A 574,986-nucleotide genomic window follows, 5' to 3' on the forward strand; every position below is an offset into this window, starting at 1 on the left:
GTTTTACATGTTTTTTCCCTTGTTAATTTTTGGAGCAGATTGAAATAAAACACAGGGAAATTTCTCCATCTGGAGACCAGGAAATCCTGTGTGATTCTTTTATCTAAGATCTGGTGTATATAAGAGGTATTTGGTGCTGAGGATGGGACAAACTCCTGACCAAGCACAGCAAGGTCAGGAATGTGGTGCTCCTACCTGCTGGAGGAAGAGCAAGACACCTGAAACGTCACCCTTCCTCTAACCTCTGATGAGAGGATTGGTTCTTTTTAACAGTGATCTCTAAGAATAAAGATTGAAATAGCAAAGCTCAGAGGATTAAGGAGTTCGGAATCTCACCTCTGCTCACAGCTGAGACAAATCAGGGTGACCCCAAGATGCAAAGGCACTGACTCCACTTCTACCCAAGCAGCAGGACAGAGCTGCATCGGGCTGGGGCTGTGTGACGAACTGTTAAAGGCCCTCAGTGCCTTGATGCATGATGCTGGGGTGACTTATAGTCCTCACAGACATGAGTGGCTAGTGAAGCAGCGCTGTTTTCCTTTGGCTGTTTTTTTCCTTGTAATTTTATTGCTCCTTCATTGTAAGAAAAAGGAAAATGCCTGAAAAAAATCAGGAAAACACATCCCAGTGGATGTGTACTCCCACACAAAGGTGACCAAGCCTCTTAGAATCATAGAATAGTTTGGGTTGGAAAGGACCTTAAGATCATCCAGTTCCACCCCCCCTGCCACGGGCAGGGACACCTCACACTAAACCATGGCACCCAAGGCTTTGTCCAACCTGGCCTTGAACACTGCCAGGGATGGAGCATTCACAACCTCCCTGGGCAACCCATTCCAGTGCCTCAGCACCCTCACAGGAAAGAATTTCCTCCTTATATCCAATCTAAACTTCCCCTGTTTCAGTTTTAACCCGTTACCCCTTGTCCTGTCACTGCAGTCCCTAATGAAGAGTCCTTCCACAGCATCCCTATAGGCCCCCTTCAGAACCTCTTGCATGTCTCATCTTAGGTCTGGGAAACACAGGGATCATGTGTTACCTTTTCCAGCTCATTGTAGCTGCAAGAGAAAAAGCAAGACCAAAAAGCCGCTATTTTTTTCTAACCCCTACTAACTTTAAGGGATAAAAGAGCCCTGCCGGGGTGCTTCTGCCATGCAAATTGCCATGGCCTAGAGGCTTCTTTAATGAAGCACTTCAGTACCTAACCCTTGGCAGTCTGTGCTGACACTTGTCCAAAGCCATCAGCTAAAGGGGTGAGCACAGCAGAGAGCAGAGAGCCAGCTGCCACCAGTAAACAAGATAAGCACTAAACCACACGAGAAGCCCACCCCACTTTACAAAGGTCAGAGCCCTGCCATTCCCAGACATAAAACTCAAAGGCCTGGATTAGCAAAGGTTTCTCCCCACAGTGGCATGCAAGTGGTGCCATTGGATGCCCAACCCGAGAGCCATACACTTTCTGGTCACTCTTTAACTTACAAGAGGGTGCAATGATGGCTGGGGATTCAGCCACTGTAATCATGGCAGCACTGAGAGTGGAGGGTTACCTGCAGAGATTTCTGGGTTTTTACTGCAAGGAGTATTGCAGAGGGAAAGGTTTTAGTGTTGTATTTAAGGCCACAGTAAACCCAATGTTAATTGACTTCCACAAAGCAGAGGGAAGTTTCTGCAGAGGAAAATGCATCATTTCTGCACTAAAAGCTTGCAATGCCTCACCTGATTGGGGTCCGGCAGGGAGACCAAGCCAGCATCTTGGATTCCCACCTCCCTTTTCTTTAAGCAGGTCCAATTAAGCTAGAAAAGATTCATAAGACGTTGGTAAGTAATTTGGGTTGTTTCAAACCGTGTTATTTCCTGCTTCCAACCCTCATCCAGTTCAGCACAGCTGTACCCAGCAGGTCTGTGCCTCCTGCAAACTGTCCCTGAGCATTAAGGATGCAGAATTTCCCCAAGCTGACCATCAGCCCCAAACACCCTGTTGTGCAGCTCAATATCAACAGATGGATTATCTCAATCTGTATTTGGAGTGTGGTATTGGGCTCTAGTCTTAATTTTACATGGAATCCAAGCCAATTACTTTAAAATATAGTGTCAAAAATACTGGTGAACCAGAACAAGAGGCTAACTACTGGCTTATTAGTAACCCTCTCAGCTCACCTTTATTTCAAATGGCTAACTTGTAATGCTCTATATCCCACCTGATGGCTAAGCTTCCAGGTGTTCTCTTCATCCTCATCATCAGCACATCTCATCCTAGTGCAAAGAGAAGTCCCTGCTGTGTCAAGCACAGCTGAACTCCTTCAGGAGGACACCACATACTGCCACAGGCAGCAAGCACCAGCCAGCCCTGCTCCCATTCTCAAGCTTGCTCAGCACAACGTCAGCTCCATATTCAACACATCAGCTTTGAAGCTGCCTGACTGGCATCCAAGCGCTGGCACGTGGGATGCCATCTTTATCCCATAGCCAAAAGTACTCAGTATTTTCTCTCTCTAAAATTATTTCAATCCAGTAGATACATAGGCTTCTTTATAATTTCCAAAGCAGATTTTATTCTCTTAAATCAAGGCATTTTCTCAAGCCTCATAATTCTTTATGTGATTTCTTTATTTTATTATCATATCTTCAGTAGCCTTTATTTGTTAATGGGGGGAGAAGATGCAATCACATTTGTAGACAGCATCCTGGTGCAGAATTGCCCTTTCTCCCCTCACATGTGGGCCGCATTGGCAAAAATCACAGTGGGTACTGGGTATTTCTCAAACTAACAGGGCAGGGGAAAGGCTGGATCAGGAAGCATGGAACTGCCCTGCATTGCCACCACCTCCAAAGAAACACAGACCTGTCCCACGTCCCAGCAGGACTGGAGAAGTGTGCCAGAGTCCTAACTAACTACACCGAGTCCTCACTTCTAAAGGCTTTCCCAAGCACAAGATCTCCCAGACATCTTCACCAAGACCTGAGCAAACATATGGCCAAGAATAAAAACCCAACAAGTTATTATTCTCTCCAAATGAAACATGCTGCAGCTTAAGAGCTTTTTTATTTCTTTCCCTAAACCTCACTGAGGACACTGAAAACCGATGAAAATAGGTGATTAAACTTGAAAGCTAGGGCTGAAGAAAACAAAATTCAAACAGTTTTGTCTATACCTCAGTCACAAAGAGCAGAGAGCAACATTTTAGCACCCATTTGCATTATAATAGATAAATACTTTCCTCTTGCTGCAGCTTTGTATTTTAGACACACAAGCCTATGGTTTGCCTAAGTAGACTCCTTATTCATCCTGGACTTCAGTGAGTCCTTTAAGTCTGCCATGAAGCACAGGTCTAGTAACAGAGGCAGGAATCCTGAACGAAATTCCCACCCTGCCATGGCAATGAGCCTTCTCCTGCCCTCCACGCTGGGCTGAAGCCAGTAGATGTAGCACAGCTCAAAATAAATAATACAAGCAAAGCCTTAAGATAAATGTATGATGTGGCCTCGGGCTGATGAATCAGGGGCTGTTTTCTCACCCTTTTTCTTTCTGCCTTTGTCTCTGAACAGCATTTCCAGCTGCGTGTCCCCCACCATTAAATTCATCAGTCTCTGAAACCTCTGTGTTCTCCCAGTGTTCCCAAAGCCACAATCCAGCGCTCCTCCTGCAGACAAAAGCTTATTCAGCAGATAAATCAAAACAACCCCACGAGACCTGCTGGAAAAGCCTCAGGAACCTCAATAAGTGGCCTAGGGGTGATGTTTTCCACTCGGTATAAGAGCCTCTACATAGATGGGTGAATTCACATGCTGCTGTTAGAGTACCCCATCCCCTTTGTCCACAGCTTCAGCAGGTCAACAGCACTCAACAAGAGGTCAACACCACCTTTTAAAAGTCCAGTTTGTTCATCTCAAGACAGACTAATGGTATTCTTCAGCCCTGAACACATACACCGCAAAACATGCAATGGGAAAAATCAAAGTCAACTTTACCTGGAAAAGCCTCCTCCTGGAATGCTTCCACATGCAAATGCCTCCCCTTGTTTATAAAATATATGAAAGCATTTTTAATACATCAGCTTCAGCAGAGATTTGTACCAACACACTATCAGTGTGCCATACGTGAAATACATTTGTATTTAACACGTTACATAGTACCACTCGCACAGCGTACTTGCGGTAACCTGGTATAGAAGAGGAAGGGCAAAATAGAATCACACAAAGTGCTCTCTATAGATACAGAAAATGCCTTTTTTCCTCTTCAATTTTTACAATAAAACCTGACAACAGCTCATGCTAGCAGTGCCTGGTTTATCCTCGGCTGTTAGGCCTATCAATGACAAAATGCTGCCTCCCTTTTGCACTGGATACAAGTCTGCAGTCAATGGCTTTTTAAACTGTGGGTGCATTAATTCAAATGAATTACAGCTGAAGTGATGGGCAAAGCCCCTCTCCACCCTAAACAAGCAGCTGAGGCTAATTTATATAGATACACATGTGTGGGTTTACATGCACCAGTTTATATCAGTGTGTTTGGAACTAGATGGTCTTTAAGGTCCCTTCCAATCCAAACCATTCTGTGAGTCTATGATTTGCAGCTGGGAATTTGCAGGTCCAAGCTGGGCACAGTGCACTACAGCTCTATGGTGTTAGATTTAAGGTTAGCCTGCTATGGCTGTGCATTTAATCTATCATTATGATTTTGGCCTGGGAAAGACCACTCTGTCTTTGCATGGAACTAGTGTAACACTGAGACACAGATGGCTAATTATCAGAATGTCTAATGGCATCTTTGTAATAGTCCTAAGGCAAAAAAAAAGTGCCCCACTTTTGACAAGCATTATTTGCTGAAAGAAATTCCATTTAATTAAGATATGAAGTCTGGACTGAAAGACATCCTGGCTTGTCAACAATATTAACTGCAGCATATACTGCTAGAGGTTATGCTTTGCATAAAGCTAAATAGTAAAGGACAGGAGGGTTTGAAGAATTTCTTAGATTTCCCTGTGCCTTGCTAGGCTAATCTGGTCATTTTTCTTTTACTGTTTTACTTTAGAAGCTCAAATCAACGCTGATGGAAACCCCCAACTTGACAGCTTTGGAAGCTAAAATCCTCTCTATACCCTAAAAACTCAATTCACCAGCAGGGGCTGCTCTGCATGCTCTGCCCCAAGTTACACAGAGCCCTGACATCCCTGGTGTGCTGCAGCCAGTGGCTGTGTCAGCAGGTCCATCACCACTCGTGAGTGCTTCTCATAAGAGGATGTGGGTTAGCAAGGCAAATATTGCACCAGAGACTCAGCAGAAACATGGGCTTAGTCCCAGGGATGTGGAGGTTGCTGTGCACCACTCATTGAGCAAGACTCCTTAAGGGGTTACACACAGAGCCAGCAGCTCAAGGTCTACAGTACCCCATATGGCAGTAAAATTATTCAAGGAGAAATTGTGCAGATAGTCAACATATTAAAGCTGCAATGAATTCTGCTGAAAACATCAGCAGTCAACTTGTGTTATGGTCAACTAATGCAGATTCACTTGTCCTAAAGGCCTGGGGGCTGGGGGCCTGAGATACTTGGGGATGCTCTAATAAACACCCTAAAGCTACTGCTCTTCCATTGGTATGTGACAACACTTGGACTTCAGCAGAGAAAAACAGGAGTAAAAACCATCATGCAAGTGGCACAGCACTTCATGCCCTAGCAGTTCACCCACTAGCTCTCCAGCCACACTAGAGCACATTTTAATCCAGGCAGGATGGTTTTGGCAGGCGTGGAAGGAATAAGGGCAGCAGAGAAAGTGCTCTTTTCCATTACCGCATTTCAACTGCAGGCTGAGTCCCAGCTCCTGCTGCTCACTCACAGATCCCTTGGATGCAGTGGGAGCTGCTTTGCAGGACCGTTTGCAGGAAAATGCTCTGGTCCATGTTATTACATGGGTTAAAAAGGACAATTAGCAGATGCACTTACCTGGCACTACATCAAAAGTAAGAGTACAGCACTCTTCAAGGCAAAACTGGTCACGGTCCCTCCAATAAGCCAAGAGCATGCTGACTGCTGCAAGGAAGGCTTTTATAACGAGACTTCTAATGCTGCCTTATGAGTGAGAGCACCAGGAAAAGGTCTTCTGGCACAGAGTCCAACGGCCATAGTGTCAGATAAAATGGACTCCGGGTAAGGCACAGGTTTAGGGAGTTATAATCAGGTCTGTGTCAATCATCCCTTCAAAACATCACCAAAGCAGGGTGAAGGCTGATCCAGTCTTCACAAAGGACACGTAACATAGAGGATATGTTAAATTTGTGTTTATTTAAATCCTTCCAGCAATAAAATCACCCCCCTGACAGTTGTTTCGAAGTGTTTCTTCAAGTCAGCCAGACAAATCCCTGAATGATCATCTGCAGCAAACAAAATGCAGCCACGCTATTAAGCCAGGCTGTAAATATCATTGAAAAGCACACCCTGCCCAATAAATTAGGGGCTGTGGTGTTAATGCAAGCCTGCAAGGAGATGCTCACCAGGGGCAAATAATGTATTTGTGGTGTTGCAGGAGAAAGGCAACTAATGGACGCTGGCTGTGTAGCACACACTGTTCAGGAGCCATTCAGCTGCCAAGAGCCTCACGATTGATGAGCGAGTGATAGCTGGGAAGATTTATAGACGCTTTCACACCTCTTTGGGAAGGCTGCGGTGGTCCAGAGCATGCTGTGAGATTGCTGGAAACTCAGTGCCAGAAAAAAGCCTCACGTCACCCAGCCCCAGGTACAAGCTGCCTGTTGCCAGCCCTTCAATAAAGTGAATGTGGCATCCTCAAGGATTTGCTGTCCTTCCCCCTCAGAGGGAAAACTATTTGTTAGATGAGCTTTATGAATGTCTGGAGCAAGCTGTCTGCTGTGGCCGGAGCTGGGAGCTATAGGAGAGCAGGAGCCTCAAGTGCTAGGATTTTAGAGGCAGCTGAAGTGCCACCAGCCTAGCACATCCCATGCTTAGTGTCTGCAGCAAAATCACAGCCTTCTATTTACCGGCATCGCTTGTGGAGTCGCTTTGGTGGGGTAGAATGAGGGGCAAGGACATGCCCCTGCTGCAAAGCGTGCTTTGGAACTGCCTGTGAGAAGTTAATCCCTGGTACAGGCATGTGAAAAAGCAAAGCAGGAAAGAAGCAGCAGTAACGGAGCTCATTGCAAGGCGGGCATCTGCCCTTCTGCCTGCTCTGTGCGCAAAACACAGATGTCCTTCCACCTTCTGCCTCCCTGGGCAGTATTTCACGGCAGCAAACTGCTTCCTTTTCTCTGCGCAGTGCCCAGAACAGAAAGGATCAGAGCCCTGACAGGCTACTGGCATGAAAAATAATCAGAAGGAGCCATGGTCTTCTGACTGTGGAGCAATCAATAGGAGTGCTGGATCTGCCGATATTCCAGGTACTGGTGAAGACCTGCTGGGCAAAAAAGGAAAGAAAAAAAGCAACATTTCTACCTGCAACCCTGCAGATGGCTGTCAGCGGTATTAGTAGTCTGATCACTGATGGCTTCCATCCAGCATATGGGGATTTATGCCCTTTGATGCTGCAGCACCGGTTTGTAATTAACTGCAAAAGCAGAAGTTTAAATCAACATGCTTTTTTGCTTCTTTTCAGATGGTTTATGGTCACTACACGGGGCACTGCAATTTCATCTTCCTGCAGTAACAGCTACTTCAGCTAAGTAGCATCACTTCAGTGAAGATGCTGTTTAAATCTTCATTAAGCTCATTATCCCCATAATAAATATTCACAAATTAATAATATTTTTAATGTCTTAGTGGGTGAATTCTAAGCCATTTAATTATTTTTCCCATTTTGTTTACTGCATTTTGGTTGTGCCATCACATGATTTAATTACTTAATGACAAGGCAAGGGAGCAGCCTCTACCATAAGTTACTAGCTCATATATGTCACTAGCATTAATTGTTCCTACTAGGACCATGTGAAAAACATCCTGTGATGACAAAACCACCAAGAAATGATTCTTCTTGTACCTTTGCTGCAGAGACAAAGATTAACTGTGTTTGTATGGCGTAGCTCAGGGTTACATGCAGTCATAACCTTTGAAGGACAGTCCAGGATCACTAGTTAAACATAGCTATATATAAATGCAAATAATCCAGCAAATACCATGGCAACTGGAGTTCTGCAGTTTGGTCTGCACAATCCCAGTATGGACCAGTCAGGCATTACCCAAAGGCAGCCCCACGGAGTACCCCAGGTTTGGAAAGCTTGGCTTCTGGTTCCACTTCAATAGGGCAAGTCTCACCGCATTGACTTGATGTATGAGTGCAGGAGGAAGAAGTGGGAAAGAATGAAGGAATTCTAGTAGAGACAAATAGGATTTACAATGCTGTCATCACGAGCAGCTTTGGCGTTTCAATTCATTAAAAGTCATCCAGACAAATTAGATGTTTGTATTCATTTAAAATCATTTCTCCTCTTTGACCTAGCTTAATTTATCATTTTATGCCTTTCTGCAGTGCTTAGGAGAGCTGCAGTTTAAATGAACCCAAAGGAACATATGAGTAAAATATTAAGTAGTTATCATTAACACCACGCTACGTTAAAACCCAGCACTATGTAGCTTCCCTACGGCTCTTTTTGCCAAGCCAAACACAAAGGATTCTCCTACAGATGTGGGATTTGTATTTCTTGCAGTATTAAAGCTGAGGCAGCTCGCAACAGTGTCGTCACAACTAACACAGGTATCTCAGGATTCAAATTGTGGTGACTGCAGAGAAAAGGAAACAGCAAAGGGGAAATCCTCACCTCAACAGAAACTAATCCTTATTCAAATAGTTGGGTTTTTTTCCCCCTAATTAAACCTCCCATGATGTATTTCTGCCATTTCTTATACGTTTGGTCATTCTGTGTTCTTTTATGAGCAGCTGCATTTTGGTGATGAAAAGTGCTGTTTACAATCCTGCACATTTGAACCCTTTGAGAAAGGAAAAGCCAGATGACCAACAAGCATCTACCCAAACATCCCTCTCTTCCAGTTCAGAAATACATTCTGGTTTGCATCAGCCTGGGTCTACCCTGACAAATCCAACAGAGTAACATTTACACACCCATTCAAAGTTACAGGTAACCCAAGAGTAAGCTTCTCTCATAACTGTTATTCATTTCTCCCTAATCAACAATAGATAGTGGCAATGAAGGCTACATAAATTATATTTATCCATCAGGCTTAAGCAAAGACATGAGGAACCCTGCCAAAGCTTTGGTAAGTTCTTTCTTAATGGCATGCATTGATGTGGTTGTCAGGTAGAGAGAGGGATAAGGGAAAGATAGAGGACTTTCCCAGCACCTTGAGCAAATCAGGGACAGAATGGAATAAACTGGTGCAGACAATGCAAATACGAACTATGTGAGGGTGATGTTAGCACTTGATTACAGTGCCTCCTGCATAACACAAATACATAACAAACTCTAAGCTGCAACAAAACCTAACTATCACCAAACAATTTCTTCCATAAATAGCTAACCTGGGCTGCATTAACATCATCTTAAAAGATCCTTGCCGGGCTGGTCCTTGATTAGAGGCCAGCAAAAGCCTTTATTGTGGCCTAATAATAGCAGAGCACACATACACCTGGAAAACAATTGTCCAAAACACACAGAATAAGTGCAAGAAGAAAAATGGCTGCATATATGTGTGTATTTATATAGATAGCCAAGTAGTTCTTTGAAGATGATGTGGATTTTTATTGCCTTTAGCAATCAGGATGTGGGATGCAGCAAAAGATGTTCTTTCCCCTATTTCTCCTACAGCACCCAAGTCTGTGGCGTTGCATTAGTGCTGTTTCAGCCCTTCCTCACTAAAAGCTTTTCATAGAAGACTTACTTAATTTAAATGTACACTTCTGCTGCTCATGACCACGGGTTTCCCAGGTGAGAAGGTTGACTCTTAATGTCATGACTACCATCTGTTGACTGTCTGAGATGAGCAGGGGGATCTTTCCAAGCGGTCTGATTTGATTTCTGCCTGAAATCCGTGTTCCTTTCTTTGGATGGCATCCAGAAAACACCTGTGATTTTTCATTTTGGAATGCCATTTGCAGCTTCCTACATGCTGACTTGGGAGTTAAGAGACCTGTGGGGAAACGAGTGACATCAGCACGAGCCATTTGTCATAATAACTGTGGAAATTAGGGGAGAAAATATACATATCAGCGTTACAATAAAAGGAAGGCTCACTTGTTCTCCCCTTCAAGTGCATGGGACCTTCTGCTCCAAACCAAGACCCCTCTCATCTTGTGCTGGACATGAAGCAGAAAGCAGTGGGCATGGTTTGCAGAGCAATCCTGATGATGGAGCCAGACTCTTTAACCCCATCTCAAGAACCTGGGGGATGGAGGTCAAAGATGTTAGCAAAAAAGGCAGGAGCTGGGAGAGCAGGAGGGAGGTGGCACTTGGTTAGCATTGGAACCAGAGCTGTCTATTAGGTGTGGAGAGGAGAATAACTAACGATTAGTAAATCAACACTGTTTAGGCCATCAACTAAGTGTACGAACCGCTGTGCTCTGCTTGGAGCATCCCTGTGTGCTCTGTGCCGCAGTGTCTCTGCAGGGACGTGGCAGAATATGAGCCTTGTGAGAAAGGACACATCAGAGACGTGGCAGCAGAGCTGGGCTCTCGACTGAAGGGCAAGCTCCCAAGAGCAGCAGGACTCTGCTCGGTGTCAGCTGAAGAGGCAGAGGGACAGGTCTGCACAGCAGAATAAGTCATAGTCCAGCGGGTTCTTCCTGGTAAGGCCATTGCAGCCGAGCTCTAGATGTGTCTGCAAGTTTATCTTCATATTCAGTAGCTGTTCAGATCTCACAGAATCATGGGATCATTTAGGTCAGGAAAGACTTTTAAGATCATGGAGTCCAACTGTTAGCCCAGCACTGCCAAGTCCACCAATAAACCACGTTCCTAAGCACCACATCTATGGGTCTTTTAAATACCGCCAATGACAGTGATTCCATCACTCTTCTGGGCAGCCTGTTCAATGCATGACAGCCCTTTTGGTGAAGAATTTTTTCCTAATATCCAGTCTAAACCTCCCCTGCCAACCTGAGGCTGTTTCCTCTTGTCCCGTTGCTTGTTACCTGGGAGAAGAGACTGTCCCCCAGCTCACTCCGTCCTCCTTTCAGGTAGCTGTAGAGAGCAAGAAGGTCTCCCCCTGAGCCTCTTTTCTCCAGGCTTAACACCCCCATTCGATGAGCAGTTAGTTTTTCCAGGGAATGCTGTGGGAAACGGTGTCAAAGGCTTTACTAAAGACTAAACGCTCACAAAGGGACCTCTGCCATGCTGTCTTGTAATATAATAATATATGTGTGAGATCTGAAGATCCAGACCATCTCTCTATTAAATTAGATAACAAATAATTAGATAATTTTAATTTACCCTATGAATCTTCTAGAGAGTAAACTGCTTACAGGCAGTTAATGCAATAAACTTACTTTATAAGCAGAGAGCAACATCTGTTACAATGAAGAGTCTGCAGCACGCATTAGGATTCTGCGCACGGCCCGCCGTAGTTAGAGTAAATGTATCATTAAGTTGGTATCTTTTCCCATTCAGAGCACACTTCTCAAGATTTATGTACTGCAGACAGTAAGATAGCAGGAGAATCAACTTGTGCTTGATTCTTCTTGCATTCGCCCTCTGTCCCACGGAAAGATAACGTTAATACAAAGGGTAAGGCAGACCGCAGGAGTCAGGTCATTAGTACACATGGCAAAGGAAACGCAGTTTCAGCCACACACACATCCAAAGACAGGGGCTGTGTTAAAAGAATATTGTTAAGGTCACAATATCAAGCCCTAAAAAACCAAGCAGCTCCATCACCGCCTTCCTTGCATGCACATTGCTGTCACAGATGCAATTGTAAGGAGTGTCCCAGGCCGCATCCTGCCCAGTGTGGCAAAAACCTGGATTAAAATGGCTGCTAAAATATCTTCAGCATCTTAGCTGAGTATGTGCAAACTGCCATTTATCCAGGGGCTTGTAAACTCCACAAACTGGGCAAATAGAAGTGATGGAAAAGGCTGTTCTTTATCAAGAAATCTACTTTTGCCATGGACGTGACATGCCTATTCAAGACTATGAAAGGGTACTATGAAAGATCAGCAACTACATACTCACTTGGAAGCATTGTATTTGAGGGAACGCACCAATCCCAACACCACCTTTTTCAAAGTTACAATGACACTACGTTTTCAGAGGCAAGCAGTGCTTTCTTGGTGCCCTCACTATTTGAATGGTACCTGGCTATTGGAGGATGAGTGCTTTATTGCCATTGTTGCAGCTTGTCTGTATTTGTAATTGAACTGGCAGCACAATATAAAACAAACCAAATCAGCCAAGCAATGCTATTGCACATCTTAGCAGTAATAGAAAACCACGTTGTCCCTTCAGGCAGATGAGCACAGCACTAAAGATATCTCCTGATGTCATTTATGTGGAAGCTGCATCTTTGTTGTAAATTAATCTACTGTGTCAGTCACACACACAAACCCTGTCAATGGTCATCACACACTGCAAGAAAATGAGCCTTGCTTGCTGCTGGATTTTGCAGTTGCTGACTTCCTCTGTTTAAGGAGAAGTCAACAAGGCAGTATTAATGGGCAGGAGTTTGGTAATAAGAACAATTTGTCTGTCTCGATGGGAAAGAGAGCCAGCCCCCAGCACAAACACAGGGCTGCATCCGCCCTGTGCTTGCTGTGGGTGAAACTGCAGGGAGAGCCACGGCGGGTTAGCTGGGAAGAAAGACCGTTGTATCTGTGCTTTCATAGCAATCATGGGCTCGTATAATTCCCCCCTTTCTTCTTTTTAGAGTCTGGGGCAAGTCCCAGTGAGGGTCACTGAGTGTATGGATGGTTTGTGTCAACGCTTTCATCTTTGTGTCAACGCCTTCCCTCCAAGAAGATTAAAGGCTTTGGGAAGAATAAACTTGAACAGCATGAAATAAAGCAAAATAAATCAACACCGGAGCCACAGCACAGTGACCTACACAGCAAAGTCCCCTCCTAAGATATTGTACGTGGTGGAAAAAGCCAGCAAAGACAGCTGTTTTACCCTTCCAGACAGAGCTACTGGAGAGCTACCCTCCGTGCTGAGCTCTAGATAAGATGTAATCCAAGTTCTTTGGCTGCTAGAAGGTGTCACTTGCTCTACTTAAGGACACAGAGATACTGCCATGATGGATGGCTAAGAAATTATCATGACAATGCTAGTACAAGGTTACTGTACAAATTGCTATACACCAACACTGGAGCTAGCTGCATCTTAAACATGAAGATGTCCAAGAGAGCAGGAAATGGAGCACTGAAACCTTGGAAGTTGTAGCTCAGAGGTACCAGAAATAACCATGAAGGAACACACTGAAGATTACACAAGTCTTACTAGGAGAGTGTGACAGAGACGATGTATGCCCACAACCCTAAATGCGAGCACATCTGTATGATATTGGACCTCGAACTTGTTCAGCTTGAGATGCTCTCACATTAAAACCTATGGTCCCTGTGATCACAGTGCTCTGACTGTGAAAACTGAATTGAATATGGGGCTTCATGCTCCAGATCTGGACTCATTGTCTGTGGATGGGTCAACTGGTGTAGAAACACAGGTGAAAGAGCTGCCTCAAAATAGCTTTCAGCCTCGTGAGCCATTCAGAAAACTGCATACCATGCCTGCATGTGCAGCGCATCCTGTACAAGCTGTGACATGAGCTGCTCTCTGGGGGCAAGGAGGTATCAGCTTAAGATGCACTGAAAATTTGATAACCAGATTAGGCACAAGAAAGAATTTCCTCAGGGGGGCAAAATCCATGTCTTCTCTACTGAGAAAGATTTCTAGACCCATCTCATTTATCATGCATTCATTTGTTAAGTAAATATTCATAATATATAAATGCCGGTGTCACTTTAATATTCTGATTAGCATGGTACATCTTTTCCTCTGTCTAGATAATGGTGGAAGTCATACTAATTGAAGTCATGGTGTGTGTCAAACGCTATGGAGCTGATTTACTTAAGAGTTGAATGTCTGCTCCAATTAACTTCCAAAGCAAATTGCTCTGAAGTCCCTTTTTCTGGCTTTTATGAAACAGAATCCATAAGAAGGTAGGAGCTGCAAAGCAAACCTGCTGAAGTTCTCTTGTGTTACCTCTGCACATATTCACTGTCCCTCTGCCAGTCATTCCCAAAGCAGACAGAAGCCTGCAAAACTTCAGTTATCCCCTGCTTCTGCAGTAAACTCCTCTCTATTTGTGAATACAAGGGCAGTGCTCTGTCTAGCTCAGATGTGGGGCTTTTCTGTAAGCCACACATCTGTTACAGCAAGCAGCCGTTCAAGAGGGAAAAAACCTGTACGTGGAATAAAGGATGTGAGAGATATCGAGTCCATATGGTTGAGCGAAATAAGATCATGGTGTCTAAATTGCTTTTGTAACTGTTGCTGGATGTGTTTCTAATCCACCTTTACAAGTCACACAAAAAAAGCATCCCTCGGTGGTGGTGGCGAAAAAGACAACGAGAAAAAGCCATTGAAAGCCTGACCTTATTAACATCCACTGTATCTTGTCATTTGGACTGACGTTACTGGAATATGTTGTACCAACCGCTCCTATACTTTTACAGTTCAGAAGTGCCTTGGTAAAGTAGTTTACAGGACAATCAAGCACCAATTTCAACCCAAGTGAATGGAATAAATAATGAAATAAAAGGAAACATCAGCTGGGCACCAACAGTAAAAAACAGAATTATTTTTTTCCAATGAAATTGGATTGAATAAAATATTCAGTGGATGCACGGATGTTACTTAGGAATAAGGGGGGAAAGCATGAAAGGTAAGAAGTTCATTTGATTTTTAAATAGCAAGATTACTAGTTCAGTTGCCAGCACAGCATCTCACCTATTAACTGTAGAAGACCTTATACAGGCTCTGGTTCAAAGCACTTCAACCCAAGGTATAACTCCATGATCAAACCTAAACCCACCCACACTCAACATCGAAGAATCTCCTAAACCCCAAGTGCTTGTTTACACTGCAATGATTTTTAAGGGGAATTTAGAATCAGCTTTTAGCAGATCTTCTGGACTTCCACAGCCCATAGTGTCAAATCCCAGCATAGGGTTTATGCCACATCCACAGCATCTAAATGCAAAGAGCACATGAGGGGATGCCCCAGTGGCTGTATGGCCATGGGTGCCTGCATCCCTTTAGGCTCAGCTGAGGACCACCGCCACCACCAGGCCCACAGTCCAGCCCTGGGTGCTCTCCTGCTGCCACCCAGCTGCTCCTCAGCGTTTAGTACCACTTTAAATTCTCCTGGTGAAGCAGAAGTACCTGAGAAGGAACAAGTAAATATTTAATCTACTGTCTGAGTTTTAACAGGTAGTACTGGGGAGAGCTATTGAATTTTTATCTGGAGAGATGTTTTGTGTGCTCAGAATATCAGAATCTGATGCTCACACAGGGATGCTCAGAACAGCGAACTTCAGGGATGCTCAGAACAGCGAACTCTCCCCAGAAGTACTTGAATTGCTAACATATAGGCTGGTCTTTTAATCACTCTAACCTAAGCTGAGGTACTTTATCAGTATTCACACAGTGGACTGGTCGGGGTAGCTGCAACCATACCATTGACTTTGCAAAGCCAGGAATGAACTTGATTGGCACCAATCAGCCACCAATAGCAAGATCAAATACAGTTCAATCAATAGCAGCTGGCAGCACCGGAATAGCTTTGGAGATGAAGACGTGCACCCAAACACATGCTCTGTTGGAGCGGTGGATGTCAGCATGGTCACAAAGGGGACCACACTCCCACCAGCTCAGCTCCACCAGCGTAACCTTCAAAAGGATGGGAGTGAAGAGACTCAAGCCTGAACTTTCCTATTTTTAATTAAGTTAATTCCTCAGATTACTTTAATTTAGTAATTTCCATTTAATTCCCTATTCAAGGAGGTAAAGGGGGAAGTACTACAGGAGAGGTTAACCCTTCTTCTGCTGGTCTTACCAGTGACCATCCAAAAGTCTGGAAGCAAGTTTGCTCCGCCTTTGTCTACCAGGTGACATGAGGATCCAGAGTGTACCATGAATGCTTTCTTATAGATGGGGGGCTTTACAAGAACTTATTGCCCGGTGTAAGGAGACCAGGGGGATGTATTGTAGTTCCAGGTGAAGCAAAGCCTTTGTGTTAGGCAACTGATGCTGACAACAATTTATCAGACCTATCAATGCATCTTTGACTGAGGACAGATTCAGTCAGAAAAAAAGCAAGCTCAACTGCCAGCTTGTCTCCCCCCATTCTGCCCCTCTCCCTCTTCCTTTATTGACCTCCTAAGGCTGACTCCTTGTGCCAGACACTGGGAATTTCACCAGATTGGATTAGCACCAGCAATGGGCACTTGGAGGCTACAAGATCAGGTGCTGATGAGGCGAGAGCAGCCCTGGCAGAGTACCTCACCCTCCTGCAGTAACTCTTCATTGGAGTTCTTCTTTCTTCCAAAGAAGCCCAACTCACTTGCTCTCTGTCTAGCAAGGCTTGTTTTCATCACAGATTTCTGCACACAGATGAGACGAATCAAGGCTATACACGTGTACCCCAGGAGAACGCCTCTTTGAATCAACCAGCAAACATCAGTAAGACATGCCATGTATGTGAACGTGTTTGTATTGCTGTATTTAGCAGCACACACACACAAAGCCCTTCATCAGCAGTAGAAGCCTACGGCTAGGTTTATCTCAGATGCTCATCCCAGCACAGAAAGCAGCGCCATGAATTCCTCTGTTGCCAAGTGAGCAGGCGCCAGGACATGGTTTCTTATTCATACGCTAATGTCATCAAAGTTAAAGAAGAACCAGCACGCACTTTCCAGTCAATACCTTCGGTCTGTATGTTCTGCTAACTAATTCCCAAGTAAATTGCTGCAAATCAAACCCAAGCTGTACAGTGAGGGAATGGCCCTGCACAGACAGTCAGGGTACAGCCACCAGCAGTTTCTGCCCAGCCATTGCTGCAGACCAGCCACCACCTCCTCATTGGGAGCTACCTGAACAGAGAACAACACAAGGATGTCACCAGCACAAACCTGACGTCCAGGGGCATTAAAGTGATGGGAGCTGTAAAGATTTCAACAGAAAAGCCCTGCTGGACAGTGACACGTCCACGATTTGGTCTGTGGAGCAAAAAGAGCCAAGAGAACTCGTCCGTCCATCCGACTGCTTTTTTATTAAGTAACACAGGTGCTGGGAATGTGCTGCAAACTGAGGTATGTCAAAACATGAGCTTCTGTTCGGGGTGGGTTTTCCACTCTGTTTTGAATTGCCCAGTAAAAACCAAGATGGAAAATAAGGTAATAAACCTGCTTTCTCTTCCAGCCATTAAACACACAACAAACCTCTGCTTTTGTGGTTTTTCTGCTATCTGAGAGAGGGCTGTGACTAGGGACTTTTTGCAATAAAGCATTGATTTTTCTGAAGGATGTTTAAGCAGAGGTTTACTGAAGGGCGTCATCTGTAAAGGGTTGGTGTTTCTAAGTCCACAGTCTGATTTATTGATCACTGTCATCAAATTTGGTAGAGCCCGTAAGATCTCTTGGCTGGACCATTTATACTAAGAAATAGTTTGACTATTTTCTGCTGCACTTTTCCAACTGGAGGACAGCATCTTGTCTATGTAAAGATCTTTTTATCTACTTGGGTTTAACCTGTCACAGTCAGAGAGCACTGTGAGCTCTGCTTTCCCCCAGCTCCAGCGGATCAGGGATGCTCAGACCCAGAGGTTTGCAGAAGATTTGTTTCTGGTGGAGTGTACATGTGGAAGAGGCAGCCTGCAGGCATTAACTGGAAGGAGAAGTCATTACTTTGCCCTGGGATAGTGTGCAAGCATCATGTTCTTAGGGAAGAGATCATTGTGCTGGAAGAAAATCACATTGCTTTCTTCAATGGAAGAAACTTATTTCAAACCACTGGAATATGTGAACCATTCTCTTCTCTTCCACTAGCTCCAGACTGTAAAAATTTACAGCTGAAGCCAGCTCTGTGGCAGGTGGAGATCTAGACCATGACTTGTTATGTAAATAAACCCATAAAGTCTTGAGATCTTACATGGAAATCAGCTCTGCAGCAAGCATTCTGCCTTAGCTCTGTGGCTTGTTTCATTTGTATGTGCATGATTATGCAGCGCTATTAGACAGAGAAGGCACTTTATAAACCTTTAAATGATCAATCAGTTAAATAAATAGAGCATGTCTGTGATGCCACAGTAACTCTTTAGGAAGCTCCCCATCCTTCTGTCATTAACATAATAAGCTTGAACAATGTTTTCACAGCAAGTACCACCAGTGGGTCAATGTCTGCTATTAGCAACCTCTCCTCCATGGCTCATGAACATAATAAGGCACGACAGCCCCAGAAGACAATGTGTGTCAGAAGACTTTATCCAGGATCAGTGCCAGGCTGCTTTAGTGTGGCACATACAGTGACAATAGGGAGTCAAGGGTCATTCAATGCAACAACAACTTTTTGTCTCAGTGGGACTCTTCTTATTTTGAGAAGTTCAGCAAGTGTTGTAAATTACATCAGATGTGAGAGGAAAGGATGCGTACTCCAAAGTGTTTTGTAACCTATGAAAGTTGTACCTGATCCGAAACTGCCTTTTCAACCTGCATTTCCATTCCCTACGGTGTTCCCTTTTGGGCCACGAGGATGATCAGGGGACTGGAGCACCTCCTGTATGAAGACAGGCTGAGAAAGTTGGGGCTGTTCAAGCTGGAGAAGAGAAGGCTGCGTGGAGACCTCAGAGCAGCTTCCAGTACCTGAAGGGAGCCTATAGGGATGCTGGGGAAGGACTCTTCATTAGGGACTGCAGTGACAGGACAAGGGGTAACGGGTTCAAACTGAAACAGGGGAAGTTTAGATTGGATATAAGGAGGAAATTCTTCCCTGTTAGGGTGGTGAGGCACTGGAATGGGTTGCCCAGGGAGGTTGTGAATGCTCCATCCCTGGCAGTGTTCAAGGCCAGGTTGGACGAGGCCTTGGGTGAGATGGTTTAGTGTGAGGTGTCCCTGCCCATGGCAGGGGGTTGGAACTGGATGATCTTAAGGTCCTTTCCAACCCAAACTATTCTATGATTCTATGATTAGTTCACATGGGGTCAAGACAGCACAACATTCAAGCTTTAAAGCATTCTGTTGCAGAAGAAATGCCAGCAAAATGTTTTAGAACAAGCAGTGCTTGGCCACTAAACTTAATTAAAAGCAATGTGATTTAAATCCAACACCCAAGGGTTACCTGGGGCTGCGGAGGTTAATTGCAATTGTTACTGCATTACTTTCCTAGCTCTAATTTTCATTCCTTGTATGCAATAAATCCTGTGAAGTCAGGGTACCAAAAAAAGCTCTACATAGACAGCATGGATCTTCTCTAATTCCAGTATAGGAAAGTGTTCAGCAGACACCTAACCTAGAGCTGGAAAATAACCCATTTTATGGAACCCTAGAATGGTTTGGCTTAGAAAAGACCTTAAAGATTATGCAGTTCCAACCCCCTGCCAGTAGGGAAGTAGGTTGGTGGAACTGATATTGCAGACTTCAGGCCAGACCTCCTGTGGCTTCAGGGCAAGAACGGGAGTAGAACTCACACCTTGCTCCCAAGGAGCATCCCAGAGATGACACCTGCCCAGCAGAGAGGTTCCAAAGCAATAGGGTCACTAGAAAACACTGCAAAATCTTCCCATATGATTAAAATAGACATTTTTACATTGATGGATGAAATTAATGTATTGATAGGGGTTTTTTATTTTCTCATGAAAAATATGAGCACAAATTTGTCCACAGAAAGAATTCCTTACTTTAACAGTGGTTGGTTGCCCTTAACTCCAGCCTAAGAGGCAGACCCTCTGCTGTGCTTTGGAATAGTTTTCTCACTTCTTTTTACCACCAGCCCTTGCAGAGTGAGAGCATCACCTTCTCCAGATGGGAAAGTGGGCTGGGGCTTTCTACAGGCACTGCGACTGCAAGAGGTCAGCTCAGCCTGCGTGATGGGCAGTGATGCCTTGGTAAGAAATAATGTCAGATTTCATGGGAAATGTACTTATATTGATTAAAGAAAGGAAAACATCAAGGCCCTACAAGTGTGTGGATAACATCTGAGGTACTGCATTGCAAATAGATTTTACCTTAGTTTTTAAATGCTTTTCTCCTGCCATTTTGAAGTAACAGCCATGCAAGTCTCGCTTTTGGGATTCTAACATAGAGTAAATTACTGTATTTAGTCTGCAGAATTTAACATGATTATGCAATCAGGAATTTGAGAAACAAACCCCACCTCTGTCTTCTCTTCTTGGAAACGTCTCATTTATTCCCCGTTTCATTTATTTTCAATCCCCCTAGTGTGATCAGCATATTTAGAATTCAATCAGCCTTCTCATTTAAAGCGTTTCATGTGTGTGTCACACCAACAATCAACAAGAGCCCTGAATTTAACATCTGTTCCTAATAGTAAATGGTTTTAATTTGAGAATTGAAAAAGTATATAAAGTAATTACTAGGCATTCAATCACAATGAATAATGTGTTTGCTACCAGCGCTTCTGTCCTGTCAGCAAAAACTCTGGAGAAGTGGCAGAAAAGTGAAATTGCTAGAAACAGGGGGAAAAAAATCAAGATTCCCAAACTAGAAGCAGGATGTTGCTGTGTCTTTCCTCTGGATAAAGCTGGGGAGCAACAGGGGGTCATTGCAGAGGGGTGCTCATCAGCCAGCTTGGGGGTACCAGTGATGTGGTGTTGGCTTCTGCATTGCATTACAGCATCCCTCTGCCTTTATTCTTGCTTGTCATCTGAAAACAAGGTTTGCTTTTGTTGCCACACAAGGTAGCATGCCCGGGCATGAACACAAGCAGCCCATCGCTCCTCTGGCTTTGTACCACACACCCCTTCCCATCACCCCCTCAGCAAATATTACTCACTTAGCTAGTGCTGCCCCTGTGGCAGGGGGCTGGAACTGGATGAGCTTTAAGGTCCCTTCCAACACAAACCAGCCTGGAGTCCTATTTTGCAAGCTAACCCAGTATATTTTCTGCAGGCAGTAAATCTGGTTCACTGAAGAATAAGAGGAAAATCTGGAATAGAACAACAGTAAGAATGTCTGTGTGTTAAGAGCAAGTCCTGCCAAGCGCTTTGCATGCAAACAGATATGGTGCCCTGCAGAAGAGATGTGCCTCTGTGGAAATACCTTCAGTGCTGAATCTCTGCATGCACCAAAGGAAGAAGCCACAGTGTGCACTGGAGCACAAGTGATGATACTCATGTCAACACACTCATGTTACAAGTGGTAGTTTTAATAATTGTCAATCCCCAGAGAAATTACCAAATTCTGCATAAAATTACCAGGTTTTAAGTAACCTTCTTCCTCTCAACATTCCCTTTATTCCAGTAGCAATGTTTTTACTTGCAAATCCCTAATTCTCCCACTGAAATTATTTTAACCATCACTGAACAGCAGTTACATACTGAAACATCCTATGCCTTATACGTGCTCTGTGCTGCAAACATTGCTGAAACCAATTCCACTAAAGGCAATGCAGAAAAATATTCACTGCTTCCAGCTTACTGGATTTATCCCAGAAAAAAACCAGATCCATGTTTTATGGAAACACTTTCTGATGATTCACTGAGGAGAAAGGGGAAATTACAGAGGAAAATGTGGGATGCATTCCAAATTATTGCCATTAGACTGATGTCAGGTTACAGCAGTGAGCCAACAGATTGGTTTGGAGTGTCTGGAAATAACTTCTTCTTTTACCAAAATGTTGTTTTGTTGAGTTTAACACAGGCATTCCTTGGAAATACAGAAATAAGGTAATATAGCACTTTGTTCCTAACAATTAATGCTCATAGAGGTGACACAAGAGTGACTGGATGCTTGGCTGGATGCTCTGGGGTGCAACGCGTTACCTGTATGAGACTCACCACATCGGGAGGTTCCCACTCAACAGGTATCCAGCCTTGCTTTGATATTAATATCAAATTATATATATTGATATTAACAAACTAAACCTCATGCACTGCAGGAGGCAGTCAGGTCTGTACCTGGCACGGTTGTTGCCTCTGAGCATACCTGGGGGTGCAGCTAGCCAACACCACAGAGATACCAGAATGTTCCCAGTATGGTTCGGACCTATAATTTAGCTGTTATATATATTATTAGCACATGTTCAGACACAGGAAAGCAAACGGAAACAAACCAGTAATTATTTTGAAATATGGGGATGTAGAAAATACAAATTCCCTCCTTTTTGCCTCAGAAATGAAACAACAATTTAACTCCTCATATTTGCTGGCAAGGCTCCATTCGGTTCGTAATTTAGATGTATGATGTTGTACTTGGGATCTGCTCAGTCAGATGCACAACACAACTCCTAATTATTCCAAAATGATTTAAATGGCATAATAAATCTAGCGTTTGATGTAACATGGCTGCCTGACCCCAGGAAATATGTGGGCAATTAACATGCTTCCCAAGTGGAGTTCTTTTGTCTCTCCAAATCAGGCACTAATTATCGGCCGCACAGGCATCACAATTGGAGTAATTGTGATGTTTTGCCACATCGTTTCGGACAAGAACAATACCATCCTCTTAATGAAAATAAATGTATAGATTTTATTCCTACGCCAAGATGCAAATGCAGTTGGCCTGATGGTTATGACCATAATAAACAGAAGTGACGTAAAATAGCAGAGGTTAGGAACTTGCAATGTTAATTTGCTAAGCAAGAGAGCTCAGCACCAGCCCTGGGCACAGGCAGCTTGTGCAGACTCTAGAGAGACCACTGCAAGTGTCTGCCTGATGAAAAACCAAAGCCACCCAGCCAGGACTGGGCTATTTGTTTGGTTTTAAGTGAGCAAGGAATTAATGCTGTCCTTAAAAGCATCTGCAAACCCATTATCATTGTAGAACCCTTAACAAGATCATGGCAAGTGGGGGGAAAGGCAGAGCAGTCTCATAATGAAAAGGCCTAGCCACACATATAGATTTGGGGTTTCAGTGTAGCTTAGATAAGTTTTTAAAGCATTTCCTTATAATAACTCATGTGTAATAAAACACCATTCAAAATCACACCTGCTCACTCTAGCACAACCTTCCGACTTCCAACTTCAGGTAGCCAAGCCCTCTTTAAAGGCCAACAACCTAAACTAAAAATAACCAGCAGTAACAACACTGATTCATCATCTCTAGAGGTGTATTTTTCACAGGTGTCTACTTTGACTCCAAGTAATCTCTTCAATTAAGACACTTCTACTCAGTGCAGTTACCCAAGTGCAGGTTTCAGCTGCGTTTAAAGTTGCTCTCAGGGCTCTCGTCATGTTTTGTCTTTGATTGCTCTGCGAACACTAAATAAAAATATAGGTTGCTGAAGCACGAACAAGGCTAAAGAGAGCCAAGAAGAAGGCACGAAACAAAAGCTCTGCCCCCAGTCCTGCTTCATTTCATAAATCCCTGATTAAATGCAGAGGGTGACATAACCTCAGAACCAACTCCTCAGCCTTCTGCAGTACCCGAGATGAAACAAAACGTTCCTTCTCACTTCCCTTTCAGTCCGAATAAAGCTTTTCTCCTACTGTATTTGCTTTAAACTAAATACAGCGTTGTCTACACGCTATGGTATTTTCATTCTTTAATTGTATCTTATAAATATGTATGTATAAAGAAAAGGGAAATACTGGGCTTCCTGCCTGTTTAACTTGAAAATGTTCTCATAGCCTCTGCCTTTGCAAGCACAACACCTGGTTTAGTAAAGCATGGAGTAACGCACAGTGTGAACCAGAGTGCAGAATGAAGTCCCTTAATGCAAGTAGTTGTGCTGTTAAAAAAGGCATAATAGAAAAGACGTGGATTACGTACTACTGTCAAAATAACTGCCATGTATATGTACATGTATGTGTACACACACACCTGTATGTATATGTATGTGTGTAAGTTTACCTGCCTATCTATAAAGAATAATGTATCCTAACTTGATCTTTTCAGTGGAAAACTTTCCAAAACATAATAAGCAAATCAGTTAAATAAAGCCTAGTGACAGTAAGTTCTGTGATAGCACAGAGCTGTGTGTGATGGCACATGGGTAATATTCTCTGGCAAACTGCACTACCAACATGAGCCCAAAAGCTGCCAGCCAAGTCATTTAACATAGGGAGGAATTAAGGGACCTGCAGAAAACACATTAAGCTGTGCAAAGATGCAAAGATTGACTTTGCTTTGCTGGCATTCCATAGGAAATGCATGATTGTAAGGGCCTGCCAAAAATTCTCTTGGATTTGCTATTTGCTTTCAGCAGTCTGAGAGTGAACTAATCCCAGCAGCAATTACCAGCCCTTTTAAAGACCGAAATCACCTGGTGGGTGCAAATAACAAAGGTTGGGTTTGTCACTATTGCCCAGAAGTTGGTTTGGTGAAGATTTTGCTAGTGAATGTCCTCCCCTGGCTGCCAATGGAGGCTGCATTCCCCCAGACCCCATCTCTGCTCCGCCTGGATCACGGTATAAAACCAAAGCACTGACCCCAGCACTGTGTTGCCGAGGATGACAATGACACCAGTCCTACAGCTCGCTGCTCTTCCTCATCTCTTTTGAACGCATTCACATAGGAGCCAGTCGTGCTAATCTTGCTCTTATCAGCAGCTGGCAGGGCTTGGGATGGTAACTGAATTAGCATGAAGTGAGTAATTCCCCAGGTCCTTTGGAAGAGCTCTAAGCAATAGCTGCTGTAGGAAATTATTCATCTCCCATTGCTGTCAGCAGTTCTTTTATTTACCATGATTTTTCTCTCCTTTATCCCCAGCCCTAATTTTGACCTTTAACTCATTGGTTACGTTTCATGCTTGCAGGGCCTTCATCAATTTGTTACTCCAAGGGGCTGTGTGACAGCAAGTACTCCATGGCTTTATGTCAAGGGGGGGTCTTGCATGTCTGCATCCATCAGAAGTGCTGATATATGGAAGCAACTGATCACCCCCGGCAGGACTGCAGGGAAATAAATGCCCCAGAGAGGGACTGGAAATATAGGCACACACAAAACTTCGCAGTTTGTCTTATAAACATGTGTATCACACAGACAAAATGAAAGCCTTTATGATGGCAAACACAAGCCAAAGAGCTCAGCAGCTTGGTCCAGCCCTGTCCCTCAGGGCATCCTCTCTGCAAGGAGCTCCTGGTCAAACAGACACATCTAGCATCAGCATCTGCTGCAAGTAAACCTACGTCTGCATTGCCATTTTGATGCTTTGGGGACCAGAAGTACCAGCACTCACCCCTTCCTGCACTCACTCACCCAGGAGATGGAAATTGAGGGCAGAGACTGCTACAACTTTGGCTCCTCTTTCACAGAGACATATTTCAATCAGAATGGCTGCTTCTTTAATTAGTTCCTCATTAAAAATGATACAGCACCATTTGTGAGCTGTTTTAACTAATGGGATTCTGCCATGGAGAATGGCAGAGAAAGCACTTTGTCAACTGGCTTGCCTGCAAACAGCAATCAACATGATGAGCCCACCCCACATGACCAGGAAAATGCAAACTGAATCATTCCCACAGCTTTCATTTATGCACTTTCCATCCAGGTGCAAGGAAAAACACATTTTATACTAAATCCAAACCACAGAGTGGACATAAATTTATACAGAAGTATTAAATTGTTTCTATTCACAAAATAATTCTGGATGAAATTATAGATTCCTGGCTTGGGTTGGCTGCATATTCTCCATCCTGTGACTTGATTAAAATGCATTATGGAAGAAAGATGGCAGGAAGGCAGCCTGCGTTTTGAAGGCAGGAATAAAGCACCCGCCTTGCCCTGCTGAATGTCCTATTGAACTGTAGGAACTGCTTTAGCAGACGGCTGCATCTTTCCTGCACGCTCAGATAAGCCCAGCTCCAGAATGCCACAGTTTCCATTCCCCATTTCCATTTAAAATTCCTGTTTCTCATGCTATTCTGAAGCCAGTTACTCGCAATCTGGATCTTAATAGAAATATTTAAAGCTTACATAGAAACAGGAATGGCTGGCTCGAGAAACTGATAAAGCATTAGAAAGCTTTTTATCTTTCCAAGTTATCGTTTCACATCTGATTCAGCACAGTCAGTAACAGTGTATGGGCCTTTAGAAGGATTCTCATTAGTGAAAATAAGGACAATAGGAACAACCAACTGCGATGCATGTCACATGAAAATGCAGTTTCCAGCAAACGAGGCCATATCCCATTTTGAGGAGGGTGAGTGGCAAGAAGGGTTGTGCTGAACATGAGGGCTGCAGTGACCCCTAAGCTAGATCATGGGACCTCGAGGTGTGGGACTGGCCAGAGAACAACAGCAGTAACACTGCCACCAAACCTTGTAGATATGTATTTGTGTGTGTATGTATGTACTTTATAGAGATATCTACATATACTTTTAATATATGAAGTTTATACATATATAACTAACTATATACATATAGATTGCAACGGATTATGAGCTCATCAACTCTGTTTCATTCTGATTTGATCTGGCATGAAACTATCCTTGAAATAACAGATGTCATCAGCTTTGCTTCTGGAAGGGAAAGAGCCCGTTTCAAGACCTTCCACCACCTGACTTGGGCAAGGTCTGATCCTGCACCTCCTGCTCACATCACAGGCTCCATCCCTGCATAGGGACGCAGAGGGATCTGTTTGCTGGAGATGTGCAGTAAAGGGGGCACCAGATTACAGTGGTAGGAGGAGGGAGCGCTCTTAAGACGCTTTTGTTGGACCCAAGTGCTGCCAGAGTCAGAAAAGATGCTGAGAAACTGAGGTCTCACCCAGCCCAGGTAAAGGGAACCCTGCTCCTCACCTGCTGCAGCCACACCATTGTTACAGCCCCAGTACCAGCAGACAGACATCACCAGGAACACTTCACCGGCAGCCTCTCGATGCTCCTGGATTTGTTCTCCTCTTCAGCCTCTTTTTTCCCTCTTCCCAGAGCTCTTCCTCAGGCTGTAGCTGCTGTGTTTAGTCTTCCCCACACGATATCCCACTTCGAGGAATAAGTGATCTTCACTCATGTATTGGCAGCAGATACAGACATGATAAGAAATTCAATTAAGCTGGCAGGCCAAGCGAGCAGAGTCGACATGGACCTTCTCAGGCCAAAACAATAACCTGAAGGCAATGCTGCCAGAGAGGTGAGTGCTGCAGCCCACCGCTGGCTGCAATCACTGAAACAGAAACGTGTTTCAGGAGATGAAGATATTGTTATTGGGAAGCAAAAAAACCACCCTAAACCTGTAGGAAACTGTAAGGCTCAGCACCGTCCTTTGCAGCATCTTTTCCCCTCCGAATGTGGTTCTGCCTCTGCAGAAATAAGTGAGAACTGACACCCACTGCAGGCAAAAGAACTGACCTCTTTTCCTTCTCTATTTGCTTTGCACCATGGTCAGGACCTGCAGCATCTCCCAGCAACCAACCCAAAGCCCAGACCCTGCCCAAGACCCAGCAGTGTGTCACTGCAGACCAGATTGCTTGTCCTGAGTGTGGGCAACCTGTGTCAAGAGGAGGGATCATGGAAAACAGGATTTGGCATCCTTTCTTAGGCGTTTCTCTGTCCCGTGGATCACTTTCAACACCTATATCACTACTGCTTCCAGTAGGACTTGCACACCCACTACCACCGGCCGTAGCACTGAGAGATGCTCAGATCGGGTCAGATCCCAGATTTCTCTTCTTCATACAGCACTGAAGAGTGTCCGGACCTACATGTCTCATGGGAGGACACACAGACCTGCGTGTTGCCCTGTATTCTCCCCACTTGATCTCCTGATATTTAGCTTCAAACCAAAGCACATGGCTAGAAACCTTTCCCACGTGTTTGCCCCATCATTTGTAATTGTGGGCATTCCTTGACACCATATGAACATCTCATCTGCCTGGAACCTGGGAACGTGACTTTTCAGAATTATAAGAAATTTCCAAGAGGGTATTCCCTTCTTTTTTTTCATTTCATCCTCCCTTACAATGTTAACAGCAAAATGTCCCTAATGTCACTTTTTATAGAGATAATCGAAGGCATGTTCCATAGCAAATATACCTCTAATAAAATGAAATGTCTGAATTGAATTAAATGAGATTCTGTTGATATCTTTTGCTGGAAAATCAACCTGTTTCTTCTTAAATTATCCTGGCCTTCAGTCTTTTAACACCTAATTGTCTCTTCCTTTGTATCTGCTAATGGGTTTGAAATCAAACGAATGTGAATGGTCATTGGAGCTGTTTAAATTCCTCCTCATTGATTTGGTTCAGTAGTTTCCAGCTTCTTGACTCTGGCTCTGCCAATGCACTCTGGGTGTGAGAGTGCATGCGTGTGTGTTCACGCGTGTGTCAGTGCATGTGTGTGCTCACAGGGGTGTGCCTGCATGTGTGTGTGCTCTGAAGGCACATGCACACACGTGTACGCTGCTGGCTTTGTGCTTTATGTAGCATGTGGAATCCAGCTTTGTAATGGGAAAGCCACAATAACACGCATTCAGTCAGTGCTAAATTGTATGTACAGTCTGGTTTGGGTTGGAAGGGACCTTCAATCTCATCCAGTTCCAACCCCTGCCACAGGCAGGGACACCTTCCACCAGACCAGATTGCTCCAAGACCCGTCCAGGTCTGTTAAACCAACATCTGAATACATCACTTTCTTAAGATTCAATACTTACAGGAATATATATATAGAGAGAGAGAGAGAGAGAGAGAAATACAGAGAAACTGTCAGATTCTCATCTAGTTTTCATAGGTCCATATATGATCATCATCATAGGGTGAGGCTGTGCTAGAGGGCACTGGGAAGCTGTACACTTATCCTTGTTCTGAGGGCACAATTTAGGGTCTGTAGCAGCTATAACAAGTACCTGAAACTCTGCTTTATCTGCTCATATTTTAACCTCTAGCCCCAGAAGGTCTCCTGCTTCCGAGCTGTCACTAGCTCCAACAAGGAATGACATCTTTGACAGCATCACTTCCCCTCCCCTTTGGCCCATTCAGAACTTGCTAAATAAATCATAGACTTTAACATTCCAGTCATACCTGTCTCCTCATCTGGTTTCAGCGATGCCTGCGAGGGGGAATTTATGCTCAGTGTAATCAATCCAGATAGTTTCCTTCCTTGATTAATGTAGTGGCTGATATTTTGATCTGGTGTTAATTCTGCTGCCTTCTTTAATCCTGCCATTCTGTCACAGGGGGGTGACCTCTGGGACAGCTTATAGCCAAGGTTGTGCACTGGTGGCAATGGCTCACTCATGTCCCCTGCCGCTATTGTCAACCCCGGCATCACTCCCACAAACCACAATGGGTCAGGATCCCACCGGTACATGTGTAATTTATCCTCCCTTCCCAAAATTTCAAGCATTGCCTCCAAACAGGAGCTTCCAGTGCATTCTCTCCTCTGTTCATCGCCTGCACAGTGTATGTTAAATTCAGGTTTTAAAATAAGCACCTCTTCAGAGAAAAACAGAGATTGCATTTTACAAGGGAAGACTTTAAGCAACACCAGCACCTCCAAGACCCACAGAAGCCTGAAAAACAGAGGTTTATCTCTGCATAACTGTGTATTGGAAGCATTTCTCTGCTCAAATGAAGAGATACAGCTGAAAGCCGAAAGATAGAACAGGGGTAGTGCTTTAAAACCCAGCGAGATAAAGGCAATGTCACTCACAGATGTGTTTGAGGGATTTGGGAAAATCCTGCAATTTGTCTCTTCTGACAAACAGAGGATGCTTGTGACCTGCTGCAACATGGGCAGTGCTGTGGTTATAACAGTGAGGACCCAGACCTCAGCACTGTGCTTAGAGGGTGGGTTTCCCTTGATGGGGTATTGTACCTTCCGAGTCAAAACACCACCTCTCCACCCCTTGCTATAGAGCACAATCAGCTGCAAAAGCCCCAACTTCTTCCTGTTGGGCTTCTTGCTCCTCATTTGAGAATGCCTCAAAAAAACAGCAGTTAAAGAGAGAAAAGAAAAGCATCCCTGTTCTTTCCAAGCATTACCCTCTACAGACATAAAGATATATGATAGACATTTTCAGGCATGGCTCCAGACCATGTCTCCAATATTGGCTTCATGTTCTGGTGCCTGAAATAAGGATGATACCCATCATATGTTTTCATTGCAGGAGATAATACAGGTATTACATGGTGCAGCACACTTTGAAGTGTAGTGTCTTGATCACACTTTGAAAATACAGATCCTCTGAAGAGTCCTGCATTAGTCCTCGGAGGTCATTTGTCAAAGCCTTTCTCTAATCAGAAGGTACAAGGCAAGTTTAAAGTTACCAAATTGGTGTCTCCATCACTGGCAGGGTTTGCTGAACACAGGAACATTTTCATGCACTCAGTATTTTCTCACTCAAAGCAAGCTGGATGTCTCCTATCAGATTATCAGCAGGTGGTAATATTTTGAAGCTTTAATGCTACCGAAATGAAGACATCACAAAAAGCACACTGTGCAGTTTTTATCTCGAGGAAATCTAATGCAATATGCCACTTCAAACTCGAGTTAAATGTTCCTACACCATGAAGAACAGTCGATATCTTGGCCGCATAGCAGAACCGATCTTCCAGGTAGAGCCTTTCCCAGCTGACATTTCACACTTACCTTTTCTAACACAGTGTTATAACACAAATATTACCACTGCAAAGAGCTTTAAAATGACACCACTTGAAAGTTTAGACCCTTGATGAATACGGAAGTCCCTAAAGACACCAGGCACCACCAGGATGAAGAGCAGAATAGACCTTTACTGTCGTGGCAGTGGGTATTTTAAATCCTTATCATAAAAGCTCCACAATTACATTATGGGGGGAAATATCGGAGCAAGTAAATAGTCCCTGATGTCCCCAGATACAAGGGTGTCACTGAGACATTTCAAGATCACTTTGCAGTTCAGGCTGATGGGCAGATCAGGTAACAAGGAGAGAGTCCTCAATTAGAGAGCTGGGAAACCTGACAGTTTTCCTGTTCCTCTTATAAATGATCCCTTGCAGTGAGAGGGTTAAGGGAGATGCTTGAGACACACGTGCACATTGAGACACACTTGAGACACACATTGCCCATAGCAATGCCCTACTGTTGCTGACACATGATCGATATAAAGTGCCAAACCTTAAAGCAACTGTTCTCTGGGTTCTCAAAGGGAAGTTTTCATTTCAGTTTGCGTTTCACAGCTCAGTTATAAAGAGTGGTCAGATGCACACAGGCAAGAAGGTGGGCAGATCTGCTGAGGAATGCTTAGATGAGTAGTGGGGAAGAACGAGGAGAGCAGTGTCCACAGGATGAATTCGTGTTCTAGTACCAATGAGCCGGATGCTTTGGCACAGACCTTCCTGCCTACTGAGAATGAGAGAGAATAAAGTCAGTGATCACCAGTTAACACTGCTGGATTAGAGGAATAAAATCTGGCCCATCAAAAGATCTGATGGCCAACAATAACCTAATACCTCCTGCTATTGCTGACTAAAAAAACCTATTAAAGGTAATAAGAAATGGAGATTTATGTTGGTGATGTCTTTGTTAAGTGCCCTTCCCTCCTCCGCAGTGGTGCAGTAATGCTGTCCCCTGCAAAAGTCACAGTGAAGCAGCAAACATCACCTGAGCCAGCCTTTTCTGTGTTCTAGCCATTTTTAATGTAAGAAAATCAAATTAAACGCAAATAAACCCAAACCATTAACACAGCAGGAGGAGGATCACTTCTGATTTAGAATGATGACTCAAACCTGGTGCCAAGCTCATAGAAGCAAAAGCATTACCAAGTTTTGCACTTCTCCTCCATAGCCCTCATTCCCTGAGAGGTCTCATGGCTCTGTGCAGAAACTCCCACCCCAGGCCATGGGGTGCCCGGGGTGCCAGGCTGTGCCATAGACCTGCTCAAGAAACTCAGGACCACTCATGCAAAGAAGTTTCTGAAGCCAAATGTATGCAGCAGAAGTTCGTTTCCAAAAGTTATGGTCAGTCAATGAACAGGGGTCTACCAAGATCCCAACATACCCCTTCTGTACCCAAAGAAACACTTTGTAATGAAGCATCCATAAGAAAGCCTGTGCAGGTTTGAGGAGCTGTTTAAAGCTAACTGATGCTTAAACCCAGCAGCTCTTTAGTGGATAATTCACACACAATAAGGAAGACTTGTCAAACAAATCATTCTAAAAAGCTTCCATAGGTTACAAAGCCATTTTAAGGTTCAGGATCCCTTATGAATATTTCACTAAGCTACCTGGTTTCTGACCAGCTGCACTAGCACTTCATCCCACTAGATGGGAGTTGAATTTACACAGCCTGTTCAGATAAGCAGAGTTGTGATCATGTACATGAAAGGAGCAAGGCAAACATTTAAACAAATGAAGAGGGCATGGGTTTATGAAAACATAATGAGTGCAGAATTCACTCTTGCGTGGCTTGAAGCAACGTTTTCAGAGTGTGGCACTTGGAAAAGAGGAGAAGAAGCACTGAGGCAAGGCTGAGAAGATTGCCTTGCCTGGTGCCACAGCCAGGAGGACGTGCTGGGCAGTTGGGTGGGTTCCTACCCCATCCCTTGACATTGTACAGACATCCACAGCCCACATGGCCTTCCCACACCTTGAAGAGCTCGGAGACCAAAGGTTGAAACTTATCCCAGGGGTGCGCTGCACTACAGCTGGAATAGCTCCTCTGCTGTGGTTCCTTTTCTCATCCTCCTGCAATGCCAAGATTAATGACTTTGCAACGTCTGCCCAAGCACGCTCCTCTGGATGTTCCGCTTGAAGAGTCCCCCTTTCCTCAGCCACTTCCCTATGACCCATGAGTCGCTGGGACGGTAAGTCCTGTTTTGATCTGAAATCCTTCACATTAATAATGTCATACATTACAGTTGACAGACTCTAACTGATTCTCTGACTTTTATATAGCAAAAACTTCTGGCAGTGTTATTGGCTTTCCCTTTTTTATTAACTGTGCTGACTGGCAGCGAAATCCCCAGCAGAAATGGATGCTCCCGGGGGAATTTTGCAAAGGTTAGATCCTCTCCTGCTGATGCAACGTTTTTGCCGTTATTCAAGAAGACGGATTAATCACTTAGGCCTCTATCCTAATCAAAGGAGGGGGGAAAAAAAGAGTCAGGTGCTTAAAAAAGTTTAAGCATTTAAATATACTTCACAAATTTAGTCCCTGGCAATCAAGCACTGGAACAGGGAGAGCAGCAAAGGGGGAGAATGAGACAAAGGAATGGAAGTTTATTACAAGCCTGAGGAGAATGAAGTGATACAGCATCAGGGATGGAAAACATAGCTGTTAGATGTAGGAAACTGGGTTTTTTCTTAACAAGAAAGTAGAGACTAGCACAAAGAGTATCAACTCTGCAAGCACAGTAAAAACTAAGAATTCACAACTTCTGAAGACACTGAACTACAAGCCAAAGTCCCTCACAGATGGATTCCATAGGTTATGCTGCAAAATGGCTCCGTAGTTTCTCCCCAAAACACAATAGGTTCCTACAACAACACTGTAGGATGATGGACTGCATTCCTACAGTGCAAACACCCAAGTGAAAACAGGCCATGAAAAAACAACATACAATCTGGCCATGAAAATTCACCATGTATTATAATTCTATGTTCAGTCCATCAGTCCACTTTGCCCTTCTACATCCACAGTGGAAAAATAGAGTAACAGTTACTTTTTGGAGACACTTACTATGGAGAATCCACGTGACTTTAAACAGATTTGAGACGAACAGTTGAATTAAGTCATTGAACTACCTTGATCACAGAGACTCTTGTGATGGGTGAGATATTATTCATTAAAGTCTAATAAAATTAGTTATGTTCAATATGTTTATGGCTGATGGAAGAGTAGAGCAAAAGCCTTGTTAGCCATCTAATGTGTGAACATGAGCAATTCTCTCCTAGAATGACAACAGCCACAGATGGAACCTTTTAAGTACGTACTAAATCCATCACCAGCTCCCATTTGAACCTCTCGTTTTGGATGCATCGATGGCTGTTGACACCCTGTCTTCCAGAACTTGCACACTAAAACGTTTTGTCTTCTGTTTCCTTGCTGTGCACTGGGGAGGCAGATGGCTAGAACTTCTTCCTTAGATGAAAAGTCCTTATTGGCAATTCAAATATGTGCTTTAAATATCAATTCCTCCTCAGGTGCACCTTTAGTATGGTGAGACACCAGTAAGAGAAAGGACCTTTTCTCTGATTTTCCTTCCTCTGTTGTCTCAACAAACAAGTGCCACCACTAACACGTTGACTTAACCCAAGTTTCTTGGGATCTGGATTACATCTTTTCTACATCCCAATACATGATTTCTTTCTCAGAAGTTTACAGTGCCCCTGAGATAGCTCTGAGGAGGTGGAATTGAACATTGAGAAGCCTGTTATGTCCGGAGTACACAGACAGCTACACAACATATAGATCTGAGGGGTATTTTCTGTGTTATAAGCAGTTATTTTGGGAAAGGACAAAGAAGTGTGCTCTGGAAAAGCTAAACAAATTCAAAAGACAGCGCTCAGAACACAGCCATTTCAGCTGGTTTAGGGATGGACTGGAAATGGAACCCCACAGAATGTTTCATTGATTTGAAACCTTAAGTGATATCCCTCAAATGGACAGGGAGTGAATGGGACTGACTGTCTTTGACAAACATATCTCTGCTCCACAGGTTATAGTGCCCGAAGGGTGTTTGTCCTCCCTATCTCCTGCTGTTGAAGGGCAATGCCTCCATCCCTTTCCTCCCTGCCCCACAAGGCCAGTTGGATGAGTCCATCTCCTTTCTCCCTTTCCCTTCGTACCCAGCTATGGATCATGCTCAAGGCCCACCTGCAGACCATCCCCAGCTCCTTTGGCTGATAGAGGACACATCACTGCTCCTGCAACAAGTTTATCTTCTGTCATACTGAACACTCTTCGGCTCATACGTTGCACAAAGGTGTATTTTGATGGGTGAAATGTATTTTCTTTCTGCTGAGCCATGGTGGACCCCAAACCAGCTCCCAGATCGTTTACATTCCTGGGGCAGAGCCCTGCTTATCACAAAGTCGATATGAGGTCCAATGATTATGGTCAAGAGTATGGACTCTTAACTCTTCAGGCAAGCCAGCCATTGAGCTCTGAAAAACCCTGATGCCACTTGACTTCAGGCCTCCATGTGAACTCCAGGTGAACGAACACAGCCTCTCCCACAGGACACGCAGCCTTGAAGGCCATGTACAGTCCCTTAAATACCACTGCTTTATCCATCCCTGTTCCGGGCTTGGTTTTGCTTAGTTTGAATGGAATTTGGCTGGAAAACACACTCCAGCTCACACACAAAACCGCTCAATGCAGCATCCTGCAATAATGTAAATAAAGTAATTCTCTTCAATGAGCTGGCTCAGAGAGGCAGAGCTGAGAAAGGAAAGCTTTTGCACTGTTTCCACCTACATATGCAGACAGATAATTGGGTGGCTTTCTTTGTAAACTATAGAAGAATCACAACAAAAGTGGTGGGATTTCACTCAAATTCCAGGCTTTAATTCCATCACATAACAAAGCTGACATGGTTTGTCTTCCTTCCAGACATTACAGCAGCAGCCAGCAATTTAAACCAGATCACTCAGTACTTGTCAGCTTAGTGCAAATCCTTTCCTAACATGCAGGACAGAACAAGCTTAGAATTAATAAAAAGAAATGGGAGATTGCCCAAAGTTATATAGACTATATTTAGTGTTTAAAAGCCCGATAGAGACTCTATTGAAATGTTCCTATTAACTTCATTAGATGCTGAATCATACTCTTGGACCACTGCAAGGATATGTGTCCAGAAATGAACAAAAGAGCAGCTCACCTTCTGAGTGCTCCTCAGAGTACAGCCTGGACTATTATGGCTGAGTCTGCATTTTAGAGGACTTTCTAAATCTTTAAAATTTGTAGATTATTTCCCACAAAGAGGAATTTATCGCATTCAATTGAAAATGAACATCTTCGAACCTTTTCATCCGAAATAATGAGGAAAGGCATTTATTCCTTACTCTGAAAATCTCCTTATTTCAGCAGGCAGCACTTTTTAAATGCTGCTGTACATTTGTCAAGGCAAAGACATTTCTTTTTCAGATTCCCAAGTATATGCTCTTCTGGAAAAAAGGTTCTCCTATTGTCCTAGGGTATTTTGTACAAGGTGCAGACAAGGGAAAATGCATTTTCACTGTTCCCTGAGGAACTGAAGACATTCTGCTCCGATAGTTAATTCTTTCCCTTCCTGAAGCGCACTTTGAGCCTGTACAGACCTTCGCTGGAATATGTGGTACATTACAACAGCATTTAGAGGCAGGATCTGCCCGTCACTGCGGTGATAACATTTCATGTGCACAACCATACTTAAAGGTATAATTGTAAAACTCAGCCAAGTGTTCAGGCTAACCAACAATTTACTTGTTCCATTTATTTGTCTGTAAAATGTTTGAGAGAAGATGTTGAATTTATGCTTGACGTTTTCCCCTTGTAGATAATAGCTTGCAAAAACATGGCATGAATATTCAATGTTCAAGTCTTAAAATTTGAACTGTCGTTTTGTTACATAAATCATGTGGCATTATTCCTTTCCCTTCATGACATATGTAACTAAGCAACAAATCATGAATTTAAATATTAGATTTACTACATTCTGCCCTTTTCATGGTGATAAAGTGATACAGAGATCTCGGCTCAGCAGGAGGTGGGCCATGCTGTCTTAAAGGTGGAGAATCAGACACAAGTCAACTCGAAATCCGAATGATGCTGCCTAGTCTGGATTAGCATTTGCACAATGAGCATTAATGTCCTGGCAAGGCTCAATTTCCCAGTTATCCCCCAAAATTAACTCAAAATAGCAAGAATGGGATCAAGCCTAGACTTGTTCTTCAATTCAGGTGATGATGCAGAAAGACCTACATGTCCATGGCCACCGCTGTAAATTACCAGAGCACCCAGGGAGTTCCTAAGAACTACTGCAGGTCCTTGCAATCAGAAATGGGATGTGCTAAGACAAAGAGCTGGAAAAGCAGCACAAAGTGAGGAGCTCTCTTCAAAAGGGTTGGGAGAGATATTTGTCATTTAAAACAAAAATTGAAGACTTCTAAGGGAAAAATTGGCAGAATAACCTTCGAGTAAGAGGTATTAAGGTACTAAAGGGAGTAACCTTTAAAGCCTGCTTGCAAAAGGGATCCCTGAAGTCCTGAATCATAATAGCAGAGGGGAGGAAAAGAGCCTTGAAATAAATGAACATTAGACTTGAAATCTCCCAGAGACAATGGAGAGTGCAGAAGTTTCATGCTAAACTATTTATTTCTGAACTCCTAAGTAGTGTGGAGTGCAAGGGGGAAGGAGAGAGGAAGGATAATAGGAGGGGAAATAAATCTCTTCTTTTGAATGCGTTTAGTGGTGTAGAGATAGGGATAGGGATAACACTCAATTTAATCTGAATGGATAACACAGTCCAGGATATTATCTGCGGTTTTCCTAAAATCTCCTCGGAATCATGGTTTCAGCATTTCTTTCTCCAACAGTAGCTCTGCTCCCCGGCTCTGCCACTTCCCACAGCACTCCGCTGTCAGCTTGAGCCCTCTGCAAAATGGGGCTTATGATATAGCCCAGCAAAAAAGAGTTTGATTCAAGGGAGAAATTGAATCAGTGAAGAGGGTGGCAGGAAGCCTGAGCTGGTTAACTGGGGGAAAATTATATGAACCACCTGGGTAAAACAGCATGGGATCTACCAGTAACAAACGTAAGATGCTGTTGTTGTTAACCAGACAAGAAGAGATAGTAGGGGTTGCAGGAAGACCTATCTAAAAAGTTAGCTATTTGTGTTCACCGACTTTGTTCAGTCTTTGTGAAGCTGAGAACCCATTCACTGTTTTGCAAGAACAGGTTGCATTTGTAACCCTGCAAGTTAGCATACCTTGACTTGTGCAGTCCCACTTGCCATCCTGATCAGGGACGTGCCATACCCACAGTCATGGGGATGCAGGAATAGGTGACCCCAGTGAAATTTAAGGGTTGGTTGACCTGAATTCTCTTCACTCATTCAGTCCAGGGAATACCCTGTGGCAGGATTACACCTCCTGAATCTCTCACCTTGCATCATGTTCACATCTTCTTCAGTTGTTACCCAGGTAGTGGATTCAGATTGTTCTCTGTGATCTAATAGCACAGTGCCAAACATGAGATGATCAAAAGAGATGAAGAAGATTAGTTCCATTTTTATGGCAAACTTCCTACCAGTGCTTAATTAACAAAATTATAACAACTAATCACTTGGTGGCTTCTACCTCCACTCATTTTCTCTGTGACACAAGGGCACGCAGCAGGGGTACCACGTCTGCTTGCAATAATCTGTCACTTCACAAAGGGCTGTGGTGCCATTAACTGGGTTAATTGGGTTCATAATTGTTGCCAATCCAGACATCTGTGCTCAGCTGCTGCTGCTTAAGAAGGAAAAAGAAGCTCAGCACAAGTTCCTTGCAATGCTGCTGCTGCTGAGAAGTTTGCCCTCAGGCAGCTTTTACATCCCAAAGGGGTCCTGGAGGGAAAGGGGGTGCACTGGGAGAACCCTTTTGCCTGGTGAGATGTCCCTCGTTTCAAAAGATCTTTCCAGAACACACTTCCCAGAATATGAACCCCTGATTTCCTACAATAGACAATTGCTATTTCCCTCTTTCCAACTGAGGAAGATTTAGTTACCATGGGTAACAGAAGAGTTACAGGTAAATGGTAGTTTAATTCAGCAACTGTATTAGATTAAACAGCATTTGGTGAAAACTCACAACTAAAGAGTCTTTTACGAACAAAATTGAGACGTTTTGGCTTTTTCTTTCCCCATAGCTAACAGTTAATGTGTAACTGTTCTCTGTGATTGACATTACATGTTAGACAAGAGTTTTGTTTTGGGTTTTTATCCGCTCTAGCAAGTGACACTTAAGTTATTTCATGGGATTAGCGATTTAAGTAATGTGAGTAGGTTGGTTGTCATGATTAGCAGCAGCTAAAGCAGAGCAGCATTGCTAACTGCAGGGAATTGAGATGATGTGGCTGGCCCCAGTGGCTTATTCAATGCATAATGAGCTCAGGCAACTTATAAAAGGAATCAAAGTTCCTGAGTAGCAGCATATTCCTGTAAGACTCAGAGGTGACATGAGATTATTAGCAAGTATTTAGTGAACAGACATCTAACTGAACACACAGCATAGGAAAAAGAATTTAGGACAGTGAATTTTTCTGAGAGGAACTTCCAAGTTTGGCTTAACCAAGCCAATCATCACTGCACTGCAATGCTGCTGAGGTGGGAATCCGCCTTTTCTTTCATTGCAGGCCTATATTCCAGACACTAAAGTATCGCCATTTGAATCTGTATATTGCTTCTGGAGATCTTCTTTGGCTTTCTGGTATCTCCTATACTTAAATTCCCCTGGCATCATAATATTCCTTTTTTAATCAGACCCTGCTTTGATTTCAGACACTATCCTCCTGACTTTGCCTTGCAGACCTCTCTTTGAGAGTAGCTGCTGTCTCTCAAAGAGCTCTCAGCACGCTTGCCTCCAGCTTTCCCTTCTCATTTGATGCCGTTGCTACCAGTCAGCAAAGTAAAATAATCATGTTTTCAGCTATTCATAAGCTCTTGATTTGTACAAAACACATAGAGCAGTTTACCTGCCTCATCTCCCTACAAATGCACCACGTCCAGTGACGTTAGACTGTTTGTACAGTGTTTACAGGGCATGTCCTTCAAGAGATACAGATCTTGATCCCCCGGGATTGTGTTTCCAGTGTTTAAATAGGGATATGTGGGCACGGGATGTAAATCTCATCAGACAGTGTAAGAAACTAGCAACAGCTTTAGGTGAGTGAAAGCACTGCCAAGAGCAGCTCTATCAAGGTTATCAGTTGGGGGGTTTTCTTGTAGGCAGGCAAGAGGCTCCCCATTTCCATCAGGTCACAACAGGCCCTTCTCAAAGCCAGCAGTACTTCTGTTATCAAGTCCAGCCCAGAAACATCCCTGCTGCTTTCTGACTGTGCTTTACAATTATAAAACATGGGATATAGAACTACCCATGGCTGTTTGGGAGCACAGGACAAGACCCTACAGAGGATGGCAGCAGCACTTGGGTTATGCCATCCTCTGAGTAGGTGAAGAAGCAAAAGATACTGTAAATGCTGGTGCAAACTGTGGGTTCCAAGAGCCCTGCTCCTTTTTTAGCAGTTACCTCCTATAGCATTGTCCCCAAGGCATTTGGATCCTATTTGCAAGTTCTGTTGTTACCAACATTCTTCAAACCATCACACTGAGAGTCAGCTCCAGTGCAGGGGACAGAGGACATGCAACGCATGCAACGTATGACCAAGGGGTTGGAGGAAGGCTTACGGGCATACAGCCCAACGCATGAACCATCAGGGAATATTAAGCATGAGCCTTGCACTGAGTATTGACAATATCTGGGGATCTGCCTCCTTTCCACACCTCAAATCCCTTTAAGAATCCCATCCCTAATGAAATTCAGGCACTGGAATTGATGAGGGTCTGCAAGCGGAAGGGCAATATTAATTTAGCCCAGACTCCATGGCACTGTGCTTATTGGGCAGCTCTGAGCGGGGGATGTATGTATACCTCAGGGGATCTTTTAATCATCTTTCTCAAATAACAAGGAACGTTTTTCCTTTTCCTTTTGTGGGGAACTATGTACAAGTGATGCAAGGGGAAGGCCTCAGTTCATGTAAAATGTAGGAAGAAATAATGGAACTTTCACAATAGCCTTTCAAAGTACCTTAACACACATTAGGCAGCCTACTTCAGCTGCAGAATTCATTCTACGTTTTCCTACTTTCTGTTTGAACCTTGTGAAATACAGTGTTTTAGGGCACTGTCATTTATAGGATTTATTTTGGTCATTCATTTAGAGGAAAAAAACCCTTGTCCAAAAAAGCCAAAAAGAATAATTTCATCTCAGTCCAGTTGCGGAATACCCAGTGATGTTGGACCATAGCTGAAACATGGGGCAGGACCCATCTTTTAGTTTCATCTTATACCTCTCATCCCCAAAAGCTAAACAACTTATTCTACCCAGCCTCAAGAGCTTATTCACTGGCAGCAGCTGGAAGAACATTTCCTGCTTGCACAGAATATGTTATTCCAGAAGTGGCAAAAGAGACATTTACTATTGAATTACAGACCCACTCACGTGCCAGCAAAGGTGCTGCAAAATGCAGTCTTAGAATCCTGTGCAAAAGGGGAGTCTGAGTGCTTCGGAGTACTGCAAAATGTAATGCATGCTGCCTTGTTGGGGGCTTGAATTCAAGCCAGGTCAGATGTCACTGCAATGAAATAGCAGAGATTTCATCATGAAATACACACCACACCCTCTCCCCTTTCAAAAGCCCTTTCAAATCAGGGCATTTGAAAGAAATCTTACACATGCTGCTTTATAACAATGATAAACTTTCATTATCTTGCTTTAAATACCCAGGTCAGCTGGCAAGAGCATCCGCATGGGCTTGATTGCCAGAGGGTTTGTCTTTCCTGCACGCGTTAGTTGAATACACACATGATTTTAAAAGAAACCCTTTGGTTTAAGCTGAAAAGGGGGAAAAAAATATATTTGGGTTAATAATTTTGGGCTCCTTCTCACAGCAAACTCCCTGCTCAGAAGGAAAGAAGTATAAAGGGTAGCGAATTAGCTGTAAAGGGCAGATTTTGACCTGATAAAATTGGTGGGGCTATTTAGGGAGCAAGATTTCATTAGAGTTGCTATAGCAATTGGAACAGTTTGACAAAACCTAATGAAGGATTATGACAGAAATAGAAAAGGCTATAAGCCATCAAAAGCTACAGGAACAGAAGCTTCATAGGTTTCTGAGTAAAATCCCTCTGGAAGTACACTGATCTCCCTGGAAGATATCACACTCATTTCAAACATTTCCCTGGGGTATTCACTGAGCAATGATTGCAATACAAAACCAAGTGCCCTCTCCACTGCAAGGAGTTATTCACGGTTTTCCTCTCTGAGAAGCACCCTTTAATATTAAGTGCTTTATAATAACAATAGTTGCCACTTGTATGGCACCTTTCATCACCGAGTGGTGCAGAACTTACTCCTGATGGTGCATGTTAACCTCCTCAAAGTGGTATTAGATGGGTCCTGTGGGTGAGTAAACATAGCCTGAGACATTAAAGGACTTTACTCCAGCCTTTCCAGGGGTGAAGCAAGGAAGTGCATGATGGGGGGGATCCCAGAGGCCCAGATAAACCTCACAACACATGAGTGGGGGGTGCCTGCAGAGCTCTCCCCACATCAGGTGCCCCATGGTGCTCCAAGAGCTGTGCTGCGATGCCTCTCCAAGGTGTAAAACCAAAGCTACTGTCTGCAGGGGATGTTAACTCAGACTCTGTGTGTTGCTCAGGAGCTGCATAACAATATGTATATTTATTCCTTTATATAATGCCCAGCACAACCTTTCCCACTGGAGGAGAGGCTTTTCCCTCAGATCTGAGATTGAGAAAAAGATTGCCTTCAGGTCAGCAGAGCACACTTAGAACAGTTCCCAGCACTGAGCTCGTCCAGCCTGCAGCTACTCATCCATTGTAAGAGCAGGCAGGAAGGAGGCTTCTTGCCTTGCCTTCTGTTCTCAGTCCATCCAAATTCCTCTTGCTGTTTCTCAGCCTTTGTGGTTAGGACCCTGATTTCCAAAGACACACAGACCCATAGCCTGTTCTCAGGAGGGTGAACAGCACAGAGTTTAGGTGTCCAGCTGATGCATGGATAGACTCCACAACTTGTTAAAGTTGTAAAGTAGGTATGCTTTATTCAGTGCTGAGGCGCATGGGGGATAGCTCCTGCAAAGGCATGTGCACCTCAGTGCCGTTTCCTCTTTATGTTTATCCTCTGAAGTTATACATATGCATGAGGTTGCACAACACGCCTATACATATTCATGTCCTATCCCTGCTTTGTATTATAATGAGTTAAGAAGTCCTTTGCGCCTGCGCAGTGTCTCCTAGTGGTCGTGGGCGAGGGTCTCAAGATGAAGTAAATGAGTTTTCCTCAAGCCTGAACTTTTCACCTCCGGTCGTTACGCATGCTCCCTGGAGGCTTGGTCATTGTCTAAAGCACAGAGCCAGTTTCAGCCGGCCTAGGCATCCAAAGGATGGGAATCAAGTCACGGTCCCTACCTCTTAACAATAGCCACATCCTTTTACCTTGTTCTATCATACACAGCGGGTACGATAAGCGTGAAGAAGCAGTGATACTGTTAAGCAAGCAGCTTGATTTACCCCCTTGTACATTGTAAGTACGATAAGCATGAGCAAGCAGTAACACTTAAGCAAGCAGCTTGACCTACCCCCCCGTACATCAGTTAACCCTTCGCATCACAGCAGTGACTCTTGGGTTCAGCAAGTGGGACCTGCTCTGCCACTGGGCAGAGCTTTAGCATGGGACACATCTTTACACGACAGATATGCACCTGCTAGCAGAAGCTGAAACAATCTGTTCTTTGCTAGAGACTTCTGAACGGTGTCTTTATAGCATAAAAACCTAAACAGACAATAAAACCTGTCCTTCACCTGGTTTGACTGGTGTTAACGGAGTTAATGGAAGATAATTTGATTCTGGGCTTTTTGAAGCCTCCAGAACAGCCCCCACAGCCTCTGAGCACTGCCGAAGGGCATTAGAAATAATGATTTGATTTAAAAGTAGATTTCTTTTCAATTTTGCAAAATTGGACAGTCAGGAGCTGGGCCAACCAGCCCTGGGGGGGTTTCCAAGACTGAGAAGTGCAGTGGAGGGCATGGAGAGCTTCTCTCTGCTACAGGAAACAACAGGTAAAACATGTTTCCCAAACATTTCTGCTAACAGCTCTATAAATGAATTGCCCGTGTTTGTTCAGATGTATCAGGCAGCTGCTGGTGCGTGTTTGGAACGTGCCTGAGCATCAAAAGATGCATTTTGACATTAACTTTGTTTCTGGCAGGAAAAAACAAAACGTTTAACACATGGGAGGCCTGGATGTGTCAAGTCCGTATGGTACTGAATCAATGCTGAAAAATTGCCTTCAGCCTGCCTTCGCCAGACAGACATGAAAACAAACAGAGTTTGCTCAGAGGGGTCAGAGCAGAGGGCACAGGGAGCACAGAGCACTCAACCACTTACTGCTCACTGTATTAAACCCACAGGTGATGTCCCACTTAAACCAAAGCCATTAGCTGGCTATTATGTCTTTAACTATGTTCCAGAAATAAAGATCTTGTAATGTGATTGGGAATATGCTTAATGCAGAAGTCTTATCTTATTTTTATCCTGCTTTAAATACTTTAGAGCTAGATAAGGTAATGACATTTTAATTTTTAAATGAAGGAGCTTTATCTCTATTCACAACCCATTACACTCGCTTGCTATGAACCTTTGGAACCTACCTGCAGATCCTATCTTTGCATAGGCAAATACGGATGGAAACACATCTGAAACTCACACTGAGCATCAAGCAGCCCCTCCTTTCCCACCTCGGAAAGCTGCCTGAGCTGACCCACAGCCACATAACATCTCACCCCACGCTCAGTGATACAGGTAGCCAGTGAAGAGGATGCGAGCAGGGCTGACCTGTGGTGGTAGTGGCAAGGATGGCCCTGCAGGGACACACATTTTCTTGCCCTGTACCTGGGGGAAATGCTGGTTTAAATGCAGAAGCAGGAGCTTTTAATCTCCTTCCAGAAAGTTTTGTTACTGTTAAATCTAATAACACTGGTCATTTCTCTTTACCGTATCGGATGGCAAATCCCCCTATCAGGTTTGAATCCCCCATCTAAATGCTACACCACGGCATTCCCATTTAGCATTTAGACTAAGGACTCAGTGCTGATAGGGGGATTAGGTGTTTTATATCACCGTGTTCCATATTCTAGTATATTTGAGGTCAGAAAATTATTTCCTTTGTACACTTTTGGATTGCTGCCTTTCAGTTTCAGTGGAAGTTGCTCAGTACTTGCACAAAGAGATCAGGAAAATGGCATTTCCCAGCTGATGTGTGCATATAATGTACAGAAAATGGAGAAGAAAGCCACATGCTTTCCATTATACATTATTCATTCAGCTTTAACTATTGCTCTTGATACCCACAGTGAACACATACAGGTGTTGGAGCTCCTACTGCCTATTTATCCAACTGTCTTACAGTTGGTCCAGCACAGCTCATCAGCAGATGCCACTTCGGAAGCAACCACTGATCATTCAGCAGTTTCACAGCAAGTCTCCCTTATTCAAAAGGAAGGGGATAACCTTAAAAGAGGCCCATAATCTAATTATTTCTACAGGAAGAGACTAAATACATGCAAGGGCATGAGCAGGCACTAAAGATATAAAACCATAGCCATGTGCATATGAAGAGGGTTGTATGCTGATGATCCACAACATTTTGTACAGAGATTACAGTTTGGTTATCAATTATAATATCCTTCTGGTAAGATATTTCTTTTCTGAATGAAAATTCTTGCACAAATATTACCAAGAAAAGAGAAAGGAAGGTCTTTGGTTGGATGGGCTGCAGCACTGCATTTCCATTTTCACTTCTTCAGTGATTTTATATGGGGTAAAAAGTCTTTCCAGGACATGTGCAGTGTTATCCTGATAGCACAAGTGTGGAAAAGAACACCCACCTTTCTGTTTATTGAGTTGAGAGCAAATATGCATGAGGATTTGTTAAAGTCATCAAAAAACAAAAGCTTGAAAAAGATGAATAAAGCAAATTAACCTGAACCCATACAGCTGGCTCTGCTATGGCTATGGGAACACTTTCTCTCTTCCACTAACCCAGACACCAAAGGGAAGTCAAAAGGCCTCTGCTCCACTGATGCTGAGCAGTGATTGATGACAAGTTAGCTGCCTGCAGAAACAGCAGCACATCTCTGCACTGATAAACTGCGCAGCAGATGAGCCAACATCCAAGCAAGAAGACCTTGAGGTGACAACAGCTTTGGGCATGACAGGGGCTGCCCAAGAAGCTATTTTAAAACACTGAGCATTTCCCATTGCCAAGAGCTGATGGCGCTGGGAGTTGGAGCTACACTGCTCAGCTTCTTCATCAGATACATAAGGCTTCTTCATCAACTACATAAGGCTTGATACGGAGCTGTTACCATGAACGGACCAAAATCCCCTTTCATGGGCTCCCTGTATCATACCAAATTGCACTACAGGAAAAGAAGCAGGAAGCCTTGATTTGCTTAAAAGACAATAGTCACAGCATCTCCCAAATACTTGTCTTCGTTTTCCTCCTTGCAGTGACTTGCCAAGCTTGTCTTTACTCGTAATGTTCACTCCTACACTTCCCATGTGTTGCCCCAGAGTAACTGGCTACAATATGCTTGGTACAGTCTGGAGGAGCTGGGGTCACACCATTAGACTGTCATTTTCTTAGAATTCCAAAACAACCCCGAAATAAGAAAAAGGAGCATTTGGGGAAGTCTTCAACATATGGCTACACGAGCAAATTTTAAGCATATGGGCTATGAAATGCATTCAAGATGTGTTAAGGCCCATTCAGTGATCCCCAGTCAGTTATTACATGAGATTTCATCCGAGAAGGAGCGAGGTGCCCTTTTCAGTCTTACAACTAGTCCAGAGGCACTTAATCCACTGAAGAAAGATTAGAATTCACCTCATTTAAAGGGTATTCTTTAATTTATTGTCTGAGAATTTGAACAGTAAGTAACTGGGATTTCTCATCTTTGATTCTAGTACTAAACAATATCTATTCGCTACTAAAGAAATCAGAACCATCAAAATCTGTATTTAATTTAACTTCATAGAGGAGAGTTAGTTCATCCAGCCTCGCTTAAAATGAAAGCTATAGCAGGTATTGCTGATTATATTATCCCACTGGGAGACAGAAATAAACCTGAATGCAGGAACTTAAATCACGACTTGTGATCCACTAAAACAAAACAAAAATGGAAAGACATGTCACCTCTTCTCTCTTTATAGCAATATCCAATGTAAAAATGACAGCAACGGCAATTCATAACTATGAATAAGTAACCGATGATAGTAGATCATTTGTGATGCCAAAACCTGGTTATATAAAGCTCTAACTTTTTTTCCTCTGAGAACTAAAGTGCTTCCTATTGTCTTCAGTATTACAGTGAATTATGAAAGTTATTTGTTTGAACAGTGAAACTAATGGGTGGCTCGTAAGTGCATACCCTTACCTCCTTCCCATAGCACAACCCCAAATAAAGATGTCCATCTTAATTTAAGCAACAGATATTCACCAAGACAGCTGCCAACAGTCGTGCTTGCGATGTGACTTTTAATGTCATTTGCAGGTATTTATAACTAAGAGAAGTTGCTCAGCCTCAGCATCTCAGTGGTTGACTTCAAAAAAGAGAGATTTTTCCCTCTTAGTTTCAACCCCGTTCCTCTACCTTTGGTCTTGCCTTTTTCCTAGGACTTGCCATCTGCGCCTGGTAGCGGGTGAATGCATCTTCTGCTGCAATAGATATTATCCTTGCCCTTCAGCACGGCCCCAAGTGCTCTCTGTGATCACTTCAGAAATGCCAGCCTTGGTGCTTATGTCAGCACTAGTAAATCAAGGGAGAGAAAAGACCTCTGAATTCGTCCACAAACACACCTGAGATTCTCTACTGGAAACCCCAGCAAAGACTCACGGACTGGTTCACTGACTGTGGGGAGTACGCCTCTGCAGTGGGTATTCTGCATAAAACTGTGTTTGCCTTCTGAAAAACACAAAGAATTCCAGAGGCGGATGAGGGGCAGCGAGCAGGTTGGGGATTTAAAGGAAGACAATACTTTAAAACCCAAGCAAACCACAGAATCTTGCAGCAGAGTGTGCAGTTTCTGCCTGGTTCTCTTCCCTGGGGGGAACAGCTGGGGCTTGATATACTTGGGTGAGCATTTGCTTCACAAGGCTCATTAACACGTACAGAGAGTGCATAAAAGTTTGGGTTTCACCTCTGACAACCTGTTCATAGGCACTGCTGGTCCCTGCTGGGCTGGGGGGAGAGCTCACGGTGCTGAGTCCAGCTGAAGGCTCTGCAGCACTCCCTGGAAAGGGGATGAGCAGCACAGACAGAGCGGGTTGCACGTGTGGGCTTTTGGACACCGTTTGCAAGGACAAAGAAAACCCAGAGGCCGTATGGAAAGGAATAGTAATAGAGGAAAGCCAGCAGCACAATAAGATCATTAAGCAACATTCAAAACAAATAAGGAAGGAGAAAACATGGGAAGCAGCAGCACTGGTAAACAGTTGCTATGGCAGACGTAACCTGAAACTGGTCAGAGCTCCATGGCTGCTCCCTTTGGCAGTAATATTATTCAGCCTATTCGCGAGGTCCATAACCTTTGAATTCTCTCTATTTTTAAGCCATCTCTTGGGAATGGTGCTGTCTCGGCATCTCTGCTCAGTCCCTGTCTGTGGGCAATGCTGGACATCCTTGTTTTAACATGAGCAACATCAGCAGCATCCCCATGGGGCAGCCGGCACAGAGCAGCTCTCATGGGTGCTGGGAGCTGGTGCCTGTATCCTCAGTCCACCTAAGATGTCTTGCTTTGTTCTACCAAAGGGAACAGCTCTGGTGGCCCAGCCCTGCTCTCATGCTTGGAGGGGCTGCTCACTAATTTCCACATCCAGAGTGCTACGCTTGCAAAGAGAGACCTATTCTTTACCTTGCCCTTTATTCAATGCACTGCTTTGTGCTCTCAGATTGAAATCTGAGCCTTGGCTGAATTTAAACTTATTTTGTCTGCGTATTTAGTCTGTTGTTTTCTTATCCATTTACCATCTTTTTTCCCACCCAGCCTTGTGCAGGAGAGGGAGGTTTGCATGAAGGTCATTTGTACAGGAGCTGCTGGGCTTGGCCAAATCCAGCCCTGCAGCATGTCCCCCACTAGCAGCTTTCAACGTCCCCATCACAGCACTGCACAAAAACGGGTGCCAGATATTCCCCTGCATCCCAGGCAGTCAATCACCAGCTTATATCAGTGCACAAGGGGAAGATTAGTACACGGAGGAGGAATTTTAAGGGTAAAATAAGAACTATCACAGTCAGCATTGCAGTTCTTTCCCAGCAAAACTCTCCACTGATGAAGGCTGAGGAAGCAAAGTGTCGGACGTGACCCTTAGCAGAGGAGACTCTTTAAAAAGTCAAGATTTAATTGAGACCCTTGGAAGCCCTTCATTTTTGGGAAGTGGGCCACATCTTCCCGACACTGAAAACAAGAGCTGTGTAGCGGAAGCATGAAATCTAACCCTCAAAAGAAGGGCTGTAATACACGGTAATTGCAAACAGCAATTGAATTCCTTGGAAAGCAGAACCAGAAGGATGGTTTTGTCTGGGAGCACCTCCTCCAGACCACCCAATTGATCAAATACTTGAGATTTAAACAACTACAGTTTCTGGGTTTTGTTACAACTCACACCAAGTGGTTCAAACATCTTTATGGCAGGACAAACCACGTCCCATATTCTTTGAATGTGCATCATATTATAAATCACCTGTTAGGGTGATAAATGTGTGCACTTAAAACAAAATACGTGCTCTGCTCCAAGGGGCTATTCAGCAACAAAGTTAAGTTAAAAGAAGTGTATTACTCTTATTGGCATTTCTCATGGTCCAGATGAGTGCAGAGCAGCAGTTTCCCATCCCAATGCCTTGTTTCTGCTTTACCCCACTGACCTGAATAGATGCAGACAGCAAATGGCCAGGCAGGTGCTCCGCACACGGTGATGGGTGGTGGGACAGGGCTCTGTTGCACTTGGCATGCAAGGCTCGCCACCCAAGCAGGCTTCTTCCAGGGGGTTAGAGACACTTGTCCTTCTGTCACACTGACTCCCTTCCTAACACCTTCATCTCATTACCTGGAAGGGTCTGTCTCACAGGAAAGGTAATTATCTGGGTCTGTCAGCTGCTGTTTGATTTCTGGATTTCATTCCAGACAGATTTTAACTTATAACAATGACTTTGCTAATGGACAGTCCTCCGTGCTGCCCATTCATAACACCTTTCCTATTACACTTGCTAGACGAGGTCTGACACCGCACAACAAACATTACTGAATTAAACCTTAGCTGTAAAATAAGCAAGCCTTATTATACCCAATTTTACACTTGGGTGAACTTACATACTGGAGACATTTAAATGACTCCATAGCATTAGAGAACGAGTTGGTGAAAGCAGAGAGCCTGGAAAAGTCCAGTTCTCAGTCACTTACAGCAGGCCCCACTTCAAGAAGGCAAATTTATTAAGCATGTGGCTACTGTTAAGCTTATGAGCAAGGGGGCATAAAGCCATTACAAAGCTCGCTTCTTTCAACATGCCAAAAACCTGCTGCAGCCAGCAATGATGGGATATTAATCCTGCCGTCCACCATCCCCATGGTCAGGAGGCTGCAGTGATTTATCATGTTGCAACAAAAGGATGCGACATTCACGGCTTCTGACACAGAAGTGGAGGAATGTATGCTGGGATGGGAGACATTTGGGGCCTCTTTGACCCCAAAACTTAAAGGAAAGCCACAGTAAAGCAAGCAAAGGGATAAAAAGTGATACAGTTTTCAGAATCAAGAGAGAGTGTTTTCAAAATGCATATGCCCCTTACAGGGATGTCAGCCATGCCAGGATTTGCTTTCCTTTAAATAGCATCAGTCTCCAAAGATTAGGCAACTAATCTGGTACAGGCATCAATGGAGTCAACCGCTCAGAGATGGCAGTCATGTCCATGGTAGCCAGGGACCAGCTCAGTAGCAGAACCACCCAGAGAAGCTGTGGCTGCCCCATCCCTGGCAGTGTTCAAGGCCAGGTTGGACACAGGGGCTTGGAGCAAGCTGCTCTAGTGGAAGGGTTCCCTGCCCGTGGCAGGGGTTGGAGCTGGAGGAGCTTTAAGGTCCCTTCCAACCCAAACCAGGCTGGGATTCTATGAACCAAGCCTGAACCTGCAGCACAGCTAATGAGCAGAGCAGAAAGACTTAATATTCCATATCCACCCCCACCAAGACTGTTCAAATCCCAGCTTTATCATTAACATCCCTTCTGATTACCTGGTTGTCTGTAAAACAGAAGCATTTTCCTGTCTAAGTGCCCAGTTCATCCTCTTAGCTCCATTCAGTCTTGCTGCCATCTCACCTCTCCTCACATCACAGGTCACGGAAGCTGCAATTACTTTACAAACGCTGGGTTGCCATTAGGGGCAGAACAAAGCAGAAGGAGATGGTGGTGAAGAAAAGAGGGGTTTATGCAGTAATAACCACGGCAAATTAATGACTCAAGGGAGAATGGCACTAAATGCATGTGTTGCAATAGAGGGACTTGGGGGTGTAATGGGAGATTTCCAGGGTTTGGGGGGCAGGCTGGTTGGAAAATCAGCTGAGGAAAATAGTCTGCAGTGGGGAACTTTAAACTGAAATTATTCCAAATGAGAGAAACTGAGTCACTGCTGTATTTGGGAACTCCCTGACATGGGAAATGGCTCTTCACCTAACCAGGAATGTGCCATCAGACAACACGTGTGGAGCTGTGCTCTCACACCTCTTTTTAGCAAGGATTAATAACATGAGGAATTGGGAAAACAAGGACTTTTTAAATACTAAAAGAAGAGAGGTCGCTGTATGATGGGAGTAGGAGTATCAGACTGATGCGAAGGGTTAACTGATGTACGGGGGGTAGGTCAAGCTGCTTGCTTAAATGTTACTGCTTGCCCATGCTTATCATACTTGCAATGTACAAGGGGGTAGACCAAGCTGCTTGCTTAACAGTGTTGCTACTCATTCACACTTATCGTACTCTCTGTGTATGCTAGAACAAGGTATAAGGACGTGGCTATTGTTAAGAGGTAGGGACCGTGACTTGATTCCCATCCTTTGGATGCCTAGGCCGGCTGAAACTGGCTCTGTGCTTTAGACAATGACCAAGCCTCCAGGGAGCATGCGTAACGACCGGAAGGGAAAAGTTCAGGCTCCAGGAAAGGTCGTTTACTTCATCTTGAGACCCTCGCCCACGACCACTAGGAGACGCTGCGCAGGCGCAAAGGACTTCTTAACTCATTATAATACAAAGCGGGGATAGGACATGAATATGTATAGGGGTGTTGTGCAACCTCATGCATATGTATAACTTTAGAGGATAAATGCAAAGGGGAAACGATGCTGAGGCGCACATGCCTTTGGAGGAGCTATCCCCCATGCGCCTCAGCGCTGAATAAAGCATACCTACTTTACAACTTTAACAAGTTGTGGAGTCTATCCACATATCAAGGCCACACTAGAAAGGAGTTGGGACTTGATAACAAATCCATCCTTCAAGACACGCTCTTTACACCAGACCCCAAGCCCAACCTCTTGCCTGCAAAGCACTTGAAGACAGAAGCAGAGTTCCTTCCCCATGGTTCTAGCTCACTTTTGCTGCCCTAATTGAGTTTTTGTGCTGCAAATAGATTTCTTCCAGAGGAACAAGGAAAAGGCAGGACAAATCCTGGCTGCCTTCCAGGAAGCTCTAGTCATTTCAATATCATCTGAAGATTTAGACCCTAAAATGAGTTATAAACGGACCAATTTGCACTGCTTATTGGAGACTTGTACAAGGCAGAGTGGGGATTCCATTTTTGCTGCCAAATGGGACAAAAGCCTTGGAGGTTATCATGTGTTTCGTAACTTGGGAAAAACTCATTTAGGGTTTCTTATCAGCAAATTCAAGATGACAGATAGTCCTCTCACACCAGTATAAACCTGAAATACATTGACTAACCCATGGGAAGGGAGGGAGGGAAAGAACTGAGCTCTTGGGGTCTGCAGAGACGGGCGGTGGTGAACCTCATTTCAATTTTTAACCGTATCCAAAGGTAGATGGGTGAGGGATGCTCGTGCGAACACCAGCTTGGAGCTGGAGCTCTCCCTCCTCTTTCCATGACACAAAACACAGTTTAACACCCCCAGAATTTTGTCACCCAACAGGACCGTTTTGGCTGGGTGCTGGCACTGGCAATACATTAAACAGGGATAAACCTTTTGTCTGAAGCCCTCAGCACTCACCATTCCCCCAAACTTCTGGCAGATCTGTGAGGCCAGCACTCCAGACCTAACCATGCACAAGTTATTCAGCCAAGGACGGCTGCCCATCATGTGGGACTGGCTCCTTTCCTCCCCACTTAGGCAGCTGCTGAGGAAGGACAAGCACTAACATGCTCTTTGCTCACCGAAACGCCCCAGGGAAAGCTCTGCTCGCTGAGTCCCGATGACATTGCACCCCATGTAGGAGCTGTGACATTAAAACTTTCCCGATGCATATTACATAGAGACAAAGGAACGAGCTGAATTTCATCATGTGAACTTTACAAGCAGGAAAAGCAAGCACGTGTCAGGACTGCTGCAATTTCATCCGCACTCTGGTCTCCACAGCATATGGTCTGATGGTGCTATTCTATTTGCAGTCCCTGGGAGAGCAGTTTGAAACGGAGAGAAATAGCATGGTACATTTGAGTTTATGGGGTATTAAAAGGGCTACAGCGAATGGTAGCCAAGGCACCGAAGTGAATTATTTATAGTGCAATTGCACTTTCTTCTAGACTACCCTTCAGACAGGTCAGGCCTCGGACATTCACATTAAGGTCTTGTTAAATCCAAAGAAGCCAAGGCTGTATCCAGCAATGCAGATTTACATTGAATTGTGTTCTAGTAGCATTCCCTCAAAGTAGCACTCGGAATGACATTACTCAGTTCTCAGGTAAAGGGCAGACATGGATTTTACATAAACCTCCCCTTATATAATTTTTCCCCCCTTTTTGGGTGGCATCTAGTGTTCCATGAGCTCTATATTTTCAAACTGCTAGGACAAGCCCAGACTCCCTTTCTTTCAGCAGTACTGAAGATGAGAGCCTGCCAAGGCACCTCTTTGAGCTCAGGTACCAGCTAGGTCCATGCAAATCTAAATTGCACAGGAAAATGGCACCAGTTCTGCACTGCAGAGTGCTGCAGTGATTTGCTGCATCACTTTTCTGCCGTTGCGAGGTAAACCTTGTGGTCTGCAGGAAAAGGTGTTAACCTTCCCCAGCTGGCAATGAAGATTTTGGCTAAAGGAGATCTTCCTGAGCCAGTGCATAGCCCAGACACTGCTCAGCACCCTGCAGAGCCCCCTTTTGGGTTTGCTTTAGCCAGTCTGGAACTAATACCAAAACATAAAAGCCTATCAAATTAGGCAGGGCTCTCTAAGACAAAGATACGACAGAAAAGGGATCAGAATAAAGCCTTAAGCATAATCAGGCTGCAATTCTCCAGGAAACACTGATATTAATGATTTACTTAGACTGCACTGTTGGATTCTGAGCAGGGCTGGAAATCACTGCTGCCTTCCTGTCCTTGGGCTCCCACACAGATCCCCCCTCAAGCTGATCAGCTCCCAGCTCAAAGGGTGTGAGAAGGATGCTGGTCATCCTGCATCCTGCGCTGTGAAAGCCTGGTACCCCCTGTTCCTAGTTCCAAGTAGCTGCCATGCTCCTCCTCTGCCTCAGCCATAAGCAAGCAGAGCAGAAACACTGTCTCAGCAGCAACCTAATGGGTACATATTTTTATGAGACTTGATAGCACTTTAATTGATTTTATTGCAATTTATGGCATTTGCATAACGATGTGAGTCAATATGAAGAGAGTGAAGCAGGAGGTTATAAAAAGCATTTCAGAGTCTCTCTCTCAGGGAGCCGAGTCCAATCCCAGTATTTTAACTTTTCAGTTTCCTTGCTCTTGGTAACGTGGTTGTTTTACATAACATTCTGAAGAAGTAGCAGCATTCTGGCAATATGCTGAGTAGAAACAGCATCACAAATCAAATCTACATTGTTAAATCCCCCTACCAAGGACTTTTTCAATCACCCCACAGTCTTACTTAGCCAGTAACCACAGAAGAGGTACCCCTTGTGGCAGCAACAGCAGCAGTGCCACCGTCCTGCTCTAGCCAAGTGTGTGCCTCTACCAGTTCTGCCCTGCAGATTAAGCTGTGCTCTTGCTCCAGGGACACAGGTCAATTCACCATCCAAAGCACAAGACACACAGATGATTAATGGGACAATATTATGACCTGAATGCAACTAAGGAAGATTTTGTTATCTGTGAGCAATTCTGTAGGTTAGACTGCGTGGAAAAGCTTATATATTGAGTCAACACAATGGGGTTTCATTTGAATGGAAGACTTGTAGGTAAGTATAAGATTATCATCATTATTAAGGTTTTTTCTTCCAGCAGTGATGGCACAGCAGTTGTGATATAGAACTGCATTAAAGCAGCACTCAGTAAACAAAGCTTGGCCAGCATCATGCCAAATGGCTGCTACAAATGGGAGCGTTGCCCACAGACACCTCATCTGACAGGACTTTCTACCTTGGCAAAAGCCCCCCGAAGGATCCATTTCCAGTGCACGTTACAATCCACTGCCTTCAATCCCATTCACTATCAACAGGACTAAACCAGGAGATTTTTCTTGTTCTAACAAATGAACTCCAACAAATACGAATTGTTGGTATGAGATTCTAATTATAACAAAAAGAGCTATAATTAATGCTTGTTAACAAACTTGTGGGAGTAATTAGACTACCTTTCAGCAGAAAACATCCCATCAGTATCATAAATATTATTAGTAGTAGTATGAAATATTATCTTTCCTAGATCCTCCTGTCTCTCTATGTAATAAACTCCCACAGTGCTTCCAAGGCCACATTACAGCCCAGGGACTGCTGTTTTAACCCCAGCAACTAAAGAAATTGAAGTAACAAAGCATGAAGAAGACATAGGCATTAATCAAGTCTCAGTTCAAGCAATCGTTTACTCAAATGCATAAATACAGGTTTGGTGCCAATAGCAAACTGGTAGCAGCTAGAATATGGCATACTTCGAAAGCAAAAGAAGCAGAAATCAATCCTTTTACAGTGGAGTCAGTTTTAGTTCCTCTGTAGCTGGAATGACACCCAGGAAAACAATGCATGTGATCAGTAACCCATGGTTTGCTCTAATGGCACAAGCTCATGTTACCACATTGCTGGGTGCCGCAATGGCATCGGCTGGGCAGCAAAAACCCGTTAGGAAGCACAAAGCAAGGCTCAGGATACCCAGGGGTGAGAAGTAGGGGGCGATGGGAGAACATCCCCCTGTTCTGGGAACAGGAGTAGGGACCAGCAGCCCAGCAGCGACCAAAGGCTCTGGCCACACCCTGAGAGCCCCATCCAAAGCCCAAGCGGGGGCTCGACAGGGCTGTGTATCAGGAACACGTCTCACCCCACCATGCAGTCATGTGAGGCACAAAATGCAGCACGTGTTCTGATGCGAAGGGTTAACCGATGTACAGGGGGGTTAGGGTTAAGCTGCTTGCTTAACAATGTTACTGCTTACTTAGGCTTACTCAACAAATGCGTGCTCAACACCGATCGTGCTTGCCGGAACAGAGTGGGAGGACCACGGCTATTGACAAGAGGAAAGAACAGTAACTCCTGTTCTCTGGACCCCTAAACCAGCTGAAATCAGCTTTGCGGTTTGGACAGTGACTAAATCACCAGGGAACATGCACAACGACTGGAGATGAGAAGTTCAGGGAAGACTCGTTTACTTCATCTTGAGACCCTCGCCCACAACCACCAGGAGACACTACGCAAGCAAGGACCTTTTACCTCATTATAATATGAAGCGGGGATAGGTCATGAATATGTATAGGCATGTTGCGTAACCTCATGAATATGTAATAGTTTAGAGGATAAATATGAAGGAGAACAATGCTGAGGTGCGCATGCCTTTGGAGGAGCAATCCCCCATGCGCCTCAGCGCCGAATAAAGCATACCTGCTTGTCCTGGGTTCAGCAGTAGCAGTCATGTTTTCCCTTTGTGGTAGCTGGTGCAGAGCTGTGTTTTGACTTCCAGCCTGGGAACCGTGTTGGTGAAGCCAATGTTTTCGGTTGTTGCTAAGTGATGTTTACCCTGACCAAGGACTTTGTGAGGCTCATGGTCTGCCAGGGAGGAGGGGAAGCCGTGAGGAAGCAGAGATGGGGTGCCTGACCCGGGCTAGCCGGGGAGGTATTCCATACCACAGCATGTCATGACCGGGGTGGGGGGTAACTGGGAGTTACCCGGAAGGACAGGGGCTTCCGGGTGGGACTCGTTTCTTGGCCGGTGGTATCGTATTCTCTTCCCTTGTTATTTTCCCTTATCATTGTTGTAGTTGATAGTAGCAGTGGTGATTTGTGTTGTACATTGGTTGCTGGACTGTTCTTGTCTCAACCCATAGGAGTTGCACTTTTCCGATCCTCCTCCCAGTTCCTCCGGGAGCGGGGAAGGGGAGAGCCCCAGTGGGGGGGATGGCCCTCGATTGTTGTCAGCTCGGCACCACTCACTGGGAGTGAGTGAACAAGTTGCCTGACTGGGTTTAAACCACGACACTGCTTTACAACTTTAACAAGTTGTGGAGTCTACCTGTGTATCAGTTCCAGCCAGCTCACCCATCTCTGTTCTTGCCTCTGCATATGATCAAACATTGGCCTGAAGAAAGTTGCCATCATAATTAATTGTAGAATTTGAGCAAAGCCCAGAACTAATACTGGTCAATTCTTGGATTTTCTTTCAACTGAAAGTCCAAACCCCCTTTTAATTTAATAATCCTCACAGCAGCCGTGTGATCTAATTGTGTTTCATCACGTTACTTTTACAGATGAAAAGTGCAGGGACAATGAAATAAAGCCACAATCCCACATAAGCCTGACTGCGGGTTAGCAGGTAGGTAACTGGGGTAGAAAGCACAAACCCTGGTCAAAAGGGAGTGAAAATCCAATCCGCAGCTCTGAGACGGGAGCATTTCTCCTTCCTGCCCGTTTGGAGGGGCTGAGAGGCTCAAGTCATTACACGCTGCGATTGAGTGTGCATGTACTCTGCAAAATAAAATTACATCTACAGATGGTCTAGACAAAAAAAACACGGCTAATTTTAGCTTAGACAGAACCTCGTGTATGTATCCGGGGAATAAAATTAGGTGCACTTCATGTTCTTTCCAAATTATCAGGAAGAGCTTACTCCATAAATAAGTATCAGCCAAAACCTGATCCCATGCTCCACACAAGGCAGTTCAGTATTTAGGTTTTTTCCATCACAAGTAGCAAGAAAAGCATATTTCTTTTTGTACATCTACACAGACACATTAAGAGCTGGGTATTTTTCCCTCTCTCTTGTAAAATCCCATTATCCCAACAGTAATGTGTCCCTAGTACCCTTTATAGATTATTTTTCCGCTTTTCCAATTCGGTTAAATAATTAGTGGTAATTGCCCTAAGCAAATGGTTACCAAGCGATCCAATACTGTCAGCAAGCAATTGTGCTTTTGAGATACCCTTGTCTTCCCATGGCTTCAATTAGCCGTGGCACAAAGGGGACAGCCAGCATGAACGTCTATTGTACTGCTCTTGAGATGCAAGGAGGCAACTGGCGGGAGGACTAGCATCAAACCTGCCCACTTTGGCATTGGTATAACCGGAGAACATGGGGTCAGGAGGGTTGGGGTGAAGGATTGGGCAGCCCAGCTCTGCTGTGCTCTGTGCTGGGGCTAGGGAAGAGGCAGAGGCACCACCCTTGGATGTCCCCCATCCCTGAACTCACTCTTGGTGAAGTTGGACAAGCAAAGAAGCACATGGCAAGAGCTATCAGGCTGGTAGGTAACAGGATAGGAAAGACCTTGGGAAGCAGGTCTAAACTGGACATCTGCAAGAGAGCATCTCCAGAGGGACAAGGAGGAGGAGAGTGGGAAGAGGCTGTATCTGCAGAGAGATGCTTCACATCCCTAGCATGAGAAACAGCTGAATTTTACCAAACAACCAGAAAAGCTTCCAGCCTACATGCTTGTCTCTCAAACTATCAGATTCCCTGTTAAGAACTGGACAAGCAGTGCTGTGGTTCTCCATGGCATACCCATCTCTTGTTAGTCTGAAATTCATTTAGGTTAACATTTTATAGTGCTTGCTTTCTTATTGTGGGAGTCCAAATGTGCTGCGCTTGCCCCAGACACAATGAGTCACCAAAACACAGTCCATGAAAGGAAGAACAGAGGTTTCTTATGTGCACGGCACTGTCAATTTGCATGTAGTGCATCGAGTCCCAGTCACACAGCCCAGGACCGACTGCGTTGGTTGCTTTAAGGAACCCAAACATGCAGTGTCAAACATCTCAGCTTTTCAAGCCTGCTTCTGGCAGTAACAAAAGAAAAACATCATGAAAGGCTGTCAAATCTTGATGCCACTGCATAAAATGCAAGAAATTCAGGCTAACTCTTCTCTGGGATTAATTATGTTTATTATGGCCAGTGATCTTCAGGTTGAGTCTCAGCAGTCAGCGAGTGTGAATGGTAGGTACAGCCCATTACACTCCAGACAAAAGGCAATTTGCAGCTTTTACACAGTGGTATGCAGGATAATGATACTTTTTACACTGTTCAGTACCTTTCATATGAAGAATTTTAAGTTCTTTGCAAACAGTAACTCTTACAAGTCCTTGTGTGGGACATTTTACCTTCCCTTCAGGGATAAACGGGGAAAAAGCTGTGCTTGCCTTAGGACAAGGCTGCAAAAAGTGATGATGCCTCTGTAGTGATGCCAAATGATGGCTCAGGCTCCCAATACGACATTTAAAACAATATTTACCCTTCATTTATCACTACCATTGTATTACTTAATTCCTCCACACTGTCACTTCTTTCCTGATCCCTTTTTTTCCAGGTGTACAAATTCTCCATTCCATACTACACCTTTTAACAGTTCCCTAAACCATATTAGCACTATTAGTACTGCCACAGCCTGGATTTTCAGCACTGCCTTGTGCTCCTCTAATTTATCTTTTGACCCTTCAGCTCTTCAGAGATTAAAAATCAAACCCTTCTGAATCTAAGGAATAAATTACCATCTTTATAATAAAGATATGACTGATATAATTCCAGTCAATTCAGAATATTCTGAAGTATTGCTCATGGCACCGCTGCTGGATAAAAATAAATGTTCAGACAATTTCATACTTCAGCACAGTGATATCTCCGTGATGCATCATCCTGGATCCACATAATTACGAAGTAAAACTAAAGTGTGTTTTAAAAGACCTTCTCATTTCTCATATATGTAAAAGTCTCATCGCTCATGCGTGCGTGAGCTCTGTAACTGCAGAAGCAGCATTGTAGCATTGCTGTTTTGACAGCATATTCTGAGCAATTTTTCATTCTCGGGGAGTTTATTTCATTCTTTTTCTCTCTTTTTAATTTTTCTTTCAACCAAGACAAACCTAATGACCCGTTTTGCATCGCCTCCAGCAGCATCCCCACCACCCAGTAACAATTTAAGGGAAGAGCTCCCCCAGCATCACTGTGGCAGTCACCCAAGTGGAGGCACCGCGATGGGAACAACCCAGAGCGAGGACAACCAGCCCTGCAGCTCAGAGACTGCGCCAAGCTCTGATCCCACCTCAAGCGCAAAGCGATCGCAGCACGGATCAGGATAAGAAAGAAAGGCAGAAATAAGGAGGTGGCCAGGCCCTTGCACCCCAACGTCGTGGCTCTCCCTCCCAGCACTTTGTCTTCCCTCCTGCATGCAGGCATTCCCATCCATCATATCTGCCCATACCTCCTCTGGCTGAAAGGTGTCTGACACACACCTGCCTGCTCTGCTTCTGTTAACGGACACATTGTGCAGAGCCCCAAAAGCAGGGGTGTGGAGCAGAAGCAGCCTCCTCCCTAGTGAAAGTCAAGGCTCAAATCACTGCTCCTAATGAGGGTGCTGAGGCGCTGGCACAGGGTGCCCAGAGAAGCTGTGGCTGCCCCATCCCTGGCAGTGTTCAAGGCCAGGTTGGACACAGGGGCTTGGAGCAAGCTGCTCTAGTGGAAGGGGTCCCTGCCCGTGGCAGGGGTGGGAGCTGAAGGAGCTTTAAGGTCCCTTATACACATCTGGGATTCCATGCTGGACCAAGGCTATAGCACTCAAGAGCTCACCTCCCCTCGAGCATCCTTCTTACCCAGGACTGAGGGGTTGCAGTATTTGACCTGATCAGAGCCACCCCGATATAAGTTATCTTTCTGCCCAAGCCACCCGGTCTAGATACGCATTACCAACAATGCAGCACGTAAGGCACAGAAAGTGGGCAGGCAATATTTCACGATGATAAGTATTTTACAGCTGTATGTCCAATCTCTCTTCCGGATTTCAGTGAAATCTTATCAAAATAAATAAGTCATTTATATGCAGGATCGTGGAAACACTCTCCACTCTGTCTTCCTGAGAAACTGGCAGGCTCCAATTGCCTCTGTTACCTGGCTAAACAGATTGCTAATATAACCAAGGTGTGTGATAATACTCCTAAAGCATCGTTTACAAAAGGGCAGAATTATTTGACCCAAACAATTCCCAAAGTGCTTAATGCGTTACTGTTGATAGAAACCTCTCCTGCCTCTCACTCCAGCATAAATGACAAAACAACTACAACAAAAGCCCTTCCAAATAAGTTAAGAAACATATGTCTGCAAATCTCCACAAATTACTTTCTCCCTGACATGAGCAATTCTGACCTCATCACAGGTCTGAGAAATTCCTGTTCTCATTTGAGAAACTGCTCGGATCTAGAAACTTCTGTTTTATCTGCAGTTGGATGGGCCAGACCAGCCCGCAGCTCACAAAGGGCTAAAAGGGAGATTTGCAGAAGTATTTAGGTACCTGAAAATGAAGATGGGCTCCACGTGGGATTTGAAATGGATGGATGGGAGCCTCTGAAGAAGTAATTTGGGCTTTGTGAGAGCCGGGAGCACAGCTGACATCTCCATCACATTCCAGCACAGATAGTCCAAACCCATTCACGGCTGTGCTCCTGGGTGCTTGGCACAGTCGGTACATCCATACATTGGAGCTGGTCCTTCAGCTATGTGGCCTGGGGACAAAATGGAAAAACATGAGCATGGAGCCAGTAGAGCCCTTGAGCTTCAGCATCTCTATAGGAGATGCCCTCAGAGGCTACTACCATTGCCAAATGGAAACCCTTTAAGGTGCATACTGCATATGTGGGCCGTCAGCTGCAGTGGGTACTATAATGGGTTCTGTGGGCTGGGAGCATGTTGATCTCTTGACCAGACTGGGACTCACTCATTTCACTTCATCTGCAGACACGCAGATAGCTTTTAACAAGTCTAAGATGGTCTTTAAGGTCCCTTCCAACCAGTCTGTGGTTCCATGAACTCTGAGAAAAGGCTGTCCAGGTCTTTGGCAGGGACTATTTACTTGTATGATAACCATAACAATACTCACTACTGATGCATGGTCCCATTGGGTTGGAGTCTGTGCTGCAACATCCTTAAACCCTCACCTGCCTTCAGCACCTGGGTGGGGGGCTGGCAATCAAAACCAGCTGAAAATAATGAAATACCCATGGAATATAAATGCAGCTTAGGAGAAGGTGAGGCTGGGCAACAAAACCAGGGGTCAGGGGTAGCACATGGGCATGGGTCAGCCTGTGCTACCCCAGCCAGGGGGGCACATTCCCTGTTAGCTCAGGGCACCCACTTTGCACTTATGCTGCAGCACAGGCTTGTCCTAAGAAAAGTGGGTTTTTTTCCCTTAATCTAATTCAGATTTCATGCTTGAGGATGCCAGTTCTCAGCCCAGCCACTGAGAACAGACTAAGCAGCATCTCATCTATTTCCCACCGGGTTCGTTCCCTGCTCTTCCTGCCCACAAACAGCCTTGTGATCTCAGATTTGCTCTTAGGAAACATCCACATCTCCAACCCAACCCCATCTCCCTTTTCTGACTGTTGACAACCAGTCTGTGCCTAAGCCCAGGGCTGGTGCCAAATGGCTCCAAGTTTGCATCCCAATCAGCTGGCCCAGAGATCTTTATTTCTATCTCCCTCGCAATGTGTGCCACAGTCTAGAGACAGCAGGAGCCCTGCATCCCAATCAGGGGCCTGGCACTCCACAGCGATGTGAGGGGAATCCTGAGCATGGAAGCTGTAGAAATGCTAAGTGTGATTAACCTTCCCCTTGGCTGCCCAGCAGCCTCCACCGAGGCTAATCTGTACCTGCTTAATTTTCATTAATCGAATCAATATGTGTGCACTTGCACAAGCACCACTGCAAACTGGCTTTCAAAACAACCAAGAGAAGTCCGTGTGTGAGCCTCTTCCCCACAAATAGACTCCTGGAAAACATTCTCGCTGGCTGTGTTTGCCTGAAGTTATTAAACCACTCGAGGTCTTTGGCTCGTGTGTTCAGACGTGGGTGCTAAAGGCAGACAGCTCTGTTCCAGATTTATGGCTAAATAAATAGCCTCAGCTTTAAAAATCAAGAGATCGCAGGGCACGTGAAAGGGCAGCATTTAAGTGGGAAAACAGTTCCTCTTTGCTTTCATGTTTTGTCATCATTGCGAGCATCCTGCAGGAAGCGTTTTTGTCCTTGGCGTAATGATATTTAATAAACCATAATGGCCCCCATTTGCCGAGTTCCTAACGAGGCTGGTCTGAAAAGCTCCATTCCTTTATTCCTGCATGTTCTTAATGAAATAAACTTTGTTCTCATCCCCTCGTCTTTGCTGGGGTCTTTCATCAGCAATTCTTGAGCTTTTCAACCCATTTCATAAGCTGCAATACAGACATTGCCACATCAAGAAAACACAGCTTTATCACCTCCAGTTAAGCAATGGGGCTAAGTGAGCTCACTGAGGATGAGGAGCACCTTTAGAGCACTCAGGCTGGTGTCTCTGCTCCCTTTGGCTTTAAATGTTCATTTCTTGGGTTGCCCCAGGCAGTTAGAGACTTTACACTGGACAGAAATACTGCTGTTGGTTATCGCAGGCAGCTGCTGGGGCAGGGGGAATGTCTCAGCCCCACAGCAAGGCCAGAACAGCCAGGCTGGGGGAAACCCACGGTGTGTCACAGCTTCTCCAAACCCCCACTCAAGCAGAGCATCCCAGTCCTCCACCAATGCATACATAACTAAAGGTGCAGAGGTCTGTGTGCTCAGCACTGCGCTTGGTCTGAAGTATTGAGCCACATGGGAGCAGAATGATGGGATGAGCAGCGGTGGGGAACTGGGAAGCCTTTATAGAACCATTGCTGGTCTCCAAAGGACAGGGTAACCCTCCGGCAGCACGACAAGGCTTCTGGGTAGGGTTAGAGCTGGCAATAAGCTGCTATAAAATGCAATATTCCAGTTAATGGCAGTCTGGGGGATAGAAGAAACACATCAATATATGCAAAAAGCATTGCTCATCTCATTTGTAAAATGACCTTCAAGAGGAAGCTCATTTCCAGGGGTTCACCCCACACAAACACTCAAGGGGGGTCCTGCTCTGGACAGACACTGCGCCTTGGCTGTTTCCATGGGAAGGCAAAAGGCAGACAAAATGTACTATCAAAGACAACCACAACCCACTGTGATCGAGTGTTTAAATCATATTCTGACCCTAAATAATTCATCAGGCTCAGAGATGCACAACCAGAGACGAGGTGCCATGGGACAGGTACCCAGCTCCAGGGAAGATATTTGCCCTTTCCAGAAAGGAAGAAACCTTTTACAGCCACCAGAGGGTCAGGAGCCTTCTCCCTGCAGCAAACCCTGAGATCTGTCTTGGCTTATATATGAATTTCTCTATGTTAAAGGCTCACAGGGCTACATGGGGATGCTCACACCCAGGAGCACCCTAAATGCACCCCGTGCTTTACTTTCCTCTTCCCAAGAATGGCAGCATCCATGTCTGATCCCATCCTCAAGGCATGCAGCTTCCCTTCCTTAGTATTAGCAAGGGGTTAAGCATTCCACGGCTTTTCTTTGTAAGGTATATAAAAGCCAGCTGAAGTGCCATTCATATTGAGAAGCTGCCTCTCTCCATCAAGGCTTCTTGGACTAAACACAACAATATAACCAACATTGGCCATTAATAATTGAGAAAAACTCCTTCCCTGCGTGCTCTTTTTCATCAGAATGATGTGTTATTAGTTTATAGATATATATTTTTTAGCTGAAGGCTTTTTTGGCAGCAATTTGGCCTTCACAATAATGGACTTTACTGTATGTAAAGCCTTGGAAAAATTATGTTTTTTGAGAGAGAGGCTCAATAGTGAATGAGTCTGGGAGGAAAGGGAATTTGCTTTACAGTGAAATAGAATAATAGTGCCATCTTTTGGGCTACCGGGCTCTGCCAGCCTCCTGGCTGCGTGGCGAGATGTCCAAAGCCCACCTCCCACCTCAGCAGCTGGATTTGGGTCTGGCTGTTGCTGTCTCGAAGTCTTCATTTTCCTTAAAACCATTCCTAAAATAATTCTAAAACCATTCCTAAAATTCTAAACCCATAATCCTAAAACCAGCCCTAAAACATTCCTAAAATAATTCTGGGATTCAGCACATCTGCAAAGGAAAGAACATTTACCCTCGAGGTCAGGGCTCTGCTTTTCACTCTTGCCACCCTGCCTAGCTGCATCCATACTTATACCTTATATATAAACTGAAATATATACATACTTATACCTTATATATATATATAAATATATATACTTATACCTTATATATAAACTGAAATATATACATACTCATACCTTATATATATATATAAATATATATACTTATACCTTATATATAAACTGAAAAACTGTGTCCCTGAAAAACACTGCAATGATGGGATACCCAACGTTTTCCCTGGAATCCCACAGAGATTCCAGCTGTAAAGCAACAGGGGCAAATGCCACCAGCACCTGAGCAGCCTGGAAAGGCTAACCTCTGATTTACAAGTGTTTTCAGCCCAACCCACTTGTAATTAAATACAGCCCAACCTTTTTTCCTCTCCCTCTCTCCCTGTATCCTATATACCTCCATTAATCCATCTGAGTGCTCTGTAATCTTTCTGGTATTAGCAGCAACTGAGCATTCAGCCAGCAGAAGGGCATTTAGCATCCACCCCCGAGTGAGTCCCGGCTCCTTGCTCCTTCCACACCAAGAAACTGCCTTTGAGGGATGTAAAACTGCTGATTTTCAGGCAAATTGCCCGGGGTGAAAATCAGGGGGGAGAATTTGAGCCTCAGCTCGACTTTCACTTGCTGACTGATGAAGGGTAGTAGTAGCTCAATAATAACTGCATTAAAAGGTTATACCGCTGAAGTGCAACACACTCTGTTGGGACATCCTGCATTCACCTCCTAAAGAGTGTGCCTTTTCATCAATAGTTTTGTCTATACTCACCTTTTCCTTTCTGGTCTCACAAAATGAGACTCTTCAAGCACCTTCCCTTCTAGTCCACAAACCTGACTTATTGGAACGACTTGGGAAGTGTTTATTGTACTGAGAAAAGGACATCCTTTGGAGCTCTCTCTCCACACCAATGAACATTACTCCACAGCACTGCATTTCACAGCGTTATTTCTTGTTTCCTAGGGTCATAGGGAAAACTAAAGATCAGGAGTGATTTGACACAGAAAAGAATCGTAGGTGAGCCAGCATCTAGCCATGGCCTGCAATTAAGATCCTGAGTTATTGACTTCACATCGACATCAGGAAGTCTATTAAATGCTGCTGTGGGCAATATGTATTTGACATTGTACAGGTGCACGACACACGGGCAAAGCATCCAAATGAATGACAAAACCCTACAGAGCTGCAGAAATACCCTCCAGCTACAAGAGAGGGACACAGCTACATCTTGATTAGTCAGCAAAGGCTGCTAACGGCGCTGATGGAGAGGCACCACCAAGGAAAATCTCTGTTCAAAGGCAGATGACACCTATTGAAAAGCCCCAAGAACATAAACAGATAAATATGTATTGAATTATAGAGATATACATATAGATAGAGCTTAAAGACAAAAGAATTGAAGGACAAAAGTCAACACGCATTTGATAGAGGCATTTCAACCGCTGAGCTCATGGAAATATGCATTTCCCATGGGGAAAAAAGACACTTTCCTTCACAATTTAGCTATGCAAAGCTCCCTCCTTTTCATGCAGCTTTTGTTATGTTGTTTCTTCAGGCATCAGGGTTAGTTTGGCTTCTTGGTGGGGTGTTTTCTTTCTCCTTTTACACAGATAAGCTCCTCAGGGGAGCCTCCTCTGCCCTTGGAGACATCAGGACTAGCTTAGCAATCATCCTGGGTTGGCTTCAAGCTTTAAAGGTGAGCAGCAGTGTTTGCACAGACATCACAGGGCTATAGAGCAGCTTCAGAAATGCTTTCCCTATAAAGACTCTAATGATATTGTGCTGGGTTTATTACTGCTAACCACACTAAACCCTATCACAACCAACACCAGGCTTCTCCATCTGTAATGACTGTCAGCTGCCAGCCCTACCCAACGCCTGATTTTCTCCCTTAACCTGCAATTCCCAGCTTTAGGAATAGCAATATTAAAATCCCTCCCCAGGCATTCGCTTCCCAAAGGCAACAATTTGAAGCTTCAAACCCGCCCCTAGCTCTTAACAGAAATCAGAAGGACTAAAGAGCAAACGGGGAGAGAGGAAACCCAACTGCATTTTAGGCATTGCGCTGCTTGTCTTCTGGCTAGAACACGCCTGAGGTTGGTGGGTTTTAAACACCTTTGAGAAGAGAGCAGCTCCACTGGATTAAAGGCATGCTCTGGAATCGAATCATCAACAACTCCCCTGTAAGCCCTACACAAACTTTGTGCCACAGCCTCTTTTTGCTCGGCTCCCCCTGCGTTTGCATCTCATGAACACGGATGGAAGAGGTGGGTCTTTTGGGGATGAAAAAACCCCAGACAGAGATCAAATCCTGTTCTGATGTGTGGCAAATATCATCAGCCTAAAAGGAAAAGGAGCTTACTGCAGATCCTGTCCATAAGGCAAGCAAATTCCCTGCAGCTCACAGAAGATATTGCAATGTAAAAGGATTGCATTCTCTATCTAGGGCTTATTTCTCTAGGAATAGAAAAGCAACTCTAACTAGCAACAGAGGTCCTCCCTCACTTTCAGGTCTCCCATTTACAGCTCTCATCCATACGACCACTGCCAGCCAGCAGCAGGGAATGAGCAGTAATGTCAGTTTAGCCCAGCACCAGTTCACTGCAGGTCTCTGCCCCTTCAGTCCAGGCAGCCTTTTTGCAGGCAGTAGCTGATGCTGCCCACAAAGCTCATTGCAGCACTCGGGCTCTATGTGCTGTTCCCTGCTTGTCTTGAAGAAATTCCTGCTTTCAAATAGTATTTTAAGAGCAGGGTAACACATGGAAGTGGATTTAGGGACCTCAATTCTCATCTTCAGATGTGACTTGGATTTCGATGGGATTTCTGCATCCCTGTCACTGTTTATCTGCATCCTTAAGGCAATTCAGCCCTTCTGGTCTGAAAGACTAACACAGGCAGGTACCAAGACCAAGCATACTCTGGAAATCCACTGCATGTCCCCAAAGACCGGACATGCATTTGCCTTGGAATCTGACACTGATTCCATGGAGAGACTCAAGTGTTGCCCTGGGAAACTCCTCCGACACCAGAGCCTCAGTGATCAGCCTCGTGCCTCCCATGAGACTGGCCAGTTTTGATGCCAAAGCCATGTCAGTTTAGTGTTACTGCTCCCAATCCCAAAATCCCCATCAAGCCACAGCACAGCACAAGCAATGGGAAAGGCTTTCTCCTTTTGCTGTGCTGTTTATTGTCTTATCACCCACCCTGAGACAACGAAATCAAACATCTTGGCATATCTGCCTCTTACTCGCTGCTGCTTAACCTGGAATGTATCTGGAGCAAAGCCACCCTCAGAGCATTCAGGATGGGCTGCTTTTCTGCAAGAAGAGGCAATAGATGCCCGAAACCAACAGAAAACACAGGGTGAAGATTAGAATCCTCCTGATTTTGTTGGAACTGGCTTTGCATCCTCTCTCCTGCAGTCTGGATTATGGATGAGCGTGGCGATCAGGTACAGCACTGCAGGTCCCATCGGTCCATCCCCCAGCAGTCGGCAATTCCAAGAGTGTGGAGCTTCATCTTCACCTGTCAAAGAGGCCACGTCCACCTACGGCCTTGCTCTCCCGCAGCACTTAATATTCACACTCACAGCACTGATGCAGTGGTGGAGCCCAGCAATTGAGCCTCCGGTGTTTCTTCGATCCCCTTGCAACAAGCAGAACTGTGTTGGCCTTAATGCTGTTTTCAGCTGCCTGTCACTGAACACTGAATCATTGATCTGAAGAAGTCAAACTGGCCGCACATCATCTGCTCATTGAAAAACTCCAGCATGCTATGGATGCTCTTTGCATGGAATCCTGCTGCCCGGGGGAATGGAGCCAACCCACCCAGCGCCCAGCTCCCTTCCAATGCAGAGCCAACCCCAAACCAAAGCAGCACCACAGGCACACCTGGGTTAACGTGCACCGCAGGTCTTGCCCCCGCAGTCACTTACCTTGTTTGACAAGACCAGATGAAACACTTCATGATGCCTGCAGAGGGCACAGAAGCCTGCCTAGCACAATGCTGCAACAGCAAGAGGAGTTCTCAGCATCTCACCATGTGCGGGCTGGGGAATAACACAGACAAAACAATTGATACAGCACGCGCAGGGCACCGTGGGCATCTAATCTTGGGGTGCTGCTGCTCCCCCAAACCTCCATCACTTGCAGGAGCAGCCCAGAGAGCCAGCGCTGGAGCCCAGCGCGAGACCTTCATTAGGAGCATCAAATCCCAGCCTGGGTTGTGTTGGAAGGGACCTTAAAGCTCAACCGGTTCCAACCCCCTGCCATGGGCATGAGTTTTGCCATGTGGCAGCATCCTGCTGAGCAGCGAGGTGGACTTGTGCTGCTCCAAACCCACTCACCATGCCCAGGACTTTGCTGTTCAACACAAGCCGTGTGTACTAATAACTGAGTTTGAATTTATTATAAACTTGATGGTGCCTAACCAAGAGGCCTGAAAAAGGAAGCCAATTATCTGACACTGTCAGCTCTGATCCTAAACCAGATGTTGGAGTATATAAAATTACGTTGCGAGGGTTGGAATTGCAGATACAATTACAGCCTTCATCGTTATTGCTGCTCATAAGTGCTAAACGCAACTACATCTACATTGGAAATGCAGTGATTACCACTTCCCTTCATGTCTCCCAAGCCCGCATTGACTCGCAGCACTGACACACTGGTAATTACTCTCCTTGTCTGACAACAACAGGGGAATGAATGGAGATGTTTGTGGAGCCCATTTACTGCTCATCCTGTACAAAGAACCTGGTTCTTCCTGTGTTTGCTTCTAGGTTGAAGGGGCTATGGGAGGTCGGTGCCAGGATCCAGCAGCCCAGCAAAGGCAGGAGAAGGTTGAATGAACCCAGATCTTCATTTTCTTCCCATCTTTCTGTTAGGAACACTCTTTATAGTTGGCGTTGTCAAGGTTTCCTTCACAGCCACATGAGCTGCTGACACATCCCCCTGCGAGCATCATCAGTTCACATCAGCTCGTGCCCCCGGCACCTGGAGCTTCAGGAAAGCTGAAAGTGCTGCCGATTCAGGGACAAACCTCACGAGCTGATACCAACAGCCTCAAAGCTCGCAGTGAAAACACCCCGGGCTCCAAGTGCTCCTCCTGAACCAAGGCTGGGCGATGCTTTTCCTTCCAGACCTGGAGGAAGAAAAGCTTTACAACCCCACAAAAGGGCCTGGAGACAGATGGGGGTCATAGAACAGAGTGCAGAGAAGAGCATGGCTCCTATTGGGTGGTATGAAAATCATCCAGACCAGCAAGGAGGAAGTCTGGAACAGGCACCTGGGCAGGCTTGGAAAGCTCTAACTGCAAAGGGACCTGCTGTGACCCCACATCCTCCTGCACCTCATGGCTTCAGGAGCCGCCTTGTCCCCACACATCCATAGCCAAAGGGCACAGGAGAGCTATGGGTAAACCCGAGATGTCCCCACTGTTACCCGCAGGGTGCTGGGCCCCGGCTGAGCATCGCAGGGACCAGCCTGCTCCGGCCCCTGCACGGGCGGGTTGCACGGGCGCTGGTAAAACCATGGGCAATGGTGCCCTCTTGTGGCAGCTCCTTTTAATGCTCCTTGTTCAAGGAGAACGGTCATTTTTAGGTTAAGTATCTAAAAAACACACCCAAAAACTGCCTGAAACCAAAGATCCCCGAGAACAAAGCAGGGGGAAATAAGGGGTGAAGGAGATGAGGCTCATCTCCCATCCGAGCTGGCAGCGCATCCAGCCGCATCCACACGTACAAGGCAGGGAAAGGGGCTGTATAGGGAGAGGAGAAACCACCACTTGCACTGGGGAAGCAAAGAGCAAGCAGCTGCAGGGTTTACAGGCTCAAAAGGCCACAGCGATGGCTCCTTCCTCGCTCCCCTCCTAATGCCGCTACCCAAACCTAGAGTGAACGGTGCCCCAAGCTAACTGCTGCCTTCCCCTCTCCCCAGCATCCCAGCAGAGCGAACACCAAACTCAAAGCCTGGGCAGCTCCTGCTCTGACAATGCTTTTGGAGCCCAGCGGCCACTGCTGCAGCTGCGGCAAGCACCTCTTCCCTACACGGTGGCAGCTCAGACACTGTCAGGGATGTATCACCCATGGGTGTCCATGAGATGCTCTCGCAGCTGCTCCCCCCCATGGTGCAAGCTGAGATGGGGGAGACCCAAGCCTCGTTCACTGTAAGGACAAACACAGGATCATAGAATCAGCTGGGCTGGAAAAGACCTTTTAGGTACCAATAAGGTCCCCCCTGAGCCTTCTCTTCTGCAGACTGAACCCCCCCGGTCCCTCAGCCGTTCCCCATCACACCTGTGCTCCGTTGCCCTTCTCTGTCCCGATCCAGCACCTCATCCAGTGACACTGCTCACTGGCTGCTCCACATTGAGCCTGGGATGAGCGACCTTCCCACCAGGCTCTGCCCAGCTCCCGTTCTCTGATGGCTGCCAGAAAAGCCCCGCTGAAAGCAATTGCTATATGTAGGTTGTTTATTGATTCCAACATATTAATAGATTGGATAATAAACAGTACTTTTAAACATTCTCTTAACCAAAAATATAACAAATATTTACAATCACTCAGTAAAAATACAAAAAGCATACAGAGGCACTGTCTTTCTAAAAGACATAAGTGTAAGAGGTATCAAAAAATAGGAGACAAACATTGCTTGTTACAGAATACTTTACAATCACTGACTTGTGCAGTACAATTGCTATTGGAATATCATTACATCTGTGCAGTTTTGCCAATATGCTCACATATTTAGAATTTAATTAATACCAAGCTCAACTGCATTCCAGGTCTATCAAAAATAAAGAGAAAACAAGAGAAAGCACAACAGAAGCAAAAGCTGGGTGGGGAATTCAAGGTAGATTACCCTCTATACAAGCGTCCTAAAATATAATGTGTAAAGCTTTTCTAAAGAGAGAGTATCCCTTTTTCCTTGTCTTTCTGCAAAGGCAGTGAGAAGTTTACCCTTGAACTCAAAATGAATTCCGATGTTCGATGCCAACTTAAACGACAGGTGCCTATTTCCACTGTTGCCTGCATGAAATGACGTGGGAGATGATGAAAGAGGTTTTGCACCCAAGGGGCTGCATGGACAGATCCACCCCTTGGGGAACTGGAATGCCCTGTGCCTGCGGTGGGTGCTTGCAGCCCTCAGCGCACTGTGTGCCCCATCCCAGGCAATGGGCTCTGACCAGCTCCCAGTGAAGCACCACTCACCTGTGGAACTCCTTATGGGATTCAAGGCAAGAAAGAGCCAGGAAAGTGACAAGCTGCCCATCATCAGCCAACACCCACCTGCTCCTGCACGTCCACGCTGCATCAACGCGTGCTGCAGCATCTGCAGACATCACCTTTCCGGTACCTGCTGTATTTGGAGGTGAAACCAGCACACAGAAGCTCCATCATCTCATTTCCCCCTTTCTGCAAGTGGAGAGGCCAATGAGACCTTACACCAGCGCAAGGAATTTTCGAGGACTTGGAAGTTTCAGATTGAGCAAGCTTAACGAAATACTGCACGGTTAAATCCCAAATACCTGAAAACATCTCCTTCACCTGAAAGTCAACAGCAGAACGTGAGGGCAGTGGAAGAACGGGACACGGGGCGTTTTAACTGTTCATCCAAATCAGAGCCCGGGTTAGAGGAACCCGGCAGAGGTACCAAGTCTGGGATCAGGGATGCAGAAGACAGCAGTGAAGCAGTGCACAACAGGTACTAACCCCATCCCACATCCACCTGAACGACTGAAAAAGGGATAGCATCTCTTCAAATCCACACCAGACACACTACATTTGGCTACCGGCCCCGATCAATGTGATCGGTTTAGTTAAGAACAAAACAAAAGCTCCCAGCGTGGACTGGGGGGGGCAAACCACACGGTGCGGGGAGGGGAAGCAGGAGGAGCTCGTCCGTCCATGGGTTAAATGGGACTTATTTACACCAGCTGTATTGGAGATAGGAAAATAGGATTATAGCAAGGCTTTCACTCACTTGAAACGCTTGCCAGTGTCCTGACGAGCCCCGCAGAGCAGGCGGATGCTCCTGATGTGCAAACACCATGTGTTGGTGGGCACTGGTTCCATGGCTCTTTCTGTAGAGCCCAGCCCTGCTCCTGGAGGAGCTGGACCGTATCCTCAGGGACAGCGCTATGGGCTCGGAGGGAAGGAGGAAGTCGCTTCAGTACCAACCCCTCATCCCCTCTGCTTTTGTTCAACAGGCTGAAATAAACTACAGCTCAACACCCGAGGGCACGGGACCCGTGTGGTTCAATTCACCTGGCACAACACAGACCATTTCCTGACCAAGAACTGTTGTGCACTCCATGTAGGAGTTAACAAGGAACTAGAGCTGACAGTGGGATTGCTCCGACTTGGGTTTACATCCCCGGAAAAGATCCGTTTAACAGTTATATTATCAACGTTCCATGTGCTGTGCCCTGCAATGCTTTCACACCAACGTGAATCTTCGTTCATTAAGGCCTGTGCAGGTTCGTTGTGTTCATTAAGGCCTCGAGAAAGCAACATGTGTTTATTGTGATACCTCACCTGGGCTTTAATACATTGTTTTCAACCATTTGCTCCTCAGTTACTTGTGCCAGCCAATCAGTTAGGAACGAGGCATCCCTTCCTCAGCATCACTGTTGATTTAACACCTCCCAAACTCCAATCAATGTGGGTAAGCTCCAGCCACACAGTAACACTGAACCTGGCATCACTATGAACATGGGCACAGGCCGGGTCATACCCATTCCCCTGGCCCCATCAGTCCCAGGCTGCGATGGGGAGAGCACGTCGAAGGCTTTGGGTTGTTTTTGGTACTTGTGTCATTCTCAGAGAACATCGCATTCCCCTGCACCCCCTTGCACACACACAGGGAAAGAGAAAACAAACCTTAAAGCTCTTCACAACTATGGATATAGAAATCATTTTTGAGGCACTGTAAAAATGACAAACATCATCTTCCTAGCTTAGGCTGTAAACATCACAACAAAGATTTACAATTAAATGTTTAAATACATATTCACACATTCATGTCCAATTGTAACACTAGAATGGGGCATCGTGTGCTAGAAGGAAGGAAGAAAGAAAGAAAGAAAGAACCTGCAGGTATTTCCAGTTTTACCCCTCTGGGCTCTGGCTGGCTAAGCAAAATCAAACAAGCCATTCAGCTGACCGTGGTCAACCACCAGGATCACGTGGGAATACTGGCTGGCTGGAAGTCAAAGCTGCCATTGACATCCACAGCACCAGGATTTTAACCTAGGATTTAAAACAGCGTGCTTTGAGACCATCTGTAGCTCCCAGATGAACACAACAGAAGTTTTTAACCCATCATAAAACACATTATACCCTTATATAAGCATTACATCACCGACCCTCCAATTGCAGTGATTTTACTGTGAAATGAGGGCGGTTTAGAATGTCTTTTAAAGATAACCTTTGCACCTAAATCCTGTGCAGCTCTGGCAGAGGGCCAGGACGTGTGGGATGATCCCCAAACCCACAACACACGGCTCAGGTTTTGGTTTCTAGCAACAGGCTTCGCATGTGGGACTCTGCAGGGCAGAACCCGGGGAAGCTTCAAACTCCCCTGAGGGCTCCCTGCCAGCCTCAGCCTCCACCTTTCAAACTGTTACTTAAGAGGGGAGGAGAGCAACTCCTGCCTTAGTTGGCTGCCAGCTAAAACGCTTCCAAGGAGAAGGGTCTTTGCTGTGTCCGGGTAGGAGGGAGCAGCAGACGGTGCCGCTCTGCAAGGCTTCGTGCTCCACCTAGCTTGACTCTAAACCCACTCTAAAATCCACCTATTTCTACACCTGATAACGTTCTGCTCCCTGTTCCCTGTGTCTGAGGGCCCAACAGTTTGTGCAGCTACTTTACCATGACTTTGACTAAACATTTACATTAGCCAACCAGAGCACTCCCAACACGAATAAAGGAAATTCCCATCAAAAGAAGACTTTAAATTAATAAATTATTTTCAGATACTTCAGCAATGTCCTTCGCTTTTGCTGACATTTTGATAAATTCTTTCTTTTTAAAGTTCATAAAATAACACTCTTAGATTTAATAATGGTCATGTGGAAAATTAACGACGATGGAAAACTATCCATGGATTACATGGTATCATACAGAAGAACGCTTCCAAGTGTCAAATGGTGGTGACAACTGGTCCTCCCAAATGCATGAAGCCTGGTCCATCTCTGGATACTGAGGTCAGCATCCAGGCAGTCAGAACACTCCTTGAAAATGGTTTGCTATTTCACAGGCAGAAATAGCTTTCTTAGGCGGTGGTGGACTGAAGTAAGGTAGAGAGAGATGTGATCCAACCCGTTCCATCTTGTCCATGACAGAGGCAAATGCAATGTCTGAGGTTAGTAGCAGCAAGTTGTTAGCGTTGGCTAACAGAATCATGTGGTCCTTCTCCCCACATCCCTTGTGTTGTGGTTTACAGAAATAGCCCAATGGTTACACTGCTGATACTTGTTCATCTTCTGCAAAACAAGAGGAGAAAAAGGGTCAGTTAGTCCATCAGTCCCTTGCCTCAGACGCCGAGGGTACAGACCAATGCCCCACTATTTGATTACAGCGATTCTGTGAAGACTTCACTACTTCAACGTGATGTTTTCACTGGCTTAATCACTGACCACTATGTATTCAGTATTGCCATTAATACCCCAGACCCCCTGAGGATTTGATAACAATCATACAATAAAGATGTATTGCAGAACAGAAAATCCCAGATCCTCTGAAAAATTATTAACATGCAGCTCCCAAGATGCCAAAAGCTATAGATTTGGGAGAAAAGCCAGTAAATTCACTCCCCATCATGCAGAGAGAGCGTTGTATCCCAAAGAAAATTAACCAAGCACTGTAAAAATAGGTGTATCTAAAAGTGTATGGTTAAATTTAGTTTAGAAAATTTGGGATTAAGATGTTTGAAGCAATTACGTCTTTATTTTTACATCAAAAACACTGAACACCACAACTGAATTCATGTGGGATAACTTCACGTTTCACCAGAAGTTTGAATTGAAGTACTAATATATATGTTAAACACTGTTTACATATTTTGAAGGGCCAAGATAGGATCATTTTGCATCAGAAATTGTTTTAATCTAAATCCAGGCTCATTTGAAACCTGACTGAAATGGATGGAAACCACAGCGTTCTAATAAAAAGTGAGTTCAGTAGCAAAGGGTACAGAGGGATCACATCAGTGCACAGGGATTAAAAGCAAATCAGCACATAAAACAGTTAAATAGAAATTCCCCTGACTCGATGTTCTGACACAATATAAGAGCAGTCTTTTGCAGAAGAATCTCTTGCGTTTTGGTCACCCCATTCTTGCTGTGCTCACAGTGTTGGCTGTTGCTTCAAACAAGATCATGACAAATGTGGCTGGAAGAGACACTGTCAGGCCACGCTGGGCTGAGAAGCCAGGTGTTATCAAACCCACTTTTCAGAAGAACAGAAATTCACTGCTATTTCGATCAATATTTTTCAACTCAACCTCCAGGGATGTCTGGTGAGGAATAAACAGTTTAACAGGAGCACATGGGAATCCAAATGGGAAACGAGAGTCATACAACAACCCACCAAATCCAAAAATACCCATTTTAGATCATCTCCCTAAACCAGGGGACATCAGTTAATCAACCCAGAGAGGCTGGAGCTTTCTCATGTATAATTTATAGCCTGACAGTGTCCCTTAGAGTGAGCATCACCACTGAGAGGGGATAGATTGTAAAGAAAACAAAACAGCATCTACATGCTCTTAAGTGTCTCAGTTGTGCTTTGGGAGAGCTCATATGTATATTTACATATATACATTTATAGGTAATTTAGAGTGTTTGGTGTCAACATGCTTTTCCTAAAGAGAAGGCATTCTTTCTCTTTTCTAGACGTGTATATACATGCAGACGTATATGCATGTGCATACAGCCATACAAATGTATTTGTATAGGAAGAGATTAACCAAGTCTTAATCTCCAAGAATGACCAAGAGAAAGCCCAGACCATCGTTGCACAGATTCCCCCAGCAGTTCAGTTAACATCTACCGAGCCAAGTGTTGCACATACCATCCTCTTCACTATCTGCGTCAGTCATATCTGCTAGTTTGGGGTTGGACGGCTGCCGACTATGCCACTGAGGCATCTTCGATGCAATACAGGCCACCGGTTCACTACCGAGAGGAGCTGATGAAAGTCTAGAGAGGTCACTGTGCAGCATCTTTGACCTCTGCACTGCCACACTATAGTCTGGAGGTTTTAGGTGTGGGTGATGGGGCGATCCTTCCTTTATGTCCGCTAAAGATATCCCCATATATCCCGGAGGGGTGGGCGGTGGCTCCCTATACCTATCGTCCTTCTTAGGTGAGGTGACACAGTACACTGGCACAAGAAATAAGCAATGGAAATGTTAAAGAAGAAAACAAAGGAAACAAAACGTTAAAAAATCATGAAATGTTACAATGGCAAAACAGAAACTGATAACAAAATGCAAATGCAGAAACACTGGTTATAACGACAGCAGATACTTATGCTTTCATTTATGTTTTCTGTTTAAGAAGCCAGAGTGGCAAGAAAACCCATGAACTCAGCAGCCATGGTGCCACTTGAGTGGAAACTGCACTGTAACCTCTACATTCAGCTTGCAATTACAGTGCTCATTAAAGTCCCTACTCCTGTGGCACTGTTTTCCAGTGGGATGCTATGAGCTCCCGGTATGGATGGAGAGCCAGCACTGCGATGCTGCTGGCTGAGCCTGCAGCCACTCTGTGACAGGCCAGGAAACTAAAGAAATCCAGGTCACCAGCCCAAAGTTACTTTGCATAGTGCAAGAGTGACAGCAAGAACTGCTGGTTGACTTCCAACATCATCCACTGCAGCACCCGAAAGGGTGATGAACAGAAAGTCATTATAGTAAAATATCATTGTACCAACTGATGTGCAGAAAGACATTAAACCAAGCAATCTGCAATGCTACAGGAATTAAAAACCTAGTATCATCACAGAATGGTTTGGGTTGGAAGGGACCTTCAGAGGTCATCAAGTCCAACCCCCCCTGTAATGAGCAGGGACACCTTCAACTAGTTCAGGTTGCTCAGAGCCACATCGAGCCCAGCCTTATCACAGAGAACTGCACCCACGAGGCAGACTGGATATTCATTACTTCACATTTTCTAATAGAAAAGAATGGCTTATCATGTCCACACTTTTTTGTTTTGTTCACTTTTAAACCTGCATCTTAAACTGTGTTCTCTGTTTGTGAGAAATAACCAGGAACAACCATGGAAGCAAAAAAAGCCTTTGGAAAGGCTGCATTCCACCTTTTGCAGCCACGAAATGCCTACACTCAATCATATTTATGTGCAATGTCTATGCCACATAATCCATCATTTGCCTTCCTGCCCCGTGCATCAACAGCTCAGGTCACACAGGCTCTCAACCCAAACCTTAACTTTATGAAGTTCCCTTCCCTTCCCTCCCGCCTGCCCCCAGGTCTGGGGCTCTTGTGCATGTTAAATTGGGCTTTTCCATGTACATGTTGCAACAGGAGAGTTTCAAAGCTGGGATCACGTTAAACATCTACTATTTGGGTGAATCTGCATTCTTCTTTGTGGATGCATTTTAAACAGTGCATTGTGATGACAGCTCAATTATTTAACGTGAAAGGATTAAAATTAAGGAGTATTTCTTATTGCATTGTGGACTTGGGAGATTCTGGGTGCTGGTATCAGGAACAAGAGCTGGCTCATACACGATGACCTCAGTTCATGCTTGGGCTTATAGCAGAACAGGATATGAATTCACACAGGTTGGTTTTTAGGGGATACACGTGGGTACAGGCAGAGATTTATCCTGCTCGTTTATAGGAATCATTTTCATTTAACTAGCATCTCACTGGGCCCCTATGAGAAAGCAGGGAAGCGGTGGAGGCTTTCTGCTCCTCAAAGGCTGGGTCCTCTGAGCAAACCCCACCTCCTGTCTGCACTGGTTTTGCAGGAGGGCTGACCAGGGCTGGTACATTCCCCTCTGAAGGGGAATGCTTCAGGCTTCCTAGAGCCAACATCTAGCCTACTGTAAGAAGAAAAGCAGGAATACCATGCAAGCCCTTTTGTAAAGTTCCAATTCATAACATTTCACAAACTCAATCAAAACAAAAACATCCTAAAAGCTTTTACTGCCTGCACCATTAAAGCATCCTTAAGCTGTCACCCACCCAGAGGCTCAGGAGGTCACAAAACCCTTGCACAAGGAAACCCCCTTTGCAAGCAACTGATTACTCCCAATACTCACTTTGTACAGAAACCAAGGTGAAATTCTACACAGTGGTTAAGGGAAACCTAACTAAAAGGCAGTGATACAAATTCTGGTGCCTGCTATAGGTAAAAGAAGTGGAAAAGCTTTTTTCCTTTGGAGGCAGAGCAACGGCACATCACCACATCACCACCCCACACCTCCTCTGCTGGTAAAGCAAGGTTGCTGCAAGACACTGATGTTGCAGAGGGTGGAGACGTGTGTGAAGTTAGGAAGCCATGGAATTTACTGCGTCTGCCAAGCCCACATTCATGCCACTGGTATGTGGGCAGCTGCCTTTCCAGCTCCATTTTCAAGGTTTTCAGGCAGGAAAGCCTGTGCCAGCGCTTTTGGGGGACTTCTCAACACCAGCTCTCATTAAGCAGACGAGCTGAAGATTCTTGTTTTGTTTATTCTGAACTCGTGCAGTCATCACAGACTGGCAACAAGCTGTTTGTAGCGAGCAAGCAAATGGTGAAGTAACGTGAAATGCCTTTGGCATATTGCATGACGCTAACAGGTTTGCATTTGCAAACCAGAGATTATATCCACCTATAGCAGATCTTTGCTTAAGCAGACACATGCATGCTCTACTGAAGCATGGTGCTGTTTCTTACCAGTGTGCTGGACTGCACAAAGGTGGCAAGCTGTATGGTGCAGTGTCTAAACAGCATTAAAAAGGAGGGGAAGAGCTCTGAGCAAAGACAGCATGTACTGAATAGCCACCACCACCTCCTGAAACAGCTCAGAGGCTCCTGAGAGCCTGCAAGGGCAGAGCACATGCACAGGAGCGAGCTGTGAGCAAAGCAAGGCTCCACCATGCTCACACAATGGTTAGGGTTGGAACTCTTATGGTTGCTGCCTTTCTTCTCCAAAGCCAAGGAGAAGGAATGCAACCCAAAACCTCCACCCTACGTGCGATGCTTACTTAGGCAATTACCTTTGATAACATAAACCCCTCTAGCAATCTAGTCAGTAATTAAATTGCATTTCAGCTGCACCTTTGACTTACAGCCTAGAAAGCTTTGCCCTCCTCCTTTTATCTTGTTCCTAACCCAGCTCCTTTAGTTTTGGCTGCTAAACTCACCAGGACAGGAAAAGACATCTCGGTAGAACTATGCATCTTTGAAAAGGCATTTTATATGTTTTTCTCCTTTCATATGTAGCCAAACTGCAGCTGTATAACCAAATAAATGGCAGTTTAGCATAGCAAAGATAGGCAGGGAGTCTGCTTTGCCCTTCAGCTTCCAGAGACAAAAGCCCTACGGATGAAAGGTGCTCCAGCTCCAAAGAGGTGGGAGAGCTCCATACCCCTCAGCAGTCACGCTCTTCCCTCTCAGGTTCATGGAAAGCCTGTATTATATTGACTTCAAGAGGTCGTGCTTGTTGTTCCTTGACAGAGGACCATCTACAGTGACGAGTGTTTCCAAAATCACCCAAAAACCAAAGGGGCCGTACTACAGCGAGGAGCTGCCTGACATTTGCACGCAGACACTGCTCCTGCAGACCCATAAAGTGACTGGGAAGTGGGCTGGTTTAGCACTGCCATTTTCCTAATGCAAAAGGAGGCGGCTTGAAAACACAGTGTCTGCGTAGTGCTCTGATTCAAACCACATGGAAAGCTGAATTTAACATGCCATCCAGCCCCCAGACCTGCTGATGTCATCTCTTAAGTTCATACCAAAACGAAAACCAGATGTAGGAGCTTCCACGAGCTGCTGGCTCACTTACCTATCAGGCCTTTCTCTGTACTCGAAGTCACTGTTTTGTAAGTCGTATCCGCGCCCGGTTTAGAGTCCAAAACCTCCGTCTGCTCGGCTGTAGAGTTCTCCAGCCCCCTCCGCTTGATTGTCCCATAGTTTGTTTCGTAGGTGTCTGAGAGCGAGCTGGAGGAGGCCCAGCTCTGCCGAGACTGATCCAGCTCCATGCTGGCTTTCGACTGCCTGTTGGCTTTGGAAAAGGCTTCCGAATACAAGTAAGCCTCCTCGGAGTAACAGTTTGTGGGATCGACTTCAGCTATGGGTCCGTCCAGCTGCGTGTGACGGTAAGAATTGAGGAGATCCCAGCTCTTCTGGTTCGGGATATTCTGGAAGTTGTCATGAGAACTACTTGAGCACGAAGTCCAGCTTCCCCGGCCGCTATCTGCTGCCTCCACCGTGATGTGCTCGTGGGAGATCTCCTCATTGCTCATGGAGGATGTGAAAGCCATCCCTCTGATGAGAGCAGGCCTGGTGATGGACCAGCTGCAATTGAACGACACAAGCCAGGAAAAACACTGTTCAAATAAACCTGATGTACTCAGAGACCACCACCTGGGTTTAAACACAACTCCAGTTTTAGAACGGGTAAGCAGCAAGGTCAAGGCACACAGGAGCACTGACAAGAGACACGGTTATTCCCGACTCATCACTGCACACGGCAGCAGGGAAGTTATTCCCAAGGGAATAACAAGTCTGCAACAGGCATTTACAGGCATGACCCCAGCTCCATAAAAACCTGGTCCACAGAAACTTTCCTTTATCAACTACAGCAAGGCAGTGCTTGATGGAAAGCAGAGGAGTAATTTACCTCCTGGTTTCAGGCTCCCACCACCTTTTTCTTTGCATTTATAAACTAAATCCAAAATCAATACTTAGCATAAAAGGCCACCCCTTTGCTGGCAGCATCACGATGCTGTCTGGACAGAGTGGGGGTATTTGTATTTCAAAGGAAATATTGGGCATAAATAACATTTGTGGAAACAATCTGGAGTGACAGATTCTGAAAACCAAAGGACGAAACTCCACGTTTAACTGAACGGCTGCTGCAGGCTCTAATCACCGTTGGTTCATAATTAAGGGGGATAAAATCAAGCCAGGTTTGCATGCATTTAGAAGACATGAAGTTACAATTGGTAGACGTTATTCAAGTCTCTTAACTGTTCCTGGTTACATTAACAAATGCATGGGTAGCCCAACATTAAAATGCAACACCATCCCTCAGCAGTTTACTGACACATTGTGAAATAGAGGAATATTATCCTTAGATACATGCAAACAACTTCTTTTCCTCCCTTGCTTTTCTATTTCCTAAGTCCTAGCCTAAAACCAGCTTTCTTCTTCTCCCAGCCAGTTCCAAGGGGCATTTCCTCAGCGCGCTGCTCCTGCTCTGACTGAACTCTCAGCATGCGTTAGGCCTTTTCAACAGAAGAATTATTTTCTATTGAGAAGCACATCTTTAAATTCCCATTTTAGCCCAGTGAAATAAATCAAATCAAGGATTTCTTAAGAGCTGCAGCACCTCAGCAAACACACACTAATAAGATTTTTTACAGGCAAGAGATCACAGAATACTGGTACAGGCTAATCAGTTACACAGCTTTCTAGAGTTCAATCACAAAAACCTTATATAGTGTTAGAGACGAGCTGTAAAACAATAGAAATGGAAGGAGCCTCTCTCATTTACCTGAATCCACAACATCTGAGGGCAGAAGAGGCTATCTCAAGAAGATTCCCACATATTAGATCTTATGGATCAAAGGCTAACATCTAATAACACAAACCCAAAAGCTTCCAGTTTAAAGTGTCATCTCAGGACAATGGCTCATCGCACTAAAGTAATAAGACCTTTTGTATGGAAACTCCAAGAATACCGTGGTGGGAAGCTTCCAACCTGCCTGAGCAACAAATGATCATAAGAGAACTCCTTAAAAATCACATTAAGTATGTTAAGTGATTGGCACTGCTGACTCAGAGAGCACTGATAATATCCTGTTCTGCTGTCTCTCATTACCACACTCACTTCTTAAGTAGCATCCTAGTTTTAAACACATTTGCAGTCTCCCGCATGGTATGTCCATCTGATCCCACCAATGGGAACAAGCTGTTGTCTACCAGAGTAACACCGTAACTCTCTTGGGAAAACAGGCTCTTCCCATACAGAGCAGAGCTTAATAACGACAGCAGAGTGAATAACTGTGCCCTCACCAATGCTTTGTTACCCCTTTTGACACAAGACGACACCAAGCCCAACCATAACCAGTTGCATCTTACCCAGGGCATGGCTGGCTGTAGTCAGCCAGAGGCTGAGGATGCTCTTTCCTCTCCGGCCCTCCTGAATCCACCACAATAAGAGACTGGGACAAACTCCTCTCATCTTGCAGTGCTGCTGACATGGAATCCACTGAGCAGTTGCTCACGATGCTGGACCGGGATGAAATCTCACTGTGGCTGGAGTCTGAGAAGTTATCAGATTTAGTGGAAGGTATGAGGGCATAGCCTGGAGAAGAGGAGAACGTCTTGGTCAAAGAGCAATTCGAGTTCGCTAGGCATGACAATGGAACACTGACACACACATTGCAGCAAGGGTATTTAGCAGAAAACCAAATGAAACCCTGTTTGCATACTGTCAGTTTTTAGGGTACCAAACCTTTTAGCATCTATCAGCATCTAGCATTGATTTAACAATGTGAGTCCAGTGACTCCAATAACCTCCCTGCAAACTCCACTACTCTCCAGAGCAGAAGGTTAAACCTACATAACCAGGATTGACAGCTGCAGCATGAACAGTGAGTGGATAGATCAGGTCTCGCCCATCCTTTCCTGCAGTTCTCTAGTACAAATGCAGTGTATTTCCCACTATCCCTCTGCTCTACTGTTATGTGTGACTCAAAAAAGGTTTTGGCAGTGGATGAGGAGACACTGACTAAGGTAAAAGGCAGCTTTTAGCACTCACGGGTTAGCCATATGGTCCCTTTTGGGTTTATTACCTGTTCCAAAATTAACAGAGAAGGAAGCAAAAGCAGGAAACACAGCTTTGGCAGGAGCTGGATCAGACACCAGCACTGCTCCTGCAGAGGGGAATCAGCTGGAGACCTCACCAGATTGAGAGCAAAATATCTAATGCATTTTGTCTGTTTGGCTTAGCCTTACCCTCAAATAACTTCTTTCAAACACAAATAATGTTATAGCCCATATATCCATCACCTCCTCTTCCTAGTACTTGGAGTGAACATAAGAGACTACTACAATGGGGACTTCCGTGGGCTCTGGCTACATACGCCCTGTAGACACTTCTGCTGGTATAACTAAAGTAATTCCAGATGGGACACCTGCCTCCAGACCACTTCAGAAGAAGCCCTTAGTATGGAAAACTTGCCTGAATCATCTTTTTTATGACCTCAGAGAATCAGGGAAAGAACTGAAATGAACAGAACTCAGCAAAGGCAACAAGCTGTGGTTTGTTCCCCTTCATCTGAGGGCAAAAAGTCTTGGATTCATGAAGTTCCCAGTGGGTTTCTCTATAGCAAATCCACTGCAGGTCAGGAAATAGATCCCTGCCTTCACTAGGAGCAAGCAGTCTATGATTTACCCTATATTATGCGCATAAAAATACAAAATTAGAACCTTTATTTAAAAATACTGGATTATCAACTGCTTCATGTACAGGAACATGAGCATCTGCTAATGAATCTTTACAGGAGACCACATTAACACACTGCTGACACAGCACTCAGCTAAGCATTTTTTCCCCAGATCCCTGCTGATTTCTCGCTTCTTTTCTACCTCCATGTGCCTTTGAGCTGGACTGCCACATATTTACATCAATCAGGTGAAAATGTGAAAAGACCAGGCAGCCTAAGAGCCATGGCAGCGATACACACAACTGAATACAGCAGACTGATGCCATTCAGTACATGAAAAATACAGAGATCTCATAATATGGCAGCTGGAGCCACTGGCATACATGCCACTGAGCGTACAGCTCATCATTCGAGAGATTCCACAGTTCAAGCTTAAATATTGCTGTAAGATTTTAAGAGCAGATATGAGCATATAGTACCAGTATTATCTTAATTTTAAGCTACTCTTCATCAAGAACTTACAAAAGGGCTCTTCATGAAAGAGATTAACACTATCTGAAAGCTGGGTTATTAAAGAACAGCACACGTATATAAAGAGACTAAATGCAGTCCTTGCTGGGCTGAAAAGGTCAGCAGAAGATGTGATCAATGCAAATACACACCAACACTGGAAGTGAGCATTTGATCTACATCATATGAAGGACTATCTAGAGTCTAATTAAGAGAACGATGCAGAACTTACTGTTTCATTGGCATTTGCAAACACTAAGTAACAGAACTGTCACTGTACCTGTTCCTTGATTTTCTAAACTTCACTTTATTGTCTTCACTGCACTGTAAGGGTGATTAACTATAAATAACTGACACAAATATCTGAAAGGGAAGCACATTGAACAGCTTAAACATGTAAATGAAGAACTCTGAAAGAACTGGGATAAAGTGAGGACATTTGACATAACATGGACATCACAGTCTCCCATCTAGAAATACATCAGATAGTCTTCCTTCTCCTTCTAGGCTTCAGGCATAGGCAGTAAGATGTCCACAGATTGCTGTTGCTATAGATACTTGCTATGCTCAGAGCATCACTGTCTTTGTCCTTTTGGTTTTCACTCCTTTCTGAGGCTCCAGTGTGCTCTGCTTCCCTTTTTGCAGTAAATGCTGTTCTTTCCCTGAAGAAGATTCTTTCCCTAAGTCTTCTAAACTGGGGTCCCTTCGTTCTCCTGTGCTCACGCTCAGCTTCTGCCTTTCCATGTTCAACTTCTGCCTTTCCATGCTCAGCTTCTGCCTTTCCATGCTCAGCTTCTGCCTTTCCATGCTCAGCTTCTGCCTTTCCATGCTCAGCTTCTCTTTCTCCCTTTTCACTCATGTCTGAACTGTCTCTTGCTTTCACAATCATCCAAATTCTCTTTTGCAAATAAGCCCCACCTATTCCGTAGCTGCGTTGTCCACTGTTCTTGTTGCTGGCTTCACTGGCGAGTGATGAGGAAGAGCCAGAGAGGTTCATCTGACTGCTGTTATCCGACCTTTGGATGTTACCAACTACAATAAAGTACACACAGGCACACCTTGATAAGGGAGAAGTAACAGCAAAAACAACCTCCTGATTTTAAACCCTTTTTTCTCCAATCCTATTTGCATATCACTTGGGTATAGATCAAAAGAAAAGGAAATATAAGATTAAGTGGAATGTGTTTGTGCCTAAATTGTGTCTTTCAGCTGTCTGTGAAGCACCTAATTTTAGTTCAATGAGGTGTTAGCACTACACATACAACAGGGTACGGATCACCTCAAATTACATCAGTGCTAAAAATACACTGAAAGCAAGTTGAATTAATGAAATAATCCCAAAGAAACAAAACATTATTTTCAAAGACCCAGATGAAAGTTAACAAAAGTAACATATCCATAAGCAATGCTCAAAAATCTCAGTGGAACTGAGATTTGGCAGCCCAAGTAATTAAGCTTTTTATACATACGCTGTGCTTAAGTAAAATAAGTGGCATTCTCCTAAAGGAAACAGTATCTTGTGAAGGCAGAAGTGGACAGAGCAGCATGATCTCCCACTGAAAAGGGTGAGAAGGTGCAGTAAGCCACCATGCCGTGCCATGCCAATCCTGTGGCTTTGGGCTGCCAGTGAGGCAAAGCAGCACAGAAGAGAGGGAGAAATGCCTTACACCGTTCAGCACCGACCACACGGGCTGACTACAAAGTGGTGTTAACAGATTTCAACTGAATTCCCATCCAAGGTTGCTAATGATGAAGTGATGCAGGTCTTTTAAGACGAAGACATCAAAAATAAAGGGGTTCTCAGGGCATCATGATAAACAGGGATGTATACAAAGCCCTGTGCACAAGAACAAGAAGTATGAGTAACAACTCAAGGATTAGAGGGATGCACTACTTTTGCAGAAAACCATCTCTTCTGGAGAGCTATGAAACCATTTTCTCTCCAGTTCCACCTACCCATCTGATATTCCAGGTACCTAAAGCAAAACCATATGGTGTCTCAGCAGCCTCTGTTTCTGTGCAACAGTTGTCTTCAAGAAATGCCCAGGTCTATGAATTCCATTCATGTAAGTGGCCACCTAAATCTGAGCTGATAACGCTGGAACTGAAGAACTACTGGGAGTTCTGTCAGAAGCACTTAAGCCATTTCTAAGACAACTTTTCCTCTTTTTAAATACTGGGTAACTTTAAGGCCAAAACATACAAACACAATGAAAACCTATTTCTATTCATAGAAAGACGTGATTCTAATCTTGACTACAAATAGTCAAGATTATTCTAAATCTTCTAATATGAAGAATATCCTAAACTACTATTTACTTCTCTTACATATCATTAGCAATAAATACTCCTGCCATGGCCCACCCTGGTTTTAGTGCAACACAAGCAAGAGCTCCTGAGATTGATGCTGACACTCACAGAGAACATTCACCCAGCACACGTACCTTTGCGTGGAGAGCCCTGAGGAGAAGCAGGAGGGCTGGAGTGCAAAGAAGATGCCATGGACATTGTGTCATCTGTTTGTTTCTTACTACTTACTTCCTCAGACAAGCTTAATGACTTCTGTGGGGAACCTGTGCCTACGAAAACAACAGAATCATTGGTGCATACTATTCTTCTGTGTGCTGCAACAGATTGCTTCCTGAAGCTGTTTTAACGGATACTGATGCTCAGTGTATCATAGAATCTTTTCATATCACTTACTGACTGCAACTGTTTACATAACCCACAGTTGTAGCTTTCAAATAATACAATAGTTATGCAAACAGGTCAGAAGTATTTTAACACATAATACTGCTTTGCAACTAGCAAATTCAGGGACAGAAAAAAACCTGATGCTCACTAGGAGCATTAACGAATTAAATAGGAGCATCAACTAATAATACATGTTGCTCCACTGGACAAGAAAGTTGTTAAAATGGTGTTCCAGAGGTTAAAACATTAAATCTCTGCAATTTGTTTCAATAATTTCAACTGAATAAATTATACTTCATTTTGTCACGAAAGCAAACAAGCGATGTTGTTCTACTTTGGCTGTGCAAGATCCCTTCAGAATGCAGAAACACACAGTATCAAACTTAACATGGTACATCTGACCTGTTCAAGACACAAGTGTTAAGACAGCCCCCTTCCTTTAGTTACTGAGCCTATCCAGACAGGTGAACTGAAGATACTCACTGAATGTGACGTGTTCCTTTGTCAGTCCCTTCTTCCTACTGGGGTATAAATTCACAGTTGGAACCTGAAGAACTTGACTCATCCTGTTCTGTTGATGCTGATGGGCTTTAGCGGTTTGGCCAATTGACCTCATGGGTACTGGAGACATTTCAGAGGATTTCCCTCCTCTTCTCTCACTTAAATTCTTTGTCACTGTGTTATAGAGAAATTGCATGTAAGTACCTTGCACTTTGAATTGCAGGATTAATACAGTCACTCCGAGTACAACCATCCAGAGAAAGCAACCACGGTATAAAGAAGATAGAACTGAAACCATTTCTATTCCAAACACACTTATTTACCTATTTCACCATCTCAGTCATTCTGAGATCTCAAATCATTCTATGGTCTTGTTACACTTAAGAGGCTGCTGCATGAAATGGCATTAAAAAAACCTAAACTCTTTGAAGTGTCATAGAGACACTTTATCAACCCCCCCAAAGTATGATTTATTTCTACTGTAGGTCCATATTTAAGATGTTTGTACCTAAGATGCAAAAGCCTCACAGCATCTCCTTCAAGCTTACATCATGCCACTGAAGGGAGAAGGAATGGTTGCTTTGCAACTGGCATCAAAGCTTTCACTAGGTGGCACAATTGATTTACAGCACGGCACTGATGCAGTTTCTACTTTAATCACAAACTCTGAAGGTAAGACCAACTGAATTCTCCTTAAATTCCCTTGGAAAAGTCTGGATTGCAGCATTACCGCTGCTCGCTCCTTCTGCAAGCAAGGCTGGGAGAATCTTACTGCTGAGATAAGAGACTGGGGAGTTCTCTTCTGGAGATGTGCAAAAAGCCCCATCAGCACAAACCCAATCTGTTGGGGTTTGGTTTGGTTTTCCCAGGTTTTAAAGACAGGCACTTCAATAACATGCATTTATTTGTATATTTGCTTAACCTCCGTTTTCCTTTTTGGAAGGTGAAGACAAAAAAGGACTTGATTTACTTAACTGCACGAGGTAGAACACTCAGTATTTATTCCCTGGTTTCACTTCCAGATCTCCATGGTTAGCACTGTGCAAACAAGGTTTTCAATGATTTATTTAGCACAGTTGAAAACCAACCTCGTCACACTTATGTTTGTCTCCTGGGCATAGTATGGCCACAGTTCTGTTTGCACATAGGTCATCTACCAGGAGTTCACCCTGACATGCTTTAATTTATTGTGTCAGTGGGGGCGTAAAGCATAAAACCCACAATGGTGTTACCTCTGAGCAGAAACATTCTGGGCTATGGCATGAACGCAGCACAAGCACATCCACTGCCAAGGGATGAGGCTGTGCATCTTCCAGTCCAGAGGAAACCTGTGATTTCTGGTGACTTCAGGCATACAGCCAGTGTGACTACACAGAATTTAACAGTTCAAATATGGCCATTTCCACCATTCCTACATCAGTGCTACTTAAAAGGAAATGTTAAAAACCAATTGCATAGGAAGACACCTGAGGGAATAATAAGGATTTGCATTCCTAACAGTGAATAATGGAAAGGACTTAAAATTTTATCTTCAAAATGCCGTCTCCTATTCATGCTTTTAACTTCTCACGTCAGAGACAAAATGGTGTTGGAGGACCAAAAAAAGCCCTAAAATGCTACACTTGGGCAGCAGACAAGCATGAAACATTATCCTGATTAGCAAGGTTTCTACTCTTCTATTGTGAAACAAAGCGACCTTTCAAGTAAGTGAAAATTTCTATGGATCAAAATGAAATGAGATTACCATTCCTCACTTCTAAATGTGAATGCACTGAACTGCGTAAGCCAGCAGGTCAGTAACAGTTTCTTTACTTAGGCAGTTGCACACAAGTTTGAGTTATGGAAACTCCTGCTGTAGCCCTCAGTTTTTGACTGTCAAGTCATGTCAATCCCATCAGTCAATATTGACCCAACTTCTCCTTCTCAACAATCTTCATTTATTCTAAGTTGTAACCCGTTGCAGTTTCTATATTGATTTTGTCTCTTTTCATTTTCTTGCTGTTCAGACGGTAAACGTTACTTTTATCCTTCCTAATTCTCTACAAGGACAACAGGGCAAGAACAGAGCTAATGTACTATTGAATTTCCTTCCAGCCTGACGCGAAGACACACAGTTTAAGAACTAAAGGTCAAAATACAAAACATCGCTGAAGTTTTCTGACTTCAACCAAGACCTGAAGACAAATGCTGGCTCGTTGAAACTGTCAGCACATGAATTGACAAACAAGCACTTCTGAGAGGGCTTTTTCTTGGGAGGGAGAAGAGAAAGATCTTAAGTGAGTATTTCTAAGGAAGGAACAAGTATTTTCTTATGTATCTCATAGATCACAGACTCACAGAAGGTTTTGGGTTGGAAGGGACCTTAAAGCTCATCCAGCTCGAACCCCTGTCATGGGCAAGGACACCTTCCACTAGAGCAGCTTGCTCCAAGCCCCAGCCTTGAACAGTGCCGGGGATGGGGCAGCCACCGTTCCAGATCACTGTACTTACATGTGCTATACGCAGGCTCACACTGAAGTGACAAGATCTGGATCTTTTCCTCGTCTGTCTCCACGTTCAGGTTGGACAGGTACTGCTTCACCTTCCTGGCCATCTGGGCATCCTCATACAGCTTCTTGGCATTCAGAAGCGAGCTGCGCCGGGCCCGTTTTTTGTGAGCACCTCCCTGTACATCCAACATGTTCGAGTTTGTGCTGCCCTGGCTCAGAGACCTACAAGAGACAGGAGCAAAGCAGTCAACTTTCAGTTCTCAACAGCAGCCAAGAGCTACAGTAGCACACACCAAAGCAGATTAATGCCAATAATCTTCAGTTAGGGCTAGTGCATGCTGATGCAAATGAGTTAAAAAGATGAACAGCATTAAAACAACACTTGTCTTAAAATACTCTACGAAACGGAGAGCAGCAATTTGAGTCTAGAAAGAGAGTGTGGGACTAGGAAGAATGAGGCACAATGCTGCATACAGGACCCATGTAACTCTTGCCTGGCAAGACCCACCTATGTCAACTGCAGATGGGAAGAGTGGACAAACCTGATAACTGTGTTGGTTTAAGGAACTTGGTACCCACTGTATGCATCAGCTTACAAGAGAAACCTCTGGCAATTATCTGAGTACACGAGTGACTCCTGTAATCCTCTTAGGAAACTGAGTTTCTGACAGTGTTTAAATAAGAGGGAAAATGTGTTAATTGTGCCAAGTACATTTTATTAAACACTTAACTTCCTTCTCCAGCTCAGTAAGAACATTTGCAGAAGAGCAGCTCATTAATAAAATGTATCCTAGCAAAGGTCAGGAAGACAGTGATAATACAGGTATGTTCCGACTTGCATCTATTGAAATGATGCTCCCAGTACTCCTACTTGTGAGCTGCCAATTCTATCAGCAACTGAAGCAAAAAGAAATAATCCCCAAACTGTCAGCATCCATCACTCTCCCTGACAGTCACTCCTATTCACACCGAAGCAGTGACCAAACAACTGATCTTGGTATACTTCAAACATACCCATCACCTCCACTTCAACTGTCAAAGTCCTTTGGCCACACCAGTCCAATGAATTTTTTAGTCACTGGAGATCACAATGTGTGTTACTGTAAATTCTAATGGGAAGGGTCAAAGTTGTTCAATGTTGGCTGTTTGCGGGGCTTTTCTAAACCTTTGGAGGAGTAACTTCATTTTAAAAGGGTAAATTCTCTGTTTACCAAGATCCCGGATGTATTCAGAGAATCACGAGTGGCAGAATAAACCATCTCCAGCACAATAACCAAGAGAGTCAGAATGAAACATGTTGTTAGAGGAAGTCTATGGAATCAAGCACAGTGGGCTTAAAAATAAGAGATGGTGGGAAACAGCTGACTGCAGGATTCCCAAAGATGAGAACTAAATCAATCCTGGAATACTTTCAAAGATGATCAATCAATCCAAGAGCAAACATAAACCTAAAACTGGCAGAAATTTATAGCTTAATTACAGAAAAATTCTATTACAGGCAAAGAGCAGCAAAAGGCATGAGGGACTGTTCACACCTATTCAAACCAAGGGGCACTCCTACCTCCTACAGAGCTAATAACTATTATATGATGAAACAATATACTACATCATGTTTATTTTTAATGGTATAAATATTTGATTGCTTACATACACACTGCTTTTCTTTTAAGTCTGGACTTGCCTTTTTAAGGCAATTTAATCCAATTTCTTTTAGAAATGATTTTTCCCTTATTCCCTTGTGTTCCCAGTAATCCCAAGGGCTAGAAACGACTCCAGTTGGGTCTAAGGCATTCCCCCCAGGCGCTGTACACCATGAGTGGGTGCTTACCGACCACCCAAATGATTTCACATCAGGGACCTGCACCCAAACCTGGGTTCCTCTAGCACAAGTTCTGGCACTGTCCCCATCAATGCTGGAGGGGTAAATCTGTTCTCTGCACACAAGCGCCTGAATACTCATAGATAACAAACTGAACTGCCACACCGGGCTTCCCTGAGAGTGGCAAAGTGATGGCAGGGAGGGCAAAGCACCAGGAGCATCCCTGACTCCGTCCTGTAGGCACAATGTCAACATACTAACACACAGCTGGCTTTAAAACAGATGCCCCAGTATAAGCAGAAGTACAATTTCAAAGTGCAAAGGCACATAGGCTCAGGTACACAGGTAACAGTTTTATGGTCAAAAAGACACATAAGAACACCTAAAATATGGCTACATGTCTTCCTAAAATCACTGCCGTGTGTCTGTCAGGAATTTCATCTCTCAGCACTCTCATCTGTAGTCATTTCATTATTCAATCCTTTCACAATCAAGACTCCCAGGGAAGTCAAGGAGGATTTTGGTGTATGAAATGTCAGATACAGTTTATATATACACTAAAAATAAATGCTTTGAAGCTTGAACTCAAACTTCAGGGGGGAAATCACCATATCATTATCACAATTCATAACGTCCTCATAGTTTAAAATCTAAAACGGCTCAAACCATTCAGTTACATGTTAAAAAAGCAAGTTATTTATTTCCCAAAATAGATTGCCTACCAATATAACTGCACAGCAGGGGTTTTTATATGCATAAAGCCAAAACTCAAATAACTTATCCAATACATAAAAGCAACTCAGAATTCTTATAGCTGCAGTATAACGTTGACTGTAACCTCTTATTCCTGGTTTCCAAAATACATGTATTGCAGGGTTAATAAAATGCATGCTGTATTTCAGATGCATGCACTAAGGAGGAGGATGCAGTATGTTAAGAGTTGCATAATCTTTATTTATCTTAGTTGCATTCATCTCTACACTTACCCCAAACTTCTCCACCTCTTCTTCCTGTAAGCAAGAGCCATATACATTGAAGCATGTATTTGAACAGAAAAGCACAGGAAAAAAATAAAACAGTTGAGAGTCAGGAAGAAAGATGCAGACAGGAAAGAACAGAAAAGAAAGAGTTTCTATACGGCAAAATTGTTCTCAAACAAGAACACGATGTTGGAATGGAATGCAAGGGCAGGACTTGCACAAACACTTCAACATGGAAGAACATCTATCAGTTTTCTGTTTCAAGTTTAACCTTTGGATTTAAAAACCCAGCTCCCATTAAGTTTCCTTGTTAAGTATTTCCTCTAAGTCAAATTCAGTTTGGATGGAGCGAGCCAAAATGGTTCAACTTATTCAAAGTGAAGAAAGTGTGCTCCAATTAATTTGCTCTTCGCATCAGGACTGCAGTAAGCAAATGAGAAAACATCAGTATTCAAGTTTATGATGCTGTTTTCCCTTGACTGCTTGCTGGAAAACAAGCTAGTCACCAAATACATGCTGAAAAAGTAGATGCTCTATATTAATCGGTAATGAACTCGCCAGCAAGTCTCATGTTGCCACTAACAAACATCTTTTCTTGTTAATTTTTAATCTTCAAAAGCATTTATTGGTGCTTCAGAACACAAACTGATAGATCAAACACCAGAGGCAATGAAAATGAATATAAATGATGTTGAAAATGTGGATTTATTTTCTTTTAATCTTTGGCACTATCTCTGGTATTAGATGCCTGAGCATTTTATGTCAGTGTGCATCCTTTAAATGATGGTCATTAAAATGTGTTGTGTAATTGTGAAAAACACACTAAAGCTAACTATTTACTATTAAATTCATTTAATGATCAGGCTTCATTAGGTTGTAGAAAGTGTATGGGGCAAGAGGGAAATTTATTTATAGACTGATTTCATCTGTGAATGGGAAAGATTCTGAAAAGCAATCCTAACTGACCAGTAAGTAGCTGTATAACTATGTTGAAGAAGGAATTTGCTAATTCAAATCCAACAGTATGAAGGTGAATCTCCACTGTGAAACAGATCCATCTTCAAACAACATTAACAAGGGATCTGTTATTTTTGTCTCAAAACTCAACTGGGCCCATTTTAAACAAAATGCCTTTATTTCCTGACAGTCAGCCTTGCAAACATGATTCACCATCACCTGTGAATCCTGACCTGTGGAAGCCCACAGGGAGCCAAATCTCAATGCTCTTATATATGCCACATACCCTTGCATATGATATTTCCTTCCGCTGCGCTGATGTAACTGACTTCATAAATCCAAGAGGATTACAACTCGGAGGTGACCTATCGACTGGAATTTAGTTAGGGCTTGTACAAAGTTCATTTTTTGGTATGTGATTCGGCAGAGCCCATCACCTTGTCACCAACTCCTCTCCCCAACTGCACCCTGAAGGATTTTTGTCTGGCCCATTAGTGCAAGACGGAAACTCCTTAGCAGAGATGTGCAGGCATCAGGACCTGCATGGACAGAGGAGAGTCCCCGATGCTTTTCAAGAAATGCAGGACATTATTTAGCTCCACTGAGTATAAACTGGAGCTCACGAGCACCGGATTAGAAGCTGTGGTGCTTTCATTCCCCAGTTTGCCAACACGGAGCCTGGTGATATTATGCATCAGGAGAAAAAACAAACCCCAAGAAAAAATAAACCAAGCAAACCCCCTTCACTGCTTGCAGCCTGAACATATCACACAGTACGTAGGTGGAGCAAGCTGTGCTTAGAACAAATAAAAATACTTTGTTTGGGTTTAATATGTTATCAGTGGGGTTTTGAAGCAGCGTTTCAGACGTATACATGGCTGATTTAGGTGCTTTTTGTATCTATCATATACAGATGTTATATCCCCCTAATATTATACCTCTCCCAAAACTCTACTAACATTAACATTTTATTTAGCAAAAATGTGAATCATTAAACCTAGAACCTACTCTTCTTTCGTTATTAAAGACAGCAAACTGGTTCAGTGGTTATTAAAAGCAGGTCTCGGAAGCATCAACTGTATTGCCATAATTTGATCAAGATTGTGGTTCTGATGTAAATGTCAATGGGAAGTTGCACCATGAAACACAAAGGCACTGATGCACACACAGCCCCAGGTCCCCACCCAGCCCAGACACCTTCAATCCTACTGCAAAGTGCACACCTTTGTCTGAACATCACGGCCGGATCCATGTTTGCCGAGGTCATTCGGACAACTTGGCGAATTTCCTTGGCAATCATTCGGAGCTTCTCAAAGTTCACCAGGCCATCCACTTTGGAATCATTTCCTAAAGAATGGAATCACACACATAAGGAAAGAAAGGAAAAAAAAACAAAGAGTCAGAAATACTTTCTAACAGGCAATGTGTTTCTAGGCACTCACAGTATCCGCTCCCTGTCCCTCCATCACCAAAACTGCCCTAATGGCAAAACACAAATGATCATTAGGCCTACTCTAGTATTGGTTTTGTTAATCTATTTCTAAAGTAACAAGCATTAGCAAGAGGAAAAAGGAGTAAGTGAATTATGCCCAAATTCACTGGCATAGATGTTTAAATAATATATAGAATCCCAGCCTGGTTTGTGTTGGAAGGGACTTTAAAGTTCATTCAGTTCCCAGCCCCTGCCATGGGCAAGGGCACCTTCCACTAGAGCAGCTTGCTCCAAGCCCCTGTGTCCAACCTGGCCTTGAATACTGCCAGGGATGGGGCAGCCACAGCTTCTCTGGGCACCGTGTACCAGCACCTCAGCACCCTCACAGGGAAGAGCTTCTGCCTAATAGAACTGACATCCAACAGCATTCACATTCTGAAGTTAGTCCAAACAGCTCTGAAACACCACAACCAGGAACTGGGTGTATTTGGCAATGCTTAAACTTAACCAGTTGTGAACAGAACCTTGTGTAAAAGGAACAAAATGGAAATGTTTAAACAAAAGCCACCGAAACCACTGAAAGCAGGAGTAGGAGGTGTTAGATCATTGTAGCTGCCTGAAAGCCACAACATGGAACGAAATCCTAGAAACGCCGCAGCAACGAGCTCTTGTAAGAGGAGTATGTACTTGAAGTAGTGTAACTACCAGTTAGCACTCACCTACTGTTCCACCTAAACCTTTGGACACCTGATGAAGATTAAGCATTGCTTTTAAAATATTAAAAATATACTTTTAATTTTTAATTTCTGTCTAGGAACAGCCTCTTCCATTATTCATGCACAGATCTATTTTGTTTTACTCCTACAAAGGACGCATCAAAAGCATCCTACTGGTGGCAGCTTCTTTCAAGCATCTGTTGAATCAGGGCTAAAGCATATTCAGTGCTCAGTTTGTTATTTCTCTTCTGTCTGACATTACCTTCATGCAGAAAGGTGATATCCTTCTTGACAACAGGAAAAAGTGGAATAATTGGAGGCTGCATGCTCTGGCTGCTGAGGATGTTGCGGTATTTTGCCATGTTTCGAGATGGATCAAAGAGATCTTGAAGGTCTCGGAGGTGCTTTTCGTACTTGCTTGGTAACTTCTCCCAGGTGCCTCTGAGACGTGCTACTGGTGCTAGATTTAACCCACTGGAAGGCAGATTTGTTTCATTATTAGCTGTTAGTGGAATCATTACCTTTCAAAAGGAAGCAAAGGGTTTGGGGTTTGTTTTAAGGATTAAAAATAGCTTTTCACAAGGCTAACTGTAAGGCTGGGTGAAAGCCAGGCTGCAAGCTGATCACAATAAACCTCTGCTGCTCGCTCTTGTGAGCAAGAGAAAGAGAACTGTAAAAACCACGACTGCTTCCTATTCACAAGGTACCAGTTTTTAGTTAGCCTGCCAAAACAATCCCTCCATAACACAGGGCTGGTGCCTGTTTAATTTAAGCCCCACTTCTCTCCTGTAAGAACGTGTACCACGATAAGACAAAAGGGTGGAGAATTAATGAGGTGAATACACAGCTACAGTGGCAAGCGAGAACAGTGCACAGCTTATCCCAAGCGAAAGAGGCAGGATTGCAGAGGACCACGTTTGGAGCATTTGCAAATGAGCACCAACAGACTGAGAATCGGAAGCTGCAGCAATGCTAAAACTTGTCATTGTGCTCTCTCATTAAGTAAAAACACATCCAGAATTAGTTGGATGTGATACAGCAAATTAAAATGAAGGAAACCGATCCATCCTCCCTATTAGGATTTGCCACCAAGTTTGCTCATGAAATTCTGCAATGATCACCTTGTCGCTGAGCTAGAAAGCATCATTTCCTAGCATTCACCAGTAAGTCCAGAATCACACAATTGACAAATCTGCTACTCTAAGGTTTTGAAAGCCTCAGAAACTTACTTTGTATTTACTTTATTCTTTTATAGAGATTTCTCCCCATGTTATTGTCAAACCACAAACAAAGCCTCCTCTCACATGAAAAATCAAGCATATGCCACCACGCAGCCCCCCTCTCTTTTACATGCTACATTAGGATGGTTATCTTTGTATTTCATGAAACATATGGCACCGTATTGATATGCAAGGCAAGGCAAGAAAGAGAACCCCCCTGGCATATGCTAACAAAAACATATTCCTCTGGAAACCAGGGCAAGACAAAACCTAACTTACTGACTTCTTTTTATGACCAACGACCACTTCAGTCACGGCGTGATTAGAGTTAACTGAGAAGCAGGAAGAGTCACTTCTCCACCCACAATAAACAACGAGGAAATAGGGAGCAGAATATAGAAATTAGATTCACTATCCATATGTATATTCACCATGTAATGAGAAGTCCCAGCCCCAACGGCTGCCCAGTGCCCTTTAAGGAGATTCATTCATTATTTAATGTATGATTAAACAGAAGGCAACAGCATCCAAGAACCTGGCTCGACATGGAAGAAAACAGTTAAAACTGGTGTTCTCAAAGATGCTGGGATACAGCAAGAATCCAAATCTTTGTCTGATGAACCATAGTACCTTTATTTTTCTGTCTTAAAAGCTGGGTATAACTACAAAGAAAGGAAATGCTGAACTCATGCTGTTAAAGTAGCAGCATCCAGTATAAAACAGAAGAGAAAGTCTGAGTGTGCAAATGGAGAGGGAAATAAAAATAGATTTCCCTATCTAATGATAGGAGCAGATGACGGGAAAGATTGGAAAGGAAAATGTAACTAAAACCAGAGTGATTGAGGAAGTCCTTACAATGAAGGGAAGAAATAAAGTAATCTCATAATCACAGGTACGACACGGTGCACACTGACACGGCAACAGCGACTGAGCAAAGAAGGGAAATGGGGTGCCAGAATGGAAATGACAGCAGTGCTCAGGCAGGTTTCTGAAGTTATCAATCAAACACTGCTCTTGTCCACCTCTTCTCTTCCCCTGCTAGGTAATGGTTAAAATAGAGACAGTCACATCAAGCACCACAATACACTAAACTTCTGAGGAGGAGGAAGGGAAAGATGGCAGCGACAATGCACCTCTTGGTATAGTCTGCCTTCTGAAAAGCTTGGCAATTCCCCTCCAACCACCCTGTGCCATCAGTGATCTGTTCAGCATAAACCTATTTCTTTTCTTTCCAGTTCGATTATCAGAATTGCCTTTGACAGCACAAACCAGATCTGACAAATGCAAGCATTTTACCTTATAACTGCGAACATGGAATTGAAGTTCTTGCATTCTCGGCAATGGAGGGCAATTTTAATGAAATGCTTAATAATCTTCATCCTCTTGAGTTGGTTGGGCTCTGCTAGAATTTCCATGGCAACCCAGAAGGTCTCCTGATTGATGACATCCTCAAACTGTTTCAGGTGAGCATTCCCTGTCTTGGAGTCCAGCTTATAAAGGTCATCGATGTATTCTGTAGGCTCAATATTGCGGAAGAGTTCAAAGTCTCTCATGGAGAGCTGAGTGGCGACCTCAATGGTGCTCAGCTGCAGGAGGGAAATCTGGCTTTCTCTAAGCAGCTCTTGAGCATCCTCATCGGAGCACAAGGTCTCCGTCTCCATATTGTTTTTAAGATAATACCTACAGAATAATGGAGTTACAATAAAACGTTAGAGATGTGCTTCAGAGGGTTTGGGAACACAAAGGCATTGGACTACACCACTCAAAGTGGACACCACTGACACCACTGGAGTGCTTGTGTGAGAGTATTTGTGCGCTACTGCTGACAACACAGTGTAAAAGGGAAAGACAGAGATACGAAGGGACAGCATAACCTTGCACTTTAGTATAAGGTATCATCATTACTGAGGTAAAAAACCATTTCCAAAGTTGGTTTTATCTACCTCTTCACTAGCATCTTCTGTTTCATTCTCCATAATACACTGCATCTTTCACCCTTGGAAAATGCTCAGTTACTTTGCCATTCGTAAACTCAGCAGTGAAGTAACATTTTAAATACACATAAGTCCTGAGACATCTCTTGTTAATGTATTTCTCCATTTCTCACACAAATTTAGTGCGATTTCTTACATAAATAGTGTGGCATATTACTATTTACATGAAGCACACAGTACTGAGGAAATGAAAATGTATCTGGAAAATTCATTTCCATGGTCCCAAGCAGATCACTTTCAGGTACACCAAAGTTTTTTCCTCATAAATCCCCTCTGTTGCCTAGCAAAGACAACTAAAGAATTTTTTACTTAATAAACTTTCTTCTGGTATAGACCAGGTCATCAGATAAAACCAAAGCACTTAACATGCAAGAAACATTCGTAACAGTTTACACAGAAATGGAAGCATTTATCTCAGGTTAGCATCAGTTCACTGCAACATGACATCACTGAGAAAGAAAGTAATTGTATGTTTTAATCCTGAGTACATGTGGAAAGTGTCAGAAAAGATGTTTCTCCTTTTTCAGTGTAAGCCACTACACGTTATCCCAAACTGCTGTATTTAGTTGTCATCGAGCAGCTGCTGTAGATTTGGGGAGGGGGTTTTGGGTTCACCAACACTGGACACTGTTATGATTCTGGACTGTGCACTGGGACATACAGTCTAGGTTATGCTTTGCCCACAAAGGTTGGACCAGCCGATCCCCGAGGTCCCTTCTAATCTGGTGTTCTATGATCCCCCCCCCGAATGGGATGGGATCTTACGGATGTTTCAATGCTAAAAAGCAAACGAATCCAAGCTGAAGTTAAAACAAGGCGCGTTTTTACCGTCCATTGAGTTGAATCCTGTCAGCCAACTTGGAGAACTGATCGGGGAGCCTCCGCTGTTTGATGACCCCCTCGGGGCTGACTGACACTTCGCAGAGGGAGTAGGTCTCGGGGGCGCCTGTCAAGTTGAACTCGTGGACGGCGTGACTCACCACCTCTTTTGCTGTAGTGTCTTTGCTGATGATAATGTAACAGCTCTGCTGATCGGCTTTGAAAACCCTGATTACCTGATCGGGGATATCTGAAATAACAGAGTAACACCTTCAGTGTGTGAAGTTACTTTTCCCTTGCAAAGAAACGAGGTCATTTACTGCTTCTTTTGATAGCCAGAAAACAAAAAACCAGCTAGCAGGGGGGAAAAAAAGCCATGCTGGCCTTGATAAATATGCATTAAAACATTCAGCTTTGAGAAGCAAACAGGACTCCCTGCATTTCCACAACTTTATGATCCCACGACCGCAATTAAGTACAAGGCTCCTAGACACACTGCTACGCTGCACACTGTCCTTCGCAGCGTGTCTCAGAATCCTTGGCAGCATCATTTATTCCTTCTTTGGCTCTTTTGTCTTTGCGAGACACGTGCCAGGGCACTCTTCCCGGGGATGGGAAGCCGTGGAGCATGCATGGATGGGCTGCGGGCAGGAGGCTGGGAAGAGCAAAGGAGATTTGGTTGTTCCCATAACTAGCTGCAAACTTTTACATTCACTATCTCACCCTGAAGGAACTAAGCTGCTGCCAGCAGTTAATTCTTTGGCTAGTGTACTTATTTATAGCACATTTCATGTATTATAAATGCATTAGAGAGCAGCTTTCTCCGAGGCAGCCTACAGCAGGAAATAAATATGTGAAGAAACACACGTTTCATCTACAGCTCCATGACTGGAAATAATTCGCTCCATTACAGCAGATTTGATTTTCATAATAAAAGTGATGGGGAAATCAAGTCAGGAGGCAGAGTGCGCACTGATTTAAAACTCAGGGAAGCAGTTTCCTACCCTCCCTAAACTCTGAAGACTAAAACCTCACCAGTTCTCTGCAGAGCCGAGAAGGTGGGAGGCTCTGGCTGAGCCCTCAGCCTTCTCCAGAGCCTGATGCTATTCAAAAACCAGTTTGGATGTGCCATTAACACCCGGGTCAGCAATTCCAAGTGAGAGAAGTGAGGAGCTGTTATTACAGCAACAGCCTCCAAAACAGTTTCCACCCACTGGAAAAAAGAAAGTCCCAACATCACCTGTAGCTAAACTGGGAGATGGGACGAAACAGGGTGCTTAAAAACCCCAATCTGATTGAAAACAAATTCTACTGACAATTTCATTTTTATGACTATCCCATTCCCAGAGCAGCCTCATTAATAGCTGAGGACTAGTTGAAACTGAAAAGCTCCATGCATACATGAACGGGGGCAATAAAAGACAGAAATATGTACTTATTTGAGAGTGAAAGTAGTGAAAATGATATACAGAATAACTGGAAATGCTGCACTCATAAAAATCATAACAAGTCAACAGAAGAGGCCAACATCTGTACCTTGGTATCTACATACCTAAACATCAGAACACACTCAAGGTAGAAAACCAAAAACTGAAGTGTAATTTTGGGGGGGGAAAGGAAAAAAGACAAAACCCAACCAAAACAGAGTGTAACTTCTGACAGCTGAGGGAAATTTCTATTATGAACACATCTGTCTTTGCTTTTAAGCAGGTGAACTCTCTCTCTATATATATACATATACACATATATACATACACATAATCATTTTCTTCTGCATTATTCAGCTTGCGTTGACAACACAAAACACATTTCAAGTTTGCATGCACATGGTTTTAGTTACACAGCGTCCAATGGAACAGACATGATCTCAAACTACAGCATCATCTAAAATCTCAGTTTCATGAAAGGGACATATGCAACTTCATTCCTCAAAGCAAGGTCACAGAGAAGCAAAGGACACTGCCAAAGGTCATCAGCGTGTTGGTGACAGAAATGGGAATAAAATGCAGGTCTCAGCCTCAGCACAGCACCATGCCTGAAAAGAAAACCTACGGGTTTGTTTGATTTAAGGGAAGATTATGGGGCAAAGGACTATCTTAATGCCCTAACAGTAATAACATTGTCAACACAACGTATGAAAGTGTTAAGTTTAACAGGCAAGCCATGCAGTAGTAAGGTCTACAGGATGCTGTGCATCAGGATACTTACAGTAAAACCCAACAGCTGCGGGCAGGAGAAAAGAAAACACCACGTCAGCACCAAATCAAGATCTAGATGTTTACAGAACTGATCAAGTGTATGCAGTGCACTGTCACAAGTACTTTGGTTTGCTCTGCTATTCAAAAGTGACAGCATATTTGTTATAGTAAACATATAGTAAACGTAAAGTAAAGGATTAGTTATCAACATTTGATACTCTGCAGTAACTTGTATAATATTAAATGAAGATTCTTAGAGAACATGTGTGTGACTCTCACGCAGACAGGAAGAACCCGGATTTTCAGCACAAAAGGGAACCTAACTCCTATGGACATTTATGCAGTTGATCGGATGTATCTGCATACATCCCTTTTAAAGGGGAAACCTGCAAGTTTACCCTACCTCATAGCCACAAGGCACTTTACAGAACATGTATTTACACACAGAACTTACACTTGAAATAGGGAAACACGATTCTGACTTGCCAGGTTTACAGGCATGTAATAAATGCCTCCTGCAGCCACCATATAAACTGTTCCTACAGTAACAGCAATGAGAGCCCAAACCACACATCCCAAAACACCTTGCAGTTTTTCAGGCATACAGTATGTAATGTTTGACATTGTATGTAAGACATTAACATCACTCTTGTTACCACGGCAGTCCTATTCCATCCACAATACTGCTTGAAATATATATTTGAAGATGATGGATGGACAAATCAAATCATCTGGAGTACAAGTATTGAGAAGAGATGACAAAAGAGAAAGGTGCAGACAAGGACACTGCTTCCATCAGAGCTTTGGTAAACTCCAGTAAATCAAAGACTCTCAGAGGTAGCAAAATACACTTCTTTGTGAAAATAAGCTAAGTGTCGCATTACAAAAAAGCTCCAGTCTGGACCTGTTAGAGCCACAAGATAAAGAGATAACTGCACTCAGTGTGTTTGATGCTAAAAGATGTAAAAGATGTCATTTTCCCCCTGAACCGCTGCCTTGTAATGATCCTGTAAATCAAGCTAATGCTGCTGGTTTACCTGAAGGATTAGAGAAATCCAGGATGCTAGTTGTAGGCTGCAAGAGGTCGGGGCTGCTGGAGGAGAGGGTTCCCGGAATGGGCATGATGGCCAGGCTGTGCCTGCACTGCCGCGTTCCAACAATGCTGTCGTCCTGCGACTGGCTCACGCTCCCGTCGCTGCAAAAGAGGCTGGGTTCAATTTTGGGCATTAAGCTCCTTAGATTCATCTGGAGGTGAATCTAAGAAACTAAGAAAAGTAATGGCACTCAGATGTGTTACTTGCACACTGCAGACAGGCTTTCAGAACAAGGAGACAGAAAAAGCATATCTGAAAGTGTTCAAATGGTCACTGGTCTCGTTCTGCATTTATGGGTCAGATTTGCAGTTTAAAAACCATACTTAAAAAAAAAACAATATAAGCAATATGAAGCTAATGACTGGAGATACTCAGCAACCAAAGTATCACAACTTACTAAGGAACGACTGCTTTGGGACCAGAAGAACATGACAAACCTGAACAGTTTTGGAGGCAAGATGCTGAATCGGGTCTTGTCCAAAATTTTCCTGATTCTGTTTCTCCCACCAGACACAGTGTTTGCTTTCATCTTCTTGTTGCCTTTTTCACGGGGAAACATCTGTTCCACATCTCCAGGCATATCTGGGATGGAGTAACGGTTGTTCTTCTTCTCTGCGATTTTGGGAATATGTGGAATTCCGTTCTTCTCTTGTCCTATCCTGCAGAGCAGCTCCTTAAACACTGTAAGAGAAGACACAGTCATTGTGATTGCCCTTTGCACACTTAAAGCTTCACAGCCAGTTCTTCTTTCCTTTCAACCCTTCTGCTTCCCACATCCACGCAGTTAAAGCAAGCCAGAGAGTTATAAACGAGGCAATACATTGCATTTTAGCTTTGATTCTAAGGGTGTGAGTCTTTTCCCATTTAAGCTTTGCTTTTGATTACCTCAGCAGAAAGAGCAGTCCCCTTAATGTTCCATAAAACAATCAAATCAGCACGTATCACAGCAAATTGAACAGACCTGGTCTGCTGTTTCCAGGTAGATTATAAGGAAACATCATGTTCATGGCAATCAGCTCTATGTATTTATTGCCTGTGTTGTCTGCATCTTTTACGTAATGGAGTGCAGATGCAAGGCAGACTGATACTCTCCAAACTGCCTTTATTTGCTTTTAGCAATGCTACTGAACAGAAGCTGCATCAGATCTCCTATTGCAACTATCAAGGTAAGCCAGTCTATTACCAACACTGACATCCCAAAGATCAAGGTCCATGGAGAAGACAGTGGCTATGTCCTTTGTATTTCTTCCCACAAATGAATTAAACACAAATTGATCCAATTGATTTATTAATTCTAATTATTTCTTTAAAGATCTTTTCAAAAATCTTTTTCAATCACTTAAATCAGAAATGCAGGATTTTCTCTTGTAAACATGGGGATCCTGGGAGAATGCAGAACCCTACAGAGGAAATTACTCAGACTGCCCCTATGAGTAAAACAAGCAGGACTTTCTGTATTGAAAATCCCAGTCAAATTCCTTATTTCTATCATGTAATAGAATTTGAAGGCTACCAGCTTCACAGTACAGATTCAAATATAAGAACAGGAATTGCTCCTTGTCATCACCAGGCGCTTAGCACTCAATTAAAAAGACAGGATAATAATTATCACTGTTGACAAAAGCTTCAAGACATGAATCCATTCAAATTTATCAGAGAAACCCCTTTGCAATTATAGCAGGTAGCACAAAGCTATTAGAATCCATTGTCAATGTATGCTGCTTACATTTATAATACAAATGAACCATCTATCCCTGTCTCAGTTAGCGTTCTGCTTTATTTTATGTCATTTCACATCATTCTGGACCATCAGTTACAGTGGGGTTTTAGGCCTTTTGGAATGAAAAAGTAACTGCTCAGACCTTGAAACTTTTTACCTGCACTGTCATAAACAGGAAGTAATAACTGAAAAGAAAACCAATAGTGACTAAAGGCAGGTAACTAAGGGAAGAAAGTAAGAGAAGGAAACCAGGAAGTCTCAGATGCAACTACAGAGGACGGAGCTATCTTGGGTGCAGCCTCCTTCTTTCTGTAGCTATGGTTATTCTGTTGCCTGAAGGGGATTATGGAAACAGAACAGATGAGTTGACTGAGATTTTAAAGAGGTATTTACGTGTTTATATTCACACTGACAATTAAGAGCCAGCATTTCTATGTCCTATCACTTTTTATATCCCCTTTTCAATTTACCCTATCATTCTTGCAGCCATTATAAAAACGTTGACAAAGCCCAGTTTCACATTTTTGCTGGGTCTTGGCAAAAAATCTTTTGGTCCGGATCCCTTGGCTCTGTTTCAGCCCTATCACACGAAGGGACGTTAAAGCTGCTGAAACAGCCATTTGGGACTCCTCAGGGAGTACAGAGCTGCCCATGGCTGGCTTTGTGCCACTCAACGTGCAGCCCCTGGCACATGAGAACTTCTCCGAGGAAACGGAGGCACAATGAGGGGACTTCTCACTCCTGGAGTGAGGCTGAGAAAGAAAGGTGGAATCTTAATGCACTTCTAGAGCCAGAAACACTGGAGTTTTCTTCACATACACAAAAATACATCATATATAAAGTCTACTCACCAAAAATGTTTGTTTTTACAGTGATGGAGAGGTGAGTGTTGTTCCGTAAGATCTCCAGAGCTTTTACAAAGGTAATGTTCTCAAAATTCTGTCCATTTACTTCCATTATCTTTAAGAAGAAATAAAGATAGGGACTATTAAGAGAACAACTTGTAACAGACTTATAAATACAAAGGTGACAATACAGGCACAGTGAGAACTTTCTAGAAGTTAACACAACATCTTTACAGCAGTTGTAGGATGAAAACATTCCTTGGAAAATAACTAGCTTCATCATGTCAGTGAAGTTACATCCTGTGCCCAAGCCAGGACCTCCAGTTCTACCTGACAAATGCTTTAAATACATTTATTTTCTGTCATCATCTTGCAATTGGGACTGCAACTGAATCAAAAGTAGTGGATCATGAACCATGCAGCTGATATTTCATCTAAGGCTGGATGCTGTGGCTGCCCCATACCTGGCAGTGCTCAAGGCCAGGTTGGACACAGGGGCTTGGAGCAAGCTGCTCTGGTGGAAGGGGTCCCTGCCCATGGCAGGGGTAGGAACTGGATGAGCTTTAAGGTCCCTTCCAACCCAAACCATTCCATGATCTTCACCTAAAGTGAACTGCCATTGCTCCATCAGCCTCAGTGAACAGCGATGATCCACACAAGGTGGGAACTGATCCAACAAACCAATCTGATGGCTTCAGATTAACCATATCGCCAATCAGAAAGTTCCCTCAATTAACTACAATTTGGTTGCTTTTCCCATTCTGGTTTTGAAATACTTTGAAAACTACTTAATAGAAACCCATTTAACACATGCAAACCGGAGCTGAACTGTGCCATTCATGACAGGATGCCAGCCAGCTGTTTGCTTTTCACGTTGAACAAGAGTATTTTACATGAACTTCATTCTTTTTACCTGGTCTCCACGTTTAAGCCCAGCTTCTGCCGCTTTACTGCCCATTTCCACAGTCTCTACAAAAATACCAAACCCTTTGTCGCTTCCTCCAAGGAGGCTGAAGAACAGAGGCGAGTCTCTAGAAGGTTTCTGCAGGGTAATTTGTCTCCATTTGGCTTTGGCAGCACAGGCAATATTCAGCAATCTGAGATGGCCTTTCATTTTCTGCAACACAGAAGACAGCAACATAAAACTGAGCTCGATTTCCCTAGAAATGGAAAAACCAGTTGTGAAAAACACCCCAAGTGCCAGAAAAAAGGAGATTTTGATGCCATGCAATCAAACCTTGCTAAATAAACCACATAAATGAGTGCCCTGTATACTATTTTATATGGGATTTATATCTAAATACATATTTAAGAACAACTTTGTCCACGTTAAAAGCAACCTATTGAAGACTCCAATGTGTTAGTCACTGGCAACACGCTGGCAAATGAGGAAGCGACTCTTGGGACGTACGACCCCCTTCTATTTTGCTCCTACCGTATCTTCCAAGTTCTTTTCAAATTCCTCCAGGAATCGAGTCATAGCAGGATCTCCTTCAAAGTCATTAAAATGATTGTTCACCCACAGCAAGACCACTCTGGTCACCTGGAAAAAGAAAATCCCAAATCATATACATATATATATATATATATATATATATATATATATATATATATAAAGGTACCCATGATTCTTCTCCTATAAACTTTAATCTTCTAGATTAACATAGAATAACATATGACAGATTACTGTGTCTGTTCCAAACAGAAGCAGAAGACATTTACAGTTGAAATCATCTTCTCTCTTCCTTTCACTGTAGGAACAAATCATATGCCTAATTGTCTCCACCACCCAGTACTTACTGGTGCACAATTCCACCTTCTAAATTAACTCTTCCTTATGCTGCCTATAAAACTTGTCTTTTCAAAGCATCCTTATGATCTCCTTAAAGAAAGTTCTAGGAAGTAAGCTCTGATAATAGAAACTTTCAGTTATATCTTCCAGTTGCTTTCCTATGTGCAACAGTTACTACCGTTCGCTATCAATATTTTATCCACCCACATGATACAAAGGTTGGTCTATAGCAGTTTCTCTTCTAAAAAACAAACAATTTCCTCTTTTATTTGCTGAGACAGTTTTCCTTTCCTTTTCTTAACAGACAGTAGTGCCAAGATGAACAGCACGCAAAAAGGTAAGAAGAGAAGCAGTACCCACAGTAAAAGACCCCTGACAACTTCCTACTCAAAGGAAGACAGCATTCTGATAGTCTGTTGGGTTTCCTTCAGCTCAAAGCTAGAACACATAAAACCACTGGCGAGGAATTTTACTGCCATCACGTTCAACAAATTGGACAGGGATACAAGTCCCAAACCGTGAACAGTTTTCATGGGTATGTGCATGGATACATAGCAGTAGAACCTGGTTCTATTTATGGAACCAGTTTTTATCAACTGTCTTGAGCAGAGTTTATTTTATGTACAGAGTTTGCAATAAGCTGCTCAAATAAAATGTGCTCAAAACACTGAAAAGCTCTGCAATAGAACATTATGGGAGACAAGCATAACACTGTTGGGAAAAGAAAGCGGGTATGTCCAAGAGTTCCCTGAATATCTGGTGAAAAGGGATTTCAGAGACTGGCATTTAGATCTTTAACTTAAACAGGAACAGTATTTATCACTCTGCAGAAGAGAAGAAGTGTCAAACCTAATTTAGGATATTACATTATACACATACAACACACTGGAGAATCCTGTCTTGATACCAGTGAAAAATACTTTGCTTTAGAACAGTTCATATAAAATAGCTGGAGCATAATCCTAGTATATCATCAATACAAAAGGGAATCTCTTTGGAGACATTTTCACCTGAAATACTCTCAGACTCAAACTGACCTTATCCCTGAGGCTGTCCACTGTGAACCATTCCAGGAGTTTATTCCCAACTTCCAGGGGGCTTGTGAGGAACGTTCTGTACGTTAGAAGGAAGTCTTCAATGTAGGTTGGATCCACAATTGAATGTTCTTCTATTAAGTGCATGATGAGTCGCTCAGGTGTTGCCTTAAGAAATTGAATGCAAAACATCACTGGTATCTCTCATCACTACCTCTCCCTAGAGAGTATCTGAACGTAAAACCATATGAACATTACACTCCCTTTTGGCATTTCAGTTATGGCAAAGTCAAGAGAAAACATACTAACGTGTTTAAATCAAGTCTCTATGCTGCTCTCAGCCCTAATGTTTTGCACAGGTAATACCTGAGACGAACAAAACTGAGTGTGTGCTCTAGATTCAAACCGAAATTGCATTTATTTACTAACAAATAAGGGTTAAATAGATAGATGGAAAGCACAGAAAGAAATTCACCTTGATAACTATGTGTCCTTTCCTGGTTCCACTGCGATCCAGCTCCCTGTGCTCCTTTACCATCACAATTTCTCCTTCTTCCTCCACTTTGTGAGTGTTTTTTTCCACGTGGTTCAGAATCCTCCAGTAGTCTTGCTGGGCTATACACACAAACTGCCCCCAGACAACACGGGGTTGTTAGTAACTACCCAAACCATGAATGTAGCCCCATCTCTGGGCTGCTTCAACACAGTCACAAAGGTATTTAATACCAAACCTGGCCTGTTTTGCCAACTACATCAGAAAGTTAGAATAGGAGACAAATAGAACTGGTCACCTGCTTACAACTCCAAAGGTGGTTCAAGTGGGCTAAACATGTAAAGGAGAAAGCCTCTAAGAAGTGGAAATGGGTATTTTCAATTTCTCTGCTCTTACTGCATGTCAATCCCATGCACAGCATGACTGGGGTGGACTCAGCTTATATTTCAAATTCCTGTTTCTCACATAACAGCAGCATGAAATAAATCTCAGGCACTACAGAGTGTACAACTAACTCAACATCAGCAGAGCCCCTGACCCAGAACAGACCAACCTCCTTTTTAATGCTCCTGGAATGAAGATCATGCCTCAAGATCCAAGTAGTCTGTTTCCTTTTATTAAATACTTAAGAACAGGAGATAGTTGTATAGAACTGCATCTTACCTGACAATCATCTACTTTGGTTCTGACCACTCCATTCATGTACTGTTTGTCCAGAGAAGGAGTAATCCCAAAACTATTTCCCATACAGAGACTCTCACTCTTCCCATCAGGATAGCTGATTTCCACTGTGCCATTTAAAATAACATACCAAGAATCGAGCTGGAGGAAGTAAAAAGAAAGATTTCAAAAGTGAAGCTAATTCAACAACTTTTAGAAGCTGTTCCAGTGCTCTTATCTCAGAAAGGCTTATTCTTGTTGTCAGCTGAGTTTTGCAACATGTCATTCACTAAAAGGGTGCACTGTACGGCAAGCAATGAAGATGACTGAAACAGGAACGCTTTTCAGCGTTCTTCATTCATTTCACAACTAATTCAGCAGGGAGGAATGCTGATGAATAGATTGCTTTTTTAATCAGTGGGCTAATTGCTACAATACATTTATACCATTTAGCGAGAATGAACACTCTCCCCCTGGGTACCCATTTGGTCACTACGAGAGATGAGAGCCTACCTCCTCCTCTTGGAGGGGTGACCTGCTGTGGTCATTCCAGACATCTTGATGCAAGGACAGTCAGAGATTTCAAGACAGTGATTCAGAGCGCTACGCTGGGAGCCTGACCACTGACTAATTTGGGCATCCTCCTACTGAGTATGTATGGAAACTGCTCCTAATACACAGGCAGTAACACAGTAATACACAGGCAGAATCCCCCAGAGGGATGGGCTAAGGTTTAGATATTTTGGATATGGTTAAGAGAAGAATTCTCTAACTTGCAAGTGTGGAAGAGGTGCAACAGATTTCCCAGCCATTCACCCTCACAAACTCTTGCTAACCCACTGCCTGCGTTGGAAGCAGCAACTTACTTCTTGGCCGTCTTCAAGTATGATGGCTCCTGCTTGCTCCACTACTTCGAATATCATCACTGAGCAAAGTTCTCTCCTCACAGACATGGTCATGTTTGCAAAGGCAGGGAGCTGATGCATAAATTCCAGTAATTGCTCTGTTAGACAAAGGAGACATTGGTAGGAAGACTGCAAGGCGCAGGGGTTCCTTAGACACCCTACCCTGCACAGGTGGATTAAACCTCTATTAAACACATTAAAATTGCTCAGTGGTGTCACAGCTCCCATTAGTGCTGCTGGCTAAATGAGCCCAGTATGCATTTTGTCATCAAAGACCAGAACCTCACTCCACAGTCCCTTGATTGACTTCCATGGCAGCAATCTAGCTGAGTGTAAAAAGTACTTCAGCTTCAAACATTAAGAAAAATTGAAAACACCCTTATGGTACAGTAATTACAAGCTTGATAGGAGCTTGAAATGATTTTCCAGTGTTTAGAGAAGTAATCTCAAGTATAGCTTAATACAAATTTTACTATTAAAACTAATGCCAATTTCTAGTCAAACACTGCAGTAAATCATTTTAATCTCAAACATTTTGCCCTTTACAATTAAGTGTATCTGTGCTGCAGTACTAGTATGTTCTCTCTGCCATTTAATAATTAATTCAACCATTTCAGGCAGTTAAAACTATCTTGCTACCAATTCCTCCCTTATATCAACCCCTACAATGACTGTAATACTTCACACTTCAAGCATCTCAAAGACTGTTCTTTAAAATACTTAAGTTTCTCAGAACAAATACTCTTTTAGATTGGAAGAAATCATTCAATTAACTGTATCTCTCGAGCAAAGTGATTTCTGGAAGGCATCACTATTTTGAGGACATACATTTAATGTTAACTCCCTCAACGGTTTCCAGATATGCTCTTAGAGATGTTATATGATACAGTTTTACACAGAGATCTTTTTTCTCCTCACCAATATCATCATCAGTTTTATCTGCAGGCTCTTTCTCAAGGCACTCTCGTACAACATCTCGCCCTAGAAGCGGATCAGAAGTTCTGTCAATGTCTTCGTCCTCCTCTTCTTCTTCATCTTCAGAGTCTACAGGTGCTTCTGGAAGACCTGTTAAATCAACGTCTCCCATCTCACTCTCTGTAGCCTACAAAGCAAACATCCATCAGACAAAGACTTCAGTGTCTGCAGTTTGGTGATTTATGATCTTAGGTAGCTAATACCGCAAAAGAAATTCGGTGACCAAAAATCTAAAGGAGAAATTGTAAGAGTTCCCTTTGTGAACAGCGAGAAAAACTCGCTACACTGAAATCTACAGTCACTGGATGGTACAAACACCACTGGCATAAAGCAACGCCATGCTGCAGGCATTACAGTCACAAGTTCTGAAACCAAATTAACATACTGGGACATTTGTTCTCTGTCTATAACTTATATCCCTCCCCAGCTCCAATGAACTACAGGCAATATAAACCCACCAGTATTAACTGTGGCACCGCAAAAAGCAAAGCAGATTGAGCGGCTGAAATGAAAGGGATTTGATCTCATTTTGGTATTACAGCATGGATTTTAATCCTAGCATAGAGCACGTACGGCAGGAGGAGTATATAAAGGAAGGGAGGAGAGAGACAAGGATGACTTTTCTTTGTTGGCTGATTCTCATTTGATGGCATTTACTCTGGTTTGCAAATTCACATAAATATGACATTTTTTCACAACGTGAGACCCTGTATTACCAATGAAATAATGCAATGATTCAGTACTACCATTGGTTACCCACCAGTGTAGATACACCTCTACTGCCATCAATAGATGGCAACAGAGGCATCACACTGAGCAGACATGCGACGCGCTGGTGGAAGAGAATGCAATACTGGTAACAAAAAGCAGAATGGCACAAGACTCGCTATAATTCCTTATGTAAAGTTTAAATGATGTAATTGCATGAAAATAACTTTGCAAGCAGATGGGAGGCGAAGAAAAAAAAGCAGCAGTTCTGGATTTGCAATCTCCACCGAGGAGTTTCTCCATCACTTTTTTTTAGTTGAAGCCAGCATGCAAATCACTCTTCTGTTTAAATTCAAAGAGTTGAACAACAAGATGTGTCACTGAGAAGTACAAAGCAATTACATCGAGACTGGCAGAAAAGGGAGTTTAGCTTTTTTAATGAACACGTTGACAATATTCCCTTTCACTTTAAGAGGAATCCTGGAGATTTTACCAAAACACAGAACAAACCAAAGCAGCAAATGCTCTGCATGTTCACAAATCCTCCAAACCAAAGGATGGGATCCCATCCACCCTGACACTGAACACTTCAGTGATGGGGCGGCCGCAGCTTCTCTGTGCTACCTGTTCCAGCGGCTCAGCATCTCCTCTTCTGCAGTTTAAAACTGTTGCCCCTTGTGGCACAGCAGGTCCTGGTAAAAAGCTTTTCTCATAAGCCCCTTTTTAAGTACTGACAGGCTGCAATAAGGTCTCCTTGGAGCCTTGTTCCCTTCTCTCCAGGCACTAGGGACTTCCTCTTACTGCCATGACATTGCAAGTAAGATGGAGAGTGCCTACAGCAGCTACAGCATCCAACTCTGGACCTGGGATGCATCTTGTTGGGTTCCATGGACTTGTGTGTGTTCAGGTTCCTCAGGTGGTCTCAAACCTGATGTTTTGTTACCATGGGAAGGACTTGATTTCCCCAGTCCCCACACTGAGGTTCAGGGACTTGAGAGATGTGGGAAGAGTGACTACTGAGGTGAAAAATTCACTGCTGAGTGCCTCAACCTCCTCCACATCACTGGTCCTCCTGCCTTTATGGAGGCAGGAGGGGGTGGCATTCACCTCCGTTTATGGAGGCAAGGGGGTGCATTTTCTGTAATCTTTTTCTGACTAATATACCCTTCTTATCCTTCCCATCCCTTGCCAAATCCAGCTCCAACCACGCCTTGCCTTCCCTGATCCAAACCCCACACCTGCGGGCAGCGTCCCTATCTTCCTCCCAGGATAATGTCCCTGGTCCCACCCTGGGTGCATTTCCTCCTTGTGCTTCAGTTTGACCAGGAGGTCTTCCTCCAGCCATGCTGGTCTCCTGCCTTCCTTTCCTCATACAAAATAACACTCATTTCAAGTGATTCAATCACAGCAGACTGTGCTGCCTCCGTCTTCCCACACGCTCCATGTTGATCAGCTAATGCCAGCCCCAGCACTTTGACAGATGAGCAGCATTTCCTTCTCTGACTAGACAGAAAAATACTGGGATTTAGACATCACCTTGGACCTTTTGAGCTTGCCCTCATTTTAATGGTTAGCCAGCAAACCTAAGAAATAAGGCTTAAATGATTTAACATCAGTATTTCTTTCAGAGGAGAGTAATGGGATATATAGGGTTAAATCTGTTTTACATTACATCACTTTACTGGCTTATGTAGCTCACATTAACAGTTCTGGAATTAAGCCCAAGTGCAAATTGTGCTTGGAGAGTCTCAGCAGCACGTGATCCACACAGCATTTTCTGCAAGGACTTTTCTAGCATTTCTTCAGCTAAATAGCCACAATTTATTTCAACTTCTCCAGGCAGAGCAAGACAGGCTACAGAACTAACTCCCCCTTTGATAAACTCAAACTAAGCTAACAAAACAGGCCACAGGGTCTACTGAAAAGTGATTCTTTAATATTTTCATTGTATATTATATATAGGAAAATGAACCGATCTTCTTTTCTTGATAAATGTGATCATTTGATCAAGCTATGAAATAAGAGATGATCCTCAAACCGTGTTTCAAAGATTACGTGCAGATGGTTGACAAAACGTTGGCAGGTCAGGCAGTGCTGGAAAGGACGGGAAGGATTTCATTCCTAAAGCCATCTGCAGAAGTGGCTGCTCTTCCCAAGCACGATGCCCCAGCTGTTTCCACTATCAAATATCAAAATCAGCCTTAACAGAAACATTTATGAGTCACTAATGTACAGACTGAAAGCAGAAGCTGCAAGCCCCGAATCTTACACAAACATGGATTTTCAGGATCGGGAATATATGGCAAGAATATCTACCAAGAAGACTGTTGGAACAGCCTCAAACGGTGCGTGTCAAGGGGCTCACCTGGGAAGTTAGCACCAGATCATGGTCAAAACACTTATTTGCTATCTTAAAATACATTATTACTCTATGTAATACTGCAGATTTTGCCAGTTAACATGAATCAGCTCTGTTTGCCCAATGTCCCATTGTGGCAATGTCCCATCCACTGGCCTACACTTTGAAGCAAAAGACATCAAGAATAAGCCCTTGCAGTGTTGTAGTGACAGCGATACGTATTCCACTATAATGTGGGTCAGAAACATACCCCGACACCACTTAAAAGATTTCCTGTAATAACTCCATATGATAACGTATTTAATGCTTGTGACTCCTGATGCAACCTATTAAGAACAAGGGATTTTTTTCCCCTTCCCTCATGTCAATTCTGTCAGGAGAAAAAACTCCAAGCCTTTCTTCAGAATTGACAGAAAAACCCTCAAGTAAGGCCCACTCCCATATGCATATTTTATAGATAATCCATTTTAATATCCAAACCTTAACCACAACTGGAATTAGTGCCGGGCAATAATGTTGCTGCCCACAAATAGCATATCCTGCCAAAGTGATAAATGAGAGATCGACAAAGAAGAGAAAGAGAGATGCTTTAAGTACATCACTGACAGAACTAACCAGATAAGAAACAATTGGCTGCTCATTAAGAGAACAGCATTGCAAGCTGTCGATACAGGGAACTAATTCATTCTAGTAGAGTGAGACCCTACCCACCGACATCTGGAGACACGATCTGGATTACCTGCTGCCCTGGCCTGTGCCAGGAAAAGGCAAAGAAAGATGCTTTCATCCTGCAATACCTGCTGAATTATTATATGAGGATACTTAGTACAGGTCAAAGCAGCTGAGGGGTAAAAGCCCTCATTTCAACTTCGGTAAGCATAACCATAGAGCTTCCCCTGCTTCTGTGGTTCTGAAGCTAAGCAGAGCATCAGAAATGGGTTGAATGAAAAAAATCACAGTAATAAACCCCCACTTTGAGTAAGTTAAAGTTGTTTTAAAACCTGTATGGGAGAACTTACTTTATTCTCTCTGTTAAAATACAAGCCTACAGCCCGACAGAGAAACAACTGCTCTGCAGTATTCCAGGGAAGTTGGACCTTGCAATAGATGTATTTGGGCATTTTACCATAAACACACTGAAAGCTTCAACAGGGAGCAGTAATGGTACAGGAGGAGGGAGAAAAATGTCTTTCTAAATGTATGTCCCTGTGTTTCTGCAGCCAGCTGAGGGTCTCGTACAATGTGCTCGCAGGCAGGACTCCTTCTCTGCTGATCTCACCTCAAGCTTTCTGTTCATCGCTTCCTGTTTAACATCCTGGACTGAGAGGCAGCTGGAACAAGTGAAACCTCATTTCAACACTGTCAATGAACCCAGTGTACACAGAGGAACGGAAACCCCTTCCAATGTTCATAAAAAATTGCTTTGCTCTTTGCTTCTACCACTCTAATTGTGTTTTCCTATTCTGGAATTACGTTTGCACTACTTACTGTAAAAATTAATGTTAAAGATACCATTAATTCAAAAGGTCATTTCAAGGCTACATTAATCACAATTACTCAAAAATGCTTTTCTCTCTGCTGACATTAATGATACTCCTGGAGAGTTTGGCATGTTGCAGATATGAAGCTGACTGTAAAAGCAAAAGCAAACCATCATTTTCCAAATGCTTCTATGAAAAGCTCTATTTCAATGCACCAAAAATGCTTTCAGCTACTGAGCCAATACATTTAATCAAAATGTAGGTTTATTGACTATCAGAGACTCTCTGCTTTCATAATACCATGATGAATATTGGGGAAAACACTTCTCTTTCTGATTTCAGAATCTGTCTATATTGATGCGTCACCGCAATATAATGCTGTGTTAAATACTGTGCCATGACTTTATCGCACAGTATCTACCCATGCACTTCTAACTGTGCGACAAACACGAAGAGACTTCTCCAAAACTGTTATAGCTACTGCAGTAAAGCCCATAAAATACCTTTTAACAGGTTACAATTTGCACATTCGGCACACAGGAACCAGATAGGAAAAATTCACTAAGAAAGGGATTAAAAAAACAACAGAGGGTTGGTTTATTATCAATCTGCAGTCATTTTCATATCATTAATCATTCCTTAGGGTACAAAAATACATTTCACCACCGTTCATTTGCTACAGCGCATATAAATATGCTACTCCATTATTTCTTTATTTATATAAATCTCATTTGTTTAGCAGTTATGGTTTTCTGGCATTTTCTGAAGAGCAGCCATAAAGCATTTCAAATTCAAGGAACGAGACATGACAGAGGAGTCACTCATTCCTAGAATCATAGTTTTGTTATCAATAATGTATTTTAAGTGCTTTTCACTTAGAGCAACCTCTCCAAACTCATCAGGTAGACAGGGAGGCAGACAATGGTCAGGAAGACCCATCCATCAGCATCCTGATATATGAGATGCTAAGGTACAATACACAGACTAGATCTGGTGATTCCAGTTAATTAAATCAATTCTGTTGACTCAGAAAATTAATAAATAAATAAATCAAGAGACAGAGCAACATCTTCCAGCACCGTCAGAGAATTCACAGAGCACCGTGAAGACTCTCTCAGGGATTCCAGCTACTCCTGACCTAGCTGGCAGCAAGGAAATCTAAAGAAGCTGTAAGGTAATAGATTAAATAGAATACAAAGTGTCTCTAAGCATTTTTGTCCTAAGAGGATTTTGGCTTTCAATGCCTTAAAGTTACCTAGCAATACTTTGCTGTAGATAGATATAACACTAAACTATTTCATCAAGTATAGCAATAGTACCTGGGTAGCACCAAGGAAAGGCAACGGGCATCTTAAGTCAAGTTACATCCACATCATGCTCAACAGTTGCTTGAGCATCATGTGGAGTACTCTCCTGCAAGAGTAGCAACACTAGAATTTCCACAGTCAATCAGGGCAGAGAGTGTGTTTTTTACCACACTTTGGCTTGCAGAACAGAACATCTGTTATTAACAATAATACAAATCATCAAGGAAGGTATTTGAAACACAAGAATGATTTAATGGAATTTGTTCCGCTGCAGAAAGAAGGAAGATGATCAGTTGATCATGAAATGGGACTTTTAAAAGCCACAGCACACTTGGGGCTTATAAAGATGTGAAAAGCAGTAACGATAGCTTTACAAGGAGTTTAGTTCACTTTTGTGTGGCTGTGGAGTTTGCAAGTCACACAAGCAACACAGGGATGTGCAGAAGCATCAGGGGGTCAAGCCTTGGATAAACGGCCGGTGGTTTTGTTTTGGGACTGTTTAACATCAAGGGAGGAAAAACACAACACAAATGCAGTTTTACCTGATAAATATCAGATAGGCTGCTGCTCCCAGAATCACTGGCAATGCTACATCCCGACTGGCTTGAAGGGACATGCGTCACCTGAGGATGAGGATTGTCGGTAAGATGCATCTTGGTAAGATCGGCTGGAAGCTGTAAGTAACACAGATGTGGGGAAAGAAAGGAAAACAAGAAGTGTTAAGTTTGATCTGAAAACAAAGTTATGTGTAAAACTTTTGTTACAGAATTGAATATCCATCTGTAACTTAGTTTTCTCTCAAAAGGTATGAGAGGTTAGACTAAGCTTGACTAATCATAGAGTGGTCTGAGTTGGAAGAGACCTTAAAGCTCATCCAGTTCCAACTCCCTGCCATGGGCAGGGACACCTTCCACTAGAGCAGCTTGCTCCAAGCCCCTGTGTCCAACCTGGCCTTGAACACTGCCAGGGATGGGGCAGCCACAGCTTCTCTGGGCACCCTGTGCCAGCGCCTCAGCACCCTCCCAGGGAAGAGCTTCTGCCTAAGAGCTCATCTCAGTCTCCCCTCTGGCAGGTTAAAGCCATTCCCTCTTGTCCTAAATGAAAGACTACAGAACTTCTTCACTATCCTACTATTTACTTTATTCTAGTTTTGTGTCTATTTTACTTACAAAACAAAAGTCTAAGATACCCACCCTGTAAATTACTACCTATTTCACATGAAATTGGGAAAAGACAAAGTCTGAAAAGCAAGAGATCGCTAAACTCTCACAAACTCCCATTAAAAATAACACATCCAAGCAGTAGGTATAGAAGAGTGAACTGATCCAAGCACAAAGGAAACGCAGCACTTTGAAGCCTATGTTTAGACACCCAAAAAACAGGCTGAAAAATCTATTTTGGGGATTTGAGAACAGCAGAAAGGTCAAAACACTCAGCTGACAAAATCCAATCCAGTGGCCAAGAGACACATTCACTATCTGTCAGCACACGAAGCACGAAGTGACGTACACCGAGAGGTGACGTAAAACGAGAGATGACCTCTTCAACAGCAATGAGATGTGTAGAAGTGAAGAAGGAAAGCTGAGATTTAATTCTGCTCCAGAGCACAGGCTGGCTTCGTATATACTCATCTGAATATGTCCACGCATCTTTGTGCCACATACGGAAAGAGTACGGACACCTATGGGCACAGGGCAGCAAGTGTTATATTATCTCCCTTAAAGCCTGCAGAGATTTGGATTTACTTTTGCTGGTGACACCTCTGTGCTGATGGAGGTGGTTCCTCCGGCTTGTCCCCGTCACAGTGTCTGGTGGCCCCATGCTGCAGGGTGACACTGCTCCTCTGTTCCCAGGGGTTCACACGTCAGCCAGCTCCTCTGCAAGCACACTGCAATGCTATCGGCCAAGCGGCAAGACAGAGGCACGCACGAGCAAGGTCAGTGCGTCATTTGCCAGGAGGATGGCATCCAGCACAGCCCGGTAGCTGCTAGCAAGTTGCTAGGCAGGGCTGCTGGCAGCCCCTGACACACTGGAGGTCACTGCAGCTGAAAAATCCCAGAGCTTTAGTAAATTATGGAACAAATCAACTCATGTGGATTCATCACCCCCGCCTTAACAAGAGCATGGATTTGCTGCAATCTCCCCAGCCTGTCCCCATCTTCATCATCTCCCTACCCCAAAAACTGGCTCCAAGTTCAGCTTCAACCAGATTTCTTTCCATCCCTGAGCCAGTCCCACGCTGACTGTGATAAGACAGACACAAGGAAATTAAATTTAGGCTATCCAGATCCTCAAACCTTCAGAACAGCTCCAAGAACAAAGTAGGACCAAGAGCAGAACTGATCCTATGGGATTTCCCAGGAGAACAAGGGCAGATGCCTCTCTCTACCAAAAACTGGCACTATCAAAGCCTTTTCTGGCTCAAAGATTCTTCTGTTCCCAAAGAACTGTTCTAATCAATTCATTAATCACTTTCAATCGATCTTCATTCTCCCTGCCAGCACTCCCCTTCATTTCTATCACCTATACAGCACACGGGCATGTAAAATGCTGCGGCTGGAGTCTGCAATATATTCTTGTAAAAGACATTTAATGCAGGTTGGATGCAAGGAAACACCACAATCTCTCTTGAAATTTGAGAGAGAGATAAGGTTTATTTGAGACAAGTGACCTTTAAAGTGCTGCTTGCCACTCTACTCCATCTCCCAAAATAAATCACAGCTTCTGTCTTTCGTATGCCATTTTTATTGCCCAAACTGATTGTTCTTTCTCCCAGAGCTCACTAAGCACCAATACATGGGTAGGGTGTTTCTGTAACAACATCACAGCGGATGCGGGAAGGATGCACTGCATGGGGCAGTGAACTTGCTGAAAGGGGCCTAAAATTGGCTTAATATTGGTGAATAATGTTCACTTTCTACTCAACTATGATTTTGTTTGTGGGAGAAACTTAGAACCTGTTGTTACAATTGCATCCATACCTTGAAAAATTACGTGTTGGGAAACAAGTTCAAAACCACAATGTTCATCTGTGTCCACCTCAGAGGCTTTCAGACACAGGCTTATGTATCTGCCTTATCTTCTAGCTAGTTGTGTGCCCCAGCAGCCACAAATAGGAAAACCCCAAACAGCCATGAAATTCTGATGAACTCAACACAGAAATAAACCATTTACTTGCCATTTTAAACCGTAACTTCTACACATCACTTCTGAACCGCATCTCACTTGATCTCACCTGAAACTATTCCATTTTCAAGCCACCCCACTTGAGATGTCTGATAACTGAAGATGCAAGCAGCACAAGAACTGCCAGGCTACTGGGACACGAGTGTGAACAGAGATTTCCCAGCTAACCCCGATTTTCTAAATGAATACTTAATTTAGCCTGGCAGTAGTATTTCTATCTATACCTATGGCAACACATGCTGTACAAGAAGTGATTTGCCAGCTTCCTCCAAGTCGTATTCCATAATTCTGAAGTTAATTGGAGTACAAATTCCAATATATGGTGTATCTCACACGCTAACAGACCACTTCTACAGGCCCAAGCAGAGTGCGTCTGCAGTGATATTTACTTCCTACGCAAACCCCATTTACTCTCAGCAGTGAAGTCACACAGAGTACTTGGGAATTCAATTAAAAGCTAATTTGGGTATAACAGGTTTTTAAGATTGTAATGCCCTGTACAGCAGAATAAGTTCCGTGAGCTCTGATGAGATGACCAACTCTTGAATCAACTCTTTTGAGAAGCACACTAAAAGTGATTGTTAGCTTGAGGACAGCTTCCCTTTATGTGCTCCCTAGGAAGGTTTTGCTACAAATTAAGGCTATAGAAAAAATCACTGCACAGTTTATAGGGAGAGAAAAGCAACCACAGAAGTCATAAGTGAATTAATGCCATGGAGAGAGAGTCCTGAGAGCTTTGTCTTTCTATTCCTCATTCCTTCCAGGGAAATGAAAGAGAAGAACCTCATCAGCAGAGGGAATACGCTCTTCATGCTTTACTTCCTAGATGACTTACTTTTGGATTTACCAATATCCCTATGGAAAAGCCACATCTGTGCCTTTTTGCCACAAGTTTTGAAGGCAAGTATCAGTGCTTCCTGGTACAGTTTGAATAACCAAAAAAACACATGCTGAAAAGATACAGACAACATGAATCTGCAAAATAGTCTTGACAGATGGACACAAGACCCACAAATTATCTTTTTCCATGTGTAAAAGAAGCTTCACCATTGTGATTTAACCTGCAACAAATGGCATGTTTAATAAACACATTCAGAAACATCCTGCAATTGAGGGCAGCAGCCAAAGGACTCATCATCAAAAGCCAAATTACTACTGGAAGCACAGTCCACATAGCTCTCCTGGTGTATAGTGTCCATTACAAATCCAAATTAATGGATGGAAAATGGGCAATAAGGAAGCAAAAGTTTCACCTCATTCTTTATTTGACAATAAACTTTGCTCCTTGATAGCAAAGTTTTCCATCAGTTTTCCTAAGTCCCTGTAAGGATGTTCACAACCGATCGATGTAGTCTGGACACAGGAAAAGCATCGGCCTCCGAGGGAACAGTTTGTCCTTTTATAGGCTGTGTAAGCAGGTTTTCTGCCCTTGGTTTTACAGATTGTCAGTAACCTTATACCTTATTTGCTTTTCTGAAGCTCCCTGAAATGTTGCCAGCAAGAGCAATATTCAGGAACACCACTGGGTTTCTTTCCATGAAGCACTTGTACGACTGCTGTGTCACCATAAAACCCACCACGCGCTGCTACACCAACCAACCCTCCCACCCCTGAAGCCAGCTCTCAGCTCCGAGCCCAACTATCCCACTTTTAAGGCACGTGTATTTATTATTTTGTTTATTGCTTGAGGCTTTCCATTAAGAGCTTTTCACTGGTTTAAGCTGGAACCCATTAACACACCCTTGGGGAGTGAACTGTGATGACACTTGGGAACCTCCGAGCTTTAGGAAATGCTCCCGCCTCAGCCTCCCTTGCACCCACGTGGTTTAAGGGCAGCAATTTTCCTCTCTCAGACAATACAGAAAGTCTAGACTGTAACAAAGAGCCAGTGAAAAGAAGCATGTTTGCCTTCAGCTTTAAAAATTACATTATATTGCCCAACTAAAAAGACGGCTTGATCATAGAGCTCTCCTCGGCAGTGACTACATCCTTCCATTCCCTTTACATGCCATTTTCTTTTTGATACCCCCAAATCCACGATTCGTTACCCAGACACGGGAAGCTGAATTATTTGGAGGGTTCAGAGATGATGAGCGTTTTTCTGCTTAAGTGACAAGGCTCCAAACCCCTACCACAGCAGAGGAAGCTTTGTCTGAGGAGCTGGAGGGTGGGATGGGTTTCCTACATGGCTCTTTCATGGATACCTTATCTCAAGACACCAGCAAGCAGCCAAATGCATTGCACCACAGCAGTCCTGGCCTTTTGGAGCCCATCCCAGGCAGCATGTCCGAAGTGGATAGGACACCGCTGGCTCTACTTCCACGTACTTTTCCTTCCACTGGCATTACAGCATCCAGCTGTTTGGATGGTCTCACTATGTGCCTGAGCGTCCATCATCAGCTCGTGCATTTTCACAACACAACTGATTTCTTTAATTAGCTCTATCTTTTCTTTCCTCCCCCCACTGGAATCAGAGCAGTGATGCTCACTCCCCCTGACACAGTCAGTCTCTCACCAAGCAGACCTTTCTGCATCCCAGTTTTTGCTCTCATACATCCCACTCATTTCCACCTAAGACAAAACAATGAAAAGAAAAACCCCCACCTCTCAGATGTTTCTCCTTGGCATCAGTAAGGGAATTGTTTTAATCATCTCTCATACCCTGCTAGCAAAATAATGAGAAACCACCAAAACCAACTGGAGTTCTCTGAAGTCATTTTGCTGAATTTTCATTAGCCTTTTTTCCCAAGGATTGATATAAATTCACTCTGGTTTACGTTCCCCTTTCACATTCTGCTCCAGTTTAAAATACACTTAGAGCTGTGTTAATGGGAGAGGAGAAAGTTGCTCCTCTGAGATACAGAAAGTGGCCACTTTGGTATCCACTGAGAGGGTAAGACGAGCCCAGCTGAATTAGCGATGCTGACATCAGTCCTCAGCTAACTTAATGCAAACAAACCCATTTCCTCCTTCAAGACCACAGATGTTCCACCAGTGGCACAAAAGATTTCTTCAGATTTTTAAAGAGCAGCAAAGATGTCTTTTTGTTTCGAAAGCCAACTGATGGATCAGCTGTTTTCCCAACAGGATCAGACAAAATCCTGGAGCCTTCAACAACATCATGCAAACAAAACTGGTGCCTCTCCAATTATACCAACTTCAGATCGCTTTCCTTTCTAAAACATACAAAAGATGGGCTCGCTGGCAATAGTTATGTCAAAACTTGTTTCAATTCATTAGCTACAGTACATACACACTCCAGTCATTATCAGTACTATAGACACAAAGCTCAACGAAATAATGACCAAGTTGATACCATTCACAACAGCCTCGCAGTGCCCTGGAAACCCTTGGAGCCTTCTTAAAATAACCCCAGGCTTACAACAAAAACCTAAACCAACCAACCAAAACGGAACAAAAAAACATCTAAAGAAATAAAAACCCCCAGAGGCTTTTCTATGCCTCTGGCAGCCAAGAGCTTCTTGGTCTTCACGGCTCCTACAGCACGGAGAAAATAAAATCCTCTCAAGTATTACGTTTCCTTAGTTACAATAAGGTGACATGAGGACAAAATCTCCAACTAAATTCTGGTGTCGCCTTAAACCACGCCTGCAATGCAATTTTAATTTGGTTTTCGTAGGTCTAAATTATAGATTACTGCTATGCCTTAACTCACGATAACGCTAAGAGTCTGACACGCGAGCGTCTCGGCTTTGGAGAAGAAGTGCATTGAAAATTCACCCGCAAAAAGACGTACCAGCATTGATGGGAGCTCGTAACACTGGGAATATCCAACATGGAAACCCCACGTTGCCTCTTTTTTGCTTTCCAACCATCAACTAATACAGAGCAACAGTGGAAGGTGTCCCTGCCCATGGCAGGGGGTTGGAATTGGGTGAGCTCTAAGGTCTGTTCCAACACAAACCAGTCTGTGATTCTATGACCTCTGGTCCATTCCTAGCACAACACTTTTAAAGTGTCAAGAATTGTGCTTTGTTATTATGAAAATGTAACAGGAATGTTCAAATAGGCTTATCTGCAATGGCAGAGTTCAGATTTTAATGAAAACTAATACAGTGCAAGACTAAAGAGAGCCTTGTCTAAATAACCACAGCAGAACACAAACCGTGGCAGCAGCAAGTGCTGCTATGACTTGTAGAACTTCAGCTCCTTACAGAAGCCGTTACAACTCCAGCACCACGCAGGCAGCAGCAGTGTGACATGTGGGGAGCTCTCTCTCATCCTGAGACAGGTCTGCAGGGCACACATACGCCAAACCTGCATCGCGTTTCATCTCAGCTGAATAATTTATAACCCCTTATATACACTGATTGGTAAAATGCAGGGGTGATGATGGTTCCTCTTCACACATCCTCAGGCTGCTACAGCCTCACTTCACTGGGATGACCCCCAAGTGGCAATCGGCTCCTGGATGCAGCTCACAGGGCTGTGAGGATGCGTGGACACGAATGCTGTGAGCAACATGCTCCCTCACAGCTCCGAGCTGTAGAATGGGGACCTCAGGTCCATGCAAAAAAGCCAAAGAAACACCAATCTTCCACCTACGTTTTCGTTCTGTATTCAGAAAGAAATGTATTCGTGGAAGTGAGAGGAGCAAAACAGGGTGGTTCGGAACTGGGCTGTAGCTTGAGCAGAACTGTAACTAAGCAGGATTAAAACAAAGCCTGGGAGGAACTCAAGATAGGTGGTTATTTGCATATCAAGAGCCAATTTCTGATAAAAACAATACTTCAGGAAAAGGCTTTTTCTGTTGAAAACCAGTATGATGTGTACTTGCATTTAACTTAACAGATACCGGAGTACAAGAAAATCCAGCTTTTCCAGAGTAAATGGCCACACAGCTCGTATTAAGCCATTTTTATCTTAAACTATCAAGGAAAAAGTGCATTTAAAAAGTTTGATGGAAGTTGGTTTAGAAAAGAGTTTAACTTTTAATTAATTGTAAGGAAAAAAATCATCATTCATCAATCCAAGCACTCACTCTCCAAATGCTCAGGGTTCAGGGTACCGAGTAACAAGAGGCATTGCTCCTAAAAAGCAGTATGAAAGAGAAGCGATGCAATCCTGTGCAGGGCATGGAGGGGCAAAGATCAGAAAATATGGAATAGGAGAGCTCATAAATACTCTTGAGGAGCTGGCTGAAACTCCTAAAGCTCTGTAGAGGGCTAAACCACGCAACTGAAGCTCACAGGAGGGAAGAGAACCACCAGGAACCAGAAGAGAGGAGCTCACAGGGTAATCACCCACTGCCTGTGCTTGCACATGGACTTGAACACTTGGGTTGAGGAGCACTCACAGGTCTTGCTCTGGGTGATGATGAGGTGCTGGGCTGGAAGAAACAGGTACAGACAAGGAAAGGCTGGAGAGAGAGGCAAGGCCAAGAGGACAACAAAGACATTGTCAAAATTGACTGAGAATCAGTTAATTCTATTTGTACTGAAAACGTTTAAAATTCATCCTACCAGGGCTACTTTCCACCTAAGTGCATTAGCAAAGACAAGGATGACACGGAATCAAATCAAGGACACACTATCCAAGCTCTGCTTTTCTTCTGAGGAGCTGAAAATAATCCTTAACTGCATGAAGGTTTCAACTCAAGATCTTGGAGATCAGATCGATGCCCTTTGGAATCAGATGATGTTACACTGATTTTACTTACGGATAACTAAAACCTGCATCACAAGCCTGTGATAGGGGAGCAGGAATAGGAACGGGACTGAAAAATGACTCCAAGTCTTCTGCTCTAACCCAAACAAACTTTCACAGAGCAAATGCATCTTGTTATTATGCTTCGCATTATTAGATTTTCTCTAAAGAACAGAGAGAAGAACGCCACTGAAGCCTAGAGGAAATAAATTACTGTCTACTGTCATAAGACAAGTTTAACATGCACCTGGGATCTTGAATGAAACTGTTTTCCTTCAGGAAAAAAACATTTGAGAAGCTTAGATGTTAATTCAGAAACCCTTATTTTCTATAAAAAGCACATTATCTCAAAAAGCATCCCCTTTTAAATATTCTCTGTAGATCCATTATCCAATCACTCCCTATTTTCCCCATCAGGCCCTCCTGCTACACAAACAGGGTAGCTGTGTATGCAGTCTGGGCTTGGAAAATTGTTAGGCTGTGCATAAAATTTCTATTACAGAAGAACCATATACATCTGAATCGTTAAGTTTCGAGCTCTCCTTCCAATGACTTCATAACGCAGCTACGGTTAAGAATCTAATACCACAAAGTGCATTACAGATAATTTAACAGACACTGAGAAAGTTATGATCAGAATTCCAAAGATGATCAGCACCTTGCTGAGATACATCTGAATTATTCACATGTTCTGCTTTAAAATACTGCACTGGTATCAGAAGAATTGAGTGTAAACTGAATGCCTCTTGTCCTGGTGAATACAACCAGCCTTGGAAGCAGACCTTCACCAGTCTGATGCAAAGATCCTTCACCTTGCTTCATTTTACTCCAGAGTCACAGTGGTTTGACAGCTGGGACTGCTTTGATTGCTGTTTGTCACCATCCTCGCTACGTATCATACTCACTATGTTTGCTTTAAGCTGCCTGCATCTATCTATCTGATCTTAAGGTCCTTTCCAACCTAACTATTCCATGATTCATCTCATCTCCCAAAGTCAAGCATTCCAGAAGGTGTACGGTCTCTGGGGCAGAGACCATTCTGATGTGCCATTCTGCCCCTGCCACTGGTACCTCCAGGCAAAACTGATGGAGGAACAACCATCGTCTCCCAGCAAAGGAGCTCCCAGCAAAGGTGACCTCTCCTGGACACGTTTCCAAGTATCAGCATAGCTTTGAGCAACACTGTTGACCTCTACAAGAAGCTGTTGGAAGGGCTGAAAGGTTCATACACAATGCTCACAGCTCTCCCAGCTTATCCTCCTTTTAGTAGCTCTTTAGGCAGGAAAATAGATGGCACTGATTACTGAAGTCTACTCTGTCCCTTTTGCTTTTGGAAGCCAAAAGCAACAGAGTCTCTGGGAGATGTGTGCACGATGCAACCCAGTGCAGACATCCCTTCTACCCAGGGAGCATCTTCCAGAGCTCCTAAAGCTGCTGCTGCAGGTCACTCCACAGCCACACAAGTCAGCCTCCTCAGGTCAAGGCTAAACTTCAGCAGTACTTTCCCCCTTGGATACCTTGACCAAAGCTTACCTGTCTGATTAGTCATACAAAACGTGACTTCATTTTGCTCTGATTGAATCGAGGTACCATTACACCACCACGCTCAGAACAGCTCTAATTACAACTGAGTCAAGAGCCCATTTTCAGACTATTGTCCCATACCAGTTTAAAGGCAACTAATGAAAAACGTTCTGGGACAAGTATCTCCAGAAATGTAAGAAATTGTTAATTTAAGCACTGAGAAAGCAAATGATAAATCAGATGTTCACTGCTCTGTGGCAAGAAACTGTTCTAGGTTCAAAACAGTACCATAAATACCTGACATTTTCAAGCTAGAAGTTATGAAGTTGCACATTTAGAAATCTGACATCAGTTACTTTGCTATATGTATATGTATTATTATAAGCACCCGTCAGAGACGGATCTGTGGTACAAAGCTCAGATCAAGCCAAATGGAACAAACTCAGACATAGCTCAGCTCATCATCAGTGTGTTTAATCCTTCGCACAGTCCTCTTCAGCATTGCAGAACACCACGAAATGCTCAGTTTAAAAGTTTATGGGGGGTTGAGGGAGCTTTGGGGGGCTTTGTGGGTTTTGCAAAAGGGGACCACAGGTGCTTTTGGGGTTTTAAAGATAAAGAACTTTTAGCTATGATTGGAATGCAAACCCAGTTACACCAATTTTCATCAGCCATTAAAAAAAGAAAAACCAAACCTCCCCATCCCCAATATTTATACCATTATATCTATGAATACTAAATGGGCGACTAAATGGCTTGACTGGCATGGCAGCAATCCACTGGCTACCATCCCCAGAGCTGACAAAGGGGGGCAAAAACCTTCACCATATTTTACATCATTACTTTACCAAAGCCCCATTTGAGCATAGGGTAGGTGGTTTTTTTGTGGTTTTTCACTGGCCCCAAACCCTAGGGAAGGAGCAAGCTCAGCTGAAGCACCAACGTGACTAAGCATTCCCATTTTTTTAAGCAATGACACTTTCAGACCTCCTTAATAAGGGTGGTGCGGCTAAGCTGAGCTTAAGTAAACTCATCCTTTCATACGTAATGTCTACAGAGCAGGAAGGGAAGGCAGCAGAAGAGTCTACTTGAGACATGATGATGATACAATCAGGCCAACCTCTGCCAGCAGGAACTCCAAAGTGAGGAGCTGCAATTACCCGAGATGAGCAGACGGAGCCCATCTACCCCTCAAGGCAGTTGAGCACCAGCAGCTCCTTCACTGGATGATGGGGTGGACTCAGCACACATGAAACAGCCAAAATTCACCAACACGTAAGCCTGCATACTCACACACTGACTTTGGCAACTGCACATGGAAACCCTAAAGCCCGGCACTTTAACCCTTATGCACTGTGAGCTTCCATTTACTGATGAGACATAACCCAACAGGGAGAGCCATCCTGCACAGAGACTCTGCACACCCAGCTCTCTCCTCCCCCACACTATGTCACACAGGCTCTAAACTTTTGGGGACCAAAGTCAAGAGCAAATTTCTTGCTCCAAAGTCAATGCCGCATCTCGTGATGTCAAGAGCACAGGGATTGTGCCCACTGCCTCCAGACCCTGCTGGCTTCACATGCAAGGAAGTTGCACAGTCTTTATTCCTGCCTGCATAAACTGCAATATAAATACAAAAGAGTAATAAATAATACAGAATACACGCCTGGCCTCCGGTTTGAAAGCCAATTCCCACGTCTTAGGTGCCTGCTTCTTAGCAGTAGCATTAATAAAATACCAGCAACTCAGCTGATTTCCTGACTGAGCAAACCAAATAGTGAGAGTCTGACAAACAGTTTTTAAAGGCTTTTATCTCAATAGGTGACTTTGCCCGAATGTTCTAGATTTCATTACCTCCCTTAAGAGGGACACCCTTCCCTCCCCAGTCTCACAAACACACTGCATCTTCAGACACACACAGTTATTTGTGTCCTTTAAAGCTAATTGCAATTACATAGTTCAGCTAAATAATAACCAATTCCACAGTGCTGCACAAAGGGAACAAGCAGGACAGCTTCACACAGCTTGGGAATTAGAGCATCAGTGGGTCTGCACAGCAATATTTCCAAGTTAGCAAAAAACAAGCAGTCACAAAAATGCCACGCTTCAGTAACACTTGCTTCATATTTCTAGGCTAAAAAGCAAGCTTTAGACACTTCATAAGGAAACAGCATCTTTTTCATGGTTCCTGTTCATTTGTAAGCTACTGGTACCTAAAGCAAACCCCAAGATTTCAAGGTCCCCCCTTTCTGTTTGGAAAGGATTCCACCAGAAGAGCCCATGCAGAGTCCGGCATCTCAAACCCCCGCGTGTCGCTCAGAGAAGGGAACATTCAAACAGCACCACGGTTGTCAATACATGGCAGAGGAATGCAGCACAGACAAAATCTTACTTACTTTGGAGGCCCACGGTTGCAGGCAGTTGGCGTAACATCGAACAAGAAAAGCCATGTCTTAGGCTGGGGAGGGGGAAAAAGTTTATTTCCTCAAATAAAAGCCAAGGAAGGAAAATATTGAGCAAAATCCCTTCTGGATCCTCTGTAACAATCATAAACCAAAGCAGCAAACATACATGTATGCAACTTCTCAGGCTTGAATTTCACACTGAATTCAATTACAGCTTCCACTATAGCTGAGGAGTTTTCAGTATCGCAGTGAGTTAGCAGCAGCAGCAAGCCCTATGAAAATGTTCCAGTTCTAACAAGCACAGAAATTGAAATCAAAATGTTTCCTGGCTTTTCAAATACAAATAGCCATCCGTTCCCCCAGGCAAGAGGCATGCGCCCGAAAAGTGCTGCTAAAATGGAATTAATGCTGAAATGGATTAGAACTGCAGGTTAAAGCAACAATGCATCAAAAGGTGACATATGAATTCTTCAAATTCCCTTTTTTCTCTTCACTCAAATGAATTGGCAAGTGGCTTATCTTCGGGTCCACTTTTCGGGAACTTCACATTCATACTGTAGCTGGAATCCTGCACGGTTCTTCAGCATCTCAGGCGATCCGGGAATCCCACAGCCTGGGTATTAAAGTTTCTTCTTTATACTCTTGTCCGTCATAAGTGCAAAAATTCGATTAGTGTCCAGATTGTAGCTCCAATATTAATGCTCTAACAGGTTTGCTCTGTGGAATCTATTAAAGCCTCTGCAATACAAACCCTTTTCTCTTCTGCTCCCCCCCCCCCCCCCCCCCCTTCCTCCTCTTGTTTTAATGCAGTTTACAACTCTGCAGTGTTGCTCAGTATTCTAATGCATCAGTCGGACCCCACGGTTAATCCACGCCTAGCTTTTCCAATTAAAACATCTCTGTAACGCACAACAAAATAGTACATCCATGGCTACAGCAAGCCTGACTGCTGGAGTCCTAATTCCTACTATCTTTGCTTGCTTCTCAGCAGCTCCCTCAGGAGAAGCTCCCATCGATTGGATGCTCCGCAGCAAGATGAAATATCTAATAAGGAGGAAAGAGAGTGGGAGGGGAACGGAGCTAAAAGGATGACATCACCTGTATAGAAAGCCTTTAGAAACTGCATTAGATCAATTGGCTACTGGAGCTGCAGATGCAGCCAACAGAGCATCTTTATTGACCTGATATAAACACACAGATCGGTACAGCAACTGCTCAGCAAACCCCCCTGCATTGCATTTTATATCCTTTTATGATCTATTCATGCATATGTTGGAACTCTCAATATGTTTCTTTCTCTAAATCATTTTTTAAACGAACCACATGCATCTATTAACACTTTCCACAGTATTTACGTGGATTATTCCTCATCTCTGCCCCCAGATTTAGAAATGAGTACAATAAATACCTGCAGCCGTTCGCATGCATGCACATACAGATACACCCAGCACCAGCTCACAACAAAACAATTCCTGCTTTCATGGATGTATGTCATACCACAGGCTCAAGGTTTTTATCTCATCCTATACACTCACGAGGAGATTTCTGTCTGGAATGAGAAGTAAATTTCTTATTGGAGGGTGGCATTTATAATTCTCATCATTTAATCTCTTTCTGAAGCCACGTTAAAAGTTTCGGTGGGTGGGTTGGGTTTTTTTTTCCCCTCAATTAAGACCAATTCTGTTTCTAACCAAAACTGCCTTAATTCTGCTGTAGTCAGTGGAGATTGATCCTTTCTCTTTGGTGCTAAAAGCTGCAATATTTGCAAGCAGCTCCGTGCCTTGGAAGGCAGCCCAGCCTGCTGGAGAGCTGCTCCCAGGAAGCACCTACGAGATCCCACACCTTGGAGCCAGGGCTGCCGCCGTGCTTTCCATTCCTAGAAGGCAAATGACTTCTGCTACCGTGCAAGGAGGGAGGAAAGCACGGAAGAGGGAGGGGACCAGGGGTGCTGGCTCTGTGAAAGCCATTATTTAGGACTCTGGATCATCTACTTCAGCTACAAGAAGGGCACTCACTGCTTCTGTATTCCTTTCTTTGGAAAGCATCTTCATCACCATGTATCTCATTATTCCCGGTCTGCATCAGACTTGAGGGTGATTCTCCCAAGACAAAACTATGACTGATAGCCACAACCTCCTGTATAGAAGCTTCCAAAGTGAGCCGGGGGCTACTAGAGCCAAAAATCCCTTATTCCGATTACTGTGCCAAGGGATCCAACACATGGATGAAGATTCTCACATTTGTGATGCCAAGTTATACCAAGAGGACCCCCCACCCCACCTCAAACCAACAGCTCCCTTCAGCAGTCATCCAGAAGTTGAATTCTTCCCAGCAGATAAGCCAAGTGATGCTGGGAGCTGCACCTGAACTAAGAAAATAGCCTTCCCCTTCCTAAAACTGTCTGAAAGGAAAAAACAATAACTGGTATTAAATGTCTGAATTTACCTAACTTCTATCAGATAATGAAAATAATAACACATGCATCATAAATATTACTGGGTTTATTTTGTATTTGAAGGAATATTTGAACTGCATTCCTCCATTTGCAAAATGTACAAACGCAGAGTCTATTTTATTAAAAGCTAATTAGTTAATTAATTAAAAGTAATTACTTCAGATCTCCAAAATGCACCACAGCAGCTATACAAATAGCTGTTTCTTTTCCTGTTCCTCCAATACTGAACAATAGGCTAGACACGTCAGCTTCACCTTGCAGTGACTGTACTGCATCCCTTCTCATAATTCACAAAACTGCATTCAGAAGCATCTTCAACATCAAACTGATCAACCTTCAGCAGCAATGAGCACTCAAGTACTTTCAGGCAGCGTTACCTGTGTTACAGTCATCACAATTGATAGCAAAGGGAAGAGAAATCCCACCCAGCTAAAGGAAACCTCTCCCTGCCTGCACGCCCACCGATAGCACACCTACTCCATCCCTGGCTAAGCGAGCACGCATCCGTCTCCCACCCGCGACTTAAACCCGCCGCAGCGGGCACGGGCTCCATCCCACCGGGGATCCTGGCAGGGACGCCGGGATTTCACAACGACGGTAAACACGGGCTCAATAATGGGAACAAAATCCCATTTCCTTCCAGTTTTGCCTTTAAGTGGAGATGACATCATCGCTCCGGCCGTCCCGCCAATGAGCGGCAACGGCAGCACCGCAGGTCCCGGGGGGCTGCGGCCGCCTCTGCCCCAGCCCCGAGCACCGGGAAAACCTGACCCAGTTCCACACCCCGGCTTCTGGGGCATCCCCCCCCCACACACACTCATTCCCGTTCCCTTTAGGGCTTGGGTTTTTAACACACGCATGGCTGCAGCCCCAGCTCCCTGCAGCACACGCTGTAAGTTGCTATACATCAGCTGGTTTTATACATCTCAAAACTGGAGCGACTGGGAGATGGAAAGAACAAATGATCCCGTACAAAGGCTGCTCCATAGCAGTCACAATACTTGGGAAGAACTGCAGCATCGGGCGGAATCGCAGACAGTAAATCACCAGTCTTATTTCTAACACAGATTCCAAGTTTTCAGAGCATCTTAAGGAAAAACCCCTGCGGTCCACAGCCTCTGAATTAAAGGTGGTCTTTGTTTCTTCACAACGATTTCTTTCCATGCTTGAAATACCACTCCATACATCTCTACACATCATTCCCTTTATCCTCCCCTACTGCTATGTGAATCCTGCCGACTGTTGAATAAATCTGCATGTTCTAATCGCCTAACAAGAGCAAGTCACTGAAAAATGGGATGTTTTTAGAAGGGTAGAAAGGCCTTTCATAATTTAAACGCACGTTCAGCAGGATCAGAGCCTCATTTAAGGACACCACAAAGTGAAGTTCCGCAAAAGCGGAGCCCTCGCGGCTGACAGCAAGGGACCTGTCAAGCAGCACGACTTCTCCTGATCCATCAGGGAAAGAAAAGCCCATTGTGCCGTGCCGGCGGGAGGACAGCGCCGAGCTCAAAGCCATCGCGGCTGAAAAGGCAGAAGCCACCGGCGAGCCGAGGGGCCTGGGTCAGGGATGTCTGTCCCCCTGTCCCCCGTGACCACTGGCACGCTGTCCCCTGCTGCTGCTGCAGCACCCAGCTATGCGCTGGTACCTTCACTTCTTCATACCCCCCATTTAGAGCACAGCAGCGAAGGTAGCATCCTGCCTCGGAGCGCACAATGGGAGCTGGGGAAGGAGGCCAGCTGCTTGGAAAGCAATCTGTCACTGCACACACACGGGCAAAGATGGGCCAGGCTAAAATAATTCATTCTAACACAGTTTTGTGAGTGGGAACTGCCAGCGTAATGCAGAAATATTTCAGCATTAAGGGCACCTGCATCGAGAGGTTATTTCAATGTGTGTGAGTGCTTGGAGTGTTTTGGGAAAGGCGGGTGGATGCAGGCAGAGCCAGCTGCAGCGTGAGCTGGATGCAGCCCTGGCTGTGCTGGCACGGCTCATTCCGTGTCACTGGCACGCTCCTCTGGCTGCTCCCCGCCATTTGACTTCAGCATCATGACGAATCACTGCACTTTTGCTGCAGGGTTTGCCCCTCGTTAGGGCTTCTCAGGAATCCCTGTTGAAAGGGGAAAAGAAAAACAAAAGGAAAACATTCCAACTCTCCACCCTGTTCCTGACCCTTCTGGGAAGCAGAGGCAGGGAAAGCGGTGCCTGTTCCCCCTTCAGGGGGACATTCCATGGTGTGACCGCATCCTTACAAACATCACTTTCCACAGCAGCACTTACTAACAGGCTGGAGAAAAATCCTACCCAAAGATCTGTAAGACTCACAAGTAGTAGGAAAACACACTACATCCTAAGGGAGGGAGCGAGGGAGAGCGGGAGGGAGCGGGAGAGGGAGGGCAGAGACTGTCATCATCCCCGAAGTGATGTAAGCTTCTAAATATAGCACCAGCAATACAGAAGGAACAATAAAAAAGGCACCATGGATTCAATTTCTCCACCGCTTTCGCACTACCCCAACCCTCTTTTCTCAGCCACTGTGTTAAGCAGGGAAAGGTCACCTCCTATTTGCAGCACTCCAGATTTATGTGGTTTTTATAATACTTCCTTAAATATGTTTATAAACTGCAGCTCTCTCCTGCAGATCTGCTGGTGCACACACGCTCTGCAGAGCAGGCCAGCAGCATGATCAGCATGGCAAACAGGGACCACGCCAACACGGGGGGAGAAAGGGAAGCCATGGACTCAAACAAGAAGTTCATGTCTACGGTTTGAAGTGAGATGAATCATTGCACGCTCCTCCCTTCCTTCCTGACATCTCGTTTCAGCCAGGGGTGGGGATGTTTAGGAAGGTACACAACCCCAAATCCTTGGTGATGGGCAGGAGGGGACGCCAAACCCAGCAGGGTCGGTTTGTGGGATGGTACCCACCCAGAGGTACCGAAAGGAAGAAATCTCTAATAGCCCACAGCACACCCTCCCGAACACACTCAATTCGGCCCACAAAACGTTACCTCCATCTAGTCTCAAAAGTTCCAGCCCAAAGCTAACATAGACCTGGCCTTAATTTCATCAACTGCCACCTACGTGGTGACCAGTTGGAGTTTCACACTGGGAAACTGCAAACCCACCAACGTACCTGTTCATTTTCATGCCCCAAAATTCAATATGAAAGCCAAAACTAAACACCACTTCTTCCCTCATGTATAAAACCTGTGTCTCGAGTTAGAACGAGCAGATTAAGACTACTTAATGTTGAAGACCATTAAAGTAGAAGGTGTTCTACCCCATGCGAGGGGGTTGGAACTGGATGACCTTTAGGATCCCTTCCAACCCAAACCAGTCTGGGATTCTACTTAGAACATACGGTACCAGCACACCTCTCAAGAAAAAAGTCTGTGATTAAATGACCTTGAGAATAACATTAACTCCACAGATGAGGTTAAAAATCATTAAAATGCCACTTCCAATATTTCTTCTGTCATTTTCCTCAAGGGCTAACACCAAACTGGAAGCCTGAAAGCAGGAAAGGGGGAGGAATCTGACTCCTGCCACATGTCTCTCTAAGCAAGGGTGGTTTTGAGCAGTAAACTCTCATTTATCAGTGGTCAGGACATGCAGCCAGAAGAGCGTCTGTGACACAAGCATCATCTCAGGCACGACATCTCATGAACGCTCTTACTCTAGGAACAGACCCATGTCTGGAGGAATCACGCTGGTTTTCTGTGTGTGGAGTCTACACCACCAGACTTGCCTGTGCTCAGGTGTAACTCCATGTGCCAGCACCTCGGTTGTGCCTGGATGCAGGCTGGGACCAGCCAGGCAGAGCACAGCCTGAGCTTGGTAACAGCGTGAAGAGGGGAGGAAGAGGCAGGTAAGGCACTGGCAGAAGTACTCCCAAGGGGTTTACCAGCAGGGTGACCACAGCACAACACAATGACCACAACACAACATAAAGATCCCTATATCAGCTGTGCTGGGGAAGCACCATGCAGCCCTAGAGCAGCTCCACATCGGATGAAGCATCACAGTGCAGTGATTCCCAAACTTCCTCATCTTCTAGAATGATCCAGCCCTTATCACCTTTAGATACCCCCAGCATCACTTGAGGTCCCTTCCACTGAGGGCAAAACAAGCACAAGCCCTGTTATTCTCACCCAACCTAAGAAACTGATCTTACAAGATAAAGCAATGGGTGGGCAGACACCGTAGCTACACTCCAAGCTGACAAACCACAACTGCTAACCAAACTCAAAAGGAAACAAAAGTCATCAAGACAATACCAGCATTGTGGCTACATTACCTCAAACTAAAAGCTTCATCATATAAGAACAAAAAACTTTAATACTCAGCGACAGAAAGCAACTCCGACTTGCAAGAGCAAAGTTAAGTACCAACAAGGAATTGAGCCTCAATCATGGCCCCATTTAGCCAGAGACTTCATTTAATCAACTATTTCAAGTATTTCATCTGTCAAATATATCCCCATTAAGAAAGTCTCCACATATCAAATGTAAAATTACAAATGCCGTTAAATGTCATTAGATAGCAATCAGTTCTACGCCAAAACCAAAGATATTCTTTTAGCTATTCTCTTGTACAGACAGTGGTTTTGATGCCAAGTTTTTCAAGGAAAACAGGGCATCCAAATGCTTGCTTTATGCATTGATGTTTTCTGATGGCGATTTTAACTGAACCATTGCTCAGGATATTCTCAGTCCTTAACCTGGTCCAGAAGGCTTCCCAAGAACAGGAGTCGATATGGATTTCCATACCACTTTAACTCAACATTGAAAACATCACCAGGACAGTGCTTTAAAGAAGTCCCTCAGTGTTAGGTGACATTCAAGCCAACAACTCAGACTTCCAACTCTTCAGGATAAAACCCAAAATGACCCTTCCACTCCTCTCTAAGGAATGATGAGCTTAAACCTAAGTGAAAGGTTGAGCTGGCTACAAATGAGAATACACCCAGGCTGGTACACTTCAGTACAGCATATTGAACAGAAACAGCCCAGATGGAAGACAGGAAAGAAAGAACAGATCCACACGTGCCACCACCTCCCTGCGTACAGGAACCAGCTTGCTGGCTGCTCTGCACAAGAAGCCACTCCGTTTGTCATTTCAAAAGCCTAAAACAAGGCTATCCAAAACAAGGATCTGTCAAAGAACTGCAACTGAGACACAGAAGGGTTTCACAGCCCCCAAAAAGCCTGATGTGCCTTTCTCAGGTGCAGAGCACTGCTCTTCATCATCAACCACCCGGGCGACGCGAACGGTCATGAGCAGTGGGCACAACCCTCACTCATCGCTCTCAATCTTGTTTGCTAAGAGGCTGTTTATAAAGAATTAATGACTTTGAAACTGCCACCCAGCCCCTCAGGCTCCATCAAAACACAGACTAACTCTGAACGTGCCACATTAAACATACTCTCAGGCCTTTTCCAAGGAACTGAGTTCATTTCCACCATGCTACACAGTGAAAAGAGGAGGAAGAACTGGATAACTCATTGTGTGGAGAGCCATTATTGAAATCTTGACTTCTTGTGCATGGTAATATGCAGGATATCCAGATTTTTTTATAGGTTCTTCTACCACAAGCTGCCACAGAGCAACAAAAGGCCCAACAGAACATCCCTCCTGCAGCACTGCCAGCGCCAGGTTAGGTCAAGGTCTCAGCAGCTCTCTGGTTTAACAGAGCAAAGAACATTCCCTGCAAAGCACAGACTGTGCTTGGGATCAGTTTCTAAACGGTTCCAGGCTTCCTGGTGAAGCTGCTCAGTTCATGATGTGTTTGGGCTGCAAGCAGGGAATAAATGTGAAAATATCCACAAGTTGTTCTGGAATCATCACACAGACACGTGCCTGCAGAGCAAGCAGGGGGCAACACAGACTGGCTGCAGGGACGACACTGGGATCACGGAGCTGATCATCACCCCAGATTCCAGCAGCCCCTGGGGACAGAGCAGTTCTGCAATTGAGTGCTTGAGACAGAGAAAGGCTTAAAAAAGGTCTTTGCAGCAAGAGAAGAGCAGAAAATGATGATGGAAGCACTGGGAGAAAAAACAAGAGAGAAAATTCCTGCAAAGCCATTGGCAAAACACGTATGAGCCCATGTGGCAAAAAACAGCTGCTGCTTCAGCTGCATAAAAGGTGAAAGATGGGTAAGTCAGTCCTGTGAGCAACCCCACAGTGTAGCTCTGAACAGCAACTCAGTACCTTGTTCCAGGACCGAAGCTGGCAGTCTGGCAGAGCAGGAAGATGTCCCTCTGTCCATCCATCCATCCTGCAGGAGAATGATGCCGCATCCCAACACAGTGCCCTTGCCCACAGGCAGGGAAAAGAGCTGTGCAGCACTGCCAGCAGCCAGGCTCGAGTCAGTACAGGTGCTCACTTAAAATAAACCCTCCCTGGTTTCAGTTTGATGCAGTTTCACTTGTGCATCACTCTTAAATGCTGTTAAACAGCTGCACATGTCACCTCCGAATTGAGGTGATTCCTGTAATTCACGGTTTATATATAACCTGCTTGTCGAGAGCCTAAAACCGTCAGGGAAACTCCTGAATGTCAGTTTTGAACAACTACAACCACTCTCCTCATAGATAAATTGGGGTTTACAGGTTACATCTGTTACGTCTAATAAATAATTTTATCTGAAAACCGCAGATTTTAACCAAAGGACAGCATTTTCAGCAAGTATTTTCTCAATCAGTGCACAGACTGCCCAAGCCATCACTCTTGGCAGACGTTCATTAATTGATTTAGGAAAGCACCAGTGGTCTATGGACATTCCTGGGAAGGCTTTTAATGCCCAGCACACTTTGAGGATTGGGGTTTTGTTAAGGACCATCATAACCAGCGCCAGACTTTCAAGGAGTCCTTGACAGTCACACTGCTGACAAAATGAGCAGACAGAATCAATACATAAAGTATGAGTGAACCTGCATTTGGCAGCTTCCCCCTTGCTTCCAAGAGCCAAGGGAAGCGCGCGAGGGCACTGTCTGGGCAGATGCTGAACACAGGTTCCCAAGCTGGACACCACCAGGACCCTGCTGGAAGCTGTCCCCAGTTTCCCTGGGCGAAGCAGCATTTAGCCAGGGAAGCAGACACCTCTAACACCGCTTGTCATGACCGCTCCATCAGCCCCAGCCTCTTCTTTGCTCCTAAAGACCTGCCTGGCAGAAAGCCAGGGGCCCCAGACATGCACTTGGCACAGAATCCCAGCCTGGTTTGGGTTGGAAGGGACCTCAAAGCTCCTCCAGCTCCAAACCCTGCCACGGGCAGGGACACCTTCCACTGGAGCAGCTTGCTCCAAGCCCCTGTGTCCAACCTGGCCTTGAACACTGCCAGGGATGGGGCAGCCACGAACCTGAAACCTGCTCAGGAAGTGAACACGGTGCAGATGCGGCTTCTTTTTGATCACAGAAGCAAGAAAAACATTTAAAATGGCAGGACCTGAGCAGAGCTACAACAAGCGATGGCACACGGGGGCTTTGCAGAGGTTCTGTCAACAGAGGCTCTGCGCACACCGCTGCTCTCAAGCACACTGACCTGTGCGTGCGGACCTGACCTAGCCCACCCAATAGTCAAGGTGAGGATTAGAACAGGGGAAAACCCTCATTGTAAAAGCAGCACCAGGGAGAAGGAGCTTCCACTATCTCTTTACATCGCACGACACCGCCAGAAAGCTACCAGTGACATTCATTTCTGTACCCACAAGTACACAGCAGGACTCGTGGATTTCAGCAAGACCCAGGGTTTCTCCTGATTCGTTCGTTAGTAAAGCTACAATTCTCTAAAGCATTTTTTGAAGGTGTCAGAAAGAGGAAGCATGGACACAAACACATTGAAAAGCAACGAGCTGTGAAAAGCAGCATCCTCCAGCTCAACAACAAGTGATTTTGGCCACAGCCTTGTGAAAACTAATCCCAACAAAGAGATGCCAGCGATGCTTCGTCCAAGTTCACCAAGGGGCAGCTGGAGGCATCCTGTGAGCTGGTCTTAGTTGGTTTAGATCAATGAAAGGTACCATTTCAGCAAGTCTACCTGGTGGTTAAAAATAGATTATAAAAGATCCATAGTGTTTTATAGCATTTAAAAGGGAAAGGATTAATGACGGTAAAGCACCTAATGGGTTTGATCCACGGCCTTGAAATGTGACTTAACTTCCTACAATTGTGAGCTACCCTTCGCTAACTCCAGCCTCTGACAGGATTACATTAAGTAATGATCAAAGAACAAGAAACTTGCCACTCAAGCAGTCCTCAGCAACAGCTTCTCTGAAGATAAATGCTGCTACAAGGCTCCAGGAAAATTCTGACATGATGTGAGCATTAAGATAGTGTCCGTAAAACGTAATATTATACTAAATCTTTTAAACCTCCTCCTCCTCCAAGGGTTTAAAAGAAGTAAATTTGCATCTCTGAGGGAGGGGATTACTAGAGAAGTTTGGTACCAATTTCTTTATTCTGCTCCACAATGAACTAACATTCGAAATGCTGTCACAACTGCGTAGAAATACACACTGCATCATACACACGTTGTTTTTAAAACACAAATATTCTTCATTTAAAGAAAAAAATCGGAGACAATTGTCCAAAATATAGGTAGGTAATAAATTAGAAATACTGTATTCAAATAAGGTGAAATTTGAGTAGGAATTCATATCAAAACTATTAAACCCCATGTGGTTTCAATCCCTGCAAGACACCCACGTGCAAAACTGAGCGTCTCAGGGTTTATTTTTTTAATTGTGAAGATAAATACTTGAACCATTTACTTCCCCATTACTTGATCCAAGATCAAAGCAGCAGTTTAACAGTTACAGAGCACCAGAGCTACCATTAAAGGCTCCTCTCCTGGGTTGTTGGTCTGGCTGTCAGTGCGTAAGCACTTCTGCATGGCCATCAACATTTGGGACAGCTGAACAGAGATAATCACACCTTTACCTTAGTGATCTCCCTGGCCATAAAAAGGAAAAACCCAGCACCAGTGGAACCTTGACACAGCTACTGCCCACCCCTATGGACTGAAGCCAGAGCTCAGCCCCATCACGTTAACAGGAGTGAGTCTAACGTACTTCCTTGCATATCTACTGCAAGAACAGATCCACATCACTATGCACTTTGAAGATATAAACAGCAATATAAACCTGTTCAGTTTGAGTTAGAACACCATCAGCATATGTTCACTGAACTTCACCGGGAAAAACAACTTTAAATACCTATTCTGCAGGAGAGCAGTGCTCTTGTGAAACAACACTGCTCTACGAACCACAAAAGCCTAGTAAAGGAGTCTGAATGGTAACTCCTTCACCAAAGAAACCAATCAGATGATCCATTTTTAACATTAGTTCATTCAAGGGAAAAATAAAAAGAAGGAAATAAATGAAGACACCCACAACAATGTGAATGTCTCCTATGGTAAAGATACACAGTTTAAGCACATACTACACCTCTTAAGTAAGAGACATGAGTGAAAGGAAGAGCTTCAAAGATAGTAACAATCATTTAAAGCATTGCTTGAAGTATCTGCACACAGATCCTTGCTCCATGGCCAAACACAAGGATGAGCTCCAGCAGCAACAAGCAGGGAGCTCCCTGTGAGAAGCAGAAGCATTACAGCAGAGAGGAAATGTGCTGGCCAGTCTGTAAACAGTTTTCCCCACTCTGGCAGGAACATTATTGTGAGTTCCTGTCAAATGAAAGTTTCATCCAAGAACCCTCATCCTCATCCTGCCCATTCCCACCAGGGCTGACACAAAGGCCTGCACTACTAAGCCCGTTTTTCAAGATCATTGGCACCCAGTGGTCACATACAACCAGGCTCATACGAGGCACAGAACACACCATTCATCAGGAAAATTCATTACTTTACCAAATTATAATGGAATACGGGAAAAAGAGAGGCACCCAATTTTTATTTGCTTGCCAAAGAGGCAGCTGGTTATCGTGTTCTAATTTCTTAGTCATCTGTGGAGTTACAAATTACTTTTTGCTCCACCAAGTACTGTGAGTATGACACTTTCCTGTTAGAAGCTTACAATCTACACAGCAAGGGTTGGGATTTCAATTCAGACTGCTGAAAACCCAGCAGCTTGCAGATTTTGCCATCAGAGAGGAGGCTGTTTACTCCTTGCCACTTAGCACTCACTCACCCAGGGAAACACCTAGCTGTGATACAGATATTCCTAATTAACTGACATAAAAGCAGATTTAGGAATGTGCTGTTGATTTATGATGTTTTACCACTTGCCACCAAATGCTGATATCAAAATATCTGTACATTTGTAAATCTGAGAAAGCTATTAGATTTGCAACAAGAAACTCTGTGCAGAGACACGTGTGTGCTCTGTGGTGTCGGTAACGAAGGAATAAATCAAGATAAAGAAAAATCCTAATGAGGACATCATCTACTGACTGATCACAACCCTGTGAGGATACCACACTGACTCCTTGCATCAATAACTGGAAACCTCTGAAGTCATTCAAGCATGTAACTTGGTCTTAGACCAGAAGATGCTAAGTCCCTTCTCACATGCTCCTACAGGCAAGTTGCGCAGGTACCATCAGCATCACTGCTCCTGGGATTCTCCCCCTCTTAGCACTGAAACCTAAGAATTACTTTCTGTGTGCTTATTCATTGTCACAAACACCAAAGAGACAGATTTTGTCATGCATAGACCGGAATTTAATTCCTAATAAAGCCTCATGCACGACTGCCCCGAGTACGAGGATCCAACATCTCATTTCAGCAATAACTAATTCAACGCCCTACTAACGATAAAATCCAACCCATGTGACAGTTCTTGAATTGAGGTTGCAGAAGGTTAGACTTCGAGCAGCATATTCTCTTCCTGTCACAGCAACAAGTGATACTCTGTGAGGAGAGGTTGCTTTGTGTTGTAAACAGACATGCTAATGCTGGGGAGAGTCTGGTCTAGAATCACCACCTGCGGTCCAACAGCTACCAACGTGCAGTAAAACAGCAATATGTCCTGAAGCAGAGGAAATCTTTTAAGTTTATATCTATTCCATCAGGTGTTTTGAAGCGTATCAACTAAGCAGCTTTGTACCTTTTGGGGAGACAAAAAGGATGATGGGACAAGAAAGCAGAGAAATTGAATTTGTTTCTTTCTTTTCTATGCATGAAGACTGCTCAGGGTTTGTGTACTTCCAGCGTTAGGGCTGGGGTTTAACCTTTGATTTTCAAAGCAAACCACAGTATCCAGAACAACTGTTTTCAACAAAATAATCTGCCAAGATCACATGTATATATCCTGCTACCAAGCAGGAAGTTTATATGTGAAAAATAATGTGAGCAACCTTCATGAAAGCCTTGCGGCCCTGAAACCACAGCTGTACGTGCCTTCACACAGCGCTGATTGCAGAGTCTATGATGCTGAAGACTAGCAAGTGAGTTGCCGTTACTCGTTTGATGCATGAATTACCACTGTACTATTTTTAAGCAAGCAAACATGAGCAAATAGATTAATTCGGTGTTAAGACCGAATTCAACTGCATTTGTGATTGAGTCAATTCCAAACCACAGTTCAAATTTATTAAGGAAAAAAAGAAAACCAATTCTTACATCTTAGCAAAGGAATTCCAGGTAAAATGAACAAAAAACTAACACAACCCAAAACTGACCATTTCTCTGTCCAGCCAACACGTTATTTATGGTGCTCAACTGAAAACCCCAGCACCAAAAAACCTCTTTTCTACCTGAGGCTGAATCTTCACTTTCACCTTTGGCATTTGAATCTAGAGCACCCTGTGGCTCCCCAACAAGAGAAACTGTGCCCCAAACCACCACACATGGACTATTTCATTTCACCAGCTTTCCCCAGTAAAACAAGCTGCCAAGCACACAGACACATGATGCCGAGGAGGTGGCCAAGAGAGAGCAGACTCACCGACTGGTAACTGCTGGCATCCACGTTGTCGGTGATGGTCTGACGCTCACCCCGCTGGTTGATCTTCCTAAACCTCCGGCGGGACTGCCTGAGCGGGACTTCCCTTTGCAAGATGTTCTCCTCATTGTCTTTGGAGTTCTCCACCTGAAAGACATGTTCAGGCTCCTGGTTAAACATCCAGTTCTTCCATATCACCGAGAGCCGATGGAGCCGTAGGAAGCTCATGGGGAAGGAACAAACATAAGCTCAGAGCAGTTCAAGCAAACGGCTCGGGAGGTTTCGCAGAACCAGAACTACGTTATTACAATGAGCCGGAGGCCACAGCTTCCTTCCAGGAAACAGTTCTTTTTTTTTTAAAGCAAAAAAGCCCCACATATCCTCTAAACAATGTCACTCACCAGCAGAAACCCTCCTGCACCCACACACGCCATGCAACGCGCCTTCAGCACTGCTCAGCTCAAGCCTATCTTCAACGCAGAAGTTAATGTTTCCTTGTGTATTTGCAGCCTGGTAAAGGCACTGAATGATATCCTATTTTTATTGGTGTAACTCTTAAAAGTGTAACTTATTGCTGGTACCAGGCACAGCCAAATAGCTTATATATAATATAATATTATTAATAAATTAATAAAATAATATTAATGAATGAATTAGTATTAATTAATAGCATAATATTAATAGCTTATATATATATAGTTATATATAGCCACTTCACCTATGGCATACGGACTTGTAATTGCTTCCAGGAGATAGGAAGCAATAAATAACGGGAACTTGATTCACATCTTGATGTTAGATGTTATTTGTGACTAAACATCAAAAATTAGGTAAATTTATCTCGTCAGTAAAAGCCAACATAAAACCATTTTATCTCACTGGTTACAATCCCCCCCCCCTTTTTTTTTCTATTAAAAGCAGTCTCATCCTTTCCCATTTCCTTCTGATGTTTTGGAAAAATATCTCTTAGCAGGAAGCAGCACAGACACACAAACAGGCTGCAGCCACGCAAGGAGCTCTCTACAATGCATTTACTGCAAAGGAGTTTCTAATGTGCTCAGTGATTTATGGTTTTTAATTCCACACACATACAGATTTCATTTGGAATCCTAAAGATAAGGTTTTAGTGCTGGAACAGGAGAAGCAGCTCTATGTGGCCTTATGCAACCCTCATTCACATACCTGGGTAAATGATCCCAAATATATAATGCAAAAGGTGTAAAGGATGGAAACCAGAAAGGTTTAACAGACAGGAACAAGAAAGTAACCAAAACACCTGAACCATCACAAAAGCAAGATCACATCTACTTTCCACCAACACTTGTTCCAAACAGCTAAGTCCGGCTGAGGTCAGAGGAAGGTGTGAGCAGCTGGGCTTGTCCTGGGGGTTATTTTTAATTCCTTAGAGGAAAGCACCCATTGACAATATAGGTTAAAGCTACAATGGTTAAAAAGGAAGAGTGAATCTCACACCACTCTGTTGTCAAAAAGAGAAAGCAGATAAACAAAGTTCCCCAGCAAGGGACAACCCCACTTTATTCCCTAGAGTTTTACTACATGTTTGCAAAGGCACGGGACAACGCACAGACATCTAGTAGCAGAGCTGCTGAAAGAACAGGATGTAAAGAAACATCAGGCATGCAGGCAGGCACAAAACCAAACCAATCCTTCTAAAAACAAGCCATTTGATATCATCCAAAAAGTGGGAAGACACTGGATATAGAAGCCCTTCCTCCCCTAGCATAAAATATGGATTTTAGTTAGCAATGAAGCTGCTCTCAAATTATACAGAATCACAGAATCCAGCCTGGTTTGGGTTGAAGGGACCTCAAAGCTCCTCCAGCCCCAACCCCTGCCACGGGCAGGGACCCCTTCCACTGGAGCAGCTTGCTCCAAGCCCCTGTGTCCAACCTGGCCTTGAACACTGCCAGGGATGGGGCAGCCACAGCTTCTCTGGGCACCCTGTGCCAGTGCCTCAGCACCCTCACAGGGAAGAGCTTCTGCCTAAGAGCTCATCTCAGTCTCCCCTCTATACGCAATAAGAAGTCCTAATTAGTGTCGTAACTGTTTGGTTTCTTATCAAGGGTGTTTTATTAACACTGGGATCAGCAGAATGCTTCCATACAGCCAGCTTCATGCACAGCACTTGCTGCCAGGTAAGAACCCCGGAGGATCCCAGGCCTGCCCTCAATTTCACTCTGCAGTCCCTGCCAGCAATGGAATATTTTCCACCTCCAAATATCTTGCTGCTCCTCTGAAATCTTACTTTGAGATCTGAAGAAGAAAATGGAAGCACCAAAGAACAACAGAGAGGACACTTCAGTACACCGAGATAGGCTGCAATTCTGGGCCATCTTCTTAAGTGATAAATGGACCTATTATTAATTCAATAGATTGCTCAGCCTCCAAAAATATGAGCTACAATGCCCATTCACACACTATCTGTTATCCTCATTAACTTAAGTTGACCACATTTTATGGCCTTTAAAATGGGTCAGTTCCCAGAGGATTCCTGCTACAAAACTGATTTACATTCGAAAACGAAAAGGAGGGGAAGGAAAAGAAGCAGAAAACTGTGGTTCTTCAACTACATTAAAGTAGCTAATTCTTGTGCTTGAAGATAAATATTCATTATGAAGTAACCTCATTAGTATGTTGCAAATTAAAAAGAGAAAATAAAAGGACTAAGATCAATTAGTAAGAATTACTCTGGGAAATGAAATTCGGGTACACCTTGTGTTGGTGCAGATCATTAGCAAGGTGCCTGCCACCACATTGATGCCTTTTTTCCTCACTCCATTTGAAGTCCTACCTAGAAAACTGTCAATTAATAGTACCTTTAGCTACAATTACCTGTAAAACATGAACATCGAAGTAATGAAGAAACATCTTTCACTTTTAATTCCCTCATTTTCCTAGAGAAAATAAGTTCCACAAAAGGATTTAAGATACCTTCAAGTGCCTACATCTGCACTGGCATTTAACAGCAGTTATAGAAAACTCCAGATGTTTAAAATGGAGAGGACAGTGAGTTTGTCTCCACGAACACCCAGCAGCACCCGACACTGATGCCATGGCCAATACTGGCTTCTCCAGGGTGTTCCTCTGAAAAACACTCATCAGTTTCTTAATGAAATATCTTCAAAGGGCAGCTTCTCTCTGGCACAAACACTGCACAGAAGCTGCTCTTTTATTTGCACCTTCCTGTATTATGACAATGGTGATAAGACCAAAGAAGGATGTAGGTATTTCCTAAGAATTCTGTATTATCACATACTTTTGCCCATTACAATACGTAACTTGCAAACACAAGTGACTCATGGGCCAGCACAGTGGGGAAAGCCACAGGCTTCCCATGCACGCATCCGACCGTGGCCACTACGTGCAGCAGGAGCATCACCTCCTGGTTGGGTTTTGGAGGAAACACAGACTGGTTTGGACTGGGAGACCTTAAACATCATCCAGTTCCAACCCCCTGCCATGGCGGGGGGGGGGGGCAAAAATGGGAGGCAGCAGTGGCAAACCAGAGTCTCCAGGGCATTCAGTGATGCGGCTGCACACATCATCACATAGGCAGTCCTGTGGCATCCCTCAAGGCATAAATCCCTCCCCTAAAACTCCAGCTTTGAGAAAAGGCTGGATAATTTGGGAATACACAAATGAACTATTTCACTCCAGAGGACTGAGGCAGGCTTCTTGCACTCTTACCTGTGCTTACTTCATGACCTGGCAGAGCTTAAAGCATCTGCTACAGCAAACGGCACGTTACGATGCTAAGCCATGAGCAGACTCGGGCTGATGCTGCATAGTGAAAACAGCACAAAGGAGAGCAACATACCCAGCTATTCCCTGCCATCCGCAGCTATTAGTGTGCTATCAGAAAGTTAGCTCTCACAGAAGCTAAACATTCACCTACTCAATGCAGAAGAGATGTCATCAGGCAACAGCTTTAGTGTTATTGTACCTAAATATATGGAAGCTGAATCAACAGCAGTTTGGAGATCTAAGCCCGCTCAACAGACAAGTGGCTTCTCACAACAACAGTTTTTGTTCCAGCTTCATCAGCAACATCTCAGAAGATCAAGGTTGAAGGAGACCTTCCTGTGTTGCCCAGCAAATGGTACAAGGTTGGTGTGTGCTATTATTCCAGCTGCTGACAGCACATGTACACCAACCTGGGAAGGGCTGAGTTACAAGCTGTAAGCACATATGAACTTGGCAGTATTAGCAAGTGTTGTGAAGAAGCACAAGGAAACCTGGACATGGAAAAGGTCGATGTCAACTAAGCTGAAAACCTTATCCTTCAAGCTTGGCTAAGCACTCTTCTGGTCTCTCTCCTCTTACCTTAAAGCTTTCATGCTCTGTGGAACTGCAAGGACTAGGAATATGAGGGCCTTTCTGTCCCTACCGGACCCAGCACAGTCAGTAAATAGCAATGTTAGGGGCTGTGGGTACAAATAAAATATTCCAGATAGTAGTCTATCGTTGCCTGACTCCGGAATGCTCAATTCAGCCATAACTGACAGGCTTTTGAAACTCAAGTAAGCATAATTTCAGAAAGAATGACCTAATCATCATCATCATTTACCCATCTCGATTAAATTTACATAGCTATTGCTGTTACGATGGCAGCCATAGGTATAATTGAAATCAAGGCAATTCTGCTGCAATTTCACAGAACACTTTACAATAAGCTTTCTGCTATAAGCCAGAAAGAATTTGCTGAAACCAGCAATAGATTTAAATACATTTGGAAAAAAACAACCATATCTGTCTTACCACAATCATTTCTGAAGGCTCCAATATGATACATTCGCATCCTCGCTTTCCTCCAGACTGCTTGCCAAAACTAGAGTGGGGTGGAAAAGAAGCAAAGGAAAAAGAATGAGCCCAAAAAGCCTGTTGTACCTTTACAGTAATAAAAGCAATTGGCACTGATGCATGTTGCAATAGCCTTCAAAACAAAGAGAAACTGATGAAAAACTACTGGGTGAAATATTGTGACCAGACAGTACCATTATCATGCTCTTTTTCATTTACTCAGCACCTCTCATCTTGCCTGCTACGTAATGCCTGAATATAAAGAATGGTCTTTTGTACAGTCATTATTACTTGCAGATACTCAAAAGCACTCGCAATGCGTTCCAGTGTCGACAAGAAAACGTTAGTAAATTTTAATTCAGCATTACACAGCTTTGGTAAAACAAATATACATAAATTCTGAGAACTCCAAAGCACTTCTTTGCACGCAGCACTCTTAATAAGCATTCCCTTAACTCCCCATCCTCCCATACAGGAGGACAGAGAACCTCTCCTCTAAAACCAAGCTTTAACTTGTGACTTCTGCCTTTACACTGCTGCTTGTGCCACCACAAGGAGCCTATCGCCGTGATGGGTTCTGTTTAAGGAACATGAAAACCGCACAAATGCAACAAAATGTGATGGGCAGCGTTAATACAGTGACCAAGGAAAGAGGCTAAAAGCAATCTGATGTGCTTCAGCTGATCAGAACACACAAGACCAGAGGTGACTTTAGGGAAATCCACTCTGGACATGGTATTACCCAAACAGATCTATTGGTACTGGAACCATCAGTAAAAAAGACACTGCTGGGGGGGTATCGGGAGCATTACAGACAAATAACCTCTTAAATCACTTCATTTGTGACTACAGCAGCACCTGGAATTGAAAATGCCTGGATTATCATAGGAAGTACGTTTGTCTTCACTCCAGAGCTGTTAGCTGGAGTTAGGTGTGCTCGACCCACCCCATCCACTGAGCAAAAGTGATCCCATACAGATGCCAAAGAAAGAAAACCTCCTTGATTAACAGCATTGCGGCTGGATTAGCAGTTCAGTAGTTGTAGCTGCCGTGTTACAAATTCAGACCATCAACAGCAATCCTGTTTTAACACGTATAAGCAGGTGCAGTAACTGTATAATCAGTTAAGTCAAAGCAGAGATTAATGTGTGAATTAGAAGGAGGTGGAGACAAGTGCGGAGCCAAATCCTCAAGAAGTGGGTCAGTTCCATCTGTTTTCACTAAGGTTATGTTTGGAAAGTACATCAGAAACTTCAGCCACACAAACCCTCTGGATTACAGACATGGTCCTCTCGACAGCAAATACCCACTGAAACACGACCACTTTGTAGGGAACATTGAGAGGACTCATGATTTAAAACTGTGTGATAGGGGAGCATAAAACAGCTCCTGTAGGATACGTGTGTTTTCAGGAAAGGAACTTAAGCAACTGAACTGTGAAGTTGTGCAAGTGAAGAAGACTCTGGGGAGATCTTAGAGCAGCTCCAGTGCTTAAAGGGGCTACAGGAAACCTGGAGAGGGGCTTTGGACAAGGGCCTGTAGGGACAGGCCAAGGGGAATGGCTTTAACCTGCCAGAGGGGAGACCGAGATGAGCTCTTAGGCAGAAGCTCTTCCCTGTGAGGGTGCCGAGGCGCTGGCACAGGGTGCCCAGAGAAGCTGTGGCTGCCCCATCCCTGGCAGTGCTCAAGGCCAGGATGTACCTTTCACAGTGCTCTTCTTCGGCTTAGCTTTGGGTGCATTCGAGAGAAAAATATGGACTATGTCATGAAGAAATTAAACCCCATGTTTCTAAAAGACACTGGGGATGTTCATTAAGAAGAATGTTAAAGACTGGCGTTTTCAAAGCGTGGTGGTGGCTACAGCTCAGGAAAACCCATTCGATGCCTCCTCTTTTGAGGGAGCTCTGTTGTGGTAGAATCAATAAAACATCCCATGATGCGCACCAGGAAATAATTAAACTTGACCTATTGACTTGTAAATATGAGTAGTTGATTCCTTAGGTTGGAAGGGTGGGTTTTGTCTTTGGAACCTAATCCTTTTCTGAGCGTTGGGTTGTTGCAAAGTGCTTGATGGACCAGAAATGATAGTGCCAAGAGCTTGACCTTTGCTACAAGCAATCGGTGTGCTTTTCCTGGCATTCCTGTTTACTGCCATTACTTCATTAGCAGATGCTGCAGCATAAGCAGAGGGGAGCTTGACAGCAGCTGAATTCCAGGGATGTGTTTATGTAAAACAAAGCAAACAGAAAGCAAACCTCCCTCAACCTCCAGTAGTTTGATGAATTGTTGTTATACAAGAAAAACACTGTGCTTGAATGACCTTCAGCATTAGACTGTAGCTTTTCCCTAACCACTGGGGATACAGCAATCAGTCATTTGCTTTGCAATAAAGCAATAATGATTATTTCTGTTATGAAAAGCTGCAAAACCTGAAATGTCCAGTTTTACCTAATTCCTTTAGAATTTTGTTTTGGGGGGAGAAAATCTCCTGTCTTTAGCTTTCTATTGTATGGAAGAGAATTGGATCAATTTAACTTGGGTAGGGTTTCTTTGCAGTTGCAAGCGATATGTTAGCACAGTTATCTTCACTTTGGTTTTGGTGAAGAAATCATAACGTGGAATTTCATTTCACCCCAAAGTTAGAGCTGAAATTAAAACAGCCATTCCTGAATTAAATTAACTCTTGTACTAGTGGGAGTAGTTTGGCCATTCTCTCTGGTGTATCGCAGATACACGAGCCTGTCATGCCTGCATCACATGCTGGGTGGAAAACACATGAAGGATGGAATGGAAACATTAGCTCTGATTTGCTCACTGTAGATGTGCAAAAATGCCAGTTTCTGTGTGAAACTTAGAATCACAGAATAGTTAGGGTTGGAAAGGACCTTAAGATCATCCAGTTCCAACCCCCTGCCACGGGCAGGGACACCTCACACTAAACCATGCCACCCAAGGCTCTGTCCAACCTGGCCTTGAACGCCACCAGGGATGGAGCATTCACAACCTCCCTGGACAACCCATTCCAGCGCCTCACCACCCTTACTTGTGTTGCTTACTTGTGCTGCTCTGGCCTGCTGTAGCAGGGTGAGAATTTCAGTTGTTGGTTGTGACTCCATGGCACACATTTCCCAGTAGACCACTAGCACAATCAAAACTTGAGAGTTTAAACTGCTGTGCTCCTGTTAATTGCAGTGCTTTATCCTAACTGGATTACACTGGTAACTGCATGGCTGGAAAAATCTGAAGCTTCATAGAACCGTAGAATGGTTTGGATCAGAAGGGATCTTAAAGCTCATCCAGTTCCAACCCCCTGCCATGGGCAGCAACACCTTCTGCTAGACCAGGTTGCTCCTCCTGATGTCATATATGATGAGATCCAAAAGAAAAGTGGGAAAACCTCACTGAGCTTTGGTGCTTTCAAGCAGAGAGTAGGAAAAATAATCCCATTAAGAATTTAAACCAACAGTGAAAGCATGAGGAAACATGAAACTAATGTAAATTAAGGTCTATTTACAACACAGCAAAAACGACGTCAAAGGACATATTACCAAAGGTACAACCATGAAGATTTTAAACAACCCAACAATTAAAGCTCTGCTCAATCTGTGCATTTAATCACGTATTTTAATAAGGTCTTATATTTAACATCATTATTCCCCCTGTTGGAAGCCCGGGAAAGTCATGTTTCATAAAACAACATGACACTTTTCTTATTTATAATTGTACTGTAAGCTCCTGTCACTTAGTATTCATCTATTACATCTGCATCATTAATTTTCAGACACTCGCTCCCTGGCTTACAACACTGTCATCGGAAAAAAACGTCCTCCACATACCAAAGGCAGCTTTGTTTATCCTTGATTTATGGATGCTTCATTTGCAAGAAACCTGGTTTTCCTCCTGATTCACTGCTATTCCTAATTAAAAATGCTTAAGCAATTGCATCATGTGAGACAGGAATGTAAGTCAAACTGGCATGGCATCACATACCAACCACTAATGGGCGTTCAGGCCACAGGAGCAGATGAGAGCTGCTGAAACGTCAAAGCCCAGGTCTGCAAATAACACTGTTCTCAGCACCAGGCATTTCACCCACTTCATCTGTCCCTTTTCCACTGCATCATTTGCTAATATAGGGAAAAAAACCCTGTGACCGCAGACCCCAGCTCCAAAACCTTCATATTTGAAGATATGAGCACCTGAGTACACGCTTGATTTTACTGACATGGGGGATGGATCAGAATTGATTAAAACTAAGCCAGCTACTTAGAAAAGCCTCCACCATAACGTATCTTTAACACAAGAAAGGAGTTCTTTAAATAGGATGTACACAAACACAGCTTTCTGAAGAGAAACGTTTAAAATTGCTTCATCTCCAGCTGTTAAGCAACCCCAGTATCTGGTGCTGAAACGCATCTGGAATTTCAAGCCTGACAAATGTATGGAACAGCAGTCAGATTTAACTGGAGAATTTCTCCATGATCAATATGTGATGCTGTTCATTGCTAGTGATGGTTTCTCATTCTGCAGTACTGAAAATACAGTACATGTTTTCAAGGTACACACACAGCCTGTCCTGAAGAGCTTTCAGCCTACAAACAGATGGAGGCTGTGACAGAATGCCTTCTTATTTGTTTGAACACTCATTAGCACACATCTTCGAATCCGCAATATTCTACCACATCCTGAATCAGTATTTTCAGACATTTCACGCATCAAAGCCTTCGATGATGAGATGTCAGGCACTTGAAGAGCTGCTCTGTGTTTTCCAGGAGCTACAGAATCCCAAAGTTGGCATCAATGACACATGCAGCTATCTGCGATGGTGATGAAATGGCGATAGAGCTATCCGCAGTGACACTCAGTCCTGTTATTACATCTGGGACTGGGCTGGGACACTGATACCCCCGTTTATCAGTGTAACAAACAAATGGGTTGCAGTTTGTTGCAGATACTTTGCTCTTAGGAATATACTTGTCTCTCAGGCTGCTTTGAGGAGCATGAAGACAAACTGTACTTTCTGCCACTGTGACCCTGCACATCCCGCAGCCTGGCTGGATTTCTCCAACGCACAAAGCATCTCGCATGCAAGCGCACAGCTTGGCCTGAAGAGACAAGCTGGATGTGCTGTTGTTGGGTACTGGTCACAAGTCAGGGCTTACCTTTCATTTGACAAGCATTTTACCCCTTGAACAAACAGCTGCTCCAGCAAACACCCAGGATATCTACTGCAATGTAGCTGCTGTAAAATCCAGATACCGCTGCGTGTACTACACAGGTATATTATGGATGGCTTGGAGCAGCCATTAGCATTATTAAACCCCAATCTAAATCCTCTAAAAATGTAATTTTACACTTAAATTCCCTGTCACTGGCTGGGAAGTAATGCAGAGGGGAAACCTATATAGCCATGTAACCGGCAGAGACACAGCCGCATGCACTGCGGATGGAGAGTGCAGAATCCTGCTCTATGAGTGTAAATGACACCAAAATCCTCATGGGAATAACTTGGCTTTCTGTGCATCTGTATGCAGGTCTTAATTTCTCAGATCGAGCATCATCTGACACACTGGGCTGGGGGAAACCTCACGGGTCCCTCACTGGGGATGCAATGACACAGCACAGAACCATCAGAAGCCCATGGAGCAGCATCTCCCACGGCACTGCAACCCCCTGAGCAGCCCCACAGGCCCTGATTTGCAAAACAGAGTAAGGAGATGGGGATAAAAACTTACATGAGCACAGAGCAAGAGCTTCAGCAAGTGCAGGTGGCAGGGTTTATGCAATGCTACAGGCTGTGTAAGGCCTGAGCATTTCAGAGTAACTTAAATGTGAAAACACTACTTAACTCCATCACAACAGGGCTTAAAGGCAACCTGAAACCACAAGACCACAGAAGGTTTTGGGGTGGAAGGGACCTTACAGATCATTCAGTTCCAACCCCCTGGCTGAATGCATGATACCAATTCCAATTAATGCTCAGTCATCAAGCCCATTTTCACATTAGCCCTCTGGAACAACAACACTGAGCAGGTTTATCTCTTCAGCTTGCTGAAAGTTTTAATTGGGAATGATTTTGGAGGCTGCATGACATGCACGCAGCACTCGGTTTATGGGCTGCACGCACAACATGTCTATACTAATTACTTTATACTCTGAACACGATGATGCTTTGAGGAAGCCTGTATCTTACCTAGCACCTTCTGTGAAGCTCTGCAGCTATTCCAGGCCGTGTTATTAGACAGTCCCAGTAAAACTGTATTTTAGCTATATACAAACCGCACGTTACCCTTTGCTTCCAATTTCACACTTCTTGGACTTTTTTAGTTTAACCAATAAAGAAAAATCTATTTCTGTGGTGCAATGAGCATCCTTTGCAGTCTATAAAACCTCTGTAGGGCAGCTGTTGTAAGAACTAAAGGAAATCACTGGGGGAGCAGGATGATGGACAAGATTATCTGGGCACTTAGTTGTGATAGATTAAGGGCAGTCTTTCTTCACTCTTTTGGCTTTCTTCTAAGAAATGCCAAAAAAAAGATGCTTTTAGTCTGCAATGCTTTCTCAGCCCTTACTCAAGGGCTGCACCTCCAGTACAAGGAGCAGGGCTTGGAGAGACCAGGACACACAGCCCCTCCTCACCAGTGCATTGCCTCTTCCCATCCACGCTCCCTTTTCCTCAGGGTATTTTCATCACAGCACCATCCCTGCCAGAAGAATTTCAGTAGCACCAGCCCTATCCCAATTAATTAGCTTTACAAAATACATTTATTGGGAGCATTCCCAAGCTGTTTGTTTACTTCCTGGCTGTCAGGCACTGCTACAAGTTACAGCCACCACTTACAGAAATACCCAGGGAAAACAGCACCTCCGAGAGCCACAGATGCACTGAGCAGCCACGGCTTCTGATCCAGGGTATAAAGACCCATCCAGTCTTGATAAGCACAAGGGATGGAAAACTCAAGCTGTCTTTTTGAAAGCACAAGAATTATCTACAGCATTAGTTGCAAGGGCTTCCACGTGTGAAGCCAGCACACAGAGTGTCGTCCTACGACCTCTGTCACACAAAGAGCAAGAAAGGGAAGGCACTGTTGTTCCAACAGGTATCACCATTCACAACCTTACTGGCAGCTGCAAGTTGGTTGAAAATGGTGTTTGCTGTATGCCAGCAGTGGGGTGGCACACGTATGTAATTTAGACCTCTGTGGCTTATAGAAGAAAAGCAATATTCCACACCACAGCCACCGGCACTCACGTCGGGATGGAGATGAGAATGAAGAGGAAGAGCTAAAGAAGCACCAGGACACAGCTTGGATACGGCAGGTACGCTCTAAAAAGAAAGCACTATTTAACAAAGTTGAATCCGGAAAGGAAGGCTCAGCGAGAGAGAAAAGCCAATACACCTCTTACTGGCAGGAGCTGGGAATGCAGGAGCTCCGAGCTGCTGGTTTGCTTTGCCAGTGAACGGCACAGACTCAGAGCAGCTTGCAGGGAACAGCAGTATAGGTTTTAGAAGTAAAACTGACCCGGCTTTAGGTGATATACGTGAGGTAGGAATACATTTGAAAATGAAGTCACAGACATCAAAATGTCAACTTCTCTAAAATGCAAGGAACTGAAGTTGTGCAAACTGCAAGTCTTTAACCTGTGCTCTTATTATACCGTTATGTAAGTTCTATTACGCTGTTATTCACAACTATTAATACGAGCCAAGCTAAAAATCATTTCAACCCGAGCTGCTCTTTGCAACACAGAGCTGGGGTTCCTCTTTCACTATGACAGTTTTCTTGATCCCTGCATTTGTGCCTCCTCTTACCCAAGAAGAGAAAGGGAAATGACTGAGTCATTGAAGCACCTACAACTGTCATTGAAAAGATACCACAGGACAACCATGAGTCCATTTCGACTAAAGTCAGTGTTTTTAGCCAATAAAGGCACTGCCTGAAGAGCACAATGACTCCTATTTTCTTCTCTTCTGAGATTTGGGAAGGGCTCAGAAAAGAGACATGTTTGTTTTTACTGTGACTACATCCTGAATGTCTCAAGACTTTGTGTTTTTCCCTTCAAGGTTCAATTCTCACAGCTGTAGGAGGCTGTCATCCACATAATTGGCTTCAGAAGGTCCTCCAGGCCCTTTATATATCTCCTATGGCTAATCTTGCTGTGAGTAATCTCCTTCAAATACCCTGTTCACACGAATTAACTTGATTAACAAGCAAGGTTAACACAAAACCTCCTTAACTCGCTGACATGATTTCCCTTCCACAAAATCCATCAATCCTGTTGGGTTGTGCCAGTCATTGCTTTCATGTTAAGAAGCAAACTCTTCTCCTACTATGTCAAATCTATTGACAAATCCATTCTCCAGGCAGTAACCCGTAATCAAGGTTATGGCATCTCTGTACCTGATATTACTGACTGATGTGCTTCTTGCCTTAAAAATCTTATGGGGCTTTTCTCATCATGAGCATCAGTGTCAGGATATCGAATAGATTTATTGCACCCGGCTGCAAGCTTTACTCCTCCAATTTTTAAGCCAATTTCCAAGTTATGGCTTGCATACAAATCCATGCAAGTCGAACAGAAAGCCCTTCTCAAGCACAGGGAGCCACAGCGTACACCCTTCCTCGTTCAAACACATACAGAAAGTTAACAGAGCAGTGCCTGCCCACCTCCTTATGCTCCCACAGGGCTACGACTCTTTCAAGCTTGAATCTGCACAGTACTGCCAGAAGATCTGCTGAAGAAAATGGAGGTTTCCCTGATGCTCTGTTGACTCTGAAACTACCCACAGTGGATGCAAAGGAAGGTGAGCTTAACATACGTCCTAACCTTATTAAGTTTCCAGTTGCCTACTTACAGTCTCTTCCTATCTGTCAAGGTAATCATGGGGCAGATGACAGAAGGACAAGTATTGCTGGGGAGGTACCAGGAAACAATCAGTAAAGCATCACTGCCTTCCAGCCTTATTTATGGAAATGGAAGTATCTCACCACCAGTCCATTGTACAACAGTGTCTCATAGAGTTATTAAGCACAAGTTGCTAGCCCCATGGTTTATAATGAAATCCTGAACTTTGACTACAAAATGAAACAGATTCAAACCGACACACAAAAAGCCCTGACATGTACAGAAGTTCTTTAAACATAAAGTGTTTGTCAAATGCTCCAGAGGACAAATATGAGATTGGCATTACAATGCCACCATTCAAAAGCCATAACTGGGGAGCAGAAGCGTCACAAAGCATACACAAGGACGGAGTTTCCAATGAGAACCCGTTTGCTAACTGTTACCTGTTTTGCAGAACTCCTCTGTCTGCCCAGTTCTTCCAGACTGACAATTATTCAAACCTGGCTTTGTCCTTTTTGTGTATTTAAACCTCCTTTCAGACTGACTCATGATCAGGAAGTTGGTTGGGGACAAGGCAATAATGCATAACATTAAGTATTGCCTCAATGTAATTAAAACTGTGCTAATTACCATTATCCAAGGCACTGATTCATATGAAAAGAGCCTGTAAGTGACTGGTCACTGTGCAGCTCCCTCCACTAAAGATGTGTCATATGAGCTATTCAAGACCAGGGAAAGTAACTTTAGTTTATCCCACTGTACTTAAAAACAGGCAGAAAAGCATCTACACTGAGGTTGGATAACGCAGGGATGTAACTGGAACAAAATGGAAAGTGAGCTGTGCTCTTTCTTCTCCTGTTCCCATGTCCAAGCAGCACACCTCCTTCCCTACCCATGCATGTGTGGCACCAGGGGTGAAGCAAAGGGGGGAAGGACTTTACATGTGTCCCAGAATCAAAGGCACTGGGGGAAACAAAATGGTTCAAAGATTTCAGCTTCCTCTTGCACTCCTTAGCTCCTAATTAACAGCAATTTGAGTTTCTCTAATTGTACATGTGTGCGTTTCTCCTTCAGCTCCTCTGACACTGGAGAGATCCTGCCTTAAATAACAACAACTTTACATACCTGCAAGGTGGCAAAAACATGGAATCCTTCATGAGCACAGACCCAGAAAGCAGTATGTACCAGCATCTTGCAATGGTTTCTGAGCTGTAGGAAAAAGAAATCATTGGCATCTACTTTCTTCTTACAGCAGCTCTGAAATATGCATTATCCAAGATGTTATTGCTGTAAACTAATGATCTGCCACTCTATCAATTCGGTATGTGGGCTGCAAATCCACAAACTTTCATTGAATGCTACCCAGAATTAACTTCTTTAAAAGGTCTACATCCAAAATGCTCCTTATGCTTTAAAACTTGGCATTTCACTCAACTGAAGTATTTCTTTCATGAAAATGAAATTATTCACCTTCAGTAAAAACATTTCATTCCAGTTTAAGTGTACATAAAGCTATAAATACAGGAAAACTGTTAGCCCGTGCTGAAGTAGATGAGCAGTTCAACACACGATACCACACAGACCTGTCAAGTGTTACAGGTAACACAGGAGACACATACCTGACTCCTTTGCATTCCTCCCTCTCTGCATTTGCATGGCATGCACACGTGGCACTGTGTCCCACTGTGCCATTTGATCCCAGATGGATGGCCAGGGGGACAGCCAACATTTCAACCCACAGCCCATAGGTCTGCACAGAGGTTTCATTGCTGTGGATTTTGCCTCTTCCTAAAGCACTGCAATGCTACTTCCCAGCTACAGCCCAACATCCCCTTCCTTTTCCAGCACACAACCACACATATACATAGACCTGGTGCTGGAGCAGGTTTGTGTCACAGACACCCACAATATGAACTAGTAGGTGGCATCCCATTTCGGCTTATGTACTGGGAGATGTGCCTTATATAGAAAGCTGGGATTAGCTGTGAGAGGATAAATACACCATAAGCAATGCTAAAGTATGAAGGGGGAAAAATACATTTGCCTCTTGGCAGAAACCTAAAGAGAGCCCTGTGCTGAAATACTAATTCTAGTGATTTAGAAAGAAGAGATGGTGTTTGAGCTCCATCCTCCTCTGTACAAGATACTCCCACAATCGGTGCCAGCTCCAGGGGAAGAGTGCCACCTACTGAGTTGTCACCACGGCTCCCACGTGTGACACTAATTGCTTTTCCATGGACATTGCCTGTGCACAAACACACACTTCTGCCGTCCATGGGAGCTGTGCTGGCAATGCATGGGCACCTCTAAGATGCCAACATCATACCACTGGTACAACCACCTCCTGCCAGAGCTTTTAACCAGCCCGGCCAAGGTTAAATGTTGTAAAGCCTTCTATTTACAAGGAGAAAACAAGTAAAAAAGTGACTTATTACAGTGTGCAAAGCAGTGATTCCGTCTACACTTTTACTGAAGAACTCCAACAAGTGGTGGGTACTTACCAAAAGAGAACTTGGTTGCCCTTGTACCTCTCATAGCGGGCACTTGATGACATTATTCTGAGAGAGAAGGAGAAGTTTAATTTCAATTTTAATCCCCAAAGACCATAAGCCATTAATCACCACATTTCAGCAGAATCCCTTTAAGGCTTAAGACCTTAAATTCAACCATTTTTATGTTCGAAACAAAGGCCGTGCTTAACCATAAAATTCAAATTATTACGGTGTTCCTCATTATCCAGATAGAGGATATACAGCATGTTCCCTAAGTGCTTAAATCACTCCCACACACTGGAATTACCCATAGCAACAGAACTGAAGGAACTAAAATACTTCCAACGCACTTTTTGTGCTTTGTTGGCCTTCTCATGTTATGTATTCCAAGATTATCTGAATGTCTGAGGCATTAAAAAGCTTTTGTGATGTGGACTTAACACAGGGCACTGTCTACACAGGCCTTTGTAGGCAGATGGGAGCAATCTCTGCCTTTGTCCTTAGCAAAGCTAATTAGTTTAGATTCCACACCAGGTTACTGCAGTCACTTAACTCAGCAACGACTTGGCCAATGCTCCAAGTGCCAGCAGACAAAAGCTTTGCTCATCTCCGCAAAACCACAGCCATGGATACCAGCTGTGCTGAGCAACACTAACTCCCTCCAGAGCACTTACCTGAGCTGGTGTTCCCTGAAATGTGAGAGTATGTCCAGTCCATGAAGGAAAGAATAGATTGTACTCAAGTCCTAAAAAGAAAGAGAAAAAGAAGACAAGACATGAGCAACTTCGTTCACAGCATCCTATCTCTTCTACATCACCTTCTCAGGTTCTGCAGTAAGTTACACAGACTTAGGAGAGCATTCTAGAGACAAAGCCCAAATGAGCAGACTTGCAGAACCCTGTCCACGCTTAACCTGTGAAAGCAAATGAGTGAAATCCAATTGATGAATAAACACCTGAAAAAGATTTATTGCAAGTATCTCTGAAAAGATGATTTACATGAACAGACGCAGCAGCAAGATGTGGAATAGGCTAAACAGGACAGTCCCAGCCACCCAAGGTCAAAAATTGCTGAGACTTGTAATACCTCTTTAAAGAGGAAAGTTTGCAAAATTAGCTTGCTAGGAGCAAAGAACCCTAGTGAAAACCTAAACCACACGGCTCTCTGCACCATATATAGTGGCTAAACTGCTCTTAGTTTAGTAACAGGGTTAGTAATAGTAACAGGGTTATATTTAGAGAGAAAAAGCTATTTCATGTTCAGCTCAGACCTAGGCAGCAGCCCTGCTAGAAACTCTACTCCATCCTACTGCCTCTCTAACCTAACCAGAGGGTAACAGTACAAGTTGCTCCAATATACCCCTCAGTAAAGATGAAGACAACGAAGGTTTAGATTTGTCTCCCACCTCCTACTACCAAGCCTCAGCATCGCATCAGTGCCATCATTAGCAACCACAGAAGCAAAGAGCGTTTCTGAAGCAGCAATGTTAGAACATGAAGACTGTCTCCCTTTAGGAGCTGGACTCCACGTGGATGCTGTAAGGAGGAGATACAGCTGTTTAAACTTCTCACGCCACAGAATCCTCTTCAGGCACAAAAATATCTGTGCTGATGGTGCAGACCACATGCTGGGAACAGCTCACTAGGGCTATTCATCATTTCATTTACTGTCCTGAACAGGTGGGCTGGTAGCACTAAACACAGGCACAACAAAACCTTTATACGCCCCACAGCAGTCTCTGCAGCTCGGCCCTGGAAAATATGCTCTGAGTTTTCAAGTGCTGCATTTACACCGTGTTTACAAAGGATAAATCAAGATGAATGCCGGCCTCGGGATTTACAATGGGTTTACTTTAGAAAAGTTCTTTGGCTTAATAGTCAATGTTTAGAAATACAGTGGCTACAGACTGTTAAACCAAATGAAAGGTCAGACGTAACTGCAGGCCATGTAAAACCAATAAACCTCCAGATTTCTTCTTTTTTTTTAAATGTCATTACCCAAACCCATGAAAATTCAACAGGAGGCCTGCATGCTGAACACACAGACTCACAGCACCCGTTTCACACACACCAACCTCATTTTAATCCTCCGACCGCCAACTGACACAAACCTGATGTTGGGAGCCAAACGTCCAAGAGCGCTGCCTATGAAGCAGGCTCCAAACACCAAAGTCACACACAGCCCGCAAGAGGTGTCTATCTGGCCACCAAAGGTCATTTGAGGTACCAGACAGATCAGGTTTTGAGCTCTCCCCTATTCCAAGCAGGGAACTGCTTCAACTTCACCACTCGTCACGGGAATGCAGCAAAAATATCCTTCGACTGTACAGTGTCTGGTAATAGTATCTTAGTAGTTAAAGGATTCATGGAGCAACTGAAATAAACCCCGTGTGCCACATTCTTCCTCCTCCACCTGGACATCTGCCTCTCTCAGGACAGAAGAGCACTTGGACTGGCTGTAAAGGAAGGACATGCAGTGGATGCTCTCAACTCCTCCTGAAGCTGGGCTACCAGGCAGCATGGGGAATCACTCTTCAGTGTTACAGTTAAAGCTGAATTTATCAGTCTTCACAACTCACTGCATCTCTACACGCTTTCCAGCATTTTCCACTATTTTTTCCACATAATTAAGACTAAGATACAGAATAACGTTTTTAACAATAGGGTTTAGATTAGCACTTCTGTTGCTTTAAGTTACAAAAAGTTGCAAGCAGAACAAAAGCTTATCTTCATAATCCATTGTAGTTGCCCCATCCCTGGCAGTGTTCAAGGCCAGGCTCGACACAGGGCCTTGGAGCAAGCTGCTCTGGTGGAAGGTGTCCCTGCCCATGGCAGGGGTTGGAACTGGAGGAGCTTTAAGGTCCCTTCCAACGCAAACCATTCCATGATTCATGTTTAATCACAAAGTTCTGAAGTTGTGTACATGTAAAATAACCATGTCCTTACTTGAGGATTATTCTCTATTGCCCCATAGCAAGTTAATGCAGCTTGGGCTGCCTGCCTCCTGCTCTCCACCTGCAGCCAGCTTGACCAAACAGGACTACCGTACGGACCCAGCACGCTTACTTAGGAGCCTGATGAATAAACAGTTGGTAAATTAAAGAGATAAGCATTTGCTTAAAGGGATTCATGCCTGGAAAGCATCCCTCAGCTCACATATGGGCTGAGATGTGCAGCAGCAGAGGGAACAGCACAGGGAAGGCAAAACTTCCTACCCCCTCAGTGCAGCAGAAGGCATTTAGCTTACATTGACCAGTTTAATGATAAATAAGACCCATCATACTGTGAACTACCCAGGCAGGTGATGTTTCAACCAGCTAAATATATCAGCTACTCATACATTAGTTACTATGGGTGTTTTTAAATCAGGATCTGTATCACTCCCCCCAAAAATAACTGACTTTTCAAGCAATCACCTATCCTATTTAAAGCAGAGCAGGTAATTTTGTTGGGTGCCACTAAGCACAAGAGTAATCCCACAGTCACATCTCCCAGGAAGGGCTATGGGCTGCCCCCATCCTGTGGTGCACCAAAGGCACTGGTCCCATGTGCTTTACACATGTACACATGTGCTTTACATGTCCCACAGAAATAACGCCTTTTTATGTGTCTAAATAGATCCTTCAGAGCCAGATAGTGAAGTTCCTCCTCTCCCTCCCATGCCCCTTCAAAGCCTAAACAGGCTTTCCTTGAGGTCCCTTCCAAGCTGGTGTTCTACGATCCACAGAGGTTACTGTGCAGCTCATCTAGCCCATGTGAAAATTCCTATCAGTTGTACTCTGCAAATCTTCCTCCCTTACTCCCATCTCATTTAAGTGCTCACAACTGCACTGATATTACGTTTGAGAGGCTACGCTGAGAGTCTCACCTTATAGTTCTACAGCCAAGGAACACAATTTAACCCCACTGGGGCTGGAGGCAGTGAGTGGCCAGGGCCAGGCACATGTTGTGGCCACCTCATGGAGAGATGCTGCCAGCCCAGCTGCACCACGCACCCAAAAACTCCTCTGCTGGAGCTTCAAGTGTTCATTGCTCAAATTCCAGGTTTATAACCCTGAAAATGGGACTGGAAGCTGTTATTTTTAGAAATGGAGTTATGTGGCTGCACGGGTTATAAAGAGCAAACACAAGCAGGGTACAAAGGGTAGAGATAATTTGCACGTGTACCCACTAGGAATAAAAAGGGCTATAAAAGAGCGATGCCAAAGGGCAACAGTCAGCGTCACAACCGCAGAACACAAAGTATTCACTGGAAAGTCACCCCTTCCATGCAAGAAGTCTGGGGAGGAGCTTTGGACAAGAGCCTGTCGGGACAGGCCAAGGGGAATGGCTTTAACCTGCCAGAGGGGAGACTGAGATGAGCTCTTAGGCAGAAGCTCTTCCCTGGGAGGGTGCTGAGGCGCTGGCACAGGGTGCCCAGAGAAGCTGTGGCTGCCCCATCCCTGGCAGTGTTCAAGGCCAGGTTGGACACAGGGGCTTGGAGCAAGCTGCTCCAGTGGAAGGGGTCCCTGCCTGTGGCAGGGGTTGGGGCTGGAGGAGCTTTAAGGTCCCTTCCAACACAAACCAGGCTGTGACTCTCTGATACCATTCTCTGTAATCTCTTTACATAGTTCTGCCAAAACCCAACAAAACACATAATTATTAATGTAAAACAATTTCTCCACATGCTCTAAACCAGGGACCAAGATCAACATTATTTTATCTTGTAATCTGTATTTTCAGAGCTTTTCAGCAGCTGAAATAATAGCTGAAACCAAAGCACAGTATCGACCTTCAAACGCTTTGCCCACACATAGTCTTCAATCTTTGACAGAAAACTACCTTGCTGAGGTTATTTAAGAAGAAATTAACTCACATTTCCTATCCAACTAGCCAAAAGTGCAGCTCCAGTGAGCCCAGGGAATGAGGAGAACCGAGCAAAGAGTGCGAGGAAGCAGGCAGGAGCTGTTAATCCTGCAGGGAAGGAGAGCACTGAGCTCATGAGCAGAGGTGTTCTCAGCCTCTCTGTTTAAAAAGTGGAGTATATCCATTTCTCCATATTCTCCCCGTGAAGGTGAATACACACAGTATAAAATAACATGGGTTTAAGCAGAAGAGCAGAAATCAAGGGATTGCTCTGCACTGGCACCGTTATCACCAGATCCGGCCACAAGGCAAGCCTGGCTCAGCACCGACACACCAGCAGCCCCAGCTTCATTCAGCAGCAGCTTTTATCATCCCAGCACACACATCCTCTCTTACCCAGCTGCTAAACCAAAGGTGGTGCAAAACCATGGAGATTTTAGTAGCAATTTATTCTATGAATCAGCTTTCTTCTGTAGTAATGTCCTCACCCCAATATACTACGAAGGGAGCCACTTGAATAACTGGACCACTTCTCCTTTTCCCTGCCAGATGTCAACTCATGCAATTACCACAAGATGCCACAACTATAGAATAAGGGAAAATAAAAGCAGCACACCGAGCAACACAACAGCCTCTGTACCCTTCTATTAACCCAAGACACTTGCTGAAGCACAGAGTATTGGTGTCCTATAGCTAAAGTGACTTACGCAGCCACCTTTGAAGTTTGAGATAGCTTTTAACAATTCAATGCCCATCATCATTAAGGAGTTTACCCCTGCCTCTGTCATCTGAGCAAAATCTGAGTACTTGTGCTTCACCCCTCTTTCTCCCAATCTTTTGTCTTTAATTCAAGGAGCAGTTTGGCAAAGCTTAGACTTAAGGATCCAGTGGAACGATGGCGGTCTCAAGCAGGGAGGTTCTCAATACAAAGGTTTCCAATCAACCAGCAACCAATCCTACCAGTACAAGTGTAATTCCCAGGAACCGTATTCATGTGCTGGAAATCCACAATGAGGTCCAAGACAAATTCCCCTGAGGCATTAGAAGTGGGCAAAAGCAGTGTGATGCTCCGGAGCAAGGATGAGATGATTGCATCAAGAGCAACTTGGCTCTCAATAAACATCAAATGAAAACCCAATGCCTCGCTTGCTGTGACCCCAGCCAGGTGTCCCAATGACACACGGCTATTTTAGAGCACTAAGCAGGAAATCTGTTCTATTTCTAAGGAAAATAAATGGTTCTGAAATGACCTCATAGCTGCCAATTCCCATACGTTCACACAGAGCCATCCTCAGCAATTGCACGGAGGTGTCAGGGAAGCTGAGGAAGCCATAAATCCTTCCAGAGTCCCTTTAGCACTGCCCAGCTTCACGTCCTATCATAGAGGAGAGGCAGCAGAGGCCAGGACCCAGCGATTCCCCAATGAACTTGAGCCTCACGGATGCCCTAGACCCATATGGAACTTAAGCAAAGGGTCTCAAGGAACAGGTATTATTCCCTCAGCCCGGAGTTTTGCACAAGGAATGAGCAAAGAGCAGACACTTGCACGGCAGCACCAGCACTTCAAAGCCACGCAGACGAAGCGGCTGTGTCGGCAAGTTCCAGGCAGATTGCTCTCACATGCAAACCTGCCCCAGAGAGCCACGCAAAACCTGTCTCTCCATTCCACCCCAAACATTACACTCCTGTTGCAAGAACATATGCTTGGCTCACTCGAGGCTCCCCACGCCCAAGCCACCCAGGACTCCCCGCTCCGCACACAAGAACCGGCTGCTTACGGAAGCGCAAAGGGATTTTGTACCCGTACTTTCTCCAAGGTAAGACAAGACAGTTGCCAGGATCCACATTCTATGTGCTTCAATGCAAACAAGAATGCTATTATCGCCTCAAGATGTGGTACAGATTCAGCTGTGCTACAGACAGTACACTTTAAAGGAAACAGACATACATAAGATGCCTTTGAAACAACAGCTAAACCATATGGTAACAGCTTCCCAATTTCCACTGACATTCAATAAAGACCATCAGGTACAAAAGCTTCCAGGGAAGGCAACAGCATGGGTGAAAGCTGTCACAACCTCCCTGTTACAGAGAGCTGCTGCTTTCCCTTCAGTGCTCTGCCCAGAGGGCACCAAGTGGGAACAAGCTCCAGTGGAACCAAGCACTCACTTGGCATTCAGGACAAGGATTTTAACCCACTCTTGGACAGTGGCTGAATTTCTCTTCACTGTTATTTAAAGAGCCCAGATTTCAGTAGAGCAAACCGAAGTAATTCCTGGAGCACGGAGAGCAGGTTGGGTAAGCCGTAAGTAGAGGCTTTCCTCCGCCTGCTGCCGTGACTTGCTTCACCGTGATTCAGCGGGCTCCTTTATACACAGACTGAATGCATCTTTTATTAGGAATCCTGTCGGGCTCAATAAAGACTCTGTCACCCTTTGGGGGGTGTAGCAGAAGAGAGGAAATGTTACTCAGCACAGTTTATGGTTTTCATTGCTTCCCTTCCTGTTACTTCATCGAAGGCTGCAATCCGCACCGTTTCCTTGATTCTCTGTTTAAGGCCAATTGTAAAAATAGTACTCCCAAATTCTTTCCCGATACTGTAATACCAGAAATGAAAACACAGAAACATGCTGAAGTTCTCTGATCCACGCTGTGCATATTCACATATCCATGCAGCCAGTTCACCAACCTCGGTGATGCTGGCGGGAGAAGCCCAACCTACACAACCCAAGGCAGATGGTGCACCCCCATCAGCTACCCCTGGAATCTGTGGGAGCAGCCATCAGCTACATTTAAACATGTGGAGAGGAGTGTATGGTCCCTTGAATAAAAAGGAGATGATGAGATGGACCAGAAAGCAACTCCTCCATCTTATTGACCTTCCCAGTTCAATGGCATAAACATTTGACTTTCATTCAAGTGCAAGTGGTGCAAAAGAACATCACAGAACCCCAGCCTGGTTTGGGTTGGAGGTGACCTTAAAGCTCATCCAGTTGCAACCCCTGCCACGGGCAGGGACACCTTTCACTAGAGCAGCTTGCTCCAAGCCCTGTTTAACCTGACCAACATCAGACCAGGATTCCTCACTTGGAGTAACAATTCCCTTTAAGGATTCCTCTTATTTACCTGGAGGCCGTTTAAAAAAGTCAAAAAGAAAACAATTTAAGTACAAGCACTGAGGCACTACTGAGGAGAAAGGATGGATTAACCCGGCTGATGAATGACAATGTTCCCAAAAGACTTCAATGAAGTATCCTGCAGAGAATGACACAGCTGAAGGAGCTCCCCTAAGGAGTGAAGCTCATCTTGCCTTGTAAGAAATACCACCAATTCTAAAAGCCTAACTGAAGTACTTCTCATAGACCTCACTAGCAGCAAGCTCCTGCATCATCTTAAATCACCCCCTGAGATGGCACCCAGTCACATCTGTATAAAATAAACTGGTTCAGCTACTGCAGACCTACATTCTATTACTTAGAAAGAGTAACATATATCCCAGAAAGAAGTTTCCCATCTACAGTAAGAGGTGATGGATTTCTGGCCCCAGCTGCCAGTCTGCTCACCGCAGGCATCCTGAGCAATGCTGGGTTTTCTTAGGACCTTGCTAAAAATCAGAGTCCCTTTATTGCCAGTTTGTAACTGAGCATCACTGCACCTCATCCACTGAACAGCTTCAAACGACCAGGAACTTGCTTTCTTAGATGTATAGTCTTATATATGCCCACACCTCCTGGTGCACAGGTCCATCAAACAGCCTTGGACCATACTGTGACCATGATACAGGAATCCTGCCTAACCTCGAAACTTTACATTCACCCATGTAGATGACAGATACATTTTTTTTCCCAAATGAGGAAATGTCAGTTGAGTTATGAGAGTATTTCATACAGGAGAAAAGAGATTAAAAGGGACTTCATTTCACTCCCTTCTAAATCCAGGAAGCAATTACAACTGACAGCATCAGTTAATAACAGTATAGCCCAGAACAGGAAACTAAAATCTAGCTTTCGTTTTTGCTGATTCTCAAAAGTAACATTTGCACACTTGGATTTTTATCATCCTTTTATGTTCCTCCCCTGCACAAGCAGCAAGTCTCTCAATGGGGCTCATACAGCTTCTTTATCCATTATTCCCTTGTAACATGCACACGGGGCTACAGGCACAGGCTGAAGAACTACAGTCCACTCTCAGGAACACAACCATCTTCAATAAGGTGTGAAAGAACAGATCTTACTTAAGCACAGAGGCCCTAGAACCACTATTACAGTTTATTTCAAGACTGAAAGTGCCTCCACTTGGGAGAAAACTTCTGAAACTACAAAAAAAAGCAAAGTATTTCTCCATGAAAATAAAACAAAAAGGTCCTTTCACTCACCAATAGGTCCCCACACCCAATACAGATAAACACCTTCCACCTAAGAACGCTGGACGATGTTGATACGAGACTTTGGTAGGAAGAAAAACATTGAAAGGAATGAGGGAGGGGAAATTTCATCTTATTTTTACTGCTGTTTCATCACTCCGAGTCAGCAGTTCTGGAACCCCGACTTCGCCAGGGAAAAACTTCCTTTGGAAAAGCTGATGTTGCAGAGTGAAATACCGAGGGCCCTGAACTGGAGAGACAGGAACGCCAAATGTCATTGCTTCAAAGGAAGCAGCTTATGAAGAGTTTTGAATATCTGAGGCATAGTTCAGCCCTTATCACTGTTCAGAACAAAAGTACAGCTACAAAATGTATCTTCAAGCAGAGGTTCCCAGACACTCATGACTTAGTTTGAATACATCTTTCCAACTTGGATGTTGGGAATAGAAAAGCAAAAGCAAGCTGCCTTGACAACACTGGAGTTCAACAGGATGGGAAGCTGAGCAGAGACAAAACCCCCAACGCTCACACCTATCAAAGAGCAGGCTTTTATAACAACCATTTTTCAGTAGATCAAGGACCACAAGAGCAGCCTCATCAGGCAGGATCTTGAAAAGCCACCCAAAATCAACAAGCAAGCCAGGCAACTTCAGGCTTCCAGGTCAATCAATGCTTTGTCAGCCAAGCAGCTCAGTACTTGTCACGGTTAACAATGTCCCTCCCACAGGACAAGCATCCATCCAAGCTCAGTTACATCTTTTTTGTCAGAGCTCCAAACACACCAGCTTCCCTGATAGACAAAGAAACTCCTGCTCTTTTAAGAGGAGTGGGAAAGAAAGCACCAACACCTGAAATTCCCTTTTAAGAAAGGAATCGTGGTCAGAAAGGTCAGGACACTGAAATGCTAAGAAAGAAGTAGATTCTTATTAAATAAATTTGGTACATAGACGTGGGGATGAAAAAAGAGAAGGTAGAGGATTAAATCCAAAAAGCCAAAGGTCAATTCTATGCTTATCAGTAACAACAACTTGGGAGTGTGGCTCTATGCAACTTATGTTGAGTTACGGAATCTATCACCTATAAATCCCTGTAAGAGTGCTCTAGGTTTTGTTCTTTCCTCTCTCTTGGACTACAGCTCCAAGAGCTACCGATAGAGCTTCAAAAGACTCTTTTTAAGGAAACACACTCCTGTTAACTCTAAACAAGCTTCTGTTCTAAAAGAGTAGCTCCAGGATAGGTGCTGAAGAACGCACAGATGCGGAGGCAATGCTGCCTACCCAACGCAAACTGGTCCCGCAGACGTGGGAATGAAGGATGAATTACATACAATGATGCAACAGGCAGACAGATGAATAGACAGATAGGTAATAGTAATACACACCTAAAAAGGCACAAAGATGTGCTATTCAGAAAACCATTACTGCTATTCAGAAAGCCACTAGAGCAGCTGCTGTTTCATCTTTCACACACGCTCCATTGGAAGGATTTCCTCACTCATTTTCACCCTGCTTCACCCAACAGAGGTTGGCAGCAAGTGAACGTTACTGTCAAGGTCGTGTAACTACAGCTCCTGTTCAACAGGTATCTCAAGCAGGCAAAGACTAACAGACAGAACAGGAACACTTTACCACATTCGTTTCCACCACATTAACTGTCAGATTTTTATACAAATGGGTAAGGTTACTGCTATTTTGATAATGGCACACTTACCCTTTTGCAGTAAATAACTTCCTATTTCTTTGAGAATTCAAGCAAGCAAAGATCATGTCTGTCAGGAAAATTAACTCCTGCTTAATAAATAGTGAAGACAAAACAAGATTTCTCATCAATACTGTAACTCAGGTCAGCAACTCAGTGCCTAGGTAATGGAGAGGAATAGAGCCCTACAGATCGTATCAAAATGTTTTGGTGTATCAGTAAGATATTACAGTCACCACACTGCTTTCAACCAAAACACTCTGTGTTTTCATTCAACACTGATGGCAATGCACCAGCACACGAGAAAACACATGAGAATATATTTTACTGCTAATTCCTCCTGCATCCTGGCATTAGGGTACCCAAGCACTACCAGACAGAGCAACCCAGGAGAGTTACTGTAACGTACAGTAGGCCGTAGCCCTTACGGATGTAAGTTATCTCAGTGTGGATTGCCACAATTACATTCTACTACTGCCACAGTGACTACAGTATCCTCTCATGCAGAGGAATGCCAATGTGCCCGTGTAATGTGCATCTGCATACTGGCAAACATACATTTACCCTGCACCAGGCAGAGAGGTGCAATCAGAAGCTCTTAGCATCTTCACTTGTAGTGAAGCCTCACTGACCCTGCTGCTACATTTGACTGCAAACCACCACAGCAAAACTCTAAAAACTTGCATTCTGCCACTGCTTTAAGATCTGTTCCTGTATTTCTCAACCATACCTGTGCCCTAAACCACAAGGAAGCTTAGGGATCCAACCTGAGGAGCTATATTCTATGTATATTCATACATTGAGGTTAACAGGTTTCAAGTTTGAATTCAAAGCAACAGAAGTATCAGAGGTACATATACCTCTGCGCTTCCTGAGTAATTACAATTGATCACTGATGCATAATGATACAAAGGAAGTCATTCTAATTAAAGAAAATTAGCAGCCTCAGCATTAGGAGAAACAACAGATGAGTGTGCTGGCAGGAGCTGAATCAACCACGAGATGATAATGTTACTCAGGGATTTCTAGCTCCAAATCCCAAAGGCTACCCATCAGGCACACAGCTTCCCAAAGCATCCAACCTTCACGACTAACATCCATAGGATTACAGACAAGACGCAGAGCAACTGCGCTTGCCACCTCTGGGCTGAATCGAAACAATACTGATTGATTACAGGTGAGACACGGGCTGCTTCAGTTGGGTTGTAGTATAGGTGATACGGAAACCTCTTGTACTCCAACCAGCAATTCCAACCTTAGAGAGGCCAAGAACTTCAGAGACTGTAATTACCTTTGAATACAAACCCAACACAAGCCAATCTCAACTTTCTCATTCCTACGAAACCATGATCAACACTAATTTGTAAAGCAACGTGCCAGAGATTACTCCAGCACCTCACCCTTCCAGTGTCAGCCAACCACACCTCTACGGAGGTATAACAAACCTGCTTTTGAACAAAAACAGCGTTTCATCTAAAAAGACTTGTGCTTTCAGAGAGCAAGACTACCACTAATCACTGAAGACAAGGGGAAAAAAACCCTAATACTAATCTTAATCTCAGTATCAAAGTCAGGTTTGCAATGCAATGCATTAATTTAAGACTCAGACTTTTGACTCATCAGCTCACATAAAAGAAGAAGTTTTGTACTGGGTGATGAAAGGCAAAGTCTGGACCCAACAGCAGAATGCTTCAAAGGAAGATTACACCACCACGATCTCTGGACAGCTGTGCTTGTGACTACAGATATGGAGCACATACATTCTAGATCCCAGCCCCGGGAGAAACAGAAGGATCCGGTATTGCAGCTCAGTCATTTTACACAATAATACTGAACATTAATACAGCTTGGCAACGTGTTTGCTTGAAAAGCAGCACACTCAGAGCATACAAACTGCTCATTCACACAGCTGCTCCACTGCAGGACTTGGGAGGTGCACTCTGCATGAGTGCCAGGAGGAGTGGAAGACCCATCAACAAAAGCTTCTTGCTCTATTACATGAGCATTCACAACTGCAAGAGCTATGTAATTATTTCAGGTAAAAATACACTAAGGAAACAAAAGTCTGACACGAGGTTTTGAAAACTCAAAGCAATGTTACTGTTCATGATACTGAACACTGAACTCCATTACCTCTAAGCTCTATGTAGCCTTATTTGCTGGATTTGAAAGACCTAAATTAAGCGCAATGGAAGCTCTCAGCTTTATGGCTGTGATCAACTCCGACTGGTTATGCAACATCTGTAACTACAGCTCTGCTATACACCATAATCCCCTTCTTTTAGCCACTGTGTGCACAGGGGGAAACAAAAACAACACGAAGCTCCTCTCTTGAGCCATGAACTCCACTCAAAAGAGCAACCCAACAGCACAGGAGTCATGCTGCTGCCATGGTAGGCTAGCACAGACATGCAAGCAAAGAGATCCTTCCTAATGATCACACCAGCTGGATTATGCTCCTTCATTTCTGTACTAAGACTGCCCATCGGTTAGGAAGAACCAGCATGTGCTGAAGACTCCACCAAGCACCTTGTAAATCATGTAAACCAGCATCCATGGAAGACTGTGCTGGAGAAAGCCTTACAACCCAACACAAATGGAACCAACAGATGTATTTCATGGGAGTTCAATAGTCTAACACAGCACTGACAGTTTCCTTCCTACTTCGAATGGGAAACAGGAACAGAAACTCCTTCTGCAACACTTGGAAGGATCACTTCTACTTCGGCAAACCAATGCAGCCTAAGACTGGACAATGTCACACAGAACCCTGAGAACACAGGGTAAAGTAAACCAGATTTCAGTAGAATATCCTCCCTAGATAACCCCCATTATCTAGCAGCCACTGGCAAGCATAACCCTTTGTGACAAGAGCATAAAAAGCCCTCCCAGAATCAATATGCAACAGCAGAAATGACTCCATCACCTTGTAATACTAAATACACAATACAGTTTACTAAGGCAGATGCTCTTTCCAGTGCAAACTGACAAGGTGAAAAACATTACAACTACCTCTTCATAGGAATTCATATTTGGCCAAAAAGCCAAACTCTATGTGCCCTCAACTCAACACAACACAACACCATCGCAAGAATTCCTTTCCCACAGACCAAAAGGACCGACATTCGAGGCCCATTAATAACCATTCTGCTTAAACATCAATGCTTTAATCAGGCACAAAGATTACCAAGAGAGAACCCCTTAAGGCAGTTATTTTTGTTTTATTTGGCAAGAATTTGCTAGCCCCTCTGAACAGGCTAAAAGCTAACCAAGAATTAGCAGAGCTGAGGAGCCCACAGAAACCAGATGCAGAATGGTAAATAATTTGTGCTGCTTCCCTGAATGAAGGGTATTTCCCAAATACTGTACTGCAATCATCAAAAGAGGAAGAGGGGTGTATCACAGTTTCATCAAACAAAGGAAAACCCTCGATGTTTTAAGCCTGAGGTCATTGGAACAAGAAGACCTCCTTGTCTTAGAAACTGCTTGTCTGGCAATACTAGCATGAGCAGTTTATCCAGGATGCTCCTTGGAAGCCGGTGCCACCTTGGCCATTGACACGAATATCATGGCCCACCTTTTATTGCCAAGAGAGCTGTTTTCACCTGCAGATGCCCACCTCTTTACACTCTTGTGATGGAAGCACACGTACAGTTACATACAAAGGTTATTAGACAGTCATGGGGCAAACACCAGCAGAACGTCATCGGTGTTTGAAACAGCAGCACAGCAGGGATGCTCCAACTGCTTCAAGGAATGTGTCTTCCTTCCTTCTGCTCCTCAGAAGAGGGGCCTGGCCACAAGTGACAACAGCTGGGCACTTTGGCCCCAGTCTCCTCCCACAGCACACATACATGCAAGTTCATTACGACCAAGTGCTATTTTCTTCCCATTTGCACTAAGCACAGACATCCAGCTGTCCTTACACAAAGTGACATAAGAATCAGCTCTGTCAGGATAAACACTACAGAAACTCCTCTGCAAAGCTTATGTGAAACCAGTTTGGGTGTAATACCTGAAGAGATGTTCTTATCCAAAACCAGCCTTTTCTCATGATGCCCTTTTTACTCAGTACAGCATTTTGGGGCTTTAATATGGTTTCTCTGAGGAATGTAACACCTCCTCGTCCTGACTTCTTGCCCTCCAGCCTTTGCAGTTTTGGAGAACAAAAGCAGGAGAGAAATGTATTTTCCTTCCATTTGGTAACTTTCCGGAATGCCAAGTGTACTCGCAGTTCTCTCCCACCTCCTTCCACACCCTCTTCTCGCCCTTCCTCACTATCCCAATATCTCCAAGGAGTTCCTATTGCAAGGTCAGTAACAAGGCACTTTTAGCTTAGATTAACAGTTTTGCAAAACACACCCTCACTGCCTCAGAAGTGCCTGAAATTCACTGCTTAAATTCAGTTAATACAACAGAAAACAGCATCCTACAAATACGTTACCTTACATTTTACATCTTAACTCAGCAGTGAAAGCTTTCAGTTAAATTATTCTGCAGATGAAGCTAAGTGCATGACCCCAGTGCACGGGGAAAGGTATATGCTGAAGGAAATAAATTCCAATAAAGAATTCCAGGACTCCATCATAACTTCTGGTTTCACTCTCGGAGCTGTCACAGCTGCCATTAAAATGAAAAACCAGTTTTTCAGGAACAGTAATTGGAAGCAAGAATAGGAAAAGTAATCTTTGGGCAACACCACTTCCTTGGCTCCCTGGAAAATCCCTGGGAAGCAGCCACCCTGATTCTCTCCGACTTCATTTACTCTTTTAACACAGTTTAAGGTTCACATGAAATCTTACTGCCTTCTGTAAAGAACCAAACTGAGCTCTACACAGGGAAGTTACAGGTACTGATCACCAGCTTGACTTCAGCAGACCGGAGCACAATGAGATGCTGCAGTCACTACCTGCTTGCTGACAACTACTGTGGCACACTCGATCCCAACAGCTCTTCTGCAGCATTTAAAGTCTTTGTAACAGCAAAGTCATTTTTCACCCTCCTAGAAGCTAAACTTAGGTTCACCCTACCCCAACAGTTTAGAGAACTAAGCCTCAAAACATTAGATCAATAATAATATGACCTAGTCTGCAAAATCACATCTGTTGAGCCCTAAATCCCGCATTTACTGTGATTATCACAAAGCAAACTGCTCTGATCTCTGTTCTTTAGTTACAGTTACTTAGGCCAACAGCTTGAAAAAGATCCTTAAATACTATCTGTGTGAGCTCCTAGCATTCTGACAGCGATGCAGTGAAAACAGTGAGTTCCTGTTTTGCAATAACCTCCCAGATACAAAAGCCTTGTTGACAACTGTATGGACTGGCCAGAAAACCCCAGAACCACCGACTGCATCTTCTAAAGCCAGCTGCTTGGAACAAAATAGGAATAAGAAGAGCAGGAAGGATGTGCATCCCTTTCAGGACATCCCACTAAGCCCCCTGAAAGCTTGCTGCTACAGAGAAAAAGCATCCCAAGGCAGCTACAGGACAGCACTGCCACAGCCCAAGTCAAAGCAGAGGCCACCAGAAAGACCAGCCCAGGAGAGCAAGCCCCATGGGACCACCAGAACCCCCTGCAGAGGTGAGCCGTGGTACAGAAGCTCTTCCCAGATGCATGAGCATCATCTGAGGGATGCTGCCGAGACAGACCAAAAGCACAAGGCAGTGAGAGGTTTTAGCACCGCATGCCTCACAGGCAGCAGAGATGTTTGATTATCTCCAGACTCTCAAATGCCTTTAACCAACACCCAGCACTGAATCAACAGGCACAGTGCTAATAAAACCAGAGCTAGAGTATCTCTCTGTACTGGGATTATATCAGAATGAGAAGCTTAAAACATAAAACAAAATGAGCAATAAAAAGAGATCAAATCACACCTGGTAACAGGGGGTTCAGACAAAGCAGTTCCTACACATACCGGACTCTGGACATAGTAAAGCATGACATAAAATACTCAAGGGCATTTCTTTTAGGCCAAAGACAGCTCTTCCAGAGGGAAGGTGTGTGAAGACATCACTACCATTACCATGTATCTCCCAGAAGAGATCCCTAAAAGTCATATCCATGAGGTGTGCAGTAGACGCCTACAGGTACGCACACACAGACACAGAACAGTCATAGAAAGCAACACTAACACACAAATTACAAAGCCAAAATGTTTTGTTACTCTTTTGTTGTGGCCTTGCTTCCTTCAATGAACCCCAACAAGCAGGAGCAAGTAAGATGAAGCAACAGCCTCTGACTTTTGTGTGTAACTACACGTGAGACAAACACTCTATTTTCATTATACTTAATGTTAATGTCCAGATTCAACAATACCACCGAGTATGAGACACGAGAAGTGCTGAAGCCACACAACCAGGCAGCACACAACTGTGCTCATCAGTTTTGGTGTCCTTCCTCAGGCAAACCAAGGCTCTGACTTGGAGCTCTGTCTCAGCTACACCTAACTACACGCTCTGTTTAAGCAGGACTAACGCATTGAGATAGGAGCACTACATCTTCCAGAAGGCCAAGACAATGCTTGAAGGTGCCCATCCACTTGCTTCCCACAAGAGAACCACATTCCTACTCACCGCTTCATCGGAATGACTCAGAACTGGAAATTACATCCCATAGACCAACCAGGACGGCGGAAGGGCTTTTCACCTTGACATGCAGCTTGGTGACTCACCAAGCACAAGCCCTGAACTTTCTGCAAACAATGCCAATGCACACGAGCCATTGTCCGCAGAGCTGTTAGCGCGCTGCCATTTGATCTTCTCTTTAATACAGCCATGCTCTGCAGAGCAGACTTCACATCACATGAAGGAATCTGCGTTAGTCATGACCAAAGAGCAGTGGTTGGGAACTGAAAACAAAGCATCAAACACAGCTGGTTCTGAGCAGAACAGGTAAGAGGAAAAGGACAGGAAAACGTGCTGAGATTCACACCAGTGGGTACCAAGATGTTTGCTTTAGAGAACCAGGTCCACGCAGCCACTGCAAAGGAAAAACAGCAGCAATGCAGCCCCGATGGCTCTACACAGACCCAAAGTTAAAGCAGATGCTTTAGAAACCAATGTGACCATCACCAGTTCCAATAAGCCAACCTCTGGGACATTTCCAGCAGTAGTGAGTACTTCACACTGTAATGATGTGAGCACTAGACACTTATTTAACCAAGGAAAAAGCCTGGATTGGACCTGGGCTGCCAGGAGATCAGAAACCATGAAGTCACAGCTATGAGATGGAAGAACCGTGTGTTCCCAGGTTATTAGCACTATGTTCTGTGATGAACAATGAAAGCTCAGTGTAATTTACTTTCCTGAGTTTTTATTACAGTTCACTTTCTTTAGTATTTGACCTACCCTGAGAGGTGAAAAAGAAAATGCTTTGGGGAAGGTTTTTTTGTGGATTTAGGGGTTTTGGGGGGTTATTTGGGCAGATTTGGCCCATAATGCTCTTGCAAATATAATTAACCAGGAGAATTCATACACCCACCTCAGGGCACCTTAAGCATCACAACGTTTCTGTTTCTGCCCTAGTTTAACTCATTTCACTCATGACCAAATTCTCCTTTGCAGGACAGTCTTTGACATCCTCAACCACAATATGGATTTATATGGATACAGGTTCTAAAACCAGGAAAACTCACCCAATGGTCATGCTATTTTCTCTACTTGTTTAACATAAGACTTTCTGAACAAGGAAACTTTGTTAGACAGCCTCTAAATTTAAGAGAAAACCTATCTGTCAATGCCACTTCAGTACAGCCAGGATACATACTCGAAGTTAAACAGTGCCCTGGAAACCTGATTTATTTGGTTGGAACCATGAATCTATATTTGACCGAAGTCAACAGGCCTCAACTGTTAAGAAAGCTGGAAGAAACATTTATTTCTGCAAAGCCCTAGCAAAGTTTCCTTGCAGGTATTCCAGATGGACACCAGCTGCCCAAGAGCCAAACCAGAGTAGAACAGCCAAACCAGGAGCCCTCCTCTGCCAATGTGGTGCCTTGTCCAAGGCTCAACACAACGTTATGTATGTCTCTGAGACACAAGTAATCAAAAGACTATTCTGAGCGACACATTCGGTCTTGTGAATGAAAAGCACAGCAAAACCAAGCTCCAAAACCTGGCCAAAACCAAACCAAACACCCCTCCTAAGACACACATTGAAGCCCTCGCAGCTGAGTATTTACATATATTAATATTGGTTAAAACCTGGTAAATGCTCCAATATTGTATTTTGGTTCATGTAAAACAACAGATGGATTTCATTTAAGTGAAACTCATTTAGGGCTGATTTCACCTTCAGAAAGGGGGTTGCACTGCAGGTTCCAATTAGTGATAATCTGAGTTATTTGGGTACCAATACATACGCCAGGTTGATGAGTGCTTCTGGCCAAGAAACAGGTACATCGAGGCCAGGTTGGATGGGGCTTGGAGCAATCTGCTCTAGTGGAAGGTATCCCTGACCAGGGTATGGGAGTGAAGCTGGATGAGCTTAGAGGTTCTTTCCAACACAAACCAGCCTGGGATTCGATGGAATTGACTGTACATCACAAGAGTGGAGCTGTATGCACATACCAATGAAAACAACTGCAATCAAATAACCCATTATCACTGATTTTAACTACCCACACAAGAGACTTGACCCTGCCTGGTCTCAGGGAGGGGTTCACCAGGTTTAACCTGCCCTGGTTTCTCAGGGATGTTTAGTAAGACTGACCAAACACGCATCGATTGGTATTTACTTGAACTTTAGGAACAGAAGACTGGGACACGTCTACTGAACAACATCATTCTTGCTCAGCTCCGAAACCAAGGTGCAAACACAGAGTTTATGAAAAGGAATTCCCAAGGAGCATTTTACTGAGGGAGTACAAGGATTTGCATGCTTGGCTATTTTACTACAGGAAAACCACAGGTCTAATTGACATGAACACTCACAATACTACACTGTATTAAGAAATAGAATAATGAGACAACTACCCACCCAAAGCACTCTTACACGACAAAACAGAGGGAAATGTAAGCTCTAAAAGCTTCCTAACTCTTGGAGCTGGCAGGGAAGAGACACAGCTCTCCCACAGCTCCCAGGCCTGTCCGACAATCCTCTGGGATTGTCAGCACTGTTTCATGAGCTTAAATACATCCATTTAATAAGCATGGAAAAAAACCCTGTGGTTTCGTTTTCCCTTCAGCTGAAAGCTATGGGGCAGGAAGAGCAGGAGAAGAGAGGAGGTTCATTACTGTTTCACTGAAAGTAATGAAGAACTTCAGGACCTGCTTCATTAAGAAGAAAACCTGTACTGTGCTTGCAAGACCCGAACTATTTGAAGAGCTGTCAGGCACCAATGCAACATCCAAGGTGCCAGTCCTCAGGTACCTCTGTTCTGAGCTTTAATTTAACCAGATTGCTATAAAAAGAAAGAAAAAAAGCTTTACAGCACATCTTATTCCAAGAGACTAATCTAATATTTAAGAAATCCTGACAGTTCTGGGTCTTTCATAGCCTTAGAAAGATGCTGATAGAACAGGGTGTCTGAGAGGCAGTGCACTCTCAGGTCCTTCTCTAAGGCTGCAGTTACTTAGCATTTTTGCCACTAAAACCAACTTCCTGCATTTGATTTTTCAATCATACAGAGCAAACATAAACCTGTAACTGCTGCCTTCACAAGACCGCTTCTGAAGTAGTTGTAATTATACGACAGGCTTTTATGTTCCTCTAACTGTAAATAATCATTGTTGTCATATGCACATTGCCCTTCTGTACTCAGAAGGTGCCCAACGACCCAGCCAGGATTTTATTAGTAGTAAGTCGCAGGCATGTCAGTACATGTTAAGCATCACTTGGGTCATCTCCCAGCAGTAACCAATACATTGATTTTAAAGCTCTCTTCCAACTTCCAAGCACAGCCACATGCGAAGACAGAACCAAGGATCTCCCAGGTAAAGCATAAGAGCTTTATAGCACTGGTCAGCTCCTTGTTGATGCAGCAGAGAGCTATAGAACAATCTATTGGTCATCTTCAGTTTGAGCTCCAGAACCGTTACTTGCACAACAAAGTCTTAGAGAGCACCAGCTATAAAGCAATGTATCACTAACAAAGAAAGGGGGGTGAAAATGTAAGAGGTTAGGTAGCAGAAAGGTTAGAAGTAGAGAGAAGTAGAGGTTGGTAGAAAACTATGGCAGGAGTCAAGTTTCCATCACTCCTCTTTCCCTCTTTTGGAGGCCCACATACTAACAGGAAAGAATCCGTATTAAATACAACCCAGCATCTGCAACTTCATTTAATACAAACTTCTTTTCGCTGTAAGATAACGGCAAGACTTTTGCAGTGATTCCACAATTCTGAGTACATTTAACGACCAGCCCAAAACACCACTGTTGCTACATCAACACCTACAAGCTCACTGCAGGAACAATGGATTTAACCCAGGCTAATCCCCTGTTTCACCTACTGAGTGTACAGAAAAATCACTGAAAAGGATGAAAAATCCCACTTGAAAATACCAGTTATTTCTGGAAACAAGAAGCAGATGTTCTCCTCTGTCTGGCTCAGCTGTGCTCCAGTACAAGAGTGCCTTTGTTATGCTGTCAGCAATCATTTATTTTATTTATTACAGCCATTTTATAATGCCCATCAATGTACTATTTGTGCATGATTTAGATCCGTTGCAGACCTATTTCTCTATATAGAAGCCGTCAAGAAGCATCACATACACACTCCGAAGAGCAGACCCCGTTGTGTCACAACTGTGCAAATGAGGCTTTTTTTCCTCTTTCCACTGGATTAATAAAAGGGGAACAGGAAGAGAAGGAGGAGCTGCTATTGCCAAATAAAGTTGAATTAGCATTAATCAAGGATCACTGAAACAAGGCAAAGTTAGGAAAATACAAGAGCTTACAGTATAAAAATAGACTCTAACTCTTTGAAGTCCAATAAAGGCAAAGCTCTCTGAACCACGGAAAGGAAATACTGTCTAGAACAAAGTCCTACGTTGGGAAAAGGACGAATTCAGACTGGAAGAGAGCATGTTCATAGGGGGAGGGAAGGAGGAAAGAGAAAGAAAAAGGAGCATAATCATTTGCTACTTTGCCCTATCAGTCACAGAGACCTTATCTGTGGTAGGCATTAAACCACTCCCCAAAAAACTAACATCACAGCCTTTGTACGGATCAGATAAGGAATTCTGGGCCTCAAAAAGCTAAACCTTTCATGAAAGCATACATGGTGCCATATGCATTCGCCCTTCCCTCCTACTGCTTCAAACAGCGCTTTCCTACCATTAAAATACTCCCGAATTACTAATGTAATTATCCCCCTCACCCCCCGTGACAAGAAACAGGTGGGATGATGTGCAAGACAAAGCTGCAACACCTCATAGAGGTAACGAAATCCCATATTCCCAACCTGCAAGAAAGAGGATCCGCATTGTAAATACTGACACATTTAAGACCACGCAGCCAGCAGCATCACCCCAGAAGACTAATGCAGATAGTAAAATAGCAAACAAGAGTATGAAATCCTGCAGTTCAAATAGAGGTACGAGTTAAGTGCCCGATTTACCGTGAAGGTTTCCTCTATCTGACAAGCCAGTGTGCACAGAAGGTGATTTGTTAGGATAATCTGTTATCAAAGGTACCATCTGAGGGAGCCCTCGCCAATTCTGCACTTTCAGGCTGAACTTGAGAGACAGGCAGAGAGATTCATACAGTGGCAGCATCCGGTCACACTCAGTCCACGTAACCAACAGGTCCCAAGTACCAATGGAAGTTACCAAAGGGAGGAACAGAAGAGTAATTGCATTAGCACATTTATACCATTAAATGTTAGCTACAATCTCTGGGAGTTCATCAAAATACCCCCCCATCGGCAAATAAATTACAGATTATAACACATGAAGTATCTGAGCAACAACAAAAAAAACAAAATCAAGTGTGTACATGTCTAATATGCATAGCTTATACACTTTACCAATTAGCAAACAGTGGAATGTTACCACAACACTGAAAACTTGCCCTAACACAGCTTTTTCCAAACAAAAACATTTGTAGCATCAAGAATGAAATATTTCACTCAAGCAAAGTCATTGAGATCATTCCCAAAAGAGGCAAATGATTAGAATATTCTAATATCTCCCTCTTACTTTGTCAAAGAAAGGTCCTAAAAATCAAAGTCACGTGGATAATTGTACCATTGGGAAGCGATATTTGATGTGTGGATTATTTATCTGTACTTTTCCAGGCTGCTCTACAGATGATGGGTATGAAGCACCAGACCATGCTACTAATCAGTGCAGCCCCAACCCTGTAATTTGCAATGCCCAGGTAAACTGCTCGTACAAACTCCAGGATCCAAACAGAGAAGAGGGCAAAAGGGACTGAAAGCAACTGAAACCCATGTGGTCAAGCAGCGTTGGCTTATCATAAAATACCAGCCATGGTTTAGGGACTTTGGGGGGGGTTTCCTGTATAAGAATGCAGTCAAAGTGCCCCACGCAGCTGATTCCATGTGGGAGGAGCTGATGAGGCCTTTCTATGAGAGTAGGAGGGTAGCAATGAAGCCACAGTTATTGCCTGTGCACAACTGGATACTTGAGGACAGGAGTCACCAGCTCGTACACCCTGTGCTGGGACACCCGAAACTGGGGTCTGACCCCGCTGGGCTGTGCTGAGCGGGTTTCAGCCTCCCTGACCCATGTCTTGCAGCGTAAAGAAGCGAGCTGACAAGTCTGGATGCTCAGTATGGTTAAAAATAAAGAAATGAATGTAAAAACTACACTGCAATTGTTTGCTCTGGTCCCCGCATCACCCTATACCCATCTGTCAGCACAGCTCCGAGCGTATGCCTGGGAAATCTGGCACAGTGGGGTTTGATTTTCAGCTTTGTGTCCGAACAGGTAGGACGGATGCAGAATGGGGACTCCCAAATGCAGCCTGGAATGCTAAAGGTATATAAACAAAGGCACCCCAAGAAATAAAAGTGGTTTGACTGCAAGTATCCACAGAGCAACAGGCAACAAGAGCAGAGGACCCAACCTTGCTGAGTTTTAACTTTAATCATGAGTAGTCTGGCTATGCAGGGTCCCGAGATTCCTGCTACAAAGGCTCAGATTTACAAGGGAATTGAGATAATTTAAATATCTTAGAGGTGTCATTAGTTAGATTAGAGAAGATAAAAACTTCTTTTTTTTCCTAGAATCCCAGCCTGGTTTGGGTAGAAGGGACCTTAAAGCTCATCCAGTTCCAACCCCTGCCATGGGCAGCGACACAGCTGAGATACCTTGGCAAATCCAGCCCTGATGACAGCCTCAGTGGGAATCTGCACAGATCTACATAAACCTACGAGCACAGTCCAGTGCAGCTGGGCATCATAGAACCACAGAATAGTTTGCTTTGGAGGGGATGCTAAAGCTTATCCAGGTCCAACCCCCTGCCATGGTCAGCGACACCTTCCGCATCATGTTGTCTGACAGTTACTATTACAAGGTTAAGCAAAATATTTATTTTAAGGCTGTTTTAGCCAAAATAAGGGGACAACCCTAAAAAAACATCCATTACAGTTGCTGGGTGGGGGGAATGTGTCATGCCTAGGAAGAAATAAAGAACAAAAAGCCCCATAGAGCCACGAGACATGGGCAGTGCAGGAGGCAGCAGTGGGCAGATGTTTCAGGCCAGAGCAGATTACCTGTTCCCAAAGTCAAAGGGTGACAAGCCAGCACGGTATGCTGGTGACTGAATGCCACTGCTGTGATGAACCCAGTTGCCCAACACTGCAAAGCACAGGCATTTTGCTACGTGAGGAGTACAGCTGGAGAGGAAGAAGAGAAGGGCTGAAGCAAGAGGGGAGTGATAAAAGGAAGAAAACAGCAGGGAGACTGCCTCATCATTAATATAGGGAGACATGAGGACAAACATACCGGATATCCCAAGGCGAGTACACACTGGGACTGAATGTATTTCACTCACACGAGTGAAACTGAAGGGGAATGGGGGGCTCTGTCCTGCTCAGACACACTCTGAACCCATCTCTGCTTCCCCAAGTAGCCTCTTGATAATTAACTTATAAGGAAGCCCAGGCAGGACATTCTGCTCTCATGAAGTACCAAGGGAGAACAGATGTTTCCCAGTCTCAAAGGGACAAACTCAAGAGCGTATCTTTTCATACCACTGACTCGTGAGTGCATCGGAAACATAACAAATCACAGCAAAGGGAACAAATAAAGAAGCAGCCAGGGTAAGCAAGCACCAAACTCCAGTCAGTCTCACATGTAATGCAAACGCTATCAAACGTATTTCACCATTACATTAATGCAATGACATTACCATTCCCCTAAATCCACGCTGATTACAGCTTGCGGGGAAGGGACAGAGGAGGCAGCCCACTGAAGAGCGCGTTTTATTGTAACTAACCAGGCTCGCACATTTCTCCCCTCCCACTCACTGGAAAAGCAGCTCTTTATGAAGTCTGAAGCATAATTAGCCTGGTTTTGTTTAAATCTGCATCGCCGCACAGGTAAGGAAAGCCTCGCAGCTCCCTCACTTTTCCCATAAGTTTTGCATGGCTGAAATAGGCACGGTTTTACTTTCCAGTGCTCTACCTCCCCTTCTTCTCCCTACAGCCTGGCCCGAAGGAGCTCATCAGCCGCCCTGTGCCCATATCCAGGGTGTTTAAAAGGCTGCTGGCCTCGAGAAGTCCAACTTTGGAAAGGAGAAATAACCAACTAACGCCGCTGCGCACGTCCGGAGTTCCGGAGCGCCAGCCTGCCCATGTGCCGCCCGCGAGCACCCGGCACCGGGCGGGACGGCTGCGGAACAGGGACGGGGCAAAGGGAAAACAGGGGAACCAGGCGCAAAGAGCCGCTCACCTCCGGAGTCCGCTCCGAGGGCTTCTTCCGCAGAGCCTGTTTGATCCTGGGGTCCACAGGAGCGCTCATTCTACTGCCCTGCTCCTCCGGTCCGCAGCGCCCGGGGCCGGGCCGCGACGGGGGGGCGATGCCTGCAGGCGGTGCGGGAAGGCGGCAGCCGGCACCGCGCCTTCAGCCGCGGCTCCGCCGGGCCCCTCTCGCCGCGGCGGGGCGGGGACGCGCCCCGAAACTTTCCCCGCGCCGGCGGCCCGCGGAGGCCGCGCCGCTGCGCACGGAGCCGCGGCGGGGCCCGGGACGGGAGGAGGCCGAGGCGGGAGCGGCGGGGGCGCGGGGCGGGCAGGCCCCGGGGCGGGCTCGGTGCCCGCTGCTCACGGTGCGGGGCGGCTGCGGGCTCAGCGGCGGGGCGCGGGGCAGGTGTCGCCCGCGGGTCCCGCCGCGCTCCCCCGGCGGCCGGCGCCGCTCCCCATCGCGCGGGTCCAGGCGGCGGCGCGGCCCCGCCGGGACGAGACGAAGCGTCCGCGCGGCTGCGGGAAGTTACCGGCCGGAGCGGGACACCCCGCGCTCGCCCAGCGGCTCCGCCCAGCGGGGACGCACAAAGCGACGCGGGCGGGTGAAGAGTTTCACGCCGCGGCGATACCAGCTCCTCCGCCTCACCCGGCGCCCGCAGCCGGGCCCGCTCCTTCCCCTCAAGCCGCCAGCAGCCACCACCGCCGCACCGAGCCCCTACGCCGCTCACCCACCGCACATATCCCCCCTGGGCGGAAAAGCGTGAGAGCGGGCTCTTTAACCTAGAGATTCAGAGAGACGGGCGAGGGGCGAGGCCGAAGCAGGAGGCGGGGCTTACAGGGTCCCCGCCCCTCCGCCCGCGGGAAGGGGGGAGAAGAGGCGGGGCCAAAGGGCCGCGCGGAGGGAAGGCTCGCGAGGGTTGGGAGGGGGTCAGCGCGTGCGCGTTGGGAGCGCTGCTTGGCGGGAGCGGGGGGGTTTAGGTTTAAGCTGGAAACACCGAAATGGGTCATTTTGTGCGTTAACTGCACGTAAACATCGCTTCTGTGAGGGTCCCCTAATAGTGCGTGCGAGGGAGACCCCCCTGCACCCCTCTGCACCCCCCTGCAGCCCCGATCCAGCGCTGGGGCAGCAGCACAAGAGGGACGTGGAGCTGCTGGAGCGAGGCCAGAGGAGGCCATGGAGATGCTGCGAGGGCTGGAGCAGCTCTGCTCTGGAGCCAGGCTGAGAGAGCTGGGCTGGGGCAGCCTGAAGAAGAGAAGGCTCCTTAAGGGGAGACCTGAGAGCAGCTCCAGTGCCTGAAGGGGCTGCAGGAAACCTGGAGAGGGGCTTTGGACAAGGGCCTGCAGGGACAGGCCAAGGGGAATGGCTTTAACCTGCCAGAGGGGAGACTGAGCGGAGCTCTTAGGCAGAAGCTCTTCCCTGTGAGGGTGCTGAGGCGCTGGCACAGGGTGCCCAGAGAAGCTGTGGCTGCCCCATCCCTGGCAGTGCTCAAGGCCAGGTTGGACACAGGGGCTTGGAGCAAGCTGCTCTAGTGGAAGGGGTCCCTGCCCGTGGCAGGGATTGGGGCGGGAGGAGCTTTAAGGTCCCTTCCAACCCAAACCAGGCTGGGGTTCAGTCCAACCCAAACCAGGCTGGGGTTCAGTGACTGCAGTTTCTTGATTCATGAGCTCCTAAAAGCCTGTGACTCCACAGACCTGTCTTGGGGGGCTCAGACTCCCCGCACCTGACCCCATCCTGCTTTACCCATCTGCCAATGTGGATCTCAACCTGCAATAAAAGTGGTTTTCCAGCTCAGAAGCCCTGTGTGGTTTCCTCAAGCGGCCCTGTGCTGGTTCCCAGGTCCTCCCGAGCCCTGGGGCAACGGCCCCTTGGGGACACCAGGATGCAGCCGGGCATCAAACACGCCTCGGAAGATTTCCTTCCTTGCACCGAGTCCAATGCGTAACTGTAGGAGATCAAAGCTGCAGGCACACAGCTTGTGTTTGTCCCTTTGTTGCCTCTTTCCTTCCGAATAAACAAGAGTGGGTTTGTTTCTTCCCTTTCTCCGGCTATTCCTTCCCGTTCGCTTCACCGCTTGCCCTTTACGGCACAATTGTCTGTCTCGTGCCGATGGACTTGGTTCCAAGTCGGTTTATAATATTTCTAGTGTTTCCTTCAACCCCAAATCCAAGAAAAACTGACATTTCCTCAACTGTAGGCCCTTGGGGCTGTGCCTGGTATCACTGCAGGCACAACAGCAGCGGAAGGGGTAGCCTGAGTGTTAAAAGCTGCTATTCTTAACATCATAGAATAGTTCGGGTTGGAAAGGACCTTAAGATCATCCAGTTCCAACCCCCCTGCCATGGGCAGGGACACCTCACCCTAAACCATCTCACCCAAGGCTCTGTCCAGCCTGGCCTTGAACACTGCCAGGGATGGAGCATTCACAACCTCCCTGGGCAACCCATTCCAGTGCCTCAGCACCCTCACAGGAAAGAATTTCCTCCTTATATCCAATCTAAACTTCCCCTGTTTAAGTTTGAACCCGTTACCCCTTGTCCTGTCACTGCAGTCCCTAATGAAGAGTCCCTCCCCAGCATCCCTATAGGCCCCCTTCAGATACTGGAAGGCTGCTATGAGGTCTCCACGCAGCTTCTCTTCTCCAGGCTGAACAGCCCCAACTTTCTCAGCCTGTCTCCATACAGGAGGTGCTCCAGTCCCTGATCATCCTCCTGGCCTCCTCTGGACTTGTTCCAACAGTTCCATGTCCTTTTTATGTTGAGGACATCACTAACTCATTACACTGCAGAGACAATATACGATGCTCTCAAAAATGACAACCAGGTTAAGGACACAGTTCCATCAAGTCTATCAAGACTGATTTATTACTTAGAACTTCCGTGGTAAAATGAGCATTTCTAAGCATCTCGTCTGTTGTTGCTGCAGAGGTCAGGGGTTTGTACTCGTTCTTTGGCAGAACACGTTCTCCTTTTTCAACTTTAGTACATAAAATATTATTTCCAGTAGTGTGAGAATCTTCTGCGATTCCCTGCCAGGAACCCAACATGAAAAACCGGACAGAAAAAGTTCTCCTGCATAACAGGGGAGAAGCAAGTAGAAAGGAACTGGAGCATGAATCCTGTGTTAAGAGATTCTCTTATTTTTGCTTCATGTTTGGTTTAGTTTTTTTTAGCAGAGATGTAATAGCAAAACAAGTAATTTATCAGCTCATTTTATAGTTAAAACTCATGGAAAATATCAGTCAGTACTCTCCAAGTGCACATGACTGGAAAACAACCTTAATGGAAGACTAGAATAAGAAGCAAACTGAAATCTGTGCTATGACAGTCCTCATGGATCTGCAGTAACTCAAATCCTCGCCTTGGTGTTCAGAAGGTAACTCATGCTGCCACCTAGGCAAGTTGTTCAGCATTCCCACAACCAAAGTAACACGGAAGTGGGCATTCAGTGTAGGGATAAAAGTGGTATCCTAAGAATCCCTTTTTCTTTCGCACACAGTTGTCTTATTTATGGTGCATCAGCCAGCAGGCACGCACTGAGCAGTAAACACAGGTACTCAGTAGGAACCAAAGCTGCTGTTCCAGTTTTATTGCTTGGCTCAAGTGACCTGTGAAACAAGACTTCCCTCGCTCCAAAAAATACCTGATTTTGGGTAGGTGATGCTCTAATGGCTGCAGTTATTCCAGGGGCTATTTTAGCTGCCTGGTTTATTTTCCCAAATACCTGGAGAACAATGTGTGTTAGGAGTGTCATGCTCCTAACTGCTCACTGATGTGACAGCCTGTCCTCCAGTGGTAGAGCCTGCGTAGTTAAACACTATTAAGAAGCTTTCACAAGAGAGTAATTTCAGGGCTGGGATTAAAGGATGTGGCCAAGCAGGATGCCTGTTGCCTGTGCAGAGGGGAAAACTTGCTTCCCTTTTGCCTGGACTCTATCACTGCCCAAATAAAGCATCATTGCTTATTGCTTAGGTTCTCATTTGTTGTAAGAGTTTATCTGTAGTTTTAGATACAATACTGGAAGGTGTCTGGCTATTTATACAGATGAGCTGCAGCCTCAGGAGATTAAATGTTTCTGCTTCAAACACCCGTGAATTTGAGATCAGCTAAATTACAAAGAACATCTCCTCCTCCTGCTATGTTCCCTCCATTGTTCTGGTTCACTCTGACACTCCCAAGGATGTCTCTTAATCTCACGCCTTTCACCACCATGTGCACACCCCAGATTCTTCAGGGTAGAACTCAGCTTCCTCCCCTCTCCCAGTGGGAAAGAGAGATAATCATCATCCACTGAAATAGGTTTTTACTTGTAGTTTGATGTGTTCTCTCTGTTTCTTGTACCCATGAGTTCTATTCCAGCCTGGCAGTTTCCTTCCTCTCCTCTAATGCTATTGTTTTTAATTTCTTAGCTTGGAAGGGGGGAAAAAGTCCTTGTCAGAGATTCATGCACATCACTGGCAACAGCTACTGGCTAAGTGTGTGGTTAGCACACCACAAGGAAGGCAGATTCATTCTCTGCTGGACAGGAAAACAAAATGTTCTGGGATCCCCCCAGGGGAAAGAATCTCTTCAGACCCTTTTACCATTTATGCTTATTGTGGTGATTAACTTCCTGGGTAGAACATTTGGGGGATAGTTCAGTAAAAGTGTGTGACATCGGGGAGGGGAAGGGGTAGCACTTTGGTGCAAGTGTGCCTTTTGCAGGTAAATTCCACCTTTGCAGATGGCACGAGGCTGATCATCCCAGACACCCAGGTAAGAACATTCACCTCCTGCCTCACCCAGCGTTTTGCAGCTCCAGTTTTCATTTCCTGAAATGATGTCCTACAGAGTGTGAAATAGCAAATCACTTCTGCAAAATCAAACCCAAGAATGCCCATTCTGTATTGTACCACTGCTTTTTGCTCCTTTGGAGGCACAGCTCCCCATCGTGCATATTCCTAGAGCTTCAGTGCAGAGGATAATGGTAAACAGTAGAAATGAAGCATGAGAATTGGGAGATCTTTTCCTGCTTTGTCAGAATGGTTGAAATTAAAACCCGTCTTTGTTCTTTACACGTTTCCTTCCACGTGTGCATTTTCCTGAAGGGTGAAACTGGAGAGCCATGTACCCATAAGCATTTAGAGTTCATCATAACAGTCAAATCCTTATTTTTCAGCCTTCATCAACAAGACTGAAGCACATGGGAAGCCTAACACCTTTTAAATGCAGGGATTCAACACTTTCTCTACTCATGCTTTACCTTCAGTGGCAACTTTCCTTGCTTTTCATGATCCCTGTCACACGTCTTTGATGGTCTCTAAGGTGCTGAGTGCTGGTGTGAATGTACTGTGAATACAGTGAGCCTGGAGATTGAAAGGTTTTAAGATTACATTAACATGCAAAGAGAGGGGGATGACAAGGCCCAGCTGCTCCCTGGAGCAGACTGAACTGCAGCTCCGAGTGGAGACATGAAGGATTTCCTACTCTTAGCTCCCAGCTGAAGGGAACATCTCTCAGCTGATGGCACTTTATGGGATATCCACAGGAGAAGCTTCATGGAGGACTGGTGGAAATGCTGAAATAACCAATATTTAACGTTTGAGGATGCAGAGGGGGGTTTGGGCCATCACACACTGGCTGTTGTGTCAGGTAATTCCCAGCCAGTCACACACCGGATCGCTTCTGGAGTCCTAGTTCCCAAGTTAGGAGCAATCTGCTAAAGCAAGGAGTGAATTAGGTTATTTGCTGTTCCTTTACTAAGGTTTCTATGAAAACAAAGAGGTGCATTGATACAGACTCTCTGAAGGTTGCCAGTGAGGACAGTAAAAGCTATTTCTATAGACCTGAGACACATACATGTCTGTTCTCATTTCCCTCCCATGTCCAGAAGTGAACAGACATGAATCCAGAAGGGCATTCCTCTTCCCTGTCCACTGCTTGGAAGGTTCAGCTGAAGCAGGAACGGGTGCCTGCACATCCAGTGCCTGAGCCACACTCTTCTGAGTGGGATCAGGAATGGAAGGGAGTGCTCAAGGCCAGGTTGGACACAGGGGCTTGGAGCAACCTGCTTTAGTGGGAGTTGTCCCTGCCCGTGGCAGGGGTTGGAACTGGATGAGCTTTAAGGTCCCTTCAACATAAACCATTCTGTGACTCTCTGATTCTGACTCTTGCCAAGTCACCAGAGCATCCAACCCGCCCCCAGGCATGTTATAGTGTAGAACATTATCACAAGTGTCTGATCAAACAGAGCAGGAACTGACAAAAACATTCAAACTTGTTACAAAACACCATCGAACATAAAAAACCAGCTGGTTTGCTCAAAGGCAGAAGTTTTTGCCCCAAACAGATACACATTCCGCAGCAGAACAGCTCTGTCTGAACCAGGCTCTTTCATCAAATGCTTTTCTGTCTTCTGCCGGTTTATTTTTACTACACACAACCTACAGATACTTGATTCCAGCCCCAGCACTTTGCTGGCAAAAGCTAGAAGAGCATATGGACCTGTCTAGATATTGGAGGTATCCAGCAACAGTATACAGATGTCCAAGCTCTAGCCTGAAAAAGCTGAAGATGGGGGTGGCAGGGGGGAAACCTGCCCTGACAGGAGGCAATCTGGAGCCTAGTGACAGCCCCATTTGCATTTGCTTTGTTGTTATAATCAGGTTAAAACCTCAGCGGAAAGATTTGCTTCATTTGTGGTAGGAAACCTCATGCCAAAACCCATTAGAAAAGAGAGGGGGGTAAAAGAATGGGGACAGATAAAGATGAAGACTGTAAAGAAAGAACACTCTTGCTATGGAAACTCCCCAGCACTGAGCCGGCATCAGCAGCCGGATTAGCATCTCTCATTCCAAACATTTAAGGTCTCTTTCATTAATGTTGGGGTCCACTTAAAGTTATACAACTACAAATTGCAAGATGTTTTCCCAACCAGTGGGGACTTTGTGACCTGTTATAACCCGGTGAGAACATGCAAGGGTTATTTGTATTTTTCTCCAGAGTAGCTATTTTCAGAGGCAAAAAGCCAAACACTTGCATAACTCACCACTGCTGGGCTGTGTATCTGTGACATTTGTAAGGGGACAAGGCTTTGGCTGACGGTGTTGAGCTAGGAAAAGAACAGGGCATGCGAGAGGAGCCAGGTTCAGTGTGATAAAGAGCAGAGTAAATAGGATTGCAGAACTTCCCCTTTTTTGAAGAGAAGGGAGCAATTCTCTGAGCATGTGGAAAAATAACAAACAACCTCTGGTGCAGCCAAGTAGCAGGCACCTCGTCTAGACTTTGTCTGAGCTGGCCATCACCTACATGAAGAAACTGGGAATAAACACCCGACATGCTATTCCTCTGCTTTCTGCACTCAAATCCATGCTACTTGGTTTTTAACTCCTCTGAGTTACATTATGAGTTATACTCATATAACACTATGAGTTATATTATTACAGCATTTGGATCAAGACCAAGGCTGGGGAAGAGTTGCAGTTCTTACCATTTCCTTGCTCGCTGGTGCCAGGGTACTCTGCAACCATGAGCATCGCTGTTGTAGCCGAGACGGGTGCAACAGTTGAGCAGCATCACCCCAGCTCCGCAGTGCCTGCAGATGTGTCTGTGTTTCTCTGTGTGTGTATAAGCTATAATTTGATTGCAAAGAAGTGTTGCACAGTTTAGGAGGCTCAGTCCAGGCCTGGGAGCCAGGAATGCTCGGTGAACTCATTGCGAAGTTATGTAGGCCAAAATTCCCTGTATCATCCTCTGCTTTTAGTCACATTTCAATGCTGTCGGTCTGATTTGTTCTCATGAGGAGACTACAAACAGCTCCCACTGACATTAGCCTTAGAAGTGCTCAGCTCCTCCACACTCCTCAGTTGGGTCCCCTCTCATTGAAGCACTCGGTGTCACAGGCTTTTATCATCTGTCTTCGCACGATGACGTGCATCCTTATTATTCCCTATGATCTGTTCTCCGGCTTTTAATGACCCTCCAGAGCTAATGAGATGTTTGTTCCCCCACCCAAGCACAACCATATGGATGAGATGGTATCAGGCAGCTCGCTGAAACCAGTAATTCTCAGGCATGCAGAGTATCCAGAAGGTTCCTGTTTTCAGTGCCTCGGTTTTAGTCTTCAAATGCAGAAGTGTTTGGCATTGCTCACATGATGCCAGCAGCACAACAGAACAAACTGTCTTCTGCAGACCAAATCCTGCCTATTTTTAACTTAAAGATCTGCAGATGACTCTCCTTCCATTCGGTGTGGTTTTCCTCCCCGCCATGGAGAGGCCTTGGTAACGTCACAGCCATTCTGGTGCGCAGTAGATGTGATTGATGGTGGAGGATCTTGATGCACAGCAGTGTCCTAGAGCCTGTGGTGGCCTCTTGCCATAGCCCAGAAGCTCTCCTGCAGTGGAAAGCTGAGGTGCTCCTGCTGAGACACCACCAGGCTTTCTTTTACCTTCATGCATCAAAGAGCCAAGACACCCGAGGATGCTGAAGGTACAGCAAGGGCCAGTGCACAGAGCTGGCCTCCTGGAAAACCTGGCATTATCCCTCTCCACTTGGCTCTTATCAGGCCAACCCTGGAATACTGTGAGCGGTTTTGGTCCCTGCTGTACAAAAAGGCTGGGGATGGGTTGGAGAGGGTCCAGAGAAGGGCCACAAAGATGATCCAGGGGCTGGGCAGTGTGTGAGGAACGGCTGGGAGAGCCGGGACTGTGCAGCCTGGAGAAGAGAAGGCTCAGGTGACCTTGTCAGCATGTGCCAGTATCTCAAGGATGATCCTTGAGGTCCTTTCAAATTTGGGATTCTAGGATTCTCCTTTCAGCACACAACGTGGGGAGGTACCTTCACTGCAAACCCACCCCAAGGGGTTGCAGGGCTTTCATCCAAGGGGAGGCTGTGACTAACGTGCAGCAACTCCTGGAGTTAACGTGAGGGGAGAGGGAAGCGTTCCTCCATCCTGTGCTTTTCAAGTAGAAGATTGTCCTGGTTGGGGTTTAAAATGCTACCAGCGCACCCATTCGCAGTCCTCGAATGAAAGGAAGCATTGTGTGAACCACAGGAGGAATGTCCCTTACTGTAAGTGGCCGGGAGCAGGGGAAATAAAAGCAGAACAGCAGCGAGGTGAAGGTCAGATGATCACATGAATCACACGGTGATGCAAGTGCTGGAGTGTGTGGCTCAGTGCACCGCCCAGCGACACCAGATGCCACTGAAGTACACAGATACCACTTAACCTACAGCCACTTTCCCACATGGGAGGGATTTCTCAAAGTGGGGTTTTTGCTCCTTCCACTAGAGCAGGGTGCTCCAAGCCCATCCAGCCTGGCCTTGAACACTGCCAGGGTCTGACTGACCATGAGCGGAGCTGGGTACCAGAGCCCCCATGAACATGAAGGCAGCTGCTTGTGACTGTGGCACAACCCCACAGTGATGGTGCTCCAGCAGTGAAACTGTTGGCACCACAGTGGGCCAGGAGGGCTCTCTCAGGGGAAGATTTTCCTTGCTGCATTATCAAGACCCCACATGCTCCAGGAATGATGCTCAGGGTGACGCTCAGCTGCCTCTTCAGTTGACACTGAACAGGAAACCAGCTGCATCACAGATTCATTAGAGATGCTGAATGAGCTCTTGTGCTTTGGCTGCAGGTGATGAAGGCAGGGGCAAGTACTCCTGCTGGAACAAGTCCTCTAAACCCGCCTCTGCTGTGGGTGTTCTGGAAAAGAGGGAATTCACCCGGATTGCTGAGCCTGACGACTTGTCCTGGGTGGAATCTGCATGGACTCCTGCCGAGCCACTGACCAAAGGGAGAGCTGCTGCAGGAACCTGCGACCCAGCGGGGTCAGCAGCTTCCCAGCCAGCGAGCCTGGGAAAAACCAGACAAGGATGTGACAGTGAGCTCCAGCACAGCTGAGAAGCTGTGGTTACATCAAGGATTGCTTCCCCCTCAAAATGGGAGTCGGAATTCAGGGCTGGGAAGAGCTGCAGTTGCCAGGAGCAGCAAGGGTTTGCTCGCCCAGGACAGGGCCATTGGTTTTGATCCTAAATCAGTTCATACTAAATCACTTCAAAGCCTTTGGTTTTCACCGATCTGTATCAGTTTCCATAGGAAGAGCCTGCTTTGCAGTACCCTATGATTTAAGCAATGATTTGGAGATTTAGGCTGTGTGTGCCTCCAGGCTGATGGCTTTTACAGCATAACCAGCCCCGGAACAATGTTGTGTGAAACGACAGACATCAAGACTTCAACTGTTGGAGCTGCACAAGGAAAACAAGCCTGGAGAATAAAGCCCACGAGCATTAATTATTGCTGCACAAACCACACAGCTGTAATTATCTTGTTCCCCAAGAAGGTCTCCAGCAAATTTTATCAGTCCCATTGTTAATACATGCAAACAGGAGCCCTCATTCTTTCTGCTCTTTGGGTAGTGATCAAAATTAGCCAAGATTTCTACTTATGGCTGCTATTAATAAATGGAGTCCTTGAAAATCGGGGAGTTAATTTCTTAGGATTCAGAGCACTCAATCAGCTATTGAAAAATATAATTGCTGGTGGCTGTAATTTGGAAGTAATTAGAGAAGAATTGCTGAATGTAAGCGTCGCAAACGCTGCGAGGTTCTCCAGAGGGAAAAGCGTCTCCAGCAGGAAAACCGAGCGCACAAACCCATTTGTCCCCTCTCCAAGAGCCACCATTCACAAACGCCTCTGTAGCACCGGGACCTGTCCCAGTCCCTGCACCAGAGCCTCTGAATGAGGGTGTTTGCTCAGGAGACCACCATCAGTGGTCCAGTCTCAGCACTGGAGCCATCCAAGCGACTTGCCATCATCACCCCTGTAGAGACTCGGGCTTTGTCTCCATGTTCTCTCTCTGCTGCCTCTGTGCTGGCTCTGCGCTGTTCACAAACTGCTTTTCTTTTGGTGACATAAAATCCCAGCCTGGTTTGGGTTGAAGGGACCTCAAAGCTCCTCCAGCTCCAACCCCTGCCACGGGCAGGGACACCTTCCACTAGAGCAGCTTGCTCCAAGCCCCTGTGTCCAACCTGGCCTTGAGCACTGCCAGGGATGGGGCAGCCACAGCTTCTCTGGGCACCCTGTGCCAGCGCCTCAGCACCCTCCCAGGGAAGAGCTTCTGCCTAAGAGCTCAGCTCAGTCTCCCCTCTGGCAGGTTAAAGCCATTCCCCTTGGCCTGTCCCTGCAGGCCCTTGGCCAAAGCCCCTCTCCAGGTTTCTATAAACCCATTCTATTCCTCAAGAACACTGAAACACTTTGCCTTTAGGAAGCAGGATGTTCATTTCTCAAGGGAGCGCTTGCTCCCATCTTTCTCACACCCTTCCGTCAGAAACCGCTTTCATTTCCTGTGCTGCTCATGGAAAACCCTTGTTTTCCTGGGTCAAACTCCACCATCAGCTCTGCCACCCAGCGCTGCCACACGCAACACATACGTGTCGCGGAGCTGCGGCTTCAGCCTGTCCTCCTCGAGGAGGAAACAGCAGTGAGAGCAGCCCTGCCTCTGCTGCGGCACAGCAGAGCCGCACACGATGCGCACAGCAGGACGTGGCTGCAGCTCCCAGTTCCTCAGCGGTTTTCCAGCTGGGTCTGTCCTACCAGCGGCACCAGAACATGCGTTGAGGAGATCAGGAAGAAGGAAAAGCTTTGTAGGAAGCGGCTCACGCAAGGTTCTCATTTTGTAATGGGAAGAGGATAAGCCACGGCAGGATGCTTCCCTCCGGCCACCCGCACCCCAAGGTAAAGAAAGGTGAAGACTTCTTGGTCTGTAACTTCATCTCTGAGAAGAAACATCTACAGAGAAACTGCTGCCAATGGAGGCAGCTCCTTAAGGAAAACAGCAGCAAACAAAGCACAAAGGTGTTTGAGCCCCTGGACTGGAGCTCTGCTCCCTGGCTGGAGATGGGGCACATCAGGGCATCTGTGTCACAGGAAAAGGCATCTGCTTATCTCCTGTGCTGCTCCCAAAACCCGGGACCAACCTCCAGCCCAAGCCCTTCCTCTGGTATGGTGCAATAATGACCTGTCGCTGGTCCAGGGTGCCTCATGGGTGCTGATCGGCAGCACATCTCTGCCCTGGGGCAGGTTCCTCACCCTCGGTGGTGGCTGAGCACCCAAACAGATGCCGAGATGGTATCACAGGGCTCTGGCGTGGAGCTCTGGTGGAAACCTGGCCCTGAAACAACCATCCAGACCCACAGGCACAACCTGCCCTGCCCGCAGCCCAGCCACCATGGGCATTGCTCAAACCTAGGCCTTGAGCAACAGGTACCGGGCAGAGGAAGGGCAGAGCCTGGGGAAGGAGCCTCTGAGCTCCTTCAGCAAATAGGATCTTGCAGCAGAGGTGGCCACGCAAGGGGAGCTGCCGAGTGCCTCACCACAGCACAAGTGTGACGATACTCAGGTAGCAATGCCCTGAACCACAGGACCAGCTACTGACTGTCCTCTCCTTCCTCCTGTGCAGTGATTACCAGTGATGGGCATCAAGAGCTCCTCGTGCCCCACTGTGGCTGGTGCCGAGTGCGGCTGAAGGCAGGAGCTCGGGCGGTGGCTCCCCACGCTCGGAGCAGATGTGCTCAGCTCCAGCTGGGAGCAGCAGCTGGAACAGGCAGAGGTTCAGGAAGCGAATTCTGCCACTGCACAAATGGTTCTGGTAATGCAAATAAACAGACATGGGAGTAACGTGCTTCCTGCTGCCACTGTGCTCCCTAGGAGAGGATGGGCTGTAGGGCAGCAGAGGACCTGTGGGAGACCCAGCCTGCAGCCAAGCCCTGTGCTGCTGGTTAGGAATGATGCCAGTGCCTCCGCATCCGTCTGTGTTTCATGGAGTCACAGAACAGTTTGGGTTGAAGGGACCTTAAAGCTCATCCATTTCCAACCCCTGCTCTGCCATTGGATGCTGCAGGCATTCTGCTGCTAACAGCAACCCTTGGCAAACACCGCCCAGAGACACATGATCATGAACCAACCTCGTGCCTGCCCCATCAAGAGGACACCTCATGACCATCTACTCTGGTAACACAGATCCTCCATCCTCCACTGCAGGGCTCTGACAGCAGCACACACGGGTGCACCCCGTATCCCAGTATCCCGACACAGCAGCTCCCTTCCTCTCCTACAACATCCACTGAGGATGAGCCACTCATCGAGAACAGAGGATGCAGGTACTTCAGGCCACAGTCTCCCATCTTTTGCTCTTTTTTATGCCCTTTTCAAGAATACAGGACCTGGATTAATCGAATGCCCTAAAAGCCATCATACATACGCTCTGCTATGTCTTCCCAAGTTAATTCTTCTTCCTGTTGTATGATTACTGCTTCTCTTTCCTTGACAGCCCTCTATCGTAACTTGAACTTGTATTCATAAACCTTATGAAGACTTCTTCATTCCTGGGAGACAAAGACAGGAAAGGGATTGTGACTGTGCAAAGGGCACAAACACGGTACCTTGTAGGAGAGGAACTGCAAACACTCGACTAGTGAGACAAACTGCTTTGAGGTGACCACACAGACCCATGCCAGGACCACAGCTTCATCTGTGCCCCCCATGCAAAGTCAAGCATCCTCCAGAGGGTCAGGACCATCTTCTGTCTTCCTGCTGCTTTTGCTGTGGCCAGCAACATTCACAACTGAAGGGGCGGCAAATTCAACCACAGATTCCCATTTGAAATGATTAATTCCTCAAGAGACCCCAAAGTCACCGGCTGCAGCACCCCTAAGTAGCAGGAGGTGTGCACCGAAGGGACGGGAGAGCGAAGCTGGGGATGGTCGTAGTTTGCACACTCACCACCGCCCTCCTACTACTTGTGTACAAACCAGACACCGAGTGCACCAAAGTAAATCGACATACTGTATTTATTGCACAAATTTCCCCTAAAATTGGGAATGGTTATTATAATACAAGTGCACATCTTGGGAAATATATACAAAACCAGAAGAGAGAACAAGTATGTACATTTTACCCAGCATTTTACAAGTACCACCGTCTAAATAATTTAGAGAAAGCAAAAAAAAAAAACAAAAAACATCTCTAACAACTAACAGGGAAAACACCCGCGAGGTGGAAAATCCTTTCTTTTAAATAGGGTTTGTTCTTAGCAGCCCAGTGTTGGCCAATTGCAACAACAACAACTTTGCTCAGCCGCGTGCCTTAGTACACTTAGTTTTCAGCCAGGAAATTAAGACATGTTAATGGAGATGGGTAATAGTGGAAACAGAAGAAATCAAACATTAGTTTTCTATTCACATAAAACCATCGCAATACACTTTAATGGAGTCCTGCAGAAGATCCCTTTTCGTGGTGTTTAACACACAGACATTCGTACCGTGTTGTTCATGCACCCTCAAAGTTCACCTATGGGAAAACATCCCATCACACAGGGTTTGGGATGAGTTGGGACCAATGTGCTCCTCAGGAGGAGAATGAGGAGGCCACATCCATGGCCCCTCCACTGGGACAATGCTGAGGGGTCCTGTCAGGCAGGGCACAGCAGGGAAGGACACCACCAAATCAACACCTTCTTCTCAAGTTAATACTGATTTCAGGCTGTGCAAGGGCCATTTGAGAGAGTCAAATCCACATCAGCAATGCCAACAACTCGCCTGATCATGGTTAAAGGGAGGAGGATGTGGTATCTTCCTTATAAGCATGGTCCGGGGGGTTGTCCATCTATTAGGGGATGTGCTGTGGATGAAGCCACATGAGGAACCACGCAGAGGCAGGGGCAGAGATTCCAGAGCCAGGCCCATGCTGACACCTCCAGGTTACAATTGCATGTCTGTGTATAACTCCTGGCTCTAGAACCGAGCACAGCAGAGAGTTCAACATCCCCGTGCTGAGCTCAATGCTGTATTTCGTAAAGAATGGGTTTACACAACTGGGCCCCTATGTTCTGTGCTCATTCCAAAAGCCAGATGTAAAGTAACAGTGTGGTGAAGGAAGGACATTTGAAGAATAGGGGAGAAACATCCTTGGATCACATATTAAAAACAAGGTTCTTCCCTGCAGCAGTCAGTGTTAGATTTTATATACAAAAATGCTCCCAGTGCCACTGCCTATATTAAGGTTTGAGTTACTAAGGGGGACTCAGTCCTACATGGAAAGGGCCATGGGTTTTCCATGTGGATCTTCCCTGGGACAGAGTCTGAAGTTACAGCTTTAAGTAGTACTGGAATCCTGGCGCAGGGAGGAAGGGAGGAGGCAGCGCTGGGGCCGGGATCTCTCCTATTGTTTTCGAGTTTATCAAATGGTTAAAATAGATTTTGTATTTCAAATACCTCCTCGAACAATAGCAGGCGTGCTACACTATTGAATGGGTGATTACAGAGGGACATATTTATAGAGCTGTTTATAGAGTTCAGCGACCATGTGAGCACATATCTCCTACGTGTGCGGCTAACCCATGGCTTCCAACCTACTGCACGTCAGGGGTGGGTACAGAACCTAAACCCCAGCAACATGAACTGGCTGCCAGGACAAATACGCAAAGAAAAGCCTCTAATGAAGTGTCCAGTTAAACTGAGGTAGTAGAGCCTTTGAAAACATAATCCACCTACCACTGTATATTTACATTACTTACAGCAGGCTGGGTCCATCAGCTATTCGTACAACTGTTGTATATACAATGACAAAACAGCGATGGCTGAGGAAAGGAGAAATGCTGAGAATAAAATAAACAACATTTCCTGCTGGTAATTACACAAGTGAGTAGAAAAGGGATTAGAGTCATCTGCATCGAGGGGTGCATCTGTCCAGAAATAACCTGGTGTTACTGCACTGTGGTGTAAGCAACGTCCTGGTTTTGCAGAATGGCTTTAAAAAACAGAGCAATTCGTTACCTGAGCAATTTAAGGGTAGTAATAGTCTATCTGTTTCTTCCCCACTGCTTTGGTACAATTGTTTCTAGTTCATCACTTCAATAGCTGACTGACTGCTGTAAAAAGAAGATGATGTTGCAAGAATATTAGAGACCATAAAAAAGTTAAGAGGTAAAGAGTCACCTGGGGCCTGTGGGCAAACCGCAGCCAACGCTCCCTTAGAGATGATTTTTTCCTTTAAACATTCTGATTACGTTGTGGAAGAAAAGCATCACTTGGTATAAAGCAACATTGACACGTTAGAAACATTTAATACTGGTTACAACACCCAGCCAAGAAAGAGAACCTCCATCGCTGTTGGCCTCCTCTTCCTCCTCCCCCCCCCCCCCCCCCCCAGCTATTCCCTCTCCCCAGGAGAAAGATCATAAATTAACCTTGGAGCTGAGTGTCATGAATGAGCTTTTTACAAAACACCCCCCCTCGTCCCCCCCGTTCTTCCTCAGGGAAGAGCCCAGACCTGGACCATGACATGGAAAAGGAGAAGTTGTTTACAACTCATTGCAGCTTGAGAGTTAGAGACTGAAGGAGCTCCTCCTCGGGCTGCCGGCAGCTGCTGTGTCCCCTCGGTAAGTCCATAACCAGCGACAGCATCACGTATTCCTCAAAGCAGCTCTTCCTCACGTCCCCCATCTGAGTTACACTTGGCCGTGGTGGCAGAAGCTGCTAAAAACCGCAGATCTTCCTCTCCTGTCTGTGGCTGAAGTCCCCGGCTCGCTCTGTTTTCCTTTCTTTATCCTTCTTTATAAACGACCAAGCGGGAGAGGAAAAGCCTCCAAGTGTTTGCACAACGTGCAGTCATATATGGAGGTGCTGCAGCTCAACGAGCAGTTTGTTTTAATGGCTTCAAAGAGAAAGGAGCCAGAACAAGTTGTCTTCTTCCACTTTGTTTCCAGAGGGGGAGGAAAAAAGTCAACATCTACGGCCTCTGGTATTTTAAAGTAGTATCTGGGCAACGTAGGGAGAGTGAGTGCTTGCTACAGCTGCCAGCAAAGGGAGGTCGCTGGATTCAATCCTAAAAGGAAGCAGAAGAGTCGCATTTAATCCAACCCGAAACGCACGTCGGTCACTGTGCTCCAGCCCCAGCCTTTGCCTGGGCCATGAGCATGCCCAGCTCCGAGAGGGACACTGGAAAACTAAATCCCACTGAGCTTCCCTCCTAAGGCAGCCCTGCCAGCCGGGTTACACACTGCAGCCTCCACATTGCTGCTCTGCCCCCCTGTATCCTCGTGTTGTTCATGCTGAGGAGCGACCGCTCCGCACTGCGCAGCTCCTGGCTTCTTTTAAACAGGGCCAACAAACTGGTGAGAAGGCAAATGGAAGGAGGAGAACAGCAGATTCCCTCCTGCCCCCCACGCAAAGGAGCAGTAACTGGGGGACAATGCACAGGAGCCGAGGATTAGGCTGAACTACTGCAGCAACTACCAAGGCAGCCCTGGCACAGTGCTGGAGCTCACCCACTGCAGCTGCTCCCCATCTCCAGCTCCACATGTGCTCCGTGTGCCTTCCTGCTCACCCTGTGGCTCCTCTGCATAAAAAGCTATTCAGAGCTTTCCTATAAACACCCCTTAAATAGCTCCTCTGCCTCTGCCCCGCACCCACAGAGAGGCATTATGTGCCTTACATGACACGGGGAGTTTTCTGCCATGTAGGGAAAGTCAACCTGGAGCAATCAGGTGCCCCACGTTGTTCAGTGATGACTGACTTAAGTAAGCAAAGAGTCTGATAAGCTCTGGAGTGCTGAGCCCACCTTCCTGCCCGGAGGGAAGAGAGAAAGGCTGGGGGATCCTCGGGATCAAGCAATGGCTAAGGAGAAGCCCGTGGCCATGGGTTTCTATGGGAAATCCATTCCCCTTTAGGAATCCATTTTCTGTGCTTAGAACAAGCCCAGGAGGAGGATGTGGCACCAGGAAACCCGCGGCAGCACTGCTCGGAGGGATTTGTGATCCTACCCCAGCACCACGCCCAGCTCCTTCACGTGAACCCTCATCTGGCCCTTCAGATACTCGGACAGCATCTTGCTTTTGAAGTAGAGCTCCTGCAGCCGGTCCTCCAGGTGCATTACACACTAGAAAGCAAAGAGAGTTGCGTCAGGGAGAGAGAACAGCGCTGCATCCAAACTGCACCCACACAGCACAGACCCCAAACACCTACTGCCTTCCTGTGGCTGTGTCTAGGAGAATAATTACTAAGGTACTCACTGACAAGACTCTTACTTTTGAGCAGAAGCCTTTGATTGCATGTTAAATCGGAATTAATGAGACAGCTGCCTTGATTACAGAGCAGGGTTTAAACGGGCAGCTCAAACAGCTCTGTCAGGGGATGCGCTGGCTACTGCAACTGTGGCTCTGGCTTACATCAACCAGGCAGAAGCTCACAGCCTCTGAAGCCATGCAGTGAAAGGATGCCTTCAAAGCACTGCCCTCTCCATCGCTCCTCATACTTACAAAGTTTGGAGATAAATTATGCTTGTACAGCTGAAGAGTGGAATGCAGCAGGTTGGAGACAAGACTCGACACTAACACCTCCTTCCCCAGCTTGTTGTCAATCATTCGCCTCTGGCTACTGGCCACTTGCACCGTCCATTTGTCCGTGTCTGCAATGATGCAGACGGCTTCCGCGATCGGCTCATCCAGCACGGGATGCTAGAAACAAAACAGGAATAGCAGAGACCCGAGGATGACAAGGGACCACGCAGAACACTGAGGATAACAACCACAGCTGAGCTGTGGATAACACGGATAACAACATCCTGGCGAGCAGGGATGGCATCCCAGGCACTGCTTTGTCTGTAACACAGGAACATCTGCTAACACTGTGCTGCAGCTATTAAAATCAGAGTGTTACTGTAAGCAAGGCACAGCTTTAGCAGGATAGTTGCTGGTTTACATTTTCTTCCAGGCTTGGATGTGTGTCGCTGGCTGACAACTGTATCTTTTGATATCGGATATAAAGAGCTCTGACATCTCTAAAGTGTATCTTAAACCCCTAAAACGCAAAGTACCCAAGCCCCAGCTTGCTGCTCATAGAGGCAGTGTGAACAGATCCGGTTTACTCCTGGTTGTGGCAGCATTCCCGTGTCGAGAAGGCCAGCAGAGGGAGTCCGGAGCCAAGCCTGCACCAGCTCCTCCACTGCTCCCAGCCAGGGAGGTTTCAGAGGCAGCATTTGGAACCCGCTGTCCTTCCCCCGTGCGTTTTGGGGCTGGACTGTTGGGGAGCATCTCCTTCCAAAGCGCCCCAGGGACGTCCACAGCGCTAGGATGCAGTTACTATCTTCCTTTAAGAGAAGCACATAAAATCTTGCCCAGCCCTTTCATAGCCTCTCAATCTCTTCCCAAGTCTCCTGATGGACACACACCACGGTTAGGTTGTATTTCAGACACATCTGTTTCATGGCTACCTCACACTGCTGCTTCTGTTGCCTGAAGTTCAGTTACACTTCACACATGGCTTAAATGCAAGCACGCAGGGAGTGAAACTCAGCCCCTGCAGGGCTGGGCACAAGGAAAGGGGACACTAATGTGAGGGACGTGATGCACATCTTAACTGGAGAGGTGTGGAAGAAGGGGATGCTCAGAGCCTCTCAGTGGACTGCCTGCTCCCTATGCTGTGTCTGGCTCCTTCCTCATCCCCTTGGGAATAAACCAGAGGGGAGCAGGATCATGCTTTTCAGTGATAGCCTGAGGAAAGGAGGGAGCAAAGGGAGCTCCTGCATGACCACTGCAGCAGGACCCCCATGCCTGGGAAGGGATGCACAGCAACCTCAGCCCTTGGTCTTGTCTAACATCATTGCACCCTGTGGGCCACAGCCATCAGTGCCTACAGGAGATGATGGTGGCTCAGAGCAGAGATCCATCTTCCTGAGGGCACAAGTCCCTCAGCTGGTTCCAGTGGGAATCTGTGCCCCAGATCCACAGGGAAAATACCCTTGTTTTCCAGGTGTTAATGAGGGATTAGACGAAATTGGTGACCTGGGACTGGAGCGAGCTGCGACAGTAAATATTTCCCCTTGCAGCAGGTTTGTGCATTCACAAACATTTGCCTTTCCCTACTGCGACAGAGACATTTACCAAATATAGCCTAATTACCTGCACAGCATGAGACAAATCTGACACCAAACAGTGCCTCAGCTTCTCATCGCTTCCGATGCCTTGCAAAACAAAGTCGGGAACGTAAGAGGAGCAGTAGCCACCTAGTAAGGATCTTCCGAAATTGGCAATACTGGGCTGGACAGAGTTCACTTCAACTAGTTTTGACCTGCAGGAAAGGCACAGCAAAGAGACGGGCAACAGTAAACAACAAATGCAGCTGGCAGAGAGGCTGCGTTTTCACTTCTAGCATCTCTTCTAACCTCTATACAAGCACTTTCTAACAAGGAAGAGCCTGGAGTCAGCTTCTGCCACCAGCCCATTGTGGAGGGAGAGGACACAGGCCGAGGTCTCGGTGCACAGTTAGTACTTTTTTCCACACCACTGATCGCTCTATGTTCTTTACAACCAGCGAGCTCAAGAGACACTTTTCCAACCTCTGATGCCAAGTTCAGCTTGCATTCCTCCAAACATGTGACACGAGAAGAGGCTCTGCTCTGTTTTAGGCTCCATTACTGCCGAACGCTACTTACCCAGGGAAGGGAATCTCGTACTCTTCTGCCCAGTCTTCCTGCTCTCCTCCGTAATAGTTCCCGCTTAGCCTCGCTAGATCATGGCCTGTGTCCTCGCTCTCGCTGTCACCCAGGGCACTATCCGAACTCTCATTTCTTGGAATGTCCCAGTCAATTCCCGGGGCCACCTTTTTCTCTACGTTTTCCCTGTCCCCATGGGGGACGCAAATAGAGATTTTCTCTCTTTGGTCCTGCTCGTTGAAGCAGTTTTTGTAGGTCTCCTGTCGGACGGAGTCCATGAACTTACAAAACTCACTCGGTGGTTTGCTACTCTTTGCACCGAGCTTTTTAGAGAACTCTAAGCTACTGTTGTGAGCAAGGAGGTCTGGAGCTGCCTGCCCTGGAATATCGTCAGCAGTCCGGGTCTCAACTGCACTGTCATCAGTGAAGTATTCATCGAACAGACTCATGCTCTCGGCGTTGTATGGGTTTGGGTTCCAGCTCGGATGCTCGCTCGCAACCGGAGGAAAGGGTTCGGCTGTCCCACAGTCCCTGTTTTGGTCCTCAACAGCTTGTTTAGCTTCACAGTTCTGATCAGCAGGCGCTCCTTCCGCTGGCGCCGGCGCGCTGTGATGCCTAGCGATCTGCTCTGCCACCGCCTGGCTCCTGAGCTCGATGTCCGAGTCGGGTGACATGGAATCTCCGATGAGGAACGTCACCTTTGTCTGAGCCTCGGCAGCGCCACAGGGGAACGCCTTGCAGAAGAGCTTATCCGGGGGTTTCTTCTCCACCGCGATGCCGGGTGACCGCGTTCCACCACCCGCCTGGCTGCCCGCTTCCAGCGCCTCGTCCTTCCTCCACACGTCTGCCCCTGGCTCCAAACCAGGCTCCGTCCCTACACGCTTCTCTGCTGAAGCTGACCCTGTGCACACCACGCTCTCCAGTTTTGCGTCCAGGCAGGGCCGCGGCTGCTTCCCATCAACAGCATCCTCCTGGCAGTCGTCAGGAACAAGAGTTCTGTTCTCATCCGAGGACGTTTCCAGCTCTACCTTAGGAGTGCTTTGTGTGTCTTCTCTCTCTTGCTGTGAAACACCTTCTATGTTCTGCGCGAGGGAGATGGGGCACTTGCAGTATTTACAGCTGCAGTTGGGAGTTCTCGTCTCTTCAGACTCCGTTGGTAGCAGGTTACCCCTGTTCTTGTGCATTGTGACAAGCACATACTCAGATTCCTCGACTTCTCCTTTCTCCAGCGTGGTTGTTATAACAGTTCCGGGCATGACAATGGCTTCATCTTCCCCATTTTCTAGCAGATGAGTCTCTTGAAGCTCAGAGCATCTGATGAAGTAAGTAAGGAAATAAAGCAACCTCTGTACCAGGTCATGCCTTTTGCCAACCACAACTGTTTTTGCTAATCTCACAGGTGATCCTATAGCTCCATACAGGTCACCTAGAACAGGAAAGAGACAATTATTTTGCATCTTTAAAATGAATTATTCTTCTACCAGACAATCACTGCAGCCAGTTTTCAATGGCCAGGTCTACAACAGGAAAACACCAAAGCAGAAGAGTGATGCCAGCCAGGCTAGTATTTTGTTTTCAATACAGAGAATCCCAAAGATGCTGTTGGTATCGTATGTAAGGTGACACACTGGTCAGGGAGACATCTGATCTCCCGCGTTAGGGAGCATTCGCAGCACCTAACTTCAGTGCCTAGCTTTGGAGGCTCATCTCCTGGGCTCCTTATATAGCCATGGGCGACAGGAGGCATCTGCTCTGAATTACCCTGGATAGTCTGGAAACTGGGCTGAACTCTTACCCACAATGAGAAAGCGCTAAGGAGGAACAAGCCTATGCCAAGAGCGAGGGCAAAAGTGACAGTGGTGGGTGCAAAGCTGAAGCCAACCTCCTTCCCTTCGCTCCCCTGGAGCTCTGCTATGGGTTGGATGGGTTGCTTTGACTGTACACCAGATTCACATGGGGAAGTGCCTGTGCATGTGTTGTTCCAGAAGTACAAGGGCACTGCATGAATGCAGGGATGAGGGAACAAGGGCTCCAAGAGGCCCTGAAGGCCAGCCTAACCAGAGCGTATCCCCTGAGTCCCACGAGTGCTGAAATCAAGTCTTCTTGCCAACTCCCTGGCCATTCCTGCCTATACCACAATAGGGCAACCTTGCACAACTTTCCTTTCCCTTGTCTAACCAAATTCCATCACAGTTTGTGTGCAGAGCAGGACAATCTGACCAGAGAGTGGGAAGCTCACTCATCCCTAGTACTCAGCAATCAGAAGACACTGTGACCAGCTACCCACTCAACTGAGGCTTGAGACCTGACCTAGTGGCTTGCTAGTCATGATTTCCTGCACTGTGTCACTCATTTGCCTGTTGTATTGAGACCATGTTCATGTCTTATCAGAAGATGGATTCCTTAATTTGTTTTTTCCAGAACCAGGCTTACTGACAGCAGCATTCCCAAAAGATAAAGTGATTTTCCTTATAGAGGGAGGACCAGAGGAGTGGAATCCCTCATCATCACCTTTAAGAGAACTGCCATAGATGACTTTTTGGCTGCCATTTTATAATTTATAATGCCTTAAGAAATTAAAGCACATATAAAAACCAAAGTGAGACATAGCTTGAAATCCACACTTCTGTCTCCTTTTGGATCTAAAGAATTAACTCTGGGGGGAAGGAACAAGCATCCACGAAACCCACCACGTACCATGCGTGATGTGAAGCTGTTGGGGGTTTGGAGGAGTTTGTCACCTACCGAGCTGTGCCCACAGTGGGTTGTAGGGATGAGTTTTGGCCAGCATGTCCACGCTCTGGGAAGAATGCTTCTCCAGGAAGATCCTGATGGGCGGCTGGCCGTTGGGCATGACGGTGGGGACCCAGGCCAGGTGGTTTGTCAGGACAGCAGTCAGCAAAGCCGGTAAAAACCTGAAAGCACAACGTCCAACATCATGGTATTCCAGGTACACACTCAGGATGTCAAACTGACAGCATGCTGTATGGATCAAGGACTGCAGAAACAACCCAACAGAGTTGGCAGACATCATCCCTTTGGGTCCTGGATCTTTGAGGAGAGAAGGGAGGGCTGCACCTTCCCTCCCAGCCTGCAAAGCTCTTTTTGAGAGCATTTAAAGTAAAAGAAAACCTTTTAAACTTGTGGCATCTCAGCCCCTCTGGTTGGCAGTTATCTGAGAGTTCCTATTCTGCAAGCTTTGTGCTGTACAACACCTGAAAACCAACTTACTTTGGTTCGCTGCAAGGCAACAGTAGCACCGTGTGGCCTTGGTCCTCCAGGAAGGAGATCCCAAACCCTTAAGATCTGTGACTACTGAAGAGGAGGAAGGCTGCTGCTACCAAACCTATACAATAACTGGGTGCTGCATTCTTTCATCTACGTGTCAAGCGATTTAAGCACATGTGGCTGCTCCTTTCCAGAAATAACCCCCCCCAAGCTGGGCAGCCCAGCCAGCGAGGTTGTGTCCTTACCCTGGCACAACAGCATCCACCAGCTGAGCAAGGAAAGCAAGAACCTTTCTGAGGAATGTGAGCTATCTGAGGTATGGCAGTGAAAGAGCATGGTCTGGGCTCCATGCAGGGAGATTGTGGTTCCCAATCCCTGTTGTTCCTGGCAGGAAGAGGGAGCAGAAGCACAGCCCAAGGCCCATGTGCCGACAGATGGTGCTGGTAGCTGCTGCAGTGGTTCAGGTGCTAGGGAGGGAAAGTCCAGTGCCCAAGACCCAAAATAAAGCTATTTCAATAGTTTATGTACAGCATCAAGAACCTGCATCTTAAATTTAGCTGTTTCCTCACTGGAGGCAGCCAAAGAAGGAAAGGAGATTTAGAACTGGCTTGAAAAGGACACAGGGTTTGATTTTCCTCTTGCTTCCATTGGTGTGAATCTTACTGCATTTTAACCAAAGCAATAAAGCCAAACAAATGACCACCGAAATGTAACCAAGGGCTCGGAATGGCAGGGACCACAGGGGCTAATCCCAGGAACACATCCACTGCAGCAGGAACTCATTGGGAGAAAACACCTTTGAACCCCTCACAGCTCCCTGTGGCTTCTCCCATTGCCCTTAGGCAGGAGAAGGACTGCACTGACCACTGTCACCTCCCACTCAGGGACACAGAAGGTGACATTGGTGGCAAGGCTAGAAGATGGTGAGAAGCAGCCCCTTCCCTTCCCCACCCTGCAGAGAGCAGCTCCCCTGGAGCTACCAGCTGGTCTCCAGTGCCATTCCCACTCCACCTTCACATGTTTGTGCTCGTTTTAGGACTTCAATGGAGCCAAACTTCCTCTGTTCATGCCCTGGGGAAGCAGGATGAGGTGTTGACAAAAGAGTAAATTTATCAGATTCTCCTGAGTTTATCAAGAACATTCTCTGCCTCCATTTCCAACAACTGCTCCTGGCTCTGGCCGGAGGGCAGGAAGGTGAGCACCAATGGAACACACCATTCCTTCAGTGGAAGTCGGGTTTAAGAGCAGTCTGTGGTCAGACAGGGTTGCAGCCACGGCTCTAGCTGGATGTCTGACCTCGCTCATCATATGATAACTGATTCTGAAAGGCAGATTAATGCATTTCATAAGGTATGTTCACCCCCTTCCAGACATACACACCCATCACGCGCTTCCTATGGACATGTTTCAAGTGTTCAGCCTCTACCAAGAGGCAGAGGGCTGGGGCAGCAGGCGTTTAATGGGATACCTCACTTCAGGTTTAAAAAGGAGGTATTTATGGATGGCCTTTGGAATCTTTGATTTACCCGGATTTTAAGAACTGATTCAAAAATTGGTTTGAAATAAAAAGGCATAAAAAAAGCTGTCATTTAAAAGAGTGAAATCCACCATACTGGTTCTTAGAGGCATTTTCCATCAAGAAGGTGAACTCCTTCATGAAGCGATGGCAAAGCTGGTTCTTCTCCGGTGTCCCCGACATCATCGTCAGCCAGACAGGCTCCCCGATCCGCGGCATCGTGTAGAGATTGCAAATGGTTGTTCTGGAAAACAAACCCCAAAGTCCATAAGACTAAAGGAAACCCCAAAGGCAGAGATCCCAACTCGAAGGATTTACTGCAACAGTGAGTTCCAGCCAACATTCCTATCAGATTTATCAACCATCACCCATTAGACAGTATGAATTCACCCTTCCACCCCAGAGGGTTAAGCCTCAGGTTGTTCACACATCTACCTAAGCTGCTCCCAAACACAGTAATATTCACTGTTCCGAGTCAGTATCTCCCTTGTTCTGCATGGAAAAGAGATGAAGGATTTGTTGTTGCTGTCTCCCCCATTTCTCTCCATTTCACTGAAAACCTGTTATTCCTCTATAGTTCTGCCTGACTTATGACTGGACCAGGTTTATGTGTATCTGACTTATAAAATACCTCAACTTCCTCCTTCCTGTAAGAAAACTGGTGTATCTCTAGGCCAAACCCACCACAGGATGGATTTCTAGAGCAGGGCTCCAGCTTGCTCCATCAGTGTTAAATACAGCATGTGAGAGTCACAGTTTCCCCTGGGTTCAAGCACTCTGCACCTACCCCCATCCCCTGTGACTCTACAGAGGGCAGTACATGTGTGATTAAAACCTTGGCTTGGCAGTAAAACACCAGATTAAACCCCCTCAGGTTACTCTTAAACCCCTCTAGGCTCTAAAGCAACGACAGTTTAAGTACGGCGCCTCCATTACGACACTATGGGAACCTGTGTTTTCATCACAGCACAAACGGGAGCCTGAGAAGAACCCAGAACAACGAAGGAAGCGACGGATCAGTTCAGGTTTCTCTCTATTCCCCAAATGCACTTCTGTAAGAGGTATTTCTGCTTCCCCAGACAAAGACTTACACGATTATCCCTACCAGCGCCTCTGATTTCTCAACATCTCTGGCTACGTTGGTCTAAACATTCCTAGACCCCTGCAGCAGTGAAGCAGTGACTGTGCAGGTCGGGCAACCACGCTCCAGCAGGAGCTGCCAGCTCTTCCATGGTTTAGTGTTTAAAGGAAAACTCCCTGGGAAGCAGAGCCCAGCACGGCAGCCACGGTGCGAGGGCACTGGGGGAGGAAGGAGATACTGCATGGTGGTTCCATGGCAGAGAGGAAAGACCTGCATGGGGACAGCACCCAAGAGGGCAGCAAAGGTGACCGTGCCCTGTGCCACAGTCACTGGGGCTGCTCAGGAAGATGGGGTCTGGGGGGGACAATGGCATTCTCTGCCTTATTTCCTCTACCAGTTTGCATTAAACACAATGTTCTCTTGTTCAGCCTGGAGAAGAGAAGGCTCCCGGAGACCTCAGAGCAGCTCCAGTGCCTAAAGGGGCTACAGGAAACCTGGAGAGGGGCTTTGGACAAGGGTCTGTAGGGACAGGCCAAGGGGAATGGCTTTAACCTGCCAGAGGGGAGACTGAGCTGAGCTCTTAGGCAGAAGCTCTTCCCTGGGAGGGTGCTGAGGCGCTGGCACAGGGTGCCCAGAGAAGCTGTGGCTGCCCCATCCCTGGCAGTGCTCAAGGCCAGGTTGGACACAGGGGCTTGGAGCAAGCTGCTCCAGTGGAAGGGGTCCCTGCCCGTGGCAGGGGTTGGAGCTGGAGGAGCTTTAAGGTCCCTTCCAACACAAACCATTCCATGATTCTATGAAAATCCATCCTGCAAGCTCACAATAGCCAAAATCAACCCCATCTTCCTCAAAGATCCGACTTCCAGATGTTCCACTGGCACAGGGATAAGATGGAAAGCCAGAAAGCAGTCAGTGGGCTGGAGAAGGGGAAAGTCAAGTTATCCTTGTGCTTACCAGCCCCACAGCAACTCCCCCCCCCCCCCCCCCCCCCCCCCGAGGCTTGCTGTTGGCTGGGCCAGTTTCGAGCAGCATTAGAGGTGGGATTATTAAGGAAAGGTTCCTGTTCACAGCCCATTAACTGGAGTGGGTGTTGAAGAGGCCCACAGCAAGGGAGAAACCCCCACTTCCAAGCTCAAAACTGCATCTTCCACCCCCCAGGCCCAGCTGAGGATAAATCACACAACACAAAGCGCAGCTCCTTCCTCCTTCCATGCAAACCAACCCCTGTGCAGCCTCCTGCAGCTCGGCTGTTTGGATGGAAAAGAGAAACCACTTCTGTGCTAAAGGCAGCGCATTAAAGTATTTGTTTTCGTTGAGCAGATAGCCCCAGTCTTGTGATTGTTATTTACTATTCTGGTAACCCTGGCTGCATCTGCGGCCGATAGTGTTTCCTCAGCCCCAGATCAGATTGCCCTGGCCACGGGCCAGCAGGCATGTGACTGCAGCACAGGGAACCCTCCAGCCCAGCCCGCACACAAACCAAGGGCAAGGATTAAGCTGCTTTCCAGCCTGGTAAAGGCAGGGGAACCGCTGCTTGCGGCGAGGGGAGGAAGAGAGATGCAGCCTGGAAAGAAACAGCAAAGCAAAGGGAAACGCACCTGAAAAAGGGGGGAAAAGCAAGGGAAAAAAGGCAACAAAACCACCCAAAACACGATGCGGAAGTCAACAGGATCTGAAAAATAACAAGCATTGAAACTCAGATGAACCCCTCTTGGCACAGGGAGCAAGCAGCCCCCTCTGTCTGCCACCCCCCTGCATCAGCAGCAGCATGGGAGGGAAAGTTCAGTTAATGACAGGATCAGTTCCTTTGAGGGTTCGTAGAACCCCAGCCTGGTTTGTGTTGGAAGGGACCTTAAAGCTCCTCCAGCTCCAACCCCTGCCACGGGCAGGGACCCCTTCCACTAGAGCAGCTTGCTCCAAGCCCCTGTGTCCAACCTGGCCTTGAGCACTGCCAGGGATGGGGCAGCCACAGCTTCTCTGGGCACCCTGTGCCAGTGCATTTAAAATGGTTTCTATTTGGATGCTGAGCTCCAGCTGCAGCTTATGGGCACCTCAGCACCAGTGATGGTGCAGCAGGGGCTGGGGGAGCTCCTCAGGAAACACCTTTGCATGGAAGAGTGGCTTGAAACCGACCCAAGCCCAGCCCAGCCAAGCGAAAATGAAGCCCTGAGCAAAGCCCTTCCTGCAAACCCGCTGGGGTTTGTCTGCTCTGTGGGTGCAGATGGCACCAAGGCACACACAGCGCTGCCCCTGGCACAGCACGGCTGTGGCTCGGGTGTTGTGCTGCTCCCTCCTCACCCAGACACACCACAAACCTTCCCTGCCTTTGTCCTGAGGTTCAGCATCAGTCTGAGACACATCCCCTGCTGCTGCACGCACTGAACGTGGATGAGAGCATCCCTCTGCAGCCCCCTTCCTGCCTAAAGGAAACACTGACCTGCAGCGCTGGGCAGCTCCTCATGGCTTTACCCTGCCAGAGGGGAGACTGAGATGAGCTCTTAGGCAGAAGCTCTTCCCTGGGAGGGTGCTGAGGCGCTGGCACAGGGTGCCCAGAGAAGCTGTGGCTGCCCCATCCCTGGCAGTGTTCAAGGCCAGGTTGGACACAGGGGCTTGGAGCAAGCTGCTCCAGTGGAAGGGGTCCCTGCCCGTGGCAGGGGTTGGAGCTGGAGGAGCTTTATGGTCCCTTCAACCCAAACCAGGCTGGGATTATGATGAATTCACATGCATTTGCTCCCTATCCCCATTCCTTCCTTCCAAAGATGATAAAAAGGAAGATGAAAACAAAAGCAATAGTCACTGCAGCAGTGCCAGAGCAGGGCACAGGGGCCAGCCTGCACCATGGAGCACCCCTGGGTTCACAGCACCATAAGCTGCTTACAAATGACTGGCATAAACCCCGGGCCCAATCTGGCTGCCAGACAGCAGAGAGGTGCTTCCCCAGCCCCTGTGTTCAGTGTTTCCCTGCCAATCTGTGCACTTGCACACAGGTATTAGCGAGATGCATGATCTGCATTATCAATGTGCTGCACTGGCCCTCGGGGAAGAGGCAGCCAAAATGTTTATGCAAGTACAGTAGCTTACTTCATAAATCATGTGTCTGCACAGCTGACAGCCAAGGAGAGCTCTAAGCCTCCAAATTAAGTGTTAATAGCTAAATCCAGCAGTGCTTTAGAAAACTCAGAATTGCTGCAACGTGAACAGTGTAGGCCTGGAGCTGGGAACTAAACCGAAGGCAAAGTTAGCAACAGCAGCGGTTTGTAGAAGCAGCCTAGAAGCTGCTTTCCCCTTGCAGGAGGGGAAAGAAGATGGGAAAGGGGAAAGATGAGAACAGAGGAGAAAGAAAAAAGGAGAGGAGAGAGGAAGGAGAAGATGATTCTCCTTGCAAAACCCCAAAGACTGCAATGAGTTAATGGAGCACGGGATTACGCTTCAGAAACACCAACCCACTGAAGTCAGCACCCTTCTTCCCTCCAGCATGATTTGCTAAGAGGGCAGGAACCGACGCAAGTCTCAGGTTCACCAAAGGACTCAGGCTCCTGACTTCCCCGTGACTCCAGTGGGAAAGCAGACGCCTAAAGAGATAATCGCGGCCTAAATGGGTTTGCTGAACCTGTGCCAAAGCATCTTTGCATCCAGCCTGCAGCACTCAAATGTGCCTGTTTCCCCCCGCTCCTTACCAGACTTGTACTGCCTTGCTTTGAGAAGCAAGGGGCTCAGGAACACCTTTCTGGACGGCACCACATGCTGCCACCCCGAGCCACAAGGACCTTGCCCAGGCTGGGGCCACGGGCTGGTGCACCCACTGCAAACATAAAGCAGCAACCCCAAAGCAGCCGTGCCAAAGCCTGCAGCCCGGGGAACTTCGTTTGTACAGAATGAAACTGGATTTCATTTACCTCGTTACGCTATTAAAGAGCAATATTTTCATCACCATGGAAACCTCTGCATGGAGCTGGTGCTCAGACACACGCTCCCAGCGCCGGTTGCACAATGGCTGCGTCATGTGAATGATCCCAGCGCAGGACGGTGCCAGTCCGCAGGGACGGGCTCTCCCCTCCTCAGCCCCGCAGCAGCCTTCCTCATCCCATCCCACCGCGCTTCCCCACGAGGAGGAGGAGGAGGAGGAAAAAGCAACCAAGTGGGGTTTGCCCTCTGTGTTCAGGGTTATGTCGAGTCGGGACACGCGCTCCTCCCCAGCGCTCTGGCACTGTTTAACTTGGAAGGACAAAGGCGATGGGGCAAAGTCCGCCGAGTGTATCTTGAGGGGGAATGCTTGGGAAGACAGCTGGGGAGGTGGGAATGCAGGAACCGGCTCTGGGAGTGAACGGGGAGCAGAGGCAGGGCTGGGGGCAGCCGAGTTGCTGAACTCGTCTCGGGCCCCTGGGCAGGATCGGCGGCTCCCAGCAGTCACGAGCTCCCTCTGCTCCCTCTCTTGGCACGGCTCACCCCATCCACCTCTCCCCGCAGCCCCACGTGCTCTCCCTTCCCTGCCTCCTGCCCCTGCGGAACACATCCTCTGCCCTTCCCGGCGCCTGCCCACAGGTGAGGTTCTGGAACGTAAACGCAGTTTAAAACTACACCGTGCCTGCCTCCTGCAACACCACCTAATCCACGGCAGGAAGTGGATTGTAGAGAAAGGAGTGAGCCCTCGGGATCCTTCGCTGCTCCGTAAAGCACATCCTGAAGTCAGGATTTTCCTTTTATAACATCAGAGCACTGCCTCCTATAAAGTCTTTGGAAAGCAGCTCTGCGCTGGTTGTAAAGGAAGCTCCCTGCCACTCCCATGTGAGAGGAGATGAATCACTTGAAACAGACGGATTTCATTTAATTCCCTCCCCGTGACTTAAACTATGGAAAGAAAATACAGTTAAATGCCAGGGATGTGCTTATCTGCCTTACTTGGTGTAGTCACTGTCGAACAGAGACCTCCAGGTACTGATAGCAAGAGATTACAGTGCTGCATTTTACTGTGTGAAAAAGATAGTCCCCTCCTCAGTAGCTGCTTATCTGAAATGCCTTTAGAGCAGAATTTAGAGCAGGGTAAAGGTCCTGCTTTGCCTCACACATTGGGAAAACATACACGAGAGGAGGATATCCCTAACACGGCTTTGCAATTCTTTTCCCCATCTCAGTGGGCCATAAAAGACAATTTAAGAGGTCGCTGGGAGCTTCCTTTCCACCTAAAGCACAGAAAACCTTCATCATCTGTGTCCTGTTCACACCAAGTCCTGATGGATACACACACTTGGCAATGTCTGAGAACACGGATTATGACTTTCTATCACCAATGCCTGCATTGTACGTGCTTCTGCAGAAGACTTTAGACGTTACAAGTTCCTTATCCTGCACTAAGATCCCTCTACACCAGAAGCAAGTGCTTTTGAAGACACAGACACAAGGAGAGAACAGCTCACCTGAACTCATTCAGGGCATCAACAATCCTGTTATAGGCCAAACTCCGCTGACTGGCATCAGCTGATCGGCGACTCATTTTCATAGCCTTGAAAACAATCATTAAGCAAGATAAGTAACACAGAGCTGCAGCAGCACAGAAAATGGAAAACAAAGTCATGTGTTTGACTTTATCTTCCCTGCAACCAGTCATGCAAATAGGGTTTTTTTAAAGTGATAAAGTGATGATGCAAGTGCCAACTTTCTTATCTGAGGGAAGACAGGTAAGGCACAGGCATTTGCAGCCTGGGCTGCTTCTGTGCTTGTTGTCATCATTGAAGGCATAAAAGGGGTCAAAGTTTTCACTGCCATGGCAAAGTGACCAATAAGTATTTCCTAGAAGAGAGAGCTGAAGCAAATCTTCTTCTTCTTGATACTTCAGTCTTCCGGGTAAAATAAAGGGAAAGAAAAACCCCTCAGTAATTACAGCCTGCAATAGCCTAGAGGCAGGTTCTCACCCTGCAATCCACCAGACTCAGATACAGCTGGAACAGGGAGGCTGAGGTGGCCTTAAAAGCACTTTTCCCCTTGGCTGCTTCAGGATTACTGGGAGCTTACAGAGCCCCAGTGACTGTTCTCACTCTCAGCGATCCCTGCAGTGCAATGCAGCAGGCTCTGTCCTCCCCATGTTGTGCTTTTACAAGCAATAAGAAACATCACCAAAGATGTTGTGGAGCAAAGCTCTTGGCTGGTGCAATTCCTACACCCAACAGCGAGTTGATCCCGCTTCTGCAGACCAGTAACAAGCATTAGGAATTACATCTGACAGGGCTGGGGGAAACAGCCAGCAATACAAGTGCAGGAATCAGAAGAGACTGTGTTTACCTGTTCTATCGCACTCTTCAGCTTGTTCATGTGACTCTCAAAAAGAGGGAAGTGGGAGAAGAAGAACTCATTAAATTTGTTGTTTTCATCTTCATCTCTTGAGAGGGAAAAAATAACCCCAATTGCTATCTTCTTCTTCCTAACAATTCCCGGGCTAGGACCAGAGCTGTCATCTGACAAGTTAAAGCTTTCATCCATGGACCTTGAAGCGTGAAAAACAGAACGTTAATGTAATGCACTGATTAAAGTGGTACATTTCCTTTATAATTCAATTCTTGAACATTTAACTTCAAGAAACACCGGCTGTTTGCATAGTTGTCAAATCATCACTTCTGATGCCATTTTTGACAAGCAACCCTTAACTGATCCTGCAAGCAAAAAAGCTGGAACCAGATCCAAAGTGTCTGTGGGATCAGAGGATGGTATTTTAGTTCTCTCCCATCTCTGCCAAGAATTTGTGTTTTGAGTAGCATTTTAGGGCTTCTTATCCTCAAAAGCACAGCCCACGGGTTTACATCTTGCTGCAGGCTTCCCAGTTAGTGCAAAACACGGAATGCCACGAAGCAAACGGATCCTAAAAAAGATCAGGCGTTGAATGCAGCCTCACTTACACCCCTGCAAATACCCCACAGAAAGCAACAGCGAGAGCAGATGTAGGTATGCAGGAGCAGAATCAAGCTGACAATGACGGAAAACTCTTGGGCAGGAACCAGCACTCTCATTCCCAGCTCACCATCGAGGGAAGACCCCATTCTCCAAGCTGGTAGTCTGGCTGCGACGCCAACGCCGCTGGTAACTGCTAGCACAGCTTTTGTTAAACGAAGAGCCCGGAGATGGAAACGGAGTGATGAGCAGACTGCTAAGAGATGCTGCAATAACAAGAGGAATAAATAAACATCTCTCCAGAAGGAAGAGCGCATGGAAAATAATACCAGCGACCAAACGAAGCCCCCTGAGATAAACTGGGGCTGCCTCTCAAGTGCCTCATCCCTTGTTTATCTGTGTTTCTTATCTAAAAATAACCAGTTTCTACTAACATTAATAAGATACAAGGGCGAGGCAGTCCTGCAGCTTTACATAATAGACAACATACGGGCTGCACCTTGCTCATCAACCCTGAGTATCGGAAACGGATTCTTTGTGGAAAGGAGTAACGTTAATCACAGCCTTTAACAGCCTTCCCAATCTTAACTGAGTGCCCAATATCCTGAATTTGGGAGGAGGAGAGAGGCGTTGTGGAGGCAAGTGCCTGCTTTACCATTAGCATCCTCCTCAATCTGGAAGGGAGATGACAACAGGTATCATTTAGAAATGCTGCAAGCTCATTTCAATATTTAATTTGGCTTGTTTATTTGCAGCAGGCTTTAATAAATTCCTCTGGTGTTGAGATTACCTCCGTGAGGTTCCTAATGCAATCCCCTCGACGCCTACACTGTGTGTATACATATAGGTATGCATTAATGCTTACATATAACAAACCAGAACAAGCACATTTCAGCACAGGAAAGACTATCTGATGATAGCTAGATGTCTCAGTGAGTATCTTTGGAGTCTGCAAGGTTAACACATGGAACAGACATTACCAGATCTCGCTATCCCGCTGTCTCTGTCCTCATTCTGCTCCCTCCCAGGCATATCCATAGGGTTGCTATGAACTGTAAAACAAGAAATAGCAATTAGCAGGGGAATATACAGTTCCTTTCCTGTTTGCAGATCTCCATGTAATTAATGAAACAAAACCATGCTCATTACTTCAGATCAACAGCACTGCACAAGGCCATCACCCAGAAAGGCTGCTTAGCTGAACAAGCCAAAACGCTCCTCTGAGAAGCTTGTATGTACGTTCCTGTGGTCTGTACCACATATTTTATTGCAAACTAGAACTCTGTACCTTTACACAGGTATTTTTCAATGACATTTCAATGTACCAAAAGGATGTCAGTCACATTGGTAGCACTCAGCGTGTAGAGAAAAACAACATCATAGACCAATATAAACACGACTTCGTTCACCTACCAGCTTTCTCAGGTATTATATATATGATTTTAAGAGGATTTTACAGTGCTGCCTTGAAGAAAGTATATGCTTTCAAAGCAAGCAGCGCGTTGGTTGTTCAGCTAAGCCATAAGCTGTCCAGATTCACAGTTGCATATAGACAAGATCAAGTGTCTCGGGCTCAATAGTCTTGAAATGTGCGACATTTCACAAACACGTGTGTGAAATAAAAGCTACTCGGCCATGGAAATAAGACCCAGGCACTAAAAGGAAGAAACGTCCGTTTTAAATGAACCTGGATTAGCTTTAATTTGTACAGTCTGGTTGAAACGAGTCCAGATCAAACCAGCTTCAAAGCTATTGTGAAATATTATTTCCAGAAATATGAAATCCACCATTAAAGGGGTGGGTTTCCAAAAGAAATCAGCACAAAAGGAGGACCATTAAAATGCCTGCAGTCCTCTGGGGATTTAAAGCACGTAACCAAACAGGTAAGCGAGCAGGCATGGCTGCCCGTGAAACCCCACATGAGAATCTTATTTCCAGGGCCAGACTAGGACTGCCCACGGTTGTGTCACCCCAGCTAGACTAGGCACACAGCACACAGCACACTGCAAACCTGCAAAGAAAGAGGCGCTCCGGATCAGGCGGAGCGGACCTTGCTCTGAGAACGCCCGCCTGGGGCTGCAAAGCTGGGAAAGACCTACATGGCAAAACGTAAAATACACAGGGGAGAATGAGGTTAGTAAAGCAGAACGGTCCGGAGGGAGGGGGCCAGGGCAGGGAGAAGAGAGAAGCCAACGTAAATGCAGAGTTTATGCAGGAGAACAGCTCTTACACTTAACAGGAACGTGGATTCACGGATACGGCTTACAGTGGGGCTATACAGCATTTACAGGACTGAAATAATGGACCCAGCTTTACACTGTCTCCCATACAAGGATGGGGTTTCTCTCCGTGGGTGCTTTCTTTGCCCTTTTTTTAAGTTGAGAAATGATTAATTTATGCAGGCTCAGAGCCCAACTGGATCACAAACAGGAGATTCATCGGGGAGCACAATGTCTGGTTTAACAGCCACGCTGGTGGGGATGAGGAACAGTGTTGCTGAAGACGACGGGGAGGAAGGGGGAGGAGGGAGGCGGAAATTCATCTTAGTGGAACCAACAGAAAACTACAGGCTGAGGGAGTTGCTCTGAGGACAGTCAGTGCATCAGCTCAGTGAAACCATCATGTTGAAAACCAGTATTAGCTGTCTCTGCAGTCCATTGTAAAAGTAACACTGGGTTGTAAGTGTACCAGGGGAAAAGAGTGTTTGATGTACACAGGAGGAATGCATGGGTATTTTTCATGGGTTAGCTGCCATTCTCTCTCCTAAATCTGAAGTCTTCCGATTTGGACAAGGGCCTGTAGGGCCAGGCCAAGGGGAATGGCTTTAACCTGCCCGAGGGGAGACTGAGATGCGCTCTTAGGCAGAAGCTCTTCCCTGGGAGGGTGCTGAGGCGCTGGCACAGGGTGCCCAGAGAAGCTGTGGCTGCCCCATCCCTGGCAGTGTTCAAGGCCAGGTTGGACACAGGGGCTTGGAGCAAGCTGCTCCAGTGGAAGGTGTCCCTGCCCGTGGCAGGGGTTGGAGCTGGAGCAGCTTTAAGGTCCCTTCCAACCCAAACCAGTCCAGGGCTCCATGGTTATACAAAATACAAAGGCTGCACCCCAACAAAGGTCCCTGCCATTCTCTCAGCTCTTCACTCATTAAAGGAAAGGACGTGACCGCTGCTTGTTTTTAAACCAAGGTATCTAAAAAAAGCAGCTTGTAAATAGTTCCCAACCAAACCACACAGAGCCTTCTCCTATCACAGCCTGGTGAGAGCCAGCGAGTCAGGAGCAGTCCCTGCTGCTGAACACGGTGGTCAGAAATGCTGCAGTTACAGATTAACTTCTTCACCTGCTTTAACCACTGTTCCCTCTGTGCCGAACCAAGAACTGCAAACACCCACTGTGGAACTGACTGCAAACCTGTCCAGCTCCATTACAAAGACAGCTCCAGCATCCTCTTCCAGCAGGCAAACTCATCACTTCCCGCTGCACATCCTTGCACCGAGGTGCCTATACCCAGGCAGATATCCTGCTTGGTGGGCAGGAGTCCTCCTCACCCCAGAGCTGGGCACAGATGACCCTGTGGCACTGCCTACATCTAAATCATAGTGAGCCCATGCCTAACAGCTGTGTTAGCTGAATTTGAACTCGCAGTTTAGATCACACTGGTGATACAGCAAACTTTAGCCAAGTGCAAACCACAGCAAAACCCTGGAAGTTGATGAAGTGAGTTCCTCTCTAATCTTAGACTGGGCACCTCATTCACTGCTGCACTGCGAAAAACCACAGCTGAAGCCTGAAAGGAATACTGGATCTTAAGGGAAAATGCATCTCTTCAACTTTCCTGACTTAGTAAATTCAGGAAGCATTTAATAAGTAAGATTCTTACCACTTTAATTGGCTACCCTTATAAATGGGAATGACTGTAATGAGGTATACAGCTTTTGAACCCAGAAAGCATTTAAGGCCATGTCAAAGCCAGAAACCCAGGTAGAGTAACTCAGTCATCAATGTCACTCCTTCCTTCCAAGCCTAGGAAAGTGTGGTTTACAGACAGCAATGTTCTGGAAAGCAAATGTCAAAAGCAGCCCCTCACTGCACCTGCCACAAGAGCCATTTGCTTGGGAAGTGAACAGCCTAAACCAAGGGGAAGGGAGAACGTGCTGAAGAACCCCTCAGGCTGCCATACTGGACAACCAAGCACAAGATCTTCTTATCAGCTCTTTTCCAAAGGGAAGACCCAAGACCCCTCTTTCTGTTATCTGATGTTCATGGAGCCTTCACCCACAGCACCTCCACGAAGGCCAAGAACCAAGAGGCTCTTTCAGACTGCTTAGCTTCCATGGTCAGACAGTGAGAAAGAGGAGAGAACAGAAGATGTTGTGCCTGATCTGATCAGAGCTGCAGCCCAACTGTGCCAGGTTAAATCTGACTGGTACAAAACACGCAGCTACACGTGCTCAGGTGGCCAGGGTACAGGAGAGAATGCAAATGATTAACAACATAAACCCATGGAGCTGAGCCAGGCAGAACCCTTCCTGCCTGATCTGAGATACGCTGCTTAGGAATTCTACAGGCTGGTATTTTCCATCTTCTGCATTTGAACTTAAGTGTATCTCAATATTTCTACTATGTATTTTATATACACATACACAACGGTGTGTATTGAACCACTGCCAACTGCTTGAACTGTATGATCCATTCTCCTTCAAACCACACCAATTTCCTCTTATACCTTTAGCTTTTCTTCACTGATTCTATTTTGAAGGCTTTCATATTCCAGAACCTATGTTACTCAGCTCAAGATACCAGGAAACCAAATCTGTTTGTAATTACCTATATTCCCAAGAAGTCCATTCATAATCGTACTGTGGTCAGGCTTTAGCGTATTGCTGTCTTGGTTAATGAACTCAAGACTGTCCTGCAACCTGTAACACACATAAAACATACAACAGAAACAGTGATTTGCATTTCAGTAGAGTATAGTGGTACTTCATTACAGCCTGAATGGAGCAGACAAGATAAGAACACAGGCTTCCACTAGAAGAAGCTTTCATAGCCTAAGCCACGTTCTCAAGTGGGTCAGTTAATACACACAAAATTAAACCCCGAACCCTCTGAAGCCAGATGGTTTTATAACATCTTTTCTTCATCTTGGACTGAATTCCCTAACCCCAGTGTTTTGTCCTCATCCCTTCTCCTGTGGTGGTCAAGTGCTTTTATACAATATCAAGCTTCACCATAGCAGCACTAAAGGAATGGTTCATTCCTTCACTTAAAGCAAACTGAGGTGCAGGCAACCGCAAGGGAAAGGTGAGGACACAAGTGATAGAACGTAAAAGATCAAGGAACAATAAGTTCTTTTCCTAGAGAAAGTATCTGGAGGGTGCAAATAAAGTCTTCTGTGTTCTTACAGTCATCCACTCATGTGCAATAGGCACAATTTGCAATGGACTCACGTATTCAGACTTCCATAGATGCTGCTTCCAGTGCGAGCTGTGAAAACCTTGCTGAGCATGAGCTGAGGAGGTGAGCTAGAGGACAACAAGGAAGATGTCAGTCAGAAACACAGTGCCAAGACAGGCTTTGCTTTCCATTGCACAACCCTCCAGGCTTTATAGACCCAAACAGCCTTTTGTGTCAAAAGTGACTGCAGAATAACTTTACAGCAAACCCAGAAATTCCTTTTGCTCTCCACTTGTGGCATTCAATTCATTACACAGTACACTAAGGAGTAAGTCTTCTGAAAAGAGCAGGAGTAAAACATCAATCTTACCGGATCTGGTGAATCTTCAATGTGGAGCCCTTATAGCTCATGGCCACAGAGCCAAACATCATCTCTCCAAGCATGTTAGCATCTGAGGAACACCGAGAACCCTGCAAAATAAGCCCGCCAACATCTGGTTTTGAGGATTTTAGAAGCACATTCCTATTAGCAACATACAACTAAGGAAAAGAGTCTTTCTTTAAAAGATAGACATGCAAACTATCTTGCTATCCCACTGCTGAACACACTAAATTGACCAGCTCAATAAAGATAATGCCAGCATAAGAGTGATCTTCACGATGGCAGTGAGCTAAACCACTAAAATCACCAACAAACCTAACCCAGCACAGGGGTGAGAGGAAGCAGACTGCAACTGCACTGAGTCAGGGGACTAAAATGCTCACGTGTTGATAACACACTTTACTGAACAAGAGCCATTAGGCTTAAACCTTGTGTCTGCTTGACAAGGAGAATCACAAGTTCCCTGGAGCTGTTACAAAGCCTGTGCACTGGAGCCACGTTGGGGCAGCGCTTTCTCAACACAGACTGATTGGTAACTTATCCATGGATGGTATTTTGTATCTGCTGCATCCTTCCCTCGTGCTCCTGTGATGTACCACCAAAGAGTTATCATGATGCGAGGCTTAAGCTGTGCTTCTCGGCTGGTGAGAGCTTGCTCTAAGGCGTGCTGCTAGGTACAGAGGAGGAACCTCACTGTGCCACATCACAGGCTAGAGCAAATACTGCACACAAAACCTAGAATTAAAAAGTTACTCAGGGCAATCAACTGGAGACGATTGCTCAACTGACACTCATCTTGTCTGTATACTTTCAATGACTGAGATTACTGCCCCTTTATCCAGGGTTGTTTCATCTCCAAATAGGAACATTAGTGCTGGGTCTCCATTTGTGCCTTGGCCTGGACAATTTAAAGAGCTTAGTCAATTCACAGAATCATAGAATGAAGGAATGGTTTGTGTTGAAGGGACCTTAAAGCTCCTCCAGCTCCAGCCCCTGCCACAGGCAGGGACCCCTTCCACTAGAGCAGCTTGCTCCAAGCCCCTGTGTCCAACCTGGCCTTGAGCACTGCCAGGGATGGGGCAGCCACAGCTTCTTTGGGCACCCTGTGCCAGCGTCTCAACACCCTCACAGGGAAGAATCTATTCCTAGTATCTAGGAACAGCTTAAAGCCATTCCCCCTCGTCCTGTCACTACATTCCTTTGTCATCCTTCCAAGAGGTTCCTAAATCCAGTCACAGAAATAATCTTGTGTTTGGAAAATGCCAAATGCCGTATCTCCATATCCCTTACTCGAGCTCTGAACTACCAGGATCCTCACCCGGATTCCAACACAGGCTTGGAATATATCTAACTACTTTGCCTAGCATCAGTGAGCCCAGAGCATGACCAAGGCCAGGGTGTCCACACTGTGGATTCCTACCAGCAGTATGGAGTCCTATGAGAATGACCTCTTGATGTTTCTGCTTACACCAACCCACAGAACAAGGGAGCATGAATCAGCCAAAAGGCAACGCACTCGGAAGACTTCTCAATTTTTAGCTCTTCTCAAGCACTCTCAATTACGATGATGGTGCTTCATCAGACTCCTGCTAACCTCTGAAATCTGCTGTCAGCGCAGGAAAGATAGGGGCTGACTCAAAGGAGCAGCCACAGCTATAAAGACGAGGATAATACAACTGCAAGGTTTGTTAGGGTTCACATGACAGGGCAAAATCCAATCATTAGCTGGGTCTCAGAGAAATTCCCCTCTTTCCTTCCTGGGATACCGTGCACTGGAGGCAGTACTGGAAAAACAAGACTTCAAAATCAGTCAGGATGAGCCAGCAGCTCCAAGGAAGCATAAGCACAGACGTTAATGGCTCTAGGAAATGACAGGTCTGGCAGCATCATGAAGTCCTCCAGGAAGCACACTGCAAATTGCTACAGCCAAACGTTACGATGGGTGTTTTTAAACCTGTTGCACATCTCCGATGGAAGGACTCACCCTGAATAAACGTCAGGCTCTTGATGGTTGGTTTTGGCTTCAACTTTCTGCTGTGGTGAGGATCTCATTCTAAAGCTGAGGCAAAAAGCTCTCAGCGAAAGTATTGATTTTCTTTGTCAAGCAATCGAATTAAGAAAAGCAAGTGAAAATCAGCTGCTTTCCAATTCAATTATAGGGGTTCCCCTTTCCTCTGAAAGAGAGAGACAAGCAGTGCTAAAGGCAAAGGGTAAGATGCGTCCATGACCTGTTTCAGTGTGGCATTTCATCTACACTGAATTTTACCATGCATAACAGAAGATGCACATGTTTAATACCTGTAATATGGAAACACTGCTACAGCTCAACTCTGTGGGCCTTTAATGCTGTGAAAGAAAGGTCACTCAAAACCAAAGCAGAGCGCACTCAACTGAGGAAAGGGGTGAAATATCAAAAACTCAAACAAAAAATAGCCAAGGAGCGTGTGGCAAAAAGGGCACAACCTCCAGCACTGACAGCATGGACACCCAGCAATGCTCCAAGTCAGATCTACCAGCTCACATAGAACCTCATCACAAAATACACCCAAAGTGTGTGTTAGTGTGCATTAGCATCTTAGAGGCAGCTCAATTTGCATGATTTGGAAATTACGTTTCTGAATATATTGACACCATTTAATATTCCACTTGCTGCTTGTATTGTCTTAGCAATAACTAAGTACAGATGGCAATTAAAAGTGCAGGACAAATAGATGCCAAATCATGAGCAGCAAATGAGAAGGACTTTCAGATAGGCAGGTACTGGGGTAACACTCATCTCATATATGAAAGTTATCGTGGGCAAGCTTGGAACCACATTCAGCTTCATCTTAATGGATTCTAATCACATTTGTGAGGGATCTGGATAGGACATAATTAAAAATAGGGAAGGCTGGAACAAAGGCCCGTGTTTCAGCTTGCAATGAGAGCTGCTCGTACAGAGTCCAAGCATATTTAAACAAGGAAACATAAAGAACTATTTTAAAAAGTCCTATAGCACTGCATTATTTGAACTTCCATTTTATAGCTTTCGAAAGCAAACAAAAGGGCCTATAAATACAACAAGTACATGAAGCATCTCCTGAGGTTTCACACGCAGCAGTTAGAAGATGGGGAATGCCGGGCTGAGTGATGTCTGCACAAACTTACTCCAGCCCTTCTGCACGCATGACACTGACTTTTAGGGTGCAGTAAAAAGCTCTTGTATTCACAGCTCTCTGCTCCCTCACTGGGAAGCCTGGAAGGAGCAGCAGGTCGTTTACAACAGACACCCACCAAAGCTGGAATCCTCACCACTTTGTGAGCGTGTCACATAACCACGCATCATTTCAGCTCAGTTCAGTCAGGTTTTGACTAAGTGATACGCGTGAGGAAACAGGGACTTGAAAGGGAAAACTTTCCACAGCCTTAAAATACACCATCATGCCAACCACTGAAGTTAATTCCCTTTAATAACGCTGACCACTGTTTGCACAGAGCCTGCCCAGTAGGAGAAACAATTTCTGGATAGTGGGGGGCATCGTTTTTCTTGGTCAGACAATGCATGAGGGAGGTTATTCTCTGTTGGGAGGAAGCTGCTGACAGAAATGGCTCTTCCTTTCAGAACCACAGCTAAATGCCCTTCCAGGAAGGGAGGACTGGAAAACAGATCTTCAGCCACCTTAGGAAAGCTGTGGAAAAGAGTGTGATGAGACAGAGAAAACAAGAATATGCAGCTCGCCAAATAGAGCAAGAGCTGTCGTGACAGTGGGAAAGTCAGCACTGAAAGGTTCTTCATTTATATCTATGGAGATTAAGCCATCGGTAGTACTGTACTGCAGAACAGGTTGTGGAGATAGCAGCTTCCCTCAAACACACAATTACTTCATTACAAAGAGTGGAAGGGCTTAGTTCTATTTTAGGGCGGCTTAATATAAAACACTTGTGATCCATGGAAGGAGAGATGACAGAAATATATCCATGTCAGATGACTCCAGCTACTCTCACGGCCAAAATCTCTTATGTAAAATGTAACTCAAGCACACCGAATCCCTTGTTATGAAGCTGTTACACAGCCTCTCCCTACAGATAGAGCTTTTCTCTGTTATTCCCCTAGTATTTAGCAATGAATTAAATAAACTATCTCACCTGCACCAAGATAAGGTATTTGTGCCAAGTCTCATCATACCGAACCACTGTTATCACCCACGTCACGAGACAGAACAAATGCCCTGGAGAAACCTCTGCCATTCAAGAGACATCCTGAGAGAACCAGCTGGTTGGTTTTACACTTGTTCAACCCCGAACCTACCAAATGAACCATTACTGACTCAGAACCAAAGTCAGATTTTGACTGAAAACTGCTCTCCACTGCCAGCCTCCGATTTCAAGCCCTTTACAACTTTCAGTACCTCACCTGACACTGGTATTTGACACTGGTTATGCAAAAAAAAAACAAAGGCAAAAGTGACTCACCTGGTATTTTGGGCATTGCTCTTTTGGATCAGAGAACGAGGAGGATGAATTGATTGAACTATCCAAGGAAGAAGAGCTGTCTCCTCCGGGCTTCAGTTGGCAGCACTTCCCAAACACTCGCACCTGAGCATCGCTGCAGAGTTTCTGAAACACAATGTATGGGACATGCTAAGATCCACGATCTGAAACCACTGCTTAGCAGCAAGGTACCTGCCTGTTCAGGTGAGATATTTAACAGCTCAAAGGTTTATGCCCCAGGAAAACAGTTAACAGAGGATTTATTAGTGCCTCTTGCAGCCTGGATGTACAAGAGAAGGCTGATCTGCCAGCCAGGAGCAAACAGGTCACTCCAGCTCCATTTTCCTAAGTAACCATCCCTCTCTAAAGCTTTACAAATGACTTTTTAAGACCCAGGATTAGGAGGAAGGATGGTACCAAAGCATTCAAAGGCAGGATGGCAACAACAGGCTCCAGCTGCCTTCACCTCACTCCCTGTGCCCAATGGGGCAGAGGTGACCCACTGGCGTGATGGGCACAGATCCTGATCAGGAGCAGATCATCATGTACAGGAAAACATGCTGATTAGGAATAATCAAGCAGGAGCACCACAGGATTGAAGAGATTCATGTCACAAGGATAACTGAGGAGAAAAGATACTGGGTTTATAGATCTCTCCCTAGCTGTGTCTAAGTCCCCATGTCGTATTAAAGAGTGGCACAGAGGTGACACGTTCCTCTTGTCTGCAGCACAAGGGAATTGTGAGGCTGAAAATGGCCCAAGCTGAACAACACAGTCAGTGTTACAGGGAAGTTTCACAGAGCAATGCAGAAATGGTCCTAGGAATGATTTATGATGGAGATGCAGGCATAAAGTGTAGCATAAGAGGGAGTCAGAAGGCTTGGATGGAGCAGGAACACAGTGGCAGGACCTGTGCCAACTGTGCACACACAGTATTGGCCATCACTGGCACGGGAGATGCTTCACTACTGTTTTCTTCACTGTTTAAAAACATCTGTGATTTCCCCTGTGAATCTGGCATCCCAAGGAGAAACAGCATCCGTGTTAGTCAATGCCATTTGAAAAAGCATTAGGCAGCCCTCTTCACCTAAAGATCTCAGTGTATTTAACATGTACTCATTACATTTCAACACACCCACGTTAAGGTTGGAGTTACTTCCATTTGCCAGTGGGCAGCACCAGGAGACAGAAATAGTCTGCACTGCTCTAAATTAGACACTAACTCTGCCCTAAAACTTTCTTAATTAACATGCTATTAGGCAGAAGCTCTTCCCTGTGAGGGTGCAGAGGCGCTGGCACAGGGTGCCCAGAGAAGCTGTGGCTGCCCCATCCCTGGCAGTGTTCAAGGCCAGGCTGGACACAGGGGCTTGGAGCAAGCTGCTCTAGTGGAAGGGGTCCCTGCCCATGGCAGGGGTTGAGAGTTGGAGGAGCTTTATGGTCCCTCCACCCCAAACCAGGCTGTGATCCTATTAACATTCTCTATACAATCACCAAACTAGAAGAGCAAGCTGGAAGCAATCCCTATGGGAAGCAAGGTTCAGGGGACCAGTGGAAATACAGCAGTGCTGTCATGCATCACAGCTTCACCTCCGGCCCCACAGGTCCACAACACAAACTCCCCCCTTCATTCAGGAACATGAGGAGTCTCAATCTTGAACAGCTATGAAAAAGGCACAAAGAGGAGTGTGGAATAAAGGCACAGGGTAGTAACTTCATGACTCTGCTTGTTAACCAGCAACAAAAAGACAACTGCCCGACTGCTGCAGAGGGGTTTTCAGGAGGGAGAAGATGGGAATCCCATGCCTCTGCCCTGGGCTGTGCAGATTCCTCAGTCAGGGACAAGTGACTTCTATTTGGCCTTAACTGTGGGTGAGAAACATGAGTGAGCTCCACGCAGCATTCCACAGTGCTGCTCCCAACAGAGAGCTGCAGCCATGGAAAGAAAACCTTAAGGAAAAATGTGCAGACAGATCCGCAACCCTGCGCAGAGGGGAAGGAAGCACTGAGCAGCCCTGTGCTTCACTGGCATGTACAGCCCCCCCCTGCAGCATCCTCTCCTTACGACATCGCTGTATTCATGCAATATGGAGATGTGCTAATGGCTCGAGCACAGTGCACAATGGCTGGAACATGTGAATGATCATCATATGACTTCAGCAGGAACTCGTGAACTCGAATTGCATTTTATCTCTGACACAAACAACAATGTCCCAGGCTAGGCAGGCATCATGTGATAAAACCACATCAAATCCACAGGGTTACAGCAGCTTTTGCAGGCAAACCACCGCTCGGCTTGCATTTTCCATCAGATGTTGAAAGTTCCTCCTCAAAAGGCACAATTCTAACTGAGCTTCCCTGGGGGCTGGAAAGCCACAAATGCATTGCTACAGGTGGAACAAACCCTCTGTGCATTAAAACCACACAGGCTATGCTTGCAAACTGCTTACTTTTAAATCATTTCTTCTCAGTATCACTGCGTTTCACTGCACAACGGCTTTCCTTATGTCCATTAGGGAGTCTGGTGTCTTGAAGTAATAGCTGCCTGATTCAGATAGCAAACCAGGAAAACAGCTGCTTGGCCTCTGCAGTGGGGTTTAATGAAGCAAGATTCCTGCAAGGAGCCTGTAAATGAGGCCGGGATCTTTCAGACACCCCTTTCCAGACCTTTTTGGCCACTGAATCCCTCCTAAAATGCAGCTCAGGGATGAATTTTGGTGTTTCCTCTTTTACAACGTAGCATGTGCTTAAGACCAACCTGCTGGAGAAGGAGACCAAGTACCCGCAGTGCCACTCTGCAGTTTGAGACTCCAAAAGTCAGTGAAATCCTGGCCCCTCCAGATATCCTGCATCAAAGCAGTGGGGTTACTCACATTCCAAAATAATATTCCACAGATATTCAAGGCAGGTTTCCAGAAATACAAAGATAACTTAAAAGAATGAAGAACTGCCCAAGGGAATGTTTGGGAGCTGTGGATTTTCCTCCCAAACAACGTTGCGACAGACGAGATCCCGAGGCAAAGCGCTGCTGGAGCCCTCCGGAACGCTCCGGTGTGCTGGAAGCAGAACATCTGCTGGAAGGATGCCGCGGGCAGCTGCCGCTCCCGGCTCCGTGCTGCTCTCCCCGCTGCGGTCACACTCCGTGTTCCTTCCCTGCCAGCGCTGCGGATTCCGCCCAGCTCCAAAGGCTTCCTGGCAATCACAGCTCTTATGTTAGAGGTCATTGTCTGCAGGAAGCCTTGGGGACCTCTCACGTAGAACTGCAGGTAACTCAGTCTTTATAGTACGACAGGGTACAAAGGAGTTTCCTTCTGCTGTGCTGCTGCTGGGGCCTCCTTTCTCCACCTCTCATCAGCAAAGACCTTTAACTCTTTGCCACGAGGTCTATAAGTTCCTCCGTGAGTGGAAAGAAGTGCCCAGGAAGAGGAGTTTCTGCTGGGCAAGTTTTGCTTCGGGGATAAGAAGAAAGTTGAAAGGAGCCTGCTGTGTTGAAATAAATCCAGGCTGTGCGCATGAGGGCTGTGAGTGGCAGAAGGGAAGAGAAATGCCATCATATGCTTTACTCTTTGCCTCTTCTTCTGCAACAGCAGGTGCTCAAATACCACTGGGGTGGCAGTGACAGAGGAATCCGTACCTCCAAGCAAAGCTGCCGCTCTTTGTCCCTCATTTCTAGAGCAGGGTTTTCAGCAAAGCTGGGAAAATATTCCAAACTAGAGAAATTAACTCTTTTGTTCTATTAATACACGTTGGTCTGGATTTGTCATTGAATGTATGCATCCACCTAGGACATGAGAGGAACCTGAACAGGCATTCACTCCTTTCCTCCAAGTGCTGCTGTAAGAATCCAGGTTCCTTCCTAAAATGCAACTGTCAAGTCCTGCATTCTCCCTTTATTTCCAGGGTTGTCAAGTTCCTCTCTTACTGAAAGGTCAGTGGATGGAGTGAAGACAACCAACAGCTGGATGAAGCCTTGGGTGCCACGGTTTAGTGTGAGGTGTCCCTGCCCATGGCAGGGGGGTTGGAACTGGATGATCTTAAGGTCCTTTCCAACCCGAACTATTCTATGACACCCCCCCCTCCACCAATAACCCTCCATTCCTGCTTAGAACCCTGTCCACCAAGAGCCAGAGAGACCGGAGTCTCATTTCACACAACTCACCTAAAAGCCAAAGGCTCGCTATCCAGTTACTGATCCCTCAAAGCAATCTGCTGTCCAACACATATCCAGTGCTCGAGTGTATTGGAGCACGTGGCTAATCCTGGCTTCTTTAAAACAGCATTCCATTTCTCTGCTTTGGGATGAATATGGCATTTGGAGTGAAAGAAACTGTGGCAGCAGGAGATGAAGTGTCATATGGCCTTTCAGGTACGCTATCCCAGTGATGAAGACAACTCAGTTACATGGCAAAAGTGAACTCTTCACTCCCCAATGCACGTCCACCTCTAGATCTCATATTCTGCACCCCAGGACACTTCTTCTCTTTCATTTCTTCCAGGAAACAAGACAAAGCCTCCTGAAAATCCTCCTCTGCCTCTGGGTCCTGGGAACAAGTCACTGCCCTTCTCCAAGTCCTTGTTTTTCCCCATTCCCAGGGAAACCACCTGAAGTCTAGATCCCTGCTCAGAAGATGCTTAGTGCTTGCTTGCTTTCTTCCCTCTTCCTCATGGTCCCTTAACGTCCTATCTTCCTCTCTGGACTCCATGCTTTCCTCCAGGCTGACCTTTAGACTGAGAGAACCTTTCAGCTGCTTACACATCCATCAGCACCCCTCTTGAGTCAAATCCCAAAGGGTAACCTCTGTCCTGTCATGTGTCACCAATGGCCCACAGAAAAGGAGCAGTTAAATGGGATGGCTGACCCCATCCCTGGACTCATTCAGCCTGCTCCCGGGAAAGCCCTAAAACACCATTCCCCTTCCCAGCTTCTTCCTTGATTTACTTCCACTTCTCCCTCACGGCACCTCCAGTTCTTTGGCATCTTTATCCCACCTGATTTCCATCCCTTGGAGGAAAACTCCTCATACTTCAGCCGGCCTTTGCACATGGTGAGGTAACTCCTATGCCACACAACAGCACAGTGAGATACGAGAGGTGCTGCGTGAGGCTGGTGTGAATGCGGCGTCAAGGTTGAGAAGCCAAGCACGGGGGTCAGGAAAGGCAGAGCTGAGCTGAGAGCTCAGCACCAGCCAGCACCTGGCCTCTGAACCTTGAAAAGGAAAAGGAGCTGCTTGTTGTGCTTGGTCTGAAATCCAAACCAGGGCAGGAATCTGGTGCTGAGGAGCTTATGTGTGCTTACACATGGCTCCTGGCTTGGGAGGCCAATAGGATGGATGCATGTGTGCGGAACCTTGCACAGCCACTGGGCAGAGAACTGTGGGAGGAGAGGAGCAGACAGGCACTGGAATGCGTCTGCCAGCAGAAACCAGTAACTGTCACCTGCAAATCGAGTAACACAGCCCCATTGGAAATGAGACACTTACTAACAATGAAGAACAAGCTCTGAAGCAACTCTGTAGAGGAGGCAATGGATCAATCCCATGAGCTTGCCTATCAAGTACTTTGATACCCCAAAACCCATGGGAACCTGTGGACCAAGGCTATTTAGTAAAGGCATCAGTAATCCCAGACTGGTTTGGGTTGAAGGGACCTCAAAGCTCATCCAGCCCCAACCCCTGCCACGGGCAGGGACCCCTTCCACTAGAGCAGCTTGCTCCAAGCCCCTGTGTCCAACCTGGCCTTGAACACTGCCAGGGATGGGGCAGCCACAGCTTCTCTGGGCACCCTGTGCCAGCGCCTCAGCACCCTCACAGGGAAGAGCTTCTGCCTAAGAGCTCATCTCAGTCTCCCCTCAGGCAGGTTAAAGCCATTCCCCTTGGCCTGTCCCTACAGGCCCTTGTCCAAAGCTCCTCTCCAGGTTTCCTGTAGCCCTTTTAGGCACTGTAAGCTGCTGCCCTGGAGTACTCAACATGCAAACGCCTGTCCTGATGCATTTCCTCACTTCCTAGTGTCACAGGGCTGGAAAGGGCAGCCACTCTCTTCTGTGATACTCTAGCAAGACCCAGGGGAATCGCCCCATTTCCTGATGCTCATGACACAGCAGCCTTCCAGCTCTGCTTACAGAGCCCAGGATCAATATCCCATCCTCTGGAAAGCCGGGAAGAACCTCTCCTGCTCAGCACCAAAAAAGGCATAGGAGGCACAAAGGGGGATCTCTCTGCCTCTCCCATGCCAAGCACCCACAGCTGCCCGCAGCGGATCCGCGCCCAGCCTCGGTGGGAACGCCTGGCACTGCCTTCGGCCAACATTCCCGGAGCCTCCCGGCCGCTGCTGCGCTCCGCTCGCCGAGTTTAACTCTAGCAAGGCCCGGGGAAACCATCACCTCTCCTGTGCAACCAACACACTCCAATGGCCATACTGCACACCCCCAGCTGCCTTCTGCTGTGCCGCGGTGCAGCACCCTCACAACACGCCGCTGTACTGAATATTTGGCTTTATTGAAGCACAGAGAGCCTGAATCTCCAATGAATCCTGATTTGTGTTATAGTCACATTTCCCTCAAGGATCATATGAGCCCAGTAATGCTTTAATAATTAGAGCCCAGGTTGGTGTGAGCACACACTCTGCAGTTTTCACTCATCAAGAAGCCAGAGCCTGCCTTTCTATATCCTGAAGCATCTGTGTCTGGAAAAGTTTGCTCTGATGCTCCTTGAATTTTATTACCATCCCTTCCTTTACAGAATCCAAATGAGTGAGCCACATTCAACGCTGGTCCATGACTCTCGACATATGTAGAGATTAGAGATATAAAATAGAACAAAGTGTATCTCACCTTGCTGCAGGCGTACGACTCTTAAATTGTAACTGCTTTCACATCTCATGAGCAACTGAAAATGGGAACTGAAGAGCACAGCAATGTAAAGCAAACTGAAACCCTCTCAGTTCTCCACATTAGTGATCAGACTTCAACCAGCACAGTCTGGCCACGGCTAGGCACTCCTGCAAACCTCCCCTCAGTGTTATCTGTAAATCATGAGGTGTAAATCACACTAGGAAATGGGGCAGGGAAGGAGAGATGCAGAAAGCACTGGCTTTTGTGGGGTGCTGCACAGATACCCTTTCAGAAGGGAGAGTGCCCAGCCCACACACGTCTTGCTGCAAAAGGGCAAGAGTGCCTTGGAATGTGCTTAGAGCCAAGATGTGGCTTTGTACAGGCAGGGTGTGCCTTTGGTAAGGAAAATCACGATAAAGAGCAAGAAAAAAATCAACAACGCAATGCCTTGGCCTTGGTCAGAGCCTGCTGTAGACTGCACATGCCTGCACTGAGCTGAGCTGAGCCCCTTCTGCACGTTTTTACCTGCATAATGCTTCTGCTACTGCAAAGCTTTGTTCTCTAAGTGCTCTGTAAGGCAGGTATGGCAAGCAAAGGCTGCAAGAGATTCAGGGTCTCCTAATACACAAAAAAGGAAGAAATATATCAAGTTACTAGAAATGAGTACTGGGCACATCAAACACCCTGGGAACAGTGTTCCTCCATCAATCTCACATATTCATTTCATCGAGATGGGGAATACAGCTATTTCCCTCCCTTTCAGCAAAGAAAAAGGAGAGATTCATAAGGAACTGTATTAGCTTTATTATCAGCCTTTTATTCTGTTGCTGTTGAGCTGCCACAGCCATCAACCTTCCTGAAATCAGTCAAAGCAGTGAAGTTTGCAAGTTCACTGTGCATGTACAGATAGGCTTTCAAGCAATCAGCTCAAATACAGCAAGAGGATTTATAGTGTACACTGCCTTTGTTATTAATGAAGTAGCACTTTGCAATTAATGAAGCAGCACTTCGCAATTAATGAAGCAATAGTAATAAGCACAGACAACAATTCATGCCAATAAACCACTTCAAAAGATACCCTGTCCTTAAAAAACTCTTTTCCTGGCAAGAAACCCTGGAAGAACAGGAACTTCTAACCTATGAAACCATGCTACCAAGTTAAAATGACAAAGAAAGATGAATTTTGTTCAACATTTGTGAAACTTGATTTACATCATCAGTTCTCAGAAAGAACTAGGACACAGGGGTCTTGATTCATGGCTGTAAAAGCGCTCAAGAAAGTGATGGAGGAGCCTAGAAGTTAGTGCCCAACGAGACACAAAGTGACTCTGAGAGGTTAGGATGTGCAGAAATAGGATACAGGGAGCACTCAGCATGAGCAGCATCAGACTGGCAGCACTCAGCAACAGGCTGGAAGAGTTCACAAAGCTGGATGAAAAATCTTCTGGCTGTACTCCAGTACCCAACATGAAACCCAGGGCTTGGGGTAACATGTTATTTTGTGTACTCCTGCTTGCAGAATGGAGTAGGTGCTATCAGTAAAAGCAGCTGGGATCATGAATCTCAGTTTTCACAGTGCTTTCTGCATGCAGAGCTTAAAATGGTTTGCAAATGGTTTTAGAGATGGTGAAAAGGAAGTTCAAAGCTGTCCAACCTCACACAAGCACTTACAATAGCGCTGTGGGTAGAAATTAATCCTCTGGCCAGAGCCCTTAGAAGGAAGTATCCTCATCTGACTGCACCCATCACAGTCTCAATTAACAGATTACCATGCAGGCCATGCCAAAAGGAAGAGCGGAGGAAGAGTTTTCAAGTAACTTTGTGGGAAAAACTGTCAGCAAAGCACAGAAACACCAATTGGTGAAAGCTGCCCAAACACGACAACGGAGGACACAGCACAGGATTAAGAATGCAGACCCCACCACGGCATAAACGCACATCCATAAACACCAGTTTATGCCCTGCCTCAGCCCCTAGCACTGCCTGCTGCAGCCCCAGAAAGGAATCCTTCTCTCTGCAGGAGCAGAAAGTAGATGAGCCCGGGAAGGAAGAGATCACTACAGTATTTAAAGCTGTGAAGAATGAAATCACTGAAGCCTGAATAATTTGCAACAGGCATTTAAATATAGCTCTGCATATAACCGATGTTTAAATGCTAATGTGAATCGAACAGAACCTTTGTGATTTAGCAACCTTAAAAGCATACAGACCACAGCCATGTAAGTCAGTCACATACTCACCGAGACCGAAACATCCTCTATCTTCCTTTTAGCGCTGGAGTCAAACAAGACATTGCGTCCTCTCCTCTCGCAGTCCTGGTACACAATCAGTCGGATCTGACTTGGGTCAAACTCCGGCAAAGGCCAGCTTTGATTGAAAAAATACAAGAGCAAAAGGATCAATTACCACAACTCTTCACTGCACTGTTCTTCCTGCATTATCGGTATATACAAAGCATGAAGTTGAGCAAATGCAATGCCATGTCATCACACCCTTTCATCCTGTAGCCAGAATCATTTCTGGCATAAACAGTATCAATCCACTACAAACATATACAATGACGTGTGCAGCATTACCAGTTCTTGCGCTCTGTTTTGTGATAGTGAATGTTTTCTTCAAGTTCCAGCTTTCTGAAATCAAAGTCATGGGAAAACTCAGCTTTTGTGTTCAAAAGACAGAAAACCAACAACCAGAACCCACAAGTCCCTCATCAGTGCAAGCACTAGCTTGAAAGCCCTCACAATTCAAAAGCAGAAAGGTCTATATGCACAGTGGCCTCTCCCTGAAGTAATGAGTCTCTGCATTTGCAGCCACGGGTTGGCAAAGCACTGAACTCCACAGCTGAAAAGATGCAAAGTACCTTTCCACCCTTCTTCGGGTTTCACACTGTAGTAACATATGCGTATAGAACTAACCGGAGTATTATAAACTAGAACATTCAGACTAACTCATATGCTTTGATGCTGGGAAGCCAAGTACCACATGTAGCTTGGTCCTGACTATATTCAGGTCCTCATTGCATTCAGAAATAGTCTCTTCTAACACACCTATTCCCAACTGGTTTTGTAGGGAGGAAAGGAGCTTCCTGAGCCTCTGCCTTTCCCCGGTGCCTGTGACTCCAGAGGAGCTTGGCAAAGGGAGCACTTGCAGGGCTCAGTCTTGAACACCAACTGTATATGTAACCTTGTCATCACATTCAACTGCCATTTTAAAACACTGGCCACCACAGCCCAGGAATTCCTGTTGCCCATGGGCTTGGGAATCCATTTTCACTGGTACCTTCTCAGTTCTTGGAAACAAGATGCCCGCTCTATCCATGAAACCAGAGGGAATCATCTTTCAGCTAGTTACAAGCCATTTCCTAGATCAGGTGAAACTCTATCTTCCTCATCCTTGGCTTTTAGGTGAGCTGCATTAGCATGAAGGCCTGAGAAGTGAGAAACGAGGTGCTGGAACCTTCCAGCCATTAATGAAGGACACAGGCTCCCTGTTTACAAGCTGTACCTTTGTTGCAGCAGAAAGCCATCCGTAGGAGATAATATGGATTAAAGTAAACCTGGCACAGCAGACTCCAAGATTATGGTGTGCTTTCCTCTGTCCCTCCTTAGCCAACCAAAAGGTTTCCTTCTCTGCACACATGCTCTACGTGATCAGGATGTGAACGAGGATTTTTAACCCAACAACTCCTATAACAGGTCACAGCATCAATTTGATAACCAAAGCTATGGTTGCCTATCTGAAGTTTTTAAGACTCTCCAACTTAGATCCACAGGCTTTACACCTACTGTGGTCCCAGGGAGGTGAAACTAAGCACCAAGACATACAGTTACTTGCTGTCTTGAGAAAGGAAATCCATTTCCTAATCAGCTCACCCCCACCATTTAGCAACAGGGGAGAAAAACAGAAGCTGCAGAGAAGAGAGTGAGCAACGAATGGCAAAAGCAGCTTATTACAAAAGGAAAAGCTTGAGCAACTTGAAGCTGAAGCAATGTGATGTGTAGATTTGGGGGCAAAGAGCTATGCACACTCTCTATGCACCTAAAGCCAAGCATCATCCACGGAGTGACGTGCCCACACAAAGAGTGGACTGCAAACCTTAAACCAAGCACAGAGACAAACACAGAGCAGAGCTTACAGCTACCGGGGACTCTGCTCATGGGCCCCATCGTGCATGTCAGAAAATGTAAGACAACAAAACCCATGCTGTCTGATGTGTATTTGAGTGTGGTCAGCTCAAAAGCACTAGAGCCTGCCTTCAGCTAGGGGTGAGGAGGCGAGAGGACTGCTGGATAAGCTGGCTTCCTGGAGGAACTATCTCCATATAGTTAAGTGAACTCCATGGAAGTCTGGAAACTCACTTTGTTTCCAGATAGATCACTGTGGTTCCTATAGAGAAACGCTATGCGATAATAGCAACGAATTCCTTGCCAAAAAGGTTGCTCCACCCTTGCAACCCATTTCATTCCCCTCCACGCTCAGACAAAAGCATCTCTTCCATTACCTAGTGCTTCTGATATTTGACTTTGAAATTACTGGCAAAGAAGGGCAGTAGCTGTTCCAGATCTTAGGGAAGTCTACTTATAAAAAGCTCCAAGAGCAGATTACACACTAAGAGGAGAGAAAGCTAAATATAAAGCTCTTGCTGTATTCGGAAACATACTGGATCAAGGTAACAAGAGCTTGTTTACTTCTCAGCTTCTTCACATGACATTTTAACTTTCTCTAGACGAGCTTTTAGGAGATATTACCCCTCGTAATTTGTGCTAATTCCAGGGAAGCGTTATGTCTGTTACATAATGGGGTCCTTCAGCACATTTCAGCCTTGCAGAAACATTCCCTGGCAATAGCGGGCCACTTCCCAAACCCGAAGAAACTTGACGAAAGCTGGGGAAAAGTTCACTTAGACAGCAAACAGAGGCAGGCTGGCACCTCCGACCCGGCCCCACCAGGAGGAAGCAGGACACTGAGTCGCTTTGCTTTTGTTGCTAGAGGCTTTGGAATACCGCTGAGCATGATATCTGGATAGACTATCCCTGGAAACGTACAAATTCCTGCGTGCAATACACAGGGCATGCTCTCAAAACAAATAGACTGGGGCAAGACTCCAGCACCGATGAAAACTGACCTAGATCTACTGAAGAGAATTAGTTCTGTTTATAAATGGAAACCAACTTTGACATTTAACTGATGTTTTCCCGAGATCCTCATAGGAAAAGCAGGAGATGCAGAATCAGATGTTCCAGCAATGTTAATGCAAGGTGAGTCTCCATCCCCTGCATTAAGTGACAGCTCTCCTGTGTGACCTATCCACCACTCTTTGGTATTCCCTTGAAGCTGACTGAAGAAAACACAGAAACAAACAGTGAACAAACAAACATAAAAGCCATCACTGAGAAAAGCCCTACAGCCTTTTCACCTGTGGAAGCAATTGGGAAGTTAGTGCTGCAAGCTCATGCGTTGAGCAAGAGAAGCAGCAGTGAGCAGGACACCAGCCTTGTGGAGATCTCCACTACACAAACAGTGGCTCTTCTTGAATGAGATGTTCAGAAACATCCATATGGATAAATGGGGTGGAAATCCATTGATATATAAATGCTGGATGGGATGTTTCAGAAGCAAATCCTGTACAAGCAGATGTCACCCAATGACAGCCTAGTTGAGGTCGGAGGGGACCTCTGGAAGTCATCCGGTCCAACCCTCCCGCACAGATGCTAAGTACAAAACACAAAAGGAATGGAATTCTTTGGGACAGAAAAGCAAACCTTCATGTGAATAATGATGAAATGACCAGAAGCTTGTAATAAAGAAATCAAGGCCTGGGAAATGATATTTTCATGCATGTTCACACTTAAGTACTACTATTGTTCAGTTCTTTCATCCATTTTGTTTTCCTGCCTTTTTTACCTTCAACCGCTAGGAATATTATCTGTAGCTTACATTTACAGCTCCATTCCATGCTTCCCGACACCTGCACTGCGAGTTGCATGGCAATCCAGAGCTCCAAATGCTCTCCGAGGACAGATTTTTCTCACGTATCTAATTCCTGGAGTTCATTACTCCCATAGACTTTCCTCAGCAAGAGGCAACTGAATGGCTTTGAATTGCTATTACTACACCGTGTGCAAGTTGCAACAGATGAAACAACAAACACAAATCCTTCATTACCACTCCACCAATTAAAACATGAGCTTTGCCCCTGTAATCGAAGGCAAACACATTCCTTCCTCCTTGTTGCCACTGCAACGTGAGCAGCACTTCTTCATTACCTTCAAGGTTTAGCTCAATGCTATTTTTCCCCTTGCCTGAGACTACTTGTAAAACTATTTCATATTAACACAGCTTAGATAGTATCCGATTGCCTTTTAATTATTAACAAGCATTTTAGAAGTCTTAAAGAGAAGCGCTTGAAGCAAAGTGATCACAGTATTCAGCAGGTAGTTCTAAAAGAGTTGGCTACAAAGTAAAGCTGCTCAAAGGCAGCCTGTGACTAACCATTGAAGAAGTAAGTTGAAACTATCAAACTATTGTTTTCCTACATCATGTTACCCATAGTTATAAAAGTTGCCTGGTGATGAATCACTTGGAACTATTTTTAAAAGCATCTACGCAAATGATATTTATAGGTTATGCCAGCTTATCTGTTCTGCGTGGTTTTCGTGTTAGCACCTTGGTAAAAGGCTGCCAGGAACAGCCAGGGCAGAGCAGGTCTACCCTGCTCCATGCCTGCCATGTGAAAGGAAACGTCTTCCTTTGCTCCTGTTGAGCATCAGGACAAAGGTACAGGGATCCCTAGGGCTTATCTCCAACTCCTGCAGGTGATACTCTCCATGTATTAGCGTTGTTACAGCGGTGCTTAGACCCAGCCAACTTCTACACAGCATTGGACAGAGGTTGTCTTGAAGGGTTTACACTGCAAATACGAGCTCATTCCGCAGGGTGCACTGGGATGTTTCAGATGCAGATTATCTCCATAGAGATGCACATCCACATCAAAGTATTCTCACCTGTACATACAAAGCCCAGCAGTATTTAGACTCCTGCGCTTGCTTTCTTATAGGGAAGAGTGATGAGGAGCAAAAGCAGATTGGTCCGTGCTGAGTGCAACCACCACATCATATATGTCTCACCCTGACTGAGGTGTCTTTTCCAACAAGGGATTCCCTTCTCCTGCCCAAATTCCTCTGCACGTTTATCTGCTAGTGATTTGCTTTCTCTTTTGGCTTTGAGAAGATACAACGAAAGTTGAGCATATGGGACACATGGGAAGGGTATCACACATTTTAATAGCTTCTTACTGCAATTCAGTAATTCACTTCTTACTGGTCCATTATTGTACCAAGACAGCTGTGTAGACCTTTCTGACAGAGCACAACTCATTTGGAAGCAACGAAAACAGCAATGTACGGCACGTTAGTGATGCTTCCAGCCTTGCAAGACCATCCATCAGCTTTTTTTTAAAGAGGCATGGGCAGATCATTTATTTTTTCATAACACCACCTGAAACACAACAGAACTTCATGAGGATGCACATGACAAGGGTGATTCAAGCTGATCTGCAAAGCTGGCATTTTCAGTGAGAGATTCCCCTTCCACGCTGCTGACATGACTCTGAGGCTGGGAGGAGGAGGAAGGTCCCTAGAGAAACCACGGGGCCAATACTTGGAAGACAGCTTGCAGGACACTTGTCTTTCAAAAGCTGAGGTCACTCCAGGGTTGTGGGACCGCTGTGGTGAATGCCTGCTGATTCTGCACAGAAAACCAGCGCTTGCGACCTGACCGCAGCCACGGAGGGAGCCCGTGACAATGGATTGCGAAGGAGCTGACCCAGCACCCTGGGCGATGCTGCTCTCCATCACGCTGACCTCAGGGGGGTTTCTCAGAAGCCAAGGAGTGGCTTGGAAGGACTGATACACGATCACCTCAGGGACAACCAGCCATGAGGGGCGGCTGCTTGCTGCGGTTGCATTGTTTGCGTTAATCACAAGGAAATAAGGTTCTGTTTAGAAAACAGAGATCCCTTTTCATGTCTTGAAGGAGGGCGACAGGTCCACAGGCACTGCAGCACCGCAGAGGTCAGCTCCATGCTCCATCTCTAAGTCTGTCTCATTCGGTTACCAGCTTAGCAATCCTCACCTTGAATAGCTGCACTACTTGAGCTCCAGGAAACTCCTCCTGCTTATACTAAGCACATATTCTACACTAGGCACACAGTCAGCCAGATACTTCACACTCGGTATAATAAACTTGGACCTAAACATCAACTGGCTCCCAAGGTCCTTGGCTCTGTCCAGTTCTTTAACTGTATATGAAGCTGACTCGAGTTTGCTTTCATTGTTTTCCTCCCTTCTACCAAGTCACTTGGCTCTCATTAAGACACCTGATTACTGAAGCCCTATACATGAGCCAGATGCCTTTCCACAAGCAAAAAGATGCAATATATACAAACTAGGTGCAGTCTGGTTAACACATTAATCCTAACCTGGAGCGTGACACTGAAAATAAGACAGGTTGGAAGGGTTTGTTAAAGACACACAGCACTTTGAGTAACTTTGCAATTTACACAGCCTCAGAATCTACGATTAGTAATTTCATAGAGCATTTTGGGGACTACTTCAGGTACGTCATTTCAGAAGGTACCTGCTCAGCTTCTGGCTGATTTAAGCACATCTATCCCTGCAAACACATGCACATCCACATACACGCTCTATTTCTTCGGCAATATCTGTTTTAAAACACACAAATGCTCCTTAGTTAAATCCATTAGCACTGCAGACAATGTTGCACATTATTCGACCAGACTGCACCTCCCTCGGCAAAATTACAACAGCTACAAGCAATTCAGGAGGGGAAAACCCCCACATCTGTGCCCTTTAGCATGGAATTGTAAGAATTGTCAATACATTAAATCCCTAAAAGCTTCACGTCTCCGTGAAGTTATTAGGCTTTCCAATAATTAAAATCATCTCAAGAGCAGTGCAGTGACCGTACCTGGGAAGCATCTTTGTCCCTGGAGCCGCTCCACTTTCCAAAATCCCTATAAACTCCTGTTGTGCCCGGCTGCCAACTCAGGTTAATAATAGCAATGAGCCATATTCATCCAAAACCACAAGACTGTCAGGTGACATATCAAGAGGTCTGAATTTAACTCAAACAAAAGACTCTCCATGCTGCAATGCAAAAAAAAAACCGGCTTAATCCTAGCAACAGGAGCCCAGAAACCACCTTCAAGGCAGCAGCTCTCCGGAGCGCACCAGAGGCGTTTGTGCGGGGCCGCGGCCGCACTGCCCCGGAGTTTCATAACCCCAATCCTGCCCCTCCATTCTGGTGCACAGCCCAGGAAAACACCGCTCCGTTGTCTCCTCCGGTGTACTGCTGCAGAGATCAATCTAGTTCAGGGGCAGGCTCAGCGCTGGACATGGCAGCCCCATCTATCCTCCTCTAGCGATCCCGATGCCGGTTGAGCCTCATGACCCCCGGCCGCCGGCCGCCACCGTCGGGAATTCAGCCCGCTCGGATGAGAACGGGGAAGGAGGGGGGGGGGGCAAAGCACCGCGGCCTCCTTCCAGCCTGCACCCCCCTTCCCTCCAGCCCCTACATTCCTGGGAACGCCGGGATGCTTGTGCCGGAGCCCGGGCAGCGGAGGCAGAGGCCGAGGGGTGGAAGAGCGGGCGCTGACAGCCATCATGTGACGCTGCTGTCAGCGGGGCCACCTGCAGCCGCCAGCCGCCATCCGCCACCGCCACAGCGCCCGTGGCTCCGAGCGGCACCGGGGAACGGGAAGCGAGGGGGAACCGGGGCCATAGCGGCTCTGGAGGGTGTCTGCAGGAGAGGTAAAACCCGCCCGGGTCCGGCCATGGGGGCTGCACCCCCTCCCATCGGCTCCGATACGAACAAAGGCAGCACTGTGTGCCCTGCGCGGGCTCATTGGTATTACAAGGGAAGCATCGGGAACGTACGTGCAAGACATGTTGGAGAAGAGAAGGCTCAGTGGCTTGTAACAGCCTTCAAATACCTAAAGGGGCTATAAGAAACCTGGAGAGGGGCTCGGCACAAGGGCCTGTAGGGACAGGCCAAGGGGAATGGCTTTAACTTGCCAGAGGGGAGACTGAGCTGAGCTCTTAGGCAGAAGCTCTTCCCTGTGAGGATGCTGAGGCGCTGGCACAGGGTGCCCAGAGAAGCTGTGGCTGCCCCATCCCTGGCAGTGTTCAAGGCCAGGTTGGACACAGGGGCTTGGAGCAAGCTGCTGCAGTGGAAGGTGTCCCTGCCCGTGGCAGGGGTTGGGGCTGGATGGGCTTTAAGGTCCCTTCAACACAAACCAGGCTGGGATTCTATTCCTGTATGATTCCATGGCGAGTGGATGGCTATATAGGTTTGCTTCTGGGGGGGAAAGATGTAAAATAATGCCCACAACGAAACCCTGACCAACCCCGTATCTATAATCAAGGTTTCATGACTACTCTTGTGGTAACCCAGGCTATGCTAGGAAGGCTGCCCAGTACAGTATAAAAGCAAAGGGCTGGCTCTTTAAAGAACCTTTTTTTATTCCCTCTAAATTGTGGAGGAGGAACAAGGGAGATGGACAGGGAAGGGAGGAAGGAACCAGGCATCGAAAAAAGCAATGCACATTAAAAGCTATCAAGTCTTGTTACAGGCATATGTGGGGCCAATCATTCATACTATTAATTTTGTATTACCTTTGGACAAAAGTCAATATATAAAGGGAGGAGGCTGGAGCATCATAGCTCCTACTTCAAGAGGCTTTTTTCCCCTCAGTGCTTTAAAAACCTACAGGTTTTGCAAATATTTCAAATACAAAGGCAGCAAAAATCCATTTAGCATCACAATCGTCTGTTCCACTGCATCCCACAGCACTCAGTTTAGGGCTGTCAATGATTCCCCCATTGCAAAAGGTGGGTGAGCAGATGCACTTGTTCATGGGCTCTGGCCCAAGACCCAACAATCCCAAAAGCCCAAGTGATGCTTTGCTCTCCAAGATAGATTCCACCACAGAAAACCGAGCTCCCTCTGATGCTAGTATTAAATTCAGGGATAAATCCTTCATCTATTGACACAACAGCAGTTTTACTGATGCTTTATAGAAATGTAATATCTTTATGTTGGGTGCTGGGCATGTTTTGACACAAAAGCACTAAAATTAAGAGACAAATACTTTCTTGGTCCCAAATCCACACCCATTCCCTTTCGTCACCACGAATGCTGCCTAGGAAATTTCTCATTCAGAAATGAAGAGTCGAGGCCCTGGCCCCACAAAGACATACACTGCAGGCTTGGCTCTTCATACCTGACTAGTGCCAGGGAATTCAATGGAATTACTCACATGAGCAAAATGGGGCATGTGCTGTTTACAGGACCCATGCCTTAAAGCCAGATCTTGCCTTTAAAGCTTAAAGTGCCAAACCCTGGGAGTTGTAAGCAACATCTGACCTCTCCTACCTTCCTGATCTAGTGCAAGCAATGTGCTGTGCACAGTAACTTTCCTTACCTGTGTGGAAAGGCATCACTCTCTAAAGGTTACTGATGTCAAAAGTGACCTTTTTTCCTTAGACATGCAATGGTGAGAAGTTCAGGGGCATGTATTATGTAAACATTTATTTCCAGGAGGAACAGCTAAGGTTTCCATTTTACCTCAGGGTAACCTGATGCGCATTAAAGACAAATGCTTTGAAAGTGGACACAGACTCCATCCACCGGGAAAAACACTGGAAGGAATTTCTCTTCCCATAGAAACAGTCTCAAAGTGTGTGAATCAAAGTAGCTGTAGCCAGATCAGTGAATACTTATGCTCAAGGAAGGACCCCAAGCATTCAATGTGGGTTCATATACACCATCACCATTCCCGTATCAGAGAAAGACCTTGGGCCTCTAAGATTTAACACACACCATCCTCTTCTCTAGGTGTATATCCAGGTGCAGTGGACATCCTATTCACTGATCTGGATTAGAGGAGGTAAGTTCCAAGAACCAGCATCTTGGCTCTAAATTGCCGAGGACAACCAAACCAGTGGTGTTTTAAACCTGTGTCCAAGCCTGCGCTCAAATCCAAACCTCCTGGCCACCAACTGCAGACACAAAGCCACGCTCAGGGAAGGTTCTGAATACACTGAAAACTACTGCAAAGGTTCACAGGCAGCTTTTGGGTATAAATCACCTGATTTAAAACCAAGCAGACAACAGAGTTTGCTCCGACCACAGGCTAGAAATGAAATGCTTTGGTTTTGGTCTCCACGGCCAAGTGTTTTCAGTCTTTCTCCTGAAAGAAGGCATCCCTTCACACATGTTGTAAAGCACACAACAAAGGGCCAGCAAGCCAGCCAAGAAATGCTTATTGCTTAGTACTGCAGGAAGGTAGGAGCTGGAAGCCACTCTAGACAAAGAGAGAGAAAACCAGTTAGGATTTGAGTTGAAATCTGACTGGGAATACTTGGATAGCACTTCTCTCCAAAGTACTCGCCTTGGAGGATCACCACTGAGCGAGACTTTAATAGTGCTTTCTGTGCATTCCTCTATCCCTGCAACAAAAATCCCCCTGGATTCCTCCCAGCTGGAGAGGAAGAGTGCACAGGATTAAAGGACAAACCCTCTGCACACAACCGGAGCACAGACACATACCTGCACGTACCATAGATAGGCACACACAAACATGAGCCCAGCCAAGGGTCAGCAAGAGCCAAGATGATGAGGAAAATCACTGCAACCTATGTGTGGGTTCTGCAACACCCAGGGCACATTTTCCTTAAGGGAAACCTTTTTTAAAGACTGAAAAAAAGGGCAATTAAAATACTACTACTCATAATAAATCAAGAGAGAAGCAAAGTTTCACATACCCCGGAACCTCACTAGCAGCAAGAGGTCTCATGACTGGATTAAACTGTCTCTACCAGCAGTGTAAAGGAGCATCAGCATAAATACAAATGCCTGGGAGCATTTCTGGAAGGCACAGCGTGGAATATTATCTTTCTCCTAACATGGATGCTGAGGCCTCAGCAGATGGACCATCCTATCACTGCTGTGATTTATCAAGTCATGATAAAAGATGCTTAAAGCAAAACTAACTATCAAAGTGGAAACCTGACGCACGGTTCAGCTGCTGGCACACTGGTGTTTGTTTTGTATCGTGTTTCCAATTGCAAGCCCACCATAAATAAGATGCTGAACAAACCTCCTTAATACCAACTGGTACTGGGAGACAAGAGGGCATTTTCCCCCTGCCAAACAGTTAGCGCATTGTGCCCTCTCGGGTGTGCACAGCAGAAGGATCTTCTGCTGCAGCTATTAAACCTAAAGTGTAAATAGTTCAGTATTGTGGGTGGTTAACGGAAAGTTGGGGAGAAAAAGGTTCCAGGACAAACTGCTTGTGATGCACATGAATCATTGATGGAAATAAAGAATTTTCTAGAAATCACACAAAATTTTCGGGGGGGGGGGGGGGGGGGGGGGGAAGGTTTGTTTTCCCTCCTTTATACTAATTCTGGATACCTCCAGATAGATTTTTCAATCCTTAACTTTAGACATAAAACTAACTTCTGTTTTCCATCCCCTCTTCAAGTGTGAATGACAACACGACTCTGGGTATGTAGAATGACAACACGTGAATGACACGAATGACAAGTGACATGCAGCATCTATATTTGTCCAATACACGAGAGTTTCCAGTGCACAATAAAGCAAACTTGGCCCCTGAAAACCAGCACTTACATTACATCTGAGGTACCACTGCTAAGCATTACCGGTATGATTAAAAAGTGACTGTTTCACAATGCTAGAAAGAATAAAACCAAGCTCACAGGCTCCCATTGCAAAATCTGCTTAGGTAACTTACTGGTGAATTAATGCTTTTTGTTTTGGAGATCACAGACGATACACAATGAAGAGAAAAGAACATATACTGGAGTCAAGGTTGACTGCAAGAATTCTGTTGCCATGAAAATGAAGACATCTTAGAGGGATCTCTATAGCTCCATTACTGCTGACAACTCCAACATTAATAAAAGCAATAAACCCTTGAATGACTCCTGATGTAACAGCAGTGCTTTGGTTGCGGAATCTCAACTTCTTCATTTGTTTAACAGGCAAACACTGAATTCCCTGTATTTATCTTCAGCTTTGCACAAGGGCCTGTAGGGATAGGGCAAGGGGAATGGCTTTAACCTGCCAGAGGGGAGCCTGAGATGAGCTCTTAGGCAGAAGCTCTTCCCTGGGAGGGTGCTGAGGCGCTGGCACAGGGTGCCCAGAGAAGCTGTGGCTGCCCCATCCCTGGCAGTGTTCAAGGCCAGGTTGGACACAGGGGCTTGGAGCAAGCTGCTCCGGTGGAAGGTGTCCCTGCCCATGGCAGGGGGCCTGGAATACTGCACCATGGAGAGCCCAAACCACCGCTACCTCCAGCACCAGCCCTCGACAGCACTCAAACTGTCTGCTCTAGATCTGCTGCAGAGCCCAGTGCATCCCACATGCTGCCTGGGAGCCCTCCACTGTGTCAGGGTGGATGCTGCCATCTGCTTACCCTGATTAAAACATCCTGTAGTACTTGTTTCGGGGGTTTTATAAGGAGAAAAAATATTGCCTCAGTAGTGAAAGTCATACCGCGAGCTGGCAGCGCCGGGACCAGAGCATTCCTTGGCCCAAGGCCACGTCCTGTAATTGATTAAGGTGGCTGCACTTGTGACTGAGTGATAATTGAGAGCCCAATAAATCTCCACACAAGTATTTGCCACTCAGGGATGGAAAGCGATTGTTGGGGACCCCTCAGAATGCTCTGCAAGTGAGAAGAAATACAACTAGTATTAAAAACATCAAGAATCCCCCTGGACCACTCGGAACTTTCTTGTCCAACATTCACATTGTCTGTTTAAACCCCAGGAGTGTCAGATGCACAAGGACTACACCTTCAAGCTTCCAGCTAAGTCATCCCAGCACAAACCCAAATCATTCCCATTCATCAAGAGTTTGTCAAGTGCTTCCAAGTCTTCTCTTCTCCCTACCCCAATCCCATTTATCTGCACAGACAGCACTGCTTTAGCTGAGTGCTGTCTGTGATTTTTTTCCCCTCTGTGGGGAGAGGAGAGGGAAGGGAAGGGAAGGGAAGGGAAAGGGAAGGGAAAGAGAAGGGAAGGGAAAGAGATGGGAAGGGAAAGAGAAGGGAAGGGAAAGGGAAGGGAAGGGAAAGGGAAGGGAAGGGAAAGGGAAGGGAAGGGAAAGGGAAGGGAAGGGAAAGGGAAGGGAAGGGAAAGGGAAGGGAAGGGAAAGGGAAGGGAAGGGAAAGGGAAGGGAAGGGAAAGGGAAGGGAAGGGAAAGGGAAGGGAAGGGAAAGGGAAGGGAAGGGAAAGGGAAGGGAAGGGAAAGGGAAGGGAAGGGAAAGGGAAGGGAAGGGAAAGGGAAGGGAAGGGAAAGGGAAGGGAAGGGAAAGGGAAGGGAAGGGAAAGGGAAGGGAAGGGAAAGGGAAGGGAAGGGAAAGGGAAAGGAAAGGTGCTCAGGGTTTCTGGGAGAAGGAGGAAGACAGATGTAAGTAGTTATTCTCCGAAGATTCACCATGATCAGTGCCTGAGCAGCCTTTTACTCTGTCCCTCATGTGACTGTTTAATTAGGTGTTGATTCACTCGGTCATGAGACACAAGGAAACAGGGCTGCAAGTCCTCACGTCAAAGGAAAAGTAATGCCTGTTCTGCCAGTTTCTGTATTAGCAAAGCACAAAGGGGACATCCAGTTCTGAGAAGCAAAACTCATGTTTCCTTGCCCAGAAGCCAAACTGTCAAATCACTTCACCCTTTCCATGTGAATAAAAAGAGGACCTAGGAGTTCCTTGGGAGCGAGATGCTTGTGAGCTCCCCGATTATCCATCACGTCCACAACGTAAGCTCCTGGCCAAAGCTCAGGGTGTGCCCTTCGTCTGGTAACCCAGGTCCGAGCTGCTGCAGCATCCATCCCTGCTCCTGGGGTTGGATTGCTTGTTTGACTCTGACAAAACGAACATGAGCTGCTTCGCTGTGGCTTCGTTCCTGGTTGTTAATGGAGTGTCTGAGCCTTCTTCTTACCAAAAAGCTGTCCTGTTATGGGGCCCGGTTGCCACAGCAACAGGCTTTTAGAACTAGCAAGGAAATTCCCAGCACATGGTAGAACAATTTCCAAGTGTGGGTATTTGCAATAGGAAAAGCTGGTGGACCATTATTCCTAAGCCCTCAGTTCAACTGGGTTTGACACAGGGGTAATCCCAAAATGCTGCTTTCAGTCTAAAGCCTGGTGTTGGAGAGGACTCCAGTGAACTTGAGCTTGCTGGCTGCGATACCAGGTCACTTATCAAGACAGTCACATATAATTAACAGATGATGCTCATTTTTCCAATGAAGGTGACATTTAAGCTCAGACACTAACACGCATTAAATGCCCAAAGCTTTCTCCTGAAGAATACTGCCTTAAACCTCTGCTCTGTAGCGTTTGAAACGCTGTGTTTGTAGTCTCACCCTCCTCATTTGGGTAGATTTAACTCAAAAAAGAAATCAGGCTCTGGATCAGCAGCTTATTTAAAACACATGCCTAAGGCTGAGCACATGAGTGGTTCGTTGGGAGCAATGGAACTACTCACATGCCTCCAGTACAGCACACGGCTTAAGCAGAGTGCTGACTCAGACCTATCCCCCCTCAGCTTTCACCAAAAGCCCATCTCAGTTACACGGAACAACTGCAAACTAAAGACAGAGGATGACTGTATAAACACGTATAACAAACTGACAGGGAAAGAAATCCCAGCCTGGCCTATCCGTTCGTGATGCTCCTTTATACCAGTATCCCACGAGTGAGATACTGGGAGATGCTCCTCATCAACCCACAACTGTCTGACACCACCGTATTTGTCACTTGGCATCTAAGCATCCTCCAACGCCTTCAAAAGGCCAATGCTTGGCCCAGTTACGTGACCTTTCTGCACATGGAGCAGTTCCTTGCTTCCACCACAGCCTCTCACAGACCCCTCAGTTAACCCTCAAAGAGGTCACCAGGAACTTCACCGCATGCCAAGGCTACTGCCCGGCTCTGCACCAGAAACAATGAGAACACTTTCATAGACCTGCCAAATCCATCCCACAACTGCTTTTCAAGAGGGAAGACTCTTCTCACCTGGCTCCAGCCTGGGATTGCACATCCTTCCCTTACTGGCTCTACAAGTTGAACGGGCCCTACTTAATTTGATGAAGGAATGAGATCTTGATATTCCAACAGCCCCAAGACTATGGTAAGGAGCCTACACTGCTAATTCTCCAAGGCAAGAGTCATGCTGCTCAACTGTTTTCCAAATTAGGCAGGCAAAGGTGACCTGAAACTATTTCAGGTAGATCTATATAGAGCAGACACTGAAGACATTGCTTGACTTCACTTTTATGTAATTCATAAGGACAGGAGGACAAACCAAAATCAGATGCTTGAACAAGCCACATGGCCATACAAGTTCATTTAATACCTGCAAGAACAATGGAACAGCCTGGCATCTAACAAACCAATGCACTAGAACTGGGAGGTCTTCAATGCTTTGGTTCCCCAAAACAGAAGAGCACTTAAGCATGCTTTTAGCCGTCAGCCACTCGTGGTTCCTCCGATTTTACAGAAGCCGTTCAATCTTTAAACCAGGCTTAAAGGGCTCTATTGGGTTTGCAACAGAGTGCTTTGCTCACTGCCATACTGCCCTCTGTACTCTCAGATTTCCCCTTTGGTTTTCTAAGTCTCGCTACGTGCTCACAGTCTTGGGTTTCTAAGAACGGTAGGAATGGGATACAGTGTAGGACTGGCTGTTGCCCTGCGGTGATTAAGCAGAATAAGGTTTTCAACACAACTGTCCATCTAGAGGGATTTCCACTGCAGAACAGCTGAATCAGTCAAGTCTTACTGAGGGCTCCACAAGAGGTTGCACATGCAAGCTCTGAGCATCAGCTGAAAACAACTCCCATGTGTCCACAGAGCTTTGCTTACTCTTAAACTCTTGGTCTGTGATACAGAAGTTGCAGGTTGAGAGCTCAGAGTTCCCTCCCTGGGTATCAGCACTGAAACTCACTCCAAACACACACCTTCCTTATCGCTGGACTGAGCTGGAACATGCAGTCCAAACCAGCTCTGCCTCACCGCTCACAGAATCAACAGAATCCCTTGATAAAACCTACATTGTTCCACTGGGAGAGGTTGTACTTAATCAAGATATACATATATATATATATATACTTAGTGTATGTTCAATAAACCCCTTTCTGCCAATAGCAATGGATTTGCTGAGGATGCAGCTCCAGACAGCCCCAGCCAATGCAGCTCACAAAGAGTCATGGCTGAGGCACCTCCTGCCTGTTTCCTAGAGGGGTCGCAGCAGAACGAGCCATTTCCCAGCTCAGCATCAGCTCCTGCATCTTCTGTAGTCCACATACTGCAGCCTAACAAGAACAACAAAGCATTCATTGGTTCCTCTTTTGCTCTCATTCAGAAGTATTTTTCTTGCCTCATCTGTTTGCTCCCTATTCAGCGCATCCACACGAGCATCTCTAAGATGCGGGAGCTCGAAGCAGCCCAGTGCTGCAGGTATCCTGCCGTGAACCAAAACCAGCAACACACGAAGCTATTTATTCTGCTGCATCAACAGGAAAGGCAGGCTCACGTGCTGGACAGCAGTAGCTGTCATTGCCACCAGGACACTTTGGACTGTGCTGTCTGTGGGATTCTATTTATCTTAAAGGAGCTGTTGGCAAAAGTAATCGCTCGCTTGGCTCCTGGTTTCCTTTTCCCCTTCTCACGCTAGCACATGGCATTTGAAGTGACACAGCAGTAACCCCAAACAGGATGCACCCTACTGCTGGTGGCAGGAGGCGGAGGGGACAGCACAGCACCCAGAGGAAACCTGCAGAAGTGGGGGGAAGCCCTGCAGGACTCAGCACAGAACCCAGAGGAGAACAGAAAAATGGAAGGGACAGGGAGCTGGGCTGAGCTCGTTTCTTCCTCTCTTTGTATGCGTAAATACAAGTTGCCAAAGCAGAGCGCTAAACGACAGGGCCAGGGATGATGAGGGAGAACATTACGAGGGAATACCAAGCAGAAAGAATCCTGCAGGACGTATGCATGCATTAAGTCACAGCAGCACCATCCACCAGTTCCAACTGCATTTACACACCTATCTTTACCTTCCTGAACACAGAGCAACCCCAAAACGCTACCACCTTATACTCACTGCACTTACTTCCATTAAAGAAAATGTGATAACACGGTTTAAAATATGCATTTTCAGACTAACCAAAATAACTCATCTGAAGAAAAATGCACAGAAGATACTATCAGAAAACCTACTAAAATTTAAGGCATATCAGTTCTATACCAGAGCAGTATCTTTGCTTATCTAAAGAAGGAAGTCTGATAAATTTATATTTCTATAAAGCCACAATCCTTTTACAGTGTCGTAAGGATTTCTTTTAATATGATTTTCTTTACATTCTATACTTCTCAATGATGTCTGGTTTAGAAAGAAAGAGGTCATGAGTTCATGATGAGCATCCCCTGTGTGACTAAAGAGCACATGCAGTTAAGAAACCAACAAGCCCAAGTTCTCAGCATCTCAGCCCTCCATGCTGTCAGTGGAACAATTTCCTTTCCTACCCAGAAAGTGAAGTCACTTCCAGTAACTCACAACTGCTGAAATATGTTTAAGAACTGAAAAAGAAAAACCCAACCACCTTTTTCTGTCTGACTATTTAAGTTCGATGCCAGAGTTCGGGCTGCCTTTAAATAGAAGTACAGTTAGCACCACAAGCCAAGGCACTGTCCTAACATTCAAGGCACTTCTTTAACTCTCTCTGAGGGGATAACAGTGTTCTTTTTCCTGTAGGAACAAGAAGCTTCTGGCTGCCTCTTTCCTGAGCAGCTTCTCAGATGTTCAGATAGCGTCACTGCACTAGAACAAGCTCCGGAGGAGGAGCACGCGCTCCCCCCGTGCCCTGCAGCCTCTGCTCCCTGCACACAGAGCTTATCATCTGTGCCCGTGTGTCATTAACACCTGAACCAACACTGGCTTTCTACCTATTTCTGGAACCAGCTTTCCCGAAAAGGGCTAAACAAGCCATTGAGCCACATCTGGAATGGCAAGAACATTGCCTAGGTAGGTCCTGGAGGGGGGCAGAACAACCAACAAGGACCTGGTTCCCGTCTCATAGTCCCTTTCTCAGGTACCTGCTCACACGTGCTTCCTCTAGACGGATTCCTCGCTCTTAATTACTCCAAAAAAAAACTCAATGTTGAGCCCATTTTCATAGTATCCCAGCCTGGTTTGGGTTGGAAGGGACCTTAAAGCTCCTCCAGCTCCAACCCCTGCCACGGGCAGGGACCCCTTCCACTGGAGCAGCTTGCTCCAAGCCCCTGTGTCCAACCTGGCCTTGAGTACTGCCAGGGATGGGGCAGCCACAGCTTCTCTGGGCACCCTGTGCCAGCGCCTCAGCACCCTCACAGGGAAGAGCTTCTGCCTAAGAGCTCATCTCAGTCTCCCCTCTGGCAGGTTAAAGCCATTCCGCTTGGCCTGGCCCTACAGGCCCTTGTCCAAAGCCCCTCTCCAGGTTTCCTGCAGCCCCTTTAGGCACTGGAGCTGCTCTAAGGTCTCCCCTTCAGAAGCCTTCTCTTCTCCATGCTGAACAAGTAAATGAAAAGGTTTCCTAAGAGGGGAGCATGCGACTGAGCACAGAACTGCGAGAGCCACCACCTCCATAGGTGTGGAGGCTAAAATGAAAACCAAAACAAGCATCTAGCAATGAAAGCAGCTGCTCCCATGGGCAGTGCTCAAACAAACCATACACCCTGCTTGTCTTAAAGTGGGTAATGACACAGGAACCGGGGTAAAGATACTGCTCAGGCTCAAACAGGCACAATGCCAGGACCTAAAGTCAGGGCTGAACTGAGCTCAAAGTTTCTTCATTTATCAACTAAAACAGATGGCAGAGCACTGTAATTTGGCTCCCGTTTCCTTCCAGTTATATATCACACAAACTGAAGGGGGAGAGGGTTTGTGGTACTCTTACAAGTTTTATGTTTTGTTGACATTTCGGCTGGAGCAAGGGAGAGACATTTGAAGAAGCTGCTAACAAGGCACATGCAGATCTGGAGGAGAACCGAGTACCATGAACATGCAGGGCACGAACAGAGCCTATAGCAAAGGAAATATGACTGTTTCTGTGATGTATTTTCATAGACCCATGGAATGGTTTGGGTTGGAAGGGACCTTAAAGCTCATCCAGTTCCAACCCCTGCCATGGGCAGGGACACCTTCCACTAGAGCAGCTTGCTCCAAGCCCCATCCAACCTGGCCTTGAGCACTTCTAGTCATTTTAGACCAAAAATCACTGCTGACAACATTGTGGAAACATCCTGGAGAAACAGAGCAGGAGGAGCAGTGTGTGATGGATCATTTCCACACTTCAGGATGGCTGCTTCCAGCAAAGGGTGCCTCCCACGTCCGCACTCATGCTACAGCCCATCACAGAGGGCTGTCAGGTTATTCACTGGCTCGGGCTGAAGGAGACAGATCTACAGCTGAGCTTGCTGTTACCGAGCAGCACTGGCACCACTGCAGAGTCCTTCACCTATACAAAGCAGGGGCTGCTTTCAAGGCTATAGTTTCACAAACAGATAATACATGAGAGCTGAAGGATACCCAGATTATCTCCCTGGAAGCATGGGGGAAGGCTGTTTAAAATAACCAGCTTTTACGTGTAGTCAAACTGCTTGAAGTCCAAAAATGTAATTACTTCATAAGGGCTATGAAATTACTTATTCAGAGGAGACAAAACCCTATACAAACACAGTGTCCTCACAAATGCATGTTACATGCAGGCACTGTTAATATCCTCCATGCAGTCTGTGTAGTATTGTGTGCTGCAATCCACGTGTTTGAACAAGTTCCTCTGCGATGCAGCGCACTGTGAACACTGGTGTCTGCAGCAGCTATATGGGTGTCAGAACAGAGAGAGCCTGTGCTGCTTCTGATGCAAGCGTGCGGAATCACCTCCATTAAAACCTGCAGTTGGGCACCAAGCAACAGCACAGGGCATTGTTGGAGCAATAAATCAACCCTTCTCCACACAGAGACTACACAATAACTGTTCACACTTGGCGCTGATCAGAACACATGTGGGCATGTATTTTTAAGAGCAAGTGATTGGTCCCACTGAGGGATCCTGCCCCTTCTAAGCGTGATCATCACAGTCACATTCCCGAGGCAGAGCGGGATCAGATGGATGCTGTGCAAATGTGGGTTTTTCCAAGGAGTAATTCCATATGTGAATTCTGTTGCTCAGTGCAAGGTGGAGCAGCTGGTGCCTTTGCAAGTCATATACAGATGAGTAAAATGACTTCCTGTTTTTAATGGGCATGACTTCTCCCAACCCCCAGCAGATACTTCATAGATTAAGGTTCTTTATCTACACCACAGCGTTCTTCAGATCCTCAGAGACACGCTGTGCTCTTGGCCAGCTCCTAAGCCCAGCACAACCACGCTGTGGATTCGCTGCTGCAGCAGAGCTCTGCATTCTTCCCGACGTTACTCACTAACATGTGATCCTGCAGACGTCCTGCTCCAGATGTAGCAACAGGAGGGAGTGCAGCCTCCCAGCACGAAACCACCGTGTGCGTTACTTTCCACTCCTAAACGGCGCTTCTGAAGGGGTCACCACCAGCGTTCGGCCAGGCTCCCCACACCAGCTGCAGGCTCCAAGTCACACTGGAGCGGTTTATCCCAGAACAGAAGCCTGAATTCGGCCAGGCTGTCACCAGCAGCATACCCTAACTCAGAAGTGTACACACAGCGAAGGATAAAGTCCTTTGAAAACACAAGCAGGACGATGCAGCAGTCAAGCAGAGGAGCTGCCCATCCCAAGGGAGCAAGGTTTACAACGTGAGGCATGTCAACACACCTTTGGGCACCAGAGAACTAAGGGAGGGATTGTTTGAGAGAAGGGGAAGCCCTCACATTGGACAAATGGGTACACACAGACCAGGCTCTTGGCACGTCTTCATAACCCATGACCTCAACCGGAGAAGAAGGCAAAAAGCCAGCACCCTTATGTTTGCAGAAACCCCTTCTTTCAACACTTGCTAGCGTAACCCAAGTGTAAAGAACCATGGCATGGTCACCATATTCCTTCTCCCACAGTGGAGATGATGGGCCAGCTGACGCTGTCTCCACAGAACAAGGATCAGAGCAGGGTCCGCCTCAGACCCATGCGGAAGAGGCCAGCAGACATCCACATGTTCCAGAGGGAAAACTGCCACATTTGCTTGTCTGGCACATACAACTGGAAATCACAGAACCATTGAATCCCAGCCTGGTTTGGGTTGGAAGAGACCTTAAAGCTGGTCCGGTTCCAACCCCTGCCACGGGCAGGGACCCCTTCCACTAGAGCAGCTTGCTGCAAGCCCCTGTGCCCAACCTGGCCTTGAACACTTAAACCCAAGCAAAACTCAGAATGAAAATGAAAGGATTCACCTGATCAGCTGGCAAGATCCAAACCAGCACCATGGCCTGAAGGACCAACCAGCAGGGATCCCAGGGGCAAAAAGGCACCATGGGATTCACTCACCCAGCCTCTCCTCAGAAAGCTTTTAACTTAGAGGAAGGAGCTGAACTGCTGGAAGGGGAACCAAGAAAGCAGCTGCTGCAAGGGCAGCTCAGCAAGGCAGGGGACTGCAGGCATCCTCACACAACCCGTGCCATCCCAGGAGGAGGAAGCGGTATCGCAGGCTCGGAGGAAGTCGAAGGCACCAACCTCGTGATGTCCACCAAGGGCAGCGTAGCCTCGTGATGCCAAGTCCTCAAGTCACCGCAAGGTCCCAGCCGCTACGGGGGATGCCAGTGTGAAAGGCAGTAAGGCTGACCCTTAACCTGTGTTAGCTCATTCTGCATCTCTGCCTCCTCCAAAAAGAGCAAGGAACAAGCGAGCAGAGGGCTTTCCCACTGCACTGTCCACATTCCCTGTTCCATGGGAAGAAGCTGAAGCAAAGCAAGGACTTGGCAGGGTGCATTCCCAACAGGGCAGAGGCCAGTTTTCTAAGGCACAACATCAGGTAGTCACAAGCACCCCAATAGCTTTCACATGATTTGGTCATTCTTTGCGTTACATGCACCGAGCGTGATGAGGGCACTGATCCAAGGCAACTCCTTTGGATCTGATAGCAGAAGTATCACCACACGGACCACTGACCCTCTGATCTGCAGCACCTTCAGCCACTGCACAGACCCAGCTCACAGCGCTGCCTTATCTAGCACATCGTTCTGAAGGAGATGCTGGATGTTCTAGCACGTGCCTACCTGGAGAAGCACTTGGGAGACCTACAGTGGTGTCAAGGAGGGCTTGGAGAGAAGTAGTCAAAACCTTCCCTGTGCTCCAGAGGTGCTTACTGGAACCTATTGATTTGCAGGTCTCTGCTTCCAAGACAAAAGCTGCCTGAAAGCACTTGGAAGGTACATAAAAGCTCAGATGACAGGAAATGCACAGCAGAATCTGGCAAAAAGCAATACTTTGGAGAACAGCAAAGCACTGCAAAACACAGGCCAAAGTCATCACAGCCACAGAGAAAACTGCACATAAATCAAAGTGAAAAACCTGCTACACTCAAGCTAACGAACGCAACCAAAAAGCCAAACCCAAACTCTTGCAGAGATATTACGGAAGAGATGGATTTTTCTATAAAAGACAAAGCCTAAGGGACATTAAGAGGCAAAAATGAGCTTAATAAAAACACAGGAACATTTCTGATGTTCAAGAATGCGAAGAGCCCTAAAAAATTATGGGACAAAAGCTTTTTAGATTCATCACGGAAATGGAAGAGAGGAAAAGCTGGAGCTACTGCAAAATGAAGAGCAGCTGAAGCTCCTTCTGAAGATAGGCTTGGAGGTGGTGAAATTGCAGGTGTTTTACAACTACTGGTGATAGACTTGCAGAAGGCCAGATGTGAACAAACATCAGAACACAGGACTGCATTAACAGCAGGTCTCAGTCAGGCTGGCTTGATGCACTGACGGCACCTTAAGGAACAGCTTTGAGGAGCCTCATGCTTATGAATGTCCTGGCTGTGCTGCCCACCAGGATAACAGGGCTTGGGAAGGGGTTTGCCTTCCTTGTATGTACACAAACCACTTGCTTTCCATAGAAAAGCCTTGGGCTGGGTGGAATGGGAGACACTGTTTGCTGCAGAAGGTTCAATCACTAAGAATGTGCCCGTTCAGTCGTTGGCTCTGCTCTCCTTCGGCATCTCACGGAGCAGGGCAGCCTGCGGTGGTAACCCCTGCTCTGAGCACAGCAGGAAGGAAGCACAAAGCAGCCCCTGTACCACCACCTCACACACGTCACCAGCGCCTTCAGAATAACGTGAAACCTGATCAAGAACTTGTGTGGGTAAAACTCGAACTGGGAAAGTCAATGTCAAGACAACTTTCATGTTCCTCCTTCACCTTACTCCAGCCTCCACTTTAAAAAGTCCCCAGCTGCACATCCCTAAATGTCTCCAAGTCTGTCTGCAGCTTATTTCAAGAAGTTAGCTCCTGATTCGAGCAGCATTTATGCTTTTACAAGACAGCACACAGCACTTCTGCCATGCAAGAACAACAGCTCTGCAGAGGAACTGCCTCGTGAAGCATCTTTGTAGTGTGCGACCCACTTCCAGCTCTAGGTTTATCGCAATTCCCCTGATGAACCCCACTGCCAAAAAGTATGTGAAAGGAAACAAATCTCAAGATACCATTTAAGGTCACTGCCACGGAGAATAGAAAGAGCCTGGGCTGATGTGGGACAATGCCTAGACACACTTCAGGAAACACCACTTCGCAGCCAGCCTTAGGCCTTTCTTATGTCAGGAACCTGGCAAACTACTCCCTCAATAAACGAGCAGCATGCATTATAGAAAGACCCCAAAACCCCATGTTTCCAGGATAATGGCCTTCTCCATAAATAAAGAAAACACTTGAAGTTACTTACTCCTGTATCCTCCCCCTTGGAAACCTGCACTCCTCCTCAGAAATACCCAGATAACCAAAGCAAATCCCCAAAGGAAGAATGTGCCTGAAGGAGCTCCACACCACAGGGAAGACTCGAAACTGGAAGGGGTTCTTTCTAGCTTGAACAATTACTCCACAGCTGTAACTCTACAGCAGGTGATTCCACAGGATCAAAACAGTTTGCAAACACCAGTGGAATGCCCCTGGGGGCAAGATGGCTCTTTAGAGCTGCCTAGATTAATATACATATATATATATATAAAAATACATATGTTAAGTGTATATATATAAATATATATATTAAAATGACATTGAAATTTTATTGAGCTGCAGTATGAAAAGAACTGCTAATCAATAACCCCTCTACCCCCCAGCTAGGCGGGAAGCATGTCTAGAGATGCAAGGGAACAAACATCTGACCTTTATACATAAGATGGAAGACGCCACCAAGTCTCCCCCATCCACGCAACCCCAAAAGTACCAGTCCCATAATTCAGTATTACAGGACCATCCCTCTCCCTCTGCAGGAGGTTAATAGTGCTCCAAGGGCCGTTACTCCCTCAACAGACACACTCCTGTGCAGAACCCCTGCTGCAGTCCCTACAGCTGTGCTTACCACTGGAAATAGTGCCCACACATCTTCGTAACAAAGATAGAAAGCCTGAGAGCTGTCAGGATTTACTGAGCCTATTCTGAAGACCACAACTCTGGTATCAGATTTTACCATGTAATACTTTGCAGAAATGCTTGGCTGCTTCTGCTCACTTTAAGGACGCTTTGATGAGATTGTTTCTGTTTTACTAGGGAAATCGATGAGAAAATCGTGGCACAAGGCTCATTCAACTGCTACTTTGAAACGGACAGACGCTTTAGACAGGTAGAGCAGACAGCTCACCTAAAAACACATAAAGCTGCTCACAACAGGAATACTTTGATTCTGAACCATAGAAAACAACAGACCTGAAACCACATACCAGCTATACCAGCCCAAGCCTGGGCTGTGCTGTCACCAGCAGCACCAGTGCCAGATGCTACAACACAGCCAAGAGCTCCTATTTATAGTAAAAGTTACCCTCAGGGGAAATCCACTCACGTGAGGAGTATTTGCAGCAGAGAGCAGGTACCCTGCACCTCGGCACTGAAAGGTTTGCCTCTTCCCTGGAATACCTGCAGGTGTTTCTGTGCTGCTTCTAAACAGATTTTACCAGTGAAGCCTTGAATGTTGAGCTGCACCGAGAGGTTTCTGTCTCAGGGCCAGGCCTGCCAGTTAAACTGGAGCTGGAATACTAATGTGGAGTGGATCTGTTATGATTTCCTAAGGCTTCTGCTGTAAAATAGACTGGGGGTTTTATTTATATATAGAAAATAAATATACAAACATATTTATATACATTTACTTTATATAGTTATATATAAAAACATTAATGTCTCCAGCACTTAGCTCTGATGGATTTTACACAGTCTGGTTAGACCCAAACTCCTGAAGTTCCACAGACAGCACAGACAGAGATTCCAGGCAGGAAAAGGAAAGCCCTAAACAAATCAACAGCAAAACAGAATATGTTTCCACTGAAATGCATTTATTTCTGCAGCATCATAAGCTCTGATTAAGCAGGACTGATGTCCTGGTAAAGCTTCCCAGGAAGCCTGATGAACATGTAAAATGTATTCACAGTCAAAGAAAAGAATAAGCATCAAAATCATCCTTAAGTACTCAGCTCTACTAATGTCACTGCCAGAGGAGTTGGGCTTTTCTCTCCAAGTACATATTATTCACAAAATATATCAAGAGAATTGATGTATTCTTTAGCGTTGTTCTCCTCAGTAAGAGGACAAAGCTTTAAAACTGAGGACAGAAATAACAGCCCTCAGAATAATTCTGTTATTTAGAATATAACCAGATAGCAATACATCAATACACAAACATAACCTTGCCCAAATATAAGTGATGAGGCTGTTGCCTACAAGTGTACCGGAACCAAGAACAGCCTGCAAAGCCAGAGTGCTTGTTCCCAGTCCGCAAGGGCCCGGCTGTAATAAATAACAGCCTGGGTATTGTCCAGGAGTCCCACCAGGAACTGATAAGGCCAAACACAGTGAGGATTAACTGGAGACTTAGCCCTGAATAGAAAATGAAAGCAGCCCTTAGGCAACAGCCCAGGGGGCATCTGTGTTAGTCTTCAGAAAATGGTACTTGGCTCCTGAAGGGTCTCCCACCCATCCCAAGAGCCTCTGCCAAAGAGCCATCAGCCTCCCCCGGGGGGTTTATACCTGTGGGTCTGCAAAACCATCCAAATAACTGCAAAATCACAGCTCACATCACAATGTGAAACAGCGCTACATGAACAGAGGAGGAAGGAGAAGGCAGGGAATCACAGAAAGGTCTGGGCTGGAAGAGACCTTAAAGTTCAGACTGCTCCAAGCCCCTGTGTTCAACCTGGCCTTGAACACTGCCAGGGATGGAGCAGCCACAGCTTCTCCGTTCAATCCATTCCAGGGCCTCAGCATCCTCACAGGGAAGAGCTTCTGCCTAAGAGCTCATCTCAATCTCCCCTCTTCCAGCGACATCTTACTTGGATTTCACACCCAGTCTGGTGTAGGATGATGCAGGTGAAGAGGGAAGAAGAGACCCTGCCAAGCACTCACTATCACTCCCTTCAACACAGCCTCGATCCCTACATTTCTGCCCCAGAGTATGCACTACAGATGTTGAATCCACACTATCTCCGCATAAACCCATCACTAAGGGAAGAGGCAATTGTACAGAGCAGCCCTCACACCCCTTCCCCACCAAGGGGCTTACCCCAGTTGTTCAGCTGACTTAGAAAATGAAACAGACATGATTAAAATGGTTTTGTCTCTTAAAAAGACCGTTAAAAACAGGAACCACATTGACAAGACACAGCAGAGAGGTGCGTGAGCAGCTGTGAGCAGGGTCTGTACAGGGTGTGTGCCAACAGCTAAAAGCACTTTAGGTACTGCCTGGGAGCGTGTCCTGATTCCATAAGGACTATAAGAGACCCATCAATATCCTGTGAAAACCATGATGCTGAAATCACTGCAGATACACCATGAACCACCTGAATTGCTCAGCTTAAAGGCTGAACCAGATAATCCTCGAGGTCTCTTCCAACCTGGTATTCCATGATTACACCACTGCAGTTAGAAAGGCACATCCCACCACACAAAGTTAAGCCACACCAGCCAGAGAACTCCCCTTACAGCAACCCAAGTGCTGATTGATCATTTGCGGGTAACACATTGAAAGAGGGCAGGTGGGAGGAGAGCTTTACCATGCTGTCTGAAGCATTTCAAGCAGCTCATAACTCTCACCAATGAAGCACATTGTATTTGCACCCCATGATGCCTGCAGGCTGCCTCCTCCCCACGCCAGCCAGGACCGGGGCTGCAGCACTCTAGGCACAACCCACCCATGGAACCGCACTTATTACAGACACAAAACTACCTGTTCCTAAGAAAATGAACCCCCGGGAAGCCCATTTACAGGCCTCTGAGCAGAAAACAGAGGGAAGCCGCTCCTTGCACCAAGCCCTGGTGAACTGGGGCCACCCTGTCCATGGGGTTTGGGACCCCAAAGATGCACACAAAGGAGGGTTTGGGACCCCAGAGACACCCACGGGGAGGGTTTGGAACCCCTCAGACACCCAAGGGGCAGGGCCTGGGACCCCACAGACACCCTATGGGGAGGGTTTGGGTCCCCTCCGACGCGTGTTCAGGGCTCCGGCTCCTGCCCCCCGCGCTGCCCTCGGCACCTCTCGGCCGATCCAGTTCTGTTGCGGTTCAAACACGACGAATCCCACCAGAAACCCTTCTTTCCCTCTCCGGCAGCGGCCAGAACTTCACGTTCCCGCCCCCCCCCCCCCCTTCCTCCACGTTCCCGAGGCTGCTCCCAAGGGATCCAAGCGGAATGGCGCCGTGCCCCAGCCCGCAGCATCCCCGGAGCGAGCCGCGGGGGGCCGGGGCCCCACACCCGCTCCCGGAGCGGGGGCCGCCGCTGGTCGCGACCGGGCGAATCGCGCAGGAAGGCGGCGCCGGGCCGGGGCTGAGCCCGGCTCCGCACCGGGGGCCGCGCTGAGGGGAGGCAGCGGCGTGAGGGAAGGGGGGAGCACGGCCCAGGCTTGAGGAGAGGCGGCCCCGGCAGGAGGCAGCGCGGCGGCCCCGACGTGGCGGCCCCAAGAGGGGGAAAGCTCCCGCCCAGAGCCCGCCTGAGGGGCCAGAACCGGGGCCGCGAACCGGGGCCGCTCAGAGCCCCCGCGGGTGAGGAGAGCGGGGGGAGCCGCGGGGAACGGGGCAAGGAACTCGGCGGCGAAGTTGGGGTGAGGGGAGGAGGGCGGCCCCGTGCTCGGTTACCTGAAGACACAATCGTCCCGGGCGTCCCTGGCCGGGGAGATGAGCCCGTGCTTCTTGTTGAAGAGCTTCTGGAACAGGGTGGGCGGCATCTTGGTGCTCCGCCGCCGCTGCCCCCGGCCGCCGAGGCGCTGGGCTCCGCGCAGCGCCGTCCCCTCGCCGCGGCTAGTTCCGCCCGCCCGACTCCATTCGGTGTCACAGTCATATGACAGACATTAGTCACCCGCCGCTGCCGGGAGGGGCGGGCCGCCGGGGCGGGCCGGGAGCGGCGGCCCCGCGGGGGGAGCCGGAGCCGAACCCCCCCCAACCACCACCACCACGGCGGGGTCCGCTCCAGCTCCTGCGGCCGCAACCACCGGGGCCGGAAGGGGGGGGGGGGACACGCGCGGCAGCTGCCCTGGTCCGTGGTGGGAGCCGGGCGCGCACGACAGGGGCAGGGCCGGGGTGTTCCCCGAGGGGCGGTGATAAGGCGGCGCTGTTGTTTTCCTCCCTCCCAGGGAAGCTGGGGGCAGACGCAGCAGAGAGGCGAGATGAGGTCAAGAGGCAGGCGCCAAGTCCTGCTCGGCACCGCTTTCCGGTCTTCTCGTGCGGGGACGCAGCGCAGGAGGGTGGCTGATTGTGTCCCAAACGCAGACAGTCTAGCTCCTGATCCCTCCTTCCTGCCGTGTGCGTGAAGCGGTGACCGAACCAGCACAGCGCACACGCACCCCATCCACAGCCTACACAAGAGGTGTTTGCATGCAGGGAACCATCCTTGCAAACCAAACATGCAGCCGGAACGCAGCACTGGGGACGTTAAACCCTGCAGGTGACTCCAGAGCAAACACACGAGCTAGAAAAAAGGGTAACAGATGTTGTAAAATCAAAAGGATCCATGGATTTCTGCAAAACTCTTTATTGGTGAATGCTTAAATGAAATGGAAGCACTGGTTACAGCAAAGCCTCCTTCAGCGTCTCACTGTTCAGATGCAACACTACTAGAAAGTTTAATTAAGGACTAACAAAAGTGACTCATGTGCTTTCCCTAGAAACTGGAATGGAACTAAAACAACATGATGTAAGATTAAATTAAGCAGATGATTTTTAAAAGGCATAATTTAGTGCGTAACATCTATCTAATGATTCCTCACAATCAGCCTTCCTGTAGATAAATCTTCCTGCCTACACCGAGAGCAAGAGGTTTAACTGAAGTGACCATTCAGTGCACATTGCCTTGGCCCCAAATCTCTCCCTTCAGTATTTAGAGGTGAGGAACCCCAACAGAACCACTTCCATGCCTGGTCTTTCCCCTCCACCAGCTACCACATCGACCCTGTAGTACTGCACTATGAGAAGCAAACGTCTTTCATTGTCTCCAAGCACTTAAAGTCTCCTAGAAATACACTTGAGAGGATAAACCCAACTGAACAGTGTTAATGAAAAACCTCTTACAGAGGTTTTTTAATTCACTAAACACACTAGCGATGAACAGTACCTGAGTTGCTGCATGGACTAACTCACTGCGAGTGATTCCATTGAAGCCATTCACACTTTAGTACATCCAGGCTGTGCCAAGCAGCTCTGCAGACACTGAGCATGTTTCTCCCCTCAGCCACTGCGAAACTAAGCTCTTCTGTGCTACCCATGAACCAGCTGTGACCCGTAACCTTTATCCACTAATATGGAAGAGCCCGTTTCCACTCTGAATGAAATCTGATGTGGTCATTCTTCAGTTTAAAACCAAACCATGGGAAAATGCCTTCCCTTGGAGAAAAGCAGAACAAGAGCAGATATTGTTGCGGCCTCAGAATGAATTAACTGGCCTTCCCTGGGGCAGGGAGCTGGCCTGGTGGGTAATTACACTTTCTCCAAGAGTCAGACAAAAGACGGCAATAAGAAGCAGCGCTTTCATAATTGAATGGAAGGACAAGGGAGATTGTGGTTCATGATATTTCTGTCCTCCTGTACAGCCTCCTCGCATCAAGAGAAACAAAAGTGTAACTCAGCAATATTCAGGTTACAACCAACTCCCCAGGTACAGGCTGCATTTTCCTCTCTTACACTCCCCCAGTTAGTTTGTCAGTATTAGTCTGGTTTGTGTAAAGAAACTACAAAATGGTTTGGGGCAAAAGAAAGGGGTTTTCCTGGGACTCCTACAATACCCTTACAACAAAACAGCTCTTTTATTCTGGACCATCCTTTACTCGAGCAATCATCACAACTTACCAGATACATAACTTGCAATTTTGCTTAAAACTACGTGGAGGAGCTCACTTCTGCCTCCCAGGGGCTCTAGATTCTTGCATAATTACCCATGGCTCAGTATTTGTAAGAACAAGGCTATTGATAATGAGAAGCAAAACGCAGAGGACTCCAAGGAGTTATTGGCAGAACTCATGCTGCTAATGCTGAAAGGAAAAACAACGTAATGGCATCATTTTTAACCTTAAGCCATACAGTGTGTTTATACAACACTTGCTCATAAGCTAATCTAGCAGCATTTATTGGCACTTTCTTCTAGCCCACAGTAATGGGGAAAAGGATCAGGGTCTGAACTATCACAGGTGTTTTCAGATGTAGTCAAAGTAATTAAAGCTGTGGATTTTAGACATCTGCTTGGCATGCTCTTTCTGGAAATACAGAACTGTTGTCCAGGGCATGAATACTCTGGGTGATCATACTGAGAAACAGACTTTGAGAGGCTTGGAAAGCCATGATATCATGTGAAAACCCTGAAAAACTTCCTTTATGTGCACAGAAGAGTCTGAGTAAGGGGTGTTGTGGTGAGAATGCTGCAGGGATCAAGATTACTTTAGCCTACAGTGAATTCAAGTGGAGGGGAACTGTGCTCTTGTCAGTGTTTCCAGAAGCATTTGGCACACTGGTGAAGAACAACGTTTATGGATTAACAATCCATGAGCTGAACTGGAAACACTGGAAATCCAACCTATGTGCCACACAGCCTGAAACAGTAACCTCAAAATCCAGAATGCCAATATCCTCCTCTTGAGATAGTTTAGCTACAAAAAGGGTTTTTCTACCCTTGTATTCACGTAAGGCACCTATTCCTCTCCGCAAATCTGAAGCCACTAGAAGAAACACTGACTGAGATGAGCAATACTACAAAAGAACCACAATGAAATGGGAAGGACTGCAGTATGATAGTGGATATGTCTAGAGCAGCAACAGAGCAAGAGGCAGAATTAATTCCATGAATATAATGTGTTCTGCTCTTCCTGAGTCACATGTTTGTAAAATCTAAATGAACTGAAGAATTATCTTTACGGAGTCCTTGCAGAACAATGCCCAGAATAAGATGTAGTTGCTTGTACAAAATAATTTAATATGAAGTAACTGAGTCAGGTATTTACAAGCTTATTGCAAAGTATTCTACTAAATTCAAACAATGTATATGGCCAAGAAAACAGGGCCATTAATTACTGATTTGTAGCTGTGTTTCACCTCTTTCCACAGCAGCAGACAGTGTTTTCTTCTATCAGATCCTGCTGAAACCCAGAAGCCTCATCTGCGTTTACAGTAGATCCAGTTTTTGGTACTTGTAATAATATCTGGGGGGGGGGGAAAAGGTGGCAAGTTAAATGCTATCAGTAAGGGACACATTCTGGATTGTAAGAGCAAGTTGTATGGACAAGCTGGCTGGATGTTCAACAGACAGCTCTTGTTTGGCTGAAGGAATCTGAATCTTGTAGGTCAATTACCAGTGACAACAATGGTTTTGAGTATATGTACCCTCTTAATGGAAAAGAGGGTCATCCAGAAGACTCCTTGAGCAGATCTCCAGCATAAAAACCCCACCATCACCTTTCTGCAGTCTAATTCCCAATTCCCAGACTCCTCTAGAAAAGTATTAACAACCCCAAACCTGTTCTGGCACCACCACTTGCTGATTTCCAAAATCCACTTGCCTACAAGTACAACCTATGTTCTGTATTAGCACAATTCCCTTGGGCACATGGCGTAACACCCTTAATCCATGATCTCTACAGAAGCATCAGATGACTGTCATTAATACAAACACACACTTAAAAAGCACTTCTCTGCCTTCTAGATGCTGTATGTAACTCAATCTGTAACAAAGTGGGAGAGTATTTGGACCTAAGAGATGCAATTCCATCGAAAATGTGTGTATATTCAGTATGTTTAAAAGCTATTATGCCTATACAGCATCACTTTATTAAAGTAAAGCAGAGTAAATGACAAATACCTCTTGCAGGAAACTTGCAGACATTGTAAAAGAACTGCTTGAAACATAGGCAGACATATGCCATCCAGTGGCGCACCGAGAAACTTCAAGAGAGATCAGGGGGTTTTACCTCTGGTTGCAGTTAGATAGTTTGGTTCAGAGTTCTCATTTCTGTTTAATGAAAATCTAGGAAGTGAAGAAAGGAGCTTCCCCTCTGTTAAGGGTCTCAGGGGAAAAGAACAGAAACCTTTAGAGAGAACCTGGTACTCTCTAAAGAAAAATACACCCCATTACTTGAACAACTTTCGGGGGGGGAAATACTGGGTGCTAAAGAGCTGAATTTAGCTGAGCAAGATATGAAACACACCAAGGGCTGAAAGCTCAAGTCAGACGTATTCACCCTAGAAATAAGGCACAGGATAATAATTTATGAAACAAGCTGTTATCTTTTCTAGGGATTCTCCATACCAGCAGTGAAGCTCAAAGCTGTGTTTAGGAATAACTTGAAGAGGTGCAGATATTCCCAAAGTTATCTCGTGGCACATCCTGGCTTTAATCTAAGCTGATAAGATGGGCAGATTGTATGAATTCCTACACTAAAGATCCTCAGAAGAGAAAACATCAGTGTAGTTTGTTAGGGAAGCGCTGCTGCATGAGAACAAGTCAGAAACTGGAAGTTTTCAGTGTCTTTTACTCTTTAGCTTTGTGATTTTCCCAGATATTCAGCCTTGAAAACAACCCACCCAACCTTTAAACACTCAAATAGCCAGTGAGCACCAGTGACCTGTTTCTGTATGCTCTTACCTTCAGGCACTCCTTCGGGAAGGGAAAATGCTTTTGAGCTAACTGGGATTTGGCAAAGCCTGGGAGGCCTCTGGCACGGTGAAGTTCTAACAATGGAGCAGATTTCTTGTCTGGCACACAGAGGCTGAAAAGATAAATGATAGTTCATTCACACCGCTGTTCCCAGTGAAGAAATACTCTTCAAGCTTTCTTCTAGGGAAATTAAAAGATGACAGGCAGAAGACTTGCTTGGTTTTAATGAGTAAAAAGGAGTATCAGGATGCACACTCACATCTAGCTCTGCAGGCTGAGCACAACCAAGATTCTTCAAGGCTTTATTTTCCTCTTTGTTCAGCGAACTCCTGGAACTCCTTGGCTAAACAAAAACAGAAGAATTCAGTGTTAGTTTCAAATTCTCTGCAGTTTTAGTCCTCCAGCATTCCCCATGTACATAATACTACTTATAACAACTCCATTTAGAATCACTGATAGTTCTTTGGGTTTCAAATCTCAATTCCTGTCATTCACTTAAGCTTTCCAAACTGAGTTTACTGCAGGACAGAACACACACTTTTCAGGTCCCCTTCACAACTAGGGGATAAAGCACCTCCTACTACTTCTCATATTTGATTCTTGTGACGATTCACAACTCTCACTTCCATGCTGTGCCTTTTGCTCATGAGCAGGGCACAGTGGGGACACTTACCACCACAGCATCTGCCTCTTTGGCTGGCAGTTCTTCTGCAGTCAGCCCCGCTGATCTGGCTGACGTGTTTGCTGGCACATCAACCTGAGTGAACAACGATGCAGCTTCTTCTGATGTGTTAGTTTTCTCTCGTTTCTTACACTTCAGCCTTTTGGGTTTAGCAGTTTGAGTGTCAGGCTAAAGGGTGAAACAATTACATCTTGCGTTAGAAAGTGAATCTCTGTGGTCTGGTAAGCACTAATAAAGAGAGTCCCACTCATCCTCAAGCTCTACACAACTGATTCAGTACCACTGACACAGTCAGTCTGATAGATAGTGAGCTCAGGGGTACCCATGACTATTACTGCTGTCCAGAGGGAGAGGCAAGCTACAGCTTCACCCTCTGTGGGGCACCCCTTTCCAGGGAAAGGCTACACTTCCAGGTGGAGTTTCCACCTCTACAAGGAAGGAGCAAGTCATCTGTGCCACAACCTAGCTGATTTATTAAAGATCTTTCACCTTTCTTTCCAGTCCTAACGGTGAAGGATGGCGCATGCCAGTTTTTAGGACCGGAGTTCTCTCTCTTGCAGCTGTAATTCTACAGACTTTTTTCCCTGTGATAAATTGCCAACAAATGAATTAACTTTGAGACAAAAACCACAGCTACTCCAACATGTATCTTCCAGGATGGTTTTCAAAGAGGGATCATTCCAAAGCCACCCCTGCAAACACACTTCCTCCCTTCAATATAATCCTCATCTTCCTCTCCCTACCAACAGAGTTGCTTTGCTCCTCTCCCCTTCCTTATCAATCTTATGTTCAGCTGGCTATTTACTGCTGGACACACGTACTGTGGAAGCAGAGGAGCTACATAATCATAGCAGCCTGTGCCAGTGGCAGCTGCTATTACAGTCCAGATTAAGCAGGGACAAATTACGTGGTACCTGGGCCGCAGCCAGAATTGCATCAGTCACAGTTCAGAACTGTAGTTACATGAGGGACTCCTCACACTATTTGTGAAGCTGAATTAAGTTCAAGTAAGAAGCATGATACAGTTCTGCTCCTGGATAAGTTAAATAAGAAATGTTAATTTTCATTGAGCATCACAAGTGATTCAACGGAAAAGACGCAAGTTTGGGGCTTTTTTTGTTCTTAACACAATAATCAGAGCCAAGTCTTATTTACAGGAAAGACTTTCAATTCACACTTTCCCTTCTAGACACAACTGAGCTTAGCCTGTGCCAAGGGGACAAATGACTCAGTGGAAGCCTGCTCCTGGTATTTTGCTATCATTTCAGTTTGGGTAGAATATTCTGTTGTCTCACAGCTATTGCAACTGCTTCAGGTCACATTTTACCTGCCAGAGTAGTTGAAACACTCAGTGCTGAAGAGCTGTATTGGAAATTTGGTGGTCTCTTTCTAGGAGATGAGGAAGAAGAAAGAAAGTCAACAACTAATCTGAGGGAATATTAGCATTCAGAAAAAAACGCAATGTGTAAGGAAATCATAGGAAAATACAGCCTGAAAAGGGATAAAGCTTAGTTGTAAAAATACTGTTATTGAGGTACTTCATCACACTTTGTTATTTGACAGTTTATCATCAAGTCACACAGCTTATTCTGAAGATACTTGGTATTTGAGACACATTCACTAAAGTACTCAGCACTGAAGTGCATTAGGACAAAAGATGTTTGAGGAACATGCAGGGGAAAGTTAGGTTCACAAGAAAATTCAGATTGAATTGTGTAGAGATATGTAACATTAGGATTGGTATAAACGTGTTACGAATGGAAATGTTTGCATGGAAGACTGGAAACAGCAGTACAAGGGTTACAAGATATGATACCGTTGCTATAAAAACACTCAGGTTTTAATATCAGGGCCTGACGGCAGCACTGTGACAAGGCCAAGTGTAGAAGACCCTTCGCTGTGATAAAACCACACCACAGATGACTTGTCAACAGGAAACCTGGCATCCTAACAACAGGAGCGTGGCAACGGGGGCACAGCTATCGCATACACTATATTCTCCTTCTAGTAGACATGTCCTCTGAATAAAAACCCTGACAGCAGGCAGCAACCTGGTCCAAGGTTAAGGAAGGCTGGAGTCAAGCAAGATTCTGAAGCAAAGGAGCAAAGAGCAGAAAAGATCTGCCCAAGACCTAATTTTGTCCTGGGCAAGCACAGAACACCAGAGATTTAACAAGTTCCTGACAACAGGTACCCTTCATACTCTGCACTGCACAGGCAATCCTGGCCAGACCTGGGCACACACATCTTGCTGCCTGTGACTGAATAAATCTGACAGCAGAAGAGCAATGGGATAAAAGCAACTTGTTTGGGGATTCTGTAAATAAACCTCACCATAAAATCTTCCATAAAATCTATCACTGAGTTTTCTTACACTGATTTCCCTACACCTGCAAGACCAAAACAAAAGCTTCTAAGGCAAACTCTTACCTGGCTTAATGCACTGATTTCAAAGTTAGGGAGGACACAGGTAGCTAAAACTCAACAGAATCATTTGTAGGATCAGAGGCATATTCATATGGGCCTTTCTTTGAAATAGTATTCAAAAGAGAAAAACCGGAACATTTTGGTGCGTTAAAGAGCCCGTTTTGCAAATTACCTTCTAGTGCCCTGGCATTGAAAATCCTCCGGTACAGGTTCTAGAAAAACACAAAAGCTAAACTTTAAAAGAAACAGCCGAGCAGACAATGGTTTAGCACACACTGAAGAGCAAAGCAAAATACTAGAAGCAAACACAGACCACTAGCAGGGAGCTGGTCCCTATTTTGCAGACATGCCTTAAATGATCATTACATATTTAATACAAGTTCCTTGCACTGGAGTGAGATCTGTTTAGGTATATATTCTGAAGCACTACAGAAAAGAGTTACCTAATATTGCTGACAGATCTGAGATCTGTGGCATCTTATCTATGGCCACTGCTTTGCTGGAGTCCAGGAGAGTAGAGTTCCTGTACTTGCTGAAGTCCTCAGTGTGAAAATGACTTCTTTCTGGACATAAGAGAAGTAAGTGCAAGATTCTTATGTTGAAGTTCATTGAGTTATTAATTTGGAGGTGTTTGACTCTAAGCAGATTTGTTGTCACCCTCAATAAGCAGCTTGTGTCAACAGTGACTACTTAAAGCCTACAATATGCTTCAAATTACACCTCATGCACACCAGGTTGGAGGACCCAGGTATACACATCCCATCCCATGTTAAGCAAAGGTTGGCTTATAACAAAGATCTGACCTGGCGAGTCACACTAGGAAAGGCCACTAGTGTTTCTATTGTAGGCAGTCCCCCCACATCATTTTTTACATCAAATAAAGCTCAAAGAGGCAGAAGTCTCACCTGAATCATCATCTCTGAATATTTCAGGGGACGGGCAACTGTTCAGGTTGTCGCTAGCACCTGTGTTACAATCTACAGTTGAATCTACATCTAAACACTCTAGGAGACAGGTTGTGACACCTGTGGGAAGAGTCATTCCTGTACCTAGAGACAGACAGAACAGGCTGCTATCAAAAAAAGAACAAGTACCATCTTGTACAAGCCACCAAGATTTCCTTACGTAAGATTCATCCCTGTAATGACATTGTCAAGTCAGTTTCTTATACTGATTCATAATACAGTTGAAGAAACAAATAAACAAAAGGCATCCTGAAGCCCAGTTTACACTGCCATAAGCTAACAGAAGACATCTTCCTTGTGCAAAGCTCACTTGAAATACCAGAAGAATTTACCTTCATCAGGTAACTCCTAGGCAGATCTATTTCCAGAAGGACAAACTATTTAGGCATAAGCTTTTAAAAATGCAGCTTTGAGTAAACTAAAGAAGTCATGGTCACAATTCGTTCTGTCAATATTAAACCAGGATCATGTGGTTTTCAGCAAGTTGGGCTCAAGTCTCAAGTCTTGTGAGCCTTCCATCCTGCTTGTGTTGCCTACAATCAATTCATGTCTCTGCCCATGGCAGGGGGGTTGGAACTGGAGGAGCGTTAAGGTCCTTTCAAACCCAAACCATTCTGTGATTCTATTCTATGATTCTAAGCCACATGCCACAAGAAGAAGCAGAAGTCCAGCCAGTGGTCTCAAAACCTTTACCTTCTAACATCACAGTTAGAACCAGTGCAGGAACAGCACACCAGTGCTTTTATAGACATATAGTTAAAAATATATAATGAATGTTACATTTAGGTTTATACAGATATAAAACTATTTAAGAATACAATGCATTGCCATTATACTCACTCGAAGTCACGTCAGCATTTTTCAAACTGTCTTTACTTTCATTGTTGATTGTCAGGGACTCCTAAAATTAAATACCCAATGTAAATAACTGGTGGGCTCCAAATAAAAGCCACTGTTATAAAGAAAACAGTTTCACAGCAGTATCATTTGAGCCTTTTGCTGTAGCAGATTTCAAACATCCCTGGTGAACTATTTTCTTGCCACTGCGGTATTGACTCTCCTGTAACAGCTCCACTCAGGCACCTCACTTTGTTCCAGTTCTACTAGCATGAGGAAGAGCACAACAGTAACTCACCAAAGGTCTGTGTCTGAACCAGGAGTGAGCAACTCCCTGGAATCACATTCTAATGAGGTGTCTGCCACACAACACAATTGCTACAGCCTTTCCTCATTAAGGATAATTAGTTTTGTGTTTTCCCACGTTACCAATAGCTCCAACCACTTTCATTCTGGCCAAAGACACAGGCAAATATCACCAAGATACAGGACCAAGTTCACACATTCATCACACACACATGTAATTCCTCTCTGCTTGATGAGAAAAAGAATTTAGCATGTCACGTCTTTGATTTATTCTCCATAAGTTACTAGCAGATAAAGAGCAAGGCAGGATGCTCACCTTCAGCGGTACACTGCTTTCTTCAGCTGCCTCTTCTCTTTTATCTGGGTCTGTTGTTTCTTTGACATTCACTTGATTGCTGCAGTTGAAGAACAGAGCTAAGCTCAATACACAGAGCTACTCTACAGAAACTACAACATCACTTCAGGGGGTGCAACAAATAGTCTGAAAATCCTCCATTTACTGTGAATTCACACTCCCACAGGCCTCTCATGCAGGCAAGGCAATGTAAACACGCAGCTGGTGTTAATAATGGTGTGTCTGAATGAGCTCCAACAGACCTTGGGTTGCGCGAATCTCTCACTTGGGTGACTTCAAGGTTTTCTGTAATTTCGGGGAGGATTTTCACACGGGGCTTCCTCTTCGGGTCTAGAGAAGAGGAAGTATTGAGTTCAGTGCTTTTAGTGGATGATGATTTCTAATAGGGCACCTTTAGCTGTTCCCCTTTTCCATGCCCATCACAACTTTTGTCCCTACATCACAAGCGCTATAAAGGCTGAATTTGCTTTACTTTTACCCAAGCATTTTTCCAGGATATCAGCAAGACAAACCAAACCCAAACCAACAACCAGCCTCCATGATATAGTCCAGGTGCCTTAGAAACCTATTGATTAGAAGGAAAGAAAAGCACAAACACCTTGAAAGTGACCTTTATGAAAGCCCTTTTTGTTACCAACAGCTAAGCAGAGGAAACGGTCTCGTTTCCACATCAGCTCCCACTTCCTCCACGCTGCAAAGGCCACGGATCCCACCAGACCTCTTCCCAACCTCTCCCAGGAGCAGCTGGGATGACACTACTGGATGCCGAAGCAACGTTAACACCGCTATTGACGTGAACCTTCCCCGGAGGGAGGCTTAACGTGCCCGCCGTCCCTGCCCACCCCTCAGAGCGCCACGAAACCACCCGCACCACGAGGCCGAGGCCGTGCCCGCACCCGCCTTCACCCCGGCCCAGCCTGCTCGCTGCCGGTAAAGCGCTTACTGCCGGGCCTCGACCCGCGGGGGCTCCCGCTGTCGAAGAGGCGCCGCCGGCACCGCTGGGAGGCACCGGCCAGGCCGACGGCTCCGCCCGGCAGCGAGACCGGCCCCGGCAGCGGGGACAAGCGGCGCTTCTTCCGCGGTGCCTTCCCGCAGCGAGGCCGCTCCATCGCGGGCCGCGTCTCGCCGGCAGCCGCTGAGGACCGGGACGGACGCTCCTCAACAGCGGCAACCGGCGCCCCACGCCCCCAGCGCGCAGGCGCGGCTCGGCGGTACCCACGGCAGGCAGCAGGCGGCGCCACCTCCTCGCGGCGCCGGGCGGAGCGGCCGAAGGGAGCGGGCGATGCTCGGGGTGGGTCCGGCCCTTTGGGAGGGAGCGGGGCCCCTGCCTGGGCGTGTTAACGGCGGCTGGTGTGTGTGTGTGTGTTGTGTTTGTTGTGTGTTGTGTTGTGGTGTGTTTGTTGTGTTGATCGGAAAGTGAACGTCGTTGTTTTGTGCAGTGAACCTCATGGAGCTCGCCAGGGCCAAGCGCAAGCAAGGGGCTGGGGAGGACTGGATGGAGCAGCCCCGAGGAGAAGGACTCTGGGGTGTTGGTCGATGAGAAGCTGCGGGGGCTGCAGCCGCAGAGCGTGAGCAGCAGCTCAGGGAGGGAACCCTCCCACCCCTGCAGCCCTGATCCAGCGCTGGGGCAGCAGCACAAGAGGGACGTGGAGCTGCTGGAGCGAGGCCAGAGGAGGCCATGGGGATGCTGCGAGGGCTGGAGCAGCTCTGCTCTGGAGCCAGGCTGAGAGAGCTGGGCTGGGGCAGCCTGGAGAAGAGAAGGCTCCTGAAGGGGAGACCTGAGAGCAGCTCCAGTGCCTGAAGGGGCTGCAGGAAAGCTCCATGCACGCAGGGTGCAGTGCATGCCCCCTCCCTGTCGCTGGTTATCACTAATAGATCTGCCAACAGATGGGTTTTCTAATCCTACACCCTGCAATAGAAATCATGGATGTTATATTCCCCTTACCTATCAGATCCCATCCTTCAGCATAAGTTTATAGAGTTTATCTCATGGCTTCTGAGATAATTCTTTGGCATCACTAGCCTTATTTGAAGGGTGAGGTGCAAGCACACACAAACACTGGAGTAGAGACCAAATGCTTTTAAACTTTATTGTTTTAGACACATAGTCTGAAAAAATACTATGCATTCCCAATTGTCAATTCATATTAAACAAGCATATACATTTGGTTACATTATTATTGATCTGAAATAAAAAAAAGGAAACCATTACAGAAAGACTGCTGCATCTTCAGAGCACTTCGCAACAACTCGGTTTTGTTTGAGATTGCTAAAATCAATCTCAGGTCCCAATATTCCTTTGGTTGCTTTATAACGAGTGTTAATCTGATCAACCAACACGTCAGGTGTAGGCACGCGTCCTGCACTCCCATGGTGAGGCCAACGTGCTGGAGTGATAACGGGGTTTAGAAAAGAGCTTTTATTGTACCTCAGTCCATGAGAAAACCTTCAGAGAGGTCTGGAGAAGTGTGCCAGTTGAATTCCTTATAAAAGCCACCATTGATGGCTTGCTGATATTCATGCCGATATACCAAAGCTGAAAAACCCTTGATTACAGGTAAGACTGGGGGGGGATTGGGTTTACACAAGTGGAAAGGGTATGTTTTAACCCCTTCACTTCCAGCTGAAAATAGAGCAAGCAACACTTAGGAAACCACCTTGTTTGCTGCTTATACCTGTCTAAAATACATACCAAAAAGCTGAAATGAAGTGAAGGGCTTAAAAGGGCTCTGGATGCCTCAGAAAACATTTTATTTTGGAACAATTCCAGGGATCTAAACCTTTTTTCCCCTCCCCAGGCTACAAGCGTCCCGATTTCTCCTCCGGAAAGCACAGCCTCAGCATCGGCGTTGAACAGAAGCAAAAGCAGAGCAGAAACCACTGAATGTGCAAAGTACTGAAGAATGTTAATGCCAAGAAGCAAAGAGCTAATTCCTCTATTCTTTGGTTTTCCACAGACAAAACCAAAGTGAGCTAAAGATACAAAAAGTACACAGATAGAATTGCCTCTAAATAAAATGCTTTTCCCACTTTTCTGTAAGGCATCAAGAGGTCTTTAAGTAGTCTGTTACCATGCAAAAATAGTATATTCTTCCCCAGTTTACATTCATCTTGTAGCAGTTTATTTACATAGAGATCACCGGTTTGTGCTTGTAACACATGGAAAATAAACAATAGATTAAAAGAATCTAAGTGGTTTTTGTTTCGTTCCAGAAGATTTAAGTCAGGTTCTTTTCTGTTATGTGTAAAATGAAGAAGTTAATTTTGGAATTAGTTATCTTGAGGAATAGAACCTGTATCAGACAGCCCTGGGGGTTTCTCCTTGGTGGTCACAAGAAGTAGTTCAGTTTACAAGAGCTCAATGCAACATAAATATTCCTGGCATTTGAGCATGTTTGTGCCTAGCTCATGTGTTACGCCTGTTTTCAAGTTTTAATCTCATCATTATGCTTATAGCAAGAAAAAGTGACCTGCAGAGGAAAATCTGATTGCACAAGAAGTATTAAAGAGAGCTTCTAGTTGATTTATACAAGTGCTGAAAGTATTCACTCTTTTCGGTGTGACAGCACAAGTCCTCCCGGATTTCACATCATTCCAGTGTGGCCAAGTCTGTGTTTTTGCTTTCTTATTCCTTAGGTGTCCATATCTTTGGCTCTAGTGCATCTGACATTTTGCATCAAGTACCAAAAGTGGAGTAGAGATATATTCATTCAGCATTATAGATGTAAATGTATCAGCCATCTAAGCTGTCAATAAACTCACTGGGATCTTCTATACTAATAAAAGTCAGAGTTTAGTTGCCTAGAAAAGTGTGGTAAACTGGGAGAAAAGGAAATCAAATTACTGTGGTAGAAAAAGGTCAGTGGGAAATAGCTCTTTCGTACTTATTTAGATGACTTTTTAATTGCAATTATTTAGTTTTTAAAGTGTGTCCCATTAAAGCACACAGGAAATTGAACTGAAGCTAGTTCTTCGTCACTTTGAAGCAAGCGCAATGACTGTCTTTTGGCTGATACAAAAAGGAGATGAGCTAGACTCTGCAGAGCTAAAAAGCCTTTATGACTTGACCCAAAGAGCCACATTTCATACAGTAATTCCTACCCCATGTCGACGTGGCAGACACAGATTCCCCAGGGATGCTCTTGCTTCGTGCGCTGGTGAAGAACGAACGTACAATCCCGTCAGATCACCATGACGGAATTTCTTGCTCGCTTTGAACTGATATGAATCACTGCACTGGAATCCAATGAGGAATTGGGCGCAAAGAGGAATTCAGACAAATAAATACTTCCACATCTGATAAATCAAATCGCTCTGCTCTTTATATGAGTGATTATGCTAGCTGATATGCTTCCTTTGGATCATTTTGTTAGGAAATTACTGCAATAAATCAGTCGCCGGGTAACACTACGTCATTAATCCAATGTCTTTCATTTGGAAGCATGCAATGGAATTGTAGAGGGAAAGTAAGAGACCATTTAGAGTGAAAATTTGGGGCTTCAAAAGTGGATTCCAGTTTAAGAGAGAAAACAAGTGTGCTTTCACTGTCCTAGCAAAGCTCTAGCAGGCACAGCTCCATGCTAGTACGCACTGGTGCAACGAACAGCAGCTATTCAAATACACAGATACATTTAGGACCCTGTTTAGCAGAAAGAAGCCACCAACAGTCCAAGCATTCAAGCGACTTAACGTTGCAGTTTTCTTGTTGCTTTGTACCGTGCTTTCTCTCAGGAGAGGGCTCCAGTCTGCTCCTGTCCCACAGGGGACTTGCACCCTCTTCTAACAGCTGCCACTGGCTGTGCAATCTTAAGGTTTCATCCTGAAAACATGCTGTTTGTTCCATAGAGGTCACTGGAAGTGATGACAGTGGGAACTGAGGCTCCCAGGTGTCTGAGCTTAGAGTTGTTTTCTTCACAGGCCTTTCTACAGCCACATCCAGTGATGTACCGTTACCGTGCCACCATACATCAGCCAACAGAGCCTTTTGCCCATCGTCAGGGACTGCTGGAGCTGCATCTCTTCCATTCCTGGTCAACAGAAGGACATCTTCTCCCAGCCCAATTTGTTCTGCTAAGTCCCATTCAGAATCATAGAATGATTTGTGTTGGAAGGGACCTTAAAGCTCCTCCAGCTCCAACCCCTGCCACGGGCAGGGACCCCTTCCACTGGAGCAGCTTGCTCCAAGCCCCTGTGTCCAACCTGGCCTTGAGCACTGCCAGGGATGGGGCAGCCACAGCTTCTCTGGGCAGCCTGAATAATCACAGCCTGTACCTCATGCTCCATTCCTTTAGCACTGTTTCTGAAAGGGAATTAGTCCAACTGGACTACCCAGTATTAGCAGCATGTAAAGTAATAAATTAGGGATGAGGATTGGGGTTAATGTGAGCTCCCACAGAAAGCTGCCACAGTGCCAGTGGTGCTTTTGTAACCTTATCACTTGGAGTAGTTCAGATGTCCATGAGTGTTCTGAACTGAAGGAGGCCCTAATGCAAAATCAGCATGCCATGTATAAAACGAGTTCAGATGAAAAGAACGAAAGAGGGAACTGCATCCTACTGCTTCCCAACCTGTTCTTGTAATTTCAAGGTAATATTAATCCATTAGATGTAAATAGTAATAGTTCTTTTAAGTACAAAGAGCAGGAGATTGGTTCCTATTTGTGTTCTGGTTGTTAGGTCATTAATGATTAAATCAAATCAATGCAATTTATGTCCTGGAAAATACAAAAACTATCACTTAATATATAAACTAATATCCAGCTTGAAGTTCCAGATCAGGGAAAACAGACTTTCACCATCAATCACTGACTGTTTGAGGTAGACCACATTATTGAATTATCCACAATTTTAGCTTCTAATGTATTAGGTTATGTACAATCAGATATCAACAGACATACCTGAAATTTTCCTTATTTTAATTAAAAACGTTTGGAGTTATTAATAACGTAAGTTTCCATAATTTACTTGGTCATAGATTGAAATCTCTGTGTATTTTGTGGCAATTTAACATCATCCTTAGTGGTACCCTATTGTGTACACAGAGTAGAAAATAAACTGTATTACGCCTGATGGAAAAAAAGAAGGAAAGATGTGGTTAGTGGTGAAACCCTAGAACGATGAAAGGCTCAGATGTAAGATTCAGATGCTTATCGGTTTCAGCTGTGCCCTTCTGGCTCTGTACTTTTGAGGATTATTCTAATATTGCTATGAAGTCCATTATTCAGAAGGTTCTTCCCAGGATTTCAGATGGACACACTTGAATATAGCTCTTCTATTTGTTTCTTGAAGTAATCTCGCAGTTCTGGTCTCTTGGCCTTCAACGTCGGTGTCAACAAACCGTTTTGTACTGAGAACATATCAGAGTGAATGTAAATAGCTTTGACCTGTAATAAAAGAGAGATATTTATAGCAAAAATGACAGCATCACACTGAATAAGCCTAACTCCTTATGCCAGCCTCACCGTGTTACCTCCGCTTGTGCCCAGGGGACCCAGGATTTCCCTCACCTGCCCAAGTTTCCTGAGGTTCCACTGAATCCCTCCACCACCCCATCCTGCTCCCTGCCCTCATGCTTGTTTTCCTGCGTCCCACAGAAGGGAGCTCTCTTTGGCCTTGCAAAGTTACCGTGAAGCTTTGTAGGCACACAGGACGCATGGGTGATGATCCTCTTTAAGGATGGTGTTTTATTAGCTAATTAAAATGATATCAAATCATTCAGCCCAGGCAAACAGGGTTTGTTCCATGCTGCCCTGGTCGATGGGGGTCTCCCTGAGCACAGCAGGGAGCCTGGCAGTGAGGAGTGAGGGAGGCAGAAAAGGGCTGCATGACTGGCCATGGTCACTGATGTAAGGCAGAATCCCCCAGCCCTCTGCTGCTCTCCCGATTCCCCAAGCCAGACTGGTTTGCATTTTGTTCAGCTGGGAGTTGCAGGAACACAGAGTGAGGATCCATTTTTAAACTCCTATTGGATACGTGATTCCTTTTCCCCTGCAAGCACTGTGGTCCTGTTCCTCCCCCAGTGATGTCCTTCACAAAGCCGGTGTTGGTGCTACTAAAGCTGCACTGGCTGCTGGGTTCCAGAACCCAGAGCTGCCACTGTCAGGTCAGAGATCCACACTCAGGCCACTGGCACTGCAGGCAAGGACACAAATGCTAGAGTCTCTCTTCCATATAGAAGGGACCCTATCCCACACAAACATGAACCCTAGTATCTGGCTTTAAAGTTTGGGTTTAAGATTACATATTGCAACAAAGATCAAATTTTAAAGCCCTCTAATTTTGAAATGTGAAACTTCTGTTATAGCTGGAAGATGGCAAGGCTTTTACCCTACTTTGTAGTTTATTAATTGCAAACTCCTGGTAGAATAGATTACTTGAGGACATTCCATACCACGAGACCACAGCAGGCACAAACCAGATTTAGTACCACAAGCAACTGTGTGCATTATAAACCATGCTTCATTTCATTTTACTTCATTTCATTGGTATATGTAATTGAGAAATGAAGAATAACAAGTCTATGTTTAATGGTGCTTCTGCTGCGCTCGGGTATGGTGAATCACCCGTCAGAATTACCACCCAGAAGCAGCCTAAACAAAAGCAAAATTCCATGCTAATTCTATGTAATGATGAAGATGTTCATTGTTTTAACAGAAAGAGGACCTTGACGTTTTAAAACGTAATGGATTATTCTTTCACTGAGTTTTTAATGCTGTGTAAACCGTGGCTGATTTCTCATCTCTCCTCCTGAAGTGTTTTGCAACAATATTTACACAAGCCCCAGAAAGGAATTAGTGCACAGGCTGGAAAGAAATAAACCAGCAGCATTTCCTGGGTCAGTTATAAGAGGGGTAATTAGTGACCCAGTTCCTCATCGCTGCTTTCAGCGGCAGAAGAATCAGAGTCCTGCACAGATTTACCTCGACCTCTGGTTGTCAGGCTGGAGATTAACCATGCCCCTGGATTAGGTTTTCACTTCTGCATCTAAAACTTAACACTAAATTGAATTCAAATTTCAAGGAACTCGCTAGCAATGGATCTCTGCTTCCAAAACCACTGTGTGCAGCTACAAGGATATGGAGTAACGTAACCAAGGGTGACAAATCCCCATTCAATACAAATGGACAAATCACCTGAGCATGCTGAGTAATGTATTCGTTGTTTTACCTGCTCGAAGGAATGAAGTCCACTCTCCTTACCCAGCCGTACCATGTCTTCCATTATCGCTTGCTGCAGTGCCTGGGTTAAAGCACAGGAATTCCTCATGAAATGACAGAGGCAACCTTACGTGCAATTGATGTCATTGCTCATCAGGAAAACATGTTTCTGAGTAAAGTTCAAGTGCCTGATAGTTAATACATAATTAGCAAATATTCTATTCCAGAAACGCACAAACGTTTGCATGGTGTGATGATGTTAACTGCTTCCTCAGCATGAAAAGTAAGGTGATGTTTTGTATGTGCACAGACAGAAGGACAAACCTTATTTCTACAGAGCTCTGCATAAGATCCATCAAACCCTCTTTTCTTTGCCCAGCCTGGCATAACTTCGGAATCAGGCACCACAATTCCCACCAGAAAGGCCTGTAGGTGGAGGAGAAGGAGAGTTGCAGGCAAAAGCTGAACAATATTTAAGGCCCCACATTGACAGGAATACATAAGCCAGGTGAATTTGCTACGTGTTTGTCATTTCTTGTGTAATTATGTCAATGATTGACTAACTCGCCATCATCAGTTATATTTGGGTGTCTGTGCCTTTTCCTCAGATAAAGTGGTTCCCTGTGACTATACATGTTCAATCCATAGGCTTGTGAGCCTCAGGCAAACTCCTGGGCCAAGGGAAGCCTTGTGCTTGTGGGCAACGAATATGGAGGGATGAATCACAATGGTTCCAGAAGCTGTACATGTTTGCATAAATAGCCAAAGAAATGGGACAAGATTGGTCAAAATGTGCAGGCAGTGGCTGTGGAGCAGCAGTGACTTTGCCTTCTCTTGGCTTACCGCAGGCAAGGTGGCAAAGGAGGGCATTAGGGACCCAAAGGGTGACACTGAAGCAAACTTTAAAGGCTTGATCTTCAGCCACAGCATCCTCCAAGCTGCTTATGCCACTGCATGGCTGGCAGCCAGCTCCACAGCAGGAGGGAGGCACCAGGGTGAAAACCTGACGTGATCCGCTCACGCTTTCCCCTCGCTCACACCCGGCTCTCTGCCTTCTACTTACACAGAGCAAAGCAAGACCTTGGGAAAGCTTCGTTTTTACCTGCAGGCTGTCTCCGTGGACATAGATCTGGGCAACAGGGTCACTGCGGATATAGATGTTCTCGATCTTCTCCGGTGCAATATATTCTCCCTGAGCAAGTTTAAATATGTGCTTTTTCCGATCAATAATTTTAAGCGTCCCGTTCTGTGAGGAGAAAGGAATGAGAGGTTATTTAATCACAGAGACTCAGTAAGCTGGTTTTAACAGAGCTCTTTACATGGCCAGAAAGCGCTTCGCTGATATATCAGACTTATTCTGTAAAACATAAACTTAATCCTCTGTAAAGGCAGATCTGCTTGGAAATGTAAGTTGAGTACTCGGAAATTTAAATAGGATCCTACAATTGACATAAGAACTAAGATTCTGATTGGCACGCACAGGTAACCATTTCCCAATGTCCCCCGTGTGAAGCCAGCCCTCCTGGTCCAGCGCCTCCGTTGTCTTCTCTTCATCCTTCAGATAACCTTTGAAAACGTTTGGTCCTTTCACACATATCTGCAAAACACAGAGTTGCAGAGAAATCGTTGTATTATTTTGCTGTAAATTGCCATCAAGCTAAATAGCAGCTCACTAAAACTGACATATGTTAAAGGTTGGCTTAATGACTGTGCTCCGTGGAATTAAATGCACTGTGCTATAAAATTACCTAGGAGCTATGAAGTGGGGCTTGCAAAACTGATTTGCTCAAAGCTGATTTGCAGCCAGCTTGCAGCGAAAAACACCCCCAACGTTATTTCAGTAAGCGCAATTTATGTGCAATACAGAAATAACAGCAATGTGGAAATCAGAGCAATTCAGCTTTTCTTAGCTGAACTAATTAATTCCATCTTAGCTGGGAAAGGAATCAGTCAGGGCATTGCCTGGCAGTATTGCCACAGCCCCTCTTTAACTAATGCTTTGCTGCTCTGCTGCTGAACTGATGTTTTCCTTCCCCAATTGCAGTATATAGCACATCAGCAAGCATGTGCCTTACAGAGGTAAAATGCTTCTGTAACTGCATAAGTACTTAACACAGTGTTAGCTAGCAAGGATTTGATATAAAAAATGTGATTTGCTACCTCTCCTTCTCCTTTGGAAGCAAAATAATTCAGCTCTTCCACATCCTTCAGTTTGATTAAGTTACAGGGCAAAGGAGCTCCTACATGACCTGGAAAGCAAAGTTACCAAGTCACTTGTCATCAGTCCTAGAAACAGTAGATAGCAGTCGCTTGCATAGTTGTAGGTACACTGGATGTTCTAGCAGGAAGTGTGTCTCCAAGCAGCCATAATTTCCTTGTTAAGGTTTTGTGTTATTGAGACTAAACACCCAAACTTTGGGTATAAACCCTGTTTTCAAACATATCGAGATACAAACCATGTCTCCATTACCTGTAAGGGACTAATCCCTTGTTTAAGCTGACTTCCTTACAAAAGCACGCAAAGCTTTGGACTCTCACCATTTTAGGAGAAAATATAAGGAAGAAGTTCCAACCCAAACCAGTCTGGGATTCTAGGATTATCTGAACCCTGCTTAGTGCCAATTTTCATGTGATTTTGTCCAGATTCAGAAGCTTTGAAAGCCTGAAATACAGAAAGTATTGCATAGTGGTGGGTCTCTATTCAAAGCCTGGCTTTGCTCACTAAGTCCACAAATGTATCCACCTTTTCACTGTTCCAGCATTTCATTCTAACAAACATTCATCTGAATTCCCCTCCAGGGCTCTAGAGAGGACTCACAGCACCAGCAGTGCAGAGATAAGGGTGTCACAAAGAGCATCCTAAGGGACAATTCCAAACCTCCCTAGGCAAACGTGCCCAGCATCTGATCCCTGTGCAGTCATCCTGGCCTAATGACAGTTCCAAGAGCACCGTATTTGCTGCAGATCAGTCACACCGTGCTGAATGCCAATAGCACCCTGTGATGTTACAGTCCTGAATTCCCTAAAGAAATCTTTTCTTTTCTCTCTGGAAAGGATGGAAGGAAATCGTTACCTGATGTCCAGTCACCTGGGGTTGTAAAGGTGCACCCAGCTGTGCACTCTGTTTGGCCATAACCTTCGTAAACCTGGCAAAGAAAGGGGTATCTTTAAAACAGCACAGAGGGCTTCACTAATACACAGTAAGATTCTAAGCATTGCTTTCTGCTGTGCACCCCTGGAGCTGCAATGACAGGAGCACGTTTTACATGGGACACTTTCCCTGGCTCTTACCATATCCAGTATTTCACTGACATGACTGTGAATTGTCTCTGTAGAGTTGAAGTAGTGAGAAGGCAAGTTCAGCTCTTAGCTTTTGAGTCAAGGAGTGTATTACTTTATGAGAGGAATTTATTGGGGGGGGAAGGGATTTTTGTGGGATGTTTTGAAAATACACCTTTTACATAAATTTTGCCTAATTTTAGGCTCTTCAATGAGGCCTTGTAGTTGCCCTGGCCTTCCTGTCAAAGAGAAATAACACAGAGGACAGCTTAAGTGGGTTAAATTGCCCTCTGAAGATTATCTTTCTCCATTTATATATAGAATAAAGCTCACGTAACGAAGTTCTGAGCACATGCACCAGTATATTTAATTGCACATACTCAATTAAGTGCTGAGAGCAGCTGGGATGAGTCCGTGCTCTTTTCTGACAGCTGCCTGCAGCACAAGCAGCTCTTGCCTGCTGCTCCCTTCCAGGGCTACCAGGAAGGGCTCCTGCTCCAGCGCCAGGGACACGCTGCTCTTGGCCCAGTCCTGACAAAGCTGCCCTAAACACAGCTCTGAGGTTCTAACCCATCTTCTCTCTTAAAGGCAGTGCGTTTCCCAGCTCGCAGTGAGCAAACACATCCAAGCAGCATCATGAGCCCACCTGACACCCAAGGGCTGCACGGAGGAAGCCCAGCACGGTTGGAGATGCAGGAGCAGCGCCCGTGACGATCATTCGAACGCACCCACCAAGGCTTGCCTGTTTGATAGTGGGAGAAAAGGGAGGAAAGCATCACAGGTTACTGCAGGTGGCAAAGCCAGCAGCACCTGTGAGTACTGCTTGTACAGCGCATGTGCAGGCACTCTGTCTAGAATAGAGGCAGGGAAAATCTTAAGGTCTTTCCCAACCCTAACTATTCTGTGAGTCTATGAATACGAACCAGCTCTGAACCTTTCCTTAGGGATAAATCCAACTAAATCTTAAAAGCAATAACTCCCCCTTGCAGGCAAATACAGTGCCTAAAGAGTAAACCATTCAACACATGGAGATGAAAGGCCCCCATCTCTGGCAGGATGAGCAGCATCTGCTCTGGGGAACTGTGGGGTACAAACCAAACCCCTTCCCCTCCAGTGCTCTTTGCACCTCATCAGCTTTAATGAATAGGCTCCCAAGCCATCTAAACTAACACTGTCCCTTTCTTCAGGCAGATGACCTTCAAACATTTCGGGAGGGTGCTACATCACCTCCTCTGTCACATTCTACTTCCTTCTCCCCCCTTCATTTCCTTTTTCTTATTCTAGAAGAAGAAAGCCCAGCACAAAGGAAGAGAAGGGACTGAGCCTGCCGGTCTCGCCAGAGCTTGAATCAATATGCAGCCCGGCTTGCCTCGTGTCTGCGCGCCCGGCAGCACCATGTGAACTCTGCTGTGTGCATGCTGAGGACAGCTAATCCGCAGGCAAAAAGTGCAGTCGGTTTCTTTAGTTAAAAATAAAGTGGCATGTCTCCAAGGTAAGTTATCCGATTAGAAAAATGAAGCAATCAGAGCCTCCCGGAGCAGCAGAGAGCCCAAACCCCTGGGTTAAAGCCAATTTAGTCCCTTTTTAATGAGGAGATGCATAGCACACAGCAGGGCATTTGTGTTTGTTTCCTTAGTGTTAAGCCATGATTTACAGGTGGATTTTTCTTTATGCTCTTTTCTTGTTTTCATAGGGGAAAAAGCAGGTTTGAGTTTTTATCTGGAGAGGGGCTTTGGACAAGGGTCTGCAGGGACAGGCCAAGGGGAATGGCTTTAACCTGCCAGAGGGGAGACTGAGCTGAGCTCTTAGGCAGAAGCTCTTCCCTGTGAGGGTGCTGAGGCGCTGGCACAGGGTGCCCAGAGAAGCTGTGGCTGCCCCATCCCTGGCAGTGCTCAAGGCCAGGTTGGACACAGGGGCTTGGAGCAAGCTGCTCCAGTGGAAGGGGTCCCTGCCCATGGCAGGGGTTGGAGCTGGAGGAGCTTTAAGGTCCCTTCCAACCCAAACCAGTCTGGGGCTCTGTGATTCTATTAATATGCCCAGTTGAAACCCAACCCTAAATCCAATCTTATCTGTAGAGAATTTGCAGAAAACTTTGAAGCAACATCTCATTGATCAGATACTCCTCTTTCCATGCCCACCTTCCTGAATTTCATTCCCATTGAGAGGAGACAGAGATAGATTTGATGTAAATTTTGGTATCTTATGCATGCTGTTTAAAAAGAAATATATAAATAAAACCAAACGTGGCAAAAGTTAATGCCAAAGTCAGTGGAACAATAAACTGTGCTCCATCTCCTGTCTCTATTCAGTTTTCAGTCTGCTATTCACTAGTGGTACAACTGCCTGCAGTTCATCATAAGGCTAGTGGACCATGTTGACTTTAAGGAACACCAATCACTGCTAGAAGAAATGAGAGCTCTTTGACCTTAGCCTCACTTCTTAAATGCCTTACCTGTATTTTGTTGAAGAACAGTTTATCCCACAAGCTGTCATTTCTGATGATCCCCTTTCGAACTTCAGCCTTTTTCCTTCTTGCAGCAAACTCCAGAACCCAGCGCTTGAGGGATGTGTCTGCCTGGCTGAAGATCTGCAGCACACAGAGAGAGCATCAATAGCTGCTCTTACCATCACAGCACCCGGCTCTGCTGCTGGCAGGTAGGGTGCAGTGATGTTAGTGGTACTGTTAAATGAGGCTACGTGGGGCTTTGTTAGTGGGGATATAGAGGAGTGGTTTGTCTCACTCCGTGTGCTATTGTACGTGGTGTTTCCCTGGGAGATAAAACAGAGGGGATGGTAGTTGGCTGCATTTACATGACTGCTACTTCTATATGATTTCCATGATAGGATTCAATGAAATCATACAATTTGAGCAGCTGGGAATGAGCAACTTGACTACTGGAGCAGGTCTCGTTGCTGGCTGAGGAGGTGATGGGGGCTGCATTGACCTGAGCGTCATCACACACCAGCACGTACTACATCTCCACAAACAAGAAACCCGCAATGCCCATCCCTCTACTGAGGAACCAGAACCCCTGATCCAGCAGTCCTGACCCTGGGGGAAAATTACACCAGTAGCTTGTGCTTGAGCTCATGTTTAGAGGGTAAGTCTGCAGAGGAGTAAATATTCCCAGCTGGTCAAACAGATTTAACATGACCAGATGTGTCCTTAACACCTTCCAAGACTATCTCTTAGATACAAAGATTTCTAGATCCAAAATCCACCCCACATGGACACCACCTAAATCCTCATAGTCTGTTTGCAGCTCCTGATTTTCAGGTGTCATTGCCACCAGGAATAGAGGCCCAGCTTCCAAAACTGGTTGAAGGGCACAAAGAATCCTCACGCAGCCAGGTTTGACCAGTGTTTCTGGGATGAAAACATCCCTCATCTCTGGAAATGTCACTGGTAACCTCAGTGAGAACAGGGAATGAGGCTGATACGGAGGGATTTAATCCGTGTCAGCAGTCTGCATAAATCACCTTACACATTGGAGCAGCCCTGTCACTTACACAGGGTAAGAGTGTGTTAGCAGTAAGGCAGAAACAGCATCGTCTGCTCAGGAGATCTCTGTGACTGAGGGGATTCTTTCACATAAGTCCTAGAGGGACATGAACTTTATTGACACAGAAAGAGCCAAGTTCCACTCACCTTATCATACATTCTGTTCAGCAGCCGCGGCACAACGGGGAAGATGGTTGGGCGCAACGCTTTCATGTCATCAGATAAGAGGCGGATATCGCCTTGGAAGAACCCGATGCGCCCTCCGTGGCAGTACACTACAGACTGATGGGAGGAAAAGGAACATGTGTCATATCCCTGCCTTTAATTCCCATGGCAGAGCAGCCCCCCCAAGCACAGAAATGCCTTTCCTAAAATCCTGCTTTCCAATATGACAAAAAATGGGGCTTCAGAACTACATAAAAAAGTAACAGTAAATTTTGCACTGAACAGAAATATCCAGATAGTTCTGGGCATTTCAGTACTGGCAATTCAGCATCCACCAAATTTGCCACTGGTTCTGGAAGAACAGGGAACCAAAGCTGGTTTGGAAGGGAATTCCCTTCATCCCCTGCATACAGGGATGGAGAAGTCTGAGTTATGGTCAGATTCTGGACCTGAACTTATCCTTTAAGGCCAGGCCTACCACAGCAGCTCACAGCATGAGCACCTACTGTCAATAAAGAAAGGGATATTAAGAAACACTGTAAAACACTGAGCAGCGCCCGGGTTTTAGGTGTTAATACTTTAGCTCTGTTTAAATACAACAATGTACTACGTTAGAGGTACAGTGCCTGATCCCGTATCCCAGAAACAGAAGCCCCCTTCATAAAAGGTGCTCAACTTGTATGGAAACTACAGATCCAGAAGGTTTTGTGCTCGGAAAGCAGATGGGCCACTTTCACTGGATCAGAATAGAGCTGGATATGCAGGATAGAGTGTGAGGAGCCCTGATCATCAGTAACCCCATAGAGGACTGAGAACATCAGCTCCCTTTAGTGCACTTGTCTCCCCCATATAACTAAACCAGTTTAAAACTCCTTTAAGGCACACCTAAGTCTTTTTGTGGTACTCCTAATTATCCCTAACACTAACTGCAGTGCTCTCACTGCTCTGCCAACAGAGAGTGTGTCCAACTGAAACCACATGTGATGTGGTTAATGACCAGTACACTGCTGAATCTGTGTTCCATGCTGCACATGCACGGGAATTGAAAAACAAGGAAAATATAATCAGTGGGGATTATAAATAGAAATTTTAGCTTTAAAGAATGTATGTGTATAGTTTTCACTGTAAGTTCCAGGAACTGATGGTGTGGGTAAAACTGGGGAAGCTGACGCAGTGCTGCTGTTCCGAATGCTTTTGAAAATGATTCTTTATCCCTTTGGGGAAAAACCTTCATATCAATGAGCCTTTTTAGGAGGGAGGATAAAGCTGAGCATCCTCTGGAGCCTGTTTCAATACAGCAACATCCTGTGAAACAAGGGGATCTCAAACGGTTCTCATGGTTTTTTCTCCCTCATCAGATGACTAAAGAGTTATATTATAGGGGTGGCACACTGACCAGCTTGCCTTGCCAGGGAAGAAAGGCTGTGCTGTGATTCACCAAACCTTCAGTGGACTTTCACTTCCAATTTGCAAGTATTTTAACAGGGCAGAACATATTACTTCTGGCATTGGTGTTAACTAAGAAGCAGAGTTTATACTCGGATGCTTGTCTGGCTCAAAAGCAATCACCCCTGAGAAAGCAGAGAGCTGCAACTGAATCCGGGTCCAATCTTCACACACTGGACCAGGTTTTAGTTTGCAGGTTCTCAGGCCAGGAGAACCGATGTGATCATCTCAGCCAGTGTGCCTGACAGCCCGACTGCAGCACAGGTCTTCACCTGGCTTTTCGGGAGGAGATGCGAGAAGTCAGTTCTCAGGCTGGCCTGAGTCAGCACTGCTGTTTGCCATTGTTTCCAGGGGACACGGACCAGCTCATGCCCACCGAACGCTGCCCTGCCAGGAGGATCACGAGTGGCACATCACCATCTTGGTTTCCTCTTTCTCAGTGTCTGCAAGTTTTCTGCAGAGCTGGTTATTTATGCAATAAAAGGCTTTGAGCTGATGTGGAAAATGGCACAAAATTATCCTCTTGCTCCCCTGATACCTCATCCCAAAGTGCTCTGAAAAGCTGCCCCCAGAACTGTGCAAGTAGCAGTTTCTGCTCATGGACAAAGGGCTGGTTTCCAACCTCAAAGACACCAGCGTAAGCTGAAGAGCTTGGGAAGCTGTCCTGGAATTGCTCTGAACTCACGGCAAGGTCACTGAGACCAGAGATGGGGCCCTGGTGTTATGCACATGGCACTTCTGGAGTACAAGCTTTTTTAGTGCTACAGGACATCGCTGGTTACTTAGTATTGTATTCATTTTATAGGGATTTTTTCGGTGTGGAAAAGGATGATTTCCTCTGACACCAGGACCTTACCTGTACCATTCTCTCAAACATGTGTGCTAAAGGCAAATAGGAAATGTGTACATCCTCACAAGTAGGAGACCACTGACTCTGGAAGAAAACACAAGGAGCCCCACGAGGCCTCGTCAGTTCAGGCAGGTTTCTTACCTGTATAACTCGTTCAAACATGTGAGCCAGAGGCAGGAAGGAGATGAGCACATCGTCCTGTCTCGGAAAGATCACTTTCTGCAGGTGAAGGGCATGGGAGACAGAAAGGAAAGAAACACTGACAGGAAGACAACAAGAAAGTCATAAAACAATAAAAAGAAAAATGGCACCAGAGGAGCAAAAGGGTAAAGACTGTCAAGAGAGGAAGGGAGCAGCGCACAAAGTGAAGCGTTAAGCCATAGCGTCAATGAAGCTCGGTTAGCAGGAGTAAAGAGCACGGAGATGTACACAGAGGGCAGCGGAGAGGTCTCTCCGTGGCGGAAGGCGCATTGCATCCACACAGCTCACGCTGGAAACGGAGGCTCACCCTGACAGAGAATCCCATTTTATCCATTGCTTTCTACCAGGAGGTGCCGAGACCAGGATTCGCGCCCTCAGCTCTGCGCAGACCCGCGGGATCCTGGTGCAAACCTGCAGGAGCCTCCCGGGAACGCTCCGCAGCGCATCCCTATTCCCCATTGCACGGAGCCCAGCGGAGATCACAGTGTTACTAGCGTCAAAGCTATCATTTTGTTTTCCTCCTTTTCCTTTGGTTAATCATTGGTTTGAATCAGAATAGGTGGGAAAAATTAATGACTGTTTTTCAGCTGCAAAAATTAATGACTTCTGTTAGTGTTTCTTGTCATTTGAAGTGATTAAAGTGGAATTTTAAGGGCATTATCACTGCCCCACAGACAGGTGTGGGGAGGGGGGAAAGCTGGACAAATTATGCCAGAAATAGTTACCAAAGTCTTCAGTTTGCCAGGGTTTTAACTCTCTCACAGGCTGGAACAAACACAGGCCCCGGGAGCCTTACTCAACCCATGCCCTACCTGCTTTACTGCCTGCCTTTCCAAGGGTAAGGCTTGCTAGAACATTACAGATAAGAAAACCTGAAAGCCTGATTACCCAGTAACTTGCCCCAAGGCCAGTGGTTAGAGGAAAATGGGTATAAAATCTATTAGCCCACAGTATTAGCAGTTTATACCCACTTTTATCTCCACTGCTGTGATGGAATGGATAACCCATGGCCTGGGACATGGCACTGAAGGGAGGCACAGGAGATACTTCCTTAGGGAATATCTTATTGGAGTTAAATCTGGGCAAGTCAGACTGTGGGATGTTCTCCCACCCGTTACCTAGTGAAGTCAAACGCGATTGACAATATGGGTGTTTTCAGCATCCCATTTCATATGATTTCCTGTGTCAGCCTGAATTAAGCCATTAGGAGCTGCAGATCTGATTATACATTATTTCAGGTTGGCCTCGTTTTCTGCAAGCACAGGAATGTAAACCCATTAGCATCACTCGCTGTGCTGCTTTTGTCTTTGACGCCGCTTTATGTGCCCAGATCATAAATGGTTTTGTTTTAAATCAGACCAAAGTGATGACACTGAATAGTGCCTCACAGTTGGCACAGGTGTCCAGTTAAATGCAGAATGAAAACAGCTTCTCAGCATCTGAGAACAGCCTTATAAGAGCTCTAGGGTCACTTCAAAAACTGTTCTATTGATCAGAATCCCTGAACTAAGCAAAACTGGCACAGGAGTGTGTGAGCAGCAGATCTGCAGCTCTTCTCAGCTTTATGTATCTTGATTTTGGTGATTTACTGCTTCCAAATCTGTTCCATTTTGTTCCATTGCATTTCTGTGGTTAGCGTTGCCCTACTTGTGTGGGTCGGCTACAGGCATTTGCACTCCCACCAGCACCACTCTGGGGACTGAATGTGCAGCCACTTACACCAGACTTCTGTCTCCATCTGATACCTCCAAGAGTAATCAGAGTATCTCATTGCCAAAGTATCTCTGCCATCAACAAACACTGAATCCATTTCTGTGGGCCAGTCCTGGAAGCTGCTGAGTTGCCCCAGCTCCCTCTAAACCAGTTCTCTTCCAACATAAATGGTCCTGCCCTTTGAAGCTCAGACCTATATGCACCAGCTTTCATTTGAGCATCTCACTGCCTCTGATGCCAATGACAGCTCCGTGCTGTGCAGCCCAGAGGCTGCAGCAAGCTGTTGGCATTTCATACTGGGAATTACTGGAGTCACAGCCCTGCAAATACTCGAATGCATGAGTTCAGAGGGACTCCTCACATCACATTCCTTACAATACAGGTCTGGAAATCTACGAAAGTTCAAGGATTAGGATAACTAGGCTGCAGCATTTTCACCACCAACAGTAACACCAGCAAAGGGTAGAAGGTGACTTATTGTCCACCCGTGTGTACATCACTGCTTTATGGAATTGCCTGTTTACTACAAAAAATAGATTCTGTGTATTTGTTAGGTCCTTAGCATGCTGTGCTAAAGCAATTCTGCTTCCTGTATCATTTCTAAACACGAGTTTATGCATTGCCTAGAACATTATACAGGTACTTGGCCACTGCTATGCTTTTTTAACAGGTATTACAGAAAGTAAGATATACTTTGGTACCAATGAAATTAATCATTCTTGTAAAAAACTTCTATATTCTTTTATATATATACATACGTACTTTATAAGCAGAGAGGTTTAAGTGAGTGAGGACATTGTGTGGGCACAGTGGGACACAAAGAGCACAAGCAGACCCTCTACGCTTTTCCAAGCACCACTTGCACAGTGCTCGTTTGCTCTCCTTATTCTTCAAAAGGCGTTAATGAATTGGTTTGCACGAGCTAACATTGCTCCTCAGAAGCACTTTGTGCCCTACAGAGCCAGGGAGCCAGTGCTGGACAGGGGATTTAATGCCCTCCAGTGCTCTAAGATCAGACTCGCTCCCGTTTCTATGGATTTGGCCTTGCGAGTAAGAGAAATTTCACCTCTCATCTGCAAAGGCACCTTTCCTTTCCACAAAGCCCATGCAGGACACAGCTTAACCCCCCAACCCCCTGCATGGGGCAGTGTTTTCTAGAGCAGGGTATTCACCTCCGTCACTTTCAGAAAGCCCGAAAAGTCCGCGACCACGTTCCCGTGGGTCAGCATGGCACCTTTGGGGTTCCCTGCGGGAAACAGAGAGAGATTTGGCAGATGAGCAGCAGGGAAACTTCCAAAAGCTCAACAAAAATAAAGGCAACAGAAATGGTTAAACCGTTAAATTCTGCATTTGAAACCGTAACTTTCTCAGTCACCTCCGTGCAGTGGCCTGCACCAACAGCATTTAGTGCAGCACTCAGAGTGTCATAAAGTGATACTGTAAGCGCAAGTATTTCTGTTGGAGACTGAACAACACTTTCCATCAGAAACAACCCAACTGCAATTTGTGAGAGCGCTCGGATGGAGCAGTTCGATGAGCACGGCTGTCAGACCGCGCTGGCTGCTCCCAGCCTCTCCAATGGGATTTCTTTCACACAGATTTTGGCTAAGAATGATCTTCAGTACCAAGAAAGCCCATTTAAAAAGCTGTCAAGCTCTTACCTAGCCCATGCACTGGATAACCCTGTTATCCCTGCAGGAAATGGGCAACACACAGTAAAAATCAGGCTACAAGAAGGCCCTGTGAGACTGTGATTAAGGGAAGTCATTAATGCTGCCAGCAGCAGAGCAGAGGTGGAGACAGCACTGAGCCCATAAGGGAGCCACATCCCAGTGCAGTGCTGGGCACTGCGCCTGCAGTGATTCACCTCCACACTGTCAGTATTTGCTTTTTCACCCTCTTTTCTCTCTTTTGCATTTTATATCTGTTCATACACCAAAATACTGGGTTTGTCACGCGGCAGACACTGAAATCTCCACCACCCAGAGCCAAGGGTTCCATCCGAAACTCCCTGCTTATAGTGCTGGCTCAGAGGACTCTGCACATCCTCCTGCCACAGCACTGTCCCTTTCCATCACCCTCAGAGGGTTTATTGCTGAAAAGAAGGTGCAGGTCAGCTCGAATCAAGATTACGGAGCCAGCCTCTCTCTCCCCAGCGTGCTTTTAAGCAGATTGGTTTAATTCAATCACGCCACTGCAGCGTAGCTCCTGCTATGCCATGCGGAAGCTGATCAGAGGAGCTTTGCCAGTAGGTACCTTGCGTAGCCCCAGCACTGGGATACCCCAGGAGCTCTGCAATCCTGTTACAGCTAATGGTGGATACAACAAAACGATAACCCAGCAGAGATTTCGCCCTGGTTTCCTCAGATTAGGAAGGGAGCAGCGGTGTTTTGTGAATTGGTTTCAGCACAGGAAGATATTCTTAATCCTCTTGGTTTGGGGTCTGTTGGCACCCACGTGGCACAGCCCAGCTCGCTGCTGATCCCTGTGCCCTGCCTGTTCCCTGCCACTGCCTCTACTCAGCTTTGTGCCAATAGTTAAATAAAGGCCCAAGCAGAAGTAGTCATCATTGCAGGCATTTATTGCACTAAATCAGGATGTTTTGAACACAGTGTATTTTATTGAAACCCCATGCTTGGTGTCCCAAGTGCCTGGGAGCAACTCGGTCCTAAATCCTTGCAGATGAACAGGGTGCACAGGGGATATTTTGCTCTCATACTCATCCTCATCCGAAGCTTGGAGGTGAAGCTGGGGCTGACAGCTTTGCTGTATTGATGTTAGGTTAGGCTCCTGCCCCAACGTGTTGTACCTCAGGCTTGTAGCACCAGCTCATACAGGCAGGTTTCATTTACAGGCCCTTATTTTCACAGCACACATGGATCCAGATGTCAGGAAAGCTCCATGAACCAATGTTGCTTGATCCAGAAACCACTTGTTAGTTGTATTTAGCCAAATACATATGCTCAGCCCTGGCAATTCTATCCATAGCCGGACTCTCGCAGCGTAACACAAGTTCTTCCATGTTGGCACCAGCAGGTCACACACAGTGAGGAGGATGTGCTCAGTACTGGCTTGTAAGTTCAAAACTGTGCCTACCATCTATACCAATGGCAGATCTGGCTCCTGCACCTTGGCACAGCTCTGCAGCCTTCTCCTGGAAGATTTCATCAAAACCCAGGCTGGTTTGGGTTGAAGGGACCTTAAAGCTCATCCAGTTCCAACCCCTGCCACGGGCAGGGACCCCTTCCACTAGAGCAGCTTGCTCCAAGCCCCTGTGTCCAACCTGGCCTTGAGCACTGCCAGGGATGGGGCAGTCACAGCTTCCCGGGTGCTTTTAACTCAGACTCCTGTATCATCCCACCTCTAACACCACTGATGTGCTTTGGCACCATTGAGACCACAGCCTGTCCAGGATCCTGCAAACAGGACACAGAGGAAGGACCCATGATGCTCGCACTGCTGCAGGCGTGCCATGGTGCTCTGAGCAGAGGTACTGAATCTGCATCAAAGACAGAGGTGTTCCAGAACAAACCATGCTCCCATGGGAGCTGCAGCTCTTTGGGATGGGGGATTCCTGCAAATTCCAACTTTCTTTAGTAGCTGTAAGAGCAACCAACAAAAGGGATCCCTCTTGCTACGAGCCCCTTCCCAGAACTACCACTTTGAGATTAAAAGGTTGGCAGTGATACTGCTTTCCCTTTAAAATAAATCAATGCCAGACCTGTAACACTGCTCTCGAGCTTGAATTCCCTCATCCAGACACTCCTTGTGAGTGTCCCGTTACGGAACAGGGCCAGGTAGTAGCCCGGGTATGGCAGTTTCTCCTTGTCTTGGTGCCAGGCTGGTTTGGCAGCTCTCATAAGCAAGAGAAGAACCTTTTCCATGTTGCTAAATGGGTCTTCCGAGCAGCAGCTCCGGCACTGACTCAGTGGTGTGATCCGTCAGCACTTTGGGATGCAGGCGCTCCTCTCCTCCGGCACACAGGGATATGCACTGACAGGCTGTGAGGAAACACTGGGAAGCAGTTTTTATCCAATGGGTTCGAGGTGGATCCTTGAGGAAATGACAGCTTGCTTCTCTGGTGGTTTGGGGGCATCTCTGTGCCTCTGGCCCACTTCTGAGTGCTGATGATTCCTGGGTACCACAATGAAAGCTGGTCTTGACATCTTGTCATCTGAGCTCAGCAGTGTCAGCCTCTCCCAGGGCAGGCCTTTGGGCATCTGATCCTATCAAAGAAAAGCAGACAATAAAGACCACTTCTGGGATTCGTTATAAACAGCTGAAATTATTTCCCATTCTACAATTTCCAGGTTACAAACTCTCCAGCTGAGGTTTGTTTCACGCCATACAAAAGGATTTAGAGCCTTTGAGGACTGAAAAAGCCCTTGAGAACACATCCATTGGAAGAAAAGTCTAAATCTGGTCATTAAAAATAGCTTGGCATGTGCTATATAAAGAGCCAAACCTTTTAGATCAAAACACAACATGGAAGACAGATCAGAGAGCTGATACAACCCCTGGAAAAGGCGTGAAGTGATGTGCAAAGTCCTCCAGCAGCAGAGGCTGGGCTGATGGCTCACAAAGCATTGCTTTGTGAGTGTTTTGTTAGGAAATGATGTGCAGGATAAGGAATCTCGGATTCGGATGGGAGAAAGCAAAATGCTCCCTGGTTGTCCTATTTCTGTAACTTCAGGCATGTTCCTAAGAACAGCACAAAGTCGGGAGCCAGCCCAGGATATTGCGTTTGGGAACAGAAAAACCAAACCCCTTCTCTGGTCAGAATGTCTGATTTAGAACTAAAAATATTGACAAAAACATGACCTGAAAAGAAATCACTGCTCTGCCCTTTAAAAGCCACACAAACACATGGTGCCCCACTGTGTCTGCAGGCACAGCTCCTCTGGATTCCTGCCATTCCACGTTGTGTCCTGCCACTTTGCACTGGCAGAGCCGGTGCTCCCAGCCCACGGGCTGTGATGTCCATACCCTGCACTGGGATCAATCTTTTCCTCTTAGGGATTCCCAGTGCTAAGACAGAGCAGAGTTCAGGCTCCTTTCACACCGTGCACTGCCCTGGGGTACCCCGAAGTGCCCGGACCTCAAAACTAAGAGCAAAGGTAAAATCCCTAAAGCCTTTTAACACATTTTGAGTTTGCATTTGGAGTTGATAAAGCAGTTGCCTACCTGACCTGCAGTACAGGTCTTCTCCAGGAGGTGGAAGATGAAGATGTCCCCTCTTGTCCAGCCTCATCTTCAGCCTTTGCTCTCTGCAGGCTGAGCAGCACAAGCAGCTCCCCTTCCTGGAGGGCAGCTTGGTGTCAAGCAGCATCTTCTGCTTGCCTTGGTCAGTGGAGGCCAAATCAAGGATGCTCTGGGCTAGGGCCAAGCGTTGGGCAACACCAAGAGCAGAGGTGAACCTGGAAGAGCTTGGTCTCTTTCTGCAGGTAAGTTCTCAAGAGCAGGAAATTCCTGCAAACTGTATGAAAATCAGGGTCTGGAGAGAGGGGAAAGCTGTGTCTGCTAAGAACAGGCAGGGAAACGATGCTGCTCCTCACTGAGAAAAAGGGGCCAGTGGCTCACGAGTACCAGCAGTGTGGTACCCCATGGCCAACACACGAGCAAGCTGGGGCTGGGGACACTGGTGTGCTTAGGATACAGAGGATGAAACAGGGCACAGATTTCCAGACAACTGGAAAATGATTCTACAGAAGTGTACATCATGGAATGCAAGTGAAAAATAAATATACCAGTATTTGTAATTTGCAGCCTACAGACAGGTATATACACATATATCCTTAAACATTAAAAATGCGTGGAAATATCATTGCTATATCAGTATAACATCAAGTTGGCACATATTAAGATGGTATTAATAATTCATTTAAAAATCTAGTCTAAGATTTTGAGATTAAAATGTCTCTTTTTTTACCTGTGGTGCCACTAGTAAAACAGACAATTGAGAGGTCTTCTGGTCGAGGAGGCTGGAAATGCACAAGGAGAATAAGGAAATCACATCAATCAAAAGCAGATAGGTCAATGGCAGACTCTTGTCATTGTATAAACTTTAAGATCAAACCAGTTCTGTTTCAACACTGCCATAAAAAGCTCTCCTTCCCCTTGGCATATAGTAAAGACCATCATTATAGTCTTTATCAGGATTCTTCAGCTGATGCAGACTCTATTCCTCCCTTATGTTTTGTTCCAGGTGCACAAAGGGCATGCTTTAATGTAAGAGGACTGTGATGGAGTCTTTGTCTTGCTAGTATTTTCAAAGACAGCATCTCTACCTGTAGGTGTGTGGGAAAACCTGAGATAATTTATTCATTTCCTGATAAATGCTGGGGATACTCAGCAGGACACAACTTTCTGAAGCTGTTTCCGGGAGTATCTCTTGAGTTTGGCTCAACAATGGCATTTAATTACTGTGTCATTGAGATGTTCAGCAAGGATGAACTATCTCAGCTCTTCCTACCCTATAACTGAGGGTAGGAAGCTTATGCTGCACATCCCAGAGAGCTGGTGGATGCTCCATCCCTGGAGACATCCAAGGCCAGGCTGGATGTGGAGCAACCTGATCTAGTTGAAGGTGTCCCTGCTCATTGCAGGGGGTTGGAACTGGATGAGCTTTGCAGGTCCCTTCCAACCCAAACCGTTCTATGATCCCAGTGGATGGTACTGACAGTCCTGATCAAACCTTTCCCTCTTGGGCACTGAAGTAAACATAGGAGCCAGCTGCAGCTGTGAATGGGAGAAGCAGCACATCAACACTCACCACGGGCACATGGCGACTCTCGCGGCCACAGTCCTGAAAGAGATTAAAGCAACAAAGATGATTTCCACTTCAACTGCCGCGGTGTAACCCACTTGCTAATAACCCACTGAGGGACAGGGGGAGCTGCAGCAGAAACATCTGTGGCTGGTAACTTAAAAGTCATCTTCTCTATCCAAAGCTTCTTGCATTAACTGCAATCCATCCTTGGTTTAAGTAGAGCTTGGATTGCTTGAGCTGGATCCAGACTGTTGCGTCAGTGTAAGGCTGTAACTACATGTAGGAGGGCAGTGTCTCAAACAGCAGCCTCCCTTCCCAGGGTTAAATAGCATGTATGTGGTATCTTCTGTGAGCAGGAAGGCTTGAAATGTTGGCTCCCCAATCAACAAGGAATTACACACCAAGGGGCAGCCACACTGAGCATCAATATCATCAGCCACAGGCTGCTCTTTTGTGCTCTCCAGACACTGAACCTGCCACACAGCTCACAAGTCCCTGTTTGTTTGCTACAAAACAGAGTAAAAGGAAAGAAGCACACACTGACCTCCACCTCCTGCATGGTCTGGATGCGAACTCCACAACGCCTCCCTCTCTCCGTCAGCTCCTTTTCAAAGGGGTCCATCAGGATGATGGAGCTCAGACCCGGCGTTTCTCTCCTCTCCACGTGGTCCAGGAGTGTTCTGGCCTTTTCGGGCTTGTCACAAATGACCGTGGAGATGTCAGCTGGAAGAAAAGGCCCCAGACAAACTGTTCACATCTGTTTCCTAAGGCCAGACTGGCTGCTGGCTCGTAGCATTGCATCAGTGCTGAAATTCACCTCAGGAATCCCAGAGCATAACAAACATTTCTCCTAGGAAATCACTGTGATTTAGTCTCATCTAAATCAGTGCCAGAGCTGCAGCCGACATCTACGGTTGTGCTGGGATTCAGTTCAATGTGCTAAAATTGATCACCATGTGGGCTAAAAAATCTATGAGGCACAATAGGAAGCAGCACAGGAGTGGGTGGCCGTGGAGTAATTCCCACAGCCACCAGAGCAGTCCCATCCACCACTGTGCATGACTGGGCACATGGGAAGTGCAGACTCATCATGGGGACACAGAGCTCCCCAGGAACCTCTTAGGTGACTCCAAGACAATGAGCAAACTGGCCTGGCTTGTGGAAAGCAAAGGAAAATGAACCATTCCGAGCCACAGAGGGATTTCTGAGAGGACATCAATTCTGTCTTTACCTGTGTTGACGATGTAACGAATGGCTCCGGGACCCAAGGTGTCGTAGAGGGGAACCACCACCATGGAGTAGGTGTAGCAAGCCAGCTCGGAAATGATCCACTGCAGGAGGACATCAGAGCATGAAGGTGAGAAAGGGGCTATGGGAACAGATTTAACCCACTTGAGAACAATCCTCAAGTTTAAAGCAAGCTCACAAGCCAGGAACATTATTAATACAGCATCAATTGAGTTTATAACCTCACCTCTGGGCGGTTCTGAGCAAAGACCCCAATGAACTGCTTCGTGGATGGCTTGCAGCCCTGCTGAATTAGGCCTGAACCCAGGGCTTCTGCTCTTTCAGCCACCTGGAACGTGAAGAGAAAAAGAATACATAAAAGATGAATATCAGCAATACCAGACTAAGTGGACTCTGAGCTTGCGCAGGGAGGCTCTCAGAGTCTCATGTTTGCTATCTAAAAGCCCAGTGTTCTACATTATGGTGAGCCATCAGTAGCTGACTAGCAGCTGACCTCTGGCTGGCAATGCCCCATGGATTTGGGGTGTGTCAGTGCCACTGTCAAGTGCGGGCTAATGGCATTGAGGTGGTCCCTGAGAGCCAGCACACCTGTATAACACCTGGGATGTGCCTGGCTGGGGAAACAGCCCTCACACATCAGCAACCTCCCGGTCAGTGCATGCAAATAAAACCTGGAGAGGGGCTTTGACAAGGGCCTGTAGGGACAGGCCAAGGGGAATGGCTTTAACCTGCCAGAGGGGAGACTGAGATGAGCTCTTAGGCAGAAGCTCTTCCCTGTGAGGGTGCTGAGGCCCTGAGACCCTGGATGAGTTTTAAAGCCCTTCCATCCAAGCCATTCTATGATTCCCAGCTCACCTCCTTGTAGGACAGCCACTGGTAGGGCTGATTTGGCTTCCTGAAACCCAGGCAGGGGCCGTTTTCTGGAAGACACAAGCAGAGATGATGCAGTTAAGGTGCTGCCCAGCACCACGCTGCAGGGATGCAGCAGAGCCCCCAGAGAGTGAATCGGTTGCTGCCAGGGTTGACTCTCACTCCTGGGACAGAGCTCACAGGAGTGCAGCTAATGGAGACCAGCTGCTGGGATCCCCCAGCCCCTTCAATCCTCCTCCCTGGGCTGCAGCAGGGACAGCGGCAGTTTGCCCTCATCAGCCTCATTAAAAGACCCTTCTCCGAAGGCAGTGCAAGCATTCAAGGGCTGCCATCCCAAACAGCAGCTCCCACTGCTTTCGCTGCCTTTTGATTTAAACACTTCAAAGTGAAAACTGCTGTTTTTAGCCCAGCCTGCTCTGGAGGAGGGGGAAACGATGCACAGCACTATGTGACAGGAGCGATACTGGAAATGCTTAATGCATTTGCTAACAGTGCTTACCTGCACGAGATCCATCCCTCCAAACTCCTCCTGAGTTATTTATCTACCCCTGTGCTGCGGGGTGGAATATTTGCAATTCCACTGAGGCTTTTGATGGCACCAGAAGTAATGTGACAGTGAAACTGTTGTGTTCAACAAGGCAGGACATCATAAGCAGCAGACACAGAAATAGTTATGGCAGAGGAGGGAAGAGTCATCGTGGCTTTTTCGAGTGGGAAATGAGGTCTCACAAGTGTGTAAGAGCTCTTTGATGACAACATCGATCGTGGGGTAAGGGTGATGGACTGATACCATGCTCGGCCTCCCTAAGGGCTTCTTGCAGAGCCCTTGCCCTGCCCTGTTGTGGGATACAGGGCTATAAGCTGTATGAGTAACTGATGCAAAGGCAGCAACAAGGAGAAATAGCTATCAGTGTCTGCAGCGGAGGAAGAGCTCTGTTGGGTTCCACAGTTGTACACCCGCATCAGCCCTGTGTAATGAATTCAGAAACACTCCAGAACTGAATAATGTACGATGAGCTTTCCTGACGCTGCAGAATTCAGGACATTAAGGTATCTGCCAGTGGCAGCAAAGGGATCTTGCAGTACCACGAGGCTGCACAGTAAAATTCAATGGCATTAAGGGCAAAATAATGCATGTTGCAAATAATAACCCTCATCCCACGTGTAATGGTCCTCTATAGTTCCTGGGCCTCCCAAACTCTCTTACACTCTACACTCTACAGGCTTCTGCACTTTACTGTCCTCCTGTTCTCTTTTAGTCTCCCTTTCTCCTTAGCAATCATATCTCCTTCAGTTTCCCACTCTTGTTTCTCTATTCTTTGTGCCCCCCTGTACCCCTGGGGACTCTAGCACTTTTTCAGCCTCTCCACACTATTTGTGCCTCCTCCATTCTTTCAGCCTCTGCAACCGATTTCTACAGTTCTGTGGCTTCCCACATTCTGATGGCCTCCTGCTCCTTTTTGGGTCTCCCATGCTCCGTTAACCTTTGAAGTCCAAATGGGCACCTACACCCACACTTTTATGGGCTCCTGCACTCTCAGCCTCTACACTCTCTAAGCTTCCCTAAGCCTTTGAGCCTCCCTCACCATTTGGGACTCTGCGTTATTCTCCACCTCTCCCCTCCTCGGCTCCTACTGTGCTCTCACCAGAGATGCTGAAGCCCCTCCTGAAGACCTCGTACATGGTCCTGGCATCATCGTAGTAGTGCGTCAGGAGCTGCGGGCTGTCCCCTATCACCGACCGGCGTGCTCCATCCAGGCCCTGCGTGACATGATGTGACAGGATGTGAGGTAGCACCACCCGATGGGCAGGAGATGGGGAAACCTCGAACCAGAAAGCAGCATGCTCCACGGATGCCATATTCCATCCCCAGCACCCAAAGGGATGGGAGAGGTGGCACATCCACCTTGGCACCCCAGTAACATGGAGAACAGTGGAGATCTCGACCTGGACAGGTGATGGTTGATATTTCCCAAGGAGGAATTGTGAATCCATAAGTAACAGGGTGGGGATGTGCTGGGGAGAAACTGCTCTGGGATCCACAGATCCCCAGGGCTGGTACCACAGCACCTTCTCAAGGACATCTGGTCCAACAGGAAGAACAGACTAAAGCAGAGGCCAGACTGCAGACCCAAGTGCATGGGTTCAATAGAGGTGTTTTAGAGTGGGCAGGGTCAGAGTGACCAAAGCAGGACTGTGAAGTGAGCGAGAAAAAGCCTCACTAAAGCCCTAAACACAGGGGAAAACTCTCTGGGGAAGTGTAAATACTTCCAATCATTTTAAGATGATGGAATTACAGTGACATTTTAGAGGGGACATCATAAAAAGCTTTAAAAATTCCCATCGCACTTTCAGATATTCATTTAAATGGAGCCAATTTTCAGATTTATTTCTCCTCTTTAAACCAGAGCAGCTCCATTAATCTTTAAAACCCTTTGCAGGCATGAAAATTAACAAGTCCTCAGGCTCTGAGCATGGATTCGGGTCTCCTGTTTGCTATTATTACACAGTTTGCATCAGCAGACTCAGCAAACAAGTGCCAGCCGATTTGATCCCATCAGTGGCTGCCTTTCAGTGGTTTCTCCCGTGCAGTAGCAGCTCCTGTAACGTTGGGTCATGGCAAAGCTAAGACCAAACTGTTGCTGGGAATCCAAGAGAATAAATCAATGGGCTGTGTTCTAGTTTTCCAGGTTACAGATAAAGGTGAATTAAGGAGAGGAGAGATCCCTGGCATAGCGCGCTGCACGTCTGATGTCAGCATTGTCCGGGTTCAAACTTAAACAGGGGAGATTTAGGTTGGAGTTCTTCATCGTGAGGGTGGTAAGACCCTGGAATGGGTTGAACGGAGAAGCTGTGGCTGCCCCATCCCTGGCAGTGCTCAAGGCCAGGTTGGACACAGGGGCTTGGAGCAAGCTGCTCTAGTGGAAGGGGTCCCTGCCCGTGGCAGGGGCTGGGGCTGGAGGAGCTTTAAGGTCCCTTCAAAACCCAAACCAGGCTGGGGTTCAGTGATGTCGGGATGCCCCTGGCCTCACCTCCACCTCCTCCGACTGCATCCGCAGGTCGCAGGGCGGCTTCACGGCGCGGGGCCGGCTGGCGAACCAGTAGGCGACGACGGCGGCGAAGGCGCCGATGCCCACGAGCGCCGAGGTGGGCAGGCTGCGGAAGAGCTGGCTCAGGTCATCGAACTCGGGCAGCCGCAGGCTCCGCAGCAGCTCCTGAGCCTGCATCTTCTCCGCCAGCGACACGGCGAACTCTGCAAGAGCCACAGGGATGGGTCAGGGCAGCGTCCGGTGCCGGCCCTTGTCGGGCAGTGCAAACGCTGCTCTGCAGCAGTCAACATAGAGAGAACAGCATCTATGGAAGAGATAGGAGGATGGAAGAAACATCCCTACAAGGGTGAGCCGGAGCAGACGGCTCGCTCCTGAAGGGCAACCGAGTACACGTGTGTATTGGGTGATGCAGCTGGAGTTTCCTGCAGCAGGAAGATGCTGTGATGAGCTCTAGGATCCAGTTATGACTGAGCCCTCAGGGCTTCCCTGAGCAATACAGGGGCTGCTGGTGGCCACAGTCAGGCAGCACAGCACCGTCCAGCCACAAGCCCTCGGCTCATGGGCAGCAGAGCGAAGCCAGTGTGCCTCTGTGTGCACAACACCAGGCAGACAGCTCCGAAACACCACCTTCACGTTCCCAACCTTGTGTTCCTTACGATGCACATCAGGGTAAACAATAGGTGATTTACCAAGGAAGTTTCATTTCATCACTGAAGTGTTTCCTGGAAGAAACTGCAAGGACTGCAGAGCGGAGATAAGGCAGTGCTGGTATCAGGATGGGAACATGCCACTGCAGGGCCCCCACCCTGCAGCCACACCAGACACGGTGCCTCCGGGTGCTCCGTGGTGCCAGGGCATTCCCTAACGGGCAGCACCATGGTCCTGCTGTGGGAAGGGCTGGAGCCCTGGCCCCTCCAACACAGTGAGGGTGATGGGGACCCTGGCACTGAACCTGAAAGCAAAGAGAAAACCTTTTCCCCTTTGCTGTAACAAGGGCTGTGCATGGAGGATATAGCAATGGGATAAGTTTTGGATAGGATGGCAACACTCTGCTCTCATTCCCTCTGTACCTGCCAGCATCACAGTGCTGTGAGCAATGGGCTGGACCCATGAAGTGAGAGCTGCTTCCTGGGGAAGCAGAGGGCAAGCAGCTGATGGGGCATCATTCCAAACACCTTAGTTTTCTCTTTGCACCCCGGAGAGAGGGGCAGGACAGCAATCCCACTGCTCCTGGGGTACAAAGGTACACTGTCTTCAGGGGACTCCTGGCTGGGTGCTGAGCACACAAGCAGCATTGTAAATACCAGGAAGGGCCCAGTATCAACTCCCTGCCAGGGAGTCTCCAGTAACGGCCAGCCCTGCGAGGGACAAGCCAAACAGATGCTGCAGAGGAGGGGATCCAAACAGTTAAGGTTTCCAGTTAAGCCCCACGGCTCTATTTATGACTTTAACAGCAGTCAAGACCTTAAAGAAGAAGCTTTTCTGGTGCAGGAGCCCCTTTCCTCTCACCCTCTGGCCTCACTCCAGCCTATGGAGCCACGGAGTGATTAACGGGGGGGCTTCACTCCCATGAGGGGCCAGGGCTTCCTGCACAATGGCACCAGTGACGTTAACACAAACCAGCTTTTTTCCTCCCGGGAACAGTGTCTGGGTTATGTTGAAGGTCAGGAGCACCTCCCCGCAGCCTTTCCCCATGCGTGTGCCAAGGCAGCTCTGGAGGCCAGCACAGACCAGCCCCAGACAGGGGTACCCCTTGCACAGGGCTCTGGAAGAGGCCCTTAAGTTTGCCCAAACAAAAGCCCACAGCAAACAATAAACCTCAACCACTACAATTTGGGGGGGGGGGGGGCAACAGGGAGGGTAGGGACAGGGCAAGGGGAATGGCTTTAACCTGCCTGAGGGGAGACTGAGATGAGCTCTTAGGCAGAAGCTCTTCCCTGTGAGGGTGCTGAGGCGCTGGCACAGGGTGCCCAGAGAAGCTGTGGCTGCCCCATCCCTGGCAGTGCTCAAGGCCAGGTTGGACACAGGGGCTTGGAGCAAGCTGCTCTATGGAAGGGGTCCCTGCCCGTGGCAGGGGTTGGAGCTGGAGGAGCTTTAAGGTCCCTTCCAACCCAAACCAGGCTGGGATCTACTGAGCTTACATTAGTAAGTGAAAGTGGGGAAGCAGAAGCAGAGTGAACTTACCCCGTCAAAGGAAGTTTCCAGCTCCTTTGAGTCCTCTTAATTCGACTGAGACCTGTACTTCAGTCACTGACCCCGTTTCTGCACTACAAAGCTCTCCCATCATGCCTTCTGCAACAGTTCATCTTGATTTCTGCACCCAAAGTGATTCATGATGAGCCCAGACTTGCTTTGCTCAGAGCAGCCAACCTGCTTGGGAAGGTGGCCAGGAAAGGGGAAAGGTGCATTTGGGAGGAGCAGCACAGTCGAGATGGGAGAGAAACACCCCAGAACCCTCCTACCCATGGAGGCTGCTTGTCTCCTAGAGGATCAGGGCTTGGAGCTGCCCGGATCCAAGCCTGCTCCAATGATGGGGACTGAAGGAAGCGGTTTGGAGAAAGGGAGAAGTGCTGGATCCTTGCTGGGAGGGAATAGCCATGGGTGGGAGCCTGGGGCTGCCCCACTTGGCTGGCAGCTTCCCACATAGGGTTGGGGTAAAGAGAGCTTCTGCAGCCAACCCTTGTGTAGCCAGCAGCGACACCAGGCTCTGAACCATGAACCAGCCTTTGTGAGGAGGCAATCCCACAGGGACAGTGCTTATTTATGCCTTTTCCTCGTCACAAACAGCACTATTGTGCGGTTCCACTTTGATCTTTTCCTGCTGGAAGTGATGCTGTAACTCCAGTGCAGTCAATGGAGTTTCAGTGACATAAACCAGTGTGGGAACAGCCTCTCGCTGCTGGGGTATGCATAAGGCAATTAAAACTTCACCCATCCTGTGCAGCCATGCGATCACATCCTTCCTACCCTTACATCGGCTCCCGGGAAGGAGAGCTCCTTTGGAGCTGCCTTTATCTCCCTGCCCACAATGTGCGGGACAGGGACCAGGCGGGTCATTCATTTCGCTTGGAAACTGGGCAAAAGGTCTAATCCCTATCCCAACATTCAGGCACCAGAAAAGGGCTATTTACATTTGACTTGAGAGCACTAAACCCAAACCAAATAAGCAGCTTTTCAGCGTGTCTGAGAGAATTAACTGTTTGCAGCGAGGAAACGCAGCCAGGGTGCGCGGGATGGCTCAGAGCCTGCAGACCCACAGCTCCTCTCCATACCCCCATCACCCCAGCCGTGTCCTTGGCTACGGCACTGGCTGCTCACTCATGTACTGAGGAAACAGAGTGCACAGGACCTGAAACATCTCAATCCAGAGGGGCAGATTTAGAAGGGTTTCACTCAAGCAAATCAGTCTGAGCCTTTTGAACCGTTAAAGCTGTTTTCACACATTCAGCTCCATAAACCCCATGTCCTTGAGATTTGTAGTTTCCTTCCGGAAAGGGGGTTGGTGACAGAAGATTTGCACAAGGAAGCACCCAGCAAAGTTTGGAGCACTGTCCCTAACCTTCCCCTGCAGAGCAAAAAGCAGTGTCTGTACACAGGTTCAGACGGCTTTGAGACAGGGATTCAAATCATCTTGTGACTGTCACTGCAGGAGAGTCTCCATTTACAGCGGGTAAGGGAGCATCAAACACATAAAACTGGTGGGTATTAATTGTGCTGCATCACTGGAAACCATCTGCTAGTTTAAATGAAAGCTATTGCAGTGATGAATGCGTTTCTGATGCGTTCATAGAGGCTGGCACAGGGCATCTGGGGATTTGGTGGATTGCTTGTGGAGCGCTGTTGTGTTCCTACCCTCTTCCTCTTTCCAAGCTTCCCGCAAGCACACGATGGGACAGCAAACCCGGGAGGAGCTGCTGTCATTAAATGCAGCTCAGGTACCATTGACTTTTCCCCAACTTGGCCAGGGCAGCAGCTCCTGGGAGACCACGAGCTATGAATTCCTAATCACTGCTGTAATTAAAACCGGAGACGGCGCCAAGCCAGCCTCCGTTAACCTCCTCAAGGCTTGTGTGGGCGCAGAAGATGAGGAGATGGATGAAAGCTTCAGTTCCCCTCCTAAAGCCTCTCTGGGTTGAGGTTGGGCTCAGCCAAGCAGTGGGATGTGAACTGTTCCCAGCAGATTGAGCTCACATAGCCAGGGGTGTCCCTGCCCATGGCAGGGGGCTGGAACTGGATGAGCTTTAAGGTCCTTTCCAACCCAAACCACTCTGTGATTCTGTATGTTTGTGTGCATAGACACACAAGTGTATACCTGGTGTATTCTCAGCCCCACTGACCCACCAGCCTCCTCGTCGGCACCCCAATGCCAAAGGCAGGGCACAGACAAAAGGGAATCTCCAAGCAACCCAGAGGAGCTGCAGTGGCCTCTGCTTGCTTCTGCTCTGCTGCTGAGAAACGCGTTTGCAAGGAAATGTGTTTGCAAGGAAATGCATTTGCAATACTCAAGATCTTTGCAAGCATCCACTAAAAAGTGAGAAATGCTCACAAGGAGCTCAATGTCCTGAAAGTCCAAGTTTACCGAAAAAGCACTGTAATTGCAAATAGAGCATTTAAAGTATCTGAAATATCTACAGCAAAGCAGCCCATTGCCAAGAGGAATTATTCAATAAATAATTCAGTGGCTGTGCTAAGAACTTACTTTACATGTTTGTAATGTTCCAAAGAGCAAAACCCACCACCCAGCTGGCTGGAAATGCCCCCTACTCAGAGCTACGCCACCAGCTCATCCTTGTCCCCATGCATCGGGTGCACCTATTCAGCTGCCAATCCCAAATCCCCCAAAAGCTTCATCCTCCAGTCCCATGCCTCCTCCCCACGCTTGGGCTCATGGATCTGAGCCAACCTATAGATACCTTCTGCACCCCTCAGCAGTGGTACCCTGCAGCCACTCGTGTGCAGGAAAGCTGAGACCGGGATCCTGGTCCAAATCTGCCACTCAACTGGATACGGAAGCATTAAAAGCCTGTACAAGTATATTGAAGTTTCCTACCAGAATGAAACGCTCTTTGATGTCTCCGAAGTGTCTCCATTCCGTGAGTTACAGCGATGAGAAAGCTCCTCTACCAGCCGAAATGTCCTCAAAATGTTACCCAGCACCAGCATGTGATGAACGAGTCACAAGGTTTCATTCATCGGGATGAAAACACCAGCCAGTTGGCCGCAGTGGTTGCAGAGGATGAAGTTCAGATGGCAAAACCCACTTGGGGTGCTTAACCCTGGGTCCCTCATTACACTTGTCTCATCCCTCTCATCCCATTGTGACTGCTCTGTGCTCACACTAAGTGGGCTCCCTCAGTTCCTCCAAGCTAAACCCAGCCCGAATGAAAAGCAAAGCCCCAGAACTGTTTGGTTTTCTGCCTGCAGCTCTATCAGGACGGCTCCTACAGCTGTGCCAAACCCAGCTCAGGGCTGCAGTTTCCTCTGGGAGACCACAGCCTGATCCTTCCCTGCCCACTTCCAAGGTCAGGCAGCATAGTCCATGGGAACAACACCTGGAGGTGACTAGAGCAAGAAAGAATTTGCCTTTCAGCCTTATGGCAGAGCTTACAGGTGCCAGCGACTCCTGTGCAGGTTGCTGGGGCTTATATTGATAGCTCATATGTGCCGTCATGAAGTGAGGCTGTTTCCTGTCCATGCTCTTGCCAGGGCTGGGGTTCAGCTCTGGAAGCTGCTTGCAAAGCATCTCTAAAGCTCCCTCTGTCCCAGAAGTACCTGGGATCACTTGTAAATCTCAGCTACTGTCAAGACGGGGTTTGTTGGTTTGGGGTTTGTTTCTTTCAATGCTTGTGGTTGGTTTTAGGGGGGGATTTGAATGAGACTGATGGGTGATGGTCCCATCTTCTGTTCCCTTCTTGAGCACCGTGTGACAGGCAGCAAGCAAGCAGTTTAAATAAGTGTATAAAAATAGTTATCTGGGGCAGAGCACAAAGGGAAGCGCCGAACGGAGAGCGAAGAGGCAGCTGCACCCCGACAGCCCGATCTGCAGAGCACAGAGATGAAGGTGCTGTGCACAGCCCCTGATGGCTGTTGCCAGGCAAAGTTCTGACGTTCGCCTTGAGATATCAATTGGATTTCACTAGAGCTCAGCACTGTCTGCAGAGGCTGTGCTCCAGGGAGGAACCCAGGACCCTGGAGGTTCTGTGGCAGTGGCAGCGATGCTCCATCACATGGCGAGCTATGGATGGATGGCACAGCGAATCCTGCCAGTGCAAGGAGCCTGCAGCCCCTGGTGCCATTCCCAAGCACCAGCACAAATATTTGTGCATTGGCCCATGGAATGGTACAAACCTTTCTGGGTTTGTTGCTGCTGTTTCTCTTGGCAGCAGGACCAGAAGGAAGCGGGTTCTGAATAACACTGAGCATCCTGCACGGCCACTGCTTTATATTCAGGCAAGCCCTGGGAATGCATCACCCCAAGTGACATAGAAACCTAAATAAGCTTGTAAAACACCTTCCATAATGCTTAAGAGATCCACAATGGCATGCTCAGAGCTAGTGCTGCAGAGGATAGGAAAGAAGGAACGTTTTGTACACCACTTCCCAGCCATGCATTAGCCTGTGCTGGTTCACAGAGGGCTCAGACTGGACTGAAACTCTTCCTTGGTCAGATCTCAGTTTCACGTGGCCTCCTGTAATAACAACACTCACACAAGAAGTGTTTGCAGCAGGGCTGAGCAGGACAAACTGCAGCTGGCATTGCCTGCAGCCATGAAGAGGATGGAAATCCATCCCATTGCTGTCTGCAGGATGCTGCCCATGCAGTATCCCACCACAGATGTAGACCAAGGCTGAGACCTGCTAGCTTGTACTATGTAACAGCTAAGCATTGTCTTTATAAGGAGCAATTCTCTTTAAGCCAGTATGAATCTTGAAGAGCTCCAAAACAGTGACCTGGCACTGCAGTTAAAAGCAGAGCCATACAGTGAGCAGGCTAAAAGCCCCTCTGCCAGCTGTGAGCCCATCAAGTGTTATGATGGTCACACTGGAATCTGAAACTGGAAAATGATACTGAAAATGGAGCTTAAACAAAGTAACAGCACTGTCATGATCTAACTACAATAGATACAGTCACATCCCTCACATAAGCCAGCTATAATTAGACCAGGTTAATTACCAATCAAGTGCCTTGCGACTTGTAGTGCTGCTCTGAAGCACCCTGTCCACGCAGATGGGAAGGAATGAGGGGACCCCAAAGGTGTAAGTGCACATGGAGGGAGCAGGGGTTTATCCAGACCCTGTGCACACACAATGTGACCACTAAAACCAGGCCCGGGCTTTGTCCCAAAGCAAATTACCAGCTGATGAGGAAGGCTTTGATGGAGGTTTATCAAGCAGTGTAGTAAGGGGCCAGGAGAGGAAGGGGCAGGTCTGCTGAAGGACCTAAGGAGAGCAGCTCCCTCTGTGCTGCAGATGGGCTGCAGGCAGAGGGACAGGCAGGGGGGCAGCCAGCAGAAGCCCAGCAAGGAGCCTTGCCCACTGCCAGCAGCCTGTGGTGTCACCGAAACACAGTGCCCGGAGCCAGGCAGAGCTGCTCGAAATAATCTCTGCATGTTCTCTGTGCAGGAAACATCACGGTGCTGTTAAAGGAACAGGGCTTTGTGTTCCTGTGGTGCGTGTGAAAACCAGGCTGATGGCTGCAGAAACAGTCACCGCATCAGGGACCGCTCTCACCTCACTGATAACAGCAAATAACCACACTGATGGGTGCAGAAGTCTTCCCAAGGAGGCCATGCAGCTGTACAGTTGCCTTGGTGGGTGCACTCAGTGCCCAGGCCATACAGCTCCAGGAACCTCCAGGAGCATCTCTGAACCCCCTGAAAGCATCCTTTTCACATCCCCAGCACAACCTGTATCAGCATGCCAAAGGATGGGGTGCACCAAGGGCTGGCACACACTAATGCAACACGGGAAGCAAGAAGCCACACTCAATATCCACAGCAGGCATTTGATGCCTACAGAGGTTTCCACACTCTGTGCCTAACACCAGGACACACCACCATTGATGCTGGCACCCCACGCACCAGGAGGCTTTTCCCACATGGATGAAGCACGCACGTGGTTATGTGCTTGAAGGTGTGAATCCACAGCCCTTGGTTAGGAACCACATCACTTGGTACATTTAACACTTGTAACCTGCCACCACAATGTAGCTTTGGCAGGGGCACAAGTCAGCCACGAGCACCAGAGACCCCACAGCAGTGACATCCATCACTGAGAGCCCACCTCAAAGTCTGGGGGGTTGAAACTCAACATACAGGAAGCCTAGAAACCAGCGGGGTGTTATAGAATCATGCTTCTCTGGGCACCCTGTGCCAGCGCCTCAGCAACCTCACAGGGAAGAGCTTCTGCCTAAGAGCTCATCTCAGTCTCCCCTCGGGCAGGTTAAAGCCATTCCCCTTGGCCTGTCCCTACAGGCCCTTGTCCAAAGCTCCTCTCCAGGTTTCCTGCAGCCCCTTCAGGCACTGGAGCTGCTCTCAGGTCTCCCCTTCAGGAGCCTTCTCTTCTCCAGGCTGACCCAGCCCAGCTCTCTCAGCCTGGCCCCAGAGCAGAGCTGCTCCAGCCCTTGCAGCATCTCCATGCCCTCTGGACTCTCTCCAACAGGTCCACATCCTTACTATGTTGTGGGCTCCAGAACTTGACCCAGGACTGCAGCTCGACCACAAATAAACGAGTTTTCAGGTCTCTGCAGAGTTCCTGCGATCGGAAACAAGCCCTTACACGTGGGGCCGGGAGTCTGGGACAACAAAGCCCAAGCCAGCAGAGCCCTCCTGGCCCCAGGGACCAGCCTCCACCGCTGCATCCAACTGCCCTGTCCCCGCTGTGCGGGCAGAGCTGCCGGTACCCGGGATGTACCCCTGGGGATGCAGCTCCGCAGCCCATGCGGGACCGGGGCCGCTGCCATCACCATCCAGAGCCGCGCTGTGGCTCTCCCCCCCTCTACGATCGGAAACAAAAGGAAACTGAGAGAGCCACAAACTCTCTGGCGCTGCGGCTTCACCCGCCCCATCGCGACCCCGGGAACCGCACTGAGCCCCCCCCCCCCCCCGGCCGCTCTGCACAGAGGGGTCCCCGCATCCCTTATTGTGGAGGCCTAAGAGGGTTTTACCCGGCCCCCCAGAACCCAACAGCGGCTGAGCCGGGGCTGGGCGAACCCCCGGGTCCCGCACCGACACTTTGAGACTTAAACATTCAACCCCAGCGCGCACTTACCGGCTCGGGGAGGCCGGTTCCCTGCTCTGCCCCTGCCCGCCGTCAGCTCATGGCTGGCGTTGTGTCCTTGGTGAAGAACTGCTGACTGCAGGCCGGCCCACCCCCTTCCCATCTGCAAACTGCTGAAAGAAGTTAAGCTCGGCTAAGATCAGCTTAAGCGGCATTAGCAGCGGTGCCCCGGTAACCCTTGAGGCACCGGACGCTCCGCATCATCCGGCCGTGGGAGCCTTGTTCTGCGATGGGCAAAGCTCATCCCTTCTGATGCTGAATATTGCATGGGTTTGACACATCCCCGGAGCTTTACAGCTCGAGGGGAGGGTTCTGGATGTAGAACGGCATACAGCCTTCCTGCGAGGGCTCAGTGGAAAATGAAAGACAGCATCACTTTATGGGGTGGGTTTGGGGGAGAAAAATCATCCTAAAATGAAGTTTCTGACACTTAGCAAGCCTGCTTGCCAGTCCTAGATTAGAAACTTCACAGCTTGAGCAGAACAAATGTAAATCATCTGCATCAGAAAAACAGTAAGAGGAAAACTACTGCCAACATCATCCATATATATATATATAACTTCTGATTTTGAAGGTCCCTTCCAACCGCAACCATTCTATGATTTTATTGCTACACACATTAAAAGCAAAGAAAAAACCTGGCATTTAAGCCAAACCCTTTCCTTTCTGTTAATTTACACTGACAATAACAAAATAAAAACTTTGTGGTTCATTTGTGGGAGTAAAATTACCAATATTTGAGATCTGAGAGCTCTGCCTGAGACGTTTCTCCTAACTGAAAGGACATTCCTTTCAGCTGAGAGCCAACAGGCCGCTTGCTTCCAGCTCCCCACCTCTGAGCAGAGATAACACGGGTGTGTGGCACCAGGAGCCTCCTCACCATATCAGAGTAACTGTTGAGTCCTTCTCAGAATTGGGGCACTTGAGGGGTCCAAGGGTGGATGCCTGCTCTGGCCATGGGGAAGTTACTGTTCTCCTCACCTCTTCTTTATCTGACACTATGTACAGGCTGGATCTCCACAATCACTTGGCTGAGTGCAGGGGGAGATGCTGTCCGAACACTCTCACTATTACCATAGTTAATAAAGTTCCCTTCTGCCCCATTCTAAATTGTACTTGCCGCACTGTGCACAAAGCAGAATTCTCCAAGAACACTTCACGAATGAAGAGAATTTAATGAGATCTCAAACATCCCTCCTTTGGCTCGCATGTGGGTACGCAGCAATCAGCCTTTCATTCATCAAATCACCAGGCTAGAACTGGCCTAAATGGTCTGCAGGTGTAAATCAGCATCACAGTGCTGGCTTAATGGGACCTCAGCAACATTCACCAGCTCAGATTCCTGCCCTTTGTCCCTCAGAACCCACAGCCTGGCAGAAACTTTGTCCTCGGGAGATCATTTCAGCAGCCCCAGGGCTTCAGTGCCTGCAGCCACAGATAGAACAGGCAGTGCCCATCATGGAGCTCCAAAGGGAAGCGGGAATACCGATTTGAATGAAATACGGGATTGAAACCAAGTTGCTGCGCTGTGTTTGTTCATAAGAGCTCTTCTCTCAGGCTCCTATTGGTAAGGGATGCTCTTGCGCTTCAGTATTCTCTGCCTTTGAACGCTCAGAGTGCAATCACTGACACTTCCTTTTCCCCGGACAGCAGCAAGCAGTGGTTACACTGTCTGGATGTTTTTAAACACCGGGGTTGTTTCCGTGTTTATTTTGTTAACTAAAGAAGCACTCGGGTGTTTGTATTTTGGTTCCTAGTCACTTCCACCTTCCACTTTCACACCCTGCAGCTCCCTGTGCCTGGCACTGCTGGAACCGGCTTTTGCTCTCTTATTTCCACGGCGGTTTTCAAGCCCCCCTGAAGACATTCCTGTCCGTGCTACGTTCTGCAAACTCTCCCCAAATCTCTGCTGCAGTTTTCAGCTCGGAGACAGACACCTTCCTGCTGCCTCCTTCCTCTCCAGCCCCATTCTCTCCTGCAAAAGCAGCCTTTAAACCCCCCTTTCTGCCCACTGTAAGATGCGTTAAGACGCTGGAGCAAGGTTTCAAAGGGTTAAAGGGGGGAAAGCCCTCAGACAGCCCATTCTTCAGTCTCAATGACCCAGAGCTTTTGCCTTTTCAAATGTATTTAAGCAAATAAAGCGAACAGAGGATATGCAAATGCCTTTTCCGAGAGGAAACACAGCGCTGAATTGTTGTTGGCAGGTCAGAGCATCACACCACCCTCAGCAGCCTCTCAGCTGCCGGGATTTGCCCGGCCCGGGGGGAGGCTGCACAAAACCCCCCTTTCAGGCACAATAAAACCAGGGCTCCGGGAGAGGGGGCAGGTCCCTGGGGCTGTTCCCCGAGGGGTGCGGGGACCCGCACGGCACCGCGGGTTCCGTCCCTTCTCCAAGGTCCAGGGGGTATCAGGGTTGGGGTGGCCTTTCCCGGTCAGGCTGCGCCCAGGGATCGGAGGAGATGCTCGGAGGAGTCGGGGGATGGGGGGGGGAAGCCTTAATTAGGTCATTTGGAGCTCTAGAGAGTGGTTTTATCCAAAACTGAGCTGCACTGGAGTTCCCAAGTGAAATACGTTCAAGCGGGATTCTAACATCATCAGTAATCCCAGCCTGGTTTGTACTGAAAAGGGACCTTAAAGCTCCCCCAGCTCCAACCCCTGCCACGGGCAGGGACCCCTTCCACTAGAGCAGCTTGCTCCAAGCCCCTGTGTCCAACCTGGCCTTGAACACTGCCAGGGCTTCTCTGGGCACCCTGTGCCAGCGCCTCAGCACCCTCGCAGGGAAGAGCTTCTGCCTAAGAGCTCATCTCAGTCTCCCCTCTGGCAGGTTAAAGCCATTCCCCTTGGCCTGTCCCTACAGGCCCTTGTCCAAAGCCCCTCTCCATGTTTCTTGTAGCCCCTTTAGGCGCTGGAAGACTGTCATTATGCCTCCCATCCTTCCTACCACCACCAAAACCTGCAGGAGCAGTGAGCACTGTATTGGAGTTTGGCCACTAGAAGATGGGTTTATCCAGGTGACCACCTCTGCCACAGACAGCAGAGGATCAAGATGCTTCGCTCGGGTTATTTCTCTGGGTCATCTGGCATCTGACCACCCGTGCAGCATTCCCATCGACAGGAGTCGCTGCTCCCTGGACCAAGAGACACCCTTGACCTCAGTGATCACAGCGGCCTCCTCCTCCAGCACTGATTTTGCAGCACTACTGTGCAGTTGTGAAGTGGAAACTGCTCACTGCAGTTTACACGCGGTGTTCCCGAGATTGTATCTACACCACAGCAGCCGCATCGTTGAGCAAATGGAAATGTGAGCTGCGCTCTTGCTGCACCATAGCACACAGCTCTAAATATAAAGACTTTTCCTCCCTTGGTTGGGGCTTTCCTGACGAGATGGTGATTTCCACTGGGTGAGACTTTTCATTTTTGACAAGTGACTCTTTCTTCCTGTGGCGCAAAAGAAAATGACTTGGACGAGGTGGTTGGATTCATCTTCGTTCCACGGTTTGGACACTGGTGTACCACAGAGCACGGAAGACAGAAAAGCACCTTGTGTGGCTCACAGGGCAGCTTTGGGGACAGCGAGTGCAACCTCTGGGGTTTGTGGGGAAATCACTGCAGGGTCTTACCAAAACCCGCCTGAACTGAGCCCACGCTGCGTTTTCAGCCGTGCTTTTCCAAAGCACCTGCTACACATTGTGGCTACATCATGCCCAAGGAGAGCACAAAGCAGGGAGCATGGGGATCAACACCAGGGCCCTGAACTACCGCTGTGGCTTTAAAACTCTTTCCTGACTAAAAACCCCTGCTCCTCCCAGTCCCACCCTTTCTCACCACCAGGCACCAAGTTTTCCTTAGCAGAGTCTCCAGTAGAATGGTAAAATACTTAACCTATTTGAGCAACCTGCTCTGGTGCAAGGTGTCCCTGACCATGGCACAGGTTATAACTGAGTGAGCTATAAGGTCCCTTCCAACCCAAACCACTCTGTGGTTCTATATACAGAGCATAAGGAAGAAGCCGAATCAGGCAAAGCCTCTGGCCTGCTCCCTCCTCACCCTCAGATCACCTTGAAGGCCCCATGACAGTGTTTATGGTCCAAGGAGGACTCAACACAGTAAAGAGGTTGTCATCAATAAGCACTGGTAGCACAATGCAGCAACCAACCTGAGCCAAGCAGAACATTCACCTGTATTGCGCTGTACAACAAGTTCCTCGGAGTCTCCAAAACAGGGTTTGCAAACACTGAATCAGCACATCTGGGAAGAAAAGCTCCTGAAGAGCCCGGCACAGCTCACAGCAAGGTACAAGAAGGTGCAGGAAGGAGCATGAGGGCTCCCACTGGGGTTTCATGGACTTTAGAGATAGATTGTACCATATCAATCCATATTTGAAAGCCATGTGCTCTCTGATACACCTCAGTACACTTGTTTCTAGGGTAAGAGGGGATCTGAGTTCACAAGCCCTCCTGTTCAGAGGGAGAGGAGGAGAGGACAAAGCAGTTTGGATACTGATACCTTCCCAGAGGGGATAATGCTGAAAAGCTGCTGGAACTGAGTAATTCGGGTGCCCTTCTGGTACCCACAGCCCTGCAGGGATGGCAGCAGGGACAGATGGACTCCAGTGCCAAGGACCTGCTTTGGCTTGCCATGATAGCACAGGAGACAGAAATAGCAGTGATGGAGGAAACTCATTACTTGTATTGATCCATCACCAAAGAACACATGCAGAGCACTTAAAAATAAAGAAATGTATTAATAGATGTTCCTGTCTCCTGTTCATTTCTGGTCAGGAGGAGGGTGATTAAGTCGACTGTTTTGTTTGGGTTTGTATGAAGAAATCATCTAACAAAGAAAGGAAAGAGCTGCCCTGGATGCCTGTGCATCCATCAAGAGGCAAACGCCTGTGTCACCATTGCTACCCTCACTCTTTCAGTCTCACCCCGGCATGCCTCCAGTTAGCTCGCAGTTATTCAGGTACTGACTGCCACCACGCAGTGACGAAGGAGGAAGATGCTGGTATTGCTCTCACAGAGCTCTCAGAAATGTACTAACAAGGGAAGGTTTGAACCCTGTGGTGCTCTGCAGCATTTGGTGACGTCAAAACAAGGGCAGTTATACCCTCCCTGATGTAATGCTGTGTTTCTTTGTTCCTGGCTTGCTCCCAAGTCAGCTTTCCTATTCCTGTGGGTATTCAGTTAATGCAGTTTACCATCTGTCTTCAAAGCTCTCCTCCTCTTTTCATTACTTGAATATATTTGTAATATCCATAGTAGCGTGGAGGCAAGAATCAAATCAATGTCTAGATTAGTCCAGAGCAGCAGAGGAAGACTGCTATGTGCCGTCTTTCCCTGCAAGCAGGCTGGGAAATCCAAATACATTTACTCTTTCCTTTTGATGGTATCTAGCAACTGTTCAAATGGAGCGGTAATAGAGGGGTGGAGAATAAAAGTAACTAAATATACCTCAAATAACCCCGCTTAGCCTCTTGTGCAGCAGCCAGCACTCCACGGGCTGAGCAGCCCTGGGCGCCTGCGATGCTTCACACTCAAAGCACAGCAGGAAATGTTTCTTCTCCAGAGCCCTGAATTTCAGCGCACCCTCAAGGACTCCTATGCCACAGCACGAGAGCCAGGAGCAGGGCTGCAGGAGCCCATTACAATGCCAGATGAACCTCCTGCACTGGGAAGCGTTTGGAGATGTCCTGGTGGGGAGAAGGGACACTGGGGTGGCAGAATTCCCTTCGCACACAAGTGCCTCCAACCGCTGCCAGGAGAACAAACCCATTTCTTCCTCCCTGCCAGGCAGGAATGACACAAAATGAGAGTGGAAAAGAAGTCCTGAGAAGTCTCTGGGGTTCCTTCTTCTACTCAAGGGGACAGGACCAAGGGGTGACCTGTGACCTCCTCCTACTTCAACCAAACCAGTCCAACATGCAGATCCCCATGGGAATGCATTAAGTTCATAGAATCATAGAATCGTTACGGTCGGAAAGGACCTTAAGATCATCCAGTTCCAACCCCCCTGCCATGGGCAGGGACACCTCACACTAAACCATCTCACCCAAGGCTCTGTCCAGCCTGGTCTTGAACACTGCCAGGGATGGAGCATTCACAACCTCCCTGGGCAACCCATTCCAGTGCCTCAGCACCCTCACAGGAAAGAATTTCCTCCTTATATCCAATCTAAATTTCCCCTGTTTCAGTTTGAACCCGTTACCCCTTGTCCTGTCACTACAGTCCCTAATGAAGAGTCCCTCCCCAGCATCCCTACAGCCTCCCTTCAGATACTGGAAGGCTGCTCTGAGGTCTCCACGCAGCTTCTCTTCTCCAGGCTGAACAGCCCCAACTTTCTCAGCCTATCTTGATATGGGAGGTGCTCCAGCCCCTGATCATCCTCATGGCCTCCTCTGGGCTTGTTCCAACAGTTCCATGTCCTTTTTATGTTGAGGACACCAGAATTGCACAATGCTCCAGGTGAGTCTCACAAGAGCAGAGTAAAGGGGCAGGATCACCTCCTAGTCTTACTTAACTATACCACCCTGTGCATCCATCAGACCATCCAACTCTGCACATTAGGAAATAATCAGCTTTTTTCTTCTCTGACTTCTGCCACTGTTTCATTGAGACCCACTCTCAACCAGTCCAAACCCTTATAACCTGTGCCAGGGTCTCACCACCCGCACAGGGAAGAATGAGTGTGACATTAAGGGAGGCCACGAATCAGAGCTGCACCTGAGTGGACACGTGCTTTGGGGTAGTGGGACACACAAGGGAGATGGGTTTGGAGACAGCAGAATAAACACAGAGATGGGAGGCGCAGGGATCAATGCCACAGGGTGGATGCAGAGGCCCAAGAGCAGGAGCTTGCACAGGGGACCTGATCCCTGCAGGCTGGTTCTTCTCCTGTTGCCATAAGCAAGCCTGGTTCATCCAGTAACACAGCTCAGAGCCATCCCTGGGGCCTTGGAGCCCAAAATACAGTAACAAACACTTGCCTGCAGCCTTGGAGCCAAGTCCTGCTTCCTGACTCACCCATGTGATTCCCTCTGGGCCATATTTGCACAGTGTGAGTTTTGCCACAGCTCAGAAGCAGCTGATCCAAGCTGCTGATCCCAGCAGCTGAAGCCCGCTGGCCCTGATGGGAGCCACCAGGATATTTTCAGACACAAAATCCAGGGCAGTGATTTTAGGTCCCCATTTTTTTTTCAGTATGAAACACCTCTTTTCATAACCAAAAATATCAGGTAGGTGTGAGATTAAATAATGACAATGTTTTCCATTCTTGGCTCTCCTGCCCTGAATATTCCATGGAATCCTAGAACACCAGGTTGGAAGGGACCTCAAGGATCATCTGGTGCAACCTTTCTTTGCAAAGCATGGCCTAGCATGTGCTGCACCTAGATATCCCAGCGCCCTGCCCAGCCAAATCTTGGAAGTGTCCAGCGTTTGGGAATCCACCACTTCTCTGGGGAGATTATTCTAATGGTTGGTTGTTCTCATTGGGAAAAAAATCGGTCATTCACCTAACAATGCAAAGGTGCTGCCTTTTAAAATCGTTTTTCCCCTTTGTTCTTTTTCCCCTTGGAAGTGTGTCTGCCTAGAGGAAAGATCTTTGATGGGTGAAGTGGAAAACAGCAGAGACACTAGCATTGTCTTTCCTTAGGAAAGGCACTACAAGCAGATTCAAAGGATGGAGCAACCTGGTGTAGTGGAAGGTATCCCTTCCCGTGGCAGGGGCTTGGAACTGGATGAGCTTGAAAGTCCCTTCCAACACAAACCATGCTGTATGATTCTATATGACTCAGTCTTGAATCAGTGCAGCAGACCACGTTAAGCTAAACCTTTATATACCTTACAGAAACCCTCGCGTTTCAGACTCACACCAGTTTTCTAATCCAGACACACTGAATCATTACCCCCTGCCCACGAAACAGCCGGAATCACAATCACCCTCTACCAAACAGCTGTGATGCCCGAGCGCACACGGTACAGTGCACAGGCACCGTGAGGCCCAAGTACACACACGCATCCGAGCCCGCTGCCCTATTTCACATCTCGCTACAGACAAAAGGTGTCCTTACAGATTTCCAGGGACGGAGCAAGGGAATAGCGGGAATAACCCCGCCGGGTGGTTTGAGGGATGATGCAACGCGCTCGGCAGCGCCCGCTGCACCGCGCTGCAGCAAGGCCGGCGGATCAGCCCGTTCCCATCTCTGCCTTTCCCACCCTGGAGCGCCCGCGATGCCCCTTCCCAGCGCAGGGCCGGGGGAGGACGCGGGGAGCGGCGCCGGCAGCTCGGGCCGGGAGGGGACCGGTTGGAAGCGATCCCCGCACACAGGGGCTGGGGGTGAGGTGGGGAAGGGGGGATCAGACCCCATGTGCCGGGGTGGTTTTTGGTGGGGGTCACTCACCCAGCAGCATCCAGCCGGAGCCCGCGGAACCCAGGAGCGGGGCGAGCATCCCTGCGGCGCCGTGCCGCCGCGCGCACTGCGCACCCGGGCGCGCGCACTGCGCACCCCCCCGCCCCCCGCGCAGGGCGGTATTTTTAGCCGCGCACCCCCTGTCCTCCCCGCCTCCTCCTCTCCTTCATCCCCTTTCTCATCCTCCCCAGCCGATCGCGGGCAGCCGCGCGGGAGCATCATCGTCCCTCCGCAGCGGCCAAGAGCGCCGGGCAGGGCAGGGGAAGCAGCCGTACCCCTGCAGTGGATTGTAGGGGACCCGCACAGGAGGGGTTCTAACTCTCCCGACCATCAGCGATGCTGAAACACCCGCAGCTTCATCGGCAGAGCCTGCCAGCCACATCAGCACTGCTTCTGGCTACATTAACACCCTAAAATACAGCTAACGGGTACTTAAAACAAGGAGTCAAACCCCGTGTGTGATGCTAAATACATGGGGAATGGTAGGTTTGTGTTCTCTACATTCCATCTTCCCCCCAACAAGCCGGTTGTAGAAAAATTGATCTCCAAGCTCCGTGGTACAAGAAAGGCTTTGCAGAAAAACAGCTTTGGAAGGGCTGCACCAACAGTGAGAACACATCTCGCATCCCTCTGGCCATCACAGTGCAGTGGGTAAGCAGCACAGGAGTGGCAAGAGGTAGAAGATATCCCGTGTCTTTTTCCCCCAGCCTTTTGAGGGACTAACATGGCAGATCTGCAAAGTAGGCAGAGCTCCACGCTGCCATGTGCGGCTGCTTAACTCTTCTCGAGCACAGAGCAAGAAACACCCAAACCATGCCCTGCCTGTGGTGGGAATTAGCCCTGGTTCAGGTATGATTACAGCTGCCCAGGACACGTATTTCCTTTGCAGATAACAGCCTTTGGTGTTCTTAAAGGTGAGAATGAAGTTGGTGTAAATGAATTTCCATTTCATGGCAAATGACTTTTCCCAATGTGGTTTCCTTCTGATTCACTATGAAAATGACTTTAAAAGTTTTCCGGACGCAGAGGACCAGCAGCTGACTAGAACTGATGTCACTCGTGCCAGGGTCACCACTGCCCACTCCTGAGAGGTGCTAGAAGGTCACCACATTCGTTTTACTCAAGGGCTATTGGACTTCCAAGATCAATAGTCTCAAGGCAGAAAATCACCTTCAAACATGGTAACAAGTGAGCTGGGAACCAGATGCAAGTGTGTCTGGTTCCTCAGGCTACAGTTCTTACAGTAAATGCCTCTACAGCAACTGTGATTTCAGCTACAGCTTGTGCCATAAAAATCAAATAAACCAGCTATAAAATAGGACTTGGCAAATACACCTACTGCAACTCATTTTATTCAGGAGTAAAATAGATTATAGATTAAATACTGCACAATCTATTTTACTTAAGAGCTTTCATCTGGCCTATTATAAGGCAGAACAGTTTCTACTCCACTCTTCACTTCCTCTCTGCAGCAAATTGTGTTGGAAAGCTGTTAGCGCACCTTGTCTTCTGCAGGCTACCCAGGTCCCTGTGTTGAAGCAAGACCAGGCTTCCCTTTGAACCACCAGTGTCATTTGCTGAGCCCTGCCTCTGAGCTCCTGAAAACCTCTGTTAGCTGGTAATGATGATACTTGAAGCTCACTGATAGGACTGATTGAGTTTGCCCAGTGATACGGGACCTCTTGGTCTTTCAGGAGATGGACCTTTCCAAGCAATACTTCCCTAGGGAAGCTGAGGGACCAGTGGGAACTGGTTGAACTGTGCCAGCTCCCACAACTCCACTGAACAGGTTTACAGCAAACAGATTTGCATGTGCAGTTGCAAAATGGGTCCCGAAAACACCTCTCCTCCATCTAACAGAGGAGTGAAGACCACTGACAACAAATACCACCCAGCCCATCACGCCCTTGCCATGGGGACCCACAAGGTGTCTGTCTGTCCTTTGCAAAGAGCAGCTTTCCTGCCCTCATCTCCTGCAGCAGCTCCCCCAACTCTGTGCAGACTAAAAAAAGACAAGTGGCTTCCTGTGTTTCACCGCAAACTTCCTGCCTCTCTGCAAAGTTCTCATGAACCTTCTTCTAATCCTTGGCTTTAAAACCTTCAATAGCTTTCTGCTTCTCTGTGCACTAGAGCCCAAGGCAAGCTTGGCCCAGCTGGCTCCCAAAAGGCCAAACTACAGCATTTTCTGAAGTTGTTCACACCTCAACAGCAGCCACTTGAAGTGCTCCCACTTCATGTCCATCAAATGGGATGCTAGTAATGGAAATGTCTTCAGGGGCAGCACAGTGACAGGTACCTGCCAACACGATGCTGAAATTTTCCACAGTAAGAAGCCACTTGGAATCTCTTGAGTCACAGAAGTGCCCCAAATCACTACTATGCTACAGAGTTGTCTCCTGCAATGGGTATACCTCGGGCTATCAAGAAATTTAAGCCACAACCACAGGCCAACAGCAATCTTCCTAATAGCCAGAGCAGAGGACGCTGTCAGAAAGGACTGCCCAAGGAATCTGAGCTTATACCCCCTCTCTAAACTACATCAGATTTTCCGATTCACCCCAAACCCCATTACTACCAGAAGAGCCCCCTACTCTGATCCTTCACAGCTTGGGCTGGGTTATAGTGAACACAGCACCTCCCTGTGAATAAATCCAAAGTGGGTCCAACTTGTTGTCACAATTAGGCACAGCAACAGCAGTCTAGCAGAGAAGAAAATGTATTCAAGCAAGAAAGAAGAGACTGATATTATGTGCCTATTGTATAGTCCAGCGTAATCTGTTTGCCCCAAATAACACCAATGTAAAAATAAATCTTAAGTGTTCTGTTATTTTTTTTCAAGTTATATGCAATATATATATAACAAGCTGCAACTTGTCTGATTTTTATTGCAGGCTTTTCAGCCTCTCCTCGTTCCCAACCGGCTGGTAAATAGTCACTATGGCAGCACAATGCAGAGTGACTCAGCACTCCCCCACATGTCAGTAGCAGCTCTGTCTGCCCTTTGGGTTCCTCATGAAGATAACCTGATAACCTCACCTTCCCTTTGTTTCATTACAGAATTAGGGGTTTTAAGGTTCTTCCTTTGTGTCATTCAGCATTTACGGAGGGAATCAATGCAACAATCTGCAAAGTAAAGACCACACCTATCCAGTATGCTATTTCAGCTTTCCTTTAATGTTTATCACAAAGATGCTTGAATTGCACTGGCAGGGATAAGAGCAGTTCACTTCCACTAGAGCAGCTTGCTCCAAGCCCCTGTGTCCAACCTGGCCTTGAACACTGCCAGAGATGGGGCAGCCACAGCTTCGCTGGGCACCCTGTGCCAGCGCCTGAGCACCCTCACACTTGGCCTTGAACTTCATGAAGTTTGCATAGTCCCACCTCTCAAGGTTCCTCTGGATGGCACCCTGTCCCTCCAGCACATCATCTGCACCACACAGCTTGGTGTTGTTGATAAACTTGCTGAGGGTGCACTCCATCTCACCATCCACACTGCTGACAAAGAGGTTGAACAGCACCAGTCCTAATATCTGTTCCTGAGGAACAACACATATCACTGGTCTCTACCCACACATCAAGCTGCTGTGTACAGCTCTGTGACTGTGACCACCCACCCAACTCCTTATCCACCACAGCCATCGAATTTGCCATGTCTAAAAGCATGAGAAAGTTTCAGTGAGATATTGGTTTATAAATAACCAATACTGATAGCAATGAAAGCTGCAAAGCCTCTGGCTTTCATTGCCCCATAGCTAGAAGGGTGTGGGCTCTCTCACCAAGGCTTTTTTGTGCAGCTGAGGTATTTGTTTTACCTTCTTCTGACATGTCATAGTGCAGGTGCCTCAAATGGCCAGCTGAAGACCTCAGCTCATTGCTTAGCTTTTACTTTCTAAAGTTGTAGTTGACAGGCTTGCAGGAAGCAATATATGAAATAGCTGTGGAAGGGGTTAAGGTGCTTTTCCAGTACAACTGATAGAAGTTGAAATAGTTTCTCCAGACCCACAATGCGAAAATGCACCTGAGCAAGAATCACTTATCTGTCTGTAAAGCTCCTCAAGTGCCTTCCACTTCTCACTCAACTGGTCCTGAGCCCTCGCAACCCTGATGTCCTACAGGAAGCCCGAGGCCCTTCCCGATGTGGTTTCCCGGGGGGGACGATGGAACCATCGCGGCCGGACCCAGGACCAGAGCAGAGCCTCCAGCACCACGGACAGCGGCGGCTCCGCGGGTCGGTGGCGTTAGTTAGGGAGCCCACTCTTCGCCTCATGAAGTCGCTGACACTGGTGATGGGCTCCCTCCCATGTTCCGTGTTACTTGCAGGTATTAGAGCCAGCACCACTGATCAATGCATTACCTTGGAATCTGGGCTTGTTCCTTTCCCATCTTCTACTGCTGCATCAGCTTCCACTTTAGACATTTTGCTTGCTTTCTACCTGTGGAAGAGAAGATAATTAGGTTCTTGCTGTACGTCCCAATAGTCATCTCATACAGATGAATATGGGCCTCTGACCGAGAGCTGCAAGGTAGACTGTGTATTCCAGGCAAGCAGAGGACATATGCTGGAAGGGCAGCACACAGATCAGGGCAGCCCAAATCAAGATGAAATAATAGGACTGACATTGCAATAAACTGGTTTGTATCTCATAGCCAAGAAAACAACACAAAGTGCTGCTGAAAGCTATATTAGCATTCTGTATGGTGCCACTCACCCTATCTGCCTGACCTTGGAGACATAAAGAAAGATATTTTGGCTAAATGAAGGAATAAGGTCAACCCTTTGTAGGCAAAGATAAATATCCCCTCAAGTCAGTAGAAACATTTACTTCCTCTGACCACTACAGTACTTAAAGCATCCTCAGCTTTTGCATTTTCCATTTTAGCTTGCAGAGCATTTTGGTATGTTAGCAGCTCTCATCTAAACTCTATTTCTGTCAGTGTGTATCTATTTCACTAACAAGCATTCAGTTGCACTCAGGGAGCCACGAGGGCTGACTTCTCTCTAAGACATGGGGAGTCAGGAGCCAAGCACAATAACACATCTCACCTCACCACTCCGGGCACAGTCCCATAGTATTCCAGCACAGCAAGCAAGACAGGCCTCAGGGTGACAACTGAGGGTCATAGCAGAGCCCAGACCATCACTTACATACAAGCTGCAGAGGTAGTCCAAGGTCAAGAAGCCAATCCACAGGCTGGGGTCCAAATCAACAGAGCCACATAGCCACAAGCTGTGTTTGAAATGGAGTCAGCCTTCCTGCAACACAGGACATAATAGAGAATAAAGCCTCCTGGGACTGAGCTTAAATAGGCTCCTGGGCCTATGGGAAGAGTGTGGGCAGGAGCCCAGGTGAGGCTGGTCAGGACCATCGAAGCCTATTAGTGCCCTCAGCACTCAGGTGTTTAGAACTTTCTGTAGCAAAAGCTGTCTCTTCATGTGTGACTCTAGGTACTTGGCATAGCAAAGGCTCCATGTGATACTGTAATAGCACTAATTAAATGTCTTTTGTCTCTTAAGCTGTCACATTAAAGACATTTCATCTGGTAAATGCATATATACACACACACAAATCGCAATTCTTGGACTCTGAAGCAATTTATCAAGTGCAATTTTTTAATATGTATTAATAATTTAATCAAAATTAACCTATACATGACTGTTAGCTGAGATGAATGACCTGAGTGCCAAAAACCTTCCTGGCTGTAAGGAGAAGGCTGGAGACAAAACCTCTATTTCACTATTGACAGGAAAAATCAGTGGATTGCCTATGCAAACTAGGAAAAATAGGCTATTTTAGTTTGAGGATACAGAATAACCAGCAGGCATTAGATTAGAAGTGGCATAATGACCTAGATTATTAGTTTGGCTTCTGTTAACATCCATTGGTCATCAGACTGTCTGCACTATATCCATATTTGTTATGGAACAAATAGAGATATCAGAATTGGGCAGAACTTGTTTAAACTCATAACTCTTCACACCAGCTATGCTGAAATCACACGAGGCGAATGAGATATTCAGCTTCACCTCTTCTGGCTTAGGGGACATACAGCTTGAATCCAAAAGGATCCTGTCAACAAACAAGAGCAAGCTCTGATCACACTTGCGCTGCGGTCAGGAAGGATTAGATCTGCTGAAGGAAATAGTTGCACCTCCACCAGACTGGGTGTAAAGCATCAACCCCTTTATAGAAACACAAATATACATTGTCATGGTCTTTGAACTTCCCTTAAGCAAAACCTCTTTGGGTTTGGATAATGGAGAAACACCGGTATTGTGATTCAGCTTGTGGTTTATGAGCCACACCTCTCAACCAAGCAAACGACAAAGCCAACACCTGAGCACATATGGAAGTGCTGCCTCTTCACAGTATTTTGATGGGAAATCTCAAATTTCAGTGGAATTTCAAAGGATAACTTACATATAGGAACTAATTTCCCCCCAGCTTTTGGATGGAGGACTCACCAGAGTGTAGTGGTTTTATACCAACTGCTAAACTGTCTGTGCTGCACGTTCCCTTCTCCCCAGCTCAGTCAGGCGGCGGGGATGGCAGAGCTGTTGTTAACAGCAGTGTTGTGGTGTTCCGAGGTTGTGCATTGGCTGTAAAGTGACAGACTGCTCATGCTGGTGATTCACTGAAGGGTCAATCCTATCCTTTCGAAAGCTGCCCGGCTCCTTTCCAGCTGCAGATGCTGCACAGGGAAACAAAGCACTCTGCTTCCCCAGCCCAGGCAGGGAGAGGGATGCCCTCATGACCCAGTTCTGCCATTGATCAAGGATGTGACCTTGTCAACAGCCGCAGAGCAAGGCAATGAGCTTTCTGCTTTGTGTTCTCTGATAGCAATCCCTTTTGCCCCTCTGGTTTTGAGGAAGCTGCCATCTGCTGTCAGAAGCTCTTGCAGACAGACACAGAGCTGGGGATGGAGCCAACGCCAGTAAAAGGAACAGCAGTCCAGGAGCTGCAGAAATAGCCCATTGAGGGTGCAGGCTGAAATGACTTTTATATGACTTCTTATTGCAATCTATCATCCCGCATGTTTTATTTCATATACATAGCTTGTACTGAAACGGAGCATCTTTTAAACAAGCATTTGTGTGCAGACAAGCAGCTATTTAAGCTAACCTATCAGGGCTTTTGATGCCATTTGCCTTCTCGCTATGACCAACTGCCAGCTGCTTCTTTGTGTTGGTTTAATTAAGAGATAGAACAGGTCATGTAATTTTTATAACAGCATGGTTAAGAATTTAGGAAGCCGTTCAAAAGGAAGGATAAAAGAGGTGAGAATACCAAAGCCAAACCTCAGTGGGGCAGGAACTTCTGAAGTGTTGTTGGAGCATCAACAAGGAGCCCACTTGTGCCACATGGACAGATCGCTCATTACCAAGGAAACAGCAAAAGTGACTGCAAAATAGTAAATCTTTCGTTAATATTTTGAATCAAAGAACGCTTCTCACAAGGGAGCAAAACACAATTTACAGTCTGATAAAATGGAGGTAATAAAAATAAATCCTAGTCTGAAAATTTAGATGCAGAACTGAACGTGTAGAAAGGGGATTAAGTGATAAGGGTTTTGGAACACTTAATTCAAAGGGAAAATGCCATTGCATGAAACAATTAATTTAGAGCAATAACTCATAAGAGCATGTGTCATCAGCAGGGTTTAAAGCCAGAATTAACAGAGCAAAAACCCTGAATTGCTTAATGTTCCATGGAAAAGGAGGTGGATGTAATGTGAGAAAGCACGAAGTGATGCCAAGGACTCTCTGTAGCTGAGTATGAGGTGCCCAAGTAGATCTCATACCGATGAGTGACTGGGCAAGAAAAGGGCACAGAAACCTCAATGCTGGTGAGCATAGACATGCACATGGGAAACAACATCATTAAAAACAGCAAAGGGCTCTCTATGACTCTTACTCAGCTTAGGATCACTGTGGACCGTCCCCAACAGCATCAGCTCCGTTGTGGGAAAGGGTCATAAAATATTCTGAATTGTTTAGAAGTGATTGGAGTACAATAAAGATAAATTGTGTGTAATGGCTGTGTCGTAAATACTGTTTGAGGGTTGGATTGCTCCATCTCTGAAAGGGCACCGTAGAGCGCAAGGGGGTGCAGGGGAGACGGGGGAGCAGAGGAGCTTTCTGAGCCAGACATGCTAGGAAGAGGAGGGGTGGAAAGGGCTCTGCAGTCAGGAGAGGAAAGAAGAAGGTGAATAGCAAGTGATAATTCATTAGCTCTCAACACAGAAACACCGGAAAAGGATTTGGTGAAATGGTCAGGCAGTAGCTGCAGAGTGTAATGGAAAGGAAAACAGTGGCCTTGGGACCACCACTGAATGATTTAGAAATGAAGCAGCTCTTTTGAGAGGGCTCCAAAATCCAGTCTCGGGCTTTCAAAACCTGCCTTTCCACCTGCAAATCTGCATCCACTAATACAGTGCTGTTCTCGGTGAAAGCCAAGCTGCAGGCACTCAGGAATCACTGTGTCAGTGTTAGAACTGTTTTAGGGTACACATCCCAAACTGGAGACTCCTACAGAAGCGACGGCAATTGCTTCTGCAAACACTGTCTCAGAGAGCTGCTACATCAGCTTTGACACCAAAGGAGACAGTGGAATCCATTGGAGTCATGAGAAACCTCAAAGTTATGCTCATTTATCCTCCTATTTCTCAGTCCTCAGCAGTCCCCGAGATTATTCCATGGGATGATGCTCATTCACACAAGTTTTTGTTTCAGCTTTCTTAGCAGAGGAATTAACGACACAGCTTCAGGCTGACTTGAGCAGGGTTTGCAATCACGGCTGGGGGATGAAGAGGAGGAAGTTGGTTAGAGAAATGAAACCTGGGTAAAGCTAGGAGGGGGGAAAGTGAATTATTTTGGTGGACTTTCTATGAGAGGAAAGCCGAAACACAACCAGGTAACTTCTGGATTTAGGTCTTTCCCTGCTGTGGTACCGAGAATTCCAGGCAGTATTTCTGTTATTCTGTGCTTAGACAAATATAAATCAATATCGTGATGTAGCTGTTGGCACAGGCTTTTCAGACTTTCCTATTCTTGAAGCAGAAACACTCCCCTGGTTTGATGGTGGGAAACAAATGAAGTGCTGCAGCACTGGGGACTGAGGATACAGGTGTGAAAATCAGGGCTAAGAAATCCATAGGCGGCTTTGATCTCCATTTACATCAGTGCTTCGAAAACACCTCTTGGATGTAACTCATCTGCCTTTAAGCACTCAGGAGACCTCGAGATCTGCTCCCAAGCCGGGTCAGGCTGTTCCCCCTTCGTGCAGAAGAGGAGAGCGGAAGCAGCTGGAGCTGCCAGCCAGCACCACCGAGGCAAAGACGATGTCGTGCTGCCTGTGACGCTTCTGGCTAACAGTGATAAAGGCTCTGCCTGCTTTCAAATCACACACTTACCCCCTGAACCTGCTTCTCCTTTCCCCAGGGTGAGGAGTACTGAAATGCAATGGTTTATTAGGTGATCAAAGGAGATCTGCAAACCTGTTTCTCAGTGCCCAGGTGGGAAAAACCAGGCTGAAATCCTCAGAGAAAACTGAAATCTCCCTCTTTTTTTCCGTCTGGTTCTGATGTGTATTTGATTTCCTACCGCCATCCCCTTAGCTCTGTGGGGAAAGCACTCGAGAAGGCATAGAGCAAACAGTGTCCTGGTTGTTTGAAATGGGTGAGAGATTAATGGTCCCTTTTCCCCTTTGTTTAAAACCAGCACAGTGATTCTAAACACTGATGCTCCTCTCAGCCGATCTGGAAACGTCAGAAGCTTCCAAAGGATGTGATTAAACTTCCAGGCAGGGTCTCTTGCAGCTGCTGGGGAACCGCAGGGGGCTTTGAGACACTTTGCTCTACAAACTTCATCCAGGGCTCTTTAACCTCTGGCTCTCGGCATCTTTGTCATTAAGACACTGCTGATGGTGGAAACCCTTCTGCCTGACAAAGCCCTGCCTGCAGCCATGCAGTAGATGGAGTGGGGCTGGTCATCGCCTCGCTCCAGATAGGAAGATGAAACATGTCCCGAGGGGTAAGATTAGCTTTTGACATCTCATAGGATCTTCTGTTTTCAGTTTCACCCACAGTTTTGGACAACTACAGAAGAGAACAGTGATGAAACCGTGGTGGTTTCTCCCCTATTACTCACGCTGCTTCTCAGTTAGCCACCTGAAACAGAAAAATGTGATTTCTTGTTTCCTAGCAGTGAGGAAAAGGAAGGTGTTAAAGCAAAAGGGATATCCATCATACACTGGTACATGCACAAAGCTGGAATGGATAGTTGAATGCCTATAACTGAAACAAACCCAGGGAAAAACAGATTGGAAGATCTTTGTCCTTCCCTGAAGTCTGCCTGTAAGCAGGAAGGCTACCTTTAAGAGAGTTACTTTGATTTTTTCCTAGGGATTTCCATGGAAAAGATGGATAAATGGGAAAAAGATAATTCCCTGTGGTGGTGCTGAGGCGCTGGCACAGGATGCCCAGAGAAGCTGTGGCTGCCCCATCCCTGGCAGTGCTCAAGGCCAGGTTGGACACAGGGGCTTGGAGCAAGCTGCTCTAGTGGAAGGGGTCCCTGCCCATGGCAGGGGTTGCAGCTGGAGGAGCTTTAAGGTCCCTTCAACCCAAACCAGGGTGGGATTCTATGAAAGAACCAGTACAGTTTGTGACACAAAGAATGGCTGCAGGCAGGGAGGGATGGGGACCCTGACAAGGCAGCGCTGCCGGGGCTCCTGGGGTGCTGTGTGTCCTGGGCTGCATCACCAGCTCTCACACAGCCACAGGTTTTCTTTCCATCTTGCTGAGTGGGAGCTTGTCTTAAAGGTCAGTACAGTAGTTTCTGTAATAGGGCTCACTAAAAAAAAGCTGCTTAGTAAGACTGAAAACATGAAAATGACCTTTCATCTGAAATCCCTATGGCCTTATATAGTGCAGTGCACAGAGCCTGTAACCATGCTGGTGTCTCTGTGACTCCACAAGGCACCAGACCTGGGATTTTGGTTTTCATTTTACTTGATAAAACCCCCTCAAAATGAAGCAGGGAAAAACCTGCCTGGAAGGATTATTAAGGTTGCTTTGCAACATGAGAAAATGCTACAAGCCAACTGCGGCAGCCCAAGAAAGGTCACCCCTGAGCAAAGCAGGGGCTGAAGAAGGTTTTAATGGGGAAAAAATATACAAACTATAACTAAAGAAAGTCCAAAAGCACAATGTAAGGAGATCAATTTATGGCCATGCAAGCAAACTTCATGCTAGGATATTCTTGCTTAGGAATCATAGGATCATTTAGATTGGAAAAGGCCCTTGAGAAAACCTTCTGAGTGTTGAACTTTGGTCTTATTAGTAATAAGGGATAAAAAGCGGTAAAATGATTCACCACACAGACAAAAGAAGAAGATGAAGCCACATCTGTGGGACATGTTCTCAGGTCATCTGTATCCCAGACTATTACAAGCCTGTAAAAAATGCCCAGGTAAAAACCTTGTCTGTAAGGACTCCATCAGCATCCGTGGCTTTGTGCTGATAGTTCCTTTCTTGGAGTTTGAAGGTTCATTTCATGAAAGATACTCATATATAAATCCATAAGCACTTGTAAAAACTAAACTGCCATTCCCTCTGCACTTCCTGTGCATAGATGGCACAGAAACCACCAGCTGCTGTTTGATGCCTACGGAGCATCATCAGCTCACCACCACTGGGAATGAGGAGTTCCCAGTCCCTTTCCACCTCTGCCTATGTCCCAGCATGCCTAAAGCTGCTTTCCAAATCACCACGGGGTTGGAAGAAAGGAGTCTGATTTTTACACTCATGGTTGGCAGAGGTCTGAGGATCATCAGACTGTCATCAGTAATTGGTATTAGTTTGAATTTATTATATAGAATACCCCAAACTACTTGTTGTGCTTACTACTTAATTGTTCTTACTTAAGAATACTTCATGTACTTATCACTTATATCATTCTTGACTGCCAGGTCCTTCCCTGATTTGTGCTTGTGGGCTGATCATCGTTAGTGGCTTATTTCAGCCCCTCTTAGTGCTACTGATAATGTCTTATTCAGGTAATGCTGATGCAGCATCTCACACTCATGTCATAAAACTGTGCCATCACTGTACTTCCCTTTCTCTTTACAGACACTACTGAAGGCACCAAGTTTATCATGAGCTTGAAAATAAGAATAAATCAAGGAAAGCAGAAACAATAGATGAGTTCTTCCAGTCAGTGCTCAGATCATCACAAAATATCTTCAGGTACCTGTTGGCCATGTGGGAGCAAACTGCACGAGAACAAAGCGTGTCTGTCCTGGGCTCAATTCAGCAGCAGTGGCCAACTAAAGCCTGGAAGCCTTCGCACAGCTCAGAGCATCTTTTCCAGAGTTCCATTTTGCAGTGACAGGAATGTGGACTCACACCAGAGCCAGCGGTCGAACACATGTAAAACCATTGCATTTCTGATGTCCTGATCAGATCTCACAAAGGATTTTCTATAAAAAGCACTTGCTATCTCAACTTGTGGGTTTCATGGCAAAGCATCTGTAAAGCTTCCGTAGGAGACTGGAAATGAAGCTTGTGTGAGATAAATTAACTTTCTGACACAAATAGTTCTGTTACTCTTTTATTTCCTCGGGAGCTGGGTTAATTAAACAGAATTAACAGAAGTATTTCATCAGGATCACCCCATATTCTATGATTCTATGATAGTGCCAGGAGAAAACATTGTATCTCTGTAAACATAACCAACTGAAATAAGTCATTAGAAGAAGAGTAAATAAGATTACTGAGCATGGAAGAGATTTACCCTTCTACAGAAGCTCACTCAGAGGGTGGGCACCCCAAAACTCAACTAAATCTCAGCTCAATGGGAAGCTGAGTGGGAGAGTAGCTCACTCTCTTGCAGTACAGCAGCAGACAGTTGATTCTATGTGTTTCACCTTCCAGCTGCCAGCCACCCCATTGCGACAGAAGAAATCAAGCACTTTCCTACATGACTGCATGTAATGAACAGCAATAAGAGCTGTGGAGGTGGGCTCACTTACAGCCTGTACCAAAATGCCTGGATTTGTTCAGTATTTACTAACAGCACCAGTATTTACTAACAGCACCAGGTTAGTACAATATGCTATGTTCGGAGAAATGATTTCATCTCATTGACATGAGATTCTGTCTGGAATAAGAGAGCATCCTTCCTTCCCCTGTGTTTTCTGGCACTGTTCTGCATGACCTCTCTGACTTTGCACATCTCCACACATCTCTGACTGAGTGGACAGGAAAAGCACATGGGCTGACGCAATAGTGCCCGATGACTATGCAGAAACCTCCCTCTACACCACTCTCCAATTTAGGTCAGTGGCAATAATTTGCCAGAGGTTTGCTGTTTCCTTGAAAGCTGGTTCCTAAGAAACCTTTTTCAGGTTTCTTAGAAGGGGCCTGTACACAGTTCTGGAAGGAATCTGTCGTTTCATGCATTGTGAAAGCTGGCGCAGCGGTTGGATGCCCATGGTTTTATGAAATGCTATTGCAGCTTGAAGCTTTAGGCTTTGGGGAGATTTTCTCTAACGACATCAAACCGGGCAAACTCTGAGATGTGTTTGCAGAGGAGAACACCTATGTGTTGACCATGGAACCTACTGTAACTGGGTTATCTTCCTTTGCCACCAACACACAGCTGTTATTACTCATCAGTTGCAAAGATTCTGTAAACCAGGATGTATGTAGGAGATCTGGTCGACCAAACACGTGAGTTGTCTTCATACAGAAAGCATGAAGGAATATTTAAATAATATAACCATAGCTGAGTCTGCAGGACATGATGTAATTCATTCTCTGCAACGTGACTGTGGATGGCTGCCAACAATCCTGGAAAACCCAGAGGACTGTGGGAATTGCTGGGAGTGTAGAAAGGTTAAAAACAGCCTGGGGCCATAAGAGAAACAAGGTGTTTATAAACCAACCACCTCAGCTTGAGCTGCGGGAGCATCTCTATCAGTCCCTTCTACTGCGAAGGAAAGTGGTTGATGAGTTTTGCAATAGTCAGTATGGAGTTGGGGTGAGACAAGATGTTCCTCACACACTGACTGCCCTCAAGGGTGAGGGGAAGGTGTCGCTGAGCTCCTGGCAGTGCCCAGCATGACAGGCTGAAGACTGAAAGGCTCGAATGTCTGAAGACGTTTTCTTCGGAGGATGAAACATCTTGTCACTGCAGAGGGAACACGCTGCGGGCTTCGCAGGCAGCTTTCCTGGCCCAGATGTCATCGACAAAAAGTAATAGTGAACTACTTGAATCACAAACCAGGGACAATCCACATCAGATTCGAATGTGATGTGCTCCTGGGGAGATGAGGCATAAAGCGTGACACTGACGGAGGCAAACGGCCAAAACACAGACATGAAACGGCCAAGGCAGCACCAAAGGATCTCAAACATTGGATAGATTTGCCTGGCACAGATTTTTGTCTCTTTTATCTCTTTTTTTCCTCTGTTCCACATTTTACAATGTGCAAACTCCCTCTGGGACACCCCAGCAGGCTGCAGAGGTGAAAGACATGACCCTGCCTTGCACATCCCTGGAAACATAAGTAAACATCTCGCTCCTGTAATGCAGAAGCCTTTCCCCGATGAAGCACTTCCTCAGAGGGATGATGCTGACACCAGACGGCAACCCTGTTTTTCCATAACCTCCTCAGCGCAGCTATTTGCTTGCTTTAAAGATCTAGTCTGAACCCAGTGAAGTAGTCATAGAAGTCATAGTCCTGGCATTTATCTCAGATTATCAACACAGAGTTCTAACACTGGCTTGTGTTTTTCCTGGCAAGCATCTTGATTTCAGAGCAGCAATGAGTAACTGCTTTGTGCTGGCCTGTGTAAATCACTTGCTGTGTTTGAAGCCTTCTTACTAATATCTTTTACACCTGCTGGTTTTCCTCCTGGACCACTCATCCCTCTCTGCACAGTCTCTCCCTCCTGTCTAAGCTTTCGGCCGGTCTTCAGCCCTCGCCTGCACATCAGCTTCCCTCCCTTGGCATGGAAGGAAGTGCAGGATGCTAAGAAATTCATCCTGAAATATGCATGACCCTGACAACTGCGCTAAAAATGTTGGGAATTACCAGAGAAGTGTCATAGATTATTGCAGGAATGTGGAAGGAATTATTAAGCATAGCTGGAATATTAGTGAAATGGTGAGGTAATTATAGCTCGCTGCTGGAAACTGCCCCTCAGACGAACATATAGATATGGGGGAACACTGAGATGGCTGCAAGAACATCTGCTGATTATGTGGTTTGATAATGTTAACTTAGAAGATAAGCTTTCTCCTTTCCCCTCTAACTTTATACTCTTTAAAGACCGTGCATACTCATCGTGCTGGTCATGGTGCAGTCTCATGTCACAACAGGAGAGAAGCAGATTGTTATAGTAAGCAGATCATGTCAAACAGAATGTTTGGAAAGAACAGTTTGCTCTTTAGGTTTCTGCTTCGGTTTCAATTCAAAATGGAAAAACATGATTTGATTTTCTTTCCCCCCAAGACTACAGCACATTTTCATGAGCAAACTCGGGGAAAATAACTGTAATTACTGTAGGAAGTTTGTCACTGCTCAAAAGAGCAGGTAACCAATTCACCATCAGCTTGCAAGGCTGTACTTAGCCCCAGCTATAAGGATCTGGTCTGGGGGTAGGAATCAGTAAGGATTTTCATTAGCAACATCGAATTAAAGAGCAAAGTAGACCTTAACAGAATTTCTGGGTGACCAGTGTGTACTCCTACTACTTCCTCTGAAAGTGGGCTAGGAATGGGATAAATACTGAGCAGAAGATTCCTTTGCCTTCCCAGGAGATGGCTGTAACATCATCCAGCACCCACAGGTGCCTTCTCAGTAGCCCAGGAGTTAATGAATACCAGAGTATACATATCAGAATAACACTCTGATATGGAAACTATATTTTCAGACTTCAGATAAACCATGGAAACCTGCTGCTTGGTTCCCACCTTCTCTTGTGGCCCAAGACTGAATCAGTGCAAGATGCTCTAGGTCCCACCCAGGGTGAAGCTGATCTATCATCTCTTTGACAGGGCTCTGGCATCCATGGCTGATCTTCCCCTAATGCCAGCCATGGGGACAGATGTTCTTATGAAATCCACATTTTTATATTCCCAGTCCAGCTTCTGAATCATTCTGAACCAAATTCCTCTATGTCATACTCATAAAGAGCTTGTCCCGTGCGCTGGCAGCTCTACCCATGTTAAATGAATCTTGAGTGTATTTTGCAGTTGCTGCTTGAGTTTTGTTTTTCTCCTGGGAAAAGCTACCCTGAGGCTACTGTGCCTTTCCGAAGAGCCCCAAGCCATTGGCTCCCCTGGCCTGACTCAATCAAGTTGCAATATACTTCCTGAATTTAAGCCACAGAATTCCCTTCGGAAACCGTACAGAACAGTTATGTCAGATTTAACATAAATCCTAACCAGTGTAAATATTCTTGCATTGAGCACTACAGCCCTAGTTTGGGGGGGGATTCTGTACATCATCTTTACATGACCTCCAAGTTTTTGAGAACGCTGAAGAATTAATGTAACCCAAGATTCAGTTCTTCAGCATCGACATTTGTGTGTACATTTGTCTATGTATGTGTCTATGATTCATACTCTCCACACTGAAGAGTTGTAAAGCCCATCTTGGAGGCACATCATGCCAAAGGGTTCAGGTGCAGAGCTTTGATGCAGAAAGTCCATAGGCTCATTTGAATAACCAGCAGATTTCACTCTTCAGGTAAATCTTTCCCTCCTCCCATTTAGCAAGAGCATGTTTGTGGTGAGATATTAATCACTTCCTCCAGCAGTGTGTGTGTATAAAAGGAGCCCAGGGCAGGGCCACTCTCAGTTCACCCAGCTGAAGCACAGAGCTGAATTCATGCTGCTGGCTCAGGTCGTGGCTGTGCTGAGCCTCGGGATGCTTTGCAGCTCAGCACCACTGCGGGCAGCAGCACCCACAGCTGCCAGCAGCCGCGTGCTGGAGGAGAAGCGCTCCAGGGACCTGGTTGTGTTGATCATCCAAGAAATCCTCCAAGACAAAGAGAAGCTAAACCTAAATGCAGTAAGTTCATTTGGTTTGAGGGGCTCTCCCCTGCCTGCCTCTATACCCCAAGTTTTGTTTTGATGTTACTAACTTCTTTTTCTCTCGAGCAGGTTCCCAGCCTTGGGACCGTGAATGCTACGGTAAGAAACTGCCTGCTATTCTTCTATTTAAAGTTATTGTCTCAACCCCCCAGGTCTCTTTTCCACTTCAGAACCTTGATAGCACTAAGATAGCTCAACAAACCCAGGGAAATGCAAAGTTACCCAAGAACCTACGGAAAGCTGCTGGCGATGTTAATATTCTTCTGATGGCTCTCTCAATAGGCAAAGGTCTTGCAAAGGTCTCACATGGGTATTGGCACCTTCCTGATAGCCTCAAAATTTCACTCTGAGCCCTTAGTTTTAAAACAATCAAAAATTACTCTTTGTTCTATATCCCACACAGACCCATTGATTTCACTGAGCTGTATTTTCCTACCATTGAGTGGAAAAGGAGCTTATTCTGGAGGAGATGAGCAGTACAATGAGAAGCAGGAGCCCATCTCCTATTAACAGTGAAAAGGACACAAACAGCAGCAGCCCCTCCCACTTTCAGGGCTAAAAGTTTAAAATTCCCACCAGCAGCATTAACTACTTGCATTTCATTAAGATGATTCTGATCAAGTTTCAACAGAGACACAATAGCCAGAAGCAAAGCCCTAATGTGGGATTTGCCTTTCTTCCCCTTGAAGAACCAACGCCTCCAGTGTTGGACACCTCTAAGTTCTACAAGTCCAGTTTCTAGTGGCACCTGCAACTTCCACCAAAGGCAACGGAAGTGCTTTTTGTCCCTAGCATGTTTCTAAATGAGAATTATAGATCGTACCATGGCTTCCAAAATTTGCAATTTTACATTGCAAACCAAGGGATCGTGTTTGAAAACACAGCTCCTAACTCCCATAGGTTACTGTTTTTCATGGGTATCTAAATTGTGGGGATATGATGCATTATTTATGTGGTACCAACATATCACACAACTGTGGGAATAACTATTCACTGTCCTTGCAGCTGGAACGATGCATGCAGAGCCACCTGGAAACGTTTGTTGGCACCTTGGCAGCTCTTGACACACGAAGCAAATTCATCGCTTGGAAACTGGCCAGAATCAACAGCAACAAAAGCATCCTCCCCAAAGTGAGTTGGACTTTGTGGTATTCAATTGCAGTCCTCAGCAAAGGCAGCTCAATAAGAGGACATGGCAGCTGGGATGGGCTCTGGGTTGGCTGCAGTGGGCACTAGAAATCACTTATGGAAATCAGTATAATGAGGAAGGGGATAAATAATGTCCATTTCCTTCACTAAGTGAAGGCACAAGGGTGCCCAGAGAAGCTGTGGCTGCCCCATCCCTGGCAGTGTTCAAGGCCAGGTTGGACACAGGGGCTTGGAGCAACCTGGAAGTTGCCCCTGCCTGTGGCAGGGGGTTGGAACTGGATGGGCTTTAAGGTCCTTTCCAACACAAACCAGTCTGGGATTCTATGATTCTTCTTTGAAGCACCCTCCCTTAAGGAGCCCTGTGCTGCCACCTTTCCCTATAGTAACCTAAATTGCAAGGAAGGTAACAGGTGGAGGAAACCATCTATCTGGAAGGGGAAGCTGAGGCAGCAGTGGGTCTTGGGACATCCTCTGTATGCTGCCAGGCCGATCAGCTACCATCAGCATAGCATCACACTGCCCAGCTCTCCAAACCACACAAAACCTCCTTGTTAGTATTCTGTAGAAATCGAGGTATCAGGCAACAAAATAAGATATTTAAGTTACGGGGCTGAGTTATATTCCCCTCTTTATTGAAAGGATCTTGATGAGGAATGCAAGACTGTGGAAGTACCAAGTGACGTGTTCCTGGAGACACTGGAGAATTTCTTGAGGTTGCTCTCAGAGAAGGTACAAGTTGCCTGAACAGAACTACACCAAAGCCAAGAAGAAATGAAGAATCTGAACTCTACCTACCAAAATGTGACTTATTATTAACTTATTCTCAGGAACATGTCCATATAATATTTATATAGAGAGATATGTGTTGTTTGTATATATATATTTATATATATATATGGCTTTTAAATATATATTTATGAAAAGTAATGTTATGACAGGAGCCGTGTCCTCTACAACGATTCAAACATGCTGCTCTATTAAAAGACAAGTATTTAAAATAATATTGAAATAATTTATGTAGTTTTACTATTTTAACTTCAGTCATACTGATTCAAAGAGTAAATGTATTTATTTAGTTATATATTTATTTATTAATGAATTCTATTTGTTTCATTTGTTGATGGATACTTTGAGATATCTGTTGTGATGTGACGCTGTATTTAAGTATTTACTTTAGGGAACTGTGTGAGGAGCTCTGTGGATCCAGTCTGGGGCTTGCTGTCACACTATTTCTCTCTCACACTACACCAAGCCACAGCCCCAGGGCTCGGCTCTGCATCACCCAAGTGCTCTCAAACCCACCCCTTGCGATGGGGCCACCCAGGGCTGGAGGAGATTCACTTCTGTCACCAGCTCCCACCTCTGGTCCCTCCCTGGGCAATTGGATCCAGCCCGTAACTTCAACGGCTGCATATTTTATCATTGACTCGGCAGAGCCATGTCACCCAAATCCAGCCAAATCCTAGATAATGCAAAAGCAAAGAGAAGTCTGAGCCTTGCGCTTGCTTTTCCTCAGTTTATTCAGCTGATAGGAGGTGTTTCCCCCATCTCCTGTGAGCTGAGTCTCAGTGGGCTGAATCAGACAATGCTTGAATTCCCATAGCTGTGGGAGGCCCTGGGGAAGCGCACACCTACTAAAAACTGTCAGTTTAGATTCCAAAAGTTAATGTTTAATGAAACAATATTCAAGAGGAATGTTACCGCTCGGGCTGGTTTGTGAGGACTCTCGCCATGCATCACCTGTGCTGACATACCCGTCCCTCAGTGTCTGTAACCTGCAGTGAAAGGAAATGGACCTTTATGAAAATAAACAGATTTCCTTCCAGAATTGAGTGACTTTGTTTTCTGAAGGCTCTGAGAGCTGCTCGGGGGAGCTGAGGGTGATTTCCGAGCGGGACAGACGCATGGATGCTGGATGGGGGAAATGCGCCCTGCTCAGGGTGAGCACCCACATCTGCCCTCACCCATCCAAACCGCCTTGAGGACCCAGAGCCCTGGCGCTCCAGCCTGGCCCCAAGCTCAGCTTTACTGAGTCACGCTGTGCTTAAGCTGTGAAGAGGAGCTGCTGGGTGACTCATTTCTGGCTGCTCAGTGTCCCCATGGAAGCAGAAGTGCTCCCAGTTCCCGCAGTAGGAAGCCTCCTCTCGCCTTCCCTGGCAAGTGAGGCTCCCAGGGAAGAAAACTTGAGAAGCATTTGTGTTCTTTGATAGGATGGGGATAGAGAGGAGAGCCTAACTGAGGCAGGGATGAGCACTGGAGAGCCGGACACAGCCACAGTGGCAAGCACTGATGGAGCCAAATGGAATGTGTCGCAGAAACCTCCAAAAATGGGGTTTTCCCATGTATTCAGACAGCACCTCCCTGTGCACACGGTGACCAGGTCAGACAGACTTCACTAGAAATCTCTTCTGAAAATCAATATAATGAAGAAGGGTGGAAATACGTCTGCTTTCATCCCTGTGAGGATGCTGAGGCGCTGGCACAGGGTGCCCAGAGAAGCTGTGGCTGCCCCATCCCTGGCAGTGCTCAAGGCCAGGTTGGACACAGGGGCTTGGAGCAAGCTGCTCTGGTGGAAGGGGTCCCTGCCCGTGGCAGGGCTTGGAGCTGGAGGAGCTTTAAGGTCCCTTCAACCCAAACCATTTTATGACTCTATGAATGTCCAGACTCCCTCAGGTTAAATGAGTCAAGGAAATCCCTGGTCCTGACCAGTCTCATTCAGTGCTGCAATAGTTCAAATCATGACAAGAATCACCCTGAAGAGACTCCCACTGTTATTGAATTTCAAAGTTTCTATTAGCAATGAGGTGTTTAATTTTTCACATACATCATTTTAAATTACATTTATTTTAGATTAAATCTAAAATTCACCTCTCAAATAAATGGGAACTCCTGGCATCACAGGTATGTGAAAAAAAAAAAGAGAAGAAATTCAAGGGTTATAAGTAGAAAACATCAATCAAGCTCAGCATTCCTGGCACAGCAGTCCAGGAAACTCTGACAGAGGGAACCAGACAGGAGGGGAAAGTGAAGCATTAATAACCCAAAGTCAACATAGGGCTGGCTGCAGGCAAACGCAGCCAGAGCTTGCTTCCGCCCAGCCTGCTCTGGTGCCTCATAGGGTGCAGGCAGTGGGAGCCCAGTTCCACATCAGCCTCCCAACCCCAGTGCAGGCAGCACCCTCCATCACTTTGCAGCCAGTCACAGCCCTCCTCCTCCCTGCCCTGCCCAGAGAGGGGAAAAGTCCTTTCTGCTGGGGTTTCCAAGAGCCATTCCATCATCCCTGATCCCACACCAGCTCCTCAATTATGTGGATGCCATTAAGCTGACCAGGAAACTCAGTGTAAACAGGAGTGAAAGGAATACCTGGTTTCGAGCAGTCGGCACAGGCTTCTCACTGCTATGACTGCAGTGGTGTGCTGAGCACAGCTGCTGGGCATGACAACCACGGCGGCTTCATCACAGCTTCAACAGCGCTGATAAGAACTTTGCATCATCACAACACAATACAACACACATGCCTTAAAACCTGAGCTAAGCCGCAGCCCCGACTCTCGAGGCTGCTGCAGACTTGTTTCTGTTTGTATAGGAAGGAGATGTTTCATGAAAAGAGGATTGTTGTGTTCCTCACACCACCAGCAGGAAAAGCAAGAGCCCCATGAAGCCCCGCAGCCCCAGGTGGGGATGAGACATGAGATGGTGGCTCATGGACGAAAGTCTGCTTTCAGGGGCTTGTTCTACCTGCAGAGCTCGTAGGTGTGGGTTATATTTAGCATTCCCCTTTCGATAAGCAAGGAACTGTTCTCAGCAAAACCCATGTCCCCACCACAGCGGCAGGAGAGCAGATCCCTCAGCCTGCACAACCCCTTTGAGGTGCACCCCCATGCCCATGGGTCCATGATGAGCTCTGCAAGGGTGGGAGAAGCTCGTCCATTCCATGTAGGACCATCCACAGTCTTCTGGATGCCCTCCAGATCCTTAATGGGGGCAGCTGTCCTGTGCCAGCACCACAAGCAGGGCTGGGAGAAAGCTTACTGAGACACACTGGGGTCTAGGAGAGCATGGGGTACACTACACAGCCCACTCTAGCACAGATCCAGCATCCCGAGGCCATGTTTTGCAGCTTGGTCCAGGGGTGTCTCTCCTGGAGCCCCACTTTCTGGGCTGCAAATGGCTCTGGATAAGTGGTGGAGCAGCCTCGATGGAGGCAGGTCACCAGCATTGCCTGGAGGAGGCTGCCCCAGCCTGCAGGCAAGCTCCCTGCCAGAGCCTCCCCCCATTTGTGCCAGAGCAGAGCTGACAGAAAGCAGCTTGGATGCAGAAATGCTGCTCCCGTGCTCCATCCTCCCCTCCTGTTTGATCACCAGTTCTGCTGCCATCATTTCTTAGCCCTGGGGATGAGAGGGATGGAGATCAGCCATGGCACAACTCATCAGTTGCGTGTAGGGGATGGTGATGCCATCACAGACACACGAAGGCAGCCTCAACTCCAAGAAGCAGCAACCAGCAGCTAAATCTGGATCAATACTACAGGGGTAGTTCCCCTGTTTTCTGTTTTCAAATCTTCAATTACTCACTTTCTGTTGTTGTTTTACTTCCTTTTTCACAGTTCTCATTAGTCACTTGTCAGGATTCACAGTTTCTATTTTCTGCTGAGCACGAGCCCACTTCTACAGGCTCTGGATTGCTTTGGTTTTTCTCATTCCTATAGGGTGTCTTTGCAATTGAAAATGTCCATGTCCCTTCCTGGCCACCACCTCTCCAGCACCAGATTTCAGCTGGTCGGTAGGTGGGGCTTGAAACACTGCAGATTGTTTGGAGTGATCATTGTGTTTCTCTCAGACTTGCCTGGTTTCAGACGGGTGACTGAGAAGACAATGAATCACCCCTGAACATCCCCAGCCTTCTCTGGACGCTTACCAACCACTGCCAAAGCCACCACACGTGTGTGATAGGCACCAGCTTAAAGATGACAGAGGTGTGGGGCCAGGGCTGCTCCCAGGGTGCAAGCAGGGTCCTTGGGGAGCTTGAACGGGATTTATGGCATCAGCTCAAGCCCAGAGATGTCTTGCAATTTCTCACATGGATGGGAAGATGTAAGAGAGTGTAGACATCATTTCTTAAAGAAAACAAGGAAAAGTACTTCTGGAAAAGAAGGAATGGCTTTAACCTGCCAGAGGGGAGATGAGATGAGCTCTTAGGCAGAAGCTCTTCCCTGTGAGGGTGCTGAGGCGCTGGCACAGGGTGCCCAGAGAAGCTGTGGCTGCCCCATCCCTGGCAGTGCTCAAGGCCAGGTTGGACACAGGGGCTTGGAGCAAGCTGCTCTAGTGGAAGGGGTCCCTGCCCCTGGCAGGGGGAGCTTTAAGATCCCTTCCATCCCAAACCAGTCTGGGATCCTGTGATTCTATGGTTTTCTCTGCTGTCAGGGCTGGAGGATGAAGTGTGCACGTGAAAACAAATGTTGGCCCACGTGCACCAACCTGCTGCTGCTGAGGCTGGAAAGGCAGGGAAGCTGCCTGTGAAATCTTTCAGGACAAAACAGGCATTTCTTAGAATTTAATGCTGGAATCCAGAACTTACCTCATGTCTAATTTTGCCTGAAGGGTAATGAATTTGCTATGGATCTCCAGAACACCTCTCTGAGCAAGCAGGGAGATTCTCCTTGCTTTCCCAATGTTGGGTAGCTACAAAAAGCTCTCAGAGTCCTAAAGCACCCAGACCCTGCTGACCCAACCTGAGACACCCTGACAGAGCCTCAAAGGACAAAGTGAACGGAAGGCAGGGGGTCAGGGTGTTGATATGTGCAGAACGAGTTGGCTCTGGGCTGATTTCTGGTTTCATGAGGCTGTACAGCTCTCCCTGGTCCTCCTAAGGAAGGGCATGCCACTGTGTCTCGTAGGCTTTTCTTCCTTCCTACAAGCCATGGGGAGCACCTTCTGATTAAACATGATGTCCTTCTGTGCCCAGGGACTCTTCCAAAGCACGCAGCCCCTGCTCCTGGCTCGGACCCATGCTCCGAGGGCCACTGTCCAGAGATGACAGCCCATCTCCAGACACTGGCCGTGGATCAGTGACCACAGCCAGAGCACGGAAGGCAAAAGGAACATCCTTGGGCTGGGGAGCGGAGCTGCACGTCTGCTGCAGATGCTCCAGCCCAGCACCATCATCAGCGAGTTCAGTGTCTTCTGCTTCTGAGCAGCATTTCACATTACCCAGCAGTGCAGGGAGAGGTATAGTTTCCTTCCTTGTGCAGAGGCAGACCACAGAGATACAAGAGGTTTAACTCCTTCCAGTACCAAGACAAGAAGGGATCAGTGCAAAGAACGCTGTAATAAAGCATTTTAGCCTCCTATGCTCAAGATTAATTTAAACTGGAAGAGATACAGAGAAGGGCCAAGGAGGGGAAGAGGGAGCCCGTTGTGCCCAGATTGGACAGGGCTTAGAGCGACCTGCTCTAGCGGAGGGTGTCCCTGCCCACAGCAGGGGGTTAGAACTGGATGAGCTTTAGGGTGCTTCCAACCAAAACCACTCTGTGATTCCATGATTCCAAGTCACCCTTCAGCTGACTTCAAACCATTGGGGTTGATCTGTGGTGATGGTCATATAATGGTCACGTACGTGGTGATGAACCAGAAATTGTCCAGCAAACCCTTCACAGGGAGTGAATTTGGTTCAGAAGGAGCAGTCTCTGTACCATCACCATACTGAGACTTCTCACCAGGATTTCTTCTCCAGCTATGCAGATCCCAGCTCAAAGCCCATTGTGTCCCCAGGCTTTGAAAAGTGAATCTTTCGGTTAGTTAATTTTCTGTTATCTTTTCACGTTCTGGATTAATTTTCAGTTAAGTTTTCAGTTAATTCCTAATGGGCTCAGCCATCTTCTGCTCATTGATTCAGTTCAATGGGTATTTCAGACGGCTCTGCCTAGGAGTGAAATCACCTCAGTGGGCTGCATCTCAGCAGCTCAAATCCTCCACGGCTTTTTGGTGGAGGCGGAGTTGGATGGAGGTGCTGCTGCTGAGCCCTCACTGGAAACCCCCCCCGCCATCTCAGCATCCCAAGGGCAGAACAGGAGAGAAAAGTCATCGCGGGTCCTACCATGAGAGGAGCAAGGTGGTCACGGCGGTTTCATTTCTGAGTGACTCTACACAAATGAGTCACCGTGCGAGACCAACTGAGCAGCGTACGTACACGGCTACACCGCAAGTTCCATCTTCCTTTCAGATGCTATCAGCTTTTCTTTCCACCATGGCTGCAATCTAAGAATGTATTTGCATGTCATTAGCAGCTATAAAAAGAACGAAGAGAACCAGGTGGAGTCCCCGCTTCACAGCTCTGTTTTTTCCAGCAGTACAAGTCCATCCTGCCCACATCTTTCCCTTCCGCCCTCTCTGCAGGCACTCTCCTTTCCTCAATTGGTTTTGAGATGAAAGCAAATTCCCTGATACTCAATTTAGCTGCAGCCCTGATCCCAACCACATCTTCCAATGGAAGAAATTCTTCCCTGTGATTTGGCTGCAGTAAATGGTATCAGAAGCTGCACTCATCCACACAATACATACGAATCATTGCTTCCCTTTAAATCATCCTGCATTCCATTTTACCTCCAGCAGCCACAGCGGTGCCAGGGATGTGTAAAGTCCTGAACCCCTGGCACAGGGTGCCCAGAGGAGCTGCGGCTGCCCCATCCCTGGCAGTGCTCAAGGCCAGGTTGGACACAGGGGCTTGGAGCATCCTGCTCTAGTGGAAGGTGTCCCAGGGGCTGGAACTGGAGGAGCTTTAAGGTCCCTTCAACCCAAACCAGTCTATGGTTCTATGATATGATTCTAAGAAATCCCTTACTGGCACAAGGCAAAGGCATTCCAATGGCCGCTGCCCCACCAAGGTAACACACAGTTAACACAGGGGAACAATGGGAATATGAGGGTGACTCCAGCAAACTCAGGGCTCAGCAGCAAGGGAGCACAGTATACTCCGTACCTGGCTTCTGCTTCCAGGGCGGCTCACCCAGCAAAGGCTCCCAAACACTGAGCTCTGGGAATGGCAGGGGAGATGCCTCATTCACCCATCCATCAGCAAGGTGATTGAAAGCACAGAACTGAACAAGGAGGCTCCGCAGGGGAGGGAGGTGCCCGGCAGCATCTCCAAGACCTTTCCTGTGGCTTCTGATGTAACGAAAGAGAAAAAGATGGAATTAGGATATGTGGTTTTTATACCTCAGCTCAGGGATGAGGAAAACACAACATAAGCATAAGAAAAGGAGCCTTTGGGTTTTCATCACCTTGGATGGCACAGGTGCGGGCGGCTCATCTGCCTTTGCCTCAGGGTAGGAGAAGCACCTCAAACAGAACAGTCGCTGTAAACAGTGGATGTATTTTTCAGGGTTGGAAAACGTAATGCACATTAACGAATTATAATTGCACAGTAAAACCCCTGCAGTACTGAAATCGCAAAATCTAAATTACAGCAAAAACATGCAAATAAAAAATTGGGAATTTCTGGAAACTGGGAATTCTGTGGGCACAATCCTGGCACAGGTTTCCTTTGTCTCGGTGCAGGCGCAGAGGAGCTGTGCAGCAGGGCCAGAGGGGACTTTGCACTCAGGACCCATCAATGACACCCCAGCGCCCACTCTGAGCTGTAGGAGCAATTCTGCCAGAATCATAACCCATGGGATGCATCCTGATCCATCAAACTTCCTCCAGATGCAGTGCATGGAGATAACCAGCCACGTGGTTTCAACCTCATCGTACCACCGAGTTATCCATGGGGTTCCTTATGACAACAACACAGAATAAGGCAGGAGCATTAATTAGCAAAGAGGAGGACATTCCTTAGTGTAACTGTAATATTAACCAGTGTAAACGTGAACGTAAAGATCTGATCAACCTTTAGGCAGCTTTGATTTCTCTGTATCGATCTTTGGATAATACCAGTTCACAAAAAATGCCTCAACATCTAAAGTCAGAATGTGCACCAACACCTGAATTACATAGCTCCTCCTGAACTGATGCAGGGGGACACCCTTATTTTAGCAACATGTAGTTTCCTCAGTGAGATAAGCTTCCATCCTACAGGTGACTACTCACTTTCAGTTCAGGCGTATTTGTGGTTACATATTAATCACTTCCTTGCCACAGAGCACATATAAGAGGAAGCCGGGAGCCGGCTGTCCTCAGTGCAGGAGGGGAGCACAGCCCCTTGGCCACGATGCTGCGGCTGGTTGGGGTTATGCTGTGCCTCGTGCTGTGCCTCGCGGTCCCCGCGCCCCGCAAGGGCTGTGCCATCACCTCCCTCATCCGGGAGACCCTCAGCGACATCAGGACACTAAAGTCTAAGGTGGTTCCCTTTTCCCTGTGCCCCTCGTCCTGCTCCTCGTGCTAGTGGAGAACCTGCTAATGTGATTCTTATCCATCTCTTTCAGGGCACCAGCGAAATCACGCCTCCGGTAAGATCACTTTCAGGCTCATGTTGCAGTGCTGGGTGCTTGCGGTGTGGCTAAGGTGCTTTTTGACAAGCAATGGGGAAGCAGTTGCTGCTAAAGCCCATTCAGGATGTTTGCAAGCTCTTTCGGTCTTGAGACAGGTCTTAGATGGCAACCAAGTCATTCATGGGCTTTGCCAGAGGGATGCGCTGGAGGGAGATGAGCTGGTGCGTGCTGAGAGGTGGGGTGCAGGGCTCGGATGCCCAACGTAAATCCTCCTCCATCCATAGTTTCAATGTAGTTATCTCCTTGACAAACCACTGCCTGGGGCTACTGCCTTCAGCACAGGTGCATAAAAGCTTGCTTCCAGCCAGCAGAGGTTATCTCTCTTTTCATGGGGTGCACAGTCAGAGCTGACAATGTTCTGAAGTCAGGTGGAGGCTGGCACTGGAAACTGGGGGGAGACAATCTGTCCCCAGTGCCTTTCTGGAAAGAAATACCCACATTGTTCAAGACCAGTGCCAGCAGTGGCATCATCAGAGCACTTCATGGGGAAGCTCAAGAGAAGCCAAGAGCAGGCAGCAAGGCTGGAGATCAAAGATGCTCCTCAGCATCACTGCCTTCCTGTGCTTGAGTGCTGTTAAGGAGACAATTAAAAAGCAAATGGTGCCTGGTCCCAAAGTCTCACTCTGTAGCTTTTGAAGGTAACAGCAGCCTTCAGCAGGAGGGAAGCTCTGGATTGCAGAGTGGGCTCCTTTAAGCTGTCCAAAGTTACTGTAAAATTATTTCTTGTAGTAGGCATTTTAACTGCATTAACAGGGTACAACCTCTGCCAGCAGTACAGAAATAACTAAACTTTGTTATTCCAGAACAACACGATGGAGACGGAAGGAACTGTATCCACCTATCTGGAAGGATTTATCAAAGCCCTAAAAAGCAGCAAAGAGAAGTCAAAGGAGAGACTAAAACTAGTCTGGAAGCTGCGGAAAATCCATGTGAATGTGAAGTCATGCCTTGGGTGGATGGTACGTTTGGGCTGGATTTTCTGCTCCATATTTCCTGTTTAGGTGACACTAAAGCCTATGGGGGTGTCTGTCCTCATTGCACCGGGAGCAAGCACCTGGATAAAGCACGTGTCCCAGTCCGGAGGCTGATGGGGGCAGCTTCCAGCCAGGAGCTGCCACTTGGCCACGGTGCCTCTGCTGTGCTCTGCCAACCTCTTCCAATGTCTCCTTGCTGTGACAAAGACCATCACTTGGCGGAGGTGCCCTGGTGCAGATGGGACCCATTCTCCCTGGGCTGCACCAGGTGCAACTTGTCCCATGTTCCTTGTGCTTTCCTACCCTGCAATCCTCCTCAGAGCCTTTGTGGTCTTAACATTAAGCATTAAGTAAAAGCTGGAGTCTTGGAAGAGAACGTAACTTGTGTGTCTGGGTTCTGCTCTTTTAATTGTTCTCCTTTCTGTGTGCCCTCAAGGAATGGGAGCCAGTGGAAGAGGAGGACTTCTTCAGCAACCTGGAATTCTTACTGAGGTTCCTGAATCACAATGCCCCTTCGGAGGACAGAATGTAGTCTACAAAGAAGTTTGAAGCACTCCTGGTCCAGCCTGCTGGGAGACCAGAGTTCTGCATATCCTCGTTTGTGTATCTTTACTCCAATGAGCAAGGCTATTGGGAGCTATTATTTATTCATCTATCTATTAATATTTATTTATCCTATTTATTTGTAGAAACTTCGAGTTACTTATTTTTAAGGTGAAGAGTTGCAATAATTATTTACCTTAGGGAACTGCTCTTTAATGGTGCGTGAGGAGCTCTGTGGGTCCACTCTGGGATTTGCAGACACACTATTTCTCTATCACACTACCCCAAGCCACAGCCCCAGGGCTTGGTTCTGCATCACTTGAGTGCTCTTAAAGCTGGGGCAGAGCCACCCCTCAGGATGGGGCCATTGGTGCCCCTCAGCACCATCACCTCCCTCCCAGGCCCAGCACTGGATGGCTGCTGGCTGCTCTCAGAGGTGTCAAAAGCTTAGGGGAGACTGAGATGAGCTCTTAGGCAGAAGCTCTTCCCTGTGAGGGTGCTGAGGCGCTGGCACAGGGTGCCCAGAGAAGCTGTGGCTGCCCCATCCCTGGCAGTGCTCAAGGCCAGGTCGGACACAGGGGCTTGGAGCAAGCTGCTCCAGTGGAAGGGGTCCCTGCCCGTGGCAGGGGTTGGGGCTAGAGCAGCTTTAAGGTCCCTTCCAACTCAAACCAGTCTGGGATTCTATGCTATGACTCTATGAAACCATTGAAATGCTGCTTGCAAACTTAAGACATAGCTCATACCCACTTGAGGCATGTGAATGTAAAAATGGTTTTCACCGAGTCTTACGAGTGCCCCATAGGGATAAACCACATCAATAAAACCTGATGGCCAAGAGCTTGTCACATACCATAACCCTTTTAGTTTCAACCAAATGACATCTTCATACAATGTGCTTTAATGCTCTCACACTTGGACTATTTCAGCATTTTGCCCCTGCAGCTGAAGTTTCCAGATGCCTTGAGAGCAGTTTCACATCTCTTGAGGGGACTTTTCAGAGGAGAGGGATGTAAAAAGAGGCAACTCTCACTTTTTAACTGACACTTCACTATTTATAATGAACTGAAGGTTTTTACTGCACCACAAAGCGCCAATCACTGTAAGATGTGAAAACATGTGGAAACAGGACTGCTCTCCCAGCTCCGCGCTGCTGGCACATCCTTTGTAGTTAAATGGCTGGGAAACTGGATTGTGGAACCCTGTGAAATGTAACCGAACTCTAATGGAATCTATGCAAAATAAAGCTCTTGCACTAAGGTGTAACTCTCATCATTTTTTCATATTGTGATGGGTCATGGTGATAGAATCTTTCTAGAAGAGAGTCAGATTGATCAAATCGGGAGGTTTTACCAGTTTCAGGAGGGTATTATATGCAGAAATACATGGGTTGACTATATACTTTATAGAGGATTGAAACCCCTGTGGGGAGGGTCACCGTGGGGTCCATGTATCCCATCAGATCACTTGTGTTTTCAAACATGGGTAAAAGTAGCACTTAAATAGTGACTCAGGTTTTGTTTCTTTCTTTGCCCTCACATCACAGAGAACATCTCACGGCAGCATCTCCCCTTTTCCAGCCTGTTGGATATTCTGATTTTGGGAGTATTCACCCATACAGAAGAAAGCAATCATTTAGCAACCAGCCATAACAATCCTATGTGGGGATGGGATTGGGGTGGGAGCTGTGCCTGTGTCCCCATGGACCATCAGGGCTGCTGAGCACACACCTTCCATTCCAAGGGGATTCTCCCAGGACCTGACCTTCGGGAAGCAATCCTCACCCAGCCCATCACTGTTATTTACCTTTGCAGGCACCACTGAGCACCTAGAGAAATTTCCCTAAGTGCCATGATTCATGGAGAATTGAGCAGACAGCAGCACTTGTGCAAGCCATGGTGTGCCTGCGGGATCCCCCGGACACGACACTGCCTGCAGGTTGAGGAGGCAGGGAAATCCATGCTAGAACCTCCAGGGATTCCTTAGGGCACCAAAAGCATGTCTGAAGAATTAGCTAATATTGTTAATGGCACCTGAAGAGGAGGTTCTTGAGGGTGGGGGAATGCAGACACAGTAGTCATTGCACAGACAGGAAAAACACCCCCAGACCAACAATAGGTTCCGTCACCATCACTGCCTCCACAAATAGCCTAGAATAAAGCTTTAACCAATATCTACAAAAATAGCACATAGAAAAAGAGGTTCAACATATTCAGTGGCTGTAGGTTAAAGCAGCTCAGACTGTGAGGGGCAGGAGGAGGGTGACAGCGGGTGTATCTGTGCTTTGGGATGGTGAATGCGGTGCCCCTTGGGACAGCCCTGTGAGAGACCCGAGGGGATGTTCTAGTCTGACACAAAGCCTGCTGAAAACCTGGTCCTAAAGGGTAGTTATCGACCTTCAGCTCAAAGGCTGAAAGCTCTTTGGAGAGCTGGATCACAGTCCAACGTCTGCATCCAAAGCTGCTCTCTTGTTTGGAACTGGGTGCAGAAGAGAGGAATAGCACCTTCCAGTGAGGGAAGGGGCCACAACCATGTGGGAAGTGAGGGTAAAGCATGGCAAAAGGCTCAGACTGCTTCCAAAGAAAGTCCTGTGTTTGTTAGCACTAACCTGCGGAGATGGAGGTAGAGCAATAGCCAGGACTACTGGGAGATGCTGTGGACCATTTCCCATGGTGGGGAAAGAGGGTTGGGAAAATGGTTCCCCCAGAGCAGGCTTGAGCCCACCAACACTGCCAGAGGTATGGAAGAGCAGAGACCCATACCCCAGACACAGCCTTCCCTGGTGCTCCTTAAAATGCAAGCCCCAGTAAAACTGCCATCACTATAAACTACATCACCTCACCCAGGCAGCTCCCGGGGCTCTCAGGCTTGGGTAAATCACAGCGCAGGCAGCTCTCCGCGCTCCATCACCGCGCACACTCGGGATGTGCTGAGGTTTGGCAAGTGTTTTTTAGCTCCGAAGACGAGAAAACACAGCTCCACTAGCGCTGGTTGTTCTATAGGTGGCACCCCTTGCCTGCTGCACATCCCTTAGCATCATTCCCCCCCCCGCGCTGGCACGGCCCAGCGGAGGGAAAGAAGAGCTGAAAGCTTGTTGTACGGTACGGGTTTTAATCAGCTTTTCTCAGTATTACTCCAAAGAGCCCTCAGGTGTCACAGAAAGGTGAAGGGAGAGTTCAGAGCAGCAGCTCCTGAGCAAGCCCCAGGCTCACCTGCAGCACCTCAGACCGAGAAACCTCTTTGCACAACATCCCAGGCCTTAACGTTTGTTATTTTGCACTACTTTGGGGATTTCTGAGTGCTTGCTCATCCCAGCTGCTCAAAACTCCCTCTGCCACCACCCTTGGAAACCCTTCAGCTGGTTACAAATGCAAGCAGCCCTGTTCATACCAGCTTTGTCATAAAGCACCTTTTTCTTACCAAAAGGCTTTCATAAACTACAACAGATTTTTGCCTCTCATTATAGAAAGAGTTAAAAGCAAAACAGGGTGGCAGGAGCTGTATCAGGCCTAAAGCACCTAAGACTGGCTGCGAGCAGGAGCCTGAGCATGGCCCCCAGGACTCAGTACCTACATCCGGCCCCTGCAGCATCACAGAAAGATGCATCCTGTGCACAGCCCAGGGAGCTGCTTTCTTCAAGCTTCACCCTATTGATAACATCTTGGTAAGTCTCTCCAGCAGTTTTAAAGTGATTTCACATCAAGTCAGGGTTTTTTTCCAGGTGGATTAGTATTGAGCAACGCTGTTCCAAATGGTATCTGGTGCGAAAAATCAATAAACAGATTCAGTCAGTGTCAGTATTTGCTTAGTGGATTAGATGAGCATACAGCCTACGTGGTGGCTTGCATCTGGTGGATCTGGATGTTAAATCCTTGTATACAATAAGATAGTGGTCAAACCTTATGTCAGCAGCTTCCTCTCAGGCAAATGGTCCAGGCAGAAGTGGGAGAAGGTAAAGACTGTCCTGTCTTCTCTGCCACTGCAGAGGCAAAGAACAGAACAGACTCTCTAGCGTTACCAAGAGGTACCCAAGTTTACGTAGGAGAAAGTACAGATACCTTTGTTGTTTTTTTACATCTTGGTGTGCCAGTTTAGCATATTCAAATATTCATTTTAGTGACTCATTTTAACCAACTCGACCTCAGGTTGTGGGTAGAGAAGCACTTACAGTTGCCAAATGCTACTTGGTCTCCTAACAGATTAGTTAAGGAATAAGGGTGCCTGGACCCCAGAGAGCCAAAAGCAGTCAGATAATAGGATTTTGCCTGTAAGAGAATGGCCTTTCATCAAAAAGGTGACCTAAGAAAGGGTGGAAAGTGCAGCCATGACAATCGCTTCCCATGTGGTTGTTGCTACAAGAGCCTTTTACATTGAACAGGTAAATACCTGCCCTGCAAACTGGAGAAGTCAGATGAACAGTGAATAACGCTGCCATGGTTAACTTGTCTTTTCTAGTAGGGAAACAGCAACCCACGATGTATCTAAGCAAAGAACTTAGACTGGATGAGGGTCTCAAATTTTCCTATTACATTTAGAAGACCATTCAAAGTGAAATGTATCCCTGACTCAACAGCAAAGATTTCCTAATCAAACGTGCTGAAACCCATCTGCCACATTCTAAATACACATTTAGAATAGAAACTGGACCATATGGGAACTATTTAGGCCAGAGCCTCAGCTGGCATAGGTCGATGGGGTATTGGCAAAGCTTTGTGCTGATGTGCTCCAGCTGAGATCCTGGCTAACCCCTTCAAATAGGGCTTGCCAAGTGTATTTCTTCTGGCACTATAAAGGACTCACAGGTCTCTGCTCACAGAGCAAAGCACCAGGTAAGGCAGGCTGGGTGTTCCAGGCCAGGTTCCAAACCTCCCACCACACTGCAGTTGGCACTTCTGCTCACCATTAGTGATGCCCCTTTTCTCCACGGCCAGAAATAATCCCTCACTGAGAGCTCCCTTGATGTTACTTATTCAATTAACCATAATACTAATTGCCGCCTATCATGGAACAAAGTAGACTTCGTTTTCTTTAGAGCTGCATTATCTTCAAGTTATCCAAGGCCTGGCTCTGCAATTGCTCTGGCAGTTTCTCTCTCCAAGGACAGAGTTATCTAGAAGGGCTTAAGTTGAAGTGTCGCTCTGCAGTTAGAGGCTTTAAGTTTACCAGAACATTAACCATAGATGTTTCTCAAATCAGATATGCCCGAGTTGTTGCTTTGATGATATATGCATGAGATAAGATAGTAATCAAATCCTGCTCTTCCTCAGCTTCTCTATATAAGTGAGCTTAGTATCTGACAAGAGAGACAAGCTTGAATTCAAAGCCCATTTCAGATAAAAAGGCTCGAGCTCCCACATCCAACACCTTTAAAATGCACCTTCACTTGGTCCTGTTACTGTTCAGCTCTGGAGTGTCCAGTTACTTTCTCCCCCCGAAGGGACTGTGGCACTTGCAGAACAAGACCCAGTACACAATAATCGATGAAATGCTTTGCTTGCTGGAAGCTGAAAAGGAGTCCATAAAAGTAAATAATTTTCCTCTTCCTCCACCTCAGATTTGCCTTTTGAGCTGATTGCCAGTTTGTAACTAACGGATTTCTGTTGTTTCCAGGAGCAGTTCTTCAGACCGCTTCACATAAAGGTAAGAAATCGTTCTTTCCTCTTCTATTGTCATCATTAGAGTCCCCAGAGGGAACTTGAAGCATAACCTATGGTACAGCCAGTCTGAGCACACTGAAAGGCAAGATGCAAACACTGGCTGAGGTGGGATTGCCAGGCTGGACCAGCCAGGCAGAGAGCAAGCTCCAGGCTTAGCTTTATATTCCTCTCCACTTAGAGTCAACTGTGCTCCTCTTGCTGTCCCAAAATCCTGATACAAAAAGATTACATGAACGTGGCTAATAACCCGTGCTAATTGCTACCTCAGTTTCTATCAGTTCTTTTAATGCGTTTCCAGAGAAGTTTCTATTGGTGATGGTAAAGCCTGTTCTCCAACAGACTGGTGATATAAAGCAAAGTGGTTAAAGCAACTTCTGTAAGTGTCCTACCTCCAAGGCAAAGACAAAAATATGACTTCAATTTAGATAGAATTGAATCAAATTCCCAGTGTTGTCACATTCACCAGTGACAAACGGGACCATTTTTATTGCAAAGTTTCCGATTATAATAGTTATGAAGACTGCTCTTATAACGTGGCTTCTTAGAAGCAGGTCTAAAAAGGAAATCAGATGAAAGAAGTTAGGATTTCCAGAGAAAACCAGATGGGATATTCAATAGGATTTATTTATAGGATTCAATGGGATATTCAAACTGATTTAACAGTTCTCTTATCAGCAGTTCTTCCCTGTTCAATAGGATTTATCAACAGTTCTTTTAAGAAAGAAAAGCATTTTGGTTGCACACTAGAACACTATTTGCTTTCCCTTTCTCTGCTAGAAACCAAGTTGTGCACATAATACCACTGAACAATTCATTGATGAACTAAAAAAGATACCCAGATGTAAGTGTATGAAGAGAGTTGAAAAAGACATGAAAATGCTTGAAGAAAACTGCTCCGGTTTGAAGGTGAGCTTTTACTATTTAAGTTGTGAATATTTTCTTGTCTTTATGATTTAAAAGAAACCACTGAGGCTCCCCAAAGTTCATTTCCCTGAAGGTAGCAGTTAAAGAAACATCAGCTGAAGTTGTTGAGCTTTGTTAGCAAAGCCGTTGCTCCTCCTTTTTACCTTAGGGCCAGCTGCAGCCTCAAGGAAGGGTATCAGGGTTTGTCTATTATTCATGAATTCATATAGACTATATTAATACAGTTCATTTAGGCCTCCAGTAATTAAGATTTATTAGGTGCAATTAATAGTGACCTGTACAGCGTGTCCTTCAGAGGGAACAGGGCAATTAATAGCAAAAAAGATACAGACCAGGATGACTACAGTGAAAGGAATCAGCCTCTTGAATACAAAAGAGACCACGACAGAAAATAAGGGGATGGAAAACAGGGTCGGCATGTGTTCTCCCATGGCCGCACTTGCAGCAATGACCATGCTTAGACATTTCCCTGGAACGGAGAAGGAGGCTTTAGGAAGAAAACCAGGAAAGCACCAATTCACTGACTACTGCAGGAGAAACCAGGTCCGAGTCCATCATCAAACAAACGCATGTTGAGCTCCACACTAATGCAGTGGGATCCTCCTCTGCTCAGCACCAAGAACAAGCACAGTGCAATGTTGTTGGAACACATCCCACCCTCCCTCTCTGTCCCCAGGATTTGGGTATTATGAGAGGAATGTCTTGACCTGAATTCCCTTTTTCCCCTGCCCCAAACAACAAACCCAGAAAGATCTGCAGTACCGTGAAAGGCAAAGACAAGTAGCAAAGTCTTATTTGACTGATGGTTGTGGAAATCGTGTGAAATGGTTTGGGGCTGGTGGAGGGCTTCACCCTCCATCCCAGTGAGTGCAAAGGGAACGTGCAGTATTTGGGTGGAATCTCTCCGTAACTCGTGCATCAGCATCTACTCTTCTCCCTTAGAAATCTTCATCCCACGACAGAAGATGCTCAGAGATGCTAAAAACAGGTTTCTCGGGGTTTAAAGAGAGCCTGAAAGAATTCTTGAAATGGGTCAATGAGAAGCTGAAGTGCAGCGACATCGTGGGAAGTGAGCTGGGTTTGTACCCGGGTGACAAATGCAGCTGCCCTGACCCACCGAGGTACCACAACGGCTTGTTCTAGGCAAGAGCTGGGTGGGAAAGGGGGAAGAAATCGCTGTTATGAATCTGAACCTTTGCTAAGCGCTAATGCAAGCGGGTGAATTAAAACCGTACACGGTAATTAAAGCTTTGTATAATGAGCACAGCCACGTACTGTCATTTATATCATGTCCTTATCGCACATGAAATGTCATTGTGTCACCAGAGACACGGAGCAAGGATTGGAGTTTGTGGGTTTCTTGCCCATAGGACAGAAAACCCAACCCTGACCCATGGGCTGTGAGACCATTCAGACACTTTTGGGATGGGGCCAGGAAAGGTTCCCACAGGTGGGTGCTTGAAGGTTGGGATGTTCAGAGGGGATTTATGGGACTCAGCACAGCTACAGGGAGGGAAGAGACCCAACACCCACCATTCACACCATCTGCTTTAACCCCCATCACTAACCCCCTTGCTTTTAACTTCTACTGGCACGTACCATAATGAACATAGCTGTTATCAAAAATCTGTAGTTCTAAACCAAGCAAAATGCTGAGACAGGAGTTTGAAACTACTGTGATGACACATGACAGTCACCAGCTGGTCACCTAGCTCAGAAATAACACAGGTACCTGTTTGCAAGATAAATCTTGTCTTGGTGCTTAGACCTTTGCTGCTGCTGCACGCACTTCACCACTCTCCTACTCACAGTCAGCCTAACGTCCATGGATTTTGGACAAGGATTTGTGTCAAAGTCACTAACAACCACAGAAAGGATGGAGATGGGTGGTACGGGTCTCTGTTTAGCTGCCTGCATCTTTCTGCATCCTGTGCAAGATGGAAACACCCACATCAGAGTGATCTTTGAAAACTGAAATGAAATAACTTGACAAAGCTCAAAGCCTGTGAAAACATTTGAAGTACCAACACGATTCAAACTGCAGCAGGGTTCTGAAGTGCCATCTTCCAACCACTGGGTAAAGGAAGAGTTTCTGTGGTTGCATGTGAAAGGATGGTACCTACATGAAGAAACAAACCTGCTGAACTACTGTACTTGACTTCTTCACAGCACGTACAGTAAATGCAACCAACCACTATCCTTCCCCTTGGAGCAGCTGCTGAGTAATACCTGAATTTTCTCATATGCTCAGCTCCACTTCACTTTCCAGACTTTAAAAAGCACCAGGCTTAGCACAAACCACTTCTCAACTGGCCATCTTCCAATAGTTTCATCCTTGAAGATGCTGTTCAATGTTACTTGTTCGTGATTTTACCTTAGTCCCAGGGTTTCACTTGAGCGGATGGAGGTCCCTCACCCACCCAGCCCCACCATTCCAGTTTAAACCCAGGAAGCAATTGAAGAGCACTTAGTTTAGCTTCACAAACCCTGGAGATGAACAGAATTGCTCCCGTCCAGCCCTATGAGGAAGAACAGGTCCAGCCACTAAGTTTCCAGGAGCTGGCCTGTTCTCATACACAACCACACACCTTAAGGGCTGATCCATATTTGGAGCACCTCACAAAACCAGGAACCACACCAGCAGTCAGTGTGGAACAGGGATCATTGACAGAAGAGCAGCGGTATCATCAGAAAGATGATTTGGTCTGCACAAATCCATGACGTTAAGGAGTCCTTAGCAAAGAACCTCTTTCCATTACCTCCCGTGATCAGGTTTGCTGAGATACATTTGGGTTTTGCTGCTGAGCAGCTCCCTCAGGGTATTAACTTTAATGCAATTCAACTTAACTTCTAAAATCCTGGGCTTGCCTCGGAAACTGCGGTATCCCATTGACTTGATCAGAAAGTCCTGCAGCACCCCCAGCATGATTCACATTTGGGGTTTTTTAGGTCATAAAAAGGGGAAAAAAATCCCAGCTACCTACTCTCCCTCCTACCATACCCACTCCAGGTCATCACCCCCTGTAGATGTTTACTTTACAACACATCTCCTCACAGCCCTCGCATCCAGGAAACCAACTCAGAATTAAATCTTAACCATTCGCATTAGGCAGGTAATAGCGTTTTCCTCAGCAACTTCAGGAATGCATTTACTTTGACCTTGCACCATCTCCATAGGTGTTTCCTGTACATTTCCTTTCACAGCACCAAGTAGGACCAAGCCACCTCTGCCAGTGCTGGCACAACCTGAGGAGCTCCAGCTCATGATGATAACCAGTGTTTGCTTGCCCGGTCTTCTTCCCTTCCATGATCCCAAATTATTTAGGTAGTGAGAAATACTATTTCTTTCTGAAATCTTATTAAAAGAAACCCTTGTCTAATAACAGTAGCACCAGCAGTGGGATGGAGGAAAAATCAGTTTAAAATGCCATATGAAAAGAAGTCAGTGGAAGGAATGGTATTAAATCATTCATTTGAACTAACAGCCCATCAGTAATCCATAGACTAGAACTGCAGTTACCATTGATTTTAGGAAGAATATATTTCCCCAAGACCTCAGATTTACAGAAATCCAACCCAACTCTGGTCACAAACAATCCTGAACCAACCCCAACTCTCTCTATCCAATTCCCAAAGTTATTTGAATCTTCATCCAGCTTTTTAAGCACAGTGCTCCGAGTATTCTCAACGACACCGCGAATAAGAAGAAATCTGGATCTAATATTCTTGGCAGGAGCACAATCTCCATTCTAACAACTTCCATAAGCACTGGGCTCATGTCTTAGAGCGCATTTTATCTGGGGTACACTTCACATGCAAGGTCTTCTAATTTTAAACTTGCAATAGAATGTTCCTACTCCATCCCCCTGACAGGGTCGGAGCTTCCAGTGCAGGACAGAACTGAGGGGAGCTCTTTGGGTGCACTTTGAACCCACTGCCTCTGAGCAAACAAATACACCAGAAATAATGGGAAAGTCCCATCTCCTCCCTCCCCCTCAGCTATCTCTGAAAGCATCACCCCTGTTATCTGTGACCTGGGCTGCCAGCAATCCCCCTCTCGCAGCACAAGCCCCATCTCACTGATCACCTTAACCATTGCACTCAAAACCTGCACGTTTCTAACAAACCGAGGCTAATTTCAACAGCAAGAGCCAGAGGTGCAAATTGTTTTCCCAGCGGCCAGAAGGCTGCTGGATGCATCTAACAAATCTCCATATTACACCATGGAAATAAGCTTACCTTCCTGCTTTGTTTTTGTTGATAAGATGCCTCGCAGAACAGAGTAACTTGTGGCCCTTTCCTGCAAAACAGCCTACAATGGGAGAGGTTTGAAGTGTGTTTTAGCTTTTGAGAAGCTACAGAGGAAGGCTTAACAGCTAGAGGATAAATAAAGAGGTGTGATGCACCCAGAGACCTCCCGGAGATGGCAGCATGAGATAGGACTGTGGTTGAGGAGCAGCAGGAGCTGAGCACGCTGGTAGGGTCACTGCTGTGCCTCAGCTTCCTGTGCTGCCCAGTCTGTGCTCACAGAAAAGCATCATCAGGTGTAGTTAAAATGAACTTACTTCAGTTTGAGATGAATGCTCGGGGATGGGTAACTCTGGCTGAGGAGCTGCATCCCAGGGATGGGTCCTGCCTTCTTCATCCCAAACCACGCAGCACTGAACCTCCCTCCCGTCATCATCCACGTCAGGCTGGGTCAGTTTTGCAGCACCAGGCCTGCCCTGCACGCTGGCGATCCTGCAGGGAGCACAGTGCCATTTCCAGAGGCTCACGTGAGCTTTAGTTGTGCGATCTCACCAGGATTGAAATCAATCATCAGAAACGTCCTTTATCCAGTTGTTACTCACCGAGCTTCTCGGTTCTGCACAACACATCCTTGCTCAGCCATGCTCCTGCTTCTGCAGCTTTCCAATAGCAGCTCTTTAAGATAAAATGCATTAAAAAGCAATGCTAGCTACTATTAGCACTACAGCCAGGAGCATTGATTTGCGAGGCTGTTTAAGTTATAGTTGATCAATTACAGAGGAGGGATTTTGATTAGACGGGAGGAAGAAATTCTTCCCTGTGAGGGTGGTGCGGCACTGGCACAGGATGCCCAGGGAAGGGGTGGTTGTAGGTTTACTACAGGTATCATACCAAGGAGACAAGGCCGCTTCTTCCCTGGCCCCTTTCCAAAAGGATATTGCATCAACTTACTGTGTAGGCACAGGAAAGTTATTTGCTGCTTGGGCTTGCCCTATGGAAAAATACAGTTTTCTGTTGTGCAAGTCCCAACTGCTGCTGTGTCCCTTTCACCTGGCCATGGCTCAGAGCACCAGGGGACCCTGACCACTGCTCCCACTCCCGAGTGCTGCCCTGGCTCCCCTCAAAGGCAGTTACAGGAAGAGCATCAGTCATAGGTGCGAACCCAGGATTCTCTTCAGAAGGAAATGGTTTTTAACAGCACTTGGCAGATCTCAGAGGTTCTGTTTTCAAACAAAAGCACTTTCAATAAAGACAAGCTGGTTTCTAGGAAACGCTTCAGCCCTGCAGCGGTCGGGGAGCTGGACAGGAGGACGGCTGCAGGTCCCTTCCAGCTGAGCTGTTCCGTTCATCCCTCCCTCCCCAGCACCAAAGGCTCTCACACTATCGAGCCGCAGGCGATGCTGTGGCCAGGACTCGCCCAGCTGGATGTGATCAGCCACATCGGGAGCCTCGGGGGAGCAAGCAGTGCTCGTGCATACGTGGCACCCTGAGCACTGGAGGGCCCCGAGCAGGGACATCCCGCAAGCAAGGACAAGGGGAAGCGTTAAAGTGAACACTGGAGTTCAGGGCCGGCCCTGAGGAAATGAAGCTTCCCAACCAATTAACAGATTACTTTTTCCTAGAGAATTAAACCCAAATAGCAAATTCCTGGTGAAAACAGATGGGTCGAGTGGTCAGCAAACAGGGGCTGCTGCTTAACTGTGAACAGCTCAGGAAGCTTTCCTTACACCACCAGCACCCTTGGGTAAATCCTTACTTTGAGCAAAGGGATTTCTTCATAAACTCAGACTGATTTGTACTGGAAGGGACCTTAAAGCTCCTCCAGCCCCAACCCCTGCCACAGGAAGGGACACCTTCCATAGAGCAGCTTGCTCCAAGCCCCTGTGTCCAACCTGGCCTTGAGCACTGCCAGGGATGGGGCAGCCACAGCTTCTCTGGGCACCCTGTGCCAGCGCCTCAGCACCCTCACAGAGAAGAGCTGCTTCCCAATATAAATGATAAATGCACCCAGAGTTGTATACGTGTTTCATGTGAGCCACTTCACAGTCAACTGCAGTTTGCCATTTCCTCTTTCCTGTGAGTAAACCCATGTTAGTGACCTAGAGAATTCAAGTTATCATTTACTCAAAACACACAGATGAAAAACCACAGCAGCCTGTGCAAATTTCTGATGAAGAGCACCATGGTCAGGCTGGGTTTCTATCATGGGCAATGCAATCACAAGCCTTCTGGGAAGGAATATCCAAAGATGGGAACATGTAACAACTCAGATGCTTCAGTCTTGTACGAGACCAGCTCCAGCCCTCCTGGACTCACCAGTCCTCCTTCACTGCTCACCCAGGGCTCTCATCAAGGGGCTGCTGTGATCCAGGAGCACCCAAACTCTGGTTCCCCACCCCATGGCCGACCCAGGGTGCTCTCCACCACAGGGCATTAGCAAGGTCCAGCTGCAGAAGAGATGTGGAGGCTTTTGGAAGCAGAGCCCACGGGGGAGGCTGGTCAGTGCGCAGAGCCTCAGCTGGGATGATGGGCTCGGTGAGAGGTTTCCATCCTTAGGTTTGGCCCGGGTGTAACTGCACAAGTAAGAGCTCGATGACCTCAGCTGCTTTGTCTGCTAATTGCAAACAGCTCCCTCCCAGCCCGGAGATGGAGCAGCCAGTTGATGGGCTGAGCTGCAGAGAAGCTGGGATCCAACTGTCACCATCTCCTCCAGAGAGCACGTGTTCCCCATAGGAGCTGGGGAAACCACGCTGGAAGCAATGAGACCATAGCACGGCGAAGGAGGACAACTGCAGCCAGCGCCCGTCCTCCGCAGGTACCCGCACGTGGCACCTCCTGCAGTGTGCTCACGGGGGCAAAGTGAGACCTGAGAGTAACCAAGTTAACACTGGTTAGGGCCACAGGTGGTAGCATTAGGGCTTACAGCTTCATATCCTCACTGAGTCATGAGTGCTCCGTTTGCTTGCCGTCACTCTAGAAGATTAAACAGAGGAAATCAATGCAAAACCAAATGAAAACGTGATGCTGCAGTAAGAGCTGGGAGAGATCCCACTGTCTTACAGTCACTGAAAACCTGCTATGGGATGCAGGAGCCACCAGCCAGCTATCCACACTCATCACTGAGGTGCAAGGTACACATTAGCTAACCATAGCTTAGTGTTACTAATAACAGGTGACCTTCAGGCTGTCACTCAAAGACCCCCGAAAAACCACGCTTCCCTTCTGGGAAGGGTGTCCCAAGAGATCCCATAAAGATCTGACCTGCCACCGCGCATCACTGCAAGGTACATGGAAGACAAGATTCCACCTTCAGCCCGTGCTGCAGCAGTGTTAGGCAGGCAGAGCCACACAAAAGCCTCTCCAGCATTAAGGTGATGCTGTAGATTAGAGGGAGAAGGGAAGCCAACACAGGAGTCAGAGAAGCTGGAATTGGATCAAACACAAGGGCTCCCGGGGCCGCACCTTTCTGGAAGTGCTTAACTGGAAGCATCCTCCTCTTCTAGTTCACCTCCACCTCAAGGGACAGGGACAACCATCTCAATGGCAGCACAGGGGCAGGAGCCACATGAGCACTTGGGAAGTGATTCTCCAAATCACCACAGAGACCAAGCGCTGACCTCCGGTTAAGCAAACACCTCCTCCCCACGCAGTCCGGGCAGCCTTTTCCCTGCAGGATGAGACGGATTCAGGACTAAACATGTGAAGTCAGTCTCCAAATTCCCATCACTTACAGCTCACAGGTGCTGGATTCTGGCTCTTTTCAGAGCCCCTGACAGAGATTACTCTTACTCAGACCAAGGGAGCAGATGCTGTGCTGCACCGCATCCCCAGCACAGGAAGAGTAGAAGGAAGAGTCTTGGAGGATGTGCTCTGCGAGGATGCCTTTTACTCACACACCATCCTCACCTCAAATAAAGCTTGGTATGATTGAAAAGACAACCCTTCCGTTTCCCACATTTGGGATTTTACAGCTCAGCTGAGGTACACAACTCTTGTATGATACAAACTCAGTTCCCACCCCAGCAGAACATGCACACCTTCCCTTGTCCGTCACAGCCAAACCCTTTCTCCACTCAGCACGTTTTGGCCTGGATGCCGGTTTTCCCCTCAAAGATGATTAGATAGATGATCTTCACAAGGTTTTCCCACACTCACAGGAAAGAGAAGCAACTTCTAATGCAGACAAAAATCACAGATAAGCAACACCAACTCTTCAGGTGGTTTCCTAACCCAGCTGGAGGGCTGTGTTACTGCTCAGTGACGCAGCACCTGTCCACCCAGCAGCACTCAGGCCAGGGGTGGGGAAACCGCATGCCCTAACTGGATGTGGATTACTGGCACAGACTGGGGGTGGTTGCTCTCCAAATGACTGCATAAGCCATAAGAGAGCATCTTTCCATGAGAGCTCACGTGGTGCTTGCTTTCATCAGTACCTGTTACGCAGAGCAGCGCCTTAAAGACCTCATCAGCGAGATGTGACCTGAAGACCCCTCCGAAAGGTCCCACAGCACTTGTGTCTGGCAGCACTTGTCCACAGTAAGGCTCTGTAGTGTGTATGAGTACCTGTACCAAGTACATCAACCCTGTGAAATAGAGCAGAGGCAGCAGTATGCAAAGAGAAAAACCACTGCAGCCTAAACAAGACCCGAGTACTTACCATACCAGTGATGCACTGGCAGAAAGAAACTCCCTATGCCTAAAAGGAAAGCTTATGTGTTCCAGGATATGAATCCTCTGGTTTAGGTCTAAAAACTTCCATAGTCTTAATATTAGGCTAATTGCCTTACTCTGTTCATCTTCTAGAATGGCAGGAGACAGAACAGGGAACATGATCTGCCAGACCCCACAAACAAGCCTGGGAGGTTGCTGAATCCCCTCGAGTCACACATGCTCTTTTCTCTCAAACCACTATTATTCCTCAGAGCAGATTAGCAGCAATTGTGCACAGAGCACAAAGAGCTTGGCATTTGTACCCACACTCATCACACCCTACTTCAGGGATGGACTGGAGCAAGGTGGGAAACAACTCAGAAAATAGGGATTTTCCTGGAGAAAACAAGCAAGTCAAGTCGTATTTCAGAGTTCAGGATGATAGAGCAGTTAACACAATGGAGTTCCCCAGGCAAGTGCCCCGTTTCAGAAGTGGGATGTGCAGATTTTTGGCCAGAGTCCTGATGTGAACTTCATCTGTCAACATACCACGTTGACAGAAACCAAGCAGATTCCTCCTCCTCCCCTGAAATCCGAAGCGTTCCAAGCTGAGATTGTGGCTTTGGCTCATGGGCAGCTCTTCACATCTGCGAGGCTGTCAGATGTTGAATGCTTGTTTTATAAACCCCTTTTTTCTTCAGTTTATGTGTGCTGAGAGATTTTACTAAGAAAACCAGAGGTCAACAATGAAATATGCTGAGGAGCCAGCCAGAAACCACAACATTCATGGCAAGCAAAGGAGCACTGAGCAATTAGAGAGCAATCATTGAGCTGAGCTGTGCTAGCTCGTTAAAGCTTTCAGGAGACAATCCTGCTATTTCTATAGCTACCTGCTACAACTGCTCACACAATTTACTTACAGGACTAGATGCTCCTCTCATTTCAGCATCAGCAACAACTGGAGCTCAGCAAATCTCTGCCTGGGCAATCCCAACTCTGTTCAGTTGTGTGCATTAAAACTTCAGTGAATGCATGTACTTACCTGCTGCATCTAAATGACTACACAAAGCAACAGCCATTAAGTTCACATGCAAAATTCAGGGCACATGAAGGTCTGTTGCTGAGCCACACTCCTTTATTACCAATACAATAAACTGATGACATCTGCTATACCCAACACATTAAACTCTTCTGTTCCACAAGTGTTTCCCAGGAGGACAGCAGCTCCCTTGCTACTAATCCTGCCCGGCAGCTGCTTGAAGCATTACCTCATCCCAGCTCCTCCAGTCCTTGCACAACGTAGGGCGATGGAGAAGGACAAAGGGAACTCTTGCCTGTCAGCTGACAATCACAACCTCAGCTGGATGTTTCAGGGCAATTGACGTGCCTTTCACTTTCTCAGGACAGTTTTGTGCGCCAGCATATTAACAATTGTCCAAGCCAGTTTTCAAGCAGTAAGTGATGGTTGTAAACCCTCACCATTCCTGGCTTTAAGGTCACTGCAGTCATCCATAGTACCACAAAGCCATGCCCATACCGTAAGCAGCCAGGGAGAGATCTGAGGTCAGTCCAACCTTGCACAATCGCCTCTTGATGCAAGTCTGGTACTACCAGCAACTTTCCACATTTCTGAAACATCTGCCTATTTCTCCATTACTTTGCCCATCTATTATTAACTTTTTAGCAATTAATTGACATTTCTTCTGAATTGTAGTTCAGAAATGGGATTTCTTTTCTATCAGGGACAACACTGTTCTCCACATGTTGCCTTGTGGCCATTACCAACATGCTAACAAAGCAAAAAGGCAAAAGAGAATCTATACTGATGTTCAAAGGGCATGAGCATTCCCAGCTGTCTCAAGGGCAAAACAAAGATCTGCTCACAAGCCATCCAACTGACTTCAATAACAGAGTCAAGAGTTGTTAACACCACTGAAGGTCTTGAAAGGCTTCAGATTTTAAGTGTTGCATCAAAACCAGGCAGTATCCACAACAGCAAAGTTAACATCACTTCTCATGAGTGTCACTATACAGCCCCTCTGCTCCCAGCATGCATTATAGTTTCAATACATAAATTAAACCTTTCCAGATTCTACTGAAGGCGGAACAGTTCTGTGTCAAGTGCAGGAGTCTTAAATAAAACATTGTCCAAAACCACCATGTATTTTCTATGGAAAAAACAGGAACAAAGCAACAGACCTTCAAAGGGAAACCTAAGGGCCCACTGTTTCCTTATACACAGCAAGGACACAGAGGAGAGAATCACTTTATGGAAAGAACATTTATTTCCGATTCAAAACCTGTGATCCATAGAAATACAATAAAATCAACATGTACACAAAATAAAACCAACTTGGGCTCAAAGAAATATTTAACATCTAAATCCTCTGAGGTACAAAAGGCACAAGACCAGGCACCCAAACGTAGTGAATGCACCACTACCACAGAGATAGCTGGGAGGGCAGAAGGCATGGAAATAACAGCAACCAAGACACAAGTGCGTGAACAATGCCATTTACTTCCTTTCACTGTTACATTATTTTGTTGTTCCTTGGTTTGGTAAAGTGCCAGGACTCTTGGAGAAAAAGATGGATCATTTCTTAGAAATGAACTGGAACAGACAACAGTAGAAAAGGAGACAAACAAAGGCCTGCAGCACGTTGGGGTTCAGTCAACCTCTGTTCTCCCACAAGGTCTTAAGAATTCGTTTCCTCTTTCATGAAACCATTTGTTTGACACTGTGGAAACAAGGATGTGAAATTAATTACCATCATATAACCAGTGTGTGCATCACCACAACCCAGATGGTTACTGCAAGTAAAGTCTCACCTCTCAGCCTGACCATCCCTGCTTATACTTCTCTATCCATCCATGGGAAAGACATAGGAAGGTGCAAAGGACTGGAGAAGAAAATACCTTTCCAATTGCACAATTTAGGGACCCACAGTAACAGAGCAGTGTATTCTGGGCCTGGTATTTATCGGTCTGTCAATCCAGGGGAATACCCTGGATGCTAGGGAAGGTGGGTATGGGATGACACAAAGCTTGAGAAGCTCTCAGCAGTTAGCTGAAATCCCCAGTGCCCAGACATCCACATTTATCTTTAAGGAGCTCTCCTCCTTTTGCAGTTAAAACTAAGCACCAATCTTTGTAGGAACAGACCTGGCTCTAGTCAAGTGATAATTCAAGTCATCCTGATGCTGATATCCTACACAAACCCAGGGGCATTCTTACACCCTTTGTGCTGTCATTGACCCAAGCTCATTAGACAGCCTACAGCTGAACAATGCAGATGCTTGATACTACGTGACACTGATGGGGGGAGTTCTCATTATGGCCAAATTACTCCAGTAGCGACAGTAGCAAATCACTCCAAACACCAACACCCAGCTTATTAAAAGCTGTTGTAAGGGTTCAGTGTGTCACTGGCTCTGCATACACGTGAGCCTAGGTTTTGTTCCTAAAGCAGTACTACTTACCCCATTTACACCCTACTAGTACTGGACAAGCTGCGTGCCTTGTTCTATAATCACCCTCTCCACTTCTGAAAAGGTTGTACCAAAACACTGCTGTTCCCTAAAAAGTGAAACCAGACCTGGGTTAGTCAGAACCTGGACAATAGAATTATTCACGTTACAGTAAGGGAGAGCAGGGAAATGCCTTGAATGCTTTTATGAAGCACTTCAGCATAGGCCACCATATGACAACTAACTCCGTTAGTCCCACTCTGTGAATTCAGCCATGCTCAGAGTTGAGAGTTCTACCTGAACATAAGCTTTTGTTAACAACAGCTCTACACAGACACTGTTCATGTTACACACTGTAAAACAAAGGAAGCTGCCCTGCAGATGACAAGACCAGCTTAGAGCTGCCTTCATACACAGCAGCCTGTCCATCGAGATGCAGCAAACAGCGCTTTGTCACATCAGTGACTTTTAAATGGATGCAGGACTGCATTCAAGAAGATGAGACCATCAGGAAAGAAGAGAAATCAAGCAAACACATTCAGACTCACCTTCTTGGGCCATATTGCTGCCCCAAAATCTGGGAACACCGTAGCTCCTCCAGCTTCTACATCACTCATCTGAGAAAACAAAGTCCACAAACTGTCCATTCACAAAGCTTTTTGTACACGCAGTCCCACAAGCTAGAGTGCCCCAAGTCCTGACAGAGATTCCTGCTTGCACCTCTATGGAGGCACTAATGAGGAAAGGATGCTCTTTAACCAGCATGAGCTGCAGAAGTAACAGTGCCTGTTACTGATGGCTTTTGTTCAGCATTTCATCTAGATTATATATAACCCTTTGGACAACCAGCCATCAGAAGCTGTGTACCTGCAGTGTTAATGAACTGGTGCTCTAGAACAAGGGAGAGGATTCAGAGTCAAGCAGCTTTAGGAACTTCATTCCAGTTTATGATCCAATTAGGAAAACAAGTGCCTGTTAAACCACAAGCTTCCTCATAAATTGAAACCATGCCTTTGGAACTGATGTTCGTGATTTAGTTCATGCATCTCGGTCAACCACTACAAACCCTACACAAGTTATTAGAAAGCCTCACTTTCTGCATTGTTTCTGTGCTGTTCAGCAGTGATGTTACAACACTTCAAGTGCTTTAAGCAGCTTAAGCTTCAATACGTACAGCTATGTGACTCTAAAGAAAAGCATGTATCTTTATACTTTGCCCTACTACACTGGAATGAATTTAACCCTATTGAATTCATCAGTAATGATGGATTCACTACAAACTCTAGACTTGACCCAAACCCCACCAAAGTTCCTAGAAACACTCCTATTAAAAGAAGTATTTCTACATATTTCAGGAAGTTTTTGATCAGATTCCAATTAAAAGAAACAAATGAGGCAGATCCAGCTCCCACTAAAACCAGCAGGACTACTATTAATACACTCCCCAAATTCTCTACAGTAACTTGGATTTCTGTTTAAAGCAGATGTTATTACCACTCTGGTGTCCTCCTGCTTGGTACCTACAATGAAAGGGCATAAGATGCCATAGGTGCACAGATTTTTGGCCCTTCCGACTAGAAAGCATGTGCATGCAACTTTGCAAGTTATGTCTTAGTAACACAACCAGTCTTTTTAGTAGGGTGTTGGCACACGTATGGTATCTTCTAGACAGGACATACAAGGGTAAATTGCCTTTGACCATGTACAACTGGCAGAGAATAAGGTATGGATCATTCACTTTAAATCAAGGCTTGTCCAAAAGAACACAGATTGAGACAATTTGAAATCAAAGCCTTTTTTTGCAGCAGACTTTCACAGTTACCCATCTTATCCAGATTCTTGTTTGGGAGATTATTTCCTCCTCCTGCCATATCAACTTGAAAGTATTTCTGGTTGTTTTGAGCTGTATTTCACACAAAATATCACTCAGCCATAAGTATTCATCACGGGATTTTAACCTTGAAGTTGTCTCACTCAAAAGTTAGACACAGAAGATTCAGTGATCCTAATTACTGGTAAGTATAGGCTGATAAAGTATCAGAAGACTCCTGTGATCAGACATCAGGCCACTAGTATCAGTGGCAGTTCTGCTTGATCCTGGTGTACATGGTCTGGAGGCTGTACCACGCATGCAACTACTGGACCTTCTCAATTCTGCTCTTGTAACCCACTTGCTCCAAGGTTACTAGCTACGTCTCCTCCATTTGCTGAAGCAACAGCTATGCTGGAGTGACTCCAGTTTGACAGATAGCTAAAACAGAGGCTGACAGACCACAACATCAAGTGCTGTCGAACAGTGGTGGAAGAACATGACCATCTCAATGTGGCTGATGGTCAAGCTCTCAAACTGCACACCACATGAGTACCCCAAGCACCTGCCTTTGACAAATAAGTCAAATTCTCCTCTCCCACCAACAGGACTCCAATAACGTCAAAGATTTCATTCCCCAAAAGGGGAAGCCAGGTCCTGTATTCAGATTTTCTGTTCTGAGGTGAAAGAGGTTAAATACCCCCAGAACTCTCTCAACTCGGATGGGACAGCACCTGATGCTGCAAGAACAATGCAATCCCTGCTTCCAGATGCAAGGGAATCTCTACAGATACCCAACTGCACACACTGTAAACAAGATGCTGCTAAAGTGACACTCAATGTACAAAGGATCAGCATACTTACATAGTTTAAAAAAGTGGCCACACGATTTCCAGTCCCTAACCGCTTGAAAGCATCTGGCTCATCTTTCTATAAAATTAAATGAGAATAACTGCAAACTTCAAGCTCACAGACAGGAGACAAACAGAGGTACTTACATAGTTAAGAAACGTCGCTAGCCTATTTCCTTCCGATTTGAGTGTGCTGTCAAAGGGTCGCTGTAACAGACAACAACTTTAACCCAAGTTCCAGACAGGCTCACACTAGAGTTACATACGTGTAGCTCTGCAGAGAGATCTTTAAGGCCAATTTAAAGAGTTGGAACTGAAAGGGGCTATTGATACAGGTCAATGTTGAAGCCATTACAAATCACAGCCAGGGTGCACAACTGCATGCACAGAGCAATCAAATGCTATAGGGAGAAGGAGCACTGAAGCAGTTCTTAGGGCAGAGTAGAAGGAAGGCTTTCAGGGCCTGTGACACTGATGTTATCCCAGTAAAGTTAACAGGCCTTTACTACAGTGGGCAGTGATCCGAAGCCAACAACTGAGGTGAATATGAAATACTCATCTTCAATGGCTTTAGATAATACATTTGATTCTTGTAAATGTAGTAGCGACTTAAAGAAATAGTGGCATGAGAAAATGCAGTTTCTGCCAGGAGGTAAAACTGTAGAACAGTAACAGTGCATTTCTTTTAGGTGGTTACTTGTTTGGGACTAAGCACCACATCAAAAAGATCAAATTCTCTTTATTCTGTAAGAAGCAGCGAGTTTTGTTCGCTGAAGTACGAGATCACGTTGGTGGCAGTTTCGAAGCGGAAAGAACGTCTAGAACACCAATGTGTGTGCGCCTCTTCCCTTCAAAAACTGCAATTGAAAGTGTATTTACATTGCTCATAGGATGTAATTTCAACCAGGAGACATTAAGGTGCAGTTTTCTACACAAAAGCCATAATCTTTAACACTTAAAGAAAAGAAACCAGTATTAAAGACAAACAGCAAAGCAAAACCACAGCCGCTATCTCTAAGATGTTATAGCTCAATCTACTTGATGTATATTTCAAGAAATAAAAGGTCTTTCCTGAAACGGGGTCATAAAACCCAAGACTTCTGTATCTGCATTGCAGATTCAACCCAAAAAGGACAACCTAACAGCACTGAGATGTATTTAGGCCCAGCCATGCACTTGTGAACTTCAACAGCAAAAGACTTCTCTACCTTTTAAGCAGCCAGTAAACTCTCCAAGTTGTAATATGCAACTATTAACATGTCCCTGTGTGAACTGCAAGGGAACAAAAAGCTATAGGGCTGACCAGGATCTGTGATGCACAGAGAGCCTGGAGGACCAGTCCAGAGCTATGGCAAATTCCATGGCTCCCTGAACTGATGCCTGCAGCCAAGGTTATGTTCCAAGTGGAGCTCTGCCCCAGCTGCCTAACCCAAAAGCCAAGTCCACACTGGCCATTTTGATGGCTGAGGTCCTCGAGTTCAAAGGCTTTGAAGATAATTTAAGAGCATTTGCTTGATTCAGGAAATGAAGCAGTCTTTAAGTTAACAGGAAAACTCTCTCAGCAGGCCAAAGCTAAGGAATCTGAGCTTCCACAGTGCTGAAGTTCAGGATTTATTTGTTTTTATTACTTTAAACACGGCTAAGTTGGGTGGCTCCAACTCTGCACTCAATTATCAGGTTGTGCTCTGGCTGCAGTGAAACCTTCTACCAGCTAAAACCACTGGAACAGCCTGAATTAAGCCAGATTCCATTGAAATGCCACATTTCTGCTGGAAACCAAGGCACCAGGTGGATTTTATATCTGGAATCACCAGTCACCATGGCTATTCAGTATGATTAGCATCTCCATAAACTGGTTTAGGGTAACAATTTGTTCCTCTTTACTCTCTACTTGCAGCAAAACCAGAGCTGTTATCTGCAAGGCAGAGCCCTCTAGTGCCTAGCGTGCATCTGGCACCCACCAGTGGAAAGTTCTGCTCCCTGTACCCCTGCCCTCCTGAACCCAACGAACCCTCTTCAGACCCTATGGCTGCAGCCACACTGAGGGCTTTGCAACCCATAAAGACTTCCATAACAGCGGCTTCTTTTGGAGGGATATAGAAGAGGTCTCCTCCTCATCCAGCTCCAGCAAAGCACTTTAAAACATGCTCCAGAGGAGGACTCGGAACAACCCTGCTGAACTCAGAAGCCTGAAGGAACAACAGGCTCACAACCCAGGACTTGCAGACCTCCGTTTCCAAATGAAGTAATGGAAAGAGCATATTTGAGTGCTGCAGAGCTGTCTTTTAGTGCCTCTGTACCGTGCAAGGAACCAAGATAAGCAGGCAGATTTGTTCTTTCTTCCCTTGAACTTTCAGCATCAGAGAAGGCAGCGCAAAGCCTTTCCAAGAGTCATCATCCATCCATGCAACAGGACTATACATTGAATGCTTTAATAGAAAAGGGTTTCAACAGTTTCCTCTTAAAACAACCTGTTCCCCCTCCCCACCCCACTAAGAAATAACTGACAGTGTGATCTTACCCTAGAAAAATCGAAGTGAGGCTCATACTGCCCTCCCATCCCATAGTTGGCAACCTACAGCATGGAAGAAAGCATCAACATCCATTGAACTGCAAGCGACTGCTGCAGAAGACAGCATTTGCCCTCCAGAAATCCAAAACATGCTTTGAGAAAGAGTACGGTGTGGCAAGATGGTTATCTAGGGCACACTTGATTTCTCTTTAGCTTGCCAGAAATAAGGTACGCGCATGAGAAACAACCCGAGTACAAAGGCACCAACCTGCAGCAGTTCAGCTGTTTTCACTGTTAACCCTGTGATCTGCTGCATTCGTTGATTCACCTTGGCCACCACAGGATCATCATCTTCCTCCAGCCATGAGCTAGGACAAGGGAAGGATTGGAACATGTTACTTTGGAATGACAACACCACCACCTTTGTTAAGGCAGAAGGATTCTTCTGCCCTCACTCAGATGGCTGAAAGAGCCATTTACCATGCAGTTGTTGAGGAAGCTTTTGCTACACAGTTTTCAGCTGTAGGTAGCTGATGACAGGCATTAAGCACAGAACCCTTAGAGCTGAACTCTTCTCTGCTTACCTTTTGGATACCCTGTAGCTAGCCACTGTAAGGACACCGGTTTTGGGATCACGCACTGTGGCTCGTGCCAGCTGTGTAAAAAAATCCCAAGGGGGAAGAAACACATCAGCTACACATTAGGAAATAACCCCCTCTCATCTTAACCAAAATCAACCTGATTCGCCCAACTTCAGTATATCACTGGATGAAAGTTATAGCTCCAACCCAGCTTGGTCCGATTTCACACTAGTACAGGACATGCAGAAACACAAATGCAATCCATAACTGGCACTGGATCCTGGATAAGGAATCTGACTGACTGCACAAGCCATGATATTCATTAAATCCATGAGTGCTGCTTGCTCAACAGGTTCTGAAGGTGCTTTCGTAAACACCTGCACTCAATATGAACAAGAGGGAACAACAAAAGTTAACAACGTACGAAGCCCAGGTTCTTGGCAAAGGGAAAATCATTGGATATTCCATGAATTTAATCAGCCTGCTCCTCACATGGACTGAAAACACACATTCTAAGAGGAAAACCAGCAAGGGAACGAGTTACAGATTATGGGACAGGCAAATCCGCAGTGGTAGAAAACTCCTGAGGGCACCTCTCAACGTTCCCGTGCTCAAGATGTTCCCGTTGGAAGACGCCCGGAACACTGATTTCACAGAGACAGTTTGAGACGTGTTATGACATTATGGAGGTAACTCTGCAAAAGCACAGTCCACCTACACAGCTTGCACAGTGAGCTCTGTATCACCAGTCAGCCCCATCGCCACGTCTGTAAGGAAAAGCTCGGGTCCTGGCAAAGCTGTTGAGGTTTGCTGCAGTGTCAAAGCAACGGCCTAGCGCTAGCATCACACAACGGGTCACTTGGGTTTGCTACTTGCAGCTGAGAACAAGAACTGGGACACTCCTCTGACAGTAAACACAGACCGCATCTAAATTTAACTCCTGCAAACCACAAACGCTGTAAATCCTGCCTCCTTCCTTCCCCTTGATTATAGGTCACAGAAAGCCTTTTTTTGCTGCATTTTCCTCAGAGCATGCAGTCATTATTTCCTTGGTTTTTCCTCAAGTCAGCCTGCAGCCAGCTTCACAATCCATGTCAGCTGTCTCGTCCCTCAGACAAGAGCTCTTGGCACAACTGTTGCTGCAATTCTGACTCACTGTTATTCTGTTCCAGATTCTCCTGCATAAATCATAACAGAAGAGCCAGGCTGACAATCTTGTCCTTCACTTGTACAGTGAAGCATAGCTTTGGGATATAATTTCGCTTCCCAAACTTTTCATTCTGCTGCCATTTTCAAGCTTGTATACGCTTGCTTGATTCCCGCACCTAGCATTTGATCTAAATAAATCCAAACTAAACTAAACCTGACCACATTCCTTGTTATTCCACATCTCTTTCTGACAGGGAGGGCTCTTCAGTTAAGACATAAAATCTACACCTCACTTGGTATAAACTGACTCCTAAATGTGAGGCTTCCTCTTAGAAAAGGTGGAGAAAGCAGCCCGACAACACATTTGCTGGGCTTTGAAGAACCGTAACTGCATGGACTGATCAGAAGCTTCACCCACTCTTCCTCTTAGTCTGCATTTAGTTTACCATGTGCCCCAATGGCTTTTCCTTCTGAAACCCTACAGCACTGAGTTCCAAGATGTGTGTCCCCCCTCCACACCTTACTTTTGCCTCTTCATGCCCGTATCGCACACTTGTATTTGGGGAATAAGGCTCTCGTACCTGCACAGCAGATCTCTCCCTAAGCTGCCCACTCCAGTAGAGCTCAGAATTGCCCTGACCCATCCCAGTCAGCTCTGAGGTATTGCCTGAGAACTTGGAACTGCTTTTTGGCACTGGAGTTGAAGTGATTGCGTTTTGCAAAACGAGCATGCAAAGCGACTTGAATATAGCTCCCCTCAATCACATGCAGATGTTGCTCCTCTACAAAACAACAAGTATTGGCAAGTGTAAAGTGCAGATAATGTTAAAAGTGCTTGAACCCAAGAGGAGAAACTTCTTGGAGATGCATTTTAGAACAAGGGAAGTGCTCATCTTTGAGCCCAAAACTAACACGCTACTTCAGAGCTCTGTCTGAAAGCTTCCATGATGGCTTACTAAACTTTCCTGGCTGAAGTTAAGCTCTATTTATTAAGGACCATCTCAGCACAGGGCTTGCACTTTCCATTCTCTCAGCAGTTCTGCAGGATTTAAAGCTACTCCTGCAGCTGAGCCACAGACAGGTTTAGAGAAGAGTTTAGAGAAAATGAGTGCTTTAACTGGAAGCTTTAATCTGAACATTTAAGACTACAGTATTAACCTCTTAGAGGGACTAATCCCAGTTCTACATTAGATTATATGAGAAATTCCTCTCACATTAGTAATATAAGCAAAACTCAGGGACCAAGACTTGACTTTCCATAGAATTTCAAAGAAAAAGGGAAAAATCAAAAAACTTAACAGCTGCCTTAGAGTGTGTTTAATTTAATTTAATAGATTAAGTGATACGTTCTATATTTCCATTTTATCTGAAGCACTTGAAGCGTTATTACAGTATGATGCAATAGGAAAAACGCGCTCATTTACAGAGGTGAGAGTCCTCACCAAGACAGGAGTGTTCTGCCAACACTCCCATAGCTGGCTGGTAGTCATTGCACTCCAGTGTCATAAACATCCCAAATTACTAATGATCTTCAGAAGCATCAGTTTCCCAAACTGCTGTTAACAACTTATGTTCCCATTTAAAAAACACATGCGGAAGGGTAATTCCTGACTGGAATTTTAGTACCACATTTCATAGCAGGAAGAGTGCTAAAATGAACCATTCATCTAAAAAAATGGGAATGTTTTGTTTTACATGCTTGTCTTACAGAGTAAGGTGCAGCATCTACAACCGACCTCACGCTGTTCTACCTCTGTCAGGAAGGGAACAAACAGGAAATCCCACCTCCAGAAAAACCAGACAAGATAATTACAAGCTTTGCATTTTTTAGCTGCTTTTTGGTGTGCAGTCATCAGAACTCGCATCATGAATAACAGGAATTACATCAGAACTAGGGTTCCTACTTTCCTACTCCAAGCTGCTGCCTTTGAGCTGGATCTGCACTTGGCACAGTAGCATATTTAGGTGGAAAAGTCAGATCTGAAGTGCTCTGAGCGAATGATTGCATTGTGCAGTCAGCCTTACAAGTACTTTGACCTTTCCAAGTCCAAGACCAGGAATTATTTAAGAGCTCTGTGTTAACAGTATCACATTATTCCCAACAAGCAGTGTGTGGCTTCAGAACACCGTGGTTCCACTCATTGATGCACCACAGCATCTATAGTGCCTGCCCCTGTGCAGGTCTAGTCTGTGGTTTAAACAGAAGCAGTGAATTCCAGGTTACCTGAATCAAAACCCCCTGGAGCTCCAGATATTCTTCTAGTACAACGTAAAACCAACATTTCCTCCCATTTCTGCTGGCATTTGGGCTTTAGCTTTCTTTTGAAGTTCAGCTCCATTTCAAAAGGCAGACTTCAGCTATATCGGACACCTCTAGCACTGTCAGCCAATCAGCCATCTATTTCACAGGTCTAGTCCCTAGTTTCCTACAAGGTTTCCAAGCCATTTACTGAGAACTTTGCATAATTAAGTGCAACAATGCATAAATACCTTCAGGAGCCTGGGCTCTATGGTCCTACATCACCAGGCAGTTTCGAAATGGCTCCCCTTAGGCTCACAGCTGCAGTGTATCATCTGTAGTATGAAACCAGATCTTTCAAATCGTTTGCCTATTCTTGACTAGGAGATTAAAGCATGGAATTAGCAGTCATTAGCGAGACGGAAGAGGGAAAACTTACCCTTGGCTTAGCTAGTTGCTTGATTTTCTCAATCTCTTCATCAGACATGACATCATAGTATCGTACAATATGAGGGCTATCCCATTCATCTTCTTCCTTGAAGGGAGCTATGAGCAGATGAGGGTTTCTGTTTCCATCATGATACCTACAAAACAGCCTTTTCTGCCTTCGAGGTGTCTGGAACAAGATGTCAAACAGCACACTGTTTGCTCAACGCTTTTCATGAGCTTATAACAGGCAAGACACAAAAAGAGAGCAAGCTTCAGGCCACAAACACTGTAAAAGCCATCAGCAGACAGCAAACTTCAGAGGCAAGCATGAGTGATTCTGCAACTCACTGCAAATAAAACCCCATACACCACTCCAGATACCACTGAGCACCAGGTGAAACACCAGCCTTTTGGAGAATTAAATCACCAGAGGTTACAGATTAAGCAAATGACCACATAAACAGCCAGCTGTAGAAATCTGCTTCTTATAATTAAGACTACGCAGATGGAATGGATTCCTTTCCCTGCACTGCGAATTTAAAGCGGTGTTTGTCAAGAGGTACTGGAGACTTGTCAGTTGAAATAATCACCCCAAAAGGGCATTTCTAAGATGCAAGAAAGAAGGAATAATGTGATTCTCAAGTGTGGCAAAGCATAACCAGCTCTCAGTGGAAAAAGCCTCCTGTACGTCTGCACAGTCAGCGCTTGAAACGGCTGAGCAGACAGACCGAGGAGAATCAATTTTCAGTGACCTTTAAGAGGTACAGTTCAGCACTGCTTTTCTGTCTAGGACTATGTAAAGGTAGAGAGGCCAAGATACAAATCTCAGCCTGGAGAGAGCTATGTTTTTTTTTTCCCTTAAGAAAACACCTTCACAGAAAGCAAACCTCCCCAGGTCCCACCAAGCTCCATCACCCTCGCGCAAAGGCAGCAGGCAGGAAATTCTTGCCTTTCTCTTACCATTTTTACCCCTTCACCCCTGCAAAGGGCCTCATAGATATCACGCTCTGGCAAGTAGTCAAGAGGCCTCTCGTAGGCCCCACTTTGCACCACCGGTTCTGTTGTTGTCATGGTCTTGTTTGACTTCTCTTTCTCCTCCTCCCTTTCCTTCTCCAGCAACTTCTCAAAGTAGCGCAGATTACTGCCTGCCCTCTCATGAGTGCTGTCTTCATGGGGAGACAGAGAGAACCAGGCAGTTAAGTGATCTCAGTTAACACAAACAAGTCTTTTTAGCGAGACAGCAAAAACTCTTTCGTTCTTAAAGCATCATCAGGCTACCAGAAACACCGGCTCCAGTCTGCACTGAAAAGCAGCACTGGGATGCTGCTGGTTTGGCACAGGGAAGGTAGCCATAGTCTGCAAAAGAATCTGTTCTGGAAGGACCCATCACAAAAATTTGCATTCCAACAAAAAGAGGAGGTTTTGGTCTTCACATCCCTGCTTTTCTCTCAGCTTTTCTGCCCAGTTCTACCCAAGATAAGCAGAGATCAAGCTAGTCCACATTCGCACTCCTCCTCTCCACCATGCTTCTCATCCGCACTGCACAAGCATGCTTTAATCAAGGAGTGTGGAGTTCCAGCTACAGACTCCACTCCCAAATACACCCTCCGAAGTCAGGAAGCCCAGAAGGACATGGTGGTGGTCACTACCAGCCCACCTGCAGCACCCGTCTCTAGATGCTTGCAACAGGATTATATGGGAGGTATCCTGCATCACTAACATCACTGGAACTATCATTAGTGATTTATTAATGATAGCTGGTATAAATCAATAAACATCATCATCAGATCTTTACCCAGCAGAACCAAGAAGGGACAATTTCCTGCTCACCAATGCTTCTGGACACTTGCACCTAGAACAGTTTCTTTCCCTTCTGGCCCTCCCATGCCTATTGTGCTTATCTTGCAGAACTAACCCAGAAGGCTACTGAAATAACCTCCCATTACAGCTCAGGCTAACAGTGGCCAGATGAGGAAGTTGAGCCAGAGCAGAGGAAGCTGCTGCTCCCATGGGGACTGCCAAGTCTGTTCCACTGTTTGGTGCTGATAAGGATTTACATTCTGCTACCAGTGCTAAGCTGTATTACAGAGGGAGCTACATTCAGTATTCATATTCTTGTATGTTTTACTCTATGAATCCCAGTGTCTGCAGAAATTACTGATACTTATTTTTCAATAGAAAGACTTCACCCACACTCAGGATGCAGTTAACATCTAAGCTAAGAACCACCATTGATTAAATAATACAAATGCATAACACAGTAGATGTCAACTCTAACTGGGGAGGCTAAACCTTTCCAGTGCAGGAAACAGGCAATGTTGGATAGGAAGCAATGCTTATTTGCTTACTCAAGAGACACCTACAAACAGACCAGAGATAAAAGGAGGTTTTAAGAAACTCAATCTGTTCTGGGTATTCAGTAATAAATAAGAGCTCAGGCAAGGTATTCTTCTGGCATCAAAGAGTACTCACACTGAAGAATAAAGGGGAATATGTGAAGTCAATAGGACTTTACAGAAGATACAGCACTCTGCCTACATCTGTTAGCCCTGATCACCACTTCAGACAACCTGACCAAACACATCTCAGGACACAGAGGCAAAGCACACAAATCCTGCAGCCAGACACACATCTGATCTCAGGTAATAACAGCAAAGACTTGTTAAAGATACTTTATGTGTGAGGAGACTGTGGTTTTAACCCCAAGACCTGTAAGTCATCTGGCAGGACACCCTTCCAGTCAGCTCACCCATATGGACCCATGGCTGGTCTGGGCTCTGCTGCTGGCACCACTCCCCAGTGCTCCAATAGCAGGTCTTTTGTCCTTACCAAGGGATATCAGCCGCCTGGTTAGCTCCATGGCTCTGTGCAAATCCCCAAACTGGAAAACAGCATAGCTGAGATAATCTAGGATCTCCACTTTGCTGACTGTCGTATCCTCCCCTTCATCGTGTTGTTTTAAGGCTTGTTCCATCCACAGTACTGTGTGATAGTAGTCTCCATCGTTGTAAGCTGTCTTCCCCATACCAAAGCAGTCACCTACTGTTAAATAGGACCTGTATTTTGTTCCTAAACCCAGAAAGACAGCGTATTAAGGAATATCAGTAAATACACTTTTATCATCCAAAAAGGTTTCTAAAAGACAATGCTTCAGAGTTAAAGATTAAATTCTATCCTAGTTCTGTGACATTAATTCCTTTGGAGAGGAGTTTAACAGACATTAGTGTTAAGCTATTGTGTTCTTGTAGACAAAGGCAGAGCAGACCAACAGCTTACCAGGTTTTACTGAACCTCCAAACACTGTTAGATGATCAGGGAAGCCTGACTACATCCAGAGCTGGCTTCTTTGCTCTTTACTGGAGATGCAAATTTGTGTGTAAGCCAGCTGATGGTTATTTAGACAAACTGGGTATCCATTTGACTGTATCTGCACTGATTTCCAGTTTCTCAGCAGATGCACAGATAAAGACTTGAAATTAAGTTCATTGTTAATAACCTACATATAATAACTGAAAGTTTTGCCAGCTCAGCTACCCACACTCTAATGAAGCCTACTGAGTTTTAAACAGTGCATTGCTAGCAACCATGACCTGCTCCAGTAAGTCTCTTACAAGCAGCAGCAACACTTACCAGGGCATAGATGACAAACCACTGACTCATCCCAATATACCTAGGGGTTGCCTGAAACATTCCACTGGGGCAAAACCTGTTAATCCCCATTTCATAGATAAGGAACAGGAGCACAGTCACCCAACAAAAGCCTCCCTGGAAAACCACTTCCTTCCTTGTAAAGGCAAAGAGCCCTCTGTGCACTTACCTGGTAAGTTGCCTCGAGAGAGAGTTTCAGGATCCAGTTTGTACGTGTCCTGCAAGCGCATCAGAGCCTTCGCAGCTCCAGTCTCATCTTCTTCCGTTGGGAAGAACTGACGCTGAATTGTGAGATTTGCAATAAAGCCTTTGCAGTGAAAGGGAAAGATGTAAGTGTCAGCATGTGAGTAAGGATTAACACAGAAAAGGAAGCATCTGCTTAGTTTGGGGAATTGAGATGCAAATAAACCAGACTTAAAGCCTCTCATTATGCTCTCAAGATATGAAAACGTTGTTTTCTGTCCCATTTTGAGAACACAGCTCATGAGCAAGAGATAAAGGATAAAGATCTAAACCCCTCAGTTTTCTTGTGCCACACAATCACTAAAGTACAATGTGAATCTAACGATCTTTAAGTTTTCATGCTAGAAAGAGACACGGAAACGAACAGCTTTCGTCAGCTCTCTTGCAACATCCACACAGACAACTGCAGATCATAGCACTAAAGGATGATTTCAGACTGTGCTCCAGCATCTCAAATGGCAGCTCAGGGGGCAGAGACCCTGATCCAGGATCCCCCAAGTCTGGGTAGGACCTTACTCAGTAAGAGGCTTTTAAACCTCACAAGCAAGGCCAGAAAGCACTTAGAAATGGAATTAAGGGTACTACATAAACGTATCAAGGTTATGCAGCAGGTTGGCTGGGCAGATGTGGGGACCATCAACTGAAGGAAAACCACCGAACCACTTCAAGTCATACAGCAAGCAGAACTGGGAAAGGACACCTTAGAGAAAGGATTAGACAGATGTACCCAATAGAATTGAGTAATTTATTTCCATCTAGGATGCCTATTCCAAAAAGCAATAAAAATCTTGGCTGAAAAAAAACCTTCCAACTACCTAAGCTTTGGCATATGCAGAGTACAACTGGAAAACATGCAGTGCTCTGCCTAAAAACATAGCTTCTTCTCCCTTACTTACAAGGAGTCCAGTGAAAATAAACCTCCATTTAAAAAAAATAAGCTCTGGAAGGAAATTCAGGCAGGCACTGACAATAGGATGCAAAACCTAATGGAAATATTTGATTTAGGACAGGTTTACAGATAGCAATTCTTTATTACCGTTATCAACAGACTGACTACAACATCTGCCACTTGTGAATGCTCCAATAATTCAGTATGTGTCTCATTTTGATTCTTAAATCTTATCTACTGATCAACATGGTCGAAAAACAATGGTCACCAAGAGAAGTACCAGACTGGGAAAGCAGATGGGTAAGTTTATATATATAAAGAACACAAAGCTCAAGAACAGGGATAAATCAATGGTTGCCAACACAGGTGACAACTTCAGCATACCCTATTCTTTCATTTTCCTCAAGCAAAACCAGTAACAGTTTGAGGCTTCACTGAGATGTGCTTCAGTGGCAGCTTTCACTCACTTGGGGAACCAGTAACCAAGAGCCAGTCCTTAGTTTAAATCTCAAACTTGGCAGTAATATTTAAGCCACAGCTGCATTTGCAGCTTTCCAAAACACAAGGAGGATAAGCAAGTCTGTTGTAAGGCTACCTCTTGCTATCCCATCTCCTCTAACTCCTTACCATTCGTTGTATCCTGAAGAACCAGGTTTTCCAATTCCAGCCAGTCAGTATTTAAACGCTTCACCAGCTTATATGCATTTACAGGATGTGCCAGGTACCCTTCTGGATCTGAGGCTGATTTGCTGGTCAGCACATCCAGTTTTTCAGCCCAGCTGGAATAAGAAGCGTACAGCTCAGTCTGAGAATGATTTATGAATGCATGTCTTCCTTCTTAAGTCATTCTAATTACACAGCTAAAATCAATTTATTGCTGCTTTTGCCATCGTAACCAGCTTTCAAGCTTTCAACGTCACACGGATAAAGTGAATCCCAACTGATTTAATTATAATAGTCTTTTTACTTCAGAAGGTATTTGTTTTCCTATCATTTTAAACCTTATTAAAGCAGGATGCATCTCACTTGCAGTAAGTCTTAGCCATCAGTTTTCAGCATGTCCAAGATGTGCTATAGCCAGGTTGGCAACTGAGGAGAACAAGGCAGCAGAGCTGCCTCTGAGGGCAAAGCCAACACAGAAAAGCAGCCAGGGATTTAGGGTGCACTCCACAAGAAGCCACTGGCACACTTTGCCATTATAAGCAGTGCTACTCCAGGTAGCAGAACGCTGGCACTCAGGAGGCGTTCAACTCACATGGAGAAGCATCTCCTGCTTCTCCAAGGGAGCAGTGTGATGCTCCAAGGACAGGGAAGAACAGGAAGAGCCCAGCAGACAGGTTTGAAACAAGCAGACAAAGACTAAACAATACGTGAAGCAGGGCCCCCTCTTTTCAGGTTTATGGGAATTACAAGCAAGATAGTACCTAAGGTCTCACTGTGATTAACTACTGAGGAAGTACTAACACAATCTAGCAGCAAAGAGTGGTGACAAAGGTGCAGCATAATGGAACACAGACGAGCCATTTTATCACCCTTCATGACACAAACCTCTCCCCCTACCTTTTAATCTGAGAGAGCTTGCTCTCTTCTGCTCTGATATAGTCCTTTAAAGACTGTACCAGGTCCTTCTCCGCATAAATCAGGTCTGTCATTTGACCTAAAACCAGGAGTATGAGCAAATGTTAATCAGAGCTGAGAAAGGAACAATTTCCAACAGCACAGCAGACAGACTCGAAATGCTTTAGGGCCATTAAACCCACCACAAAACAGACAAGTAAAGGGTGTGCATTTCAGCACAGATAAACCACAAAAGCTGTTACACACACAGGCGGGACATCCAAAACCTCCTTTTAGCATTACAATTGTATGTAAGAGTCAAAAGAAAGGTTTGACATTAACACGGCTATTGCGTCAAAGCAACAAAAGATCCAAGTAGCTGCTGTATGTAGAACAGATGCTTTGGATACACAGTGGGTCACACTATTAAATTAGTAGCTTAACCATCAGCACCACTTAAAATCACAACTTTTCAATGCAAGTAACTGTGGAAACGCAACATTAAATACAGAGGCATTTCAGGCTAACACGTACAGACTGACACACACACTCGCTCCTGATGGGCATTAGGGGTAATTGCTGGCATGTCAATCCTAATTGCTATGACAAACTTGGAGTTCAAAGACCAACCACCGAAAGACCGGATGAGATTTCTAACTGCAGCCACAGCTTTAGTTTCAGCAGTCCGAAGTAATTATTAATGAGGCATGATTAAGTAGATGGAAGTCAGCAGGCTGTGCTATTTCCAGAGCTGGGGAAAAAGCCACCAGGAGTTTTGAGGTTTGCCATTCACAAGCAGTTCCACTGAGCTCAGAGCACGCTGCAGAGGACAGCCAGTTGCAGTTAATCTCCAACATGTTTACAGGGGAGAACTCCCCACGTTATTCCACAGGAAAACGTTAGATCAAATCACCGCAGACAGCTCCATTGGTGCTTATTTTTAGGCTCTACCACAACCATACTTGGTTGTACCACAGTTATTAGAATACAAGGACTGACAATTTACTTTCAGCATTTATAACAATGTGCATTCCTCAGGATTTACTCAGGTCCTACAAAGGTGGGATATTAATTTGTCCCTTCTGACAGCTAACTCCAACTTTAAGACAGGAGATTTCAGCTTCTGTCGAAGAAAATATTTCAGATATTTATCACTTTCACTCTTCTCATAAATCCCATTCAGGACTCAGCTTCTTAGCAGGTTTGTGCTCTGTTCAGGATGGCAGCAGGTACATAAGACACAGGCACTGTCTTATTTTACTGACAGAGCCCCCAGAGACTTGCGTATCATGGGTAACAGCACATTGTGACCATCAACTGCAAACGCTGCACTGACACAAGACTTGCAATGCAGAACAGCATCAAGGATGCAAAAGGGTGGCTTTTCCTAAAGCAGACAGGGCTTGAAACTGGCAATTGCATTGACTACATCACAACATCGTGCATTGGCTCTTTCCATACCTATGGATGTGAAGAACTCCGCTTCTGTGTGCCAGATCAGGAGAATCCAGGTGAAGAACACCAACTGCAGCCTGGGCTTCATCTTCCAAACAGCTCAAACCTGGAACAAATTAAAAGGAGAATGAGGAGTAAAAATTACTAACTTCTGAGGAAAAAACCCACAGCGTGGGGGTTGGAACCAAGGTCCCTTCCAACCCAAACCATCACAGGATTCCAAGATCTTCACCTTCTGTCATTTCATCCTCATGGGAAATTATTTAGGTCCTTGAAAGACCAGACTCTAATCAGTGAAGCTGAAAAGTGAGTAATCTTCAAGCACAGGAACAGTTACTTAACAGTCTCAAATGCTATCCTGTATGCTCTTTGGGATTTACACACTGAGAGAAGCGGTCTACTGTTCACTGAGATACTGAGAACAAGGGCAAGCTCCATGCCTTCCCCATCATGCATAATTATAGCTGGCAAACAGGAGAGTACACAAGGCTGAATTCTCTTCCAGTAATAATAAATGTCTAAATTAAATGGTCAGATTTTTAACATGCTGTAAAACTCAGTTATATAAAAGCTGTCTCGAAAGACAAATAGTGGGAGAGCCAAGGAGAGGAACAGAGCATTCCGTAGTGTGGCAGCGGCGGTTGGAAAAGCTGAAAGCGAAATTTCCAGCTCTGCTTATTGAAGCTGCCTCATCCCAGCACACTGGCCCCTGGACATGGCCCTTATGGCTTCTGTATTTCAACGGCTGTGCCAGGTTTGAAACCCAGACCCTCGAGATGGTGGCTGGAAGCAGACCGCTGTGTTTCCGAGAGCACAGCCCGCTGAGCAGACAGGAGGGTGGTGGATGAGTGAAGAAGGGGATGCGAGCTCTGCCCAAAAGAGCCTCCAGGGACCTGTACTTGTCCTGGTCGATCTGACTGATGGCCAGGACTGCCTCCTCCAGGAAGCTCATGAGGAGCCTGCCCCGCACTTGGAGCGCCCACTGCTCACAGGAGCTGCCTGTTCATGGAGCTGGAATCACCACAGCCAGCCCGCACAATCACTGCTGCTCAGTGAGCCCCGAGCTCCCTTAGCACCCATGCACACGCATGGTGTCAAAAGGAAGATGACAACTGCTCACCTTAACTCAACTCATGGATGTATTTTCCTGCCCAGTGTAACTGGGTAAACTTTTCAATGGCTTTAAGCAGAGGGGAGACCGAGATGAGCTCTTAGGCAGATGCTCTTCCCTGTGAGGTGTCCCTGCCCGTGGCAGGGGCTGGAGCTGGAGGAGCTTTAAGGTCCCTTCCAACCCAAACCAGGCTGGGATTCTATGATTCTATAAAACTTGAGGCTGGAAATGACCACTTGCAACCCGCTCTTACTCCAATTACAGTAATCAACATGTAGCCATTTGGGACAAAATGGAATCACTTAGATCTGATGAGAAAGGGTAATAGAGGGGAGAAGGGAAAGGAAAACACATTGAATCACACAGCCATCACTTAGTGATACAGCCATCACTAAGAACATTAGTAAGAGCTCTATTCTCTTCTCTGTATTACTGCATTATCAAGCAGCAAGACGACTGGTTTTAAATTACTCTTGGAATTGCTTTGGAAGCCTTTCTAAAGAATCAGACACATTTACCCCACCAGGCTGCAAGCATGAGTAAGCAGGAAAATGTCTCACAGCATCATAATAAAGTCTTCTTTCCCTCGTCTGTTTCTCACCCCCCTGCAAACCACATATTCCCAAACTGCTTGTTTAAGTTAGTTCAGAACTAGTACATGGGTAATCTGAGAACTGAGTAAAGCTGAATGAACCATACCACGCAGAGGTCTGCCAATACTAAAAGCCACAATAAGTGATGTAGCAGAAAGCACAGCAAGTCAGGAGCAGTTGGGAAGTGCATTAATTTGGATATATTAAGCCACAACTGTCCATCTGCACTGCCTGTCATCGTTCCACTGAGTGCTTTTCTGGATGTGCCATACAAAGCCTGGCAAAACAATTACAAGGGAGTTTTCCAGTTAAAACAACACAAGTCGACATCCTCCGCCCCGCGCCTCCCCACCATGTTTTCACATGGCTGAGGATATCTGCCAAGAACACTTACTACAGCTCACAGCTTGTCTTTACAGCGGATCTTTAACAGCTTCGCCATCCTACTCACATTTACTTGAGTCAATAAACAGAAACCTCAGTAAACAGAGAAACGGGCTCTTGCTTGCACAAGCAGGACACCTGGCCGCGGGGATTTGATGCCCTTTGGACACATTCTTTTCACAGCTGTTACTTGGGCAATCGGCACAAGTAATGACTTAAAGGAGGCTGAGCATGATGCTAGAACCACACCCTTGGACAGCACAAGCACGTATGCATACACACACACTCACATGCCCATCCCACCGTAGCTAAACCATCTGCTAACAAAGAGGGTAAGAGGCAGAAGAGACATTAGCACCTCCTACCTCAATAACTGAGACGAATCTTTGTAAAGCCAGAGTGTTTTATTCAGAGAATGGAAGAACCCAGTTGCAGAGAAATGCCAGGTAAGAAGTCTGTGTAGGATAAACACTGCCTACGTTCCTGGCTTTGTTTCAGCAGCATCTTCCAATGAAGGAGACATCCTGCTGGACACGTGAATTTAGGATCTCCTTTCATTTAAGTGAGCATAGTGACGTTCCTCTGCAACAGACTGAGCAGAGACACTGCGTTCAGTCCAGCCTTGGGCTACACACCCCCCATGCTGAACAGACAGCAGACAGTTCCCCTTGTCCTGAAGTGGGGCTGGAAGCCCGGGACAAGCAGCACACTGCCCTGGCTCGTCAGGCTACATCAAGTGCCATGAGCACAGGGATCCTAAGGCCATGTGTACCTCAGAGATGAGCACTTACACCACTGCTTTACCTGTGAGACGGCTCTCTCTGCAGTGAGAAGCTGTTTCAGCAACACTGGTAGAGGAAAACTTCACTGCATACACTAACAGGTAAGCAGTATTGTGCTCCTTTCCTTCCCTTCAATGTGCCCAGCCAGCAGAGCTGAAAAGCAAACCAAATGGATATAGTACACTTTACTTCTTTGAGTATAAGCAGTGAATCATTGCTCCCATTGGAAAGATGCTGTCACAGGCTTCAGGAACCACTGGCAGAAGGGAAAAAGTTTCTTCTAGACAAAATGAAGAAGGATGGGATTTTTTTTCCCCCACAATTTAGACCGAATTCTTTATTCAGCTTCCTAAAAACTCCGAATCAAGAAGATACAAAACCATGGACCTGCAGCGTAAAAGAAGAGCTGCTGCACACCTACCAGGGTTATCTGTTTCTCACCCACTCTGGATTTCATATCCAGTCACAGGGGATTGAAGCCAGCTCCCACCTGAGCCAAAGGAAGGGCTTTTTTTCAGGTCAGAAGAGGAAACAAATCCCTGTTACTCATCCAGTCCCTTTGGGACTCCCACTTCTGATTGAACTGATAGGCTGCAGCCTCTTTTGTATGCCACAGAACAAGAGCACGATCCTCACAGAGAGTTCCTTTAGACAGGAGGCTCCACGCTGAAGCCCTAAAAACATGAACACCCCCACCATTTACCCCACAAAAAGAGTCTCAACTATCACAGTACAACCACTCACAAGCTGATGCTGCAAATAAAGGTTACAGCTGCCTCCTGTGCTTGCCACTGCTATTAAAGACACCTGGAAAATCACTGCCTCCACATGTCTCTAAATGTGAAGTCTCCTGGTGAAATCTAACAAGCAAATGACTACTTCAGAGTCACTTCAGGCCACAGATGGATTCTTGGTGCAGATACAGTCGAGGCCCACACACCAGGCTCTGAAGAACAACCCATCCTCAAGCAGCAATTTGAGGTTGGACTCTTGGATGAGGCAGGTCCATTTGGGGCTTCTCCAAATGCCAGCACTTTCCACCCACCTTTATTGCTTGCAGACACAGGAGGAAGCAGTGAGCTGGCTGTGCAGCTGGCTTCACCCCCTCCACAGAGCTTCACAAGTAGGCAACAACTTGCTATCAGAATTGAATGCTGCAGATAAAGCTAATTATATTTAAGTGGGAAATACACAACAATAGTACAACAAAGTGCAAGATTTTTACATACTTTAGAGCCAAAAGATGGGCTTAATTATAAACAGATTCTCTGGATGTTGTCAAGGAAGAGCATCTCTCAATACCTCTATAAGAAAAGTGGCCATAAAAAACATACAGCTTGTAGCAATATCTCAGGTCTTGCCTGACACATTAGTCAGGAGATGCCTGGCACATGATGGCAGCTATGAAACTACTTAAACCATTAAATCCTAAGGAAGCATCAATGTTACCCTAAGCAAGCAAACCCTCCCCGCTGGCTGAAGACATTGAAACAATTCAGGGCCAAAATTCATCATCTACATGAACTCAGATGCTCCAATGTTCAGCCACGCCTCTGACCCAAAGAGCTTTGGATTTCAATGCCCACCAGTGTCCCACCCAGATCGTGCTGTTGTATCTTGAACCTCATATCATGATTCACGACCTGCCAGTGCAGCATGCAGTGATTTACCTTGCTACAATGAGCCAGCTCTCAGTCATACCCAGGGACACGCAAAGCGCTGCTCTTTTTCAGCATTAGCTGTCTCCTTGCAAGTGAATTCTCTCTTCATCACTACATAACTGCTTCCCAGCTCCTTCCTCCAGTTGGATTTGCTGCTCAAAGCAGCTGATGCCAACATCACTACCTTCCTTGCCAAAGGGTGTCATGTGCAGCTGAAAACAATTATAATTGCCTAGCAAATAATACATGTTTGCCTTGTATTTTGCGAGGCAACCCAAAAGAAAAGGAGGACAAGTTGTTCATTTGCACACATTGACATGGACAGAGGACATTCACACAAAGCTGCACGTACTTCTAGTATAGAATGGCTTGCGTTACCTTTCACTATAATAACAACCTTAGAAGGTGTAATCATCTTGATTAGCTCCCAACAGGTTTTTTTAAACCATAGCAAAGAATGTTCCTTCCACACTCCAGCAGGCCAGAAAATCTGTGCTAGTCGAAGGCACAGCAGAGCTGCGTGCGTCTTACCCTGCAGCATCTGCAAGCTCATCCCATATGAAGCAGCCTAGAGCCAAAGCCCACGCTGTTAGTGAAAACAGCAAGACTGCATGCTCTTTTTCCACTAGAGCTTATTTCTTTCATCATTTTAGTTTAGACTGCATTTTACTGTGCAAACCACAGAATTTTAGTACATCATAATATTTCACATAGCCTTCCATGTGCATTAAAATCTTCCTGTTTAGAAAGGGTTTTTATGTCAGTGAACTGTTTCTTTCACTTACTATTGGCAATTTAATTAAAGTCAGACATTATCTCAGAGGTGCAGGGGTTGACTCTACTCCAAGATCACTCCAGAACGTGCTCCCTACCACACTCCACATTCTCGTTCCTCAGACATACAGAAAACCATACACAAAAATCAGAGCTAGTCATAGGAAAAACATCCATGTTTACAGCTTGCTGCTCTGGAAGCTTGCCAATATGCACAGCATGGAAATTATAAACAGATTGGATTCCTGACTTAAACCTAGACTGAAAAACTTCATACAGTAACGGGGGAATCATGCTCCCTCTGCTGTTACTGTCCCTGCAAAACAGACTCATACTCTGGGCTCCTGCTTCCTGCACTGCTTCCCAGAGTATGATTAGCTCCATGAAGAAAATGAACCTCAAGAAATGATAGCTTAAGCAAGAAGCAAAATTCTTGCCTGTTAGTGTCACAGCAATGTTAACTCATAACTGCAGAACAGCGTTCTGCCTGCAAACATCACCGGACTTATTGGTTGCTCTTTGTATTTACAACATACCTACAGGATTATTTCCTAGGTCCGCAGCACCACAAAGCCGAAGTATTATCCTGGTAGGGGCTGTTGGTGGCAACTCAGCTCAGCTTCGTCTTCACAGACCACCTGTAAAATTAAGGAGCAAAAGGTGTTACAAAAACATCTCCTGGGAAAGCCCACCTTCAGTACTTAATACTAAGGCAATTCCTGGCTGGGAATACTGAGCATCACAAGGTCAAATAGCTCCACATCCTCTTTCCTCCTGGCTTCCAGGTTACAAGGGCAGCTTTTGCTGCTTGAAATGAAGTTATTCCTGCCTGGTCAAGCGCATGCTTTGCATTGCTGTGGCACAGCAGGCTCCGGTGCCCGCCTGACCTGGGGTAACACTCGAGGAAGTGCCTTCAGGCCAGGCTGCCCTCCGCTGCCGCTGCGCTCCGCTGGCTCCTCGCCCAGCACATCAGTGCGCTTGACAAACACCAGGGCATGTGTTTTTGGGAAAAGAGAGCTCAGGTTAAACCAAAATGACACGGGAGTGGAACAAGCGGCGTTTGAACACCTTTATATAGCTGAAGGCTTAATTGTGAGCCTGCGGCATGCTGGAAGCGCACGTACAGCCGGCTAGTGCAGTGACTCAGTCACCTAAGTGGCAGTTATCCGTCATATCTAACCCCAAAGAGCAGGGAAAAGGGGAAATCAGCCCTGCCACAGCTTTCACTGACACCACTTCCAACCTCTTTACCCAAACCCGGTGCTGCCTTGGGGTGTCACTTCGGGCACCCCCCGGGAAGTGGTGCGCACACCGGGCTGCTCACCCAGCACCGAGCCGCCGGACGGACCCGCGGGCACCCAGCACCGGCGAACGCGCTCCTCGGGGGCCGGCGGAGCCCGGACCCGCAACACCTCGAGGCTGGAGCCCGCTTTCAGGCAGCTCCCACCCGGCTGCCCCCCGAAAGCACCCGAGCCCCCGCCCAGCCCCAGCACCCGGGCTCCCAACGGGGACCCCCCCAAACCCGCCGCGGCCCCTCCGTGCTTGAGAAGCGGGGGTTCCACCTGCAGCCCCCCGCCCGCCGGACCCTGCCCCGCTCACCCGGCCCGGCCACGCTCCTCGCCGCTTTCTAGAACCGCCCCGGCCCTTCCAGCCGCGCCGCCGCCCGGCCGGGCCCGCCCCCGGCCCGCTCCTATGGAGCCGCCGCCACGTCCGGAGCGCCGCCCATAGCCCGGCCCCGCCGCCGTAGTGCAGCGAGGAGCGGCGCAGGGCGCGGGTCTCCGCTCCCCGTCACCTCGGGGCCGCGGGGTGTTCCCGGTTAGAGCCGGGTTCCGCAGGGAGGGCACACGCGTTGGACACCGCTTGTACCCCCCGTGCTTTGTGGAAGCTGCCTGAAAGCCCTCCCGCGGGATGGCTCTGCCTGCGGCTCCGGCGCTGCCGCTGAGCCGGCGGAGCTGGGCTGACTCCGTTGGTCAACATCGCGTAAGCCTCAGGCAGCCGGTAGCCTCATAGGAGAAGGGAAACTGCGTTTAAAAGGGAAATGAGAAGGTGATTCCCTTTTACAATGATGGTGCCTTTAGACAAGGACATGTACCGACAGGCCAAGGGGAATGGCTTTAACCTGCCAGGGGGGAGACTGAGATGAGCTCTTAGGCAGAAGCTCTTCCCTGTGAGGGTGCTGAGGCGCTGGCACAGGGTGCCCAGAGAAGCTGTGGCTGCCCCATCCCTGGCAGTGCTCAAGGCCAGGTTGGACACAGGGGCTTGGAGCAAGCTGCTCTATGGAAGGGGTCCCTGCCCGTGGCAGGGGTTGGAGCTGGAGGAGCTTTGAGGTCCCTTCAACCCAAACCATTCCGTGATCCCATAATTCTATAATCTCTGCACTGGCACCTCGGAACAGGGTGTGAGATTAGGGAAGGAATGATGGTCTTTGACTCAGGCAGGATGGGCTCTGCCAAGGAGCAGCACAAGCCCTTGCTGCACTTCACGGCCTCATGGCGCAGCTGGGCAAGGACAGACTCCTCAATGGGAGCAGAGACAGAGCTGAAACAAAGCCAGAGAAGATAATTTCCCCAGCTCACCAGAACATCCATCCCATTCACTTGCTTTCCCCTACACAAAAGTCCTTTCCAACCCTAACTATTCTATGATTCACAGCAATTCAGAGCAACCATCATCATTACCAGTCGTGGTAACAATGACCTTAGCCAAAAATGACATCTTTTTAACATTAAATACAGTCAGAAATCCAGTCAGACCCTACAGGACACCGAGAACAAGCTACCTCTCGCTTTCCACATTCACTTCACCATCACAGTCCATTTGCTGAACTAGCTAGCGAAATGAGACTGAAAAATGAGGTTTGAGGAGATGACTCACCCGATCAGAATCCATAAAGAAAGTGGAAAATAGGAACTAAATATCTAACAGAAGGCTGCAATTTCACTGAAGCTTTTAGCAACTGCTAATACCATAAACCATAATGAAGTGGTCCAGCTGTCCTGTCACCAGAACATCCTAACAGAGCTCCATATGTTGCACATGTATACACTTTGTACATTAACATTTATTTGGGTGAAGCTGATTTCCGTCATGTATTTAGAAAAGATTGCATTACTGTCAATGAGAAAAGCACTAAAGATGTTAGTGTGTTATAGAGACTGCAAAAACATCAGTCTTCAAAGACAGTGATGTCATTCAGAGACCGATTTCTTAGTTCTGATGGTTCTTCTTCAACCTATTTTTATTAAAGACTTTCTGCTCTTGAGCAGAAATTTCTCTGCTTTAGTGGAAATGACTAAAAATGTGTTTATGGAGGTGTAGCGGGTTTGCATGGCAAGAGGGAACACACAAATCTGTCTTTCATCATGGGAATAACCAGCTGTATGGTCCTTTGCACTGTTTGTATAGCCCATAAGTTGTGTATTAGCACAGAGAGCTGTGGCTATTTGACGTTCCTAAATATCACAGTGTGCCAAAGGGACAGCCCCAGCTGGCACCTGGGGAGCTGTGACATGGAGATCTGGTTTAGAACCATGAGGATCAAGAATCCTGTGAGTGCTTCAAGCCCTCACCTCCCTTAAAAGCGGAGTCAAAATCCCTCTGCAGAGAGCTTGGCTCCCAAATGCACACACAAGTATTTTTGGATGCCCCCTTGCCTCTCATGTTACAAGGCTTTTGTCTGAGACCTTAGCAGAGGAAATATTAAAGCTATCTTAAGAGGACTTACATAGCACAGTATTGCATTCCCCATAAAACAAAGCATTGAGTCAGGATGGAGAAGGCAGGGACATGTCTGGATAACAGAACTCTTTCTGACCTCACTGTAGCTCAGGTTTCTCCCCCAAACTGCAGCTAAAAAGTACATGTGTAAAAAGACCTCGTACATGAATCAGCTCTAAATTTAGCTGTGTGTCTGTTGCTCTTCCTTTGGGGGTTTTTATGAATGAAAAAATAACCACAGCAGAGCCTAGAAGAGCAAGAATGGAAGCCAAAAACCAAGGCATGCCAGCATCCATTGTGCTGTTTGAAGATTCAGCCTAAAGTCTGACCAGTGTCTTTACCTCTACCACAGCCACAAGGTCACTCTATGCTATGGAAGCGGTGTCTGATGAAGTATCATCTAATTGTTAGTCTTCCTTTAGTGTTTGTGCAGATGGATCTTGCAAGCTGAGGATGCAGGACAAAAGGAGATCCAGCCCCCACTGTCAGTGTCCTCTGACAAAACCCAGAGACCCTGGCTGCAAACAGACTCCTGCTCTGAATGTTTCCCAAGCGATCAGAACTGCACCAGGAATGGGGAAAAGGCCCTTTTTGCACTTAACACTGGGTTGGGAGCTCCATCCTGCGAGGTCCTGAGCTGCTCTGATGCTGGTGTGCAGCCGAGCAGACCGGAGAGGCAGGAAGCAGCAATCAGAGCTATTGGAGGTTGCATCCCTGGAGGACACCAAAGCGCAACCAAGAGAAGGGAAAGGCTGGGATCTGGTGTTAAATTCTGCTGCGGATCATCTAGACAGGAGTTAACGTGAGATACACGCGCAGCGATCCGATGGAAAAGCTCTGTCACACCCGGCAGCAGCTCCGGCTCCCTGTGTGCCACGTTTGGGAAACCGAGGCTGGATTTGTTGGGAGCGTCAGGAACACGAGCCCAGGGAGGAATCCCACGGCTCGTGTTCCTGTTTAACGTAATTATGGTACAGCTGAGGCTGCTCTGGCAGCGCTCGGAGCCGTGCCCAGCTGCACGTTCACAAGGCTTTTAAACTCCTGCAAATAGAGGAATAACCAGCAATTGCCTGAGCAGCTTATTTTAACCTGCCCAAGAGCACCCACACGGGATTAGGGGTGTCTGACTACAGGGACACGTTCTCCCCTCCTCGTGGGAGGATGCTGGGGAGGGACTCTTCATTAGGGACTGTAGTGACAGGACAAGGGGTAATGGGTTAAAACTTAAACAGGGGAAGTTTAGATTGGATATAAGGAGGAAATTCTTTCCTGTGAGGGTGCTGAGGCACTGGAATGGGTTGCCCAGGGAGGTTGTGAATGCTCCATCCCTGACAGTGTTCAAGGCCAGGTTGGACAGAGCCTTGGGTGCCATGGTTTAGTGTGAGGTGTCCCTGCCCATGGCAGGGGGTTGGAACTGGATGATCTTAAGGTGCTTTCCAACCCGAACTATTCTATGATTCTATGGGCACTGCGTAGATTTCAATGAGATCTTCCAAATTGTCCAGGGGATGTAGGGATGCAAATCCTAACCCTTGCTAAGCACTGAGAGTGAGGCTGCTTCTATAAATGATCATTTATAAATGGTCGTTTCTGATGTTCTCCTCCAAAATCTGTCCATGGGCACCTAAGGCAGCAGGTCTGCGAAAGCCCTGAGCAACTGCAGCCTCCATCGCTGTGATGTCCAACCTGAAACATGTTATAAATCATATCCATGTTTTATGGTTTTTAATCAAAGGTTGGCCCCCTCAGCAAATGAGTAAGTTCTTTTGTAAACTTGGCCAGCAGGGATGATGAATCACCCCATGTTCCCTGTTTGAACTAAGGGGGGGAATCTGATAGATGCAGAGCTCAGCCCCAGCTGGGGCAGGCGCATTCCCATCTCCCAAGTCACTGCACACTGGGGTGTAAGGGATGGGGAATGTACCTGGGCGGCTGCAAGAGGCCCATCTGACCTCTGTGTTCACCCCATGGTGGTAATTCTTACTGTTAATTGAAATAAAGGCTTTGAAGTAACGCAGCCAGACCACCCCTGCTGAAGCTCAGAATGCAGCCTGCAAGGATTTAGCCTTGAACACATTTCACATAGAGCTGTGTGGAGGAGAAGCACGTTTGGTGCAGAATAAAGTCCAAGAGGGAGCATGGAAAAGGACTGGGGTGACCCCGCGCTGCGTGGTACAGACCTTCCTCTCTGCATGCCCTGGACTGTAACACAGATTCTGTCCACGACTGAGCAGCCAATGCAGAGCGGGCTCTGTGAGTCATTCCTTCGCAGACTCCGGCATAAATCAAATCCAGAAATAGGAAAGGCCAGCCGGTCACAGGATTCCGTTTAGGTTTAGGGAAAGATGTAGCTAGGAAATGTGGGCAAAAGACATTCAAAAACCCCATGCAATACAAGCAAACAATCTCAACCTGTGTTTTATTGAGGCACTCATTAGTGGGTGAAAAACCAGACCTTAAAAAGTCACGTATTGAGCCGGGCTGAAGTCAGATCAGTATGAAACTTTCCTCTCCAGAGAGAGGATAATCTGCAGTCACTGCGCTTTAGGTGGCTGTCATCTTCCGGGCATGGCTCCTTCAATGTGTGTGGGTTTTCCACATGGAACTGAGATCTATTTACCCAGAAGAGATTCTGCAAATGGGGAAAGGTCAGCACATCTCTTTATCTGGGACTAGAGAGCAGCCCAGGCAAAGGCTGCTAAGAGGCTCTGCGGTTTCACTGCTCACTAGCTCCGGTGCTGTTCTGGATCCTTACTCATTCAGAATCAGCCTGTGCTGGCTTGTCACATCCCTTCTTTGCACACAACATGTTTTACAGGCTCTTTAGAAGGGAAACCCAGCTGATGGAACATGCTCCTGCAGAGCACGTGTTAGCCCTGTGCTGAGGTTCTGAAATCTCCAGTCTCAGGAGCAAACTCCTAGGGAGGATGCCAGCGTTCTTCCTGAATCTGATTGATCACAGGCCTAAGTTCCACGCTGGCAGAGCAGTGTTCACATACAACTTCAGGCCTGCCAGCACCGAGCACGCAAAGGGAACACATCTTTCCTCCAGCTGCAGAGCACTCAGTCCTTCAGCTTCTCATCATTCTCACACATGATATCCTTTCATCCATGTTCCGTTTCATAGAATCACAGAATCATGGAGTGGTTTGGGCTGTAGGGACCTTAAAGCTCCTCCAGCCCCAACCCCTGCCACAGGCAGGGACCCCTTCCACTGGAGCAGCTTGCTCCAAGCCCCTGTGTCCAACCTGGCCTTGAGCACTGCCAGGGATGGGGCAGCCACAGCTTCTCTGGGCACCCTGTGCCAGCGCCTCAGCACCCTCACAGGGAAGAGCTTCTTCCTTAGAAGCTCCTTCCTTAGCCCCTTCAGGCACTGGAGCTGCTCTCAGGTCTCCCCTTCAGGAGGAGCCTTCTCTTCTCCAGGCTGCCCCAGCCCAGCTCTCTCAGCCTGGCCCCAGAGCAGAGCTCGGATCGTTGTGATCACTCATGGCTCGTGCGCAGCCTCCGAGGCCAGACCGTGCCAGGAACATCCTTCTTCCAGAGGTTTCTCCTCTCCTCTCCCATCCCATCAGGAGCTGTTCCTGCAAAGGCTCTTTCCTGGATCCCCATTTCAGTGGTGAAGCGGGGCAGCCCTGGCAGCGTGGGTCCTGATCCTTCCTCGGAGCAGCCACATCTGCGCAGCGAGATGCAGCAGTGGAATGGTGAGCTTGTGGAGTTCCAGCACTCCTTTCTGGCACACCACTGCATTAAAAACATATTTGGCTGACTCCGACAGTAGATCTTTATTCCTTCCCAGGCAGACGAAGCAGTACAGTGTGTGCACTGTATGCTCAGCATAAGTAAACAGTGGATGCCTGAGAGTGGACATTCACATAGAGGCATTAAATAAGGCAAGTGAATCCTTTCATTTCAGTTGCTGCAAGGGGAAAACACATCTTCAACATACACCCGTGCTCAAGTCGCACCGCACGCTTGCTGGGGTTATTTCAGAGCAAAGGCTGTCTCTTGGCTCTTTTACTTTCTCTGGAGCTGGATGGAAATTCAAAGGCAATCAAAATTGTGTTTTCTCATTGCTAATTCAAGAAACACATTCAAACACCGTGAGGTAAATCCTCATGCACCTTTCCCACCTGCTGGACCTGCCTTGTATTGAATGCTTGTCAGAGGAAACTTACCCCAAGGGAAGCAGTTTTGTGCTACAGACAAATCTTCAGCCCATACAGATTGTAACTCCCGATAACTTCTTCTCTAACCAGCAGAGTTCCAGGCCCCAAGAGATGAAGCTATTTTTAATTAGCTGTGGGTCAGGCCCTGGCACTGTGGCCTAAGATGCTGTCCCTGTAATGACTTTGAGGAGCCAAGCTTTAAATGAATCCCCCTGGGTGAAGCTGGTGTTTGAGTTAGGTTTTCTATAAGGACGCAGCTGGTTTGACGCCCCAGCATAGACATGGGCAGCCAGCAGTGAAAGGCTGCCCAAGGAACACACATTCCATGCAGGGAATGCTGATGGGGTTTTGCACTGGATCTGCCCTTTCCACATCACTTTAAGGGACCGTTTTGCTGCAGGAAATTAAAGGCCACCCCTGAGCTACAGGAAAACTCCCTTGGAGCCATGTGGCCGGCAAAGTGACCTTTCACTGTGGCAGTGTTACCTGTTTATCTCCCAGGAGCCCTCTCCCATCAGTGCCATGGTTTCTATTGGGAGCTCAGCACTGTGCTGGCAATGGTCTGCACAGCAGCAGCATCCCTGGGAAGTGTTCCTAAATGTCCCTGCTCCCTGAGGGCTCCAGATGAACTTCCTCCTGTGAGGGGTGGTGTTAGAGCTGCTCTCCCCCAGCCCCAGCTTCTAGCCAAGGCAGCCAACCAGCTCTCTCCCAGGAGCAGTAAATAAGGTTCCTTCTTCTTTATAACATCCTTGAGTTGCGCCCAGCTGAGCTCTATCTCAGCGGGACAAGTAACAAGAGATAGGACCGGAAGAAATGGCCTCAAGCTGCACCAGGGGAGGTTTAGATGAAGCTGAGGAACAATTCCTTCCCCAGAGGGTGCTCAGGCATTGGAACAGGCTGCCCAGGGCAGGGCTGCAGTCACCGTCCCTGCAAGTGTTCACGCAGCGTGGAGACGAGGCCTCAGTGCCATGAGTTAGTGGTGGGGAACGGTTGGACTGGATGAGCTTAAAGGTCTTGTCCAACCAGGCTGATTCTGTGGACTCTGCCCGTGATGTCCATCCCAGTACCACAAACGGCTGAGCTCTACATTCTGCAGGGCACCCATTCGCCCTCACCACAGCCACGGGTACCAAACCCCACATCCATGCTGCTGCACACCCCCAGAGAACCCCACGGGGTGCCGGGTCCCAGCCGCCTGCACTTCCCCTCCACCTCCGTGCCCCCTGACTGCTCCGCTGCTGTCAGATGAGCTTCGGCCGGAGCGGCCGACGAGGCACTGAGCACCCGAGCGCCAGCCCCGGAGAGGGACCACGGGCTCCGGACCGCGGCGAGACCCGGCCCGGCTCAGGACGCTCCGCCTGCGATTCCCGGTGCGGCCGGGAGGGGGCAGAACGAGCTCGGGCCGCGGGGCTGGCCCCGGCGCGCTGCAGCGCAGGCAGCGAGGGAAGGAAGCAGGGGCTTGTTCATCAGTTGCTGCCTGGACATTGCCCTGCATCCCTGCCCCTCTTTCGGCCGTGAGACGAGGACCGGCTCCTCTCCGTGCAGCCGGTGGTGCCAGCTCCGTATATCCGTGCGGTGTGAGCTGCGCACGCTGGGGTCCCAATGGGGCCATCACCAGCAAAGGGCTTTGAGCCGCTGTGGCAGTGCCCTATGCTCTCCTGGCCTCAGTTTTGGGGTGGCTGCAGGAGGAGGGTGTGAAGGAAGCAGAGAGGGATCATGAAGAGGGAGTAGGGATGGAGTCACCTGCTATATGAGTGCATCCTAGAGCATGGCTGAGCCAGGAGTACCCACCACTGTGCATCAGACCTTCCCTCCCATGCCTGACACAAACATTCCATGTGCAACTTTGACCCTTTGGAACAGGGCGGGGGGGGGGGGGATTAAATCCTTGAAAGAGAAAGTAAGAAAGGAATTGAGCACAACTCCCCAAAGGTAACACAGGCACGTAGTGCAAAGGGCAGTGTGTGCCTTAAAATACAGCGGGAATTTAGGCAGGAGATGCTGCAGTCAGCTGGAGAGGCTTCTCATGGCAGTGCAGGATGTTTAATATGCCCTCCCTACAAGATGTTTGAAAAGCTTATATTCAAAACTCAAAACATGGAAAGGGCCCAGTAGTTGTGATGGCACCTAGGAAAAGCCAGCCCCAACGGCAGGACCTGGCAGCCCATGGTAACCCCGCTCCTCCTGCACAAACCCAGCCATGGGGCTGACTCAGCACCGCTCCATGGGCCTCCGGCTGCACGCCGAGGGAGTCGTGGTGTGATCGCCCCACCCTGCCTTGGGAAAGCCGCTGCTCTGCTCGCTCAGGCTCTTTATTCCTCCTCCTCTGTTGCTGCGATGCTTGGCTGTGCGTTTCAGTGATGCATCGCAGATGTGGATGCTGCGCGCCAGCAGAACACCGAATTCCCGCCAGCTTTGCAGAAACAGTTAATTCTTGAGTGTTCACCATGGGGCTTACTGGGACCCCGCTTGTCACTGGGTGTTATCTGTGCCTTGGGGCATCAAGGATGAGGGGGAATGGCTTTAACCTGCCCGAGGGGAGACTGAGATGAGCTCTTAGGCAGAAGCTCTTCCCTGTGAGGGTGCTGAGGTGCTGGCACAGGGTGCCCAGAGAAGCTGTGGCTGCCCCATCCCTGGCAGTGTTCAAGGCCAGGTTGGACACAGGGGCTTGGAGCAAGCTGCTCTAGTGGAAGGGGTCCCTGCCCGTGGCAGGGGTTGGGGCGGGAGGAGCTTTAAGGTCCCTTCAACCCAAACCAGGCTGGGGTTCTGTGATTCTAAAAGGACCTTGCAGACAGAGGAGGTTGGGGCTGGAGCTGGATGTGATGCTGAGCTCTGTTCTGCCAGCATCGGTAGGAACCAGCCCTGGCTATTTAAAGCACCTCCGTCAGCACTTGGGAGCTTGGCTGCGTTCTGCTGTCTGCAGGACACGTGTGGGGCAGTTTGACCTTCCTGCTCCTCCATGGCCTGGTGCTTTTATAGCTGCAGATGTGCTCAGTGACCACATAAGTGCTCAGTTCCTCTTTGAGTCCTCCTCATTCCTAAATGAAAGCAACCCAGTGATGAGAGTGAAAGATGAAAAGCTGCTACATCTAACATCCGGGTACAGACTGCAGAAGGTCTCATGGATTTCCATGTTAACAGAAGATATTCATGTGGGTTGAAGTTGAATAGAATCTTTCATGTCTTGATGAAGTATTTTACTCACAGGAAGACACATAAAGAGAGAAATAGTCCCATTTATTAATACAAGTGCATGAAAAATCACGTACAATATAGGATTAGATGATGGGGCAGTCATAAAAGGGACAAGTTATAGTTAAAGGTCAAATGAAACAGAGCATTGACCCGCAGAGCAGCTCTTGGCCTTTCGTGCCCTGTTCTTTTGCTATGTCATTGTTTAAAGGCAGAGCTCTGGGCACCCTCCTCAACAGGCAGCCTTCCGCCTTCAGATGTGCTGTATTCTGGTCAGAGCTCCCGTTCCCACAGCAACAAAACTCAACAACATTATGGGATTTTCCATACGATCATGCAATTTCCCCTCTGCCTGGGAATGGAAGCCCTGTGGCCGCCGAGGGGATCCAAGCACATGGGCAGGGAAACATTGAGCCTGGAGAAGAGAAGGATCCTGAAGGGGAGACCTTAGAGCAGCTCCCAGTGCTGAAGGGGCTGCAGGAAAGCTGGAGAGGGGCTTTGGACAAGGGCCTGTAGGGACAGGCCAAGGGGAATGGCTTTAACCTGCCAGAGGGGAGACTGAGATGAGCTCTTAGGAAGAAGACCACACGATGCACAGCCACACTGTGGGGCCTCTCCTCACACAGAGCTCTCCTGCTTACACTCCATCACTGGCTGTGCATCCCAGGGCTCATGCAGCTGGTGATTTATTTGCCCCTCAGTGGCCAAAGCGAATCTGCAGGCCTAACACCTCTCTCCATCCAAAGGCATCCATTTGTTCCTGGGGGTTTCACCCTGCATGAGTCATTTTTCCTTTTAACCTCACTGCTCCGAGTGCATGGATGGACATCTGTCATCCCGGCCGCAGCTGGGGTAATGAAGAGGTCAAGGGGATAAATAGCAGAGGCTTTATGAACAGCCTCCCTCCAGAATTCCCTCTTTGTAGCCAGGAAATAAAAATCACACAAAATCCATCAAATTACGTGCTCACATACTTAAGACATTGTTGTAAAAAACACCCCTATTGACTTGCTTTTCCTTTTTTTCACCTCCTTTCTACAAGCCCGTGGGATAGGATTCCCTGTTTTCCATGGTCTCCTGACACGGTGCCAAACAGCAGAGAGCAGCTGAGGCCGTATTTTGTCAAACAACCCAAAAGCCAACATACTTGGCAATAAATAGACACAAGATGTTATGGTCATTTTGATACAATGAGTGGATTGCATTCCGGGCCAGTCTGTTTCATTGGCCTTCAAGTTTTCATGGCAATGCTCTGGCAGGGTGATTGTCTTCATTCACAAGCAAGTTGCTAACACCGTTATTATGCTGAATTACCAGGAGGGTTTGCAGCCCCTGCTCACATTTGCTGGTGACATCAGAGGCCAGAAGTATGTCCCCAGTGCTCCTAATTTTGCCTGGAATCGAGTCTGGAAGTATAATCAGTGCATTTCTGCCTCTAAATGCTCCTGACTATTAAAGAAAAGCCACAAGTCCCGTTGGTAAGGCACTGACACAGGGTGCCCAGCGAATCTGTGGCTGCCCCATCCCTGGCAGTGCTCAAGGCAAGTTTGGACACAGGGGCTTGGAGCAAGCTGCTCTAGTGGAAGGGGTCCCTGCCCCTGGCAGGGGTTGGGGCTGGAGGAGCTTTAAGGTCCCTTCCAACACAAACCAGGCTGGGGTTCTGTGATTCTAGTTTGGGAAAACAAGGCCTGGAGCAGCCCCAAGGAGAGCTGCTGGGAATTACCAGCATGCAGATCTGAGGATGAGGATGAGGATGAAGATGAGGATGAGGCTGAGGAGGAGGAAGCCCTGTGTTCCACAGGGACAGGGAGGAGGAGGCAAGGCAAAGGGCTGTGGTCTGCCCCAGGTCCTGCGCCACCACCTTGACCTCAGTACAACACAGAGCAGCCCAGCTGTGCAGGGCTGTGTGTAGAAGGGGATGTTTGCAGCAGAGCTGGTGGTCAAACACAGTTGGGATAACGGATGCTGACCCTGGAGAGGGAGGGCACCGCTGCCTTCCCATCCCCGTTGGGGCACCCAGTGCACCATTCTAGGAGCTCCCTTGCTCTCCATGCAAGCAGACATCCTCACTGATCGTGGTGCTTGGTGCCTGTCCTCCCACCACGGCTGATTCACTCAAGGAATCCAGATCCTGCCCTGCCTTTGCCAGGAAAAATCCACCCTTTAGAACCACCGCTGATCTCCAATAAACAATTCGCACCCAGTCAACCAACGCGTGGGGCCAGGAGACAAACTGGCAACGCTTCCTCAGCGGAGGGGCTCTCCAGACTGTAAAGCAAACACAGCCTGAGCGAGCCGCTTACAGCAGTCGTGGCAGTGACGGATTGGAAGAGCACTTTCCAGCCGCAGCGAAGGGCAGCAGGGATGCAGCTCCCCAGGGCTCGGGCAGCCGCGGCCATCACCACGGCCTCCAGCCTCCTGGAGTTGTTCTCCCAAGCAGCTGCAACCACCGTGAAGGTGGTGACAGGAATCTGGGGGCTCTGGCTAAAACGCCTCTGTGTGCTTCACGCCGGGGCCCGGTGATGGGAGCAGCTGGAAGGGAAGGAGAGGGCAGCAGCTGAGAAGAAGCCGCTGGGAAGGGAAGGATGAGCGCAGCCCAATAACAATGAAGTGATGTAAACCCAAGGCCTGTCTTCAGCAATTAATTAGCGTGGTTCCATATAAACAGCCCCAGTGGTAACCCCAGCTTGGCTTCTGCTGCACCAGCAGACACTGACTCACACAACGCTGCACTCTGAGGTTTGGAAGGGCTGTTTTGGCTACAAGCACATAGGAAAAGGGCAAAAAGGTGCAGGTGGGGCTTGAGGAATAAATAAAGAGGAAATTCTCATGGAATTCAGAGCAAATTTAAAAACAGGATGAAATGCAATTTACTGTAAAACTTCAATGAAACAGTGTCTTTGTGGGTTTCTACATGAGTTCATCATACAGAAAGCTGTGGTTTATTGGGCCTGTAGGGACAGGACAAGGGGAATGGCTTTAACCTGAGAAGGGAGATTGAGATGAGCTCTTAGGAAGTTCTTCCCTGTGAAGGTGGTGAGGCACCTTTTATTTTTCCCTTGGCAATTGCAGCCAGTGGAATATGTGATTCCTTCCACACTTAGAAAACAACAGGTTTCCTCGGGGTTATCCTGAAGTGAACTCCATTTAGGGCCCCAACCCAGGCAGAGCAAGTTGAAAGAGATCTTTCCACTAACTTAGGTGAGAGCCGAGAGCTTGTGAAGCGAATGTTGGCCCATCTTTTACAACACAGGAATTTCGTACTGAGTCCGCTAGGGAGTAATTCCTTCATTCAATACAGAAGAAACACAGGACTGTGTGTTCGTTACCATGAAGAGAAGCAGGTGCTCCTAACATGACTTCCAGACACTGAAGGGAAAGAAGACCCAGCTCAGCCCCAATGCTCTGGCAAGCAGACATCGTGGTGTGCTGGGTTCTCCACGTGCTTTTGATGTACCCAACATGGAGAGCAGAGAACGCCAGGGGAAAGGAACTATGGATCCTTCCAGGATTGACCCCCCGGGCTGGCTCCTGCTGCCCACTCCCCCTCCAGGAGTGGTGCCGGCTCCCTGGATTCATGGGATTGCCATCTGACAAACACGGACGGTGCTGCTCTTCCCAAAGGCCTCTGTAAGGTCACTTCATTTCTGCACGTCTCAGCTTTGCAACCTGGAAACAGGCTCTTCCTCCTGTCCATCCCACAGCAAGATTTCCGTCCTCCATCCATTACTCCTGGACATGCCAGCTCCTACCTGGTGCCAGCTTTGTGCTGGCAGGAGCCACAGTGCTGCCCTCTGAGGCCAAACCCTTCCCTACAGCTCCACCATCAGCCCCGCTGATGGACAAAGCTACAGAAAGAGGAGCTATTGCCACAAACACTTCTCTTTGCACTAAGAGGGCAAACCCACGGTATCCTACTCACATCCATCATATGATTTATCATGGTGTCCCTGCCCATGGCAGGGGGGCTGGAACTGGGTGATCTCTTAGGTCCCTTCCAACCCAAGCCATTCTATGATTATTTATGATGATCATGATTTATGAGATAGGTGTGTTTTGCTTCTGGAGGAGACGAAGCTCTGTTGTCAAAAAAGCAAATGAATTTGCACTGACTCAAAGACGTTACATGCATTTACACGTCCAGCTGTACTGGATGGAGTATGGGGTGTATCTAACTGAAAACCCGTGGGAACTGGGACTAAATATGTGCTGAGGCTTAACAGTGACTTGTTGGTGACAGAGATGGGTCTTTGTGCTTGTATGGGATGTGCCGTGACAGGAGTCCTGGAATGGTTTGGGTTGAAGGGACCTTAAAGCTCCTCCAGCTCCAACCCCTGCCACAGGCAGGGACCCCTTCCATAGAGCAGCTTGCTCCAAGCCCCTGTGTCCAACCTGGCCTTGAGCACTGCCAGGGATGGGGCAGCCACAGATCCTCTGGGCACCCTGTGCCAGCGCCTCAGCACCCTCACAGGGAAGAGCTTCTGCCTAAGAGCTCATCTCTGCCCTCGCAGCCTCTCTGGACTCTCCCTAAGGCAGCGCGCACTGTGCCTGCAGGGGTGGGCACCGCATGAGCACACCAGTGTCATTATGGTTTATGCTCTGTGGAGAGGCAAGAGGGGCCAAGGGTCAGACTGAGCCTGTGAGATGGGGCTGTGGGCACAGGGCTGGCCTCCTCCATCCTATCTGCTCAGTGGTGGTCTTATGGGGGGGGAGGTGGTGGAATTTACTTACAGGCAATAGAAAACAAATGGGGTGGTTTTATATGTCACATAATGCTGGGCTAGGAAAAGCAAAACAAAGCAAGAGCTTCATTATGCTTAGGAACATCCCTGTTTCATTAGAAACCAAGCATGTTTTGTCTTCAGTGCCCCTAAAGCAGATGCCTGGGAAATATCACAAGCAATCCATTCCTTCTTCTGGCCTGCTCTGAAAAGCCACACTGACGGGAATGCTCACGTGGGTTGGATGGGAGCCAATACACAAAATGTTTAGGGGCCCCTTGGTGCATTCAGCAAAAGTAAATCCCATTTAGGCTCCATCCTCGCTCAGAGACTTCCCTCTCAGGCACTTCCAATGGGCCAGAAAGGTCTTTTCTACATCCCAAAACTATCTTGGGGTGTCTGTACATGACATATTGCCTGAAATTTGTGTCTGTTGGTGTCCGTCCATGTCCACTTGAGGAATGGACCCTAGATATATTATAGTTCTATAGGAAAACATTGGGCTTATGTAAAGTGCTTGGCCTCTCTAAGTAGGAGCTGCAAGCTTTCCATGCTGGGAGGAGGTAGGAAACCATCGGGGTGACTGTTCAAGTCCCACAGCCTCACACTTTTGTTCTCCACAGCAGCGGGTGCCAGCAGCCCAAGGTTGAGGCACCTGCATTTCCTACTGACACGCAGGCCAGGAATGCAGAGGAAGTGCCTGGGAAGGGCGATGGAAGAGAACCAGATTTCTTTATAAACTAACAAGCCTCAAATGAATGTTCAAAGGAAATTACTTTAGTTTCTTGCACAGAAAGTTTTAGGTGAATGTGATTTGATAGCCTCCGAGAGGAAAAAAACAGGAGACAGGAAAAAACCCTTCCAGAGAACACTTTATAGCAGAGTTACACAACCCTGGGGGTGTGAGTGGGGAGAAACAGAGAATTCCAGCTACAGAGAAACCGTATCCAAAGCAGTGAGATGCTGGGATGTGGGGGACGCCAAGGGTTGGATGTGTCCCCGGACAGCTCCAACCGGCACCAGAAACCAACACCCCTGCAGAATGAAGATGTTTCTTTATGCCTTATATCAACCCCTCCAACTTTAAACCCTCTACTTCTGCGCAGATCAGCGCTGCAACAAAAGCTTTTTCAGTGTAAGAACACAAGAGTTCAGAGTTTTCTCAGTATGAGAACATGAAATAGATGAGGCAAACTGATAGCTGGCCTGAAGCAGCAGGGATGAGCGCACTTGGACACAGCTCCGCAGACTGACAGCAGGCAGAGATCCAGCATCCCTGATTAGCCACCCCCGAGGAGGGTTGTAGAAAAAAGGCCTCGGAAAACCCAACAATAAACGTGCCACCTGGGTATCATTTGTGGATTTGGGTATTTGTTTAGCTCATCACATATTTCGTCTCACATGAAGCAGCCATAAAGTAGCATCATATTCTGCCTAACGTCAAATAACTCCATACATGGACAGGAATTAACAAGAGTTCAGCTCAAAGCGGAGTCAGGCTTCACGGTTTGTTTGGGCTCTGTGTCCTGCCTGCTCCCCCGCTTGGGTGCGATTCCGCAACAGAAAGTCTTTCCCCTCCACCCCGCTTCCAGCTGATGCTCAGACCTAATGGGGTGTGCAGTTTGGTCTCTTTTGAGCTTTTTACAGCGGGTGACCCAATGTGATGAGCTAACAGGAGCCTTACATCATTACAGAGGAGAAAGCTCTCTCCGGGACTAAAAATACCATGTTTGATTGTCCAAAAGGAAAGAAAAATTGTGCTTCCCTAAGCATGCTGTAACGATTCAGTTGGACATGGGCCGGAACGGCCTCTTATTCATTAATTCCATCATCATAGTCACAGAAATAGAGAAAAGAGCTTCTAAGCTGCTCCATTCAGTGAAGAATATTTTCCTGACAGCACTATCCAAACATTTTTTGCCAAGTTCAGCACAGGGACTTCCACTATTTCCTTTGTCAAATCCCTTCTGGGAGCAGAAACTCAGTTGTTGGGGTTTTCTCCCTGGTATCTGTTGTTGTCAGCTGGATTTCATCCCTGCCTGACAGCATGGAAACGGCGTGTGCAGCGCGGGGTGGGTGGGATGGAGGCTGTGTGCTGGCTGGGGACAACCTGCCAACAGATCATTTCCGAGTGAGTCACCAGCACTTGATGGTCAGTGGCGGTGAGATGCAGAGAAACCTCTCTGCTGGTGAACTCACTACGTGCCTGCTCCCTCCCAGCTTCAGCTTATGGACCATCGAGACAATGGAGGTTTCTGTGGCACTTCAAGAGCACTGGGCATCTCTCCTCCTTCAGCTTGTCAGACCCCATCTGACTTGAGAATGAGGTCTAATGACAAAGCTGGCTTTGCTATGAGCCAGAGCTCAGGTCCAATGACCTCCAGGGGTCTGATCCAGTCTCTTGTGCTCTGTGATCACAGAACCATAGAATCAATCGCATTGGAAAAGGCTTTAAGATCATCGCGTCCAACTGTTCCCCCAGTACTGCCTAAGCCACCACTAACCCATGTCACTGAGGGCCTTGTCTACACGGTTTGTGAACTTTCCACACTTCCAAGGCCAGTTATAGGTGTATTTAGTACACCTATTGATAATAATAAATAGTGCTCCTATACAAGGCCAGGCTGGACGGGGCTTGGAGCAAGCTGCTCTAGTGGAAGGTGTCCCTGCCAGTGGCAGGGGCTGGAACCAGATGAGCTTTAAGGTCCCTTCAACCCAAACCAGGCTGGAATTCTATGATTCTATTTAAAAAATTCTACAAAAGCACAACTTGGAAAAATACCTGGGGATCCAGAAACTCAAAAGCTTCCTCAAACACATGTTTAAACCATTTATGCTTCTGAGACATTCTGACCAGGCACAATCGACGCCGCATCCATGAAAACAGAAAAGTAAATATCCACCTGTGCCAAGTCTTTGTATTCTCCCTCCCTCGGCAGCGACACGGATTGCTTTAAAAGTAGTGCTGCAGTTAAGATAGTGAAAGAAGCAATGAGTGGTGTCCCTTGGGCCTGATAGGGTTTTCCTGAAGACGGGCAAGCAGAGGCAAGGCCACGGTGCTCGGTGGCTGGGTGGCAGAGGCAGGTCAATGGTAGTGCTGCTGAGAAGAAATAATGAGCTTTAGAGCACTGTTGAGGTTTAAAGCCAACCAAAAAGCCATATTACATCTTCAAAGAGGCACAGAGGGATTAGAAAGGCTGAACAGTTCATCCCTCCTGCACATCTTGCTGGCAATCTAGCCACAGGCAGGTCATACCCCTTCCTAAGAGAGCCAGGAAAAGGCTGAAGAACACAAGGGCTGCATGTGTTAATAAAGAAATAGTGAGATCTGACTTTTTATTAGGTAGAACCAATGATTATCCTAATGCCCACCGAACGCTGGGGATAATGGCCAAGCTGCTCATCGAAATGACATCCCCACCATCACCAGTGGAACCTTTCTATGGACATCACTGAATGTTGAATCAAAGTTTTCCATGCTGTTAGACACAGTTTTGTGCAGTATCACCTACAACCTTGCAGGTTCTTAAATATAATGTATCTTATTTAAACTCTGAGGACAAATTCTACTGCAAATCATGCGACACAGCTCTCTCCATCTAAATGAGTTCCCCAGATGCCGCCAAAGGCAGAACTTCAACCTGGCCAACACAGTTTCTGAGTAGCACATTTCTGTCTCTCCACTTCCTTGCACTCCACTAAATGTCAGGGCCGTTTCTCTGAGTAATGACAAATCTTTCTAAATACTTTAAACTTTTGTTCAGGCTCAGCTTTTCCACATCCGAGTAACTGCATGCTTGGAATGAGGGGAAAAGAAAATGCAATTACCATTTGTGCAGAAGCAGCTTCAAGGAATATGCTGCAGGAGGTAACCGAGCTCAATGCTCTGAAGAGATCAGAGGAGCATCTGCAGCGTCAGGAGCCTGCAGCTTAATAGCCACATAATTATGTGTTAAGAACCTAATGATACCAGAGAAAAGAGATGGACAAAGATGTGCTTGGACTTCTCTGAACAGGGATGCTGATGTGTGTTGTCCTCTGGCTATAGCCATCACTTTCTCACTCTCAACCTGGACCATGCCCATCTTAACTGTCATTTCAGTCCAGGATGGGAATGCCCCACAATGAAACCTGATAAAACTAATCTCCTTTGACTGAAACCTATTCATGCAACCAGCCGAGCAGGTATGGGAAGGGTGCTGAGGAACCGGAGGGGATAACTGCATCACCCACACAGCTCCAGATGAAAAGGATGGGCACCTACACCCTAAAACGACAAACACAGGGGAAATCCAGACAGCTCAGACCTGAGGGGGCAGGTACGGGGCTGGAGGGCCTGACAGATAAAAGGAGCAGTGATGGATGGTGTTGTAGCAACAGTCACTGCAAAAGCAGAGAAGGAAACAAAAGAAACAGGATACGGCTGTTTAAGGAGGTAGATATGTTACATTCCTGCAAGCATTTATGAATTCATGCTTATGTGTTGGAATACAAATATTGCCAATTGTTTCTATTTCATTTTTTTGCCTACTCAGTAAAGTTATTGCCTGTACTCAGGGCTCTGGATTTGTGCTGCTCCATGTGTGTAATCTGGTCACACACATGCAAACTTCAGGAATATTAAGACAGAAATCAGACAAGAGACACAGTAATTCCAAAGGCCAATACTGAATAGTTATGGCAATCTTGAAAGCTGTATTTGCATGTTATTTGCCTGCTTTGGGTCTCACTTGGGGCCCAGGAGATTCACTTCCAGAAAGAGCAAGCTTTCAGCACCAAAGCATCTTAATTCTGAGTTTCTTCATCTCGTGCTCATGGACGATGAATGCTTGTCCTCATGTCTAGCTCGAGCACCTCAGAGCATTTCCCCTCAAAGTTCAAGCAAAATCGTTTCCAAAAGATGTTTGGAAATCCTCCCCCAGCGATCCATAGAACTCAGGAAACTGGGAGAGCGCAAATTGTTTTAATGCCTCTCGCATCCAGGATAAACACCACCAAATATGCTCTGCATTTTCCATTCAATTTTAGGGATGTCTCCTTCTGTTCCCCAAGGCAATTAGAACTGATGTGCCTGTGTATCAGTGGTTTTCACGTGTGGTGTGAAGATGCTTGTGTCTCTTTAGGTAACTTCTACAAAAGTCCTGCAAGTGATGAAGAGCCGCCTGAGTGGAGGGAGGAAGCATCCATGCAAGTACTGAGCTGAGCTGTGTCTTACATCCTATTATCGTGCCCTAAGCAATTTTGTTGGCATTGCTTTGCCTTTGCCATGCAGGTTACACTTTGTACAGCACAGCCTTTTACACTGGATGAGGACTGCTCACTCTGGACACCGTCAGCACAGTATGAATACCTTAGCACCAGCTGATGGACTGGGATAAATGTATTCTGGCTGAATGCACAGGGATAAGGTATCACAAGGCTTACCCCCCGATATTTTAGCATACTGTTTGTCCCTCTGTCCCTGTCAGTGGGATGTTTTGAAATGAATGGGAAAGCTGCTGTGAAACCCACCTACAGAAACCTTTGTGATTCCTGAGGCTTAATACCAGCATCTGTGGAACTCAGCCTTTCAGGAACAGTTAGTTTGCTGTAATATCTCTGACTGATAAAAGGCAAACTCTCCTTGACCTGCATAAATTGAGAACATTCAGCTGAATTTTCTCCAGTTGTCTGCATTCTGGAGCTGCACAACACCCAAAAAAGGAAGCATCACTATCAAGAGAGGCAAGAGTTGGGGCGATAAATGCTGACATCCCAAAGAAAGGCTGGGGACCTCCTTGGCCGAATAGGTACAATCGCTTGGTTTCTACAGCATGAAATACTGATACTGAAAACGTACCAAATTTGTTTGCAGAACATGCCAACAGCTGACATCTGTCACGATTTTGTAAGGAAAACACACAAAAGCTCAGTGTTCAGCTGCTCAGTGAAGTGACTCACATTAGACCAGAGGCTTTGACTTTGCTCTTCCAGGCACCGTTTCTGATGGGAAATCAATCAGTTTAATCCCATAATGGGAACAATTAGCCGTACAGAAGAAGCAGATCAGTTGTAATCTCATCTTCTGCTTACAATATTATGCCAATATTTCTTCTTACTTTCCCAACTGCTGCTCATCGGGCACATTGCTGTGCCTGCACAGAGGTTGCAGCTCATGGAGAGGAAGAGCTGGGCTTAATCCTGCCCTCGCTGTCAGTGCCAGGACAGCAGCTGAAGCTGTTGGGAGGAGGTTGTGCCCCCCCCCCCCCCCAAAAGAAAACAGCTCTTTGCATCTGGTCAGTATATTCATAGAGTTACAGAATGGTTTGGGTTGGAAGGCACCTTAGTGGGTCACGCTGCTGGGGATGCAGCCCACGACACAGTTTGCTTCTGTGTTCAAGCACCCACTGTGGGTCATGGGGAGCTTCTCAGTGACCAACACCCCCGAGCCCTTCTCCTCCGGGCTGATCTCAATCCAGTGTCCCCCAGCATGTGCTTGTGCTGGGGATTGCCCCAGCCCAAGTGCAGGACCTTGCACATGGCCTTGCTGAACTCCATGAGGTTTGCACTGTCCCACCTCTCCAGGTGCCTCTGGACGGCAATGGGTTTGTTTGCTGAAAGCACTATGAAATATCTTGTGAGCATTGCGAGCCCTGACGAGCTGCCTTGTCCTTCTCCACAGCCTTCCACAAGGCTGCCTCTTATCAAGAACAAGCTGCTGCTGTGCTCCGACACGAGCCGAACACGCTGTGTCATTGCTTCCCACTGCTCCCCTTGGGAAATCCACCCGCCGGCTCTTATCTTGTGTTTAGTCTGCGACGTTGGTGAGGTAGGGATTTATCCTTGCTGCTCAGCAAAACCCCAGCTCTGGAGTCTGATGAACAAGAATAATGCGCAAAAGTTGTCTCATGAATATTTGCCAGCAGGATAAAGTGCATTTGGGGTCAGGCTCTGCGGCTTTTTACCCTCTGAACACATCTCAGACAAAGGCTTCACCCTAGTCCTTTCTGTGAATCCGTGTCTGCTTCACGGTGTTGAAGAGAATCAAAGATAGAACTTCTTACACATAGTTTTCTCTGTGGCAATCCTACAAAGCCAGGAAGCCTGTGGGGAGGCTGGAGGCTGCTCCACCTGAAGGTGATTACAGAAGAAATTCTACTGGACCTACGAGGTTTCTTTCATTATCCTAATGATTTCTATCACAGCTGGGTTTTTCTCTGTGGGATGCTGAGATAGGCGAGATAAACCTTTAAGGAATGATTTAGACAAACAAATGAATTAAATAGAATTGGGAATGACAGTTCCCAACGTTTGGGCATCCGCCAAAGAACTCTCAAAAGCCAAAATAATAACTCAGATCTGAGAGGTCCTGCAAAGCCTATAAATTAAGTAATCCTTGGGAAGCCTGCAGTTAAATCCGCCATAGGGTTGAGATTTGCCTGGACATCATCCAAATGCTGAGTTTCAAAATTAACTGGTTTCACAGGATGTTGGGTTTGGGGATATTTGGGAATTTTTAAACTATTAAGTAAAGAAATAAACTGAAACCCTTAAGAATCTGTCATACATGAATCCCATCGGGTTAGGAAGGCACCAGAAAGGACTCAGGCAATGGAAATGGAAATGAAGATGAAACTGTCAGGGACTGATTAATGTAAGAAAAGATATTTCTTGGAGTTTATGTGGATTGGAGTGTATGTAACCTACTCCAAGAAATACTGACTACAGGGAGGACAAATTGCACAAATGCCATGAAACATTGCTTGCAGTCTTTCCTCCCACAATAGTTTTGAATTCCTGTGATTGAGAAAGGTCATCTCTGTGTTACACAGGAATATGTAGTATTAATGTATTACAGCTCTCTCTACACCAAAGGCAGGTCAAAGCAAAGTTCAGTTAATACTTTCTGCAAGAGCTTTCTGCATGCAGTAGCGACCTGCCAAATGAACCTTTATTAAAAGCTCTTGCAGTTTAATCACTTGTACTATAACAATCACCTTCCCACACTTCAGATGCCCTTTCATTCTATGCCTTCAGCCAAAAGCGTCTAACTTTGTCTTCTTCAGTTGCCATTCCGTCAACGAACTGGATTAGCGTTTCCAAATATGCTCTTTCTAGAAGGTAAATCAGGCATGACTGATGGATGAGTGAAAACTGTAATTCCCAGCACATTCCCTGTTGCAGATCACATATCCCCATTGAATAACTAATCATACAGTGGATCATATTCTGGCTAGAAATGGAAAGGTAGCTGCAGTAAATACCAGGTCATAGAGGTGCCAGCAGTCATGCTGGGGTCTCCACAAACATTTGGGTGCATCTCCAGGCAGATGCTGCTGGTTTAGGGGAGTCATAAGTGCCACATGAATGTCATGAAGCCTCTTCACAACCTGAGCTGTGCCTGCCAGGAATAAAGCAGGAGGTGCATGAGGATACGGTGAGCAACTTGTTGAGTTGAGCTGAAAGCAATCAAGGGAGATGCCCCTGCTCTAGCAAGTGGAGTGTGCAGGTTGAGATTTTTAGGTCCTCATGTAAAACAAACCCCATCCATCAATAGAGTGGCTGAATTCTACCTTGAACTCTGAAAAACACAGAAGCTTTATTTTAGCATCGTTATTTATTGAACTTACAAGGTTTATCAGGGACTTTTTTCACAATCTGAAATAGATCTGTCATGAAGGGCCTGGGGGCCGTGCGAAGAGGAGGCAACATCACTGGCTGATAGTCAACTTGTGTCTATCCATCGATTTAGGGATGACTAACTTCTGCAAGAAGGAAAGCAGTGAAGAAAATGGTCATAGCAACCCGTACACCAACTTATCACCCTTAAACTGATGAGAAAATACTAAAGCATTCCATTTCTACTTCCTCTAGACCCTGCCTGCTGCTAGAGAGGACTCTGGGCTGACTTCAGCCTCCTGAAACTGCTGTAAGGAGAAAAGGCCATAGTCTAGAAGGCAGTCTGTAGAGCAAGAAAATCTCCTGGCCTGGAGAAGAGCTGTCAAGCCATAACTATGCTTGAAGTCCCTCTCTCATGGGGAGATGTTCAAAAACAGCCTTGGGGGGTCATTATCAGGCCTCCCAGATAAGCATGGGACCTCTGCTAGACACTGGGCGGTGGGCAAATGGAAAACCTGAATGCACATTCAAAACACAAAGCTGAATAGCCGTAGTTTACCCAGTCGGTCTGTGATAACAAAGGAAGGAAACCACAAGTGTCACCAGCAGCACAGAAGAGCCAGAATGGAATATTCAAACAAGAAACAAAGAGGTGATAAAGCTTCAGGGTGGAAAAATACTGGAAACAAACACCGAGGGAAATACTGAGGGGGGGAAAGATAAAGGGAGTGGAGTGATGAGATTGGATTCATGAACACGTTTGACCTCTCTTTTGAATAATGTGTGCTCTGTGTTAGAGCTTGCTGCAGGGTTTCAGCACTCAGCTGAAGAATGAGCATGTTGGAGGTACTGTGTTTTGGCTGGATGTTGAGGCTGGCTCCTACAGCAAGGTTCATAGCATCACAGGGCTGGTTCTGCTGATCCCCCATGCAGAAGGAGAGCTCCGGTTAGGGTTTGGAAATGAATTATAATTGAAAAGTTCTCAAGTGATCAAAGGCAAAGCAGAAATTTATGGTCCTGGTTTGGTTGATCAAAGTGGGAGCACGACTGGGCCCTTTGCAGAATTGAGCTTCTCATAGACAGCACGGGGGAAAAGGTGTGTGAGCAACTGATAGAAATAAGGCATCTGTGAAACACGGAGTTCTTTAGTTCATGTTCTCATTCCCCAGATCCTGGGGGAAAACCATCTCTGGCTGACAGAAGGCTGCCAAATTAATTCCTGATGCAGCTCGGAAAGCTGAGGGCTGCTCTACCTGTGGACACTTCCAATCAGGAGCAGTTCAACTGCAGGTACTTTTATTCAGAGTCAAACTGCCTCCCCTTCAGCTCAGTTCGATGTAGTTTGGAACGCAGCCTCATTTGAAAGAAGCCCACCCACAGTTTTGTACCAATTGGGGTAATTGCAATCATGTTTTACTCGGGTTGAGCTTTTGACAAGCTTTAAGTTACGTGAGGGGTAACCTAGGCCCTGAGGAGAAAGCGCCTCGCAGCCAGCAGCCTTCCCATCAGCTTTCGAAATGAATACTTTAATAGCGGGGATTTCTGTGTTTTGATCATCGACCTCCTATGCCAGATCACTCTGAAATCCCCATGGTTTGCTGCTCAGCAGAGCCTGCCCCTCACAGCCCGCGTGCAATTTAGGTAATGAAGCCCCCGCTGAATGCCGGTGGGAATTGTTTGACTCCACAGAGCTTGCAGGCTCCATTTTCTTCCCTGCTCTTTCCCTCCTCTGTGTTTTTATTGTTGTTACTTCCCAGCAGGCTTGGTTTCTCTTACAGGAAGGATTGTTTTGGACTCCCTCGTAAGAGGACAGAGATGCCGGCGCTGACACCGCATTCATGCACATCTTTAACTCAGTCCCTTGGGGAGAGCTCCTCAGCACCAGAGCGAGCAGCAGAGGTGGGGCATGAACCAGTCCTCTGCAAGACACAGCGTTTGCCGGGGTGGGTTTTCTAACGCAAGCAAGGAAACCTCAGGCCAGCCTCCTCCCAGCCTTCGGCAGGCTGGGTGATATCATGCAGGAATGAGGAGGTATGATTCATCACCGCTTCACAGACAAGTCAGCTTTTACAGCCTCTCCTGGTGCAGGCGCACGCTTGCACGGAACAAAGAGTAGGGGTGGAAGCTCTGCGGGTACCAGCTGCAGCTGAACCGCTCCTCTGGAGGCACCTTTTGAGCGAAGCAAACAGAGTTTATTGTGTTTTGGGTGCGTAACACAGGGCGCTCGCTGTGTTCTCATCGCCGCATCACAAGGCTGCAGCATAGCTCAGGAGTGTGTTTGAAAGGGACGCGGTCACACAAACCCTCCGGTGTCAGGAGCAAACGCCTGCAGACAGATTCCACGGCAAACAGCCCGTAAATCAAACTCACAGAAACTGGGCAACAAGAAGGTGCTTGATGAAACTGGACTTTTCAAACAATGAAACCTTTGTTAGGCCCTTTTCTCTCTGAAGCGGGATATTCCGGCACGGCCCTTTCCAGGAAGAGAGGGAGGATGACAGCCATTCTGAGGTTTGCTCTCAGCTTTTGGGGGGGATGCTGAGCAGCTGTGCTGAGCAGCTGTGCTAAGCACCCATCCCAACACCAAGCTACGGCTGTGTGCCTATGAGCCATCACTTCAAACAGCCTCTAAACATCTTCTGGGTGCTCCAACAGCCACCACTGGGAGCTGGAATGCTCCACAGTGCCTGGTGCTTCCACTGCAAAGGCGCAGTGATCACAGAATCACAGCACGGTCTGGGTGAGAGGGGACCTTTAAAGCTCATCCAGTTCCAACCCCCTGCAATGAGCAGGGACATCTTCAACTAGATCAGGTTGCTGAGAACCACTTCCAGCCTGGCTTTGAATGTCTCCAGGGATGGAGCATCCACCACCTCTGGGCAAACTGTGCCACCATTTTACTGCTCTCATTCTAAAGGATTTCTTCTTCACATCCAGCCTGAATGTCCCCTCTTTCTGTTTAAACCTATCACCCCATCTCAATCTTTCTTATAGGCCCCTTTTTAAGTACTGAAAGGCCACATAAGCTCTCCTCAGAGTCCTCTCTTCTGCAGGCTGATGGGGTGCACTGGCCAAGAGATCCCCAAACTGCTTTACACCCAAATCTGAGTTATTTCCTTGAAGTTTTCTCTCTTCTTTTTTTACCATACCGCTCACTATGGATGTTAACAGATGGGACCACACATTTAAAGACCTATTACACGATTTTCCTACCGCTCTGGAGGATGGAGGCACACTAAGCAAAGGCTTTGGTCACACCGAATGTGCGTGCTTTGCTTTACGACTGCGAGCAGCCGCTTTAAACCCCACTGGGGAAAAGGTCTGGGGGAAACCCCCTGGTAAATCTCAGTTCGCCCGAAGGCCGGGAAGGGGTCGGTCCCGCCTCCCCGCCACGCCCCGCCGAGTGGGGCGTGGCGGAGGCGGGACCGATCCCTTCCCGGCGCTCCGGGGATCGGCTGCTGAGCGCAAGTGGGAGCTGGAGCCGCAGTTGCTCGTGGGCAGGGAGCGTTCTGCCGCCGCTATGTCCCATTCGGTGGTCCTGCGCGGTCCTTCGCCGTGGGGTTTCCGCTTGGTGGGCGGTAAAGACTTCAGTGCTCCGTTGACCATCTCCAGGGTGAGCCAGGGCGCGGAGCGGGGTCGGCGGCAGGTGATGGGGAGCAGGGCTGCTGGTACGCGGGGCTAGCGGGCAGCATCGCTCGGGGGCTTTTTAAGCACCAGTTACTATCTATGGAGCGCTCCTCTCAACACAGAGCTGATAGCCTTCTCCATGCTTTGTTTTTTTTGGGGGGGATGCTAAATTCATAAAGATAGGCTCCCAAAGTTTTCAGTTCTCAGTACTAAGAAGGGCTTGGATTTGTGCCCTGAACTGAGTTCATAGGCTGTTGGGGCTTTTTTTAGGCAGGCACAAGTAAAGTCAGCAAGAAGTTTCTCTGTGCAGGCTGCTGCATTATAGGGTCCCTGCGGGCTGGTAGTAATTACTGTGTAAGTGTGCTCGCACTTGTGTTTAACCTCACAAAGATGTATTTCTGGAAACTTCTTTCCTAAGACACGGCGGCTAGCTTGAGCTAGGCTTTGTGAGTAGATGGATGTGAAAACAAACTATCCCCCGTGCAGGAAAGAGCACGGCAACGGGGTGTGATGGGCTGGGTGATGGATGAGGTGCTGCGACCAAGCAGCACTGGTGCTTCCATCGCCGTCGGCTGGCTTGGGAAGGGGCTGGAGAGCCGAGGCTCCTGTCCTTACACAGCGCCTTGCGGTGGTGTGGTATAGCTGCGCTCTCCTGGGCAGCCGCTGCCGGAGCGCTTGAACGAGCCCTGAGAGCATTGAAAGGCTTTGAGAGGGGCTATAACTTAAAAACACTGTCATAACGCATCCAAGCTGTTTGCTGCCTGTTCGTTTATCTGCCAAAGCTGTGATGGAAAAGGGGAAATGCATTCCCTGAGCTTTAAAGAACTAATTATGGAAGAGAGCCTGTTTTAAAGAGGCTTGGTGTGGATTTGGGTCCCAGTGCACCTATTACATGGCTTTATGTCTCTGGTTTTACTTTGGACTCTCCCTTACCAAGTGTTCAGCGAGGGTTTCGTGGAGCAGCAGCGGGATATGGATGGAGAGGAGGGAAGACCAGGGCAGTGCAGGGAGCAAGGGCTGGCCGTGCTGCTGGGGTGCTGCGAGGGGAGGCGCTTGGCTTCTGGGGCTCAGCCTGCGCCTTCTGGGCACAGGGATGTCCTGTTTCTCCCCCAGTAACGTGGGATATATTGCAACAAGACACAAAATCACCTCTCGGTGACTGTAAGAACGTTCCTTGTGCGGAAATGAACATCCCAGTTGAGCGGAGGGAGCCTCCTTTCCTCTTTGAAAGAAGCTCGGTTTAATATTAAACAAGAAAAAACAAAGTCTGCTTCTGCCTAGGCAGGTGCCTTGCCAAATTCCTCGTTTGATTCAGCAGACCTGGGAGGCGTGAGGCTCATTCGCATCAGGCCAGGCTTGCTTTGGATCACAATGAGCAGCGCTCATGGGGTGTTATTTCATTTTACTTCTGCTCCCGCTGAAGAGAAGGGCGATGCTCCAATGTGTTGCTGCTAATGGATGCTCTGGGGGGTGATAAGCAACTTGCTGGGATGTAAATACAGGTGTAGGGTGCTCTGCTTGGTCTCCAGCCTCCTAATGCAAGGAGAGACCTCACTGGCTTTGTAAATGGCACCAGAAAATGTTAAAAGTGGGGAAGAATTGGCTTCTGCTGCAGCTCCTGGCTGTGGGGATGCAGGAGGGGGCTTTGCTTGGTCGTGGGTCCTTCTAGCCCTGCCTCTACAGAGGACAGAGCTGGTGTGGTGCCATAGACACTTCAATTCTGTCATTGCCTAGCCAGGAAATCTGTTCTATCCAGCTTGAACCCCAGGCTGGGCTGCTGCAGGAGGGAGGGAGGCTCTTGCAGCTTAATTGCTGAGGCTTTTGGCTGACTTGTGCTTCCTTCAAAGTGCTTTTTCTTTGTTTGGTTGGTTTGGTTTAATTGTTTTATATTAAAATGCCATTAAATTACAAACAGATTTTGAACAGCAGAAATTCTGCCGGGAGGCAGGACCGGGCTCTGGGATTCACACATCCATCTGTGTGCTGGGCTGGACGTGGCTTTGCTGTGCCCTACGTGTGTGCTTGAGGGGGGCTGTGAGCATCCTACCTGCACTGGTTACATTGGCAAGTCATAGGTTGCAGTTGGGGATTGGAGGCATCCAAAAGCCACCCACATCCAGTGCTGGGTGCCAAAGGCTGGCGGCCTCCTTAGGAAACACCAATTCATCTGTGCTGGGGTTGGAGAGAAATACTTGGTTGCCAGCAAGTTGCTTTTCTCTACTCCTTACTCAGCTGCTACAGAAACAGTTTCTCCCCGGGCCTCCACTAGCTGTAGCAGTGCAGGGATGTGTTGCTGCCCCAGGAGCCGCAGCGAGGGATGCTCCCCAGTCTGCTGGGAGCACACCGAAGTGTGCAGCTTCTTCTCCAAAGCCTGTCTGATGTCATTGCTCCAGTGCAGGCAGAGCTCCTTAATGTTGTGTTTATGGGATGGGAAGTCCAAGTGTTGCTGTTAGAGGGGAAACAATGAAGCCATCGCTGGGAAAGGAGCTGCCAGATGAGGCTGAGCTGAGCAAGAGGTGCAGGGATTCAGCTGAACACTGGGCAGGGAGAGGTCCCCAGGAGTGGTTTGTGATAGCATTATTAAAGGGGTAAACTTGAAAAACATGGATTTGGCAGCAAGGAGAAGAAAGACCACAGAGCTCTGCTTTGGAATAGGGCTTGACTTGTTTTCCAGGACTTGCTTTAGTCCCCTGTGTGGTCGCTGCACTTGTGCAGGTGGTGATGCTGAGCCCATCCCGTGCAGATGTTTCAAATACACTCATGAAATCAAGCAAAGATGGATTTCTCTTGGAAGCAGGTCTCTTTCCTCTGTGGTTTGATCAGTCTTGGCTACCAAGTGGTAAAGATCTGATTGCTCAAGTGGCTGGAAACAGCTGATGCTGAGCACTATCCTGGGGAGGCCACACTCGAGTTGAAGCATCAAGTTCTGTGCTATTAAAGATAAGGAAAGATAAATACAAATGCAGAAGGGAGTGTAAAGGGCATCTTTCTCATGTGGTCACACAAAGAGCTGGGTGTGCTGGCCAGCCTTCTGTTCCCTGCTTGTGTTTTTGGGGGACCCAGACAAGCAGGGCTGGACTTCGCTGGGGTGGTTTTGGGGGGACACAGCCTTGGGGTGCTGCAGCAGCCACAGGGATCATGCTGGTGCAGTGCTGGGAATGGAATTGTAGCCCCAGGCTGTGCTCTGGGGAAGAAACCAGGCTTGTTTTATACCCATAGTTAGAGTAAGCTGATGCCAGGTGTAGTACACTGTAATTAATGGTTCCTTCTCATAATGATATTTATAGGGGAAGGGGAATGACTCAAAACATCTGCTGAGAGTTGGCCTTAATACCTTGGTAGAAAGTGGTTTTAAGACTTAATTAAGTTTCTGGGAGCTGACAGCTGCTTTTCCTTGGTTGAGCAGGTTAACAACTGGGTTCTGTGTTTGCCCTTCCTGGGAAAGGGGATTTACTGTGCCTCTTACTCCAGGTAGCAACAACATTGCCTTTGAGCAGCAGCCGCAGTGGAATAACTTACTCAGCTGCTCTCAGTGTTGTGCTGGTAACCATGTCAGCGAGTGCTGCCGCACTGTGTGGCATCACATTGATCTACCCCTTGCCTGGGATTAAAAGATAATCATTCATTAGTGTAACGAGAGGAGCTCAATGTGTTTAATCACTTGAACTCGTTCGTCCAGCTCTTAGGGCGGTCGATGCTGTCATCGACCCAACTCTGCCAGTGCTAAGCCAAGCACTTGCTGCTGTTAGAATCATAGATACATTGCTTGCTAAGGAGATAATTGACAAATGGGCTGATTCCAGTCTGGTTTCTACATCTTTAGGGCAGTTTTCCCTGTATCTGCTGCCTTCAGCATCACTTTACCCACTGGTCTCTAGCATTTTTCAGTCTTGGAGCTGTAACACAAGAAGGGCGAGAAATAATTGGTCTGCAATCCATTATCCAGGTATTGTTTGAGTTAAGGTTGACTTTTAAACTGAAGTAGCTGTTGTACTTGAGCAAGTATGTGTCCTGCTAAAGGTTAGGATACTCGAGAAGGAATTCTGCTGAGGGAGGAATTCCAGTACAAGTGGTCCTGTTGATTCTATCGGGGGTAACACCCGAGTGCATTGCTGTGATCCCGCTTGGACGCAGAGAGTTCCCACTTGGAATAGTCATTTCCATGAGGCGTGTTCTTGCGTGCTCCGGGGTGGGGATGGCAGAACACAGGGCTGGGCGGGTTTCCTTACCGCAGGAACTCCACATGTGGTGGTGAAAGCAGGAGCCAGGGATGCCACCAAAGGGAATGGGGCTTTTTGCTTTGCTTTCCATCAGGATTTTCTCCTCATTTTACATGTAACTTCTATGGATTTGATTATTAAATGGAAGCGATACGCTTTGTGCTGAGCTCCCCAATGGACTCAAGTATTTGTGTGGATGAACCCCAAAACTAGAAGCCCAGTGGATTTCTGCTGACCTTTGGTGGTTTTATTGCCTGTATAAACCCAAGTGCCAGTAGCTGTTTCTCAGTTGGTTGCATGTTAAAGCTTGTTAGCACATAACAGTTCAAGTTAGATGATTTTAAGTGGAAGGAAATAGTTTCTTTTCTGTTCTCGTTGTTCTCCCAGTGATTGCTTGTAAGGCCTCAAGTGAGGGATCTGGGTGGTTCCACTCGAAGCTGTAGCAGTACCCACCAGTTAATCTGAATTACAGGTGAGAACTAACAAAAGTATGCAGCAAACGGATTTGCTGCTGAAGTTATTCTCTCACTGGGGCTTTATTTAATAACTGAAAGAGAAGAATAAATGCTCGTGCTGGTTCAGGAGACAGTAATGGTAGAATATGCTGGAATGAAAGCCTAATGCTAATTACTGTAATCAAGCACGCTGATAATCCAGAGTGGGAAAGCAGGCGGAAAGAATGATTCATGTAGGTCCATTCAGGCAAGGGCTGACCTTGGGGCGAGTTGAGCAAAATAAACCCAGCACACCCTTGGGGCCTCTGCCAGGTTGAACAAAGCAAAAGGAGTTCAGTGCGAGGGGTGCTTCTGAGCTGGGGATATCGGGGTTTGTGGGCTGACAATGGTGATGTCAGTTCTCCGACTTCTTGAAGGTGAAAGGTTGCTGTTGGGACAGGTATTCAGGGTTGAAGTGGCTGTATCCCACTTGATGCAGGGATAAAAGAGAATAAAGCTGGATTGCATGCTCGCTGAAATGGCCCTGTTAGTGTGGGAAGCACACAAGGGGAAATATGTGGCATTATCCTTCCCTTTATTTTTGTTGCTGTATAGCACAATAGCTGGTGATTAATCCTGGTCCTACTTGGGGTAGATAAATCCTTTAATTTTAATACAAATATGCCATTATGGATTGCGTGGGATTAGTGTAGGCTATTGCAATTTCTTTTACTTTAGCTTGAGGGCAAAATGCATATCAGGAGTCATGCAGCAAATCCTAGAAGGCACAAGTCCTCTTGCATACTGTATTTGTAACCGACTCTGTTTGATTTGTGGGCTCTCAAAACGCAGCGACTGAGGGTTCTTGGATACCCAAACACTTACTGCAAATGTTTTTATTTTCTAAGTCATCTGTGACCGCAGGTGCTTGAGTGTGAAGGGAAGCAGCACATCTGGTGGTGCTGATAAAACCAGCTAAAGCAAACATGTTCACAGGAGATCCTCTGCTTGACTCGCCGTCAGCCAGATGTGTGCCCAAGGAAACCCCGGTACCCGGCCACAGCCTGTTAATGGAGTTGATCTGTGCAGAGCCATTAACACTGCCCAGGCCCTAAGCCCTGGAAGATAAGGTTGGGTTACACAAAGACGTCAGCAAAGCCAAGATTCATTGGGTTACTTGGAGCCGTCGCACAAATGTCAAGCTGCAGTGTGGCATTCCAGTGGCTTTTACAGCCAGAGAGACCTGGGATAAACCTGGGTTTGTCACACAGGGAGCAGAGCTCTATTGGAAAGCAAAAAATAAAGAGAAACTTGCTGTGCAAGAGGATTTCAGCCCATAAATCTTCCAAGCATGGTAAAGATGCATCAAAGCTTGTGCCACACTCAATCGCTCTTGTCAGCCAGAGCAACTCAAATTCGCACCCATTAAGCCTTAAGTAGTTTTACACCTTGTGAGGACTGATAGCAGATTACGTGTGAATGACATGTTACAGTTCCAAGCCTCAGACAGCAAAATATACCCCGTTAAAGCAGATTATTTCAGGTAATTAGTCTTAATTATCAGCTATGGGCAATGTGCAGCGGAAAGAGGATCTGGTTTTGAACTGACTGTGCAGTAACAGGCACCATGGAGCAGATGCTCAGCTGGAGATTGGGTCAATCACCATAAGCCACTTCCCAGAAGCCTTTAGGACATGTAAAGCTTGTGGTACACAGAAACTCCTGCTCCAAGTGCCACAGGAGTTCTGGGTACCATTGGGGTGAGCATGGCAAGCTTCTGACAAAACAAGCCGGATGTGAGTGTCTCAATGACCTCTGTCTTTCTCAGTCAGCATTTTTGGGTCTGTACTCGAGTTGTGGGGCTGCTTGCTCTAAAACTCATGTCTGATTTCAGTGATTCTCTGCCTTTTCCTTGTACAGAGACCTCAGCCTTTGAGCTGGATTAGGATCTGTGCTATGAACCTGATTCTAAATTTGGATTTGAATCCAGTAGTACTTGGATTCAAAAGGATTTTCAAGTTCTTGCCCTTTATAACACTTGTACTCTGGTTCTTTCCTTTTTATGCCCTGAACTTTCTTGTTTCCTTCAGCAGTTAAATGAATTAAAGTGGCACAAGCCATGCTCTTCATTGAGCATACCTACATAATGGCTTGATGCACTGGATGTTATATGAGCAATTAGAAAGATGCAAATAGATTGGTGAGGGATGTGTCAGTTCAATGCAGGGTGCTTGGAAGTGCTGAAGAGAATCCCTGGACAGAATGCTTAAAGGATTTGGGGAATTTATCTTCATTAGTTAGTCATTTTGCTCTGGGTTCTTCCTGGTTTAAAGGCTACTGCTACCGTAAGCTCATCTGCTGCCCCATAGCGTGTTTCCTGACAGCAGAACAGGCTGCCTTTGTTTTGAAGCTGAGAATTCTGTCACCCTATCTTGAAAGCCTCTCGAAGACTTTAATCAGAGCCTTTTGATCACGCTTGCAGAACAGAAAATTCCCCCACGTTTGGCCTGTAACAAATCGCCATTGACTTAAGAGAAGAGTGGTGTGGTCTGTGTAGGCTTCTCCTATGGGATTGCTTGTTTTAACCCATGAAATCCTGGGGAGATGGCTTCATTAATTGATGGGATGCTTTGCCTTTTGGTGCATTAGGGCTTCTTTTCAAAAGTGGAGAGCTGGCAGAGAGAAAGCTGCCTTTGCTGTGTAGATTTGGCCTGAATGGGTACTTTTTGTTAAAGGGAGTAAAAACTACTAGGAGAATAAATACCAAGTTCTTCTTTCCAATGGCTGTGCCCAGACTATGCAGGTAGCAAGGAGGAACCGTGTCCCCCACCCTTGGGTCCTGACCCAGGAGATGTTAGAGGCAGGTTTCAGGGGAAAAGAGTTAAAAGGGGTTAAGTTAATAAAACAAATTAACCTTTCACTGAGGCTTTGATTGTTTCAGCTTATGGCGTTGGCCCAGCTCTAGAGCCTGAGCAAAGCTGCCCCTGAGCTGAGCCGTCCCTGCAGGGGCAGTGGGACACCCATAGAGGGGACTTTGCTCTGCAGGCCTGGCACGCTCCCGTGGCTGCTCTCCAGGGGGGAAAGTGTAAGGCTGTGTGTGTTTGAAGAGTAAACTCCGCTTGGTGCAAGTAATCTTGCTTATTAAATGAGATTGCGCAGCTTCCAGCACCAACTGGCTTAGCACAACAGCTGCCTTAATGTGCTTTATTTTATTGGCCTGATGTCAGATGCTAGCACTCAGTAAATCCTAACGAGGCTCCAGTGGCCAGATAAGATAGCTGCTGCTGGCTTTGGGCTCTTTCCAGTCTGCTCCATAGCATCAGAGGAGGCACTTGGCTGCGGAGAGGGCTGCTTGAGGCTGGTCGCTGGAGGGAGAGCAGAGACTGGGTGGTAATCTTGGGAAAGGTGGTGGGGGAAATAACTGGAAAAACTTATTTAAAAGCAATTGGTTTGTGATGGTGTGGGTATAACTCACTGGTCACGTTCTCCTTTTACCGAGTCATCAGCTTGTGGGATTTTGATGCTACTGCCTGTGAGTCCCATTTCCCATCTTTATCCTCAGCGTGGAGGTGATGCTCTATAAAAAATCATGTCCTTGTCCTGGGTTTGGAGACCCTGGGTTTGCAGAGGCTCTCTGCGTGGATCCGTGTGGAGCAAAGCACGTAGGAACCTTGCATGAGGACTCGGACACAGCCCTGACCCGTAACCAGGCTAGTAGGGCTTTCTGTGGCATGTTGGGTGTCACAGCACAGCTGTGAGTTAGGAGGACTTGAAGTATTCTAAACATTATTCACTGCAATACAAACTCTGGACCAGACAGACATTACGATACTAATTCTCAAGCTGCTGTGGCAGTGATGCTGTATCTCAAACTAATGAGTTCTTGGAGTGCAGTTCCATTGCAAGCCCTCAATCATCTCCATGGCTCACACAAATGGCTAATAGGAAGATACTGCCAAACTGATTTGAAATAAACCAGAATCTAAAAATAGGAAACAGCTAAGAGCCCCATTTATGAACAGCTTATTCTCCAAGGAAACTACAATCTGGTTAGGATCAGCACAAGGAGAACAATCCATTGGACATCTAGACAGCATCGAATAGACAAGAACAAAATGCAGCTGTCCTGGGTCAAACTGGAGGGCTGTTAGTCCAAAAGGCCACTGCAGCTGGGGATGCAGGGCAAACACCCAGGGAAGCGGATAACAAAAGGCAGCCATGTGGAGATGCTTCCGTGGAGGTGCTGCTTGAGCTTCTGGTTGACTTTCTGGTGGGTCTGGCAGCTTCTGTGGCTGTAGAAGGAGCTTAAGGCTCTGTGAATGCTGTGTCTTCTTATACAGGCTCAGGAAACCCAACAGGGCAAAATGAGCCTATCCTGGGTCGAAGTGTCCTGTGTCAGAGCCATACAGCCCGTGTGTGCTGTGTGCAGAAGGACCTCCCGTTGTTTGCTCTGAGTCACAGGGAGCCTGTGAGCTGGGAGGGAGTTGGCTTGGCAGGGTTTTAGTGCAAAACAGCCCAGCTGAAGCTATTGAAGAGCAAATGGCAAACACTGATTTACTCTGACAAAGCAACAAAAGGCTTAATTCAGTCTGCCAGCTCTGTTTAACTGTAAAGAGTGGTTTGGAGCGCCTCAAACACCTCTGGGTTCATGTTTCAGTGGTGTTGGTGGCTGTAGTCACATAGGAGCGGTGCAGCAGGCCTGAGTTATGCTGGGTGCTGCCTGCCTCTTGCTGGCTGTTCGACCAGCCTTGGTCCTGTGAGGAGCCCCAGTGTGATCCACAAAGGGCTTTGGTGGCAAGACCAGATCTTGGATAAACTCCCTGTGGAAACAACTGGGAAAAACAAATAGGGATGGAAACGGGGATATGTGCATCCTTCCTTTCTAGGAGACTGCCTATTTCCTGGTGGTTGGGGTGGGGGGGGTCATAGCCACCACTTGGTCTCATTTCTTAAAACCCATCCCTGGTTTATTAGTGTCTGCTTGCCACCATGCACTGCTGTAAGCTGCATCTAAGGGGAGGTAAAGGGCAGAACAGTGATGCTGTTGCCTGGATCTTCTGAGCAGGGTGTGATGGAGCAGAGACTTAAGGCTGGGGATTTTACCTGTGCCAATCAAGAGTAAATGGATTCAAAGCACCACCACACTCTAAATGCAGTGAGAAATGAATAACCAAAAGTCAGGCCCTACTTTCTCACTTGACAAGCCATGTGGTCGCCTAGCGCAGCGTTAGCAGATGCTCTGAATGACTGGAGAGGAAATTAGAGGGCAAGCACGTCGCTATGAAGTTTAAACAGACACATTTACCTGTCCTGTCCTGCCTGTGCCTCGCGTCATTTTATATTGCAGAAATTCAAACCACATTTGGGCTGATGTAAATGAAACGGTAATTTCTCAAGGAACTCTTTTATGGGCTGACCACAAACTGTACCTGGACCTGTCATTAGTTCCTCAGGAAAGAAGTTAGGAGTTTTATGAGGTTCTGGCATTGCTACAAAACCAGAAGGAAGGGGCTGTGGAGCCTTAATGAGCTGTGGGATACTCCATGCAGGGCTAGAAAGAGACAAGTCGTTTGAATGATGCTCAGGAAAAACTGATGTCAAATGTAACTTCTCCGCAGGAAGCAATTAGGGGACTGTGTGTGTCTTCTAAGTACACAGTTAGCCAAAGAGGAGGGGTCTGTGGGAGCTTTAGGGATTGCATCTCGCAGCGTGATTTCAGGCCTGCAAGCCAAAGGAGTGGAAAGCATCCCTCTGGAAAGAGGGTGCTGCCTTATGTCAAGCAAGAGGCAAATCTAAAGAGGACCAGGTTGACAGAAAGCTCTTCCTTAAGCGGGCACTGTTGTAGGAGATTGGCCCCCAGAGAACTGGGGCTAGCTCGCAATGCCTGGCTCTGACGTCCAACTTCTGGTAGATGCCATTGGTATGGGCAAAACACGTTTTCTCCATAAATAACTATTCCTTTATCTGCTGCTTATTGCAAGAAACCGGGCTTTTTGTAAAGCCGAGCATTCTTTGAAGTGCCACTTTTGTTTCTCCCTGCCTAGATCAACCCTGGCAGCAAAGCAGCCATGGCAAACCTGTGCCCGGGAGACATCATTCTGGCAATTAACGGGGAGAGCACGGAGCACATGACGCATCTAGAGGCACAGAACAAGATCAAAGCATGCGTGGACCAGCTCCTGCTCTCCGTGAACAGGTAGGTCCTCTTCTGCTTGAGCTGCTCTTGTGCCAGCCTTGCTGGGCTCTTCACAGCAGGCCCTGGGGCAGATGTGCCCTTAGGCTCAGCTCTGGTGCATCCTCATGGTCTGTGTAGGTGTTCTGCAGTTTAAAACACAGCATTATTTGCAAAAGGCCACTGATAGAAGAAATGGGTTTGGTTCATTTACACGTGTGGGTTATGATTTATACATTAAAGGCTCGTCCAGGCTGTGAGCTGGGTCAGGTCCTTCAACCCAGTGGAGGCTTTATCGACTCAAGCATCACACTGGGATCAAATCTCCTTTGGGCAGAGCCTCACACTTCATTAATACCCACCTGTTATTTTCCTAAGCATCTATTCAATAAATACACATCTGAAGGTCCTGCAAATCCCCTTTTTTAGAGTATTTCAAAGCACAGTGAAAGCTTGGAGTTGTTTTTTGGTATTAATCCTGTAGCTGGAAGTTCCCAATACAAATCACAAATGATCCAGGCAGAATGAGAGCTCCTTATAAGGCTCCCAAATGGCTAATGTTATCTGCGATAGGTTTAAATAAGTGTATACAAGTCCCCACTTCGGATTAAAAAGGCATTTCCTGCCATAAAGAGCTATCATTTACTGTTTATGCTTTCCTTGGAAAACACGTAGTTTGTGACTGGAAGCCTGGGCAGTGGGGAAAGCACAGCCGTAAATGGAGCAAAGCTTCTCTGGTTCCCCACAGTTCATCAGACAGCGGTGTCCGAGCGAAGGGGAATCCCATGAGCTCAGCCCATGCCATAGGGATGATGTGGCTTCAGCACTGGGAAACGAGCTAAAACAGAAACCCAAGGAAACCCTTCGCCCATGGGATTTCACCCAGCCAAGGAGGACGGGTGCTTTGCTTTCCATTGGGAGCAGCTCGGGGAGATTGGATGGCCTTGTACTCCAAACAGGAGCTGCAGGGGCAGGATGAGCGTTCCCCTCTGGGCTGTCCATGGGCTGGTGGAGCATTCCCGGGAAGAGGTGGAAATCCTCATGTTGTGATGGGAGCTGTTGCAGTGCTTTGGCAGCAGAACAACTTCATCAAGAGTTAGCTTTGAAAAGAGCTTTCACCTGCAGCATGGCAGCGTTTTATTGTCATGTGTGAGGGTTCCTGCAGCGTGACCCCAGGAGCTGAATTCCCACTTTTTCACCTCATTTTAGCCACTGGTACCAGTTGGTATCTGTTTCTCAGCTGAGATCAGACCTTGAGTACTCCTCCAGGGTACTGCTGGTGCCCACCCAGTCCCGTGGTTGGGAAGTGGTGCTTGAATCTTGCAGCCTGCTGGTGCCCTCTGGGCTCCTTCCATCCCATGCCCTTTCTCTGTGAACTCTTGACATTGTGTTACTGAGAGAGAACAAGATGGGCTTTGTTTTCCAGCTGTGGTCAGTAAGTGCCCTTTGACGAGGAAGGGAAATCAGAGTGGGGGAAGATGAGAAGGGAGAGTCAGTGTGGGGTCTGACAGGATGTCCAGTGTGACCCATCTGGGTTTTGGATTGAGGATGCAGAGAGCATTCAGTGTGATGGGAGGAGATACTGATTATCCTGCTTATGTGTCTGCTTCATTAAGACATTTGGGTGCACTGATGGGGAAACAAGAGCCAGGAGCAGTGACCATTTGTGGGCAGAATGAGACATTAGAGTGCAGAACTGTCCCATGCAGCACAGGCAAAGCCTCTTCTCTGTGCTTGAGAGGGAGCAATTGAAGTGGGATTTCTGCTGTGATGCAAACTTTGGCCACAGCCAGGCATAACTGGATGTCAGGACTGCAAATAGATCAGTGCATCTCACTGACCAGATGAACATGCAGCCAGGTAAGAGAAAACAGCATCAAACCCTATGTGAGGTTCCTAATGCTGGGCTCAGGGAAGCTCTGTATCTGATCTTCCACATCATCCTGGGGAGGCTGAGGGAGGCTGTGTCTGGAGGGCATCAGCAGCAGCATAGACGCTGTGGTGAGAAGCTGGCAGAGCTTGGGCATTTTTTCTCCAGACCTCGGGTGGAAAAGCTGCTTTGTTTTCTAAGAGTAACACAGGCTTGATGAATCCCATCTGGATTCTCCACAGTGATGTGTGTTTGTGTGAACAAGGACTTGCACATTAAAATCAGTGATGTTCCTTGCAATCAAGCCTTTCTTATCCTGGAAGACAGTCAGTGCTCAGGCAAGTGCACGCAGCAAGTCTAAGGCACAGAGATAACCCCCTCAGCAACGTAGCTCATCCTCTTCCTGCTTATATATATTTATATTATTTACTTATATATAAAACTGTGTTTTCTTATCTCCTGCAAAGAAAGTCATCTCAGCCCCTTTGAACATTACCACCTCTCATGGTTATGCTGCAGCCCTGGTTATTAGGGAGGACTTGTTCCCTCAGATCAGGTTATGCCTCAGACAAAAGCAGCCCTAAGCTTGGATCAGGGCCGTGCTTTGCTTGAGGCCAGTGCTGAGTGCCTGAAGGACCTTGGGTGCTGGACAGGAGACCTTGTGGCATCAGCGATGCTGTTCCTGCTGCCGCACGCTGCTGGAAGGTCCTTGGCAGCGCTGCCCAGACCTGCCCGTCTGTGCTGGAGGGGGAAGGCGAGCCCGAGAGCTCCTTTGGAGCTGTTGCCTGCCAGCTGGGCGCACGCGGTGCTGCATCCTTCCTGAGGAGCTGGCCACAAGCCCGCTCTGGGAAGGGGACGTTGCAGCTTCTCAGGTGCGCTGGGGGATGTGGCTCTCGTGTTCCCTGCAGCACAGGGTCCCTGCTGGTGTCTGGAGGCTGCCCCTGCTCTTGAGCTGTGATGAGGGTGGGAAAACACTGGCACAGGTTGCCCAGAGAAGTGGGGGATGCCCCATGCCTGGAGACATTCAGGACCAGGCTGGATGTGGTTCTGGGCAGCTGGATCTCATTGAAGGTGTCCCTGCTCATTGCAGGGGTTGGAACCGGATGAGCTTTGAAGGCCCCTTCCAACCCAAACCATTCTATGAGCCTTCTTTAAAAATCTCTTCTCTGTCCTTTATCAAGGGCTTTAAGTGCCCTTGGGGTGGTTGTCCCTTCTTCTTGACATCCCCATTCCCTAAAGCCTTTCTTGGATAGACCCCTGTCCCCCTGAAGTTAACAGGTGCTCTGTCACCTGTTTTGTTGGGTCTTATGTTGCCCCAATATGTATGGGGCCGTTTCTGGGCAGCGATGCTGTGGAAAGCAAAGCAGCACAGGAGCCTCACTGTTCCGAAAGGGAGCAGAGCAGCTGTGGAAACCTCTTCCCAGCTCTGGATGCTGTTTTGCTCTGGGCAACCCTGGCAGGGCAAGGATGAGGGGCTGAGAAGGAAGCAAGTGGTGTGCATAGGCTGGGATAACCCAGATTCCATATGGATGGCAGTGGTGTGCAGCGTTGTGCTTGCAGTGCGGATCAGATTTGTTCTCATGTGCTCGAGCCTGAGTGACCAAACCCAAGTGCAGAACTGCAGTGAGATTTACAGCCACGAGCTGTGCCCTGCTGCAGGATGGATAACTGGATCCTGCTTCCCAGCGGATGAGCAGCATGAAGAGAGCCCTCATGGACCAGTGCACTGCTATGGTTCTGTTGAGTCTGCCTGGAGACTTGGTGTGAAGACTGTCTCTTTATTCCTGCTCTCTGTACAGAGATGGAGCTTCTCTGGGCGTTTCTATGGGAGAAAGCCCAGTACTGATCCTGCTGGACGTGGAGCCCCAGAAGTCCCTGGAAGCTCCTGCAGTTGATGTTCTTCCGAGCCCGCCTCCCCCTGCTCGTGGAGGTGTTGTCGGGGTCTGTTTGCAGCGGATGGGAAGGATGACAGTGTGTGATGTTCTCGAGTTTCCAGTGAAAGCACAACTGAAAGAGTGAATCACAGCTTCCCCTCTGGAGCTCCTCGAGGAGCAATCGAGAGGAAAACCGGCAGCTTTCCAGAGCCTCGCTACACAGCCATGGTTTCAGCCGAGAGGAATGAAGGAGGAGAAATCCCACAGCTTCTCCTTCACGTAGCCTGGATGAGCTGGGTCCGTAGGGGTGAAAACCCTGCATCAGGATATAGGGATGGATCCAGCACCTTATGGTTGTCACAGTGAGGTTCACAGTCCTGGGGAATTAGAAGCATCATCTGTACCTGCTTCTACACCAAGTTCAGCTCCTGGAAGACTGATGGCCATATCAGTGATAAAAATCAGTGTGACCTTAGGGATGTGCTACTGTGGGAGGCGAATGGTGTTCAGGAGATGGGCAGGAACCTGCAGTCAACCCCTTCCAGAAGGGACCATACAGATTGGGGTGGCTCTGGAGGCTTGCATGGCTGTCGCCTGCTCAGCCGGTCTGGCACCTTCCCAAGTGCTAAATGTTAGTTTATAAGGGGATGGAGAAATGAGAAATTCAGTAAGACCCGGGAATTGCTGGGACTGAAAAGCAGCTCTGCAAAGGGAGGGAACAAGACGTGCTGATGGTTACCAGGTGAAAAAACATTTTGGTAGATATATGTGAGCATGTGCAAGTAATCTTCTGAGGATGGTGTTGAGTCCCTTAGAAAACAAGTATCTGAAGGGGGCCTATAGGGATGCTGGGGAGGGGCTCTTCATTAGGGACTGGAGTGACAGGACAAGGGGTAATGGGTTAAAACTGAAACAGGGGAAGTTTAGATTGGATATAAGGAGGAAATTCTTTCCTGTGAGGGTGGTGAGGCACTGGAATGGGTTGCCCAGGGAGGTTGTGAATGCTCCATCCCTGGCAGTGTTCAAGGCCAGGCTGGATGAAGCCTTGGGTGAGATGGTTTAGTGTGAGGTGTCCCTGCCCATGGCAGGGGGGTTGGAACTGGATGATCTTAAGGTGCTTTCCAACCCAAACTATTCTATTCTAAGTGCTGGGATATGAGGTGTCTGCACCTTTATTTAGCTATGTCTTGTTCATGGGTCCGTTTCCCACAAGGCCCCATGGTGAAGGCCTGGTGCTACCCTAGGTCAAGTTGCTTAGGGTTGTCCTAGCAGTGTTAAAATAGAGCAGTGCTGTTAGTGCAGGGTAATGATTTCCACATAGCTGCCTTTAATCCCCTACAACGCAGCTGAAAGCACTTTTCACGTTCTTGAGCCGTAAATTAAACAACTCGGAACATTTGAGGGCAGCATCTGATCTCTGACCCATTACACTGGGAAAGAGTGGTTATGTTTTTGCTGTTGCCCAAGCACAATATTGTGGCTGTTGGTAGCGTGACCCTGCTGCCAGGGTGGCTTGGGGTGGCCACCAGCAGTCCATTGTGCAGGAGCTGCCCATGGCATCGTGCTCTGTCAGAGCCATCTCCTAATCATTTCGGATTACCTGGGATTCTGCTGCTCCTGGGGTAAAGGAGTCTCCTTGTGTAAGCATGAATGCTCATCAAGCTTGTGACTCGTGTTCTGTTTGGTGAGCCCAGTGTTTCTTCCATTCTCTTTTGCCTTTAAAAGTGCTAAATAGAACCTAAATTGTGCTGTATCAGCTGAATTTCAGGGTGGTTCGAGTGGAAGCTGTGGCTGGGGTGAGCCTGGCTTTGTTCAGGCCATCCCTGTGAGCTGTATGAGGCTGTCTTGTTTATGCCAAGAACTTTTGGTCACTCTAAAGAATTGATGGTGAAGCCTGGAGTTGTTAAAAGCACTAATTATGAATGGATTTCAGCATGCAAACCCAAGTCTGACCGTGCCTTTAAGTGTAAAGACACCTATAATGACTAGTTCAGGTGCTTTCTGGTACCTAAATCAGTGTGGCCTTTGTTGTTCAGGGGTATGGATAACTGTGAAACCCCAACTAGGAGGTGTTGGCAGTTGCAGTGACTGAATGCTGTAGCTTCATGCAAAGCATTTTACTGCTGTTGCTATTATCTTCTGCAATCAGAATCTCTTTCTGAATCTTGATTCTTATTTACTGGCAAACTGAAGTCTTCGGGGATCCTTCAAGCTGTGTTTGGCATGTGGGCACCAGAATGGAGAGAAGGGGAATGTCATAACTGCCCCATGTCAGCAGCAGCGTGAGTGTGCGTCAGGCTGTGACTCAATGCAGGGGTAGAAGCACGGAAATAATAATGATGGTCTCTGCCAATGTAATTAGGCACTTTGATTGTTCTGGGCCCCCAGATGAAATTCTTAATGTGGAAGTAATATACACAGCCCTGCGTCGTGGCAAAAAGCGAGTTGGGATTGCTCAGAACGCTGCCCTTCCTGGGAAGGACGATTTCCTTTGTCCCACCAAAAACAGTTGGAAAGACCCACCTAAAACCAAATAATGACAGTAAAGGTAATTTATCAGAACAGGACGTAGCTACGAGAAGAGTATGTTATGCCCTGTTGGAAAAGCTGTGATGGTAGTGCTAAGCAGTGGTTTGGAACGCGCAAAAAAGGCTTAAATCCTCAGGGAATGGATCTAAAGTGTGCTAAAGCCACTTTAGTGTCTTTGCTTTTGGTAGGTTTCGGATCAGACCCTGAATTTGGAGAGGTGGGTTTGTATGCTGACTGGTTTAAATGGAAAATCACCTCAAGAATTCTGGGTTAAACCCATGCTCCTTATGTTTCACACTTGGCCTCTGCAGATAATTAAACCAAAGCTGCATGTGGTATGTGCCGGGGCCAGAGTCTGATGGCAAAGGATGCTTGGTCATGGCAAGTGATCTGTGCCCATTGGAACACAACCTGTTTTCATTAGGTGGTGTGGATTATGATGATGAACAGGATAGTTTGTGTTTGAAACCCTTATCTCCATGCAGTCTCCATCTCCCATCTCAACCTCTTAGCATCCAGAAAAGCCTGTGTATGTGCCTGCTGGCTGTTCCCTGCACCCCTGCAGCTCCCTCCTGCTCCAAGCGCTGGAGATCACATTCCAGCCATGCCCCTGGATGCAGGGAAAAAATGATCGGGCACATGGAAACCCTTTGGAGAGTGGGAGGACTGAGATGCATTTGTGAATGGAAACTGTATTTTTAGGGCTTTTTAAATCTGGCACCTGTTGAAAGGGTCAGGATGATTCAGACAGGGCTGTGTAAGCCTTCTCCCTGAAAGGCATTGGTATAGTTGTAGTTTAGGATATAGACTTGCCAGGGATTGCAGATAGATAGCTAGATACACATAATCAAACCCTATTTCAGGATTCAGGGCCAGAATAAAGGGGCAAAGCCAGGACTATGCAGAACAAAACCACCACAAGCCTGTCTGCTGATTTCTTGGACTAAGTTTGTATCTTAAACTCTGCACTAAGTTAAAGCTCGTAGCTCAAGAAGGGGTTTGAGCTTCATGGGTTCAATAGCATGGAGCTGGCATCTTCTCTATTTACTATTGTAACACTTCTGAGGATAACTTTAGGGAAACATGTACATGTAGTCATTCCCTGGCAGGCCTATATGCTATTGTGTATTTGGGGTTTGTGGTTTGTTTGGGGTTTTTGGTCTGCTTTCGGTTGGGTGGTTTTGTTTGTTTGTGTTTTCAGAAGCCTGGGTTTTGCTGTTTGAGGGGTTTTTTTGAGCTTGTGCGGGTTTTGTTTTGCTCTTTAAAGCGATTTTAATTGGAGTTTCCTTAATTTCCCATTGCAGAGCCGAAGGAAAGACCTGGTCACCCCCTGTTCTGGACGATGGCAAGGCTCAAGCGTACAGGATCAACATAGAGCCGGAACCACAGGTACGGCAGCAGCAGCCCTGCACTGGCTGGGAGAGGAGATCCATGTCTGGGGTCCGGAAAGCCCTCAGCTCTTTCTGTAATCCTTGGAATTTCTATGTGGGGTTTAAAGCATGATGTTCACTAGACATCTATCTCTGTGCAGGTCTTGCTGTGCTTTCCTTTCCTGTGGTGAATCAGATCCCTGAGTCAATCTGGCTTAAACCCAGCTCCATCACCGCCTTCTCCCCAAGCTAGGCTGTGTTGAATCAGCTTGCCAGTGGCACAAGGAGCCCAGGCAGTGCCATGAGGTGGGCAGGACCCAGCACAGACCCTTTCTCGAGGGCAGTGACCAACCTCATGGTCAGCATTGTGTTTGATGGAGCTGTTGGGAGCATTCCAAAGGGTGCTGCCCTGATGCCTGCCCTGCCTGGAGCAGAGCACAGCACACCTGGGGTCTGCTTGCACCTCCTTTGGCTGAGATGCCTCCATCTCTGCTGTTTCCAGCATCCACCGCACTCTCCTAATCCCATGATGCTGATTCACTTCACGTGGTGGTGTGGGGTTTTCTTTTTATCTGTCTCGTTATAGAACCCCAGACTGGTTTGTGTTCGAAGGGAGCTTAAAGCTTATCCAGTTCCAACCCCTGCGACTGGCAGGGACACCTTCCACTAGAGCAGCTTGCTCCAAGCCCCATCCAGCCTGGCCTTGAACACTACTAGGGATGTGGAGCATCCGTCTTTCTCTTCCTTCTCTCTGTTTTGCAGCTTGTCTCTTCCCTCTCTCTTCAGCTCTTTTCCCACCAGCATTCTGCTTGTCGCTTGCCCTGCCTTCCTGCCCCATGGTCTCCAGGGCAGCGCTGCCTTCAGCAGCATCCTGATCCTGGGAGGTGGATGGATCTGCGCAAATCTCCATCTTCTGTACCTATCTCTTGACTAGCACCTTGTTAGTGAGGTCAAAGATGGCTTTTGTTCTCTTCCGGCTCCTTAAAGGGAAGAGGAATGGTGTTTTGCTCCTTTCTGCCTCTGAGCTACCCGACCTTAGGGTTTTAGATGTGTTGGTCCATGATACATGCTGAAAAGTATCTGTGGAATGAGGAGGAGACCAGGAGGAGTGTTCAGATGGTTTACTTCTCAAAGGTGGTTTGTCTTACGGGCTGTTTCATGAGAGGATTTCCTCCAGCATGTGCAGATGCTGCTGGATTAGCTCTGATGCTCCTATCTAGAGGTGGCTTTTGCAGCGTCCAGACAGGGGTCCCAGGATCCCTCCACAGCTCTCCCTTGGCTCAGTCCAGAAGGAATACAAGACCTGCAAGGGTGGAAAAGGGCAGGATGATGCTGTAAGGAGTGGTGTTGGCTTCATTTCCCTTTGGTGAGGCGTGAGCAGAGAGCGCCAGCAGCAGAATCTCCCCCAAGTAAGGAGGATGAGTGTGAGGTTCCCCAGACAAGGAGCAGACCTGCATAGTCCCGCCTGGAACCTGTTAACTGTAGCAGCCATGTGGATTATGGAAGTCTTTCACATTCCTATAGCGGGCAGAGGGGTTTTCAGCTGCCAGCCCTGCACAACAGCAGCACCAGCAAACCCACCCCGGGGTCACGCACCAGCAGCTCGTGGGTCTTCCCTGCCCTGAGCAGCAGAGCAGGGGGATCTGTGCGCTTGGGCTTTGAGTCCTGGCCACATTTGCTTCATTAATCAATTACAGCAATCTCTCCTGACAGATACTTTCTTCTTAATAGACTTTAATGTGCCTCAAACCCTGTGAATAATGTTAAATGAGGAACATGTGCAGCAGTCCCACTGCCAGATACAACATTTCTGAGGTTTAATGCAGACTGGATCTGAATCTGACTATTAATATATGTTACATATGGATCTCTTTAAAAATTAGACAGTTACAAAGACTATAATGAAGGGGGAGAGATGGATTTTCCTGAATCCAGACCTACACTGAAAGCGTATAAATCTGGGGAGCGCTCAGCGGGTAAAGCAGATGTGTTTGTGGCAAAGCACTGAGGCATGTGAACAAGAATAAGCAGGCACAGACAGCAGGTTCATAGGATCGTGGAATTAGGGCATGGATTGGGTTGGAAGGGACCTTAAAGCTCCTCCAGCTCCAACCCCTGCCACAGGCAGGGACACCTTCCACTGGAGCAGCTTGCTCCAAGCCCCTGTGTCCAACCTGGCCTTGAACACTGCCAGGGATGGGCAGCCCCTGGTTTTGCATCCAGGTTCCTGCTCTTGCTCTCTTTTTGGTGGCTGTATCCCCGCATTGTCTTGCTTAATGGCTTCTTGTGTTTCCCAGAGAGGAGATCAAGGAGATTGCATACACATATTAGAATGCTCTTGCTGTGATTGACTCCTCGAACTGAGACTGTGCCTTGAGCATGACGCTGACTGCTTGGGACATGTGCCAGCAGCTATCCTAACCCCTGAGTTATTGCTGATGCCCTTATGACTTGAACGATGCTAAGGGTGATCCTCAGCACCCGAGGGTACAGACCCTCACAGCGGGGATCCCATCCCCTGGGAGCAGAGATGCTGGTCATGGCCGGAGTCCCCTCTGGAGCAATGCCATGAGACCCTGGGCTGTATTCATCCAGCCCCTGTTGCAAAGACGTTTGTTAGACTGTGAGGAAGAAAAGGCTCATTGTGAAGTAATGGCTTGGCTCAATATATGTAACCTTTAAGCACGCTTCCTCGCTTCTGGGAACAAACAAACTGCTTTGAAACCCAGTTCTGCTAGAAATGTGCCCTCAGATCACAGAAGCAGGGCTGGGGCTGCTCCTTTTCAACAAGGGGCTGAGAATTTTGCTCCTTGAAAAGGGTTTTGAGAGCTTTACCCCGTGTGGCCTTTCCAGTAATGCGAAGCACATTTTCCTTCTTCCAGGCTTTACTCTATCAACTTTTCCATTGTGCTGCGCAAAGATGTCTTGGAAGTCTTTTGACTTGTGACTGCAGCAGTTCTTGCTGGAGGCCCTGGAAGATGTGAGCACGAGCAGAGTGCCTAAATCTGTGTGATTTCTAGGAAAGCATGCGCCCTATAATTGGGTACATGTTTGTTTATTTAGGTGCAGTGTTTGTCTTGAAGGCAGCGAGGCTTGCAGTTATCTTTGTGCGAGAGAACTGGGAAGGTGTGGGCCAGCTGATGACCTCTCCTCTCTTCCTAAATGTGTCGTGGTTTCTCAGTTGAGCTTTGTGGAAAACCCCTACTTGGAGACTAAGAATGTAATGAGTCCTCCTTCTAAAAACTTGGATTAAGGTTGTGACTGCAGGGAATCACTGCGCTTGCAACAGAGGAGCCTGGATTCAGAGAGAGCTGCTTGTTCACAGTTCGAATCGACACTGAACAGGGTGGTAGCGAGTCACCTTCATGAAATAGTAGGACTTTAAAAAGTAGGTTTTGGTTATCAGTTGGTTACACTGCACAAGTCTGCCCTTAACAGCAAGGACCTAGAGAGGAGGGCGCAACCTCAGTGACATTCATACTTACATCCTGACCAATGAGCCGTGTGTCTGGCAGGACCTGTGGGGATGCTGCGGCGTGGCTCAGTCCTCTCCAGCCAGCAATGCTGTCACCTGGAGTCAGGGTTTCCATCACAGTGGAATGACATAGCTGCTGATGCATTGGGATCTCTGGTCTCCAGGTACAAAATCACTGCTGATGCATTGGGATCTCCAGTCTCAGAATACAAAAATCACTGCTGATGCATTGGGATCTCTGGTCTCCAAATACAAAATCACTGCTGATGCATTGGGATCTCTGGTCTCCCTTTGCTGCCAGCTCTTTGCCCAGTGTTGGTGTCCCTGTGGGCCCTGGCAGATGGAGAGAATGGGGTCACCAGCCCATCAGTTCCTGGAGATCTTGCTGTCTTCAGCTTCCTGCAGTGTGAGCTCACTGGTCAGAATACCACCATGTGGTGCTAATAAGGGGAGAGGATGTTTGCTCCTTGACTGTTCCTTTACTGCCAGAATCAGCAGCTTTCTGGCCCTGGGCTTTGGGGCACAGCCCATCAGTGCTAACTGACAGTAGATCAAGTGTCTGGCTGGGAGGATAATTGCTGCAGGAATTAATTGGCAGCGTGTAGCCAGAGCTGGAATAGGATGAAAGTGCTCCCAGACCTGGACACTTGGCTAAAATAAGCTACATGGGGTTGAAGGCTGGGTTTCCTCCGGCTGTCCGGGAGGGAGAGGCACTTCCCGCAGGTCGGCCTGGTTGCCATGGGAATGGCATCCCAGTGCCACCCAAGCGGGATGCTGGAAGATCCAGTGACATGGTGTTCTCAGGGATGGGGATGGTGGGTCAGTGCTCCTGTCCCCTTTGCCTTGGTCCTCGCTTATGCTCTGCTTCACGAGAAGCAGCTTTCCAAGTCCAGCCAAGGGCTGAGCTCTGAGCCATGGAGAAGAGCTGGTCTTTTGTTATTGAGGATGAACGACTCCACACTTAATAGAGTTCAAGTTCTGAACGGGCTGCTGTTGTGCAGGAAGCTTCCATACATCTTTGAAGGCTTGGCACAGGCCACACTTATTCCTGTGAACCAGGGGTTAAATCCTCCTCGATGGAGAGGTGGGATTTCCTTTCTCAATGTGACCGACCTTCCTTCCTCCTTGGTCCCAGGCGGGACGGGCCACGGCTGCTCCTGGGAAAGCTCTGGCAGGACCCTTGGTCCCCAGCAGATGGGTATGGGACAGAGGGAGGGGAAACCGCCTGCCTTGTGCTTTGGGGAAAACAAAGAGGATGAGATAATGCCCTGGCATGCGACGGGCTCCCGGCACATGGGAACTGGCAGCTTGTTGTTTGAGGGCTGAGTTAATAGCAGAAACATGCCGAATCCTGACGGCGGCTGTAAGCGGAATCAGCCTTCAACTGCGGGTACTCGGGCAGCGTTTCACACCCCAGCATCAGGGGTTCATACACCACTAGAACCTGCTGGTCTGATTTACTGGGTGAAGAGGTTGCACGCAAGCTGGTGTGCACTTGTGTGCATTTCTCTCCTGTGATAGGTTATCGAGTCATTTGAGAGCAAAGGAGTTTCCTCAGTGCCAGTGTACCATGTTGAACTGTTGTAGCTGTTACCTTTCATGTGGAATCCTTCAGGTATCTCTAAATGAATCAGCATCTCTGATTTTCAACAATCCCAATATATGAAAGAGGTAAAAAGTAGTGTTAAGATAAAGGGGGAAAAAATGGGGATGGAAACTTAAAAATGGTGTTTTCTTCTGTTCAGGTAACAAATAGTTTGTTCTCATTGAAGGTGAACAGGAACTATACTGAAATAATAACAATGTGGGTTGATTTAGAAAATGCAGGTGGATAAAGAGACAACACAGATACATACCATGTTATTTCAGCTGATAACATCGGTTTCAGTGATGACTCTGTTAACGCAGGTAAGGAAACTGCCTGCTTGTGTACTCAGAAATACAGTGTTTGGTTGGAAGCATACATGTAGCTCAGTGGTTTTGTTCTTAGCCTTTGGGGACAAGTAAGTTATCCTATTTCATTTTCCTTGTTGCTTGCTTAAGATGAGGAATTGCTCTTTGCAGTCACTTGTGTGACCTGCTGGGGCGAGAGGATGCAGGGAGAGGCTGGGACCAGAGGAGGGATGCAGGGAAGGGGGATGCTCGCTGTGGTCCCCGGACTCCTGTGTACCTTACCCTGTATTTTACTGAAAGAGCCATTCAGATAAGCTGGACTGATGAAGTTGGAATCTACTGGGTTTAAGCATGGGACCTTGTACAAGGGCCTATAGGGACAGAGCAAGGGGAGATTGAGGTGAGCTCTTAGGCAGAGCTCTTCCCCGGGAGGGTGCTGAGGCGCTGGCACAGGGTGCCCAGAGAAGCTGTGGCTGCTGCATGCACTTTAAGGTTCCTTCAGCCCAAACCAGGCTGGGATTCTACCTCCCAATGTATTTCCACTGCTTGTGCAGAACAGCTTTGTCTGCAGAGCTCTGCCCAAGGGTGTTTGGAAAACACAACCATTCCCTCCTGTGCCCCCCCTTCAGCGGGGCTGTGATCCCCAGCTATCTTGCTTTTGTATGCAAGTGTTAATAAACCCAATACATCTGTACAAAGCCCTCCTCTGTCTGCTTGTCCTACACCCCCCTGCACCCTTGATATTAAAAACATGCCCTCTGCGCTGCAGCAGGCGAGATAAATGGAAACACATTTGGATCATTCCTGCCGGGCTCGGGTAACTGGTTTCTATTGCTGTGAGGTTTTAAGAGACCGCTGGTGAGCCAGGTAGCTTAAGGGATGAAGCTGTGGCATCGCAGCTCGGGTCCCTCTTGAGCTCCTTAATTCACATGAGGGCTGTGGCTGCTCCCAGGGGTGAAGATGTTCACTGAACCTGCAGTCATCAGGCCCTTGCTGTGGCCAAGACTGTGATCAGACCGAGGTGGAAGTGTCCATTCCTTAAGGAGCTGTGGAGCTCACCTCTAATAGTGAGAGACTGTCCCTGGGTTAGATGCATGATGTCCTTGTGCTGTGCAATGTATAGTCCAGAACATGTGTGTGTGCAAATACAGAGCTGGAATAGCCTACCCTAAACCCACTTTATTTTGCTAAAACCTCATTTTAAACCAAAGCTGCTTCTTGTGAGAGCCCTCCTTTAGTAAGGGGTGGATGTCTTCCTCCTGGAGGCTGAGAAATGCATAACCAATGTTTAAAAATAGCTTAAGAAATTTCCCTGTCCATGCAAATGTGTTTCAGATGACTTTTGTTAAGGCTGTTACGATGCTGTCAAAAATAACACATTGTTTGAATGTACTATACTATAAATGAGCTATAGGAAACATCGAGCTTCTGCCTCTCTGGTGCTGTCGCTGCTGATGCCAGTGCTCCCAATGGGGTGAGCCTCATCCTGGCATCGGTGTGTTCAGCCAAGCCCCAGCTCCTGGAGTCTTGTGTTTATGGAATTACACCTGGAATCCAGAGCCAGGCTGCTGTATGTGGAGGTACCTGGGTTTTACCTGAGGAAATGGGGGTTTGGGGCTGGAAACTGGCAGTGACGCACGGTGGTGGGGCTGACCTCAGCCTGCTCCCATGCTGTAACATAGGAAGCACTGGAGACTCTCACGTCATGCTTTAGCCACAGCTTGCAGGGGTTCCAGCAGGAATTGCAGCGTGTAAAACAGAAAGAAACTCTTTAAAGTGAGCCTGACTGCTGGGGCCCGGGCCATGAAGCTGAGCAAACCTGAGCGATGCTCACTAGGGCCTGACCCACGGGTGCTGTCAGCATTCCAAGACCCAGCACAGGGCTGTGGGGCTCATTTGGAGCCCCTGTCCCAAGAGCTCACTGCTGTGCACTAACACCCAGGCCTTCTTGGGGTACAGAGCATCGTGGGGACGCGGGCTGGGACTCAGCCAGGCTCCGCATTGAGTCGTGTTTCATGTGAACATTGTCTGTAGCCTTTTAACTAAAAACCCATCTGATCTCAAGGGTTTGGTCTCTTAGATCTGAAAAATGAATTTGGTGTTTAGCTGATGACTGGGAAAGGAGCGGAGCAAGAAGGACGTGATGGATAAAGCTTTCCTTCAGGCTGTGGTATACACTGAAGGAGGAACTTGGCAGAGTGTCTGAGACCCGTCTCATAACGTAACCCCCACGCTCTGTTCATCCAGCTTCAGCAAACTACACCCAGCCTTTGTGCTTATCTGCTCATCTTCTGAGCTAAATAATGGGATCGTACTTACGAGACCTTTTTAAAGTCAGATTGAAGCTTGCTTGCTCTGTAAAAACAGCACCTCAACTGCACATCTGACCGGTGCTAACAGGGAAATGTGTGTTAAAATGTGTGTAGCTTTTAACACTTACCCAGCTTTGGGGGCAGCTTTTGACATGAAGCGTTTGCCACAGGATTTCTTCTGCGGCTGTGAGCTGGAGAAGCAATCCTGCTCCTGTAAATGTTACTTGCATTCAGACGGAAACTGTGCTGTCCATCCCATGTGCGTCCTCCGTGGGTGATCACAAGATTTCCACTTCTGGGTCTTTTGGACCAGTGTAACAGGGACAAAGCACTGTCTTTGCTATTGAAGAGCTGGGGGGAAGGAGAGGAAGGTTTGCATTGGCTGCGTTGCAGTTGTCTTCTGTGCAGAGAATGAACTTCAGTCGCAAGGGTACAGGTTATCTATCCTAGGAAGTGTCTTCAGGCACATTTGCATGAAAGAGGACTTAATGGAGGCAGTGAAATTTCACCCACAAAAAGCACTCTGCCAGGAGAGGTCAGAACCTGGTTGTCAAAGCCCGACTGTACCCTTGGCTCGGGGGAAAAGGCAGCCACGAGCAGAAATTGCACCTTTGCTTCAATGAAATCCTTGCCGCATCCTTTCCTTTTTCCCTGCTGCCAGCTCTGAGCCCTGGGCAGCCAGCGGTCCAGGCACCCATTGGAGAAGCTGGGGAGCCCATCACCAGGCTGTCTGGGCACACCGGCCAGCAGGCACGGTGGGGATGGGTCTCACATCACTGCTCAGCCTTGCAGGAACCACGATGGGTTTGCTCTGAGCTGATCTTTTCAGGTGCAGCTATTGAGGCAGATGGTCTGATGGCCTTTTAATGATAGTGACATACGTTATCCCAGTCCTGCAGAAAGGATCTCTTGCCTCTTCTCTTCCATGGCAGGCAGCTGAGGGACCCATGCCAGGGGCATCTTTTATTGCAGAGGCAGAGAAGTGCTGGTGAGTTCTGTGCAGAACGCAGCTGGGCTCAATCACGCAAGCTCAGAGCGAGTAAAACCCTGGTGAGGAGCTGGAATGCTCAGGCTCATCCTGCCACCGCTGCAGGACGGACACAGGGAACCAAGTGTTCTCACAGAGGTACCTCTCACAGGTGACCCCATGCCTAAGGGATGCTTTGACCTCCCTGGTGCACAAATAGCAACGCTCATGTCTCTAATTCACCACTTTGGCAGCAAACTCCTGGCTGGCACTGCTCTGGTTTTAGAAAGTGGATCTGAAGCACAGCAAACAGAAAACTGCTTTTGCCTGAGCCAAGCCATTAATGGCCTTCAGCTCTGGTTAAGTCTGATGCAGGGTGTGTTTGTAACAGAGAGCAGGATGGGCTCCCCTGGGCTTAGGGGGATAAACATCTCACCGGCAATCCTGCCCTGGGAACCAGAGCTGCTGCTGGTCCTGCCCCTGCTCATCATCTCCCACCACTGCACAAGGGAGCTGCAGGATGGGTCTGGGGCTTTTAGAGGTGTGATTGTGGAGAGCTGTGTTGAGCTCTGCAGCTCCCCGGGCTGCTCCCAAGGAAGGTTTCTAAGATATTCCAAAGCTGTCATTGATCAAAGCCCCTTCACATCAGGCCATGTGTGCTGGTGTTTGCATGGAGGTTGTAGGAGCCTCTAACTGGCCTTTTAAATTATCAGTCTTCAGGTTTAATCTCTGTCTGATAGTCTGGAAACAAGATGAGCTGTTGTGTGTACTTCTGCCCTTTTAAGGGGCTTGATTTGAAACACTCTGAAGTGGGCATTGGCTGAGGGTGCTCATCACGCATCAGGCTGGATCAGAACCATAGCCGTACACAAACCACCCCAAAATCCACCTGCTCCCTGGCACTGGGGCTTCAGACAGCTCCTTCCTGGCTCTGCCTTGCGTGTACCCATGGGGGATGGCTGTGTGAACCGTGTCTGCCAGCAGTGGGAGGCCTGGGCCCCCGGAGCTCCAGATGCTGGGTGTCAGCTTGGTTGCACTCCGTAACTGATGGTCCTAGAAGGCAAGCGTGAGGAAACCGATTGCACGTTTCTGTTGCATAGGGGTAGGAGCTCTCCTCAGTGCAGCTTCGCAGGCCAGCTCTTGGGGAGGGTTTGCAAACCCTTCTAATTTAAGAGGGGCCATAAAAAGCAGGAAGGAAAACCAGCACAGGAAAGCAAATTGAGGGAAATTTTAACTATCTTGAACCTGAGAACTGGAAGGAAACCATCTGGTTCTAGGATCCCGAGGATGAATGCAGGAGGGCTGTGCACAGTGTGAAGCCTCGCAGGGGTCTCACAGCCTTTGCGATGAGGGGAAGGAGACTGTCCTGAAGAGATTTCTGTGCAACAGGAAAGGTGCACGGCAGAGAAACTGAGCAAGGAGGAAGGCAAAGACCAGTGTGCGCTGAGGGGTAAATGCTGTCTGTGTGTTAGCTGTCCCCAACACGAAGCACAGCTCCCAAAGCCTGCAAAGAGCTTGGTGGAAGAGGCTGAGGGACTTCCATTGCCTTATCTCCATGGGATTGGTCTGGTAAGTGCCAGGGTAGCAGGAGTGCTTTGGTGTCTGTCAGGAGGGGCCTGTTCATCCCTATGGATGCTGCTGGCTCTCCTGTGGCTTTATAACCCCTTTATAACCTGCGAGTGGCAACTCACCCTTATGTAGTGGAGAAATGTAAGGATGAGCTGCCACCACCATGAGCATCCTCTTCCCCCAGGGACCCCAAGGAACTCTGCAGTGCAGGGAGGGCTCTGAAATGCCCTGTTTCCATCACCAGCCTCATGTCTTTTGGAGAGAGCCCAAGCAATAAGTTCTGGCTTTATAGCAGCATTTGCTTTTGATGTGCAAATTGCTGAGCTTAGCAGGGACAAATGGGCAACGCTTTACAAGTTACCTTGGATTAAAGCAAATCTGTGGAGATTGTTCTCTAGGTCCTTTGATGGTTTCCATTTCAGAAATAACCAGTCCCATGCTCCCAGTGAAGGAACCTGGATATCCCTGGTGCAGAGGAGCATGTGGGGTCTGAAGGAAGGAGAGCAGAGGATCCTGTCCCGTCCCCTGCAGGCAGTGGCCCCAGTTGCTGTGTCCCTCGGGCCACACGTGCATCACTGCATGGGTAATTAATGATAACGGGTGTCTGAAAGCATCGCTCTGTGGTTCTCAATAGCCTGCCAGCCAGCACAGGCCATTGCTTTTCTCCCTGAAATGTTTATGATCCTTCTTTTCCTCCCTGTGTCATGGTTGAAAGCATTTTCTTTATTTCCCTTGAACTAATAATGTAAATCTGGGAACTGGAAACCCATAGCCTGGTTATATATATATATATATATATATATATATATATATATATATGTATGAAGAATATAAATCAGGGAATAGTTAAAACTGTGTTATTCCTGGCAGCTAAACTCCTTTTTTACTGAACACTTTGATTTCTTGTTTTGGAAGCCGTTTTCTCCATGTGTGTATGCAGCCATGTGGAAGGAGCAGTGCAGAGAGGGCTCGGGGTGGCTGCTGAGCCTTTTGAGGTGGTGGAGGTACCAGGAGCTTGCTGGAGTCCGCAGCTTTTCAGCTGGTGGCAGGAGAAACACGTAGTTAAGCCTGGTTCTTATCAATCCCAGAACCCCAGCCTGGTTTGTGTTAAAGCTCATCCAGCCCCAACCCCTGCCACGGGCAGGGACCCCTTCCACTAGAGCAGCTTGCTCCAAGCCTCTGCGTCCAACCTGGACTTGAACACTGCCAGGGATGGGGCAGCCACAGCTTCTCTGGGCACCCTGTGCCAGCGCCTCAGCACCCTCACAGGGAAGAGCTTCTGCCTAAGAGCTCATCTCAGTCTCCCCTCGGGCAAGTTAAAGCCATAAGTGGGAGCTTTGCCTTAGGAAGAGCTGAAGAATTGGAATTCCAAGATCTTTTTCTAGCAGGATCTGGTTTTTATTCCTCTAAGCTGTTTGGTTTTACAAGGCTTGGGAACGCCGGTGCTTTCTGCTCCGCACCAGTGATGGGCATTTGTTTCTGATTAGTATTTATTGGATTATTTCAGTCAGAGGGAAGCTCTGTGTCAGAGCCCTGCAGGATGCGCTCTGTTATTTGTTCACAGGACGGTGTTTTCTTTTCCTGCTTGGTTTTGCATCAGTCGCTGGGGATCTGCCTTGAAACAGATTAAACCAGATTAAACAGATTACAGCCTCTTACCCAAGCGTCTGTTTCTTCCACGGGTAAGGGCATGTTTCAGACTCGCATGGCTGGAAATAGCAGCAGCCTAGAGCACCCTGACAACCTCAAGGCTGTGTCCAGCTTTCTGCTGCTTTTCCCAATAGCTGGAATTAGCCCCTCTCTGGAGAAAGGGCTGCTGGTCGCTGCCTGAATCAGATGGCTTGTGGCAAGATTAGCAGTAGGTACTGTTGGATTTATGGGTGTGCGTGGGGCTGGCTAACAAAGCTATGGAAAAACACATAGGTAGTGTTTTATGTAGGGAAAATAATATGGAAAACTTGTGGTTTAATGGCATCCGACTTCCTGACATGAGGTCATATTTCCATAGTTTGCCTTGTGAATTAGAAAGCAAATGAGAATGCGAAGACCGAGCTGAACCTTTGACCAGTGTGCTTCTCACTGTGGGTGACTGAGAAAACCTCCCCAAACCAGGGATCTTTGTGGACAAAGGTATGGCAAATAAGTGAAAATACCAGGATTTTCCCCCTGGGCGTGGGGCTGAGAGCTTGGATTTTGCTGGTGGAAATCAGAGCGGTTGCCTCAAGTCAGGAGAGCGATAGCGGCTCTGGAGCGATGTAACATGAAATGAGAAGCAGGCTCAGAGCCCTTCCTCTGCGGAAATAACAAATAGGCTTTTACAGGAGAATAAATGCGCAATACTTGGCAGTGGCTCGCCATGGGGGAACCAGCAAGTTCATTTGGTCCGAGAGCAAGGAAAGCTGCAGAGGTTCAGCAAGACTCAGGTGCGGGTCAAGCCTGAGCTTTCCTTTTCCTGCTGCATCTCTGTTTTCCACAGCACATATAACATATTACTACTGCAAACTGCACGTCCCAGCGCAGCCCCTCTGCGTGCATCCTACTAAGAACCAGAAATCCCAAGGTGTTTTTGCCTTTTCTTCTCTTCCAGGACAATGGACCGGCCCAGAGCAGGAGGACGATGCCCCATGTGGCTGGTGGCAACGCCATGGACAACAAGCAGATGCTGAATGTGCAGCACCACCACCCGAACCGGCTCTATGGCAACAGCAGCTCCGAGTCAGCTCTGCCAGGCCAGCTGAGTGGCCTCCACATATCTCCTGGCCACAGGTAGGATGAGAGCATAGCCAGGCTCTGGGTTCTCTCCTGCAAACTCGGTTTCAGGGGGATACATTGAGGCTGTGGTGATCCCGGAGCCCCTGAGATCCTTCACCAGCTCCGTTGCCCTTCTCTGGACCCAGCTCCTCAGTATCTCTCAGTATGCCCCAGAAGTGGAAGATGGGCGAAGGAGCTGGTTTTCCAGATCTCCATAAGGCCGATGGGGGTAGGTAGATTAGCAGCATCAGATCCAGTCCCCAGTCTGGGATGAATGCCAGGGAGCATCAGAAACATTAGTTAGATTGGGTACAAGGAGGAAATTCTTTCCTGTGAGGGTGGTGAGGCACTGGAATGGGTTGCCCAGGGAGGTTGTGAATGCTCCATCCCTGGCAGTGTTCAAGGCCAGGTTGGACGCAGCCTTGGGTGTCATGGTTTAGTGTGAGGTGTCCCTGCCCATGGCAGGGGGGTTGGAACCGGATGATCTTAAGGTCCTTTCCAACCCGAACTATTCTATGATTCTATCCTGGTTTTCCAAGGTATATAAGCAAGGCAGGATGGAGAGGTTTGCCCTCCTAGGAGTGGGGATTGCACGACCACAGACCCAGGAGCAAACACTTGGCCTGGAGCTGGAGGTACCCACAGGGAAAATGAACCCCAGTAAATGGGGATGTTTGGGAGTGGTCAATCAGGTCCGTGCAGCTGTGCGGGAGGCTGGGAAATGAAGAACACTCCGAGGAAAGAAACAGCTTTTGTGTAGCCAGGAAGGGTTTGGGTGGAAGACTCGGGCTTTGAGACGGGCCAGGTTGTGGACTGCGATGCTTGCGCATGGCTTAGGCTGCTGCTGATTTATGCTCCTCCAGACTGGCAACATCCTGCAAGCAAGCAGTGTCTGCATCACATACAAGGAGCAAAGAGAGTTTCTGTTCCTCTGGGGAGCTCTGCCTGCACTAATTCATATTTCAGTGACGCTGCGAGCCAGCTTATTCCCTGCGCTGCTCCAGGGAAGTTAATGAAGTTGGAAAGGAGGGATCTGCACAAAAAGCATGGAGAACAAAAATCTCATGTTTACCTCTGTGCGAGCCAAAAGGCAGGAGATTAGCTCGAGCGTTTGAGTAGAATTGGGGCAGAAGTGAATTTGTGCTTGATGGGGCTGGACAGGTCAAAACCTGCTGCTTTTCATTGAGGACGTGTGAACTGAGGTACAAGAGGGCTGCAGCAGGGCAGAGGGGAGCCCAGGGTTGATTTTCTTTGTTTGAAAGTGATTTTTCTTTCTCTTTAATTCCGTTTTCATGCAACAAATGCAGTGCTGGTGGAGAAAATGAGCCAGACGATGGCTGAAATCTGTGTGATGGGGTTCAGGGCTCTCGCTGGTTTTATTGGCTTTATAATGACCTTGGTGACCTCCTCCTTAAACAGGAAAAGGAGCCCCTTCCCCCCAAGCTGTGCTGTGCTTTGGGGCCCCACTGCAGCACAACAGCACTTGAATTCACCTCTGCTCAGCAGGACACGTGCACATGTACCCAGAATACGTTTGATTCCAAGCTGTGCTTGCAATGTTTTGCTGTGCTGAATGAACCGGAATCATGGTTTAAATGACTCTTTGTTGTCTGTTGTACCCCAGTCGTGCTGCATCCAGACAAGGAGCAGCGTCTGGATGCTGGAGGTTAGGGGAGCGGTTATGGGGCTGCTCTTGTGTCCCCTCCACCACCTCATTTTAGCTGTGGCTGTGCCTGGCAAATGGATCTTTCCATGCAGTCACCTACAGGAACGCTAACTTCAAAAGAGATGGAAAGGGGATTTGCTGTCATGCCTGTGCCCAGCAGCAGCACACGTTGTCCCCATGCTGAGTGTCCTAACAGTGGTACAAGGGGTGGCTGGACCTCCTGGCCCTACATCATTAAAGAAACTCATTGTTTTACCCGTTTTTCCCAGTACATTCCATGTGTGGCACAGCAATTGGCAGTGCTTGTAAGCAGCTGCCCTATTTCCTGAAGGCATCTGGTAACTGGGCCAGCCCAAACTGTGTTGCTCAACCAGAGCTGAACAGGGAACAAGTTTACCTTCCCTGGTTCAGTGGCTGTTCTGGGACAGGGACCTCCAGGCACAGAAACCACGGGAACAGAGAGGTGTTTAAGTGAATCTGAGGGAATGTGGAGGTTCCCATCTGTCCCTCATGAGCTGACAGTTGCTGTTTGTGTTTGACTTGAGCCTTTCTTTCTCTCCTTCAAAACAGCATCGACCCCATGAAGTCTCTCCCACGGAACAGAAATGGGATTGATGTGGAGTCGGACGTCTACAAGATGCTTCAGGATTATGAAAAGCCCATTTCGGAGCCTAAGCAGTCGGGGTCCTTCCGATACTTGCAGGGCATGTTGGAGGCTGGTGAGAATGGTAAGGAGGTTGGCATCCTTAGTGTGTCCCATCAAGTCCTCCCTGCAAACAGGGCTGTGGCTTGAGCCATCATTTGATCCCTTTGCACCCACTTCCGTGGTCCCACACCCACCAAGCTGTTGTTGAAGGCTTCACCTCCTTCTCCTTCCTTTCCCGAGGTCCAGAAGCTTGGAAAGCCTCTGCAGGACCCATCTATAAGAGCTGATGGGAAGGGTCTGCAATCTCTTCTGCTTTGCCCTTTTTACCGTACGTTACCTTGGTGCTGAGGCAGCTCAGCCCAACACGAGATGCTCTGAGCATCCTGTGAGGGTCCTGGCTCCCTGCAGATCCTGGATCCCTGCATCTGGGTGGCAGGTTTCAAACCGGGATTTCGGATACTCGGCATCTGGGGGCTTACCAGGTTTTGTGGTTGACTTGAGCATGGTGTGAAGGTTGGGTTTCCAAATGGCTTCTGCGTGGCAGCTGTGTTCCCTGGACTGCTTGTGAAATGCACTGGCCTGAAGCGGTTGTGTAAGATCACCAGTGGAGAACCAGCAGCCTGTCTGAGTAAATGGCATTTGCATAAGGACGTGGGATGGTCCTCGGCAGTGCAGGGATAGCGATCAGGAGCTCCTGGCTCACATCTGGCGTCTGCCACAGCTTCCTGCCTGTGTCGTTAACACAAGCAGGAGCCAGCTCCAAGCATTAAATAAGATCCCCAAACTGTACATTTCAGCTTCTTTTTATTTGCCTTTCAACCTCAAGTCCACTGCAGCTTTTATGTTCAAACTCTCAGGCTTTGCTTTACAATCATTAGGGCAAGACTCTTCTTTCTGCTTCCTTCCAAGAGCCTCGTACTCCGATCATGCGAATCCATGAACTTAGTTTTTATGGGAAAACACCAACTACTGGAAATCTCATTATGAAGCTGCAAGCGGTAGCAAGTGAGGCTGCTGCACTTGAGTTTGTGTGTATAAAATGATGTTCTTTGACCAGTGGGATATTGCTTGCTTCACAAGAAGCACGATCGCAGGTAACTTCTGAGCATCGAGAGGTTCCTCCACTTCCAGTTTCCTCAGTGGTACTGAGGCGTGTCTGCAAAGCATGAGATAGGATCAGCCTTGGCAGCACTGCGTGTAAATGCCGCAGCCCCTCCTAGGCTGGCACGAAAACCGGTGCTAATGACAGGCTCCAGTTGTACCTTCAGGTCCTTCACCGAGAGCAAGCAGGAGCAGCTCCTTGTGCAGCATCTGCTGCACCCCTGGGCCTCCTCATTAGGAAGAATAAATAGGAAGCAACTGTGTTAATGCTGTGAGGCGCTGGCACAGGGTGCCCAGAGAAGCTGTGGCTGCCCCATCCCTGGCAGTGCTCAAGGCCAGGTTGGACACAGGGGCTTGGAGCAAGCTGCTCTAGTGGAAGGTGTCCCTGCCCGTGGCAGGGGTTGGAGCTGGAGGAGCTTTAAGGTCCCTTCCAACACAAACCAGGCTGGGGTTCTGTGACTCCTCTCTTCTCTGTGCCAGGGAAAGGGAACACAATTGGAGCTTTGCTGTTTTGCTCCTGCCTCACCTCGCATCCTGCAGCCCGGGGGGTCAGAAACCCAGTGCTGCCCTTTGGGAGGACAGGAGAAGGAAAAGGCTATGGAGGACAGAGAGGTGCTGGGACAGTGCCCGGAGCCTGGGTCTGCCCCAGCCAGTCCTGCTGTCTGCTTATCCCGGCAGTTCCTTGGCACCAGCCCATCCCCAGTGCTGTGTTATTGGGTTGGAGCCCAGGATGCTGCTGATGGGCATGAGCCAGGGTGGTGACAGGCTGGAGGGGTCCCTCCTGGGGCTCTGCCACCCCTTTGCCCCTCGGCAGTGGGGACGTGCGGCTGGTTGTTACACTCTGTTTACTTCATAAGGGATGAGAAATTAAGTGAAAAGCCTCTCTCCTGGCATAAAGCTCCATGATACATTCAGATTTCAAATCCCGGGAGTGTTCCTGCTTCGTTGTTTTGCAGCTCCCACCCCTCCTCCTTCTTCCTTAAGCCTAAAATTACACATTTTGGCCTGAGCCTGCTTTGTGTTGTCCTTTTAAAGTCAAGATCTTCTCTCCTGAGGAGCTGGGTGTCCTGGACAACCACCTGATTTATATGGAAGGTGTTTCTACTGGAAGCCTAGCATCACCAGCCCCATCCCGGCACCCTTAAGGAGCAATGTTTCATGCTGAGGATCTGGGGGAGGCTGGAGGTATCAGCAGTTGTCTCTATGGGTGCCCTTGGTGTGGGAAGGATGAGCAGTGCAGCCACAAACGGGGATGGGGATGGTTCAGATCGTGGAGTGAAAGCATCTCACTGCCTTGCTGAGGACCAAAAATTGCTGTGAGGCTGTGGGCTGGTAAATAGAAGGAAATGATGGAGGATGGGAAGCAGCCCTGTCTGCAGGGCTTGTTTTGCTGTAAAATCGTTTGGGTTTTTCCTCTCCTTCTCCTCCTCTCTTTTCTAAGCAGCTTATCCAAGCTCTGCCTGGGAGCCAGTGACAGCTTGACTGTTGAATGCCGGCAGATGAGCACGTCCGGTCCAAGCATGCCAGGTCCCTCGCTGCAGGAAGCCAACAGCTTAAGCAGTTGTTTCTGTTCATTCCCAGCAAGGCAGAGGAAGGACTCGGCAAGGGAGCTTGGCTGGAGCCAGCCCAGGGCTTGGGGGACCCCTGGGCTGGAGCAGCCCCGCTCTGGTCCTGGGCAGGCGCTGTCACACGTGTCACAGCTCTCAGTATCTCCAGGCACTGTATTTTGTCTCAGGGAAGTGGGATTTGATGGGAAATCGGTTCTTTTGGGTTTACTCGCTTGTGTTGGTGTCTGGATCAGAGCTATGGCTGGAGATGGGGTCTGCTCTGTGAGGCTGCCTGTGCATCCCAAGGGTGAGCTGGGTGGTACTCACTAAATAGCCCAGCAGCCACAATCATATCTCATGTCTGGATAAGGCAGCTTTGCCTTTGACAAGGTGTATATGCCAAACTGTTAGCACAGTGCATGGATATATCTGCTGGTGCCGCCAAGGGCTTCTGCCATCACCCGTGCTTCGTTAGGATGAGCAGAGGGTCAGCGCAGTGTCCTGCGGTCATCCACGGCCCCAGATGCTGTCTGAATCTAGCTGGCCTCACTCTTTGCTTTTTCATTCCTTCCAAGCCTGTGTGACAAAGACTTATCAAAGAAAGAAGAAACAAAAGCCCGGCGAGGGCAGGTTCTCAGTGTGTGTCTGTTTCACATTCCGGGCAGGTGAGAAGCTCGACAAGCTCAGCAACCCCCGAAGCATCAAGTCCCCGGTGTCCAAGCTTGGCGGTGCCATGTCCGGGCTGCAGATGCTCCCTGAGTGCACCCGCTGCGGGAACGGCATCGTGTAAGTATCACATCCCAACGGAGCCTCCGGTTCGGTAGGGAGGGGAATGCAGCTGGATGAGGTCCTACCAGATGTGTGGGTCAGAGTTTGTAGCAGAATACCTTACATTTATAGCAGAATATCTTGAATCCCTTTCTGTTCTTTGCTAACCATTTATAAACCTGGAATTGAGGAATATGGTTTGGCTTGTCCCTTTTAAGGGAATCTTGCAGCAGCACAGGGATGATTCATGGGATGGTTTCTGCCCTGCTTATCCTAGTAACTGCCCAGGGACTATGAATAGTGCTGGCACTCTTTCACTGCCTTATGGAGGGAGAAACACTTTGAGGGTCAAGTCGAAGAGGTCTGTGGATGATTTTTGTTTGCTTATTGAAGAGTCACTCTCCGATGGATTGATGCTGGGTCTGATTTCAGAGCATACAGGCATTTCCCTGCTTCATTGTGTTGTAATTTATGTTCTGTTGTAATTTACTGCTCAAGCCGGATTTGCTGGCTGGGAGCCTGCTCTGCAAATGCTGTAACCATGTTCTTGCTGGTGCTGTGAGCTGAGCAGAGATGCTCCAAAAGCCACAGTGCTTGCATGTGCGCATCCCCAGCCCTGCCAGCAGTGCCTGGAGTGTGTTCAGCTGCTGGCTTCTGATGCTCAGATCCAGCCTGAGTGTAGATGTTGAAGGCTCTGCTTTGCATCACATCCTGGAGCGATGCGGACAGATGGGAACGGAGCATCCCTTCCCACAGAAACATGATGGAGCTGTGCCTGGAGCGGGATGGCAGCTTTGGGTGGGCTGAGATGCTGGGATGGGAACCCACGATAACACCCTCACATGTCCCTGCATGCTGCTTTCCTTCACTTACTCCATTTTACTGGAGGGTGCTGAGGCGCTGGCACAGGGTGCCCAGAGAAGCTGTGGCTGCCCCATCCCTGGCAGTGCTCAAGGCCAGGTTGGACACAGGGGCTTGGAGCAAGCTGCTCTAGTGGAAGGGGTCCCTGCCCGTGGCAGGGGTTGGAGCTGGAGGAGCTTTAAGGTCCCTCCCATCCCAACCCATTCTATGAGTCTATGAATGTTTGTGCTCTTTGCTTCTCCACTCACCCCAGCTCTCCCCATCCCTCCCCAGGGGCACGATTGTCAAAGCTCGGGACAAACTCTACCACCCCGAGTGCTTCATGTGCGATGACTGCGGCCTCAACCTGAAGCAGAGGGGTTATTTCTTCATCGAAGAGCAGCTGTACTGCGAGACGCACGCCAAGGAGAGGGTTAAGCCCCCCGAGGGCTATGACGTGGTCGCTGTTTATCCCAACGCCAAGGTTGAACTTGTCTAAACCCGGGCTGAGCCGTGCAGAGGGCGGGCGCCCACCCACCGCCACCGGCTGCGCTGGGGCTGGAATCAACCCCGCTTACCAGAGCCCAAGTTCCAGTGCCTTTTCCTAGATAAAACCGTTTACACCTGGGACCTCCGGGGGCTGGTGTTGAAAGCATATGAACAGGTTTTCCCCTTTTTTTTGACACTCTGCTTTTCGGTTGCTGCGGTGGGATATTAGCCTGTGCCATAACCTTATCCAAGATCTGTGTAAATATTGATTAATTCTCTACTCTGTTTCCTATGAAACCAGTATTCCCCCTTGTATGTCCCCCCCCCCCTTCTGAAAAAGCAAGGAAGATGTTTTAGAAGCTCATAGAAAATAAGGCACTTTAACAAATGACGCTGACTCCAACATCCTGACATTTATCTCCTGCCTTCTGGCTGCCCCAGGGATTAAAACCCGACCCCCTGAGGAGCCTGGGATGCAGTACCAGCGGGTCGGAGTTCCTGGCTCATCCCAGCTGATGTGCTGAGGAAGGGTGGTCTCTTAGAACAGCAACTGCTGCGGAATTCCCTGGAGCAGGGCACTGCAGTGTGAGGCTGACACGGACCGATCCAAGTTCCCCAGGAGATCTCCACACTCATAATGCAAGGAGGCTTTTGTCTCCCTTCTTTCACTCTTTATTCTGTCATCCAATCCCCCAGCACACCTTAAAGGACACTGAAATAGCACGGAGCCCACCTTGGCTATTCCAGCTCTGCTCCAGCCCCATCACTCATTGCTTTGCCTGTCCTGACTCTTCCCCATCATTTGCTGTAGTTTTGTAGCCCTTTATTTCTAGATCGCATCTGCCTCCCAGCGGGGAGGTGCTGATCAAATCCCTCCTGGCTCTTAGGAAGTAACTGGAGCTGGTGAGCCCTGATCCACAGGCAGCAGGATTGGATTTGTACCCATATCCCAAGGCTCTGCTTTCAGCCAGGTCCATCATCCGCTTTGTTTGATGGGGAGAAGATTTGAGGATCTTGGAATGATGCTTTGTTGGAGAAATGGGGTTGTTTTCATGTTGGTGCTAGGAGCAGGGAGAGTCGAGTCTCCCAGTTTAGTCTCCCAGCTGCTGGGTGCTGACAGGAGCCGTGTGTTTGGTACCACAAGGTTACTTCTGCTTTGCAACAGCCTCCTTCCTCCTCATTTGAGAGAGGGAAGATGTGGGAGAGCAAAAGGAATGTCTGTGCTTGCTTCTCATACATAGAAAAGGAAAATAAGAGATGGGGCAATGGCAAAGCACTGCTTCTCCTCCTGGCTCTCCATAACTCGGAAATCTGGGACTGGGGAAGAGTTGGGAGCACAATCCCAGTTGAGGCTGAGCACACAACCTCTTCCTACAGGTTCTGCATCCCAGAGGGCGGAAGGATGTTAGGGTGGTACTGGGCTATATCTAGACCTTTTCATGCAGTGCCTTACAGGGATTGAAGCTGCTCCTGCCCTGTTCCTGAGCATGCAGCTCCCCCCAGCCGGGTACCACCTCACAGCCGCAGGGATGCTGGCCCCGCGCCTCCCTGCCAGCAGTGGAACATCCACCTCCCCTCCTGCTGCCATCAGGATCTGCAGTGGTTAAAGTACAGGAACACACGGGAATTGTTATCACAGTGCTGTGCTCCTTGTCTACATGGGCATGCTTGGGGGGGGTGGAAGGGAAATACCTGGGACAACTGTAAATGATGAGGAGACCGATAGTCATCGGGTGGGAAGCATCTCTGCCCTGTTTGCAGGGCTCCGCTTGGAGCTTTGCCACTGTCAGAAGCAGTTGTGCTGAATTCCCCATCCCCAGGCACGTTGATTCCTGCCTTCAGGCCGCCTCATTCACGTTATGGGGTTTGTAGGAGCTGCCGCACTCGAGGCTCCCGTGTCCCCAGGGAATGCCACTAAACTGTAACAGAGGGGCAGGGCACCGTTTGTATGGAACACAAAATAAAGCTGTACTGATGGCTTTGTGTCTCGTGTCACTGCTCGGCCTTTGACTGGTCCCTGATGTCTTTCCTATGGCCGTGCCCTTATGTGTGGGGGTCCCTCGGCAGCGGGGTAAGGAGGACACTGGATAAACTGGATGATCTTGGAGGCAGCTGCACTTCTCATAGCATTGTGCAGTGAGAGCCTTGCTTGAGCCTTGGCCTGTGTCCCTGGCAGGGTTTGCCTGGGGGTTTTTCTCACTTATGAGACGTTGGGACCCTGCATCCCATCAGGTCCAGAGATGGGATGGGCTGTTGTGTCTCTGCCCGTTACCCAGAATCCCAGCCTGGTTTGTGTTGAAGGGACCTTAAAGCTCCTCCAGCTCCAACCCCTGCCACGGGCAGGGACCCCTTCCATAGAGCAGCTTGCTCCAAGTCCCTGTGTCTAACCTGGCCTTGAGCACTGCCAGGGATGGGGCAGCCACAGCTTCTCTGGGCACCCTGTGCCAGCGCCTCAGCACCCTCACAGGGAAGAGCTTCTGCCTAAGAGCTCAGCTCAGTCTCCCCTCTGGCAGGTTAAAGCCATTCCCCTTGGCCTGTCCCTCCATCCCTTGTGAAGAAAGGCAAGAGGGGCTTGTGAAAACTCTGTCCCACCTTGAATCATGGAAACCCACTGGGCTGTGGGAGCCAGAGGAGCAGGAGGGTGAGCACAGACTCACTGGGGTTTAGCTGCTGTATCCTTGGGGGATTTAAAGACAAAGCCTCTGAGGCTCTGCTTGTCGAGGATTTCCATGTAGTGTGGGTCTGTGTAACCCCATGTCTAATTAGTGCACATATGCAAATAATGTGCTTGTGGCTTTCCAATTAGTGATTTTTCTGTTCACCTCTTGAATGTAGATGTATGTTGGATGTGTTTATATATTATCATCATAGGGACCCATGGCCCCTTTGCCCTGGGCACTGCTGCCCCATGGGGTGATGCCCAGGGGTGACACTGATGGGGACACAGGGTGCTTGGCTGGACCCTCTCAGAGCCCTCACTGTCCCCAGGAGCATCCCCCAGGCTCCTCACGCCACGGAAATGAAGGCACATAAGATCAAAACCGACGAAGGGCATCATTAACTCAGTGAGGTGGGACCAGTGCCAAAGGATTCAAGTTCTAATTGTTTTAACTTTTTCCATGTATCATCACTCAAGTTTCCCACTTGGCCGGGCATTATTTCCACCACCACACCCCCTTCTGCCACTGCTGCTGTTCGGAGTTGTTTTAACTTTGCGCTTTGTTACTGGGTGGCTGCTCCCGGAGACCTCAAAGCAAAAATCTCAGCTGGCCCATTTGTATTAGGATGAAAGTCCTTGTGCCGTAAGAGGGGAGGGAAAGAGGCTGCTTGGAAAAGCTCCCTCTCCTCCCTTTCTCCTGTGTGAAAGAGGCTCTTTTAATTACTTCAGGGGAAAAATCTCCCCGTGTGTGTGGTAAAGCACAGAAAAGGGCTCCTCAGTGAGCTATTCTGCCTCTCTGCGTCTCTCTGGGAAGGCAGAGGCTGTCAGGAAGCACCCGCGGAGCTTCCCCAGCCCGGGAGCAGCTCCTCACACCCGGACACGTAAACATTTAGGGTTTTCATGTAGTCCTGAAGCAGTTCTTTGTGCAGGGAGGGCCTGGCCTGCGGCCAGCGCCGCTGCTCTGCGGGGCTGACATGCACAGGGTCGCTCTCTTGCTGTGCGAGGACACGCTTCAGGCTTCCAGCTTTACTGATGAAAACAAGCAGGGTTTGGTTTGCTGGGGGCCGGGGGGGTCTGCAGGAACACCTCAGCCCTCGGAGGGGCAGGATCAGCAAACACACAACAGTGTGCCCAGAGAAGCTGTGGCTGCCCCATCCCTGGCAGTGCTCAAGGCCAGGTTGGACACAGGGGCTTGGAGCAAGCTGCTCTATGGAAGGGGTCCAGGCAGGGGTTGGAACTGAATGGAACACAAACCAGTCTGGGATTCTATGATTTTCCTTTGCCCCATCAGCTTCCACCTGATCCCGGTGCTACACAAACACCATGATTAGAAGTCTATAAATTATGTGCTTTCTTAATTCCCAGCTCCTGAGATGGCTACTGGGAGGGTGGCACATCAGTCCCACCAAGGCAGAGGGTCCCTTGAGAGGGGCCTTGCCCAGGCAGAAGAGAAAGAGCCACCGCAGGCAGCAGCCCAGGAGCCCTGGTGATGGCCGTGCTGTGTGGCAGTGCCACACAGGGGGAGGTGATGTGCCTGCACACACACAGGATGGGGCTGCTCCTCCATGGCTGGGCAGCCTGCAGCAGCGCAGCATCCCGTCGGTGCTGCTTCCTCCTCCAGCCCCTCCTGCCTGGTTTGGGCCAGGTTAGACAATGTGTTTGCACAAGAACAAGACACTTGCACAAGAGGAGCCTCCTCAGCTCTTCAAGGTCCTCTCCATCCCCCCTGTGACAGAGCTGCTCCTCCTCCGCATCTGATTTCACTTTACAGGAATCTCTCTGACCTCGCTTCCCGCACACTGCTCGTCATCTAACAGCCAAAGCATGGCTTAGGAAGCTGCACTGAAATGCACCGACTGCTTTCAGAGGGGTCACTGGGGAGAACCAGGACCAGCCCTTCCTCCACAGTGAATTTGCTCCTCGCCTGCCCCAGCCAGCTCCTGGATGCTAACTCCATGTGGTCTTCACAATCTCCATGCCTGGGCTGAAGCATCCCTGAGGTTGAATCCCCCCTCTGGGTCTGAAATGATGGTCTGCAGGAGCTGGTGGTGCTGTGGCAGAGCTGGCTGGAGCACGAGGTGTTGATAGGACTGCTAATTCATGTAGATTCACAATGTAAGAGAAAACCTCATTTTAAAGACATGAAAGATTCATCTGCAAACCAGCTAATCCTGAGCACGCCCTGCTCACGAAATGTGCAGTCTAACCACAGTCACTTAGGACTGCAAATTATTCCTCTGTAAACTCTTACTGTTGACTGAATAATTATTAAGATTGCATTAGCATTAATACTTAAGACAATACCCTCCCGATTCCTTATTTCCTGGTGGAGCAGCCATGCATTGCCTGGTGTTAGGTGGTTCCTGCATAGCCTCAGGGCAGGGCAGGCTGAGAGCTGCTGCCTGCGAGGCCCTGATCACCCAAATCAGCCCCTGCCTTGCTCTTATCACTGGGGCCAGCTTCAGCTCTGGGCTGGAGCGGCTGGGCTGGAAAAGACCTTTGGTTTCATCCAGTCCAACCGTTCCCCAGCACTGCCGAGGCCACCACTAACCACGGCACTGAGGCCTCATCTACACAGTTTGTGAGCACTTCCAGGGATGGTGACGCCTGGGCAGCCTGTTCCAATGCCTGAGCACCCTCTGGGGAAGGAATTGTTCCTCAGCTCCATCTAAACCTGCCCTGGTGCAGCTTGAGGCCGTTTCCTCTTGTCCCATCCCTTGTTCCTTGGGAGCAGAGCCCAGCCCCTCCTGGCTCCATCCTCCTGTCAGGCACTTGTAGGGAGTCATCAGGTCCCCCCTGAGCCTTCTCTTCCCCAAACTGAACCCCCCCAGGTCACTCAGCCCTTCCCCATCACACTTGGGCTCCAGGCCCTGCACCAGTTCCATTGCCCTTCTCTGGCCCCGCTCCAGCACCTCAGTGTTTGTTCTCTAGTGAGGGGCCAGAGCTGAACACAGGATTCGAGGTCCCCAGCACGGGTGAGCATCTGCCACTTCCGGCCTCTCTCCAAGCTGGAGGTATCCAGACCTTCCCCATTTACTGCATGACGTGAGCTCTCCATCCCTTATCCCAAGCAGCAGCAGATCTCTGCATGGCTCGGATAAATGCTGCCATCTGCTTCTGCTTCCCAGGCATTGCCGCAGCCACCGCTTCTCGGTCTGCTCCTCCATCTTCCATACACACACACAGCCCTGCAACACCTCTGCTGCAGAGATGCTTCCCGGCCTGCCCTCATCCTCAGATCTGCACACCCAAACTACCCCATTCCCGAGCAGGCACCGTGGGCAATGACACTGCTCCACGGAGCCGCATCTTCCAAGCAATTGAGGACCAGCGTGCGTTTGGAACAGCCGCGCGTCTGAGTGACCCTTGAGTTATTTCAGAAGATGACAGCGTTGTCTCATGTCTGAGATGTCTCCGAGTCCGTGCAAAGCCCGGAGTCAGTAACCGTTAACAGACAGGGAACCGGAACAGAAAAAGCTCCTCTCCCGAGGCCGGCGCTGCCGCAGCCGCCGCTGACCTTGTCTGCAGTGTAAACACGGCTGGGAAACACCGGGCGCGGATAACGCCGGTTTCCAACGCTGTGCCCGGTGCTCCCCGTGCCCGCGGGCGCGCATCTCCCACCGGCCGCAGCACCGCGGGGCCGGGCACGGTGCGGAGCTTCCGGTACCGGCCGCGGGTCCCGGAGCCGCCGGGAATAAATCTGTGCAACGTTCTCACGGCCCGAGCAGCCGCGGGGTAACCGGGGACCTGCGGGGCCGGGGCCCCCCCACAGCACCAGCGGGACGCCCCGCCCCGCGGGGCCGGTCCGGTCCGGGGCGGAGCAAGGAGCGGGGGTGTCCGCGGGCGCGCAGAGCCGCGGAGGGTCCGCGCTGTGCCATGCGTGACTACGACGCGGCCACTGCCTTCCTGGGCGAGTGGGGCCGCTTCCAGCGCCTCGTCTTCTTCCTGCTCAGCGCCAGCACCATTCCCAATGGCTTCAATGGGATGTCGGTCGTGTTCCTGGCCGGCACCCCCGAGCACCGGTGCGTCGTGCCCAGCGGGGCCAACCTGAGCGCGGAGTGGCTGAACGCCAGCATCCCGCTGGAGCTGCGGGGCGGGCGGGCCGTGCCGAGCCGCTGCCGCCGCTACCGCCTGGCCGCGCTCACCAACTTGTCTGCGCTGGGGCTGCGGCCCGGCTCCGACGTGGAGCTGGGGTCGCTGGAGCAGGAGCCGTGCCGGGACGGCTGGGAGTACAGCCGAGACGTCTACCGCTCCTCCATCGTCACCGAGGTGCGCGGCCGCGGACACCCCCAAACCCGGGTACCCCCCGCCCCAACCCCCGGTGCTCGCCACCCTTATCCCGGTACCCTCCGTCCACCCCCTGTTGCCCCCGGCTATGCCCTGCCGAGCTCTGCCGGGGCTTTTGGGGGGGGGAGTCGTTCTGCCTTGGGAGGGGGCGAATAGGGAGCAGTGACCAGCGGGTGAAGTGCCTGTGGGAGAGGGTCCGGGTGGACGCGATGCAGCGGGGTGAAGGGGGGGACATGGGGTGCAGGGCCCCAGGAGGAGCCACCGGTCTCTACTCTCGTGCTGTACTGTCCATTGAAACCCCTGCTTGTTTGTCTGGGGAGGGCTTTTTTGCATAGGGGGAGGCCAAGGCTTTAAATAGAAGCCCAGTCATTTCCTTTGCTGGCATGCTGACTGCCCCGGTAAACTTTCCACCTGATGGAATCCCTGGTTCCCAGCGGCACTTTGCAAGGGGACATCCAGGCTTTTCCATCATCACAGCAGCAGCCTGGCTGGGTCCGGGGCAGCGATGGGGTCTTGCTGGCCCCAGCACCCTGTGCCAGCGCTGCCAGCCCTGGTGACACGGTCACCAGGAGCTGGGTGAGACGAGATGTGCAAGGCAGGCGCTGTGGTCGCTGTCTGCAGCACACGTGGCTTGTTGTGAGCCTGGTCCTGGCTGTGGCCAAGCCATCAGCTTGGTGTGCAAGTCTGTGCGGTGGCCTCAATTGTACCGAGCATCTATGGGATGGTGATGGGTCAGGTTTGGCTTGTTTGGGTTTCCTGGCTGTGCAGCAGCAGGGATGTGTGTGTGTCTCTGCCTGTGCTGGTGAGGAGCCTGGAGCTCTGGTAGAGAAGGAAAACAGGGCTCCAGTAAAGCTGCTGCTCCTTAGTGTTGTGTGAAAGGGTTTAAAAATAAAGCAGCTCATCCTCATGCCGGCCAGCATTTGGGTTTGGTGGCTGACAGGCACGAGCAGCGTGCTGCAGGTAGCTGATGGACGTGCTGATGGCTCGCTCTTGGGGAGTAGTTGTGTGGCTTCTCTGGGATCCCTGTAAATCAGCACCAACATCTCCCACCAGAACACATTGCATGGGGGCACAGGTCCTGGCTGGGGAGTGTGTGGCTGCAGGTGTGTGCCCTGGGGACGTGGTCAGGGTCTGTACTGGGGTGTGTGGACATGGACTGGGCTGCACTGAAGCTTGCGGGGAAGGGAGGCAGCAGGGGACAGCTGCAGGGTAGGGGAGGGCAGGGATGCAGCCTCCTCTCACGTGCCCAAAGCGATGCCAGGGGCATGTGTGACACTTACGTGTGCCTATCTCCTGACATTTGTGCTGGCCACCGGGGAGCCCTCACAACACCAAATCAAGGCTTGGGAAGCTCACCCTGCTCCTGGCCTTGGGTGAACCATAGCACCAGCGCACTGCTGCACATGGACATGCCCGGCTGTATCCAGGCAGTGCCGTGGTGCTCAGTGCCAGAGCGCAGCCAGGTTATCCCGTGGTGGCTGTGAACTCGGAATCTCTGGTTTGGAGTCAGTTGCTCTGAGGGAGGCTGCAAATGAAGGAAAGGAGGAGAAATGCTTTTCCTTCTTACCAAGCAGCAAACGGTTCAGTTGGCAGATGCCAAACAAGAGCCCCAGGCTGATGGGATGCAGCAGTGAGGTTTGCCATGGGACCTGGGGCATGCCGTAGAGCAAATAGGGATGGAAACCAAGTGCCAGGTTCCCATCTGTGAGCCAGATGGAAAAGAAGGGTACTTGTTTTGTTTTCAGATCGTCATGGATGTTTGGAAAACATACAGAATTTGGTTTCAATAGCAGGAAAAAAAGGTGCCAATGAAACCCTGTGGAGAAGCAGTCCCGTTAAACTTGAGCTGATTATTTCTGTAGCCAACATTTTCTCTGCATTAGGGCAGACAGGCCAGGACATGCTGTCAGAAAAGCTCAGTGAAAAAGCATCTTCAGTTGAAGAACTCAATGGAGGGGCAAAACCTGATGGCACAAGATTAAGCTCTGGTAGTTTTGATCTGTGCAGTTGTGTCAAATCCTGTTATTACGGCTGCTTGAGGGGAACAGGCTGGGAGATGCCAGATCCGTGGTGTTTGGTGTGCAGGGACCCTGGGAACGGAGCATCCCAGACTCAGTCATCTGCTTGGTCTTAAGAATGCAGATGGGGGCTGAAAAGAGCCATGGCAGAGGGTGACGGAGCTACTGTGAGGGCTGGAGCAGCTCTGCTCTGGGGCCAGGCTGAGAGAGCTGGGCTGGGGCAGCCTGGAGAAGAGAAGGCTCCTGAAGGGGAGACCTGAGAGCAGCTCCAGTGCCTGAAGGGGCTGCAGGAAACCTGGAGAGGGGCTTGGGACAAGGGCCTGCAGGGACAGGCCAAGGGGAATGGCTTTAACCTGCCAGAGGGGAGACTGAGCTGAGCTCTTAGGCAGAAGCTTTTCCCTGGGAGGGTGCTGAGGCGCTGGCACAGGGTGCCCAGAGAAGCTGTGGCTGCCCCATCCCTGGCAGTGCTCAAGGCCAGGTTGGACACAGGGGCTTGGAGCAAGCTGCTCCAGTGGAAGGGGTCCCTGCCCGTGGCAGGGGTTGGAGCTGGAGGAGCTTTAAGGTTGAGCAGGTCCACATCCCTCTTGTGGTGGTGGCCCCAGAGCTGAGCATGGAACTGCAGGGGGTTCAAGTCTCACAATGCCTTAATAGTGCTGCTCTTGAGCAGCTCTTATTCCTGGTGTTCAGAGCACTTCCTTGGAAGCTTACACTGCACTTTGCTCCCCTGTATGCTTAGCCAGGGACATGACAGAATTACTTATTTTCTGGTTAATGAGTAATTAGTCCAGTACAGACAGTTTGGAGGTTGTAGCTATAGATGGTGTAGCTGTGGCTGGGCTGCAGCTCTGGGGCCATGGTGTGCTCAGCACCAGCTGTGATGGATACAGCTCTAAGGAAGAGAGAAGTTAAATATCTCTTTCCCCCACGTACTGCTGGCAAGGAGTCAGCGTGCAATGAGTAACTGAAAGCCCTGTACATGGAAGCACAAGTGAAGTCTTCGCATGTTGACACATGCTCCATCGCCATGCAGTGCTAGGGCATGAGCCTTCGTGACAGCAAGTGCCTCTGGGGTGGGAGTCTGGTACTTTGGGAGAAGACAAGGTGTACCTATGCAGTAGGGCTGGATATGTCCCTGTGTGCTGTGTGTGGCATTGGATCTAACACAGGAGGTGCGGTTTCTTCGCTCAGCAGATTGAGGTATATGTGGAATCAGCTGGATTTGATGTGTTTGTGTGTTTTCTGGTCAAAGACAGCGAGTTCCTGCACACAGCTCTTCCTTTGTCCTGGGAAAAGACAAAGGGAACGGCTGGGTGGGAGGCATTTGGCACCAAGGGAGCACAAAGCAGTTATTATTTAGCTGGCTTTACTTTGCAGCCAAAGTGCCTTTGGCACAGTGGAGGCATTTTAAAATGCTGACCCTTCACCATGAGCGACTGAAGCCTGAGGGTCCAGACGCAGGCACTGCGCTGGCAGCCCTAGAGCAAGGTGCTCAGCGCCCCAATAATGGTCTGTATTGGTTCCAAATTCTGCCACCACCTTGTCACCAGCTTTCCCAGAGCAGGGAAAGGGAAGTGCAGCGGGATGGGTTTTCTTTGCCATGTGAAGCGGATCCCTGTGTGTGTTTTTCACTGTGAGCATCCTTGACCATATCGAATGTTCCTGACACGTGCTCCCATCCATCCAAGCAAATACAGTGGAGATGAGCGCTGGTGTGCACCCAGGTGGGCTCATGGCAACATCTCTTCCTTCCCAGCAGGGATGAGAAACCATTTTCTAAGAAACGGCTGCCATAGGTCTTAATGATGATGTTGTTATTATTAACACTATATCAATAATGTTTTGTTATTGATAGAATCACAGAATGGTTTGGGTCGGAAGGGAGCTTCCTAAGCTCTCATCTGTATCTCCCATGCGGCAGCTTAAAGCCATGATTAATCAGATTTAATTCTTGGAGGCACATTTCAGTCCTCAAATCTCCATGTTCCCAAATTAAAGCCCCTGTGTGTGTTTCCCAGGAGGAGGCATGGGCTATGTGCTTAAATCCGGTTCATCTCTCTGTCATGTAGCTGGTGCTACTCTGCAAGCCGGGCACAGGTACCCAGCTTCCCTCCGCTGGCAGGGTACATTCATTCTGCCCGCAAACAGGCACTGATTGCAGCTCGTTCCTGAATTATAGCCCAGAGCAAACTGGAGGAGCCACCGCATCCCTCCCTGCTTGGGGGTTTCCTTCTCCTTGTTCTGCAGCAGAAGCAAAGCCCAGCCATCACCCCATTGATGGTTTGGTTCTGGCAGGACCCACAGTGCTGTCAGATGGCACCTGGATCTCTTTGGAGCCCAGAAGCTTCTCATTCTTGTTGCCTGTTGCTGAGCTAAGGATCCTGAGCAGCCCTGAGGGAAGGTTTCTGCTCCACTGCCCCTACCTTACCCAGGCTTGCTGCGATGGCTCAGCCCATCCATGCCCCCAGCACTGGTGCGTGCTATGTCCCGCTCTCTGATAGCATGGCTAATTATTAAAATGATGCTATACTTTGATCTGTGATCTGATTAGCTTCCTTCTGTGGTAGAACTATCTAATCCCACACTAACATGTTTGAAGTCTATCCATGCGTGCTCCCGGCAGGCATGCCTTGGCTGGCAGATTAGTCACTGGGATGGAGCAAGCCACAGCTCCAGCTTCAGCGGGCAGAGACTCATGATGCTGCTTTTATTCGTCTTGTCTGGGGTTAGGAGCAGCCTGGGGTGGAAGTTTCCATGTTGGCTCCTGTCCTAAACCTCCAGCCGCAGCCAGGGCCAGTCGTGAGGCTGTGAGGGAGCCCTGCGGTTTATGGGGATGGGGATGGAAAGGAAGTTGGAAACACGTTAGTGCAGGAGGAGAAATTTCATTCTGTGCATTGACTGCGTATGGTTTGTCAACCCCTGAAGTTACAGGATTGCAGCAGGTGATCTGTAAACTGTCCCTAGCCAGGGATAGGGCAGTCCTTCACCCCTTTCCATCTCTCTGCTTTCCTGATGGGGAGCATCTCGGGACATGAGGAGCTATGTCCTAGGTGTTGGGGGTCTGATGTGGCAGTTGGGGTGTGTGGTGGGGAGATGGTGCTGGAAATGGGGCCAGGACAGCCCCCGGGCTGCAAACACCAACTGCCCATTGGGTTTGGCATTAAGAGGTGGTGGGGTCCCATCAGATGGCTGCCAGCGTTTTGGCCTGATGGGGCTTGCCTGTGCTTTAACAGGGCATTGGGCAGTGACCTTCACTGTGGAAACGAATGCTGGTGCCAGGGAGGGGTGGAAATGTGGGTGTGGAGAAATGGAATTAAATTATGTGGAAAAATGCCTGTCTCCAGCCCGTAACCCCTGTGCCTGGATGAGCATTATGGCTGTGTCTGAGCACAGCCTCTTCTCTTGCAGTGGAACCTGGTGTGTGAGGATGACTGGAAAGCCCCGCTGACCACGTCCCTGTTCTTCGTGGGAGTCCTCATCGGCTCCTTCATCTCAGGGCAGCTCTCAGACAGGTAACACCGCAGCTGCCTGTCGGTGAGGAAGCCGTAAAAGCCACTGTGCTCCCCTGGGTATTCAGCAAAGAGGCTTCCAAACTCGATGGGAATCTTAATCCTAAAGCCACCAGGATTAAGTTCCATGTGATCTGAATTTAGTCTCCTGACTCCTGCCCCGGTGCCGAAGTCAGTCGGTGTTACTGTTTGAAAGGGAGACGAGATAATCACTAAATCCCACTGGTGCCATGTGCCCGCTGGGAGCATCAGACAAGGCTGTGTGCCCCGTCGGCCTCCCCCAGAGCCCAGCACCTTCTCTGCGAGCTATTCACTGAGTTGCTTTGGAAGTGTTTTGTCAGTGAAGGGGATGCTCTGAGCCTGCAGCTGAGGGGTTCCCTCTGTTGCTGCAGAAACCTCTGCTAAGTCAAGGGCTGCTGCTGGTGGGGCGGCCTGGGCAGCATCCATGCACAGGATGGATGTGCCAACCTGAACATAACCCTGCTTTTGCTCTTACCTTCCCATAAGGCAATGCTATGGAATCCTAATGCAGAGGGGCAGGTGAGAGAAAGGGTACAATGACTACTCAGACCGAAACCCATTGGTATAGCCATTTAATACATCCAGAGCATAATGGTGTTGCAATGTATAGATGCCAGTAGCCTAAAAGCCTTCGCTTCCTAACTTTCAGCTGTGTGGCTTGACATCTTCACTGAAGTTTCCTTTTTCTTCTTGGTGAATTTCCTGCATCTTGGAAATGAAAACATTTTTAGTGCTTATGAAACTAATAACCAGAATTCTTCAAGAGGAACCAAACCTCAGGTTGTGCCGAGCTGCATTGCTTGAGGTTGGCTGTTTGTGCTCCCTCCTGCTCTCTTACGCAGCCCCTCTCCACCAATGCATGCTGTTTCAGTAGCAATCTCTCTTTTGCAACAGGTTTGGCAGGAAGAACATCCTCTTTTTGACCATGGCCGTGCAGACTGCCTTCAGCTTCCTGCAGATGTTCTCCATCAGCTGGGAGATGTTCACAGTGCTCTTTCTCATAGTGGGAATGGGGCAGATCTCAAACTACGTGGTGGCCTTCATACTGGGTATGAATATGTCTGCATTGGATTCAGTACTTGTTTCATGTACTGTTATTTTCTTTTCCCCTCTGAGCATTTATTTAGACAGCAGTGAAGCCTCACTGGTACAATTCCTAGTTTAGGCCAGTGTAAATATTTTCCTCTTGGCTACATCAAGCCTATATTTCCTTTAGGTTTAGAGGAAAGGAAGAGAGCAAGAAGACTCTAAAGATCTATTTCCTTCTTCTTTGGAGAAGAAGTTCAAGGCAGTGTTCAGGGTTTGTTATCAGCAGAAGCAGGTCTGAGATAGAGAAGGCATTCGGGTTCCTCCCTGTCGGAGGGAATTATGGGGATGACTGATGCAGGCCTCGGCTGGGAGCTGCGATTTGCAAGAGCTCTCTTGTGTGTACATATGTGTTTATGTCAGGTTTTGATATCACAGAACCCCAGCCTGGTTTGGGTTGGAAGGGACCTTAAAGCTCCTCCAGCTCCAACCCCTGCCACGGGCAGGGACCCCTTCCACTAGAGCAGCTTGCTCCAAGCCCCTGTGTCCAACCTGGCCTTGAGCACTGCCAGGGATGGGGCAGCCACAGCTTCTCTGGGCACCCTGTGCCAGCGCCTCAGCACCCTCCCAGGGAAGAGCTTCTGCCTAAGAGCTCAGCTCAGTCTCCCCTCTGGCAGGTTAAAGCCATTCTCCTTGTCCTGTCCCTACAGGCCCTTGTCCAAAGCCCCTCTCCAGATTTCTTGTTGGCCCCTTTACATATTGGTAACCAATTTAGGTATTTTAAATGTAGGTATTTTAAACCAGTTGCATTAGTATTACAATTTGTACTTCTTATTATGAGCTAGTTTAAATTAAAACCTAATAGTTAATGCTGTTCTTTCCTACCCCATGAGGCTTTAACGCTGGGGGAGGAAAACAGAGCAGAAGAACATGATGTGAAATCAGTGCTGTGGAGGGGATGCACCGTCATGTCCCCGGGCAGCAGTGAGTCACCGCTGCCGGTGGTGGAGGGAGGATTAAGTAGGTCAGGCTGTCAGCAGGGAGATCACTTGCCATTGCTGTTGCCATCCCAGTGCCACTGCTCCCCCTGTCCTTGGAGTTAACTCCTGTGTGGAGCTGATGGAGCCAGAGTGAGTGCCTGCCATGGGAAAGCAGTGACATGGGCACATATAAAGCCCCCATTGATGCTGGCTGTGCTGCAGCCCTGGCACCCCCCATCCCCAAGTGTTTGTCTTTTCAAGGGGCCACCTTAACACAGGTTTCTCCTGTCGTTCCAGCTTCCAACGTCCAAACCTGCGTTGCTGCCCTATGCATAACACAGACCCTGCTCCAGCCTCCGGGGCTCTTCCTGCCCTTAGCACTATTGCTTCCATCTTCATGAGAATAGTTTCCTCCCAGAGGTGGTGGCAAAAGTCTATAGAGATGTTTTTTAACCACATCCTGTACATGACACAGTGGCTGTAGGATGCTTTCATGGGCTGCTACCTGGCTACTGCAGCAGTAGCATTGTTAGATGATGGCATCTTCCCTGGTGGTATCCTACAGCCTGTGATGTGCTGGTCCACCATTCAGCCTTCTGTTCCAAATAAACATTAAGTTTGTTTCCACCTCACTGTAATTCACATCCTTTCATCCCATGTCAGACCTGAAGTGCTCAGCAGTGAACTTAACATCTTAGATCCCAATGGATTCAGTGCAGGAGCAGGTTATGTCCTAGACAAGCATGCAGGAAAGGCTCCTGAAAGGCTGCTGGCCATTCCCTGACTGCTCCTATCCATCTCTGACAATGCCTTAACCAAAGCAAACAGAAGTCACTCCTTCATCTGAAGGTCCCCAATACTCCCAAGCAGCTTTATCTGTACTGGGTGGGTTGTGTTGTGCTGCTCCTTCCTAAGACTGTTTAGCTTAACTTTCTCCTAAACGCAGTAAAGTATTGAGTGATGCTTGGAAAGAAAGCGTTGAGATGCTAATCCACCCTCCCTTGTTTTGAACAGGAACAGAAATCCTGGGCAAATCAGTTCGTATTATATTCTCTACATTAGGAATTTGCATATTTTTTGCAATTGGCTACATGTTGCTGCCACTGTTTGCTTACTTCATCAGAGACTGGCGGATGCTGCTGCTGGCACTCACGATCCCGGGGCTGTTCTGCATCCCGCTCTGGTGGTGAGTACCACTTTTCAGTCAAGTTAACTACCCACAGAGCCCTGCTGGTGCTGGCCCTGTGCTTGAAGCCACTTGTGCATTGGTTTTCCAGAGCACTTGGGAATGCTGGATTTGATTTGTAGCTCTGGACACTGTTAACCACCTTTAGGTTTACCCCTGTAGTACCACTGCGTGATTCGTTCTAACTTTGCTTCCTTCCTTGTTTAATTTAAGCTGTTTTTTAATGTGGATTCACTTGCTGATTGGTACTAAAATCCCAGCCTGGTTTGGGTTGAAGGGATCTTAAAGCTCCTCCAGCTCCAACCCCTGCCACGGCCAGGGACACCTTCCACTAGAGCAGCTTGCTCCAAGCCCCTGTGTCCAACCTGGCCTTGGCATCCACAGCTTCTCAGGTACCCCAGTGCCAGGCTGAGCCCATTCTCTCGCACGCAGCAGTTTATTGCACTTCCTATCATTAAGCAGTTCATTGCTCTCCATGTCATTAAGTCGCAGGCAAGCCCCCTCCCAGAGGCTCCGTGTGCCAGGAGCCCTGCGTCCTCCCAGCCTTGGCTTTGGCTGCTGGAGCAGGACCTTGATTTGTGAGCTCTTTCAGCGTGTATAAGCGTCTGGTTAAGCCAAAGGTTGGCTCTTCCTTCCCCTGCTCCTCTCAGCCATCCCACACTGTCCTCTTGGTAGCTGAGTCCATGTTTTCTTTCCTCTTCTCACTGCACACACCCATCCCAGCTCTGGAGCACTGGTGACGTGTAGGTGCACCCTCACTCAGCCATCGCTGCTATGTGAGGTTTGTATAGAAGGTTCCTATGACTCAGAGCCTTTAAATGTACCCTGTGCATAGCTCGAGCATTTCCATGTTGTGTGTGGTTCCCTAACAACATTTTTGCTCACCACTGGCTAAGTTACCCCCACCTTTGCTCTCTGTCTGGTGACATCTGGGGTTTGTCCGCTGGGCATCAATTACCCCTTAAAAACCAACCACCCAGGACAAGGGTAAGCTTGCATTTACTTCAGCGTGGGGATAAACACCTCCCATAGACTGGAATTCTCCTATTGATCCCGGTGGGACAAATCCATGAATTACATTGCCCACGTGCTTCTGTGCTGGCTGCCTTCTGCTGCAAGCAATCTGTCAGCTGAGAGTGGAACTCGTAGAGACGATACATGTGGTTTTAATAACTGTATGTGAGAAACGTTGAGCTGTTTATTGTGAAACCCATTGCAGGATCATTCCTGAATCCCCTCGGTGGCTCATCTCCCAGGGAAGGTACAAGGAGGCAGAAGTTATTATCCGAAAGGCTGCGAAGATAAATGGTGTGCCAGCCCCAGAGGTGCTTTTTGACACCGCAGAGGTATGTTGCATGTGTCCTGGTGCTTTACCTCACCAGAACGTTCCCCCTTTGGCCAGTTGACTTGTGAGGAAATGCCAGCACAGAACTGGTTCGCACCAGCAGCTCTTCAGGTGACTGTTGGTGCGAGGTAAGTGCTGAGTTAGGGAGTTCAAAATGAGAAGCCAGAGGGGCTTTCATGTGTTTGGTTTTCACAGTGGAATTCTCCTCCTCAGCAGTGCTTGGTTGTGGTTTTCAGAGCAAGGCTGACCCAGATTGCTTCAGCCTTTGGCGCTGAGAAGGCCCGAGGAGGATGTGGTTGTCCCCCTTTCAGCTTGGTTGTGGTGTTAGGGATTTGCAGCTTGACAGCCACCCTTTGTAGGCTGTGCAGGGGACCCTAAATCGGCAGCCGCATGTGCTGGGGCTGGGTGGCACAAACCAAAGCACCCCAGTGCTACACGGGCACACGAAAACCACAAGCAGCGATGGTGGTGAAGAATATCAAGCTCTTCAGGTCTGTTTTTCTACTGTGTTTCACATGTATTGGTTAAGAGGAGAAAGCCCAGCACAACCCCAGCAAGCCAGGGAGCTGCTCAGCAGCAGCACGATGGCTGGTTCTTGGGCTCATCTCCCCCTCTAGTGGCTCTGCCCTGGCTGGAGCTCCTGAAGAAGCACAAACCGTTCTCCTGTGCAAAGAAACCAGCCACGCATCAGTAATACCCGTGTGTCTGTATGTGAGATCTCACTTCACTGCATTTTGGGCCTCCTGATGTCGCCCGATGGAGCAGAAAACAAAGCACTGTGTGCTCCTTTGCAAGGAAGATGTTGCGTGCTGCACCTCCCATGGGCTGGATCCATCCCTTCAATGTCATGTTCACACTTTGGCTGAGCTGCTGAAGATCTCTTTTCCAAGTGTATGTTCTAGTGTAAACCGAAGTGCATGTTGCAGTGATGGGAAGCTCATCCTACAGAAACCATGGGAAAGCATTTTCATTACTTCACAGCCAGAGGTCAGATGTCTTTCGTGCTGGACATGACTTTTCAGGCTCCAGTAAAGTGTTTTGCTTTCCATCACTCCTGTGTATTTGTGAGACCAAGCAGCAGCTTCGCTGTCTGTTACTGCATGGAAATCTTGTATGCCAAAGCATCTGTCCACCAAAGCCTGAGGATGATGTTTGCATGTGAAGTCCTTCATTGGAAGTATTTCTCAAACATTGCTATAAAGCCATTCCTTGGAAACCATCCTCTCTTCCTGGGAAAGGAAATCCACTGGGTAGCCCCATAGGGAGGACCATGGTGGTTCCCTCTTTGGGCTCGGGGGGAAGCCTGGCCACGGGCGCTGGCTTTGCCCCAGCAAGGACCCTCCATGCAGGCAGAAGAGCTCCCTAATGTCAACCAGAAGATTCCAGCTTCAAGCCTTAAACTGGACCCTCTGTCTCCAATGATGCCACCATGCTGAGCTCTGGCATCCGTCCTGCCCACAGGCAGCAGAGCTGGGTGGGTTTCTGCATTGATTTCCCATTGTTTGTGAAGGTTGAATGGAAGAGTCGAGTGGACAGTGCACAGACAGTGCCTTTGGTACTGAGGTGACTCCTGGAAGCTCTATGTTAGATCCGTAAGGAAATGTTGATGTGTCTGGCTTGTCAGCTGGCACCTTTTTCCTTAGTCAGCAGGAGCAGTGGTCTCAGTGCTACCTTTCTTATAACAAAACCCTGGAAACTACCACGAGTACAGTGGGTGCACACAAGCTTTACCTAAGGACTGCCCTCCCTGGTGCAGAAGCGGCCCTTGGGCTCACTGGTTATCCCCTGATAGAGTCATAACATCGTAACTGCCCAGACCTGTTGGGGGGCAGAGGTTGCTTTGCTCGCAGGTGTGTGGGAATGTTTTGGTTTTGTTTTCCTCTTTCCTTCAGATGCAGGATTGGAAGCCTCAGCAGCAGCAGAAGGCTATCCTTCTGGACCTATTTCGAACCCGAAACATTGCAACTATTACTATTATGTCATTACTTTTGTGGTAAGGAAATGTGTATTCCTACAGTACCCAGGCAATAGAACGGTTTCTGATCTGAGGGCACATGCCACAGGTTTAGATAATAAGTCTAAGCCTCAGAGCCCATCCACATGGTCCTTGGCCCTCTGTGTCCTTGCACCCACACTGCACTAATCCACAAGAGCATGGAGAGAACAGCATCGACTTAGATGTAAAATAGTTAGGAAATTATAGGTAACAGCTCGTGTATTGCAAATTCTGTTGCTTTGGTTTCTTTAAAGAAGCTCCCAACTCTGTAATCACTGTTTGAAGAGAAATGTCCTCCTTGAAGCAAAGGCAGCAACTCAGTAGCATAACAAGAAGCAGACCCATGGCTGGTGGTTTTGTTTGGTTTCTGTACACTGCCCATCTCAGTGAGATCCTGGTCCCTGTCTGGGCAGCCACAAGGAATGAGGACCCAATAATACCATATAGACAAACGAGGACCCTTTCCTGTACATACTTCCCCCAGCAGAAAGGAACTGGCTAGCACACTTGGCATGCCAGAGTAAGGCATTCCTGAGATTTGAAACCCGAACATCCAGCTCTCTCATGAAGATTAAATAAGATGTAACGGAACTGCTGAGGGTGGGAGATCCTGTCACTGGAGTTGGCTACAAGTAGGAATGTAGTTGGCATGGGAAGCTTTCCAGAGTTTCTTCACTGTGCCATTAATGACTCCATTGTAGTGAAAAGCCTTTGTGAGCGACCTACACAAAGCCTTTTACTTGATATAGTGTATGCAGGAAGGACAGAGAAATCAGAGGTCTCTTCCAGCCGCTGTGGATATGGTCACTGGAAGGGATGACAGAATTAGAAAGATGGGGACGCCACGATGCCCATGGCTTAATGGCGCATCCTTTTTTTGTCACAACATCTGAGGCAACACTGGAGGCATTCAGAGACTGATGTTTCTGGAATCATTTGGGTTTACTGCTTTCCTCAGGTTCTTCACTTCAGTTGGTTACTTTGGCCTGTCCCTCAGCACTCCAAACTGGCATGGAAATGCCTACATCAACTGTTTCCTCTCGGCTGTGATCGAAGTTCCAGCTTATGTGATTGCCTGGCTCCTCCTCCGCTGCCTCCCCCGGCGCTACTCCTTAGCTGGCATCTTCTTTTTAGGGGGAGGTGTTGTCCTCTTCATTCAGCTGGTTCCTGCAGGTACAAGGTTCAATACACAACTTGAGCATTAAAAATGATAGAAATAGTTTATGGTCCTAATAGTTCAGTGAAATTGCTGGAAACCGTGATCACATTTAGGATTTGAAGTCAAGTTTGTGCTCATCACTTGCAGCCATGATGTGGTTTTATGAAGATGCTGAGTCATGCACGGCCGTCATTTATTGTGTCAAGTTACTGAGCTTTTTATAGCCCAGGGGAACCTGGAATTGTAAAATGAGAGCCAAAAGTGTCCTGTGATTTATCTGGTTGTGCATAGAGGCTAAAAAACCCTGCAAGTCTTCCAGATTTCACTGTGTGTAAATCTCTGCAGGATTTGATGAAAAAAGGGTGGATTTAAGCTTGTCTTTTATTGCTGTGTAATCCAGTTTTGTTCCATTTCAAGAATGCTGTTTTACTTGGAAACGACCAAAATCTGAACAGTACAAAATAACCTGAGCATCTACATTGTGTTCAGTGGGAAGTTTGCAGCCAAGTCATCTAGGGATGGGGCTAATACAGTGTATAATTTTATATATACACACATACATGTACATATGTATATATATGCAAAATGTATAATGCATTCTATAATTAAACAAAGAACACAACCACTAGGAAAAACCAGTGATCTGATCTTTGGGATATAGAAGAAATACAAGTAGTAAGTGCAGGATGTTGTTATTCACCTTGGTTTTATTTTATCTCCTCCAGATTTTAATGTCCTGTCTGTGGGCCTGGTGATGCTTGGGAAATTTGGCATCACAGCAGCATTTTCAATGCTTTATGTCTACAACGTGGAGCTGTACCCAACACTAGTGCGAAACATGGCAGTTGGAGCTACTTCCACCGCTTCCAGGCTGGGCAGCATCATTGCTCCTTACTTTGTTTACCTGGGTGAGACATTTTGTGTTCCTTGCTTTGTGCTGCACAACTGCCCAGAGAAATTATCTGAGCTTCTTTAGTGCAGGTTCAGCTTTAAGTCACTTCACTTGTTGTCTCTTAAGTCCCTTCTCTCACCTTGGGTCTGTACATGGAAACGATCCGCATGTTGCAGGCAGGAAAAGGTAACAGAGATTAGGGGATTAAGGGTGGAAGTATCTGCTGACTCTAGCAGAACATTGCTGGTGTCCTGCTAGGGGGGCTTTGCTGGTTCACCATGGCAGGAGAGGGAAGAGAAGACTACTTCTTTTTGCTGTCTGTAACTCACCTATGTTGTCGCACATCCACATCCCAGTATGAGTGTAACAAACTGCACCAAAAATAATGAAAATACGCAGTCTTTATTTCATACTTGTACAGTGCAAATACAAAGCAAAAGGGACAGCAGGACTGTGATGCGCCTTAGGGTCTTCAGTCTCTATTGCAGCACAGGTAACGATAATAGTTTTTAAACCAAACTGTTGGTTGGGTTTTTGAGGTTATTTTTATCCCAGGTTTCCACAGGCTCAGCCTTTCAAAGAACTCTTGTTCCAAAACCCTCTTGTTCCAGTCATCAGAATAGTTTCCTAAACCTCAGGAGGTTTTAGGAGAAATTCGTCAGCTGCTGATCTTTGCTACAGCTAAATTAGGACCTTGCAGTTCATCCAGCTCATGAACACAGAAGAGATCAAATCACAAACTTTGACTCTGTGTGCGATACCCAGAGGTCTTCACTTTACTGCTAGTTTATTCCATACATCATAAAGCATGTTGCTCTAAACCAACTTAAAGCTGGCAAGTCCAGTTTGGTATTTTCTGCACCATAAATACTTTAACTCCTAGCAAATCCCTTTTCCTTGCTATGCTATTGTGATGTGAAGATCTTGCATCCTGCCCAAACACTTGTGCGCTGGCTTCAGGCTGCTGGCAGGGGCCGCTGCCTTCTAGTCCAAAATAATATTCTGGGAAGAGCAAGGTCAGAGCCTCTTGTCTGTCGTGGGAGGCCTGATGCTCTCTCCGTGTGCGGTCAGGAAGGTAACTAAGGATTCCCCTGTTAGCTGCCTGTTAGTCTGTAATTGGCCTGTTCTTTTGCACAAGCCCAGCAGGAAGCACAATCCCAGGCAGCTGATGAGTGCTGGGCTGTTTGAGCACTTCTCCTCCCTCATGTTGAATTATTTAACAGAGGATTTGGTTCCTGATGACAGAGTAGGATTGAAGGCTCCAGCAAGGATCCCAGCAGAGCTGTTACCTTGCAGAGATGTTGGCTATCCCAGCTGGAAGTGTACAAAAATCCTATTAGCTGCTACACAGACATGGGGGATGGCATGAAACCAATGGTAGGTGTTGACTATACTCGAGTGCACGCTGTAGTTTTAAAACTGAAAACATCTCCGGACAGATAACAGAAGTATATTGGTTTTGGATTTGCCTTTGATATTTATGAAGAGTTCAGCTAATAATTCTCAATTAATTCTGCATTCCAGCAATATTTGGAATATAAATTTTACCCATGGGGTAGTTGTTTGGGCACGTTAAGTACTACTATTGTGTCCTATGTTCTTACAGATGCCTACGACAAACACCTCCCATATATCCTGATGGGAAGCCTGACTGTGCTGATTGGGATTCTTACCCTGTTTCTCCCGGAGAGCTATGGCAATTCCCTGCCTGAGAGCTTTGAGCAGATGCTGAAGGTGAAGTGGTAAGGTGGTTTTCCTTCATCCCATCATCACAAGAATTCAGCACCTCTTTCTACATAGTCCCTCTTCACAATCAGTAAAGATGTAAATCGGTAAAGAAGGCCAGGTTGGACACAGGGGCTTGGAGCAAGCTACTCTAGTGGAAGGTGTCCCTGCCCGTGGCAGGGGGTTGGAACTGGATGAGCTTTAAGGTCCCTTCTAACCTGAAGCATTCCATGAGTCTATGATTCTGTTTCATCAGATCCACTGCAAAACATCAGATCTTTCAAAGTGAACCTGAGAGCTGCTGTGCTTGAAAGTGGGCACCCAGAAAGCAAGGCTGACCCTCACATCACCTTCAGGCTGCTGCTTTCTATCATCTCCCAACACTTTCAATCCTTTTCTAGCACTCGCTCTCCTTTTCATTTAAGCTATTCATTTAGTGGGATGTCATACATTCCAAAGCACTTCACTCTTTCAGCGTAAGTTCATTAGGTACCACTCCAAATTAAACACAGGATTGCAGTTCTCTAGCCTCTTTCATTTGGGAGGCTACCAGTTCACCAGTTACCATCGGGGAGGGAAATACTTGGGAGCAGCAGGCTTCTTGCATAAACAGATGGAAGCAGCTGAATGACAGTGAATTATGTTCAAGTTCCCAGTGTTGTTTTGCTGCACTACTTCTGCCATCCGGAAAGGATGGCATTTTCCCCAACACTTCTGTTGGTGGTGTAACATGGTTATTTTAGTGGTGGTAATCAGGAGGGGGAAGTGTCTGATGACACCCAGTAAAATGTTCCTTGGCTTCTCAGTCTTTTACTTGATTTCAGTTTCAGAAATGGGCAACAAACCAATGGCATTAGGAATGGAAAGGAGAGTCCTAAGGTTCTGGTAACGCCCTTGTGAAGGACACACGCTCAGAGGGGCTGAAAGAAGAACAACATCTCGGAATGCATCTTCTGCTAGAGGAAAACCCAACAGTCAATGCTACTGCACCATAGTTGTTATCCCTTGTGCTACTCTGCCCAAATACATAGTTTACTAACAGATGCTGTCTAGCCCTGTAGGACTCTCAGTCTGTAATTCAGTGTCCTGACACTTGGGGCTTCTCCCTTGCTGAGAAATGGGGGCCTGCCTGTGCTTAACACAATTCAAGGAATAAGCTAGACATGAGTGTTAGGAATAGTACAGCAATGACTCCAGTCAGTCGGGTACTCAATGAAAGCTGCTCAAAGGAAAGAAAGGGTAGTGAACAAAATGCTCATGGTTTTTCTCACTGTGCCTGTTGACTGGATGAAGGGGAGCTGCGCTCTGTCTCTGAAAACCCCAGCACGTGCCCCCAAAGGGAAGATCTTCCTTTGAAATCTGGGACCAAAGCCTAATAGACTAAGTAGGATCAGGATTTCGTTGTAGCAAAGCAGACATGCACTTCAGTGTAAGGATGTGGGATTCGTACATGACAGCAGAGTATCTTTTGATGTCGCTTGCTTTTCCCAGGAGCTGGGATCCACTTGTCCCTGTAAAAGCTGATGCTTGTTCATAAAGCCTGAGCCCACTGAAATCCTTGGGCTTCATGAACATTTGGTACCCTTGGGGATGGAGGGGGAATCTTTAACACTGAGTAAGGACTACAGCTTGCTGACCACCTGAGGGGCTGTGCCTTCTTTCAGAAGACACATGGGCTTAAGCAAGTCAACGACCCCATCCAAACAGCTTTTAGCTTTCAGGTGTTTTGTGGTATATGGGCATAAGCAGGGTTTTTAGATCTTTTGGGGTTGTGTTTTTTCCAAAGCATTTCATTTGAAGATATACTGCATCATTCTGTACCTTCAGAGGAAGTACAGAGAAGAGAGTTTTAAAAGCCTCTGTGTAGTCTTTGTACCATTTACAGATTTAAAGGGGATTTGATGCTCACAGAAATCTGTTCTGGAGATGTTCACCCGCAGCTATGAAAAACCACAAAAGGGCTAATTTGGGACCATAGGTTTTTTCAGAGCAAAAAAACCCCACCAAACCACCACCAAATCCAGTGTTTTGTTCTTCAGATCCTACAGGTTATGGATGTATTTAAGTTCAGCAACACTAGATTGGATGAAAACAAATGCAGAGTTTAGAGTTGTGCTACTACTGTTTAATGGACACTACATAGCAGAATACCTTTTATTTTCCTATTTATTGGCAGTGCATACAGTTCTTGGGCACATAAGTCGATCAGACCTGGTAGACTGATTTTTATCCTCTGTAAGTATCAATTAGCCATGATTTGACTTCTCTAAAGGCCAACAAAAGCATTCTGTCTTGCCTCTAAAGGGGGAGTTTGTGGCAAGCTGGTCTTGTGCTGGCACTGGGCATAGGAAGGAGGCTCTCCCTCCCAAGTTCAAGCACAAATATAAAGCTTTATAACATGTACAAGGAACTTGTGCAGTTACTTTAAGCTGCCCTTTGGGATGCAGAAATACCATTTACTTTCACATTAGTTTGCTGCAGTTAGGCTTTTGCCATGAATGTAACACAAGGCAACCATTATCCTGTGATCCTTGATGTTCTCATCCTTTCTCAAGCTGGAATTTGTCTGATATCAGCACTATTTAATCTTGGGTTTACTTACTATAAAGTTAATCTATAGAATAGCAGTTTAGACATAACTACATTTGTCAGCAAAGCCTTTGTATCAGCATGGGGCAGGGTTTGACTTGGATTAAATAGAGGTGGCTGTATCTTTATGAAGATTTTTATATCAAGTTGATACTTACTTTGTGTGATTGTGGGCTTGGGTGTTTCTAAAAAGTAAATATTTTTGTACTCTTGAACTGCGTGGTAACTTAAAAAAAAATTGTTTTTCCTTTTTTAAATAAGAAAAAGGGTTGTGCTGGGTTTTAGTTTAAATACCTTGTTTTAATCGGTCTCATTTTTTGTACTCGAACTCAAGCTGGGGTCACATTTTAGTGTTTTCAATGGCACATTTAAACAAAGGCAAATCTTTCCCAGCTGTGGAATAACTTTCTGAAAAGTACACGGTGTTGTTCCAAGGCCTCATGGTGCCTGAGGATGGTGAAAAACAAGAAAAGGGGATTGCTTCAGCTCATGAAGCGTTTGCAAAGAGAACTTTTGTCCTCTGCCAGTGGCTTCCCCAGGCTCGCAAGCCCCAAAGAGCAATGGTCTGTGGAAGAACCCAACAGGGATGAATCTGCAGTGCCGGGTTCTGGCCAGTTACTATTCTCTTAGTTGTAAAGCTGAAGCAAACAGCACTGGTTTAGCAGCCGCTGGCACAAGTTAAATGTGTTGCTATGAGCTATTTAAGCCTCTCCCTGCGATCCTCAGCGGGAAGGGCAGGAGGGAAGCACCAGCGGGATCGTTCTCACTGACTGCAGGGGCTGTTGCACTGTGCCTCAGCTGTCACCGCTGTCACTTTACCTGCGTCTCTCTGTGCAACCTTTGCTCCTGGGCTGTTTCACTGGATGTGCTAAAGCATATATGAAACTGTAGCAATTGCCACTCATTCACTTATGTCTTCATGGTAATAAAATCTGCGCTGGCATTGTATAACCTGCTTTCTGTGTGGAGTGCAATTGAAGAGGAAGTGTCCTCGCTTTAACGCTTTGGGCAAAGAGGTGTAAAAAGGTAGTTTAAAATGTACTTAGCGTGGATAACGGATGAAAATATAACCCTAAAACAAGCTCTTCCACAAATAAGCTATTCTACACAGCCAGGCTGTTATGGTGTAGTACAGTTATTCTGGCTTTCAGATGGATCTGTCCTGACTCCGCAATCCCACAAGGGCATGGACACAGACCCTGCCCAACCTCAAGGCTGATTTTGAGGTTTAACTTCTTCTTTGTCCATTTTACGCATGGGGTTTTTTTCACAGCTTTGTAATTCCCACACGGAACAGGAGATCTTTTCAAACAAAGGCATTCAAAAGCGCTGTAAAAGCTGTACATTGGTGGTGAAGAGATGAAGATACCATCCACAGCAGGCTGGTCGGAAACGTGGATTAGCCCGATGTTGGCACGCAGGGAGCAGCGTGCGAACCGGCAGCGCTCCTGCCCGCAGGGCTCTGTGCCTCACCCCGCACATCGCGGCCGCCTCTTCGGCCCTTGCTGTCAATACAAGCCGAGGCGCTGCCCGCAGCCAGGCCCGGGCCCTCCCTCGGGCCGCTGCCCGGCGCTGAGCTGAGCCGGAGCCGGAACCGGAGCCAAGCCCCCGCCGCGCCTCCGTGCGGGCGCAGGGCACGCCGGGAGCCGCCTGCCCCAGCTGAGGCGGCCGCGCTGGGCCGGGCCGGGCCGGGCGGCGGTGCCGGCAGTGACCGGCCCCACCTGAGGGGCCTCCGCCTGCAAACCCCACCCCCGGCCGCTCCCCCGCCGGCGAGGCCCGGCCCATGGCGAGGCGCTCCGCGGCGGCTCGGGGTGGCCGCTTCCTGCCCCCGCCAGACCGGCCCGCAGGTAGCGGCGGCCGCAGCTCGCCATGCGCGACTACGACGAGGTGGCCGCCTTCCTGGGCGAGTGGGGCCGCTTCCAGCGCCTCGTCTTCTTCCTGCTCAGCGCCAGCATCATCCCCAATGGCTTCAACGGCCTCTCCATCGTGTTCCTGGCCGGCACCCCCGAGCACCGGTGCGTCGTGCCCAGCGGGGCCAACCTGAGCGCGGAGTGGCTGAACGCCAGCATCCCGCTGGAGCTGCGGGGCGGGCGGGCCGTGCCGAGCCGCTGCCGCCGCTACCGCCTGGCCGCGCTCACCAACTTGTCTGCGCTGGGGCTGCGGCCCGGCTCCGACGTGGAGCTGGGGTCGCTGGAGCAGGAGCCGTGCCGGGACGGCTGGGAGTACAGCCGAGACGTCTACCGCTCCTCCATCGTCACCGAGGTGCGCGGGGCGCAGGACCGGGGCTGCGAGGGGAAGCGCGGGGTTATCCTAATGCCGGGTCTGGGTCTGTTCGCTTTTCCTTGTAAAAGTAGCATCTAAGCGCAGCGCGTTTAGTGCATGTGCGGCGGCTGCTGAATGGGCTTCATGCGGTACCTGTGTAGCGGCTTGGAGCAGGGGTCAGTGCAGGGATAGTGTGGGTGCGCCCGCCTCGTGGTTCGGAGAGGGCTCATTGGGCTCGGGAGATCAAAAGGGTCTCGTTTTGTTGTGTACGATGCAGCAGTCGGGAAGCCCTGGCGTGATGCTGTGTCCTAAAGGACGCTGAACTTCACCTGTTCAGCCCGCGATGCCGCTGCTTTGACCGTGCCCGCTGCTTTGATGTCCCCATTCACCTGCAGGGGCAGGTCATGTTCTCCTCTGCTCGTAAGCACCCCATGAGCCAAGCCTGTGGTCAGGGCAGGCAATGCAGTTGAAGCTGTGCCAATGGTCCCTCTTGTTTTAGGTGAAAGCTGAAGTGATCTGCAGGTGCTGATCGACTTAAAGTGCAAGGAAATAGATTTTGAGGAACACTTGAGTTTCCAAACATGTATAGTTTGTTGGGGTTTGTTTCAAAAGGCTTATAAAGCGTTTGTACGGTCCCATTGCCTGTTTGTGCCCGTGGACAAGTTTTACAGAGCTGGAACTATGATTGCTGTTATTCTTTGCTGTGCAAAATGGGGTGTTTGGATAGTGATGGGTGTGAGCATCTAATGAACATATAAGCATTAAGTACAGAGCACAGAAGTCTTCCTCTGGGAAGAGGACTGGGATGAGGAAGGGAGTGTGGGAGAGGAGCCGTGGCAGCATAGGGACTCATGGAATGGTGGCACTGGAGTTGTTGGAAACTTCCCTCAAACATAGCAGCAGGGCCTTGAGTGATGCACAAGGCATCACCTCACCTATTTCTAAAGAGCTGCTAGAGAGGATAGCTGCTCTGAATCTCTAGGCCTTGCTCCTTGCTGAAATGCACTGTTGTGTGAGGCTGAGCTGCGCTCAGGGCAGCGTAAGGCAGTTGGCATCTTCTCATGGCAGTCCCATTCAGGGCTGAAACGCAGGTTTTGTTCCAGTGCCTTGCTGTAATGTTCCACTTGGCTTAGACATGGTTTCAGCTTTGTCTCTGGAGCTTCTTCACTGAGCTTTGCCTTGGTGTAAATTAAAACATCCTGAGCTATCAGGGTATTGTCCAGGAGTCCTATAATCTATGAGAAACAGGAGCTAACATCTTGCTGCGCCTCCCCAGCAGCTCTGGTTTTGGCAGATGTTGTGTGCCTGTGGGAGGTAATGTCTGTCTGCCCAGACATCGTGCACCGAGGCAGGGTTGGTTTTTTTCTCCCTTTATTAATGCCTCCGAGGGAGTTTTGCAAGAGCTGTGGCCTTTCACATACTCACAGGTTTTTGGTGTTAAACTCATTGCATTTCTTGGCTTGCTGCTGCTGCTTTCATGATTGACCAATCTTGTGTTTCGTTGCATATCTCGCACTCATTGAATAATCATGGGGACCTTTGTCCCAGATTTCTGCAGCCAAGGGAGGGGGAAGGGAGAATTGTTTTAAAGCAAGCTTTTTGCTGAATCTCTCCTGCCTCTGGATAAAGTCCTCGTTTATAGTTCTGCTTTTCAGAGGTTTAAAGCATTCAGTTCCCCCTCACTTGGGGAGACACTTCCTTTTCTCCCACAGACTAACAACAGAAGGTTGTTATTAGCCTGTCTGCAGTACTTAACCAGTTCCCATGTAACAAAATCCCTTTCTTTTACTTCTTGAAATGCTGTAGCTTGGGGGATGAGAAAAGCTTTGCCTTGGCTCAAGAAGCCGTCTGTGTCACGCTTACTCCTCCGTAAGTCCCATAAAAAAAGAATGTAGGAGTAATAAAAGTACCTGTGAGGTAATAAACGGAATAAAACCCGGGGTAATTAGGGGAAAAGGCTAACTTCTGCCAGTCTGACCTGTTATGGGGTTATACTGAATAACTGGGAATAGAATTGAGCAATGGAGTTAAGAGCATGAGTGGACTAGAAATATGATATAAGGAGAAGGCGTTAGATGATACAGCAGTCAAAGCAGTTTAGTCCACATGGGAGTAATTCTAGTGTACTGAAACATAAACAGGCACATTTGGTATACATGTGTTCACCCTCTGCTTCTAAGATGTGTTGTGTTGTTCATCGGTTTGAAACCAGTTCAGGGCAGGAGGTGTGCTCCAGGGCTGTGTGGTTTATGCCTGTTGTGCTCTTACAAGCTTCAGGGACTGGCTTTGGCGAAGGAAGGATGCGCGTGGTGAGTACTGCCAAGAGTCCTGAGGCTTGGCGCAGGGCTGGTGCTCTGTCCTGTATGGACATGAAGGGAGAGAAGGTTCTGGGCAGATCTGAGGGCCCAGAGGTTTATATTCCCTGCCCACCAGGGATTCAAGTGCCCCGCTGTGCTGCGAGACCTGCTGGAGATCAACAGGTTATGCCAGACCTTCAGGAAGGAAGTGGAGATGGCAGTGGTGACATCTGGAATGACAGAAATGGGCGCTGTGGTACAGCTGTGGACCCAGAGGTTTCCATGTTCACCCTTTGGAAGGCAGAGGGATGTATTGTTTTGCTTTACCAAAATAACCCCGGGTCATGGTAGACATTGCCCTTTTTCTCCAGCCCTCTCAAAAATGTGATGTGTGAGGGGTAGTTCAGTTTCTGCACTGGAGTTGTAAGATATTTGTCACTTCCCTTCCTGTTCTATGCAGGTTTTCTCTCTAACAATTGAAAACAACAAGGGGAGAAATTGAGCAGCATGTATGTTTTGTACATACAGACTTCTGTTTGTATTTGGATAATGACCTTTAATGTCACATTTAGAGCTTCGAAGTATTTGAAATACACAAAGGTATTGTCAGAGGAAAGGGTGTTTAATAACACTCATAGCTCTCGAGTAAGCAGAGTATGTTTATATGGGTATAAACAAGACCAGATTCTGAATCAGAGCTTGGGAGTACCCGGTTGTGAGGCTGCGAGATTGTTTTTGAAGAGCCTGCCTCTACTTGCAGGGAGAAGCAAGTGGTAGGAGAGAGAGTACAGGAGATTGAATTGGCTTCAAAAACTTGCTAACATGTTGACTTTATAAAGAAAACATTGGCACATGGGCCCATCCCTCTTTGGTTTTCAACTGTGCGTTATTCTCTGCTAGAGGAAGACGGCTTAAAAAGAAATAAATAAAGGAGTGGGAGGACACCAGGTATTGTTGCTGTAAAAGTTCCTGTTCCTGTTGAGCTTTTCCTTCTATAACAGGGAGTGAGGCTCTTGAAGTTGTTGTATTTGTCACAGTTCGTCTTTGTTCAGGGTTGTAGTAACGCTGTTGGGGAAGTGGGAGTGTTTCTGTGGTGGAACAGTTTTCTCTCATCTGAGAAACACCCTTTTGTCAAATGAAGCCCTAAATTCTACTGGTGGTGGCCTTGCAACTACTTGTAACTTTCACAATGTATTTGGTAGTGGTCTGTATTTGGTATATATTTGTTTGCTGTGATGCTATTGCAAGGCCTGACAATGTTTTGAGAACTCCTCTATAATTAGCCTTGCAATTTCCATGTTATGATGGATTGAAAATATCAGGCAAATTTTATCCTTACGTAGGGTGGCATCTTGTTATTAGCAGCTAGAATTCTGTTATTTCCTCTTTTGCCATCTCTTACAAGGTGATAGAATTGCAGTGAAAGGGAAGCAGGATGAGGGAGCTGCATTGAGTGTCTGGATGAGAGCCACTGTGGGATTTAGTGTTAGTAATTCATGAGGTGCTGGCTCTCCTTTCAAGGCATGGGGTGCTTTGCAAGTGCAGTGGATGCAGAGCCTGCACACAGGAAATTACTCTACCCCTTCAGGTTTGGAAGTGTCTGGAGAACACAGAAGAACAGTGGTTTTCACCTGTGGTACAGCAGTATCTTCAGCTGGACTTGTGGCATCCTGTCTGCCTGACCTTGCCTTGTGGTTTTAGTGTGATGCTGTTATTTGGGGCTGTGAATGCTGTTCACAGTTTGCAGTTTAAAAAACTCAAAATATTTCATCTTGGAGTCTCCATTTTGATTGTGGCTTGTGTGAAAACTTTTTTGATAGAAGCTATATTAGTGTTCAGTTGCATGTTGGAAAGGTGCAGGAAATGCTAGTCTAGTAAGACTGATGCTGTTCTAGTGTAGTCCTAGCTGAACCTGCCATAATACTTCTTGTTCAGGTCTTCTACCAGTCCCCTCTTCCCACCCACCCTCACCAGCAGGTGGTATCAGCCAGGAATCTTATGGAGGTGAATATCCCACCATACATCTCTGCTCCAATGCGTAAGTATTTCTTGCTGGTTAGGTGTGAGGATACTGACAGGCATCACCCCAGCCTGATCATTGTTCAGGAAGAAGCTACAGCTCAAGCTGCCAGAGTAAGAAGATAAGTTTAAACCTCAGCAGAGGGTGTCCCCTTCTAAAGTTGTAATAAAATGGAGTGAGGATGCTCTGTGCCATGCCTAGAGCATTGAGTACCAGTGTTCAGCAGCTCAGTGCTTTGCAACAGCAGCAGCTGGTCTTTGAAACAAAGCTGGAGTGGTTTTCTCCTGTTTGGAGTCCCCCATACGTTGCTGGGGTTAATCTTATCTCATTCACTGGGGCAAAGGCCGTTAGAGCTGGCAGGCCAACTCAAAGGATACTAAGAAGTGAAAAAAGCACATGATTTTAGAGCACTGGGTCATCTAGACCATGTCCAAACAGCACTGCCAGCAGCAGGATTCAATCAGTAAGTACTGGGACACTCAGTGTTTGTGATGCTGGTCTTCTATCAGTGATGCTCCAGTGACTTCTTGGGCAACATACAGCTGAGGGAAGGGTACGGTTGTGGAATGGTTCTGGAAGGCTGATGCCACCATCATTGACAAACAATAATGTAGACCTTGTTGGCCAGTTATTAAAAAGTTGAAGACTTCAACATTCATTTACTGGGTCAAGAAGTAACAGACCTTAAAATCCCTTTGGTCTGATGGTTGTGCATCTGTGGAGTCTGTAAATAACTGGTATTGCGCAACCAAGGCAGTTTTTTCCTTGGAAATTTGGTGTTGAAGTTCACTTTGGTGCCTTGTTGAAGTGATCTTCAGCATAACAGCTCCTAATATTGCTTTAGTAGAGTGGAGAGAAAAACAAGCTGGTAATCATTGCCACATTTAAAGAACCACTATGGTCCCAGCTGCCAATGTAAGGAGCTTTTGGCAGAACAGTGCAAAACGTTTTACTACCATGAGCTCTTCCAGGCAGGTCTGTCCTCAGTGGTCTGAAGAAGTTGTTTGTTAATGGGCACAAACACATCAATGTCTGGAAAGCCAAGTGGGCCACAGCCTCATGTCAAAGTACAGGGGGATGCCAACTCACAAGTACAAGCTGGTCAGCTGGAACATAATGACTTATTTAATAATGACTGTAAATCACTGAGCTAGAGCAGCTTTTAGTTCTGTGATTGAAGATGACTAGCTCCAGTCGCTGGTGCAGAGATGGTTCTTTGTGAGTAGGCAAGCCTTTAGTAATGCAGGACTTGTATTCGTGGTGTTTGATTTCCTGGTAAGTGTCATCATGTGTAGGCTTGTGATAACCACTGGGACCTGTGGCCTGCATGAATTTGGTAATGATCATTTACTGCGTAGTTCCAGCCAGGAAGCTTCAGTAAAATGGATCTGGCAACTTGGATTAGCCTGTGGGGTCATCACAGAACTGCTCAAACGTTCTTTAATCTGTAATGAAGTACAGCTTTTATGGAATAAATGCAGAGTTAATTATAAATGTTAATTGCAGGCTTTAATCCACATGATACTGATAACTATAGCAAGTTAAATCCCTTATGTGGGTGCTATGAATTTGTTATTAGAAAGCCACAGTTCTGACAGGAGCTTCTGTAATGATGTGTAATTGATGGTGTTGCAGGGTTTATTGAAGCAGTGCTTGGAGGGCTGGTGCCTGTGCCTCAGGTGGTGGGAGGCTGGAATGGTTTGGGGAGTAAGTGCAAGAATAATTGAGAGTTCTGAAGTCTGACATAAGGAGAGGTTTTTCAGACACAGCAGCCCAGCATCCCTTCCCATTGCTTTTGCAGAGCTGCATCTCTGCAGCAGGTTACTCATCCTCCTGTGGAGGTGTTCTGTCCAAAGAGCACATTGTCATCCAGGCTCAGCCAAGGCGTTTCGAAGGGAGGGGAAGCCTTGTTTACCTGAAGACTTTCATGTTCTCTCTCTCTGCAGTGGAACCTTGTGTGTGACAACGACTGGAAGGGACCCCTCAGCACCTCCCTGTTCTTTGTGGGCGTCCTGCTTGGATCTTTCATATCGGGACAGCTCTCAGACAAGTAAAGTATATACACCGGAGCTGCTGGCTCTGTTTGATGCTGTTTCGTAAGGAGTTCTGTATGTGAAGGGTCCTGTATCTGTCTGCAACTGCTAACACATCTTTGTTCCGTGACTGTCTAATCTGAATGTACACAGTGCGTAGGGAACGCGTCCTGAACTAGAACAGAATGCTACGAAGATTGTTAGTGGGGGTTATCTTTATCTCTTTATTTTTTTCAGCAAAAGCACTTCTGCAGCAAACTGGTTTTATGCCAGGAGCAGGTGTAGGAGATAAGTTTTGTCTGGAAACATCAGATAAGGGATATTCGAATTACTTTGGACCATGATCAGAGGGATTCCTGAGGCTTGTTTTCCCTTTTTTTGAGGTCAAATTTGGAACTCTTTGTGTAAACACCCATAGCTTCTTTCCTCGTCATCAGATGCAGCATTCAGATCCGATGATCTGCATGTGTGGAAGCTCAAAGCTTGAGTGCTGCTCAGCTGTACTCCAGGGAAGCGAGGCTTTCTTGTCAGTCAATACAAACCTTAATGAACTGGAAGAAACCATTAGTTTTTGTGGTTTCAAGAGTCATCTGGTTTGTTTTTCAAAGCTCGGTTTTCCCAATTCTCTCCCTGGGATTTGCTGTGCAGAACAATGCGTGCTGTCTTCCTGATTGTCAGAGAACAGTATGTGGTCCTCTAACTTGCTGATTCGCTTGCAGGGGTTATATTTCTTTGAAACACAGTCCCTGTGCCATGAATCTTGTAGCATCGTTCAGGGCCCTTGTGTGGTTGCCTGCTCATCGGGTTGGACCAACCTTGACCTTGGAGGCAGTGAGCCTTGAAAACCAAGCAGCTCTCCTGGACTTCTCTCCAGAGCAATATGGCATGGATTTTCCCCAGCGGATCCCTGATGAGGCCAGTGTTTGCTTTCCCAGTGATCCTCCCTTCTGCCTGGTTTCTCCCCTCATGATCCTGCACTTCACCGTGGTACAGCCAGCAGCCTTCAGCCCTTCCATCTGCAAACAGCTCTCCTTGTTTGCAAGCTTGAGGTCCAGCAGTGTCTCCTTTTCTCAGCTCCTAAGTCATCTGCATTGGGAAGTTACCATGAATGCATGCCAGAAACTTCCTGGGTTTTGTCCTTCAAATCCCCCATGATGGCCAGTGCCTTTGAACACAAAGCTTCCCGTGGTTATCTGAAGTTGGCCTCCTTCTTGCTGACCAGGTGGACTGCAGTGGACACCCACAGCAATGCCAGTGTTGGTCTACTTGCTGATCCTGACCCATAAGAAGCTCTCGTCTGGCTCTTCATCCATCCCCAGACAGAGTTCCGTGCCTTCTGGCTGCTCTCACGTTTCCACTCTTCACTATGAGGTGTCTCCCACCATTTCATCCTGGTGCTGCTGCAGGACTTGGGTGTTTCGTTCAAAAGAGCTGCCAGCCCTTTGTCTGCTACAAGGATGCCACGTGTTTTGCATGGTAACTGCCCAACAGGTGAAGCAGGAGCAGTTCTGGTGGCAAAAGCCATGAGCTTCCTACTTTCAGAGTCACAGGAGTCTCCTCCTGCAGGTCCTTCACGAGGTGATACAGGCACTGTCAAGGAGACCAGGGGTGCAGCTTGTCCAGTTACTCTCACAGGACATTGGCACTGACTCCTACAACAGCTTGATGGGTTGGGTTGAGTTTAATTCCTTTTCTTCTTTAATACTTCTTCAGTAGAACTGCTGGAGTCCCTTAAATTGGCTCATTTTTTACCAAGAGGCACGAAGATTGCAGCATGGGATCACTCTACTGATAACAGCATCATACACACCTCAGGTTTACCTCTCCTTCAGAAGCTTTCCTTCTTTGTGTTTTACCATGCTCCTCTATGTCATGAAGTGGGTGCTCCTTAGGAAAGGAGCATCTCATACTCCTGCATTTTAAATAATTTGATGGTTTTATTCCTTATTCATGCTGTCAGTAAATAGAAAATAGTGTCCCAGCATATACTTAAAGGCAACTTAAGTAGCAGCCCTTGGAATGTTACTTTCTCTCGGCCAGTGGATGTTTTAATGTATTTAGAATAGTTGTGCCTGTGTCGTGTTTTCTGAGCCTCTGCTTTCTGCAGATGTTTTGTATCTCCCTGAGAATTCATATGAGTAATCTTATTTTTCTGTGTCTCAAGATTTCCTTTGTGCTGTTGTGTAATAATCTCTTTTCTTCTTTCTTTAATCTGTCCATGGAAGGTTTGGCAGGAAGAAAGTGCTGTTTGCAACTCTGGCGATGCAGACTGGCTTCAGCTTCATACAGGTCTTCTCTACCAGCTGGGAGATGTTTTCAGTGTTATTCATGCTGGTCGGCATGGGGCAGATCTCCAACTACGTGGCAGCGTTTGTTCTTGGTATGAAAGTCCTGCTGGGCACAGTATGTGTTCTCTCATCTTGTCCTTTTCCTGCTCCTTTTCAGTACTGGCTTAGGGTTGATTTGTTTGCCAGGCAGCACTGTTAAGAGTGCCCTCACCACATGTGGATAACTTGTTCTCTCCTTGGAAGTTTCCAGTCAATAGAAGTGTAATCTGCATTAATTCTGTGGCTTACCATCCTAAAAAGGCAAAAAATCTATTATTTGGAGCAAAGTCCATCTTCTCGTTGGAGAGATAAGACACGTAAGACATGAATTCTCAGGCATTTCTGTTGTCCATTTTGGGGCCTGAATGCCCTTTTGATTTAAAATGTGTACATCAAAAAAGCTTGCAATGCTTTTGGGGCTAATAACCAAATAGTCTTTCAGAAGGTGGTACAGGTCAGGGACCTAATTCAGGCATCTCTGAATTATTCCATAAAGAAGCTGTTTTCTCTCCATGAGCTGGAGAGGACCCTGTAGAGATCAAGCTGAGGTTAACTGCTGTGAATATTTTGCAGTATGTCAGGTGGGTTTAGTTCCTCAAGTAAAATGTGAGATTCTGAGAAGATAAAAACAGAGAAGTATTAGCTACTGTGAACCACAGAAATACTTCATGGCCCAGCTCTCTTCCTGTTTTATATATAATTACCTTGGTTGATGAAGGATCACTGCATGGAGCAGATCTGTGGTGCCTCTAAAATCAGACAGCACACTGCACTAAATGCTGTAGCTATCCTATATAGTGTATTTCAGAGGCAGTTAGTAGAGGTGGGTTTGGTACATGATGTGGTCGCTGTTAAGTTAAATACTGCCCTTCCCTCTGCTGTTTTGTCCAGGCACAGAAATCCTTGGCAAGTCAATCCGGGTGCTGTTCTGCACGCTGGGCGTCTGCATATTTTATGCATTTGGCTACATGTTGCTGCCACTGTTTGCTTACTTCATCAGGGACTGGCGGATGCTGCTGCTGGCACTCACTTTACCTGGGCTGCTCTGCATCCCACTCTGGTGGTGAGTATAAACTAAAAGACTTCAGTCTTTAACAGGTCCTGTCTGCAGGTTTTTAAGGTCCAGACTCCAACCAGCCTTCACCAATGAAATTCAGGAATGGGCAGGTGAAGAATGGACATTGTGTCCTTTACTCTTCCCAGCTGCCAGTCCATAGCTTTGTGGGTGATGTGGCTCATGCCCGAGAAGCCTACTCTTCATTTCTGTAGGCTTCTATAAAATGAAGCGATGCACATATATAGAAAATAAAGAAAAATCAGTAATGCTCATCCTTCTGCACCAGCTGAAATCCATGAGTAGGCCTGCACTAAGGGCAGAAGGAGAAACCGGTTGTTTTGGGAAGCTGGGCGATGCTCGGGTGATGTAGATACGGCAAGGTACTTGCACACCTGAGACTTCCGTGTTTTTCCTCCATAGTCAACTGCTACTTTTAGGTGGCGTGTAACGTTCAAATAGTCCACACGGTGGTGGTGTTTCCTCACCGTGTAGCATTTGTAGCTCCCTCCAGTTTCTCATGGAGTTGAATGACTGGTGATTTCTGCTTTCTGACTTGCCTTTATGTGACAGTATTTACAGTTGCTAATTGTACATGTGTTATCTTTCAAGGATGCACCTCTTCATGTACGAAATGCTACTTGTGTAGTCACGCTTCTGAATTCCTTTAGCTGTTTCCCATACTCTGAAGGTTTTGATTGCTCTTTTTTTTTTCTCTGAGTCATTGCTAATTTCTTTAGTCCTTCTCAAACCCACAAACACATTTTGGTCTGTTCTTGTCCAACGTGCTAGTCTGCTCTTGTAAACCTGATTTCTGTTGTCATTGCTCGAATTTCTGCAAGATGTGGCAGGTTTTGAGATCTTCATACCTGGAACAATGTGGGCTAGTGCCTGCAGCAGTGCTTGTTACTCTCAACCTTTTATACAGGGTCATTCCGGAGTCTCCTCGGTGGCTGATATCCCAGGGAAGGTTTCAGGAGGCAGAAGACATCATCCGAAAGGCTGCAAAAACAAACGGCATTACAGCCCCGGACGTGGTACTTCACCCAAGTGATGTAAGATTGATTTAGCATCCATTGGACCTATTAATGGCCATGTAAAGTGACTGATTTCCAGACATATGAATTGAGTTCTGCCTGCAGTGTTATTATGTACTTCTCAGATGGGTAAAAGGTCATCCTTCTGAAAAGCAGAATACCCTTTCCTGCTTCATGAAGATTGCCAAGCCCTTGCTGTCCCATTCCCATGGGAATGCCAGCATGCATTCTTTTTGATCCAGTTTACAGCCACCTTTTCCTTTTTAAACTGCAGCTTTTGGGGGCAGGTAATGAATTTGAGGTACCAATTGCTTTGTGATCTGAATACCAGGGCTGAACAGATTTGGTGCTTGCACATTCTAGTATAGTTCTGTAAGTCTTAACACAAGACTAATCCTGATGAGTGGCACTGGAATTAATATCATTAGTTCATATTCAATTCCAATTACTCCATGCTAAGGAAAGCAAAACTTGAGCCCTGTTAAGATGGAGTAGGTAGCAGTATCTTTTCTTCCCACCTATTTCTTGTTTCCTGTCAGTATCTCCCCTTTGTCTGCTCTGTTTGGTGACCTTAAGGTGTAAGAGTGGATCCACACTCATTCAGACATGACCTCTAAAGGTCAGACAGACAGAGTGTTTGCATAATCCGGGAGAATGGTGCCTTTCTAGGCAGATGTGTAGAACCTGTCTGGGCAGTTACCCAGTTGTGTTCTGGTTGACAACTGGTATTATCTTGTAATTTATGGGACAATCCCTTGTATGCTCACTTGCTTTTCAAGGCCTCTGTCCCAGGCTAAGGCAGATGGTTACACATTAAGTTTCTGAGTGTTTGCTGTTAACATTGAAAAGGCTTTGCTTGGGTTGAAGTTAGCTGAGGAGCAAACAAACTGCTTGTCCAGACTTATTTGTAGATAGTAGGAGAGACATCCTGGCCTTGCTGAGACAGAATGCCAGGAGGACTCAGACCTTCTGAGGAGAGCTTTTTCCCTGGATAGTCATCAGGACATGGGTTTTTTCTCCTTTTTTATTCCTCTTTTTATGCTGTAGCCAGGAAAAGTCACCCATTGTGAGCGGCAGGAGAACAGAAAATCAGCTCTGGCTGCAACATCTGCTTAAGGTATAGGAGGAGTCCCTGGAATCCTCTATCTCCTGTTCTTAGAAAGAAACATTGATTTGTTTGCCATCTAAGAATGGGGTTAGATTACAAAGCAGCAGAAGGCAGGGGCAAGGAAACACTGGACAAGGGGAAATGCTGACTTCTGCAGCAGGATGGGCTGGCATTCAGGGTGCTTGTTTACAGATAAATCATTGCACGTTAACTTTAGGAAATGCGGATTAGCATTCTGGCATGCAAAGGGAAATGAGCTTGATGAACAGGCGCTGTTTAAATGCAAAACTCCTGCCCATCTTCTTACTTTTCAAGGTCAAAGTAGTGGCCTGGCTAAAAAAAGTAGTGCAGAGCTTCTCACCATCAGTGGTCTGTTTGCCCTGTTCCCATGGCTGCTCTCTGCAGAGCTGTGAAGCAGGAGGCTCACCGCCTCTTGGGTTTTCAGGAAGCTGATTGACACTGCAGAGAGGTTCTTGGGAATCTGGCTGGCTCTCAGCCCTCCTGCCTTTGGAATGTGAGTTCTTTGGAACTCTCCTCCTTTGGAGGAGCAAGGCCAGCTCGTGTTTGGAGTATTCCTCAGCCCCGGGCAGCTGGGGAGCAGCACCTGCAGCATTCAGGCTCTGGAGATTTTAAAACCAGTTAGGATCCTGCAGGTGACTGGTTGCAAACAAGCTGCAGAGCACACATATAGAGCCTGCTTGATTGAGTTATCCCATGTGAGGGGAGTAGAAATGCTTGGGTTACAGGCTTCATTTCAAGCCATCGTTTTGCCCTTCCTGCTCTTCTCTTAGCTTCTTGTTCTAGCCTGTCCTGTCAGGGATTATGTTGTCCATTTATCCAGCTCCTAAAAGCCATGTTCATTTTTTTTCTCATCAGCTGTGGCTGAATTTTGCTGTTCCTGGTTTTGTTTTGTGGTTGGTTTGGTTGGGGTTTTTTTTTCCCTCCTTTTTTTGTTTCCTGTTTGCTGGTTTCTTGGCAGCAAATAGTGGCAAAACTGGAGAGTGCTTAGGAAAGAGCATGTGATTTATGAGAAAGGCTGGGAGCTGCAGAGCTGACTGAAGCTGACTCGTGGGAGGTTTGGCTTCAGGCAGAGGGAAAGCTATCAAACATGAACTTTGCTTTTCTTAGACGACAAAGATTTATGAAGGCAAATACACTGCAGTTGGGTGTGCACAAGCATCAGACCCTCCAGGTCAGAGCAAAATAGCACTCAAAGAATTTTCACCTGACTGCAGGGATTACCTAAACTTCATGTTCCCATTAGCTCAGATACAGTTTACAAGATGTGGAGAAGATAACGTATGTTTTGAGTTGAGGGACAAGAGATAAGGGCCACAAATCAGTGTCCAGCAACTACCCTGCCAAAAGAAACATCACTAACTGAATGTGGAAGAGAGGTTGATGAGGAATTAAGTTAAACTAATGGTTGCTTTTGTCTCTTTATTGGTGTGTGATGTCCTGCAATACATCCAGCTACTTCTGCTGAACCAGCCTGATGTTTTAGGGGAAAAAAGCATAGTAAGCTGAACTAATAGAGTAGAGGATGGTATGTTAGACCAGGTGGAAAGAGTTGAGTAAAGGTTAAAGTCAAGAGTAGTTGCACTCTACTTTAGCTGCAACCGTAGTTCATTTCTGTAGGTAACTTATTTGTACATACCATGGAGCAGCCAGTGCCAACAAAAGGCAATTCAGTCTTTAAGCATATTGGAATTTAATTTGAATCATAGAATAGTTTGGGTTGGAAAGGACCTTAAGATCACCCAGTTCCAACCCTCCTGCCATGGGCAGGGACACCTCACACTAAACCATGACACCCAAGGCTTTGTCCAACCTGGTCTTGAACACTGCCAGGGATGGAGCATTCACAACCTCCCTGGGCAACCCATTCCAGTGCCTCACCACCCTAACAGGAAAGAATTTCCTCCTTAGATCCAATCTAAACTTCCCCTGTTTCAGTTTGAACCCATTACCCCTTGTCCTGTCACTACAGTCCCTAATGAAGAGTTCCTCCCCAGCATCCCTATAGGCCCCTTCAGATACAGGAAGGCTGCTGTGATGTCTCCACGCAGCCTTCTCTTCTCCAGGCTGAGCAGCCCCAACTTTCTCAGCCTGTCTCCATACAGGAGGTGCTCCAGTCCCTGATCATCCTCGTGGCCTCCTCTGGACTTGTTCCAACAGTTCCATGTCCTTTTTATGCTGAGAACACCAGAACTGCACACAATGCTCCAGGTGAGGTCTCACAAGAGCAGAGCAGCGGGGCAGGATCACCTCCTTCGACCTGGTCACGCTCCTTTTGATGTAGCCCAGGATATGGTTGCTTTCTGGGCTGCAAGTGCACACTGAAGCCGGCTCAAGTTCATTTTCTCATTGACCAACACCCCCAAGTCCTTCCCCACAGGGCTGCTCTGAATCTCTTCTCTGCCCAACCTGTAGCTGTGCCTAGGATTGCTCCCACCCAGGTGTAGGACCTTGCACTTGGCATGGTTAAACTCCATGAGGTTGGCATCAGCCCACCTCACAAGCGTGTCAGGGTCCCTCTGGATGTCATTCCTTCCCTCCAGCATATCAACCGAACCACACAGCTTGGTGTCAACATCCTCAGGTCATCCTCAGATCAAGGGAGGAAGTGATCTCTATATACAGTTTATTGTGCTTGCACCTCATAGAGGTCTGTCAGGCGAGAGTGAGTCTTCTAGTTGTGGAAAGAGAAGTCTTCAGTATTGTGAGGTGTTGGCTTGGCAGCTTACAATTCAAAAGGTGCCAAAATACTTCAGTATTGCCTTTCTTCATTTCAGTTCTGAGGTGGATAAAGTGCCAAGGATGCTCAGGTGGATACATGGGTTTTTTCTTGTTAATGTTCTTGCTGTGAGACTGTTAAAGATACCATTAAGCTGATGAGTGAGCAGCTGTGATAAATCCTGAAAACATACCGTCTTTTGTGATAGCTAAATATGACCTGGCTAGAAAACTGTGATTCTTCTCCTGCTTTATCGGAGTTGATAGTTTAAATCAATGGAACTTGTCTTCTTAAATCACCTTTTATATATTCTGAAAAGCCTGTCCCTGTTACTTCTAGTTAAGAGTCTGAATCTGAGGAGTATAAAAGAGCCTTAAATTCTTCGTTTCTACAGTCTTATTGAGCACCAAACTTGTACATGTGCTTCATGCACAAGCATCTTTGCATTGCTTCCGTGGAAGTGGTTTTATATTGAGGAGCTGGAAAGTTACATGGGGAAAGGAGAAGTTTGTTGTCTTTCTTTGCCTGTATTCTTAGAAGATCTTCTCAAAACCAGGCTAGATAATGGTGAGGGCTCTTCAACTCATTAGCCAGTTTGTCTGGGTTTAAATGCATTACTGTTGATGCAGCATGAGGAGTCATTTACTGAATCTGCCCTGCTGCACTTTAATCTTGTTATTTCTTGCCTGGTCCTCCAGGTCCACTGCAGACAGTTTATCACTTTGTTTGCTGTTTTTTTTTCTTGGTCTTTGGTCTTCCGGCCCTAAATAAACCCTGTGCTTTTACAGATCATGTGTTTCAAGTGTCTTCTCATCCCTGTTGCTCTCTTCTTGTCAGGGTGCAGTGATTTGCATGATCCTCAAGGTGCAGTGCTCAAAACTGGATGTAAGACCCTACCAGCAGTGACATATAAATCATGAATTAATGCTGTCACTTTATACTTCACGTATAAAAGTAACAATAAGCAGTTGCTGTGTGGAGCCTCAGGCAGAAGAAATCATTCCTAATTTCAACCTAAATTTTAAGTGTCTTTACATGAGGGAGGAGCAAGTACTTTCACAGGTAGTTGGCTCTTATGGCTTATATGAGTTTGGGTAAAAGTGAGGCACCTGTTTTGGCCCTGCAGCGTATGCTATGGGAGGGAGTTACTTTCACAGTAATTCTGCTTGCAGGAAGTTAATGTTCCCATGTTTGTTGTTGTTATTTCCAGCTGCAAGACCTGGATTCCCAGAAGCAGCAGACATACACCATTTTGGATCTAGTGAGAACCCGAAACATCCTCACTATCACGATTATGTCAGTGATTATTTGGTAAGCAAGCGTGGTCCAAGTTCAAACCTGCTCTTTGAACACAAAGGTGTTCTGAAGAGATTCATACCAAACCAGCTCAAAAGCCAACAACCTGCTGGCTGAAGCAACAGAAATCTGGTTATGTAGGTTCTTAATCTCAGTAACAGTCTAGAAACACATCTGGATTGTTATTCCTTTCTGAAGCAGTCAGGCATATCCTGAACTGAGCCAGAATCAGATCAGCTGGTGATGATGTGTAGGAATCCTGCCTTATATTGGGCCTCGGGGAATGCTTTTCTGACTGTAACAAAGTCTTCAAAGAGGAGTAAGTCATGCCCTGTCTTCCGGTCAGAGAACTACAGGGGTCTGAACACATCTATGCTTGACTTAGGGTGGGGAGAATCTTCCTATCACTTCTATGTTGTCTCTTAAAGGGATAAAGCTGCCTTTGAAGTTTTAATCTGAGATTTCCCTAGACTTTCCTGCTGGCTGCTCTGTCTCCCTGCCATCTTTAGCTGGGTTTTGCACTAGCTGAAGCCATGCTTTGATTGAACAGTTGTCATTCGCCTTTACTGGAAATCTCAGTGAAGCTGTAATTGCTCAGAGAAAACAGAGAGGGAACTTACAGCCTGCCAGAGGCTATAAAAGTGAGGTTTAATTAGTGCATGTACCTGCAGTGTCCTAACCAAGAAGGTCTCTCAAGTGCCTCGGGGCTAACTAAGTCTGTTTGCTGCCTTTTTGAACAATGTTCCTGTGCTTTAGTGGGGCAAAGCTTTGGAGGTCAGTTCACATTGCTGCCAGCACGTACAAGCTGATGTGGCTTTTTGGGGTCAAAGGATGACTTGGCTAATATTTAAACCAGATTCCATTGCCCATCACCAAGAATATCAATTCAGTTTCCATATATTCTGCATTACGAACCAAAAGAGCTCATAAAAGAAGCTCTGTAAAAGAGGGTAGTTGCAGGTAGCAGTATCACCTTTACATGTTGCCAAGTGTTTTGTTCATTTTGAGTAAGTAGCAGCCTTTACACTAATCCCATTGCTGGGTTTGCATCAGGGAGGAGGAAGTTTGGCTTCTCACCCTGGGGTGTGTAAATACCTCTAGAGGTTTTCTGCAAAATGTAGAACTGTGTCGAGATCTGCCAATGTGATAAAGTGAGACAAACTGCTGCTGCAAGTGAGTTCCAGCAAGCACAGCTTATTGTGTACAGAAATAACTCCTAGGAGTACAGTGTTGTGGAAAACACAGAGTAACTACTTCTGAGAAGAATAGCTGTAGCTGGCAGGGCACGCTCGGCAGTGGGGGGTCACCCTCAGCTGTATGACTTCATACTTTCCCAGGTACAATGCAACTTATTTTAAGCAATTGGACCATGAAGGCTCTTCCATGTGAAGTGAGGCAGAGGAAGAACTTACCTTTTGTCAGTGATTCACATTGTGCTGTGCAGTGATTTTGCTCCAGTTCTGTTCAAACACAGATGCTGAAGGAGATGAAGTGCTGAGTGCTTTGTACCCACCATTGCACCTGGCCATGTCCTGAGCCAGTGCCCATTATTTCCTTGTTTATTGTGTGTTGCTGGTGAAGCATGACCTTCTCTTCCCAGCATCTCCCAAGACATGACAGGATTTGTCTCTCAGGCCACTTGTGTGTTTCCCTTGATCGTGTGGGAGCCAGCTCTCATCTGGCAGCAGCACAATTAAGGTGGCACTGTTCCTGGCCCCCAGGCTCTGTCCTGCTGCACTGACCAGCCCAGGCACCGAGCCATGCAGACATGGCTTGGATGCTGCCCAGCCAGCCTGGGGCATGGCAGAGAGAATCCCCGATTGTTTGGGTGTGCTGTGCTGGTGTATTCCTTCTCTCTGACTTTATACACAAAGCATGGAGGGTAATGACCCAGAAAGCATGTTCTTCACCCAGAGCTCCCTGGTAAACATAATGAAGAGCTATGGTACACCACAGCAGCAGTCAAATTTGGTAGTAAAGACTTGCAGTTTAAGACTGTAACTACTAATAATAGGAACTGCTGTATCCCCACATTAGGAATGATCATCACCTATCTCCCAAGGTATGGGATATATGATACTGATACATGGAGGAATACGTGAGAATTAGTCAGCCCCTCTCCATTAGCACAGTAAGCAGAGACAAATGAGGTATCTAAAAGTGACAAGTGCCCAGAGCTTCCTTGCAGGCTCTGAACAAGAGTGGGATGGACAGTTGCACAGTCATGCAGCGGCATCAGAAAAGATGTATGACCTCCCTAGCTGAAGGACCATGCAGCACCTATGACCATGGGCTCATAGACCTGTGCCTCAGCAAGGCTAGCAACAGCTCTGGAGTTACCTCATTGTGGTAGTGCTGAATAGGATATTTTTAATCTTTTTAAGTATATTTTATTCCTTGAATTCAAGAGCAACTTGGAAGATAAAAAGCATCAGCATTGTTAAATTGCTGTCGTGCTCTTTCTGAAGTTGGCACTTCAGCTGCTTCAGAGGTAAAAGAATCTGGCACATGCTGAATTTGCCTTCCAGAGTGGTTTCTGTGCTTAACAGATGTAACAGAGGTTCACAGCAGCCTCAGGAAGAAGAGAAATGAGTCTGATCCTGTTATTCTGCTTCTTTCAGGATGATCATCTCTGTCGGTTATTTTGGACTGTCTCTTGACACACCTAACCTGCATGGAGATGTCTATGTGAACTGCTTCCTCTCGGCAGTGATTGAAGTTCCAGCCTACATTATTTCCTGGCTGCTGCTTCGAAATCTCCCGCGACGGTACTCAATGGCTGCTGCGTTATTCTTGGGAGGCTGTGTTCTTCTCTTCATTCAGCTCGTGCCTTCACGTATGGAATCGTTAGTTGATCTCAAATATGTATGATAGGGGAAGTGCAGTACCCTGCGCTAGGCAGATGTGGAGGAAAAGTGTGCTGAGGGGGACTAAATACAGATGTTCATTTCCTGTCTTTGTCCCTTGGCTCTCCGTGCTGCTGCACAAGGAGCTCACACAACATGTCAATTCAAATGCATTTTGAAAGGTGGGTCATTGGCTTTGTGGTCTGTTGGGATTAGCATTGTAGTCCAGATTTGCCTTTCGTGCAGATCCCTCACAAGGTGCCCTGGTGTGGTCCAAGTGTAAAACTGGGACTAGACAAACCAGACTTTGATAGGAGATTACCAAGAGGCTGCAGAACTTGCTTCCCAAGCAGCTGTCAATGACTGTCTCTTTATGGCTTGTTTCAAGAGTTATATTCAAGGGAGCCATTGTGGAAGCATTTTTGCTTGGCAGAGATGCTTGTACTGAATTGGTGTCAATAATTAAGATAATGTTTGGCAACTGGAAAGAAGGACAAAATAACATGTACTGGATATCAAACCATATGTATCTTCAGGACAGTCACATTAATAGGGTTATGGACTCATTACTGATAACAATATGGAATATGATGGGGGTTGTTGTTGCTTAGCACTTGTTTATGCTTTGATTTGTAAACAAAAGAATGCACAAGACCTGCCTTGCTTATGTTATACTGGTAATAGACGTGTCGTGAATCAATTGCACACTGATACGATCTGTTTTCATTTTCAACTCTGTCCCAGTTAAAGTCAGCCCAGCTTCCTATAATTAAATTATTGACTTGCAGCTAGGAATGTTAATGAGAAAGGAGAGCAGGAAACCAAAAATAACTTCTTTCAAATGTTTAACTTGGTTCACATTATTAAAAAGGGATAGAGAAAATCTAGATAGGGATAGAGAAATCTAGATAGGGATAGAGATTATTAAAAAGGGATAGAGAAATCTGAGAGGACCTCTCCCATTCTTGCTCTGTTCTTTTTATTCTTTGCTTGGCAGGAAGCCCCATGCCCAAGAGGAAATTAAAATGTTGAGTCCTATAATAATTAAGAATTAAAGCATAAAAACGTTGCCCATGCTTGTAGAGATCTACAGGGGAAAAAAGATGCCAGACACTGGGATGAATTAGGCAGGAGTTACACAAACACAATGGAGCTGAGAGATGCCATGAATCATCAGAGCTTTATTGAAGTCTTTACTGCGTTTTGATTTCAGATATTCGTGCACTGTCTATTCTGCTGGTGATGTTGGGGAAATTTGGGATCACATCTGCCTTCTCAATAGTTTATGTTTACACGGCTGAGCTCTACCCAACAGTAGTGAGAAACATGGGAGTTGGAGCGAGTTCCATGGCCTCTAGGCTGGGCAGCATCCTCTCGCCTTACTTCGTTTACCTGGGTGAGTAATCTCCTGTGTGGGGGGAGATGCTGGTGGATGGAAGGCAATACTTTCTGCCCCCATCAGTGTCCTGCCTCTGCAGGTCATTGGGCTTTTCTGCTGTTTAAGAGATGCTTTGAAGACTCACAATCTGATTGACTGAACGGGGACAGCTCTTACAGCTGTTGTTTCCTGGTCTCTTGAGTTCCTTAACCTTATAGCAACAATGCTTTGAACATCAGACTGTGAGGGGGGCTGGTTGGGTTGTTTTCTGCTGAAGGCATAAGTCTTGCATGGATAAAGCCCCGTACCTAGGTACAAACATCACCAGCGACTTGGAACTGATACTAGCTTGCTTGTTTGTTTAATGTATTCTGCTAGGTGCCTATGACCGATTCCTGCCTTACATCTTGATGGGGAGCCTTACTGTGCTATCAGGAATTCTGACTTTATTTCTGCCAGAAAGCTACGGAATGCCTCTTCCAGACACCATTGATCAAATGCTGTTGGTGAAAGGGTAAGTGCCACCGTGTCACCTTCTGATCTTAACACATCTGTTCTCTATATGGAGAAGGGGAATGGACTTCCCCAAGTATTGCCATATTCCTCTTCCCAAGCGTGTATGTTTTGGACATCTCAGCTCCAAATCTATCATTTTACTCTGAAGGCTGAATAGAAGTCCATGAATGCATTTAAGTGTGTTGCTTTATAAAGGTATAGGGACACTCTGTGGGTTATAATCTATCTTCCTAGGTTCTAAAAGTACTGGGGAGCGGCTGAACTCTTCCAGTTTAGTTAAACTGACCTAAAAATGCATTGAGAGCCTTTGGCCTTTTGCCACTGCTCTGAAGGTGGCACATGAGCATAGGCCTGGTGTTGGAAAGGGACCTGTCCGACTGAAGCCAACAGGATGGTGAAATCAGGAGGCTGTAATATCAAATAGGGCTCAGGGTATCAAAGACTTTTTTCCTCTGTTCCCCATCTGTTTTTCTAAGTGATTTTTCTTTCTTTTGTTCTGTATTTCGTTTTCTTTTTTCCCCAGATTAGAATACAGACCTGCCTCTAGAAACAAAAGGGATTCCAAGGAGGAAGAAGAAAATCCAGAGATCTTTAAAAGCACAGCTTTTTGATGGAACTCCTGTGTACTTCCCTGGTGGACTGGAAGTTAAATGGACTTTTTCCTCTAAAATGCATTCTAGAAAGGGCTAGTGGCAACACTTCCTGTAATTTTAACCTTATTTATTAATTTAAACACTGTGTTCCATACATTCTCTTTTTATATGAGCAGAAATAGTGTATAGCCATCAGTGAGGTTTGTCAGCCACAGCTGGTTTAATAGAGCAGTACCATGAACAGTATCTGAGCAATCCTGTGTAACTTTTAAGTGTGTAGTTCAGCTGAAAGACGCTTGAAGATGAGTTCAAGGGCTGGCAGATACCTGGATCCCTCAGTGAACCTTCCCCACAGCTAATGCACATCACGAAGTCAAAATTGCCAGACAAAGCTGCTAATTGGGTTTGAGTCCTGAACTTCTGTCTCTGGACAGGAAACTTATTTATTAAGTGGAGGTGATGGGAACATGCCCCTGATCTCACTCAAATGACTTTGCACATGCTGAGTTTGTTACCAAATTCAGGAAGATGCAAAGAAAGATTTTGAGGGTGAACTGGACCTTGGTGTGTTCTCACTCAACACAGTTGGAAAGGGCTGTCTTGCACAAACTCTTTGTAAGCACTGAAGCTTTGCTCACGAAATCCACTTGATTCCAATGCTGGTTTTTGACTCTACCTGCACAGTGAAGCTGTTTACATCTGGCCCTGCCTGTGGCCTGCTTCCAGGCCAGGCTTACTTTGAATGACGCAGAAGGTTTTGTCTGTGTGCGGAGGGAGCAGTGGTATTTGGGGTTGTTCTGCTTTGGTGGGTGGTGGACGTTTTGTGCCTGTTGTTTTAACGTCTCGTGTGCAATTTGGATGATGGAAACAATTCTCCTGTCCTTGCTCTGTGCTTTTCACACACGTGCACATTCACACACGCACAATTAATATGTTCAGAGCTATGTTTTATGTTAATCTGTGGCACTGTGTTCGCCTCATGGTGGAACGTACTGAGAACAAACTTCAGAACGTGGTTCTGAGCACTCGCTCGCTCTCAGGTGCCAGCACTACAACTACTGTAAGGTCTGTTGTTTCACTCAGCTCTCATGTAATCACTCAATTGTTCTCAACCTGTTTAAAGAAAGAGATCTTGTTGACAATCTGCCAAGAAATTGTTCATTGAGTTGTGGGAGCACCCTTGGCATTACCTGTGTTTCTTTAAATACATGCAGTTTATCTGTGCACCCTGTCTTGTTTGTGCTGTTCTGATTATACTTTGACAGATGTGAAAGGTGAAAGATTTCTCTCTTATGGCACTTGTCTGTATTTTGTTCTGTCTTGTTGAGACTTAATAAACAGAACCTAAACATTTGTAGCCAAAGCTTTTAAGGGCCTTACTTTGCTGCGGGACCTGGCTGTGGGAGTTGTCATAGAATCTCAGACTGGTTTGGGGTGGAAGGGACCTTAAAGCTCCTCCAGCTCCAACCCCTGCCACAGGCAAAGACACCTTCCACTGGAGCGGGTTGCTCCAAGCCCCTGTGTCCAACCTGGCCTCAGCACCCTCACAGGTCACAGACACGACCAGACTGGTTCTGTCTTCTGAACGCAGCAGACATCGGCTGATTCCCATCTCTCATTAACCAAGACTTTGATTCCAGCAGTCAGACTGATGTGCGCCCTTGGGATTGCTTGTTGCAGAAACAAGAAAGCAGAAAACACTGTATAGACTATAGTGGTTTGTTTGCTTAACTTCCTGCCAGTGTCTTGAGCTACAGGGTTTGCTCCACTTTCCCTGTGTTTTCTCCCCTACTTGTTCAGTACTTTGGCTTCTGGATGCAGCAGGAAGTTGCCCGGTGGTACCAGCTCATACCCTCAGCTCTTCCAAGGAGAGAAATCCAAATGCTTGGGCAGGTTCAGTGTCACTTGTGTTTAAGTTGACAGGTTTAAGATGCAGTGTGGGGTTTGGAGCCAGTGCAGAAACAAGAGGATGGATTTTGTAAGCCTTGCTGCACATCATACAGTTGCCCTGACATGAGCAGATGCATGGCAGGAGAGCGCATTAACAGCCGGTCTCCCCTGCCCAAAAGACATGATGCAATTTCTCAGGCCTGTCCCCTTGTTTGACATACTCATTGCAAACCTGAAAGAGCCTGTTCTGAAACCTAAAATAAGGTTCTCTTCTTAAACCTGATTTCTAGGGGCAGGAGTGTTAAGAAGCTGCTGCTTTTCTGTGTGTTGCAGGAGAGTTATCTGATAACTGCAGGAACCTGAGGCAAAGCACGCTGAGCTCCAGCTTCCTTGTCATGAGCTTGCCAGTATAAACAACTGTGGCCCGTGAGTCTCTTCCTGTAAACTGCTTCAGAAAACAGCCCTGAAATGGAAGATCCCTGCGTCCCTGAGACAGGAGCGAGCATGGGAATTCCTGTCCTAAAGCACAGAGCCCACTTAAGGTCCAATTTAGCTCTTGATTCTTATCCACTGTTCTCTCCAGGTATGTGCCTGACAGAGGGACTTTTGTTCTTGCATATTTGTTGTGATGTTTACTAAAGAGGGAGAGGGGAAGGAATTGGGGGTTTTTCTGGCAAAAAGGGGAATTTCCTGGTTATGACTAATGCCACAAGCACAATGGCAGCCTCTGTGTCAAAAAATATTGGGGGTTTTTCCTTGCTGATGTTTTGAAAAGTATGAGTCGGAAACATGGGCTATATTTAATGTGGCGTCATGGATACCTTTGTAAGTCCTTTTCTATCCTGCTCTTTTCATGTTTAAAACACGGGTCTTGTTCTGGTTAGGCACAATCCAGCTCATAGGTACTGCCAAAAGAAGCTGAGGGAATATCTTAGTGCAGGTAGGTGATCAGTGTGCAGATGAAAGGTCCTGATCTTGTCCCTGGCGAATGTGAGTGGCGTCAGTGCTGGCGAGAGGTAAGGCTTGTAGCACTAAGCATGGCAGTACCTGCAGAATAAAGTCCTGGTGCTGCACCGTGCCTTGAATCCCAATGGCAGTCACACACATTGTCCCTTTGGTAGAGAGCTAATGGGGTTTAGTACCGGTATCTGATTGCTCCTGAACACTGGTCTTGCCTGTGGCAGAGGGGCTGCTCTCTGGGGAAGTCAATGCTTTTGCTGCTGTTATCCCCAAAGAAGCAGCGAGTGATGCCTTGTAAGGGGAAAGGGACAGGATTTACCTTTGCAAGAGGCGTTGGGATAAATCTATGAGCTGCTGGTACCATGGAGGAAGGGAGTTCTGCTTCATAGGCCCACCACAGAGACTTCCCTTTAATGCTCTCCAGGGCCCTGAGCACAGTAAGCACGTGAGGACACTGATGCTCTGTGCAAATAAACACCTCTTTCAGAACCTTGATCCTGGCAGTTGTCAATGGTTTATTAAAGCCTAGAATGGGCTCGGGCATCACAATGCCTTACCTACAAATGCCCTTGGGGTACTTTAAACTAGTGGCAGCCACAGCCTTGTGTATAGAAAGATGTAGAACTGTAAAAGTTCCTACCTGTAACTAGACTGATTCTTGAGGGTTTTGTAGAAAAATTATTGTTATTTGTAAAACTCAGAATAAAATCTGGAATTATCTTAAAATGGAGCATTCTCATATGGGGTTTTTTACGCCTTCTTGTTTTTGGGGTGCTTTACATCTTTATGGTTTAGGACATTCTGTATAGCAGAGCTGCTTCATTTTTGGTGATCTTACAGGCCTTACCTTCCTTGATCTTGTATGATTTATAATGACTGTTTTCCATGATTCTTTTGTTGAATACTTCTCTAAGCAAAGCGATGGCCTGAGACAACCCGGCTGGTGACAAAGTCCCACATTGCTGCTGCCTCGTTGCCCCCACAGTGGGATGGGGAGAGGAATCAGGGAAAAGGTAAAACCTGTGGGTTGAGATAAGATCAGTTTAATAATTCAAGTAACATCATCTAGTGCGGGATAACCCCTTTGGCTGGCTCAGGTCAGGGTTCCAGCTCTGCTTCCTCCTGGCTTCTTGTGCCCCTCGTCACTGGCAGTGTTCAAGGCCAGGTGGGACAGAGACTTGGGTGCCATGGTTTGGTGTGAGGTGTCCTTGCCCGTGGCAGGGGGTTGGAACTGGATGATCTTAAGGTCCTTTCCAACCCAAACCATTCTGTGGAGGACTGGAAGTGCTTGATCAGGGTAAAAGCTACTTAGCAACAACTAAACCATGGGAGCGTTATCAGCATTGTTCTCAGACTAGAGCCAAAACACAGCACTGCACCAGCTACTGGGAAGAAAATTTACTCTATCTAAAGGTCCTTTCCAGCCCTAACCGTGCTATGATTCTGTGTTCCCACATGAAACAAGCACACAAGCTGTGCAAACGTTGCTGCTCCATTCAGTCTGGGGGGTTCCCCTCCATGTGCAGCATTCAGCTGTGTGCCTGTGGAGAAGCAGAAGTACCACCAGCACAGCATCGTACTTCTATAGAACCATAGAATAGTTTGGGTTGGAAAGGACCTTGAGATCATCCAGTTCCAACCCCCCTGCCATGGGCAGGGACACCTCACACTAAACCATGGCATCCAAGGCTCTGTCCAACCTGGCCTTGAACACTGCCAGGGATGGAGCATTCACAACCTCCCTGGGCAACCCATTCCAGTGCCTCAGCACCCTCACAGGAAAGAATTTCCTCCTTAGATCCAATCTAAACTTCCCCTGTTTCAGTTTTAACCCGTTACCCCCTGTCCTGTCACTACAGTCGCTAATGAAGAGTCCCTCCCCAGCATCCCTATAGGTCAGCTCAGTTTGGTACATTGCAGGTTTAAGAAACAAGTTGGGGATTCTCCCCCTCTGCTGCACTCTGTGAGACCACCCCCCCCCCCCCCCCGCAGTCCTGATCCAGCTCTGGGGCAGCAGCACAAGAGGGACGTGGAGCTGCTGGAGCGGGGCCAGAGGAGGCCATGGAGATGCTGCGAGGGCTGGAGCAGCTCTGCTCTGGAGCCAGGCTGAGAGAGCTGGGCTGGGGCAGCCTGGAGAAGAGCAGCCCCACGGAGAGCTGGCAGCAGCGCTTGTGCAATCCCTACCGGCCACTGGGATCCAGGGCTGAGCCCCCGCCTTGCTCTTCCCCTTGCAAACCAACCCAGGAACGTGACATCCCCGTGGCCTCCAGCAGCCTGTGTGCTGCGGGGCTGCTTGGGTTTGGGGTCTTTCTTCTGGGGGGGGGGGGGGGTGGCTGTGAGGTGCATTCTGCACAGCCCTGTGCAGAAACGAGTGCTCCTGTGAAGAGAACCATGGAATCCCAGGTTGGAAGGGACAATAGGGATCATCTGGACCAACCTTTCTAGGCAAAGCACAACCTAGATGAGACGTCCCAGCGCCATGTCCAGCCAAATCTTAACAGTGTCCAACGCTGGGGAATCCACCACTTCCCTGAGGGGATTGTTCCCATGGCTGATTGTTCTCACTGTGAAGAATTTCCCTCTTGTGTCCAGTGGGAAAACACCCCAAAAGAGGGGCTGTGCTCAGAACCCCCTGCGCTACCTGCTGCTCGCTGCTCTGGTACAGCTTTACTTCGAGGCAAGGTAAATAACAGGAGTGATAAGCAGGAAATGCCAAGATGAGGGATTACATCCCTGGAGAAACCAGCTCTGAAGCATGCAGTCGTTCCCTGGAGCGTGCAGAAGGACTAGAGCAGAACATCTGGGGAGGAGGCTCCTTGTTCCTGCTGATTGCTCCTCTCCCCCAGCTGTGTTGGACGGGGATGCTCTTTCACTGTTGACTCGTGCTTCTGAGGCATTTTAATTGTGACCATCTGGAGGGTTCTTTGGCCCTGGGGCGAATTAACTTGATTCCCTTTTGATTTATCCATGAATTGTCCTCAGCCATCAGAAATCTTATGGCTCGGGTGTTCTTACAGCTCCTGCTGACACAAACGGGGCTGGTTAGAAGGAGTTCTCCTGTTGGGAGGCCGCTGTTTTCCCATGAAGGAAGTTGCTCCTCACATCCCAAGCACCCCATCTCCAGGTCCCAAATCAACCCCCCTCACCCTCGGGGTCGGCTCTTTCGCACCTCGAGGGGTGCAGGGCTGCGGTCCCTCTGCCTGCTGCGGGTCACGGCGAGCACCGGGAAGCACCGGCCTCGGTCGGTGCCATGAGGACCAGGGCAGGCTCTGCCCCAGCGCCCATCGCGGTGCCGCCGCTCCGGGTTCCGCCCCGGCCCGAGCCGAGCCTCCCGCAGCCCCTTCCCCTGAGGGCGGCCGCGGCCGGGCCCGGCCCCTCTGCGCAGGGAAAGGGAAAGCGAAAGGAGCGCGGGGCCGGGCAGCGGGAGGTAAGCGGCGGACCCCGCGCAAGCCGCGCTGCGGGGAGCGGCGGGACCGGGGGAGCATCGCGGACGGAGCTGGATGCGTGAGCGGGCTGCGGGGTCAGGGGAGATGCGGCCCCGGTTCCCGTCGTGGCTCCGCGGTTCCCTCCTCCTCCCCCGCCGCGGGTGAGTGTGAGCGCGGCTGAAATCAGCGCTGTTTCTGACGCTTCCTCCATCCCTGCCCGCTGCTCTGCCCGGGGATGCCGGCGCTCCTCGGCTCTGGAGTTGTCCTTCATGTACGTGCCCCCGGAGCGAGCAGGGCTGCAGGGAGGTGCGGTTCATCCCATTCCAGGTGCCTGGGTTTGAGTTTCCAGTTGCTTTTAACTCTGCCGTTGTCAGTTGTTTGAGCTGAAAACGTTCCGTCCTGGATGCGCGCCTCAGCTTGGTATTTACTGATTCTAGTCCAGCCAAGAGGGAGGCAAGGACTGACCCTTGTGTCCCAGGTGGCCCTGGTGGTGGTGATCTCTCCTTGGAGCAGCACAGCCTGCCCAGCTTCCCTCTGCTCCGAGCAAGGAATGTGCCTTTGGGAAGGGAGAATAGATTCTGTTGCCCAAGTAGAAGATGATTTGCACATCCTATGAGCTTTATTTCCCCTGTTTTATGTCAGGTCAAGTCATGATTGTAGCTCTGGTGCCTTCCTCTGGGGACTGCAGAGGGCAGTGGCACCCGCAAGACGCCCGTGGCTCCGGGCGCTGCTGCAGGAGCTGCCCCAGAGCAGCGCCCATCGGCGGGGGAGAGCCCTGGGGAGCAGCGTGTGGGTCACTGCGGCCCTCACTGGGGCTGCCTTGCTCTAAGGGAGGTCTCTGCAGGTTATTGTGTGTGCTGGTGGCTGTCGGGGGCTGTCCTGGTGTCCTCTGTGCTGGCACTGCCTGGCCATGGCATTGGGAATGTCCGTTCCAGACAAGACACAAATGAGGGTGCTGAGGCGCTGGCACAGGGTGCCCAGAGAAGCTGTGGCTGCCCCATCCCTGGCAGTGTTCAAGGCCAGGTTGGACACAGGGGTTTGGAGCAAGCTGCTCTAGTGGAAGGGGTCCCTGCCCGTGGCAGGGGCTGGAGCTGGAGGAGCTTTAAGGTCTCTTCCAACACAAACCAGGCTGGGATTCTGTGATTCTGATACCCACTGTGAGGCTTCCCTTACACTACCCTGATGGCGAACACCATCAGCTGTCCAGCAATGCAAAACAGCCTCGGTCAGGCTCAGCACTGCTCAAAAGATGATGTGAGCCAAGCGCAGTGCGCTTCTGCCTTTAAAAAGGCTGCAGAGCACCCTGCGGGGGCACTTGGGCACTCTGAAGAGCTTCCAGGTCCTGAGCAGTCCTGGAAGAAGAACAGCAGCTCTGAGAGGTCTTGGAGGAGCAGCTCAGGTTGAGGATATGGGGCTGCTGGTCCTATTGCAGCGGTCAGGAAGAAATGAATGCACTGAGTTCAGCTTTACGAGTCTGATCAAAGTCTTGTGCCAGAGCATTGCCTTGAGCACTTGGAAGCATGTGTGGTTTATGTCCAGCCTCTTTGCCTTCCTCCGCACTCGGCATCTTTTCCCTTGCCTGCTGGAAGTGCAGCTTGCACTTGTCCCTTTTCCTCAATGGGCTGTTCCTCTGTTCTTGTTTAAGCCCAGTGCTGGCTGTACCCAATAGCTGTGCTGTGTGACACATAGCCTGTGCCAAGCTTGTGCCTGCAGTGACTGTCTTACCCTTGGGGCCCAGACCCCCAGTGCCAGCCCTCAGCTCACAAAGCCTGGGCACGGATCCGTGTTGTTTCTGCCCATTTCTTTTCCCTCTGGAAGCCAAAGCCAGCCTCAGGCAGTGGCTTTGAGATGTCGGGTGGGAGCCACATCTCTTCCTCGCCCTGGGACCCTTGCACAGAGCCCATTGACTTCACCCCTGTGTTGGGTTTATCCCCAGGGCTAGAGGTCAAGTTCAGGTTGAGGAAAGGAAGAGCAGGTTCTTCCCTCCAGAGCTCAGGTAAGCCAACCCTGCAGTCATTCTTCAGCAGATTAATGATTAGTCCAGCTTGATACCGTGCTGTTACTTGCCAGGTCTGCTGTGATGTGACAGCAAAGAGCTTTAACATAGGCTGCAGCATGGAAACACATGAAAACACAACTGGCTTTGGTTCTGTGCCACTCCTGGCCCCATAACGCATGTCGGCAGCATCGTGGGGCTTCCTCTCCTTGGTGACCCAGGGGGTCTGTGGTCGCCTTTTCATCACGTGTGGTAGGTCAGGAGTTTCAGCCTCCTGCCCCATGTTTGTTACGGCTTGTTCAAGAGCTGACACCCATCCCACCCTTTCCTGTCTCATCTTGATGCTGCCGTAGCAGCCACGCTTATCGCTGCACAGCAGCCGTGGACATGTGCCAAATACAACCCCAGCCTGGGCCAGCTCCGCTACAACAGCTTAAAATAAACCAAACCGAGTTTTTCCTATTAAATGCTCCAGGCTTTTCAGCTGAAGGTGCTGTGGAGCACTGGTGGGAATCACTGGGTGCCAAATGCAGGGCTGCGAGACAGGAGGAAGCCTGGAAGGGCGGTTGTGTGCATGGGAGATGGAGAACAGAGGTTTGCAGAAGTGAGCCAGGTCGGGTGGGGAAAGCACGGCTGGGTTTGATTGAAGAAACAAGCAGAGATGGTGTCAGAGCACTCTGCCCTTGCTAGGCTGTGGTTGAGGGAGGGAAGAGCAGGTTCTTCCCTCCTGAGCTCAGATACGCTCCCCCTGCAGTCATTCTTTAGCAGATTAGTAAAGCTCAGCCCGGTTTCATACCGTGCTATTACTTGCCTGGCGCTGCTGTGCCTTGCGGAGGTCCAGCGGAGCCAGCGCCTGCTGTTGTGGGATCACCTCCTCCTGTGTCTCCCCCTTGGGTCGGTATCTGAGGGCACCCAAGGGAACCTGTGTTTACACGTGAGATGAGTTTATCACGATACACAACTCCTGTAACCACGTTTTGCCACCCAGTTTGTGCTGTGCAGGACAGAAGTTGTGTTCATGAGCGCAGTAACTTGCTCTGCTCATGAGCCCATCCATCCCCACTAATCCATCCATGTATCATCTATTCCTCCTCCAGCAATGCCAGCCTTGCTCAGATCCCTTCCAACCCAAACCATTCTAGGACTTTAGCAAAGTATATAGAATCATAGAATCACAGAATAGTTCAGGTTGGAAAGGACCTTAAGATCACCCAGTTCCAACCCCCTGCCATGGGCAGGGACACCTCACACTAAACCATCTCACCCAAGGCTTTGTCCAGCCTGGCCTTGAACACCGCCAGGGATGGAGCATTCACAGCCTCCCTGGGCAACCCATTCCAGTGCCTCAGCACCCTAACAATATCCACAACTTATCCTTGTGCTGCTAAATTTAAGAGCCCAAATAACACTGTGCCCCTGGAGGAAGGGGAATGCCTTGTGTGACTTTACTGACCTTAGTGGTCTAGAGAAAAGCCTCAGGGCAGCTTCTCCTCTCTTCTTTACCAGCTCCTGGGAGCATCAGTCTCCTGCTGTTGGAGGCGATGGTTTCATGGGTGAGATGCTGTTGTTTCAAGTGAACCCTACCGAAGGAGGTTTTATACAAGTTATGCAACTTCAGTGGTGTTCCTCTGGTGCACAGTTCATTAACCCAGTGATTAAGCTGAATCAAGCTCACTCGCTTTCCCTTATAAGCACCTTGTTTTCTATCAGCAAATTGGCAAGGGCTGCAAAACCAGTTCTGCCACTCGTTTACAGGAAAGGGTTCATCTTATTTACGGTAGATCTTAACTCACTGGGTGAACCAGAGGTGCCTGCTGGCACCTCCATGTGAATCAGCAGCTTTGCTCCTGACTCTACAGATGAAACAGCATTTGCCTCATCCCATGGTGCAGAGCGGGGAAATCCAGCTGCCCTTGTGTGTCTGGACCAAACCCCTGGTGGATGCTGCAGGAATGTGTCCCAGTCCCACTGAGTCCACAGGCAGGTCCCACAGTTTAGGAGTTACCAAGCAGCCGGTGGATGAAAGGCAACCACACCATCGGGCCTCTGAGAGTGAGAGCACACCAGGAGCCTGAAAACAGAATTCAGTTTTAATCTGGAGAAAACTGAGTTTTATCAGTCTCCATTTATCACATTTCTGTCTGTGTAGCCTCTTGGAGTTAATGATTTCCAGAGGATATTGGTCCCCAGACGGGCTGCACAGTGGAAAGGCTGCATTAGGGACTATTTATTGTCACTAGGGCAGCAGCGTGTGTGCGGGCTCCTTTATGCAGCAGCTGTTTCTGCTCCCCCGACTTTCTGCTGCTGAGGAAGTGGCTTTGCAGAGCATCCCCGTTGCAGGTTGACTGATGTGATTTTGCTTCTAGTGATGTGTTATTATGGATGTGTTAGATCGAGTAGATGTGCAGCAGCAAGATGGAACTGGAAGTGTTCAGGGTTGGACATGGCAGGGGTTGGAACCGGGTGAGCTTTAAGGTCCCTTCCAAAACAAACCAGTCCGTAACTCTGTTACCCATCTGCTTTTAATGCACATTGATAAGTTGCTGTTTATCACCTATATCTGGTTTTGTCAATGTATTAGGTTGTGGTTTAAGTCTTTTTGTTGCTGATGGATGATGAAACATGCCTGAATGCAGCAGGCTCTTGTGAGGTTAGTGATGATGGAGATGGCTGGAGCTGGTGAAGCTGACCTGATTTTATGCCCCTTATGAGACAAGGGTAACTGAAAGCGACATAAAACAAGCAGGCATTGAAATTCCACGTGTGGTATTTGCATGGATCAAGGCTCCCTTCTGTGAGCCTTTCCTGGGGGAGCAATGCCACCTCTTTTCCTCGACAAGGATGGACCAGCCCCATTTGCAGCCTAGGCAGTGCCACGGCTGCTGCTCCCGAGAGGGTTTAACTGAGCAGTGGAGAAACCAACATGTGTTTGTGCTGAGATAATGGGGCAGAGAAGAGATTAGATAGAGAGAAAGGATTGTTCTATCCATTCAACCCTTGGAGTTCAGCCCCCAGGAGAAGCCAGAGCAGATGCAGGGAGGAGGATCACAGGTCAGGGGCAGTGCTGCTGCTGCTGCTCCATTTCGCTTCCTCACTAACGTGCACTAATTTTTGCATCCTGGCATTTTTGCCTCCCTTTCAGGAGGAAAAGGCACAGCCAAAAGCCTTTTGGGGAGGTCAGGAACCGCAGCAGCAACTGTTCCATTTTGAGAGGCTTTTCTGGCACAATAAACAGCATTGTATGAAATAGCTGACACTTCCCAAGTAGCCATTGCATCACCTTCCTCTGCACAAGTATTGTGGTTAATAAAAGTCGAGTGTGTGACAACCTGCCCATAACAGCATAAAGACAGGAGGTTCTGCAGCACATGAAGGTGCTCTGGAAGAGCTGCCTCTAAAAGAGCTTTAACTTGTATTACCCTCCTCCGAAACTGGTTGTATTGGTTCCAATAGATGAAGAACAGTGCACTGTAATCGTGTGAGAGTGTCCCACAGGTACTTTAAGCTGGAATCACCTGCAGCAAAGCTCTTCCTCTCTTCTGCCTTCCCTAAGAGCTCCTGCCACCCCCGGGCATCCCTCTCCAGCTGGCACACATTGGATGGGGCTTGGAGCAAGCTGCTCTTGTGGAAGGTGTCCCTGCCCGTGGCAGGGGTTGGAGCTGGGGGAGCCTTAAGGTGCCCTCAATCCAACAGTCTATGATTCTGTGGTTTCCAAGCAGCTGTAGTGCAAACTCCCACTCCTCTCCATCCACACCCCGAGCCGTCCCAGCTGAGCTGCTGAGCCTTATTGCCAGCACTCTGTTCAAAGCCAATTTGGTTTCTTCTCTGTCAAGCAAACAACAGACTTACGAGCTGAAGCAGGTTTTCTTGTGTCAACAACATAATCTGCAAGTCCTCCTTGTGCTGATTTCCTTGTTTAGAGAGAACCCTCTGTTTGCCATAGCGCACATCCCTCATGTGCAGGGAGCGGCTGCTGTTTGCCATGGTGGAGTCACCACTGCTATTTTAAGGCACTGATGCCCCAGGTGAGTTTCTCAGCTGGGAAATGACTCCTTTATTTGCAGGGGTTGAGCAGTGAGCCCTCCCTCCTCTTTCTGAGCTACCCTCCTCCCTAGCTGGGTACAGCCCCAGGTGGAGAGGAGCTTTGCCATTGACCTCAGCAGATCACAGCTCACCCTGCAGCTTCCTTTAGATGCAGCACTCCAGAGGACCCTCAAGCTTTGCTCTTGTCTTTGGAGAGGAAAGCATTCCCAAAGCGCTTTTTCTTGCAGTTTTTTGATACTCAGCCCATTTCAGATGAAGCTTAGGTGAGTCCTGCCCTGGGTATAATGCTTGGCTGCACACCAGCAAACCCAGACTTGTGACCTTCATTACAGGACTCACGCCATTGGCTCGGGTTTTGTTTGGTATGTTTGAGAGGAATGGAGGATGCTGTCTCCCAGCCAGAATAAACAGAACTGAGACAGTTTGGGGGGGCAGGGGGGAAGTGTATCTATTTGTTGAAGTACTTCTTACTCTTTAATTTATCTTGTCCTTTGTTTAGAACCAAGAGCAGACACAGAGCAAGGGACAAAAAAGCCTCTATGTGTGTCCAGTGATACGATATTCACTATTATAGTACCAAATCCGTTTGAGAACGTCTGCTCTTTTGCCTCCAAAGCACGATGGGGAAATGAAAAACGTATCCATTGTGGCTGCCCCTATTTTCTTATTGAAGTAACACAGCTGGAATGTGGATAAGCTGCTGCCCTGGGAGTCATGTCTGTAGCTGCTGCTTGCTGTATGCTCTGGTTGTGGGGTTAGGTGCACACCAAGGCAGAGATGTGCACCACTGCCCTGTCCCCCTTCTCCTCACACCCTGCTTTCCATTAGAGGCCATTTGGGCTGGACTGGAGCATCCAGGTCTTCATCCAAACAGAGACAGTTGGAGAAGCAGAGCCAGGCTTGCCAGCCCACCTTATAAATACCCTTAACTCAAAGGCTGGCTGACTGCAGACCATGCAGCCACGTTTCTGAGCCTCTGCTTGCCCTAGGATGAGTTTTGCCTTCCTCATGTGCCAATGGCCCCACCGCAGGAGCCGGGCAGGTGCTGGCTGCGGTGAGCTGGGGACTTGCGCGGTATCTTGAGCCTGAGGAAGGTGAACCCAAGAAGGTGACTGTGCTGTGGTGAGCCCCGTGGCTGTGTTATGGCCTTGAGCAGGAAGGACTGTAGCTTCCAAGTGAACTTTCTGTTTGTTTGGGCTTGCAACGTTGCCGTGTTTGCCTTGGATGTGTTTCTGTGTACGTGTCTGGTTTCCTCCTGGCACTGCCGTTTCTGAGAGCTGAGTGCATCACAGTATCACAGTATGCTAGAGATTGGAAGGGACCTCGAAAGATCATCTAGTTCAATCCCCCTGCCGGAGCAGGAACACCTAGATAATGTTACACAGGAATGTGTCCAGGCGGGTTTTGAATGTCTCCAGAGAAGGGGACTCCACAACCTCCCTGGGCAGCCTGTTCCAGTGTTCCGTCACCCTCACTGAGAAGAAGTTTCTTCTCAAGTGGAACCTCTTGTGTTCCAGTTTGTACCCATTACCCCTTGTCCTATCATGGCAGAAACAGCCCTGATGGCTGAGGCCATGTTAGCAGGAGCTTTCCTTTGTCATTGGTATAATGCTGGAAAGAACACCCTGCTCCTCCAGCTCCAACCCCTGCCACGGGCAGGGACCCCTTCCACTAGAGCAGCTTGCTCCAAGCCCCTGTGTCCAACCTGGCCTTGAGCACTGCCAGGGATGGGGCAGCCACAGCTTCTCTGGGCACCCTGTGCCAGCACCTCAGCACCCTCACAGGGAAGAATTCTGTGGGTGCCTCTATCACAGTGGGTTGAATTAACAGGAATTAGACACCCTGAGAGCAAATCCTGTGGTTTGAAGGAACAAACCCAATCACGATGATCAGGGTTACTGTGGTGAGGAGTGTCCATGGTTGCTTTAAACCTGGCGGGGTAGGTAGTGCCAGGTATCCTTGGAGCCAGGCGAAGGGTCACTATGCCATAAATAAGAAGTCATGATGTACTGCACGAACCTTGAGTCACCAGGATGGGAAATACTGCTTCTTGTAAATCGGTGCAAAGCGGAGCTGAGCAGCACACAGCCTGGCAGAGGCTGTTTTGGGTTGGTCTGCACAAAGAGAGCAGCTAAGCCCATAGCGGGGTACCCTTTTGCCAGAAAATTGGCAAAGCAAAACTATCTTGGCTTTTTTGATGGAGCTTGGAGCAAGCTGCTCTAGTGGGAGGCGTCCCTCCCCATGGTAGGGGTTGGAACTGGATGAGCTTTAAGGTCCCTTCCAATCCAAACCAGTCTGGGATTCTATGATGATGTTTCTCTCATGGAATGCTTCAAGAGCATTTCAACCTACTGGAAATGAAAAGCATCACTGAGGGAACTTCCTTGGAAATCACATGGCTGCAAGCAAAGTGCTTTGTCAGAACAAGCAGATTGACTGAACAGGTTTGTCTCATCCTCGGGCTTACGCAGTGAAGTGGGCAGTGTGCTTCATACCCAGTTAGCTGCGGCCTAATAGCAAGGGTAATTTTGGCTGCTGGGCTGCACACAGAAAACTGCTCTCACGTCCGGGTATTGTAAAATGCACTCAGAAAAAAATTGAACTCTCTTGCTAAGTTAATCCTGCTCTGCAGGATCACAAGTTGCTGATGGAGGTCTCTTTGATTTAATCAGCACTGTTTAATGAGCACAGCTAGCACTTTGGAGCTGTGTTACAACCAGCATTTCCTAGACTTATGTATGTAATTTAGTTTCATTTTAGCCTTGCTAGGTTCACCCTGAAATAACCCTTCCAGCTGCCATGGGAAGCATCTTTTCCTGTCCAGCAACAGGAAGAAATGGCCCAAGTCAGTCTGACTTTTGGGCAGTGAGGGGGAAATAAAGCCTTCCCTTTATGGATCTCTGACAGCCTTGCAACATAATAGATTTGAAAAGGAGTATTCAGCTGGGACGCTTCCCAAGGTCCTTAGCCATAGCTTTTAGCCTTGTCTCCTTTGCTTCCAGAGCGCTGCCCTGCCCTGGTTTGGTCCTTGTAGAGCAATCTGCAGCCCTGGCGCACTGGCACATGTGAAGCATTTGCAGCCTTTTGCGGTTTCATATCTTCAGCCCTTTTCATCTGAACCTCTCTGATTGCCCCATAAACATTAATGAATTGTTTTAGTATGCATCACCTGGCTAGCAAGAGTGTCGGTATTCCTGTTTTATAGATGATGAAAGTACAGAATAGAGAGGAAAAGCAAATAGCAGCAGGTTTCCTGATGCTAATCTTCAGCTTCAAGCGTTGCTTCATGCTTCCTGTTGATGTAGAGAGTTCCCACCATGACCTTCATTATAGCGTTGGTTCACATGATTAAGGTGAATGAAATTATCAGAGTTACTTATCTAGGCAGGCAGCTTAGGTTTTCCATACTCCTGCGTTTGATTTCTTGTTTTAATTTCATTGCTAGAATGAATTAAGGCTTGATTAAGGCGATAGAAGGAGATGTTTGGGTGCTCCCAAGATAAAGCATTCTTCCTTGCCCACGCACTGATATTCCAACTCTCCCTCCGGCGCTTGCAGTGCTGGCAGGTAGCTCCAAAGGCTTGCTCCTGTGGTTACCTCCGCTATCTCCCACCTCTGATTAATTGTTCTCAAGTAATTGCCTTTCAATTGCCTCCTGCTTTCTTCTCCGCAGTCAGGAGTGCAGGGCTGAGGTCCCCCTGCTTGCGGGGCGCTCTGTCTGCCAGAGCTGTGAGTGATGGCTTTAGCTCATCCTCATTGCCACCGTATCCTCACCAGGTATCTGGGCCCTTGGGAGCCTTAGGAATTGCACTTTCCATTGAGAAATGCAGCACTGGACGTTTTAAGGGAATGAGGGAATAAGGGAGGGGGCTCACACAGGAAAGCCCGGAATCACGTGAATTCCCAACAGATGCATTTTGGTTGGAACCATCAGAAACTGGAAATATGAGTCAACAGTTTATCCCATGTGAGGCTGACTCGGCTGTTTCTCAGGGCTGCAATAGCTGCCAGCAGTGCCCTGTCCCTCACTGCAGCCCTGCCCTGCCTCTTGCACTCGCAGGTGGGTGATGCCTGATTAACGTGGATGAGGGAGGAGCTGAGTGTTGCAGCATCAGCTGAGAATTAGGCATGGTCTATCCTCATGCCTCATGCACACCTCTGCTGCTGCACCAGAGGCTGGGCCAGGTTGGAGCAGGAGCTGAGGGTGCATATGGAGTCTCTTCTCCTTGGCAATCCCGTGTCTTTCAGGTTTCAAGGCTTTTGGGTGATTTTGCTGTGAGAAAGCTGACTGCATTCACCTGACATGGGAACAGCAAGAGCTTGAGGCAGCATTTGCATGTCAAGCAGGAAAAAAGTTGAAGAGTCGAAGCAGCCATTGATAAAAGGAAGAAAAACACTTGAGTACATTGAATGGGACATCTAGTCTAGGCCTTGCTTTGCCTAGAAGGTTGGAGCAGGTGATCTTTGAGGTTGCTTCCACCCTGGGATTCTAGGATTGAATGTCCTCTGTGTTTGATGCTCTGAATGTTTCAGCCTGGTGGCTTCCATCACACAAGTACGCTCACCCCCTCCTCCCGTGGTGTGCTGTATTAATAACTACACGCTGAGCTCTGCATGCGGGGAGCTGCCGCCCTCCCAGAGCTTGGGGACCCAAGAGGGTGAATGAGCAAAGCCCCAGGAACATCTCATCCATGGCTGTTGAGACTTGGAGCTGGTTTTGGAGCCTGAGTTTAGCAGAACGCAGCACCACCGAGCCTACTTTCTGTGCTTTATTAACAGATGAGAGCAGGGGATTAAAGAGGTCAATCCTCTGCTGTTGTAAACTGGCATGTGCAAGCTTTGTATCTGCACTTGCTTGATGTCCATCCAAGAGTCTTGCATGGACCTTGTGTATTATAGGGTTGGAGTTGGGGATTTGTCAGAAAACAGAATTTCTGCCTTTAGCATCCGTTGGAGCATGTGTCTGCTCACGGTGCTTCTGCACTTACACCCCGCCAGTGTCATTTCCACTGCCTTCCTTTCTGCCTTCAAGCAGGGCAATAACTCAGAGCACTGGCACATAACAGCGCTCAGTGAAGTCCTCAGCAGGATGGGGAACTCAACGCAGGCCTCACAATGGACATAAAAAGGGAGGAAAACCAGCAGTGCTTTCAGTCTGCAAAGCATGTACCCAGCAGGAAGCCGCCTGGGAACTGCCTTCCCATGGGGAAGCACCCAAATCCTTGCCCTTTCAGCTCTGAAGGGGCTGGATCTGCTCTACGGAGATAGTTTTTGATGGGCTCTTAGTAAATAAGTGGGGTCCCCCCTGCCCAGCCTTTTCCACCCGCCCTGGGAGCTGGCACCCACCATAAGAACTGCAGCAACTGGAGCACGCAGATAGGCACGACGCCAAGGCAAAGATGCCTTTTGCTTGACCTAGGAAGAGCAAAAACGTTGAGTATGGGAAAAAAGAGAGAGAGACCCTTGGAGGAAGTTCTGAAAAATCACATAAATAATTCTGTGAACTTGGCCGCTGTACAGCGGCGGTGCTGGAAATAGCTGCACAACCCAGGCTGAGCCGTGGTGAGCAGAGCTTCAGAGAGCTGTGGTTTCTGAAGCGTGAGGAGCAGGGTGAGAGGAGGAAGGTGATGCCGCAGCTCATGGCGAGGGCTCGCTCTGTTTTGGTGAAGTTGCCTCCTTTATCATCTCGCACATTTGAAGGTCAACTTCAAGCTTGCATTTCTTGGCTTGGTTTTAGATGGGCTCCAAAGGTGCTTGCTTGAGCTTGGAAAAGAAAAGCCATAAGCAAATGAAACAGTCTCTGCAGGAAACTTTGACATAAGTTCTGTGACTCAACCTACTGATATTAGCAGTATTATGTAAGTTGGCCTTGACGTTTTCTTCTTGTCTTGTCAGTGTGTTGACGGATGTTAATGGAGATAAAAGAATTTGTCGGGTATGAAGCTGAAATCCCACATTGTCAGGTTTTTCAGTCACCCTTTCTAAATACAGCATAGGAAGGGTCTCCAGTGAGCCCCTCTCTGAGGGCAGTCACCCACTGTGGTGCTCCTTAGTATCAAAACAGGGCAGGGTGCGTCAGGAAACAGGGCTGCATCCCCTGGGGACAGACTTGTTTGTGGTCATGAACGTCCATGGGATAGCACCAAGGTTAAGTTAAAGGTTAAATACATTGTGCTGTGAGTGGTGCAGGTTGGCTGAGGACTCTGACCACGGAAGTGAGGTCAGGAGGTGCAAAAGTTCCTTAGAAACTTCATGGGTTGATGGTGGCTCAGGTGGACACAGGTCAGGGGCTGAGAAAACCCCAAGTATTTCATCTCATTTCCACAAGACAGCTGCTCTTGGTGGGGTTTCTTGTTATAATAAACACAACTGAAGCCCTTTATTTTGGGTTTATATTTATACGGGGTGATTTATGCTGGTGGGAAATTCCCTTTTGATCTAAATCACGTTTCCTGAGACAAAAGCGCGGTGATGAGCAAGCTCCAAACAACTCAGATTTCAACATTTGTTTTAGTTGTTTGAGACAAACAATGCTCTGCACATTGAAGTATTTGATTTCATCTCGTTTCGTGATGTAGTTGAGTCACCCCTTTATGTTCATGTGCTTTCTATTGCTAACCAGCGCTGGCTGTGTGCAAGGCGCAGGTGACGGATGCTGTGGGAGTGATGCCAGCTCATGTGGCTTTCCACTGACTCCATAAATAAGTAGGACTGCCACCAGCCCTCGCTGTTGTGCAGGGAAATTCAGCTGAAACACGGTTGGAAGCCCTGTAAATGCAGGATACAACCACAGCTGCTTCCCAGGATGATGCCTGAGTTCATCCTACCCGAACGGGAATGGCTGAGAAGTGAGGAAGCTTCTGCAAAGGACTTGTCCTGGGGTTTACATCAGCTATTTCCAACCTTCTTTTGAGTGGCTGGTGGTTGTTGCTTATTAATATTGGTCAAGGAATTTTACATCATCCAGCGGGTGTGTTTTAGGTTAGGGCTGGCTGCTGACAGGAAAGCATTAAGCAGTGCCTTTGCATGAATGAAAGAGAATAAGCTGAAATGCACGCCAAGTACAATGTTTTAGAGCACCAGAACAATCTGATCTACTACTTATTTACATTCCCTTTTCCAGAAGCTGAAAACGATGGAAATAAAGCTGAAGGCTGGAGCTTATCCCCATGCCAGAGCCATCTCCTGGGTCTTCAGCAGCGCAGAATTCCTTGTCTTGGTTCGCATTTCTCATTGTATGCAATGTGCTTGAGTTTCATTGCTTGGGTAGCCATAAACTCCAGAGCTTCAGATACCTCCTTGCTCTATTCCTAGCCAGCAGCAAGCCCTGCGTTAGTCATTGTGATGCACAGGACAAGGCATGGAAAGCCTGCAAGTCCCAGCATGACCGAACACCTCCAGCTCGTTCTTGTTACAAGCTGGACATTGTCACATCCAAGTGTTTAAGCATTATCTTGGGTCATGCAGAAAGCAGATCTTAGACAGTAAAAGCACCTTTGGACAGCACAGGAGGTAAGGAATATGTGAAATTGGTTTTCACAGTGAGCTGAGGAGGCAGAAATGGGTAAACTTTGGGGAAGCAGAGGCTCTGCGAGGACACCCACGGCTCTTGGTGGAGGGTTACAGAAGTTTTAGGCTCCCCAGTTTAGGTTTTTCACCTTCCAGCTGGACCGTGAGGAGAGAATCCTTGTCTTGGAAGTGACCTCAGGGTAGGAGCATTAGAAAATGCAGTTCTCCATCTTCACGTCTTGCCGTGGTGATGCCTTCTGCAGGGCAGACCCTGCTGTCCACTGAAGGTAACACTGTCAGCTAGTTTGGTACCAGTGCGGTAAAAATGTGTGCGTGTGTGTAAATATAAATATATATATATAAAAATAATATAAAATATAATATAACATAATATATCATAATATAATAAATATATATAAATAAATATCTAAATATAACACTTTCAGGGAGAATGGGTATCGGCATGTAAAGAAATCAATACATTTTGGCGAAGAAAGAATTCTTTTTACCAGCTGATCTAAGAATACAGTAATATTCAATATGCTAACATTGCCCCTTTCTTTACAGCTCCTGATCCATGGTTTATAGCCAGAAGAGGCACGGGATGAAGCCAGAGCTGGGAAAGGTCCCTGTTGGAAGCAGGGATGTGGATGCTCGTGGAGCCGCGGTTGATGGGCTGCACACCCGGAGCCTGGGCAGTGGCCATGGGGAAGCTTTCACCGTGCAGCAGCTGTTGGGTGGCTGTTGTGACAAGGGGACACTGCAGGGAAAAGCAGAAGAAAGTCGGTTGAGTCACTCCTGCTCCTGCATCCAGGCTCTGAGCCACGCGCTTTGCAACTGGGAAAGACTAAGATCTTAGTTCTGGCGTTTCTCATGCCTGCTGCAGCCAGAACACAGCCTGTGCCTGCTCTTCGTGGGGGCGTTGGGAATGCTGGCATTGCAGCTGTGTGGTTTTAGGTCACTTCCAGAGAAGTGGATTCATTCTCATGGAAGCAGCCAACTGCCTCGGCACGCAGCCGTGGTGTGAGGCAATGAAGGACGGTTGCCACCTCACATCGCGTCGCTGTTGGAGGTTTTGACCTTGTTTGTGTCTGTTACTGCTGGATTTACCTTCACTGACGTTCAAACTCTGACCCTACCAAGGTCGTTATCAGGTCCCTCTGGATTTCAGTGGCCAAATGACCAAAACCAGGGATCCCAGCAAGGGCTTCCCCTGCCTAGCGCAAAAGAAAGACCAACCTCGGCTGAACTAACTCATCCCACTTCAATCCCTCTCTTCAGGAGCACGTTTCGCCTTCCTGGAACTACTTGGTTCATTAGAAATCGGCTTGTGAATGTATCAGGAATGTAAAGCTCGTATTCCCACAGGCACATGGGGACATGGTGGAATGAATGTGTATATTGTATCTCTACAATATAGCCTCTGGGGTTGTCACACTATTTGAAGGAGGTTTGAAACAGGGACTTCACTAACTGAGCAACTATATGTAGGTTTCTTATCCTAAAATACAGTGCTATACCTACTCAGATATTATTTAGAAAGCATTTGATAAGTAGCATCATCTGCACTGAAAATTAAATTAAGGATGTTAAAGAGGAGTTTAATAAAACAGGTTTTGGGAAAAAAAACAAACATCTTTGAAGATCCACATTTTAGTTCAGATTTCAGATGCAGATTTCCTCAAGGATGCTGGCAGGATGCATTTCTCCTTTGTATATGTAAGATTTGTCCATATAGGCCATTATACAGCTCCTTTCAAGCTGAGTCTTATCCTGGAATACAGCAAAAGCCAGATATAAGATATGAAACTGGAGATGACCACATTTCATACTGCATAAAATGCACCTCTGGAGTTTTCAGTTCTTCTTTTTTGATATATTACAAATGTATTTATAAAGTATTGTGGCTGATGAGCTAAAAAAGGGGGGGGGGGGGAGAGATCAAAAAAAAAGAGGCAGAATCCCTGTGGCTTTGGATATATTCACTTCAAGTTTGTGGTTACTGTTTCCCAGGCTGCTTAGAGGTGAGTGTAAGTTCAGTCATCGTATTGCTGCTTCACCGGTCCCTGCTGGTGTTTCTAAATGACTCTGAGAGATGGTGAAAAACAGACCTGTAGTGAATTGCATCCTCCTTGTTATGTGTTTTAAGATGGGGACACAACACAGAACCCGTGTGCCCGGATCACACTCATTCCTTGCCCTCCTCCATCCCTGCAGCCTGCGGTGGGTGCAAACCCCCTGCGTTCTCCTCTGAATTAACTGCATTACCTGTGGCTCCAGCTACGCCGGTTTCCTCCTTTGCACTAGAAATCCTGCCTTAGGTAGTGGTGATGGAGACCCAGATTTGTGTTTGATGGAAGGTAAAGAGCTGCTCGGGGTGGAAGCCACAGTCACTGTGCACAGGACCCCCATCTGCTGCAAGCATTCAAGTGTTGTGAACAGAGAAATCCTGAGCAGCACTTCCCTTTCTCACTGCTGTTATCTGTGCACCCACTCTCTAAACCCCTCTTTTCAAAGTCCAAACAGCTTTTTCCTCCTTAATCTTTGAGAGGTTTTACTTTAACATCATTAAACTTCACTGCCCAATTCCAAAGCAGATTGGGATGAAGCAGCTGACAGGTGAGAATATAAGTTACAAACTGCTACTGAAGAAACACCCGCAATAAAACAGCCTCTCCAAATGTGTTTTTAGACAGCATACAATACCCTGAGTTACAATAGGAAGAAGCAGGAAGTCCCTGTTTGGCAGAGTTATGTTAGGAATTAAACCAAGCCCAGTCTCTGGGTACAGCCAAGGAAGGCTGTTGTCTGTTGGCTCGTGTGGTCGGTTGCTGCGGTGCTGGGATGTATTTATGTGGTTTATGATGTAAATATAAGTAAGCAGAAACATAAACCTGCCCCTCTACTTGGGTCTTCTAAAATAAACCTGCACAACTACAGATCTGGAGGGAGGTGACACAGATGCTACAGCCGGAACAAGCACAAGTGTCCCTACTCGCAGCCTTCTGTGCTGGCCCCATAGGCATGAGTCGGGGGTCACTTTATTCTGGGGGTGTCTTGTGATCCCCATGTATGAGACCAATATGAACCCATGTCCCAAAGCAACTTTTGGTGCTGGATAGGAGCTCAGTGCTAATTTGCCCCAGTGCTTCTGTAACTCTTCCTGCCATCCATCCACATTTGGGTACCAAGCTGCAATGTGTCCTCTACACTTTGCCATGCTCTTTAGTCTGCATCTTACTCCTACCACTTACACATTCATTTACTAAGCCAAAATAGTCCTTAATGCCAAGCATAAGTAACGATCCTTTTGGTTTTAATGTTTTCTCCTCTGGGTAGAAAACAATTCAAACATGCCAGCAGGAAGCCAGACTTTGCACTTTGCAACTGAGGGGTTGTTCTCCCTATTGCAGCTTTTGCATGAGAGGGAAAATGGTGTCTTAAATATGAAGTGCTCCATGAATCATTCCCACTCGTGTGTTTCCATTGGCATCCTTATACCCTTGGTGATACAGAGCCTGGCTCAGACCTCTCACTTTCCCACTCACTATAAAGCAGGAGTGACTGTGTGTGGAAGGAGGTGCCTGGATGTGAAACCAGCTGAGAAATATCCCGGCCACTTCTCTTTTCCCACCAGTAGATATTGCTTCAGTTCCCATTTCCTGATACTGCCTCTTTCATCGACTTCAAGCCCTTTTCATCACTTACTTGCCAAGGATCTCTCAGCCTTGGACCAAGACATACTTTAACTATTTGAAATTAAGTCCTTGCTATGGATGCTGGGGAGGGACTCTTCATTAGGGACTGTAGTGACAGGACAAGGGGTAACGGGTTCAAACTGAAACAGGGGAAGTTTAGATTGGATATAAGGAGGAAATTCTTTCCTGTGAGGGTGGTGAGGCACTGGAATGGGTTGCCCAGGGAGGTTGTGAATGCTCCATCCCTGGCAGTGTTCAAAGCCAGGTTGGACAAAGCCTTGGGTGCCATGGTTTAGTGTGAGGTGTCCCTGCCCATGGCAGGGGGTTAGAACTGGGTGATCTTAAGGTGCTTTCCAACCCGAACTATTCTATGATTCAATGATTCTATTCCTGTTGCATTTTGTCTTCAAACAGGCATTTATCATCCCTTCTATATTTTGATGACTACAAGCAATACAAGCTAGAGTAAAATACTTTCACCACGCTACCTGGCCATGGGGATAACCTCTCTTCTTCGCACCTGACTTTCCCCACTCTTTTTAGCTAGACCCTTCTTTCTTTTCTCTTTCACCAAACCTTGGGCCACTTCCCTGACCTTTAACATTAAACAGACACCAACTGGTATCTCAGATACCCTGTACAGTGTGTGTCAGACCATTAGATAGTCGCTGGGATCCTTGCTGTGAATAGGACCTGCAGTCCTGCTCCCACCAGCTCACCCCACCTTGCTGTTTGTGTCTTTTTGGGGTATTTAACTAGTGCTGGTCCCACCACAGTGCCCAGGGCCTCATTTGCCACCAGGGATGGTGCTGCCATTTGGGGGTCACAGTGCACCATGGTGAGGAGGGGGAGGAAGGTGGTTCTGGTGATGGTGCAACACACAGGGTCTGGGTGATGATTCCTGCTCTGCTTTGTGTGTCCTTTCCCCTAGGCTGTTAGACCAAGCACACCTCAGTATCTGTGCAGACTCTCACAGTTCAATGCTGATTTTGGCCAGGAGCCTTGGTGCTGCTTCAACATAAAAACCAGTTGGAATTTGGTTGTTTGCAAGAGACACTTCAGCGGGCATCACCAGAAAAGAGCTGATTCAGACCCAAAGCTGGCTTTTAGGCTCTGGCAGCCCCACGCTGCATCACTGAGCTGGTCCCTCCTGCCCTAGGCATCCCTAGATCCCACCACCAGGTATTGCTGCCACCAAAGCTCCTCTCATAAATCAGCTTCTGCATTGCAGTGCGTTGCTCCTGATGGTACTCCAGGTAGGAAATCAGTAGGAAGGATCAGGCTGGAAATGGGGTTTGGGACCTGGCTCCTGAGTGTTCTTTGCTGCCTGTTTGCATTCAACTGTCCCCAAAGCCCCTGACCTTTGCAGCTATTATTTTCAGAGTTCTAAGGAAAAGGAAATAGGAAGTAGAGCTGCTGCAGTGCATTTTTGTATGGGTTCTGGTGTGCTCCCATGTGTTGCTGTTTATCTTGTGAGTGGTGTTTGTTGTCATTTGCATTTAAGTATTGTGATCAGCACCTGCAGCTCTTTGCCTCAGCTCAGCTCCCTGCCATGCTCTGGGTTTTCCATGGAGCAGCTTAGCCAGGGGCATGCCTCACTGGCTATATCCTGCTTATTAGTAAGGGCTGTGTATGATGGTTTTTAGCACAGAAAAGGAGCCAGGGGGGCTGCTTATCTGAAAGCAGAGCTCCTGGGGTGGCACACCACAAAGTGATGTGCAGCAGAGCCAGGTTGGGAGCTGGCATCGCATCGCCTCCTCCTTGCACCAGGTACTTTGATATTGCTTGATGTTTTTATTGCTTGTTACCCAAGGATAGAAGTGCTTGACATAAACTAGGAGTGCGGTCCTGCTAGTGGGGATGTGTTGGGTTTGGGGAGGTGACCTCCAGCTAATATACTGGGGCACTAGGGTGAGAAATAAGGGCAGGTAAACTGCAGGGTCTGGGGTTTAATAAGTCTTGATCTGGGGTGTCTAATGTCTTAGAAATGTATCTAAGGAAGCCTTCATATTGTTGATTGAACTGCGTGTGGCTTAAAAGGGCTACAGTCATTCTTGGGTTTAATTCCCTGTTACCCTCAGATTAGAATCTTGCCTGCAGGCAATGCTGTGTGCTGGGCACTTGTTGGGGATGGACCTGGTGGGATGATTAATGAATACCTGCAGGGATAAGAACAAAACCAAACGTTTATGCAGCAATCAGCCTGCCAGACCGTGAGTAATGATAGAGTCACTTCCCACCCCATGGGCGAGATGTGGAGTGAAAGGAAAGGATATTAGCTGCAGGGAAAGGACAATATACCAGGAAGCAAGTGCTTAGTCCTTCAGGTATGGCCTTACCTGATGCCCACAGGGGCTTCTGGCAACCCTCTGCTGCAGCAGCATCAGGCTGCACTCTCCAGCCAGGCAGGCTATAGAAATGCTGTGATAGAAAGTGGCTTAGGCTAAACCCACCCTGCCTAGAGAGGCACTTCTACAGCCACCACCTCAAGCGAAACCAGGGAGCTCTCAACTGCAGAATCTCAAGCAGCCTCACAGGACGCACCCTGATTTATGCACCAAATACCAGGAAAGGCTCTCGCTCTGTTTGTCGCTTTGCAGGCGGTGACGGTTGCTCCAGCATGTGCAATAAGTCATGCCTGGCACCTCCGTTCAGGAAACAGTGGTTTGCTCAGCAGACGTGCGAGTTGTTATCATGTAGAGCATGAGCCTTTCTCATAGCTGCTCTCCATTCACTGGGCCGGTTTCGGAGCAGGAGGGCTCTGCACAGAGGGCACTGGTGATACGTGCAGCACAGGACGTGTCCTGAGTGCAGGCTCTGGAGTGTTCTGTTGGGTTTTGACACCGTAGCGAGTCGGTTTTCCTGCAGGGCTGGGCTCGCATCCTGCAGACCTCGAGGTTCCTGTTCCTCCATCGCAACGCGCCTCAGGTCTGCTGAACGCAGAGGGTTCACTGTGAAGCTGCCACTGAAGTGGCTGCAGCCACACCTGGGTTGTTAGTGTGTGAGGGGTGTTGAAAGTCCCTTCCAGCCCCTTACCAAGAGGGCAGGGCTGTGCCGAGTGGATGCTGTGCCCATCCCATGGGTGGGAAGGCAGCAGTGGGTTTCCTGCTCCGTCCTGTTGACTTTAAGGATATAGACCCACTGCTTAGCTGGGATCATTCCCTTGCGGAGCTGTTTGTCAGGGATGGGGATGAGGGGGCTCTGCCAGCAAAGCTCTTCACACCTCTCCATGAGGAATTGTTGTTTTGAGGGAGGGAAAATTTCCTGAAGACAGGAATTGCCTTCAAGCTTTGCTACCAGCACACGCTCATGGCTTTCATGTGCTGCTGCTGACATCAGAGCAGAGATTCTGGAGTGCTGGGATGGACCCAGCAGCAAACAGGATCTGGGAATTCAGTCGGCTCTGGTATGGCTGAGTAGGGGTATTACCTAGGTAGGTCCAAGCCTTTTTAAATCAATGGGGAAAACGTCTGGAGTCCTAGCTGTAGGGCACAATAACACTAAATTAGCTAAGAAAGGGCAGTTTAATAACAGCGCCTAAATTAAGCACACCCCAACCCGTGATACGGTCAGTCACGAGATGTAAATTTAAAATAGGTTCAAGAACATAACTTGTAATTCCTGTGGGGTTTTTAAGTCCTCTTCCTCTTCTCAGTGGTAGTTTTCATCTCTCTGGCTCCTGGAGAAAAATCGGTATCAGTGAGAGACTGATCACCCATGCATGGGCTGTGCATGTAGCATCAGTGAGCTGTGCTGGTTTGGACCATTCCCCTTGCCTAGCTGGGTAGCATGAAGTACAGCAGCTGGTCCTTGTAGAACTTTTGCAACCCTTGTGGTTCCAATCATATTGCGTAGGCGACATTGGGGATGCTTTTGGTATGGCTCAGATGCAGCTGCTGATTGTTGGTGTGAGCTTGATGGATGCTGCATGTTAGTACATATAAACTACGTGAGATCTCTTCATGTGATGCAGCTTGTGCTGGGATTTTTGGCATGCAGCCTGAGATGATACAGATGATACTGTTCCATGAACATTAGGCAGATGAAGTACGGCTTTGCTGTGGACCCAGCCTGCACTGGGTCAGCTGAGACCTCACTATGGAGTGTGTGGAGCTATGGGACAGAGGAAATGATGGTGTGAATCATTCAGTCACCCTGGTACACCCCTGAGAAAGTCAGTTGTGGCCTTCCAGAAGCATGCATGCACAGAAGATGCTCCCAAAAGAAGCACCAGAGAGGGTGCTGCATGCAGAAGGGGAGAAGCACTGGTGAGACTCCCCCAAAGGTGATGGCAAAGGATTGCTCTGGGCAGGACTGGCAGCTGCTGGATATAGCACTCAGTTATTATTTGTGTGCAATGTGTATGTGCTAACATGGTTCACTTGATGCATTTAAGCGATGCCCCAGGTTATCTATGCCATCTCCCTTCAGATCTTTAATAATATCCTAAAAACCAGCCACAAGCCTGGGATCAAGCCAGCACAGTCCACGCTTCACTCCCCGCTCCCTCTGCTTTCTTCAGCAATGATGCTGATGAAAACAAAGTCCTGCCTGTCTGGATTTGGCTCCACAATGGATTTCTTCTGCCTAAAGACTGTTGGTGAAATGTTTATTGGTTTTAGCTCATGACAGAGCAAACTCAGTGAAACAGATTCTTGTAATGCAGATATCAGAACTGGGCAGGTTCAGTGTCCGTGCCTGTGGTTAGTCTGGGTTTCGCTATTTAATAGCCCTGCTTGCAAAGAGCTAATGTGTAATGCTTGTGCTGGGTTCATTCTGAATTAAGGCCAGCATCCTTATGCTATCACTGCTGTGCCACCACATGCTTTGAAAGGAACAAGACCTCCACTACTTTCCAGTTGCCCAGAGCTCCTTTCCCCCATCCTCTCAGTGGAACCTCCCCCTTAGCCGCTCCCTTGCTTTTGTGTTTTTAACCACTGCCGCACGCAGTCGAAGTCCTTCCCTTTGCCAGGGGCAGCCACTTCTGCTCAGGCACTCGTGCGGAGCTGCTGCGGCTGAATTCCCCTGGAAGATCCCCAGAAGTTGCTGCAGCAGCATCTCTGCTTGCCCCAGTGTCTCTGTGTGTTGGTGCTGCGGCCACGTGCCTGCAGCGCAGCGTGTCTCACCGTGCAGGGGGAGCGATGCACAGCAGGCAGGCACTCATTTGAAGTGTGAAATTTCCTATCCCAAAATAGACGATGAGTTCATCTGCGATAGCCAAGCATCCTCCATGCAGGCAGTCACGTCATCGTTTGGGATGCCTGTGTTGGGTGAGCAATGCACACTGCTGCTGGTCTGGACCAGGGGCTGGTGCTGCTTTCCAGGGAGGAGCTGCCAGCATTTGGATGTGCTACCAGCTCAGCCTTCTCCCCACTGGGTTTTTGGTGACTGAGATGAGATCTGCCCTCTTTGCTGTCATCTACACCCATGGCTATAGACCCTCTGGGTACCCCGTCCTTGTCACTCCTGTCGTGCTGTCTGTGATTTGGCCACACACAGCCTGATGTGGCAGGGAACCGCTCTGATCTGCATCCTGACGTGAGCAGAACAGGGAAGACCAAAGGTTAGAGGGGAATGACATAGTGTGCTAGCAGCTTGAGACACACGTGTTGTGCTGCCTGCTCAAACGTGCTTTTATTATTGCCTTGTTTCTTTTGCACATGGGAAGGATGGGGAGGGCCGGGGTGAGTTTAACAGGAGACAAAAATCGAAGGGGATGGAAAAATGTGGGAGGAAAAGGAGCTCTGAAGTGCAGCACTGCAGGAAGTGGTCTGAAGGACTTGGCATAGGGGAAAACACAACTTAGAAACTGTACAGTAAAATGTGAGTTGCCTCCCTTTGCCTCTTTCTAGGGAAGTGTTTTTCCCCATCTAAGCTCTAAACCTGACTTTCCTACACACAGTATTTCTCCCCTTGGCATTCCCCAGGGAGAGCTGTCTGCCCTGCAGAACTTTGTCCTCCTTGTGCTGTGTGTACAAATACGAAGGGGGGGGAAATGGACCCTTGGAGAACTGGAAGAGGAGGAATGACCCAGCGCAACAGCAGAGAAATGGTGTTTGCAGCCCGAGACACTCAGTAGCAATCTAAGCAGCAGTTTGCCTTTGCACCACAAACAAATGTGCCACTACTTTCCGCAGTTATAAATTCATACCTTTGGTCTGGAGCCTGCTCCCCTTTATAGGTGTGATACCGTAAGCCCTGTGACTGCCTGGAAATGTGTCCCGTTATCAGGATTCAATCGCCTCAGCAAATAAAGGCGAAACCATAATTGCAGGCTCTGCTGCTGGCAAGACCAGCTCACACAAGGGGCCATCACGCCAGGCAGCCAGGAGCTAAAGGCTCCTTTAGGAAGTGCTCACAGGTCGCTAGTAATGAGTGATTAAATGATGAGCAATGTGCCAAGTGGACAGTGTAGGAAGTTGTGCTCCCCTCTAATTATGGAAAGGCATTTTAACAATCCATTTGGACAAAGATCGGGGGAAAGCAACAGCTCTTTACTTACAGGTCAAGAGTTTTCACTAGGAAAAGCTGCAGTTAACAGATGAGGGATATCCTTCCCTCTACAGCACTGAAAAGCCTATTGGCAGGAACCGAGGTCTTCTGCCACCTTCATAGAATCACAAAAAGGTTTGGGTTGAAGGGACCTTAAAGCTCCTCCAGTTCCAACCCCTGCCACGGGCAGGGACCCCTTCCACTAGAGCAGCTTGCTCCAAGCCCCTGTGTCCAACCTGGCCTTGATGCAGGATGCTGCAGCAGCCAAATCAGTGCCTGAGCCACTGAAGGGCTATCCCAGGTTCAGGCTGTGGGACTGTTTCTGAGATGGTTGTGTTATTTTCAGGAGGTTTTGTCCTGTTGACGTCCTAAAGCTCTAAAACAAAATAAGGAGAATTTGGGATGGTTTTAAGCACTTTAAAGGTTTGCAAGTAAGCTGCAACCAGTGATGGTTGAAGTGTAGTGTAAGTGGTGGAGAGCCTCTGCTCAAGCAGCCTTTGGAGCCTGCAGCATTAGCCCCATTCACTTCCCAAATGACCACTGATTATACAAGGACTCCTCTTGGTTTTCCAGCACGGAGCTCTCTTTCTTTATTTTTACAACAGCTGCATTGCCTGTAGATCTTTCTCACCGTCATGCAAGGTTCATAGCACAAGAAAGAGCTGCTTGCTCTTAAAGCCCTAGCCATAAAAGCTTTCCTTTCATTGCTTTGTCTGGGTGGCAGGGAAGAGCTCTCTCCAGTGACCTGCTCTCCTGGTATGTGATTCCTTCCCAGCTGAGTGGAGCTGTGTGCACAGTAAAGGTGAAAACAGGAAAGCCAGCTGAGGTTTGCTGGGTTTATGAAGAGCGTGGTTAGGATAGGCAAGCTCAGGAGAATCCAACGTCAAGGTTTTAAAACTGTTTTCATCTCATAGCCTGTGCAGGAGGTTATCCTGAAGCCCTCATGATGCTCCTCTGGGTGCAAGCAGCCTAAAGGTCTCCTTAGTGTGCGCTGGGTGATGAAATGTGGGTTCTACAAATCACCTGGAGGTGATGGAGGAGCCAGCCAGGCATCGATGGCACCAAATCCTCCGAGTCTGAGCATGTCCTACCCCTCCTGAGCTGCAGAACACGACTTTGCTTTTTGTTCCCCTCCCAGAGAGTTCAAACCAACAAAACCAACAGTGAAACACTTTGAGTTTGGCAGTTACCCAGGCAGCGAAGCAACGGGATGGATAAATTCCATCCCATCACTGGCGAAATACCTGACGTGCTGTTGGTCACACAGGTACCTTGGCATGAGGGAAGCATCTCCTCTGTCCTTGCAGCGTGTCTCTGGGCTCAATGTGAGGCACTGGCCACTGTTTTCTTCTGTCCTCGGATCTTGGTCAGACCTTTAACCTGTGAAAGCCGAAGTGCTGGGTTTTCTGCATCTGAGCATAACTGAAAATCTTGCTCCTTTCGATGCATGAAAGGGCAAATTAATCTCTACCTTATTTTTAGCACTGCTCGCATCATAGAAAGTTTCCCTTCTCTCTCCCACACCCCCCCACCCCGTGTGTAACAAACTTGCAGTGGTTTCGAGACAAAACCCACTTCCTGTGGTTATGTGGATGCCACCCAGGTGATGTCCCTTCCTGGGGGCACAGGTCCAGCAGCCCCCATGTGCTCTCCCTGGCTGTGGCACAGGTCTGATCTCTTGGATCACTTCTTCGCCTGCCCTAGACCTGTGCTGGGCAGTGGTGCAGGGTTTGAGGTGGGGGTGACCCAAGGCAGCAGCCCTGGTACCCAGGGGGTTGGATGGATCCAAGGGAGGGGGACCTTTGAGCCAGACACTATGGTGCAGGGACAGCCAGGTCATCACCCTCCAAGCCATGGCCCTGCAGAGCTGGGATGAGGCCATAGGAAGCTGCTGTCTGCCTGCAGCTGCCTGCTTTGGGTTGTCTCAGACAAGGCCAGTTAATGACTAACTGGTGCTGCACAACCCTGCCCAGCCGCTCCCTGCCCGCGCTGCCCATCCACCTGGATGTGCTGGCTTTGAGACCCACCACCACCTGCTTCCCATGACATGTGTTCTTTCCCCCTTCTTCCCTGGGTAAACCCCACATCTGTCCCTGTGCGCCTGCAGGTTGAGTCACAGCAGAGCCTGTGCTCGTTCCAGCCCTTTGGGCTGGATCTTCCTCTCCTGCAGCCTGGTGTTCTCCTCAGCCCACTGTTGCTCTTGCTCGGTGAATGAAGCTGTTCCCCAGAGGCCAGCACAGCTTTGCTCAGCACAGGGGTTTTCCAGGCAGTATCAGATGCTGGTGGCTGCAGCCGGAGATGTGCTGCCTCAGCCTCACTGCGCTCTTGCCTCTCACCCCAAATGATGCAATATCGTGTCGAGCCCTTCCAGCCTGGAAGTATGGCAAATGAGTGAAATATGCAGGGGAAAACCAGCTGCTTTTCCCCTTGCCTTGTGTTGTGCATGTGCTATCTTTTTAGGCAAACATGAGTTATTTAGTAAAGGTCTTCGCTGCTCATCTTATCATAGAGGGTGATGGCGTCACTGATGAGGACATCCACAGCAGGGACTCGGTGTGCAGGTTTCCTTAACAGCAGAACCCATCACCCGGCTCTGACTTGCAGATGTTGGCAGATAAAAATCAACCACCCCACATGTGTACAGGACCCAGGACAAGCAGGATTCCACCCATCAGCTGCACTGGGATGAGGGGGAGTGGGGAATGGGATCAAACTAGCGAATTCCATGTGCTTCCATGACTCATGAAAAAACCCCTCCGACTGTCTCTGTCAACAGCACGGCTGTTTGGGTAATTCTTAAGGAATCTGGAATTCATTCTTGGAGCTCTCCCACGAGAAAAAGTAAACATACCGTATATAAAACCTCTTTAGTAAAACAAATATACAGCACTTTATATACAAAAATAAAATGTACAAGAAAATAGACCATTACAGCTTAGTGATTCGATTCCTAGGTATAACACATACACACTGGAACCCCTCCCAGCCACGCTCCCCTGCTCGTGCTGGCGCAGGGGCTGCAGGTGCTAGAAGGGATCCCAGGAAGACATGGAATAAATAAAGAGCTCTGCCCCTATCAGTGCAAAAGTTGTCATGCAGCAGCTCTTCAACTACTATGTGGAAGTACATCTGGCATGTCTACGAGCAGGTAACATCCTATGAGTGGACCTGGGTAAGTGTATTATGTGGAAGCAAAGCCTAAACTGGGTTTTCACATCTTATTTACGCAGCTGAAAAATGAACTATGTGATGGAGTAAATCAAAGAAGAGAGCCAATTAGTGCAATTCTCCTGACTAAGTGTATGACAGTCGTTAAGCCCAACGTCACCAGTGTTGCACAGGTAAGCAGCAACCAAAACTAAGGGGTCAGAGTCTCATTTGCAGCGTGTCTCCTCAGCACTCCGTGGGTAAAGTGTCCATCGCACCTCGCACAGGGAGGCAGTGTCTTCCTCCCCAGACCTCCAGCACACTCAGTGGTACCCCACCAGGTCACATCCATCAGCAGAAGCTTCACCTCCAAAGCAATGACAAGGTGCGTACTGCTGCTGAGCATCTTCGGAGCCAGGAGTCCTGCTAGTGATGGGATTCCTTTCCCCTTTCTAATCGATAATGGAGTTTCCCTTGCTAAACTTTTCAGGCCTAAAAGTTAAAACGGAATAGAAAAGCTACTTTCTTCAGTCAGTAACAAACAATTTCTTCCATTCTCTTCAGGCTTGTCCAAGTTTCTACCCAAGAGCAGTTTGTGGTCTGAGGAAGCCAGAGCTTTACAAGCCACAGGGAATGACTTGCATGGGAGCTCTCACTGTCTCCAGCCAGGGAGACAACTCGAAGCTGTTTTTCGGGTCAAAGAACCTGAACTCCAGCTCTCCTAGAGGAAACCAAACACAGGTGAGTACTGACTCGCATGCAGCAAGAGCAAAACAGTGTGTGTATGTGTATACATAAATGTATCTCAAATGGAATGGTTGCTCTAATGGGAGTAAATACCCTAGGCTGATGTTTTGCTGCAATACTCCAAACACTCTCTACTGAACTGTCCCATTTCAGCTAAGTGGAAATACTTCAGTTACATTGCAAGGAGTTCCTGAAAGCTGACACAACCTAAGACAAAGCTGTAGAATACTCCTACCTACTAGAGGTAGTTTCTCTTTTTACCAACAAATTCCTTACAGCCTTCCAACAGGCTCCTTGGAAATCTCACAACACAGGGATGTGTGGACTCCTCCATCTGCATTGCTCCCTCCCAGGTAGTGCCCTGCATGAAACCCGTGCTCTGCATCATCCCATGGCCTTGCCCTTGAGTGGTAACTGAGGAGTCTGTACCTGAAGTTGTGTCGATCTCCCCATCCTGCTCCTTGTAGCTGTAAGTGTTGCACAAGGTCTGTGTGCCCAGCTCGTTGGTGAGGAAGCCTTTCCCCCCGACGCTGGTGGTGTGCCAGTCTTGGGCTGGTTCGAGCAGCTGTAAGAGAGGAAGGAGATGGTAAAACCCACTTCTTCCCATGGGTGCAGTGTTCTGTTTCTTTCCCTTAAGTAGGAGACAGGTCAGCAAAAGAGATCCCATTGTATCTCCTTGTGCTAAGCTATATGAAATTTGGTTTACTCCCAGCCTAAAAAAAAGCTAATGCAAACCAGTGATGAACCCCCCATGTTATCAGTGGGATGAACGTGACACATCTGGAAACACAGATTAAGCTCCATGTGTGTCAGAGGTGGAGGGATGAGCAAGATAAAGTCTTGAGGACTTCTGCAGACTCTAATACAGCAACCTCTACTTCGAGCAGAGCTTCCTCTGACTTTCACATCAGAGTAAATAGCTCCATGGATGTGTCCTCTCCATGTCTGCAAAGCAGCCTTCTCTTTGTCTTTACTTCTTCAGCCCCCCCCCCATTAAACAAGGGTCCTGGATTACATGTCCAGCTCTCTTAGGACTGATCAGACAGCTCCTTCCCTTCCTCTCTTGGTGCAAACAACAATTTTGGCCAATTTTATACAGACCAGAGAGGCAGGTTTTACCTTAAAAATATTCGAATTCATTTCCTCTTCATCTTCGTCTGTGACTGTTTTGTAAGTACACAAAAAAAGAGAAGAAAACAGATGTCAACTTTTCGCATGTTATCCCTTGCACTTCTGCTTCTTCACCACACAACCCACTTCATATTCTCTTGTCACACATTACCACAACCTTTTACTTCCCCCCCAGGGATAACATTGAGGAGAGGCTCTCCTGGGTTTGAGGTGCAGTATCTCATCAGCACCTCCATCCCCACAGCCCTTCATCTCAAATGCTCTTCAACAACCTGAGACTTGCCAAAGCAGAACCTGCTTGGTAGACAGGAGGGAAGATGATTTGCACCCTGAGTGAAGAACCACCCATATTTATTATGGTTTTCCCTATTGGGAAGCATGGTTACCTCTACTGTTACTACTGTACCCAACTCTTGTTCCTCCTGATGCCCACTCCTTCATCCCGCTGCCTTGCTTCCAAATCCGTCTTCACTAGACCAGTGAAAGACAGGGGTAAGGATAAAAGAAGCACCTACCTTCTGAGGATGAAGCCAGGGGAGACACCTGGAGCTGGTAGATGTCATTGGTGCTGTCAGCCATGGTGACCTCCATCTGTGACCTCCAGTCAGTCAGGGAGCTGCTCGCCTCACATGGGGAGAGGTCTGCGGGATGCACCAGGAGGAGTTGGCACTCAGCAGAGACACGACCACCTCTGTTTCCTCCCTGCCCATCTGATGGCCCAGCCCCAAGAGTCATCTTTGTCTTTTGGTGCAGAGATTATGGGTTACACACGAACGGCACTTCCCACTGTGCTCAGAGAGCTAAAAACAGAGTCTCACCTAAGGTGATGGACGTGCTCTCAACCTCCACTTCCTGCCCCATGTAGTCATGGACAGTGTAGCCGCTGTGGTCATCTGCCGGAGCAGTGTTGGTTAGCCTTTCTGCCGACTCCTCCGTCCTCGTATCTTCATGGGACTACAGAAATAAGGGCAGAGCATGAAAAACTTGCCTAAGAACGTGCAAGTGCCTACATGAACAAAAAAAAGCATGAAAACCACCAAAACCTCTAGCTTCTTCAGCAGCCTCCACAGACACATACCTTTCTCTTGCTCCTGTTTCTGGCTTCTCTTGAAGACTTTGACTTCCTTTCTGTTAAGTAAAAACAAGATGAATGTGAGAAAGGGCTGGTATTTTGGGTGAGGGCTGAGCTCTTGCACCTTTGAGCCCTGCTTAGCAAGCTCTGCCGCTGCTGTCAGCAGCGAGTCCTGATCCCCCCTGGTGATGCCTTTAGGCTTGTTCAAAGAATCTGGGATAAAATGTCTGTACAAACTGGACACGAGGAAAACTTCACAGTGAGAACAATCAGCCACTGGAATAATCTCCTCGGGGAAGTGGTGGAATCCCCAACACCGGGCCCTGTTAAGATTCAGCTGGACAGGGTGCCGGGATATCTTGTCTAGGCCAGGCTTTGCCAAGAAAGGTGGGACCAGATGATCCTTGAGGTCCCTTCCAACCTGGTGTTCTAGGATTCTATGACCTGTTACCATTGGCAATAACAGTGCCAAACACCAGTGGTACCAACAGCAGCTGGATTGCTGAGGACTTACCTTTCTTCTGATCCTTTGTCAAGGGTGGCAGCATCCTGTAGACCCTGACGGCGCTGGAGCCTTTGTTGATGCTTTTATCCTTCACTTCTTCGATGTCGGGCAGTGAATTCATAGCGCAGCGGAAATTTGCCTTCCAGGTTTTCGGATCAGGGTCTTTTTCACCTACTTTGTATCTTCCTATAAATAAGAGATGGGGGGAGCGTTTGGACTTCTCAGTGCTAGTTCTTCCCACCGCAAAACCAGATTACTTATCTATTTTCTGACACACACAATAGTAATTATAACTACCTGAGGTGCAACTCAAGACAAAAAGATGTCTTGAGATATGGGTGTGACTGAGGGACATGTAAAGCCAGCACACACCTGTATGAATGGCCCAGCTCCGGAAGAGGCAGGCGTCCTTCTCCATGTCCCAGCCATGCTTAGCTGCATGTTTCCATGGGATTTGAAACATCATCTTGTCCTGAAGGGAAACCCATAGAGATTTGAATTAAAAAGTGTCAAGTGCTAGTTTGGAGCAATGGATTTAACCCAAGAATTCCCAGTAGAAGCTCAGAAATTTTATAAACCCTCTGCTCTGTATCTTAATTAAATATCCATCCTTCCATCTATGCTGTTCAAGGAATTTAAGGCTTTTAATGGCTTCTAAAACTGTGGAAAACCCTGTGTGTGGTACAGTAGAAGTAAGCAATACTGTTAAATTTATCACGTAATCATTTAAATACATCCAAAATTCACTTATATTGCACCTAATCTATTAGTATGTCATGAGCTACAGTATATTTTCTAGGTATACTTTGGTAGAAAATCCCTTTTTAAAGTTGCCCATAATATCCTGCAGGAATCCTAAGGAAAACACGTCCCAGCTTAGAGATCACCTTGGGGTGGATATGGAGACTTCAGAGAATGAGACCTGGCTCCATAAGCCCTGTGCTACAGGTACAGGGATGTAGCTTTGGACCAAAATAAACAGCATTTCCTTCAGGCCAAATCTTAAGCCTGGGAGTCAAAGAGAAGGTCCTGAGCTGGGGCAGGAGGTGTTACAAGAGATCTTGGAGTTTTCTTGGTTCTGCACCATATTCAGCCTGCTTTATTGTCATTTATCCTTTCCCTCCTAGGAGTTTTCCCAGGAAAAATGGAGCTACCACCCCGGGTACCAACCAGAGCTATGTTTTCTGCAAACAAAGGTAGTTGTTTTTCAAACATAATGCAAATTTTCCCCATGTTTTTCTCTCCTTTATGATCTTGACTCCTGTTCAGCGTCATCTGAGAACAAGGATGGCTAATGTCACAGAAGTAATACTGATAATAGCAATAAACCATCCTCACCTTGTTAATCCATATCAGTCCGGGTATCTTATTGGAATTAATCTGCATTTCCAACCAGGGCCTCATGCGCATTCTTGACACCGGCATCTTGCCTGAGGAAGGAGTAACAGGTCAGCAAAGTCCCCCTGCCGTTTGGGACATTCCGCAGTGTCACACACACCCCGTACCGGCTGTACCGCCATGGATGGAACCAAAGCTGCTTCTCGAGTCTCAGCTCCTCCTCGGCACCCGGTACCCAGCACCCCCTCTGCCGGGGAGATGCCCCCGCCGTCGAGAGCCAGAAAAACGCCCGATGTCCCCAAGCCGGGAATGGGATTGGTTGGAGCGGTGGGTGCTGCAAGAGGGGAGCCCGGGGCGGGGAGAGCCCCGGCCCTGGGAGGGAGCCCCCCGGCAGCGGGTGCGCGGACAGGGACGGGACCTCCCTCCGCGTCCCCCGACAGGCACCAACTGCACGGTCGTAGTTTAAAAAGCTTGTTATTAGTTAAGCTGCGCCCCGGGGGAGGCGGGGGGGACCCTGCTGAAGGGGGGATTCCGCGCTGGTAACGGCGACAGCCCCCGGAGGACTGCGCCCTGCGCTCTAGCGGCGCAGCCGGGGCGGGCGGCAGGGCCCTCCCTCCCTCTAGAGAAATAGTTTCCTGTTCGCGGTGTTTGTTCAAGACACCCGGAGCAAAACTTCCCAGGGAGCACAAAACACCGCGCTTCCAGCTTGCCCGGCGGGTCGCGGGCCTGCAGAGCGCCGGCCCCGGCGGGGATGGAGGCTGCCGGAGCTGCCCCGCGGGGAGCACGGCTCGGGCCGCGGCGCTGGCACCCGCTCAACAGCGGAGCGGAGCCTCCGGCTGAGCCCGCAAAGCCGCAGCAGCGCCCGGACATGCCCGACCCCGCAGGCGGGGGGGGGACACATCCCGCCCCGTCCAACCCGCCGCGTCCCGTGGGGCTGCGTAAGGAGTCGCGGCTCCCCGGAGGGATGCCCAGCGGCCCGAAACAGCTTCCGCATGGCAGAGCCCGGCGGGGACCCGCCGAGCCGTGCCCCCGGGGCCGCTCCCACGGACTTCGCCTTGAGCCCCGGTGCCGTGCAAAGTCGCGGGGGGGGGGGGGGGGGGGGGTGCGAGCGACGGGACGGGGAGCACCGCGACCCACCTCGTTGTGCCGAGCCGTGCAAGCCTGTGCAAGAGATGAGGCGAGCTGAGCCGTGCCGTGCTGCGCCGAGCCGAGCCGAGCCGATCCCTCCTCGCCTGCCGCCCGACCCGCCTCTGCCGCTTGCGGGGCGCGCCCTCGGGTATAACGCGGCGGCGGCGGCCGGGATTCCCCGCCGCCCCGGGCTCTGCCGAGTCCCGGCCAATCAGCGGCGCCCCACGGGGCGGCTGCGCCTCCCATTGGCTCCCGCTGCCCGGCATCACTTCGGGGAAATCACGCCGTTGTAGCACCAGCGGCGCGGGGGGAGCCCGCCCCCCCCAACAGCCCCGGCCCGACGGGGGTCGAGCTCCCCATGGGATCCAATCCCGGCGCACAACGAGGGACACAGCCCCCGTCCCGTGGAGGGGTCCAGGCCCCGTCCCCACAGGGGGATCCGGCCCCGGTCACCATCGGGGGACCCAGACCCATCCTACGGAGGGATCGGGCCCCTGTCCCCACCAAGAGACCCAGACCCCATCCAGTGGAGTGATCCAGCCCCTGTCCAAGGGATGGGTACAGTCCTTATCCCTACTGAAGGATGCAACCCCCGTGTTCCCGATATATACAACCCCCATCCCTGGAATCCAGCCCCGGTCCCCCTGACATGCCCATCCCCAATGAGGGATCCAGCTGCAGTTTCCCAAGGGATCCAACCCCCATCTCCCCAACAGATCGAGCCCCAGCCCATCCTCCCCGTGTGCGGCTGCCCTTCATGTGCATCCCCTGCAGCTGGAGATGGCACAGAAATCCCAATGCTTAGACACGCAGACTTGCCACCAGCCCGCAGCAACCTTCATAGATTAGGAAAGGAAATGGATGAAATGCCAGGTCTGGATGAGGGCACTGATGGGTGGGAACTGGTCCAGTCGCGTCCCGATCAACTTGCTGTGGAGCGCTGAGGAACTGGCCCCGGTGCTGGCTCTGAGCAGATCAGTTCCTTGCTCGCTCACTGCCGCAGGACTCTGGGTTGGCACTGGCTCCATGAGACACGCTTTTGCTATTGACAACAGGAGTAATGAAACAGGAGGGCAGAAACCACGTACAGGTTTTGTTAGTCAGTGTTAGCGAGCTGCAGAAGGGATGTGGTAGGGCCTGGAGTAATGGGAACAGTCATGGCTGTAGATAGGTAGGGCAATAGCAAAGGAAAATATGTGAAGATTGTGAGGGATGCTCCAGACTGTCTCCTCCGCATTCATGCTTTCCTGGCATGTAACAGACAGCACGAAATGAGCCATTCAGTGTCAGCGTTAGCCGGCCCAGTGATGCAGGGAGAGGGACAGGAATGCGCTGCTGCGTTCTAATGTTGCACGCTCATTGAATGCGCAGCTCAATGAAACAGGTCCGTGGAGTCACCAGGGTCATTCTGGCTCACATCAAGGTGCACCTAAGCCAGGGGACCGGTGTATGACACGATTCCCTGCCTGGCACCAGCAGACCGCAGTTCCGGTGGGAAGCTGTATTATGAACCCTGCCTGAAGCTGCTCTGTCATTGGTTTGAAAGCCTCCACAGTTGGACAGGAGGGACTTCTGACAAGGGCCTGTAGGGACAGGCCAAGGGGAATGGCTTTAACCTGCCCGAGGGGAGACTGAGATGAGCTCTTAGGCAGAAGCTCTTCCCTGGGAGGGTGCTGAGGCGCTGGCACATGGTGCCCAGAGAAGCTGTGGCTGCCCCATCCCTGGCAGTGCTCAAGGCCAGGTTGGACACAGGGGCTTGGAGCAAGCTGCTCCAGTGGAAAAGCCCAGACCTGGGTTTAAGTGCGGAAGAACGCCCTGTAGGTGTGTCCTGCTTCCCTAAACGGATTTGGTTTTGTCTCCTTGACTTTTTAACCTTGATAGGACCCTTGGCTGGGTCTTTGTGCTGGGTGAGGCACCAGTGAGCTTTCCTCATAGGTGAAGATACAACATATTACGTAAATTAAATGATCAAAGCCGGGCAGTGGTGCATAGACAAGGTGTGTGGCACTGGGACATTTATAGTTTATGGTCTGTGAGAGGGCACAGGTTCACTCCTTAGCACAAGACGTCTGGAGATCTACAGGTAATAGAAAGTGCCCTGAAAAAGAGAGGACAGAAGGTATCTGAGGTTCCAGTGCAGGTATCACCTACAAAAATAGCCACAGCACCATACAACCTAACAATATACACAACATTATACAACCTAAATACTGATGCTGTCCTCCCTTTCAACCTCCCATGGTTTGCCTTCATCCTTCAGCCAGCTCTAAGAACACCAAATCCTGAGCTCCCTGTTCTTCCAGGTTAATGTGTGCACACAGCCTGTGTATCTCACATACCTGAATGGATGTTGAAGAGTGACTTGTCTCATACAAGACTTCGGTGCTGTTATGATCCTTACTGGCTCTTTTCAGTCTGTCCCACCAGGAGCTGGCACCGGGCACCACACAGAACAGGAATAGGAATGCACGAAGGAAGGTTAACGGTCCCAGCCTTAAATCTCCCCTTTCCCTGCTTTAAGCCCAAACAGATCCTACTCAGTGGAACTGAACTGACCTTTCTACCCGTGCTCTCTCCCGTATCTGCATGACAAGCCTCCATGGAGCATGACCTGCCCAAGCTGGGATGCCTTACGTTGGTTTGCTGCGCTGTTATCTCTCAGCTGAAACAAGGAAATAACAACTTGTCTCTCCTGATGTTACTGTGTGTCAGGATGTCCTTGCACTGCATCTCAAAGCTTTCTCCTCACAAAACCAGCTCCTTCTCCCATGTGCACCCCTACACTAACAGCCCTCTCAGCAGCTTGCTTAACGTAGCAAGAACACACACTTGGACTTACACGCACGTGTATAGAAGTGTGACCAAGGGGTAACACCTGCACCACCAGGAGTCGATAAATGATTGGTCATAAAACCCTCCTGCTCCACCCCATTTATCACTCAGCAAGAATTTCTGTACAACACAGAGTCATTTAGGTTGAAAAAGACCTTTATGCCCAAAGAGTCCAGCCGTTAACCTGGCACTGCCATACCTCTGATTCACTGCAGAGCTGCAGCCCCACTCCAGCTCTACTTCACATCATTCTTATCTCAGACACCCACTTGGCCCTGTGGCTCTCAACAACCTCTGGCATTCCCCCTTTTTCATATTTGCCAGCGCTCTTGTTTCAATGGTAAACTGAGACACAGAGAACCAGATTGCTGGACTGTTCCATCACATTTACCCAATCCAGGGAGATCCCATGTCTGGGATTGTTTTCCCAGTGCAGAGGAAATATTTGATGATATTTTTATCTAAGACCAAATCAAATTCCTGACTGATGCAACTCCAGCAAGTGGTATTTGTTATTCTATAATGGGTACCTCTCTGTCTCAATCAGCAGTGCCCTGAAATAAGCTGCTCCCAAGATGACTGTATTTCAGGTAATGCTAAAAACCACAAACTATGTGGCATCAACCCCAGAGCTCCTGGTGTAGCCGAAAAGGAGAGTGATGAATTGGGTGTATGGGCTCTAAGGTCGTTCTTTGTTCCCTGCTTTGCTTGGTTAAGCAGCTCAGGATGACTTCACTCCTGGCCTACATGCACAGTGGTTAATGTTGAACCCCGTGTGCTGTGGAATGGCCACGTCCCAGCCAGCAGCACTGTGCACCGGCCCCCCAAACCTGCCATCTTCAGAGCACAGCCTGGCTCCCTCTTCCCTAGGGATAAGTGGCACAGATTTCTCACCCATGGGCACCCCGCCTGGTGCGGGGCTGCCCGGAGCACACTGGTTTGCCAGCAGTGCAAAAGAAGCATCTTTCCTACCTTATCTCCGCTCTTCCCTCCTTCTGAGGTTACCTTCAGTGGGGATGAGACCCCCCCATGCTTTCCCCCAACCAAACCCAGCAGGCTCTGAACACCCAGAAACATGTTTTAGATGCTGGGGGGTGAAATGAGGGCAGGAAATGAGCACGCTCCAGCACGCACACAGCTGCCGGAGTCGGGGCACACTCCAGAGCCACGTTCACCTCCAGGTAAGCGGAGCACTGGTGTAGAAGTCCATCAGCTTTCCGATAACTGCCCATCCCAGGCTCCCTTCCTAGCTCAGCAAGAGGCAGGGTGCCCTTTCCTCAGGGACGGTGATGCTGCAGGAGCCCTCATGTGTGCAGCAGGACAGGGCTACCCCCAGGTTCAGTGCAGGTACCATGCAGCAGCCAGTGCACTGGCCCTGTGCTCTCCCAGTGCTATACATGAGGTATGGATGGGGCAGATGTCCCTCGGGTGTTAAATCCTTAAGGTGCCCTGGGGAGAAAGACCTTGAGTATTTCACCTTGTGTTGATGGCAGTCTCCCTTCCCAGGACTCTGAATCCAACCAAGGGAGAAGCTCTTTAGCAGGGAATCCCTGCTCTGGCAATTGGGAGAATGGGAGAGGTGGGGATGGGAAGATGGAGACACGGAGAGATGGGGACAGGGATTGCCACAGGAAGCTGCTCTGGGGACTGACAGCGAGCCCCAGGAGGGAACAGAGCCCAAGCTCTGCATGCCCAGGTGGTATTTGGGTGCGGGGAGTGAAGAAACACAGGATGCAGGAGGGGCTCGTGGAGGGGAAGAGTGGGAGCATGGCAAGAGAGAGCCTCTTATCTGCTTCCTCATGGCCCTGGCTGCTTCCTCCCCTCGCTGCTTGGCAGCATGCATCCTCATGCCCACCAGCCCTCAACTGTCCTCTCAACCCCCCTCTGCAGGGGCTGTTCCTCCTTTCTACCTGTTTTAACAGAAACCTGCTCTGATGCAAATTCTCTCTCATTTCCCCCACTTGCCTTCCTCCCTTTTCCCTGTCAAACTCGGAAACAATTCCTTCTGGAGCACACAGAATGGGTGTGGAGCCTTATAGAATCATGGTTTGGGGTGGAAAGGACCTTTAGATCATGCAGTTCCAACTCCCTGCCATGGGTACTCCTTAACACTAGACCATGCTGCCCAAAGCTCTGTCCAAGCCGGCCCCGAACACCGCCAGGGATGCCAGAGCCTTCACCATCACCTGAAGAATGAATGCCCCTTGTTCCCTGCTAAGGGACAGGCACGGTACCATGCCCCAGGTCAGCTCCGGGCAGGCAGCACGAGAGGGGTTAATGCAGAGCAGACGTTGAAGGAGCAGGGGTGAAGTTGTCAGCCGTAAAACCTGCATTGGCAAACAACACAAACCGGCTGCTCCTGGGTGAGTGGCCCCGAGAGCACGGGGCTCGCAGCAGGGCGTGCTGCAAGCTCTTTCCATTTCTTATAAATGCCTCTGTTAGAAAAAGGAAGCTTGGATGAAGCACATGCAGGGGAATAAATAATGTCAGCAATGTTGAAAGCCTGCCCAGATGGCATGATGTAATAGCAGTGAGCGCTCTGATCCACAGGCTACAATAAATATATCCTGGGATGGGCCACTTACAGCTTCCTGGAATTGGAAGGACCCATCTTGGGACCCCAGATCAACACAGCTGTCCCCACTGAGGGCACGGTGTGGGTTCAGACTGAACCCAAGTGAGATTTTGTGCTTGGTTTGGCAGGAGAGAAAGGAAATCCTAAGAACTCGACTGCTGTCCCCAGAATTCCCCAGCCCCTCACTGCTCTCTTGTCCTTGCAGGAGGACATAGAGCTTTGCTGAAGTGTTTGCCAAGGAAAACCCTGGGAGCTGCAGGCACCTGGCAGCTGTGGGGAGTTTGCCTGATGAGGGTGCAGCCCTGCAGCAGCCTGAGCCTCCTGGTAAAGGTCAGAGAGAGTCATTCCTAGGAGCTGGTGGGGGGCATGGGAGTCAGTGGTGATATCATAGTCCTCCTCGCCTCCCCCCCTCTCAGTGGGGCCATGCTGACCCATGGTGTCCCTGCATCTGACCCATGTGAAGTTGAATGAGGAGTCCATTCATTCCTCAGCACTGAAGTCCCACCACTGCAGCTGGGGCTCACATCAGTACAGGAAAGGTGAGTTGTGTATTAAAAGGTATATATATATTTATATGCCTTTAGAGCACCCCTCTGAAGGTCTCCATGGATGCGCTTGCCCAACCAGCCCCCTGAAGAGCAGGCATTAAACCGAAGGGAGCCGCAGCCTGCAGGAAGGCTGGTTGTGCCTGGTGTCTGGCTCCCTGCTGGGTGGGATTCTGGACTGATAGGAAAAGGTGCTGCAATTCCCAGGGGCAGAACAGGGGCTGCTCATTGGAGTGTGGTGCTGAGCCTCCAGCAAGCTCCAGCTTGCCCAGGCTGGAGGTCACTGAGGCTTCTGCATGTTTCTGCCTGCACCCTGCTCTTGCCTACCAGGCAAAGCTGGCAGCTCCAGCACACCAGAGTACTTGGAGCATGGAGGCAGGGAGACCTTGGGGGAATACTATGGCCTTCCAGGAAAAGGGGACCTGGGAGTGTTTCACCTCTGCTTCACCTCAGGAAGAGCATCAATAGCCCTGCTTTGTTTGGAATGCTCCATCCCATCCTCGTTCAACGGGGCTGCCAAAAAGGAAGCTCTTACAGACGCTGCAAAGCGTCGTTGGGCTTGTCACGGTAGCACCATTAGGGGCAGAGGGATGGGATAGCAAAGGTGGGATGTGCTGGGAAGGCAGTTTGGTGTCCCACCAACCAACCAAGAAAGGGATGGGAGCTCCGGCTGTGCTGTTCCAGGCTCTGGGGGGGGACGGGACCAGGAGGGTCCCAAGTGCCTCATATGATGGCAACAGCAATAGTGCCAATGATGTGCTGCAAGCAACAGATGCCAAACCAGCCCGGCCTTATGCCCTAGGCTTTATTGTTATTCATTGACCATTAACCTTGATGTAGCTGCAGCCACCTCTGTGCAAACACAGCCCTAAGCAGCCTGGCTTCATAACAATAATAACTTACATCAGCAAGAGCCAAGCCTGGGGCCTGGAAAATCTTTTTCCCTTTTTCTTCACCTTTCTTTTTATTTCTTTCCCCTTTTTTTGCCCATTTTTCCCAGGTTTTTTCTTCCCATACCCTTTTTTTCTTTTTTTCCTCACGTTTTTATTTATTCCTTTATTTTTCCCTCTTTTTTTTTTTGTTTTCCTGCTTTTCCCCCATTTTTCCCTCCCTCCCTTCCCCCGCCCCGCTCCGGCTCCCTTCACACCTCACGTCCCGCCGCCTGGTTTCGGTTTCCCGCAGAAGCTGCGGCGCGGGCGGTTTGAGGCGCTTCCGGGAAGCCGCAGTGCCGGCCGCGGCCGCGAGGGGGCGCTCCCCATCCCCTCCGGGACACGTGGGGAGCCAAAACCACCCCAAAACCACCCGAACCCGGCGGGGGGGGGGGGGGGGCAGCGGCACAGGGTGCCCAGAGAAGCTGTGGCTGCCCCATCCCTGGCAGTGCTCAAGGCCAGGTTGGACACAGGGGCTTGGAGCAAGCTGCTCTAGTGGAAGGGGTCCCTTCCCTTCCAGGAGCTTTCAGGTCCCTTCCCAACCAGGCTGTGAACCCCGGTCTTTGCTTCACAACGTGAAATCACCGTTTGAATCACCGTGAAGCCATCAGCCGGTGCTGGAGGGGGGGTCCCAGGACGACAGACCAGAGTGGGTTGAGGGACTCATAGCTGAGGGGGCATCAGGGGCACAGTGACTGCCAGGCAGCATTAACATTGACAAGTTCCTTTATTTTTGGTGGCACTGAACTGGTCCTGCTTTGATTTATGGAGGTGATGGACAGGGGTTTGCTTTCTCCACCCACAGGCAGGTTTAGCACAACCCTGTCTGTTCCTCGCCCATTTCTCATTGCCATCTCTGTGGTGTTCAACATAACCTTGTCCCACTGGCACTGGTCAGACCTTGCCTATTCTCCACCTGTGGGCCCTTCTGAAGTGCAGGCACTGAACCCATGAAAACTAAGCTGGGATCTGTACAGTAAGTGTTCCTGGGCCCGTATTTAGCTGTCACGCTGTGATTGCACCCAGCGGTTATACTCATTACGCTAATGGCTACTCAGTGACTCCTTCCTGCTCCAATCACACCGGAGGCAAAAGGCTCGCCCAGTTTGGAGTTCAAAGCCTGTCTGAAGGAAAAGGCTGACTTCCGAGAAGCAGCCAGAGAGAGGGTTTCGGGGTTTACATCTTGTATCTCCGGTCTCTTATTGCCACCTGCTGTCAGCCTTCCTCCCGTTCCGCTATGGGAGGATGCTCTGGCTGGTGCAGGCAGAGCCAGAAGTCTTACGGAACAATGTCTGCACCAATAACTTTGGTTATTGTGGTCTGCACAAATAATTTTGCTGATTAACCCTTTTTTCACCAGCATCTGCCCATTCCACCCCTCCCTCCCTTTGCACCTCATCTTATGGAGCTGTACTGTGAAAAACTGTATTTTTCCTTCATAAAAGTTAGATGATAACTCTTGAAAACACTGGGGAAATCAGTACTGATGTGGCAAGAAGGTGTTTTACTCCTGTGTATGTGTTCTGGTAGCACGGGATTCTCACCCATGCTTCAGTGAGGGTCTCTGGGATGCACCTGAGAATGGACTAGGAATGGTCCTTACCAGGACATGTCATGCCCAGGCATTCTGAACCAAGGCAGTCAGGTGCCTGGGAGCACTGTGATACTTGGGTTCTCTCCCCTTCTATTTTAACTGTTGAAAAGGAGGGAGAGAAACCAGTAAGCTTTTCTGTGACCAGCCCCTTAGGTCTCCATGGCCCCATGTTCCAGCAGGGGCTCCCCAACAGCTCTGTTAATGTCCCAGCTCAGCTCCATCACAGGGATGTGCACCTGGTGGTTTGTGCATCATTGGAATGAGCTTCCAGCAATACACTTCTCACCTCAAGGATCTAATTCCTTTGACCATCAGAGATTTTACAATAACTAGATTTGCTCAAGTGTGGGAATAGCTTGGAAGAAATTCATGGGACGAAAAGGCAGAGACACTTACTCACTTTATTAAAATTAGTAAAAATACAGAATAAATATTTTCTCAAAAATATATATCTATAAAATTTACTATAATTTAAATGACACCATAGAAATAAATTCATATTTATCTAAACACTCCTATAGTTATTGTTAGCTCTAGAAGACCTTTAGAAGATCTTTAGCTGCTGGGTTTCCACTGGTCCACCAGAACTGCGGGTAGAGTGGGACCAGTGCTTCTCAGTTCTTGGGGAAGATTTTGGGCAGAGTGCAAAGCATCCACCAAGGTATCATCTGTATTCATTACCCTTGTGACTGTTCAGAGATGAACGTGACCCCTTCATGAGAAACCCGACGGTTTTGTGCCTAGGTCCTTCCATACCCCCTGCCCAATCTGCTTTATCAAGCATTCAGATTTCCATCTAGAAATACAAATGACACTTCGCCATCGATGCTTTCGGAGATTACACACTAAACACCAACCAGCACAGCACCACTGAAACCAAAGACGTGCTCTGCCTCATCTTAACATGCAGGAGGAGTGCTCTTAAACCAAATAACCTTTTGACTGCTTGTTTAAATCTGCAGCGATTCTAGAAACCTGTAGTTCTATGCTCTTGCGTTTTTTAGTGCTGCTTTTCGGATGAACGTCATCAGCTTCCTCATGAACACTGTTGCACTCTTCCTTTCCGTATCACATTTCTCCTGAGAAGTTAATGAAGAAAATGATTTCATTTAGTATTTAACCATGATCTGGAGCTTTTGCAGCTTGAAATGCTTTTATAAATTATATGGTTCTCTTTAAACCTTAAATATGCTGATCATGCATGGGAGTCCTTATTTTAGAGGTGGACTAGAACAAGGGAAGGGGACAAGAAGCAAGTTCCTACCTCTCTTCCCAGGCTTGGTGTGAGCGACTGCTTCAGTCTTTCAAACTTCTGGAAAAACCCACTGAACTTCTTCATGGCTGGATCAGTTTTGAGCTGTTCTGCTCCTTCAAAGATGGTGCTGATGCAGTTCACATCCTGAGATGGAAGAAACAGCAAAGCTGAGATACAAGGGTTTGTAACCATCGACCACAGTAAGTATTGGAAATCATCACGAGTTTCATGCAGCTGCCTGGTGGCAAATAAATTGTTACTGACTTTTGGACTCGTATTTGCAAACGACTGGGGCAAACAGGCTTGCTGATGTGCACATGTATTTACTCTGCAGACAGACACGTGGCAAATGATAGTTCTGTGAGGGTAATGCCCACATGAACCGTGTAATTATCTAAAGACTTTGTCCTAGCTCCTCTGCAGCCATCTGAGGACCAGTCTGATTTCTCACATCTGCTCGTGTCAGCAGATTATTGTGGTTTATGTGCCCAGTTTGGATGCAAGATGCTTTCTGCCCCAGGAGCTGGAGCTGTCTGAACAGGAGAGAAAGAAAACAACTGAACCTGAAGCTACTCCAGGCATCAGCCTCTGCAACAACTGCATGCTGGAAGAGATGGGGACAATGGCCACACTCTCATGTCACAGCCCTGTTTGCCTTGTCCCATCCCAAGCATGACCATGCCCTGGGAATCCTGGTCTTCTTCCCTAAAGTGGTAGCTGGCATTTGTCTCTGAGACCTCAGGGTCTGGGCAAGGTGACAAAAAGGGCTTGAGGGATACAGAAGGAAAGAGTGATGATGGTCACACTTGACAGCGTGGGGTTGCTTTGGAAGAGATCGGTTAAACTCATGACGAAGGCAAAAAGGAGGGGACACAGCCATCAGTGGCAGGAGCAGAAGGAGGTGTAATGGGAGAACAAAGTGATGAAAGATGAGGAAGATGAAAGGGAGAAAACACAGACAGCATCGTGCATTGGTCGAGAACATCATGGCATGATGCTGTCTGCATATGCATTTAAAGTCATTGCTCTTAAATACAAAGTATTTTAGGTATAATACAGAGGCAGCGATTTTAAAGCTCTCTCCATTTCCAATGACTAAATTTATGGAAAAAGTCAATTTTCTTTAAAAGAAAAAAAGGAGGTTTCCTTACATTTATGTCATCTGGAGTTTCAATCCTCAGATTCTGAAAAAAGAACACATTAATGAAGCCTTTGAAATATCATCTTCATTACCTGAGTCTAAACAAAATGTCATATAAATAGACTCTCAAAAAGGTTAGCTAGTCAAGAACAGGAGGATTCAGTATGTCAGGTTTTAGGTGAGAATCATGGCCATTGTACCTACCTGACTGTCCTTGGCCATTGACTCGCTCATTTGCTGCAATGATGTCAGTAATTCAGCCGTGCTGCTCATGTAGGGAGCAGCAGAGATGCCTGCAGCCAGCAGAAGAAGGTAGAGATGGGTCTTCATCCTGATGTGCTCAGAGAACCCTGAAGTGGCCCTGGACCACTCTTCTCCCGTTTTATGGTCTCTCTACAGGGAAATAACCGTTTTGGTTGATTTTTGAAGCTGATAGGGAAAAGGCCATTTGTTGAGATTTTCTGGAAGAGACAGGTTCCAGTAAAGTTGGGGTTTAACCTTGGGGCACGCTCCCTACCCAGTCAGCGTTTCCACAGAAGTAGGTAATAAATGTATAAGGATGTGGCCTTTCCATTTTTAAACACTAATATATAGAAAGACCCCAAGCATGACCAAGCACTTGTCATCTCCACGGCACTTCTCTAGAACTCAGAGTTTCTCTGATAACAGTATCTGATGTTCTGATAGGCAATAGGAAAAAGGCTGTGGCGTAAGTACTCCACGGAGAACATGTGGACCACTGCCTAGAAAGGGAACATGACGTTTATGCAACACTTGTGTCAAAGTGTGGTCAAAATGCAGGTATTCCATAAGAATTAATTCATTTTCAGCAGGATAACCCAGTGCCCTGGAGCATGTGCTGGAGTGGGAGGGTGGCCCTGGTGATGGGCATGGTGAAGGAGCCCCTTTTGGGTGTGAAGGTGGGATGCAGGATGCCCTGAGCGTGTCAGCCCGGATCCCGTGGGCACGGCAGGGGCCAGGGAGCTGATTTTACGCTACAAAGGGGGAAGCCCATAGGGTTCACAGGGGTCACATCTAAGATCTTAATTCATCCAAAGTGTTACGATGTTATCTGACCACATTAGCTAACTCCGTGACTCAGGTTTGCCTCCTTCCTGGAAGCTGGAGGAACTCCTTTTTGATGTCTTTTCAAGGAGAATAGTGTCACTGACCAAAAAGCGCTATCCTGGCTTTCTGCTGGTGGGTTCCTGTGAGGGCAGCAGGGAATCCAGCTCCGTTTCTCCTGGGAAGGAGCGGACCTGCTGGCTCCACTCCGCATGGCTCGTGCCCCACAGCCTCATGCCGCAGCAGTGATGAGTAAGCTGCTCAATATCTCAGTACTTTGAATTAGGGCAGTCAAAAGTCAGTAGTGGTTGTGTGGCTTAGCTCGAGCTAACCTGAAAGCTGATTGCTGCCTCCTTCACCATATGCATTTGTCATCCCTGACAGGAATAGAGTTTTGTTTTACACTGCATGCTTATCTGTAGAGGTCTCCTATCATGTGGTACCTGCAAGGATACGATCCTTGCAGGAACACTGACTCTGCACCAGTGCATTGCTGGGAGCTCTGTAGAGAACCTGCCTGGCACCCTCAAGCTGAATTTGTAAGTCAGAGTCATCACAGAGTCATGGAATGGTTTGTGTTGGAAGGGGCCTTAAAGCTCCTCCAGCTCCAACCCCTGCCACGGGCAGGGACACCTTCCACCAGAGCAGCTTGCTCCAAGCCATGCAGCTGAAAATATTATGCTCCCTTCTCAGTCCGCTGTGGGTTTGGTGTTTTACTGCTTGTGTCTTTTGGTCTCCTACAAACTCATACTGACCTCAGCAAAGCCTCCTCTCCCCTTTGGCTGGCCCCTGGGCTGTACCTGCCGAGCCAGGCTGAGGTGTGACCCCATCACTGCAGACCTCCATGGGCAGCTTGGTTTTGAAGTGCTGCAGGACCTCAGCCAGCACCGGGGAAGCTGTGGGAGCTGCTCAGTGCTTCCTGCCCAGCGCAGCATTGATCCCTGGCTGTCGCAGCGCCGTGAAGCCCCTGCATAAACCACAGCAGCTCAGAGCACTGTGGTGCCCAGAGGAGGTGACCTGCAGCAGCCCACAGGAACAAGTGAGCTATCGTTTGCTGCTGCTGCCTTCGTATCTGTTTGCTGGCATCATTAGCTGGAAGCTGCAACTGTTTGCAGCAGTTGGTTTTGCTCCTTCATCTAGATACGAATGAAGTCCCGATGGTCAGATAAGGTTTCTTTACCGGTGCGAGTACGACGTGCAGCATGGATGTGGTGCAGATGCTCGTGCCTCTCCAGCGGCCAGGAGCAAGAAAATGGGCTCTGGATATCAGGGCCCAGGCTTCATTTCCCACTGTCTTATCCCTGCAGACAGCTCGGAGCTGCCCGTGCCCCTCTGCTGGGGCAGGTCCCAGGGGACGTGAAGGACTCATCCAGAGCCACACTGCAGGGAGCAGGTAACAGGGGTGCTGCAGGGTGAGGAGCCCTCTGTGGTCCCAACCCCTTTCCCTCTCTATTCTGAGGTCTAGGGACCAAGAGGGGGTCCAAAACGTGTCAAAGGGGGGTCTGATCGGGGTGCGCAGCCCATGGGTGTTGCTGAGGGGACACCCATGAAACAGCGTGTGGGTGTTTTGGTGGTAAACGGGAGGGCGTAAATTCAGCCCTAGGGCAGAGTGACGTTCGTGTCCTTTTCCTCCCTTATCTGAAGGGCAGGGTAGATGTATGAGGAGATCATGCGGCTTTGGAGGCCGTATCTTGGGTTTTAATCCTCCTTAATAAATGGGCAGCTTTTGACTAAAGCAAGCTCACACATGGAAACTCCATGTCATCATTAACATCAGCAGTAAACGTTACATCTCCTTAACCATGAGTGTTTCCTGAGCACCTCTGAAGTGGCTGCAATGTCCCACCTGAGCACCAGCATCTCAGCTGCAGCAGATGCCACATACTTGGCCACATAAAAAGCTGCACCCGTGGTTTGTGGGAACCCCTCCTCTTCCCTCTGCTCCTGGGAAAGCAGAGCTGCTCAGGACTGCTGGGCTTGCCTCCTCCTGAGCTGGATCCAGCCCAGTGCCCAGAGACATGCAGGTGACTCGATGGAGCCACCAGCCCTTGTTTCTATTCCAGTGCGAATAGAAGGTTGCACTGCCAGCCTCGTAACATCCTCTGCCCTTAGGTGTGCAGCCTTTTCCTCCCTCCCAGCACTCCTAAGAACCTCATTCACGTGCCCCGATGACTCTGATTTGACACAGCACCTTTCCTTTTTCTTCTGAAATGACTTTTCCCTAGGTTGGCCAGATGGCAAACATGATGCGCCGCATTGGCAGCACATCAAGAACTAATTTCTTCCACTCAGGGTGATTTCAAATGCTCACAAGGACTCTAAATTGTCTTACAATCCTGGCACTAGTCCTCCTGAGGAGCTGATAGCATGAAATGAGAATTTCAGGTGCTCCAAACTCTGCTAACCTGTACTAATGCAGAAAGGAAAATGCTTCCAGAAAAGCAAAACTGAAAGAAAACCGATTTCCCTGTGCTCTGCCCTGCAGGGATGGACCCACTGCCAGGTAACCAGAGAATCACAGGATGGTTTGGGTTGAAGGGACCTTAAAGCTCCTCCAGCTCCAGCCCCTGCCACGGGCAGGGACACCTTCCACTGGAGCAGCTTGCTCCAAGCCCCTGTGTGCAGCCTGGCCTTGAACACTGCCAGGGATGGGGCATGCAAAGGCATAGTGAAGAATACACTTGTAGGTGTGAGCTGAGCTTACACAAGGCTGCATTTAAATATGCTCTAATTAGAGACTCTCCTGCTTAATTAGATAATTCAGCTCCAGCGTGGTCTCTTCAGCAGTCAGCAGCATTTGTCTCTGCTCGCCTCCTGAGGCTTAGCTTGCCATGGGGGAGCAATATCCTCCCCAACCATAGGTACACCATATTATTGCACACATTTGTAATGTGGTTTGCATAGGCTGAGAGAGCTGGGCTGGGTCAGCCTGGAGAAGAGAAGGCTCCTGAAGGGGAGACCTGAGAGCAGCTCCAGTGCCTAACGGGAAGCTGGGGAGAGGCTTTGGACAAGGGCCTGTAGGGACAGGACAAGAGGAATGGCTTTAACCTGCCTGAGGGGAGACTGAGACGAGCTCTTAGCAGGAAGTTCTAACCAAAAAGTTCTAAATAACTACATGTATTTAATCTTCGATCATAAATATGATATTATGATAGATTAAATAGATATTTCATCTTTTTATCTCAGCTATTTAATCTTGATATCATATCCGTAAATAAATAATGCGCCTCAGGCAGGTACTGCTGCAGCTATGCCACGGAACTTCAGGAAAACACCCTGATTTCAAACTCAATTCTGCTCGTATTTAAAGAGCTTTTTTCTCTTTTTTTCTCTCCTACCTTCAGAAAATGAAGATTCTGCCAATTTCCTAAACATCTGCAGGAGAGCACAGCAAGGGGCCTGCCTTCCAATCCATGCTTCTCCATTTCACTCACATGGTTTTATCCAAGCCTTGACATATGCTCTAATCACTACAGTGCACGAAACCCACGCTGGAATAATTTGAAGTTCTTTTATTAACGGTCAGTTTGAACATCTGAGCTCGGTACCAATATAAAGCTCTCTATAAATTAAATAAATACATTTACACCTGCAATAAGACATAAATAGCTGATGAGACACACATAAAACATCCGCATTGACGTTGGGCCGTCAGGGCTCGGTGGCAGCTTTGCAGGGTTCCAGCAGAACTGGCTCTAGTGTTGGGTAAGAGGCATCTCGGACCTGCTGGGATGGCATCACCCGTCAGCAGGGCTTCTAGCAGTGCTCATGAAACCTCTGTAAGAACCTCTTGTAGTGCTGCAGGGCAATGAGCAGGGTCACCTCTCTTATCGCACAGTCACCGTCCCTCTCGGGTTTCTAGAAGAATAATGATACCAACAGGTAATAGTGGCCATAAAGGAGAGACTAAAAAGAGCATATTGCTGCGGAGCTGTGGCTGTATTATTCAACCACAGCTAGGTGATATTTAATCAGAAGGAATGAGAGGTCTTCATGAATGAACAGAGAGAAGACTTTTGAGTAGTGGGAATATCGCTTCCCGGCTGACTCTGCTTACCGAGATGTGGCTTAGGGCCTTTTCTTATTCATCTCCTGGCTAATGACAAGTTCGGATTTGTTGAAGGGTGATGCATCTTTTAGAAATGTGTAACTTCCATCCAGACTCTATACAGGCAAGGGTTTTCTATAAAACCATTGCAAAATGAAGAGTGTCTGGAAACAGCATCACAGTTTTGCTGCTGGCTTTAGCTGACCAGGCTGCTGAGTTGTTTAATTTCACGGTTTGAATATGAATAAGCCATTAATTCAGAACATCAGATTTTTACCTATTTAATTACTGCAAATAACAGACAAAGAACTTACTGTATGTGATTTACTTAAAGCTGATATTATGGCCTCCTTGTTTTTCTCCATCAGGGAAAAGTATCTTCTCATTTGATCATTATTAACATAATGCTTCAGCTGTTTCATGGTTCTGTTGAGGTGACAGGGAACGTGGTTGCACTAAAAAACAAATATACCAAGCAAAATGATTTGCAGAAGCAGATGAGTTAGATTTTGTCTTTCATTCAGTTCAGTAACTAACTGCATGCACAGCAGAAACAGCAGTTACTCAGGGCCTACTCTAGTTCTGCACAATTAGGGGAAATGGTACTTGAAGCAACCTGTTCTAGTGGAACGTGTACCTGCCCATGGTAGGGAGTGGAACTGGATGAGCTTTAAGCCCCTTCCAACCCAAACCAGGCTGATTCTATGATTTCTATGATTTTCCTGTGTTTTCTGGAATTTGAGGAGAGAAAAATGCATGTAGCATCAAAAACCCACCCCCAACAACAGAAAGGAAAAACAGGGCAAACAGTTGTAGAAGAGTGTTAAAATCCATTGGGGTTGCAGTGATTCATCAAAATCACACTGAGGAGCCTGAAAAGATTCCATCTGCTAATTGCCTTTCACAGCTACTGTCTCCATGCAGAAGGACAGAAACTCTGTCTCTAAAGTCTGTTCTTCACCCCCTTTAAAGCTGCAGACTCTAAACATTCCTCCAAAGGTAAAGCCTCCCAACAACAGAGTGCTTGTTCTTCAGTGTTTTCCATGAACCCTTTCTCACTTCCCAGAGCCTGAGAAACCTGCAGACCACAGGCTGAAACCCACTGATCAACAGGGCTGTGTGTGATAACTTGCCTGTAAGTTGCTCCCTTCAAACCCCACGATGCTCTGTAACAACTCAACTTGGCTGTTTGCCGAGAGGTAAGAACATGTCAGTGTTTGCAGCACCAACTGTATTCACTGTCTCTGTTCTAAATGACACCAGGTCATACTCAGGCTCTTCACCTCATAGTGATGTCAAGAACAGCCTCAGTATTAAGCTCTCTGCACGAGCTCCTGAGCTTGCCTTCAGCAGGAGCATGGCCAAGTCTCAGAACTGGTTATTTATCTCCATGACTTTTTGCATCCAAGGAAATTCACTGAATTTGGCAGAATGATGAATATACTGATGAAAACACTCTTAGCACGTGTAGTCCCTTGTTGTGAGATTCGGTCTCTTTTAGTAGACTAACTCATTCTTTCTCTCAAGTTCTGCAGAGCATCACCATTTTCCACAGGATTAACAACAAAAGTCATAAAGAAGCTTTAAAAGTCTTACCTGAAATTTCTTGGCAGGTACTGGAAGAAAGCTCTAAGATTTTAAAGCAGAAAACAGTGTTAGAGGGTAATTCTCTTCCAAGCGACTGCCACATTGTTAAGCATCTCTACCTAACTACATATCGTCTCCATCAGGTTTTCTATTTCTGAACTTCCTTTGGGGAAACAATTGCAGCACCAGCTTCCGAGGAGAGGCTGACACGCAGTGCCTTCAGCATCTCAAGTTGAACAAACAAAACAGGACACGCAACCTAAGCTGAAACTAGCCAGGGCTTGATTTTAGGCTTCCATTCAAAACACAGTAGACAATGAAGAAGAAAAGGCAATGACCCACCTTCTTGTCTGCCAGATCCACTAAATCCTTGAAGTTCACTAGAAATTCTTCTGTTGCACTTCCCATTGAGCCAGAGAAGCAGCTACTCAATAAGAAGACATAGAGCAACAGCATTTTCGCTTCCAGGAAAGCTAGGTTTGATTTATGCCAGCTTAACGCCACAAGGTCCCTATATATACCCATGTACACCTTGAATATTAAATCAATGGGAAAGTTTTCTCATATAGGAAAAGGCACAAGAACCCAGTGTGAATTACTACAGGCACTGTGGGATGGATGCCTCAGTGGGGACAGGTTGGGGGTTTCCTTCCCTCTGACATCAAATAAGGGAAAATACCTTTGTAGATAAGAGATGTCATTTTTTTACACGGTATCAAAAGCTCATCACAGGAAATAGGAGCATTCCTTCTAGAACACACATCCTTATGTGGTTCTGTTCTTATTTCTGCAACACACAATCAGGTAGCTGGAGATCTGGAAACCTAAATAGTTCTTACATTCCACTCAGTAGTAGGACATCCTTTGTTCAAAAGGATTTTCTAACATAAACTGTGGTTCTAGGTATAGGAAAAAATAATAGCAAGCTCTTAGGCATCACAGACCCTAACACCACTTAACCAGTCTGACTCCTTTAGCCTTCCTCCTTCAGCCTCGCTCTTCTGTGAAATTCAGTATATAATATAAAGCTGAGGGAAACATGGGTTTAACTAGTCATAGCCAAATAGCAAAAGTACGATGGGCACTAATGGCAGAAATTAGCAGTCCTGGCATCCGGGCTTGTCCTTTAACATCAGCGGAAAATATCTACTGAGAAATACTGAAGTGCTCATAAATGGTTAAAAACTCCCTTCGGAGGCCTGGAAAGGGCTTGTGAGAGGGCAACGGTTGCTCATTAAAAGGTTATAATTTTCCAGCAAAATGAGACCCATCATTCGCCAGGGTGAGAAGAGTCATCCTGCTTTCCATAGCCACCTGCTTGAGAAGCAAGAAACACAGCAGACCTTGTGCAAACGGCTGCGGAATGTTGCAAATAACCTTACGCAATCAGATAATTAATTGCTCAGGATGTAATTTTATGAGCAGATCCCTATCAGTCTTGTTAAAACCAGTGCTAAACAGTTATTCCTTTACTATTCAAATACCTATTCTTGTCCTAAAAGTCAACCAGAGGAGAATGCCTGCAAGTTAAGAAAACCTTTTTTTTTTTTAATTGAACCATTAGTTAGAATCTTTTGATTCTAACTGAAAAAGCCCCTTAAAAAAGCTCTTAACACCAGGCTTATAGAGCATCTATTGTCAGAGCATATCCAGAGAAACATAAGAGGCCCCCAGGCGAAAACATGTGCATACTGGAAGAGCACAAGGAATAACAGAACACAAACTGGCATTCGTCCATAGAAATCAGCGCCTGACTACTCCTAGTGGCAGGATACTGAGCAAGAGAGACTTTTGCCTGACCATGGATGGAGAGGGATAAAAAGCACCTGTGGTAAACCAGACAGAAGAAACGCAGGTCGTCTGAAAGGTTTCCCTTTCCCACATGGAAAAGGCTTGTTTTATAGCCAAACAAGCATTGCCATGTTTCATAGCATGGCTATAAAGCAAGCATTTTGGTACGTTTCACAAACAGTGGCGGTTTCATTACGAAGTAATATAGACATTAGTTTATCTCGTATCTAATTCATATCACATGATAGTCCAACAGAGTTTATCTGTTGTTCTAGTTAACAAGAACTGAAGGAGCAACCGTTTCTTGCTATATTAGCAGATAATCTAATCCCTCCGGGCTCGCACCAGCACATGAATCACCAACACCCTCTTACTCACTTGGCATGACCTGGGAGAGAAGCAAGAGGCGCTTGATTTTTAATAACGGGAGGCTTCTGTCCGTCACCCATGGGCAGAGCCGTGGCGGTTCTTTGTGTGACACTGCCCATGAGCCTGGCCGAAGCTGGATAAAGAAAGAGCTGTGACATTATGGGAGGCACGTGGGAGCAGAAGGACAAAACTGCATGAAGGGAGCACAGGGTAAGTGTCTCCCAGTAAAGCGCCATGTGCCCAACTGCAGCAGAGACAAATGAGATTGATATGTAAGGTTTCATCTCCCAGATGAATGCAAGTATCTTGTCTGTCAGACACGGGATTTCAACTCCGTTATTTAGCAGTCTCCCTTCAGATGCACACAGGAGGCACTTCTGAATGCTTTCTAATTTTGTTCTAATTTAATCAGGAAACTGAGTTTTTCTTTGGCTTCTTTTCCAGCCTGTAGCAATTGCTGGCATCGCTCACCTAGAAGCATGCAGTGGCTTTCGGTCAGCTGCCACTGAGCCATCTGTGGAACAACAGAAGCTGTTTGCATTTCATGTGAAAAGCTGCTGTGATTTATTTTCACGTTTGGGTGTAAGTCCAACATCGTTCCCCTCTGTGCATGGCAAGTCTCAGTCCACAAGAGACATTGAGAGAGCAAATAAAAAGAAGGCAATACTGTTTCTTTACAAACAGCTTATATTCCATTTCCAACAACCTTTGTAGGCAGGTGGAAAACATGGAAAAGAATACTATATGCCATGAGGTAGAATATTTCTGCTTGATGGGAGGCCACATGTCTGGGTTGAACACCCCACGCATCAGAATGGTATCTGAGTGATCACAATGGCCTGTATTAATTACTACAATAGGAAGCCGAAGTACAATGCTTGTGCCTCACAACCGCTGCAAGGGGGTATGTGGCAGAGGCTCCTCACACATCTCATATACTCTAACAGCACTTCTTGAGTCCTGCTATTCAAGGACACCTTATACCACTTGCTTAGTCATTCTTTCCCTATTTTTCATACGGATTAAAGGGAAAGTTCCCCTCAAATTAAACCTAAGTGGAGGAATCATACAGATACATGACTACATTCTCTTCCTGCACTGAGACTGATGTGGAATTTCTGCAGTTTGGGTTGTAGATTTCCTACCGAGGAAAGTGAATTACCAGATCAAAAAGCACCTCAGGTTTGTAAACCATTTCCTGACTCTCATCTGTCACTGTGAGAGGGATGTATCACACTTACACTACCAACAGCGTCATGGTGAACCACCGCTAACCCACAGCCCCAAGGACTCATCCTATTGCTGGAAAAACTAGAGCACACACCACTGCCAACAGCACTGGCATTGCCAGAGCCCGTTCCTCTTGAATGAGAATTTTATTATTGTTCTGTAGTTTTAATCAAAGTGCTTGCTGCTGGAGCGAGGCCAGAGGAGGCCATGGAGATGCTGCGAGGGCTGGAGCAGCTCTGCTCTGGAGCCAGGCTGAGAGAGCTGGGCTGGGTCAGCCTGGAGAAGAGAAGGCTCCTGAAGGGGAGACCTGAGAGCAGCTCCAGTGCCTGAAGGGGCTGCAGGAAACCTGGAGAGGGGCTTGGGACAAGGGCCTGCAGGGACAGGCCAAGGGGAATGGCTTTAACCTGCCAGAGGGGAGACTGAGCTGAGCTCTTAGGCAGAAGCTCTTCCCTGTGAGGGTGCTGAGGCGCTGGCACAGGGTGCCCAGAGAAGCTGTGGCTGCCCCATCCCTGGCAGTGCTCAAGGCCAGGTTGGACACAGGGGCTTGGAGCAAGCTGCTCTAGTGGAAGGGGTCCCTGCCCGTGGCAGGGGTTGGAGCTGGAGGAGCTTTAAGGTCCCTTCCAGCCGAGCGTCGCTGTGGTTCCAGGCGCACAA

General features: G+C 47.2%; 9 protein-coding genes and 4 long non-coding RNA genes across 33 annotated transcripts; 7 read left to right on the top strand and 6 right to left on the bottom strand.

Annotated features, from left to right (window-relative positions):
* Nucleotides 1-74,371: 74,371 nt before the first annotated feature.
* RAPGEF6 (Rap guanine nucleotide exchange factor 6) lies at nt 74,372-188,141 on the bottom strand. 8 transcript variants are annotated; one of them, XM_061457067.1, is made up of 31 exons: nt 187,886-188,140; nt 162,794-162,864; nt 162,129-162,185; nt 160,753-160,836; nt 150,739-150,808; nt 145,963-146,106; nt 119,356-119,487; nt 112,902-113,085; nt 111,945-112,081; nt 111,082-111,240; nt 110,401-110,553; nt 109,929-110,093; nt 108,535-108,642; nt 108,013-108,216; nt 107,106-107,214; nt 104,972-105,215; nt 104,478-104,635; nt 103,451-103,465; nt 101,252-101,492; nt 99,726-100,109; nt 97,472-97,683; nt 96,285-96,408; nt 94,111-94,134; nt 91,307-91,527; nt 88,799-88,990; nt 88,066-88,200; nt 86,540-86,653; nt 83,802-84,027; nt 81,502-82,013; nt 77,551-77,862; nt 74,372-75,962 (listed from the first exon to the last, which is right to left on the bottom strand). In XM_061457067.1, the coding sequence occupies exons 1-31, from the start codon at nt 187,952-187,954 to the stop codon at nt 75,937-75,939; spliced, it is 4,986 nt and encodes a 1,661-aa protein (XP_061313051.1). In that variant the 5' UTR covers nt 187,955-188,140; the 3' UTR covers nt 74,372-75,936. The 8 variants fall into 8 exon arrangements, with proteins under 8 accessions (XP_061313051.1, XP_061313056.1, XP_061313052.1 ...); XM_061457072.1 differs by lacking the exon at nt 77,551-77,862 and having other exon boundaries at nt 187,886-188,141; XM_061457068.1 differs by lacking the exon at nt 103,451-103,465 and having other exon boundaries at nt 187,886-188,139.
* On the top strand, nt 187,303-187,757 carry LOC133271189 (uncharacterized). Its single transcript, XR_009744032.1, has 2 exons — nt 187,303-187,533; nt 187,640-187,757. It is a non-coding gene; the product is annotated as an uncharacterized LOC133271189 (long non-coding RNA).
* Nucleotides 188,142-201,705: 13,564 nt separating the features above from the next.
* Nucleotides 201,706-268,732, bottom strand: FNIP1 (folliculin interacting protein 1). 3 transcript variants are annotated; one of them, XM_061457076.1, is made up of 18 exons: nt 268,513-268,732; nt 240,371-240,497; nt 231,287-231,430; nt 226,823-226,923; nt 226,506-226,580; nt 225,883-225,974; nt 223,076-223,159; nt 222,045-222,116; nt 221,195-221,330; nt 220,462-220,663; nt 219,600-219,685; nt 213,205-213,351; nt 211,109-211,278; nt 208,364-209,789; nt 207,831-207,999; nt 206,190-206,387; nt 205,695-205,810; nt 201,706-204,757 (listed from the first exon to the last, which is right to left on the bottom strand). In XM_061457076.1, the coding sequence occupies exons 1-18, from the start codon at nt 268,599-268,601 to the stop codon at nt 204,679-204,681; spliced, it is 3,513 nt and encodes a 1,170-aa protein (XP_061313060.1). In that variant the 5' UTR covers nt 268,602-268,732; the 3' UTR covers nt 201,706-204,678. The 3 variants fall into 3 exon arrangements, with proteins under 3 accessions (XP_061313060.1, XP_061313061.1, XP_061313062.1); XM_061457077.1 differs by lacking the exon at nt 268,513-268,732 and adding an exon at nt 247,119-247,542; XM_061457078.1 differs by lacking the exon at nt 223,076-223,159.
* A 3,075-nt stretch (nt 268,733-271,807) lies between these two features.
* On the bottom strand, nt 271,808-280,189 carry MEIKIN (meiotic kinetochore factor). Its single transcript, XM_061457216.1, has 13 exons — nt 280,024-280,189; nt 279,323-279,410; nt 279,042-279,120; nt 278,423-278,483; nt 277,523-277,666; nt 277,061-277,180; nt 276,790-276,829; nt 275,518-275,579; nt 274,680-274,774; nt 274,182-274,358; nt 273,768-273,851; nt 273,497-273,620; nt 271,808-272,057 (listed from the first exon to the last, which is right to left on the bottom strand). The coding sequence occupies exons 1-13, from the start codon at nt 280,187-280,189 to the stop codon at nt 272,011-272,013; spliced, it is 1,287 nt and encodes a 428-aa protein (XP_061313200.1). The 3' UTR covers nt 271,808-272,010.
* A 1,470-nt stretch (nt 280,190-281,659) lies between these two features.
* Nucleotides 281,660-328,144, bottom strand: ACSL6 (acyl-CoA synthetase long chain family member 6). 5 transcript variants are annotated; one of them, XM_061457097.1, is made up of 21 exons: nt 328,009-328,144; nt 310,311-310,531; nt 308,925-309,039; nt 307,264-307,328; nt 306,635-306,736; nt 306,392-306,491; nt 305,705-305,883; nt 305,164-305,196; nt 304,321-304,372; nt 299,564-299,637; nt 296,484-296,696; nt 294,164-294,298; nt 292,967-293,101; nt 291,161-291,256; nt 290,309-290,381; nt 289,396-289,484; nt 288,716-288,832; nt 288,338-288,481; nt 287,560-287,661; nt 287,246-287,317; nt 281,660-285,462 (listed from the first exon to the last, which is right to left on the bottom strand). In XM_061457097.1, the coding sequence occupies exons 1-21, from the start codon at nt 328,055-328,057 to the stop codon at nt 285,322-285,324; spliced, it is 2,307 nt and encodes a 768-aa protein (XP_061313081.1). In that variant the 5' UTR covers nt 328,058-328,144; the 3' UTR covers nt 281,660-285,321. The 5 variants fall into 5 exon arrangements, with proteins under 5 accessions (XP_061313081.1, XP_061313080.1, XP_061313084.1 ...); XM_061457096.1 differs by lacking the exon at nt 328,009-328,144 and adding an exon at nt 319,599-320,447; XM_061457100.1 differs by lacking the exon at nt 328,009-328,144 and adding an exon at nt 319,599-320,446 and having other exon boundaries at nt 296,484-296,561.
* Nucleotides 328,145-375,009: 46,865 nt separating this feature from the next.
* Nucleotides 375,010-400,600, bottom strand: P4HA2 (prolyl 4-hydroxylase subunit alpha 2). Of its 6 annotated transcripts, XM_061457106.1 has the most exons (17): nt 400,482-400,600; nt 399,419-399,520; nt 393,584-393,693; nt 392,126-392,222; nt 391,193-391,344; nt 389,603-389,740; nt 388,615-388,854; nt 386,746-386,951; nt 385,796-385,972; nt 381,972-382,042; nt 381,656-381,755; nt 381,397-381,450; nt 379,023-379,082; nt 378,889-378,954; nt 376,763-376,831; nt 376,227-376,323; nt 375,010-375,485 (listed from the first exon to the last, which is right to left on the bottom strand). In XM_061457106.1, the coding sequence occupies exons 3-17, from the start codon at nt 393,663-393,665 to the stop codon at nt 375,415-375,417; spliced, it is 1,680 nt and encodes a 559-aa protein (XP_061313090.1). In that variant the 5' UTR covers nt 393,666-393,693; nt 399,419-399,520; nt 400,482-400,600; the 3' UTR covers nt 375,010-375,414. The 6 variants fall into 6 exon arrangements, with proteins under 6 accessions (XP_061313090.1, XP_061313088.1, XP_061313087.1 ...); XM_061457104.1 differs by lacking the exon at nt 379,023-379,082 and having other exon boundaries at nt 393,584-393,683; nt 399,423-399,520; XM_061457103.1 differs by lacking the exon at nt 379,023-379,082 and having other exon boundaries at nt 399,423-399,520.
* A 26,100-nt stretch (nt 400,601-426,700) lies between these two features.
* Nucleotides 426,701-467,375, top strand: PDLIM4 (PDZ and LIM domain 4). Its single transcript, XM_061457108.1, has 7 exons — nt 426,701-426,889; nt 437,602-437,753; nt 445,307-445,391; nt 458,176-458,354; nt 460,576-460,733; nt 463,965-464,085; nt 465,202-467,375. The coding sequence occupies exons 1-7, from the start codon at nt 426,797-426,799 to the stop codon at nt 465,404-465,406; spliced, it is 993 nt and encodes a 330-aa protein (XP_061313092.1). The 5' UTR covers nt 426,701-426,796; the 3' UTR covers nt 465,407-467,375.
* Nucleotides 467,376-471,873: 4,498 nt separating this feature from the next.
* Nucleotides 471,874-491,741, top strand: SLC22A4 (solute carrier family 22 member 4). Its single transcript, XM_061457144.1, has 10 exons — nt 471,874-472,324; nt 477,766-477,869; nt 478,782-478,936; nt 480,908-481,079; nt 482,299-482,425; nt 484,317-484,417; nt 485,379-485,593; nt 486,305-486,487; nt 488,078-488,213; nt 489,021-491,741. Exons 1-10 carry the CDS (start codon nt 471,932-471,934, stop codon nt 489,094-489,096), a joined length of 1,662 nt encoding a protein of 553 aa, XP_061313128.1. The 5' UTR covers nt 471,874-471,931; the 3' UTR covers nt 489,097-491,741.
* A 758-nt stretch (nt 491,742-492,499) lies between these two features.
* LOC133271215 (organic cation/carnitine transporter 2-like) lies at nt 492,500-515,646 on the top strand. Of its 2 annotated transcripts, none has more exons than XM_061457143.1 (10): nt 492,500-493,047; nt 499,311-499,414; nt 501,623-501,777; nt 502,616-502,787; nt 503,707-503,833; nt 508,871-508,971; nt 511,578-511,792; nt 513,016-513,198; nt 513,559-513,694; nt 514,225-515,646. In XM_061457143.1, the coding sequence occupies exons 1-10, from the start codon at nt 492,655-492,657 to the stop codon at nt 514,241-514,243; spliced, it is 1,605 nt and encodes a 534-aa protein (XP_061313127.1). In that variant the 5' UTR covers nt 492,500-492,654; the 3' UTR covers nt 514,244-515,646. The 2 variants fall into 2 exon arrangements, with proteins under 2 accessions (XP_061313127.1, XP_061313126.1); XM_061457142.1 differs by having other exon boundaries at nt 492,502-493,047; nt 514,220-515,646.
* A 4,900-nt stretch (nt 515,647-520,546) lies between these two features.
* LOC133271220 (uncharacterized) lies at nt 520,547-536,214 on the top strand. Of its 2 annotated transcripts, none has more exons than XR_009744040.1 (2): nt 520,547-520,566; nt 534,681-536,214. It is a non-coding gene; the product is annotated as an uncharacterized LOC133271220 (long non-coding RNA). The 2 variants fall into 2 exon arrangements; XR_009744039.1 differs by lacking the exon at nt 520,547-520,566 and adding an exon at nt 520,613-520,725.
* A 10,937-nt stretch (nt 536,215-547,151) lies between these two features.
* On the bottom strand, nt 547,152-553,619 carry IRF1 (interferon regulatory factor 1). The gene is made up of 10 exons (XM_061457109.1): nt 553,371-553,619; nt 552,244-552,335; nt 551,278-551,377; nt 550,915-551,091; nt 550,407-550,456; nt 550,147-550,282; nt 549,844-549,969; nt 549,317-549,360; nt 548,627-548,762; nt 547,152-548,171 (listed from the first exon to the last, which is right to left on the bottom strand). Exons 1-10 carry the CDS (start codon nt 553,615-553,617, stop codon nt 548,068-548,070), a joined length of 1,212 nt encoding a protein of 403 aa, XP_061313093.1. The 5' UTR covers nt 553,618-553,619; the 3' UTR covers nt 547,152-548,067.
* On the top strand, nt 551,373-552,298 carry LOC133271197 (uncharacterized). The gene is made up of 2 exons (XR_009744035.1): nt 551,373-551,853; nt 552,033-552,298. It is a non-coding gene; the product is annotated as an uncharacterized LOC133271197 (long non-coding RNA).
* A 4,974-nt stretch (nt 553,620-558,593) lies between the features above and the next one.
* Nucleotides 558,594-559,221, top strand: LOC133271198 (uncharacterized). The gene is made up of 3 exons (XR_009744036.1): nt 558,594-558,863; nt 558,984-559,108; nt 559,195-559,221. It is a non-coding gene; the product is annotated as an uncharacterized LOC133271198 (long non-coding RNA).
* Nucleotides 559,222-574,986: the final 15,765 nt, after the last annotated feature.

The sequence above is a fragment of the Pezoporus flaviventris genome, unplaced genomic scaffold (genome assembly GCF_033815535.1).
Source record: "Pezoporus flaviventris isolate CSIRO_AGI_PZ_B2104156 unplaced genomic scaffold, CSIRO_AGI_Pfla_v1 ptg000023l, whole genome shotgun sequence".
NCBI classification, from domain to species: Eukaryota; Metazoa; Chordata; class Aves; order Psittaciformes; family Psittacidae; genus Pezoporus; species Pezoporus flaviventris.

What these genes read in the sequence shown, in the direction of transcription:
- MEIKIN (XM_061457216.1), bottom strand. Translation starts at nt 280,189, where the DNA reads ATGGAGCGGCCTCGCTGCGGGAAGGCACCGCGGAAGAAGCGCCGCTTG. An exon ending in TGTTTCAACTACTCTGGCAG is followed by an intron (nt 274,775 to 275,517) that starts GTAAAATGTGAC and finishes AATTTATCACAG; the next exon opens with GGAAAAAAGTCTGTAGAATT. An exon ending in CGTTAGGACTGGAAAGAAAG is followed by an intron (nt 274,359 to 274,679) that starts GTGAAAGATCTT and finishes TTCACCCTTTAG; the next exon opens with CCTGACACTCAAACTGCTAA.
- ACSL6 (XM_061457096.1), bottom strand. Translation starts at nt 319,710, where the DNA reads ATGGGAAGGGGGTGGGCCGGCCTGCAGTCAGCAGTTCTTCACCAAGGA. An exon ending in GAGGGGCTTCAGCATCTCTG is followed by an intron (nt 307,329 to 308,924) that starts GTGAGAGCACAG and finishes TGTGTCTTCCAG; the next exon opens with AAAACGGCCCCTGCCTGGGT. An exon ending in CTTCCAAAGGAGAAGGAGAG is followed by an intron (nt 288,833 to 289,395) that starts GTAGCAAATCAC and finishes TGTGTTTTGCAG; the next exon opens with ATATGTGTGAAAGGACCAAA.
- SLC22A4 (XM_061457144.1), top strand. Translation starts at nt 471,932, where the DNA reads ATGCGTGACTACGACGCGGCCACTGCCTTCCTGGGCGAGTGGGGCCGC. An exon ending in CGTGGTGGCCTTCATACTGG is followed by an intron (nt 478,937 to 480,907) that starts GTATGAATATGT and finishes TGTTTTGAACAG; the next exon opens with GAACAGAAATCCTGGGCAAA. An exon ending in TCCTTACTTTGTTTACCTGG is followed by an intron (nt 486,488 to 488,077) that starts GTGAGACATTTT and finishes ATGTTCTTACAG; the next exon opens with ATGCCTACGACAAACACCTC.
- FNIP1 (XM_061457076.1), bottom strand. Translation starts at nt 268,601, where the DNA reads ATGCCGCCCACCCTGTTCCAGAAGCTCTTCAACAAGAAGCACGGGCTC. An exon ending in ATAATTTATCTCCAAACTTT is followed by an intron (nt 205,811 to 206,189) that starts GTAAGTATGAGG and finishes TTTGCTTTCTAG; the next exon opens with TGTGTAATGCACCTGGAGGA. An exon ending in GAGCTGGGCGTGGTGCTGGG is followed by an intron (nt 204,758 to 205,694) that starts GTAGGATCACAA and finishes GCTTCCTTTTAG; the next exon opens with GATTGAATCCAGCGACCTCC.
- PDLIM4 (XM_061457108.1), top strand. Translation starts at nt 426,797, where the DNA reads ATGTCCCATTCGGTGGTCCTGCGCGGTCCTTCGCCGTGGGGTTTCCGC. An exon ending in CACATATCTCCTGGCCACAG is followed by an intron (nt 458,355 to 460,575) that starts GTAGGATGAGAG and finishes CCTTCAAAACAG; the next exon opens with CATCGACCCCATGAAGTCTC. An exon ending in GTTGGAGGCTGGTGAGAATG is followed by an intron (nt 460,734 to 463,964) that starts GTAAGGAGGTTG and finishes CATTCCGGGCAG; the next exon opens with GTGAGAAGCTCGACAAGCTC.
- P4HA2 (XM_061457106.1), bottom strand. Translation starts at nt 393,665, where the DNA reads ATGAAGCCCAGGCTGCAGTTGGTGTTCTTCACCTGGATTCTCCTGATC. An exon ending in AGCAACTAGCTAAGCCAAGG is followed by an intron (nt 382,043 to 385,795) that starts GTAAGTTTTCCC and finishes TTTTTTACACAG; the next exon opens with CTGGCACGAGCCACAGTGCG. An exon ending in TAGCGACGTTTCTTAACTAT is followed by an intron (nt 378,955 to 379,022) that starts GTAAGTACCTCT and finishes TTAATTTTATAG; the next exon opens with AAAGATGAGCCAGATGCTTT.
- IRF1 (XM_061457109.1), bottom strand. Translation starts at nt 553,617, where the DNA reads ATGGGAGGCGCAGCCGCCCCGTGGGGCGCCGCTGATTGGCCGGGACTC. An exon ending in GAAACAGGAGCAAGAGAAAG is followed by an intron (nt 550,283 to 550,406) that starts GTATGTGTCTGT and finishes TTATTTCTGTAG; the next exon opens with TCCCATGAAGATACGAGGAC. An exon ending in TGAATTCGAATATTTTTAAG is followed by an intron (nt 548,763 to 549,316) that starts GTAAAACCTGCC and finishes CCTCTCTTACAG; the next exon opens with CTGCTCGAACCAGCCCAAGA.
- RAPGEF6 (XM_061457067.1), bottom strand. Translation starts at nt 187,954, where the DNA reads ATGAGCGCTCCTGTGGACCCCAGGATCAAACAGGCTCTGCGGAAGAAG. An exon ending in GGCAACCAAGTTCTCTTTTG is followed by an intron (nt 160,837 to 162,128) that starts GTAAGTACCCAC and finishes TTTTTCCTACAG; the next exon opens with CTCAGAAACCATTGCAAGAT. An exon ending in TATCACCTTTCTGCATGAAG is followed by an intron (nt 96,409 to 97,471) that starts GTAATGTCAGAC and finishes TCCATTCTTTAG; the next exon opens with GAAATGATTCCAAAGTGGAT.
- LOC133271215 (XM_061457142.1), top strand. Translation starts at nt 492,655, where the DNA reads ATGCGCGACTACGACGAGGTGGCCGCCTTCCTGGGCGAGTGGGGCCGC. An exon ending in TCGGGACAGCTCTCAGACAA is followed by an intron (nt 499,415 to 501,622) that starts GTAAAGTATATA and finishes TGTCCATGGAAG; the next exon opens with GTTTGGCAGGAAGAAAGTGC. An exon ending in CAAATGCTGTTGGTGAAAGG is followed by an intron (nt 513,695 to 514,219) that starts GTAAGTGCCACC and finishes TTTTTTCCCCAG; the next exon opens with ATTAGAATACAGACCTGCCT.